This window comes from Cricetulus griseus, chromosome X (assembly GCF_003668045.3).
Source record: "Cricetulus griseus strain 17A/GY chromosome X, alternate assembly CriGri-PICRH-1.0, whole genome shotgun sequence".
Classification (NCBI taxonomy): Eukaryota; Metazoa; Chordata; class Mammalia; order Rodentia; family Cricetidae; genus Cricetulus; species Cricetulus griseus.
Window position 1 is genome coordinate 20,215,607 of NC_048604.1, and position 576,716 is coordinate 20,792,322.

General features: G+C 39.5%; 3 protein-coding genes and 1 pseudogene across 13 annotated transcripts in view; 3 read left to right on the plus strand and 1 right to left on the minus strand.

Annotated features, from left to right (window-relative positions):
- The first annotated feature begins 63,137 nt into the window (after positions 1-63,137).
- Positions 63,138-323,489, plus strand: Enox2 (ecto-NOX disulfide-thiol exchanger 2). Of its 11 annotated transcripts, none has more exons than XM_035450053.1 (17): positions 63,138-63,313; positions 64,580-64,639; positions 104,082-104,174; positions 168,197-168,340; positions 178,301-178,432; positions 253,420-253,554; positions 267,380-267,535; positions 275,084-275,290; positions 280,936-281,169; positions 283,400-283,612; positions 285,832-285,938; positions 294,979-295,093; positions 308,695-308,876; positions 311,132-311,239; positions 315,068-315,176; positions 321,018-321,103; positions 322,366-323,489. In XM_035450053.1, the coding sequence occupies exons 5-17, from the start codon at positions 178,339-178,341 to the stop codon at positions 322,495-322,497; spliced, it is 1,878 nt and encodes a 625-aa protein (XP_035305944.1). In that variant the 5' UTR covers positions 63,138-63,313; positions 64,580-64,639; positions 104,082-104,174; positions 168,197-168,340; positions 178,301-178,338; the 3' UTR covers positions 322,498-323,489. The 11 variants fall into 11 exon arrangements, with proteins under 11 accessions (XP_035305944.1, XP_027289260.1, XP_027289267.1 ...); XM_027433459.2 differs by having other exon boundaries at positions 104,082-104,155; XM_027433466.2 differs by having other exon boundaries at positions 64,580-64,628; positions 104,082-104,155.
- A 96,871-nt stretch (positions 323,490-420,360) lies between these two features.
- On the plus strand, positions 420,361-447,408 carry LOC100750913 (fibrous sheath-interacting protein 2). The gene is made up of 21 exons (XM_027433452.2): positions 420,361-420,513; positions 420,865-420,987; positions 421,632-421,793; positions 422,245-422,334; positions 422,875-423,014; positions 423,923-424,064; positions 424,701-424,811; positions 425,336-425,453; positions 432,984-433,055; positions 433,765-433,833; positions 434,574-434,645; positions 435,298-435,369; positions 436,440-436,514; positions 437,282-437,353; positions 438,086-438,157; positions 438,866-438,937; positions 439,609-439,680; positions 440,443-440,514; positions 444,121-444,221; positions 446,280-446,325; positions 447,287-447,408. The coding sequence occupies exons 1-21, from the start codon at positions 420,415-420,417 to the stop codon at positions 447,406-447,408; spliced, it is 1,974 nt and encodes a 657-aa protein (XP_027289253.1). The 5' UTR covers positions 420,361-420,414.
- A 103,619-nt stretch (positions 447,409-551,027) lies between these two features.
- On the plus strand, positions 551,028-552,123 carry LOC100773106 (annotated as a pseudogene).
- Positions 552,124-570,383: 18,260 nt separating this feature from the next.
- Positions 570,384-576,716, minus strand: part of Rbmx2 (RNA binding motif protein X-linked 2) — a 9,145-nt gene continuing 2,812 nt past the window's right edge. The window contains exons 4-6 of the mRNA XM_027433512.2: positions 574,219-574,348; positions 571,554-571,737; positions 570,384-571,042 (exon numbers count right to left, since the gene is read on the minus strand). Of these exons, the coding sequence (XP_027289313.2) occupies positions 570,447-571,042; positions 571,554-571,737; positions 574,219-574,348 (910 nt within the window). The 3' untranslated portion in view covers positions 570,384-570,446. The remainder of the gene's footprint in view (positions 571,043-571,553; positions 571,738-574,218; positions 574,349-576,716) is intronic.

Here is a 576,716-nt window from a genome sequence, read left to right on the forward strand (position 1 = left end):
TAACTACTATGTAATATTCCAATAAAATATATTTCATAACCTATATACTCTAAACTCTACTCCTATTAACAATTTTCCAAATGTGTACACAATTATCATTTCGTTTTTTAAAAAAACTGAGAAAATGTTCCATAGTGAACTGAAGCAAACTCTTATTCTGGCAAAATTCTACAAGTTTGTTTTCAGCACGACTGATCTCAGAGCCTTATTATACCATTGTGTATAACATTTACATATAATCCCGAGGAGATAAGGTATACACGGTTTCTTGTCTATGGCACAAAACATTGAACCCAGTCTCTCTAGAACAAATACAGGAACATACTGCCATCTGGTGGTCATTTACAATGCTGCTTTTTCTCTCTCTCCTTTCCTTCTTTCTTTCTCCCCTTTTATAAACACCTGCTGTTTTCCTTAGAAGAGATTCAGAATAAAGAAAGCACTGAACAAAAAAAATAGAGTGCTGGGGCTTGATACGTTGCTTTATTTACAGAGTAGACCCTAGCATTCACAAAGCCCCATGTTTCTGTTTGATAACCAAAGTCATAGACATACAGGACAGCATGGCATACACAAAACCCTGCTTCAAAACAGAAAGGAAAAATGAATAGAGTTTTGATTGTGCAATCTGAATCTAAAAACTCAATACAGTAGGTTTATTGATGCTCAGACCAGTTTTGCCTCCTTGAACTGGAAGATCTTTCTTAAACTTAAAATTGGCAAATTTTGAATTTTGTAACTGCTCTAAATAGTAGCAGAGTTCCCACAGGCACACAATGAATAATTTCCCATTATTAGCATCTCACACTAGCATAATGCATTGTTACAATTAATGAACTAATGTTGCTAATATATAATTAAATATATTTCATAATCTTCAAACATTATTAATTTTGGGTTAATACCCCTTTCTCTTCCAGGGCTTTATCCAGAATCCCTCAGGATGTTTATCCATCCATAATATCCTCTTGGGTTTCTTATGCGGTTGCAGCTGTTTCTCAGACTTCTCATGTTGTTTGGTTGTTTGACTGATTGTTTTATTTTTCACCTCAAAAGTTTTGTGAAGTTGTTCTGCTTTTCTTTTTTTTATTTTCAGGCTGGCCTTGTACTTGGAGAAATCCTGTCTCTACCTGCTTAGTGTTGACATCGCAGGCATATACCCTCATGGCAAAGTACTTTAAACAGTTTTGAAGAAGTGTTAGGTGTATTTTTATGTAATATCCCTTAACTACGATGTGTCTGGTGTTTACCTGATGGTTAAACTGTTTTTGTCAGGTAGCACTCAGAGGCCAAGTGCCATTCTCAACACATATCAAGAGTATAATGCAGGTACGAAGTTGATACTGGCAAGTAAAAGATGTTTTCTTGGAATTCAGAATCCTCTTTAGGTTGCAGAGAAATACATCAAAAAAATTCAATGACCACAAGGATATCTACTTTTAAGTAGAAGAAACATTTTCATGTCTTTTTTAACCACTGAGTTGAATTAGGGTTTATAGATGCACAGATTAAGATACGTGGAACGAGGTTAAATATAGGTTAATTTTTATTTAGGGAGAAGTCCCTTGCATAAGAAACCGATGACCAGCAAGTTCCCGCTCCGAAAATCCACACCCAGGCTGTTCTCCGTGACCCAGCCTGAACTCAGAGAGTGAGCGGAGTCCAGGACCGAGACTTAGCTTTCCCCCATGACTTCGGCATCTGCGACCATGCTAAATGGGCGTGGTCGGTGCAACAGGTGCAGGCGGGGTGGATATCTCACTACAAGGGTTGCTTTTACAAATATGGGTAGGGGGCTATTTACTAAAGCAAGGGAAAATGATGATGGCTACAACTGAAGGCAATGGCAACCATTCTCCCAGAAACTATTAAATACCAATAGCTACTACACTGTCCTCATGAAATCGCAACCCTATCCATTGACAGGATGCTATAGGGCCCAACTGCATGTAAGTGCCCAGAGTGGCTGCATGTTCATGATTGCAATGACCATGTTATATGGAGTTCAAATTGTTAAAATTCACTAGGGCTGTAAAGGTGGCTTGGTAAATAAAGATGCTTGCTTTCAGGCCTCACAATCTGAATACAGTCCACACATGGGGGAAGAACAGAACTGTTTCTCACAAGTTTTTCTGTATCTTCTCCATGCACTCTAATATACATACATGTACACATACACGTGTGCACACACGCACGTACACACACACACACACACACACACACACACACACACACACACACACACACCAAACAAATGATTGTAAGGAAAAAGACAATGAACTTATAGTTTATGTAATATAGGTAAAATGAGTAGGTGACTTTGCAAAATTTTAAAATTTAATAACTTCAGTGAAAAACTGTCAACAATCTGAAGCCTATCAAAACTGGCAAAGGCAAGATATCAAGTAAAGTAATATTTGTTACATGAACCTATTAAATCTGGGTGAGAACAAAAGAACTCTATGCACCCGAGGCATAAGCTTCCTCCACCCTTCCCCAGCAGAGTCTGAATGAATGCATGCATCTTGCATATACATAATAATAAAAAAATAATTAAAAAGGAAACTTCATTCTGAGTAGGCCTGACAGAAAACACAGGCCACCTCCCTTATCCCCCAGTCTGGGGACATCACCAAGAGGGATGAGCCATTCACTTGTACCATCATTGCCTTACTACTGATAAGCTCCTGGTGACCACAAGTATGGTCAAAAAGGATGGTAAAATGTGTCTTCCTTCCATCAGACTTCATCATAGAGAAGAGAGTCTACTCCCAGAGGTAGCTGAGTACTGCTGGTCCACCAGATGTTCTTGACCCAAAGGCAGAGTTCCAGTCCTAGGAGACACAAGACTAGAGGATCACAGGTTACTGCCTTTTCCAACTAACCTGGTCAGAAAGCATGAACACAATCCCAAGAAAAGTGGAGTAGTGTCTCAACACCCAACTGTGGAACAATGATTCTCAGATAGGTTTTGGTTAAGCAACAAGGGTAGATCTTACAACAGAGATTTTCAAAGCTCTTCCTAAGGAAGCTGACTTTATCCAAACAGACTGTAGTAATTCTCAGTAACAAGGCATATTTGGTGGTAAACAATTAAGAAGCTGCTGAGAAGTCTGTTAATTAAGAGCCACAGTTCAAACCACAGATAAATGACTTTCCTGAGGAGAGCTAAGGAAAGAGACAATGATGATGAGCACTCTTGAGATCTGAACAAACTTCAAAGATTTGCCTCAAATACTACAAGTTGGAAGAGTACCAAATTTAATTGGATCTGACTGTTGAACAATTGGTGCCCCAGGACATGTTCAAAAACAATAAAGCAGTCCCTGCCCAGCATGTGGCGAAGCCTAGCATCTGGGTGTGATTGCAGCAAATGCGCATTTCAGCTAAACTGAAAGATCAGGGCAAAAGAAAGTCACAGACAGCTCTGAGGAAGCCACTGCTATCCCACAGTGATGGTACACGCTCCAGGCTGTGATCTCTGCTTATCAATGTGAAGACTTCACACTGAGGGAGTATTCTGTCTCGCTGTAATAGTTTAATTAAACCACAAAACAGGAAAGTTACAGCAAAAGTAAACCTTGGAGAGGGGAGACGGAAATCAATATCTAGTTGATACAATATATTACATGGCATGCCCGATATTCAGCAAAAAGAATTAGGAGACAAGGAAAGAATATGCAGGAAACAAAGCGAGCACCTAGAAAACAGGAGTGCACTCCCGTGTTGGATTTGCCCAAGACTTCAAAGCTGCCATTGGAAACCCTGTGCAAAGAAGTAAAAGAGAAACAGGGAAGCCTCCCCAAGTCCTCTTCATAGTAAAAGCAATGGGAAAACTAGCAAAATTTCCCAAATCAACATTCTTCTAACCAGAAATAAACCAAGGGTTTACAATGATCTTAGGTTGATTATTCAAGCAAAATGATACAAGATCTCAAGAAAGATAGTGATATTTGTGGTGTTATGTCTAACCCACATGAGACCCTGCACACTCTAGCTCCAAAGTAGCCCTGAGAACTCATAGTCTGCACTCACAATGACAATTAAACAGGAAAGTTAATTGTTCCTGGAAGACAGCAGGGAGCAGAAAGGGGCTGGACCTCCTTGAGGAATGATTCCCACAGCACTGCCATTACTTGGCCAGTGTGCTGTTGCCTTGGAGCAGTCCCTTTGGAAGGTGGTCTGTGCTTAAATGGACTCGGGGTTCTGTCAGTGTGAAAAGACTTTTGCCTCAGAACATTTGTCAAAAACGATTCCACACAACTATTTTTGCTGCTCCATGAAACACCTCAAACAGACAGTAGATTAATGAAAAGATCTTTGAAATTCAATCTGGAAAATGAGATGTCCATAGAAGCTTTTGAAAAAAAATTTAAAGCAAGGGAACCCAAGCAAACCAATGAGAGACTTTCCATGAGGTGCTGTGGCAACTGGACCCTCACATTCAAAATGATGATGGTTACATTTGCATTTCCTTCTAAAAGTTTTGTGTTTCCTGCTACTAATATTTAGTTATTTGATTTCTTTGGAGTTAATTTGTCATGTACAGTGTGTGATAGATATTTGTTAAGTACATCTGGTACAAATAAAGCAGGATATCACTGATTGCATAATTTCCAAAGGACAGAAATTTATTTCCTCATATTTTTGAAGTCTAGAAAGTCCAAAATTGAGGAAATGCCTATGGTGTGATGAGGGAATTTTTGCTGTGCCACCCATGGCAGAAGTCTAAAGGGCAAGAGAGATCTAGAGATCAAACTTTCAGCCTCAAGTCCCTTTCTAATTGTCATTAATCCATTTTAAGGACACCATCCTCATGGCATAAGGTCCGACCTCCCAGCACCTCTATCCTGGGGATTAAGTTCTCATCACATGCTTTGGAGGGGGCACATTTAAACAGATGAATTCTCATTTGATAATTTGGGAGGAACGTACAAAATGTCAGGGAAATGGAGAAAAGTCAAGCTCTGTAAAGGAATTTCCACTGGTCAATTAATAGACCAGTCACCTTGAGACTATACTGAATCTCCTTCACAGAGAAATGGTATGCACATCGGTTCACATCCATTTCCTTCTCATAGCCTCAGATTCGTTCATACGTGCACACAGAAATGTTGTGTGCTGACACATGTATAGGTGCTTGGAGTTAATGTCACACTTTAATGCAAGGTTTTATGTATTACTTAGAGTTGTGACCTTGACCAAGTTGGACATCTCCCTTACCCTGTTCTCAACCACAAAATGCAGACAACGTAGTATCAAACTCTACAGACTGTTCCGGAAGGTTGAGTGACAGTTCATGTAAAATGCTTAGCATAGTACCTATCCAAGAGTCAGTATTAGAATGATAACTCTGGTCTAGCCCTTCATCTACTGGTAGGACCTGAAAAATTAACCACCTTTTAACAGTAACTCAGGTCCATAGGAGGAATACTGCCAACTCTCAGGCATCACTCCTGGCTTGGGGATTCTGGATGTCCCTTCAGTAGACAATACCACTGGCCTTTAACACACTACTTCCTGGTGGGCTCCTTCCTCCCATTTGTCAGGGCTTCATGACCTAAGTCAAGCCAAAGTGTTAGAGGGAATCGCAAATCACATTCTCTGTGCTGATAAACTTCCCATTTCCCTCCACATTCCTTCATCAAAAAATTATGATGTATGTCTCTGAAGTCCACGATAAATCATTGGAGCACTGTTGTTAAGATTGTCTGCAAACAAGTTCACCTCCATCAGAGGAAATAATTAAAATTTCACATACTTCCTTAGAGCAATATTCTTTTGCATTTGATTCAGTTGAATGGCCATGATGAGAATTCCTTATAGCTTGATAGCTTTCAAAGACATTTTATATTAGTCGCTTGGAAGAATAAAACCAACTGTGGGACTAGGAGGGTGGGAATTATTCAGTAACTTTGTAACAGCAATAAGCAGATGTCTCGGCCCTCCTGACTACCCTCCTGTTGTTTTTCTCTCAGTTACTCCAGTACCTTTGAGAACACTATATAATCCATGGCTCTCAACAGCTGGAAAGCAATCTCGTCATCTTCCACCAAAAGTTCTACTTGCCCCTACTTAGGTAACTTTAGCCCCTGTCTGAGTCATCTATATCTGGTCCCTAGGGAAGGCAACCCCGCAGAATTCTTGCTGATCTCTTTCCTCTTCTGAATCATCCATCCCTCCATACAAACAGCACCCCATCACTTTCTGTCTTTGATCACTGTCAGTCTGACTCATTTGTCAATTTTCAATCTTTAGTTATCACTCCCACCCAGGTGCTTATTATAAGCTACCAGAACACTTCCATCTCGTCCATCTTCTCAGTCTCTGAATCTACCACGTAAAAGGTCATATTTCTCTATTCCAATTTCTGCTAATGGCCTTAACAACACTTAATGGGAACAGAAAATAACTTCACCTTTCAAAAGGTGTCGATCAACTTTCAGCAAGTTCCCCATTAATTCTGACTGTGTTTCCAAGGATTAATCGAACAGAGCTGTTGACGTCTACTACCCTGGGGCTGCTTCATAACATGAAATGTCCTGCTGGATCCTATCTGCTGAGAGCCACTTAGAGGGTGGAAAGTTATATTTAGTCATAATCATTCTGCTTGACAAATGACCTTAGGGGGCCAGTCATGTCCCAGGAACATTAGCTGAATGGCACCCCAGAGTTAATGTACTGTTTCCTTTTCTCACAAAGTCCAGATAAGTTGACCAAAAATCTGCAGTATCGTATGCTAGTCCTTACATCTCTGAAGGAGCTGGAGCAAGAAAAAGTGTTCTAGATTTGCAGTTCTTACAGAGTTGATGGTGGCAGGCTGGAAAAATGGAGCGGGGCATGCATGGAGCCTTACCAAGAAGCCCCTTGGTTTTTGCAAGCAGGATTATGGGACCACACCAGTTACAGCTCTTTAGAAGGCATACATTCTGTATTTACTCTCCCAATATCTACCCATTATACAACTGGCTCCAACAAAACCAAAAAGTAGAGATCAATGAAGACAACATTTGTTATGTCAAACCTTTTATAAGTGTATGGAAGAAACAAGACAGAATAGATGCCCCAAAGTGCTAGAGAGAGATCAGGGGACAGACAAATACATAAGCACATTAGAAGGCATTGGAAAAATAACTATGAATGGGTAAATACAGCATGCCTTGAGAACACAAAAAAAGAAGTCCCTGCTCTGAACTTGGAAGATTAAGGTGGATCTCTTTGAGGAAGTAGTGATTGACAAAAAGTCTTTTTAATCAATGCTAGTTAGGCTCATCTGAATCCTCTTCACAGCTAGGCCTTAACCTTGACTTCCATGTCTGTCTCTATGTAATCACACTTGCCCAAGATCTTAACTGACTTACCAAGGATCACCATGCTCCATTTCTCATCACATACCTCATCCTTCATAATCCACAAGTGATAATGACTGCCCTGGTCTGTCTTCAGGAAGAATCACATTAAGCCCTTTTGGTTAAAATGCCCCTCATCCCTGACGTTTCCTTCTAATAAGTTTTAATCCACTGGCATTCTCCCTATTCCTTGGCTATACCCCTAAATATTCTCATTGTATTTAAAGTTGAACCCAATCCTTCTCATCTACTGAAAAACTTTACTGCATTCATTCTTACACCTGACACAATTATTCCCCTTAAACTCTGCCCTGTCTTTAATATGTTTTTACAGGTAATATACTTTCCTTCAATGCCCTGATATTGTACACTGAAACATACCAGATAGGTACACAAACAAAGGTAGTATGGAAGGAAAGAATGTTCTAAGCATGGAAGAGCAACATATGTATCAAGCCAGAGGGGTGGAAGACAGACAGAAACAGAAAGGAGGAAAGCCTGATAACCCCCTCTCTCTTCCCCCCTCTCTCTCTTACACACACACACACACACACACACACACACACACACACACACACACACACTCACTCACATATAGATTACATTTAAAGATGCAGTTGGCACAGGGTTCAGGGACTACACCATGGAATTCCACCTGTATGGGGTATATTGAGAAATTAGAAGACATTTGAATAGTGTCAGTTTTGTTGTTGTTGTTGTAGTCATATGCAGTGCATATAGCAACTGAATGAGATATTTCAAGGCCAGAAGAAGTGAGTAAAAATTACAGACTTGTTCCCTGTCTTCAAGGTGTTTAGGATTTGTCTGGAATGTTTTGAGTAGATACATAAAAGTTATCAGAAGTCTACATGGTATGGTGTCAGGGATCTCAGATATCTGTAAGGCTTGCATATTTTCAAGTAGCCATCACACCTGAATAATCCCTGGTGAATAAGGAAAGGCTTTGTGAAAGAATGGGCATTAATTAAAGACTCAGGCTCCCCCAGTTAGTTACCTCATGTCAGTTCTATGACCCCTTGTTTCATTGTATCAGTGGTCATTCAGTGTTAATCACAAACCATTAGCAAATTTGTTAGCATCTTTGCCGGTACTATAGCATGGATGCTAACTTTCAGTGGCCATAGCAAATACTGGAAAAATAAATGTGATTCCTTATAAAATGACCATGGATGGAAAACTGTGGGCTTCAGCCAAGCTGAGAGTCCCTTCTAGAAAAAGCAAAAGCATGCTATATTCTCAAACACCTCCTATTGCTTCTCCATGGTGGTAGCACATCCTTAACACTATCAACATTGTGTCTTTCCAAGTGCACTGTAGTTCTTCCCTTATGCAGAGGGGGGATTTATTTTCCTAACACCCCTGAATCTGCACTATCCTGTACGTGCTTCAATCAAATGAAAAGAATACAAGTTTCATCACACCAAATCCAACCTCTTCAAATGCTCCATGTGGGTACCATGTGGCCAATGAACAGAAACCCAAGCAAACAGTAGAGGGCTCATGTAGACATTTTAGTCAAGGTTCCTTCTCAACTCCTATGTGAAATCTAGCATGTACTGCCAATGATGGTAAATTCAGCTCCATCTGATTGTAGTTTCATGAGAGAAATGAAATGAGCATTTCTCATTGGAGCCCACCCAATACACAGAAGCCTTCAAGATAATAATTATTTGTTGTGTGCAGACAAAGGTTTGGTACCATTTGTTAGATGAACATAAATAAATCTGAGCACTTTACTATTAGGTAAACCCACAGATCAGCGAATTTTTCCTGCCAAGGGTCTGGCAGCAAATCTCTATCTATTCTGAATGAAAAAAGCTTCATTTAGATTTTGGATCAGAGAAGTTTTATCTAACTTAGGATTGAGAAGCCATATTCTGTATGTACCCAAGTACAGAATCTCAAAAATCTATGAAACAAAAAATGGACAGAGCTAAGTACCAAATCTCTAATGGTAGCTTAGAATTTAAAAATTCTTCGCTCTTGACGACAAATAAAATTAGTGGCAAAAGAAAAGACAGCATCTAAGTGAGGTGTAGGAGCACATGCTGTAATCCCAGCACTTAGGAGACACAAGTAGAGGAATGAGGAGTTCGAGGCCATCCTTGACTATGTGAGCATCTAATAGAAACAGAAAGAGATATAATTAAAGACATGGCAAATTCAAAACTCACAGCTCACTAACTGGATCTAATCAAAATGTTTAGAATATTCTATCCAACAATATCAGAATACATGTTCTTTTCAAAGTCCTGTATAATACTTGCCAAGATAGATCATATTTTGGCACATAAAATAAGATTTCAGTAAATTTGAAAGAAAAATCCATCTATGTTGTTAACTCAACACAAGGGGGTCTATTTATCTTTCAAGTTCTTAGAATTAGTAGGTAATTCAGGGTGGTTCCAGGCTAAAAGATGAAAGTCACCTGCATTTCTATATATTAACAATAAACTCACCAAAGCTGAAATCTGAAACACAACATTTGTGGAGCAGAAGAGATGGCTTGGCAATTAAGAACACTTGCTGCTCTTTTTCTAAATTCTGTTTTTTTTAAGACAGGGTTTCTCTGGGGCTTTTTGAGGCTGTCCTGGAACTAGCTCTTGTAGACCAGGCTAGCCTTGAACTCACAGAGATCCACCTGCCTCTGCCTCCCGAATGCTGGGATTAAAGGTGTGCACCACCAACGCCCTGCCTCTAAATTCTGTTTTTATTATTCTTTTACAAGTATAGGTGCTTTGCTTGCATGTATGTCTGTGCACCACATGCACACTTAGGGCTCTTTGAGGCCACAAGAGGGTGTCCAGTCCTCTGGAACTGGAGTTATAGACAGCTGTGAGCTGCTATGTGGATGCTGGGAATCAAACCTTGGTCCTCTAAAAGAATAGCCAGTGTTCTTAACCACTGACTTATCCCTCCAGCCCCACTTGCTGCTCTTGCCACATCAGGTGGCTCACATTACCTTGAACTACAGTTCAGGGGATCAGATTTCCTCTTCTGTCCTCTTTGGACACCGGGCATACAGGTGGCACACACATGCACATACAGGTACTCATACATACACACAAAACAGAAATAAATCTTTTAAAGTATATATTTTGCAATAGCTCCAAAGAAAATGAAGTGCTTACATATGCAAAATTGAACAGAAACTGCATTCTGAATAAACCTTTAAATGTGAATACAGCAATATTTTTAAAATGAATTGGAAAGATATACTTTAGAAGATTCAACACAATAAAAATGTCAATTCTCCTCCAAAATTACTTGTAGGGTACTTCAATCCCCATAAAAATATCTGCAAGGCAGCTTGTAGACACAAAAGAACTTTTTCTAAACTTTATTTAAGAAGGAGCAGGCCGTGTAACAGCTAATACAATCTTAAGAAAAATGAAGAGATACCCCAACTCCATACTGTCTATCCAATAATAAAGGTTATTCTATAAGCACAGTAATCAATAGTATATAATATTGACAGGATAGACACACAGATCAACAAAACTAAGTAAAGATGCCAGAAATAACCCACACGCATCTGTCCACCTGATTTTTGATATTTTGACCAAACTGTTTCAAAGGAAGAGGAAAACACTTTAAATAAATGGTAGTAGAGCCATTGAAAGTTCACTTTAATATTTCAAAATGGATCATGGAACTATAAAACTTTTTTTAATGGAAGAAAATATTCAGGGTCCAGAGATATATTGGACTTGACACCAAAAGTACAATCCATGAAACACTGGTAAGATTTCAACAAAATAAAAAATACTATTGCTTTGAAAATGGTGCTGTAACAAAGCTACAGAATGGGAGATAATATTTGCAAAGTGCACAGCTGACAAAGGATGCTATTTAATATATATGAGTACCTCAACAAACCAAATAATTTTTAAAATATCAATTAAAAAATGGGCACATATTCCATGTATTAGCCAGCTTTTCATCAGTGTGGCAAATACCTGAGAGAAATTATTTCAAACAAAAAAAAAACATTTCTTTTTGCTTAAAGTTTTCTAGATTTACAGTCCAGAGCCATTTGGATATATCATTTCTGGACTTGTCATGAGGCAGGACATCGTAACAAAGACCACGTGGCAGAACAACGTTGCTTACTTTATGGTGTCCAAGAAACAGAGACACAAAGGGACAAAGGACAGGACCTGTCCAGGGCATGCCCCCAGTATTCTTCTCCCCCTCAAGTAGTCCCTACTTCTTAGTCTCTACAACACCCAGAAATGCCATCTTTAATTGGACAAATCCACTGTAAGAGCCCAAAGACATGATACAATCACATCCCCTCAAAACTCCAACAATTTCAACACTACTACAACGAAATCCAAGCCACACATGAGAATCTGAGAGGACAACTCATATCCAGACCATCAGAAAATGAACAAACATTTCATTAATACATAGATGACAAGAAGGTACACAAGAACATGTTCAGCATTGTTAGCTACTAGTAAAACGAGAATGAGTTCAGAAGAGCTAAAATTTTTAAAAAACTAGTAGTGATACCTAACTCCAGGAAAATTTGGAAAACTGGATCACACATACATTGTTAGACCCCCAGAAAACTCAGATTTCCGGGGTCCCAGGCCACGACCTTGGTCACCCCAATCACCAGGCGGATTCGAGAGCTTGAAGCAAACTGCACGAGGCTTTATTGTAATTTAACGAGCTAACCCCATGTTAGCTCGGGTCTTTCACCCACCCACCATGGCAGATGGCTCGCAAAAGACTCTGAGAAGCCACAGGACCTAGATCTTATAGGGCAGCGTAAGGGGAGTGTCTAGGGGTACGCACAGGCTCACTATTGGTGTGCCTCCAGCCTTGGAGGGATTGCCCTGTGTTGATTGGCCAACTGGTTGTTATGGCCCATAGGCCCTCCCAGGGTGGTTGCTATGCTTTGCATCATTGCTGTGTGCTTGTCCGTAAAGTATACCCAGGGTCGTAAAGCATAGCGCCACCAGCTAACTTCTGATTGGTTCCTTGTCACGAGGCAGGCATCTGACTTTCTAGTGTCCAGGACAAGGTCATAGAGCACGTGTTCGGCTGTTATGGCTGCCGAAAGGGAAGCTGGTCCCTTCAACATTACAGATGGCAATGTAAAACTATATGGCTCCCATGGAAAAGTTTCTTGGTTTCTCCAATGTCAAATCTAGTTTCTGTGTGGTCCATTGTTATACAAATAGGCCAAATACCTTCTTTTATTAGCCCTCTGTTGTGTACTTCTTCACAGCAGGCCAGAACATGTTAGCAAAGCCCTCCAGCATCCATCTCAGGTTTTTACATATACTATTGTTTTCAATGTAGCACAGAAAAGGCACATTTTTATCTATTAAGAGCCTTGCCTGTTGTAACTATTCCACAAAACTGCCTCCAACATCTGCTAACTATGGGTAAGATAAGCCATGGAGCTGTAAAGACCCTAAGCAACTGTTGCCTTTTTAAGTATTTTGAATCAGAGACACTTCCCTAATATTGACTGACATTCCCTAGACATTTAACCTCCCTCTCTAAAACCTGTCTTTTCAGGGAATGTCTATTATTATTTCCTCTTTAAAATAAAAAAGCTCTTATCTATCTAGGTACCCATCTATCTATTGTGTGTCATGTATGTATCCATCTATCTGTCATCCATCTATCTATCTATCTACCTACCTACCTACCTACCTACCTACCTAAGGGGGAGTTGTGCTATGACACACATGTGGAGGTCAGAAGACAACTCGTGGGAATCAGTTCTCTACTTACACCATATGTGTTCCATGGATGGAATTCAGGTACCAGGCTTGATTGCTAACATCTCTACACATTGAGCTATGTAACCTGTGGGGAGAGATTTCCAGGGGTTCCAGGAACCAGGAGCTCCTGTCTGCATTGAGTAAAGGATGTTAACTGATTTGCTATTGAATGACATGGCCTCAGTGGGGAATGTCTCCTAGTTTGCATCTCTATGGGCCTAAGCACCTGAATAGGCCTGCACCTGGGCAGAGGTGTGAGGTGTGTAAGTAACAAGTAAGGAGAGAGTTAGGGACCATTGAGCAGAGAGGAGAACAAGAGGACAAACGTGATCTCCTCATGGCCATGGAAGCACGGTTAAGAAACAGCCAAAAAGATGGTAAATAAAGAAAAGACTCTAGTCTTACAACATGGAACTGAGAGCTCTCTAAAGATGACAAGATGCCTGTGTTTGGCCATTATCGCTGCTGGGTTTCTAGGAGTTTCCACGTTCACCCACTCAGGTCGGACCTCAAGGCTGTCGTGGCTTGGAGCCGACACATGCCGGGTCACGATAGTAACCTGCCTCCATCTCCTCTTAATACAAGGGTAAATTTGTTCATGGAGATGGACACATGTATAGAAAAGATGTAACAATGGGCCCTTGATGATGTAGGTGGGAACTGGAGTAAAGACAGTTGCAGGCCAAAAATGTCAAGTGACCACCAGATGCTTGAGAAAGTAAACTGATTTCTACTAAATCAGAGTGTCAGAGGGAGCTGACACTTGGACTTTGGATGTCACGTCTCTAAAACTATGAACAAGCCAGTCTGGTACTTTGTTATCCCAATCCTATCAGGTTAATGTGTCATGGAATACTGATAACAAGAGAAGTGCATGTCTTAGTTAGGGTTACTATAGCTGTGATAAAACTGCATGACCAAAGCAAGTTGGGGAGGAAACTGATTATTTGGCTTCTACCTCCATATCATTGTCCATTGTTTGAGGTTCCTTGCCTTTGCTTCCCCACAACGATGGACTGTAATCTGGGATTTTGAGTTAAGAGAAACCCTTTCTCCACTATGTTGGTTTTCCTGGATCTTGTGTCACAGCAACAGGATGAAAGTAGGATAGAGTGGTTTGTTTGGGTTCAGAATTTGAGGATATATCCATCTCGAGAGGAAAGAGCATAAGGTCACAGTGTATCTGCTGTCAGAAAGCAGGGAGTAATAAATGTTGGTGTTCAGCTCATTTTCTTCAGTCAGAGACTCTAACCTATAGAATAGAGCTTCTTACATTTAGGATGGCTCTCTCCACTTCAATCAACCTAACTTAGAAAATCTCTCAAAGACATGACCTGAGATTTGTTTCCATGGTGAGTCTAAATCCTGTCAAGGTAACAACCATCACAACTCTACCTTCTGTCAACTTGACAACTGAACATATTACTTTAAAGCCATAACATTCCACCTTGACCCTGCAGGCTCATGGCCATCTCATAATACAAAATCCACTTACCCAACTTGAAAATCCTCAAGATTTTCATAGCGCCAACACTGTTTAAATGTCCACAGTTAAAATCTCAGCTGTGAGCTCCACAAAATTAAGAAAAAATCCCAACAAGTTACATATATGTGGTTGTTTGAATGAGAAATATCCCTATATGATCAGGCATTTGAACATGTGATCCCTGGATGGCACTGTTTGACAAGGGTTAAGATGTGCAACCTTGTTAGAGAAAGTATGTTTCTAGGGGTAAGCTCTGAGAGCACACAGCCTCTCCTGCTTCCAGTTTTCTCTCTTTGTTTCATGTTATTTTGGTTGAGGGTGTGATCTCTCAGTTTCCTGCAATAGCTGCCATGCTCGCCTGCTCGGCTGCTCCTCTGCATCCCTGCTGTGATGGTTTCCTATCTTCTCTGGAATGCTGGAGTTGTTTGAAATTTCTAAAGCCCAAGCCCCCTCTCTCTGTCTCTCTCTTTCTGCCTCATAGATGGGGATCAAGATACAAGCTCTCAGCTACTGCTCCAGTGCCATGTCTGCCAGCCTGTTGTCATGCTCCCACTGTGATTGATGATCATGGACTCACCCTCTGAAAATGTAAGACAGTCCCCAGTTAAATGCCGTCTTTTATAAGCAGCTTGCTCATGATGTTTTTTTGCACAGTGATTGAAATGTAACTAAACAAACAACAAGCCCAAATATACAGACACTTCCTTCTATAAGTTGCCTTTGATTGTCAAGTTTTGTCATAGCAACAGAAAAGTAACTAATACAATATTCCTGATATACAGTGACACAGAATAAACATTCCCATTCCAAAAGGGAGGAATTTGGACATAATAAGGAATAATCATATCAAAGCAAGACTGAAAACCAACATAGGAAACACCAGCTTCTAAATGGCTAAGCCTGGTATGTAAGGAAAATTATAGAACCATCCCCTTCCCTCCAGGTCTGCTTCCTGCAACACACAAATCCTGGTGCCAGTACTTTGATGTAGCTTTCCTCAGAGGATACCCTCCAATCTTGCTATCTCCCATACCTTATGACTCCCACTGCCACTTAGACTTTATCTTCACCTCTTCATACTGTGCCCATCTAATGGCCTCCTTGCAGAAACTTCAACCCTGCTACACAGTGCTTTGTCTCAATGGTTCTTTGGAACTTCCATACAAGATTCCATGACCCAGTTCTCAATAGAGTCTCTTCCCACCCCCTCCCAAACTTCATAAGCCAGACTACTTTTCTATAGGCATTTTGGTCTTCCAAACTCCTATATGGATTTTTCTATTACAGTCTATTAGAGTTTTTCTAGTCCAAAGTTCCAAATCCTTCCACATCACTCCCATCCTGAAGACTTAAGAAGCACAGGCCAGGTTGATTGCAAAAATGAATCCACTTTTCAGTGTCTCTTGTCTTGATGCATTAAAAAAAAACTATAACAAGAAAACTGAAGGAAGCATGAGTTTGTTTTGGCTCATAGTTTGAGGTTGCCATCCATTATAACAGAAATGGCTGCATGAGCAAACAGTGGATGGTCACAGGGCAGCTGCAGTCAGGAAGGAGAGAATGAAGATGACATCTGCTTAATTCCCTTTGCCCTTTTTATCCTGTCCAGTACCCCAGCCCATGGAATGGTACTACCACATTTCAGGTGAATCTTTCCACCTCAATTCACATAATCTAGAATATCCCTCACAGACAAGCCCAAAGGTTTTGTTTCCATAGTGACTCTAAATCCTGTCAGATTGACAGTATTAGCCATCACACAAATACAGATCAAATAAAATACATAAAAATTAAAAGTCCAGGCCTCAAAGATTACATGTATAATCCTATTTATGCAGTAGTTTTGAAATGCTAAATCTTAGAAATAGAATGCAGGTTATGTTTTGGGCAGGGATCATGAATAGGGCAGGAAGATGATGAATATAGTCACAAAAGAGGAAAACAAATGGATCCTTTGAAAATGTTCTGAATCTTTATTGAGATCCTGAACATATAAATATACACACATAATGTAATTGTATAGGGCTTAAAACATGTAAGTATAAATAAAACTGAAGTTATGATCAAATCAGTGAATTACATGTTGTAGTATTATGGTTTATTTTCTCACAATTTTACCATTTAGGAAACTGAGCAAAAGCGTCAGTGAGCCTATGGCTTATTTCTAACAACTGAGCTACAACTGCCATAATAAGCAAATTTATTTTAAAAAACCATTATGAAACTCTTCAGTCAAAAAATTAAGTGGCCAAAATGTAAGCAGGGAGAAGAGTTAGAATTGTAGCAGCAGAGACAATGAGAGATGCTTGGATTTTAAAGGGAAAGGATTTTGGAAACAGAACTGACAAATTTTTATGAGGGCTGCATACAGGATATAAGAAAAGGAGTAGCATTAGAGTTTGAAGCTGGAGGTGTCTGCTGGTGGAGAAGGTTTAGAAGGAGGGCAAGAGGGAGAGAGGTTAAGATGTTAAGATGTGAGGCCTGGTTAATATCTCAAATTTACAAATGAAGACAAAAAAAGATTTAAAAGAAACTAAAGACTCCAAGAAAGACTCTCAAAGACTGGCCTCCAAAATATATCCCTCAAACTTTGCAACTCCATTATGGGAGTGTTGCAAGTTCAGATAGCTCCCAATCTACCTGATATAAAAGGCATTGTCAATCTGCAGGTAGTGTCTTGGGGAGCAAGAACCTCGGGACTTAAGATCATGTCACATCCAACAAATCTAAGAGGAAACTATTCCCCATTTCCCAGCAAACAAAGCAGATCCAAAGTGGCTGCCATTTCACAATGTAAAAGTGTACAAGGCCAGAAATTTTCCAGTAAATACTGTATAAAGAATGACTTCACTATGCCACCTGAGCACGTCTTTCCACTGAGGGCTTGCTTGCTTCCCCAGGTCCAGCCTGTCAGTCTTATATTTGATAAGAGACTCCAAGAGACATGACCCTGACTGCCACCCTCTCCATCAAGTTTCTAACCCCATCTGTTGACTCATTCTTAATTCTCCACACTTGTATTAGAATTCTCTTTGGGGAACCCAATTAGGGCAAGCTCATCAAGCAAAACTGATGTGCCCTCTGTATGAAGCACATATAGCGATGTTTAATGTGTTGGTATTGGGAGATTCAAACAAATTGGCACTGTTCCCATAACACCTGTCACTTCTGGACAGGACCACATGGGGGAGTAGAAAGGAGGGAGGAAGAGAAGAGGATCGGAACATTTGGGGACATAGCTGTCTCCCATTGCTGCCCTGCCATGCCTGGAAAAGTAATGAAAGCTAAAGGCAAAGACTCAGTTTCCTAGGCCCCTGGTGAGGCGATCTGAGCTCTAAGCCAATTAGTTTCACAGAGAATGAGAATGTTGCTCAGTGAGAAACAAAGCAAGGAGTGGGCTAAGATGGAAACAGGAGCTATTTCCAGTGGTGAGAGCATAAGCTGTCAATATTGGTAACGTGAATGAGGGAAGGAATTTCTTTCTTCAGTGTGGTTTCAATACTCAAACCTAATGATACCAGTGAGTTATGAGAGTAGAAGAGAGAGTAGGCTTAGACAGGGACAGATTTTTGGATAGCCAATCTTTCTGCCTATCAATCTGGCTCACCATCCTTGGTGTCTGTGGCCTGGGACCACTGAAACATTTCAAAATGCTCTGTTGAATGTGAACTTCTTTAGCCTTATACTGTGCAAAGCCCAACCTCCTTGACTCTACACAAAAGACTCTCTCTACACTGTACTCAGTAGATTCCTTCCTATCTCAGGGGGCTGAAGACATTAACTAGAGAGAGGTTTAAGTTTCTTCAATATATACGTGACTGTTTTTAAGGATTTACTAATTTTATGTATATGGGTGTTTCATCTGGATGTGTGTCTGTATACCATGAGTGCCTGGTACCCAAAGAGGCTAGAAAAGGATATTAGTTACTCTGGAACTGGATTTGCAAGTGGTTGTGAGCCACTATGGGGATGCTGGAAATCAAACCCAGGTCTTCTGAAAGAGCAGCCTGTACTCCTAACCAGTAAGCCATCTCCAGCCCCAAATTTTTTTAATCAAATTTGTGGAGTCACCTCATTTCTCTCTCCTCTTCAGAGGACTCCTATTATGCATATAGTTGTGTAATATTCCTGTATACTGTGTGAATATATGTCACTGTGATTAGTTTTATAAAGAAGCTGACTTCCCAATAGATGGAGAGAATAAGGTTAGGTAGGAGAACCAGACTAAGGACACTGGGAAGAAGAAGGATGGAGTCAGAGGGTCAACATCAAGACACATAGAGGAAACAGGAGATATAAAAGGAAAGAGAGGTAATGCCATGTTGCAGAATGCATATTCACAGAAACGGGTTAATTTTAAGCTGTAAGAGCTAGTTAATAATAAGCCTGAGCTATTGGCCAAGCATTAAGTCTCTGAATGGTTATTTGGGAATGGCTGCCAAGACACATAAAAAGTCTGCCAACACATAGTGATGCATGTATGGATATTTCACTAGTCTCTGGGGCTTTTTTCTTTTAGCACCTTATTTCTGTCTATCAGACTAACACAATATTTATCTATCTTTGAGTTTTCTGTTGAGCCACTCCACTAATTGTTTCATTTCAGTGATCATGCTTTTCAACTGCCAAATTTCTATTATGTCCTTTTTAATAATATTTCTTTACTGATTTATTTTATTTGATGAGAAATCATTTTGAGAGTTGTAATTAGCTTTCAAAAACAGTTTTGTTCAGTTCTTTGAACATACTTATAATAATTGCTTTGAAGTTGGTCTGCTTAGGTTAGGCAGAGCCCATGCAGAGAGAGTTTTCATTGGCTGCCTTTTTGGTATGTAGGTATTTGGTATTTTTTCTTGTTTCGGCATATTTTATTTGTTTTTTTCACTGAAAGCTTGACATTTTAAATAAATTATCATAGCAATTCGAGAGATGTATCTCTTCTCTGGATCTTGGTGTTGACACTTTATTTAGTGACTAGACTGAACTAGTTATGTGACTTTGGGTGAATTATTAACTTTATAGTCTACAGCTTCAGATGTACCTGCTGAGGTCATTTTCCATTATGTTTACCTTTAAGATTGATCATCATTTGGTCAACATAGTATAGTGGTTAGAGACTAACTGGTTATAAGCTGCATGTTTTAAGGTTTTCACCCTTAGCTTTGAATGTATATGTAGCTGGGAGATTGCCTTTCTAGGTCAATGGAAAACTGTTTATTTAAGAAATAGTATTTTAATTCTCTAATTGTTTCTAAGTTAAGTGTATTCAGTGGCATGGGATTCTTCCTTTTCATCTGAGGTGAGCATAAATTTAGCAGGGCCCTTTTAAGCAGTCTTTTCCCTCATATTTTAAGATTTATCTTTATCAGTATCTCTGAGCAATTTTCTTCCTAATACTAGTTACTGTGTGTGGTGTGGTGTGTGTGTGTTCAAAAACATTCCAGGGCATGAGTTCCTCTAGTGTCTAATCCAAAACATCTTCCCCATCATTCTTTACATCAGTACCACTTCTCTCAGGAATAACCTTACTTCCAGGACACTGCAACTACTACTCTACACTTCCTATGGAGTGAATGTTGTAGGTTTCGGGATACTACTACTCATCAGTGAAATTTCTGCAGCATGGAGATGGGAAAAGAGGATCTGCTGGTGTTAAACAAATTCTATTACTTTTCCAGTATGCTAATAGATCTTCCATACTAGGGAACTTGGAAAAATATGAGACAGCATTCAGGGTGTGGTGGATGCCATCTCTGGCTCCTCAGAAGCTATGGAATAGATGTCTCCTAATTTTGGTTCATCCCCAAAGAGTTGAAAGTATTTTGTTTGGTAATTTTAACTAGTTTAGCAGTGCTATCTCTGAAGGAATAGATTATTTGAACTATTCGTGCTAGGGAAGGAATTGTGCAAACTTCTTATGTAAGTCTGAAACCAAAATCACAGTTGAGATCTTGTGATTGAGAACCAGAACAAAGGCTGGGTAGAGAAAGTCAAAGCTGTCATCATTAATAGTCTGGATCAATAGAGAAGCAGACAGGAAGAAAATTCAGCCATGCCATGCAAAATATATGTGTTTTAACCATCCTGGGGCTGGATTTAAATCTATTTTAACTTCACAAGATGTCACAAATGGCTGTTTGTATATCTGAGAACAGACTTATAACCCGTCCAACTCACATAGCATGTGTCTACTCTGAAGCAGCATGCTTCCTTTGTATTCACTCCCTCTCCCTCACTAAAGGTACTGGGAATGAATACTTTCCTGACAACACTGGGAGGAGGAAAAGGCCTTAGCAATTACTAAGTCTGGTGTTTGGGGGATATTTCCCCACTTTGCTAAAGTATGGCATTGGAAACCACCTTGAGCAATAAACGGTATGAGTCCATGTTGCATAGAGCAGATGAGATGAAATAATAAGGCAAAACAAGAATTAGGTTAGGACTTTGATGTGTGTGTGTGTGTGTGTGTGTGTGTGTGTGTGTGTGTGTGTGTGTGTGTGTGTGTGTGTGAGTGTGTGTCCAAGGCTCATCCTTGGTCCCTTAGAACACTGTGATCTTGTACAAGACATTTAACTTTTCATTTTCATCTTTCATTCTCTCTAAAATGAGGATATTGATGAATTCACAGGGTTCCAGAGGTGATAAAAAATAATCTGGCCTCTGTTTATCTGTTAAACCCATCTCAAAACTAATATCCTTTCTCATTTAATACACTCAAAACACTGATTTTTTTTGTGTGTGTTTTCCTTGAACACACCAAGTACTTGGAACCTTGGGTACTTTGTATATTGTATTCTCTCATTTACAGTGTGTCTTTGGAAGTTCTTCATAACTTCAATTTTCCTATTATCCCTTTGGTGACAGCTTAAATATAATTTCTAAAGAGTGACTTTCCCTGACAATTCAATTTTAAATAAAACCAAATAAAAATTATATGTTGTGTCTATTCTAGTCATTCTATCTGATCATTTTATTTTTCTCATGATAATTACCAATACCTAAACATAGAGACAATAGAGTTTAGTTGGATAGTACTAAATGGACTAGGTTTAAATCCTGTTTCTGTCCATTACTAATGACTATCTCAGTTACTGTTCTATTGTGGTAAAGAGATACTATGACCACAGCAACCCATAAAATAAAGCATTTAATTTGGGGCTTGTGTGCAGTTTTAGAGGGTTAATCCATGATCATCAGGGTGAGAAGCATACAGGAGTGGTATTGGAGCAGTAGCTGAGAGCTTTACATCCCGATCTTCAGGAAACAGGCAAAGAAAGAATGAGTCTGGTGTGGCATTTGAAAACCTCAAAACCAACCCGAAATAACACACCTCCTCCAACAAGGACATACTTCAAAAGGACACGCCTCCTAAACCTTCTCAAACAATTCAACTGGGAACTAAGCATACATATGAGCCTTATATGATCTTATTCTACATATAAGAGCTATGTAGCTGTATTAAAGGATTAGAAATTATTTTGTGTACTGCTATTAATTGGATTCCAGGACTTGTTGTTGGGCTAAAAACCAAAGTTCAGAATAGTGTTTACACTACACTCCCTTTATTCTGGGGTTGGGGAACAGGAATGTGGAATTCTTTTTCTATTTGAAGACACTACTGCAGTGACTTTGGCAAGTTATTTAACCAAACTTAGCATCAGGTTCCTTGTCCATGACATAGTAATAGCAACAATGTCTGCCTCAAAGAGTTGTATGCTAGTATCTGTGAAGTTCTCAGCATAGAGTCTGCAACATAAGGCTTTCTGTCAGTGCTAGCTCTTGTGGTGCCAGGATCTAAGGTAGCCATTCCGGCTATATGATATTACATAGCATTTGGTCTGTGACAGAAGCTAGAAGTCATGCATGCCCCTTCTGAGACAGCTTATGAAAGACTTCATCTTTTATCCTGGGTACTCTCAGTTATCTTGGCTATTTCCCTTGGGTAATTAACTCTTGAGAAAAAACATTAATGGCTATATCACATATCATGTCCTGACTTCCAGAAGTTGTTTTGAGATAATAAATATTTGTTGTTTGGGCCACTAAGTTTTAAAATGTTTTCTTATAATAACAATAGACTATTAATATAGACATTAAATGATATTGTTGGTTTACCTTATTATTAATCATTACTGTTTGCTCTATCTCTAGGCCTTCTTTAGTGGACTTCTGAGTTGAAACTGAGCATATGCAGTAAGTATGGTTCAAAATCTGACTAAAAGGCTTACATAAGATTATTTAGTTGTTATTTTAATTACTATGCTATGATGTAGACCACTGGACTAGGAATGGCAACTGTGTTCACTGCACTTGATATCTGAATGATCTTAGATAAGTCATTTCATATCCTGGAACATTCTCATATCTCCAACAAGCAAACTAATATCTTTCCTACCTACTGAAATGAGGTGATAACTGGTGGCAGAATAAACAAAGTCGGGACAACATCAAATTTCCTCTAACACTTGTGTTGTCCTTCTCCTTCACAGCTTTGTGAACAGCATCTCCTGAATTTTTAAAGATATATTATTATTATTATTATTATTATTATTATTATTATTATTATTATTAATTTCTATATTGGTACATAGAATTAGACTCTGCTGTAGTTTTAATATAATTTAATACAACAGAGTTTTCCATTCAATCCTCCCCAATTTTACAGTTCTGTAACTAGCTATTATTATGTCAAAGCAAAGATTTTTCCTCCTAATGTACAAAAACATAAACTCTTCAAATAGTTGTGACGTTCCCCGTCATATTAATTCCTTTCTATTTAGGTTTGAGCAGTCAGTTCCTTGCTGCAAACAGATCAGTCCTGAAATGATGAATTCACCATTTGAGCAATTTTCATGTGGTGCTGCCCATAATTTGAAATGGGCATTTTTTCCCCTTAATTCTTTCTTGCCAAATTCCTAGGCCTGCTGTATGACACTGTTTCTTGTAAAGAACTTTCTTGGGTTACAGATTAAACCAACTTTTAGTCACAAAGTGAGTAAGTATGTAGCAATATAAAGGGATTAGAAATCATTATTAATTAGATTCCAGGACCTAATGTTGGGTTAAAAAATAGTTCAGAATAGTGCTTACAATATCCTATTTTCTGGGACGGGAGAAAGTTAAGAATAGAAGTGTTGAATTATTTTTTTCTAATTGGAAAAGATAAGCTAAAATGGCTGCCTGTAAAAGTAAAGAGAGACTAGTTTTAAAATAGAGAGAGGAGCTTTTACTAATATAAACATAACTCATTTGCGTGATTGTCTTTGGAGCATTGTAGCTCTCATATGAATTATCAAGATTTTAAATGAAACAAAATATCAATGCAATAACTGCAATTAAAAAAATAAAATCAATATAATTAATTGTATACTGAGATGGAAACCTACCTTATTCATGTAAAGAGAATCATTTCAACCAAGTGGTGGTGAAACACACCTTTAATCCCAGCACTCAGGAGGCAGAGGCAGGCAGAAGTTGTTTTGAGATAATAAATATTTGTTGTACCGGAGAAGGGCTTTTAAGGTAGCTTCTCAACTATTGTTTAGATTGTTAGTTGGAGTCAACCTTGTAGATCTTTGGACATTTCCCTAGTGCCAGATTTCTTTTTAAATGTATAAGGCTCCCTCTATTATGGGATCTCTTTTCTTGCTCTCCTTTATTCTTCCCCTGCCTTGATCTTCCTGCTGTCTCATTTCCTCCTCTCCCCTACTTCTCTTTCTTCTAACTCCTTATCCCGTCCCCCCATGCTGCCAATTAGCTTAGGAGAGCTTGTCCCTTTCCCCTTCTCCAGTGGACCATGTATATCTCTTAGAGTCCTCCTTGCTTCCTGTCTTCCCTGGTGGTGTAGATTTTAGTCTGCTACTTCTTTGTCTAAAATCCATATATGAGTGAGTACATACCCTGTTTGTCTTTGTGTGACTGTGTTACCTCACTCAGAATGGTTTCTTCTAGTTCCATCCATTTGCATGCAAATTTCAAGATTCCATTGTTTTGTTTTGTCTTTTTCCACTGAGTAGTACTCCATTGTATAAATGTACCACATTTCTCCATCCATTCTTCATTTGAGGGGCATCTAGGTTGCTTCCAGGTTCTGGCTATTACACATAATGTTGCTATGAACATAGTTGAACAGATGTCCTTGTTGTAGGAATGTGCATTTTTGGGTATATGCCCAAGAGAGGAATTGCTGGATCTTGAGGTAGACTGATTCCCATTTTCCTGAGGAATCTCCATACTAATTTCCAAAGTGGCTGTACAAGTTTGCACTCCTACCAGCAGTGGAAGAGTGTTCTCCTTTCTCCACATCCTCTCCAGCATAAACTGATGTTGCTGTTTTTGAATTTAGCCATTCTGACAGGAGTAAGATGGTATCTCAGAGTTGTTTTGATTTGCATTTCCCTGATAGCTAAGGATGTTGAGCACTTTCTTACGTGTATTTCAGCCATTTTAGATTCCTCTGCAGAGAATTTTCTATTTAGTTCTGTACCCTACTTTTTAATTGGATTATTTGGTGTTTTGGAAACTAGCTTCTTGAGTTCTTGTAAATTTTGGAAATCAGCCCTCTGTCAGATATGGGGTTGGTGAATATCTTTTCCCATTCTGTGGGCTGCCATTTTGTCTTGCTGTGTCCTTTGCCTTACAGAAGCTTCTTAGTTTCAGGAGGTCCCATTTATTAATTGTCAATTTCAGTGTCTGTGCTACAGGTGCAATGTTCAGGAAGCTGTCTCCTGTACCAATTCGTTCAAGGGTACTTCCCACTTTCTCTTCCAAGAGGTTCAGTGTGGCTGGATTTATGTTGAGGTCTTTCATCCATTTGGACTTAAGTTTTGTGCACAGCGATAGACATGGATCTATCTGCAGTCTTCTATATGCCAGCATCCAGTTATGCCAGCACCATTTGTTGAAGATACTTTATTTTTCCCATTGTATAATTTTAGGTTCTTTGCCAAAAATCAGGTGTTTGTAGGTATGTGGGTTAATATCAGGGTTTTCAGTTCAATTCCATTGGTCTACATGCTTATTTTTGTGCCAATACCAAGCTGTTTTCAAGATTATAGCTCTATAATAGAGCTTGAAATCAGGGATGGTGATGCCTCTGGAAGTTCCTCTATTGTACAGGGCTGTTTTGGCTATCCTGGGTCTTGTGTTTCTCCATATAAAGTTGAGAATTGTTCTTTCAAGGTCTGTGAAGAATTGTGCTGGGATTTTGATGGGGATTGCATTGAATCTGTAGATTGCTTTTGGCAAGATTGCCATTTTTACTATGTTGATCCTACCTATCAAAGAGCATGGGAAATCTTTCTATTTTCTGGTATCTTCTTTAATTTCTTTCTTTAAAGACTCAAAGTTCTTGCTATACAGGTCTTTCACTTGTTTGGTTAGTGTTACCCCAAGATATTTTATGTTGTTTGTGGCAATTGTAAAGGGTGATGTTCCTCTGATTTCTTTCTCAGACAGATTATCATCTGTATATAGGAGGGCTACTGATTTTTTGAGTTAATCTTGTATCCTGCCACTTTGCTGACAGTGTTTATCAGCTGTAGGAGCTCCCTGGTAGAGTTCTTTGGGTCACTTATGTAAACTATCATATCATCCAAAAACAGTGAAAGTTTGAGTTCTTCCTTAACAATTTGTATCCCCTGATATCCTTTTGTTGTCTTATTGCTCTAATTAGCACTTCAAGTACAATATTGAAGAGATATGGAGAGAGTGGACAGCCTTGTCTCGTTCCTGATTTTAGAGGACAAACATTGTTTCTCTCCATTTAGTTTGATGGTGGCTGTTGGTTTACTGTATATTGATTTTATTATGTTCAGGTATGTTCCTGTTATCCCTGATCTCTCCAGGACCTTTATCATGAAGGGGTGTTGGATTTTGTCAAAGGCTTTTTCAGCATCTAGTGAGAAGATCATGTGGTTTTTCTTTTTCAGTTTGTTTATATGGTGGATTACATTGATGGATTTTCCTATGTTGAACCAACCCTGCATCCCAGGTATGAAGCCTACTTGATCATGGTGGATGATTTTTCTGATATGTTCTTGGATTCAGTTTGCCAGTATTTTATTGAGTATTTTTGCATCAATGTTCATGAGAGATATTGGTCTGTACTTCTCTTTCTTAGTTGTGTCTTTGTTTGGCTTGTGTACCAAGGTAATGTTAGCCTTATAAAAAGAGTTTGGCAATGAACCTTCTGCTTCTATTGTGTGGAACAATTTGAGGAGTATTTGTATTAGCTCTTCTTTGAATTTCTGGTAGAATTCTGCACTGAAGCCAACTGGTCCTGGGCTTTTCTTTGGTTGGGAGACTTTTGATGACTGCTTCTATTTCCTTAGGGGTTATAGGTCTGTCTAAGTTGCTTATCTGTTCTTGATTCAACTTTGGTAAGTGATATCTGTCCAGAAAATTGTCCATTTCCTTTAAATTTTTGAATTTTGTGGAGTACAGGTTTTCAAAGTATGACCTGATGATTCTCTGGATTTCCTCAGTGTCCATTGTTATGTCCCCCTTTTCATTTCTGATTTTGTTAATTTGCATGTTCTCTCTCTGCCTTTTGGTTAGTTTGGATAAAGGTTTGTCTATCTTGTTGATTTTCTCAAAGAACCAACTCTTTGTTACATTGATTCTTTGAATTGTTTTCTTTGTTTTGACTTCATTGATTTCTGCCCTCAGTTGATTATTTCCTGGCATCTACTCCTCCAGGGTGAATTTGCTTCCATTTGTTCTAGAGCTTTCAGTTGTGATGTCAACTCTCTGGTGTGACTATTCTCTAGCTTCTTCATGTGAGCACTTAGAGCTATGAACTTTCCTCTTAGTACTGCTTTCGAAGTGTCTCTTAAGTTTAGGTTTGTTGTGTCTTCATTTTCATGGAATTCTAGGAAGTCTTTAATTTCTTTCTTTATTTCTTCCTTGACCCAGGAAGGGTGCAATTACACATAGTTCAATTTCCATGTGTTGGTAGGTTTTCTGCTATTTGTGTTGTGTTTGAATTCTAACTTTAAAGCATGATGGTCTGATAAGATTCAGGGGATTATTTCAATTTTTTTGTACCTGTTGAGGTTTGCTATGTTGCAGAGTATGTGGTACTGAAAAGAAGGTATATTTTTTGTGTTTAGATGGAATGTTCTATAGATGTCTGTTAATTCCAATTGTGTCATAACTTCTGTTAGTTCCTTTGTCTCTTTGTTAATTTTCTGTCTGGTGGCCCTGTCCAGTGTTGAGAGTGGGGTGTTGAAGTCTCCCACTATAACTGTGTGAGGACTTATTTGTGATTTGAGTTTTAATGTTTCTTTTATGAATGTGGGTGCCTTTGTGTTTGGGGCATAGATGTTTAGAATTGAGACTTCTTCCTGATGGATTTTTCCTGTGATGAATATGAAATGACCTTCTTCATCTCTTATAATTAATTTTAATTTGATGTCTAACTTGTTAGATACTAGGATAGCTACCCCAGCTTGTTTCTTCTGTTCATTTGATTGGAGTATCTTACCCCCAACCTTTTACTCTGAGGTAATGTCTGTCTTTGAAGTTGAGGTGTGTTTCTTGTATGCAGCAGAATGATGGATTCTGTTTTTCTATCCATTCTGTTAACCTGTGTCTTTTTATAGGTGAGTTAAGACCATTAATATTGAGTGAAATTAAGGACCATTGAGTGCTTATTCTTGTTTGTTTTTGATTTGTTTTTGGTTGTGGTATTGTATGTGGATTTATCCTGCTTTTTCTTTTGGCTTTTGGTAAAGTGGGATTATCTATTGCCTATGTTTTTGTGAGTGTAGTTAACTTCCTTAGTTTGGAGTTTTCCTTCCAGTACTTTCTGTAGGGCTGGATTAGTGGTTACATATTGTTTAAATCTGGTTTTGTCATGGAATATCTTGTTTTCTCCATTTATAGTGATTGAAAGCTTTGCTGGGTATAGTAGTCTGGGCTGGCATCTGTGTTCTCTTACAGTTTGTAGAATATCTATCCAGGTCTGGCTTTCAGAGTTTCCATGGAGAAGTCCAGTGTAATTCTGATAGGTTTGCCTTTCCTTAAAAGATTTATTGATTTCTTGCATCTTTCGGGTTGTCTTTTCTTTCATTTCTTTGAAGGATTTTCTCATTTCCTCTCTTAGAGTCTCTATCATCTGCATGAAGTTGTTTTTAAGGTTGCTCTCTTCTGCTTCTTCTGTGTTGAGATGTTCAGGTCTTGCTAGTGTAGAGTCCCTAGACTCTGGTGGTGTCATATTGGTTTTCCTGTTGTTGGATGTGTTCTTATATTTTCGCCTTCCTATCTCTTCTTCCTGTGGGTGCAGGTGGTGTCTCTTCCTTTCCTGGTGTGTATGGGTCAAGGTTCTCTTCCGGTGGGTGCAACATGTTCTGATACTCTGATGGGTCTCAATGTGGGTGCAGACAGGTCTGAGGCACTAGCTCTCCAGGTGGGTGGGAGTAGGACTAGCACAGAGATGTCAGCAGACTCTGGGTTACTTGGTCCTCAGTGGCTGAGTCAACCTGCCTGCAGACCCCAGGACAAGAGTTCTCAGAATGGGCAGATGGAAGTTGGGCCCAAGGCAGGGGCCGAAGCAGCTCACCTCTGCCCTGAGGGGGGATGGGAGTAACCCACCCATCTCAGCTCATCCTATTTTTAAAACTTCACTAACATGGTCTAATTATCTACAAAAGCCATCTCAATGGAGATTCATATTTCAACATATGGGTTTCACAGAATATAATTTGTCAATCATAACACTAGCATGAATGTTTTAGGATAAAGTAAATAAAAATTTACTATCAAAGTTTTGAGTTAATAAGACAATATATGCTCAGTTCCAGCCAGACTTCACTCAAAATCTATAGCCTTAGCTAGAAGAACAGGAGGTGATCTTTTTTCTCTCTTTACTCTTTTGATCTGTTGGGGGAGCAACACCAAACTCCCAAATAAATCACACGTGTAGTGTCTTATTCTTACTTATACATGCCTGACCTTAGCTTGGCTTATTTCTAGCCAGATTTTCTTAACTTAAATTATCCTGACTACCTTTTGTCTTTGGGCTTTTTCCTTTCTCTATTTTTTTATGTTACTTTCACTCTTACTCCATGACAGGCTGACTGGGTGGATGGCCCCTGATGTCCTCTCTCCTTCTACTATCTTGTTCCTCCCTGTCCTCCCATATTTCTCCTATTTATTCTCTCTGCCTGCCTGTCCTATCTATCCTTTCTCCTGCCTTGCTATTGGCTGTTCAACTCTATTAGACCATCAGGTATTTTAGACAGGCAAAGAGTAGCAGCTATACAGAGTTAAACAAATGCAGCATAAATAAATGCAATATATCTTTGCATCATTAAAACAAATGTTGCACAGCATAAGCAAATATAACACACCTTAAAATAACATTTCACAAAAAGCTGGGTATTTGCTATTACATGGTGTCTGCTAAATATAACAGGGATTCTGTATCCATGAGATCTCAACAGTATGGTTGACTAAACAAGACCTGTATAATGACAACACCACTCCATGTGCCAATATGAATTGGGGAAATTCACAAGACCACACACTTAAATGAAGAACTATAGGCAATCATTGGCTTCTATGAAAGGGAGAATTTGTTTTCTCCAGGGATGGGTCCAGAGATGATGGCTAATCTCAAGTGCTCAGCCATAAACACTTGCACATAAGAGCAACATTAAGTGAACTCAGTAAAGTGTGTGTGTGTGTGTGTGTGTGTGTGTGTGTGTGTGTGTGTGTGTGTGTGTTGTGTAAAACAATAAAAATGAATTTGAGATAGAGTTAGGAGAATATGGGTGGACTTAGAGAGGAAGATGAAGGGTGGAGATGATTTAAGTATAATACTCATGTATGAAATTCTCAAAATATTAAAAAAAAACACTTCCACCCTTGCCAGGTTATCATGAAGCTGTCCAAACTCAACCATCGTGGAAGCACCAGAGAAGGCTGAGACTTTCATCTTCTGTGTTCAGTGGTGATCACACCCCAGGATCCTGCACTGTCTACACAACTGTGTATACACTTGGACTTCCTCAAGAAAGACAGAAGGGAAAGGCATGACATTCTTTCCCCCCTGAAGCAAAAGAACTGTTGTCTTGGGATCCTATATCTATAGGAAACATGTCTCAGTTAAAGAAAAATCGAGATATTTTTACAGGGGACGGCAGAGCTAGGTCTTTCTTAATTATTAACCCATTTCTATTAAACTATATATTGCCATGAGGCTGTGGCTTACCCAAAAGGCTTCCTACATGTTACTCCTTCAAGGCTACTTGGCATCTCTCTCGAGACCCCTCTCTGCCTTTCCTATTCTCTTAATTATCCTAGTCTTATAGCCATGCCTATTCTTCCTGCCTGGCTACTGGCCAATCGACATTTATTCATCAACCAATAAGAGAAACATCTATTCACAGCATACAGAAGTACATCCCCCATCTACTCCTCTTTTCTGTCTAAATAAAAAGGAAAGTTGTAACTTTAACATAGTAAGATTATATAGAACAAAAGAGTTATCAAGCAAGAACTGAAGTTAACAGTATTTAGTCTATTAACATTTGGTAAAATTTAAATAAAATACTCTATCATCTATCCTATCTTTGTGAGTCTAAAGTTTTATATGTAATTTATCTTTTATCATAACTAAGGAAAACCATAACAATAACTATCTGTCTTCAACTCCACCAAAGACCTCAGAAAGATAATACATAAACTCTAGAATTGACAGAGACATCTAGCTGCCTAGATAGTTACCCAACATTCCTCTGTAACGTTTTGGCATCCATCTTCAGCCTATAGACCCAGAATGTATGCCAGACTTTTTGATGAAGTAGGAAACTTGAAGGACCATCCTGTCCTTTGGCAAGTTCAACAGTCACTTTTCTCTGTAACCTGCTTGTCCAGTTTGAACAGCATGATGTCAAGCTGTCCAGGCAAGAGCAGTTTCTTGTTCAAATGGCTATTCCTGCATGTAAAAAGGCAAACTCTGTAACAAGTTTCTTCGTTGCCCATCTTCCTCTCTGATATAATTGGTGTTTTCAGGAGCAGTTATGTCACATTGTCACGAAAACCCCTAATAAACCATTTTAAATGCCATATTCTGTAGGTCTTTGAGAGGTTTTGAAGAATACCTTTCCATATGAAATACATTTCTGTATATGTAGAAAACTTAACTAAAATAACTAAGTTTTGTCTATTATAGGTGACTATCCATAATCTATATTTAATTATATACTACATTTTAAAAGAGCTATATAAACACAATACCTAAACAAGAGTAGAAATATAATATAACAAAATTCACTTTAAATTTGTATCAATAAACCAAAAGTATAAGTCTTTGTGTGTTTATTTGGGACTGAAGGGCGGCAGGACATGGCTGCACAGAAAAACTTCCCTCTACATGAGGGAGTCCAGGGAAGACAGGGAGGAGGGATTATATAAGCAAGGAGGTCAAAATCATGACAGGGAAACCCACAGAAACTGCTGACCTGAGCTCATAGGAGCTCATGGACTCTGTACAGACAGCTGGAAGTCTGCATGGGACCGAACTGGGCACTCTGCATGTGTATAGTCTTACCTGTTTGTGGGCCCCTGGCAGTGGGACCAGGATCTATTCCTGATTCATAAGCTGGATTTTTGAAGACCATTTCGTATAGTGGGATGCCTTGCTCAGCCTTGATTAAGAGGGGAGCTTGGTTCTGTCACAATTGAATGAATGTGCCAGTCTTTGTTGACTCCTCATGGGAGGCCTTAAATTTTGGAAGGGATGCATGGGGGTCAGTTGTGGGGAGGGGATTGAGGGGAAGGGGAAGGTGGACTGTGGTTGGTATGTAAAATGAATAAGAAAATTAAAAAAAACATTTTTAATAATTATTTTCTTGTTAATTGCCTGTGTATATATGTGTGGGTACGCGCGCGTGTCCATGCAGGTGTTTGTGGAGCTTGAATGGTGTCTGATCCCTGGAGTGGAGTTACAGACGGTTGTGAGCTGACTAATGTTGGTTCTGGAAACCATACCTGGGTCCTCTACAAAAGCAGTGTTCACTTTTGATCACAAAGCCTTTACCTTCCAATTTAATGTATCAGAACCACCCTAAAAGAGCAATGTTTAAAAGTTCGTTAAGTGGAAGAGGAAATGACAGAGAGAAATATTTTGGAAAATCAACAAGAAAACCACAAGAGATTTTTCTTATTACTTTTAACTTTTAAATATGTGTAACATGTGGTGGAAAATTTATAACTGACTAAAAGAACTGTAAATGTACATAAAATTATAACAATTATACATAACAATTATATACCAGAGTAAAGAAATAGACCAACAATAGGAATGAAGTACCAACAGAAGGTATTGGGGGTTAAATATGATCAAAGTACACAAAATAGGGGACTGGAGAGATGCTCAGAGGTTAAGAGCACTGCCTGTTCTTCCAGAGGTCCTGAGTTCAATTCCCAGCAACCACATGGTGGCTCACAATCATCTGTGATGAAATATGGTGCCATATTCTGACATGCAGTCATATGCAGGCAGAACACTGTATACATAATAAATAAATCTTTAAAAGAAACAAAACAAAAGTACATAATATACACCTATGAAAACACTACAATAAGGCCCATTATTTGCACATCAGCAATAATACAAAGATAATTATGTCATAAATTAAGGAAGACCCAGGGACAAACTAGAAGCAAATTGTCTACAGTTCACCTGAACTGATGAAAATGTGCAGTGTGGTTATAAAAATTTATAATCAATTTTAAGGTCTATAAAGTTACATTTTACAATGAATTCATGAATACAGAAACAATGTTTCTATTAAGACAAATTAAACTATGTATTTATAGAATGATAGTCTACACATTGCTGGATTTGATTGGCTGAAAAGTTTTAGGATTTTTCTATTTATGTCTGAACATATGTTGGTTTGTAATTATCCTTTATAATTTCTCCTACACCTTTTAAGTAAAAGATTTTTTTCTTTTAATTCTACTTATCATTATTGTTATGTGAAATGGAGGTTGTACTATTCGGGGTTCCCTAAAGAAAAAATAGATAGATAGATAGATAGATAGATAGATAGATAGATAGATAGATAGATAGATAGATAGATAGATAGATTTATTAGGCTTGCTTATAGGATATGGTCCAGGTGGTCTAAAAATGATTCTCTTGAGTTCCAAAGGCCAAGAACCCGTAGTTGTTCAGTTCAGAAGGCTGATGTCTCAGGAATACTCATTTGGCACAGGAATCCTGGAGGATTCCTAAAGAGCTTGTAGGCTTCAGTTCATGTTATAATTCCATAGAAAAGTTCTAACATCAGTGGAGGAATGGCTCGGCAATAGGATAGATGAATTTGCCAATGAGAGTGAGGGCAAGCAGGTAAAAAAAAAAGAAAGCTTCCTTCTTCCATGTCTTTTTATATAGATTGCACCAGAAGCTGTGGTTCAGATGTAACATGGGTCTTCTGGCTTCACATAATCTGATTAAGAAAATCCTTCACAGAAATGCTCAGAAACTTGGATTTTCGCAGATTCCAGATGTAGTCAAGTTGACAACTAAAAACAGCCACCCCAGGGTTAATAATACTTAAGATCACCATGAAAACTGAATGAAATTTGTTATGCATAACATTTAGCATTTAGGTTCCTAGAACATTATAAAGACACTGGTAAATGGTGGTTGTCATTTCAAATGGATTATTTAAATCTTTACAAATGGCAAACAGTTATTCAGTCTAAAGGCTTATTTTTCTGGTTATAATTGTTCCAGTTATTAAAATATGGGCTTTTGTCTTTAAACACTCCTCTTCTAGATTTGGCTCCAAAATATAGGGCTGAACCTTGGCCAAACATATTTTCATCTTGTTGACAGTTCTCTGCTACTTATCCATTCCTAGACTTGTGGCAAGAGTTTTAATAATGCTTTTGTATTTACTTAATACTGAATAGGACTCTTCAGTAGTTTTCTAATTTTATTGTGTTGGTTGACATAAATTATATTTTAAATTATTTTTTCTGCTTTCTATAAAAATTTAGTTATTAGAATAGAATTCTTTGTTATGTCCCATTATATTTTTAATATAGAGTGCATATAGTGATTACCTGTTCTTTTATTCATGAAATTGACAATTTTCTCTTTATTTACTTTATAAGTCATGCTGGGGATTTATCAGTTCGTTTTGTCACTTTATAAATGGGCATGTTGTTATTTTCTTTTACATGCAAATATTTGCGTGCTTGATATATAACATATATATGAGTACACATATATGTTTTATATATAGTTTACCATAAATACTGTTTTAATAGTGTTCATAAGTTTTAATGAAAATGTCTTTTAAATAAAGTTATAGTTTGGGAAGCAACATTTCACAGTTTTGATGAATTTTAACAAGTGCCATCAAAACCAAACACCAACGAGTTTCCTTCAACTTCTACTATAGTTGTAACCTACTTTCAGCCAGATATAATCAAAATCCTGAGTCATATCCAATTATGTAAATATGCCATAGGTTCCTTGTGCATGATACATTTTTGAGACAGGGTCACAGACATGAACCATCATGCTTAGCTAAATTACACTTTTGATAGATAAATTGTTATTCATGTTCAGTTATTCTGAACAATGCTTTAGTGGCTGCTCTTAAGATATCTTGAGGTTATATGCTTTCATGTAATAATTACCTAGTAGTGGATTGGTAAATAATACATTGGTCTTTGTGATGTGCCAATTTGGCTAGATTACAAGTTGGCGATATATTTATCTAAACATCTCTTCTAACTATTTTTTCTGGGGACATCTATAAATCAGAGCAGCATTTGCATCAATCGTTTGAGTAAAGCCTCACCATCAGTAAGACTGAGCCCCAAACCATATGCTGAGGACCCAAATAGAATGAAAAGATAGAGGAACGGTTAATTTTCTCCTCTCTCTCTCTCTTTGACTTAAGACATTTGTCACCTCCTATTCTTCATGGGATCTCTTCAATCTCAGGCCTTTAGAATGCATCAGCAGACCACTTTTCTCTGCCCATTTCTACAAGTCTCGGGCCTCTAGTCTGAGATGGAATTAGATCAGCAACTCTGGTAGTTATCCAGTTTGCAGATGGCATACTGTAGGACTTCTGGACCTCCTACAGTACATGAGCTAGTTCTCATAAAAAGTCACACTCCTACTTATTTACAAATATGTCCTACTGGCTCTTTTTCCCTGGAGAATGATAACACATATGTCTAGAGTTGTAAGAACAAAAAAGAATTTCAACCGTATTTCACTTTCACCAGCAATGTATGAGATACAGTATCTCTACAATCTCTGAAATATTTGGTACTGGCAATGTTTTAGTAATATCTATCTTTATGTGTGTAGAAGCCTCTAATTATTGTTTTAACTCAAGGGCTAATATTTTTGAACATCTTTCTGGGCCTTTTACAGCTCCAGGATGTCACCCATAAGCCAGTTATTTGGTCGCTGTTTGTAGATCATGGAGACAGAATCTTACTATACAGTCCAGACCAGCCTTGAACTCATTAAGTTCTTGAGCTAAATGCCTTTGGTTCATGACATATTTTTTGTAGTATACTTCTTGGATTCAGTTTAATAATATTTCATTACAGTCACTTTTGTGTGGTGTTCATGATGGATGCTGGTTTGAAATTTATAACTCTTGTAATGCTCATGCCAAATCAAAGCTTTGATGCATAATTTGTGAAATAGAGCACTAATAAAACAGTTTCTGTTCAGAAAGCAATGAAAGATACTAAGATATCAACATTACCCTTTAAAATATTATATTACACATAAAACATTAATAATAAAGATATTAAAGATTCATAAATAATAATATAAGCTTACAAAGTAAAAGTGCTTGTAAAATGTTTATATGACATCTTTTAATTGTGATACATTGATCAATCATGACAGTTCATTTTTAGTGAGGGTATTGCTATGCAATGAAGTGTAGCTTCAAACTCAGTCTTTCTGCCTCAGTTTCTTAAATGCAGGAATTACAGGTGTGCCATGGAATTACACCAAACCTACTTCTCTCTCTTCTTTTGGTTATGTTTCTAACTTACTCTTCTGAAAAATCATTTATTGGATTGTCAAAATGTGTACTTTTGGCAACCGCATTATCTTTTGATAATTAAAATATTTTTATTCTTTCTTCCCCTTTTATTGAAAATAGACTTCTCATATAATATATTCTGATTATAGTTTGGCCTCCCTCTACTTCTCTCAATTCCTCCCCACCTCCCCTACCATCTGGATCTATTTTCTTTCTGTCTCTAATTAGAAAAGAACAAGCTTCTAAGAGATAATAACCAAACATGACAAAATAAAATGTAGTAAGTTTTAACAAAAACCTTCATATCAAAGTTGGACAAGGCAAACTAACAGAAGGAACAGAGCCCAAGCACAGGCACAAGAATCTGAGAAACATTTGCTCACACACTCAGTATTCTCATAAAAATAATAAATGGAAAGCTATTATATATAATCTATAATATATACACCTGCGACAGACCTGAGTTGGCCCTATGCTGACAACCACATTTTCAGTTGATACAATGAAAACAACATGTATTTCTAGGCCATAATAATTTTGGGATACATTTCTGATATATTATTTTGAAATATAAATGATAATTCTTGCAGAAAAATTTGTGTGTGGCTATATGTTGGTCTGTGTACTTGTACATGTGTATGTGCATGTGACCATACATATGTATGCAGATGTGTGTGAACACATGTGTGGAGGTCAGAGGTCAACATCAAGTGCCATTTCTCAGGAAACATTCACCTTGTTTGTTGAGACAGGGTCTATGAATGGCCTGGAGTTCACGATGTGAACTAGGCTGGCTAGCTGGAGAGCCAAGGATCTGCCCCCTCAGTACTTGGATTGCAAGCATATGTCACCATATCCACCTTTTCTCTATAGGTCCTGAGAATGAAGTTCTGGTCTACATGCTTGTACGAAAAGCATTTTGTAGCCAGTCCTATCTCCTCAACCCAAGACAATAGTTTGAAGTAGAGATTGCTTCAGATCCCAGGCTGGCCTCAAACTCATAGTAATGTGCCTGTCCTGGATCCCTAAGCACTGGGATTACAATTGTGAGTCACAACGCCCATCACAGATCTAGTCTGTAAAGATCTAGTTCTTCATATGAATCAGTTTTCTTTAAGTTTGAATTTAACTATGTATGTATAAATATATATGTATGAAGTGATGTCCTAGGTAAGTTTTTAAGTGGTCCCTAAAATATCAATGTTTTAATCCTAGAACCTGTGTCAATACATAAAGTAGGGTGAGACATATTTATCATGGTTATATCCAACTCTATATGACACAGATGATCTTAAAATCGCAAGATTATTCAGGTGAACCTAAAAAAGTCTTATAAGCACTTTTGGAAGCAGTGAGTTTTTTTCAGGCTGGTGGGAGAATTGGAAGGTAAGGGGATCTGAAATGTGTGTGAGGGGGACTTGACATAGGGATTCTGCCATCGGCTGTAGTGCTTTGTGGAGCCTTCTGCTCTCTAGAGTTGATTGGCCCCATTTAGGTGGTGTTCACTAAGACTTATCCACACTTGAGAGGATAGAGGCGGCGATAACAGTTCTGTCTCCTGCAAGAGTGAGTCCATCAAAATTAAATTACATAGAACTACTTTACAAACGTGAATTGTCCCCATTCTCCTACTCATTTACTTAAATTTTTGATTATTTATACAAGTAAAGGCACAAATATATATACTTTGTATTTTTAATAATTATCTAGTCCTTAGTATTTTTTTGCTCAGAATTTTCCATCTCTGGCCAATTGGAAGTTAGTTGTTATTTGTCTGTATAGTTCTTTGATATGAGCTCTTTTGTTTAACTTCCTTCATTTCTGGTACTACAATATACTTCACATTCATCTTGCACTTTCCTCGAACCATTTTTAAATGTTAAGTTATCCCACTCATGTTATTGATATGGAATTTTTATTGTCGACTCTGTCATGTAATTTTATTTTGCATTTCATGTGTGTATCAGCCAAGAAAAACCAAAGGAGGAAAAAAATGGGGCACATGGGAGCGTGCATATACCTTTGCTTCAAAACACGGCCTCTGCAGCTGTGAAGGCTAGAAGCAGTCCAAGAATTCTTACATCAATAAATCATAAGGAGAAGAGCAATGGCAGGCAGGTAGAAGCTGATGCAGATGCTCAGAGGCATAGCTTCTTGTTTCTTGGGGAGATTTCAAGCTTCACTTAGGTTCCTAAATAATTTTAGTTAGGTCCACTGCATTTATCCACAGTAATCTCCTGTATTGGAAGTCAGTGAGTTAGAAGTTTAATTGCAAAAGAAGGATTTTTTTCTTAGCAAGAACATCTAAATTAGTGTTTGGAAGAACAATGGGACTGCAGATTATCCAAATTGACACATCACAATCATACTCTGCCTATGTTGTATTTACTGTGTCTATTTACTAGGATCCCATCTTTGTATTTAAGCTGATTTTTCATTTTGTACCAGTGGATACCTTGGTGCTAGCACCTTCTGGAATGCCCTGCTCTTCTTTCCCCTGCTTAACCTTCTATTACACGAATTTTCAGACTCAGTGTTTGTTATCCTTGATGCATGTATGCAATATGCAATAAGAAAAGAAAATTAATATTTAAAAGTGCAATGAAAAGATTTTTTTCAAGAAATAGGGCATGTAAGCATCTGTCGTCCCAATACTTATGAAGCTGAAGCTAGAGAATGGAGGATCATGAATTTAATGCTAGCCTGAGACACACAGCAAACGCATGTTTCAACATACACTTTATTTTTTAAATTTACATGTTATGCCTGAAATACGTGCTATACAAATGTTACTCATGTTCAGTCGTCCACATGTGTCCCTGTTGCACTTAGAGGACACAAGAGGGCATTAGGTCTCCCTGGAACTGGAGTTACAGCTGGTCATAAGCTACCATATGGATATTGGGATCCAAACCAGGATCCCCTCAAGGCCAAGGGATGTATGCAGAAGAGGAGTCATAATAATTTGTAAAAGCCAGAGGTAATGGACAACTCCAAGACAACAGGGATGCCCTATAAAATCACAGTAACTGACAGCATGTGTAGAGCTTGCACAGGTTCAAACCAGACAGAATCCCAGCCCTAAGAAGGATAAGTGGACACAATAGCATGCCCCCAACCAAGAAGCTATTTGAAACTGATAGGTGCCCTAAGAAAATAATCATTTTTCTCTAATAGAGTGGCAACCACACTCCAAAGCAGGTCTCATGCTCAGGAGCAGTTAAACAATACAGAACGAACTTCATGGTTTTTTTTTTTTCTGTGCCTTTTGGTGCGTGTGTGTGTGTGTGTGTGTGTGTGAGAGAGAGAGAGAGAGAGAGAGAGAGAGAGAGAGAGAGAGAGAGAGAGAGAGAAAGAGAGAAAGAGAGAGAGAAATATTGGGGTGGTTTGCTTTGCTTTTTTCTTTTTCCTTTAAATTAGAAACAATCTTCTTTTACATGTCAATCTCAGTTCCCTCTCCCTCCCCTGCTACCCTGCCCCCCCAACCCATCCCATCCTCTTTCTGATCCCCAGGGGGGGTGAGGCCTTCCATGGGGGATCTTCAAAGTCTGTCACATCATTTGGAGCAGGGCCTAGACCCTCCGCCATGTGTCTAGGCTGAGGGAGTATGCCTCTATGTGGAATGGGCTCCCAAAGTCCATTCCTATGCTAGGGATAAGTACTGATCTACTACCAGAGACCCCATAGACTGCCCAGGCCTCCTAACTGAAACCCACATTCAGGGGGTCTGGATCAGTCCTATGCTGGTTTCCCAGCTATCAGTCTGGGGTCCATGAGCTCCCCCTTGTTCAGGTCAGCTGTTTCTGTGGGTTTCTTCAGCCTGGTCTTGACCTCTTTGCTCATCAATGCTCTCTCTCTCCACAACTGAATTCCAGGAGTTCAGCTCAGTGTTTAGGTGTGGGTGTCTGCTTCTGCTTCCATCAGCTGCTGGATAAAGGCTCTAGGATGACATTTAAAGTACTCATCAATCTCTTTATTGGGGAAGGGCATTTAAGGTAGCCTCTCCACTATTGCTTTGCTTTTTTTTTTTCTTAGAACAAGAAGAACATGAAGTTGAGGGAGGATGAGAAGTGTCGGGGAGAGGAAAGAATACGATTGAAACATATTTGAAACATTTAAAATGAAAGAATTGGCATTAGTTCTGTATAAAAAGTAAATAAATAACAGGATGTGGAGGCTAATTCAGTTTCTCGATTGAAAAATGATCCTCATTGTGCTGCACCAAAAGTGAGATATTTTGGCTAGAGCTGATGGCGATGAGCTTCTTGATGTTTATGTATTTTTAAGTTACTCTGCTTTTGTTCTTTCTGCAGCTTAAATCTCTCCCCAGCACATCGTTCTTCCCTTCAGCAGTCTCTAAAATGTCCTTGTCCCTTTGGCTTGTCACAGTTTCCCGGAAGTAGGAGTTTCATGAAGCTTCTTCCTGTGGTCCCAAGAACATTGTAATGAAATTTGCATTTTGAGATAAATGTACTTTCATATGCATGTGTAAGGAGTAGCAATGAAGAATCCTGTGTGCCCTTTACCCAGTACTGAAAACAGAATAATTAGTATAGTGACATAGACCCAGTCAACGGCCACAACAATTGCACCATCGTGATGATGGCTCATGTTGGACTTTTGTATTCACATTCACTTCTCTCCCACCACCCCATTGGCAGTCCTTCCCAGTCCCTAATCTGTATATATTTAGATGAATGAGTATTAAGTAAATGGAATGAAGTGCCATGTAATTTTGACTGGTTTAGTATAATTATTTGGAATTTTTCATGAAGTTTGTTGTGTATATCTACAGTTTGTTCTTTACTATTTTATTATTTTCTTGCATATATACTAACTTAAAAATTCACTCTTGACTGACATCTCAGTTGTTTCCATTTAGTCATGCCAAAGTTTTTATGAATATTTATGCAGTTGTTTCTGTGTGGCAATAAGTTTCTTTTTATGATATGCCCAGGAGTGTGATTCCTGGTTATATGACAGATGTTTATTTTCTACATGTCAAGTGTTTTATTGATTTGGAAAAATACAACCCATTGGACATCATTAAGAGCACACCATTGCTTTAAAATAACATGATTTTGCATAATAAATTAGAGACACTTTTGTCTTTGAAATTATAATTATCTCATTTTCCTCCCTCTACCCCCTGTCATTCATATGCCTTACTCTCTCTCAAATTCATGACCTCTTGTTCTTTAATTGCTGTTATAATACACAGACACATACATAAAACACATAAAACACACACACACACACACACACACACACACACACACACACACACACACACACCTGCTCAGTCCAAATAAGATTGCTTGTGTGTATATGATCTCAGGATGGATCAGGTGATATTTGATAAGCAATTGGGGGGGACCTTCCATTCTGGACATGAAAAAGAAATAGTGTTGATGGGGAATGTGCTGTGTATGTTTATCTTATTGATTGTTAAATAAAATACTGTTTGGCCAATGAGACAGCAAGTTAGACGGGACTAGGAGTCAAAGAGGATTCTGGGAAATGTAGTAGAGAAGTGGTGATCCAGGCAGGAAGTGAGATAGCAAGGAGACTCATATTTAAAGAAGGAGAAACAGGAAGTGGCCCTCTTTTCCCCTCCACTCCTGCTCCAGCAGCACAGTGTGATCCACCAGCAAGAAGGGATGCCAATAAGGTGTCTGATAAGATAAGTCTTATAAAATATATAGATTTATGATAATTAAGACTGAGCTAACAGATGAGAATCCTAGTCATTGGCCAAGCAGCTTTGTATGTAATACAAGTTTCTGTGTATTCATTTGGGCCTAACTCGGGCAGGCGGCTGGCAGTGGGGCTCGGCGGCTTTTGGCAGAAAGATTTATCGTAACAGAATGGTGTCAGTGAGCAGGATGACTCCATGCCCCAAGATTCCCAGAGAAAGAGGGAAACCTGCCACCACAGCCAGCCCTGTTGGGCCTCTGAGAGGCATAGGAGCAGCTTCCATATGCTCGTGCCGTGCCAGCGCTCTTGGGCATTGTACTCGGCACTTCTGAGATGATAAAGACAGATCCAGATAAAGAAAAACCTCTAAAAATTTAGGCTTGTGAGAGAAAAAGTAACAGGAGGAAATAGAGTAGCTGGTTGTGGTGGCCAACGCAGGTAGGATTTGCTGAAGGAAGCAGAGGCAGGTGGATTTCCACAGAGAAACCCTGTCTCAGAAAAAAAAAGAAACAAAAGGAAGTAAAAGTATAATAGTACAAAAGCCACCTTGAAATGAAAAATACACAGAGAATCTGTATACTATATGGCATACTGTTGTCTTTAAATTGTTTGATTGTGGAGGAAAGAATTACTGCTGCTAAAATACATTTGATTATAAATGCTGCTAAATTAATCTAACTTCTACATTTTAAACATGCTGTGACTTCAAAATTTAAGTTTAAGGACAGGGTACTTAGAAATAAAGGTTTTGCTTGTATTTCCACAGAAAATGAAAAGCTGTTGATTCTTTCCAGATTAATATGGTTTGATCAAGCAAGACCCCCTGAAGCTGAGATGATACAGCCTTACAGACTACAAAAACAAGGACTTGGTCAGGTTTCTATGTTTTATGAACATCGCCCCAAATCAACAGGAAGCAGTTTAGAAAGAACAACACCCATATCCCCAAATATTGTTTATAAATGTTTGTTTTCATTTAAATGGGGTTAGTTATAAATGATAATGAGCATAGTCAGTCTCTTTTTTTAAGAAAAAAAGGGGGATAGGATATAGGAATGAATACTTTGCATTGGCATAGATTTTCATTTATTGATACAACTTTAAGGTCAATTTTGTGATAGGTATATGTCTCCTCTTGTTTAGGTATTGTATTTATACAGATCTTTTAAAATGATATGCATAATTAAATAAGGTTATATAATCACCTATAATAGTCAGAACTTATAATTAGGTTACTTAGGTTTTCTAGATATACAGAGATGTATTTGAGATGGTTAGGTATTCTTCAAACCTTTCAAAGACCTACAGAAATATGGCATTTAAATGGTTTAGGGTTTTTCTTGGCAGTGAGACACAACTGCTCCTGGCACTCCAATTACATCAGCAAGGAGGATGGGCATTGAAGAAACTTGTTATGGAGGCTGATACACACATGAACTCACAGAGACTATGACAGCATGAACAAGACCCAGCCAACTCCATGTGGGAATAAGAAGAGGAGATGAGCTCAATGGCCCGCTCCTAGCCAAGAAGCTATTTGCAATCGATAGTTGTAACAGAAGGAAAATCAATTTTCTTCCGTGAAGTGACACTGGATATATCAACCACACTTCAGAACAGGCCCCATGTTTCTTTGTGCTTCTTTTCGTTGTTGTGATTTGATTTTTTTTTTAAAGATCACAAAAGAACATGAGATTAGGTAGGAAAGGAGGTGGGGAGAATGGGGGAAGAGTTGAGGGACTGAAATATAGTATATGAAATTCTCAAAACTAAAAGCATTAACATTTGGCTCAATTAAGAAAAATCACAAGAGCAAGTATCAGCTGGAACACGATACAAGTGGGAGAACTGGAACTTTAATCGATTGTTTGTGTGAGTGTGAGCTATTTCCTCCACTTCAGAAAAGCATTTGGTAAAATGCTCTAAAATAAGCCTGCACCATGATGCAGTAATTACACTTCTAATAGATTTTCCGGGAAAAATGAAGACAGGTACATTGCTCTCATTCAAATAAATAACCACCCACCTATGTTCATGCAGGCAACCCTAATTAAACATGAGGCAACACACACACACACACAATGGAAATTTGAGGGGGACTTGTAAAGAAGAGGAGGGTTCAATGGACAGGGATAAGATATAATAATGCAGTGACTACAGTCAATTAACATTATATCCGTATGAAATGGTGAAAAAATAAATACACCTTTAAATGAAATGAATTCACATATAAAATTACGTATACAAAAAGTGTTTCAGTTGCTCTACTCATAAGAGTCTCAAACTGAAGACAAGAGACATTCCGTTAACATATTAACAGTAGATGGGACAAATGTTAAAATCATATGATAGACTGTTTTGGAATATTTGTTCAGCCAGGCAAAAATGTGTTGCATTTTGTTTATGCTGCAGAATATTCCTTTAACTGTGTAAAGGTGTGCTACTTTTGTATTTGCTGCATTTCTTTTTAATTCATGTAAAGATGTGTTGCATCTGTTTCACATTTCCTGCCTAAGGCACCTGATCAGTCTAATAAAGAGCTGAACTTCCAATAGCTATGCACTGGAGGGATAGGCAGGGCAGGAGGACAGAGAGAATAAATAGGAAGAGAAAATGGAAGGAAGAGAAAAGAAGAAAGAAAGGAAGGACAGGAGAAGGAGGGGAGAAGGAGGGGAGAAGGAGGGACACACCCTGGGCAAGAAGCCAGGCAGATGCCAGCCAGACATGAGAAGCAGTGAAAGTAAGATATACAAAAGAAAAGCAATAAGCCCTGAGGCAAAAGGTATATAAAAAGAAAAAGCTTAATTTAAGTTAAAGACCTAGCCAGAAAAGAGCCTAAGCTAGACCAAGCATTCAAAACTAATATAATAATAAGTCTCTGTGTCATGATTTGGGAGCTGGTTGGTGGCCCAAAATAAGAAGCCTGGTACAATAAACTGTTACACAGGATTTTTAAAACATGATTGAATTGCTCTGAAATGAAGAAAATTATGAAAAATTTAATAAATTTAATATTTAATAAACACTATTTAATAAATTTAAGTTAGATAAATGGAAAAGTCTTTGAAAAACATTACTCACTAATAATGGTGTTAGAAGAAATGAGAAATATTTTTAGTCTTTTCTATTAAGTAATTCTGTTATAAAAGTGCTTTCTGCAGGAAATTTCCAGTCCCAGATGGTTTTGTACATAATTTTAATTTTAGGTTGACCTCTATGGGTATTCATATGCTGAAGGAAATATCATTTTAAAACACATTCTCTCCAAAGCCAGAGGAGGAAGTAACATTTCCTGATTCACATTATAAAGTCAGTATTATCCTAATACTCTAAGCAGATTTATATATTATACAAGTGGCTCTCAACTTTCCTTATGCTGCAACCTTTTAATAATGTTGTGATGACCCCAACCATAAAATGATATCATTGCTACTTCATAACTGTCCTTTTGTCTCTGTTATGAATTATGATGTAAATATCTGATATGTAAGATATCTGATATACAACCTGTGGTGAGGGTCGTGACCCCCAGGTTGAGAACCACTGTATTATCAGCATACAGGCATAGAGATATATGCCTGTAATTCCAGAAGTTGGTAGGCTAAAATAGGAGAATGGTGAGGTCAGCTTGAACTAAATAGGACTCTTCTTTTAAAAAGCAGCAACAACAAAAAGGAGAATGTAAGAAAAATATTAGAACATTATTCTTAGCAAAGTCTTCAAAATATGAGTCTAGCAAGATATAAACAAATTCTCAGGGGTGTGGCCTCCCATGCTCCAGTGGATGGTCCTACACCCAAACACAAGCACATATGCAAAGCTCTTATTGAAATCAGTGGGTTGTCAAGATAAAAAAGAGGATGTCAAATTGGGAGTGGGGCGTGGGGAGGTCTTGAAGTTGAAGGGTGTAGGTGGTGGATATCTACAACTATTTTGCATATATGTGAAAATTTCTCAAAGAACACATTAAATATAATATATATATATGACTAAGTGGGGTGTCTTAGTTTCTTTTCAATTGCTGTAACAAAGCACCATGACAAAATCAACTTCTAAAAGAAAGCATTTAATTTAGGGCTCACAGTTGCAGAGGGTTATAGTCCAATACTTCCATGGTGGGGGATGTGGCAGCAGGCAGGTATGACATTGGAGCGGCAGCTGAGACAACAACCAAGCACAGGCAGGGCAGGGCACTCTCAGTCGAACCAGCACAGGGGGTTTAGCCCATAAGTACAAGAGTATTTTACCATTGGAGAGGCAGCGGAATAAAACAGAAAATCTAAATAAAATCCATATAAACATTTACAGAAAACATACTTGATGAAACTTGGCAAACTTACCTGAGAAATTCAGAGAAGACAATTTCTTTAACTTGATGAAGGGTATACACACACACACACACACACACACACACACACAGAGAGAGAGAGAGAGAGAGAGAGAGAGAGAGAGAAACAGTTTTTAATGAAAGAATAAATACTTCCTTCCTATTATTAGGAAAAAAGCACTGATTTTACCACCATAGTTTTGTTGAATATTGTACTGGAAGTCTCTGACAGAGAGTGACAACAATATGAAATAAAAGGAATATATATTAGAAAATAAGATGTTATTTGCACATATTATGATTATGGTTACAGAAAAATTTGAAGCCATCTACAGCAAAAAGCTACTAAAAATATTTATGTGAATGTAGCAAGGTCAACATATAAAATGCCAATATGAAAATATTAACTTTTTAATTCTGGATAATAACAATGAAAATGTAGAAGTGATCTTGGAAACAATTCCATTTACAATAGTATCTGAAAATATGGAAAAACAGGAATGTATGTTATAAAAATATTTTACAGGATCTATACAGTGAAAAGTATAAAACATTGGAAGAGAAACTAAAGCAGACCTAAATGAATGTAAAAATATTCCAGTTGAGTGCATGGGAAGACACAAATTGCAAATGTATAAATTATTTCCCATTTTATTCACACCAGTCAAGATCTGAAAATTTGATGTTAATGTTATAATGAACATTAAAATAGAGCCTAAGAAACATGTCTACTCATACAGTAACATGTTTGTTACAGACACTACTGCCACTCAGTGGTGAAAAGATAATGCTAGGCCAAGTGAACCCACATATGGAAAAAATAACCATAGCAGCCACCTTTCATAATAAACAAACATCAATTAATTCTAGGAAAAGTAGAATAATATTTTCATTTTATTTAAGGAAACATATTTCTTAAGAAGAACACATAAAGTTCCAACAAAAGTTAAATATCTGCTGGAGAGATGGTTCTGTTTAAAAGCACTTGTTGCTCTTCCAGGGAACCTGGGTTCAATTTTCTGTAAAAGGGGCTCACAGGGGTTTGCAACTCCAGTTCCAGAGGATTTACTGCCCTCTTCTGGACTCTATGGGCACTGCATGCACATGGTATCCAGACATTCACAAAGAACAAATAAATACCAGTACACATAAAATAAAAATAAATAAACCTTTTAAAAAAATAAGGAAGAATTCAGCTTCATTTCAGCTAAGCACACTTTTTAATTCAAAGAAAAAATAAAAACACCAAGTTGTTATTTAAGCTTAACAACCTTATCAAAAAACTGTTTTACAACAGACTGCAGTTAAGAAATGCAAGAATAAAAAAATGCAGACATCATGATTTATAAACTTGAACATAACCTATATGGTGTTATGGGTTTCCTGGCTGAAGGGAACAAAATCGTAACAACATGGCTACAAATAGGGAATCATTATGCTAAGTGACATTAACCAGGCACAGAAAGACAAGTATCGTGGGGCCAAAAAATGGAGGTTCTGTGGATGCTAAGAGTAGAATGGGGTTCTCAGAGGTTGTGGAAAATACAGTTGGGAGAGGATAGGCAAAGATGATGAACGAATGAATAAGTTACAGTTAGGAGCAAGAAGTTCTAGTGTACAACGGCACAATCAGTGGCTACAGGTGACAATTACGAATAAACATAAAAAAAAAACAGAAGAAAGGGTGTTAGGCATTCTCACTAAAAAGAGTGACCAAACATTTGAGGAGATGAATATGTTTAGCCTGGTTTCAGCATTACACAGTGTGTGCATATACAAAATATTACCCAGTATCCCGTCAATATGAGTATTTTTATGACTTTTTGCCTTGACTAGAAAAATTAAAGCCTTTAAAACATAAAGGCCAAAAGGTCTATCCCTAAACTAGGAGAAGACATATAATGTGCTATGTATCCAGAACATAGAAAGACAAAATATAAACAAGGGAAAGGCGGACATCCCAATTTGCTCTGCAAAACGATGTTCTTCAATATCTCTATTCATCAGATAAATGTGAACCACGAAGTGCTGCATATACTCTACTGCCACCCACAGCATTAGAATAGCTAAAACTAACTTTAATAGACCTGTCGCTACAGACATGAAACCATTTAAAGTCTAATACACGTAGGCAGTAATGAAGGCTTGATATGACCACATTAGAATAGATTTTGGTTATACAGCTGAGTACCCATGTAACAAATCTGTGAAGGATTATATGTGAACTATGAAATGTGCCCATTTTCCATAAATAAGATACATATTAAGAAATGAGAAGAGAGGAGTTATATGAGATGATAGAGAAGTTTGGATAGAAACTGTATAAGTAGGAATATAAAAATATTGGAATTAATTTTATAGATCTGATGAAAAGCATTGTTGTGTTAAAATTCTGTATTTTTTAAAAATGCCTTCTTGAATTCATGGATTTGCTTAAAATAATCCAGTTTGATGGGAGGGAGTGGATGAGAGGACACATAAAATAAGATTGACTCTGTGTGAATGATAATTGCAACTTGATGATGAGTAAAAAAATTCATTATATTATCTTCACTTGTCATTTAAGTGAAGCTTTTCCATAATAAAAATTATTCACCTTTCATTACTTGAAAAAAACGCAGGCCTTTGTGGACACAGAGACCCTTCTCCTGATCAGCTTTGTGACTAAAGAGAACAAACAGTTGCCTAGCCTACTCGTCTCCATGCATCCTCTAAAAACGGCACTACTTACACAGCTTGCTTCCAAATCTAGTACAATCCTGTAAGACTCTGCCTTTCCGAACTCAACTTATCAATGTATCCAGGTGGAATACATCAGCAGCTCAATCCTGACTAACTGCCTGGTCCCCCCCCCCGTCTCTTGCCTAGTTCTCCAGTTGCTCTTTTGTTTCCTATGGAGCACTGTGTTCTACAATGTATCCCAGTGTACTCTCCTACCTAAGGGCTTGAGAGGATGCACTATGTAGTTTGAAAAGACACCATAACACGAATATGCTCGTTCTGTGCTATGGGATGTCGATGCCCGATGTCACACCAGCCCTGGGTAAAGTAGGTGATTAAAATGTACTGTCTTGGTAAAGAGTGAGGTGGCTCGACACTGGATCACCTTTTCCTTTGGTCCTATGTTTGAAGGTAGAGATGTCCAAGTCAGTGGTATGTGTCAAACTTCTCCCTCCCTTTCCCACCACTGGCACCATAGCCTCCTTGACTCACACTCCAAGTACACAAGGCACCTTCTTGGGATTTCAAATTTCATCATGTCATCACAAGTGTGATGGACAGCAGCTAAGATTTACAGCGTAGTGATTAAAAGCTTGAACAACCTGCTACTAAATAGTTCTGAAAGTTAAACATTCTGAGTCTCAGTTTACATATTTGAAAAATGGAGATGGTGTGATAAGCGGTTGTTAGACTCAAATTGGAAGAAATGTATATAAAGTTCTTAGCACAACATTGGTATGGTTTAAGAAGTAAATATGAACTATTGGATGTGGTTACAGACTAGCCTGTAGACCAGACATATTCCGCATTCTTTGGGTTGTTTGCCTTATCCTCCTGTCTTTTTGGGCCCCTAGATAGTCCTAACACTCACTAACTCCCCTCAGTGCCTGATGCCTGACTGCTCACTCATATCCCACCTTCCCCCTCCAAACTTAACTGCCCATTTGTCTGTATCCTGGCACTGCCTCTTCTGTCCACCAGGTGGCGCCAGAGAATGTTAGACGCCCATCAGCTTTGCGTGAAACTTTGCAGAAGGTTGGGAATTCGGAGGTGGGCTTCCTGGAGAGCAAATAGTACTTTCTTCCATAACGGTATTTTAGGACTTTTGTTTAAAGTGGACCATCTTAGCTCATAAGTTATGTTTCTTCCCTGCCAGGACTATTAATTCATGTTGCTTCCTTTTCACGTTCTTGGGTCCAGAGAGGCCTTTCTTTTAAAACAAGCCCCCTCGCTCCCGAATGCTTTCAAACGCTGCCTAAATTCACCCTTAAATTCCTGTTAAACTACTTTCCTCAGGACCCCGCTATTCTACCTGCACTTCTAACAACCTTTCCTCTTTCCCTAAGCCACGGCTGGCTGCGTGGGGCGGGGGAAAGACTCTTTGAGAAAGATCATCCATGGCCTTGGTTGGATAGGTTTGTAGGGTGCCAGACTCTCAAGTCCTCAAAATACTAGAATGAGTGTTTTATCTGATACACAAGAGGATTTTTTTTTAAAAAAATACTATCCAAATATGGGATCCATCTTTAGAAAGGCCCCAGGAAGACAGAGAACACTGAGAGAAAGGGTTATACAGACCATGTTTCATGCGTTTCCATTTCCACAGCGGCACAATGGAGACCCTCGTAGTTCCAGCCATGTAAGATTATTATAAAGAAAAATGATATTACTTGTAAGGCACTTGTAACAGTGCCTGGTGTGTAGCAAATGTTGTCCTCCATTCTCTAACAGCAATGCTACAATCTTCTTGCCATTAGGAGACTTTTATTACCCCGAGGCCCTATGGACAGGATGTTTTGGGAAGCTATTCCTTTTTTGGCCTTCACTGTCTTTGCTCTCCCAGGTATTACTGAATTCCCCTTGAAACATCTCAGGATGGGAGATAGTACCCTCCAAGTTGTTCCTGTTGATAAATTCTTAACTAAAATTGATTAGCAGCAAGACAGAGAGTGCTGAATGAGCAGAGGTGTGTCTGCAAGAGACAACCCATACTACTGAGAGGCTGGCACAAGACATGTCAAAATGGGAAAGTTTTACACACAGCAACAAATCCACTTACCCCCATCCCAGGGCTTCTCACCCTTCCTAATGCTGTGACCCTTTAATACAGTTCCTCATGTTGATGGTCTAGACAGTGGTTCCCAACCTTCCTAATGCTGTGACCCTTTAATACAGTTCCTCATGTTGATGGTCTAGACAGTGGCTCTCACCCTTCCTAATGCTGTGACCCTTTAATACAGTTCCTCATGTTGATGGTCTAGACAGTGGTTCTCACCCTTCCTAATGCTGTGACCCTTTAATACAGTTCCTCATGTTGATGGTCTAGACAGTGGTTCTCACCCTTCCTAATGCTGTGACCCTTTAATACAGTTCCTCATGTGGATGGTCTAGACAGTGGTTCTCACCCTTCCTAATGCTGTGACCCTTTAATACAGTTCCTCATGTGGATGGTCTAGACAGTGGTTCTCACCCTTCCTAATGCTGTGACCCTTTAATACAGTTCCTCATGTGGATGGTCTAGACAGTGGTTCTCAACCTTCCTAATGCTGTGACCCTTTAATACAGTTCCTCATGTGGATGGTCTAGACTGGTTCTCACCCTTCCTAATGCTGTGACCCTTTAATACAGTTCCTCATGTTGATGGTCTAGACAGTGGTTCTCATCCTTCCTAATGCTGTGACCCTTTAACACAGTTCCTCATGTTGATGGTCTAGATAGTGGTTCTCACCCTTCCCAATGCTGTGACCCTGTAATAAAATTCCTCCTGTTGTAGTGACCCCCTAGCAACCATAAAATTATTTTATTGCTACTTCATATTTGCAATTTTGCTACTGTCATGAATTATAATGTAAATATCTGATATGGAACTCCAAGGGGTTGTGACCCCTGGGTTGAGAATCAATGCTTTATCCTAGCTCCCCTTCCTTCTTGCTTGTAGCTCAGGCTACTGTACCTTTCTAGAGCTTTCCAAGATAGCTACAGTGTTTGTTGCCTCCCTCTATCACTCTGTCATGCACTGCTTTCTATGACATAATGGTTGTTTCTTCAGGACAATGAGAAACAAAACATTTGAAGGTCTAAGTGGCAAACCACCATTTTACAGAAAAGAAAACTACTTCAACCCAGACAGAGGAGGGGGCTTGCTCACAGACATGGAGTTAGCATGTGTGCTTCTTTCAGAGACTTTATGTTTTTCGAGGACAAGAACTGTGGTTTCTAGCCAACTAGCATGTTGTGTAGCAGACCGAAAACTCAACACCCTTCCAGTAAAATAGGGTCACTGTCCTCTAATCCCCAATACCAGCTGCCGGCCATATTGTGAGCATAGTGGTGGAAGATGTGAGGATAACATGCGGGCTTGAAGCAGGCTGAGTACTTCCAAATTTACCCCCAGTTCTGCTGTCTGTAAGTCTTTCCATCTTTAGCTTGCCAGACTCTTTCTGTCTCTGTGTCTCTTTGTCTCTTTACCTCTTTTATCTTTCCTTCCCCCTTTCCCTTTCTAATAAAATTTCTCACTAAGCTCTGTCTGCCTGGCTTGTTTGTCCCCACCTCGGTCACCCTTGTCTGCCATGGAATCTGCCAAGGTTCCCCTCGCACTTTATCCTAACAACAAAGGTGGGGAAGGCATGGAAGGGCAGGGAAAATGCATGTGTTGGTGCATGATGTGAAATTCTCAAAGAACCAATAAAATACTTTAAAAATTATCTCCCTGAACATGTTTCTCCAATTGTATAAGGGGGATAATAATAATACAGGCCATTTTTCAAAGTTGTAAAAATAAAATGAGACACGATAAACTCAAAGTAAGATATAAATCTCACATATACAATGCAGACAAAATAATATCATACAAAACATGGAGGGTTGGAGTCTAAATAGCACCGGATTTTCATTCTGGTTCTTTATCAACCCCTTCAAGCTTCTTAGCCAGATTAACAGGTTTTCTTATCTGTAGGAAGGAGATAATGCCAGTCAAGTAAATGTCATGAAGGTACAATGGGAGAACATGAGTGAAAATAGGAGCCAGCAGAGTGGGTTCTGTGCACGAAACCCTGGCACTTGGGAGGCTGAAACAGAGGATTATCATTGCAAGGCTAGCCTGGCTGCAACATGAAACCCCATCTCACAAAATGAGAACAACCAAGCAAGAAAAGAAACAAGCATGTGTGCTGTATTGTCTAGTCTATGTAGACTTGACACGAGCTAAAATTATCTGAGAATGAGAGCCTCGATTGGAAAAATGCCTCCATAAGATTGGATTGTAAGGCATTTTTAAATTAGTGATTGATGGGGGAGGGCCCAGTATTGTAGAATATTAGGTGAGGTTGCGTTACATTTGTTTTTGCTCTGGAACGTTTGTTTAATGATGCAAAGATGTGTTTTGTTCTTTCTCTTTTTGGTTTCTTGAGACCTGGTTTCTCTGTAGCTTTGGAGCCTGTCCCAGAACTCACTTTGTAGACCAGGCTGGCCTCAAACTCATAGAGATTCGCCTGTCTCTGTCTTCCTAGTGCTGGGATCAAAGGCATGCAACACCACTCCTGGCGTGTTGCATTCTTTTATGTTGCATTTGTTTAACTCTGTGAAGCTGTGTTACTTTGCCTGTGTAAAACACATGATTGGTCTAATAAATAGCTGAACAGCCAATAGCTAGACAGGAGAGGGATAGATGAGGCTGCCAAGCAGGGAGAATAAATAGAAGGAGAAAAAGAGAAGAGGGGGGAGCAAGAAAATGAGGAGAGGAGGTGGATGCCAGGGCTCAGCCACCCAGCCAGGCATGGAATAAGAAGGAAAGAAAAGATACATACAGAAATAGACAAAGGTAAAAATCCCATAGGTAAAAGGTAGATGGGATAATTTAAGTTAAAAGCTGGCTAGACTTTAATCCCAGCACTAGGGAGGTGGAGACAGGAGTGATATGGCTGGGCAGAGAAAGGAATAGAAGGCTGGAGGAGAGAAGAACTTGGAGCATTCAGTCAGGATTCCTAGAGACAGGATTGCCCATTTGGTCTAAGGACTCAATAGAGGTAAGAACTAGTGGCTGGATGCTCTGCTTCTCTGATCTTTCAGTGTTTAACTGCCCCCCCAAGAAAAGCTGTCTAGAAATAAGTCAAGCTAAGGCAATGCATTTATAAGAAAAAAATATGTATCTGTTATTATTTGGGAGCTGGGTGGCAGCTCCCCCCTACCCAGTGATTAAAAAGAGGAAAACAACAGCCCAGCCCATTGTGGGTGGGGCTATCCCTGGTCAGGTAGTCCTGGGTTCTATAAGAAAGCAGGTCTAACAAGCCAAGGGGAGCAAGCCAGTAAGCAGCATTCCCCCATGGCTTCTGCATCATTTCCTGCCTCCAGGTTCCTTCCCTATTTGAGTTCCTGTCCTGACTTCCTTGGATGACAAGCAATGATATGGAAACGTACACCAAATTAATCTGTTTTTCCCCAAGTTGCTTTTGGTCATGGTGTTTCATGATAGGTATGTTACGATAAATCTTTCTGCCAAATGCCGCCTGAGACCCACCACCATGTGTGAGCTTTACGCCAGCTGCCCACCTGAGTTAGGGCCCAAATGAATACACAGAAACTTGTATTAGGTTCAAAGCTGCTTGGCCAATGACTAGAACTTCTCATCTGCTAGCTCAGTCTTAATTATCATAAATCTATATATGTTATAAGACTTATCTTATTGGACACCTTATTGGTGTCCCTCCTTGCCGGTGGATCACATCGTGCCGCTGGAGGAAGAGCAGAAAAAAGGACCCTTCTTGTTTCTCCTTCACTTATATATGAGTCTCCTTGCTATGTCACTTCCTGCCTGGATCACCACTTCTCTACTACATTTCCCAGAATCCTCTTTGACTCCTAGTCCCGTCTAACTTGCTGTCTCATTGGCCAAACAATATTTTATTTAACAATCAATAAGATAAACATACAAAGAAGTACATTCCCCATCACAGGTAAAACACACATCTTGATGAACAGTAGCAGCAAGAGCACCAGTTGAGTTTATTTCCGCTGGTGCAGATCAGTGTAGCATGGAGAGACACCAGAAAGAAGCAAGAAAGGCATCTCAGGAAAGTCCATTACTGGCACAAAGATCATGGGAAGAGCACTTGACAAGCAGGAGTTTCCATCCATTACAATTCTGTTTCCAATTTACATTACTCCTACCTAGACGATGTGTAGAGAGTTTCTGTCCTTCAAAAGCATCCATCCACTTTCCCAGGGTGGATATTCTCTACTCACCAGTTCTTTGATTTCTCCCTCAACATTCTGTGTGCCTTATTACTACTTTAGCATACATATCTGACACACCCAAGACATTGGTGGTCCAGATTCATAAATCAGCCTCAGTAGGACATGTTGGCACATGACTGTAATACCAGCACTTGGGAAGCTAAGGTAGGTGGGTTGCTGATTCCAGGCCAGCTTGGGCTATATTGCATAGTTCAGAGCAGCCTGAAATACAGAATGAGACACTGAAAGAAAAGCAAAAAGGAAGGTAGGGGGGAAGAGAAGAAGTAGGAATCATCATACTATTTAAGTTGTAGAAATCTGTTTCTTAAAATATTTCCATGAGAACCTTACTGAAATGCAATTCATATAGCACTACAGATAAAGCAATGCGTTTCCTAAGCTGGATCATAGATCACCCAGGCAACGCCGAATAGAGGCCCTCTATTTAACACTGCTCACCAACTATATACAGAGTCTAATATCTTTGATTGGGTTCTAGATGTAGACTCCTAACTCTGGACTTAGAGATTTAATTTAATTTTGGACAAATCTCTCAACCTGGCCAAAGATACAAACCTTAACTCTAGCCACAAACTAAGTCTTTTTTGGTCACACTCCAAATTCTTAACCCTGGGAAAATTGAGTTCCTAGACCTATTCACATACAAACTACCAAAATGTCCCAAATATAAACACCTATAACTGGTCCAGGCAAAATCTCTAATCTTAACCACTACTGTAATCTAACTATTTTACCAAATAGATATTACCATAGTCCCTAAACTTGTCCCCAGACTAAATGACTAAATTAAGCTACAGATTGACTTAACTGTGGAATGTACTTAGCATCACACACACACACACACACACACACACACACACACACACACACACACACACAAAACACAAAATGAGGACTCAACATAGTACTGAGAGCTGCACCCCTGAGCACACACTGACTTTCTAACTCAGTCACAACCTGAGATCTGATCTTGGAAACTAAACCAGCTACAATTTCCACAGACTTAGCACTAACCAGAACATAACCCCAACCTTGGCAAGAGAATGACTACTAAACTTGGACTCAGGCAGAGATGAAAACATGCACAGAAACCAAACTCTAATCTTGGCTTAAGACTGCTGTGTTTATGGCCACGAAGTGTAACCCAATCTTCTATAAAATCTGAGGATATATTCTGACTCACAGGAGCTTGAATACAGCTGCATACTGAGAGTTAGCCTTATTCAAAGACAAAATTCAAAACTAGCTAGGAAGGAGCTAGGAAATCTGACCATGAAATAATATCCTTAGAGTAGATTGAGCCCTATCATTGGCCACTGATTGACTCCTAAACTTTAAAGTCTCAAACTTCTCATACATTGGATCCCAATTTATAACCACAGACTGAACATGTAACTCTTACCTAAGACTGAATTTATAATCTTAATCTCCAACCTGATCTTTCAACCTGAAAATAAGTCTAACTCCCCCTCTCACCCACCCCCACATGCAGCAAAATAACAAATGAGCAATCTTGTCTCTTTAAGATAGAATGAACCCTATTTCTGGCTAAATATTAGTTCCATGGTAGATCTGAACTCCAACAAACCACAGCTTTAACCTAGACCATAGCTGTAGAAAAAATAGCAGCAGAATATAAACCACTTGCCAAAACTTGGATGGGACTGTACCAAAACTTTAAACATGAATTAAGGACAAACCTTGTAAAGATACACAAATACATGTCATATTCTGAGCTGGAAACTTACCAACAGATTAAGTTCTGTACCTGAACAAAGACTAAATTCACCATAGTCAAGGGCTGAGCTCTGTCACTGGCCACATCCACAGCACTGACTGGATATGAAGCCTGTACACCCTGATCACCATTGGAGATCTAAAAACCAAGCTCCAATGGTGGCTAAAGAATGATTTCCTAACACTAGTAGTCTATATCAAAACATCTGCTTCAATTATTAAAATGCCCCAAACTGACTACTTATATTCTTCATAGAGTTTTAAGCCTGTACATAAAATTCACCCTATTCGTAGCCACAGACTGAGTTCTAGCACTAGCTAAAGATTGAGCAATCCATCTGGCTGCAAACCTATTCTTAAATTGGAGATAGAAGCAGTCATGACAACCATCAGCACAGACTGAACTCTAATACTGATACCCGCATTCCTGCTACACTGATGAGAGCCTAAGTTTCTGACTGACAACAGGGCATGAACACTCTGAACTCTAACCAAGTCAGTAGGCTTATTCCCAAACATTCTATAGCAAAGTTCCTCGAGTTGAATTCAAGCTGTATCCTATGAGTTTTAAATTATTTTTCCAGCCTTATCAATAGACTGATATGAAACGTCAGTCTGAAAAAACCAAAAAACTGTTGACTCCTTTAGCTCTTAAAGTCTTCATATACGCCTTACCTTGACTCTTGTCAATTTCAAAATTCTGGTGAAAGTTTAAATAGATAGGATGACTTCTAGCATTTAGTAAACAAAACTACAAACAAGGTCAAAGGGGAACCAGTACCTCCGGATTTAATTCTAGGGCACTGTGATGGTTAGAATTGTCAACTTGACAGAATGAGGTCCTATACCTGTGATGGATTATCTTATTTATGTTAGTTGAAATGGAAAGACCTGCCTACTATGGGTGGCACTATTCCCTGGCTGGGTTCTGAAACAATACATATAGGTGGAGAAAGGGGGTTGAGCACTATGCCTGCTTTCTTTCATTCATCTCTGCTTCCTGGTTGTTAATGTGATATGATCAGGAGCTTTGAGCACCTTGCTGTCTTGACTTCGCCTGTCATAATGGACTGTACTTTGAACAGTAAGCCAAAATATAAATGCCTTTCTCCCTTGCTTTGTTGGTTTTTTACTTTTATCTGTTGGGGGCCCACTACACAACTCCCAAATAAATACACACATATGGAATTTTGTTCTTACTATGAATGCCCCCCAACTTAGCCTGGCTTGTTTCTTGCCAGCATTTCTTTTTTTGCCAATTATTTTTACTGAGCTATACACTTTTCCCCCACTCGACTTCCCTCCTCCTGTCTTCCCTTCCACCCTCCCCCTGCCTCTATACACCCAATTTACTCAGGAACTCTTGTCTTTTCACCCTTCTTAAGTGAATCCATGTACGTCTCTCTTTGTTACCTAGGTTCTCCAGGGTTGTGGCCTGTAGTCTGCTTGTCCTTTGCTTTAAGTCTAATATCCACTTGTGAGTGAGTTTATATTATATTTGTCTTACTGGGTCTGGGACACCTCACTCAGGATGGCCTATTCTAGTTCCATCCATTTGCCTGCAAATTTCAAGATGTGTGTGTTTTTTTTTAATCACTTAGTAGTACTCCATTGTGTCACATTTTCCTTATCCATTCTTTGGTTGAGGGGCATTTAGGTTGTTTCCAGTTTCTGGCTATCATTAATAATGCTGCTATGAACATAGTTGAGCAAATGTCCTTGTGGTGTGAGTATGTGTCTTTTGGGCACATGCCCAATTAGTGGTGTTGCTGGGTCTTGAGGTACACTGATTCCCATTTTACTGAGGAATCGCCATACTGATTTCCAAAGTGGCTGTATGAGTTTGCACTCCCACCAGCAATGGAGGAGTGTTCCCCTTTCTCCACATCCTCTCCAGCATAAATTGTCATTGGTGTTTTTGATCTTGGCCATTCTGACAGGTGTAAGGTGCTATCTCAGAGTTGTTACAATTTGCATTTTTATGATGACTAAAAATGTTGAGCATTTCCTTAGGTGTCTTTTGGCCATTTGAGATTCCTCTGTAAAGAGTTCTCCTTTTAGATCTGTACCCCATTTTTCATTGGATTATTTGGTATTTTGGTGTCTAGTATCTTGAGTTCTTTGTATATTTTGGAGGTCAGCCCTCTGTCAGAAGGGGGGGTTGGTGAAGATCTTTTCCCATTCTGTAGGCTGCCGTTTTGTTTTACTGACCATATCCTTTGTATTACAGAAGTTCCTCAGTTTCAGGAGGTCCCATTTATTGATTGTTGCTCTCAGAGTCTGTGCTACTGTTGTTATGTTCAGGAAGTGGTGTCCTCTGCCAACGTGTTCAAGGTTACTTCCAATTTTCTCTTCTATGAAGTTCAGTGTGGTTTGTTTTATGTTGAGGTCTTTGATCCATTTTGGACTTAGGTTTTGTGCATGGCGATAGATACGGATCTATCTGCAGTCTTCTACACACCAGCATCCAGTTATGCCAGAACCATTTGTTGAAGATGCTTTCTTTTTTCCATTGTATAGTTTTCACTTCTTTGTCAAAGATCAGATGTTCATAGGTGTGTTAATATCAGGGTCTTCAATTCAATTCCATTGTTCTACCTGTCTGTTTTTTATGATAATACCAAGCTGTTTTGATTACTATAGCTCTATAGTAGAGTTTGAAATCAGGGATGGTGATGCCTCCAGAAGTTCTCTTATTGTACAGGATTGTGTTGGCTATCCTTGGTCTTTTGTTTCTCCATGTGAAGTTGAGTATTGTCCTTTCGAGGTCTGTGAAAAATTTTGCTAGGGTTTTGATGAGTATTGAATTGAATCTGTAGACTGCTTTTGATAAGATTGCCACTTTTGCTATGCTAATCCTACCTACCCAAGAGCATGGGAGATCTTTCTGTTTTCTGATGTCTTCAATTTCATTCTTCAAAGACTATCCTTCTCTTGTCTTGTATTGGTTGATCAGCCCTTTACTAGACCATCAGGTGTTTGAGACAGGCAAAGTAACACAGCTTCACAGAGTTAAACAAATGCAACATAAAATAATGCAAAACCTCTTTGCATCATTAAAACAAATGCTCTACAGCATAAACAAATGTAACATACCTTAAAATACTTGCCCACAACACTCTTGAGTTGCTTTTATCAGAGCAACAGAAAAAGAAACTGATACAAAGACAAAATAGAAATAGTAACAGAGGTCATAGTTACAGAGTCAAAATTTGTCCACTGGATGAATACCAATGCTAGCCACTGAAACACCATTCCCAATGGTTGTAACATCTTAACACTGACTAATTTCAGAAATCATAATTTGAACTTAGCCAAATATGCACCTTGGATTCTACTCATATTTACAGTTGAAATCCTGGCCACAAATTCATGTCTTCCATATGTAAAATGTTAGCTGTGGCTTAAAAACTCCATGGCACTTCTTTGGCTTTGGTATAATTTGTTATCTAAAAATCCAAGTGTAAAGGTGTGATTCTCCAAAGTGATAGTACAGGGAGTTGAGGCATTATGTAAGGTCTTTGGTGAGGTCTGACCTCAAAAGGAATCATGGAACACTGTCCATCCCCTATCTCTGTTTCCTGGCTTGGGGTGTCTCTTACCATGCCAATAAGAGCTCCAACTACTTAATGAATATGCTGGTTGATCATAGAATTAAGCATCCCAAACTGTGAGCTCATTAAACCATGTCTAACAGGATACAAGATTAACTTTAAAAAATCAGTAGCCCTCCTATAAACAGATGACAAACAGGCTGAGAAGGAAATCAGAGAAACATCACCCTTTACAATAGCCACAAACAACATAAAATATCTTGGGGTAACACCAACCAAACAAGTGAAAGACCTGTATGACAAGAACTTCAAATCTTTAAAGAAAGAAATTAAAGAAGATATTAGAAAATGGAACTATCTCCATGCTCTTACATAGGTAGGATCAACATAGTTAAAATGGGAAGCCTACCAAAAATAATCTACAGATTCAATGCAATCCCCATCAAAATCGCAGCACAATTCTTCACAGAACTCAAAAGAACAATACTCAACTTCATATGGAAAAACAAAAAACCTGTTTGGGTAACCAAAACAATCCTGTACAATAAAGGATCATCTGAGGGCATCACCATCTCTGACTTCAGATTCTACTGTAGAACTATAGTAATAGTTAGCATAAAAACAGGCAGGTGGACTAATGGAATCAAATTGAAGACCCCAGTGTCAACCCCCACACCTATGAATACCTAAGGTTTTTTTCAAAGAAGCTAAAAATATGAAATGGAAAAAAGAAACAATATTCAACAAATGGTACTGGTATAACTGGCTGTCAACATGTAGACGAATACAAATAGAACCATATCTATCACTGTAATCAAAACTCAAGTCCAAATGGATCAAAGACCTCAATATAAATCCATCAACACTGACCCTCATAGAAGTGAAAGTGGGAAATACACTTGAACACATAGGCACAGGAGACCAGCTCCTAAATAAACCAGTAGCACAGACACTGAGAGCAACAATTGATAAATGGGACCTCCTGAAACTGAGAAGCTTCTGTAAGGCAAAGAACATGGTCAACAAGACAAAATGGTTTCCTGCATACTGGGAAAAGATCTTCACCAATTCCACATCACTGCCTCTTAAGCCTCCCGTCATTTTGTGCTATAGATTTTGGTATGTTCTCTTTTCATTTTCAATCAATTGTAAGAATTTCCATTTTTTCATGAATTTTGTCTTACTCAATAGTTTCCATGAGTTTGTGTACTTTCTATAGTTTCTATTGCTATTAGTATCTAGCTTTATTCCACCGTGGTTCAATAAAATGCAGGATGTTATTTCAATTTTCCTTTATTTGTTTCAACTTGTTAACATGTTCTAACATGTTAATTTTGGAGAAATTTCCATGGGTTGCTGAGAAGAACTTGTACTTTTTAGTATCTGTAAAGTTTTGTAGGTGTCTGTTAGGTCTATTTGATTTATGATGTCATTTAAGTCCTAGAATTCTTCTGTTTAGTTTTTGTCCAGACGACCTGTCTATTGCTGCGTGTTGGGTAGTGAGGTCACCTATCATAGATGAATTGGCTTTAATCTGTGCTTTTGGATCGTTTCAGTAAAAATTTTAGCTTAGCAGAATAATAAATATATATATTATATATAAATATATAATATATATATATATATATATCACATTTGTGTAGTTTTGTGTTTCAAGACGCTTAAGCAGTAGGATCTTTTACTCAAGGCCAGTTTTATGCTAGATAGCGGCTTTTTGCCTGAAAAACAAAACAAAAAAAATCAACCATACTCAGACTTCAATGAGAATGTCAAATCATAACACAATGTAAACATGGTTTTCTCAAAACACAAGTATTTTTTTAAAGCATTCCAAAGACTCTAGAATGTCAGTTTGCCTCAGCAAACTCTTTGTACTCTAAACTAGTTTGAGGGCTTGTACACACTAAACTACAATACCCAGAATACTCTCCTGTAGCTGAACTCAAGGGATTATCGGAATCTTGGTGTTAGAAGAATCATGGGTATTTAGAAGAACTATCTTGACTTCATCTCCCACAATCCACTCGCATCCTTTGAGTCTCTCCACCAATGTCAGTATTGGATAGTTCCAAGGAAGACCAGGCTCCAGTTACTTCAAACTACATTTCCCATGAGGACATGCGCTGAGGCCTTGGGCTTCCCGGGTGACCATTAGCCAATGGGAAAGGTAGCCACCCTGTAGGTTAAAGTGCAGCCATTGGGCCCCATTGCTTGGCCTAGGCCGGCTAGCAGAAGGTTCGGAGTTGGGAAGACAGTTGTGGGGGCATGTGGTGCTGCAAGGGTACTGCGGGTCCAGGAGCTTCCAAGCGGGCCCGACTTTCCGCGGCTGTTTAAGGAGTAGAGCTTCGGTAGCCGGTAGCCGGGGAGCTGGAGGTCAGCGAGGCAGAAAGCCCGAGTGGCAGAGGCTGGGGACTGTGGGACCGAGAGGGCCTTGGGAGGAGGGTGCTTCCGGGGCTGCTGTCTTTGGCGCCTAACTCCGCCCAACTCCGCCACTTCACGGGTGGGGGTGTCCCTGGGAGTCACGGGGTGGGCATCAGTTGCCGGAACATCCAGAACACAAGCATGCACAAAACAACTCTTTTGTTTTATTTCCTACCACAACTCGCCCATCTCCCCACATCATCCAGCACGTGCTACTTCATAATGTTAGGGCTGAGAGAGTCTTCATTAAGTGGCATCGGGACTCATTCCTTTATGCAGGAGTTAGGTGCTCTGTTTTCTCTTTCACTCAATTTACAGTTCAGGTTTGAACACCAGCCACTAAAATCTAACACACACACACACACACACACACACACACACACACACACACACACACACACACACACACACACACACACACACACACACACACACACACTTTCTGTCAAATTTCCATTTCTGCTTCATGATGATGAAATTAAAAAAAAAATAAGCTCATCTTTCTTACTGGCCTTTTCAACTAGTCATTGGAGTGGAAAGGGTGTTTTTCAATTTCTAGAAGGCATAGTGAGCAGAAGAAAGAAATCTTTCCTTTAGAAATATGTAATTAAGGTTCAGTACCGTGTTTTGGTGAGAGTAGACGGGAAATTGGACCCATTAAACAGCTTCCAGAAAAGACTAGTTAGCACCAATGTTGATAAACTTTTAAAGGGCACAATGTCTACAGAACACAGTAGACCGTGAAACACATTGCATTAATTATTGCTTATTACAAATGTGTGCAGAAGTGCTCAGGGCTTAGTGGAAGGGCATATAGATAGGAGGGAGAAGCTGATTTGTGAAAGTTCTAGCCTAACTCAGAACTTGCAGAAGTCTTGAAATTTACCCTTCTTTTAGAGCAATCCTAAAAGGCTGTGTGGAGGAGGTCACCTTTAATCTGGGCTCCAATGGAATAAAGGAAATTTGAGATGAGCGAAGGAGGAAGAGCATGCTTTCTGATGCAGGGGTCAGCCATTAACAAGAAGGCATACAAAAGAGGGCTGTGTGGCAGGGGCACATCTGATTATAGAAGAGGTATCAGCTGGGAAATACTAGGAATTAATGCTTGGGATTGTAGTAACATGGCAGGTTGAAGAATACACAAAGTTTGAATTTTACTCTAGTGAATAAAATTAAGAACAAAAAATTAAGACTGGGTGATTTTCCTTTTCATCCTAGGGGAACCTGATTTGAGATCAATTCTTGGAGAACACAAAGAAGTGTGGTGGTATGTTCCAGGTGTGAGTTTAATTTAAATATAAGGAGAAACTTTTGTCTTGTAGATTTTTTTTGTGGCTATTCCTAGCCACAACCTGTACTTGTCAATTAGAAAGCAAAGTGCAATGAACATATTTTCTTAAGAAATGAGTCTGTTGTCCTTGTACAGCAGGTTACCTGCATTGTAGTCATCCAATTAGGTGATACTGATCACTCCTAGTTATTGAGCCAACATAATATCCCAGGCTTCTTCACAAGCACTTCGTGACATTATCTGAGGTGTCTTATAACATATATACTGTTATTTCCATGATTTCTCCAGAAGAAACTAAAAATGCAGATTTTAAGCAAATACCTGAAGTCACATAGATTGGAGATAATTGAGGTAGAGTTTCAGTGTACAGAATTCTGGCTTGAAGCCCTACGCTCTTTCCTCCCATGATTTCCTAGTCCTGTTGTGAAGTTTTGTTCTTGATTTCCCACTTGTGGCAAGGAAATATTACTGTAAGGTACAATTGATCATCCTGGAAGAAACCCAAATGAGTCATTTTGCATTTCTATTTTAGAGCGTGTCTGCTGTAAAGTAGTTGCCAATACCAAATTAGCTTAACTGCTATTATAACCATAGTTGATTATGTCTGCCAAAATTATAGTCAGTATATCTTTTTCTGAATTAGGTGATTCTGTACAAAAAAATATGTCCTACCTCTAAGCCATTTAGATCTAGACAGTTTTGGGGGTTTTATTTCATTTCAGCTTTTAAAAAGAGAGCCAGGATACTAGATGTCCTCTGTGACCTGAGCACACATGAAGTATAGAAGATGCAAGAAAATGCAAGGTGTGAACCCTGGCTGGGTCTAGGGGAGCTAGGTGACCACAATTCTGAGATACAATAGAGTAAAAAAAAAATGTGTGAGAATAGAAACAGGCACAAAGCATTGGGGTGGGATAGAAGAATGAATTGCTAACCAGAGGAGAGGGAGAGAGAGAGGAGAGAGAGTGTGTGTGCTGGGGCTTTTGTGAGGAGGTGACATGATGGGTCTTGGAGGGTAATGAATTTTCCAGGCAAAGAAAGGTAGAAAGGAACCATGGAGATAAAGGAATCAGTTAGTGAAAGACATGTGTCTCTGTAAGAGTGGGGTGTGTGTTTTTTCCAATATGAACAGTTCATCATAGCAGGTACGGAGATTGGGACAAGGTAGGTTCAAGCAAAATTCTGTATGCTACAGAATTTTGAGAGTGATTTTTGGAGACTCAACTGCAATACTAAGAAATATGAAAGTGTTCCCACAGGCCCACTGACTTGAAATGCCGTGCATTGATCAGTGGTAGTTACATTGTGCTTCCACACACATACTAAATTTCATTAGTTGCATATTTGAATGTATCTGATAAAAAAACTAGATTATTCATCAATCCCTAGTTACATAGGATTTAATAAAAGAATATACACTAGTCTCAAGTTGATTTCAAGACAAATACTTAGTAATAGTATGAATAATTAACTATGGCCAAGTTATAACCTCTTACTATTGGATGTAAGAAATAAAGTTGTGATGTGACAGACTTTGATGATTCCCCATGGGAGGCCTCACCCTCTCTGAGGAGTGGATGGGAGTGTGGGATGGGGAGATGGTGGGGGGCATGGGAGGACAGGAGGGAGAGGGAACTGGGATTGACATATAACAGAGGATTGTTTTTAATTTAAATAAAAAAGAAATAAAGTTGTAATAAAGTTGCAATAGACAAAATCCTCAACATTTTCAGGAAAGGAGAACCATGAGAGGGCTTTCCCATTTGTAAGGTGACAGTGGAAAGGATGTACTGGAGGTGGACATGATCAGTATACATGTAGGATGCTTTCAAGCCAGGTGTTGGTGGTGCACACCTTTAATCCTAGCACTCAGGAGGCATAGGCAAGTGGATCTCTGTGAGTTTGAGGCCAGCCTGGTTTCCAGAGTGAGTGCCAGGACAGGCTCCAAAGCTACGCAGAGAAACCCTGTCTCGAAAAACCAAAAAAAAAAAAAAAAAAAAAAAAAAGTAGGACGCTTTCCTTCAGAGAGATCATAAGGAGTGACATAGGAGAGGAGGAAACAAGCTTGAGACATAGTTCCTGGTTAGAATTAGTAGGAATTGGTACATGTAAATATTGTTCTATTAGTGTTTCCACTTGCATGTTCTTTATATTTTATGATGAGTGTAACATTGCCAGAGCATGCTATTTCGTGCCTTAAGGTAACAGTGTAGGGGGATTGTTACTGTTCAAGAGAGTGGATTTGGGTTAGGCAAAAGCACTCCTCTTGCCTCGCTGAGTGTTACCGAGAACCCTCAAAATTCAATTAAAACATGAGTGTCTCTGAGAAGCCTTTCCAATAAACACTCCACATATGCATGAATGCATACACAAGGCAAGGCTAGTATTCTCACTTCTGTAGGACTCATACTACTTCTATTTGAGATGAGATCATACTGTAGTGTGCTGTTCTGTGGATGTTTCTTTCTCAATAGATTGTGAGCTCTTCAAGGGCAGGAATAACATGTCATTCATCTCTATACTTGGAAACTTGGAACAGTAGACATCTAACAAGTGGTTATTATATAACAAAAAGTAACAAATCTTCACATAGATGCAACTATGGACCTCAGTAGTACAGGATATTTAAAAACTGTAAACAGACAGAGCAGTTTGCTGCCTGTGCTACTTTTATTGAATATAACAATTCAGATTCTCATACTTTCACTATTGCTTCATTTTTAGACATTTTTGTTATCTTGGTCTCTGTCATAGTTTAACCCTGTTTTACACCTGCTTTACTTCTATTGACAGGGTTTACATTTCTCCTTTCTTGTTACTTTCCTAAGAAACATCTTCTTTAGCTGCCAAGTCCATTTGACTTATCTTTGGCATTAGTTTTAAATGCAGCTTCTCTTGGTCAGACACATTGGTAGTGGGGTGATAATTTTATTCAGCCCTTTTTAAAAAGTAACTTGTCAGTATTGAGTTAGAAATCCTAAAACTGAACATAGTCTTTAACAAGTCATCAAGTCCTAGTGCTGTATTCGGAGGAAGCAACCATGTTTCCTTAAATTTAGCTCTAAGCTACCCTAGAGCTGTTTATCATGACAAATAGAGGAAAGAAATCACACCATAAATACCCAGTACTGGAAGTTTGAATGAAATCAATTGTGGATCATTAAGTAGCCACATCATTGGATGGTGCCAAAGTACTTTGTATGATGTGCAAACTTGTTTGTGATACATCCAGAGAAAATTTAGGCCATAAAACACCCACTGTAGTGTAGCAGATTCCAACTTAAACATACGTAATATGTTATACATGCTGCATAAATCTTTGTGTGCACACACAGGAAAATGACTGTGCCGTTAAATATACAGAAATAGGGGCTTGCTACAAATGATAAGATTACATATAACTTCTACTTTGTATATGTTTATTGTCCTATATTTTCCAGGGATACATTTGTTTTTTTTATTTTTAAAGATAATTTCATCATACTTTATTTTTTAATTTTGTAAACTTATTTTAAAATAGTTGTTTCTTGTCTACCACTGTTTCCATTGCTTTAGTGTGGGTGTGCTTACCAGCCAACACAAACACAGGATTTCTAGCCTGGATTTCTACTGCCTCCACACCAACTCTCTTCCCATCTGTTGTACAGATAAAAGATTTATTTTTTTTATACATCACAAATCTAATTCTTTTTAGCCTCCATATAAATAGTTCAAAGGCTGCTCATTTTCTTTAGGATACTATCCAAATTTCTTCAGGCTGGCTGATGAAAGCTTTGCAAATCAGCTGCACTAGCATCACTTTTTCTTCCTATAACTTACGTTTTTCTTGGGATTGTAGGCCACTGTCAGGCAGATGTGAAATGTTTATAGTTGACCAAATGCTGATGTGGATTCTATAGGCTAATTGTTGTATAACACACAAAATACTGGTATTTTAGCCTCAGAGCAAGCATATTTAATACGTTCAATGGGTATTACTATTTTAAGCTGGATGTAACAGGAGCAGGAAGAATTCTGTGAGTTAGAGTCCAGCCTGATCTACATATAAGTCCCAGGCCAGCTGGAGCTAAACTGTGAGACTCTGTCTCAAAAAAAATTAGTACTATTTTACAGATAGGGAAGACTAGTTTCAATAATTGATAGAAGAAAAGTTCTTATAAGAAGAAACTTTGTTAAGAAAACCCATTAATCCCCCTTTGCACTATCCTGAAGTACCTTCTGATTTGCCACTCTACATAGACTTCTTGCAGATCCTTATATGGGATCACAGCATAGCAACAACAGTCTCAAACTGACACTTTCGCTATGTAATGGTTCTCTATATAGTTAATATATAGAAATCTTTTCTTACTCACCTAACACTTCATGGAAGGGAGTTGGAATAGTTCCAATTCCTCTGTTTCTTTCTTGAAAGTCTGTCTTTGGGAATGGGGATACCAGCAGAAAGCTAGAGAAAAATGTGATAGAATTGAGTGTACAATAAGCAGTGCATGTCATGGGGACCAATGTTATTGGTTATAATTTTTAAGCGTCATTTTAAATGCATTTTTCAGTAATCTATCCCTAGGGAAGATCTTGGTTGAATTTTACAGTTAATCCTATTTACAGAATATAGCCCATTCATGCACTATATTCTTGTGTTAAGTGATCTTGGACATATGTAGGGGATTACCATAATGACATACAATTGCATGAATGTTGGATATCAATTTTTCTGTACAAAAGTATGTTAGTTGCCATATAGTCACTTAGTATCTTGCTGCATGATTTCTCCTTCATTGTTTTACAAATAATAACCATTATGTAAAAATGAATGATCTTTAGAGGACAAAAGTTATGAGTACAAATCATTTGGGAATGAAATAATATTGCTTTGCATAGACTACAATATCCCTTTTAAGCCCATTAGTTTTACAATTAATATGCCTATATACTAGTAAAAAAGAATCTGTAATTCTCTAGTTCAGCATTGAAATTGCATTTAGGGTTTCATATTATTCAGTGACTTATCGCAGGCTTATTATTTTGAATGACGGTGCTAGGCTCTGCACCAGATACTCATAAATACTCCTTTTGATGTCTTTGGAGGTAGGTGTGTGTGTGTGTGTGTGTGTGTGTGTGTGTGTGTGTGTGTGTGTGTGTGTGTGTGTGTGTGTGTTAGAGACAGAGACAGACAGACAGACAAAGAGACAGAGGTATTATAGAATGAATGTTCAATAACTATTGGAAGAGAATACTTAACAAGCAAGCACATCACCTAAATGAAAATTTACCCAGCTGAAAATTGGGCCGTATGCTAGAAGGGGGGTCAATTTTCTTTTCCCTTCACTTCCCTCTGAGGGATATCTAGGTAAAAGTGAGCTACCAGATAGCTGATAAGCAAATGCTGTACTTGTCTGTTTATAAACAGTATTACCTAAGGAAGGGTGAGTTTTTGTGGCTCCAGCCCAGCACAAGCTTGCTGGTATTGTGAGAATTATGATTGTGTCAGCTTTTCCAGGGTTCCTGTCTCTGCTGCACAGATTTGGCAGACACCTCAGACAAATTTTATGTGTCTTAAATCTTCCTCAAGCAAGACTTGGCCCTTAGATTTATATCTAAGTCAAGTGTTTACCAGTTTGACATTTTTGAAGATCAAAACAGACTCAGTTGTTTTTCTTTCTTTTTTTTTTTTAAGTTTAGCAAACCACCTCAGTTTAGTTTTAAAAAAGGCTAATTACTTTGTGCTAAGTTTTAAGAAACAGCTCCAATGTTTACTTTTCAGAAGTGGCTACTGATCATATACCTAAAGATTTATATTCCAGTCTTCAGCTTTGTTTCTTCTATTTCTTGCCTACAATGTATGATGCTTTGCTGGCCTCAGTTTTCCTTTTTTAAACTTGCCCGGTAACAGCATATAAAACATTGTAAGATGGAGATACAGTGAAAGGCACTGGTGATACAGGAGGAACAAAGACTGTTTTTAAAGCTCTGTTCCCCTTCTATATGTGATGTTTTTCTTTAGTGGTCCCTTCAAAATATTGCTCCTTGGCATAATAATGATAGGTGAGAATAAAAATTGGACAACATTCAATGACTATCCATTAACAGGGCTGGTCCAAAGACATCTGTTGGCAGAGCACAAATGAAAGTTTGGCTATAATTCAGAGAAGCTGAAGCATTAAAGGGAGAATGGTATATAAACGATATTGTTTCAGTGGCATACTGAGAAAAACAAAGATGGGGAACTCCCTGGTAAGGCCCCCTCTCATCTGCTCCAGCTGCTCCTTTTAGCAACAACAACTGCCAGTGAGAATTTCCTGGGATAGAAACAACCCCACAAGAAGACCTGATGATAGTCCTCCTTTTTCCTCTTTAGTTGTGCCCTCAGACACACTTCCCTGGTACTATATTGGTCGCATAGTATTCTAATTTTCACCTTTCAGGGGATGCCGACGGCAGTGGAATAAATGTGTCATGAAAGCAAAAGGGGGACTATTTGGGGACATGAGGAAGGGGACTGGCAAGAATGGGTGGGAGAGAAGCCAGCTAATGAGCAAAGAATAAAGTATAATAATATACATGTATGAAAATGCCACAGTAATAACCATTCATTTCTTTTTCTGCTAGCCAAATATTAGTTTTTGAAAAGATGCTGATTTGAAATCAAAGAACTTTGGCTATTCAGACTTATTCATTTGATGAACATTTGATCACTTATAAAGGTTTGGACCTCCTGCTAAGCACTGGAAATATAATGTGGAATTATATATAATCTCTGCCCATCTTAATGAGCTCACCATCTAGCAGAGGTGATAGAACTCAAAGCAGTGGTTATATTCTATTATACACAGTATGCTCAAAAAGAGAGATGTACACAATGCTCCCTAGAAACACAGTGAAAGGGATTACTGCTGGGTATGGGCAACCTGTCGACCAAAGCTCTGACTTTGCTGAGTCATAATGAATGGATGGCAGGATTTGCCTAGAGTCTAAGTAGAAAAGAAGTGGCTAGCAAGGAGTCTTAGCAGGAAGACCATCACATGAAAAGAAGTTTCGGTGAACATGGAAGGTTGCAGCAAAGGTATGATAATGTATGTAATCTACGAGGGATGTGACAGACAGATGCAGACTAGGAGTTTTAGAAGGTGTGCTGTGGCAAGTTAATGAGGGAAATGGGTTGCTACTAAGTGTGGTCATTGTCTCATAGGCACGAAGGGGTGAGATAGCACAGGGTTTTAAGTAGGGGAGTAACATGACTGGATTAGAGGCTGGGAAGGAGACAGAAAAAAGTCCGCTTTGTGATTTGGCAGTTTTAAAGAAGTATTCTAATCACTGACCACTGTCAAGCAGTGTCACCTCCATTAAGCTTTCTTTCAATATACAGAGAATAATATTGTTGCCTTGCACACACAGGACATATATTCCTGTATCCCTTTGTATGTCACTTGGTTGAATTTTTAGTTTTTCCACCTCAAATCAGTGATCCTTGCAGCAATTGGGGTTTGATTATCACAAAGGAAATCAGTTTCAGAGCCCAGCAGCTTCATTTCAAAAACATTATGTGAAGCTTATTTATTGCTTGCTGAGTCAGCAAGACAGGCAAGTTGAGGGCACAAGGAGGGAGAGGGACATAAGCTGAATATATGTAAGGAAGAGGCAGCTTGAAAAGCCATCAGTGTCCATGATGCTGGGAATCTCTATAGCCCATGTTCAGATGTGGGAAATACAAGGGCCAGATGTATATAGATTTAAGCCGAGTGCATGTTGAAGGTACATTTGCTTAAACAAATTGTACTATTTAGCTAATCAGTTTTAGTTAATTTTCTTTCCCTGACTCAGAAACCATAAATAGCTTCCTGTTATCCTTAGGAGGAAGGCCAGATTCTTCAGCCTGGCGTTCTCTGCAATTTGGCTCCAGTCTGTTTCCAATATTTATACTTCTCTCTTAACAGAACTCTGTTCCAGCCAGTTAGCCTTTCAGACAGCACTTTGGCATTTCTTCATCTATACTGTTAGCCTGCTCCAGGCAGTGACTAATTTTAAAAAAAGAAAACTCCGAGTCCCCTCTAGTGTCTTAAATATACTAGCGCATCCACGGCCCTTCTATTGGTTGATTGTTGTTATTCTCCTGCCTTTCCTCCATTCTTTTCACTGTCTACCACCATAGGCCTCTTCTAGAAATGGCTACTGAAACAGGCAAGTGTCATATATCTGTGCTTTTAGCATTTGGGAGATAGAAGCATAATGATCGTCATGACTTCAAGGGCCAGCCCGGGTTAAATAGTGAGTTCTATGGCCAGCTTGGGGTGCATAATGAGATACTGTCTCAAAAAAAAAAAAAAGCAAAGCAATCAACCAATAAATACATGAATAAAATTTTTCAAATGACAAGTGAGATACTGAATGAAAGGAGTCATTGCTCTACAAACTGCCTTTAAACTTTGTTTTGTGTGTGTGTGTGTGTTATACAAATATGTTTATACTGGTAAGCATGCTTATATTTGCATGGGTAGAGGCCAGAGGAAGGTACCTGTTGTTCTCTTGTATCACTCTTTGCCTTATTACTTTCAGGCAGGGTCTCCTTTTTCTTGGAATTCACATTTTCCACCTAGACCTGTAGGCAGAAAGCCCCATTGTGCCTCTAATTTTTACCCCACTCCCAAAGCTATGGCCCCTGACACAACCATCTCTCTAGTCCTTTAAGGCACTTTTAAGTATTGAAAAAAGTAGTTGTATAATAGGTCTTACATACCATTCATTCAGAATCACCAATTTTGCCCTAATTGCCTCATGCTTTTGTAATGTATGACTATTTCCTTTTGGAAATTTGAAGTTTAATAAGCCACACTCTTTATCCTTAACCTCTAATTATGAAAAATTTCAAATGTAACAGGAAAGTTGGAAAAGCTATACAGTGAGCACTCATATACTAATTAATCATGTTTTTGGCTTTTGAACTTAAATTGTGTGTGTGTGTGTGCGTGTGCGTGTGCATGTGTGTGCCACTGCAATGTACACAGGTCAGAGGACAGCTTGTGAGCGACTGTTCTCTTCTTGCACCATGCGGATTCCAGAGATCATACTCAGATCATCAGGTTTGGTGGTAAGTGCCTTTTACCTGCTCAGCCATCTTGCCAGTCCCTGTATTTCTTTTTAGTATCTTCATTACCCATCCCTTTCAAACTAAGTTTAGCCATCAGTACAGATTTTCTAAATTCTTCAGTGTTATATCATTAGCTACATTAAGAAAGGTTTCTGTGCTCTGAAATCAATCAAACCTTCAATTACACATGCATTTGCCACATTGCCAAAACTCTAATCGGCCTGGGTGTCTTAGATCTGTGTTTCAATGAAGCATGTATCTCTTTAATTAATTTTGATATGTTCCCTTGTTTCATCCAGTGCAGTGCCAGATACATAGTCCATAAATACCACTTGAAGTTGTTGAGCAGAGACAGAGCTAGACCAGGGCAAGGAATACTAGAAGTTAGAATACACATAGGAAGGGAGGGGGAAAGGAGTGTATGAGAAGGCCACAGTTGAATGGGAGGTAGTCAGTCTGGACTTGAAGTATTATGGGAAAAGGATGCTAAATTTCCCTAAGCACTCAAGCAGTGCCTTTATTTTCTTACCTCTCAATTTAGAAGCAGTCGTTCTAGGAAACTAGACACAATTATTGCTTAGTTGTAGCACATAGCAAGTCTTCTTGTTGTTGCTTAAAAATCACCAATTAAATCATTCATTTTGCTCTCATTTATCATATAGTGTAACTTAATTTTGGAGGTTGTTGGTGGGGTGCTTTCTAATTCTATCTGTGCTATGCCTAAGAGCACATGAGCTCTTTAAGTCTAGTTTTCTTTTTCTTTATACCAAACATTTCCTTCTTTTGCTGTGTCACTTAAAATACAAAGAGACCTTGAATCTGCTTGTATTGAGCAGAAATTTTGTGCCCAGTATTGTGCTAGCTGCCATCACATCAGTGACACTTTACAAAAACCTGAGGACACACTATTTTCTCCATTTGCCAGCCAAGGAAACTTGATACTTAGCTCTGTCAGGTCCCTAAGCCAGAACAAGAAACTCAAATCTGTCTGCCTGGAGAACCTAATAGCCCCCACCATTACAGTGTATCATCAGATGACATTTTAAAGCAGAAATGAAACAAGGAAACAAGGGACCAGAAAAATGGCTTAAGGGGTAAAGGTACTCTCTGCCAGTAGTGATGACTTGAGTTCAGTTCCTGGAACCTACATAGTGGAATGAGAGAACCAACTCCCTCTTATCTCCACTTGTGCCATGGTATTTATGTTCATCCTCCCTCCCTTCCTCCCTCCCTCCCTCCCTCTCCCTCCCTCCCTCCTCCCTCCTCCCTCCTCCCTCCCTCCCTCCTTGCCTTCCTCCCTCCCTTTCTCTTCTACTCCCCCTCCCCCCACACGACAATAAACAAAGGTTAAAAAGACAAATAGAAAAACAAGGAAATCTACCTTGACTGGATAGACTCAGCATGTGATTTATTTATCGAGTAATTTCAATTGTGTGATTGACTTAGGAAGTGAGCCGTAATCACTGTGATATTGGAATAATAATGAATTCTGGTAGCTTGAGCTGAAAATCTTATCAATGCAGTTGAGTGACTAAGCACTCGTTTAATATAAGTTGTCCAGTTTTCTTTGCTTAGTAAAATGTACATAATACGTAAACAACACTGTATTGTGGGGACTGACTAATGCAATGATGTAAAATACCGTGCCATGTCTAGCATACAATCGGTGATCACCTTATTTTAGATTATTTTCCTCCCTTCATATTTTTTTGTGGGGACCATACTGTTCACCTATAACTTTGACATGAGGATAGCAAAGTGTTCCTAAAACATTTTTTAGAGAAGACATCTTTTAAAAAAAGACTGCTGCTGGGATAGGTTTTTTTTTTTTTTTTTTGCTTGAGTCTGAACTAGGCCAGCTACTAACTGTCATGTATAACATGTTTAACATTTCAAAACAAGCCAGAGAGGTAAACTCATAGGAAGTTGTGATCAGTATCTCTGCTTCTTAGCTATTAGGGCCAAATTGTGATGTCATTTAATTTTTTTCTGCTAGACTAAATTTTACAATTGGCAGCAACTATTAGGCTTGAAATATTGGCAATCTCAGCACATCCATTTCCAAGCCAGCAAAGTAAGGCTAAGAGAACAGAAGTGACTTGAACAAGGTCAAACAATTAAAAAAATAAAATGGCAGAGTCCATTCTGATTATCATTTGTTTGTTTGTTTGTTTTTGCTTCTTTGCTTCCTTTTCGAGTTTTTAAGTAAGTCAGTCAGCCTTTAAAGGGTGCTCTTTACAGGAAACATGAGCTGTTTGTTCTCTCAGGGTTTTGGTGAAGTGTGATGGATTCAAAAAACACGAAACTTTGTCCTGGTTCAAATTAGTTCATTACTTTTTACTTCGATTGCACTGTTTTTTGTTTGTTTGTTTTTCCAGACAGGGTTTCTCTGTATTGCTTTGTAGCCTGTCCTGGCACTCACTCTGTAGACCAGGGTGGCCTCAAACTCACAGAGATCCGTCTGCCTCTGCCTTCCAAGTGCTGGAATTAAAGGCATGCGCCACCAGCCTCCAGCTTCAATTATACTCTTAACACACCAACCCCCAGCTGCAATTACACTCCTAATATTTTCATTTTAAGGTTTAGCAAATTAGTGATGTTTCTCCCTATTGAAGTCCATTGTTTGGTTCAATTCTTGGTTCTTTGAAATCTTCCACTGGGACTTTTGTTTTTGACAAATATTCCTGGAATCCCAAATGACTAATGACCCTAATTTATTTGAAAAGAACAATGAGGTTTAGGGGTGACAACTGAGGGGAAGCACTTTAGGATGCCATTTAAAACGTCAAATCAGGGTAAGGGAAGCTTAACAGTAGCTTTTGCTATTTCTTCTTGTCAGGATGCTTTGATTGTTTCATTTCTTTTCTTGCTGTGTGGGTTAAATGTGCTGCCCCTCACCTCATTGCTTTTGGGATAGTCTGTCAGTCATCTTATAGTTAGGGTCTTTATATTTTGACTGAAGAAACAATGCTGACAAATCATTTTCCCAATCCTTTCCCTTTTACTTGTGCGGCCTTCTGAGGAACTTGAGGGATTTGAATTTCAAACTTGAATTTGTGGAAGTTATTTATGATGCTCAAATGTGGAACACCCTGATTCTGAAATGCAGACATTCTTTCTTGTCCCTTTGTGGAAGCTGAAGTTGGGTTCTGGCAGCCAGAGGTGAGGCTGTGGTGGACAGTTGTAGTTGGGAGGCCTCTAGAGATTGGTACCCCACGTGCTTGGCTTTCTGTATGCCAGGGGAAGTAAACTCTGCACTCTTGTTTATCCACATAAGCAGATGGAAGGCTAGGTTACAGCTCTGGTTCTAAAAAGTGCCATTCACAATGACCCTGCAAGTGTGTAATTAGAAGGAAAACTCACTTATTCTCCTCCTCTCTTCCTCTGCTGTTTCCTCTCATCTCCTTCTAGCTTCTCCTTCTCTTCCCCTTTACATGGCTTATTTGGTTTTAGTTACTAGTCAAGTAACCCTTTGTGATGCATGTTGCTACTTCCCCCATTGATTTAAAATAGATTTCAGAGAAATGTTTTACTGGCATTTTCAGCAATGGCAAAGGTATTTGAAAGAGCAGTTAGAAAGTTTTCTTTCTTATTGAAAAGATCGGACTAAACACTTGTTTGAAGACACAGATGGCACTGGAGGGGGCCAAGATGAGCTGACATCTGATATTTCTGCATTTTTTGGCTGTTTCACATTTGTCCCATGTGGACAGACACACACTTGGGTAACTACCATACAGATGGAAATCAGGACATGTGGGATTTAGCTGAACTGGAGGTCCCCAAACATTGCCTGGATCATTTAGTACCCCAGGTGTGGTCACCCCAGGACTTCATGTGCTAAAATTGTGTCCCAGTATAAGCCAGCTGGTCACTGTATATATAGTATCAAGGCAGCTCAGAGCTGTAGAAAACATGACTGAATTTTTACCTTGTAGATTTAGACTTGGTTAATCAAGTCAAATCTTTTCCTACACACTGGGCATAGAGGGTAAGCCAGATAAATAGAAAGATTGAGCAAAAGGAGATATTTATTTTCCAGTAGTTAGCATTCTAGATGGGACATAAAACTCAGATCCTATGATGGAAAATGGACAGACTTTCTAGAAAGAGATTGGGGACTACAGTTTCTTTGACAAACTGCTGATGTATTATGGATTACATTTTAAAATATTTCTTTTGAAAAAAATCCCCTTCTGGAGACTTCTAAGCACAAACAATGATTCCAATTTGAAAATTTGAAGAATTAAACAATGATTTAAGAAATTATAGTTGTGTTTTCCTTTTAGTTTCCTTATGTGGGAGAGGTGATTCACTTAAGTCATTGAAGCAGGAGCCGGTTCATGGTGCAGTAATTATAACCTCATACAGTTGTCTGTCCCTTTACAATTGACAGAGGAGCCATATCTGTTATCTCATTAGCTTCATATGATAACTCCTGTCCTATGTAGCAGTCAGGATGTATACAGAAGCTCAAGCTCAGAGAAGTTCCTCATCTGCTGTCACAAAACTGTAAAAATGGAATCCAGGTTCCTTGAAACCCAGCCCTAGGTATGCCTTTAAGTACATCATATTTTCTCCATAAGAATGTACTTCCTTACTGTTTCTATTCATGGATAATTTTAAAAATCAGTCTAATGAAGTGTGCTTCACTTTAGCAGATGAAGAAAACTAAACCACTTTCAGATACAGTGACTTCTTAAGGTGACTTATCAAATGAGTCTTGCACATAGCTCTTGGATTTTCACCTTTCCTTTTAATGAAGTAGTTTTTAGATAGACATTTATTTTCAGGGTTAAATAGATGCACAGACGTTGTATGATCGATTGATTAGAGGCGTGGAAGCTGCACCTGGAGAATGGGAGGAAGGATGAAAAGTTGGCTTAAAATAATTAGCTTCTCGTGTTTTTGTTAAGAGATGTCATGGTCAATAGAATTTAATTTCTTTATACTTCCGTTGCTCTCAGCCTTTTAAATGTAATTCTTTAGGGAAAATGAGCAAATATTAATTCAGAATGTTGATTTGTCAGGAACAAGTGTAGCCAGAGGAAAGAGAAAGTATCGAGGTGACTTTCCATACCCTGGAAGTGTGGGCAAGTGTTATTTTCTTTGGAGCTGCGAGCTAAGATTTCTTTTAAGGCATGCAAATCGTAAAGTTCTGATTTGTCAACTGCATGCTGTTTCTTTAGGCACTGATGTATGAAATCCCGAACGAATTCTCCAATGCACATACTGCTAATTGCTTCCCCACCTGCTCTCCAACCTCCCCCACCCCACCCCCTCCACTCCCAATTCAGCCTCTAAGTGTCCGTCATTGGAGATGGATGGGGACACATGCAGTAATAGCAATTCATAAAAGGCAGTTCCAGCCCTTGTCTTCAAGGATCCTGGATTTTCCACTGCCTGCTTTTGTGTAAGTGAAGTGGACGGGAGTGCTACTGGCATCAGAATCCACGTCCCCGTGCTCCCTTGCTGGAGCTCAGTTGCTCGGCTGGAGCCGAGCTTAACAGAAGCATCGGATCTGAGCCGAATCCTGGCTGTGTGTTTTTTTTTCTACCAATGGGGGGTGCGGCTTAGGGATAGTGTGTAGTGGGGGCTTAGGGTGTTTTGGCTTTTCTTTTTGAGGAGGGAAGAGGGTCAGGAGAGAATAACTCACGGTAGGATACAACGTGAAACAGTTCCCCGAAGAGTGTCACAATGTTCCTGGTACAATATACAGGTATAGTATGTTTTATTTTCTCTGAAATTTCCCTTTGGTTTCAAAGTGAATTTCTTTCTCTTATTTCTCTTCCTGTCCTACTGGACTGAAAGACAAATGGGATTCTAATAAGCTAAATAGCTGCATAAAACTCCCTAGCTATGCGTGTGGTAGATTGCTGTGTGAAATGTGGGTTTTCTGTTAAATTGGTAGTCGCGATCCCTTAATCGTGTACGCTTCTCTGCTGTATTCTTGTATTGAATTTCCAAAGTCCTACGTCTGCAACTGGTAGTATGTGATAATGCCTACAGTGTTTGCACACAAGACAGTGTTTTGGAAGCAAAGAACAATTTTTAAACTCTCAGTGTGTTGTTTCTCTCTTGAGTTTCTAAGCTCCTATATTTTTTAATTGGTTGTGTGGATTTCCATGTAGTTAAGAGTGAGAAAACTTCTAATGGGAACCATTCCAGAGCACATCTTTTACGTGAATTTATTTTCCTTTCAGTATTGAACTTTGGCTGATGAATATGTATTATTGTTTATTTTCATGGTAGAAACCAAAAGATTCTGGGAACAGCAAGGCTAAAATGCCATCCCTAAGCCACAGTATTGTGACATATCATTGGATCTAATATGTTCCTTAAGTTTTCACTTAAGCTTTCAGAAAAATATTGTCACATAATAATGTAAACTCTTGGGCTCTGGTCACCCACTTATGCATGCTGTTTAAAGGCTTGTTATACACCTAGCTGTTAGACAAATAACAAACCTTCAGAAAGTTTCACTTTCCACACTGAACACAACAGGAGCTTAGTTCCACTAGCCACATGTTTTTTGATAACGTGGGATATCATTTATTGGCAAGGACTTTCATCTACATTCTTATTTCATTCTTAAAAGAATGCTCTCCTGTTTGAAAAAGCTAAAATATCGTATTCTGTTTTGATGCATGGTTTGACAGTTGATTTTGATCCTCATTAATTGGGCAGCATGCAGATGATGTGGAGAGGGGCTGAGTGACAGTATTTCAAGGTTGCATTGAAGAGCACACAGTGAACCTTGGTCCTTGGACCAACAGCTGCTGAATTGAATTGTCTGCAATTAAAGCAACAGCAGGTTTGTGTAGTCTCCCTGCAGCCCATTGCTTTGAATTTATGGCTTTGGTTTCCTTCCTGGCTATCAGTTGTTGTTGTTTTTTTTTCTGTAAGTGTTGGAAAGTTGTGCTTGCTATATGTTTGCTTCATATACCGATGCAGGCGTGACTCCTGAAGAGCTGTATCTGTACATTTTAATGTGACAAGTTGCTGAGGTTGTTGTCCTCTGGTTAAATCCAGAGATGTCTCATTTTGTCACCATAAACTAAATAGATATAGTCTCATAGAAAACATTGCTTTGTTCAATATACAGAGGTTTCTTGTGTGCTGATAATACTGGCTTAGATGTCTGGCAGTGAAAAATATTGGACTTTATTATGCTCCTGGAGTGACTGGATCTGGGAAGCACTTCTTTGTGTTAATATAATGTTTACATTAAAAGAAAGGGTGGCATCCCCTTGCTGTCTCTCAATTCAAGGTGAGCTCATGAACAATGTCAAATTCAACCAGGTGGCTACTTAATGGCTACATTTTGTTTGTGTGTTAGTGATGGATCTGTCTAATTCTTTAATGGTTTTATTCTATTAAAGTTATAATACAGTTGTTGGATTACACTGGATGTGTAAAACATTTCTACAATGATTTAACTCCTACTCTCAGTTAAAGCTCATAACAATCCTACATGGCAACTGTGGTGACGTGATCTGTATTTTATAGGTAAGAAAACTGAGACCAAGACTCAGAGGATAAGTAACTTGCCTGAGGTCTTAACCTACTGAGTGGCAGAGCCTGAACTCATAGATTAAATCATCTGATTGAAAAAAATCTGTGTTTATTTTTTCTCTCTTATACCTTACTGCCTTTCTGATAATGGATCCTGGGTAAATTGGACATATGCTACTAGTTGAGACTACATTTAGTTATTTGCAGAAATAGTATATTCTTTCATAGACACTAGTGTTTTAATGAATTTATATACCAATGTGAATGAAAGTAAAATTTGAAGTTTTGAGGACTAAATATTGTCTGAGTTAAAGGGTAATGTAAAATATTTTTCCATCTAATAAGATAATTTGTTGTAATATTATGCTCAGTGGACTTATAAATGGTTTTCATAAGTATATATTTCAAAATATCCCGGCTATGAATGCGAAGTGCTACATTTTCAAAGTTAGAATGTTTTTACACAGACAACAGAAAAAATATGTAGCTCATTCCCCCTCCTCCTTCTCTCCTCCCTCCCTCCCTTCCTCCCTGCATTCTCCATTCTTATCTCATCAATCTTCCCATATTTTTAATGTTCTCAAATGGATTTTTCAATTTGTTCCTTTTAATGAAAAGTCATAATTTTGTGTACCACCAAAGAAGGGAATGCTGTTTAAAGTTGTGTTATAAATTCAGCAAAGGGATCCAGACATTGAGTAATTCACACTAGCTGTAGCTCTCTGATCAAACTTTTCTTTAAAACCCTTTCAGGAGACATTGTTCAAGGGATCATTATTACATCAGTTTATTGGAGATTGTATGTACTGGGGAAATGACTTGCCACATACAATTTCATAATAGTTGACAATATTCAACAATATTATGAAGGAAGTGAGCAAGTCAGGCATGGTGGCACACACATGCAGTCCCTGCTCTTCAGAGGATGAGGCAGAGGCAGAGCAGAGGCAGAGGTAGAAGCAGACAGATAGAGGCAGACATGAGGCAGGAAGATCACCACAAGTTCAAGGTTAACCTGTAGTACAGAGTGAGACCCTTCCCCAATGACTAAGCGAACAACAGAAAAGAGGATAAATCAGAGATAGGACAAATATTGTTGTAGTATATTCATTCAACTTTTAGAAAAATGGCATATGAAGATGGTAATGACTGTATTGCCTTGGTCAGTGTGTGGTTAGAATTTATCTCCATCCAAGATTATGTCTTTAATATATATTAAAGTAGAGTAAAGTAAAACATTACTTCTCTGATTAAAGGAAAGGAGGAATATATGAAGCCTATTCATCTTTCTTTAAGCTTAAATGAGATTTGGTAATTAAAAAAGGAGTAATAGGTCAAGTTTACAGCAAGTAAAGTTGGGGATTTTTAGGCATGTGATTGGAAGCTCCATATTAAAACAAATCTTGATTTTTTTTCCACTTCAGTTAGAACAATACCTCCTTTCCCAGCCCAACACATACTGATTCCTTTTTGTGGTAACAAGCCCACTGAATTTAAGTGAAAAGGAGCTTATTGGAGACTTTTAAAAGAAACTGATATTTTTTTATTGGTGAAGGAAAAAGAATCTTGGAACTCTTCCCTGCACTGAGTTCAAGAAAAACTAAAAAGTCATTTTCTGAGCTTCAGCTACTCAGGCTTGTAAGGCTGGGTTGTCTGTGGATTACTTCAGTACACCTGTTAAGTGTGTTCAGTGACGTAAAGGGCAGGCCTAGCTTACTCAAGAAGATCACTGAGAATATTTACAAATGTAAATACTTATTGAAAAGACCTAATATACTCATTGACAATAATACTCAGGGGGTGGCAAGATGACTTAGCAGGTGAAGGTGCTTGTCACCAAGCCTGCTGACTTGAGTTTGATCCCTGGGATCTATGATGGAGGAGAGAACCTATTCTTGCACCTATCCCTGCAGGCAGTCCTCTGATCTCCACTTACTTCATGTGGCACCCCCCCCCCCCCCGTAGTGATATATTTGCCTGTGTACCTGTAATAGTGACCATGCCTTTTGGGCATGGTTACAGGTGCAGATGTGAGCAGATAAAGGGAGAGGATCGAAAATCGGGGTCCCCTTCGGGTCTCGGAAAGCATCAGGGAGGCAGGGTCTGCATCCTTGGGGCAGAAATGCCACGACAGTCACTAATTGTTTTTTGTGCAAGTTCTTTCCCCAATAAAACCCCACCTATCATTTATGCTGGGTCTGGTGAATCCTAATTTCCACACCTTCATCTGGCACTCAACGTAGGGTTCGAACCCACGACCCTGAGATTAAGAGTCTCACATTTTACCGACTGAGCTAGTTATTTTAAAAAGGAATACTAGCCAAGACATGCTGTTCATACAGGACAATATACTACAGATACTTCTTGGACTCCTGAACAGTACTGATGGCATCCCAGAGATATAACACTCATGTCTTTAAGGGTTACTGTACATAGTACAGTTAAGTGTGTGTTCTCCACTCATGTATACACATAAGAGCTAACATTTATTGAATGCTTATTCTGTATCAGATTATTATTTTAAATAAATAGTTTGTATATATGGGGTCATCAAACAAAGTCCCCTTAGGTAGATAGTACTGTTTCCATTTAAATGTTTAAAAACTGAGACACATACCTTTTTTTTTTTTTTTCATTTTTCTACTCTTGGGTTGTTTGGCGATTTCCATGAGACTTTTTTGGCCAAAAACTTAATTGAGTGCAACCCAGCACAGATGTTTTAGTAACCTGCCTATTAGGTCTTAAAATTACTAAGCATCAGAATTGGGCTTTGCTTTGTTGTTTTGTTTTTTTATTGCTGTTGTTTGACACTATGTAACTCAGACTTGCCTCAAATGTTCTGTGTAACACAGACTAGCCTAGAACTTACAATGCTCCTGCTTCCCCCTTTCAACTACAGGGCTTATCAGTAGGCACCACTATATATGTCATTACTAGCCTCAAGATTTGATCACTGAAAGTTTGCCCCAGAGCCCATGTTGTTAACCACATGCAATATATAGGGAGTCTGAGTATACTTCATGGAAGAAGCTATGTGTACACTAGTGTGCAGTCAAAAGCTGATACTAAATTGGACACGACATTAGAAGGTCTAGGCAGTGTAGAGCCATCTGCTCACCAGACCATTGAAAACTTTGTTTTTGCTTTCTTTCTGATCCCCATCATGGATACTTTTTATTGACAGAGTCACAAAGGGTCACTGAATTCCCAGCATTTTCTAGATGTTGCCACTCTTCATGGTTTCTCCTATGATTTTCAGCTTTATTTTAAGAAATCTTTCATATTCTGTTGCTTTTCTCTTAATATTTAGCCTTTTGCAACAAGAAACATTGCCAAGTAGAGTCTAATAGTTCTTCAGTGCAGCCAAATGACCAATCATAGCACATCATCTCAGCATCTCCTATGTGCCCAGTACCTTGTATGCCTAGCTCTTACTGTGTTTCCCTAAATACAGATCTAATACTATCATTTGCTTCTCGATTTTTTTGGCTAAATTTTTTTTTCAACCAAAGAAGTATTTAGGGTAATCTATAGTCACATCCCAGACACCCAGAATTCTTTTATACCCTGATGTTATACCATACAACTATGTATACGCTGTTTATTTATGAATTAGACTACTGGGTCACCTGATTCACTCCATATTTTCAAGCTCTTGTGCTTCTTCCATGCTGTTGTCTACATTTAAATTACCACCTTTTACATCTCCAGCAACTTAGCTCAAATCACACCTGCTACTATATTATAATATTTATCTTTGCTCTGTCTTCCCCTGGTAGACTAAGTTCTGGAAGTCATTAACTGTATTTTTACCCATGTCTCAACACATAGTCTGGTGTTTCACACAAAAGCATTGACATATTAGGCCACCTGCAGCTGTACCAAGGGTTTTCTCATCTCCTACTACCTCGAGTTTCAGAATCATTTCAGAGCTGAGAATTCCAGAAGGTTGGTAAATAGATGCTTCTGGTTTGCACAGATATTCTGGGATACTCTGCTCAACGGATTTGTTCCTACTGCTTGATTTTTTTCTCTATACTCAATATTTGCATAGATCCACTGTACCTTGAATGTTTCTATTGCCTTGGGGGAACACTTTGTAATTATACATCAAGAGAAAGTCTGCCCTATGTATACACAGTTTTATATATATATATGTATACATACATGCAGATATATTTATGTATATATACATTAAAATAAATCAATATATATATAGGAAGTGACAAATATATACACACAAACATATATAATGATAATTAGAATTTCCTCATGTTATTATGTTAGGCAAAAACTTTAAATATTTAAATTACATTTATTTTTAAAACAGTATATAAAACCCAATCAAATGTTAGCTACCAATGGGGTACTATATAAGTAGTGTTAATATATCCATACATTGTATTATATATATGTGTGTGTGTGTGTGTGTGTGTGTGTGTGTGTGTGTATATATATATATATATATATATATATATATATATATATATATATATATAAAATCTCCACAAATATTTATCATATCTTTCCATTTGGGCAGAGGCTAGAGTGGGTTGCTATATAGCCCAGGTTGATCTGTAACTTGGTATGTAGTCCAGAGTGATTGGTAATTCATTATTTTCATGTGTCCCAAATGTTGGGATTACCAGTTTAGCCACCATGCCTGGCTCATTTATCATTTCTGTATGGTGAAAACTCCTTCCTTTGTTTTCTTCCAGACATTTTAGCACATAGTTGTTACCTTTGGCCTCCTTATTGTGCAGCAGCACACTGAGTGTCTTCACCCTTGCTTATTGCTTAGCACTCATTGATCAACCTCTGCCCTCCATGTCCTTTTCTCTGTTCTTCCTAGAAGCCTTTAGTAGCCAACATTCCATTCTAAACTTCAGTTAGACTAACTGTTTCAGATTCTACGTATCAGTGAGATTATGAAGTACTTGTCTTTCTTTGTCTGGATTTTTATGGTTAACGAAAGGAACAATCTTCAGTTTTGTTCATGTTATTGGAAATGACGGCATTTTATTCTTGTTTGTGGCTGAGTAGTATTCCATTGTATTTGTGTACCACATTTTCTTTATCCATTCATCAGGTGACAGAATCAGTTGGAATATTTTGATGCGTAATCATAACATTTATCAAAATGCAGCTTAGGAACTACCTGTGACAGCATTATCTAGAACATATTTTAAAAGCATATTCCTGGATCCAGACCTACAGAATCATTCTTTTAGTAATAACCATTTAATAAAACCCTTCAAATGGTTCTTTTTGCACAATTGATTTTTGATAACCACTCCAAAGTGAAACATAAAGTGTTAAGTGCAGATCTATATTCTCTATGAATATGAATACTAATTACAGTGTTTAAACTTGTAATTGAAATGGTTTGATTTTTGGTTTATCATTGCAAGTGTTCTGATAACTAACCCAGTACTATCTGTGAAAAATGTCTATGATGACAAAAATATTCGGACCCATCCCTTTCTAACACAGTAGCCACTAAGCTACATGTGGATAGTGAACTTGGAAAGATGCTGTTTCAACTGAATGCATTATTTTATTGGATTTTAATTCAATTGAAATGTAAACAGTCACACCTGGCCTTTGGATACAGTATTATGAGTGAAACTGGAGAATTTTTGGTGATGGCCCCGTTGATGATTGTTATCAATGGGAAATCAAACAGGGATATTGGTTCCTTTGACGTATAGGGAATTGCATTCCTCTTGACTGAAAATTTAAATTTTAAACATGGCCTAAATGAGTTATTCTCAGAAGTGATTTAACAAATTGTTATTTCAATTAAATTTAAATGAGAGCTACATTCTGCATTTCTCATCAGTACTGTTTTTCTCATCATACTGGGTGCTGTTGATATCTGCCTGTAAGCCTTGATTTCTAAGCCAAAATACAGTAAATCAGAAGAAAGATCTCCTAGCTCCCATGCTTAGATCATGGATACGTGTATGCATTTTAGCTCTCATAGACCCTTCCACTTTCCTCTCAGATTATTCCACCCTTCAGACACTCCTGACTCACTACTTTCCTGGTTCCATTTCTTCCTGACAAACCTTTCTAGAACATGTGTGCCCTTTCCAGATAATTTCACTACTTAAAATAGCATTAAAAGTTTGGAAGACTTTGAAATAGAAATACACTGTGGTCTGTGCTCAAACATGCTGCCTCTCTGTTTTTATTATTATGTGAGTTCATGCATATTAGTTGTTCTTGGGGGCTTTTAAAAAGAGTCCAGCTTCAAAATCCATGGTATTACAAACATGGATAATATACTTCAGTATTGTTGTCTCCTAAACTATATGGTGATACTTATGCCTGCTTGACCTGCCTTCTGTTGCCCAGATTCTAGTTCTTTGGATTCTTTTTAATTGCAAAAAATTTTGTACATCCTGAAATTCCCATTCTGTCCCTTGACTTTCTTTGTGGGCTTTCAGTTTTCACCGGACAGAAGACCACTCTCTCCTTTTTATGTAACATTGAAATTCATTCCCAGAATTCATTGTTGTATCTATCCTCACTTGGTTGCCTAGGGGAGTTCAAACTAGTTGGTCTTAAGGCATTAAAGCATCACTCAAGACCTCCTGCAGCACTCAGTAAATAAGTTCCTTTGTTTAGGACTAAAGAGACAGGAGCTCAGCTACAGTTTTGAGAAATAAGGATGGGCAGTGGTGGCACAAACGTTTAATCCAAGCACTCGAAAGGCAGAGGCAGGTGGATCTCTGTGAATTCGAGACCAGTCTTGTGTATGAGAGAAATAAGGAAAGTCAAAATGCATTTGAATCTAAAGAAAATTTTTAACCCCTTCTCTGTCCCTTTCTCCATACTACAATGCTAATTTTCAGTGGCTTAAAAAAAAGAATCTATGTTAAGAAAACAAAACATTTGTTCTTTTATTTTAAAACAATGTGTCTGATAAAGCACCTTCATGATTCAACTGGAGTGGACAAGCAATGTGTCTTAAAGGTATACTATAGGGCTTTACTAGGATTCTTTCACAAATCACTTTTATTCACTTCTCAGCATTCCCAACAAATAAGAGTTGTTCTTCTCACTCAAGGTTGTTATAACACTAACTTGTTTACAGCTCTGGAATTAAACTCCAAATCTGTTGTGTTTTTTTGTAGATGTCTCACTCATGTTTAAATGTGAATGCTTGTGCTCCCTACTGTGTGTATGCCTTGTAGGGGAAGAGAAAGAGAAAAAGGGGAGAGAGGGGGAAGGGAGAGAAGGAGGAAGAGGGGAAGGAGGAGGCAGGTGAAAGAGGAGGAAGAGGAGGAGGAGGAGGAAGTGGAGGAGGAGGTGTCCCCTTAGAGAAAGCCCATATCACTGAAAGAGAGAAATGTGAAGAACCACTCTATATAGCTGTCACTGAAGCAGACTTGGGGTGTGTTCAGTCAGTGCCTCTGAGAGGTTGTGAAGAACATTCCCTTTAGATTCTTTATATCTTTTCCCTGTCGCTTCTCTGACCCTCTGCCATAGACTGGAAACTCTTCCCACCAAACATGGCTGGAATTTTTCTCAAACCCTGTCACCTTTGGGTTTGGAGGTGGAAGAAGAGCCACAAAGATCATCAACCTTTATATACTTGACTGAGTTCTAGAAATTTGCACAACTTATTCAGTGAAAGTTGTACAGTCTGAATTCACTTCAGTTTGTGATAAAGAATGAGAATATGAAATAATTGTGACAATGCATATTTAATAAAGTTAATACTATTCAGAGAAGTAAGTTTCTGGAAAAGTTTTTCTTTGTGCTATGTTTTATATTGTTTATTAAAATATCAAATACATTGATTTCAAACAGGTCATTAAAAGATGCTTTTAGTAAGTGTGTGGGTAGCAGGGCTTAGTATATTAGAGGTATATAATATGATATAGCATTTTAAAAAGCCAACAGGGATTTGAATAAGTGACATGGCCATAGATAGACAACTTCTTAGGGCCAAGTAATGAGAATCCTGTTTTAAATCGTAATAAAGCCATGCTGAACTTTGCTTTCTCTGCAATTGTGATTCTTGAAATGGAAAAAAGCAATCAGAATGCTTAAGATATCTAGGGAGAGTGGTTTACAGGGGTGGGACACAGAGTAAATACAATAAAGATAGCCTGAGTAATTCATGAATATTGCTGCTCATGGCTATTTTGAATGATGTGAGCAATAAAGAGCACAATCTGGCACAAAAAAAATCTGCTTGGGCAGAAATATGATCAGTGGTAAAATAAGGCTAGGATTCCAATAATATCTTTCCCTCTCTCAAGTAATGTTCCCTGAGTGCCCTACCCACTATTCCTTTGAGGGTTTTAACAAGAAGGAAACAAATGGTCTGGGACTGAAATGAGAAAGACATACTTATTTGTCAAGTATTTATATCTAGGGCTGATAGTGTAGCTCAATGGTAGAGTGCTTGACTAGCATGTGAGGAGCCCTGGATTCTATCCCTGGCACTTGAAGAGCAGCCTGACAAATCACTAAATATACCAGAATTGACCCTCATAGACAGGATATGCTTTCTGTGGTACTGTTGCACAGTAGGGAGAGAGTATGTAAGTCATGTTCTGTATGTTTCAAATTAGATACAAGAACGAATTGGGAATTTTTTTATTTTATAAAATATCTTATTTTGCATATCAATCCCCCCATTCCCTTGCCCTCCCATCTTCCCATGCCCCCACCTACCACCCCTAAACCATCCCCCACCCATTCACCAAGGATAGTGAGGCCTTCCACGGGGGAATCATCAAAGTCTGTCACATCATTTGGGGGAGGGCTTAGGCCTTCTTTTGTGTATCTGGGCTGCCATAGCATCCCTCCATTGGGAATGGGCTCCCGAAGTCCATTTGTGCAGTAGGGGTAAACACTGGCTCCACTGTTAGAGGTCCCATAGCCTGCCCAGGTCTCTTAACTGGCACCCACATTCAGAGGGCTTGGTTCAGTCCAATGCTGGTTCCCTAGCTTTATGACTGGGGTCTGTGCGCTCTCAGATCACCCGCTTCTGTAGGTTTCTCCAGCATGGTCTTGGCTCCTTTGCTCATCCCTCCTCCCTGTCTACAACTAGATTCCATGAATATGGCTCAGTGCTTAGCTGTGGGTGCCTGCTTCTGCTTTGATCAGCTACCGGATAAAGGCTCTAGGATGGCAATTAAGGTCATCAATCTCAGGGGAAGGGCATCAAAGGCAGCCTCTCCACTACTGCCTAGATTCTTAGATGGGGTCATCCTTTTGGATCTCTGAACATTTCCCTCGTGGCAGATTTCTCTTTAAATATATACTGGCTCCTTCTATTAAGGAATCTCTTTTCTTGCTCTCCGATATTCCTCCCCTGTCTCAGTCTTCCTGATCTTTCTTGTTCTCCTCCCCACTCCTCTTCTCCCCTTCTCTTTTTTTCTACCTCCCTCCCCTCTTCCCTTGTGCTCCCAATTTGCTCAGGAGATCTTGTCCCTTTCCACTTCTTTGGGGGGACCATGTGTTTCTTAGGGTCCTCCTTGTTTCTTAGTTTATCTGGTGGTGTGGATTCTAGGCTGGAAGTCCTTTGCTCTATGTCTAATATCCATATGTGAGGGAGTACATACCATGATTGTCTTTCTGTGACTGGGTTACCTCACTCAGGATGTTTTCTTCTAGTCCATCCATTTTCCTACGAATTTCAAGATTTCATTTTTTTTCCACTGAGTAGTACTCCATTGTGTAAATGTACCACATTTTCTCTATCCATTCTTCGGCTGAGAGAAATCTAGCTTCCTTCCAGGTTCTGGCTACAAACAGTGCTACTATGAACATAGTTGAACATATGTCCTTGTTGTATGAATGTGCATTCTTTGGGTATATGCCCAAGAGTGGAATTTCTAGATCTTGATTGAGGTAGACTGATTCCCATTTTTCTGAGAAACTGCCATACGGATTTCCAAAGTGTACGCACAATTTTGCACTCCCACCAGCAATGGAGGAGTGTTCCTCTTTCTCCACATCCTCTCCAGCATGGACTGTCATTGGTGTTTTTGATTTTAGCCATTCTGGCCCATGTAAGATGGTATCTCAGAGTAGTTTTGAGTTGTATTTCCCTGATGGCTAAGGATGTTGAACACTTTCTTAAGTGTCTTTCAGCCATTATAGGATATCTCTATTGAAAATTCTCTATTTAGTTCTGTGCCCTACTTTTTAATTGAATTATTTGGTGTTTTGGTGGCTAGCTTCTTGAGTTCATTGTATATTTTGGAAATCAGCCCTCGGTCAGATGTGGGGTTGGTGAAGATCTTTTTCCATTCTATAGGCTGCCATTTTGTCTTGTTGACTGTGTTCTTTGCCTTACAGAAGCTTCTCAGTTTCAGCAGGTCCCATTTATTAATTGTCAATCTCAGTATCTGTGCTACTGGTGTTATGGTTATTGGCACAAAAATAGACAGGTAGACCAATGGAATTGAATTGAAAACCCTGATATTAACCTACATGCCTATGAACACCTGAGTTTCGACAATGAAGCTAAAGTTACACAATGGAAAAAAGAAAGCATCTTCAACTAATGGTGTTGGCATAACTGGATGCTGGCATGGAGAAGACTGCAGATAGATCTATATCTATCACTATGTACAAAAGTTAAGTCCAAATGGATCAAAGACCTCAACATAAATCAAGCCACACTGAACCTCTCAGAAGAGAAAGTAGGAAGTACCCTTGAGCAAATTTGTACAGGAGACTGCTTCCTGAATTGGGAATGTTTTTTACACAGAGGAGTAATAAATATTTGAGGGCCTAAATGTATATATTCTGATCTAACCATTTTACAATGTATATATGTGTTTAACATTAAAATGTATTATCTTTAATTTTATCAATTAAAATGTGAAAAGTATATCTGTTCAAAATGAAAAGAATACTAACCCAACAACAAGCTCTGTAGAACATTATTTTGGCTGGACTCTCATAGAGATAAGCTGTAGAGAAGATCCTCACTCTAGCATGAAATATGATCTAAGGCAATACCCTTCTTGGACCTTCTCCATGGGGATTTATTACTGGAAGTAAGAGAAGGGCTATGTCAGAACATTAGAACATAGTTCCAAGGCATGAACTTCAAGGTTGACAGTGAGTCCAATTTCACTGTAGATGTTTTCCATTTCAAAATTTTGATAGAGAATTTTTCTGCATGTCTAAGTTGTCAGTGCGCCAGGATAAGTCAGCACTGCTTAGCACCTGCTATATATGTTGACTCTCCTTGACCAGTCTAGTGAAAGTAATACTTGAAGCTGGTTTGTCATTTCTAGCCCCTTAGGTGCGATTATTAAGATTCCTACTGGGATATTAAACTGTTCATTGGTATTATAAAGCATAAATATATAAGCAGATTTCTCATTGTATCTGGATTTGAATCTCCTTAATAGAGAACAATTCCAAAGATTTTTAAAGGGTAAGGTCTGCTGCCCCATGAGGTTTTAAGTCTAGATCATAGTTGCCAAATGATTTCCCTTCATGATCTGAAGTTAAAGTTCTCAACAGGTAATAAAAGCATTGCAGGAGGACCAAATGCCAGTTTCTTATGGCATTTATGGCTTTATGCCAAAAGATTTGAAATGTTCAGCCAAATGGTTCATTCTAGAACTTTAGAAGCAACTTCTAAAAATCAATAGCCTGCATATTCCATATCTGGGGAAAAGCCAGAAGATGGTATGACGGACAGAATCCAGAGTGTTTTGCATTCATTAACTGTCATTAGTATTAAGTATGTGGTAAGATATTTTTCTTGTTGAAATTCATGTTACCCTTAAAGCTGCAGACTAAAAAATACATGTAGTTGAATACATAGGTTCTTTAAGAAATGACTGACCCAAAGACAACTTGTGTAGATTGGAGATGGCCTAAACTACAAGAGCAAGTTTTATTATTTTGTAAGAAATCATTATTGAGACTTATGACTGATATCAAAATGTGCAAATATTCATTGAATCGTGGCTAATGTTGAAATTATTACATGGGGAAAAACCTTATAGATGTAAGTTTTGATGGATTTTGTAATATGTGAATTTTAATAAGATTGTAGGGTTTTTTAAGAAACCTTTACATTTTTTCAAGTATGTCTCCCCATCTACAATATAAACACACAATCTGTTGGATGTACCCCATTACTTCATCCTTAATTGTTTAATACTCTTTATGTCTGGAAACTACTAGTAATTATGTTTTCCCCACTCCAAGATGAGAAATGTGATTTTTTTGAGTAGCTCTAGTTATTGAGCATTCATTTAAATGAGCCAAAATCGTTCCTTTTGCTTAGGCATAGTGGAAAAGCCACACAAAATACAATATGAACTGGTTACTATGATGTGTAGTGTAGTGTAGTGTAGTATAGCCCTGCTTCATCTTATCCCTTGGGACTACACCAAACAACCCTGTTATGATTCCATATGGTCGTCTTTTGTGATGGTTAGTGTGCATTGTCAACATGATGGTCCCTAGAATCACTTGGAAATTTGGCCTTTAGGCATGTCTGTGGGGAATTATCTTGATTGTTGAGTTGGAAAGCGTGTCTTCATTGAATTGGGAAGACCTGTCCACTGTGGGTGTCACCCTTCCCTGACTAGGATCCTAAGCTCTAAGTGGAGCAATGGAGTTAAGCAGTAGCAGGCATTCGTTGCTTTACCTTTTGCCTGTGGAAGTTCCTACTGCCTTGACTTCCCTTCAGTGATGGGCAGTATTCTGGAACTGTGAGCTAGAAGAAGCAACTTTCCCCTCAAGTTGCCTTTGCAGTAACAGGAAAAGCAACTAAGACCTCCATCAAATGTTGAGAAAGAATTATGAATGTGTTCTCCAAGTTACTGATTCTTCTATTGTTGAAAGCTTTGAACTATTATTTACATACCACATAGTTTACCCTTTTAATTGTATAATTTAGTCAGTGATCTTTAGTGTGTTCTTAGTTGAATAACCTTCACTACAATTATTTTCATATATTTATTTTTGTATGTGTTGTGAGGCATGTATGTGCATGCACATGTGTGAACATGCCATGATGCATAGTTGGATGTCAGGACAACTTTCAGGAGTTCTCTCCTTCCAACATATAGACTGCTACAAAATAAAAAGTTGTCAGGCTTGGCAGAAATTTCCTTTACCTTACTAACCCATTTCACTGAGTCCCCAAACTGCTATTTTTTGAACATTTTCAATATTGCCCAAATCAGTAAACTTTGATCCCTTTTAGCCATTACCTCCCAACCCTCTATTTCTCCCTGCTACCTTGAATGTTTGGCCTTAGTTGTCTAGATGGAGATTTATCTATTATGTTTATCTTTTTAGAGTACTACTTCTATGCTGAGTTCTTGTTCTGATATTGGGATGTTAGACTTCTAGAATGTGTTTGAAAGAATTCCTTCCTCTTTTTTTTTTTTTTTGTTTTTGAACAAATTAAGGAGAATGGGTATCATTTCTTTAATATTTGGTAGAATTCAGTAGTGAAGTTAGCTAGTCTTGGGCTTTCTTTTGATTGTGATTTTTTCATTACTAAATCAATAATATTACTTGGGACTGGTCTATTTGTGTTTTCTGTTTCTTCACAATTCAGTCTTGCTAAGGAATGTATGTCTAGGAATTTTTTCATTTATCCTAGATTATTAAATGTGTGGACACATAGTTAACCATAATAATCTCTTAATGATTTTTTTAACATTTTCTGATATCAGTTGTAGTGTTTTCTTTAAATCTTCTCTTTATTTTTTTCTAGTTCGACTAGCTAAAAGTTTGTCTGTTTTTAAAGGACCAGCTCTATGTTTCCTTGATCTTATATATTATTCTTTTAGCCTCTATTTGATTTATATCTTCCATGATCATTACTATTTTTTCCTTCTGCTGACTTTGGGTTTAATTTATTTTTGTTTTGATATTTCTTGTGATAGTTTATCCGAGATCTTTTACTTTTTTGATGTGGGCATTGATTTATACAGATTTTCTTCTTATTACTTCTTTGCTATGCTCCACATGTGTTGGTATATTTTATCTTCATTTCTATTCATTTAAGGCAATTTTTAAACTTCATTGTTTTCTTTCTTGATCCATTGGTTGTTCAAAAGTAAGTTGAATTGATATTTATGTATGAAATTCTCAAACTATAGAAAGCTATAGATATAACTTCAAAATATTTTTTCAAGTACATTGTCTAATTTACATGTATTCATATAGTTTTTGTTTTTCTTCTGTTCTAGATTTATTGAATTGTGGTCAGAAATATATTTCATATAATCAGTGATTTCCCCTGTTGGCACCCACTCTCCCTAAGTCTTTCTCTCTAACACACACACACACACACACACACACACACACACACTGCTGGGGACTGAATGTAGAAACTGACACATGCCTTAGTGTTTAAAAAATTGTTGAGGATTGTTTTGTGTCCTATCAAATGATCTCTTCTGGATAATATTCCATATGTGAGAAAAATATGTTCTTCAGCTGTTGGATGGGGTGTAATTTAACTCTAATGTTTCTTTGTTGATTTTTCTGTCTGGATAATCTGCTCATTGCTGAACATGAAATGGTAAAGTTCCCAGCTATTATTTTGTTCTGTAGGTCATTAATATTTGAATTACTATTTTGATACTCTTATATGTGTTACATACATCTTTACACTTTTATTTCCTCTTGCTATATTGAGCCCTTACCATTATATACTGAACTTCCTAGTCTCTCTTTATTACTTTTGATATAAATTCTATTTTGTCTTAGTATGGCTGCTGTTCTTCCTTTCTTTCAGTTTCCATTTGCATGAATCATTCAACCCATTCACTTTGTACATGTTGATTTTCAGTCTTTCAAGGAAGTGTGAGTTTCTTACAAGCCACATATATTGGCTTTCAGTTTTTATCCATTTGGTCATTTCATGATTTTAATTGGAGTGTTTAATCCATTTGTATTCAGTTAATTATTGACAAATAAGGTCTTGCTACATTCATCATGAAACTTGTTTACTAGCTTCGTTGTAGTTCTTTTCTTTGTTTCTCTTACTCTGCCTAAGTATTTGTGTAAGTTACTCTAGTAGTGCAGATTGAATTCCATGCTTGTTACAAATTGGTCCATTACAAAAATGTCTATTTGAAGTGTCTCTCCAACCAATCCTCCAACCTCAGACAACATAGCTATTGTCATCCAAGTGCTCTTAGATAGGTATTAACGAAAGGACCTGACACTAAGCAGAGACTTTAATCTAATGGGACAGACTGGTATTTCAGCTTAAATCACAGCTACCAATGGTGTAGGACTCAGTGTACCACTGAGACTGGGAGTACTCATAGCTATTAGACTATGGTGTGATTGCTTTAGGTGGCCGAGGATCTGCCTTCACAAATGCTGCCCCCACATGGGCTGAACAGCGTGTACTAGGCTTCATTTGCTAGGGATAGGACTTTGCCTTGGGAATGGGTGCTGGACTGCTAAAATGTTACAGTTGGCAGATTCCCAAATAGCCCCATTTCCATTCCAAAATAGTTTTTATGATCAAACTATAAAGCAAAAGTTTCTAATGGATCTACCATTCAGAGGAAGATGAGAAATGAAGGTTCGTAGTAGCTTCCAAATACTAACTCTAGACTAATGCTGAAATCACGTAGAGGAGACCTGCCACTTTGGTAAAATAGAAGTTGAGGAGACATAGCTTGCAAAGTACTTCCTAAAGATTCTGATACGCTCATTGGGGAGTACTTTGCCATCCTGGTTGAGAAACATTTAGAGAAATAAAAATGGCTTCCTATTACCAATGAGAATTTTATATTTTTAGCAATATGCAATAGCCTAATATACACTTGTAAATCCATTTGCCTAATAAAACTATTTTGGTCATTTCTACCTTTTGCAATTAATAATATCTACCAATTATGATATATCAGACGAGTTAAAATTTCCTTAAAATAAGAGGAAAAGGCATGTGACCTTGTATTTCATTAGTTCTATGAAATAAAGGAAGAAACACACTTGCCTCAGATGGGTAAAGACCAGAACAGTGCATTGGGAGGCCTCCCCTAGCATCAGATTCTTTTCCCACACAATTATACCAGTTGGTTGATGATCTCCTTCCCTCTCTACTTTGATCTCGTTCTTGCTCTAATATGCAAATGTTCTCACCGAAAGGTTAAGTCTCAATCATATTTTAGCACATCCCTTTAATCAAATATGCAGATAAATTTCTATAAATGTTTTCTGTTCCCGATTAGGTTAGAATGGACACTGCACATCTTGTTTTCTCCTTTATGTGTTGGATGGTAATTGGGTAGGGACTTTGAGAATTCTTCCTGATGTGAAGAACTCATTTTGGGATGGGAGACTAGTTGGTAAAGCAATTGCCATGCAAACACGAAGACCCAAGTTCTGTTCCCAGAATCCATGTGAAAATGCAATGTGGAAGCATGTACTTGTAATCCCGCTGCTGAAACCCTGGGGTTTGCTGGGCAGCCTGCAAACTTGGTGACCTCCAGGCCAGTGAGAGGAATGACAGCTGAGCCATCTCTGCCCCCCCCCCCCCCCCACAGAGAGAGAGAGAGAGGGGGGGTGGCTCACACAACAACAACAACTCAAGAGTTAAGATAGGGTTAGTGTATGTGATGTTGTTTAGTTTGATTCATTGGACACTTTCTTCAGTTTTTGCAAATCTAACTGACTTGACCAAACTCAAATCCTATACATCGAAGAAAAGTTTCCCTTTCTTCTGATACTCTAATTCCCCCCTTTGCTGAACTGTAATAGTGTTTACTGTTTGTGCCCCCAATCAGGGTTTGAATAAGTATTATATTCTCCTGTCCTTTAGTGGGCTAATATGTGCTGAGCATGTTCTCCTTTATGTGCAACTGATGGTAGATTTGCAGTGTAACTTGCTGTTGGTGAAATGATTGTACATTCTTTTTAAATTGAAAATAGATTTTTTAATATCTTCTGATTATGGTTTCCTCTCTTTCAACTCCTCCCAGATCCTGCCCACTTCTCCACCCACCCAAATCCACACCCTTTGTTTCTTTCCTTAGGATACAAACAAGCATCATAAAAATAATAAAACATTATTGGATGAAGTAAAGACAAATAAACCAGAATAGGACAAAGCAAACAAACAGAAGAAAAAGAACAGGAGAAAAGGCTCAAGAAACACATATAGCCACAGAGAAATACACATTTGCACACATAGAAATACCATAAGAACACAATGCTGGGCGTTGGTGGCACACACCTTTAATCCCAGCACTCGGGAGGCAGAGGCAGGCGGATCTCTGTGAGTTCAAGGCCAGCCTGGTCTCCAGAGCCAGTGCCAGGATAGGCTCCAAAGCTACACAGAGAAGCCCTGTCTCGAAAAACCAAAAAAAAAAGAACACAAAGCTGCGAACCTCAGACTGATAGCTGGGAAACCAGCATAGGCCTGATCCAGACCCCATGAATGTGGGTGTCAGTGAGGAGGCCTTAGAAATCTATGGGGGCCTCTGGTAGTAGATCAGTACTTATCTCTAGCATAGGAATGGACTTTGGGAGCCCATTCCACATAGAGGGATACTCCCTCAGCCTAGACACAAGAGGGAGGGCCTAGGCACTGTCCCAAAGGATATGACAGACTCCTGAGATCCCCCATGGAAGGCCTCACCCTCCCTGGTGAGCAGAAATGGTATGGGATAAGTAGGGTGTTAGTGGGGGGCAGGGGAGGAGAAGAGGGAGAGGGAACTGGGATTGACATGTAAAACAATCTTGTTTCTAATTTAAATTAAAAATGGAAAAAATAAAAGAGCACAAAGCTGGAAACCATAACACACACACACACACACACACACACACACACACACACACACACACACACACGATGTGTAAAGGGGAACAAAGCCCTGGCAAAGCATAATGAGTCAAAGAACCTCTTTTGTGTTGGGCATCTTCTGCTGGGCATAGTGCCTGGCCTTAATTAAGAGTTGTTGTATCATGTACCAGGTTTGTATCAAGGTCCTATTACCAGGGCCCCCTCAGCTAGTCCAAGCTTCACAACTGCCCTCCACATACAGAGGGCCTGTTGCGGTCCCCTGGAGTCTCCACAGTTGTAGGTATAGAGTTCATGAGTTTCTACAAGCTTGATTCAGCTGTCTCTGTGGATTTCTCTATCACGATCTTGACCTTCCTCGTTCATATATTTCCTCCTCACTCTCTTTGACTGGATTCCTGGAGCTTGGTCTGACCTTTGGTTGTGGATCCCTGTGTCTGGTTCTATCAATTACTGAATGAGGGCTCTATGTTGATAGTTGGGGTATTCGTCAATCTGATTACAGGAGCAGGCCAATTCAGGAATCCTCTCAACTATTGCTAGGAGTCTTATCTGGGGTCCTCCTTGTGGATTCTTGGGAGTTACCCTAGCACCAGGTTTTTCGCTAAGCCCATAGTGGCTCTCTCTGGTAAGATATCTCTTTCATTGCTCTTCCATTGTATCCCTTGGAGCCCATTTCTTAGGGTTGGATGTCATGCTCAGTGACAGTAGGACTAAGATATAATTAATCCCTGGTACATGCGCTAGCTTGTTGGAGCCCATTACCCATGGTGGGATGCCATGTTCAGTCTTAATGCATGGGAGAGGGATTAGGCCCTGCCCCAATCTATTGTGCCAGACTATGTTGATCCCTCATGAGAGCCCTTACCCATGAGGAAGAGTGGACTGGGTGTGGGCTGGGGGGAGGAGGGATGGGAGGGAGGACTGTGGTTGGAATATAAAATGAGATAAAAATCTGGTGGTGGTGGTGGTGGTGGTGGTGGTGGGGTGGTGGTGTGGTGGTGTGTGGTGGTGGTGCGCGGCGCACGCCTTTAGTCCCAGCACTCGGGAAGCAGAGGCAGGCAGATCTCTGTGAGTTTGAGACCAGCCTGGTGCCCCGGCCCTCAGGGTTCTGGTAATTCGTGGGTCTCGAGGGGGACTAAGCCTGAAAATAAATGGGCGAGAAAGAAAGAGCGAAACCAAGCAATGGGCTGTCAGGGTCTGTTTATTGAACTTCAGCAAGGAGTTTTTAAAGAGAAAGGAGGAAGTAAAGAAAGAGGAAGTAAGGGAGGGGGAGGAATGGGTGTTAAATGCCCTCAGGCCTGGGCAGGTGTCCCGGAACTTTCCTGTGCTTTATCTCTGAACACTAACCTAAGGGGTGGGGTGCTTGACTAAATTAGTGGTTTAGCATGGAGGTCGCCAAGCCTCTTGTAAAAGAGAATTTTATATCTGACCAGGGCTGGCTCCTGACAGCCTGGTCTACAAGAGCTAGTTCCTCTTGCAGTAGATTGGAAGTGATACATGATTGTAAATTCCTGTAAGCAAGAATGGTATCTTTCTTATTTCCTGCTGTGTTATTCATTATAACATGCTAATCAATACATTTAGATCTATGGAAAAATCAACAAACTATTATTGTAATTAATGTAATTCATTCAATGCTGTTATCCACCTTAAAACATACTACATTTGCAAGTAGATGCTATGATGAGTATGCGTTAACAAATGGCTGTAGTCACTGCCTAAGTTAGCAGCATTCTTTTCTCCCTTCATTACAGCTTTTTGTAGTAAAGTGGGTAGCTTTTCCTGCTACTAGTCATTTCTTGTGGCCTTGCTATTGGCTCCTCCTCACAGTGACCACTTGGAACACTTAGAAAGACCACCTAGTAGCTTCATATAATGGCACAGGGACACTGAAATGCAACACTCTCTTTTCTTGTTTCTCAAATTTCTAAGATTTATAAGCACACTAGTTCCTTAAATTCTCTGTTAATTTCGATAGAATCATTTTAATTTTTTGTTATAAATTCAAGAGAGCAAAATAAGAATACCTTTCTAGAAAGATATAGCGGGTTTTAGTTTTCAGCAGTTGGTGGAGCAGTGAAGCACAGTAAGGGAATGCTCCATTGGCGGAGCATGTGTTAAAGGGATTTATATATTTAATTAGTTCTTCTCTGCCCTTCCCCACCCTTGTACTTCTTCCTTGTGACAGCAGGTAGAATACAGTGCTAACAACTGCTTCTCTTCCCCCCAAGTTGACGTTTAAAATTATGAGTGTTGTATAATGAAATGGTGATTTTTATTCTGTCCTGGTGGTAAAAAGGGATTTGCTGATGTGTAAAATGAGACAAAGATAAATAACAAACAGATGTTCTCACAAAATGTTCTTTGAATCCCTGCCTAGTAGAAGATGCTCGATTACATGTGTTCACACTCTAAATGTGTTAGAGAATAAGGAGCTTTTATATCTTAATGCTCAATTTAGGAAAGACTATGTAACTTTCTCAGTAAAAATCATAGTAATCAGTGACTTAGAGTCTCTTCCTCATTTCAGTGCAGCTTGTCATGACTGTTTTTAAACTTTTCTTATTGCTTTTCACAGGTCCAATTATCCAAGCAGACATGATTTTATTGAGGATTATGAAGTGGGGTTAAGTTTTTATTTGGCACCACATAGGGGTATTTATTTCATAGGTGGAAATTACAGCTTTTACTTGGACTACCTGTAAGTGACCATGTGTTATAGATATGTCAAAATGATTTTCAAATGTAAGTTTTTCTGTTGTTTTCAGTGACAGGGTGCCTTGCCATGCTAGACAGAGCAAGTAGTTCCTTTTTTTCTTTTTAAAAAGATTTATTAAATTTAATTGTGTGTATATAGGTGGAGGGGTATGTGCAAAATGAGTATAAGTGTCTGCAGAGGCCAGAGGTCTTGGCTTCCTCTGGAGTCAGATTTACAGACAGTTATAAGCTACCTGACATGAATAATGGGAACCAAACTCAGGTCTACTGTAAGAATAGTCCATATTCTTAACTGCTGAGACCTTTATCCAGCCCGGACTAGGTAGTTCTTGATACATTGTATTGCTTGTAGCAAGACCTCCTGGACACTGTTAAGTCACTGTTCTCATGTGTTAAGTATTAGGTAGTTGTTTTCTTTAGGTAAGTTGTAATACGAAATTTATGCTCCAATAGCAATAAGGAATCCCTAGTTTTAGGAAAGTAGTACTAGAGAAGAGATAATATTTACTCCAATTCTTGGAGGGTGGTAGAAGTTCATTAGGAAAGGCAAAAAAAAGCATTCCAACCAATAGAAACAGCATATACAAAAACTGTCTTGGCCCTTGTAATATTTTGGAAATACGTTCCATCCTACCAGAAGTTCTATTGTCTTTTAGATGTTGGCTGATTACCACAGGATGGTCTGGGCTCAGTGGGGAATGGCTCATATTCTGAATAACAAAAGACTTCAGCCAGGGTGAGTCTACACCCACCCTGAGGACTAGTGAGACATGCTGGTGTGGGGTATCTGAGTGCTACTAAGGAGTGTCTCTAAGATTAAAGGAAATATTTGCTATCAGCCTTTTATACATGATAATGGATGTCTTCTGCCCTAACCCCCACTTTTGTATGGTTACTTAAGATGATGCTTCAATAAACCGTGGCCTTCAGTATTTACTGGGAGCTTTCCTGTTATTACCAAATGTCTCTGTCTCATCTTTAACACCTTTGGGTTGTTAGTTTTCCTGTATCCCCACACCCCCACTGAGGGTTGGACCCAGGATTGTTTGGCTAGTTCCAATCACAGCACCAAAGACAGCAATCAGGAATAAAACACCCAGAATCTAAAACAATATGATAAACTATTGAACTCTCAATGATTCAGTTTGCCTTCGTGTCTCAGTTTCCTCATCTACAAATAGACATAACAACAGCACCAGTCATATGTATTTACAATGATCAAATATATGTAGTTTAGAATAGTTCCTCATACATGATAAATGATGTGAAAATCTTAGTTCTTATGACTTTGATGACTATTGTTTGTTATGTGGTTAGGAAAGTGGAGAAATGTTAAGTTAAAGGAAATAGTGTGCAAATTATTTACTTATACTATGCTAAGGATGAGCATTTTTCCCTTTAGGTGATGGAAAATGATTATGAAGTTTTGTTCAGGATTTGAAGTATGTGTCCAGACATGAACTTTGGAAAGACTATCCTGTTTTACCTTCTGAAATATAAATCTGGGTAGGAAGATAAAGGAGAAAGATTTGGAAAAATGGAGTCAGAGAGGTCAGTTATAAGGCTATTCGTAGCCATCCATGTAAAAGATGATGGAGGATCTAACTCAGAAAAGCATTGGTAGAAATGCAAGATAAGTACAAAGTCTAAATGGAATGTAGCAAATATGTCTTATGTGGCCTAGAGTGTTTCAGTTTGAATAACCTTCTATGGAATGTATGTTCTCCAGTTTGACCTAGGTTCCCTTTTTATTAAATTACAGATTCGCAATGCCTGGCTAGCCCTTTTGTGAGAGAGGGAGAAGAAAAAATTAAGAATGCCCCCAGGATGAAAAAGAGGATGTAATATTGAGAGGGAAATGTACTGGGGTCTGGATAGGGGTAGCTGTAGGGAAGGAATAGAGAGGATAGATATGATCAAGATGTACTCTATATGTGTATGACATTTCCAGAGTGCTTAAAAAATGAATCCTACAAATGCAAATTAAAACTCTACTTTGATGTGTTGTGGGTGGTTGATATCCATGGGAGGCCTGACCCTTTATGAAGAGATGCGGAGGAGGGGTAGTTGGTAGGTGGTGATGGGGAGACTGGGAGGAGAGGGGAAACTGGTTGGGATGAAAAACGATACATAAATATATAAATGAATGAATGGATGTAAAACATAAATAAATATATAAATGAATGAGTAGATATAAACATAAATATATGAATAAATAAATAAATAGAAGCCGCTTGCTACCATCATCATGAACTACCTACTATGATGGGCTGTACCATATTAAACAATGAGCCAAATAAATTCTTCCTTCTTTACGTTCTTTCAGGTGCTTTATCACCACAGTAAGAAAAGCAACACACACACAACTTATATTTACAATGGAGGAGCAGTTTGAGCTCAGTAAGTGAAGTACCCAGAGGTAATGCTGAATGAAGAAAGAATGTCATACATAATATAGACCATTTGTTCTCAAAAGTGTGGTTCATGGCTTCCCTGGGGCTCCCCAAGATTGTCCCACAGGCTTTGAAATGTCAGAACAATTTTAAAAATAATTTTAAGGTGCTTCTTGCCTTATTTACTCTGTTTATAATTCACTGATGGTGCAAAAGTACATGTGAATGAAATTGCTGGTGACCTAGCAAGAATCAAAACTACATTATTTAGTAATTTTATTCTTGGCTATCACATACTCAAAGTTAGGAAAACAAAGCTATGCTCACTTAGAATATTGCTTTTTTATAATCAACAGATACTGATGTTATTAATTTTAACTTTGTATAGTTTTAATATCCTGTATATAAAAAGGGGAAGTACTTCTCATGCTTTTGATGCTTACTAGAATATGATGGTGTCCCTGAGTGTAAATCACTTGCATGGTTGAATTGGAAACTCGGCTTATGGCTTTTTATATGGGACTCTAGCTTCACTTAAAACTGACAAAGCATGGTTATTCTTTGTTACTGGGTATTTGGCAGGTATCAAACCCAAAATAAACTGGGAATGTTATTTTAAGGCTAACAACTTACAGTATTTATTTCTTGCCAATGACAAATATAAACTTTTAAGTACAAATTAGATTTGTATCACTTGTATCTTCTATCATGAACTTGAGAGCTTCCCAATACTCCATGGTTTTTTGATGAGGCCAGTGGTAATATTAACTAATATGATTTTCAAATCTTGTATAATTAAATGTGTCACCATCTGGAACATTTTCATAACTCAGCAAATCAATATTTGACAAATGATCAATACATGATGATATAAAATCATGCTTGGGGAAATCTATTAAAGTGCAGAGATGACCAATGACTTCAATACAATGAAGCCTTAAAAGTTTATTAACATAGATTCAGATTCCCCATTGCTCTAAAAGAAACTACTATTGTCAAGTTTTAATGTAGCAAAGAATACTAAAATTATCTGAAAAACTACTCAAATAGTCCTTCATTTTCTAATTATATATTTGTATGAGGCTAGATTTCTTTTGTATATGTCAACCAAAGATCATGCAACATATTGGATTCCAATGCATTAAATACATATATGTAATGTCATAATAAACCAATATTAGGTATAATTAATGTATACTAATAAAACTTTTTTAAGAATCATTAAAAGAGAATCTAACCGTTTTCTATAAAATCGACAAATTTGTCTTTATTTGTTTTGGAAAAGATGGTTATATTTATAAGCAATTTATGTTAACATGTACCTGGATTATTTTATATTTTACATAAATTAATACTTAAAATTTCTTTGTTATAATTCATATAGACTAAGTAGTAATAAATATAACCACTAAAACACAAAATATTTTAAAAAATATATTGGAGCAGGATGTGACACAGCAGAAATTTGGAGGTCAAAGGGCAACTTGCAGGAGTCTCTTGCCTTTTACTGTGTGGGTCCCAGGAATTGAACTCAGGTCATCACGCTTCTCAACAGATACCCACTGGGCTATCTTACTGGCTCTCACAAACACACTTTTGGGGATCTTTCATGTTCTTGAAAGGGGGCTCAGTACAAAATCGTTTTGGAAGTACACTGTTGTTATAGAGTGCTAAAAGTAGTGAGGAAAATAAGTGATCAAGCTGTTTCATTGTTAGGCAGCCTGATTTTCTATAAAGGAATGGAGACAATGGAAAATCAGAATGTGGAAAAATATCACTATACTCAGACAGTTAGCACTAAAGTAGAAAATAGTGTGGACTAGAGTGGTTAAGAGATTTAGAAATACAGACTTGAACATATCTAGGATTTTGTAGCACAAGATAGGGGAGGGTATGTTTCAAGCATGACCAGTATGAACAAGATATTAAGTTAAATACAGCACTTGTAAGGAAGAGCAAGTAGAGTGTCTCTGATGGAATAAATAGTTTATGTTGGTGAATACTGATACTTTAGTTGGATAAAGAGTATGAAGCCAGATTATTAAAAAGTTTAAATGCCAAGATAAGAGATTAAGTTTTGAAATTATGTGATTCTGCATGAGGGTACCATGAAGATGACATTTTATGAAAATTAATCCATAAATAACATAAAAGTGAGATTGTAAAGAGAAAGATTAGAAATAAGTTAAGGCAATATTATAGTCATGTATACATGCAATGATTAGGGCCTAGTAGTTGGAATGGAAAAGAAATAATGGACATGAAAGATATTAGAATAGCACAACGGACAGAACTTGATTGATTGGAGAAGATTAATTTTAGGCTGACTGAGTGATGCAATTGATGAAAAATGAAAAGAACATAGGTAGACTTATCTTAAGCAGTTAATGACTGGGTTTTTTTTATTTTTTGAAAGTCTGGGATTATCTTAATAGAAATATGGATGCTTAGAGAGTAATCATAGAGGTAACATTGGATTTGAGAAAATGAATTAATTGTATGAGGAGAAAATTATGTAAATCAGGATCTTACAAAATAAGTCATTATCTTAACTAGGTTTTGATAGGGTCATCCAGTGAAGAAGGCTAAAGACACGATTGGAAACTTTTAGAACAAAATAATATTATATTGCATACACCAATAGGAGAGTTTCAAGAAGATTGCATGAGATTTGCCAGGTTCTACACGGAATAGAATGTTTAATATATAATGTAAGTTCTCTGAAAGTTGTCTTACTATGCCCTCTGTTTTACTCATTGATATTTCCAAAATTCTTGAGAGTAGATTTGGAGCATGGAAGGTAATGAGAAAATAAATATACTTGGCTACCAAATGTTAAAATTTTTGAGCAAACCTTATAAACATATTAAAGAAAATTAATTAATGGAGAATATCTTCAGATGTAATCCTTTCTAGACACATTGATTGTTTCTGTTTGCTTACAGGCTCTATTATTGTAATCCATAACTGTATTATTAAAATGCACAGTGAATATAAGATAGACAATTCAGCTCTGCTGATTCATATATAAGGGTCATCAGGAAAATAGGATACATGACTGCAAAACCCCACAGACTACAGCACAGCTGGTGGCCTTACATTCTAGTTCTTTTCAATTGTGCTCTTCATCTGAGTAGGAGATAAACTCATTCTTATGCTGTTCTTATGCATATATTATCCCACATCAAAGTGAAGAATGCCTTAGAGTTTAAATGGTTGTAATTATATTCATTAAGACATTTGATTTGAGCTTCAATTTATTTTGATACTAGCTCATAAATTCTAGATGCAAATATTTCAGAAAACCAGTACATTGCTTGGGTTAAAAATCTAATGTCTAACTTTTTAAAAAAATTCAGTCCTGACATCATTAATCATAATAGATATGAAAAGAAAAGTAAGTGATTTTTAGTAGAAAACAGAAGTTATCTGGCATTTTTTTTATTCTCTCATAAACCATTGATATGAGAATTAGTGTTTTTTTTTATTTTATTAGTTCAAATTAGGAACAAGTTTGCTTCAGATATCAATCCCTTCTCATTCTCCCTCCCCTCCCCTCCCCCAACATCCCACCTGCCCCTAGCCATCCGCCCTCCACTCCCCAGGCAGGGTAAGGCTCTCAAAAGGGGCTCCCCAAAGTCTACCACATCATCCTGGGCCAGGCCTAGGCCCTTCCCCATGTATCCAGGTCAAGAGAGCATCCCTTCACAAGGGATGGGCTCTCAAAATCCCTTCTTTTTTTTAAGACCTTACATATTTAATACAGTGGTTTACCCCTGTACAAATGGAAAAAAATTAAGTTCAACATTTCTAGACGAATATGGCTGTTATTTTTTGTACAATGCCACTCAACACGGTAAACTGGGATACTTTTTTCCAAAGTTGATAGCACAGCTAAAGTTTCCAAAAATTCAAATTATCTATGTATATACATTTCTTTATATTATAAGACCAATAATGGCAGTATATTATGCATCAATAGCAGCAACAGCTTTTCCAGGTTCTGCAGTCATTTGAACAAAATTGTAGAGACATCCAGCACTCTCCATTTAAAAAAAGTAAAAAACAAAATCCCAGAAAAACAGCACAGTTCTGTTACTCTTGTGGTACCTGGCACCTTTTTTTTTAAATTAGCTTCTCAATCATCATCTGGAAGGAAACCATTCTGAGCAACATCATTAAAAACAGCTCTGATAAAGCATGGTCACTATTATGTATCATAAAGCAGGTCCACATATGAGTGAGTACATATCATGTTTGTCTTTTTGTGATTGGGTTACCTCGCTCAGAATGGTTTCTTTGAGTTCCATCCATTTTCCTGCAAATTTCAAGATTCCATTGTTTTTTTCTGCTGAGTAGTACTCCATTGTGTAAATGTACCACATTTTCTGTATCCATTCTTCAGTTGAGGGGCATCTAGGCTGCTTCCAGTTTCTGGCTATTACAAATAGTGCTGCTATGAACATGGTTGAACATATATCCTTGTTATATGAATGTGCTTCTTTTGGGTATATGCCTAGGAGTGGAATTGCTGGATCTTGTGGTAGACTCATTCCCATTTTCTTGAGGAGTCGCCATACTGATTTCCAAAGTGGCTGTACAAGTTGGCACTCCCACCAGCAGTGGAGGAGTGTTCCTCTTTCTCCGCATCCTCTCCAGCATAAACTGTCATTGGTATTTTTTATTTTAGCCATTCTGACAGGAGTAAGATGGTATCTCAGATTTGCATTTCCCTGATAGCTAAGGATGTTGAACACTTTCTTATGTGTCTTTCAGCCATTTTAGATTCCTCTATTGAGAATTGTCTATTTAGTTCTTTACCCCATTTTTTAATTGGATTGTTTGGTGTTTTGGAGAATAGCTTCTTGAGTTCTTTGTATAATTTGGAGATCAGCCCTCTGTCAGATGTGGGGTTGGTGAACATTTTTTCCCAGTCTGTGGGGTGTCGTTTTCTCTTGCTGACTATGTCCTTTGTCTTACAGAAGCTTCTAAGTTTCAGGAGGTCCCATTTATTAATTGTTGATCTCAGTGTCTGTGCTACTGGTGTTATGTTCAGGAAGCGGTCTCCTGTACCAATTAATTCAAGGGTATTTCCCACTTTATCTTCTAGTAGGTTCAGTGTGGCTGGGTTTATGTTGAGGTCTTTGATCCATTTTGACTTAAGTTTTGTGCAGGGCAAAAGGCTTGGGTCTATCTGTAGTCTTCTACATATTTGCATCCAGTTATGCCAGCACCATTTGTTGAAGATGTTCTCTTTGTTCCAGCGTATATATTTTGATTGTTTGTCAAAAATTAGGTGTTCATAGGGTGTGGGTTAATTTCAGGGTTTTCAACTCTATGCCATTGGTCTACCTGTCTATTTTTGTGCCAATACCAAGCTGTTTTCAGGACTATAGCTCTGTGATAGAGCTTAAAGTTAGGGATGGTGATGCCTTCAGAAGTTCCTCTATTGTACAGGGTTGTTTTGGCTATCCTGGGTCTTTTGTTTTTCCATATAATGTTGAGAATTGTTCTTTCAAAGTCAGTGAAGAAATGAGTTGGGAGAATTAGTGTTTTGAGCTAGGGTTTTATATTAGCTACCAACCATCCTGTAACAAATTATGCCAAAATGTAGTATGTTAAAGCAGTAAATATTGTTTCAGTGTTTTTAAGGTTTAAGAATCTAGGAGGAGTTTGGCTAGATGGCCATGCCTCATGATGTCTCACAAGCATCCAACTAAACTGAATATTGTGGCTCTGATGTCCCCTTGAGGGGTAGCTGACTCCACTTTCAAAACTCATAGTTGTGTTTCCTTCAGACCACAGTCCCTTGTCCATGGACTTTTCCACAAGGTTGCTCAAAAAATTGCAAGATAGAATACCCAAGCCCAAGATAGAATACCCAAGACAACTAAATCAGAGGAATTAAAAAATCTAGTTCCAGAAATTATATACCATCACTTTGAAGTGAAGCAAAGATTAATTAATATTAGGAGATGGGGATTATTGGGGACCACTTTAGTAATTGTTCTCTACAGATTTGTTGACAACAAATTTATCATTAAAGCATATAACTAGAGTTTTAGAATGAGAAAAGACACAGACCTATTTTTGCTAAATAAATCTCCCTTTAAACCATTTTAACTTTTGCATTTTTAGTTAGCATACAAAATAATAGGTTTTATTATGGATCTTTAGTAATGAAACCAGGCCATATCCTGTGTGCTGAAGCATGAAATGTTGAATGATCTGCTATAAAGGAAAAAGAACTTAGAAAATTACTGGAAGCTCGTGTGTGTGTGTGTGTGTGTGTGTGTGTGTGTGTGTGTGTGTGTGTGATACACATGTATCACACATAGGCAGACTTTTTATTTATATATTTTATTTTGTTTTATTGCTGTGTTGGGAATTGACCAGCAGGATCCAGGCAGGCTAGACAGTAAGTGCATTACACAGAGCTCTGCCTAAGTTCTGTATACAGTCTTTAAAGGCAACTGGTATTTACTAAAATACTCAGAAGAAACTGAAAAGCTGAATTTGAAAGAGGTCAAATTATCTTTAATTTATTCCTGTACTTACAATTCCCCCAAATACAGCACAAATGATATTAGCAGCAGCCCTATGTAAATTTTAATACTATTATTGAATTAATGTAAGTTAGAATGGAGTAAGATACAGACCACAGTTAAATGTATCCGTTGCATGCTGCTTTTAGTGGATATTTGAATGCAGAGACAGAAGTAGAGTGAACCTGTAAAAAGTCTAATTTTATACAGATACACAGTTCCTATCTTTTCCTTTTACCTTCTCTTATGTTACATTTTAGCTTAATCACTGGAATTATTAAATGCACATTTCTGATGATGGGATGGTAATTTAGAAGGAAGCAGAGCAATGCTGTCTTTCAGCAGATCTTTAAATCTGATTGTTAACTAAATTAATTTTGTGGGGGGTAGGCTATTCTTTCTAAATCTAGAAATTATAGGTATTAATTTAGATTCACAAACCATATCCCATTTATTCCAATTAAAAGATATAACCCCATACTTGTCTACAGAGGAAAGGAAAGGATTAAAGGAAAAGTTTCTTATTAATCATAAAACCTGTCTGTTTGAATGTGAGGAAGAAATTTCGTAGAACATTTTTAGGGCATGTATTTGTGTACGCATATTTCAAAAGAGATGTACTCCTGAACTGTTCCTACATTTGGAAATACAGACATATTTGATATCATAAAGGAAAATAAAAAGTGAAAAAGGAAGTTTTGAATTAGGTGATCACTCAGGTGGGTCCTAGCCTTAACATTCGGGGTCCATGTTCAATTTAGATATTTGAGATTTAACTCTTCATTATTTGTGTTAAGGAAGAATGTATAAGTAAAATTTTATTTCTTAAAAAATATATTTTGGTGTATTTTAAAACTGTTTGACTATATTCTTTGGGAATTTCATATAGTACATTTTGATTTTGATCATAGTCTCTCCCCTCCCCCTACTCCCCTCAGAACCTCCCCTACCTTCCTACCCACCAAACTTCATGGTCTTTTTCTCTCTTGAAATTGTGTCTTTTGTGTTGGCCAGTTACTCTTGAATATGGGATCTGCCCTGGAGCAGTTGAGAAACTCACTGAAACTCCATTGAAGAACCCAGTTTTCCCTTTCCCAGCAGCTATCATTTAGCAATAAGTTCTTATCCAGGAGTGGGACTTTGGTAGCACTCCCCTTCCTCCATGCAGGGACTTTGTCTGGTTTTAACATGTGCAGGTCCTATGTGTGCTGTCACGGCCTCTACAAATTCATAGGTGCAACTTCCCTGTTGTGTCTGGAAGACACTGTTTTCTTGGAGCTTATCCCTCTTCCACATAAATTCTGAGCCTTGCGGGGAATGGATGTGATATAGATACCCCATTTAGGGTGACTGCTCCAGTGTCTCTCCCCAGCACTCACCTATTGTACCACCATCTACAAATACCTTTATTTCTTCCTCTCAAATTCTAATCTTTTCATCTTATTGCACTGGTACTATTCCAGTGGGTTATGGTGGCAAGAGATATAATTTCTGTTATTAAGAGGAAACTTATATAAGATGTTAGTAGGAGCTTTTTATAGATACCCTTTAACATGTTGAGAAAATGTCTTCAGTGTTTATGTGTTTTCCAAGGCTTTTAAATGATGTATTACTGTTGAATTCTTCAAGTGCTTTTCCTGCATCAATTAATATAATTATATGATTTTCCCCATTTCGCCTTTTAGTATGATGGGCTCCATTGATTGATTTTTGAATATTGAACCAACCCTACATCTCTGGAACAAACCCTCCTTGAATATGATACAATTTTCCACATTTTCCCCTGTTACTGAAAATAGATTCTTGTCTCATACAGTATATCCTGATTATGGTTTCCTCTTCCTCTCTTCCTCCCAAATCCTCCCCACCTCCCCTTCCATCCATATTCACTCTCTGTCTCTCATTAGAAAAGAAGAGGCTGCTAAGAGATAACCAAGCATGAAAAAAGAAAATATAGTAAGATAAAATAAAAACTATCACATTGGGGCTGGACAAAACAATCCAAGAGAAGAAAAGAGCCCTAAGAGTGGGCACAAGAATCAGAGTTCCACTTGTTCTCACACTCAGGGGTCCCATTAATATACTAAGCTAAAGCTATAGTGTATGCACAGAGGACCTGGTGCTCACCCATGTAAGCCCTGTGCATGCTGCTTTAGTGTCTGTGAGCTCCTAAGCTCCTTGAGAAGTCGTTTCAGAAGGCCTTGTTCTCCTGGTATCCTTAATTCCCTCTGGCTCTTACACTTTTTCCTCCACCTCTTCTTTGGGATTCCCCGAGCTCCGTGGGGAGGGATTTGATGGAGACCTCCCATTTCAATTCTGTTCACATAATGTCTGCCTGTGGGTCTCTGCATTTGCTCTATATCTGCTGCCAAAGGAAGCATCACTGATGATGATGATGATGATGATGATGATGATGATGATGATGATTTTGAGGCTAACCCCCGAAAGCTCAAAAGATTCTGTTTTAAAAAAACTAAGAAGTATAAGGAGAAGGGAAGTATGTATGTGTGGTTAGGGAGTTGGAGGAGTGGATGGAGAGGAGGCTGTGATCAGCATGTATTGTATGAGAGAAGATGTAATAGTTTATTGGTATATATTGCACATAATATGGGGTTTTATAGAAAGTCTTTCAGTTGTACCATGTAATTTGACCACAGTCATCCCTTATACTCGTTTCCCTTAGTTCCTCCTCTTCCCTTTCTGCTGTCCAGTCTTCCTTCTGCCTTCCTATTATATGTGTATATAGGTTTTGCCTATAGATTAGGAATTCTAGTACACACAAATGAATGAAAACACAGTATTTTTTCTTTCAGCACATGGCTTATTTGCTTAGTATTATCTCCAATTCTATCTAATTTCTAGCAAATTATATCAATTTATTCTTCTTTGTGGATAATGAAACTACACTGCTCCCACCACACCTACTTACTGGTTATAGTTAGTTTTTGTCAACTTGACACAGACCTAGAAACACACCTATGAAGGGGATCTCAGTTGAAGAACTGTCTCCTTCTGACTGGCCTGTGGCCATGTCTGTGGGGGAATTTTCTTGATTGTTGATTGATATGAGAGGGCCAGCCCATTGTGGACAGTATTATCCCTAGACATGTGGTCCGGCGCTGCAAAGAGTAGCATTACACTATGAACTCTGCTTCAGTTTCACCTTTAGCTTTTGCCCTGGCTTCCCTCGATTTGGACTAACCTGCAAGATGTAAAAAAACCCAACATCAGACAAATAAAAAAACAAAAAAAATCCATTTCATCCCCAAGTTGTTTTGGGTCATGGTATATATCATAAAAACAGCAAATTATTACAGTGCCACGTTTCTTTATTCATCTGTTGGCAGACAAATAAGCTGATTCCATAATGTGGCTATTGAGAATACTGCTGCAGTCAACATTGATGTACAGGTATCTCTGTGGTAGTTTTTCTTACAGTTTGTATGATAATTCTATTTTTGTTTATGTGAAGAATCTCCATATTGATTTCCACAATGGCTGAACAATTTGCATTCCCAGGAGCAATGCATGAGTTCCCTTTCCACAACATCCTTACCAGCATTTGTTGTTGCTGTTTCCTTGATGATGACCATGGAGCATTATGACATCTCAGTATGATTAGTACTTGCACTTCTGTAATGGTTAAGGATATTTAATTTTTTCATATGTTAATTCACTTTTCGTTCCTTGTCTATTAAGAACTATTTGTTTGTTTCATGAGCACATTCATTGATTGTGCTGTTTGAGTTTGTGTTGTTTAGCTTTTATGAATTCTTTAGATATTCTAGGTAGTGATATTCTATCAGGTGTACATCTGACAAAGATTTTCTCCTGTTCTGCAAGCTAACTCTTCTCTTGATTAATTCCTTTGTTGTACTTGGTTCTTTAAATGTCATGCTATCTCATTTGTCAATGCTTGGTATTATTGAATAGTCTTGGCCAGAAATTTCTACATTTTGCTCAGAAGATAGAAGCATGTAACAATTTGGCCAGCTGCTGCAGATGCACCATAACTCATGCAATCCTTTGAGTAGCTGGAACCATTCCAAATGTAAGTCTCCCAGACGAAGCCCAAGACCTTGAATTGTATTTGTATTTTACAGAGGCACTGTGAAGATTAATAAGAGGATTCATAGATGTCATCTGTGAACTTGGCTACCCTCTTTATTTTCCCCCAGTATAACTTCATAGCAGGTACCTATAGATATCTCCATAGACTGTAATCTCTGTGTTTGCCACAACAGATGCAGAAGTGCAGGCTTTCTCAGATGGCACTGGACCTTGGAGAAAAACAAGAAAGAGTTGAACATTTTTAATTTAATCTGTTAATTTGATATCTCTCCAAATTCCTCTGTTACCAGACAGGCATAATAGATTTTAAAAAACCAGAACTGTCCTATATCCTCTGTTTATAAAAAATATGTCCATCTATATGAGGTATTAAAATACTAACACTATGCTGAAACAAAAAAAATTGAATTTAAATTTGCCTTAATCTCCTTTCAAAATAGTAGCCTTAAAGGAAAACACAGTTGAGGTTTGAGAACATTACACTATGTACAGCCCTTTCTTGGATAACATATCACCTGAGCCATAAACATTTAGAGCTTCCTGGTCCTTTCCCAAAAGATTTCCTCCGGAAGTGACATTGTGCTTTGAACAGGAAAAGCTTTTACTTAAATGCTCTGTCTCTGGTAAACTCTCCATCAAATTCTCTGCCATTGCTGCTATTATTTTAATTTTATTTAATTTCTGGCTGGATGATTTTGAATCCAGAGACAAAAAAACAAGTTATTATTGGGAAGAATTTAAGCATCAGAGGAAAAGAAAGACAGTTGCCTTCTTCTTGACCTTCCTGCTTTCTTCCTAACTGCCAATAGAGATGAGAAGGAGAAGAGAGAAAATACTCCTCATTTCTAACTTGATTTACCTGCTTTGGAGACTTGCATCAGCCGAATGACTTCCAAATAACAAGCACATTGCATGAAGGAATTCCTGTCAAAGCAAAAGTTAGTCTAATGGCTTGCTTCAACAAAATATTTTAAATGGCACGGAAGCACTTTGTATTTATTTACTTTGATAACTCAAATAGAGGGGATAACATGATTGGGTATGATTTGCATTGTTTTTCTAATAAATATCACCATTTATTTGTAATTGGTATACTAGATTGAATAATGGGGAAATGTGCTTATTTTTCCTGGCACCCTGAGCAAATGTGAAAAAAAATTCAAGAAAACCTGGAAGGTACTTTAAAATCTTGACATTTTTGGATGAATTTCAGGGAATGTAGATGATCATTCATTTACTTATTCAATATTTATTTGAGTGCTTGTTTCCCAGGCAAAAACAGCAAAATATAAAAAAATAAAAAAGATATTGAACTAGACCTTTACTCCAGTGGGCCCTTGATAGTATCCTGTTCCTTAAAATTCCTTTTGAAGTCCCTCCTCATAGTCTTGATTTTGATTTTTTTTAATAAGAGAGAAAGCTCTCTTAAAGGTAGAAGTCTTATTTCATGTTTTCTTTGCTACTGTATATTTAACAAATACCAGAGTGGATAGAGCAAAGATTTTGGAAGATGTAGGTGAATAAAGTTTTAGTTCTTTGTAGAATATGAGTATTGGAAGGAATCTTAAAAACTATGTGTCAAATAAATTTTCAAACAGCATTCTCACTCTGTGTAAGTATCTTTCAGGCTGTTTCTAGGTAGAAGTGGAGTCCCAATGGAGGAGAAGGGGATATGAGATTGTTATGAAGACATTGTGACTCAAGCCTAATATTTCCTTTTTAACTCTATTAGACATAAGGAATTTCTTATTTCAAAAAACAAAAACAATTTTGACCTAACCAAGCCCTCTGAATGTGGGTGCCAGCTAGGAGGCCAAGACAGTCTATGGGACCTCTAACAGTGGAGCCAGTCTTTATCCCCAGAGCACAAATGTACTTTGGGAGCTCATTCCCTATGGAGGGATACTGTTGCAGCCAGATACAGCAAGGAGGGCCTGGGCCCTCCCCCAAACAATATGACAGACTTTGACGGTCCCCTGTGGAGGGCCTCACTATCCCTGGGGAAGGGGTGGTGGGTTGAGGGGGTTGGTGGGGTGCATGGGAGGGCAAGGGAATGGGGGTATAGATATGTAAAATAATTTAAAATAATAAAAAAGGGACAAAACAAAAGAGACATGAGACAGGCTGGTGGATCTCTGTAAGTTCAAGGCCAGTTCACTCTACCTAGCAAGGTCCAGGCCAGGCCAGCCCACACAGTGATACTCTACCTAAAAAAAAAAAAGGAAAAAAGCTGAACAGTTCAACATCATTATCTATTCATCCATTGGTGTTTATGTTTGTTGTATATTTTAGCTGTCATCAATACCGTTGCAGTGAACATGGGAGTGCAAGTCCTGTTTCAGTATGATGACTACCCAGTAGCATAGTATTTGTATGTCATCATCTCTATTTTTTAGGTATCCTTAAGAATATGAGTGATTTGTCCAAGGTCAGAGATAAAGTTTATAATATTCTTAAAACTAAAACTTGAATCTTCAAATTAATATTTTGTATTTTCCCTTGACATTGTGTTGAGTATTAATTTTTAATTACTGCTTGAGCAGCACCATGTTTACCACATAGATGGCATAACTGAAGAAGTGTGAAAGCTGTGGACCTAATGACTGTGGCACCATTAAGTGTTTAGTGGTGATGCTTGTGCTGTTGTACCTGTACTTTAGCCTTTTTGTTGTGTGATCATAATCTCTTTCAACCCATTGTGCCTTCAAATATGTTTCTTACTCTTGTTTTCTGATTGTAGTCCTTAACATAGATTATAGAACCGGAACATATGGAGGCAGTTCTAGACATAGCTACTATGTAAAGTGCTTTACAATTGTTATTTTAGTGTGTGTGTGTGTGTGTGTGTGTGTGTGTGTGTGTGTGTGTGTGTGTGTGTGTGTGTGTGTGTGTATGTACATAGGCCACAGCGCATATGTTGAGATCAGAGAGCAGCTTGTGATTAGGAATTAATTCCCTCCCACCATATAGGTTCCATGAATCAAGCTCCAGTTATCAGGCTTGACAGCAAGTGCCTTTACCCACTGAGTCATCTCAGAGCCCAGTACTGCAACAGTCCCTACAACAAGGCCACACCTAATCCTTCCCAAATATTTCCACTCCTTGGTGACTAAGCATTCAATTATATGAAACTGTGATGGCCATTCTCATTCAAAGTACCATAGTGCCTGTCCTCGGTCTTGATATCCTGATTTGATTCCTGGGCCCCACATGTTGGGAGAATAAACTTACTCATGTTAAGTTGTCCTTTGACCTCCACAGGCTTGCTATGACACTTGTGCTTTGTCTCTCAGACATAAAATAGTATTTTAAGTATTATAGAGCTATAGTTTGACTTAACATTCTCACCTTGTCTCTACAGATATTTAATTTTAGTCTTTTAGCTCTTTGATATGGTTTCTCCTTTAGTTTGGTTGTTTTCCTCTTCCTTCCCCTGTTGCTAATCTTCTCTGTGTTACAGTTGGATAAAATTCTGACGTCTAGATTACCTATTATTAACAAGGACTTTGGAGATTTCCTCAAGGGAATATACTTTAACATTGCAGTTTCTCATAGCTTGCAGATGAATCCTCAAGGAAAAGTTTGCCAGAATATTTTCTTTCTGACACAGATGTAAGGCAGCTTTAGGGAGAGGGCAGTGCCATTAGCCCCTGGTGCTAATGCTTCTGCTAGTGAAATAGGAGGAAGGAAATAGGCTCTGTAAAGAGACAAAATTAGATTTTGTTTTCTAGCATATTCTTGATTGGGGATGCTATGATGTCATTCCTATTCACATTGTAGTAGTAGAGAAAAGTATTAGAATACAAAGATGAAACTTGTTTCCAGTTAGATAACAAAAATAGGACCTACACTTGTAAAGTTCATGCCAAGTTTGCAATCTTTAAGACTGCTTTCAGAATTTTTGTTACTGCTTTTTGTTCCCACCCAGATATTTTTGTTACAGCAAATACTCAATCTGTCCTATCATTGCCTGCTGTTTTAAACTAGGTGGAATTTTTTGTAATAGTAATTATGAAGATAAAGATTTTGATTATAGGAATTGTGACTTCTTTTGAAAATACAGTTTATTAATTCTTTGAGAATTATATACAATGTATTTTGTTCATATTTGTCCTCATTCCTCCCCCAATTCTCAGATCCACTTTTCCCTTCCCATCCCCTCCCAATTTCATATCCTTAAAAAAAAAAAAAAACAATTCATGGAGTCGAATTTGTGCTGCCCATAATGTATTGAGTTTCTAATTCAGTCTTCTGTAGGTTTTAATCTTAGTTTATGATATTGAGAAATTAAATTATAGTTTTGTATGTTCATAACAGCTTACACACACACACACACACACACACATAATATACACAATGGTTATTTTTTGACATAGTTATTTTTGATTTCCAGAGGTCCAGAGAACCACAATCATTGTACTGACTAATTTTATGTCAACTTGACACAAGCTAGAGTCATTGGAGAGGATAAAGCCTCATTTAAGAAAATGCCTCCATTAGATTGGGCTGCAGACATGCCTTTAGGGCATTTTCTTAATTAGGGATTTATGAGGGAAGGTCCAGCCCATTGCTGGCAATGCCATCCCTGGACTGGTGATCCTGGGTTCTATAAGAAAGTAGGCTGAGAAAGTAATGGAGAGTAAGCCAGTAAGCAGCACCCTTCCATGACCTCTGCATCAGCTCTTGCCTTCAGGTTCCTGTCCTGTTTGACTTCCTGTCCTGACTTCCTTCAGTGATGAAGTATGGATGTGGAAGTGTAAGCCAAAGAAAACCTTTCCTCCCCAAATTGGCTTTTTGTCATGGTGTTTCATCACAGCAAAAGTAACCCAAACTAAGACAAGTTTAATCATTTTTCTAGATATGAGAATGATTAGAACTGTAGTTATTAAATACTATTTAAGCACATAGAACTTTGACTAAGTCAGTTAGAAACTTGAAAATTTATAAACAGAAAGCTAATTTACTAGCCTAGAATCATTCTAGAACTACGATTTATGTTGAATGATCTTAGAGTAAATCACATAATAAAATCTTTGAATATAACATAGAATAACAGTTTGCATATAGTATAGTGAAGAAATATTGATAGCACTTTCTTAGGAATGAAGGTTTTCTAAAGTAAATGGTCAGAGTTTATACTATTTTTGAGGTTGATGTGTTTCTGGGTAAACAGAAGACTTGCAACTTTGTGCACATTTTCATCCTGATTATTTTCATGAACCTTATATCTACTGAAGGTTTTTTTTTCATTGAGGTTAACTAATTGATACTGCTCAGCTAATGCATCAACTTAGATGTTTTAAATAGTTGGATTCAAAGCAACATTTGTCAGAAATTGAATTAATGCTTAGGTATTCTAATATATAAAATTATAATTTTACAAATTAGATCTGGAGTCACCATGTATTTTCTAGGATCTGCACCCGGGTCATCTCTCTCTAAACCCTCAAAAGCTTATTTTTAATGTACATGTAAAAAATATTTTTCCCAAGCAGATAATCTGATACAGCCTTCTTAAATGATTTTAGGGTACTTTCTTACATCTTATTCCTTATAAAAATCCTAAATTTGGCCTTGAGCCTATGAAATGGTTAAAGTATGTTTTATTTTGCTGGTTTTGAAGTATAGACTTTTCCTCTCTGCTTAATCCCCATCCAACCATCCTCTATATTACAAACATATACTTTAAGCAGAACTGCTATGCCAGAATTCAGATTTATAAAAGATAAGTGAAATACAATTCTACATGAAGCTTGTTGGTTCAGGAATACTTCACTGCAGACAAAAACTCTGTTTTTAAGAAACTGAATATATAAATTCCATGTTTTTAGAAACAAATTTTACTTAGTACAATATTAGCTTGACATTTTAAAAGGCTGCCATGTGGAATGTGTCTGTAATACAAACAATCTCACCTATATTATCTGGTTTGTAGACTGAATAAAGGAATAATGAATCTCCTTAAAGTAGGACACACTGTATACCTACACAGAGTTCCTATTTCAAAGGAATGAAGGCTCTGTTAAGCCCCATTTCTTAGTCGTATCTCCCCTAATCTCTTGAGGTTTCATTCTACTTCATTAGCCCACTGATTCAGGTGTATCTTCCTGACTCCTGATCTCTGCTCAGGTTCAGTATATTATATATAAAAATATAATTATACATTTACATGTGCAATACAGAAAGAAAATGTATAAGAGCCTCATAAACTTGTATTTTTCTTTCCATACAGTGCTTTCTAAGATCAATGGGTTTAGTATGCATTGCTAAGGTATACTTCTATATATTGTTATTTCCTCTTAACATTTTTTTATTTTGTTTCTTAATCTTTTACATACCATGCTAACTACTGTATCCACTAGGTATAATCACTTCTAGAATAAAATAGCATCTGTGTAACCATGTTGAAAATTCTGTTGGCTTTGTTTAGAATATAAAGTGACACTCATCTTTCTTTTTTACACTGAAAGAGTGTAACCTATCTCCAGTGTTAGCAAAGGATAATGGTTCTTGTGATTTGCTTTTAAAGGGGTATGCACTGCTAATCTCATTTCTTCCTCTCCTTTTCCTCCTCACTGTTTGTTCCCTTGGCCCCACTTGCTTCTTTATGGGGAAGAATGCATCTGAGGCTTTCTTTGCTCCTACTTTTACCATGATATGTGGAAGAGTTCATGGAGAAATACATCAGTTGTTTGCTGTGCATTTAAATTTCCCACGTCCCTGCTGCATTTGCGTGCCACAACTGAAAGACAAAGAGATGAATGCAAGGCCATTTTTGTCAGCATAAGTTTTTGAATGCATACATTACCAAGCATACATATCATTAAATATGGGAAGAGAAAGAAGTTGTATATCAACTTTGTCCACAGAGGAGAAAAATGGTCACTGTTTATGAAAACTAAATGGAAGTGTATCTTTCCTTATCAATCAAGGAAATTAGGAGATGAGAATTGGTTTTTTTAGGCCATCTGGTTCCTACCCCAGAGACCAGTATATGATTGGTCCTTTCATTGTTTTGTCCCTCGTGCTGGTTTTTATGTTTTCATAGGTTTGCAGTAACTATGAAAGTGGTTCTGTAACTATAATTTCTCCAGATTAAAGCTCATTTTGATGGAAGTGTCTCTCTTTGTTTGCAACTTGCAGTAAGCCTTTGCCAGTTCACTACGACTCAGACTTTAAAGGGTAAATAAATTCACTTGTTTCTTATACTTCTTTAAAATTTACCTGTTCTGAAGTGCTCTTACATAGTTTTAGTAATTTCGACATCATAAACTAATTCAACATTGTGAACTATTGTATCTGAACCTCAACTTCAGTTTTAAAAAAGATAGAAATGTTTTTTAAGACATTTCCCTCTGTCTTTACCCCCATATTCCTGCGATGATTAGTTTTAATTGTCAACTGCTACAATCTAGAATTACCTGGGAAAGGTCTCAATGAGGAATTGTCAAGATCGCGTTGGCCTGTGAGGGATTTTTCCTAATTGGTTTAACTGAGATGGGAAGACCCACCCTGAATGTGAGTGGTACCATTTCATATGCTGGGTTCTGAACTGTCTAAGAGTTAAAAAAGAAAGCTGAGCATAAGTATGAGTGCCTGCATGAATTTCTTTCTGCTCTTGAGAGTGGATGTGAACTGACTAGCTGCTTGTAATTTCTATCTTGACTTCCCTGTAATTTCAGGACTATAACCTGGAGTTGTAAACTGAGTGAAGCGTTGTTCCTGAGATGCTTTTTTGATCACAGCAACAGATATGAAACATACTTCTTCCTTCCTTACCTAACTCTGTCTTTCCTTCCAAGTCTTGCTCTCTTCTTTCATACCTGTCTTTCCTTTGCTCTCTTACGTAGACAAAGAAACATATTATGTTTTGATCTTGACTCAACTTTTCTTCAAATATCTAAACCAGATTATCACAGTGCTGTTAGGATGACAGAAAGTCAGGGTAGGAAAAGAAGTGACATGATTCAGGAGATGAAATTTTTAGATGGCAAGAAAATTGAACATTACAGAATTTCTAAGATAGGAGGGAACATAGTCAACTTATCCTTAGTCATACAAATGAAGACCATGAGGCCCCACCACTTCATTTCTAAGCCAATTGACTTCTAGAATCTATTTACTTCCTTCCAATATTAAATGAAAGTGAAATTATTGATCTCATATTTGGTGACCAACAATGATGTGCTAAGCATTATGCTGTGCGTTTCTGTAACATATAATCCCTGAACTCAAGGAGCCTATAGTTAAACTGCCAAACTTTAGTGGGGATCAGAAAGAATAAAAAGAACAGGCAATGCCAACACAGAATGGTGTTTACATAGCAAGTAAACATGTATATATTATATGAGTATATAAAATGTACCGATAGTGGAACCTTAGAATCTAGAGGTGGCTTTAACTTAGCAAAGGTTTCCAAAACCAAGGTATACAGGGTGTTTCAAGCTCATGTGATTGAGATTGTATCTCAATTCCTGGAATTTAAATGCACAGCAGGCAACTGACATATTTCCCTACATATCATGGTAAAAGTCAAAACAAAGAAAGGCTCAGGTGCATTCTTCCCAGCAAAGAAGCAAATGGGGGAAAGGATTCAGCTAGAGCATGTAGAGTAGTTAAGGACTGAGTAGACTATTAAGAGGTTGACAAGCTACAGAGATGGACAAACTATACAGATGAGAAGGAGATAGACAATGAAGGCACTTCTTTGCCATGCCAATGACTTTGAGGGTCTGTACTCCAAGAACAAGAAATAAATTAAGAGTTTTGAAGTGACAAGATCAATTTTTGGCTTTAGAAGTGACACTCTGCCTACAACTGAGAGTTGGTTGTTGACAAAAAGATGTGTGAGGAGGTTTATTAAGTTGTTCATCTTCATGGAGATGATGGTTACAGGGAGAAAGATCCACATTTGAAATAGAAGGTAAACATCAGAGTCTGGTTATTGAATGTGGAGAAAGAGGTAGAGGATAGAAGATATAGAGAGCACAAGCAAAGGATTGTTGAGGCACTACACAATAAGAGGTTCCCATTGAGAATAATTGTGACTAAATATACGAGTTTGGAATTACTAGCATTTATAGAGAGATGATTTGATTTTGGAGACCAATCCTAGTCAGTTGGAAAACCACTTTCCCTTATTCCTTATTTTGTTTCACACTCATTTATGAACCTGACAACTGTAGACCCTCTCCCCATAAAATTTGTATACACTACTCTCTACATAGTTTCAAGCAAGTCCACAGACTTCTTGAAGCATGTCCAGAAACCTTTATAATGTCCATGTCTAAAACTTCTGGTTGTAGACTAAGAATAAAAAGCCCATAGAAATGGAACACCGGGAAATACTATATAAGAAATGGGTAGACATGATGTCCATGAAAGAAACTGAGAAAGAAGCAGCAAAGGGTCAGAATGTCGTAAGAAAGGCGAGGGAAGAGAGTTTCTCAAAAGTGGGGCTAATAGATAGACTTTGGTGCCACAGTTAAGTGTAAGGTAAAGCCCAAATGTTGATAACTGGCTATGGCAAGCAAGTGGCATGACCTTTACAGGGGTGTCAGTAAAATGCTGTGGACAGAATCCTGACTGGAGTCCTTAAGACGTATTATGAGGAGGGAGGAAGTGGTAATAGGCAGTGTGGGCCATCTGCTTCCAAGGGAGTGGAGTTTGGGGGGTGGGGATGATTTTTGTTAATTTAAAACTGTATAGAGCACGCTGAATTTCTTTCAGTATTTCTTTGAACTCCCTAAATTTTCTTAATTTTTTTTTACCATTAAAAAGGTAAGCTGTGTAAGAAATGGACTTTTACAGATGTCAAATGCTTATGTTGAATATTAATAAATGGTGAGTTGTGGATCAGTTTTGTTCAAGGCATTTGTCTACTCAGAATACATAATGCCTTGGGGTGTGCTGAATTAGCACTGTAGTATGTATATTCAGGCTAGCCTGTCTGGATAAGAGAGCCAATAAGGCTGGCCTTAGACCCTAGAGTGAGAAGCCAGCTTTGTAATACCAAGTTTAGCAATCGTGGGGGCTTTATGTTTGCCTGTGTGAACCTTAGTTAAGCTTTGTCATAGGTTTCCCCCAAACACCTGGGGCTCTTGTTCTGTGAAAACGATAATTTGTGTCTCCAGAGGCTATGCATAAATAAAACTGGGAATGAGGGGAGGAGGAGCAAGGAATGTCTTTCTTTGTGCAAATCCCAGCTCCCTGTTAACTGTTTAATTGAGTCCAAGGAAAGAGTCGTATGGCAGTTGCTGCATTAGTGATGCACTATTACCTTCTGCTTGATGTATTCTTGCTTGGTGTATATATGCTAAGAAAGGCTGCCTCTCCCAAGAAGGCCCTCCTTTGTTGACCTGCAACAGAAATGTGGACTCAGATTTCACAGTTCCTGTTGATTCAAAGGGAGGCTCAGTGTGGGTTAGTGATGGTTATTAACTTAAACTCCAGTCTTCCATTTTTTAACCATCTGTTGTGCAGTGGCGTGTCAGTCACAGATCACAAACAATAGCAAAGATCCTACCTAGAGAAAGCTGAGTAATGACATAGGCCCTTGTGAATACTGCTGTGCTCTCCTCTCCAGCCCTGGAACAGATTATTTACAGGTAAATACATCAGCATGGAAGCAATTGTCATGTTAGAGTGAATTGAGGACAGGAAGTGAGCTCAAGTGAAAATGTTTCCAACCTTTGAAGTACCAACCTAAAGGACACTGTTCTAAGCCAAGTTGTCTCCCTCTCCCATTGTTTTGGGTTTATCTTTCAAATGCCAAATATTTAGAACAAAGGGGAATCTGTTCTGTATTTGTTGCCTTTTTAGTCTGATAGAGTAATAGATGCAAACAAATAGACATACCTTACGAAACAGACCAGGACTCCCTCTCTGCAATTGTGTGTGTGATTTACCATTCTTGGCATCCAAGAGTGAGTTCATGGAGAAAGAGCACTGCATTCTCTTGTAAAACAGTTGTGTGATGCCACTGTAAGTGTCTAAATACTAAAATTCATACCCCATGATTTTATATTATGTTTTCCAAGTTAGAAGCCAAAAGACATCCATGGAATTTTTTGTATTTTCAGGATTAATTTAAAATAATTGTAAATAGCAACATTAATTCTTAGGGTTTCTCTTGGGCAGTGCATCTTCAGGTTTCATATAAGAAAAAGTGGAATGGTAACCCGAATTAATGCTATTACTGATTTTATATTAAATGTATCTATTTGAAGCTGTATTTTTCTTATTGAAAATATGCACCTCCTTGAAAAAGGAAGAGTTGGGGGTAGGTTGTGTTGTGCTGGCAGGTGTCCATTCAATTTGATAGCAGCCATTGTGTTTCTTGACTGCTTCGTGACCACACTGAATCATTGATTTACACCATTTGGGTTTATGGAGGCACACACTATGATACTGATACATGGCATCTCTTAATGTGTTTCTCAGAACTCATCTGTGTTCTGAAATATGACTGATATGTGTGAATAAAATGAATATATGAAGCAAAAAAGGGAAAGAAAACTAGTGTGTGTGTGTGTGTGTGTGTGTGTGTGTGTGTGTGTGTGTGTGTGTTATAGTATATGCTTGTGTGCATGAATGTGTACTTTGCATGAATGTGTGGAGCCAAGAGTTTGATGCTGGGTGTCTTCCTCTAAGGCACTCTGTCTTATTTTTTGCGTCAAGGTCTCTTGTGGAACCTGGAACTTATTGATTGGCTGTACTGTCTGGGCAATGAACCCTCAGGATCAGCTTGCCTCTGCCTCCCTGCAGACTTTACAGGTTTGTGTCACCACAATTGTATTTTTATGTGATTGCTGGGTGTTCAAACGCAAGTCATTTTACCCATGGAGTTATCTCCCAGCCATAGAAAAGTTGATGTCCAGGGTTTTAGCTCTCCGCCTCCTCCCAAAGACTATTTAGTTTGTCCTAAGTAGGAATATTCCCAACCCGAATGTATTTATGCAGCATCTTGGTACTTTTGTCAGGCGTGCTGTGAAAAGCAAGGTTAAAAGTAAGACAGTGTCCAAGAATTCTAACTCAGGTTGTGTGAGTGTGCTGGGTATACCTGCTATGTTAGTAAACATTTGAGCTCTTTCAAGGCCAACCTGTGGATTTACTTGAACACTAATGACTCATTGTAGACCAGCTTCATTTCTAATTCATTTTTTTAAAGACAGGCTTTCATAAGTCCCAGACTGGCTTCAAATTTTCTATATAGCTGAGGAAGACTTTGAACTCCTAATGCCCCTGCTTTTGCCTCCCTAGTGCTAGTGCTGAGGTTCCAGGTGTATAGTATCATACCTCTTTTTGCCTGTGCTTAGAATGCAATTTAGGGTTTTGTGTGTGCTAGGCAAGCACTGTATCTGCTGTGCCACATTACCAGTTTTAGATTTCATTTTGTTTGTAAATGAGTTCTTGGCATAGAGAATCATAAACTAATGAAACGAAGCCATTCCAAAGACTTGTTATGTGAAGAAATAGAAAAAGCGGTGGACAAGGTCAAAAGAAATGCACTGATGAAAACTGAGTAACCTCTGGGCTTATCTCTTTTAATCACAATAATTTATAATAAAAATGAATTAAGTATCCATTTTTAAACTCTAACTCTCCCATTTTATCTTAATAATTACTTGCATTAATCTGCCATATGTGGTTCTTCCTTTTCCAGTCCTGTAATAATGTCATGTATCGATTTATTCAGATACTTGTGTCTTTTTATTATTGATCAGTTACAAAAGCCATCTATGAAGTCATATAGCATACTCCCCAAAAATATACGTGTTTCATATAATTTAAAAACATAAAGAGCATGCCATGAGAAAAATAACACAGGAATATAACTAAATAGCTAACTGTTTTCTCCTGCTGCCGTAGCCCTCTATCCATTTTTCTTTGTCTACTTTTCTAAACTAAAATAAAGTAACTCAGGAGAAAAATGAGCGCTCTGGGAATTCCATCACTGTCAGTGGCAAACACAAGGAGACACTATCATTAACCTCCTTTTGCTCAGTTGCTCTTTAGAGCTTTGACAAAGCAGCTAGGAGTGTGGCTTATCATTGCTTCTATGTCAAACATGACAATAGGTAGTCACCTGGGAAGGCAACAGGCTGAGGGAAGCAAGCCAGGAACTGCTCTAGAGAGATAGCACTGTAAAATCTCAAGACTTGAGCAGTTGCTCATTGAACTGACTGGAGCCCCTAGAGGGGACTAAGTAAGTCTTGTAAATGTGTCCATTTTTTCTGATGACTCACTGATCAATTCGACATGGCTGCATATGCTGGTTGTGATTCTATGTCTTATCAAAGTGAATGTGGAGGTTTTCCCTGGAAAACAGAATTCTCTGTAGTCTAGTTACATTTCATATAGCTTTTCTTTCAGTTCAGCTCTACTTAAATCACCAGCAGTATTGCAGAAACAATATGAGACTTTTACATTATTAGAACCATTTTTATTGACCTAACTGAGGCCTTTGATTTAGTCACCCATAAACACTTTCTTCAGAAATCCCATGATTCTAGGCTTAGCAGTGACCCTGGAAAATGGTTTTCTCTCCATTTAGTTCTTGCCAACTTAGCCTCGACCCGGAGGTCCAAAATCCTTGCAGACTGTCAATTTTAGTGAAGATTAAGTGAAGTTTCTCTTTGGCTGATGGTGAAGGAGAGTTCAAAGACTGCTGCCAGCTCCATTTGCTATCACAAAAGGGTTCCCTTTTGAAACCCGTTCTCCAGCAGATCTGCTGTGTATATTGTGTGGGAGAATTTGTTCCTGAGTTACTTATGGTATAAGTTATCTCCAACAGCTAAACATTTATGGTGATTCATGAGATGAAACTTACTTAACAGGGTAGTAAAGTGGATGTTTTGAAACCTTTAACTTGATATCTTTGTTTGATATGTGGGAAAACTGAGGAATAAGAGACATTAAATGACTCACACAGTACCATACAGTGGTTAGCTTGAGAGTCTAGATTTGAACCCAGTTCTCAGGGCTCTTACTTGGGTGTTGTGTCTACTGCATTAAGATACTTCCTACTGAGGTAGTTTATGTAGAATCCATCTATTATAAGTATGTACATATATAATGTGAGGATATATGCTAGATAAACATATTTCTTATATCTTAGAAGTTATATAACTTATAGCTTAGAAATTCAGAGCAGAGCTGGATCTGAATTCTGCTTATCATCATATGAGTTTACACCTCATTTAGTGTTGGATTCTTAGTTGTTTACTAAACTAATAAGAGTATTATATATTATACAGGAGTATTATATATCCATTTTTCTAAATGATTGTGAATATTAAGTGAGAAGCACTTTTCAAAGTGCCGTTCACATAGCCGACATTTGGTGCATGATAACTCACTGTGCAATTTAACTTTTGCATGCAAGCTTCAGTTTTGTCCACTTTCCAATCTTCCATCATGAGAATTCTCTTGGAAATATTAATTTAGATTTAAAATAAAATTTGGTTTTCATTAAACTAGCAAGCAAATGTATTGAAAAGCAGCAACATTTTCACTGAACCAAATCTAGTATGTAGTTTTATTTTCTAAGCTAATTGCAGCCTGATTTGGTTCTGTTAAGTATTGCTGTTTCTACAAACAGGAAATTGGGTTTTTTTCTGTATTTTGATTGGCAGGGATGATTTTTATGAATGTTACTGAATTACACTAGTATTTCTGTATGGTGGGGGACACAATTTCATTAAAATCCTTTGTTCCTTAGGTGCTTATCTTTTTCATAAAATTACCCTTTGGAATAAAAAAATTAGATGAGTTGGAAAACAATGAAGGATGTGTAAATGGAGAAAATTTTTGTAATATTTTGTTTGACTAATGAGAATTGACATTTTAAGGTTTTCCTATTTGCCCCTGCAGTTTCAAAATGTTAAAACCCCCAAAGAACCCAGAAACACACAAAGCAGTGTTTTTAAAGAACATCTTGCAGAAATAGAAATCCCAGGGGTACTGTGTGTGTGTGTGTGTGTGTGTGTGTGTGTGTGTGTGTGATCAGCGTTTTGTGAAGATATTGTACCTGGCCTCAGAGGCTTTCTTTTTCAAATCATCTTTGATAGTACAGATTTTATTTTGTAACAAATATATTCCTTGAAATTGGACCATGCTATTTCATATTCCCACCTATCCTTGATTTTCATTGTGTTTGAGAAGTATTTATCAGGAAGTATATACAAAGTAAACATTGCATAAATGCTCTAGGGTTAAGGGAGGCAAGAATTATAGATCTGGAAGCTTGCCTAGGAGGCTGAGGAAACAGCTAATCAGAGATCCTCAAAACCAGAAGACAGAAACTAGTGCCTTAGGGATTTTGATCAAATTTATGTCACCAGAATCTGAGAGACATGGGTATCATTGTAATGACAGCTCTCTTCATTAGATCTAATCACAACTAGAGGGAGATGAGAGGGATGATGCTAGCTCAAAGAGGTTTTTAAGGGTAGGTGTGGGGTTGGAAGGAATTTCAGAAACATCAAAAAACAAAACAAAAACATATTCCCTATATTGAGCCTTGAGAAGCTAGTGAGTGTAGTGTAAAAGAATGGTTTCACTTAGACTAGCTTTAGGTTATATGATTATTGCAGTTGTTAATAACTCAATTAAGCAATCCCTGTTTTAACATGTAAGCTTTGTGGCAGCCAGCCTTATTTTGTTTGCTTCCTAATAGATATTATCAATAACAGCCATGTGTGTGGTTTATAGATGGGCCAAGGGCACATTTGCTAAATCTATGAATAATCTATGTAGAAACTTACTTTGGGGTTTCTTTCTTCTAAAAGTAGATGAATTTATTTATCCCATTGCCTCTGTGTATGCTTTAGAGTGAAGAGAAGAAGATAAAGACCCAAACCCACTGTGTACACCAAGCATCAATAGGGATCTGGGCTCAGGGATTTTGATCAAATTTATGTCATCAGGATCTGAGAGACAAGTGTGGTTTGGGATTCTTTAGAGAATGTTTTATTTCTTTCCATTTACTTGGCACAAAATTGGTTTTACTTTTAAGATATCTGTCACTGGAGCCTGAGATATGTTATGCTGGAACTAAAAAGGAAGGAAGCTGAAATCAGGGAGCCCTGAAGAAGAGACTCCTTTCCTGATATCTCACCTGCTGCTAACAGCCTGTGGCCATTTCGGTTCCGGTACATGATTAAAAACAGTAACAAAAGGAACAGCCTCTTACACAGCAGAAACTCTTCTCTTTGTTACAGGAGCCTATGAAGCTATTCTGTGGCCCTTTAAGTCCAGCACCCAGAACAGCACCCAGTGCTAAACAAGCTTTCAAGAAAAATCTGTTGTTAAAAGAGGCAAACATTGTCCCCTGGAGAAGGGGAAAGGGTCAAGATCCCCTGAGCAAATTGAGAGCATGGGAAGAGGGGGGAGGGAGTTAGGAGAATGAGAAGGGGAGAAGAGGAGGGATGCAGAGGACATGAGGGAGCAGAAAGGTTGAGTCAGGGGAAGAATAGAAGAAAGGGTATGTGATAGGTAGGGTTTTAGTTGGGGGTGGTAGGGGAGGAGGGGAGAGAGAAGGGAACTGGGATTGTCATGTAAATCAATCTTGTGTCTAATTCAAATAAAAAATGATAAAAAAGAAGTATCTGTTGAATATATGACCAGGTCTGGTCATGTGCCTTAGAAGGACACCTAGTATATTGCACCAGTTTATCAGGAAGAACAATTATGGAGAAATTGGAGACGAGGAATGGAAGTAATTGCAATTTCATATGTGCTCAGATACCTATGGACTTTGGGAAATCGCCTCTGTGTCTCTGATGAGTTACAGCTCCATTGTGTGAAATAGTTACTTCAAATGTGCAGATGCCTAAGACTCAGACAAGTTCAGCAACTGCTGTCCTGCAGCATGGGATAGAAACAGTACTGATGTCTGGGTCATCGTACATGAACACTGATGCCTGAAGTGACATCATTAGAACATTTGTGTCTTTTTTGAGGTCCTCTGGCCCACCAACTATAGGAGCTATACCTAAGTATATAAGGAAGATTTTTCTGAGCTTTAACCCCAAAATATTTGTGCCTAACCAACTTTTTTTTTTAATAAGGAATGTGCTATAAAGGCAAATTGGCTTTCTAGAATGAGACTTGGAGTTTGACTGTCAAACTATAGGTAAGTCTGACTTTCTTGCTCTAGAAGCCAGGAAATAAGCATCCATGGATCCATTTTTAATAATAAGGTTAGATGTGGAGGATACAAAACTAATACAGGAAATGGAGAACAAGGACATCTGGCAGCTTTGTGCTTGCTGTGTAAAATGACTCTTACGGAACACTAGTGGGAGGCAGTAAGCTATACTGGACTGTAATGGTTTTCTTCTCAGATTCCATAGTCCTAAATTTTCTTATGCTTTAGATTTTTATCTGTTTTAGTTTTGCTTTTTCTTCTTACAAAGCCCCCCTCTCTCTTCCTCCCTCCCTCCCTCCCCCCCCCCCCTCTACTCTCTCTCTCTCTCTCTCCTCTCTCTCTCTCTCTCTCTCTCTCTCTCTCTCTCTCTCTGTGTGTGTGTGTGTGTGTGTGTGTGTGTGTCCACGCATGCGTACAAGGTAATATGTCTGTATTTCGTTTCTGTCTTTCGGTGCATTTGTTTTCTTGAGTTACTTCTCCACCAACTGACATGGTATTGTTTGGGCAAGTCGTTTATTTTGAACACTATAAGGTTTCTGATGAGAGTGCTGTAAACTGGAGCTCTAAATTGATGTTGAACAATCGATAAACTACTTAGCAGAGGAATAAATGGCTTGAGGTAAAAATAACCAAGTAAAATATATCTACTGCTTTCTCTGTTCAGCTGTGGATTGTAGAGGAAGAAGACCCTATCAGAAGATCCTTTAAATGGTTATAACCCTCAAGGTTCTTGCCATCATTTGGGTTAACTTTCAAGATTCATATTCTTTCTGTGTGTGTGTCTCTGTCTCTCTGTCTTTGTCTCTCTCTGTTAGAGAAGAAATGAACATGAAAGTGAATAAGAACATACTAGTTACCATTTGTCAAAAGTTAGAAATCTAAAAATAAGCCAGATTCTGTTCCTAAAAATGCCATAATTGTTTTCCTTTGTTCAGACTATATTTAGGTAGTAGTTTAGTGGTAAATGATTATAAAGTACCTTAAAAAGAAGCACCTCACGTGAAGATTTTTAATGTTATAGCTTACTGGCACTAATGGACTATCCCTTTTGGTTTATTATTCTGAGCACTGTGTCTTTGTCTACTTGACTATTGTTTCAGATACTATTCAGTGAGATTTGAGAATTAGCCCATTCCTAATTCAGAAATTATTTAATGAATACCTGTTTCATGCCAGACATTCTGTTAGATGCCATAAAAGTACAGTAGGGAGATATACAAAGATCCCTCTCCTCAGTGAACTTTGAGATAGACAGATCACGTAGAAATATATCAATACACATATAAAAGACTTACTGATTGTAGGACATGCCAGCACAGCTGTGGTTGAGGGAAATGGAGAGAACCTACTTATTTCTCATGGACTATTTCCCTGAGAAGATAAATTTAGGTTGAGACTTGGCAAATAAAAAGACATTCATTATGCAGGTTTGCTAGGGAAAGCACACCCAGATCCCTGGAACAGGAAAAGACTGGTGTTCTGCAGGAGCAGAGGAAAGGGCAGCATAGTGGAGTGAACACTGACAGCATCAGTTGAAGCTGACCTAGGTAAATGGGGACCACATCACACAGAACATACAGGCATCAACATGTTCCAATTCTGTTCTAAGAGCAATGAGACCCCATAGAAAAGTGTTAAGCAGAGAAATATTTGAATAATTTTTAAAAATGTTTTTTTTAAATAAAAGCTACGTTGCTTGCTCTTTTTAGAGCAAGTTAAAGGTCAACAAGAATGGAATCCCACAACCAATTACAAGGGTATTTATATATTGCCGGAGTCTAGGTAAGAAAGAATGCTAACCTAGATGGTATTAGCAAAGTTGAAGAGAAATGAAGGGATTTAAATTTATTTGGGGGTTTGAATAAAAGTTAGGATCTGGAAATGGTACTTGCCATTGAAAGAATAGAGAAACTCAAGCTGAACCAATAGGAAAGGGAGAATTGCACAGACTTCAAGAGCAGATCTGAGTGGGAAAAGAGAATGGTACTCAATGATTCTGATTCTTCAGGATGAAAACAAGAATGTAAAGATGGGTAAGTGTGTAGATGTAGTGATGGGAGGATGAGAGAGTGCCTTCTCCATATGCCTTTTGTTTTCTTGGTATAGTAGAAGGCAAGATTAGTAGCTAAAGGCTGCAAGTAGGAGTGTGTGGGGATGACATTTGGGGATATTGAGGACAGCAGTAAAGGTCCATTTACTTTGATGTATGAGAAATCTAGTTTGATGGGTAAAGATGAGTACTCAGATGAGGTATGGTTGTTGATACTTCCAATGGAAGTAAAGCCCAGCAGCTCACCTATAGGAACTTGCTCCAGTATATTTCAGTAACTTAGATGCAGGCCCAGGAGTGGCAATTTAACTGATTTCAGCCCCATTTTGGCATGTAAGTGTTTCTGAGAGAATATAGTGTGACAGAATGGAACAGACACTTGACTACATGGTGTGATGACAGAGGCTCTGATACAGGCTCAGCTGCTCACAAACCGTATGACCTTGGGCAAGTTGATTAGCCTTGCACTGCTTCACTTTTCTCACTAAGAAGATAAGAAAAACTGAATTTTAAAACTTTTCCTAAAACCCTGTGTTTAGTTTTTTTGGGGGGGAAGATTGTGATTTCAACCAGTTTCTCATAAATACCATGTTTTGGTTAAGTGTGTAGGCTGTGCAGCCAAACCACTTGGATTTGATTTTATCTCTGATTTCCAAGCCATGTGACCTTGAGTAAGTTACTTCATCATTTAGTACAAGAGTTTCTTCTTCTTTGCTGTGGGCATAATAACAGAACATACCTTAGGAAGATCATAATGAAGATAAAATGAGTCAGTGTATGTGAAAATTTTAACATAGTTCCCATCATGTACTATTTCATAAATAAATGATAGCCATCATCATTTGTGACCTATAAAAAGTCACAAAGGGACTGAAAGTTTTCTACTACTTATGAGCATATACCACCTGGTACCATAATTAATTGTTTACTTTTATTTTATTGTTACTGTGTGTAATATGTGTGTGCATGAGTACACATGCCATAGTGCATGTGTAGAAGCCAGAGGACAACTTTTTATTAGTTCTTGGGATCAAAATCAGGTTATCAGATTGCCATGACAAGTGCCTTTACCCGCTGACCTATGGCACCAGCCTCCTGGCATCTTTACACAAAAAGATTTTATTTTTATATAAATTTTTACATATCAATCGCAGTTCCCTCTCTCTCCCCTCCTCCCCTGTCCCCCACAACCCCCCGATCCCACACCCTATTCACTCCCCAGGGAGGGAGAGGCCTTCCATGGGGAAATCATCAAAGTCTGTCTACATCTAGACTGAGTACAGTATCCCGCCAATGGGAATAGGCTCCCAAAGTCCATTCATGCACTAGGGATAAAAAGATTTTAAATGTAATCAATGTTGATTTATATCCTCCGTCAGCCATTTATATAGTGTTGAGATATTGAGTAAATTAACCAGTTGCTACTCAAATTCCTCTTTTCTAAAACGAGGACAATAGTATCAGTTATCTGATAATGTGTTTGGCAAATTAAATGAGATAATACAAGTACAGAATGGGATACTGTAGGATTTATGGAGTGTGTGTTTAATTAAAGCAATTATTACTGTTGAATTACCCTTTTTATATCAGCTGTTGGGGAACAAATGACTTCTGTTGTTCTCATATTTATCCTGGAACACAGAGAAGCAACAAATAGCCCAGTCAGAGAAAATGACCTAAAAAAATCAAGCAAGAACAGCTAGTAGTTAGAGGCTAGCATAGAGTTAAAAGGCTGAATAAAGTCCTAGAGAAGCTAGGTAACAAGGGGGACCCTAGGAGGGACAGCCATGCATCTCCCTGGGAAAGGGAAATAGATGAGATTTCCTGGGTAAACTGGGGGGGGAGGCATGGGAAAAGAAGGGAGGAGAAGAGGGCTAAAAACATGAGAAAACGGGATGGTCAAGTTGGGGAAGGGACGAAGAGGGAGAGCAAAGAAAGAGATATCTTGATATAGAGAGCCATTATAGGGTTAGGGAGAAACCTGGTGCTAGAAAATTCCCAGGAATCCGTAAGGATGACCCAGCTAAGACTCCAAGCACTAGTGGAGAGAGTGCCTGAACTGGCCTTCCCCTGTAATCAGAATGATGACTATCCTAATTGTCATCATACAGCCTTCATCCAGTAATTGATGGAAGCAGATGCCGTGATCCAGAGCCAAGCACTGGGCTGAGCTACTGAAGTCCAATCACATAGAGGGAGGAGGGATCATATCAACAATGGGGGTCAAGAGCATGATGCGGAAACCCACAGAGACAGCTGACCCCAACTGGTAGGAGTCATGGACTCTGGACCAACAACTGGAGAACCTGCATGGGACTGACCTAGCCCTCTGCATTTAGATGACAGTTGTATAGCTTGGTCTGTTTGAGGGGCCCCTGGCAGTGGGAACAGGTTTTATCCCTGGTGCATGAGCTGCCTTTTTGAAGCCCACTCCCTATGGTGGGATACCATGCTCAACTTTGATGTAGGTGGGAGGGGCTTGGTCCTGCCTCACCTTGATATGCTAGGTTTTGTTGACTCTCCATGGGAGACCTTACCCTTTCTGAAGAGTGGGTGGCAGTGGGGGAGGGGGAGGTGAGAACTGTGCTTGGTATGTGAAATGAATAAAGTATTTTTATTTAAATTAGAAACAAGATTATTTTACATGTCAATCCCAGTTCCCTCTCCCTCCCCTCCTTTTTTCTTTGTGGTCCACTCTATTTGGTGTTCTGTAGGCTTCTTGTACTTTCATTGGCATGTCTTTCTTTAGGTTGGGAAAGTTTTCTTCTATGATTTTGTTGAATATGTTTTCTGCACCTTTGAGTTGGGTTTCTTCACCTTCTTCTATACTCCTTATTCTTAGCTTTGGTCTTTTCACAGTGTCCCATATTTCCTGGATGTTTTGTGTTAGGGATTTGTTGGATTTAAGATTTTCTTTGGTCGATGAATCTATTTCTCTTAGTGTATCTTCAACTCCTGAGATTCTCTCTTCCATCTCTTGTATTCTGTTGGTTATGCTTGCATCTGTAGTTCCTGATCTTTTACTCAGCTTTTCTATTTTCAGCAGTCCCTCATTTTGTGTTTTCTTTATTGTTTCTATTTCAGTTTTCAAATCTTGAACTGTCTGAATTGTTTCTTTCAGCTGTTTGATTGTATTTTCATGGCCTTAAGAGATTTGTTGATTTCTAGTATTTTTTGTTTTTTTTTTTCTTTCTTTAAGGGATTTTCTCATATCCTCTTTGAGGCCTTCTGTCATTTTCATAGAGATGGTTTTAAGGTCATTCTCTTCTGCTTCATCTGCATTGTGATGTTCAGGTCTTGTTGGTGTAGGGTCCCTAGACTCCGGTGGTGTCATACTGTTTTTTCTGTTGTTGAATGTGTTTTTATATTGTCTTCTTCCCATCGCTTCTTCCAGTGGGTATAGAAGTGATCTCTTCCTCTCCTGGTGGGTACGGAACAAGGTTCCCTTACGGTAGGTGCAAACAGATCCAATACTCAGATGTCTCTCCTCTTCCTAGTTCCCTGGATGGAGGTGGGACTGGTATGGGGCTTTGGCAGTCTCTGGGTGGCCTGGATCCCACTGAATTGGGGCCCGCTGCCGTGAGCAGTCTCCTGGCCTCAGGTGTCCCCGAGCAGGGCAGAGGACCTGGGCAAATAAAGTATTTTTTAATGTAATTTTTAAAAACTGTAGTGGGAGCAGTACTTATTGCTACATGAGTATGAAAACACCTTCCCAAGTTGTTAAGTTTGGGTTTCTTTGTTGCCTGTTTTTTTTTGGGGGGGACAGAGGGGGACAGGGGAGTTGTTTGTTTATTTTTAAGCAAGATAGTTATTGTGATGAAGCATAGCTCAGTGGTTAAGAGCATGTATTGCTCTTGCAAAGTGACCAAGGTCAGTTCCCAGCACCGATGCTAGATGGTTCACAAATGCCTGGAACTCCAGCTGTGTTGAATCTGATGCCTTCTTTTGGACTCCCCAGGGACCTGTATTCACACACACACACACACACACACACACACACACACACACACACACATATAAAAGAAAATGAATTAATAAAAAAGATCATTATGGGAATATGTTCCTCATTTAAATGCTTTTGGATAGTGTTAAACTTCATCATATCAGGCTAAAAATGATCCAAATTAATATAGGTGTTTTCATTGCAATGTTACTTTTCACATGGTATTAATTACAAATACAAATTAGACCAAAAGTGTGTTTTTTCTTCTTAATTGCATTTTAGAAAAATGTTATATTTAATTACTGTAGCTGAAACCTTGGTCACTTTTGTTAAATGCATTTCATTTTATTAGTCTGTTAATTTTTCCTAGTTAACTGAATGACTAATGTTAATGCAAAATTTTATCAATTCCAAATGGAAAGTAAATGCCCATACCAGCCCTAATTTACCCTTATATGTGCTTGTGAAGTCAGTAATTTGAACCCAGAAGCTAAATTACTTTTACTAAAGCAAAACATATTCGTCAGTATGAATTATGGGCTTTCTGTATCAGATATTTGCTCTTATCTGTTCCTCTCACTCTAAAAGGTTGTGATTATAATTGTGATCTTACCAGGGTACACTGCTCTAGTGGCTGGAGCATCAAGTCGGATATTGGGATACCATTTGCAGATGGGAAAGTTCATTTCAGTTCTCAATCCATTTCCCCTGCAGAAAATGACAGTGATAATATCTGCCCTTATGCATTTTAGTCTGAATTTGTAAAAGTAAATGAAACATGGCTAGAAGCAGTTTGAGCATAAATTTATAAGTTAGGAATTATTATTCCTCTGGACTTGATTATACTGACAGTTGTGTTCTTCGGACCCCCCCCATTCCCATCAACACATGCATAATTCATTCTCTTATTGTGAATTTTCAAAAGACAAGCATACATGAGTCCTCATGTTACCTAATGTACATTTTCCTCAACTTTTAAAAATGGGTACTTTCTATCATGGAAAACCTGACATTAATGTACTTATATATGACCATTAATGATTCAAGCCATAAGTTTGGTAAACAGCCAACGGTTATTTATCAAGCTCATACTAATATGCCAGGTACCATTCTGTGCTGAGGAACAATTACAGTAATCAAGATTAAACAGATTTTTGGTTCACAAGCTTATGACTGAGTGAGGAAAATAAGAAAACTAATGAAGAACTTTAAGTCCTGTAAGGGTAGTTGTCGGGGGGGGGGGGAGAGAATATCTCCAAAGAACAAAGAACCTGAGAGGAAGAAACTGTAGAAAGGCAAGTCAGGGAATTGGTGTTCATGCTGAGGCTTAAAGAGTGAGTCATTGTAACCCAGCAAAGAAGTGTGGGGAAGGACATCCAGAGGGGACCATATCACTGTGTGTTTCTGGTCATGTTTAGAAACCGGCTTATTTGTAGGTAACTGTGACTCTGGCTAAATTAGAAGGAAGCTCATAACTTTTCAAACCTTGTGGGTTACTTGCTCTTTGTCTAGTTTCCCTGAATGAATGAAAAGCATCTTGGATATGAATTGATTTTCTTCATTAATTGATTTTCTGCTTCCTAAAAATCAAGGTTTCAATCTTATTATATAAGTCTTTCTTGTGATAATTCTGAAAACTGTTTATTTTTCTTATTACAACCACAGATAATTCCACATTTGCATTTAACAAATTTCTATGCTTTTAATAAGTTTCTGCATTTTAGCTGGGTTAATTACTCTGTTAATGGAGAGTTGTGTCCATCAACACACAAAGTACTTTTATCTCTATAAGCTCAGCAAGCATGTGTAATTTACTCATATTAACCTAGTCTCATAAACCAATGATCTGTGTGATTAGGGCAGTGACCATTTATTTTTGCACTATTTTAAGACCATGCAAAAGACCATGTAGTCCACGTTCTAAAACAGATTAAAATCATTTTCTCCCCCAGATTTCTAGGATTTTCTTATTCATTAAGCTCTAGTTACCAAAAGTCTTCCAATTAAATGTTAAAACTATTTCTTGTTGACTTGAAAGAATTTTCCCGTACCATTTTCAAAGCATCAAGCCACCGTCTTCTGTTTTCCTTAACCTAAAATTGTTTAACCTTCAAATTAATGCCTGGGCCCTATTCAAACAAAGGCAAGTTCACCTGGTTTGTAAAGATTTGGGGGTGTAATTAACAAAGGGCTATGCTGAGTCCTATCACTAACTGGACTATTGAGCTAATGTCTGTAGAGGCTATCACTTCTGGGTAACAGAAAATGAATGGTTTGCTATATGAACATATGCACTTGACAGTATATGATGAAAATGTATACTGTGTAATTACATATGTTTATGTTTTGTGGGGCATTTTTTTGGAGGGCAACAAGTAGGCTGAAGATAGATCCACACCTCTCCTTCTGCCCCTCCAGATCCAACCCCGCAGCCCCCAGTCTCATCCCTACCTTTGTAGCAGAACAGCTACTGTGGTCTTTTTCTCTCAAACCCCATCCCCAATGGATCACAAAGATTGTCTCCTCCAACTTTCCCTCCCCCAACTCTTCCCATTATCCCAGCCTCCAACACCAGCAGGCATTCCCTGGGAACACACCAGCTGAGCAGTACAGGGAAATGGGTAAACTAACTGAAGACCTTCACCACTTCCTCTTCTCCTCCAAATCCAATCTCCCAGTCTCATCCCTAATGCTGCAATAGAACACCAGCTGCAGCCTTTCATCCCCCACCCTGCTGACATCTCCAATGAATCCCACAGACCACTCCCTCCTAGCCTCCCTCCTCCTCCTCACTTTATCCCAGCCCCCAACTCCAGCACACACACTCTACTAACCCAAGGCCAAGCCTGCCAGAAAACCAGGCAGCTTGCCTGCTGCATCTCCCTCTGTTCCCCCAGCTCGAATCCCCCAGCTCTGCATCAGAATATTGGTGGCTGCCTTTCGTGCTTCTCTGTTCCCATCACCTGTGCATCCCAGGGATCCTCCTCCCACTCTTCAGGTTATAACAATCCCCAACTCCATAACCCAAGGGCCAAGCCTCCCAGGACAACAAGCAAGCTGAGTGACTTCTTTGGGGATTAAACGTAGGTTTTCATGCTTGCCAGACAAACACATTACTTCTGAGCTTGTTTCCACATCCCTGTGAGACTTTCTTTTGTCTTTTTGTTGAGAACCTAGATTTTAACAACTGAGCCATCTCTCCAGCCTTTTGTGGGACTTCTAAAAGACATCAAAGCTCTACAGTTTGTATGAAATAAATAGATGGTTGACATAATGTCTGTGGTTTTGTAATGTGGGTCATTGATGGTTGTAGAGAAGATGCATTTCTCTATTCTTTAATAAAACATTGCATAATAAAAATTCAAATTAGAGAACATGATGCGGAGCTTTCCCTCAGTAGACTTGTAATTCACTGTCTCATGAAGCATCTTGCCTTTCCATTCACCACTGTATTTTTCATACTTACCTGTATTGCATGCTTATTCTTTCCTTTCCATTTTTAAAACTGCAAAAATCCTTCATTTGATAAATAACAGCTTCTCAATGTTTTTATTCATTTTCTTTCAATGAGATATTTTTAGAATGTTTCTGTTTTTTCACTGTCATAAGAAGTTCTTAACTGTCTCTTGAATGTGTGTGAGGTGTCTTTCATTTTGAAGTATTATTGCTGGGTTGTGGCATATGCAGTTTCAATTCGACTAGCTCTCCAAGCTCTTGTTCTACTCCATGCCCCCACAAGTAGTGTATATTAAGACTCCAGTTCTCCACGTACTATAGTCCTCGGTATTGTAAGATAAAAAAACCTTTTCAATGTTGTGGGTAAGAAATAATTAGTCGCTGTGTTCTGATGTACATTTCCTATTTATTAGTGAAGTTTAGTATCATTCTGTGTGTTTATTGAGCATCTCCTTTTCCTTTATTCTGTTTGGTTGTAGTCCTTTTTCTTATTGACATGAAAGAATTATCTACTCTGCATATTAATCCCTTATTCTTTGAAAATACTATTTCATATTCCTCGGCTTGCATTTTAGCTTAATGCTTCCTTTGTTGAACAGGCCTTTATTCTTTAAGTATACAACTGGGTAGAACAGAGTACATTCTCATACAGCCTACAACACTTCACATTAAAATATAATGAAGCAACTTGAAGTAAGACAGCAGATTATACTAACACGATTTCACAGAAATAAACTTGGGAGGTTGGTTATAAAGGTATAAGAGTTTTCATCAGCAAAAAATAACTTCAACAAACCATTAAAGAAAAATATAAATATTAACATGTGCAATGCCCTGTGTTCAATATCCAGTACTGCTCCTCAAATAAAAACTAAATAAAGATATGGAAAACCTACATACACTTCGCAGTATTGTATTTTAGTGTGTGTGTGTGTGTGTGTGTGTGTGTGTGTGTGTGTGTGTGTGTGTGTCAGTCAATGTATGGGTGTGCACACATTTGTCATGCTACATGTGCAGAGGTTAAAGGACTACTTGTGGCAATCTGTTCTCTACTTCCACTGTGTGGTTTCCAGGGATTGAACCCAGTTTATCAGGCTTGGTAGTGCTCAGTTTCACCCACTGAGCCATCTAGCCAGTTCAAAAATAAGTTTTAAAATTTTAAGAAACTAGCTTTCATATTATTTGTGTTTTTTCAATGTGGTTATACAAACAAAAAATCAGTATATTCCCTTTAAACTAAAAGAAAATAGTATCCTAAGAAATTTCAGTGTTAATTCCTTTATTGATAGTTGTACACCTTGGACCTGTGATTTTTATCTGTCACATTTTTCATATGTAAAGTGAGAAAATTCTGTAATGTGGTCTGCAATATATATTCCACTTCAAAGTTGTGTGATATTTGAAACAATGATGAGTGACTTGGAAATATAATTATGGTTTCAGACTTTTGTTAAGAATTTCGCCATTTTCAGATCATGTGGATTTGCTCAGGAGTTGCACCAGTATCTCATCAAAAGGCTTTTAGTCCACATCTACAGTCCCACATGAATCTTGGAAGTCCTTGATAATTACAAACATTTCCCCTGGGTGCTTTTGAAATGCCTAAGCTAAGAGAAAAATCAGGTTGTAAAAAGAAGGACATGTTGTAGAGGATCACAGAGGCAAGTGGACATGGGGATACTACTTATGTCCAGAGGGGGCTACTGTTCTGGAGTACTGGTGCCATAGGTTGTTGATTTGTATTCCAAAAACAAAGGTGGAAAAATTGTTTCCGTTTTTCAATAGGCTAGTATTTTATTTCCTTGTTTTGGAGGAAAGAGAATTCACAGGGTTCTTATTTTATTTTGAAATATTTTTTGAGATTTTGATAGAATGATACCATTTCTCCTGTCCCTTTCCTCCTCGCAATCCTTCCCTTTGTAGCCCCTCCCTTGCTCTCTTTCAAATTCATGGTGTCTTGTTCTTTAATTCTTGTTAATTGTTGTTAAACTCACCATGTTGGAGAGATGTCATGGGCATCAACACAATGTCACAGGAAAATTTCTCTTTTTATCTTTCTGCCTGCCCCACATGATCCCTGAGCTGTAGATGCAGAGGTTGTTTTAGATGTATCAATTGGGACTGGGATCCACAGCCCTGCATTTTGATAAGGAAGTAAGGTTTAATGTGTGAATATGGGCTTTTCAGATATGTAAGTGTCCTTGATTCTTCCATCAACAGCATCTGACATATAAACCAGTACCCTTAGGAATTTATAACTAGCGTGCTTGTTCTCTCTCTCTCTCTCTCTCTCTCTCTCTCTCTCTCTCTCTCTCTCTCTCTCTCTCTCCTCTCTCTCTCTCTCTCTTTCTCCCTTTCCCTCCCCTCATTTCTCCATTTCTTCCCCTCTCCCATTGTATTTAGAGATTTCTGTACTTTGCACTTTCCTAGTTCTTTCATTTTACAGCTGTGTTGCCCTTCTATCTACTTGACAAAAGTCTGCTTGTGTTAAACTTTAGTGTGGTGATATTCTTTGGTAAGACTTGTAATGCTGGAACCAATATCCAATTCTAGGTAATTCTGAAACTGGCATCCACATCTGACTATAAAATATAGGATAGGAATTCCTATCATTTCATCAGTACCATTTTACAGTATATTTCAGCTCCACAAGAACACTTGCTTCTTGAATTTCTGTTAGCATTCTAGACAGTGTCTTTGCTTCAGTAGTCCCTCTTACCTGTGGTGCTCCCTCCCTTCCCCCTTCGTTCACCTGCTTTACCAGTTCTTGAAGGAGCAGCTCATAAGACATACACATGAAGACTTTCCTTCAAGAATTAGTCACGTCATCATTTAATTTTTAAATGATATTATTTATAATGGACAAATATTTAATCTTTTGAAATAATATACAACCATTGTTTGCTGGCTAAAGTGAGCTAATTAATTTTTGTGTGATAAAAACACTTAAAATGTACTCTTACTTCCAATAATATAATGTTACTGTGATAACCATGTTGAACAATAGATTTCTTGAACTTGCTATTTTTTTTTCAAACTGAAAATGCATCCTTTGAACAAAATCTCCCAACCCCACTCCCACCCTTGGTAGCCATCATTGAAGTCTGTGCTTCTATGACTTTACCGTTTTAGAATGCATGTGTGAGATCATGCAGCATTTGTCCTCATGTGCCTCACTATAATGTCCTCCCAGATTACTCATGCTAATAATCAATTTTAGTATTTCCTTCATTTTGAAGATTAAGTATGGTAAATTGTTTTATAGTTACTATATCTCTTTTCTACATTTATCCAGTAATGGACATGTAGGTTATTTCCACATTGTGGCCATTATGACTAGTGCTTCAATGATCACGACAGTGAACTTATTGTGTGTGTTGATTTCCTTATCTTTGTATATAGATACAATAGGGGGATTGCTAGGTTATGCAGTAATTCAATTTTTTTGAGGAATCTCTACTATTTTACATAATAGTATACTAATTTGCATTACCACCAACAGTGTGCAAGAACTCCCTTCTTTTTACATTCTGACTAATACATTTCATCTTTTTTGAAATTAGGTATAATTACAGGTATGAGGTTATAATTTGTTGTCATTTTAATTTACATTTTCCAGTTGGCTGATGACAGTGATCATTTTTTTCATAAGTTAGTAAGCAAATTTCATGTTTTCTCTTGAGAAATATTTTCTGAAGCAGAATAATAATATTTAGTTTATTTCTGGGGGCTGTGAGCTCCCCACTCATGGGTTCTTGGCCATATTTATAAGTACAAGGTATGCATTTCTTTCTGTGGATCAGAACTTAAGACCAATCAGAACTTGTTGGTGGTATTTTAAATTCTAAGGAAGAGCAAACTGATTTTGAGGGAGGCGGTCAATCTCCAATGGCCTCCAAGCTTGAAAGGATATTGATTTTTTGTCAAATTTTCTTCTGTCTATTGAGATGAACATATTTTTTGTTAATGTGGCAGATGTAGTTTCTCCTCTAAGATCCATGACCTCACCACATCCTGGTAATTGGCTAGATTTCCAGTACCAGACATCATTTCCCTCTTATTGAGTGGATCCAAGTCCAACTGATTGCCACCAAGATAAGTGTGCCACTACTGTACCCTTATTCCATGCTGATCATTGTTGTGATTCATAGGTGGCATAGCTGGGTAGGACTAACTGGCTGAGCACTGCCAGCCTAGATGTGAAATTTTTATTTACATACACACAGACTTACATGTATTACCAATATTTAGGTAGATAGTTAATGATTATTTTTTCAAACATCCTTACTGTTATTGCTTCCTCTTACCTCCTTATTCTGTATTTACCTCCCTTTCTCTCCTTAATCAGAGTTACTCGTTTAACCATTTTCCCCTTCAGATCACTTGTACCCTGCTATTTGTCCCTCTATTCTCCCTTACCCCACCAGACAATATTCCTTTTTATATTCCTGTGGTTATATATTCATATCTAAAGATTTGGAGCTAGGAGCCTCAAACAAGAGAGAACATATGACTGTTTCTGAGTCTGGGTCACCTTACTCAATATTTTCTTTGCTAGTTCCATCCATTCTCCTACAAAGTGCATGATTTCAAATTTTCATTATAGCTAAATAGTATTCCTTAGTGTATATGTACTGTGTTTCCTTATCTATCCATCACTTGAAGGACTTTTAGGTTGTTTCTATTTCTTGGATGTTGTGAATAGAGCAACTATGAGCATGGCTGAACAAGAATCCATGGAGTAGAACATCGAGTCCTTTGGGCCCATGCCAAGGTGGGAGATTTATTTTTAGGGTTTTGAAAATTCTTCACACTAATTTCTAGATTTGCTGACCCAGTTTGTAGTCCTAACAAGAGTGAATGAAGTTTCTCTTTTTTCCACATCCTCTCCAAAATTTATTGTTGGTTGTTTTATTAATATTTGCCATTCTGACTTGGCAACATGAAATCACAAAATTGTTTTGATGTCAATTTCCTTAACTGCTAGAGACAACCAACACTGTTTGAGAATTTTTTGCTATTTTTGTTTCTTCTTTTGTGAACTATGTCTAGAGATCTCAGGCCAATTTTTCAATGGGTCATTTGATTTTTCATTTTCTTTTTAAACTTGTTTTTGAGTTCTTTATATATTATGGACATTAATCCTCTCTCAGAAGTATACCTGACAAAGATTTTCTCCCATTCTGGGATTCCTCTTATTCAATTGATTGCTTATTTAGGTGTACAGAAGCTTTTTAGTTTTATGAAGTCTCACTTGTAAATAGTTAGCCTTAATTATTGGGCAAATGGAGTCCTATTCAGAAAGTCTTTTTCTATATCTGTATCATATAAGGTGCTGCTTATGTTATCTTCTAGCAGTGTTTCAGGTGTCACATTTGTCTTTGACCCATTTGGAGTTAGTTTTTGTGCAAGATGATACATATGGGGCTAATTTCACTTTTCTGCCCATAAACATCCAGTTTTCCTAGCACCATTTGTTCAAGATGCTTTCTTTTCTCCAACTTATGTTTTTAGCATCTTTTTCAAATATTAAGTGGCTGAAGTTTTGTGCCCTTGCTCAGGTCTTTGATATTGTTCCATTGGTCTACATGACTTTTTTTTTTTTTGCCAGTACACATTTTTTTATTGCTATGACTGTGCAATGTATCTTGGCATCTGGAATCATAATCCCTTCAGTACTGTTCTTTTTGCTCAGGGTTGGTTTGGCTGTCTATGGTATTTTGTGGTTCCATTTAAATTTTAGGATAGTTTTTTCCTATTTCTGTGAAGAATGAGATGGGGATTTTGATTGGGATTACATTGAATTTATAAATAAGTTTAGGCAGAATGGTAATTTTCAAATATTAATTATATCAATGCTTGAGCATTGGATAGCTTTCTATTTTTTAGTGTCTTTCTCATCTCTTTCTTTTTGTCATTTCCATCCACATTATGTTTGTGTTTTATTGGGCATCATTCAGGCATTTGTTCTCCTTATGTTCTTCCTGTTTTGTTTCTTTTAGCTGTTTCTTTGTGTTTTCTTTGAACTCCTTGAAATTTTTGATGAAGTATGTGATTGTTCTTTTTAATTCTGTTTCTTAGGGTTAATCTAGGAAATTCTTTTTAAGTTTTTTTAATTATTACTGAAAATAGATTCTTCTCTCCAACAGTATATCCCAAGAGATGGCTCACAACCGAAAATATAATCTAGGTAATTCTTATTGGCAAAAGTTTCTACAGGTGTGTTTTTTTTAATTATTTTTATTTATTTTAGAAGCACTCTTATTTACATATCCATCCCCCCATTCCCTTGCCCTCCCATCCACCCATGTTCTCCACTGAACCCACAACCTGTCCCCCACCCACTCCCCAGGGATAATGAGGTTCTCTATAGGGATCATCAGAGTCCCTCACATCATTTGGGGGAGGGCCCAGGCCCTCCTTCCCATATCTGGGCTGTAATCCCTCCATAGGGAATGGGCTCCCAAAGCCCATTTGTGCTCTAGGGATAAAGACTGGCTCCACTGTTAGAGGTCCCATAGACTGCCCTGGCCTCCTAGCTGGCACCCACATTCAAAGGGCTTGGTTGAGTCCAATGCTGGTTCCCCAGCTTTACGTCTAGGGTCTTTGTGCTCTCACTAGGTCAGGTCATGATTTTAAAGGGAAGTTACTCCCTGGATCTTTCATATTGTTTGTACTTTTAAAAATGAGATCTGGGCACATGGAGTTTTGTTAACCCTGTGTCTGATATGGGCAGAGCAGCTTGGAGCAGAAGGAGAGGATGTTCAGGCCTGGTTGGGGCTACAGGTTAGATATGGTTTAGGTAGAATGAAGTCAGATGGACAGAGGGGACTGAGCTCATGTACAGGATGTGAGTCATGGTCCAAATCTGGAGTTTGAGGGTAGCTATGGGGATTGGTGAGAATATGTGGAGGGTGGAATCAGATGAATACACCTGGCTAAACTCTGGAGAAGGATGTGCAGCATCTGGCTGTATGGATAGGTTAGATATGGCATGGGAGGGGCCTGTGGGTCAAGGCAGGCAGACATGGTGGCTCCTGGTGGAAGCCTAGAGGCTAAGAGTAGTACAGAAAGGGGTGGCCAGACTAGGCTGGGACACGTGATGTGGGACCCAGGTTATCTTAGGGTTGAGAAGAGAGCACAAGAGGGAAGGATCAGCTGGACTCACCTTGCTCTGCCTCTCTTCAAGTTCTTACAAAATATGTAATTTTAGTCTCCTTGTTAAATCTTTGTGTTTCATCTATTGTTTCACTATTTGATTTTGTATCAGTGTTTTCTTTCATGCTTCAAAGCTGTTTTAAAACAATAATTTAAAAATGTTCACCGGATATACTATATTTCTTCATTTCTTTATGGTCAGGTACTGGAGTTTTATTTTCTTCCTTTCACAGAAGCCATAGTTCCATGATTTTTCTTAATCGTATGGCTAGGAGGTAGTGTTTATATATTTGCAAAATAACCTTATTATAACTTTTAAGGACTTGAGCTGTCCTGGACAACCTTCACCAAGCAAACAGTCCAAATATTCTGGTCCTGGTATGATTCATGTATGCAATTGCTTGAGTCCTCGGGCAGTTTTCCTTGGTACCTAGGTGAGCAGATTGATGATCTTGATTTCTGGATCTTTGAGATTGGGCTGACAGCCTGGACCCCTTGAGGTAGACCATTTAGTTAAGGCCATTTGAGTGATCTTTGAAGCTAAGCCCATGTGGTTAGACGTCTATCCTTTTTTATTATTGATTTTTAAAATTTATTTTACACACCAACCACTGTTTCCCCTCCCTCCTCTCCTCCTGCTCTCCCCCAGCCTTCTTAACTGCCCCCCTTCTTCAGAAAGGGTAAGGCCTCCCATGGGGAGTCAACAAAGCATGACATATCAAGTTGAGGCAGGACCAAGCTCTTCTCCCCTGAATCAGGGCTGAGCAAGGCATCCATCATGTGTAATGGGCTCCAAAACGCTGGCTCATGCACCAGGGACAAATCCTGGTCCCACTAGACCTCTATCCTTTATCTGTGGTGCCTAGGCTAAAGTTTAATATGCAAATTTCACCTTATGTTAGAGTTATTTTTAACTTGATTCTGAAAGTACCAGCTAGATATTGTGATAATATTTGTATTTTGATAAACCACGTCCAAACAAGATCCCGAGTCCAGGGGAATTAGCTTAACAGTGAGATGGTCTGTAACCTGGTCTGTGTCCCAGCTCTGATGTCTACTATCATGGGTTCTGCCCCAGGTGTACTAGAACAGATTTAGGGTTTCTGTATTTCTGGGCTGCAGATGTTATCACAGAAAGTGGGACAACAAAGACTCACTGAGTATCACAGGCCTAATGTGTGTGCCCAGGCTAATGGTTTGATTTCCTGCATATGTGAGCTGTTGAACTAATGTCGAGGCAAGTAAAAGACCTGGACATTTGGGGACCAAAGTGGTTATGACTAATCTCATCTGGATCTTAGAGAGACTGACCTGGCACAGGGCAGTTGTGGATCCTGTGTCCTATAGTGCTGTGCTGATGACTAGAACTTAAAGTGATACTGGAGTAGCTCTTTGGGGGACTTCACAATGATGAGTTTTACTGAGCCAGTCTTGATGCTGGCATCTTGGGCAAAGTGTGGTGCTCCATTCTCTCTCCTTCCCCAGAAAAATAGTATCTTTTCTCCATTCTGTGTTAGCTGGTTTAAGAGAAGGATATTGGCAGTGGTGTTAATACTGTTACTCTTATTCTCTCCAATGACACTTTTTAATTTTTTGTTTTATGGTAGCAGCTATAATGTCTAATCTGATTGCTTGAGTGCCTGTGAAGGTACTTTTGTATTCAAATTAACTTATCTGTTCTCTTATAGGTAGCTCATACTGATTGTAGATCCTTGTTTATATCTATTCTGACTGTTTTCAAACATATACTACAGATATTCTGTAACATTCTTGGGGTAGAGACTGAACTTGACCCCTTTTCCAACTGTTGCTGTAATCTTTTTGCAATTTCTCTGCTCATAGCTTTCCTATATAAAACATGAAATGAATAGCACTAACAGAGGATAAAACTTCATTGTGTCTTTCAAATCAAATTCTGCTTTAGTCCTATCCAAATAGCAGAAAACTTACTTTAAGGAGCATAAAAGTTAGTAACCTCCTACACATGCCTTGACATTGTTTAAAGACCATGAAATCATGAATTTTCATTGTCACTCTGGTAGAACTCAGGACTGTAGCAGTGATAGCTGTCATAGCAAATAAAAAGCTAGCATCGTTGCTTTGGGTAGTATAGTGTAAACTTTTTCTATGACAGTATTATAGACTCTATCTGAAGTGAGTATGCCAGCATCAACACTTGTTAAAACTGTGCTGACTGGTTCATTGTGTTTTCAACAGCCTCACATAAATCAGCTCCTCTTCTGTAATAGAGTAGCTAGTTCAGCTATCAGCAAAGAAGAAACAAACTGTAATTTTCTTGGTCTTCAGGTAATGAAAGCATTGTATCCCTGTTAGTAAATTTAATAAAACTCTCATGAACATTTTCATTTGCTCCTTTTGTCACTTTTATCACCATCTTTGTTGGTCATCTGGAATATAATAAGAACTTACTTTCAGGCCAGAATATTTTGAATAAAAGATCGAACAGCCTTAGCTAATTAAAAACAACTAAAACTCTACTGATTTTGTGTCACACATAAGAGCAATTAGGAACCTCCTGTAACTGTGTACTCTATCGTGTGCTAAAATATATAAAATTAGTAGGTGAGCCTCTAATTCTGTGAAGTGAGAAGCAATTTACAAAATAAATTTGTATACATTCCACAGTTCAATAAGGTAATAGGGACTTCAAGTGCTTAGAGAATACGGATTACGGTGAGGTCTTTATGATGTACAGTTATTCTGAGAAGCTTATTCCATTTACTATATCTCCTAAATCACATTTGCCAGATCTTGCAGCATACTCTTTCTGCTACAGTAAATAGCAGATCTTTGAGAGTTTTTCACACTTACAAATTCTTCTCAAAATTGCCTATCTTGCTTTGTACCTAATTGGTACAGTTTTATCAGTTCTGTGGCTAAATACTGGAATCTTTCCTTCTGTTAGCTTAGTTCCCTAAGCATATATGTATTTTGTTTATTTTCTACAAGACTACTGCATTCCATAAAGGCAGATTTTTTTCCTATTTTGTCCACTGTCAGATTTCCTTGACCTATCATGTAATAATTGCTCAACAAATATCACTTCTACAAAAGTAGAATCATCAAAAGTTTACTTGGTCAGTGTTAGCCTAAGTACTATTGATGGGGGGAAATGAGTACACATTTTCTCATTTTCACTACTTTGCTATATATTATATTTTTGATGATTATGTTTTTCTTAGATTATCTCTTTTCAGTGTATTAGCTCCCCGGTTATTAGAGTCCTTTACCAAAAATTCTTGCTTATGCCTATATTCTCAGGTATTTTTCCCTATATATTTCTGTATAAATTTCAAATTTCTGTATCTTACATTAATGACTTTGATCCATTTTTGAATTTTTATGCAGTGTGTGAGAGAGATGAAGTTTCATTCTTTAATGTATACCTATCCAGTTTCTCCAGCACCATTTATTGAAAGGGTGTCCTTTCTCCATTTTGTGATTTTGGGTACCTCTGTTGAAAATCAGATAGCTGTAGCTGTAAAAATTTATTTCTGGGTAATCTATTCTATTCCATTGGTCAATGCATCTATTTTGTACTAGCACCATGTTCTTTTTGTTGTTGTTGTTGTTGTTGTTACTATGGCTCTGTAATACAATTTTAGATCAAGTATTGTGGTCATCTCCATCACTGCCTCTTAAAAAAATCTTTTGGCATCCCTCATGCTTCAGTCAAATCTCAGGATTCTTTTTTTCTATTTCTTGTATTTTCATGGACAATTACATTGTAACTAAACTCACAATTTAAACAAGAGTATATAATCTTTTCACTTTTCACTGTTAAATTAATCTTATAATGCATTGTTTGTATTAATATTTTGCATCCCTTAGATCACTAATTGCTCTTTTGCACAAGACCTTATTGAAATAGTTACATATTTATGCAGTCCTTATACATTTATTCTTAATGCTTTTGTTTACATGTGGCATTTACTTGAATTTATTTTTTCAATAAGTCATAGCAAACAATTTGTTATACAGTCACACTTGCTAATGGAGGTGATATTCTTTAACAATAGAAAGACTTGAATGAAATAAACTGTGAAATTAGCTTCTTGAATTTTCCCCTTCTCCTTAATAAGGTTCCATATACCCAAATTTTGTATGCTATATTCTGAAAGTTGCTGGTTTTGTCCATGATCAATAGCATCCTTTCTTTAAAAGATGATGCATTATAGGATACTCTCTTCTGGCCTCTGTGTGCACTTGGAGAATGTTGTGCATAGACATTCTTGCACAACATTGCATTGTTGTGCAAGCAAAACACCTCTTCACTTAAAATAATAATAAATCTTAAAGTAATTTAAGTCACGTCGCCTCTTTTATGTTTAGGGTTTTGTATTTAAGCTTTTAGAGCTTGCCTTTTTTGTTCACTTTACAGAGTAGTTCTGATGCAGGTGTGAAGAAATGTTAAAAAGATAGTAGTGATCTCTGAATGTAGGTTGTTGTTTTAGAATACTGTAATGAAACACCAATTTAATTGTAGCAGCGAATGAATTTTCCTACTTTTGCAGCTGCTTCCTGTTTATCCACATTGTATATACAAGTCCCAACTTCTCACTGAATCTGACATGACAATATATTTGATGATACAGTTCACCTCCATGCTGAAGGGCAGAAGTGACAATTTAAAAAAAAATAATACCACTTGCTAGAGGGTATCTAGGAAAAAATATATATACATATATATATATATATACATACATACATACATACATACATATATATATATATATATATTTGGAGCCAAATCATTTTGTTGACCACAAGGCAGAATGGTAGCAAGCTCAGATAGGAGAGCTGTAGTCATTATCCAAAGGTCAGACTTGATAAGCAGACTCTGCTGTTTCTTCCCCTAACTCCCATATGTCTGCGAGGGCCAGTGGATAGCAGAGGGAGCCAGAAATTTCACTATCAAAAAGTATTTAAGAAATTTTCTGCAAATAGTCCTGGTTATATTGTGTATAGAATGACAGATTCGTCCATCAGTGAGTTCTTAGAGTAAGGAAGTAAGGTAGCCGTTGGAGCTTCTGGCAGAGCCAACATCTGTCATGATACTTGCCTCAATCTAAGCATTCCATAAATGTCACTTGAGTGATTGCATAAATGAATAGGTAGACAGACATAAAATAAATGACCAATAACCTTTGAATGGTGATTCCTTGGAATACTTTTGTAGAAATCACAAGTGACATCTTGAAAACCTTTAGGAGTATAACTAAGTTGTGCATCCTTTTCCATTTAATATATGAAATCTGAGCACCTGAAATTCAGATTAACTGTGAGGAATACATTATTTTTTCTAATTTGTATAGAAAACTAAAGCACACTTAAAATTAGGGATTCCATCTCTCTTATACGGTCATACCCAAACTAATTACTTTATTATTAAGTTAGAAGTTCTAATGAATAATTTATCGTGTTTTTAATCTGTTTGATTTATTTCCTATCTAGATACCCTGGAGGTAATGTTTATGCTTTCTCTTTCATAATTGGTGAGGCATGCATCAGTAAAAATCATTTTCACACATTTAGGCAGAATAGTACAGTAGGGAAGACAGAAGATGAGGACTGCAGCTCCTCTACATTTCTTATCATGGCATAGTGCAAGTTGCTGAACTTCTGATCTCCAGTTTCCTTATCAGCAAATAACTGATATCGATTCCTTCCCTGACATAGGGATGTTGCAGAAGCAGTTGATGAGCTCTAATGATCTATAATGATGGCAGGTATATTCAGAGTTAGAAATAATGTTTTATTGCTCAAAGACTTTATGGCATTTCAATATAGAAGGCAGTGTGCAGTCCCTGAATTTTCACCACTGTTCTAAGATCTTGCAATATTATAGACTTGAACTCATAGCAGTTATGATTGCCTATGTAATACCTACACAATATTGGGTTCATCAACTTTTCCTTATGGAGAAGGAAAGACTCATAGGGCCCCACCCTTACTGAGGACTTAAAAGCACTGAATGGTTGCTAAAGGAGGAAGAGGCATTTTCTTCAGTGGTGTAGCTGCTGGTAAGTTGCCCATGTTTCTGTAAGCAACCCTAATGAAAACCAACATGCACACACGGGGGTGGGGTAGTTGAGAAAGGCAATAAAGCAGTAAGGAAAAATAGGAAGAATAGCAGAGAGGGCAATGGGGAATATGATCAAAGTGTGATGTGTGTGTATGGAAATGGTATAACAAAGCCCACAATTATCTATAATTAATGTTAATAAATTTTTAAAAAATAAAACCATTTGACCAAAAACATATTGCATATCATATTGAGATGACTGTAAGGCATAGTTTATACCCTTTAGATAGTACTGCTCAGTTGAAGACCTTTCTAAATTTCACTCTATTGTCAGTCCAGTTGGCTTATACTATGTTCTGCTCTGTGTTACACTGACCTAATTGGATTTGTTTCATTGATGGGCTCTCATAGCATTTGACAAGTGCCAAAGTTATTAAAAACTTTGCTGTAATATAATTGTTTCCCTTCCTAAACTACAAAGTGACCATTTACATTTGGAGGATTAGTATCCTTGTAAACACAAATCTACTCACTGCCCTCCAAAATGTAACTGTGTTTAAAAGCAATAGATAAGCTACAGTACTGGATGAGATTGTAAATTTGTCACCAAATGTTCAAATCAGATTGTCACAGAAGTAAAATCTCATTTCCAAGAGGAAGACAACTATTAAGAATGGGCTTTAGAAAAAGATATTTTGTAGATGTGCTAAAATAGGAAACATAAGCTGATTAGGCAAAGTTCCAAAGATTCATTAGTTTATTAAATTAGATTGAAATGAATGTTTGAGAGATTTAAATAAATTAACCTTTAATGAGTACCCAGGGGCCAAGGAAAAAGAATGACAGAGGATTAGGAGTATTTTGTCTGATTGTTACATAATGCACACTGATTAGATTTTTTTTCTGAATGCTCACTGCTGTATAACAATACTAATAAATAAAATAGATTAAGTCTAAAACATCTCTAGATTGTAATTGTTGCCTCCTCTTCTGTGTACACAGATGCTGTGGTTGGCTTTAATGGCAACCCTGTAAGTTTGGCAGAGGGAAACATAATTTTTGTGTTTACGTCATTATATTTTGAAATGTCTCATATGTGAGCAATGCTGTGTTCAACTAGGGTAATTTATTCCTACTGTTCTGGATATGTTTTTAGCATTTCAGCTTTAGATTCTTATTATTAATTGTGGCAAGTTAGCTAGAAGGTATATTGACATTTAAACATCATTAAAAATTTTTTTCTGTGCACCCTACCAAGTTCCGGCTTATTATTAGCAAAATTCTTAAGGAGTTCTTTTTTTGAAGCTGTATTAGAAATGCTTTGATTTTTTTTCATAGTGTCTTAACTGTGCTATCATTACATCACTAACTGACTGCTAAGTGAGTGGTCCTAGGATGACATCTTAGTGCTTCTGCCTCTCTTTTTCAAGCCTTTTTACTGGAATTTCTTTCAGGTTTCTATTGATGTCTTCCAGCTAACTGTTTTCAGAAGTTCAGAGCTAGGAGACCCCATTTTTCAGATGACAAACTTGATCAGGAATTGCCCATGCCTTGTCGTTCAGTGAGTTGAATAGCAGACACTAAAGCCTATTTGTCCTTAGAAACCATTCTTCCACTATACTCCTCTTCCTCCAGACTCTTCATAAGTTATTAGCAGACCATTTATAAAGAACAGTGAAATCACTGAGGTAAACATTGCATAACCATATTGCATAGTTATTTTTCTCAATAGACTTGTAGTTCAGATGCAGTGCCCCCTAACATTTTTCATGGTAATGTACAAGTTCTACTTGAAGACAGGAATGATTTACCTAGAGGACAAAGAACATGAGTTTCAAGGCCAGCCCTCAAAGGCAGCTTGGATTCTTTCCCTAGAAATGAAGAAACAGACATAGTATTGCTGAAATAATTTAGCTAATTGTCCAAGAGGCAAGAAAAAGACCTCAATCCTGTAATAATACTTGGCCTAGTTTTTCTCCAACACTTCAGTTCTTTTTGGTTTTGCCAAAAACCCTTCTTTCTTTCCAAATGGTAAACTAGACAGATTTAGGTCTAATACATTTATGCCAGACAATCAGTATCATGCCACACCTGCTATAGGTAATGAAGAAGCAAACTTCTAAGTGTTTTCTGGTTTCAACTTTAAAAGAAAATGAAAGACTTGGTAGTAAATTCTTATTTTCTGGCCTCAAATTAGAAAAGCATTTAGACAAGATGTTCTCATTTTGGCTTGTGCATTAGAATCCCCTAGTGTGTATTTAAGCCCTATTCTGACTCTCTCTCTCTCTCTCTCTCTCTCTCTCTCTCTCCTCTCTCCTCTCTCTCTCTCTGTTTGTGTGTGTGTGTGTGTGTGTGTGTGTGTGTGTGTGTGTGTGTGTGTGTGTGTGAGTACATTGGTGTTCTTCAAAACATTCTGACTGATTTCGCCAGGACTAAATCGTGTCATGTTAAAGTCTTAGTCTGGGGACAGTCCTATTAAATCTGAAGTTAAAGACTGGATTGAGGCAAGTAAAGAGCTGGTAAAAATGAAAAGATCAGGGGACTTGCTTTTGTTTCCGTATGCTTTATAATAGACCACACCTGGTCAAATATGTGCCAAAGTCAACCATTGCCATTCAAGAGACCAAAGAAGGGGACCTTAATAGAGGCGTGGTTACTGTGTCTCCTACAGAATAGATTTAATAAACTTCAGCTATATGGTTAGAATTGGCATCTGCCTAGGATGCCACTGTATAGTTAGATTTTCAAAGTCTGAGTTCATTCTTATTTCATTTCCCCCTTTTCCTCCATCATCCTAGGCAAGTGCCCATTTTCCACAGATCTTAACCTGTAAATGTAACCAATCTAAATCTGTTTCCAAAGGATGTTTCCCTCAGCTTAAGGAGCAGGACTTTAAAAAAAAAGCATAAAATGAAAATCATAATGGAAGATGGCAATGGATTTTATTAAGGAGGAAATGAAAATGACTTAATATGGAGTAATGCCCTGTCTTTTGGGACCCACTCCAAGGTCCCAGTGACATTAGTTGGACTTAGATGTTTAGGTCTTTTCAGTCATTATGTCTTAAAGGCACTTTTGCAAAGTTATTGTGCTTTTACAGTCAGACTTTGTTTGGTACATTAGCTTCATCTATGTAATTGAAACAATTGGGTTGTACACCTGCTGCTCCTGGGGTACCTGGCATTCTTAGTGTGAAAAATCTAGGCAGTGTTTAAATCATATCTGCTATTATTGATTATGATTTTAAATCCTATGCAGTGATATTTTCTTGAGGAGACAATCTATTAAGTTGAAAATGGTCATGGGATTGAATTCAACTGTGGTATTCTGTTTGACTCAATCCATCACTTTGCAATCTCCTAAAAGCCACAGTGTTCTCTGTCAGTTGTCTCAGAGCATCTTCCTAAAATGAATTTACTTTAAAGTTAAAGATGATTTCAGTGCTTCTTCTCCAGTAGACAATTACATTGCTATATTCTTTGGCAGGAAGAAAAACAACATAGCATTATTTTTTATGTTTTTCTTGAGTATTGTTAAAAGAAGAATTGTCAGTTTATTCTAACACGGTATAATATCAAAAAGAACTGCTATTAAAATGCAATTTTTTCTAATAAAAGCATTTGGGGAAGTTATTTGCCAAGAGGAGAGAAGGAAAAGGTTGAAAAGAGAGAGCAAAGGAATCTATTAAGTGTTACTGACCTTCAAAGATACCTTGTCAGTGAATGCTAAACACAAAATAAACCAAGTCTAAAACCTATTATTAAAATGGTTTTTCCTCTCCTTAGCCCAATAGTTTATCCTGCCTCTTACAACATCATACTTTATATTCTGGATGAATTTGTGTCTTTTTGACAGACTCTGTTAGGAATGCATACTAAAGGTCAAGTGTAAGCCATTTGCTGGTATTTCTTGGCAGCCTTTATACTATGGTAAATAAAGACTGGAAGCAGCTTTAATTTGCACTATAGCCATATGGATATATATCTCGATGAAATGTGCTTTTTCTCCTACTGATTGCCACAAAGGTTGCAGTTTTATTATGTTTGAGGTATATGTGTCTGATGTGCATATGGCAAATGCCAGGGCACATCTGTGGTTATCATAATTGTTTTTTTTTCTTTCCATCGTGGGTACCAGAAATTGAAGTTAGTTCATCAGGCTTGAAAACCAAGTGATTTTCCCCACTGAACCACCTTGCCAATCTAGGTTGTAGTTTTTCATGATTCAAGAGTTTTATGTGAGTCATTTTGGATTCCTCTTTTGTCAAATCCAAGACCCAATCAGAGGATTGGATATTTCTTTTTTTTTTTTTTGCGGGGTGAAGGGGGGACGTTCAAGACAGGGTTTCTCTGTGGCTTTGGAGTCTGTCCTGGAACTAGCTCTTGTAGACCAGGCTGGTTGTGAACTCACAGACCTGCCTCCAGAGTGCTGGGATTAAAGGCATTCACCACCAATGCCCGGCAAGATTGGATATTTCTAAAGATTCTTGTTTATCAATATTATGGAACACATTCATTTCTTTTCATCCTACAGATTACAGTCCACTGAATTCTTGCTATCCACCGTGTGACTGCTGTTTTCCAAATTTGTTGTTCTACTTTTAGTGCTAATTTTCATTACATCCTTTATCCTGGTACCAGATGGCATACATCAGATGTCACAGTACCCACCTAGAACACACAGAGACATCCACAATGAAGTCCGATGTCCTGCTTTAAGTGCTCCGAGAAAAAAATCTCTATGAAGAGAATCTTCAAGGTTAAGGGAAACTTCACTGAAGAGTGACATGTATGCAGTTTAGAAAGGCAAGTAACACTCTCCAAGTGGAGAAAAGGAAAAACTGATTTTCAAGCAGGGAGTGTATGCACAGAAAAACACGAACATGAATGAGAATAGCATGTTTGACGAATTTTGCGAAGTTAGATATGAATGACACAGGTTCATTACTGGAAGTAGAAGTTAGGGGAAGTAGAAGGAAGTGAATCTAATGCACAATTCAGGCCAGATTGTGCATCTGCTGGCCTTCCTTTGTAGCTCTCATCTCCTTGAGAAAAGACATTATCTTAGCACATAATGAACTCCTCAGGCCTTGCATACTGATAGACACACACAATTCTTTTAATGAATTGGGTGAATAAGAAGGGAGACAATGGGTCCATATTAATTCATTAGCTAGCTCATTCATTCCAATACATATTGACTACCTCAATTAGACTTCAGGCCAGAACAAAATTAATTTCCCCCTCTTTTATACAACAGGAGTTGTACTCCTTACTGCAAACATATAGTTGCTCTTTTTTTTCTTTTTTCTTTTTTTTTTTTACTGGCTTCTCTATAAAGTTATGCTGTCTTCCCACGAATCAGAGGCTAGCTTCTGCAGAAGTGAATTTAACTTCAGCTGTGGCAGTGACTTCACTAAAGGAGTTAATCACTTGTCAGCTTCCTGTATTGCTGATATTCCTGAGATGGAGTAGTTATAGGGGAGGTATAGATCTCTGGAGATACATTAGGATATTATGGGAATCTCTGTTTTTTCCTGTGTGTTTACTTCCACAGTCAACAAGAGACTTTTAACATACATATTTGAGAAATGAATCCAAATCATTATCAAAGATAAGGGATGCAGAAAGCATACCATCAGAGCATCAGGGAAAGTGCAGCAAAAATTAATAGAGAGGGAGAGGAAAGGAGGAGAAAACTTCTGAGAATGTAAATGAAGATTTACCACATTTATGCAGTTCTATCTTTAGGGAATGCTAAATCACAAACTCATCATTGGTTAATTAGAAGGTAATTAAAATTGTAGCACAGTGATTGGATAAATAGTTAATGACAGCTGAATAAATGAAGGAAGGAAATCTGGTGAAATTCATATATTTTTTTTCAGAAAGCAAAGATTCAGCTATTTTTCCTGCAGTGCATCTCTCATAAAGGATACCAATATCCCTTTAGCATTAATTGATAAAATTAACTAGCCAAAGATCAGAGGAGCTCCAGCTCTCACTCTCCCTTTCAAAGCATCTTACACAGAAATACAGATTTATCTGACAGCAAGTTCAATTTTCATTCACTCACAGCATGTGAAATCATTTTGCTGAAAGTTGTTTACAACTTATTTACTGGCACCTTAAGAATCTATTAGGGGAAATTGGTGTTCTCTGTGTATTGTAACTGTTCCTATTAAAAGGGCTGGCTCAGCCTAGGCTCCTGACCAGATCTAGCTGATGAGCTAGTTTTCAAAACCATTGAAGTGGGTTTTGCAGTGAAAACTGTGCTTGCTTTTGATAATTTCCTCAGCTTTATGAAATCAATCAGCCTGAAGGGAAGACCTCATTACAGATCTGACAAGATAGACTCCAATTTCAATACCAGAACAACTCTCTGCCCTCAGGCTCAGAAATCTGCAATTATTTGTTTTATTGAGACAGAGAAACCCATAATACTGTAGTTCTGGGCACATTGTCAGGCAAGAACTAAACAGATCACCTAATGGTCAGTGTGTTAAGAACTTGCCCTTTTCTGTTACTAGGGTGGAAAATTGGTCAACAAGAATTGCAGCATGGCTTAAAGCCAGCTCAAAGCAGGTACTGATGAACCACCTTCTTTCTGTCCCAGCTCCCAAAGATGGGGTGAGAACAGTGGGTGTCATAAATGTTCCCCTGGGCTAAAGTACAGCAAACTTGGGACCACTTTTCTCAGTTCCTGTGAGGAATGCCAGACTTTAAAGAAAATGATAGATCGCCTGTCTACCATCTGTCACTTTGAACTGTTGTATCAAATCAAAAATATTTTGGACCTTGTTTTCATTGAGTAATGTGATTTTGCTGTGTTTCCCCAGCATTAAATTGTATAAAGGAAAAGAGCTCTGAAGCATTCTTCTTCTGAAAGTTGGAAATCTATATTTGGTTTTCCTACTCAGGAAACTTAAACACTTTAAGGGGTTTATAGTTCACACTTACTCAAATAATTCACCATTACCAGGCCTGGTGGATATCATCCTCACAGGGAAAAAATACAGAGAATACCCCAAGTTCAGGGAAATTTGGATTTAGACAAACTATCCTTGTCCATCACAACTCCAGTGGCACTCCAGTGTTGCAGTAGTATAGCATCCTTGGATGAGGAACTTCAGTTGTAGTTTATTTTTACATTTTGGAAGGTCCATGGTGATGAAAGGAATGATCTACCGGTATCACTATTTCCAGATTCTTCATTAATGATTTACTTTAATCACTATACATTACCTGGAAGAAAAAAATCAATTAGAAGAGCACAAAGCTAACATCTCCCAGTCCTTAAATAGGAATTAGCCTGGAAGCGTAGGATCGACACTATATATACTACAAATGTTCCTAATTCACTTTGTGAGACAATTCATATAAAGGCCTGTTAAGAGACTATGTTAGTTACTTTTCTTGTTGCTATGACAAAATACTGACAAAACACAACTTAAAGGAGGAATATTTACTTTGACTAATGGTTGGGTATTTTTTTGTCTTATGTACCTCTTTCTTGTATATATGGTTTCTGTTTTTATGGTATGTGTCTATCTGATCGTCTGTGTGTGTGCATTTGTTTTTTTAAATATTATTCTACTTTGCTCATTTTGTTTTGTTTTGTTTGTTTTCCTGCTTGCTTTCTAAAGAGAGAGAGAGAAAGATGTCCAGTTGTTGGGGGAGTGTGGGGCGGACCTGGGAGGAGTTGGGGGAGGAGAAACTGTGATCAGAATATATTGTATGAAATTAATTTTCAATAAAAATATTAAAACAAACATAAAAAAGAAGTAGGCAGAGGAACAGTGTGTGCTAGAGATGTGGAGGAATGAAAATCGATTAGCTAGATCTCTGAATGCTAGGTAGTCCCGAAGGGACCCCATATCATCATGCTCCGCAGCATCCAAGAACTTGTCAGAAAAGCACATCACAATTCATACTTACTGAATCTGAATCCTTGACAAACACAGTCTCCAGAGAATACATAAACATGTCCAGAAATAAATGTTGGGATAAAGTTCAAGCTGGGCATAGTACAGGCTACTGGGGGCGGGGGTGGTCCACGCCTTTAGGCCCAGCACTCTGGAGGAAGAGGCAGGCAGATCTCTGTGAGTTCCAGCCCAGCCTGATCTACAAAGTGAGTTTCAGGACAACTAGGGCTGTTACAGAGAGAAAACCTGTCTTGAAAAACCAAAACAAACAAATAAACAAAAACTGACAACAAAGGCCTGAATTGGATGAAACATTTTTATGAAGATTCTGTTTGAGGGACCTGGCCTGATAGTGGTGGCGCACGCCATTAATCCCAGCACTCTAGAGGCAGAGGCAGGCGGATCTCTATGAGGGTGAGACCAGCCTGGTCTACAGAGCTAGTTCCAGGACAGACAGAGAGAACCTGTCTTGAAAAACCAAAACATTAAAGAAGTTGAAAGACCATTTTTTGTGAAAATTGGCTATTATCTTTCTTGCACATTTAGGAAATGGTGAGTTTAGGGAAAATTTTGCTCTGAAAGTTATGTCCATTACAATTCAAGAAAGACTTTTATTTACAAAAAAGGAAGTCTCTCTCTCTCTCTCTCTCTCTCTCTCTCTCTCTCTCTGTGTGTGTGTGTGTGTGTGTGTGTGTGTGTGTGTGTGTGTGTGTGTATGTGTGTGTGTGTACACGCGTGTGCACATGCCCGCGCACGCACACACACAAATCCCTTGGGGCTGTAATTTCAGGTGGTTGTTACCCTTCCCATATAGGTGTTGGGAATCAAACTCTGGTCTTCTGCTGGAGCTCAGTGTGCTCTTAACCACCTTGCTGTCTCTTAAGCACTTCAAGGAAGACATTTGCAAGGGAAAAATTTTGCCCTTTTCCATCTCGTCCCCATTATTCACCAATTACTCATTAGCACCTGCCCTATTTTCAGCTAAAATCTACACAGCATATTGGTTCCATAACAATTGAAAAAATAGGTTTCATTTTCTTGCTATCAATTAAGCAAGAAATAGGTTCTATGAAATGTTCAGTTGTTTCAACTGCTACCCCTTGGAGCGAAGAGTGATATTGAAATACGACCATTTTCAAAACTGTGAATAATCCTTCAGAATTATTAGGTAGAATGACAGGGTGGCAAAGTATATCAAATGTGGAGTCAAAGGTTTTCCGACCTATAGGAGACAGAGAATGAATGTATGGAGGGAATCCTAGAGATGAAGAAATATTACAAGAGGACCTCATGATGTATTTATGGCGCACCTATTGTTGTTTTCCCACAAATTTAAAATTAAAAACTGACTTATACAGACTGAACATGTCATATTTAAGAATATATGTATATGCACATATGAATGCAGTAACAATTAAAAATAGGTCATGAATTTGAAGGTGAGAAAGGAGTGTATGCAAGGTTTTGAATGGAGGAAAGGGAAAGGAGAAATATTGTAATTCTAGTATAGTCTCAATAAATCCTCACTAACTTGTAGCTAGATGTCTTGACATCCAACTGTCGAATGTGATTTCAGCACTTGAGAGACGGAAGTAGGAGGATCAGGAATTTGTTCAAAACTAGGCTGTATAATGGAATCTTTGCTACTCTATGCAAAGCCCCAGATGAAAAACTAAAGAAAAGAAAGCCACCTAATTGGGAGGACCCCTCCCAGCTATCATAATGTTTCATACCTGATTTTAAACTGAAGTCATTTGGAAAATAGGACAAATTCACCAGGATGTTGCTATTGAAAAAAAACAAAGCTGCTCTTTTCAGCATTAATTTCCATGTGACAATTGCTACCTTCAGTTAATAGATTGCTCAGACCTTCAATCATTTTCATTTAAAGTGAACTTACCCAGAGGATGCATCTAATGTCATATAGTTTATGAGTCAGAGCTTTAGACAAGAAGTTGGATCCTCAGGGTCACATTTTATTTGATCTTCTAAGTTGCAAGTGTTAGAATCGTTGTGAAGGAAGGGTGTTCCTAACTTGATCTGATAGACAATTCCTATATTGTACACAATGAACTTGATAACCTCAAAAGTTTCTTCCAAATATAACATTTTCCAGTTCATCATGTCTGGTAGAATTTAGTAGCAGTTGCTTTTACAAAAGATCTAAATGTAAATTTCATAGTTTCGGTGAGAGTTGCACTATTGTCATTGCTAATATTTTTGTTTATGTCATCATTGAAACTCACCAAGAAGTCTTGGCATTAAAGTAATGGATTTCCTTTTAATTTTCAAGTAATTTTGGTGGTGTCCTTTTACTTCAAATATACTTTGACATAAATCATATATACATAGCACATAAGAGCCCCTATAGGTACGTTTTGATTTACTGATTTACTGGTTTATTTGATTCTGTCTTCTGGGAAGAATGAAACAATACAATAAAAATAGCTAGGAAACACTAGTATCATAGCGTTCACTTCGCTCTATAGCTCTTGCTTGCAAGTTACAAATCTTTGAAGACTATGTTGGGTCCTGGATAATATAAAATGTGGATTTGTGTTCAATGAATTGGCTTACCTGTGAGATGTCTCTGTATTTGACATGAGATCTTTCCCTATTAAAAATAAGACCTGAGGTGCTGCACTAAATTTTCATGTATCTGGATCTTATAAGAGGTCAATTCACACAAAACTCTTGAAATCTCTGTCTTACTTAGTGTCAAAAAATCGGTACATTAGTATGAGGCATAAAATATCCGAATCACTGAAGTTATTATCTGGTGCCAAATAGAACAAATACAGTTTTGACCAAATGCCTATGAGCAAGACCCTCATCTCATCAGATTTTTATTTGCTGGGCTACTTCAATTTTTACAAAAATGGAAAGAACAGCAACAAAAAAGTTGAATGAAAATATACTATGGTTTTGGATTAGGTCAAGTTCAGATAAACTTCTTCACTTTACAGTTTCTCAGTATAAGAAATGAAAACGTTTAAATCAGTATTATAGTAGTTGTGATCAATATTTAGTGAGCTTACCATGTCCATTCAGCCCCAGCATAAAATCCACTCCCTTGACACCTCACCGCTCACTCCAGGAGGAAACAGAAGGGGTACTGACCAGAAGCAACAAGTGGGAAAGCCGTGCCCTAGAGCAGACAATTCAAGAAGGTGTTTTTTATATAGTTGATTGGAACATACTGTAATGAGCGGGATATGTTTATTGAGCATAACTATGGGCCAGATGTGATAATGAATGTCTCACACACACCATCTGCTTTTAGATTTGTGTCAGTCCCGGGAGTTAGGTACTCTCCTTACTATCTTCCACTTACAGATTATAGCTCAGAAGTTCTGGAAGCACCCTGGTCATCTACTTCATAAATAGGGAAATGGACTAATACTTCATTCTTAAAAATATCAAGTGCAAGACAAAATAAAAAAGAAACTCTTATGATTAACAGTCATTAATCGAAACAGGCTAATCTCTGAGAATTTCTTTTAATCAGTATTTTACCCATTCTGTAGTATATTGCTCAAATGATTGAGATGCATTTAAAATCTAATTATTTTAAATAATATTGCTCCAATCAGCATTAGCACTTTTCATTTGTGGCATTAATTTTGGGTTATCATCTGCCAAGGCTTTAATCACATGGCTTAATATAATGAGCTAATGAGCTGCCTGCCCCCACTTATTGAGGGTAAATTAATTCATTCAATACTCACTATATTAATGTATAAAGGGATACAGTTGTGGGGTTCAGAGTCTCCTTCGAAGAACTTACAAGTTTATATGGAAAATATTGTTCTAATTCCCTTACAATAAAAATAATAGCCACAAACATCTATTTTTTTTAATCTCTGCAACAACCCTGTGCAGAGTTATGACTCATTCCACACATTATGTGACTAGAGATAAGAGAGAAGAGGTTTGCCAATCTAATCTTACTATTAAAGTCAACCAAAGATTCGCATTCTCGGTCTGTTGTGCTTTGCCCCTTATACCAGCATTCTGTTTTCCTTGGAACTTCATCTGATCAGAATGATAATGCAGAAGGAAATGTTGAGAAAGTTTCGCAACTGTACATAATCACTTTGGAGTGATTACAGACCCCCACTACTCTGTCTACTTTGACAGTTTTTAGTTCTGTTCATAATACATAATTACTAGGACATAGGGAGGATGTAAGTGAACAGTTGACTTAAAGAAAAGAAGCAAGTTTGAGTATTTCATGTAGTTACTTACATGCTGTAAATGAAGGATATTTGCCAAGTGCCAAAGGACACTTAATGGAGATTTTCCCAGGGGAGTCTAGTTGCTAGGGGGAAAATTACCTTTTACATGATCTGAAAATATTAGCAAACAAATATTTATTATAAACAATAATGTGCAAGCGTTTTGCTCAGTGTTCATGTTACTGTGAGTTGACTGACATTTGCCTGATTGTCTCCCAATCCTTTTATTGATATTTTATAACATTGTCTTAAAAATTGTACAGTTGTGGGTCATAGAAAAATTAGAGGTTAAAAAAAATGAATCGTATCAGACCAACCTGATTTCCCCTTTGATAGGAAATAGTGTATAAAAGGCTTGGAAGAAATATATTTACTTTGGGCTTTAACAAAGTTTTCCTTTCCGTATTTCATTACATTCTGATTGAAACACTTGAAATCCCTTGTGCTACTACCAGAGTGAGACCTTAACTTTCCCCTATCTTCAGGTATGTCTAACCTGCTGCTTGTGAACCACTAGCTATGAATGCAGCACAGTACAGAGTTTTCAATTTACTTAAAACATTAAGGATTTTTTGTGATCTTTTCTATAACTAAGTTTCACAAATGATGGCATCCCTTCTTAGTGTCAAAGATTTTGACCCATCTCTAAGACTTAGAGAGTGGAAAGTACATTTTGACATTCTGTGTGGTGTAGCAATGAATAGTTAAGTGTCAATGCTTCCAACAGCGTTTGAACATGATGAGAGAAATGCCAGCCAACCTGGCCTACAAGCCCCCATTATTCTGGCAAGTAAATAACTGCCCACATGTCCATCTTCCTTTTCTTTTTCTCATTTGCCATGAGCTTACAGGTTTTGTTCTTAGAGACCTTTGTCTGTATCACTGGAGATGACAGACACCAAAGTGTCTAATGCTTGTATCTGTATCAGTTCAACAAAACTCATCACAAATTAATAGAGAAGTGTTACGGGATAATTCAAAAATTCAAAGCTAACCCTTTTCAAAGAAAAGTAGGCCCTACTACAGAAACATCTAAAAAAAAAAAAAAGTCCCATCTTGCTTCAGATGAAGTCTTACTATGTAGTCTAGCTTGGCATCAAGATTCTGTACTTATATGACCCCCTTGCCTCAGCCTCCTGAGTAGCTGGGTCTATAGGAACAAACCACTACATCCAGTCAGTCCTGTCATTTTAATGGAAGAAGTTCAAAACAAAAGAGGGAGGATTCTTCTGAACGACAGAGTTACTGTCGTATATTTTAATTCTGAACTTGTCAATTAATCTGAAAAAACTACAGAGGGCAACTGTCTTCAATGATTTGTCTTTTTACATTAAGACACCAAGACTCTGTTAAGACTTCCGAGTTTTGTTTGCTTTTTTCCCCAATAGCAGCTCATATACTAAAGTCTGGGGATGATCCCAGTCCTTAATGGAGTCTGGACTTTGGCTTTCTTTTTCTTCTTTAGGATTGAACCAGCTGCCCTTTGACCCTGCCAACAACAACGAACCCCTGCAATTTGGTAGTGCCAGTGGCCCTCTGGTCCCAGATGGCCTCATTGAGAATGGAGGGGAATCAAGCAAGAAAAGAAAGAGAACAAATACTCCTTCAGGTAAGCTAGGTGATAATGCACTGTCTTAAGTCAGTGCTGTTGAGCCAGTTTTTCCCCATAGCCTGGTAGGTTGTGGGCTCTATGCCAGGCAAAGTAGGGACTGCAGAAACAAGTCAGAGGCCCTTGCCCTTTTCATCTGATGGAAGGGTCACATATATGAATAACTGGTATCACAAATGATGTGGTGAATGTATGCAAGGGAGTAAAGCAGAAATGAGGGCTATTTTGATTCACCTTTAGAGAGTATGGAGTGCTTCATAGCACAAGTGACATTTTTAGCAGATCTTTGAAGAATAGGTAGATTTGAAGCAGGAAGAGTAAATGAAGAATTTGGATTTTTATAGAAAAAGAATTTTATGAGGGACTGTTTCACTACCCACTTGTCTTTTTATGAACATGGAACAGGATACCCTCACTTTGTCTCTAAATCAGATAATTGCATATATTTCAATCTCTCCAACTCCCAATACCTTTACAATCTACATCATGTCCACATGTCTACTGTTACTTTGAGATAGTATTTCTCCATGTAGCCCAGATGACCTCAAAATTCTATCTTCCTGCTTTGATGACTGAGTTGTATGATTAGAACTTTCACCACCATAGCAGGACTTACATGTTTTTTATGCCCTTAGCATTAGTTAGAATACCTGAGAAACAGATTCTCCAGACTCCCCTAAAAGAGCACAATGTATTGTTAGCACTCACTGAAATCCTTTCCCTATTCCTCCTGTCTTGATGGCATATTCTCATCTTAAATTTCTCTAAACACAATGAGAAAACAACAAGAAACCCAAATATTAACTGATCATGTGTTATTAAGGTTTCATCACTTAGGTCAGACAACAACCTGAGATACTGGTGTGGGCCTCATAGACATGTTCTTGGGCTTGTTTGTTTTTTTGTTTTTACTATTACTTTTATTTTCAGCTTGCAAAACTAAGTATGTTTATGAACACAGTATCATTTTCTGTCTCTTAGATCATAGTCAAGATGTTTGCTAAATATGTGTTTGGAAAATAACAGTACAGTATAAATATTACCTGTATGGAACCCTTAATATAGGACAGAATTCTTTTTTGTAGAGTTTGGAAAGGTAAGGTGGATAGCCCAGGAGCTGGCATGAGTTCTCACCCTGGAGATATCTCTGTCTGTCTGTCTTCTCTCTCTGTCTCTGTCTCTCTCTCTCTCTCTCTGTCTCTCTCTCTGTCTCTCTCTGTCTGTCTCTGTGTGTGTGTGTGTGTGTGTGTGTGTGTGAGAGAGAGAGAGAGAGAGGGGGGGGAGGAGAGAGAGAGAGGGAGAGAGAGAGAATGTGTGTGTGTGTCCTTCATTCTCTTTCTCAGCTTAGAGTGAGTTCTTAGCCTCTCTGAGTTTCCATTTTCTTCATGTGAAGCAGAAATGAAGAAAAAAACGCCTTCTTCAAGGGCTTGTTAGTCAAAGTAGTTGAATTGATGTAGGTGATATTTAGCATCATATCTACATTTAATGAATTGCTATTCTTTTCTTATTATATGACATGATTCTCATCTTTTTAAGCATCAATATATTTCACTTTTCAAGGTTATCTATTGTAGATACAAAGTGTGTGTGTGTGTGTGTGTGTGTGTGTGTGTGTGTGTGTGTGTGCTTGTGAAGTTATTTGCCTTTTAAACTATGTTCAACATAGCTCCACTTTGATCATTTAGGGGCATCATTGGTTATTTACTGCACATTAATAATCGATTACAGTTTTCAAAGTTTACTAGGGAAGATTATACAACTTTACCTCTATACTAACTTGTCCTCAGTTATGTTGGTTTTCTAGTTATTACAGCTACAATTTATACAAGGCCTGTTTCTTTTCTGTAGTCTGCAGTCACTTATTCCTCTCAGTGTTCTTTTTTTAAATTAATGTATTTATTTTACATCCCTACCAAAATTCCTCCTCCTCCCTCCCTCCTCTCCTCTCCCATCCCCTCCCCAAACTCCCCTACATGTTCTTTAGCAATTCTTTTCTATTTCCAATTAGTTATTGAACTTTGAAACTAACAAACAAAAAATACCTTAAAAAATCCTAACCATCTTTCTAAGTTCATTTCTCACATGTGTAGGTTAAATAAGGGCAAAATCGGCTGTCAGTAGATCCTGCCATGGAGAGTGTACTCATGATTTATAACATCAACTTTAAAACATTGCTTTTGGCTGCTCTGAGGCTTTTTGATCACTTGCTCGGTTTTTGCACTGTAATTATAAGTGATGGACTAGTTTCAGGCATTACCTTTCTAACTGTGGTTAACTCATGGTGGTAGGAAAAGGGCGTGTGTAGTAATTTGAATTGTGAACCAGCTTTAAAGAATTGACATTTCATTTCTAATGAGCATATTCAATGTGAGCCAAGTTAAGTGTTGCAGATAAAGGATTTTAACAGTAGATTACACTAATCTATAATTAGCAGAATCAATTTGCATTCAAATAATGAATATTCTGAAGTTCCTTAAAAACAGTGTGTTCTTTAAAATAAGTGGAATAAACTCCTAGAAGGCTAAATTAACTTTCCTGAAATCCTCTTCACACTATTTGCTTAGTGAGACCTTTCTTTGTTAAGTAGCACAAAGGTAACAGCAACCTGGTTAAATGACCACAAATTCCAAATTAGTGTAGAATAAATTAATGAGGTTTTGCTATAGAAGGAGTCCCTTATAATTGTTCATCTGGCAATACTGTGATATTGCAAATGGGTGGATTGCTACATAATAGTATTTCTTTCTTGTGCAGTGCTAGACAAAAGGAAGAGGGAAGATTGTTTGTGAATAGGAACTTCTCTCTTCTGTTGTCACCATTTACTACAGTAACATGGCAAAAAGGGAAGCTGAGGTTTGATGTTCTTGTAGGAGCTTCACTTCTGAGACACTACATGTCTACCTGTTATAGCTCTTAAGCATAGCTATGAGTCCAAGCTGACTCTTTGTCCTTCAGTGCAAATGAAGTGAAGCTGAAAATAAACCAGCTCCAGTGCCTCACCATACCTCTTCTTTCCGTCCTTTCCCATTTCAACTAGATTGTCCCTTTTCAGCAAACTGCTTGTCTCCCCTTATACTAAAGCTAATTTCCTGAAGGTTACTGATGATTTCCGCTGCTGTTTTATTCTCTCAATGGTTCCTGTGGTTCATTCCCTTAAAGATTCTTACGCTAGAAACTTGGTACCAAATATGCCACTGTTGACATAATGAAGTCTTTAAGAGCTGGGCCCTCCCTGGTGAAAGGTATTTAGGTCAGGCGAGCTCTGTATCTAACAAATGGATCAATGCTGGTCTCTTTGAGTGGTTGGGTCTTTCAAGAATAGATTGATTTCCACAAGACTACAGTTTTATAGAAGGGCATGCCTGGCCTTTCCTGTTCTCTTGCTTTCTTGTTTGTATATGTGCCCCTTCTCCACATGGCAGATTCCTTTTCCCTTTTTTTCCAAACTTTTTTTATTTGAATTAGAAACAGGATTGTTTTACATGACAATCCCAGTTCCCTCGCCCTCCCGTCCTCTCCTAACCTCCCCCCCCAACTAAAACCTTATCTGTCAGATATCTTTTCTGCTCCCCTGGATGGTGAGGCCTTCCATAGGGTGATATCAGAGTCTATCATATCCCTTGGGGTAGGGCCTAGGCCCACCCCCGTATGTCTTGGCTCAGGGAGTATCCCTCTATGTGGAATGGGATCCCAAAGTCCACACCTATGCTAGGGATAAGTACTGAACTACTACAGGAGGTCCCTTAGATTTCTGAGGTTTCCTCACAGAAACCCATATTCCTGGGGTCTGGATCAGTCCCGTGCTGGTATTCCAGCTATCAGACTGGGGAGCAAGAGTTCCCAGATGTTCAGGTCAGCTGTTTCTGCGTGTTTCACCAGCCTGGTCTGGACCTCTGTGCTCTACACTGGTCCTTCTCTGCATCTGGGTTCCAGTTCAGATCGGTGATTAGTTATGGGTGTCTGCTTCTACTTCCAACAGCTGCTGTATGAAGGCATATAAGTCAGTCATCAATCTCATAATCAGGAGAGGCCATTTAAGGTAGCCTCTCCTCCGTTGCTGAGATAGTTAACTGGTGTCATCTTTGTAGATCTCTAGATATTTCCCTAGTGCTTGGTTTCTCTGTAAACAAAAAATGTCTCCCTCTATTGTATCTCCATTCTTGTTATCTTGTATTCTTCCCCTGGCTCATACTTTCTGCTCCCTTATGTCCTCGGCATCCCTCTTCTTCTTCCCTTCTCATTCTCCTAGCTCCCTCCCCCCTCTTCCCGTGCTTCCAATTTTCTCAGCAGATCTTGAACCTCTCCCCTTTCCCAGTGTGGATTGTAGGCTGTAATCCTTACTCTATGTCTAAAATCCACATATCGGTGAGCACATATCATCCTCGCTCAGAATGGTTTCTTCTAGATCCATCCATTTTCCTGCAAATTTCAAGATTCCATTGTGCCCCCTCCCCCCGCTGAGTAGTACTCCATTGTGTAAATGTACCACATTTTCTCTATCCATTCTTCTGTTGAGGGGCATCTAGGCTGCTTCCAGTTTCTGGCTCTTACAAATAGTACTGCTATGAACATCGTTGAACATATGTCCTTGTTGTATGAATGTGCTTCTTTTGGGTATATGCCTAAGAGAGGAATTGCTGGATCTTGTGGTAGACTGATTCCCATTTTTTTTGAGGAGTCGCCATACTGATTTCCAAAGTGGCTGTACAAGTTGGCACTCCCACCAGCAGTGGAGAAGTGTTCCCCTTTCTCCACATCCTCTCCAACATGAACTGTCATTGGTGTTTTTGATTTTGGCCATTCTGACAGGAGTAAGATGGTATCTCAGAGTTGTTTTGATTTGCATTTCCCTGATGGCTAAGGATGTTGAACACTTTCTTATGTGTCTTTCTGCCATTTTAGATTCCTCTACTGAGAATTGTCTATTTAGTTCTGTACCCCACTTTTTAACTGGTTTTTTTGGTGTTTGGGGGACTAGCTTCTTGAATTCTTTGTATATTTTGGAGATCAGCCCTCTGTCAGATGTGGGGTTGGTGGCTATCTTTTCCAAGTCTGTCGGCTGCCATTTTGTCTTGCTGACTGTCTCCTTTGCCTTACAGAAGCTTCTCAGTTTCAGGAGGTCCCATTTACCAATTGTTGACCTCAGTGTCTGTGCTACTGGTGTAATGTTCAGGCAGCAGTTTCCTGTACCAATTAATTCAAGGGTATTTCCCACTTTGTCTTCTAATAGGTTCAGTGTAGCTGGATTTATGTTGAGATCTTTGATCCATTTTGACTTAAGTTTTGTGCAAGGCGATAGACTTGGGTCTAACTGTAGTCTTCTACATGTCTGCAACCAGTTATGCCAGCACCATTTGTTGAAGATGTTCTCTTTGTTCCATCGTATAAATTTGGGTTGTTTGTCAAAATCAGGTGTTCATAGGTGTGTGGGTTAATATCAGGGTTTTCAATTCTACTCCATTTGTCTACCAGTCTATTTTTGTGCAAATACCAAGCTGTTTTCAGGACTATAGCTCTGTAATAGACCTTAAAGTCAGGGATGGTGATCCCTCCAGAAGTTCCTTTATTGAATAGGGATGTTTTGGCTATCCTGGGTCTTTTGCTTCTCCATATAAAGTTGAGAATTGTTCTTTCAAGGTCTGTGAAGAATTGTGTTGGGATTTTGATGGGGATTGCATTGAATCTGTAGATTGCTTTTGGCAAGATTGCCATTTTTACTATGTTGATCCTACCTATCCAAGAGCATGGGAGATCTTTCCATTTTCTGGTATCTTCTTTAATTTCTTTCTTTAGAGACTCAAAATTTTTATGGTACAGGTCTTTCACATTTTTGGTTAGTGTTACCCCAAGGTATTTTATGTTGTTTGTGGCAATTGTAAAGGGTGATGTTTCTCTGATTTCTTTCTCCACCAATGTGTCATCGGTATATAGTAGGGCTACGGATTTTTTTTTTTTAGTTAATCTTGTATCCTGCCACTTTGCTGAAGGTGTTTATCAGCTGTAGGAGTTCCCTGGTAGAGTTTTTCGGGTCACTAATGTAGACTATCATATCGTCTGCAAATAGTGAGAGTTTGACTTCTTCCTTTCCGATTTGTATTCCCTTGATCTCCTTTTGTTGTCTTATTGCTCTAGCTAGGACTTCAAGGACAATATTGAATAGGTATGGAGAGAGTGAACAGCTTTGTCTTGTCCCCAATTTTAGAGGAATTGGATCGAGTTTCTCTCCATTTAATTTGATGTTGGCTGTTGGACTGCTGTACATTGCTTTTATTATGTTGAGGTATGTTCCTGTTATCACTGATTTCTCCAAGACCCTTATCATGAAGGGGTGTTAGATTTTGTCAAAGGCTTTTTCGGCATCTACTGAGATGATCGTGTGGTTTTTTTTTTCCTCAGTCTGTTTATATGGTGGATTACATTGATGGATTTTCGTATGTTGAACCATCCTTGCATCCCTGGGATGAAGCCTACTTGATCATGGTGGATGATTTCTCTAATATGATCTTGTATTCTTGTTTTTGATTTGCCAGGATTTTATTGAGATTTTTTGCCTCAATATTCATGAGGGATATTGGTCTGTAATTCTCTTTCTTAGTTGTGTCTTTGTGTGGCTTGGGTATCAAGGTTATTGTAGCCTCATAAAAAGAGTTTGGCAATGTCTCTTCTGCTTCTATTTTGTGGAACACTTTGAGGAGTATTGGTATTAGAACTTCTTTGAATTTCTGGTAGAATTCTGCACTGAAGCCATCTGGCCCCGTGCTTCTTTTGGTTGGGAGACTTTTGATGACTGCTTCTATTTCCTTAGAGTTTATAGGTCTGTTTAAGTTGCTTATCTTGATTCAATTTTGGTAAGTGATAACTGCCCAGAAAATTGTCCATTTCCTTTAAATCTTCAAATTTTGTGGAGTACAGGTTTTCAAAGTATGACCTGTAGGTTCTCTGGATTTCCTCAGTGTCCATTGTTATGTCCCCCTTTCCATTTCTGATTTTGCTAATTTGTATGATCTCTCTCTGCCTTTTGGTTAGTTTGGATAGCACTTTCTCTATCTTGTTGATTTTCTCGAAGAACCAACTCTTTGAATTGTTTTCTTTGTTTCGACTTTATTGATTTCTGCCCTCAGTTTGATTATTTCCTGGTGTCTGCTCCTCTGGCGTGAATTTGCTTCCACTTTTTCTAGAGCTTTCAGCTGTGATGTCAAATCTCTGGTTTGGCTATTCTCTAGTTTCTTCATGTGAGCCCTTAGAGCTATGAACTTTCCTCTTAGTACTGCTTTCAAAGTGTCCCATAAGTTTGGGTATGTTGTGTCTACATTTTCATTGAATTCTAGGAAGTCTTTAATTTCTTTCTTTATTTCTTCCTTGACCCAGGAATGTTGCATTTGCATGTTGTTCAATTTCCATGAGTTGTTAGGTTTTTTGCACTTTGATTTGTTTTTGATTTCTAACTTTAATGCATGGTGGCCTGATAAGACACAGGGGATTATTCCAACTTTTTTGTACCTGTTGAGCTTTGCTATGTTGCCGAGAATGTGGTCGATTTTTGAGAAGGTTCCATGTGATGCTGAAAAGAAGGTATATTCTTTTGTGTTTGGATAGAAAGTTCTATAAATGTCTGTTAATCCCAATTGGGTCATAACTTCTGTTAGTTCCTTTGTCTCTTTGTTAAGTTTCTGTCTGGTGGTCCTGTCCAGTGGTGAGAGTGGGGTGTTGAAGTCTCCCACTATAACTGTGTGAGGATTATTTGTGATTTGAGTTTTAATAATGTTTCTTTTACGAATGTTGGTGCCTTTGTATTTGGGGCATAGATGTTTAGAATTGAGACTTCTTTCTGATGGATTTTTCCTGTGATGAATATGAAATGACCATCTTCATCTTTTTTGATTGATTTTAGTTTGAAGCCTAATTTGTTAGATACTAGGATAGCTACCCCAGCTCGTTTCTTGGGTCCATTTGATTGGAGTATCTTATCCCAACCCTTTATTCTGTGGTAATATCTATCTTTGAAGTTGAGGTGTGTTTCTTGTATGCATCAGAAGGATGGATTCTGTCTTCATATCCAATCTGTTAGCCTGTGTCTTTTTATAGGCGAGTTACGTCCATTAATACTGAGGGAAATTAAGGTCCATTGAGTGTTTATTCTTGTTTGTTTTTGGTTTGTTTTGGTACTGGTATTGTATGTGGATTTTCCCTGCCTTTTATTTTGTGTTTTTGTAGAGTGGGATTATCTATTGCCTATGTTTATGCGAGTGTAGTTAATTTCCTTAGGTTGGAGTTTTCTTTCCAGTACTTTCTGTAGGGCTGGATTAGTGGTTACATATTGTTTAAATCTGGTTTTGTCCTGGAATATCTTGTTTTCTCCATTTATAGTGATTGAAAGCTTTGCTGGGTATAGTAGTCTGGGCTGGCATCCATGTTCTCTCAGAGTTGGTAGAATATCTATCCTGGACCTTCTAGCTTTCAGAGTTTCCATGGAGAAGTCTGGTGTAATTCTGATTGGTTTGCCTTTATATGTTACTTGACCTTTTTCCCTTCCTGCTCTAAATATTTTTTCTTTATTCTGTACCTTTGGTGTTTTAATTATTATGTGACGAGGTGACTTTCTTTTGTGGTCCACTCTATTTGGCATTGTGTAGGCTTCTTGTACTTTCATTGGCATGTCTTTCTTTAGGTTTGTTAAGTTTTCTTCTATGATTTTGTTGCATATGTTTTCTGCACCTTTGAGTTGGGTTTCTTCACCTATTATCCTTAGGTTTGGTCTTTTCATGGTGTCCCATATTTCCTGGGTATTTTGTGTTATGGATTTGTTAGACTTCAGATTTTCTTTGCTTGACGAGTTTATTTCCTCTAGTTTGTCTTCAGCGTCTGAGATTCTGTCTTCTACCTCTTGTATTCTATTGGTTATGCTTGCATCTGTGGTTCCTGATTGTTTACTCAGCTTTTCCACTTCCAGCATTTCCTCAGTTTGTGTTTTCTTTATTGTCTCTAATTCAGTTTTCAGGTCCTGAACTGCTTCCTTCAGCTGTTTAATTTTATTTTCTTGGCTTTCCTTGATTTCTTGCATCTTTTGGTTTGTCTTTTCTTCTATTTCTCGGAAGGATTTTCTGATTTCCTCTCTTAGGTTCTCTATCATCTGCATGAAATTGTTTTGAAGGTTGCTTTCTTCTGCTTCTTCTGCGTTGGGATGTTCATGTCTTGCTGGAGTAGAGTCCCTAGACTCTGATGGTGTCATATTGGTTTTCCTGTTGTTGGATCTGTTCTTATATTGTCGTCTTCCCATCTCTTGTTCCAGTGGGTACAGTTGGTGTCACTTCCTTTTCTGGTGTGTATGGGTCCGGTGTTCTCTTCAGGTGTGTGCAATTGACTTTGATACTCTGATGGGTTTCAAGTTGGGTGCAGGCAGGTCTGAGGCACTCACTCTCCATGTGGGTGAGAGCAGTACTGGCACAGAGATGTCAGCAGACTCTGGGTTGCTTGGTCCTCAGGGGTTGAGTTGTCCTGTCGAAGATCCCTGGGCAGGGTTTGCCAGGGCGGGCAGGCAGAAGTTGGGCCCAAGTTAGGGGCCGAATCAGCTCACCTCTGGACTCACTGCACTCTGTGGGGCCAGAATAGCCCAGCGATCTCAGCAGAGTCAGGATCCCAGGCCTCTCAGGGACTGATTCAATTTGCCTGCAGATCCCGGGGTGGGAGTTGCCAGGGTGGGCAGCAGAAGTTGGGCCCAAGCAGTACAGCTCACCTCTGCACTCTCTGCACTCTGTGGGGGCCAGAATGGCCCAGTGATCCAGCAGAGTCAGGATCCCAGGGTACTTAGGGACCGAATCAGTCTGCCTTCAGATCCCGGGGCGGTATTTGGCAGATTCATTTTCTGCCTCTCTGAAATGTAATGATATAGTCTGATGGAGGCACAGTAGAGTTTGGACTTTCCAATCACCAGAATTACAAACCAAATAAACATTTTGACAGAGTACCCGGCATTGAATATTTTGTCATTACGATACAAAATGGACGGAAACAACCTCAACATTTTTGAAGCTGATATACTTCAGGAAGTTTTTGAAGGACATTTCTTAATATATTTGTGTGCAGAAAACTCAGGTATGTACGTTTAGCCCCATTTGGTGGCAAGTTCATTTGCTTTTTTGTTTTTCCATTTGGCATTGTGAGCCACAGTTTTGAGATCCAGGATGGTGGCTCCCCAGTGACAGTGAATCTCATCTTATCTGTCATAATCATTTGTACTTATAGCTTCTTCCAGCTTAGCCAGAGCGCCTTTGTCTTCTAAATTAACATACATGAAGGCAACAGTGATGCATGTCTTCCTCAGAACCAGCCATCCCAGCCTGCCTTCCCCTTGATGATGCAGCAGGGTACCTTCATTTTGTGATACAAGGAAGAACACCAGCTCATGGAACTCCACCAAGATAGTGACATTAGAGACCCCTGCTTGAAGGGCAGGAGGTCTCTCAGTGAGGGGGACCCCTTTTCCAGAAGCTTTTCCCCCCAGCCCATGTTAACAGCCTCTACTTTTCTCCTGCTTTGTCTCTGGCTTCCTCTTGTAGGCAAGCTTCAACAAGGCCTTAGTGAACTGGTTAATCACAAGAAGATGGGAATAGGGAACCTGGTATTTGACAAATCAGGTGAGGTCCCTTTGGGGCTGGATGTAATGTCCAGTGCCGAAGTTCACTGGCCTTTACTCAGACAGAGGATTTACTGCCAGTTTGGCATTTTGCTTCATGACAGCAAAAGCTGGGGCCAGCCTCTTCCCCTTTGCCCTCACTGCTTTTGCTTGACTTAGAGGAAACCCTTCAGGCAAATTGTAACCAACTTAATCTATTATTTAATTTGATGTAATGAAAAAACACCTTCCTTGAATTGTCTCTCATTGTATGTTCCTTAGTTCCCATTTGCTAAGAAATCCACCTTTTTTTCTTCCTTCATCTTGAGTATATTATTGTACATATTTATAGAAAAGAAATAAAGGTTAAGCAAACTTACCCAAGGCTGAACATGCACCAAGTGCTTGCTTATTGAGGGCTCTAACTCCAAACCCTATATCTAACTACTATACTGTAGTTACTATGTCTGTCAATAATAGGAACTCAGTCTCATTACTAAAGCATATATTAAACATTGGTGGCAGACTAGGGAAAGCTGTATTTGAAAGTAAATAGTATAGAATAAGATGAGCAGAGCTTGAATTTCATCATTTCAAGTGATCTCTTCAAATTCTGAGATGATTATAACTCTACATTTTCTTTCCTGCTGCTGTCCAAAAATCTATTTCAGCCAATCTAATGAGCTGCCCTTCACAGGCACAGCCTTACCCACAACTTTCCTTCACTTACTATAGCCTCATTTGTCCCTAAAGGTCAAATTCAGTTCCTTCAGAGAGCACACTTCTCAAGCAGCCATAAAGATCTTGTGAAAAGAATATCTGCCCCTAATGGACTCATTGTCTCGTTACCAGGTGAATGTCTTACATGCCCAAGAGAAACTTAATGGGTGGAGTTTCAGTGTTTGCCACCAGTGTCAATGAAGTAGATTAGCAATTGTAATTCAGTATTTTTGCCATATTTGATCATAAAATCTTAAGTATCTTGACTTCCTTGTAGCTTTTATCTTAAAGTGACTTCAAACTTCTTCAGACTGTGCTTGCTCTTACATTACAGGTTTATACCTGTAGAAATATTTCCTTGGTCATGCTCCAGTTACATAAATTGCTAAGATAACAGTGAAGTAATTTCTTTGAAATGCTACTCTATGTCAAATGAGTCTGTTAAACCATGGGAAATTAAAATTCCTAGTTCCTTTCTATAAGATGACACTGTTGCCAGATTTGAAAACCATATGGATTTTCAGAAGGACAGAAACCAAACACTAAAGTGGAAGAACCCATGAATCAATACGGCAGACTGAATAATGACTAAAATGGAATGGATTACAACATCATTCACTAGGATTCAAAGAAAGTGTCAACATTCTGTAGGACTAGGCAAGTAGACAATTAACTAGAAATAATTAGGATATCCTAGTGAATATCCAGTCATTGATAGGGTCCTATTTCCACTGTCTTTTATCTGTAGGCCTGTATTGAAAGGCATGCTTGCATTTATAAATCTGATGCCTAGCTGAGGGGCATTGATTTGTAGTAGTGTATCTGCCTATCATGTGTAAGGTCTCAGGTTTGGTTTTGAGTATTGCAAGAAACAAACAAAAGTAAGTGGTATTGCCAAAATTAAGGTGAGTAATGAATCACTCCGTATAAAAAGAGAGATCTCCACCCATTTTCCACTTGTAATAATGATTGAATCCCAGGAGTCAGTTCCTTCAGAAAAATACTTCAGTTTCTCAGATATCTGCAGTGAGATATCTACCCTGCCCGTACCTGTATCGCTGACCACGCCTGTTTGGACGTGGTTACAGGTGAGGACATGACTGGGAGTGAGTTTAGGTCTGGGGTCCTGGCAGTTGGCTCTCCCTTGCATCCGGTCGGGTCACAGGGAGCAGCCTGTGTGGATCCTTAGAGCAGGAACCTGTGGTGGCCATCTGCTTCTTGTGTAAGTGCCTTCTCCCTGAAATAAATTATATTTAATATTTGAACCTAGTCCCGAGAATCATTATCGTGCCTCCAGAGATATCCATATCAGTGTGGCGACTCTCTTAAAGGATTTTCATATTGATTAGTTTATCAGATGAGATAATAATAACCAGAGAGGAAAACCAACTTTGACCATCATATACTAGCATCACTAGGAATGTTTCATTAAGATAATGACCCCCACCCACATCCGAGTACTAACCAGGCCCAACCCAGCTTAGCTTCTGAGATCAGAGAGACTGGGCATTGGGGTGGTACGGCCCTATGTTATCACAGGGGACCTTGGGAACTATGCGTATTGAAATCTGAGGGCCATGCTCAGCTGTCACTGCCCTTCCCTGGCTCTGGGAGACCTGTCTCTGCCATGTTGGGAGCCTTACTCCAGATGGGTTCATGACCTGCACTGGGAAATGTGCAGGATTAGAGTTCATGATGTGAATTTCCCAAAGACTCGATTAACAATTATGCTTAAAAAGATGAGGACCCCAACAATGTATGTAATCCTCACCATAGATATCCTAACTATTCTATTTTGTTGTGATAAACCCCATAACCAAAAGCAACTTGTGGGAAGAAAAGGTTTGTTTGACTTGCACTTCCATGTCATACTTAATCATTGAGGGAAGTTAGGGCAGAAACTCAAGTAGAAACATGGAGGTTGGAACTGGAGCAGAAATCAGGGAAGAGCATTCATTACTGGCTTGCTCCCAGGCTCACATTCAGCTCCCATTCTTATGTAGCCCAATGCCACTTGCCTAGGCATGGTGCTACACACAGTGGGCTGGGCCTTTCTATGCCCTCACAGATATGCCCACAGGCCAGTCTGATGAAGGCAGTTCTTCCAGTGTGGTTCCCTCTTGCCAGTATGTCAAGTTGGCAACCACAATCAGCCATCACAATAACTTATTGTACAATTTTTGACAGTCAAAGCAAGGATCATCAATGTAAAGACAGTAAACATTTCCACCAATGCCAACTCTATAATAATTCGAGGGAGTGAGCCTGCAAAGCAGCAAGAAAGAGGTTTGGTCAGGTATAGAGAAACACTGTTTTGCAATGAGTTATCAAAGAAGTTGCTCAAGCTCACTTGAAAAGGAAAATACAAAATTAGATGAAAACACCCATCTGCCTGGGAGTGTTTTTATTTCCTTTCTTATCTAGAAAAAAAAAAGAGCAACAAACTGGGGAACTTTTCTGTGACACCTGAATCCCTTTGGTTTACCTCAGACTCATGGGGTTGAGACTTTCATTCACATGTACTTTGAAGTCCATAATTGAAAGCATTGATTGTTTTTAAAGCAGGAGAAGGCCACCGTTTTTTGGCTTAGTGTATGATATTTCTAGCATGTCAACTGAATTATTATAGTGCCAAAAGCAAGAAGAGCCTATTGTTCCTTTCTGTGGAATTATAATACGAAAAAGAGTAGACTAATTGCCCAACTCAGTTTCTTTAGTCCTTTGGACATTTTTATCTGATTATAGTTTCAAAAATAAAACCATTATCTCAATAACTGAAGAGATCAAAAAGTAACTAGACTACTTGCTTTCTCAAGTCTGATAGAAATCTCATTGTGAAAATTTTTATCTTTAATAACTGTCTTGAGTAGGGGAGAATAAGGATGGCACAGAAAAGGCAGGGTAGAAAAAATGCAAATACATCTCTTAAATTTCCTCAATCATTATAATAGATTTGGAACGATTTCATAAGTTCATTGCACTAAAAGTCTTTAGGCCTTAGTAGCTTAGCAGACAGGGGTATAAAAAAACCTCCTATGCTGGTGATAAAGAAATACTAGTGGTAAAAATTGAATCATAATATTTTAGATTCGGAAACAACTTTTGTCTGACTACATTTTTACAAGTATAGAAATCAAGACCCAGAGAAGGTCTGAGGTCATATGGTTAATTCTGAGACATGGATGTAATTAGGGCCAAACCTATGTAAATATTTCCATTTGGCTAACTATGTGATTAACTTATTGTTACTAGAAAACATGAAGTGCTGACTTCTCCCATGATAATACCATTATATGATTTGTAGCAAACTAAGCCAGTGGCATGTGAGACCCCATATCTCTAAGGCTGCTGCCCTGGGGAAAGCTCTTAGATCTTCAGATAAAGAAAGACTTTGTGATTAGGAAATCCTTGTGAAGGAATTACTTCTGTCAAGATGGTACACATACAGCTTAGCAAATCACAGAAGAAATTCTTCTTGATATCTGCTTACTTTTGTGTCCCCACTGCCAACCCACCCTTAAGTCCACTTCATCCATTAAGAAAAAACATTTATAAGTATGATTTATCTGTGATTTCAACTTTGTTGTATAATGTTGTCTAGAGCGATGGGTCTCACCCTTCCTAGAGTTGTGACCGTCTAATACAGTTCCCCATATTGTGGTGACCCCAGCCATAAGATTATTTTCATTACTACTTCATACCTTTAATTTTTCTACTGTTATGAATGGTAATCTAAATATCGGGTATTTGACCTCCTTAGGTCAGTGAATCTCAGTGTCAGAGTAAGGATTCTTACATTTTTGGAGGTTCTGTTCCTTTTTGTTAGTTTAGTAAATTTAAGATCTTTTTTTCTTGATGTTTGTGCCTGTAAGAACCTCTTTGCATTGGCCAGAGAAAGGAACTTACTTAGACATTCAGTGGAAATTAGTTTGGCTACTGAATATGTCACTAACTAGACTTGACCTTTAATAAACTGCAGAAGCCATTTCTAAGTATCAATTTTCAAATATATTTAATCTGAAAAGCATTTTTAAACTGTCAAATATTTGGTGGTTACTACCCTGAACATAAAAGTTTAAGAGCCTGGAGGTACCATATTGCTTTTTTCTATTATTTTGTTATTTAAACCAAGGAAAACAAACTTTATGATAAACAAAATATTCCCTTAGTCTCATTATACATTAAACCATTCTCAATGAAGCCTATAAACAACTCTAGCCCCAAATCTGTCCTTCAGTAGGAATCAATCTGCTCCTTACCATCTCAGTGTCATTAAGAGTGGTGGCATATATCACATTTAAAAAGAAACTAGAAATTAAGTGCAAGGTGAACCTACAGGCATTTCTCTATATCCGTAGGGCAAAATCCTGGAGATGTTTCTATAGCATTTTCTTTACTCCCTGACAAATAACTTGGAAGTTTCCTCCCCCCATGAAATGATAACAAATGAGATAAAAACCTCCACATCCCCAAACATTGACATTTACTTTAAGATTAACATGACTTGATTTTCTAAAACCTGTATTTAGGATTCTTGTATACAATGGGTAACTGGCAGTGACAGTCTATTGTGTTGGAACAAAGAAATAGTGTTGTTCTAGTATACCTGTGTTACCTTTAGATTTTTTCAGCTTATGTCAAGACAAATTCTAGGTGAAACCAGCCTCACATTAGTTCCACACAGTGAAGAGTTTTCATTTTTATGAATTTCAATGACAGAACATTCCTGATGCTGTTTCAATGTAGTCATTCATATGAGGTTGCAATTTTTAAAAGTCTCAACTATCTCTTCTAACATATAACAATGAAAATACCTTCTAGAGAGCTGGTGAGATGGCTTAACAGGTAAAATCACTTGTTGCTGAGACTGACACCCTGAGTTTGACCCCCAGGACCTGTCACCAACCTAGAGGCAATGGGACCTGGGAGAAGAGAGCTGTTAAGTGAGTTAGACTAAAGTCTCATGCAGCACCCAACTCTATTCAGAGCCTCAAACAATTATACTCTGAGGGTTACGGTCAAATGAGTAAAGTTCTCATGAGTTCAAGCTGTATATAATCACAAGAACAAGCCACATGTCGCATAGAAACTAATAACAATAGCCAGGTGTAATGAGTACTCTGAAGTAAACCCACTCATACCCCCTACACCTGGGAGGGGCCTGAAAAACATGACAAGAATAATTCCATGTTTGAAGAAACCGAGGTCAGCAGTCTCTTTCTTGTTTTCTTGGCATGTTCTCACAGGCACTTCTAACTCACAAATCTCCTCACATGACTCCTTTCCTAGACCATGTCCCAACAAGGACCCACACAGTGGGGTTGAAAATAATTATTCTGAGGGACTGGAGAGGTGGCTCAACAGTTAATGCTCTTGCAGAGGACCCAAATTCAGTTCCCACCATGGCATCTAACACCAGCTTATAATTCCAGTTTCACAGGAGATGCAATGGCCTCTTGTAGCCTCTCTGGTCACTAGACACACACACACACACACACACACACACACACACACACTCATAAACATGAAATAAAAGTAAATCTATTGTAAAGTAATTATTCTAAGTGAGGCAACCCAGATCCACAAAGACAGCCACTACATGTTCTCCCTCAAATGTGAAATGCTAGCTTTGAATCTTTAGATAAATGCATTTTAATTGGGGTCACCATAGAAATCAGAAAACTAGTAAAGGGCCAAGGGGGCATTTCAAGGGAAAGGGGTAAGAACACAAGTGGCATGATGGGAGAAAGGAGTATAATGAAACATGAGGGGCTCCAAGGGGTGAGGGACATGATAGAGAAACATGTAATGTGAGGGATAGCTAACACTAGAGACCTTTGGAAAACCCATATGGAATCCCTTTACTATAGGAGCCTCCTTACAAATACATGCATGTGTGCTCCATAGGCTATCAAATAAAAAGCCCAGTGATAGGTATTGGTTAACTCTTTCTAAAGTGTCGCTTAGTGGAATCCCCCCCAACCCCTAGGCATTATAGGTTGTTGCCATTGTTTTATCCTCTAGAACTTGGTGGTAAGACCCTATTGCTGAAGGCACCACATACATAAGGCATGGAGAAATCAAGCTGTTACTGCTCTGAAAGTTTCAGCTTTACTGGCTAGCTTTCATAGTGCTGGAAGATGCTATGCAAATTCATGGAAAGAAAAGTAATTATCCACATAACCCAACTGTGAATACAAATTGGCCCTCGAGATATATCCACTGTTCCAGTAGTGGCATAAATGTTATGGTATTCACAACCTATTTTTGATTGGATTTAAAGCCTACTCCACACGATGGACCTCATTCCTAATAGTCATTAACTGGACCAAAACCCCAATACTGGCTAGGTGATAGAACCTAGGGAGAACCTACCACTATTATTCTGCTAAATAGATGTAATAATAATAAGCAAGAGATGAGTGTATAGCTCAACCTTTGTCAGAGAATATTTTTGTATAGATGGCAATTAATACAGACATGCAATTGTTCGACATGCAGAAAATAAGAGACTGGGGGTGATCAACTCCAATCATTTTTATCTCATCCCTTCCCCAATGGATAGTCCATTTTCTTCAGGGATGTGTCTCCTGAGAGGCTAGCCAGCTTCTGTAGATTCGCACACATACAGCTAAAACTAAGCAGTCTCTACGGATTTTAAAATGCACGAGGCTATAGAGATTGCTCATTGACTACCAGTGGATGCTGTTTCTGCAGAGGATCGGAATTCAGTTGCCAGCACCCACATCAGTTGGCTGACAACAACCTGTAACTCCCACTCCAGGGCATTCTATGTGTCTGTCCTTCCAGAGCACCCACACATATGTACACATTCCCACCACACTCAGGCCCAGCATAGCACTAAATATACCAAAAGATATTTTCTATGAAACACAAAAAGTTAATTAGGAAATGTGATATAATAAAAATCAATATTAAAGAAAAAGGACATATGAAATAAGTTGGGAGAGAAATTCTTGGAGGGGGATGGAGGAGGAATAAAGAGGGAAAGGAATAGGGGTGGATTTGACCAAAACATATTCTATGTATATGTATGAAGTTACCAAGCAATAAACAAAAGAGAAACATTAATGATGTGGACTATTCTATGACTGAATATATCTAGAATGTTCTGTTAGAAACCAAGGTGACAGAAAACTAAAAGATAGAAAATAGAGTAGTATGTAAAGGTTACCCTTTCTGGGTATCTTAATAGAGAACAAAGAGACCGCCTTATTTGCAATTTTTTTTCTCTGCTCTGTTTCTGGATACCACTTATTTGCTGGAATCCATTAGGATGAAATTCCTATGGCTATGAACAAGAGGACATTCTTGATTTCTTTTTCAATTTTGAATTTCCTTAATAGTGTCAACTAGCGAGTTTAATATTTATAGCCTATAGTACTCCTCATTGAGCCATTTGTTTTATAACAGAATTTTAAAATAGTCCTCATATTCCATATTGTATTTTAAGCAAAAATCAGATCCCCTGTGCAAGTTGTATTAGAAAGTGCTGTGAGAGTTGATGAGAGCTGCACACAAATCCAGTAGAGACATGTCCAACTGCAGAAACAAGGGCACTGATTTGCAGGGTGAGGGCAGTGCTTAGCAGGTGGCCTCCCCTCTCTGTAGTCACTTTTCCTGCATACTGGTTTTAATAATAATGGCAACAACAGCAGCAGTAGCTTTTATTAAATATAGACTGTATGCCAGCCACTCTGATGAAGTGCCTGATATGTGTAAACTCAAGCAGTATTTCCAACAAACCTGTGAGATAGACATTCATTCCTTTGTTTTGGGGTATTTCTGTTATTTGAGGCTTGGACAACATGAAACATTGTCAGGTTCCAAGTGGTACGTTAGAGAATAGGTCTTTGGAGGGAGCCATGTTAACAGCACATGCTGGTTCCGACCTTAGACAAGTTGCTGAAGGCCTTTGAGCCTTGGTTTCCTTTCCATGAAATACAGCAATCCAGGTATGAAGCTATTTTAGATTTTTTAAAGAAATTAAATAAAGACTGCTTAGTACACTGCATTTCTGTTCAATTACTATTTATTTAGTCTTAATAAGTGTGAGTCGTTTTGGTAGGCATTAAGCTATTACAGTAAGCTGTGCATAAGACAGACATTGACCCTTGCCTTGTGACACAGCCTAATGAGAAAGACAGCCATTAAGCAAATAATTAATTATTTGTACTTACGCTAAGTGCTATGAAAGAAGGACTACTAAAATAAATGCACAGTAAATAAGAGTAAATATTTACTGAGTGAGTATTACATGCTGGGAACTGTGCCAGGGAAGGAATTGAGTGCAAGTACATAGTGAAAAGGAAGGGGGGGCAGTGCCGTGAGCTGGTGTATTAGGTGAAGGTGGCCTTAAAGAAACCTCGAGACGATGAAGTGAAATCTATGAAGGTGCTTGGTTCAAATCATTGGAGAGTGAAGAAAATGAGTTGTAAATGTGCTTTCTTTCTGCAGGATTCACTCCTGAAGGTCATATAAGTCTTGAAATGTAAGGGACATCTCCAGCTTGAGAGTCCATGAGAGAAATCTTAGGAGGCCCCTGTGACTAGCCATGGACACCAGGCTTTCCTTCTCCAGTGAATGCTAGGGACTGAGTTTGCATCAGAATTTGCCATAAAGGTGTGAAAGTGACAAGTCACAGCTATCCTCTGTTTCTGGATTTTTATTTAAATGTCATTTCATACAAATATAGTAGTTTTTTTGGCAAGCTGTTTTCTAATCACGCCGTTTTTATTCTTCTCCATAATTACCCTGATGTACGATGAACAGTCTGAGAAATATTGACTAATGCATCTGACATTATCTCAGCAGGGTAACCACAAGATTTCAGCTTCTCTTCATTTTGTACCAGGTCTCTGTGAAGCTGCTCTTCCCACATTAGGTGTGTGAACGGAGGACTCCAGATCATTCAGGCTGGGGCTTGCCATCAATTAAGACTGTTGTCCTTTGCGGTGGGGTGCCACTCTCTGTGGCACACTCTATAGAAAAGGAGATGCCTTTACTTTCTGCTCTCCTGTCAAATGGCCTATTGGTTGATTAGGAAGCTGTGTGTTTGCTCAGATGACTCAGGGGTGCTTTCTGCCTTGATTGGTGTCAGTCAAGTAGTAGTAGCTGGAGAACTTGATTCTGTGCTTTCTCCCTAGGTCCTTAGATAGGAAAGTTGAGTATGGTTTAGGACGCCATGTACCAGTAGGTGAAAGTTTTCCTTTTTCCCATGACTCTGTGAAGAAGCTCTTGTTGTTATGGTTGACCTTCTATGATCTAAGGTTCTCCATTCATGGATTCAATCAGCCATGGATCAGAAATATTGGCAAAACATATGTTAGGCTGGGAATATAGTTCAATGTCAGAGTGCTTGCCTAGCCTTTGTGAGACCCTAAGTTCAATTCCTTATATGTGAAACAGTTTATACTAAATAAGGACAGACTTCTTGTTATTCTCTTAACACTACAGTCTAACAACAATTTACACTGTATTAGATACTAGAAATAATCTGTGGCTTAAGTATATATGAGAATATGTATAAGTCATATGCTAACATTGCACCATTTTACGAAATGGAGCATACTTTGGCATCAGTGAGGATCCTAGAACTAAATGCCCTGCAGATACCAAGAGAGGATACTATTGCCATTTTACACATAATGTAATGAGGTCACAGAGGCTCATGGAATACCACAATAACTTCTTCAAACCCAAGATTTTAGATGGCAGTTCCTATGTGTAGGTGAATTTTTCTTTGGGTTACCAGCTCACAAAAAAAATAACACAAAGACTTATTATTAATTATGAAAGCTTGGCCTCAGCTTAGGCTCTTTTAACTTAAATTTGTAACCCATATTTCTAGTCTGCATTCTCCCACATGCTTGTTATCTCATCTCCATTTTCCCATCCTGCTTCCTCTCCATCTTGCTAGTGACTCCACCCTTCTTTTTACCAGAGCTCTCTCTGTCCAGAAGTCCCTGCTATATCTCCTGCCTAGCTATTGGCCATTTAGCTTTTTATTAAACCAATCACAGTGACATATCCTTACACAGTTAAAGGACTATTCCACAACACATCTGTGTGTTGCACTGTGTTGCACTGTGATGATGTAAATCTAAGGTGTATCTTCAGAAAATATAGTAAACTACTTTTGCAATAAATTGCAAAGAGAAAAGCTAGTTTTGGAGTAACAAGACTTGAAATGTCCAAAGCATTTATGAACCCTGATAAATGTATGAGGGCAGAAATGGAGGAAGGGGTAGGTGCAAGAAATTTGATAGATTGTTTGGGCTTGAAAAGTTAGAAAGCATAGAAATGAAAAGTATTTAAATTCTCTCAGTGATCTATCTTTAAGCAGAGTACAATTACCTCAGTTTTATAAAAGTTGGTTATGATGTAGCTTGGATGACTTTCCCAGGATTAAAAAGAATCTACTACTATAACTACTACTACTACACACATGCACACACACACACTTATTTAATTATGCTATAATCTGCAAAAGTGAAAGTAATAATTAAAAAATGCAAGTCAGAATTTCTTCTTTGTAGTGAAACCCTCTTTCCATGAAAGCATGAGGTAGCACAAATCTGATTTTTAACTTAAAATATTAAGGTATTTACAAATACATATATCATATATATGAACCAGTGAACTTTCACAACCAGCTTATTCGTGTAAACAATGCCTGATACAAGTACAGATCTTTTGCAGCCTCTAGAAGACTGCTGCACCTTTTCTAGTCTCTTCTCCACAATTTCCATCCTTAATATACCATTTTAATAAATATATTACCATGTTCAGGGTTGGGACATTCATTACTGATATACTCAATGAGCTTGATCATTTGGACTCAAGAACAAATATGAGTCTAAAGCCCAAGAAGTAAGATTGCAGAGTTCAAAGGCTAAGGGCTTAGTGCATTTGATGACTAAAATCCCCCTAATTGCTTTTGCAAAACCTTCCCCATGTTATCCTCTGAATCTTGGTATTTCAGTTACTCCCTGTCTCATCAGCCAAGAGTGTCTTGGATTCTATGTATCTGGCCAGTTTGACAGTTGAGAAGTGGTAGCTGCACTTTTCCTTTATTCTTGTTTCTCTAGTGACCAGTGCATTTAACCATATTTTAAAATGTTTGCTAGCTTTTGTGTTTCTTTCAAAACTCATTTGTGATCTCCTTTGCCATTTTCTGCCGTTATTTGTTTTTGTAATTTATAAACATGTAAGAGTTCTTTTTATGTCAGAGCAATCAGTGCTTTTGTTAAGTGTGTTTCTAAAGGTTTCTAGGGTTTTTGTCTTCTTTTATGCAGTATGTCATCACATCAGATCTCTTCTATGAAGGTGTATTACTATTTTGTAGATTTTTTTGCCATTGCTAAGTATGGAAATCCATATCCTCCAGATTTTTGAGAGCACCCTTATCCCATTGACCCCAGAAGTAGAAGTACATAGATCAAATTATGTTTTCTCTGCTATTGAGTCATCTGGCCTGTGGTAGTTGGCAGAGAAGCTCTTGTTTTGTTTACCAGGCTGGCTCCAGATGCTCTTTGAGAGAAAAATAGGGTAGCAGGACACACCTGCCATTAAAGCTTTGGAATTTGGTATGTGGTAAAGGGAATGTGAACAGTCCTTCTAACATCATATACCCAGCTGTTTTGTGCTACAATACTCAGATAGCTTACGCAATTTGGAATGTTTAATTGCTGCTTGAAAGTGTTTGGTTACACAGAATGAGGTCTGGAAAAGTTCTATCTGGTATCTATTAAAGGGAACTGAACTGCCTTTGGCACAGGGGGTAGTTCTCCTAAATTCTCATCCTTATTCTTAAGGACTAGAAGGTTATGTACAATTAGCTTATTATATGTAAAAACATTTCACCATAAAAAGAACCATAGCTAATACTTAAAACATTTATCAAGAAAAAAATTTAAACCTGCCAGGCTAATATTTAGCTAGTTATATAAACAATTTAGAAGTATTCATTGAAGCAGACAGTTAGAAACACATAATATACTTATATGTGTATTTGGTCAACATTTACCGTATGTCTCCCATATGTCAGGTCATGTGGGATAGAAGAATAAATGAATGTGGTAATCTCTAACAGAAAGTGAAGGATGAATAAGATATGGCTTCTGTTTTCAAGCTATTTACACTCAGTAAATAAAAACTGCCCTCTTCTGGTGATGAAAAATCTTTCCCTAGAAATTCTAAAGGGCCTACATTTGTTAATGTTGAGTTAGAATTGGTGAGGTTGTGCAAGAATAATAAAAATAAATTCTCCTGCCTTTAATCAGTACCAGTGTTTTTCTCTCAGGAAGTCTATTAGTATGCTATCTTCAGGAAAAGTCAATGTGAGCATTCAAGTAAGAAAAAAAGATGCCTTCTCCCCTTTCAGAATTTCCTTTGACCAAGTGCTAGTGACATCTTTAAGCTATGAAAGGGAAAATGATGTTCATTTGGGTTGATGGGTATTCAGATGGTAAAAATAAAAAAATGGAGATGTGACATTAAGCATTACAGAATGACAGATTTTTCACTGAGAAATGTTCTAGGGTGATAACTAGTTTATTGTTGTTGAAGGACCATGACTTGAGAAGAAAATATCTTCCTAAATTATGAAAAAGATAATGTTGATATTTTATTTCTAAAATTAATTCAGTAAACATTTGCTTCAATAATCAGGCTCTATAGAGTATCATGCTGAGGATATGTTTTCATTTTTAGTGTAATTTAAAACTTTCATAAGAAAAGAACAGCTGAGAAAGCAACTGAATATTGGACTGACCATCTTCTTCCACTCTGCCTCATTCTCTTGCCTCCATCCTAGCTGTATCTGGGGTCTTGATCCTTTGGGGAAATTGTGGAAGTCAGACCTTCAAGAATAGCTCTATAATTCAGAATACCATCTTCTGTGTACCCTGACTCCAGCCTCCCACCTACATTTTTCTCAAGCGTTCTTTGAAAGGATCAGGCTGCTCCTGCTTCCTAGTGAACCCCAGAATTATTTTTGCAAGTTAGCACTGGCATGGTAATTCTATCCCCTTCTTTGTGGTGCAGGTGCTCAAGTCTTTCAAACTTCATTGGCTGCTAGTGGTCTGTTTTCTTCCAGGGCAAGATTTTATAGCCCTGAGCACCTCCAGAAGGGCTAAGTATTCCCCAGAGAGGTCCAATATTACACTGAAAGCTTAGCTGGGACTGAGAAAAGAGCCAAAACATATGCAAAGGTGGTGTAAGGAACAGGGCAGTGTGATGAGAAAGAGAGATCGCTTAGAGATCATCTTGCAGTGAATTAGAGCCAACATGGCAAGGGATGTAGTCAGGTGTGTAAATATTTGTCACTGTAGCAGTGATCCAACAGCAAGGGGGAAGTGCCTGAAGCAGAGAATCTTATTGGAGAAGTTTATAAAATGTATTTCCGAAGAATTGTATATGTGTGTGGTGTTAAGAACCTGCCCCTGCCCTCATGTTAATGGAACTACAGTCCAAATATCATGTAATAGTGTAGTGACACAACTGCATTGATCCCACATCTCCGAAGTCCTTATGTCTCTTGTTTTTCATTGTTTACCATTATGAGTTAAAAATGATGACAAAGGAAGTAGGATAATGGGAAAAAAAGAGAGAGAGAAAGGAAAACAATGGCCTGAGATTGAATACCTGACTCTGATCTCACATCTTACCCTTGATTCTTAAAACTATGTTGAATTCTCATACTCAAATACAAGTTAGTCTTAATCTTCTGCTAGACAATTTGAGCATTCCTTCTTTGTGCCCTGATCCAGTGTGGGTTTAGTATGATGGTTATGTTGTCAATGGGAGGGGGTATGTAGGATTGGAGAGCAGGAAACAATATGGTTTGTTGTTGGGTATTGATTGTCCAAATCATAGCTTCCATTCTGGATTGTTGGATTATGGGTACTTATTAAAAACAATTTGCTAAAAAATGGACCAGTGATGTGGTGTCACAAACCAAGTGTTCTATTTTATGTACTTGAAACCATGAGATAAAAACAAATATAAAAAAGTGCTTAATAGCCTGTGCTTTTGATAAAAATTAGGCTTGGTAAATGACAGTTTTCACTACTGACTTTTATTTTTCTCTATTCCCTACTCTTTGCCTTTCCTTTTCTCAGTCATTAATTATCTTCCTATTGTGTCTGAGAATTAATGATTCTGAGAAATATTAATTTGCTGAGAAAGCCCCATATGACTGAGAGAACTGGGTTTAAAACTTAATACTTTCTGAATTATTAACCATTAATAAAATCCATTAAATCTCTTTACTTGCACTTTTTCCAATTAGGAAAGTACCCCACACACATACTTTTAAAATCTTACTGATGGGTGCTGTCCTTCTATATGCCTTGAATATATATCTCTCTTATTGGTTGATGAAAAAAGCTGTTCCTGCCAATGGACAGGCAGGAAAGCCAGGCAGTAATCATAGGTGGGGGTACCAGACTAGGAAAATGCTGGGAAAAGGAACACAGAGAGAGAATTGCAAGAGAGATGCCATGTAGCTGCTGAGGAAGGAAGAGGTCCAGGCATTCTCTAGTAAGCCAAGGCAGGAAGTATAGGCAGGGCTACCAGAGTAGGAGAATTCTGGGAAGAGGAATACAGAGAGTTAGTCACCAAGGGGATAACATGTAGCTAATGGGAAGGTAGAAAGCCTGAACATTCTCCAGTAATCCAAGACCATGTAGAGATACATATGTTAATAGAAATGTGTTAATAATTAAAGGAGAGCTAGCCAATAAGAAGCCTGAGCCATTGAGCAAACAGTTTATAATTAATATAAGCCTCTGTGTGTTTATTTAGGACTAAATGGCTTTGGGACTAGGCAGGATAGAAAGTCCCATCTACATCTTAGCCACCACCAAAAGCCTTAACCTCTGCACATCATGACTGTAGTTCTCAAAGTCAATAATATTGTGACAGTCTAATAATGGTACTGAATTAGTGCACTTTGCTAGATTATGGCATGTTAGATGGAAAAAGCCTGTGCTCTTAGCCTAAACCTGTAAGTGTGCTAAGTAAGTTTATTTATTAGACCTTACTTAGAGCTTTTCTTCACTCCATGCCACAACATTCCTGTATCCTCACCAGTAGAGAGCTAAAGTATACCTATTTGAAAAAATGAATTTTTAATGTCTCAAGTGGGACATGAATTCGAAGTAGTTATTTTATTTTAGTGTAGTATTTTCATGTTGAGCTTCAGTGCATAAAAGGGAAAAGAAGAGTAACTGGTTAGGAGAAGATGAAATCAAAGACCATGTATGTGCTATCAGGTTTGAGCATCTGTAAGGTTAACACACAAAAAAAACTTCTGTTCTCAGGTGAATGGAGTTGTTGATGTGCTCTTACTATTTTTAAAGTTTCTGTTTAAATTTAATCCAAATACATACAATAATGTGCATGAGTTTTAAACAAAAGATATTTTTAAATCTGTGTTATTCACATATAAAGCAGATGTTACTGAGAATCCCAAACAGGCTGATTTTTTTTCATCCATTCAAATAGGAATGAATATAGTACAGTCTGCAAGAGGTGTATTATCTCTTCTCCCAATGGCCAGAATGATGACCTAATGAATCTTGGTGTCATAGTGCCAAAAGGCATGATATTCCAAAAGATTTAGTAATGGTTCTTATGCCCTGGAGTTAAGCAACTCCTGTCTATTTTCTCTTAAGACCTGCTCAGTAGGAAGGAATTAATGCCTAACACTAACTGTAGCCTACTATCTATAAATGGTGAGGCCAAAGAACATATAGGAGAATGTGCTACTGCTTTCACGTATTATTTACACTAAGTACATCCAAAATCCTGGGGTGCAGTATATTGAAATGTAGAAGCAAAATGAGACGTTTAGAGAAACCAGGATATGTGGAGACCTCAGAATGTGAAGATACCCTGACAGAAAGTTCCTTGGGATTTCTTTCTTTTGCCTCATAAATCTAATGTTTAGAGTTGAAAAAAATGTGGGATGTAACAATAAGTCTTCCTACCAGCCTCCTGAGCCCCACCGCCATGTGGGTGCCAATCATAACACACAGAGATTAATATTAGGTACAATGCTGCTGGTCAATGACCAGGATTTCTTATCTGCTGGCTCACTCTTAATTATCAACCATAAGCATTAATCTATATATTTTATAGATACTTATCTTATAGAGGACACTGGAAGCGTCTGATGTAATTGGTGTGCCAGGAGGAGTTGTGTCTTACTGCCATGAAAAACCCTAAACCATTTAAATGCCATATATTCTGTTGGTCTTTAAAAGGTTTAAAGAATATCTAGCCATCTCAAATACATCTTTGTATATCTAGAAAACCTAACTAACCTAATTATAAGTTCTGGCTATTATAGGTGACTATATAATCTGTATTTAATTATTCATTACATTTTTAAAAGATCTGTATAAACACAATACCAAACAAGAGGAGAAATTTACATATCACAAAATTGACCTTAAAGTTGTATCAATAAATGAAAATCCATACCAATATAAAGTACTCATTTCTATATCCTATTCCCTTTTTTCCTTTAAAAAGAGATTGGCTGTGATCATTTCCATTTATAAACAACCCCATTTAAATGAAAGCAAACATTTATAAGCAATATTTGGGAATTTGGGCATCGTTCATTCCAAACTGCTTCCTGCTGGTTGGTGGCAATGTCCATACCATTGGGGATCATGATAAAACACAGAAATCCTGGCTGTAGTGGTCTATGAATGCATCATCTCAGCTGTTTTGGATGTAGGATCGGTTAGGCCATTGCTTCACGGCGTCTTGCTTGATCAAACCATATTACTCTGGAAGGAATCCACAGCTTTTCATTTTCCATGTAAACAAAAGCAGAAATTCTTTTCCCAAGTAGCCTGTCCTTAGACTTAAATTTTGAAATCAAAGCATTTTTAAAATATATAAATTGGATTAATTCAGCAGCACCTATAATCAAATGTATTTTAGCAGCTGTAGCTCTTTTCTCGGCAATCAAACAATTTAAAGACAACAATATAGCATATAGTATCCAGATTCTTCTGTATTTTCCCTCTTTATGTGGCTTATTTATTTATTTATTTTTATGACTAATTCTTTTGCTTTTATTTTTTCCTTTTATGAGACAGGGTTTCTCTGGTAACTTTGGCTGCCTTTGAACTCACTCTGTACACCAGGCTGGCCTTGAAGTCACAGAGATCTGCTTGACTCTGCCTCCCAAAAGAGTGCTGGGATTAAAGGCATGTGCCACCACACCCAGCTACTCTATTTCTTCTTTTTCTTTTAAACACTTTATCCTGTTTCTTTCTCTCTCAAAAGCCTACATATATTTTTAAACACACTGTAAACCTTTAGAGGTTTTTCTTCTTCTGAATTTGTCTTTACTGTAAATCTTTACCTTTTTCTGGCCACACGGTCTTTAATCTCCTAAACAACATTGCTAAAACTAAAGCCATGGCTGTTTTAGCCACTGTCTTTCCAAGATGGTGGGAGTACTTTACTGCCAGCATTGAGAGCTGTGCTCACTGCTTGGTCTATGTTGCCATCAAGCAACAGGTTGCTGGCTTGGAGAGCCAGCTGCTAGTACACACCATTGCATTGTTAGAAAGAGCACTGTGGTATTTTCCACTTATGCTGAGTCAGGAAACCTCCCTTAAAGGAGCCTATCGAGTCTCTGCTGTCTCTAGCAAAACAGAGACCACCCGAGGAAATGCTGCTACCAAGAAGTCATGCTTGTCTCTGTTCTTTTGCTTCTAAAATCCCTTTTTAGGCTTTTGTGAAGTTTTTTGTTTGTTTAGTTTTTTAGAACTTTATTTCAATGTAACTATATGCATAAGAAATACACTCATATTGATTAATAGAATGTAATTATGTCTAACTTATACTACACAATCTTGACTAGAAACTTGGTACATGGTTTACAATTAAAAAAACGGAAACAGAAAAACAAAAACTGCAATCTGGTTTATTTCTATTACAAATGTATAAATATCCTCCATCAAGTGCTGCTGAAGCCAGCAGAACCTTGAGAAATATACCTTTGGTTTGCCTCAGAAATGTAACACATATTGCACTGTAAAGGTTTATAAAATTGGCACAAAACATTGTTGTAATGTTACAATACCAGTTTTGAAGAGTTCAGTAACTAATGGGGAGCCTGTGGGCTACATGTAGAACTGTCAAAGCTATCTCACCTAGCCAATCGTACATGTAGACTGTAAATCTACACATTCAGATAATTTCTGAACTAAGGCTATCAACTCACTTCATCTGTTGAGGTCAACCAGGAAACCCTAGAATAGACCTTGATTTTTGCAAAAATAAAAATGGAGTTTCTTCAGCATTTCAGTCCACAAGTAACAGTATACCAACAGGCAAAGTCTTCTTTCCCATTGTCAACATTCATAGAGTGAACTGCTTGAAGTCAAACATGGGTTTTAATTTACATTAGCACTTACATGCAAAGTAGTCCAAATTGATGAGCTCATGACTTTAAAAGTATCTCTAAAGTAAAATGGCTCTCCTTGGAAGACTACTGAAAGATATCCAGCCACAGCTGTAGGAAGTCTCGTGAAAACAATGTACCTTTTATGAATTATGCCTCAATTTAAAAAAAGTAGCCCCAAATAAGAAGCAGCTCTGAAAAAGAAAATATAACTTAAGATATCTTGAAAAAACACGGTGAATACAGTCTCAAAAATAAGATACATTTTTCTAAGGCTACCCAGGATTAGGCTTTAAAGAATTCTACATTGCAAGTTTACCACTAGTTACTCGTTATCAATTTACAACTAATATGTTCATTTTCTTTTGTTCCTTTATCAAGAGAAAAATCTCCCTCCAACTCTGAGGGTGGTGATGGGGAGGGAGAGACTAGAAAACAAGATTCAAACAATCTCACGAAAATATCACAGTTTTCAAATGGAAGAACTCCAAACTGTACTAGAAGTTCCAATCACTAAAACACTTTCTGTTGAGACAATATAAGTTCAAATACATGGCACCAAGGTCCAGGCCTAATACAGGCCTGACAACCAAGTCCTTGTTTTCTGGAAGAAAGGCCTCAATAGTCCCGCTCAATTTCAAAGATCAATTTAATGAGGTTAATTTTCTTTATGGTTTTGTTTTTGACTTCCATTCTTAGAAGAGTAGATTAAATTTTAGTTTAATTCCCAGAAGGTATTGTTTTCCTCTGCTATATGAAAGCCTCCATCCCGTGCTTGTGATGAATCTTTCTCAACACCTTGAAAAGGTAATGTAGGTAAAATGTGCTCATGAACATTAAAACTAGTTGTTAGAAAGACCTAACTAGCTTTATAATTTAAGTTTTAAAACCTAAATACTTGCAGCTTGATCTACACTGACAATGATTGTCGGAGCCTAGAATCCAACATTTTTAAATTCTCATTCACACATACAAAACACACTATTATCACACAACTTGTGTCTTGAGAAAATCTAATGCAAATCATTCTTTGAAGAGTTTATTTTTTCAATAGATGTTGGTGTTGGGATGGCTACTCAGCCGAATAAAGAATTCCAAGTGATCCTTGGAAACAGCAAACCTGGAGCCAAGCATAATTACCTTCCTAGAATATCACTTGTGAGAAAGCCATCATGGTCTCGTGGCTAATCTGGACTGGAGTGCTGAGTTCTGGTACATAGCTGCATCTTCCTTCCAGTGAGTAACTGAACAGGGCTGATGTTAATTAAGTACAGTCCAGATTTGAAGAATCATACTTTCTCAGGGATCTCCACAAACTAGTGGGTGTCCTCGATGCCCCTGTGAGACAACCTCTATATAGGAGAGGCCGCAAGTAAATCGTAGCTATCCTGGTGTCCCTTTGGGGACACTGGTATGAGAAACCACATGCTCCAGAATTCGTTCTGTGTTCTTTGGCCCATGCCAGAGTGTGACATAGTCCAACATAGGATTTTTCTTACTGGTAGTAGCAAACAAAGTATGGTCCCAATTGGGAATTGTAACATTTTGATGATCATGTTCTGTTTTGAAATAACCTGTATTTCATTTATTTTCTTTTACCTGGCAGTCTCTGTGCAGGCTTCAGATTTTGACAGTTCATGAAAGATACAACAAGCATTAATATATGGGTGAAAACTACTGTGAAATTCTGAGTGAAGTTTTATGAAGTTTTTATGTGGAAGTTTGTAAAACCACATGACCTCATTTGTAATGATAAGTCTTCCTGCCAGCCACTTGAGCCCTGCTGCCACATGGGTGCCCAAAATAACACACAGAGATTAATATTAGGTACAATGCTGCTGGCCCATGACTAGGATTTCTTATCGGCTAGCTCAGTATTAAATATCAACCATAAGCATTAATTTATATATTTTATAAATACTTATCCTATGGAGGACACCGGCAGCAAGTGTCCTCTTCCCAGGATCATATAACATCTCCACAGATAAGAGAGGAGGAAGAATCGAGCAATTTCCTGCTTGTCCCTGCTTATATTCTGAGTCTACCTGCTATGTCACTTCCTGCCTGGATCATAAGACTTCTCTTTAATACATTTCCCAGAATCCTCCTCGACTCCTACTCCCACCTATCTTGCTTCCCTATTGGCCAACAGTGCTTTATTCAACAACCAATAAGATAAACATACACAGAGGGACTTCCCCCATCAGTGTGAATGCAGAAAAACCAAAGTATGCAAACAAAATTAAACCTTAATGAAAACCTAATCTCACTACCCAAAGAAACAGCCTAGTAAAATACAGAATTATAGGAAAGAGTCGAGTTGTCTGTTATAGGAGAACAGCACATAAATAGCTGTATCCCTCTTCTTAGCAATTCTCATCCAAGTTTGGAATCTAGAGTTCTATTCTTATGAAGCTCCAGTGAGGCACACCACCTTTGCCCTGGGCCTTCACTAGAGTAGCATAATCAAATGTAAATTACAAAGCTGGATTTTTATAACAGTTTTTTATTGATTATTTGAGAATTTCACATAATGTACCCTGATCACCTTACTTCTCACTCCTCCATGGTTTGACCCCCTGCCCTTTTGGCCTCCTCCCCCACAAAATTTTTTAAGTTCAGTTTGTTTTATCCATATAGTCACTGTAGCATGGCCAACTAACCCTAACCCTAACCCCAGTGTCCATCCCCTTCAAGAAAAATAAGTCATTCCTCACAACCCCAACCCCTGACAGTGTCCATCTATTGTGGAGAGTAACACTTCACCATCCTTATGACAATTTTTAAGTTTTCTTCGATGGCTTCCTGTCTAGGTTGTTACTTTGGGAATGGTTGTCACAAAGGCCTTCTATGTCACTCTCAACTGTGAGTCTGCAGTCATTGATATCACTGGAGAAAATGGTTCCTTGTACTTTACAGTCAGCAGGAACTAAGTTCATGGTGTCTATCAACAGCACAGACCACAGACATCCATCTGGCCTCTGGCATCAGCATGTGACTCGTACCTCAGCATGGTCTCCAGTGGCAGTATGGGCCATGGACACCAATATAGTCCTGATGGCATCCTAGCCCATGGACATCCTCATGACCTTCATTAGTAACATGGGCTGTGGATACCAACTTGGAACCCAGCTGCAACAGGACCACAGAACCAGACATGGCCCATGGTGGCATCACAGCCCATGAATATCAACATGACTTCAAGTAGCAGCACAGACTATGGACATCTGCATTGCCTTTGGTGGTAGCACAGGCCATGAACATCAACACAGCCCCTGACTGTAGCAGGACCCTTGTCCCAAACATGCCCAGGTATCTGCATGGTCTTCGGGTGTAGCATGAGCCACATGGGCCACACAGACTACGGAAATTGCAGCAGGACCACTGACCCAGTCATGGCCCCTGGCAGCAGCATGAGCCACAGATAGCAACATGGCCTCAGGTGGCAATGCAGGCCAGGCACATCAACAGGGCCTCTGGCAGTAGCTCAGGCCTTAGACATCCACATGGTTCAGACTCTCTCTGTAGCATACTCACCACTGCAGTCCTAAATCCTTTCCACCCCTCTATAGGAAATTCATTCATCACAGTAGCATTGGAAACTACAGCATGCCACTCAGTATATTTCTTTGCCCACACAGTTCTACATGTAAATACTCATTGCCACCAGTGTGTCATTGGTCTGGCTCAACGCCTCTGGCCTCTAAAGCACCATAAGTACCATACCATCACTGAGACTTCTATGACAGCTGTGCTTCAGGTTTTCATCTGTATTGGCGATGTGCTCCTGGATCTGGTTCTGCATCACCAGCTTCTCTTTATTGTCTAGCAGCTCATAGATGGAGTACCTGTTATGGTTGACCAACTTAAAGTGCTGGATCTGTGCCCAGATGGCAGCCAAGTAAGTCACCCCTACACACATCCCCCACCCCCTCGAGGCCCAAAGCTGAAAATTTCATCCTGACCATCAAAAAGGTCAGGATGACCTTTTTGACTGGCCATCAAAAAAAAAACCACTCATTTTTTCTCCCACTATATTAGGAAATACTATTTGAAGAGCCTGCTCTTCAATTCTTCTTTCACAACTGATAATTGTGAAACTACCATACCCACCAAGGTGAAACAGAAGAGACAATTGACACTCATAACTGTCTTCATTGTCCAGAAGTAACAAGGGCACTCCTGCACATTATCATTGTATACCACAGGGGTACTGGAACTCACGACTGCCCATCAGTGGTGAAAAGGCTAGCACACTCTGGTGTTAGTATAAGTCAAGTATGCCATCTAAATTTCAGTATTCACCTTGCAGCAGCAAGACAACACCACCTCTCCTCTACTAGAGTAATATTAAGTAATGCCAACTAAAATAAAAGGTTTCAGTAAGGGCCATGATATCATAGTACCCAAATTTCCAATGTTTTAAATAAAAACCAGTTCATTATTTCAAGTGATCAGAAGACTTAAAACTGAATGAGAAAATTATTGTCAACAACAGATGCAAACACTGAGGTGACAGAAGTGTTAAGAGTTATATGAAAGTGATTCCAAAGAAGCTATGATTCAATCCTTCAGTAAGTAACTATGAGAACATTTGAAGCTTAAAACTTGAATGGTGAAAAGCCTCAGTAAGGATGTGGAGATATGAAGAAGGCCAAAAGATAATTTAGAGTAGAAATATACAATAGTAAACAAAATAAAAATCTCTGTGAATGAGATCAACAATGAAATGGGGAAGGACAGACAACAATTAGTGAGCTAGACGATAAAGACATTATCCCACCTGAACTATAAAGAGAAAATAGCCTTGTTAATAACAAATGGAGCTCAAAGCACCTGTGGTACTGTAACAAGAAAGATTTAACATTAAATTTCACTAGAATCAAGGAGAGGAGAAAGAAGTTAGAACTGATAAAGCATTTGAAGAAATGCTGTCTATAAATTTTCCAGTTTGCCAGGATATAAATGTACATGTTCAAGATGAGAACTTTGTAGTAGGATAAACTCAAATACATACTAAGACACCTCATACAGAAACTTCCTAAAGCGAACGACTGCATTTCCAAAGATAGCCAGATCCTAAGATATAACGGTAGAAATTGACAACTGAGACTTAACCAAAATTCAGCCTTTATTCGTTAAGACACCCTATTCAAAATATAAGGGGACACACTATGTAGTGGGAGAATATTTAGAAAGGATTAATACTTAAGAAGTATAAATAACAGTTAACCAGGGTATAGAACCAGAGAGGAGGGGGGGGAGAGAGAAAAGGAAAAGAGAGAAGGGAAAATGGAAAGGTGTATCCAATTAAAAAACAGACAAAAGACATGGGGAGACATTGTTTCAAGAGCATATGCAAGTAGCAACTAAATATTTTAAAATATCTGGTCTATTATTAACCACTAAGAAACTGTAAATTAAAATTACAACACATCACCCATCAGAATGGGTAAAAAAATGTATGGCACCATATACCATGGGAGAGACAGAGAAACTGAATCACTTATACATTGCTACAGGGATGTAAGCTGATGTAGTCAATGTTGACATGTTAACTAATTCGTTTAAAGAGTAAACACTCAGCTACCATAGGACTCAGTATTTGAAATCTTACATATTGAATCCAGTGAAGTGATGTCCTATGCACACACACAAAAAAGTCTGTACACACAAGTTTAGTACACAATAGACAAAATCTGTAAATAACTTGGATATTTATTGGGTACGTGGTAAAATTGTGCTATATTCATATCTTGAAATCCTATCATTAATGAAGATCAGAGTCATTTTTAAGTAATTTTTATTTAAATTAGAAACAAGTTGTTTTCCATGTCAATCCCAGTTCCCTCTCCCTCTCCTCCTCCCCTGCCCCACACCAACTCCCTATCCCACCCCCTTTCTGCTCCCTAGGGAGGGTGAGGTGTTCCATGGGGGAATCTTCAAAGTCTGTCATATCATTTGGACCAGGGCCTAGACTCTCCCTTGTTTGTCTAGGCTGAGAGAGTAAGTATCCTTCTATGTGGAATGAGTTCTCAAAGTCCATTCATGTACTAGGCTCCATAGATTATAACCAGACCTCCAAACTGACATCCTCATTCAGGGGGTCTGGAACAGTCCTATGCTGGTTTCCCAGCAAACAGTCTGGGGTCCATGTGCTCCCCCTTGTTCAGGTCAGCTGTCCCTGTGGGTTTGCCCTTGTTTCTTTTTGTTTGTTTTCTTTCTTTCTTTTTTTATACTTTTTATTTGAATTAGAAACAAGATTGTTTTACATGTCAATCCCAGTTCCCACTCCCTCCCCCCTTCCCTATCAAGCCCCCCAACTAATACCCTACCTATCACATATCCTTTCTGCTCCCCAGGGAGGGTGAGGCCTTCCATAGGGGGTCATCAGAGTCTATCATTACATACCAACCTATAGCCTTCATACAGCAGCTGGTGGAAGTAGAGGCAGACACCCACAACTGATCACTGAACTCAACTGGAATCCAGTTGCAGAGAAGGATGAGTGATATGCACAGGGGTCCAGACCAGGCTGGTGAAACCCACAGAAACTGCTGACCTGAACAACAGGGAGCTCTTGGTCCCCAGACTGATAGCTGGGAAACCAGCATGGGACTGATCCAGACCCCAGGAACATGGGTTTCAATGAGGAGACCTCGGAAATCTACGGGACCTCCTATAGTAGTTCAGTACTTATCCCTAGCATAGCTGTGGACTTTGGGAGCCGAATCCACATAGATGGATACTCCCTGAGCCAAGACACACAGGGGTGGGCCAAGGCCCTATCCCAAAGGATATGATAGACTCTGATGACACCCTAAGGATCAGAGTCTTAATACAGCAGCAGCATGGAAAGATTGCCACAAAATTACAGAGTGAAATAAAACAGTTATATGTTGTATTATTTTATTCATATAGCATTCTCACCATGACATGAATATAGCAATAGAACACATACTGATAGTCACCAGAGATCAGGAACTGCCTGGTTGTGAAAGAGAAGTAGAATTATTGTAGAGGGCACACAAAGGATCTTTCTTGTGATGGAAATACTCTTTCACGACCTTTTTTGTGATATTATGATATTGTATGATCCTACTGTTGGAGGGAACAGGTAAAGGAGTATATAGTATCTCCATATATTATTTATGATACTTCAGGTTAGTATATGATTATCTAAAATTAAAACATCCTTCAAAATAAAACTAAATGAAAACAAATGAATCACCTCTCAAGGATTAGGATACTTAACTGCAACTGAGTTCCCATCTGAAAGGCAACATTAAGATAACTGATAGAGTGGGAGTTAGCCAGGACTGCTTCTGAATTTGCAGCCCTTAACTTCCTTTCTGGCCATTCAAGACACATCCAGACACCCAGACGACCACACAAATGCACACACACACACACACACACACACACACACACACACACACACACACACACACACACACACACACACACACACACACACACACACATGCACACACACACACACACACTAACTACACACACACACATGCACACACACACACCAACAACAACACACAAACCCTCAGCCCCAACCACACCACCAACAACAACAACAACAAAACCCTAATTCAAAAGATTCCTTTCTTTGCTGCTGCTGCTGCTGCTGCCTGTCAGGCCTTATTGTCTTTTTAGGATGTAACTAAGGATATTTCTTACTACATTTGTGGGGGGATCTACCCCTATACCTTGGTTATATAATCTTGTTCTGTTAGCTGTACTGCTTGAATAAAATGCATTCTGAATGGTCCCAATGTGAGAACATAAATATGCAAGGAAGCAAGTTACCCTGATCCTAGCAAGATTTGGAGAGCACAGACATCACAGGCATTAGGCAGAGAAGATATTTCCAAATCCACATAGATAATTTGATGTCCTTATTCCAAAGAAAATATTGAAGTGAAGAAAACCAGAGTAATTAAGATCTAAGAATTCTCATAGGATTTGTGTAAATTGGTTCTTTTGTCGCAGAATATATTCTAATATTTAGTATTTAACATTGTGCTTCCAAAGGTGAAACTTCATTAACCACAGAGAAATGTACATTATGCTAAGACATGTGAAAGTAACAGCTTTTGCCTGAATAAATACCCTTTGTATTTCCACAGATTTCGTCTTTCTTAAAGACAATCATTAGCCCAACCAACTGATGAACCTGAATTTTTCTGCTATGAACTAAGAGCAAAGTGCTCTTCCATGTTTCTTCTCTTCTGTTAATCAGCCCCACATCCAAATGATCCATTTAGAAAAATGAGAAGAACGTGCTAAAAGACTACATTAACTAATTAATCTCTGAGTGTGCAGGTGCACATGTGGGTGTGTGTTCCTGCAAATGGAGACCAGAGGACAATTTTAAGTGTCATTACCTATGTGCCATCTACCTTTTGTTTCCTCTTTTGAGACAGCATCACGCACTGACCTTAAACTCATCAAATATGCTAGACTAGCTTGTCAGAGAGCCCCAGGAATCATCTTGTCTACACACCTAGCACTGGAACTATAATCACATCCCATCATGCCAATCATTTTTATGTGGGTTCTGGTGGTAAAACCCAAGTCCTCATGTTTGAATAGCAAGCACTTTACCAATAACTGTTTCCCCAGCCAGAGTGGATATACTTTTGAACAGTGTGGATGGCCCCTTTAGGTTTTACATCATCCAGAAAAACAATATACCAGTAGACAAGACTGAAACTTGGTTCAGCCCAATTTAGGTACCAGTGCTGAGCCAAGACTTAGAGAATCTGACATCAATTTGTTTACTACAATTTGGGAAAAAAGTTTTCTGATAAAAGTTAACTCAGCCCTGTGGGTACAACAAAGCTTAAGACATACTTACATTGAAGCTCTTTGCAAAGTAAGCATGGCTTTGTCCATATGATGAGTTCTTGTTGGCCTAGAAACAATGCTGAAGATAAGGGTCTAAGGAGAATGACTGAGGTAAACATAATGCCTGTGTGTGTCAGGGTTTGGCCTGGCCCTAAGATAACATAGAAGTCACTTAGGCTATTATAAAATACAAATGACTTCTGTCACAAGGATGAATTTTGCTACCTAGAAGTAATGTACAAGATTTTTGGGGGGGAAATCTGGGATAAACAAACATCATATTCTGGGGGATATGGTAGGAGCTTGGCTCAACAGGTTGCAAAGGATTATGAGGTTGTAAAACACATCCATTCCCAGTGTTTCAGGAGGAAAACAGGTTAAAGCTCTCTTTCTGTTCAAGTATGCCTGTGCATCTAACTGTCTTGAATTCTCCAGTGCTTATCTGTGTGCACAAGAACATTTTGCCCTCTACAGAACAGAGTTTTTGGCATTATATCCATTCAATTTATAAAAAATATTAATCAGTTTACCAATGGTCACTGCACACACACAAAATTACCAGAACCGTATTCTCTGATTCCTCTGTAAGCTGCACTGGAGAAACGACTTTGAGAACAAAAAAAGTTTTGAAGGCTCAACAAATAGTTTTGAAGACTTCCTCACATAGGGAGATAATTTCATCCCAAGGAGCATCCAATGTAAAGTGCATGATTCACAGACAGTATTTAGAAGCAAGATACAATATCAACAAACAGCATTCCTAGGTACAACTCCTAAAGGTAGTATTTTGAAGCAAAGTACAACACATATTTTTCATTAATGAAATAATTATGTGTGGTGTGTGTGGTTTGTGTGTGTGTGTGTGTGTGTGTGTGTGTGTGTGTGTGTGTGTGTATGCGTGCTTATAGAGGTCAGATGACTATTGAGAGAGTTAGTTCTCTCCTATGTGAATCCTGTGAATTGATCTCAGTTCCCTTACCCATGGGTTCAGTTTTATGAGAGAAAACTGAAAGCAGACAACTTGTGGGTTTCCTTTTAGGATCCCAGGACTTGGTAGCAAGTGTCATTACCCACTTTACTCTTTGACTTTTTTCTTTCTCTTGTAACTTTCAAGTCAGACATACTATTGAGAATAGAGAAATGTACATGAAATTCATCTAAAATATGATCTCAGGTGTCTCGACAACCATATTCACATGGCATTCTAAAACCATAGTGCCATAAACATGTTAGTGGTATATCTTCATTTTTTAGACAGGAAACCTGTATGGACAGACTTGCCTAGAGTCACATAGACCTCTTGATTCCTACTCCAGTACAGCTTAGCTAACTGTAAGGATATCAATTATAATAGGAGTATAGTCACATGTCCTGTAACAATGGATATATATTTTGTTGTTGTTGTTATTTGTCTTGTTTTATTTTGATATATTTTGTTGCTGTGTAATCCATACTGGCTTTGAACAAAAAATCTCCCTGGCCCAGACTCCTGAGTGCTAGGATTTGAGGCATGTGCCACCATAAAAAGACTGTACGGAAATATTCTTTGAGATGTGTCATTTGGCTTTTTGTCATTGTGTGAACATGATAGAGTGTACTTACACTGTCTACCATGGGTACAGTGTCATTAGGTAATATACTCTTATGCCACCACTATTATGTGCCAATTGTCATTGATGTAAACAATATCATATGGTGCATGATTATAATGAGCTAATGTTTGGGTCAGGGGGCTGCTACTGTGCCAGGTATTGTAGTATTTTGAAAGCTATGCTCAGATGTCTCCTTTAATCCTTGTAACAATGAGTTCATTTGTTGTCATAAGTTCCATTTCTTGGACAAAGCAACTGAGACTCACAGATATTTAATGGTTCTATTCCATAATGCAACTAATTATTTCTTTGTTATTGAGGACTTGAGGCATAAGATTAATGATCTGGGCTGTCAAGGAAAAAGCCAGTGATTATTTGATATAATTCAGTTGGAAAAAATCATGAGTTTCTCATGTTCCACTGATGTTGCAAATTTTAAGGACAATCCATTCAGTGTCTATATTATCTATAGTGCATCCTTTAATTCCTGTTTTCCTCAGAAGAGTTTCTCAATATTGGTTGACTGTGTGAAGCTCAGTCATAAACCCAGTTATAAACTCAGTTATAAACCCAGTGAAAGGTTTACAATATGTTCTTTGGATACATATATTTTCCACTATTAGACAGCTGAATAACCATATTTGAAACATTAAAGTTTGTGTAAATCCATGTCTTAAATTATCCAGTTGACATATTAGATTTATATTTCAGAAATCAGTACACTCCATTCGTTTTTGGCAAGCCAAAGACTATCATTCCATTCTCTGAGATGCATAGGTCTAGTTGTCACAGGTTAGGAAGAAATTTATACGTCAGCTGTTTCAAAGGCTAGGGTCATTCAGATCAATCTCTATAGCACTTTCAAAGTAGAGTTAGAGAGACAGACATATGGCCACAGAGAGATAGACAAGCAGATATAGAAGAAGGGACGGACCATATGGACAGGGTCAGAAATAGGCAGACAAGTATAGATAGACCAAGATTACGAGACAAACAGGCAGATGGAGGGGAAGTAAAAGGCAAACACAGATGTATAAAAAGAGATCAGGCAAACTGGGATCAAGAGAGATAGAGACATATCAAGAGAGATACAGAGACAAAGACAGAGACCCTGACAGGAAGATACACTAGTGAAATGCCACAAAGACAGAAAAAGAAAGACAGGTAAGACACAGAACAATGAGATTGCTAATCTTGGGTGTGAACTTATTAAATCTTGAATCAACTAAAACACAAGATCCTGGGCACGCCTGTGAGGAGTTTTTCTGACCAGATTATTTGAAGCAAGAATACCCACCCTAAATCTAGGCAGCACCTCCTGTTGGCAGCCTAGATAAAAGGACAAAGGAGGACACTGCTTTTTGCCTGCTTGTCCTCACAACCAGATTCTTCAGAATTCCAGTGTAGCCTGAAGATGAGCAGCAGTCCAACAAACCTCTAGGACTTCAGTGTTATATTGGGACTTCAGAGCCATCCCAGCTTCATGGACAGAATTGCTACCAGACTTTTAGCCTTCCCGGTATGGGACAGCCATTTTTGGACTGCCTAGACTGCATCCTGTATTTTATATGTACTCATTTTGTCATTTTGTTTTTTAAGAGAACCTTGACTCATATGGAGAACTTTGACTAATATGGACACAGACAACCAGGAATAGCCCAAAATGGCAGGGCCTGAAATATCGATAAATGAGTATAAAGGGAGAGACACAGAGACTGCAGTAGCTTAAACTCTAGAGAGAGACATCTAAAAGATAGAAACCAAGGGAGGAAAATCGAGAACAAATGAGGAGAAGAGGAGGAGGTAGAAAAGAAAGGGGGAAAGGATCAAGTGTTTTACACTCACTTGGATAGATAGAGCTTCAAATGAGAGGCAAAGATCACAGGAACACAGACCAATGAAAAGGAGCATTGGTGTGTCAGGAGGGACACACAGAGCCAGGACACAGACCAACGTAGACATGGAAACTGCAAGAGAGAAAAGTAGATAGTGACAGGAAGATCACAGACACGGTGTGTTAGAGATAGCTATACATGACAAGAAAAGAGAAGGAAGGGAGGGGAAATAAGGAATTGTCTAGACAGTATGGCAGATACAGGCTCAAACTGAGGGATACACACCTGAAACATAGAAAAAAATCTCAGCTATCTTGAGGGATATGGGGAAATTTAAACACTACTAAATTTCTAATATAAACTGTCTTAGTCATTTGCAAAACAATTTGATGTTTCCTTAAAAAACTGAACTTAGAATTGCCACATGACTTAGTAATTTTACTCCTGTATATCTATCCAAAAACTGAAAACAGGTTCTCAGACAAGTAAATATAAATGGGTGTTTACAGTGACTCTATTGCCAGTAGTCAGAAAATTGGAAAAAGCACTAATGTCTGTAAGTGGATGAACAGATGATAAAGTTATATATCCATACAATGGCATATTCTTTAGCCATAAAAAGAAATGAAATGTTGATGCATGCTATATGGCAAACAAACCTTATAAAACATCATTCTAAGTTATACAGCAGTCAGATACACAATTGCACATTCTGTATGATTCCAGTTATGTGAAATAGCCAGAATCAGTAAATCCCTAAGCTAAAAGAAGATTGGTGGTTGCCAGTATTTGGGAACAGGAAGGGAGGAACAACAGCTTAATGAATGCAGGCTCTCCTTTGGGAGTGATGACAATGTTTTAGGACTAGAGACTGCACAACCTTGGCAATGTACAAAATACCCACTTTAAAATGCCTCATTTATGCACATGAATGAGGTGAATAAGAGGGGGTGATGGTCAAAACAGAGAACAACCAGCAAAGAGAACTTGATGCACAAACTAGGAAGCTGATAGGGAAACAAGGGAAAACAGAAAACCAAACATGCTGACATTGAAATAGACTGACAAAAATGAAGACAGAAAGATAAATTGCACAATAAATGAAGAGTCCCCTCCCCCATCCTTAGTTTGGCTCTCCCTGCTACCAGCACTACAAAATGGCCTTGCTTGTTGAGCCCTGGGTGAGGAACAGCAGGGAAGTGTTTTGGAATTATAGGTGGATCATGGCAGATATTTAGGGGAAGTGAGTCTGAGAAAAAAATTTCAGACCCCACTTTTCTTCATGCTGGGTAGACACTGAGTCTAAATGTCTTTGCTTTTTGGAAATATTTCAGAACCCATGTGCCATTATGTAGGAGAACGCTTGTCCTATGTCAATACTATGAGTCTTTGTCAATACCGTGGGGCTTGGGTTGTTGTTATTTTGGTTTCTGAGTAAACACATAAAATATTTCAGAAGTCCATTGTTTGCAGGTTTCCCATCATGCTTCCTTCTTCCCTAGAGGAAAACCTTTTGTCTCTTTGATAAAGCAAACTTACTGCTTTTCTTTTTACAGTCTCCTACTTAGTGTCTTTTTTCATAGTTTATAATTCATACAGCTCTTAGGCAAGTTTCGCTAAGATGTTTCTATTTAATATTCAGCTGTTGCACAAAGAAGTTAGCGTTGTTTTCATCTTTTAAAATAAAAATCCAGGGGAAATGTCTCTTTTTCCCATAGGCATTTTGTCTTAATGTTGTCAAGGGACTGTTAGTTTTTAAAACCTTATGGCTGGCACCTGATATTTGCCACCCTTTTCTGTACAAAGATGTGTCAATAAATGAAGTGACTCCAGAAACTCCTCTTTGCTGCCCAGACCCTCAAGTGGTGGCAGGCAGGCCAGCTCCTGACCAGGAATAGAGTCTTAAGGAGTGGGGCATTTGGAACTAGAAAATGAAAGTGAGTCTTTGGTCTTTGTAAGGATGGGCCTCCTGTCCTCCCAAGTCTCCAGTGTGCTTTCGAGAGGTTGTTTCATCCTCAAAAGGGTTTGACAGGAAAGTCAGTATCCTCGAGCGTCAAGAGCCTCACATTCTCAAGAGGAAACCCTCACACAGCCTATCAAGATTCTAGTGAGAATTACGTCTACTGAAACTTTATCCACACTCTTTATGGAATTATTGTTATGGGAGCACTAGAGAGTTGGGAGATTATCCAGCCTAAAGGTGTCTCCAGTAAGTGAAGAAATTGTCTGAAAAATTGTGAACTAGAAACTCGGTAATGCATTCCACTTCTGTATAGGCCATGTTACACTAGGCACATATCTAACCTCTCTATGCAGTCATAAGAGCACTTACAAATGGCTGTGAGGAAAGAAATGAGACAGTGTCATGGCATAGTTTCTGATGCATGAGAAAGTGTTTAATATGTCATTCTTTATTATCTAAGAAATAAGGGACTTGGAGTTGTGGCCTCTTGCTTGCTGGTCCAATTCGCTTTGGAAACCCAGATTCACTGACTATGTAGCAGCTCTGCCTTTGAAGCACAGACCTCCTATGCCCTTCGTTGTTGTTATTCTCAATCTGCATAACTTTGGGAGAAACAAGAGCCTAATGAGCATTTTCCTCAAACCACATCACTCCACATTTGCTACTAATCTTTGTTATTGTCTGCAGGCCTTCTTCAATGGTGACGGCAGCCTCAGCTACAGTCTAAATTGCCCACAGGCCTCCGCATGTTGAATAAACACATCTGTCCAAAGACACCAAAGACCCCAAATTCTATCCTCTATAATGCTGCAAGCCTGGTTTGCAGTGCTGAAAGTCTTTATTTCTGTAGCACATATAAGCTGAGGGACTGTTTGTCTACTGGTTGAGCCTAATTACTGTGTGCAAAGAGCTTGCTCAGCAAAGAAGCTTTGAAAAGTCCTATTTGGGGGGCACAAGGCCCATACCTCACGCTGGCTTTGTGCCTTAAAACAGGATTTCTACACACCATATCTGGAGTCACCTGAGAAATAACACTCCAAAGTCAACCCTGGGGGATAAGTGATCAGTTCTCTGCAAAACTCATAAGGAGCTGAGACTCCTTTTATCTGCATGGATAATTACCAAGTCTCAGTGAGGAATTAAAGTCTGAAAATAAGTTGAAACTATTGGTATTGAATGGGTCTTAAGCTGAATAATTGATCCCAACTTCTTTTTATCATTCAGTTATTTTCATTTGAAAGGCTGTTGCTTCCATAAAGAGGATTATGGGAAATCAGAGTTCTTATTTAGTGCTACTTTCCATCTTTAGTATATAGGGAAAAATAATCAACAACAGAAACTTGTCTCTGGTCTTCCAGGTGAGTGCTAAAACCTCATGTAACATCTGAGGGCATCATTTGCAGGTCTTGGTTAAGTGATGAATCATATATTCTTCATGACTTGATCCCCTGTCTCCTCGTGCAAACTAGATGTCTCAAATCACACTTCCACCTAAACTTAAAAACTTAGGTGTGGTAGTTTTAGCTGCCATCATAAAACAACTTGGATTGATTCCATGCATGTTCCAGGACGCTTCTTCACATTCCAATTAATATCTAAGAGTGAGAAATAAACATTGATAACCCTCCCATTTTCATTGACTACAGATCCATACACTCTTAATAGCCCCCCCCCTCTCTCTCTCTCTCTCTCTCTCTCATATCTCTGTCTGTCTGTGTATTTACAGATAAAATTCTTGGCTTTGTTCATGCCTAGCTTCTATCACTGAGCCATTGAACTATATATTTGTTGGTTTCTTTTCTTTAACTTATTTGTTATAGTCTTGATCTTGTTTTTCATTGCATTTACTTCAACTTAAAATATCTATTTCAACTTTGTAATATTTGAATTTTTCCCTTTCTCTGAAATCATCTTTCATTGTTCTGTGATTTACTTTTAAAGCATCAATCTTTTTAGTATTTCTTTGCCATTTTTAAATGTGTTTTTTCATGAGCATATAGTCACTGTTTATAAGACTGGGTTTCACAGACAATTTCTTTTACGTATACCATGCAATTTAACCATATTTACACCCATGACCTCTTCTTTCTCCTCTCCCTTCTTTCCCACTGTTTTTGTTCATTCCCATAGCTTTTTCTGCCTTCATGCTGTGTGTGTGCACATGCCATGCGTGTGTGTGTGTGTGTGTGTGTGTGTGTGTGTGTGTGTGTGTGTGTGTGTAAACAGACTTATATGTATCTCCATAAAATCTAGAATCCACAAATTAGAGAAAGCATGTGATATTTGTTTATTAATCTAGCCTATTTAACTTCATTTTGATGATCACCAGTTGGATCCTTTTTTCTGCAAATGATATGACTTTCTTCTAAATGGCTGAACAAAACTTCATTGTGTATATATACATTTTCTTTTCCCATTCCTCTGTTGATGGGCACCTACATTGATCATAAGTTGACTATTCGAGATAGTACTTTCAGTATCTCTTTGGAATGTTGATTTAATTCCTCGGAGGACACTTGATTTCTGGACTCTGACTTGCACATGATTGTTCTATTATAATTAAGACAGGAAAAGACCCTTTTTGCAGCCCTGGTTCTGGCTGTCAGTAGCTGCTATGCATAGATATGCCCACCCTGCTTGGTTTGAGGCTAGAGATAGGAGAACAAAATTTAGCCATCTTTCCCATGCTTCCTTGATGAGATACTAGATTCACTTCCACAATCCCCACCATGGAATATGGGATTGCTCAGTGCTTAGAGACCAGCTTAATTGTTTGATCTTTCTGTTCTGGTAGGTAATTTTGAAAGTGGAAAGTCATGTTGAAAGGAAATAGGTATCTCTACTCCATATCAAGTTGGAGATGAATGCAAGGATAATTAGAAAATTGTGCCAATGAAGGTTTCTGGTAAACACTTAGAACTGATTTGCAGCTGCTGTATTACTAGACTCCATAACTAAAACAAGGAGAGTATCAACTCAAGCATAAAAGAAAGCACAAGTAAAGTCCAAATATAAGGGAGAGTGAGGCTGTTAAATTTATGAGGACTCTTGTATTGCCAGTGAGGCAGTAACACAGGAATTCACCCCCCAAAGAAGTGAAGTTATACTGGGCAACAAATATGACAAAAGTTCATGGTCTTGTAATTGTTCTTCAGGTGTCCTATCTGGATTAGAAAAATAGTGAATACAAGCGATGTATATAATACTGGGTTTCATAGACAATATCTTTTAAGCATACCATGCTATTTAACCATATTGACGTCCTTTTCTCTACCCCCACCCCTAGCTTCTTGTACATATGGTTAGATAACATGAGTTTTATATGCAGCTGCCCTGTTGTGTCCAAGAAACACTGTAGTCATCCACTGCCTTTTGCTGTTACAATCTTTCTACCTATCACCCCTTCCTCAGTAGACCCTGAGCCTTGTGGGGAGGGGTGTGATATATTCTCTGCATATTGAGCCTTTGTGCATCTGTGTTGATTGCCATCTACTGCAAGAAGTTTCCCTAAAGAGGGTTGAGAGATGAACTAATCTATGGATATAGCTATAAGTCATAGGAAGTCATTTCATTACGGTGTCCATTTAGTAGCATATTTAGTAGGTTCTCCTCTAGAGTCTTTAACCTATTTAGCCACAAGTACTTGGCTCAGATAATGGCATCAGGTATGATTCAATCTCGTGGGAAAGGTCTTAAATACAATCATAAAAGTATTTGATTACTCCTATAACATCCATGCCACTGTTTCACATGTAGGCATGTCTTGTCAGGATAGTCATTTTTTTTTTTTTTGTAATTCACAGGGTTCCCAGCTAGGTAAGCTGAATGATTGCTTTTCTTTTTCAGTTAACCTATGGTGGGGGACAATACCCCCTACTCAGCACCAAATGCTACAAATAAGCCTCCAGGATCAGGAATAAGTTACTGTTTATTTAGTTGTTATCCATAGACAAACCCCCTCAAAACATTACAGGCTATTTCTATTGGTCTTGGACACCCTCTTCAACTTGGCAGTAAGACTCTGTTACTGAAGAAACTGTGTACTTGAGTAATAAAACATGGAGAAATCAAGCTTGTACTATCCTGACTACTCTCCTTCCTAACTAGCTTTTATAGCTTCTTTAAACTCTTAACCAAAAATCCGGTAGTACCCAAGAATTTTTCTAAACTTTAATAATTTATTTTAAAGGAAGGAGGTAGGGTGAGCCTGAAATTCCATCAAGAACATAACTGTTCTTCCAGCAGATCTTAGACTGGTCGGAAACTCATGCTATTGCTTTATAGCCTTCATTAAAGGTACAGTTCATCTGAGAGCTCACTCATGGAGAAAACTGAGTCTTCTTCCTTTTTCATCACAATTGTCAGAAATAACTATTGCAATGTTCTGTGCATGGTGAGCAAATGATGGGTGTTATCACATCAACAGTTTGCTCTCCTATATTTCTCATTTCTTAACAATTTTCCATCTTGATTGTGAAAACAATGGAACACCTATTTATTTCTGTGCCATTGTCATGTAATATTTTTTCAAGAATTTTCCTCTGGTCTTATAGTCATGCCTATAGAAGACACCAGGAAGCTCCAGCTGTGTCACTGTATGTACTAAAATGGTTAGTCTTTCCATTAGAATTATTCATTTTTAGGGGCTTGGAAACATAGCTTAGCAGCTAGGAAAATGCTGATATGTCTCAACTGTGTGAATTTGATTAGTTACTTCTCTTTTTGACTATGTTTCCTGAACTGTACATGGAAATAGTATCTTTCTATTGATCTTCTAAAGTCCTTGCATGGTTTAGATATGGTAATATACTCAAATATTGTAACATAGTGGTGGAAAACAAGTTGAGAATAAGGCTTTGTAATAGGGTCAAGACCAGGCTGGAGAGACCCACAGAAACAGCTGATCTGAACAAAGGGTTGCTCATGGACCCCAGACTGATAGCTGGGAAACCAGCAAAGGACTGTTCTAGACCCCATGAATGTGGGTGTCAGTGAGGAGGCCTCGGCAATCTATGGGGCCTCTGGCAGTGGATCAGTATTTATCCCTAGTATAGGAATGGACTTTGGGAGCCTTCTCCACATATAGGGATACTCTCTCAGCCTAGACACACGGGGGAGGGGGTCGTCTAGGCCCTGCTCCAAATGATATGACAGACTTTGAAGATCCCCATGGAAGGCCTCACCCTCCCTGGGGAGCAGAAAGGGGATGGGATGGGGGTTGGTGGGGGCAGGGTAGGAGGGGAGGGAGAGGGAACTGGGATTGACATGTAAAAGAAGCTTGTTTCTAATTTAAATAAAATGGGAAATAAGGCCTTGTAAATTATTTTGTTTATGTGCTTCAAAAAGCAGAACCTTCATCCTGTGAATCAACCGTTAAGATGAAGTGATTTTGAAATTTACAATTACATTGTAATCTCTACCCAATATAAACAAAGCAAATACTATTTTGTATTTCCTCATTAATACATTATTGTTAGAATTCATTTTTTAGCTTTCATACTTATAGATGGTATCCTTATTTATCTTTTTAATCCTTGACATATGTATGATTTTCAAAACTGCTTGTTCATGTTTGTGTGTGCATGTATATGCATAGAGATAAAGAGTTAAAAAATTCTGTGTTTGGAGCATCTGCATTGAACAATGTTTAATCTTCTAAAATTAAAAACAGCAAAGAAGATTTATTAAGTCTTATATTAATAGGAGTCATGACTCACCTAATTCAACTCCACCATTGCACCTTTCGCTACCTACCACAATAGAATCCAGTGGCCAGTAGCAGAAAACAATGGTTCTACTTCTCAGGTTCTGTAATTTATTGATGTTTTTTATTTGTTTATTTGTCTTATTTTTTGAAGCTTAAGAACAGTGTTGTTAGAGTTTAAGAAGAGGAAACCAGATCAACAAACTGTAAATCTCAGCAACTGTCCAAAGTAGGCAAATGGAAAAGAAAAGAGAAAAGGCCAAGCCATTTGAGTTAATCTAGCATGGAGGTTAGCCACATGGAAGGGAGGGAAGCATTAGAGAAACAGTGAAAAAGCACCAAGTACCATAGCAAGCATGGTTGGGCTCTGGCCAGGATCTGAAAGTGTTTATTGGCTTTATTAATATACCTGAAGTTGTACCTGATTTTAGAAGCTGTTTTATAATATTGGCTCATATTAACTTTTCAAACTGAACTACATATATGTCTTTGTAACACAAGCTACAGTGCCATCATATTTTCTTCATTTCATTCTTGGGTGGTCTGTATTGTTTTTCATTTTTATAGTTTCAGGCCCATTAGTTCAGCCATTCTGCCTCATAAAAATAGAGATACAATCATAAACCAAAAAGTCAAACTATTCACTGTCTTCTTGCTCAGAATGTTTTTAGTATGCCTTTAGTCCATGTGCTGGTTGTCTCCTCACTCTGATCTTCAAGGAAACCATAGGCAATAAACTTGATTACCTGTGGACCGATACTCTCTCATAGCCTCCAATGTCTGATTTTTTTCTGCTGTATCTTCAGGAGAAACTATATTCTAGTGTAGTTTGCCAAGACAGTGTAGAGTAATAACTAGAAGTATAATATGTTTTTAAAAATCTCAGATTTATTAGGAAGCAAACTTGGCTTGAAGTATAGATGTTGCCACTTACTAACTATGTAGCTTTGGATACGTTATTTAGAACCTCTTTGATCTCTACTTCTGACTTTACAATTTTAAAACTAAATATGTATATACAGTAGAGTTTAAATGATAGTAATTATTACTGAAACTCAGTAATATTGTCAAAGAAGTTTCCTCCCCATCTTTGACTTATCTACTGTTATGATAGGCCTGCTTTTAATGCCGTCACCCTAATAAAGCCATACGTTAAAGTACTAAGCATGACATGAGCAAGTAGAGAGCACCATAGCAACAGTTGAGGACAACTCATGAAGTTGGAGACAACCCAGGAACATTCACTACTTGAACACAAGTTTGAACGAAGAACCTGAGTAATAAGGTTATGGTCTGCATTGGCCCAACTTTTCAAGTAAGGTAACTGTTAAAGCCTTGCTGCAAAGCTGTCATTCTAGTAACCTTTCAAAGAAAAAAGAATGAAAGGAAATCATCTTTACTTAAGAGCCCATTTCCCATGGAGGGATACTCTTTCAGCCTAGATACATGAGGGAGGACGTAGGCCCATTTTTGATGATCCCCCATGGGATGGGGGTGGCATGGGAGGACAGGAGGGAGGGGACACTGCGATTTGTATGTAAAATAAGATTGTTTTAATTTAAGTAAAAATTTAAAAAGAACTATTCTGAATTTTAAAAAAAAAGTGTCATGCTCTTACACTGGCTTCACTGGTCAGCATTTACTTTCCTAAGAGTTTGTATATCATCTGTTTAGTAAGTCATTTTTCAAGTAGTGACAGCCAACAAGTGCAGCCATTTTAGAACCTGAATTCCCCCTCCCTTTGGAAAAGAAAGAGGGAGGGACAAAGAAAGCTGTTCCTTATTGTCATAACTAATGGCTTTCAAAATCAAGACTATAACCCTGAACAAAGGACAAGTATATATAAAGACTATTTTAATGAAAATACTTTATTAATCTGAATTTTTCCTTTTACTGAATATATATATATCCTGATAACGGTTTCCTCTCTCTTCCTCCTAGCTCCTCCCACCAGACCCACCCCCTTTCTGTATCTCATTGGAAAACAAGCAAGCTTCTCTTTTCTTCCTCATGGGTTACCTTGTCCAACTTCAATATTACTGAGGGCTTTTTTCCTTGTCTTGTATCTTGTTTTGTCCTGTTTGGCTGCTGTCTCTTGGAGGCCTGCTTTTTTTGGAGGTGGAAATGAATGGTGGATGGATCTGTCGGGAGATGAGAGGTAGGAGGAATCTCGGGCAATCTGGGAGGCATATGAGAGAAGAATCTATTTTCGATTAAAAAAAAGAAAACAAACAGGCTTCTAAGAGTTAAAATAATTAAATAATTTTTAATGGTTATAAGAAAAAAGATAAAATAATAAACTAAAACAAAACTAACACTTTGGAATTGGACAAAACACACAGAAGCTAAGCTGCTGGGGAGAAGGCACAAGAAATAAAGAACCACTCATTCCCACACCCAGGAATCCCATAAAAACACTGAACTGGAAGCCTGTATGTATGTATGTATGTATGTATGTATGTATGTATGTATGTATGTATGTATGTATAATGATGATTTTTTAAAAAAGAGCTCCAGCACAATATTACAAGACAAGAAACTGCCAAAGATGCCATTGAGTTCATTTTCTGTTGCTGATCTACTGGGCATACAGCCTACCCTTAAAAGTAACTTGTTTACTCAGTGAAACATCCTTAGAGGAAACTACTTTTTTATTTGCAAGTGATTATCCATTGAAGGTTGCTTCAGGGTTAGGGGTGGAGCATGTGTCCACTTCCCCTTTCAGCTCTAGGACCCCAACTGGTGCAGACCTGCAGGCACTCTGAGAGCTTCCTCAGTCCTCTGAGTTCATTTGTGTGTCAATCATGTTAATTTAAAGGACATTGTTTTCTTGGTGACCTTCATCCACTTTGGCTCATACTCTTTTCCCAACATCCCTTTTAGGGCTGAGTGTTTGAAGATCTCTCATTCCCTGCATAATGTTTAGCTGTTGGTTTCTGTATTTGTTCCTGTCTGCTGCAGAAGCATCTCTGATCTGAGTAAATCAGAATATCATTAGAAGTCATTTTATTACTTTGTTTTGGGGGTCTTGGGGGGAACTTTATATTTGTTTTTTTCTTAGAACAGTGGTATTTGTTTTTGCCCTAGGTACCAGGGTCTTGGTCACCCAAGCAGTGTTGTATATGGATTCCATCTTGTGGAGTAGACTTCAAGTCAAATCAAATGTCTTAGTCAATGTTCTGTTGCTGTGAAGAGACAACATCACCATAGAATTCTTGCAAAGGAAAACAATTAATTGGGCCTGGCTTATAGATTCAAAGGTTTAGTACTTTTGTTATCATGGTGGGAAGCATAGTGGCATGAAAATAGGCATGGTGTTAGAGAAGGAGAGAGATACTAGGCCTTGTTTGGGCCCTTGAGACCTCAAAGCCCAACCCCAGTAACACACTTCCTCAAGTAAAATCACACTTAACTCTAACAAGGCCACTCCCTAATGACCAAACATTCATAATAATGGTCATAATAATAATTGCTCATAATGATGACCAATGCCTGTGGAGAGCATTCTTCATTCAAACTACCACATCAAATATTGGTTAGTTATTCTACCAAGCTTTGTGCCACCAGTGCACTCGCACATATTGCAGACAGAACACCTTTGTAGATCCAATGTTTTGTGGCTGAGTTGGTGTTTATGTTTCTCCTTTGGTAGCATTCAGAATATCTTCCTGTACCAAAGATGCTAACACATAAGAGTGAAGGCTCTGTGTAGGTACCAGGTAGACTTTTCCATGTTCAATGGGTTGTGTAGGTGTCTTCTGCAGTGGGGTTTTTGGAGCGCAACCTATAGTCTTGGCAACAGCCTGGGGTGTTTGGGGGTTCTCATGGGACTCCTTTGGCCGACAACTCAATTTGATGATTTACTCTATATTTTTTAGATGGTTAGAACTATGGAACTTAACAGGGTGATTTTCTTATTCGGAAAGTTTGTCTCTCTTGAGCTCCTCACATTTAAATATTACATTGTTCACTCTCTTCCCCCTTTTAATTAGTGTATCCATCTGTTTTTCTAGTACCAAAGGGAGACTCATTGGTTGGTAATTACAGCAGTGTCCCTGGGCTCCTATTTTGAAAATGTGTTCCACATTCTTGACCTTCCAGGCTCAGGTAACAGTTTCTCTTTCCTGGCATTCTGTTGCCTGTCATTCTTGGTACCTCTTATTTCCTTCAGTTTCACTCACGTCAGAGATTTACTTCCTTGGAATTTCTCAGGCATCCCTTAAGATATGTATCTCTTTGCTTGGATGTCTCTGACCTCTTAGGAGAAAGTGATTTATAACCAGGGCCTTGAAGATAAAAGGTCAATTGGAATTTCTCATCCATTAGAAAGTATATGGGGGAAAGCTAGTGTGCCAAGCATGTCATACCTTTAAGAAATGCTCCCTTGAAAAGCTGAGTGCCCAGTGGATGCAAATAAAGATGAGTAGTTTGCAGGCTTGGGCCACTTCTGCTATCAGTTTGTTAAGTTCCCTTCAACTGGTTCCTGTGCTTCTTTCTCTGTAGTTGGAAGGCATATGTATTCCCTATAGGACACTCTCCTCAGAGCAACCATGAAGGTTCTGCAGAATCTGACCTTAACTTCCCTTCCAACAACTCTATTCCAGCAGCTATGATCACTGTGGGATTGTGTTTAATCAGAATTAGAGAAAAAGGAATGGTTGAACCATTTTTAATTTTTTTTTTAGTTTTTCCATTTGAAAAGGCTTAAAAGTATAGGAACACAAATTACCTTCTATTTCTCATTTAATGACTGCATACCATGTATCAGTACTTTGGTCGTTATTCAGTGGGATTATATCATAGGTTCCACATTACAGTCCCATTTTACAGGGAAGGAAACTAATCCCCTAAGAGGTTAATTAAGGACCCAGTTTTCCAGAGAGCTAGTAGTATTCCTAGATCCAAACCCCACATCTGTCCGATTTCAGAGCCTAAGCTCTTAGCTATTGTTAAGCGTACCTTCAGTGTCATTTTATAAATAAAATGTGAAAAGAAAGCCTTCCTGAACACTTAAACCAAATGTGGCTCAAATTCTCACACTTTTCTCCATTTTCAGCAGCATCCTCAGAGATGTGCATCCTCATGGTTTACCTCATGATTTTCTCTGAGCACTCCTTGATCACCATTTAGTCTGAAATTTTCCTCTTCCTCTGCCAGTTAATTTCACCCGTGCCTTCAGTGCCAAAGCTAATTCCATTTATTCGTGAATACTTCTCTTACTGACTTTTCTCTTTCCCACAATGCTGTAATATTTATTGTTATGACTGCAGTGTTTATCATTTCGTTGTACACTGTTTGACTCTTATACATTTCCTTGTGGTCAAGAACCAAGTTTTTTTTTTTTCAAATCCCCATAATGCTTGTACAGAATCAGTTAAATTGATGTCTTATAAATATTTGCTTTGACTATTTTTGTAATATGTAATGATTGATTTAAATTTAAGTCATCAAGCAACTTATATTTTTTCAGAGTCCTCTTAGCCAATGATCCTAGTATGAGAAATTAAGCAAATGTAATAACCCTTGAAGTGAATGTAAAGTACTGTCCACTATCTAAATCTAGACTTAAAATCTCTCACCTCCAACTTTCACTCTTGACAATCCATAACAGGACAGTTGGGAAATGTATTGGTAAATTAGTCAAACCAATTAAAATGTGGATTCTATTATCATTAAACTTGAAACATGTTATTGACTTTTCTAAGCCTTTGTTTCTTTATCTGGTAAATGGAGATAATTTCTATTCTCCTAACTTTAGTGAATTCTTAATAAAAATATAATTGAGAAAATAGATTTATTGGCACATTGTGAAATGTACAGCACCATGAAAATCTGGTGATTATAATTAGTATATTTTCTAAACATTTTAACATTGTAGAAAAAAGAACCACAATTATCAATTATTTAAGAGTAATTCCATGACTGTCCTGTGAACGGGGCTCCAGATTAGTCCTCAAAGCCAGCGTTAGATTGGGCACACAGAGCATTTCACTGAGTTGGCCGGAATTCCTTCTGTGATAGGATCATATGTTCCTGATGTAAAAATTGACCAGTGCCAGCACAAAGAGGAAAGCACTTTGTTTTCACTAGGCAATAGGGCAGCTCTCTGGATGCACAGTTTGGCCCCTTTGTAATCATGCTCACTTGCTGTGCTTCCCATGGGGTGAGTTAATGAACCACTAGAGAGTTGTTCTGAATTAAAAAGGTCATACCTGACATGAGCCATTTCAGCTCCAGCATCCTGTTCTTTTCCCCTCTTCAAGGGAAAGATTTTATTTAAGACCTTCTGCAGTTTGCCAAAAAAAAAAAAATGTAAATTGTGTGACTGGCAAGATGGCCCTTGCAAATACATGTCAGGGGAGAAAACTCACCAGGAATTACAGAATCATAAAAGATCACTTGGAGTTTGGAGAATAAACACCTCTCATCTAATAGGTGAAAAAGCTGACATCCAAGGAAAGGCAGTGAGGTAGTCAAGAACATGCGGAGATGACACTTTCAAACGAGTGTCCCTGGGTCCTCATACTTCTTGTTCACTCTGCTTTCCTCTCTGTTGTTTCATTTAGGTTACACATCTGAAGTGCTCCAAGTAGGCATATCAATTTTAGTAGCATTCTCTAAAATGGAAAGACTTCCTCTAATCCACTAATGGGAAACAGAATGTCACAACTCCATTCATTTAGGATCTGTCATTTATCGATTTTTAAAGCCATTGGTTTGCATATCTTAAAATCTCTGCCATCTCCACAAAGAAGTCAGCCATCCCTTCATTCACATCTATGTACTGGATAATGTTTCTAGACTGTGTTCAGCAGTTCTCAACCTGTGGGTCACAACCCTTTTGGAGGCTGCATATCAGATATTTACATTAAGATTCCTAACAGTAGCAAAATTACGGTTATGAAGTAGCAGTGAAAATAATTTTATGGTTGGGGGGTCACTAAAACATGAGGAACTATATTAAAGGGGCACATTAGGGAGTTTGAGAAATACTGGTTTAAATTGTCAGGAAACTGTGTAGGTGCCAGCTTCATGAACAGTTGGATGGCATGGGGGATATAACAGTACAATAGAAACTGAAAGAGAAAATTTACATTTCAAGATAAATGCTGAGAAGCAATCCTGACGAAGCTCATTAGGTTACTATATTAGTCTCTAAAGGAACAGAACACAATGAATATATATTAAAACAGGATTTATTAGGTTGGCATAAATGATATGATGTGAATGTTCTTTACAATGGGAAGGCTAAGAACCAGTAGCTTCCCAGTCTACAAGGCTGGATGCTCAAATATCCTAATCTGGTGCTAAAGGCTAGAACATTCTTCAAGAGCTGCTAGTCTTCAGTCTATGTTGGAAGGCCAAAGATATTATTAAGTATTAAGGCACACTAATATCTGCTGTTTTCATAGTGTCCATAGCTACTTTGACAAGAGAAAAGAAAAGTAAGATCATGATGGCAAGAAACTATGGGCTGCAAAACCTGAAACCCTGAGGATTTGGCTTTTTGTATAGAATTTTGTCAACATCTCTATATTAAAAACTAGAACTCGGATGAAATGTAAAGTTTTTGGGTTACAATTTTTAATAAAATATGCAAGCATATGGCTACAGTCCCATACCATCTTTTAAGATTTTTATTGCATCTGTCTATCTATGGTAAGAGTGTAGCACAGCATACATGAGGAAATCAGGGCATGATGCAGGAATCAATTCTCTTCTTCTATCATGTGGGTTCTGATCATTGAACTCAGGTTGTCATGCTTGGCAGCAAGCACCCTTACCCACCGAGGCATCTCACCAGTCCTACAGTATCTTTAACAAAATAAATTTACTGTGAATGCATTTTTAAATGTATAAAGTGAAGAAAGATGTTAAAAATCATTCACAGTCACAATACCTAGAAAAGCCTCATATTAATATTTGGATGTATATTTATGGTTGTTTTTACTTCTTCATATATTTTTTCCTAAAATAAATGAGTAATATTGTATATTTTATTATGTAGCTTGCTCTCGTACAATTTTTCCATGCCTGTAAACATAGGATCCACACCTTCACTTGCACTGTCTACAAAATACTCTGTTATATAAAAATATAATTTAATTTACTGAATTTATCCTCTTATTGGATTTTTGGTTATTCCTCTCTTATGGCACTCCCATAGTAGATAGACATCATATGTACAGCTTTTCATGCTTCCACTTGTATATTCTTTTCCATTGTTTTTTCAAAAACATCAGTTAGTATATATAGACACAGAGCTAGAGAGAGCAGAAGCTCACATGCCTGCATGGGGAGGTTGGATTGGTGTAACCACCAGGATACATTAATTAACAGCATGAGATTTGCAATATATTTTCTGAAAAGTTTCCGGTCCACATCAAATACCAATGACTGGCAGTGATTCCCCATTTCAGGGGAATGTAATCACCCAAGCAAAACTGGAAAGGGGGTCTATTTAAAAAATAGAATACCCACAGTACTTCTAGCAAGATCAAATTTCTGATGGAGATGGCAACTAGCAGAGAAGGAGGACACCAAGATGATACTGTGCCCTCTGGAAAAAAAAAAAAAAAGGTTGAACACAAAAATGTGTATGAAAGTCCACAGTGCTTCGGTCAGCCTCTGAAAGACTACAGAAATGGGAAATGGCACAGAAGCAAAACAAAAATCCCTGTGCAGCACCCATGAGACAGCCAGATCCCAATTGCTGTAGCAGACCTCCTGAGTGAGATTTTTGTTTAACTTAGAATGTCTCAGGTCAGCCATAATAAATCACTTAATCTCAAGAAACACTGATGATTGTAGTCACCTGCCTTTGTATTCTTCAATAGATTTTGTGAAAAGGGAGGTAGTATGTGGGAAGACCTGAATTTTGCTGTTAATCAGGGAACAGAGGCAACAAGAAAAGTGTTGTGTCTGTCTGAAAAAACTCTGCCAAAGGTATGAAGCATTCTCCCCATAGATCCATCAGCTAGATAAGAGGTATCAGGTGTTTGCTATTTTGCATAATCATCCACGTGTGAAGTTAGTCTTTAAAATGAGATGTCAACACTGAGTTAGTTTTTATTCAATACTTCTTTTACAGTACCCTATCCATGATAGGTAAATTGATGCCCAATTACCCAGACATGTGGAGACAGACATTCTGGGGTTTTTGTTGTTGTTGTTGTTGTTGTTGTTGTTTGTCAAACATGATCCTCAATCTTCTCTGCTAGCACTCTCTGCCCTCCCTTTTTATTCTGCTCCTTTTATTCAGGTACAGAGCTGTCATATGTGTTGCTCCCTCTCACCTGTCCTCTCCAAAGGCCTAAATGAAGAATACTTTCCTACCCTGAGATCCTCTCTGCTGAATTATCTCAGAAGGGACTTCAGTAGTAGCAGCCAGAGGTACAGCAGCAGTGCTGCTTGGGGAATTTTAGAAACCCTACACGTTGTGACTCTATAAGCCAGAGCTTCTTAGCCATCGTTAATTATGTGATACACCCCACACTTTCCAAATATGTAAGAACAGTGGCTAATACCCCAGTGAGAGAAGCAAGTGCTATCTCTGCATGAAAACCCTGCTTGTATCCCTGGCTGGCCTGAAACTTCCTATGTAGACCAGATGTCCTTGAATTCACAAAAAAATCTGTCTACTTCTAACTCTGTAGCACTGGAATTAAAGGTATGCATGAACACACCCATATAAAACTATGGAATTAATCTCAAGGCATACCTTAAATTCTAGGCTACTTCTTATGTCAATCCCATTTTCTGTGTTTTAATCCACCTAGGCATTCATGAAACATCAAAGGATTTGATTTGAAAGTGAAGGCACTATGTTAAGGTACTTTCAGCAATCCCTAGTCTATCAGTTAGTTGCTGAGTCATTACAAAGAAGTACAACCTGGTACACTAAACTCCTACATGTCACGTATTGTCCCTGTCCCCACCAGCTGTTGCAGTATAAACCATCAAGGTTCCCTGAAGCAATATTCTTTATCCCAATCCATATTTGGGTCTGTGATCTCTCTGTCTGCACCTATATGGGATGTGGGAGGAAAAAAACAATGAAGGTTTCCTGAAACTGGGGTTAGAGTCAAGGTTAGAATGAACAGAAACTAGAGGAGAAGCAGAGACTATTACACTGAGTTTCTGGAATCCAGTGGGTTAGTGTTCTAGAAGGAGAGAAATACTATGCAAAATAGTTCCAAGTTCTCTCCTTCACCTGTGCTGATCAGGGCTTTCACCTGCACACAAACCATGGTGTTCTACATGATCCAGAGTCCCATAAAAGTCTCTAAAACTCTTGGTATTTATAGGCTAGCTGTCTGAACACCCTTTAGAGGAAGCTGTGTTGGCTTTGAAACGGCAGTTGTTATTACTGTGAAACCCGTAACACATGGTAGGGGGGTGTATCGGAAACATCCTGCTGATTGAGCAGGCTGATTAACTAGGAAGCTTTCTCTGTGTTGAAATTTGATCTGGGCCAATACTTCCTAAATACTCCAGAGATTGATTTGTATCACATATGGAGAACGTCATAGCTGACTAGCAAACCTTGAGATTTATATTTCCTTATTCATTATCTATTTAACTGCTTCCTTCCATTTTGTGTTTTGGAGGCACAATTGCTGTATAAGCTAGTCAGAACAAGCAACACATAAAAAAATATAAAAGTAGAAAGGTAGTGGTTAATTACTAAATGTGTTGAAAACATTTTGTGCAAAAAAGAACTCAGCTGTACAAATCCATGAGTAATATAAAAATTATGACGGTATTCTGTCACTGGTGAAAAAACAGTTTTCCTTATAATATTTGCAAAACAGGCTGCCATGCAAACTCTGAGCAGCTAACCTCTCTGCTAAAGGTTCAGAAGGTTTTTTCCAACATTTGTGACACTTTCTGTTGTTTAAACGTTGTTATGTGTTTATAAGTGAAGGCATGATGTAAGGAAAACATGAAAGTAACTGATCTCTTGAATTGGAGGGAATAAGCCTTGAGCTTTGAAAAGGAGTCCTGCCTGTCAGTCATCAAGGATTCAGACATCAAGGATTCTGAATTCATTATTGGTCGTTTTACTATGCATAGCAATAATTTTAGACTGTTATGACAAATACTTACTTGCTGTAGAAAACCTGACCTGTGTAACTTCAAGCATTGCTGCAGTTGGTGGGGATGATAAACCACTTGAGTGCTATGGCCCTTGCATTCCTCAGCTGGCAAGTTCTTTCATCCTAATTGAACAATTTCCAGCACCAAAGAAGCCATACATTTTGTAACTAGTTTTATTTTCTTAGAAAGCAGGACAGTCTCCACCCCTCCTGGGGCATCGGGGGAGTGGAGGGCACGAGTTTCTTATTTTGTCTTTGTACATCATCTCTGGGAACAGACCACCCTCCCTATCCACACTGTCTCCTAAAAGCATCTCTGCCCTAGAAATAATGGACATTGAGAGGCAGCGAAAGGAAATCACTAAATTAGCCTGGGAAAATCAGTAGAGAAACCACATGGTGATTTGAATAACACAGGTTTAGCATAAATATTAGCTGTAACAGAGGAGTAGTTATTGAGAAGCTAAGATATCTACAAACAGTATGCAATCAACAGATATAAGGCACAACCTCTATTGCCACAGTTGAATTAGAATATCTGGGATGAAACTTTCCCGCATGTTAAGATCTAGATGGTATGAGAAAGGGCACAATCAAGGCTCACTGACTGGCAGCAGAATTGCTATAGCACCACTTCAGCAAGACTTCTTGGAAATCCCTCCTCTATATGCCGACTGAAGTTGCTCCCAGGAAGGTATCCCACTATAGATACTCTGATATGAAACCCTCTGATGGAAGAGTCATAGGAGAAGCATTTGGTTGCTGGGTGCCCTGGTCACCATGATCAAAGGGGCTGAAAGTTTCATGTACTACAGAAATTGGTACTTTTTGAGCTGTTGGAACTGGTCACTGAAGATACTGAGTGCCTTCATTACAGAAACCAAAAAGAGAAGTCCTTTCCTCCTCCAAAGAATCTGTCTAGCACCCTCTACTGAAAAAAAACGTCAAGCTCTGCCAGATGGGAGAGGGGATGTATTTCAAGGGCCCATAATGGTTCTTCACAGAACAGTCGAGGGTGAATTTGGAGATGAGAGCAGTAGTACTGAGATAAAAGTCATTCTCATATAGTATTATTCTATTAGTTCTGGCTTACGATCTGAATGATCTCTCATCATCTTCTAGCTTTGGGACAAAGGGATAGACATTAGTTACTCCTTATCTTCCTGTGTCTTCTATCACCCTGTCTAACATTATCCCTAAGAGAAAATAGAATATGATTCCAATTCAACTGCAACCTTTCATGTTCTTATTGCCAAATATTCAGATTGCTCCCAACTCTTCCATCCACCTACCTGTACCAGTTGATTAATATTGGAACATTATCAAATTGCAGTAGACATGGTAGAATTCATAGGTTAAGAATATTCGTGTGCTCCCTCCCTTCCTCCCTTCCCCACCCCCTCTGTGTGTGTGTGTGTGTGTGTGTGTGTGTGTGTGTGTGTGTGTGTGTGTGTGTGTGTGTGTGTGTGTTTATGTCTGTTTCTCTACGTTGAGTTTGGTGTAGGTGTGGGCACATGCGTGACAAGGCATGCATGTGTAAGACAACCTTGGGTGTCAGTCATTTTCTTACACCTTGCTTGACTCTTGTTTGCTGCTGTATGTGTGAGGGTAGCTGGCCTCCAAGCTTTTGGGGATTTCTGTCTCCACCTTCCATCTTGCTGTAGGAGTGCTGGGGTCATGACAATGTCCAGCTTTCTGTTCATTCTTAGAGATCCAATCTGAAGTCCTCATGCTTCTGCAGCAAGTGCTTTACCGACTAAGCCATCTCCCCAGCCAAACTGCATGGACTTTTGAAACACAAGCTTGGGTTATAATCCTTCATCTTCTATTTACTTCTATGTAGCCTTGAACAATTTACTTAACCTCTTTGAATCTCCCCCCTCCCTCTCCCTCTCTTCCTCTCTCTCTCTCTCTCTCTCTCTCTCTCTCTCTCTCTCTCTCTCTCTCTCTCACACACACACACACACACAGGTATGCACGCATGTGCATGCACACACACACACACACACACACACACACACACACACACACACACACACACACACCTACCTATAACTATAAATAGAAATGAGGTACACCTACAGATCAAGAGTGCCATGAGAATTCGGCATAACTAACCTACCAAACACAATTCTTGGCACATGGGGCAAAATAAAAGAACTAACTTCACAGTGATCCCATCTTTTATTAGTTTTGGAGCCTTTGATCAAATTACTTAAACTTGAGAGACTTAGCTTGCTTCCCCCATAAAATTAGAATCATAGTAATATCGACCTTACAAAGTTGCCATAATGGTTAGATGCATTCAGAATGCTTAGTACCATAATGGGTGCACACGAAGTACTTAATAATTGGTATCTAAAGATGTACGTAGAGATATGCACATCATATTGTGCCATATACTTTGCATCTGTTCATTTATTTCTAATCTTATTTTCCTTATCTTCCCTTCACACACTCTAGCTTCCATATTGTGGTGCTTCTATCTAATGAGTAGAACGTAAGCATTGTTCTTGGCCAATGACTGGTTCACTGAGCAATCCTACCGACTACCAGACACTCTTCTCAACCTCTGTTATCTTGAAATGGAGTTAGAGGTTAAGTTTAGTTCTTCATTCTGGCTTATGACAAAAGGTCTCTATCCCATTGAAAAGAATTAATGTCCTCAGTAATTATACAATTGCTTCTTTGAAGTATGTTACAGGCCAAGGAAAGAAAGAGACAACTCACAGACCTCTAAATCATCATAAAATCGAACTCTTCTACAGGTCATTAGAGAGAGACTGGGAGGAAAGGAGAAATGAGACTAAACCGTGTTGAAAAGAATACATTTTTTCTATTGTCAGCAGCATGAAATACCCCTGACACACTTCAGGCCAACTGAAAGATCCAAATTTCTCCTGTATTGGAAAGGTCATTTATATTCATGTATAAGCATTCTATTGGTCTCTTGCATAAGCATGACATTTTTGTACTTGAAGCTGATGAAACTTAGCAAGAGGTAGACATAGGCATGAAAATTGGAGATGCCTGTAACTTCCCTATCACTCTCTTCACTAGGCATGCATGTCAAAGCTCTTTGGTGTCATGAATGCCCAGCCTCACTTCCAGGGTATATTGTGTAGGCATTGATCCTTTACATGAAACCTCAAATTTACAAGGAAATCTCATAGGGAAAGAGCTTTGCTTTGTTGGATTTCTTTTATTGCAGTTGATGAAGGGTAAAGGGGTTATTTCTGTAGTATTTTCTTAAAATTCACAAATAAAAACTTCTGGTGGGTCTTCCCCTCTGCACCATTCTGTGGCATGCCATTTGAAAGTATTAATTCATGTGCACTTGAACTGTTTGTGAGCTTGCAACATACGAGGTACCCTAGACAGGAAGACAATGTAATACAGTAGCATAATACTTCTGAGTTTTTTGTTAATATGCACATGAGAATTACTACTTTGTTTTTTTTAATTTACCTTTTTTTATTTCTTTGAGAATTTTTGAGTACTGTATATCATTTCCACCTGCCTCTCTCCCCACTACAATTCTTCCTGTGCTTCCCACTCCCTCTGAAATTCATGACCTCTTCATTAATCGTCACTGTTACACACACACACACACACACACACACACACACACACACACGCGCGCACGCAGCTTCTCTATCACGTCTAGAAGACACTATCTCTCAGTAGGCATTCTGGCCCTGTGGCTTTCACAGTTGTTGCTCCTTTACTTCTGTTGTGTTTTCTGAACATTTTGTGTTGGAGCTGTGCTATTGATGTATCATCTGAGAGTTGATAACCATGGCCAGTTTTTCTCTACATTTTGACTGGTTGCAAATCTCTGTAATGATCTCTGATTGCTGCAAAAATGAAGCTTCTTTGATGAGTGAGAAGAGCTAAAATTATCTGGAAGTATAAGAATAAATACTTATAATGCAGTTAGAAGGTATATTGATTTAGGAAAATAGTAGAAGTAGACTCTCTAGCGCCTCTGGTCTCTTTAGCCATGGGTAATTGCATATGCTTATAGTACTAAGCATAAGCCCTTTCTACTGAATAGGCCTTAAAGTCAGCTAAATAGCCATTGGTTCCCACCAAGATGAAGGTGCCACTACTATACTATTGAATATCTTCCTAGGCCTGTCATTATTGTGTTTGTAGGCTTTACAACTGGGTAGGACTATCAGTGCTTTATCTCCCTTGGCTAGTCCTCAAGGAGGAGGCTATAGGGTCTGTTCCAGCTCAATTCCTTCAGGTCCTGTGTCCAAAATGTGTGGTATTTTCAACAGTAGGGTCTTTCCTCAGGTTCTGAGGCAAACAAGTACAATGGCAATAGCCTATATTGCTTGTTGAGTTTCTTAGCTGTGCCACCCAGACACAGCTAAATGGTTAAGAACACATGCTGCTCTTCCACAAGCCCCGAGTTTGGTTCCCAGCACACACATCTGCCAGCTCATAAGCACCTGTAACTCGAGCTGTAGTGGATCCAACTGCCCTTGGGCACCTGGGCTTACATATACTACTCCCACGCAGACACATCAAAATCATTTAAAAACAAATAATGAAAATTTAAATATATTGAAAGACTTTCTTACTTTTTGGTAAGTAGGCACTTCCTGGAGCCCTCTAAATGATCCCTTGTCACCAGGAGCACCATGCTATTTCTCCAAGTTGCCTCATGTTGCAATAACGTCATAGCAAGTGTGTCTTCCAGTCCCAAATGTCATTCTGATGTTTGAGTGTTTTAAACTTTATTCCTGACTATTCCTGATTTTACACATAAGTATTTGTGAACATGCCTTCAGCAAACTTCACCTGCTTGCCAGTAGATTCCTCATAGTTTAGTAATTCTTATATAAACTCAGTATAATTAGTGGTAGAAGAAATCAATGTGGGAAATAGTAGCAAGATTAAATTGAAGAAAATATATATATAACTTTACCATAACACTTCTAATTTTAAAGAATCAACAAATAGTGAGAGCCACAATTATGATCAGGCATTACCATATAGTCAAGAGTGCCATCATATTGGAAGAGAAAAATATAATCAAATTGTATAGCTATTTGTTCATTATATGGTGGGAGGGGTGGCATACTTGAAAAGTATGTTGCATGCCTTCCCTGCCATTAGGAGCTTTTACAACCTAGCAGGAGAAATCTTTCAGGTACCTAGTTGACTATTCATATAAGGCAAAATTCGAGTTGCCATTTAGAGAATCACACTAATGGTGAACATCTCTTAGAAAGGTGTAAGTTCATCACTCTTTCTGTGCTACAAAAATACTCTCAGTCTGAGAAATGTTCATTTCCTGGGAAAGAAATAGGGAGGGTCCCTTACTCAAAACTGGGTTATCTCTGTAATGTTAAATGCATACTGACTCTGTGATGATAAATGAGATTTAATGCTGTAAAATGTAACTATTAAAAATAAACTAACCACATGCATAGAGTAGTGTAAAAACAGACCATTGCATTGAAGGATTCCTTCTGCTCCTGTGATGGAAACAAATTGGATAATTTTTATCTTGTTATCATCCTCTATGAATTATATTTGCTAATAGAATGTAAATATCATTGGTAAAGAAAGAAAAGTAGAGTGAATCATTATAATGAATGTTCAAATAAAGAGCATCAGATTCAGAAAGCTACTTTGTTGTATTGCCTAAATCAAGTCAATCAGGATTTCTCACTCTGCATGTAGGCATAGGCCTTTGTGTATATAATACAGTTGTTAGAGCACAATGACTAGAATGCTAGTTCCCCCTGGGTAGTACTTAGATGGAAGTACTGTTACCGAGGCTTTCTGGAAACCCAACAGGGTTCTCTTGTGGAGGGTCTCTTAGCTCAGTTGAGGAAGATACATCCTTCCCTGTATGTTACTATCTCTTGTGCTTCTTCGCTTTTGAATATTAGAGTCCTGATACAGACTCACTACTATCAGTTGGCATAAGAAAGATCATGCAGAAGGGTGTCATGCTTGTACCATCCCCAGCCTACTCACCTTCCATCTTCACCCTGAGCTCTCTGATGCTTGCCAAATAACCTCCATATGTAGGAAACTTATCAAGCTTGAAGTTGCATCTATATGTTTTAGAGAAGAGGTTGGCTATGTATCAGACATTGGATTCACCATACTCATTAGCCTCATTTCCTGAATCAGTTCTTGCTAGGTGTTTATTGTATGCCAAGTGTATATAATAAGTATAGCCTCTTATACTTCATTCCTAGAAGTCTATAGCTCCTTTCCCACATAGTTCTGCCAATGCTCTGCACTGGTATCCTGAAATACATCAACCTCAATTGTCCCCTCTGATGAGCTAAACTGGACTTTAATAATCCCTACTAAATTGCCTTGTGACTCTGTCATGTGAATAAAGACTCCAGACTCTAGATTAGATTGTAAGCATCAAATTAATTTTATCAAAAAGGTCAGGCTGCTCTCCTAGTATTCTGTTGTGCTTGAAGGTTAGTCCCTGCATGCTTGGCTAGAACCTCCCCGTCTAAGTTGTATTCAGAACAGATTTCAAGATATGGCCAGATTGAAAACCAGACATTTGGAGATAAAAGCCTGTGGACTCTAACCCCTTAGAAATAGCAAGCAGCCGCAGTGATTTCATATGTGTATATACTATATCATAATCTCAAGGAGATGATGGGCATTAAACTCAGCACCTTTTGCTCCCAAAGCAAATGTCTGTTCATCCTTTACACCTAGCTGCTCATGTCAGAGTTAAGAAATATTTCTTACCAAATGACTTCTAAGCTTGCTTGTCTCTGACAAGTGATGCCTCTGGGAAAGCAAGACCTATCAGTGGAGTTCGAATCAAAAAAGATATAATCACATTCAGATAATGCCAGACACCTTTAGCCTGGTTCCCTTTAACCGTCATCTGTCTTCCCAATTTAACACAGGGTTAGACTTTCCAGCTCGCCTCCTTTGGCCAACCCTACTATGAGTCCATGCACTCTGATATATGTGTCCAATATATTCATCAGTTCAAGTTCTACAAGAAGCATTCATGTAGTTTCTTGTCATTTCTTCAACCAGAAAAATTTAGGCTTTTTGTTTGGCCTTGTGCAAGAATTTGCCTACCCCTCCCTTATAAGTTCACTTAGGGGAGGACTCATTCTTCTGAGAGTTTCCTATTTTTCCTGTCTCTCAACACTATAAAAGCTCGATAAGTCTATGTTAGTTTATTTGTAACTAGGGAACACAATCCCAATGGATCATACTGGGTTCAGAACTCAGATGTATCATTTGCTTCTTACAAGTAAAATTTTACCTCTGAGGTTACACTGTCCTCTTCAGAAGTAACAACATACTCCACGGTTCTGTGCTATAAGCTCAGAATTTTTGTCAAGTGCAGTGGTTAAGGATTATGTGCTTTTCACTGGAGTTGAGAGGGGACTGAAAACCAGGACTCATTGCATTCCCTAAATTATGCCCTCTTGAAATTACAGCCCCCAAAGCCCCTGTGTCAGCTCTCTTTAGAGCCCAAATCCTGTTTTGCGATGGTGGTGCCATCTCTTTTCATTTTCACTTAAATTCTCCATACCTTTCTGTTTTCCTCAGCAGAGCTCATCAGTATCGATCTGCTTTCCAGGGATGTTTTGAGGACACAATGCTGATAAGAAAACATTCTATGAGAGAATATTGATGACAGTTGTTTTGTAGACACAAAAGGACAGGGCACTCAGTGGTAATTGGGGGCCATGTTTAGCTACTCGACCACCCATTATTGTTAGTACTCAAATTGAATCTAATGCATCATAATAATGCAGCATGGGCTACACATGGAGAGGAGGGATTTATTCTCGTGTGGTGATTGTTAGCAATGCCAAGCTTGTGAACATATTCTGAACAGAGTTGTATGTGTGTCTTTTGTTTCTCTTTCTTTCATTGTTTGGAAATCCAATATTTACCCTTTGCTTATCCTATTTTCTCCTTTTATGTTGCATGCTAAAATATTGTTTTTATTTCCCCCTTTTAGAGCTTTATTTCTCAATGAACAGCTAGAACCCAGAGGAAGGATTTAGAAAAGCAGTTAAGTAGCAAAGTCCAATTTAAGCATGGTGGTAGATCTTATCACTGGGCTTTATTAATGGACCTCATTCTGGCTACATTGCACTTCTTTCCCTATGCATTTGTGTAAAAGCCCCTGCCTGTCTCATTAACCCCTTTGACTGGTGTTAACTCATTCCTGAGCATTTGTTGCCATAACTGCAGCTGTCCCTCAGCTGGAACCCCAATGCTGGCTCCTTTGTGGGCCATGTGAGGCTGGCCTATTTGTTCCAGGCGTCAGCTGTTAGGCGGGAGGGCAAGAGACTAACAACTTCTGAGGTCAAATAGCCTGTCCTATTTGCTTAAACCCTGTCTTTTTTTTTACTGCTGCAGCAGCAGCAGATGGGCATGTAGCTGTCTGGCCCTAGGGCTGGGAAACAAGTGTGGGTACATGACCAGTGGTCATCCTCTCTAACCCACTCTGGGCACCAAAGCAGATAGCCTAGCTCCATGTTAAAAAAATATGATCAATAATTCCTCTCAGTTGTCTGAATCTCTCTCTTCCTTCAACACCTAAGGCAGCTGTGGGGAATTGTTTGGAACATATGTCTGTTCAAAGAAATAATTGCCAGCAGTTTTATGGAGTGTCTCTTGTATTTCTGCCCATTTTCAGATTTTGATTATATCCTTTGCAGAAGCTTACCACTGCTGGCTCTCTTTCTCACAGATCTTCCAGGAGACACCTCTCTTTTAAAACAAATTGGAAATGCTACACAAATGGCTATGTTCCTATCACACTGGCAAAAGTTAGGAGTTGCAGAAGGTTCCTTAGGCACAAAAGGATGAGTGATTAACACATCTTACATTCATTTCTATTTGAGATAGCAGCACTGTCCTATGAGAAATGATTACATACTTGTAATGTGCAATTACCATTTGTTCTAGTACTTATGAAAACCAGAGCCAATACAACTTTCATACACACAGACTGAGCAGGTATAGCAGGAAGTGTAGGAAGAATGAAGATGGAAAATTTCCACACAGACCAGGAACATAGAACTAGAGCAGAAATTTCAATTTTGCACTTGTTGTGCCAGTTTTGCTAGAAATTCCATGAAAATTAACAGACTAAAACTGTGCTCATAAAGTTCCTGTATAGCCTTGTACCTTTACTTTAATAGAATTGAAAATAGGCCATCAGCAACACAACTGACCACCAACATTCCCACAGTATTTTACAGCTTTCCAAATCTGTTTACAGTTGACAACTCTTGCTCAACTATCTCAACAACCCTGTAAGATTGTTATCAATTGTTGTCCGTGCTTTTATGGTGAAAACATCCCAGGCCCAGAGACACAGACACTAAGTGACTTGCTCGAGGTTACATAACTAGTAAACAGCATCGCCTTCTGACTCCAGACCTCTGAGGTACTCATGGTAAGCAAGATACACTGCCTTGTCATCATGCAATCCAGCCCACTGCTACCTCTACATCCCAAAATCTGGGTAATCCCATAATTCTAACCTGAAATTCCAGGTAAACGAATTCTGGCCCTGCAGGGATTCACTTTAACAGCAAACAGAAAGTAGCCACATTACTAGGGAATTAGTGCCTTCACATGTGGATTTACTGCTAAATGATATCATTGGCACTCACATTTATTCCTAGATCACAAACCACTGATCTAGCTGAGAAAGGAAGGTTGGAGAGTGCAGAAGCAGGCAGAGAGTGAGAGCAGAGTAACTGTGCTTACTAGTTTTATGTCAGTTTAACAAAGGCCAGTCATTTGGGGAGAGGGAACCCCAATTGAGAAATTCTCCCATTAAATTGGCCTGTGGACAAGCGTGTGTGTGTTTTCTTGGTTGATGATTGATGTGGGAGGGCCCAGCTCACTATAGGCAGTGCCACACGAGCCTGCAGTCCTGGGTGCTATAAGTAAGCAGGCTGAGCAAGCCTTAAAGACCATGCTCCTCCATGGCTTTTGCTAGAGCATGCCCTAACTTCCTCCGATAATGGACCTGTGATGTACACCTGTAAGCTGAAATAAACCCCTTCCTCCCCAACTTGCTTTTGGTCATGGTCTTTATTCAAAGCAATAGAAACCCTAAGAGAAGAAGTAAGCTTTTACAACTAAAGAATCCTTTAGAAATTAAGATCAAATATGTCTGAAGTGATACATTCGAGATACCTAGTACAACTGTGAAGATAAGCAAGGAATGATTAACACAAAATCCTAGTCTTTTGTTTGTTTTGTTTTTGTTTTTCGAGACAGGGTTTCTCTGTGGTTTTGGAGGCTGTCCTGGAACTAGCTCTTGTAGACCAGGCTGGTCTCAAACTCACAAAGATCTGCCTGCCTCTGCCTCCCAAGTGCTGGGATTAAAGGTGTGCACCACCACCACCCAGCCCTAGTCTTTTTTTTTTTAAACTGCATGTTGGATACAGTTTTCACTACATTTTTTATAGTTTTTATATGTCTCTTCTAAATTTTCTTTGTATCTCAGTCTTTAATTAAAAGATAGAAGTCAGCACCAATTGTATTCAGCGGGTTTTATCTTGTTTTGTTTTTTTAAGAAAGAAAAAGAAAATCTGAAGTTAGGAGGAGGCTATCCAGGAGATCCTGGAAGGATGTGGAGGAGACAGTGGAAGTGGGTGTGATCTTAGTAATTATATTCACATACCAAAGAATAGATAATAAAACACAGAAAAGCGCAATGTGAGTCAGTAGAAAAATAGGATTTGATATACAGGAATAGCTTTACTGCTCTTAAAAATGCGATGCATGTTGATAAAAAAAAAAAAAAACCTTGGCTAGTTTACTCTGGCAGAGTCTCTGGTAACATAGCAGTCAGTCAGATTCTCAGAAGCACTGATATGTATGGAAGGTATGCTTGCCCAGAATAGTGCTGTAAGCTCTGAGTATTTACATGGCCTCTCACTTAAACTTCTTTCCCACAATGAGTTTCCTGCTTCTTTGAGATAAGAACAGTTGCATGGTTCTTTGGGGATTTGAAGTTGAATGCCTTACCTGTAACCCAGGATTAATATGTTGTTACCTAAAGACTTATGGCCTAGCGGGGCATTGGTGGTGCATGCCTTTAATCCCAGCACTTGGGAGGCAGAGGCGGGTGGATGGATCTCTGTGAGTTCAAAGCCAGCTTGGCCTACAAAGCTAGTTCCAGGAAAGCCTCCAAAACAATACAGAGAAACCCTGTTGAAAAAAAAAAAAGACTTATGGCTTTCTTTGGTCTTGAACCTGTAGCAGTAAATAGGTGGGCTTATGTATTTATTTTCATTCTAGGTTGGTTTCTCTCTGGCCAATCTAGACAACATGTAAGCGTAGGCTGTGAGGAAATACAGCTTTTCTCCATGTGGAAATAAGTGGATAAGCAAATACTCCCAGGCTGATTTTCTTTCCAATTCATTTTTTACAGGAAATTCACTGTTTGTTATCATCTTAGAATCAAATTTACTCTACCAGTCCCTATAAGGATTGCTGGGGAGATCATTGCCAAATTAGATGCCTTGTATTTTTTAATACCTTATGTGTCCTCCACATTAATGCCATTAAACACACAAACACACACACACACACACACACACACACAGAGAGAGAGAGAGAGAGAGAGAGAGAGAGAGAGAGAGAGAGAGAGAGAGAGAGAGAGAGAGATTAAAAATGATGTCACTAGTGGCCTAGAGATTCACTCACAAAGAAATTTTAGTTTAACACAGAAATGCATAAAAAGGAAAGAATGTTAATAACACATCTTTTCCCATTTGGACTACTTTTCTGCATTAAAATACTCAGAAGAGCTGTGGAACTAATGGGTAAAATATGACATATATAAGAAAGCTTCCAGGAAAGAAAGAATTAGTAATGCTGTCTCGGAATCATAAACTGACAACAAAATTTACTTGCATACAAATGGTTCCTAGAGTAGACTGATACAATGGACATCCTCTGCCCAGCTGTCACAGAGGTCACCGATGTGCCCTTAACCTCCCTTGGTTTTGTTAGAAAGTTGGAAATAAAGAGCAGTCCTTGCCAGTAACCTTCCATGAATTGTCATGGATAATTTAGATGTGACAGTGAGTACTTCCACCTTTCTCTCAACACAGATGGAGGGATCAGAAAAGAAAGTGTGGATACAAATGCCACCCATATTTCTTGAAGCATAAAAAGCAAGTGATCTTTGTAAATTGTTCTGGTGAGGTTGAGGGTATAAACTGGAGTAGAAGGGTAACACTGGACAAGCAGTACTTTTCTAAAATGCATCAATTGGGACTACTGGGGAGGCTCAGCATATAAAGCACTTGCTGAGTTTCATCCCTAGAACCCAAATGAAAGAAACCCAAAAAGTGGAGTGTAACTCCACAAAGTTATACTCTGATATCCATACTTGTGCACCTCTAGGCCTGTCACACGCAATAATAATATACTCAGGTAAGTAGTTATTATTGATTATAGTTATAATAATAATTTAAATATGTAAAATGAAATGCATCAATTGGATGAGAAAATGTAAGTCAGTCTTGTTCTTCTGGGCAGTGTTCTTGGTATAAAGACAACGTTAAAGAGAAGCTATCCTGTTCTTTTGTTGATGTTGTTGTTGTAACTATATTCCCTGGTATTATTGATATCTGGTACCTTTATGTCTCTTCTCTATGAAGGAATCAAAATATTCTCCTCTCCTCACCTCTGAAACACATTATTCATAAGACAGCAGAGGCAAAGCTCACAATTGTTACTTCATTAGTAATTACTCATATTCTACAACCATCTTGTTGAGCTAAATACTACAGTAGACCTTTTCATATATCTTCTCCTTTAATTGTCACTACCATTCTATGAGACAAGCACCACTATCATCCTCATTTTAGACATAAAGTGCAGAGACTTTAATTCTCTTCCCAAGTATTACACAGCTAATTGGTAGTGGGCCAGGATTAGAATTCAGTTGTAATCCAAAGACTGATCTTAACTGCTGTTATAGCCTCCATTTTCTTCTATCAGAGTCATACTGTATTAAGGGTTAAGAGTTCTCTTATACTTTAAAAATTAATTCTTCTATAATTTCATGCATACATATACAAAGTATTTCAAACATATTCACCCCCTTAATACTCCTCCTAATTTCCCAGATCCACCCCTCAATCCCATATCATTTGCTGATTTCATATCCTCTTTTTTATATACAGACCACTGTGTACAATTTGTACTTCCCGTATCTAGAGGCTTGAGTTTGGGGCCATCCACTGGATCATAAATCAACCTAAAGAAAACTGACTCTGTCTCCCCTAGAATCTATAAACTATGAGTAACTCCACAGGTAGAGATGATGGCTCTTGGGACCTTCCCCTGTCCCTATTGTGATGTTGACTGGCTTGACTTTGTACCTGTTTTAGGCAGGCAACCACAGCTGCTATGAGTACAGTTTTCCTATCTTATCCTGAAGACATTATTTCACTCCAGTTCTCCCTGAACTCTGTCTCTTATAATCTTTCCCCTTTTCTATAATGGTGTCTAAGCCTTGGAAAAGAGGTATGATATAGATGTCTCATTTGTGGCTGATCCTTCCACAGAGACTTACTTTCTGCAATTTGATCATTCTGATGTACAAAGAAAGTCCAGGAGCTAAACTAACCTATAAATATAGAGATACTTATGTAGAAGTCAGTTTGATACTAAGTCCATTTAACAAAATAATAGCAATAGGTTTATTCCTGGGACCTACGAGTTCCCTAACTGTGGATTGTTGTCCGGATTTATAGTACCAGACGTGTCTCCTTATGTAAAGAGGTCCTTAAATCCAATTAGAAAGCAGTTAGTTTCTCTGTAACATCCATGCCACTATTGAACCCTTGAGCATACCTCACTAAGCAGGTCATTTTATGTCTCCTACAGCAGCTTACATAGCACCTTATGGTACTGTGAAAACTGGCCAGTAGGGAAGATGCTTCCCAATCAGTTTCAGCTTGATTTTCACATGTCCTGTGACCAAATTATGTGATGTCCCCAGCAATAGTGTCTTACTATCAAAATCTGGAATAGTACCAAAGGAAAATAGATTTGAGCCAGGTATGGATATTTCTCCTTGAGTAATTGGTCAGGGGTGTCAGGAGATCCTCCAAACAATATAGGGTTACGAGTTATCTAGTTGCTCTGGCCGATTGCATGCTGGGAGCTGATGAAAAGGTAGTAGTTTTCAGAAGAACAAAATGGGCTATTTTGAAATATGAAAGGTGATGGGAGTGATTAATCTGTATAGTAAAGGCTAATGTTTTCAGATTATTTGTCAAAGTTTAGAAATTCTGTTCTGCTGTTCATGGAGGTAATAGGGAAAAAGAAGTTCAGAAGGAGCCAGAGCTGCTGGCCCAACACAAATCCTACCATTAGTCACTGCCTCCCATGGCTGTTTGTGTATATATAGCATTGCCCTTAATAGTTGAGAATGACCCTGCTGAGGCAGCTAGTTCTCAAGCCAAAGTTCCCATTATCACTAGGATTTAACACTTGACTTGTTTATAGTTATCATGGCCAGGGTCCCACCTCCCTGACCCAGACCATGCCCCTGTGGTTAGTGGCCTTGCCCAGCAAGTCAATAGTGTAGTTTCAGAGACCAACCAGCTGAAGAATAGAAAATGACTCCATTTGTTCACAACTCTACTTTTATTATTGACGCATAGATTCAGGTATGGCCAACACATATTAACCAACCATGTTATTTTTAACACAGCACCATGAAAGGGATGATATCAGTCTCATTATTCGAGTAAGAAACTGAAGCTCTGTGTTTCTCAAATTTGTAGCAAGCTACTTTGTCCACACAGATTCTCTTTCACCACCCAGATGAAAATCTCAGCAGTGGACCCTAGAAATCTGCCCATTTATCCCCCACTCTAAGTGAACAGAATTACATGGTTGGAAGGCACTTTGACAAACACAGATGTCATTAATGCACAGTGAGTACATGGCAGAGCAGAGTGCAGACTAGCATTCTTAATTACAGATGGCGTTCAGGCTATGTTTATCTTTGCTATACTCTGTCTCCTATGGCAAGAAGTTGACTGGAACATGTCAGACAGATTTCAGAAAGAGGAGTAAAATGAAGCATTTTGTAAATTAACTACCAGACTAGTCTTTCTTTCAAGAGAGCTTGCCAAACTTTCAGTGGCATAGCAGTGGGTTGCCAACTAACCTTTTATGCAACCTGCCTTTTAGAAAGGTGGACCATAGAGCTTTAAGAGGTTGGTTACTCACTTTATGCTACTATTTTTCCTTGTTTCTTTTACCCCAACTCTAGCCAACACCACTGACAGCTAGCTCTACCATTAACACAATGAATATGCTCAGTATCGGAAGTGCATTTAGTCAATTTGTTAAATATGGAGACTTCTGATTAAAAACCAGTAACTACAAGAAGTGAGAGCCCTATAATAATTTTAGCATGTCTGTTTCAAAACTGGGCTTTGAAATGGGTAGCTTAAAAGAAACTAGAGAAGCTGTTGAAGGAACTAGCATAAGTAGCCTTTTTTGAAGCACATTTATTCATTTTGGATTTCTTTATTTAAATAGTAAGTGTAGTTATATTGAATAAATATGATGATGCTATTCTAAAACTAGAGGGCTGCAGTAAACCATTTAGCTCTACCTAGCCCAAGATGATAATAGTTCAGTTGACCTAAGAAAGTTAAAAAGCCAAGTGGTTATCGGGTATTGACTACTATAGTCCATAAAATCCCAGAAGGCTGTAGTTCTCCACTTGTTGGCTGAAAAAAGCCTTCTAAAGATCCTACAATGGAGCTTGATGAGTTTTCAGGTCCCCTGGACCCATCCTCAACTTAGTTTCCTGGCTCACACTCACTAAATAACCTTCAAGTAACAAGCAATATACTTGGAAGTCTTCAAATGCATCCTAAACAAGGGAAACCTCTGCTTCTAACTCAAAAGTGTGTAAGAAGACACTCCCACAGGGCATCTGATGATTTGTTTGTCAACAATAAAAGGGAAAGGGAATTAAATGCAAAACAAGATGGCGTGCTTGATCTGTTTCAAACATTGGACTCAGCATTCTTAGTGATAGTATAAAGCGCAGTGTTTAAAAGTGTGTGCTCTGGAACCATACTTTCCCAATTGGAATTCTAACTCCAGACTTACATGTATCTGTGGTGAGCTAGGCAATTCCTAATTTATTTGTGTTTCTTTTTCTTATCTGTAAAGTTGACATAATTGATAAATATTACCTGCATCATTTGCTCATTGAGGATAACATATAATGAGTATGCTCAGGGCCTGAAATGCATCTCTTTAAAAAATATCAACGTTTCTACTTGAAAACACCACTAAATATAAAACTGTTTTTGCATAGTTACCATTTAGTCAATATTTGAAATCAAAATAATTATCATTGGGGCTGGGGGATTGCTCAGTGGTTAATACACTTTCTGCATAAACGTGAGTACCAGAATCCAGACCCTCAGAACCCATATAATTTCTGTGTGGGTATGGTGGGCACTGTGGCCCACCTATAATTCCAACATCAGATATGGAATCAGGGCAAGCTGCCTAGCAAGAACAGTCATATCAGTGAGTTCTAGGTTTAACTGAGAGACCCTGTCTCAATAAATATGGTCAGAAAGCCATAGAGGGCATCCACATGCATGCACACAAATATACATATGCATACACATTTACCCATAATCAGGCCAACCATGCACATACAGACATACAAACCATATACACATTTGACAACTGCGGGAGGCGGGAAGGGGGGGACGACAAGTGACTGAATGATTGCCATCACCTTAGTACGTGAAAGATTATCAGTATCTTCAGCTATAGGTGAATAAATTGATGAAAAGTTTGTAGAACTGTCAAGTCACACAAGTAATTCACACTAGAACTATGGTTAGATGTTTGTATCTGTCTGGCTTCAAGGTCTATTACTTCCCCTGTATCATCTTGCCTTCATAAATACAGGATATAAGCTATGAATTCCTGATTGGGCCTGGGCCAAAACCTGTGACCTTCTTTCTTGCTATCACTACCCCGCTCTCACTATAACTGTTACCAGAGCACTTGCATACAAATATTCAATATGTTTTGCTCAAGCCCACCCCCATTCCCTTCTTTCTACCTCCTTCAACATCCCCCACCACTTCTAGCTCCCAACCACATGCACTCTTTTTTCATAACCCACTAAGTCCAGTTAGTGTTGCCAGAATGTGCATGGATGTAGGACTATTCACTAGCATGTGAACAATCTATCGGGGGCTGCATCCCTGAAGAAAACTGACCCTCCCCAAGAAACCATCAGTATCCCCTTAACTGTGGGTAGGACTTCTGAGCTCTTGCCCCATTTATGCTGGAATTTTGGCTGGCTTTATTCTGTGCAGGTCTAATAGAACTAGTTTAAAATCTGTAATGTCCTCATAAATGTTCCAGTACTGTCTCTAGGACTATCCTGCTTGTAAAGAAGAATGGTGAATCACTGGGATGCTGTTTAGTTTGTGAAAGTACCTTATGCCCCAAGGTTCTCTCTCATCTGTATGTCTAAAGGGTTAAGCTATCTCCCACTCCATCCTGCTATACTTACAGTCCATGTGATAATGGTTACTTAATATATACACTAACATTAAGACCTTTTTTCTCAGCCGGGTGTTGGTGGCACACACCTTTAATCCCAGCATTCGGGAGGCAAAGGCAGGAGGATCTCTGTGAATTGGAGGCCAGCCTGGTCTCCAGAGCGAGTGCCAGGATAAACTCCAAAGATACACAGAGAAACCCTGTCTCGAAAAACCAGAAAAAAAGGACCCTTTTCTCCCCTCCTGTTTCCTTCCCCATCCCCCTGCCTTCCTCTCATTCCCTTCCCCTTCCCTTCCTTTCCCTTTCCAGTAAGAATAAATTGTGACATCCTCGTTCTCTTGGGTGGCTCTTCGATCCATCCTAGATAACACTCACAAGGAGGCAAAGCCCCTGCTTGTCTAATAACGTCATCTGTCTTTGCTGTCTCAGTTTTGTCTTACAGAATTTATTGTCAGCTCTTTCAGCCTGCATAACCATGATGCAAGCTGTGGCGTCACTGCCAGCGACATCTGCAACAGGAGAGTGGATACCTGGGGCTTCAGTGTATTGTTCACAAACAATGATGGATAGTTAATTTTCAAGGAAAATGAACAAGGACTCAAAATAACACTTGCAGAGCACAATAAATTGCTTCATGAGCAATAAATACCAAGCAGAAGATAAAACCTTGAGCCTTAGGCTTAATGCAATCTGAAAACATGATTTATTCTGCTGTTTCCTTTCCATTAGCCAAAGAACTGAACGCATAATGTTATTCAGTTCTGGGACACACAATCCTATCCTTACAATATAATCTATCAAAGGAAATATTTTTGTGTGCCTATTGTGTACAAGGTTCTATGTGATGTGCCCAGAATGGAAGTTTCTTCTGTGTTCTATGCACACATTTTCTAAATTTTCTCTTGCTTCCTTTCATTGTAGTGGGGTTCCTAATACTATTTCCAGTACCACTCCCTAAACAACACCCTGTCAACCATCCATAATGCCGGCCCCCCACCACCACAGGAATGATTTCTTTGATGTGAAGCATAGAAATGGACAAAAGTGTTAATAGATTCCTGGGAGTCCAACCAGGTTAGTCTTAGTATTTACTGCATAGTATCATGAGAGAGTAGGGCAAGAACTATGGATGTGGGATTGACTGTGCAAGTGATAGATGATTCAGGATCACCAAGAAACCAGGAGTATCAACCACTCTTCATTAAGAATCCACAAAATTGTGAACTATGAGGATGGCTCACTGGGTAAAAGTAGTAACCACAAGGAAGCATAGTGACCCAAGTTTGATAATGACCCAAGTTCAATCCCTGGAACTCACGCCAAGGTGCTAGATGCAGTGGCATTCATCTGTGAGTCTGGCACATCTACCTCAAGGAAGTGGATGGATGGAGAGAGAGAGAGAGAGAGAGAGAGAGAGAGAGAGAGAGAGAGAGAGAGAGAGAGAGATTTTTAAGGAACACACAAAATTGATGCCATAAAGAAAACTCATTTAAACTTGGTATTATAGACATTTGAAGCCAGATAATTCTTAAACTCTAGAAGACTGTCCTATAGGACAAAAGATGGTTATCAGCTTCCCTGGCCTCTACACACTCACTAGGCAGATCTCAGTAGCAACTTCCTGACCCCAAAGGGTACAAACAAAAATTACTCCAAACATTGTCAAGCTTCCATTGCCAAGAAATCATGGAGCCAGACTGTGTAAATTTGTATTCTGACTCCACAGAAAGCTTACTGTCTGGCCTCTGTTCCTGTTAATTCATCAATACAATGGGATAATGAGAGGTTGTTTCATAGAGTTGCTTTAAGTTTTAAATTAATATACATAAAATGCCAGAACAATGCCTGGCACATAGCAAGCATGATCAAAGTGTCATTGACCATTTTTGTAAGTACTGGTATGGTTCAGAGGTCTGGGGTCTTCTCTATTTTGTACTATCTTCCTTGTGCAGAAATGACTACACAGTTAAGTCCACAGTCCAGAATCACACAGTGTAAAGAGATTTTGGATAGCTTCAGATCTGTTAAATAGACAAAGCACATAATCCCCACATTGTATGTTTATAGAGTTCTCTTGTTTAAAAGTAGATTTATTAGTAGAAGTAACAAAAGTAAATGAGATTTATGTTCCCTGACCAGCTCCCACAAGTCATCCTCTGACTTCCATGAATGCATAGCACATGCTTGTCCACACACAAGCACAAAATAAACAAATACTATTATTTTCAAAAAAGAATTCAAAACTATTAAAGGAGAGTTTTTATCTGAATGAAGAATATAGTTGGACTGGGTGATGATGGCACACACCTTTAATTCCAGCACTCAGGTGGAAGAGGCAAAGTTTGAGGCCAGCCTCGTTCACACAGTGAATTCCAGGACAGCCAGAGCTGTTAGGTGGAGAAACACTGCTCAAAAATGCAAAAAATGAAAAAAAAATTAGATTGTACTTGGAGAGATGGTACCAACATGTACTTATCTCAAAAGAAAAAAAGAGAAACATTTATAGTCATGAACTCCAGTATGTTAGAAAGTGTAATCTTCATTTTCAAATTACTTTTACAGATTTGGGTAATCAGTGGTTTATAAACAGGCACAGACTTGGTAGTTATGGAGTGACATCAAGTTCAAGAGGATAATCACTTTGACAGCTTTCATTCCTTTGGTGCTTATGCACTCTTACTCCAAAGTGTCATATATTCAATCCAGTTACCTCCAAGGCACTTATGGATAACTACTCGATAACTTCTGGTCTCTTGAGGAGTTGTCACACAGCAAATTGGGAGAACTAGGGAAGGTATTTTGAAGAGCGTCATGTATCACCAGCATTTTGCCTTTTCTCCAGCCCCTTCTGAGTATTCTTGGCTGCTCCTAATTGATTATAGGAGTCAGGGGAAACAGAGCAATGTCCTCCTCTGTGATGTGAAGTATACCTTTCTTTTCTTTTTGAAGAATATGTATTTGTGTGTGTGTATGTGTGTGTGTGTGTACATATGAAAATATTGCACATATGTATGTAAGTGTATATGCCTAGGCACGTGCATAGAGGCCAGAAGAAGAGGCCCTGTATGTCCTCTTCTGTCACTCATTCTATGTTGTTTTGAGGCAGGGTCTTTCCATGGAATTGGGGCTCATGTTATCTTAGTTAGGCTGAAATTCAGCAAACACCAGTGACCCTTCCTTTCCATCCATTTCAGAACTCTAGTTATAGATATATTTGGAATACTCACTATGTGTGTGCTGGAATCTGAACTTTGGTCATCATAATTGCACACTGAGCATTCTTATCCACTGATCCATCTCTCCAGCCCTTTCTGAGTATTCCTGGCTGCTGCTAGTGAATTATAGGAGTCAGAGGAAACAGAGCAACATCCTAGTTTGATGAGATACTTCAAGAAATTGCTAAAAATTAGGCTTGAAAGAGAATTAGACTAAGGCTCAACTTTTCCACCACTTAATGATAATTCTGCAGATATATTTAGCATTGCACACTTTGTTAATGTGAATCATTAATCTGGACCACTGGGAAGCAAAAGATCACCTAAAATTTGTCTTAGAATGAAAACTTTTGCAATCTTGCTTACATAAATGATTTGCTGATACAGGCGCATCATTATAGGCAATAAGATCAGACTGAATTAATAGTTGGATAGACCTGTCTCTGCTTGTAACTCTAAGCAAACTCCTACATATATTTAGTTGCTATTGAGAGTTGGCTTAGCAATAGTGGCATCTCTATGTTAATTTTATCATTCTGAACATGGATATAGCAATCAATGAATACCATTGCATGCATTGCCTATGTACCAATGTCAATAAGATTTAATTTCTGTTAGGCATTTATTCAAGTATATCATGAATTGCTAGTTTATACCACACATGGAATGATGAATTAGAAGCTTAAAAGGACGCCTACACTGGATGCAGTACCGCATCTCTTTAACCCTAGCACTTAGAAGGCAGAAGCAGATAGATCTCTGTCAGCTCCAAACAAGCCAGGGCTTGTGTATCTGTGTCCCCCACTATATTGCAGGCTCTTCCAACAAACAGGCTTTGCTCATTTCTATATTCCTCGTCACTAGCATAGAACCTATATAGCAAGACACATCAAAAACTGGGTTTGAGAAGGAGGATTCTAAAAATAAGCAAACACATAAAAATCACAGGCAAGATAAAATGTAATGAGAACATATAGGAAGAAATAATTAATTCCAGTTTCCTGGGGTGTAGTATTTAAGATAACCCTTGGAAAATAAGTAAGATTTGACAGGAGGAGATAGGTATTACAAGAAGCAAGAGAGATGAGAACATTTAAAACACATTTGGGAATACAGGACTGGCAGTCATTGTGGTAAAATAATGCTACTAGTTACACAGGGTCCTTATCTATACTAATAAACAAGCCTAACCAGCATCTGGACTTTTGAACATCTTAACAGGCACTTTGATTAACAGACATTTTGAAAATAAAAATACTGCATTGTCCTTTAAAAGTGGCAATTTAGTCTCACCTTCCCTGGGGAGCAGAGGGGGGATTGGTGGCGGGCAGTGGAGGAGGGGAGGGAGAAGGAACTGGTATTGACATGTAAAAGAAGCTGGTTTCTAATTTAAATTTTAAAAAGGCAAAAAACTGGCAATTTAAAGCATTATCTGTCTCACCCTGGCCCCCAAATTTGTCCAGACTTTGGGGAGGCTGATATGTTGTAAATTCCATTATTTGATTTCAAAATCCCATGTTGAGAAGAGTTCCTGGGTTGTTTGTTTTTCTTTTTCACAGAAATACATAACCCATGCTGAGGATAAAGGAAAGAGGCAAAAAAAAAAAAAAAGCATTTTGACTCTGGTACCTAGTTCTGGTGAAACTACCTGTATTCCCTGGGAGATATTTTACAGTCAGAGATTCCCTAAACACTTGCTACCTGGAAACTGGAAATCCAGCAGGACCTATTTATTGCTTCTGTAAACTCTGGACCCAATGGACAGTGGATGACACATGTTTGTTTTCTTACTAATATTTATAGAGGAGCTATGTTTAGCCTTAAGCTATGCCTTCATGAGACAGCCCTGAAAATGGGTTTGAGGACTGGAGTTCCTTCAGGTGGGGCAGTCAGCAGCTCAGATTGTAATGTGGAATATTTCTGGTTCTTTCCTTCTCTCTGGCCCTTCCTTCCTATCTGCATGTGTATGGGCGTTGTTGGAGTGAAGGCAAATTCAACACAGAACAATGACAAAAACTGGAATTTCAAAACTAATGTCTTTGGACATTTGCTTGTTCTCACCGGGACTAAAATAGCACAAGTATAAATAACACAGCCAAGGACCATCCCTGATGTTGCCAGCTTGGAAGGACATGATGGACATTAATAAGCTCCTCTTAGAACAGGGTTGCCTTCGGGGGGTCTAATTGGCAGATGTTCGTATTGGGATGTAGTAGAAAGGCTGTGTGATTGTCTTTTACCTGGAGGATATCAGCACTCAGGGAGAAAATTCCCCAATGAAAACACTTTTGTGCTCAGATAACTTATTGACTCTATCTCACCCGACTGTTCACTCAGCACATGTATAACCCACTTCAGTGTCTTTGCTTATGTCATCCTTTTTTTCTGGGGTGTCCCTTCCTTTTCTTTATTAGCTAATAACCACCTATCACTCAAAATATACTCTATCCAATTCTGCCCTATACTTTCAGCATCCATTCTCTATGAAGGAATTTCTACCTACTCGGGCCACAGATTCTCTTTATTCCTTAAACTTCAGTAATCTAGTCTATACCACTCAAGTATTTTGTTGGTTCTTAAAATTTTAATTAGAGATAGTAAACCATAGGGACTAAAATGTGTGTATTCTGTACAACCTTGGGTAATAGAGATAACCTTTAGAAACCTCTCATTTGTTAAATGCAGATATAAATCCTCCCCCCTCATAGATTTGTCCTGAAAGTTAAATGACAATGACGCATGCCAGCTGCTTTAGTTGCCATATGGCAAGCACACAATAATTAGTGGTAGCGGCAGGCTAAGGTGGTAGTAGTACTAACAGTAATTGTCATTATCATCATCATCTGTCTCTTCAACTGGACTGTGCAGTCTTTGGGGATGGGGGCCATATGTACTATCTGCTCTTTTACTGGGTTTCCCCTAAGCTCCAGAATATTCCATTAGCTGCTGATATGCTCGGCCCTTTCAGTTGAACTACTGCAAGAACCTAAAATTTCATGAGAAGTATAATTTTCATATTTTATTGCCAGCTACAGTAGCCTTTGGATGGTGTTATTTTCTTGGTTGGTACTCCTGAGCAGTTTGCATGGAATCTGCTGAAGTAATAGCATGCTACTAGCCAAAGGATAAGAGAACTTCTGAAGTATTTTAATCTCCTTTGATGTGTACATTTGTGATGGGTAGAAGTGGGGGAAAGGGTAGAAAAGAAATACATTAGAATGCCATCTGCTAAATTGCTTTCAAATTTCATGACTTCCTGCCACTTGGAGCTGTATTGTTTCAATCCTTGTAAGAAAACTAGCGTTGCATTGAGACCTTATCCACCCCCTGTCCATTGACCATTTTTGTAAAGTGCTTGCCAGCGCTTACTCTAATAACTTAACTAGGTACTGGAATCTCAACACAGCAAATGATTTCCTGTCATTTCTTTTCAGCTGATAATACTAGAACTCTGAACGTGGATTCCACTGCAATGACGCTGCCTGTGTCTGATCCAACTGCATGGGCCACAGCAATGAATAATCTTGGAATGGCTCCACTGGGAATTGCCGGACAACCGATTTTACCTGGTATGTTATTTTTAATTACATCACTTCCATCACAAGTACTTCTTTTTATTGACCATGTGGTCATGAATATAATGGTATGACACAACTTACTTTGAATTTGAGATTTTCTAGATTCTGCCTAGAGTGAGCAATTTCTTAATATGAGCTTTATAGGCTAGATGGCCAGTATTATGGCACTTTGTGTATATCTAGGATTATATCTGATGCAGGATCGAGTCACTAAACATGTAATGAAATAAAAGGCAACAGAATTTTGATACCTTATAACAAAGCTTGTCTAATTTTATAGACTTCTTACAGAACACAAATAAACATCTGCATAGAAAGAGAAATAAACATATCGTGAACCCTATATTCTTAGAGGGGAAGTAGGAAGGTGTAGGAACATTGGCTGCAAAATAATTTTGACATTGACTAACACTTTTTACATATGTATACACACACATAAATGTGAGCATGCGTGTGTACAAGAATTGCCATGATGGACTAGCTCCATCTCCACTAAATATGAAGTCAAGGGCAGGAAAATAGCTCAGAAGGTGAAAGGCACTTTGTCCCAGAGTGTGGGACAAAGTTTGACCTTGATTCCCAGAATCCACATGGTGGAAGGAGAGACCCTTCTCTTGCAAGTTGTTCTCTTCACTTTCATGTGTGTACCATAGCATATGTGCACACACATGTGCATACACGCACACACACATCAGTAAATGAATGTTTTTAAATGTTTACTAAAAGATAAAATCAGAAGAAAAACATCACAATATATAAAGGGGTTCATGTAGACACAAAAGTGACTTCCTGGCTAGTAAGAGCTAATTCATGCCATTTCAGGGAGCCTGGGGTGGCCTTTTAAACAGCATAGACATTAATCTCCTTAGATTTATTTAATTGTGGCCCTACAAACATGCACAAGACCTAATCAAGCTAGATGTTTGCTGCTGACAGTGTGTTTTGTATAGTCCTAGAATTGTTTTGATTCCAAAAATATGAGGCCCCATCCCAGACCTACTCTAACAGAAACTGCATTCTCACAAGTTGCCCAAGTAATTCACAGGCATGATCACATTGATCACAAAGACATCACTTTGCTGTGCCATTTGTTCATGTAATTAGATCCTTCTTCAGTTTCACCATTCCAGTCTGAATTTTAAATCTTTATGGATTAAAATGGAATTGATGACAATATTAGCAATAAATTAAGAGGTGCTGTCATGTTAAACACTGGGAAACAAGTACAGAAGAGGTCGATCCAGAAAAAAAGAAAGATATGTAAATGAGAAATGGACACCAACCCAGAAGCTTCATCAATACTTGATAACTTTCATAGCACCAGGAGGTTCTATTTATGCTACAAGGGAAGAAAAATACTCAATAATCTTACCCCATTATGAACTCTACAAACTACAATAATGAATGGCCTGGCAAAATATGCCCACTGGTAAATAGTTATGTTATAAGGGTAACCAGCCTCTTTCTGTTTGGATTTAAAGCCTACTCTACAAGACTGAACTCATGCCTTGCACTGTTGACTGGCTAAGTCATGGGCCCTAAATGAGAGCATAAAACTATTAGTGTGCTTAATGGGCATAGTATTAAACTACCCTGTGTTCTTACCTTCTATTCATAGGTTAGTGCATCCCTTATTCCTCAGCAGAGAAGCTTCTTTTTATAATAATAGCCAATAACACAGAGATCCACAACTGATTAGTGTGCAGAGAATAGAAGACCATGAGGTGCTCAGCTCTAAATGGGATTTCAATCTCATACTCTGCCCAAGGCAGGGATCATTGTGGCAGGAAGGGCAGGAAGACTGTAAGAGCCAAAGGTAGTGGATGTCCACATGTTTACTATAAATGACAGAGCAATGGCACACATGAACTCACTGAAGCTCTGACTGAATGCCCAAGACCTTCACAAGATCAGTTAAGCCAGACTCCCAACACGGGTTGGATTGAAAGATATCTAAGAGATTAGCAACGCACACCACTGGATATGTGGGGGTTTTCACAAAAATGATTGACATGTAGGAGAGCTACTGAGGAGGAAAGACCCATAATGAACATGGGCAGTACCATCCAATGGGCTGGAGGCCAAATGAAGCAAAAGTAGACAAATAAAAATCCAGCTAGCAGGGGCAAATGCACTCTTCCTGAGTGAGTATATCCCATGCTGTTTCCAGGCACGTCAGAGTGCCACCACTTCAGCCTTTTAAGATGGGCTCTTAGCACTTACTCTCTAGGAGTCTTCTGGCCTCTTCAGTCTTGGGCTGCAACTACATTGTTGATCCTCCCTCTTGGTCTGCACTGTTTCTTTCACTGAATAGTTACTAGTTAACATCTATAATTTTCACCCAACCCTCTAGAAAGGGGACCAGTGAGAGGGGAAAAGGATAGGCAATGTGGTAAAAGTGTTCAAATACAATCACTGTACTTACACACATGTATGGAAATGTTATAATGAAAACCACTATATTTTTGCAACTATTGTATAGTAACTAAAAATGAGCCTCATGGAGCTATTCTCCAAAGTGCCCTTATTGATGGTTTAGTAATTCAGCTATTTTTCTGCCTCTCGGGCATTTTCCTGCTGAGACAGTAGACTGTTCTTTGGCCTGTCTCATCTGGGCTGTCTATGGCAATAGAATACACTTTGTCATAGACAAAAATCTGATGATATATAAGCTTTCTTGACATCCCCCTGAGAGTTCAGATCCCTCCTGTCAGGGATGGTATTGATGGACACATACTTGTCATTGAAGACAATGACTGGCATAATTATATTCTTCAAGTAGGCAGCAGAAGTAGGCCATCTCAGGTTTGGAGTGGAGCTGCCTTTCATCTGCCATTCTGTTTTGTGCAGCTGCTATTCACTAAAATTAATTTACAGTGATGACCAGCCAGGATCATCTCTTACACCTGTTATCTGAAACAGTGTTTGTTATAACACAGTACTCCAAAAAGACTGTTTATTGTCCCATGAAAGGGGCAACCAGAAATGCCATAGCTTCTGGTGAAAGAACAATGTTCTAATCCAGTCATCCCAGATAAAACCAAGGATGAGCCAACTGAAAATTTCCTCACAGAATATTATTTGCCCCTGTCTAGTATTTCCATCTTAATTCAAATACCCTTAGCAGCTTCATAATGATCTCTGAAGTATGGAAGTAGGAAAAAAAGCTCTCATTATGGTGTCTTCACGTCAAGGACTCAGTACAAGAAAGAATGGACAATGTGGATATAGAATGAATAATAAAAACCCAGAGACAGATGTTGAGGTTCAAGCTGAAAATCAGAGAAGCAAAACAGGCAAGCCACCAGAGACCTCTCACCTCTACCAAGCCTGGGGCAATCCTATCCTCAACATGACTGGAGACTAATTGCCCAAGACTGCCAGCTCTGAGACCCTGCTCCTGTCTCATATACCTCTCTAGTGCTGGGATTAAAAGCGTGAGCTGTGTTACTCTTTTAGACGGTTTCACTCTCATGTAGCCCTGGCTCGCCTTGAACTCACAGAGATCCATCTGCCTCTGTCTCTTGAGTCTTGGGATTAAAGGTGTGTACCACCAGTGCTTGGCCTCTACAGCTGTGGCTAGCTTTGCATTCTGATCTCCAGGCAAGCTTTAATAGATCATAAACAATATATCACCACATGTGAGCTCATGGATCTTATTTCCAGAGCAAGATCAAGCCCTACCATGGGTATTGTCATTCTAAAGAAGACAGCTGTCCTTGAACTTTCCAGGTTAACTATAACATAAACAGAAAGAAGAATGGGTTGCATGTCTCATGACTGGTCCCATTTCTTCCAGATCCTGAAGAAAGTCTGGACTTAGATTTGTATTATTGTTTACATCTTCACCAGAATGCTTTCAATGACAAACAGGGTGCGATCCTGGCAAAGATTACTTTACCAAGAGTTAATGATACATATAACAGTATACCAAATAGAATTAATAACACTCCAAAACAAACCCATAATCCTTCCAGTAAAAGTAACCTTAAGATACCTCATGAAGTATATTTACACCTGGAGATGTGTAGTTAATCTCCAAAAGGCCATATGTGTTCCCAAACTTACCCAGTAACTGGCAGGGAGATCAGGGAAAAGCAAGAGGTCATCATTTGTGTTAGATATGACTGAGATTCTATACAATATAATGGAAAATATTTAAAATGTATAGTTTATTTGCCTATATAAGTAAAGAGGTCCTGAACTTTCACAAGAAATGTAAGCTATATGATCCATGTACTGTCATGATTTTTCTCAGAAAAAAATCACATTTTGATTGTCTTGGGAGCCAATTACAATATCAAGATTAACTAGGGCATAGGGAACAAAACAGTGGATGGCACGGTAGAGATTGAGTATTGAGGCAACCACCAAAACTGAAGCCTGGACATATGTCCCAAGTACTGCTCCATGAAAACAGATAGTCATTTAACATCACAATATGTGTAGATAAATGCTGTGGAGCCATTTTGATATAGAAATGTTTTAAACTATTTAGAACCTTCAGAAAAATACGGAAAGATCACTAGACAGTGATGGCACACGCCTTTAATGCCAGTACATGGAAGTCAGAGGCAGGTGAATCTCTGAGAGTTTGAGGCCAGCCTGGTCTACAGAGTGAGTTCCACGACATCCAAGGCTACACAGAGGAACCCTATCTCAAAAAAAAAAAAAAAAAAAAAAAAACAAAGAAAAAGAAAAAGAAAAGGAGGGATGGAGAAAAGAAGGCAGGGAGGGAGGGAGGAAGGGAGTACCCAAAGACCAAGAGCTTCAGAAACTTTAAAATAAAGATCATGGTCTTACCGGGTTGTGGTGGAGCACTTGAGAGGCTGAGGCAGGTGGATCTCTGTGAGTTTGAGGCCAACCTGCTCTATAGAGTGAGTTCCAGGATAGTAAGGGCTACACAGAGAAACGCTGTCTTGAAAACCCAGAAAGAAAAAGGAAAAAGATCACTGAAATACATAAATGCACAATCAATCATGAGAAGAAAATCTTTCCAAAGACTCCCCATTGGAAACTATTAGGAAAGATCTGAGTGATACTGTTTATTTATTTATTCACTCATACAAGCAATATTTACTATTTATTAGGAGTCCTAGAGAGAAAGCAGATAAACACAAAGATCCCTGCTCTGAAATTGGCTCCAATATATTTACAGAATCACATTTTCTCCCCCAAAAAAATGTGTTTGCAGATATAAGTTGCCTGGATTGAAAACGGCTCAAAATGTCCCTTCTGTTTTATTAGTTTGTTCTTTCACTTCAACATTCATTTATTAATTCAGATACTGAGCTCAGTCTAAGTGGAGATCCAAAAGATTCAATCCTTGCCTTCAGCTCAGACTCCATTGGTCGGGGCAAGAAAATAAACAGTATTGTAGTACAATGTAGAAAGAGTCAGAGTTATTTTAGCCAGAGTGCTAGATAAACAGTGGTGATCAGGGAAGGTTCACAGAAGAGGTGGCATTTGCATCAGAGTTAACTAAGAGCATGTTGGGGATTGAAAACTAACGAAGGGTCTGGACAGAGTTAACCGTGTCCATAATTGGAAAGTAAGCAAGAAAAGATGGCATAGAGACAGTAGTGAACTACTTAGTAGATCACCTCATTCCCCAAAGATGTTGACCTAGCTCATAAAAAACAGATTACTGTGTCAGAAAAATAACTCTGCTATGCATAAAGTGAATCATCACCCAGGAAAATACACACACACACACACACACACACACACACACACACACACACACACACACACACACACACAGAGATATGTATATATATGTAATTCCTAGGACTGCACTGACTCTAAAGTTGAGGAAAAAAACTGCCCTAGCAACCATAATTTTAAAAAAGGAATGGGGGACCTAATCGGCTATAAAGATAAAATACACAAATATTCCAGTCCTTGAGGAAAGGGAAACATTTCTGTGTATATGTGTGCATGTGTGTGTCTTTGTGGTGTATGAAAACTAGGGTGCACATTTATAGGGATACACAGGCCTTTGTGCTATACAGAAGCCAGAGGAAAACATCAGTGTCCTGCTCTATTGTTTTATGCCGTATTCCCTGAGACAGGGTCTCCAGTTGAGCCTGGAATTGGCCATTTTGTCTAGGCTGGCTTGCCCACAAGCCCCTGGGATCTACTGTGTCTGCCTCATTTTACCCCACACTGGGGTTAATAATATATCACCGTATCATGCTCAGCTTTTACATGGGTGCTGGAGGCCCAAACTCAGGCCCTCAAAGAAGTACTTTACTCACGGAACCATTTCCCCAGCCCAAAGAGAAAGATTTCATGGTCCTCAATTTTGTGGGTTTGTGATATTCTATTTCCAAAAGAATTCTTTCACAGAGAGTTTCATATGTAGGGGTTCATAATAAGTGAAATGCTTGAGTGGTCTCAGAGAACTGGTGCATAACCCCAGACTAGTGAATATTACTTTCACTAGTCTGCTGCAAAATATAAAAATGAAAAATATAATGGGTTCTGTGAAGCTGAATTTGATTGACTGAAAAGAATGTTCTTTATTCTGAGAGTATTGATTTCTTAAATTTGGGGTTTTAAAATCTTCTATCCCTTATGAACTACGTTAATCACATATCACTTAGATTCTCTGTTATTTTTCCCACATGTCTTTTCTTGGTAAATTCATAAGTTAGCAATCTTAAGCATATGTATTATATATATATAATTTTTATTCATCCCTAAAGTCCAGAAATTTAAGAACTGTGGATAGAGTAGGAAATGTTCTCATTAATTCTCAAAAGGTGTGCACAACATCCCTGATTGAGAGTTGAAAGCACAATTTATAAACCATCAAAATTTCTAGAAAGGAAGCCCACAGTGTAAATTAATTGGAAGGCCTAGAGGGAAGATGGCTGGAAGGGTAGATGTTTATAAAACCTTGAACTGCAAGAATGAAGTTCCATAACAGGGTATGTGGGACCAAAGCTAAGATGCAGGAATGGACAGATTGCTCAGTGAGTGTGGTGATTTGGATAAGTATGGCCACCGTAGACTCATGTATTTGAATGATTGGCCCTTAGTGAGTGGCACTTTTGGGAGGTGTGCCCTTGTTGAAGTAGGTGTGGCCTTGTTGGAGGAAGTGCATCACTGTAGGGGCAGGCTTTGAGGAGAGTCTCATATATGCGAATGCTATGCCCTTCTATGCTATTTCCTTCTGCTACCTGTGGACCAAGATGTAGAAATCTCAACTCCTTCTCCAGCACCATGTCTGCCTGCATGCTGCCATGCTTCCTGCCATGACAATAATGGACTAAACTCTGAAACTGTAAGCCAACCCCAATTAAATACTTTCCTTTATAAGAGTTGTCATGCTCATAGTGTCTCTTCATAGCATTAGAAACCCTAACTAAGACAGTGAGTAAAGGCACATAATCCTAGTAATCTGAGTTCAATACTTAGAGCCCATGTACAAGTGGAAGGAGAGACTTGACTCCACAAAGTTGTTCTCTGACTTTATTACATGCACCCTGGTATGCCTGCACACATGTGTACAATTGCACACACACACACACACACACACACACACACAGGGAGAGAGAGAGAGAGAGAGAGAGAGAGAGAGAGAGAGAGAGAGAGAGAGAGAGAGAGAGAGTTTTGTTTTTTTTGTCCCTCACTGTTAGCATCGCATTATCCTACTTCATTGGCTGAAATAGATGTCCAGTGATCTACAAATGTATGGTAGGTGCTGCTGGAATTTTGTATACATTAAGCAAAACTTTGGGGAAAGTGTACTTCTAAGAGGTCTAATAATTAGTCAGAATCATCTTTCAATTTAGCTAGGCTGCCCTTAGAAATTTAATTCTTTCTTCCTATTGGCTACCTGTGAAATCTTCCAAAGAATTTGTATAGAGACGAGGGAGTCAGGACTGGGGTCAGAAAATATCAACTACTAAGCCTAGTCCTAAGAGTGTCAGCCGCCCTCCTTTATACCAATAGGCTCTTGAACAGAGCAATAGAGCAGTAACAAAAGTTGCCTTGTAGGCTCCCAAACATGATTACAATAATCTGAAACAATTCAGTGTCAATTTAATTCAAGTGTTTGATGCCTTGCTAGTTTTGTCCTTTAAAAATAAATAACTCTATTAACCTATCATGCCCCCACAACAACCAGACTGGATACTTTCCTTGTCTCTTTGGAGTGGGAGTGTAGAAAATGCTTAACATGGTGCCGAAAACATAAAGAACCGTGGTAATGATAATAATTAATGATAGTTTTCTGTTTGCATGGTTGTTTCCAAACTAGAGTATGATTTTGCCTTATTCATTTCAGCAATGCTTGGCCCAAGAGCTGACACAAAAATGTAGACTGAATGTAAGACAAATTAGAGAGACCGCTTCCCTTTAGGGAATGGAGATAGGACTTAAGCACTGTCAGAGTATTGTTGAATGATGTTAAAGTGTTGCTGACATTATGATAAATCTGTATTGGGAGCACTCCTTTCATGTTTATTTCCTTTACAAAGTTAAGGTATTGGGGTGGAATAATTTGTTCCTCAAATTGACAGCTGTCTGGTGCCATGGCTCCTTTGAGCAAAGAACTGCCAACAGAGCAGCCAGACAAACTACCCTCATATCAACACTAGCTGCTTCATACAATTCATGGACACCTTGAAGAAACTACATGACAACCATAGATGCTTGCTACTTAAGAACAACTCTGGTCCAGAGAGGAATATCCCTACCATGCCTGTTTTAAACAGCCTACAGTAGACTGTTTTCCACCCAAGAAGGAAGAGGCACACTTTCCATAGATGCCCAGCAGAAGGCCTGTGAGTGGTATAAACACATTCATTAATTTGAATGAGGGACTTCTGTGATTAGGATAACCATGGTTCCACATTCGCCTAATTGCTAGTGCCACTATTGGCTCAAGCACAGCCCTTCATTTCCATGAAAATGTATCTTAGTTGGTGCAAACTTCCATGACACATCCCCTTTCCAGTTATATAAATGGATTGTTTGAGTTACTTTTATAGTAAGCCTAGAGACACCCTCCTATGCTGTTCCACAGTGTTGTAGCATTAATCCCTATAAAGGTTTCCCTTGAGTGGTGTTTTCTTGATGCAATAATTTTCGTCAGTAGTAAAAGCAAACTGCTGGTAACACAAAGAGAAGATGATAGGACAGCAGCAGTAACAGCAATGCGAGAGCAACTGAAGAGTTCTGGAGAGTGATGAAAGCAGAAACTATAGAGAACAGAGACATCAAAGAAAAGCCAACGATGAGAACCTAAGGGCTCTGATCATTAGAAGAGTGCCAGAGAGCTACCAATCTTTAAGGGCTAAGGGCTTTGGATACCCCAGATTCAAAAGCTTTGTACATGCCACTATCAAAGCCTGAAGATCCCAACTCTCTTGACCACAGAGTTATAACAGTTGTCACTAGAGACCTGTGGGTCCGAGTACCTGAGATCTGTGTGAGAGCTTTAAAACCAGAAGGTTCTGTCTGATTCTGCTATCTGATGTCACCCCCACCCGGTGCTGCTGTTTAGAGGCACTGGTGGCTAAAGCTCAGAGCAGTAAGTCTTCAACTTATGGCTAGAACCATAAGTGTATAGTTTCTAAAGCCTGTATCAATGGGTCCTAACACTCAGTGATTATATCTCTAAAACTTGGTTTTCCACTCCAGCCCCTAGACTTTGGGTCTCAACGGCTCAGAACTGCCAGCCAAAAAATTTTCTCCTCACTTACCCACAGTTTCTATACTGGTAGAGCAAAGGACCCCAGCCAGCTGATAGGTAATAGATTAACAGCTGGACAATTAGATAACAGCATAGACCTGACTCTTGTGTCCATTCCCACTCACTGGCCCAGACATCTACAAAGCATCACATAATATTACCATTTTGGGGCAATAAAAGTTGCTAAGTAGCTGGAAAGCATAAGTCTACACTGAAAAATTACTTGAAAATATGGTAGATCTACAACTCTTACTCTAAGCAGAAAGCTTGCCCAACTAAGAATTGGCAGAATTTCTAAGGGGGGGGGGGACTTTGAAAGTTACATGACTCAAAAGGAGGTATACAAACCAATACTCTTCTACCCAGCAGTGACTGTGCCAAGAGTCAAGAAGGCTTTTGGAAATGGGTGGCAAAAGAAGAAATAATAAAAGCAAAACCAAACAGAGAAATTTTTGTCCAATGAACTTTGGAAGAATACCTTGACCTTTTGACAGTCATTGTGTATGATTTCAAATCTCTTTCAGGTATTGAAATTGTGAATAATAGATGGCAATAATACATATGTTGGCAGTATTCCTCAATCCAGGCTAGGAGCCAGGAAAGGGGAAGGAATTTCTTTTCTATTCTACTCCCAGTATGTTTTAAATTTCACTTTGATTTTTCAAATTCTGTAATACTTATATAAAGGCCCAGATCTCTTTGCTTTTCCTCGGTGGCATTAAAAATCTAGGTCTATTTTGTGTTTAATGGTTAAATATAAACAAAAGAATAATTAATGGGATGAGAGCCTTTGAAATGCCATGAACAACTGCCCTCTAGTGAGCCCTCTTGGGCAGTTTAGCCTGTGGAACTCTTGACATGTTGAACTAAAGGGAGGTTATCTATTCTGTCTTTAGCCATATGTCATGAATACATTTGCTTTTAAATGAATTTATAAAATATTAATGTAATCCTACCAAACTACAGAGTGGTGACTACATCAGTCAGGAGTTGTATTATCGTATATATTTGTTTGTCTCCTATTAGTAGACAGTACATGAAGACAGGCATTTCCTTCTCAGTGGAAGCAGCAGAACTTGTTTAATGAAATGTTTCTGTAATTTGTGGTAAGGTAGAGTTGTGAGTGACAGAGCTATATGAATAACAATGAGGAGGCAGGCAAAACAATAAAAGGAAGACAAACACTTCGATAGCAGGGGAAAATAGGTGGAATTGTTTAGGTGGCATACAGTCTAATCTGATCTTTCCCTGAAGAAAATTAACAGTTTGTAAATAGGTGAGAATGTTAACAATTTCTTCAAAATCTTCTGCATGAGGAATCAAATTTTCCAAACACACAAATGGTACTCTGAATCAGGGTGTTCTTATCCTACTGCACAGCAAGACAGAGAGTCAGGGACCTTAAGTTCTCCAAGATGAAAAGGAAAACTAGACACCCTCTCCGGCCCCTGCATAGAGGCTACCATAGAGAAGGCTTGTCCTAAGTTTGTGGATTGCAACAGTTAATGTCTGAGGTAGTGAGTTTATCACTATGTGTTTCACAACTGCACAGAAGAAAGAAGACTAATGAGGACTGTCATTCAAGAGGTCTTCATACCTGATTTCATTGTCTGAGCTGAATTTTATTTTGTGCCCCTGTGTTTACCCAAAAAAAGGAAATGTAAACATAACGATATTAAGAAACTTTCCTCAAGGTCACATACTATTGAGTGCAAAAGAATGAAGCTATGATATCCTCAGGAGAGAGAGGGTATGGATAGTGTGCTTGCATGTTGGATGGGATAACCTGTGAGGGTTGAATGTAAGTGTTTTCATAAAGTAAAAGAGCTCATGGGAGAACCCTTTTCTTCCTAAACCTGTCTAGGATGTTAGCACCTCAGGAAGACAGACATTAGAAGATGGAGACGGCCTAGCTTGCTTGCGTTATCTTTGCAGAAGGGATGTCCATGTAATATTCACTTGCCCATGTGCCCAGATACAGGCTTCCTTCAATACTTGGCATAGTAGGACTAAGGTTCTGCTCCTGTTGGAACCACAGAGTCCCTCTGCTATTTATATCTGCCTCCTCTGGTATCTTAGAGAACCACCCAGCAACCTCAGGACCACCTTAAAGACATCCTTGCAAGCATTATTCCACTGAGCTTTGTGGCTAGTATGATGAAGACTTTGGAAGTAGGGGTCACTACTACTAATGCAACTACCCCTTCTTCACCAGAACAGCCCTTTACAATGTTTCTTTGATTGCATTACACTGTATGTATATCTCTAATGATATAAGTATGGCAAATGGGAAGTCAAAGAAACTTGGTGAAGCCCCTTCTCTCAATTACAATGTCATCGGGACTACTTTTAGATTCAAATGAAGCCCTTTCTCTGAGCCTGTACTTCACTGGGGAGCACTCCTGGCTTTCTTGCTATCTTCTAAGTCTCTCTCTAGTTCTGAACACTGGCTAGAAAGTCAGTGCCATATGATCTGGTACCAAGTCCAGAGCAGTACCTGTTTATTCTACCCACCAGAAGCACCTTTCCTGAAACTTGTAAACCCCCTTCCATGTCAGGGACTGATCAGACAGTGTACCTGAGTGCGGAGTCCCAATTTCACTCTAGACCCCTATGGGTCCCAGTTTCTATTTATCCCATTTAGGGTACTCTCCCACCCTGTACCCCATATATGGAATCAACTAGATGCCTCCTCTGGAAGCTTCAGGACATATGCCTATGGAATCCTTCTAGAGTCTTCGTTCCAGGAGAATGGTCTGACAAATCATGCCAGTCAGTGCCTGAAGTTGTATGTTTTTGCAAGGTATCACATGAGATTGTGCCATCAGAATGATGTTGGTTTGGGATGAGTCAATTTGTAGACATATATATACCTCACAAAAATTGTTTGGGTGCTGTCTTAGTTAGGGTTTCTATTGCTGTGACGAAACACTGTGATCAAAAAGCAAGTTGGGGAGGAAAGGTTTATTTGGCTTATACTTCAGCATTGCTGTTCATTATTGGAGGCAAGTCAGGACAAGAACTCGAACAGGGCGGGATCCTGGAGGCAGGAGCTGATGCAGAGGCCATAGAGGAGTGCTGCTTACTGGCTTGCTTCCCATGGTTTGCTCACCCTGCTTCCTTACAGAAGCCCAGGGATGACACCAACCACCATGGGCTCTAACATCCCCCATTGATCACTAAATGAGGAAATGCCTTGCAGCTGGATCTCATGGAGGCATTTCCTCAGCTGAGGCTCCTTCCTCCAATGACTCCAGATTGTGTCGAGTTGATACACAAAACCAGCCAGTACAGGTACCATCATACTTCCTAGAGTCACGTCTCTTGGTGAAACAAAAAGCAATGTAACATAAAATAAAATTCAGTGGCAAAAAGTTTAAACAGATTTTAGACACAGAATTAAGAATGCGCCAGAATAATCTACAAAGGACTCTTCGAGTATATAAGTCTTATGCCTTGCACCACAGGGAGAAAGAACTCAGAGAGTGTCAGACAATTCCAGCCAGGGCAGAGAACATGAACAAAGACAGACACAGTAGTTGTTTGTTGAGCCACTTTGTGTTGTGTGTTCTGCTAAGCACATTTCATTCTTCATTCTATTTGCTCAAAGCTCCCTGGAAGGGAGGAGATATAAACCACATTGCTGCTGAGGAAATGGAAGTTCATATTGCTAAGCAAATGACAGAAAGGAGAACCTAAGTCTCCCTGATCCCCAAAAGTATATACTGTTACCACAATCCTGTGAAAAGATACAAGGGACAACAAGAAGCCTTGTCAGAATGGAGCCAGAGATGTGTACTGGAATCTAATGGAGATGTGGTCCTTAGAAAAGGCAGAGCAATATTATAGAAAATAATGAATACCCAACAGACATGTTAAAAACAGTTACATAGGTTGGGGTCAAACAAAGCAATACCTACATCGGGAAAGAAAAGTGCATAACATATGATAATTAGGACTGAGGACGTTAATCACGAAGAGGCATTTGTTTGTTTTGCCTTTGTCTTACAAAGACCTTTTGATTTACTATTTCTAACATAACATTCTGTCTCCAATTTGACCTTGCCTGCTATCATTTATTGTCTTTTTCTTCTTTATCTCCTTTTTCAGAGTTTGATCCTGCCCTTGGAATGATGACTGGAATACCACCAATAACTCCAATGATGCCTGGTTTGGGAATAGTACCTCCACCAATTCCTCCAGATATGCCTGTAGTAAAAGAGATCATACACTGCAAAAGCTGCACTCTCTTCCCTCCCAACCCAAGTACTAGCCTGGTTTTTCTTTTTGGTGCTGTTGTTTTGTCTCTTTAAGCCACGGTGTTTTTTTTTTTTTAAGAGTTTCTTCCTTTTCAAAAGAATACCTAAGGGTTTCATGGGTGTAGACACTGAAGGTTCACTTAGAAAAGAGAAATGGAAAGTTGTTCTCTTACTAGGAAAAGGATGGATTTTATGGACAAATAGTAGATGTGTGCTGGTTGCAGTATAAGTGGTGCAATGTGCCTAATGCCTTTTGACAGGGAATTCAAGTGCATTAGTACAAAGGAGGCACCCAACACAGATTGTTCCAAACGATCATTTGTAGTTTTTTTTTTTTCTTTTTATTACTGATCCACATACTAGTGATGGCAGAGACTGAGCATGGTGTGAGCCTGCCTGAAGCCCTTGCTTGTGAGAATATATATTTGGTGCTAAGAAGCCTCCATTGCTACCAGCTAGTCATACATCATTCCACCGACTGTTGCTCTTTATGTGCTACAATATACAGGGAGGCAAAATTCAGTTCCTTGGAAGGGCAAAGAGGAATGTTGAAACTAAGTCAGACTACTTGTAGCCATGCAGTCATGCAACCCATATAGAAATGATCTAGAGAATCCAGCTTGCTAGTAAATAATAGGCTTCTCTTAAGACTTACTTTAACATGGTGTGTCAAGGGTGCTACTGCTGTGGCACTCATATTAGAGTTGTTGGTTTCAAACTCCGTCTGGCTGTTTAGACCATACATCAAATGAACTTGCCTCATCAAGATGAATAGGAACCCTTAACATGTGTCGTCAGACAAATATTTCATCCTCTACCGTAAATAGGAATCAGCTCATCATGAATCACAAGCTGCCGGGGACCCAGATTCTATTTAGTGTGACTTGCACAAAACTGAGAGGGTTTTAGAATCAGTCAGAGTTGACTTGACAGGTCCTCTTGGCCACTTTTGCAAGTGAAAAATTATCTTAGTGCCTTCTGGACTTTAACTGAGTTGTTAACAGGGTACATCTTTTCAGACCACTAAGAAACCTAGGAGGACAGCATCTAAGATGACTGTATTTAGGAAAGAGTATTTGTTCCAAAGAGAACTGGAGAATAAGGAAGAAAATAGCCTTTTGTAGCCCTTTCTTGACAACTCACATGGCCATCCTGGATTTTCGTTTTATGCATAGCTGGACAAGCATGCCATTAAACCTATCACTTACTCTTAGTTCCACTGTCCCGACACGTGTGATGGTCCCTTTCCCCCTTTCTTCTAGCATTTTGTGTTCAGATTAGAGAAAGGTATACATACCCCATAGTTCTTTTATCATGTAAAAACAACCCCTGAATTGCCAGTGTCGAAACTGAAAAGGTAGTCCTGCTGATTTAATCATTCATGTATTGTGTGAGCAGCCTGTGCTAGATTTTCATTATTTTAGTCAAGTCTAAGCTAACAGGACCACTTATAACCTGTAGTGTCCAGGGTGGATACAATAGATGTTCAGCTTAAGGGCCCAGTTTCTAAGTCTCCAAAGAATAGCACAAGTGTCCTGTTTTTTTTTTTTTCTTTATTTTATCATATACACCACATTATTAATCAGTCTTTGGTTTTGGTTTTGGTTTTGGTTTTGGTTTTGGTTTTTAGACACAGGATTCCTCTGTGGCTTTGGAGACTGTCCTGGAACTAGCTCTTGTAGACCAGGCTGGTCTCGAACTCACAGAGATCTGCCTGCCTCTGCCTCCCGAGTGCTGGGATTAAAGGCTTGAGCCACCAATGCCTGGCTGTTAAGCAGTCTTTTGAATGCATGTCAAAACATGTCTTAAAGAGATTGTAACTTCTTATTCTTTAGTAAAGGAAATAAGTAAATTTCTCCAACACATTTTTATCTTTCTGTTCCTGCAAACTTGATTTCCCTTCTCTGAGTTGGAAGGGCTAGAGAGTAAGAAGGCAGCGTTTGCCCAATGGCCCAATCATTTAGCTCTTGTCTTTGTACTAAGGAAGGCTGACAGGGCAATTAATGCCAGTAACTGAGTGGCTTCTGGGAATGAATCTGCTTTAGAATTAAATTCCAAATAACACTCCTGTGAAGCTTAAATCAGGCTGGTGTTTTATTTGCTTTGTAGAAATGGATTTTGTTTAAAAGGAGGTACTTAGATTAATTGTATACAGAAACACCTAGCTAAGGCAGCTGTCTCTTAATGCTTTGCTGAAACTGTGGCAATTGTGCAGTTTGTATTAATAGTGAGGACTTGTTTTTATAAAAGTAAGACAGGAAAGCAGGCAGTTGATATGGTGTGAACCCCTTATCATCTCTAGGGCCAACCAAACCTAATGTATTATAAGGCCTTGATTAAAAGTCCCACTGTGTACTCCTGCCAGTATTTAGTATATTCTCGTATACTCAGGGGCCTCTGACTCCAAAGGCTCTCTCAGCACTAAGATCCTATTATTCAGAGATAATCTCAGTGTCTTTAGTCACCATCCAGACTGCTTCTAACTCTTGCTGCTTTATTAGCAAATAAAAATATTATTTCCTTCCCCTGTCCCACCAGACTATCCTTCTAAATGCTTGCTACATAAATAGAACTATGATATTATCCTAGGGCTCTCAATTCCTAGTCTAACTCAGTGGTTCTCAACCTTCCTAACGCTGCAACCCTTTAATACAGTTCCTCATGTTGTGGTGACCCCCAACTGTAAAATTATTTTTTGTTACTACTTCATAACTGTGATTTTGCTAGTTTATGATTCAAAACATAGATATGTGTTCTCTGATGGTCTTAGATGACCCCTGTGAAAGGATGGTTTGACCCCTAAAGGGGGCATGAACTACAGGTTGAGAACCACTGGTCTAACTCCTGACCTCAGAAACCCTTCCCTACTTTGCTTCATTACTGTATTCAATCCATCTTTTCTACTTGCAGCATGCTGACTCTTTAATCAGGTTCAAGTGCCTCCTGACCTCACACCCTATTCACTCCCGCCCAGCTCCAAATGTTCTCTTCCAGAGTACTTTAGCGTGGGAGGTACTGAAATCAAATCTAGACACTAAATCCAGTGGAAGCACTGGGTTTTTATTCCTTCATCGCTCTGCTGTATTTAATACTATTAACCCACTTATCCTTCTTGAAAGCTTAACTGATTAGAAGGAATAAGAATGACTCACATCAACCAGAGATAGAAATCAAAAATAAATGTTAAAATGCAACATGATGAGGAACCCTAGCATTTCGAAAGTAAAAAAGAAAAAGGGGGTTCTAGGTTCTGTGGGTAACATGCTTGTCATGCAAGCCTGGGGACCTTAGTTCAGATCACCAGAACCACATAAAAGCTAGGTGTTATATGACCTGCACATATCTCCAGCACTGGGAAACAGGCAGGAGATCCCAGAGGTTTGCTGGCCAACCAGTGTAGCCAATCAAGGAGCTTCAGTTTCGGTGAAACTTCTGTCTCCAAAAAAAGACAGACATTGATAGAGGAGCCTGAACCTCTAAACCACGCTACCTAGAGTCTCAGTTTCTGTACTGTAAACTAAGGATGCTGTGTTAGATTAGCCTAAATACCTCTAGCTTCACTCGGCTATAAAACTATGGGTGCTGCATTTAGAAAAGCTACCACTGTAAATATTTCTCTAGATAAAAGTCCTCAAAATGTACTAGAAAATCAAAAGAGGCTTGGCTTGTAATAATTTGCTGGAGCATGTAGAATACCTTAACAGGTAAGTATTTGGTCTCAGAAATAACCCAGGCCTTGTTTCATAGCTCAGTTTTCCACCTCTTTTTAGCCATGAGGTTGGTAAGTAACTGAACCTCTCTCATCTAGAGTGGGCAGCAGAAGACCTAATGTCAAACTTCAATAGAACTTACTAAAACGGAGAAGACCAAGCACTGCGCTCCTATTCCTAGGACTTGAAGTATAGCAAAAAGATAGCTGACTACAGCACACATACTTTTTCCACCATATAGGTATCAAAGAGTTACTGTTTCTCAATTAGTGGTTTTCTCCGATGAGAGAATAGAGAAATACCATCTCTCTAGGGAAGTCAGTTTTTTTTTTCAAGATTTTTCACTTCCACTGTAACACCTTCGGTATGGACAGGTTACATTTTGAATCTATTGGAAGTAACAGTGAATAAAGGATGGATGATAAAATGTCATCTGCTGCCTGTGTGCAGACACATGTGAAAACACCCAGGAACCAGAAAGGGCAAAATTTGTTCGTTTTACCGTATCAAAAGAGACAGAACCCATTTTGCCTCTGAAGGCTGGACTCTATAAAGAGAATTAAAATAAATGAGTAAATTGGGCATTAATAGCAATTTTCCAGCCTTCTGATTGTTTCCAATTAGCTGGGATTACATTAAAAATGCATCTGACCTCTACTGATTGTCTGTAAGGCCTTCGTTCTTGAGCTGTCTAATAAAATCTACTCTCAGACTTTGCATTGTATGCATTCTGACAAACCAACTGAGTGTTCTTTGATGCTCATCGGAAAAGCAGGATGTTATGCAAATTGTGTTTGGGTCCTTTGTGCTGCTCTCTGCCTCCCTTCTCAAAGACCAGCAATGGATTCTGATCCTAATACTGATAGTCTTAGCACACTCCCCAGAGTGGATGCTTGGATGTAATTAGAATTGCTAGGAGCTCCTCCTTTTCCATTACCAAAGACTAGTTATTTTTTCTTCCAGTTATCTTGCATCTTGACGTGAACTTTTCTTTGTCACCATCCTGAGTGGTGATTTAGGCATTACAGTGCCTAGCACATTACCTGATGAATAGGTAGAGTTTAAATTTGTTCTCCTGCAGGGTTCTCATTGCTATGCAGTGATCACTATATCTCATTGGGATTAGAAAATCGGGACTAGACAACAAAGCCATTGAACTGTTAATTAAAGAAGAGATGCCATCCATTAATGAAGACAGTACAGCCTTTTCCTTGCTCACAGGCATACACTGAAATCTCAGCAAATGCTATCAAAGAGGTCTTCTAGATTTACTTTAGGAAAATAGATACATCCCTGGCATTCTTAACATTATTCTTAGTGAATTTTATGCTCTATTACTTAGCAGAAGCCACCACAAAAGAATTATAGCGTCTTCATAATGGCTTCATCACAAAATGTTAAGCCCCACAAATTTAGTCAAGGGATGGATGTTTGCATTCTGGGTATTATATGTAACTTCCAGAATAAGCACATATTCCTTAGTCTGTCAGTAGACATAAACTAAATTCAAGTCATGTCATGAAGGTGATTTTTGCTTCATAAAAGTATTATTTACCATGCAGCTCCTTTAAAAATAAGTTCCAGAAGCTTTTTTATTCTAAAATAGGACATTATTCTAAAGCTTTTTGTTTGAAAACAGCTCTATCTAAACAGATAGTCTTGAAAATTCATTACTTGTGTATACAGTGGCTGGGTTGTATTCTGTGGTCAAAGCTGCATGCATTGTCACAACCATAAATCCTCAAGCTCAGATTTATCTGGATAAATCAAGAGAGTTTGTATTTCACAGGTCCAGGCCTTCACTAATACTGTACTCCAGACTTGTGGTAAAGTAGTAAAAAGCCCCAGAATGGGAATTTGGAGACCTGGGTACTATAGTAAATGTTAACATTGTTATGACTACTCTTTATTAGGAGGCTAAGAAGTGCTAAGGTTTGTACAGCATCTAATATGGCCAACATAGTATCAATAGTCTTACAAAAAAAAAAAAGTGTAAGGTAAGGGATGGTATCCCTAGTTAGAAGATTGAAAACGAGAGTTTTCACAGGTTGTGCAACTTCTCCATGGTCACACAGACATTGAGTAAGATTTAAATGTGGGATTTTCCTATTCCAAGTTTATGATGTCTTTATGTAATGTGATGTCCTTGAATGAGACACTTCATTCAGCCAAGAATTTTCCTCTGTAATATCAGAAGTTCAGAATACTCAGTGACTTTCAACCGTAACTACATACTAAGTCTGTCTGATAAGCTAACAACAACAAAAAACAAACAAGGCGAAAAAAAAGCACAGGCTACCCCCTGAACCAATTAAATCAGCCTTATTGGTGTGGGGGCAGGCATTATTTGCTTACCTCCCAAGTTGAATCTTTCATGCTACCAGAGTTAAGAATAACTGGAATCATGATGGTAAAACTATTTTCCAGTTGTTAAAAAGACTAAGTCTAAAGCAATTCTCAGCCCCTTTCTTCCATAATTGCTAAATGACAACCTCACTTAGTAGCCATAAGGAAGATAGTTCAGACTCCTTCTCACTCTAATAACATGTTCTCTTTCCCTCATATGAAACACACAAGCAAAAAAATAAAACAGTGCGTTCTTAAAAGTAGACTTCAAAAAGCAGCTTGTAAGTTCTCCCATTGTCCGTTTTAGCCACTAAGTAAGGGAGGAGAGTCATCATGAAAAATTTGGTCTTCTCAGCCACCCCAATAAGACAGGCAGCAGTAGCAAAGCAAGGTAAGTAGGGATACTGCTAACCAAGGAAGCTCCCAAATCAACCTTTGCGTAAGACTCAAGTAGAGGTTTCATCCTCATCTGTGAATGAGACTCGTTTATTTTCACAGGGGAGCTGTAATCCCTGATTGTTGAGCTTCCAAATCTTGAGCTGGGAGAATTGTTGAGAGCTGAATCAGAAGAATGGATTATACAAAATAAATCCTTGCAGACACAAACCAACTCTAGGAAGGAAAAAAAATCATGGCCAGGGTTTTGTTTTGTTGGGCTTTGAACTGTAGGATTTCACTTTTAAAAAAATGCTTTGACACATATAAAGAGTAACAAGGAGCTGACAGATCCAACAAACTTTAGATATACAATGAGTGGAAAGCACTTTTTAAGCAGAGGGAGAATCACCTCATTAGGGATGTTTTTAATGACTCTCTATGGCAAGATTTATCTCACTTTAGTTAATGGTTTTCCAGGCAAGCTTATAGTCTCTGCTGCCTTGTGCCCCTTTAAATGCTACAAGACTGGTTTGGGTCCTCACTACTCCAGCAAGAAATTAGACGGAATACTTATTTGTATTTATATTTAAAACTCCCTAAAATATAAAAAGAGATGCTTTGTACTCTAATTTGTTTAACCAAGCCATCCTACCAGCTATAAATGTTTTTGTATTCGCCTTGTAATTGTCAAATTAGTCATGAACCACTTCTTTCAATAAGCATAGATAGAATGTAGTAATTGCCATCTGAACTGCCATCTCTCTTTCAGGGACTGTGGGTGTACAGACTCCTGAATATGGTTAGTTAAACTGAGTGAAATTTCCCCTACTTACTATTCATAATACAAATGACCAAAACATTGGCATCACAGGCTTATCGCAGTAAAAGTAAGGAATGAAACAAAGCTCTCTACATGGGACAGACAGAATGCTTAATTCCATAGCAGCCACAATCACAAAATCATTGGACAAAATGCTTTTCAGGTTCATGCAATAAATTTTCTATGGAGCAGAGACAAGCACCATGGAGGCTGAAGGTTTTGAGGGGGAAAAGGTCAGGTTTCAAAGAGATTTGTCCCAAGCAAATATTTTTATTTCAGATTCTTTTGCCTTTCAATTTAGATCTCCCACCACCTGCAACACGAGAGAGACCACCAGGATGTAAGACAGTATTTGTGGGTGGCCTGCCTGAAAATGGAACAGAACAGATTATTGTGGAAGTATTTGAGCAGTGTGGAGAGATCATTGCTATCCGGAAGAGCAAAAAGAACTTCTGTCACATTCGCTTTGCTGAAGAGTATATGGTGGACAAAGCCCTTTACCTGTCAGGTAAGTGTTCATGTGGAGGGAGGGCTGTACTCACCAGGTACAAGGCAGAGATCTGAGAACAGAGTATTTGGGTCATTAGAAGAAGTGTATAAATTAAAAGGGACTCGCTCTGCCTTAAAAGATGGAAAGGGCATGTTACCTCCTCTCCAGCCTTCTTCGTTAAAGCCATCAGAAGTTCTGAACTGTCTGGACAATAACCAGACTTTACATGTGAGATTAAAGATGTGGATGATAGGTTCTGCCTCTGTTTCACATCCCAATTCTTCCTGCACACATGTCCCAAATACATGGTAAATACTGAGTCCCAGGATGTCTATCCCTCTGCTGTAATTACTTTGCCCATGCCAGTCCAACACACACACACACACACCACACACACACACACACACACACACACACACACACACACACACACACACACACACACACACACACACACACACACTAATGCTACAGCTCAAATATAAACTCTTTGGATTCTTCTCCAATTTATCTGCCAATCTGTTCCAAGATGATTTAGGCACCCTTTCCTGAGTGCTCCTATAGCACTTGGTGCTATATTCTATCACACCTATTACACCATTCTAGAACTCATGCTTCTATATCCATCTGATGAGGCACACTCACTACTACTAATAATGATAGGAACATTATTATTATGATAGGAACAATTACCATAGGGAAGAGAAAGATAATAGAAAAGGGAGTGAAAGAGGGATGGGAAGAATATGAATATTTCTGAATCCTAATGGGGATATACAGAAAGGTCACTTTTTAAATTACATTTTATATTTATCTATGATGGGATGTGTGTGTGTGTGTGTGTGTGTGTGTGTGTGTGTGTGTGTGTGTGTGTGTGTGTGTGTGTGTGACCTGCATTTCTGGGCCAGATAGCAATTTACAGGAGTCAGTTCTCGCTGTCTATCATGTGAGTTTCCAGAGATCAAACTAAGTTCCTTGGCAGCAAGAGTGTTTACCAACTGAAACATCTTTTGGGCACAAAAAGATTGCTGTTGTACCATGTCTTCAACAAAGGGAAACCATTGGCTGGTGAACCATTGTGGTTGCTTAGATGAAATTGGCCCCAGTAGGCTCATATGCTGAATACTTGGTCTCCAGTTGGTGGAAATATTTGAGAAGGATTAGGAGGTGTGGACTTTGTTGGATGAGGTGTGTAATAGGAGGCTGGTTTTGAGGATTGAAAATCCCATGTCCTCCCAGTTAGTTCTCCCTGCCTCCTACTTATAAATAAGAATGTAAGCTCTCAGCTACTGCTCCAATGCCATGCCTGCCTTCTGCTGCCATTGTCCACAACATGGTGGTCGTGGCTCCAAACCTCTGAGATTGTAAGCCCCAATGAACTCTTCTGTTAGTTTCATTGGTTGTCATGTCTTATCACCACAATAGAAAAGTAACTAAGACAACAGTGGAACAAAGAAACATATTAGCAAAATAACAAAAGTAGAAAATGTTGGCAATTATTCAAGAGACAGTGAGTGGTAGTTTGTGTGTTAAGCAGACATGAGAGAGAGTTGGAAAACATCAGTTGTTAGCTTACATTGAAAGGTTTAGCAACTGAATTTTTACTCCCCAGGTAATGTGGAGTAAGAAGGACAATTTTGAACCAGAAAAGTAGTTGTCTCTGAAAGATAAATCTGACATTTCTGTGTAAAAGTGGATTAGAGAAAAGAAGAGAGGAGGTCAGTTTAACACCTGCTGCCATAATCCAGGGAAAAGGTATAGAAATTTGCAAAAGAAGGCTAGTAGCATGGAGGAGAGGGCATTCTATGCAGAGTACACTTATTACAGTTGCTAAGTGCTACAGAGTCTAACTACTGAAGATTAGACAGCACTTAACAACAGAGCAGTCCACAATAGACTATTTTAATAAGAATGTAAAGGTTTCAAAAAGCCCTAAATAGTTAGACATAAAAGACAACATACTGTTTGGGAGGTACCCATCAGAATATGACTGAAATCTATTCTCTGTTTACATTCACCTCCTACAAACATCCAGAGGGCTGCCAAATGAAAAGTAATGACTGGAAATCAGTTTTGTAGAAATAACTCAATTTTGCCCTTTAAATTTGAGCATTCTCCTGGGGATGCCACAATTTTTTGAATTAAATTCTTCTTTTATTATAAATTATAAAAGAACGTGGTGAAAAGAAACAAAACAATAAAATCCTATTCTAAAAGATTTTGCAGGAATGTAGGAAGAATCATTCATTTTTAGGTGGAGGCACCTTTGGGTCTACCTAACCCATGGGATTGTAGCATCATTACAGTGGTAAATAGGGCATGCATATCCTCATCTCTTATGTAATTCATTTGTAGCTCTACTTTTCTAATGGCTTAGATGATTAGTAAAGTGAATGGGTATGAAAATACTGCAGCAAACTGTTGATAAAAAATATATGGCACCCTTTGTGTTACTAGGCATCATCTAGTATAACACTAATAGAAACATAGAGGTATGATCATTGGTACACATAATTCAAAATATAATTATATAATGTGTTATATATGATAAAGATATGAGATCATCACCATTAAAGGAATTAACATACTCTCCCCTCCCTAAAGCTTCCTTTGTCCCTCTTTTGTAATTCTTTCTTCCCTCTTATTTCATTGTCAAGCAGTCACTTATCTATTCTTTATCAGATTACTATGCATTTCTTGGAACTTCCTGTAAGTGGAATTATACATTATGTATGCTCTTCTTTCCCTTGCAGAGCCTCAGATTTCCATTTGGTGTCATTTCCCCACTGCTTGAATTTCCTTTAGCATTTTTCATAGCACAAGTCAGTTCCGATGTCCTCTTTCAGAACTGTATGTTTCAGAAAGAATGAATCTTAGCATTCAGGAGACTAAGGGAGGAGAATCGTGAATTTCAGCCCAGCCTGGGCTACATTGCAAGAACCTGTCTCAAAAGGAAAAAATGACTATTTTTGTTTGAGAAATGTATTTCTTATTATTACTTTTGTTTTTGAGATTATAATATAATTACATCATTTCCCCCTTTCTTTTCTCCAAACAGCTCTCAAATTCATGGCCTCTTTTTCATTAATTGTAGTTACATACATATATGCATATACAAATATTTTCAAAATACAACCTGCTTAGTGTGTATAATGTTACTTGTATGTATATTTTCAGGGATGACCACTTTGTATTAGGTAACCAACTGGTGGAGATACACACTTTTTCATTCTTATAAATAATGCCCTTGAGCTTTCTTCTGAGATGAAAGTATGAAATGTGGGAAATCTTTGTCCTTTTAAGGGTTGCTTTCTAAGCACTGTTTGTTTGCAGGACCAAAGCAAGCCTAAGGCTAATTTTTCTTCACTATTAAGGCAAAACCTTTCTGATTACCTAGCACTCTGTTATGAATGAGTTTTTGTCCTCCGTCTGGTGGAGAAAGAAGCTATTTCCAGACCTGTGTGAGCTGCAGAGATTGCAACTTCTAACATTCAGATGGTTTCCACTTATATGCACACACGTCAGTATCCCAATAAATTATTGTGTCAGTCTCTGAAGATCTCTTCTACAGATCTCTTAGGTTCTTTCCCTGTGCAGATTCCTTCCTTCTGATACTCTGTATTATGAATTATGTTTACATAGTCTTCACAGAATCCCAGGGAAGAACAGCCAGCTATAGCTAAGCTTCCCATTCTTCACTAAGGCCTAGAAACTGCTGGACTGTAGCTGGGGGCAATCACAGGGACCAGCTCATTTGATTGTCTCCCACTGCTCCCTGTTGTCATTGTCCAGTATCTTAAACAATGTTGTTTCATGTGTATACTTTTTTCCCATGATAGGGTTTCTCTGTGTATCCTTGGATGTCTTGGAACTCACTCACTCTGTAGATCATGCTGGCCTTGGACTCAGAGATCTGCCTGCCTCGGCCTCTCAAGTGAAGCGATTAAAGGTGTGTGCCACCACCACCACCTGGCATGTGTTTACTTTTGAAGGAAGAAGATAAATGTGACCCCTATTGCTTAACAAGGAACAAAATCTCTAATGAGCATTACTCAGCAGAATAGAAGAAAACTCAATAGCTTTGCAAATCTGACATCCTAGATTCAAGTTCCAACTCTGCCATTTGTACTCTACCCCCTACCCCACCCTCGGGCCAAGCTGCTTAGCCTCTCTACCTTTTCTGATGCTTATCTTTATCTTTGTAAAATTTTTGCCATATAGTTTGCTGAGAATGACATGAGATAAATGTACATATAAGTATCTATCTAAGATCCTGAAACACAAATGTACTAAACAATAATCTTAGCCGTTTATCAATAAACTTTCCTTAGGTGATATAACTGGCACGAAAAGTAGAAGGGGGAAATTGGTCCTAAACTTCTAAATCCAAGTTCTATATGACTGTTGTAATCATATCAACATCTTTTAGTATCCCGAACTATATACCACTGCATTATATGCCCCCCATCTATTTAATTTCCCTCCCAGAAAAGAAAGTAGTCTAGAGTTCCCAATTACATCCAGGAAACAATTTTTAAAATGTAAATTACAAGCTAATGCATTTACATTTCACTAATATTGTATGTGATGATGTAACTTACATTCTTGGAGTTATCCAAGAACACCATAATTGGGAAATACCATTTCCATTCTTCCTAGCCCTTGGTATAATATAAGGCTCATTCTTTCCTTGATGTCTTTTTATCTTACTCTTGCATTTATATGTGTTATTTCCTCTTGCAAATGTATGATGTGTGTGCGTGTATGCATGAGCACATTTGTATGTGTGAATATGAGCATTGTGTCAGTCCTTGTCCTGCCCTTTGTTTGAGACAGGATCTCTTTTTCGCTGTTGTGATGTCATAGTAGCTTGCCATTGAGCTTCCGAGGATCTCCACCATCTCCATCTCCCATGTCAACATAAGAGAATTTGGGTTACAGACATTTGCTACCATGCCTGGCTTTTTACAGGGATTTGGGAGATTTGAACTCAGTTCTTCGTAGTTACACAGCAAGTGCTTTGACTCACTGAGCCATATCCCTAAGCCCCAATGCTCATTCTTGATGTCATGTCAGGTGTCAAAGTGGAGAAGACTCATCCTAAAAACAAGATCATCCAAACCTATAGACTAGAAAACTATTATTAAAGATGATCTGTGATGGCTATACTTTCTGTTTTTAATGAATAAGTTTATTAAGTATAAGATAAGCCAAAGTAAAAGAAGAAAAAGAACAAAATATCATCAAATTAAGTACTCAAAATATCCAACAGAAATCCACTGGGGACTATTGGCAGTTCTTTTCCGCTCCCTATCACAGAGTGGAAGTGGGTAGCCAAGCCCCAGACAAGAGGCTTTGAAGGACACTTTGAGACACATAGAGTTGGGTCTGAAATGGGGGGAGGAGAGGCAACTCCATTTTCAGTTCTGTCTTCTTAGTAAGTTCAAACGATACATGGCAACGTACCAATACAGTGTACATTACAAAATGAGATGGTAATCTAAGTCTTTTGATGATTCACCTTGATACCAGTGAGAGAGAATTTAGTATTGTGTGATCATGTAGAACTACTCAAACCATCTCTAAGACATTGAACTTGGGAAAGTTCATAGAGTTGTTAGCTTACTGTCTCTTCTCCCGTCCCCTATCCCCCTTTTATTTAGGTTACCGAATACGCCTGGGCTCTAGTACTGACAAGAAGGACACAGGCCGGCTTCATGTTGACTTTGCCCAGGCTCGGGATGACTTGTATGAGTGGGAGTGTAAACAGCGTATGCTGGCCAGAGAGGAGCGGCACCGTAGACGGATGGAAGAAGAAAGACTGCGTCCACCATCCCCACCCCCAGTGGTCCACTATTCAGATCATGAATGCAGCATTGTTGCTGAAAAACTGAAAGGTATAGAAGGCATTCAAGCTCCATGATTGAATGGACTGCTTTGGGAGGGGGGAATTGTAATAAATATCACTATGCTGAGTTACCCTTTCAATTTCTAGCTAATAGACCCTAGCATTTCTTGTGCTGGAGGCTTACTGATAACATCAAGTAACTCCGGAACCAGAAAATTTGTTCATCCCACCTGGGTCTCTCTTCCTTTATTGTCTCAATGGTTGGTACTTTTCTATCCAGACATCAGATGACTAAAAAGAAATATTTTCCCACTTACTACACTAGAAAATTTGAGGAATGATTCATGGTTTAGGACCCACATGTGCCCACTTTTTTTATTGGGTACTAGTAAGATTGTAATTTTTAATCAGTGAGTACATCAGCATGATAGAACTGGATCTGGCCCTGTGAAATTCCAGTGAAGTCCTCATTTTAAAGATGTCCAAGTGAGCTGGTTATAGTGGGGCATGTTTGTAACCCCAACACTCTGGAGCCTGAGGCAGGGTGATCACCAAGAATTGCAGGCCAACCTGGGTTATATAAAGCACTCCTACCTCAAAATAAATAGACAAAAAAAGCAAGATGGAAAAATGGAGGCCCAGAAATTAGTCACCATGTGTATGCATTGATTACCCCGAAGACTTAGCTACTACCCAAGAAAAGAAGTCTTTATTGTTGTTAAAGGCAAGTAATTCCGTAGAGGAACTATGGAAATTACTAGATATTGGTGAGCCAAACTCCTTTTTCTTTAGTTTTGATTCCTGTTCTTGCTTGATTCTTAGGAGCCAGTTTGCTAATTTGACATTAATTACCTTGCCTGTTCTCTTGTCTTAGTAACTCAGATCCAGTCTCTCATTTTGTGAGTACAGTTGATTTTATTGAATGAATGCTGATGCCCCATTGATCTTACTGATGACACTGACCCAGCCCTAATGCTATGAATTTGCCCTGCTTCTGTGCTTTCATTTCAGCAAGATCCTGCTAATTCTACTTTCTAAATAAATAGGTTGCACTTGCCAAACTTGTTTACATCACATTTAAGAAATCTCTTTGGATTAATTTTGACTTTCTGCAAGGGAAAAACAGAAAGCATAGCATCCCAAACTGAACAGAAATAATGGTACATTTTGAAACGCTAGAGAAGCTTTTGCGTTGGTAAGATGCCAGTTGCAAGACTTGTCTATTCACATGATACCAAACAAGACACTTTACATTAAAAAAAAAATTTTGCTGCTTGCACGGCCCTCAAGAGAAGCACATGCAGCATCGACATAAAAGACTGTATCCAAGTAATGAAATGAAAAGCTGCTACACGGGGAAGACTCATCTACCATTGTGTCTGCACTGAAAAACTGAAGGGCAAGGGGCAAGAAAATAAATTGCAGAGCGAGATATTTCTACTTGGCTAAGAGCTTCTAGCCAGAGAGGGATGTGAAGCTACAGAATGTGGCTTCAATGGAATGCTCTAAGAGTCTGTCTCGAAAGTCTGTCAGAATAGAATATGGAAGTAGCTAGCTGGGAAAGGAGGTCTGGAAGGTATGAAAGAGCTGTGCTACTGCTCTGTTAACATCTACAGGGTGGCTCCTGGTGAACTGCGGAGATCCACTTGAAGGTAAGAGCAAAGGATGTGAGAACACATAGAAATAAAAGGATCAAAATAGATCCTGGCTGGGACTGAGTGGAAGAATGGGGAGCTCTGGATTCCAGAGTACTATTATAAAAGGTTGAAGATGTAAATGCTTGTACATAAAGAACTACATACTGAACCCTTTCCTTAGGCCTTTCTGTAACTGTAATTCCACGTATCCAGGATAAAGGTACTGACATATCAACTTACATGCAACATTCTCACTGGCTTTTCCTTATTAAACTGCAAGATTATATAATTGTGAAATTCCCTCATTGTTAATTCCCCACCTCTGTCTGTGTGTGGGGGGGGCGGGGTTTACTAGGACTTCACACATTGAGTTATAGCCCCAGAAATTGTAGGTAGAAAAGAAGCCATCCTCTTTCTGAAGCTCTTCATAAGCCATTTCCAGTCTGCCTGGCCTTTCATTCTTTCTTTCTTCCCACCTGCTGCCTGTGTGTGCATGTGTGTACATGTGAGGTTCCTTGCCTTCATTAATTCATATACCTGTAACTGCCAGAAATCCTTGATAGCCTCTTGCCAGCATATTGTGAAAATAGATTGAGATTTGGTTACTGTCAGGAGTTTTCAAAATAAATTCTTTTGTTTCAGATGATTCCAAATTCTCAGAAGCGGTGCAGACTTTGCTCACCTGGATAGAGAGAGGAGAAGTGAACCGCCGCAGTGCCAACCACTTCTATTCCATGATCCAGTCAGCCAACAGCCATGTCCGCCGCCTGGTGAATGAGAAAGCTGCCCATGAGAAAGAGATGGAAGAAGCAAAAGAGAAGTTCAAGCACGCCCTTTCTGGAATTCTTATTCAATGTAAGTGGGAGTTAAAGTTCTGCTGGAAGGCTGAGAGTCCTTCACTTACTCACCACTTGCCCTACACAGGATCCAAGGCCTGCAAAGCTATATATTTCAGGTGGCTAGGTAACCTTCCTAGCTGCCTTGTTACTCTCCTTATATCAGTGTTTCTCAACCTTCCCAATACTGCAACCCCTTAATGTAGGTAAGCAATAGCTTATCCTTTTACAACCCTGGTCCTCAGTAAAGGATTAGATATTTTATTGCTGAAGTTAGAATATGATGTTAGGATTTTATGGCAGTGTTTCTTCAGATTTACATGATTATCATCATGTAATATGCTGTTTTAGGAACTTGTGGTAAGAAATAAGATTATATTTCCCAAGATGATTGCATAAAAAATAAGTTTGCTACTTCTATATTTTCAATTTAGTTTTCTCCCATTATCTTCACTAGATATGATAGTCACCATAAAGGCAAGAAGCCATTGAAATGGCCATTTCTAAAAGTTATATCACTTCAGACCTATCCAGGTTCTCTTCAATGAGATAGATCAGATAAACAAACACTCCAGTAATTTCTTTTTTTTTGCCACGTAACAAAATTATATGATCACATCTTTTCAATAAGGAGCTATATTCACCTCAAGAACCAGGGCAGTTTTATGATTTTGCTTTTAAGCAATTATGGTCCACTCTTCCTATACTTTTCTCTCCATACTTGACTCATATATAATTGAGATTAAGGAGTTTCTCCACTTTTATTCATATTTTGGAAGTATATATAGACATAAAATCCAAGAGGGGAAAGCACATATCTTCAGGACTTCCCAATAAGTGGAAAAAGAAAGCAGCAAGAATTGTGAAAATCTTTAAATCATTAGAACACAGTGAAAACATATCTGCAAAGAAAAAAATAATCCTGTCTCTGAATTTTTTTGCTGTGAGAATCAGGGGTTCTGCTGCTTTTGTTTCTCCCAAAATGCTAATATCCAGTCTTCTCTTCACTTGAACCAGAGAGATGGCCCAGCAGGTTAACAACTTAAGTCTGATCCACAGAACCAACATGGTGGAATTAGAAGACTAGCTAGCTCTCACAGATTGCCCTCTGACCTACACACACACACACACACACACACACACACACACACACACGAAATAGAGAAAAATCCCCAAAGATTTGTGTGTGTTTCCCCTTTTAACATTTTAAGGGGCCTTGAAAGAAATTCTCTAGGATTGCATTCACAAAGATTTCTTTCATAATTTTTTCTCTAGTAGGTATATTTAATATAGACTCAACCATTTTATATTTTGATTTGATGCTTCTGGTTAAACATATGTAAGAATAGTGAAAAACAAATTTTCCTAATTTTAAGTGGTCCACTTTATTTCAGAGGGCTACTTAATTAAAGGACCCAGTGAATATGAGTAACACACAATCATATAAATGTATGAAAATGTTATAGTGAAGCCCATTGTTTTATGTTATCTACAAGTTAATTTATAATAATATTAAATAAATTAAATAAAAGTACCCAGTATTATAGTTCATAGCACCCAACTAAATACAAAATTTGAACCTAATACACTTTTATTCTGACTCTTGCTCTTTTTTTGCCTAAATGAATACACAATTTTTATATTAAAAGCTCTGCTAATTATCTCACCCAAACTGGGTGTTTCTTCTTCCTGTATATTGATGTCTCTTTCCTTGAGTCTCTTAAAATCATAGTTCCTGTACTGATTTGAATGTGAACTGCCCCCATAGGCTCATGTGTCTGAACTCTTGGTTCCCAGTTGGTGGTGCTATTTTGAAGGTTATGGAAATTTTAGGAGATACAGCCTCACTGAAGGCAGAAGATCACTGAGAGCATCTGTGAGGTTTTATAGTCATGCACAACTTCCTGTCTGCTCTGTGCTTCCTGATGGACTCACACTGACAACCTGACATTTCTTCCTCCATGCCTTCCCTTCCATAATTAAATGTACCCCTTCTTAAACTGTGAACGAAACTAGACCCTTCCTTCCTTAAGTTGCTTCTTGTCAGAATTGATCACAGCCATGAGAAAAGTAACAAAGTACCTTGGCCCATGTAATCTTATCCAAGTATAGTCACAGCCTGGTTTGTGTCATAACAACTTGATGAAACAAGCCTCATGTTTCTCTTTATTTTTCTCTCTCTCTGTCCATCCCTGGATGACAATTTGCCCTGATCTGACTGCTGATTTGATACTGCAGTTGAGCAGATAGTAGCTGTGTACCATTCTGCTTCCAAACAGAAGGCATGGGACCACTTCACAAAAGCCCAGCGTAAAAACATCAGTGTTTGGTGCAAACAAGCTGAGGTTGGTAACTTTCTACTCTGCTAGCTCCTTGTGGGGACTGTTTCCTTTCTTAACAAGTTATTGATTTGGAGTTTAACCAGAATTAAATAGTGCCAAGCTCCCATGGTCACAAGGCCCTAATGAAACACTGAAATGTGTTCTATACACTGTCAACATCCAGACCACCTGCTGTCAAAAGGGTAATAAATGTGCATATGTTGTCTTAAATGCATCCTGCTAGATAGAAATCTTTGTAGTGAAAATGCAGCTGGGATAATTGTAGGTTTACTTCTCCTCACTAGCTAGTCTTGAGTACAATAATAATTACTGACCTATGCTTCTTGAATTAGTAATATTAGGGCTGTCTTCCATGTATTAGTGTGCATTGACAGTCAAGGCTAGAAGCTGTCTGCTGGTACTTGGAGCAAAGAAATTTCCCAGCTTCCTTTATCAGATCTGCCCAGAAAAGAGGACTGTGATTTCAGATCAAGGTCAACATACACCCTTCTGCTTGGGCTCAAGTAAATCTTTAGCATAACACTACAGTATGTGTAATATGCTTAGGTTTACTAGCCTGAATCTGAAGTTAAAGCACATGGGAGGTTTGTTTCCAATGAGCTACCTGTGGAAATGGTTTCATAGGTATCTCAGGTTCTTCTGTGCCTGTAGGTTCTCCTTCTCTGGGCCTGATTCTTTTTGTCTGTAAATACAGCAACTTTTTCAACTTCATCTATGGTTTATTTGGCCATTCTGGTAACAAATTCGTTGTATCCATAATTCAAATCCCGTGTTCCTGTTTCTTTTTCTATGCTGGTAATTGAACTCAGGGTATTGTACATTCTAGACAGACACTGTTCCATGGAGCTACACCCTCAGCCCCCCACACTTACACTCATAAAGGGCTTTACACTGGTTATCTCACCTCAGTGTAAGCCTTACAGTCAGTGTAGTGTAGTGCAAGCTGTTTATGGACTGAGAGTCTAACAAGAATCCAAAGTCTCAGCTTCTGTTATGTTTGTAGCTTAGTGGATAGAGCAAGTTATTCATCATCTCTTAATCCCTGTTTCTTTACCTGTTAATTGGTGTTGATAATAATGAAACCAATTTTATAAGATTAAATGTCTAAGAAATATATAAACAGTTTGAAAATGTAAATGGTGTTATTTCAATTTATTATTAAACAACTCAATACAGGATAATGAGTAGGTGTAGAATCCATGCTTTGCATGTAATAAAACTGAAATGCGGAAATGTTAAATGATTTCACAAAATTATACAAGTAGGAAGTAGAGTAGAAATTATTTTCCTCTGAGCTCTGCTACAGACTTCAATGTAGTTTTAAACAGGTCATCTAATCTCTGTGAGGCTTAGTTTCCTAGCCTTTCAAATGAAGGCACTATTCTGTCCACAGTGCCCTTCTGTGAATAGGTAAGCAATTTATTTGGGAAAAGCTTAAAACCTCAACAAACATTTAAGGGAAAATAAGCGAAACCCTGGTCCTAAACTTGTAGTCTATAAGGCACCAGTTCTAGCTCAACAGAGAGAACTGGGAATCACTGAGATATCTCTTGAAGACATTTGTCCAGTGAGTGTATAGAATCATAAAAAGCTAATAGCATCTTCATTAATTTTTTATCACTAGCATCATGTTGGCAGCCAGATATTTTCAATTTGGGAAACATTTTAGATTCTGGATTTGGTGGATTATAACCTGCATTAAATGTTCCCTTCTCTTTAATACACATAAGCCTGCATACATTTTAGATGTTCTAAGATCTAAGCTGTCCAGAATTTGTAAGGAAAGCCCTGCCAGTGCAGAGAAGTAAGGGACTGACTTCCCGAGGTAACAACTATCAGGCAATAAAATACCCCCAAAGTAGATGTGGTAGCACACACTTGTAATCAATCCCAGCAGGCTGAGGCAGGAGGATCATGCATTTGGTGCCACCCTAAACTATATAGTGAACCCTTATCTCAAAAAATTTCCCCATCAAGGCTCTGCATATACCAAGCCTGACTACCTAGGGAGTATATATTTTATGCTTAAGTTAAATTAGGGCCATAATAAAGATGGTTGTGGTGGTGAACTGGACATGTCCTAGACCCCGTTATACAGTATTGTTGTAAAGCTTCCTTGGCAGGGGGGATGGTGATAAGGTACATGGGCATCATGATTTGCCAAGAGCTACATGTTTCATCTGTCCCTTATTGACCAAACCCGCCTCCTGTGTATTTGACTGGGTTAAATCAAGGCCCACCTTCCTCAGTCTCAGTGACTACTACTACTGATGATAGTGAGACATAGCTAGCTTGTGACTTCCCTCTGGTTTTATATTCAGCATTGAGACATATCTCATGGCCTTCCTTTGAGTTTACTTCCCTAAACGCTATAGAGTTCTTCCATTTCATATTGCTGTCTCTTGAACTGTGGTTTGGTTTTCCTATGTGTTTCTTTTTGCTTTCAACTCTGCCAAGTCTCCACTGACAGCAGGCTACTCAGAAGACTTAAAAGATATATCCTATGGGAAATGAAAACAGCTATCCTCTTAAGATGTTGCTACCTTTTAGCACCCCACTGAAAATCAGAACAACTCAAAAGTCAGGTGTTTCATCAAGTTACAAGTTTTGACCACGTCTTCCCAGTTGCCTCGGGGAACAAATTAGCTGGTGGAAAATTCATGTCAGATGGTACCTATTCCTTATCTCACTGTCATGCATCCACCAGTATTCTTATTCTGCTGAGTGAGGAATAGAGAGATCATGAATTTAGAAAAAAAAAAAAAAAGCCCTGCCGGGCGTTGGTGGCACACACCTTTAATCCCAGCACTTGGGAGGCAGAGGCAGGCAGATCTCTGTGATTTCCAGGCCTGCCTGGTCTACAAGAGCGAGTTCCAGGATAGGCTCCAAAGCTGCACAGAGAAACCCTGTCTCAAAAAAAAAAAAAGAAAAAAAGAAAAAAAAGCCCCATCTTTGAGAAACTTAGATGCTATGAAAGTACATGCCAGGCTGACTAGTTTGGTAGTCTTTTTATTTGCTTTTGCTATCCTGGTTTGGCTCCTGGAAATGAAACAGAAAAAGATGCTAAGAGAAGACTGAAGCCCTCCTCTTACCCGTAAGTCAATGCCTACAGTCACACTTGTATTTACTGTGGGGACTCTTTTCTACAGAATCCTTTGAAAATCTGGGTTTCGAGCAAACTGACCTATAGCAGGTGCCACACCTTGTATAATATATAAAAACTAGAATCATAGCCATAAACATTAAGAAGATAGCTCTTGCAGCCTTCCTCATAGAAGATTTTATACCACTGAGCTGAAAGAAAAGGGCTTTGATGATTGTAATTGACAAAATAATCTTTTCCATTTACTTCCATTTCATACTCTGCAGAATGTTTGTGGATGGATAATGTAGTCATCTGTGCACCCTTGTTTTAGTACTCACTTGCATTAAGACTGGCTGTTGGCCTTCAGCCATTCAAAAGCATCCTAACCCAATTTGACATCAACCTAATTTGTATTTCCATTATTTACCACACAAGAGACAAACCTTTGTTTGTGAGTTGCTTCGTTTTATTAAATGATATCTCAGAATCAAATTGTTACATTGAGTATACAAGCTACTTATTTCCCTAGCCTCTGTTCTTTTCCATTCCCTCCTGACTCCTTTCCTACCATAGTTCTTGTTAATACTGAAAAAATATAGGTTAGTAGAATCTTGTTACACATTTAATAAGGAGTATTGATATTCTGGTAATAATGTTCCTATCATAAAACATGAGTAAGATCAATTAAAGTCCACATAAATTTTTGTGAAGCTATGGTTAAATAATTAATGTGTAAAGATTTATGATTTGCTTACTTTGTAATAAATCAAAGATGTCAACTGGTACAAAGTGGCTCTTTGCATGTATTTCTCTGGTTTGTTTGCTTCTATATGAAAGTGCATGTTGTTCTCCTTTGTGGAGCAGTGTAAATTTCTAAATTTCAGAAAAGGTTGCTACCATTAGAGGAGACTCAAAGTCATTACATTGCCATTTCAGAAATCACTACCCATTCATTGTTGAAATCAGATTGCCACATATTTACAGTAGGTAAAAGGGTGGCATAGGAACTTTCAGGCCACTTATTTTTAAAAAGTATTCTGTCAGGGACATGTCTCAGAAGATTTCCTGTAGTGATTAGCATGCAAATTACTGACAGTGGTGTCACATGCCATTCCCACATTTTGGTTACAGTACTGTATCAAGATGTCAGAAGGAGAAATGGATACAGCTATTACTTTTGATGTCTGTACTTCAGTAGCTAGGAATCCACTCCCTACCCAATCCTATGGCTAAGCTTTTTAGGTGCATGCCACCTTGTAGTCCTTTACTCTAAAAGTATTTGTAAGGATTTCTTTCTTGAAGCTTTTCTGGTCCACCAGAAAATACAGAAAGTAGGTGCAGAGTACTTTAACGGTAAGGGTTTCCAAGAATTAACAGTCTCACTTTTCTTAGAAGTACTCTATCATTTACCAAATGGGCCTCCTCAATTTTCTTTAATATGGTACCCCATAGCCTCTGCTGTTCTTTTTGCTTCTAGTCCAGTTGTGTGACTTAGTATTGAATATTTGTAGAAAAATAATGAGATGAGCCTTAGGGGTTTTGTTTTGTTTTGTATTGTTTTGTTTTGTAGCTAAGGATTGTATAGTGTACAGAGCAGTGCACTGAGTAACTTAGAAAAAACTTTTCCTGAGTTTTTCTTATTCTCATTTTATATTTAGCTAAAACAACTGGTGGTTCTTGTCCCTGAGGTAGTTTGAAGCATTTAGGTAAAAATTGCCCCTAAGTATATTTCTAGGGGCATTTACGTACAACTGAAAAGATCTCTAGGTAAGATATATCATGTAGTTACTGAAGCCTTTGTAGTTCTAAGATCTTAAACTGTCTTGCCAAACTGGAATCAAAAGGATGCTTTCTTTGTTGATGCTGGGAAGCTCCAGGATCTGTTTTAGTTTTAAGATCTTGCTGCTGTGGGTTATTTCCCTAGAATGGACACAATTTACTTTCCTGAGAAATGTAATAACTTTATCAGTGTTAGTGACATGTGTGTGAGTTGAGAGTTGGTCTCTGATTATACTGAGACAGCCTACGTTTTTATTAGAAATCTAGAAAGCCACAGCTTTTTCTGATGCAGTAATCTGTACAATATTTGAATTTGCCAGTGTCAAACTTTGTTATAATCACCTTCCAGCAACAGCTCTGATGATAACCGAAACTAAATCTTATGAGGTAGAGTGCATTCAGAGGAATGAGAAATCCCCTTATTGTTCTTCATGCATTGAGTCTGAATAAGCCTTGGCACATCTTTTCCATGACACTGCCCTGGTAAAGTTCATTTATCACAAGCAAATTATTCTTTCCTTCTATTTTAAGTCCCTGCAGTACAGAGGAGGTACTATATTAGCATCTGATTTTTCTGCTACTTCTTAATAATTAGTGATGATACTAAATACTCACTTTTTTAAAGAGTCCATCATTTACTGTTAATGAAAACTTAACTGGAACTAGAAATCATTTTTCCTAATAAAGGAATTAAAAAGGAAGACATTGGGATAGTGACTAACTATAGCATTATTAATAAAGCCATTTGAAGGCCAGAAATGATGACAAATGCCTTTAATCTCAGCACTCAGGAGGCAGAGGCAGGTGGCTCTCTGTGAGTTCGAGGCCAGCCTGGTCTACAGAGAAAGTTCCAGGACAGCCAGAACTACTTAGTGAGACATTGACTTATAAAGAAAAGATAAAAAGAAATCTATTTGAAATATACATAATGCTTATAAATTGGATAATTTGCACCAGACAGCAGCTTTAGTTGTTTGCTGTGTTACAACCCAGTAGGAGTTCTCAGCTTAAAACCTAAGAAATTAATAACAATTAGTGATGTCTTAATGATTTCAAGTTGCACTGAAATGTGTAGTTCTCCTTCTTACTTGTTTTGGATATATATATATATATATATATATATATATATATATATATATATCAATATATATATATATATATATAACTATATATATATAACTATATATATATATATGCTTTCTTGCTGCTGGGAATATATGTTCATATGTATGTGCATGTGTAGGTGAGGGTGTGTGCGCTCACAAGTATATATTTGAATACTAAAGAATCACATTGAATGTCTTTCTAAATCCTTACTCCCATCATTTTTTGCGATAGTGTCTCAGTGGACCTGGAGCTTGCTTATTCAGCTACACTGGGCTGGCTAGCAAGCCACAGGATCCTTCTGTCTCTACCTCTCCCACACTGGGATTAGCCACTGCACCAATTCCTCATATTTGCACAACAATAACTTTACCAGTTGAGCCATTCCCTTAGCCTCTCCTTCCTGAATTTTTTTTGTTGTTGTTGTTGTTTTTGTTTTTTTTTGTTTTTCGAGACAGGGTTTCTCTGTGTAGCTTTGGAGCCTATCCGGATACTCGTTCTGGAGACCAGGCTGGCCTCGAACTCACAGAGATCCCCCTGCCTCTGTCTCCCGAGTGCTTTCCTAAACTTTTAAAGAGACTGTTTCTATTGTGAACTTGATCATTTCCAGTGATCATCATGAATTTCTCAGCTTCTTTTCACCCTGGAAGTACTTTCTTCAGCATGTCCTATACTGTAACTCTTTTGATGAGGACTTATTGCATTTATTTTTATGTGAAAATATCTTTATCTTCATTCTTGAAACTTTCTCCAAATGTAAAATTCGGAATAGTTAGACATTTTAATTTTTCCACAAACATTAATGAAACTGTTTCACTGCTGACTTTCCTCTCTATACAATGTAGCATTGTCCTCCATCTACTTTGTGTGAGTTTTTCCCTTACTTTAATTTCCTGTAGTCAGAGTATGATGTTCCTAGACACCCTTCTTTCACAATAAGCCCTGCCTTGGCTTTACTGAGCTCTTTGGATAAGTGGATTAATGCCCTTAGTCAAACTTATGAAATTATTGGGCGTTATTTCTTCAAGTATGTTTTTTCCCTTGCTCTATTTCTGGCATTAAGTTGCATGTAGCTTAATCTTTGATATCCAATCCTACAGTTAACTGAGATTCTATTCATATCCATCCCACTCTTTAAGTTGGGTTGTGTGTGTGTACTGTTCTGTCAGTAGCCTTTACATAGCCTTATACACAGCACCTCTTGTAAGATACCTTTCTCTGAATAACTTTCCTCACACCCAGATGTTGTGTTTCTGGAAACAGCTACACAGTAGATTTCAATCCATTTCTGATGAATCAGCTTTGTGAGTCATAAAAGTGTAGTGTTCAACAAGAGTTACTTAGCCTTGTGTGTGTGTGTGTGTGTGTGTGTGTGTGTGTTTGTAGGTTTCTTGTTCATATCACATCTTAGGTATACTAGCTGTTCTTGTGTGTGCTGTTTTCTTATTTTGTGGAGTAATTTTTATCACCTTCTAATCAATCCATCATTATTATACTTTCTATGGTAAAAAATTCTTCACATTAAGTATTTCTTGATTAAATTTTTGTTATGCAGATTGAATTCTGTCACCAAATGTTAAATCATTTCATTAAAATTTTTACTGTACAAAGATATGTGGAAGGAAATGACAATAACATCATAAAGTTCTACAATAAGAACTTTTGTTTAATGTTGAAAATAAAGGAACTTTTCATTTCATAGTTCATTATTTCCAAACAAAAAGAGAACTCTTGTCGTCTTTTGTTTTAAGCTAAATGAATCTGTGGGTTATTTTTTTTTAAGTATCCGACCTTCTGATGAGATTCCCTAACTTTTTTCTATATGAGCACAATCCCTTTATACCAGGAGGGTAGCTAAGTAGCTATTTTATTTATTTACTGAGTACCACATCTGGATCATTTCAGGGTTGGTCTCCATGTATTGTTCATTTTCTGGAGAGTGTAATCTCAACCTAGTTCCTAAGATGTCCAGTGATTTTGGTGATTATCCTAGATATGAATATTATAGTATAATAATTATGGACTCTGATATGTTCTTCTAAAATGTTCACTTTATATTCTTTTCCTCAAATGATTAATTTAATTGCTTGAGGTTTCTATGTGTTGGATAGCAGTTTCAATAAGAACTTAACTCCTTTACCCTTAGCTAGGCTGCTTGGGCTCTTCCTTATTTGAGAGATCAGGCAAAAGTTTGAAAGGAGTTTATATACAGACTGTAAAGAGTGCTTCTCTCTCTCTCTCTCTCTCTCTCTCTCTCTCTCTCTCTCTCTCTCTCTCTCTCTCTCTCTCTCTGTGTGTGTGTGTGTGTGTGTGTGTGGTGTGTGTGTGTGTGTGTGTGTGTGTGTGTGTGTGTGTGTGTGTGTGTGTGTGTGTGTTGTGTTTTCCTCTCTCCCTTCTCCTTCCCGTCCTCCATGTTGTCCTCTCTCCCCACACACATTTCTTCAAAGATCCCCTCCTTACTCTCCAGTGGCTGTTTTTCCACTAACTACTCTCTTGCCATTGTTTAGGCCACAGAGACTTGGTTTTCTACTAGACATCTAGCTACCCTGTGACTAACTGTGATCTGCTCTTAAACTAAGAGGCTTTTTTAAACCAGGGAAACCTGTCCACAAGTTTTTTTGCTTCTTCCAAATGCCAATTCTTCTCCATAATATGCCTGCATTTGTTCACTGTCCAATGACATCAAGTAGTTATGTATCTTGTTTTGTCCAAACGTTATAGTTAGTGCCCATGAGAGAGTTAGTCTGGTGGAAGGTTACTCTTAATAGCTCATTTTTGTTGTATCTTCTAAAACTACAAAATCTTGGTTTAAAGTTCTGTTCAGGAAAGCTGTTGAGGAGAGGAAATAGCAAAGTTAAAGGAACCAACATTGGAAGGTATAATGACAAAACTCTAAAGGAAAATTCCAGAACTCCACACAAGAGCCAAGTGTACCTTTTAGTGACACTGTTTAGTCTCAATGTGCCATTGCCTGTTTAAGAGCACCGTGAAAGTTTTCATATGTCCCCATATATCTGTCCATTTCCCAAATGTTTTCCAAGTTTCCCCTGTAAAAAGCATACCTTTCAACCTTAGGAAATTCGCAACATTCATAATGATGAATTAATGGGAATCAGGAGAGAAGAAGAAATGGAAATGTCTGACGATGAAATAGAAGAAACAACAGAAACAAAAGAAACGGAGGAATCAGGTAATGATAATTCTGGTTTGTTTTATGTAATAAACATTTACTTGCAGTGGCAATATTTTCAAACCTTTAAAACAAGGTAAGATGATGTATACATCAGCCCATCAGAGTGGACACCAGATAGAGAAAATTGATGGGACTATAGAGTAAACACTGGCTAAATGTCAAACCTGTGTCTATAGGGTTTTCTGTGTTCTTCATATACCCCTTTTTCCATTGAAGTACCTAATTTAAAATGTGTGTGTGTGTTTTTTTCAAAAAATAAAACTCCCACTGGACATTTAGGCATCATTGTTCTATATTAGCAATTATTAATATTCTCTTTAACTGTGAGAGAACAGGTGCATGAATGCTAGATTACTTATACATTCTGCACAAATAGGTAACGGATAGATCCATGTTTTAAATGTTAGCAAAATATATATAGCAAGCCGGGTGTTGGTGCCACATGCCTTTAATCCCAGTACTCGGGAGGCAGAGGCAGGCGGATCTCTGTGAGTTCGAGGCCAGCCTGGTCTCCAGAGCAAGTGCCAGGATAGGCTCCATAGCTACACAGAGAAACCCTGTCTCAAAACCAATAAATATATATATATATATATATATATATATAGAGAGAGAGAGAGAGAGAGAGAGAGAGAGAGAGAGAGAGCAAAGGACATAAAGAAAAATACAAAGTTGATTATATAATTCAGGAGAAACCTTCAAGATTTTTTAGTGACTGGAAGATGGCTCAGTCACTTATGCAAGCATGAAGACCTGACTTCAGATCTCTAGCATCTGTCTTAAAAATTAAAAGCTGTAATCCCAGTGCCGAGGAGGTAGAGACTGGAAGATCCCTGGAACCTGCTGACCAGCCAATCAAGAAACCCAGTTTGAAAGCACAAGGTGTGATGCAGATAGAAAGCCAGCATTAATGTCTGCTTCCTGTTGTCCATGCACATCACATACACATGTACACATGATAACATATATACAGTTTTAAATAAGATTATGGATGAATGCATAAAAATTGAATATCTCCATAAAGTAACAAAATTAAAATCTACAAAGTAATAACTATCTGAAATAAATAACTTTTTTGTATTTTTAATAAAACTATTCACAAAAGCCAGAGCTGGACTAGATTTGGTCTATAACTGTACTTTACTAAAAAGGTGTATATTTGTGGCAGAGTAGGAATTGCAGGTAGTAGTATTTGACACGTTGATATGGTTATAATCAGGTATGATTTAAGACAGCATTAAGAAATCCAGGCTCAACAGTTATTTTAAGTACAAACCCAGAAGACATTGACTAGATGTTATAACAGGAAAGGTCTTCCCCAGGCAATCGATGTTAAGAGGAAAGGCAGGCTTGAATGTTGTGTTGAAGATGCTAAAGAATCAAATCTAGAAAGCTTACACACCATACTTTTTCATGATGAAATAAATAACTTAATTACAGTTACTTAGCAAATATATTGGACACCAAATAGGAATCAACAAATAGGTGTCTGGGTGAAGGCTTTTATTCTAGTCCAGTATAATGAGGAACTTGCAGTAAGTAAGGTAGAAGCTATGGTGTTGGTACCCAGTAGGCCTATAGGGTCAGCCTCATGAACAATAAGACAACAACTTACCCATTAGTTTCATCATAAATTACCATGGATGGAAGATCGTCAAAAGACTGAGTACCTGCCACCAGACCAGTGTTTGCTGTAAACCATTGCAAACAACCTTAGGACTTTAATTATAGGAAAGTGCAATATAAAAAGGCATTATACTGAGGGGATGGCTCAGTATGTAAAAGCATTGGCTTTAGCAAATGTGAGGACCTGAGTTCAAATCCCCAACAACTACATACAAAGCCAAGCATGGCCATGGATGCCAGTAACCCCAGCACTATGGGTGGGGGGGGGGTTGGTGGCACACAGGATCACTGAAAAATGATAGAGCAAAACACCAAAAATCCTTCTGTGGTGTGTGTGTACACATGTTTTTGTGCACACTTGCACATACTTGTCATATATCACTAGGCCTAAATTTCAGATATCTGAATACTAGTCTCAGATCTAAGAGAGACTTTTCCCTCACTGACAATCATCTTCCATGCCATAACAACTCAACCTGGATTTTCTGGTGGCCAGATTAACTAATCCAGTCATTTCATAGCTGTTACATGCCAAGCAAATTATAAACATTGGAAATCTAGTAATTAATTTAATGTCTTTGTCATCTGGTAGGGGACATACTGATTGACCAAAACTCAAATCTGCATTTCCCAGTTCCCACATGAAAGTCAGAGGCTCTGGTCTCATGTAAGGGGTCTCAGAATATTCACTCCATAAACAGAAATTCTTTCAGAAAAAAAAACACCATTAAGTCAGACTTATTAAAGCTATCCATTAACTATAGCAATGGAATTTTCTCTATTTTGTGATACACTTGATCCATAAATATAAAACTATTGTCTGTACTAGATACTCTATAAGCGTTTTCAGAATAGTGAAGTGATGGAAATAACTACTAAAAACCTATAGCCAAACTAAAGAAAAGACTGTAATAATAATGGTGCTTCACTAAGATATATTATAGCAGATTAACTATGACTTAATAGTATTGTCTCTACCTCACTATCTCCGGCATCATATACACTGCTTGTTCATTGTTATAGTGGAGTAAATGCAACCTAATTTTGAGCATCCACTTGATAGATTGTAGAGTTTGAAGAATTATTGGGGAAGGTGAGGGGTATGTGGGAAATTCATACTGAATGCACTTACTAGGGATATATAATTGCATTTTGCTTCTGTATCTCTTCTGAGTTAAAAGCTGTATTGGCTACTGCACAGAATCTTATTCGTTCAGAGACTGGCAACTCCCTGACAGATCATCTTATAGCTATTTTCTTTCCTGTTCCACATGCCAGGATGCTGCTTTGTCAAATAAAGCTATCTACAATAGACTTAATGGAGCTTACCAAATAGCTTTTCTCCCAGAAGGTTTCAATTCATTTTAATTCAAGGACTTTTGTGCATTTTTCTTCCCCTCGAACGTATCTAATTCTGTTATCTCACTTCTGTAGTACTTAACTGCAAAAATCCTGCTCGACGTGAGCCAGCAAGAGTCTCCTTGGTTTTGATCTAAATCAGCTACATGTTTTCGCTATCACTTGTTTCCAATTAAAAGCTTAAGCAAGGAGATCTCCAAGTTGTTTTTGCTCACTGTGCTTCCCAAACTCGGATTCCAGTGGCCTATAGTGCATCCCTGGTCATCTTTTCCTTCTCAAGGAAAGGAAAACTAGCTACATTGCCTTGGAGTGCCACAGAGTTTCTGTTCTTCCTGGGACTGTAGTAACCCATATTTGTGCTACAGTACTTGCAATGGAAGAAAGCAATCTATTAAACAGGGGGAAATCACATCAGAGGAAACTGGATATTGTGAAATACTTTCATTCTGTTGTTAATCATATACCCAGTAAACAGAAGAGCAAGAAAGGCTGTTCTTCTCTACATATCTCTTTTGCCTTGTATAGTTAGATTAATGGATACCAAGTTTTAGGTCCGCCTAAAAACCATCTAGGTGTCCTATAGGGTACAAGCTGTCAGTCATGTGATAGACATTCTAGAGATCCAGTGTGTACTACTGTCACTACAATAAATAATATATTTTGTATGTGAAATTAGCTGTGAGAGTAGACATTAAATGTTAGCAACCCCATGAAACTTTGTTCACTGGTGGATATGTTAATCATATTAGATAAATCATTATACAAAGCATACTTCTCCGGAGAAAGGCCATTGTAAACCTTGAGTATATATAATTCTTTATCAATCATACGTCAATAAAGCTGAAGAAAATTAAAATTAAAAAAACTTCATGAGATGCAGCAAGTCTGACCCAGGAGATCTTTAATGGTGTTTCAGATATTTCAATTGCTTAGAGGGTGTTGGATTCCATGGAATTGGAGCTACAGATGATTTTAAGTTGCCACGTGAGTGCTAGGAATTGAACCCAGGTTCTCTGCAGGAGCAGCCAGTGCTCTTAACTGCCGAGCCATCTCTCCTGCCCTATAGCAACAGTTCTTAGCCTGTGGGTTGCAACCCCTTTGGGGGTCAAATGACCCTTTCACAGGCGTTGTCTATCAGATATCCTGCTTGTCGACTATTTACATTGTGATTAGTAACAGTAGCAAAATTACAGTTATGAAGTAGCAATGAAATAATTTTATGGTTGGGGGGTCACCACAACATGAGGAACTGCATTAATACATCACAGTACTAGAAAGGTTGAAACACTGCCCTATAAAGTTGTGTTTTGAAACTGATTTGTTGTCTTAATTTTCTTAAGACTAGGAATATAAGGTGTAAGTGTCAGCAGAGGTGGTTCCTTCTGAAGACTGTGGGACATAATCTGTTTTAGCTCCCTCCCAGTTTCTGGCTTTTTGGCAGTGATCATTGGAATTCTTTGAAATAGAGATATATTACTCCAATTTCTGCCTTTATGCTCACATGAAGTATGTCTGTTATGACAAAGCATGAGGGGAATGTTGGCGAATTCCATGGCAGGAAGGAGTGACCAAGGTAGGGAACAATCATGCCAGACAGACAGAGCATAGTGAGGAGTTTTATTAGAAACGGAAACGGGGGTGGGGGGGAGAGAAAAGAGGTAAAGAGACACAAAGGCAGAGACAGAGAGATCAGAAAAGAAGAGGGAGACAGGAAAAGTCCTGTATGCCCCAGGGGAACAGCAGGAGGGAGGGAGGGAGGGGGGGAGAGAGAGAGAGAGAGAGAGAGAGAAGAGAGAGAGAGAGAGAGAGAGAGAGGAGCATAAGTGTACAGGGGTGGTCTTTCTTTTAAAGGGGTCCTTTGCACCTGCATGCAGACTACTAGTCATGGAACCCCGCGCTGACCAGGGTACCGCCTGAATGAATTCTGCCAGGTGACAGGGGCAGGCCAGCATAATGCCTGAATCCTTATAATGTCTATATCCCTGTACAAATTTCTTCTTTCTGTAAGGGCACCAATCATCAGCTTAGAACCCACCATAATCACTACACTGTAACTTGATTATATCATGTCCATCATGTCCCTGTCTGATGTTTTTAGCTTTTCACCCTTTGAGAATTGCTAGGGCTCATATTTGTAGTGAGCCTTGAGAGGATTGCTGCACATTTTCCTTCTATCATCTTGTACCATGCAGCTCCTATAATAAAGCTTTCCAAGAGTATCTGAGTCACTGGATGCACTTGTTATTATTTGGGTTTGTTTGTTTGTTTGTTTCCTTTACACTATTGAATACTTTAAATGGCACAAAGTCTGTTTTGGTTCTTCATTATACAGACACATGTCTGAGATTGTGCTCTCAGTGGCTCCTCTAGGAAGAGATGTTCACAGCTGCCTTCATATTTTCATATTGTCTGGAGAAACTGGCAGCCCTGGGATCTAAGAAGCAATTGGCATAAACAAAAACATTTCCCACATAAGGAATAGTCAGAAAAGAGAAGCTGAAAGCTAATAGTGGTAGAATAGGAACACATTCACCATACAGTATCAAGACTGATGGGTTCACCTACTCACACATAGTAATTTGTCTCCATTTTTTAATTTGAATTAGAAACAAGATTGTTTTACATGTCAAGCCCAGTTACCTCTCCTCCCCTGCCCCCCCCACAACTAACACCGTACCTATCCCATACCCTTTCTGCTCCCCAGGAGGATGAGGTCTTCTATAGGGGGTCTTCAGAGTCTGTCATATCCTCTGGGACAGGGCCTGGACCCACCCCTGTAGGGGACACTGTATCCAAGCCTGCTAGGGGCTGGCTACAGCATCCCCTACAGTTCCCTTTTTAGTCTAAATCTTAATTTGCCCTTTCACACCCCCGTGTGTCTAGGCTGAGGGAGTATCCTCTATGTGGGATGGGCTCCCAAGTCCATTCCTATGCTAGGGATAAGTACTGATCTACTACAAGGGGCCCCATAAATTTCCAAGGTCTCCTCACTGACACAGTATTAAAAGGTAATATTGCACATGTCAGTGTTCTGGCCATGTACAAAAGACTCCAACTTCAGAAATGGGCCCAAATAAGTCTGTGAAAGGAAAGACTTTATGTCCTTATTAAAATGACAAAAAAAAACTTCATTTCAGAGAGTAGGAAATACATTTTGTAGAGAAACCTCCCTCCCGACATTATAGGTGATCACTACCTTGTTTGTGTTGGTTAGTTCATTCGGGGTTTTTCTAAGTGACAGGTATAAACTGAGATTATTATCTGCTCTTGCTCTGTCAGTGCTCATCACCCTCTTCCCCTCACTTTCTCCGAGGGCAAAATTCTCACATTTAAACTAGAGATTAGACCTCTAAGCACTCCCCTTTCCTCAGCTCTGCATCTCTCTGTGACATGTAGAACATGAGCATAACATGCCTATAGTACATGAAGAAACAAAAGTAGGAAGTTGAATGTTACTGTTTCATTTTGAGCCATGCAGACCACCAAATGGCATTCAAACCAAAGTAGGAACAAACAACTGTCCATCTGTAGGAATCAGGATTTACATAGGAACCTGTATGCCTATGCAGCCCAATGCCAGTTTGAGATGCTGTCCTTGGTACTGATCCAGCAAACAAACCAAATACTGCACCCTCTGTTTTACAGATGGTTAATATCCCCTTTCCTCTACCATTTCGTTCATACACGAATCACTTGTATCATCTACCTTTGGTGCTGTGAATGCCTGGTAAAGTGTATCTCGGCCACTGTGAGATGGCATGGATGCATAATATTTAGAGATCTGGGACTGCAAGTCTCTATGTAATAGCTTTCTCTTCAAAGACAAAGTCTGTGTGGATACAGAAGTAATTAAAATCAGTTATAAACACTACACACTAAATGAATGTGCCCTGAAAGGGGGCTTTTTTATAATTGATAAATTGAAATGTGAGATTTAAAACTACCATATCAAGATAATTGCATGACCATTCATTGAAAACACATGTGGACAGTGAGAAATCCTACCTATTACAGTGCCACTCTCTGCTTTAGATACACAATCTAAGCTAGTAGCCTAATAACTTTAGGGAGACTCTTAGGTTCGAGGCATTTAATTAAACTCAGTTCTCCCTAAAGGCAAATTCTTTCTGGGGATGGCATGTCTGAGTCTTGGGATGGAGTTCTCCTTATATCCAGACATGGTAGCATATGACTGTAATTTCAGCACTTGGCAGGAGGGGCAGGAGAAACAGGAGTTCAGGAACATAGGTGGCTACATAGTAAGTTCAATGCCAGTCCGGACTTTTTGAGATTCTGCCTAAAAACAAGAAGATTCTTTCTATGTATAAGTCATCTTTTAAAGGGGTAGAGATTGTTTCTTGCTCAAGATTTTGCAGGTTTTGACTCATCATGACAAAGAAGGCATAGCTGAGCTGTTCATGTCGTGGTAAACAGGAAGCAGAGAGAGGAATGCTTAAATTGTGGATTTCTTTTCCCCTTGTGACTTCATGAGAGCATCCAGTCTACAGGATGATGCTATTTCCACTAAGAGCATAAAGGAGGGATATGACCAAAAGGAGCAAAATCCAACAGGACAGACATTAAATCCCGTCATTTGCAGCCCACACAGTCATTCTCCTGGGCTGGCTCTGTTCCTTAACTGTAGTTTTCCTAAATGAGCACTCCATGTTCCTGACATCTCAAACAGCCTAAGATCTCCATTGCATCTTTAGCTTCACTCCCATAGCTTCAAGCATTGCCTTTCCAGGGGCTGCCTGCAGTAATAATGACTGCCACATATTTCCTGGCCTCAAAAGCTTTCCTTTGAAATCTAGATTCCTCCATCATTTATTATAATAGATAACTTTAATTGTTTGAGTTCATTATTTTTCTTTTACTTTCTGCCAAACAAAAACTCTTCCCCATAGATAAATGAGAAAATCCACATCTTTGTCCGGTTCCTTTTAACCTACGTACACACTTAATGTACGGTTTTGTTTTTTGGGTCCAACTTGCTATCTCTTTTTCCAGATTTCATATTTTATTGGCATTTTTAAGAGGTGAAATGGGAGTATAGCTCAGTGGAGAAGCTCTAGTCTAACATATGCATGACCCTTGGTTTGTTCCCTAACACCATAAAAAAGGAAAGTGTTTCCTTTAATGTAGTAGGTAAACAGTAGAGATTAATGGAATCACCTATTTTTACCATAGTCATAAACATGGAATACAGAGAATACTCAATAAATGCTTATTTGACTAAATATTTGCAAATAGGCTTTCTGATTTTAACCTTGAAAATTTGTGCAAACTCATAAATAATGAAGTTTAACCTAAGTTTTCCCATGTACATTAATTTTTGTTAACAAATTTTCTTAAAGGTATTTTTGTTTTATTTTGGTTCACAGTAATAGAGAAAAGAATATAGACTTCCTGTATGATCCTTGTCTCTACAGAGGAAGTCTCCAGTGCCAACCCTAATCAACCTCCCCCACCATAATGATGCATTTGTATCATTCAGTGAGTCTATAGCTTACCCAAGGGTTCCTCTGGTATTCATATTTTATACTACATTCTGTAGGTATTGAAACATGTGTAATGACATGTCTCCTCCATTGTGTTAATATACAAAATAGTTTCGCTGTCCTAAAGTTTGTTTTCTGCCTGATCGTCACTTGTCCCTGGTAGCCTTTGGAAGCTACTGATCTTTTTGTTGTGTACATGGTATTTCCTTTTCCAGAATGTCATGTAATGAGAATCAAATAGTGTGGAACATTTTCAAATTGGCTTCTTTCACTTAGTACCATGCCTTTGTTTCCTTTGTGACTTTTCTTGGTCTGAGGACTCATTTCTGTTTACCACTAAATAATGCTGTATTGCCTGAATATATCACAATTTATTTCTCCATTAACACACTAAAGGAAATCTGTGGTGCTTCCAAGTTTGAGCAATTATGGGTAAAGGGGCTATAAATATGCAAACACAGGATTAGGGGAAGGGCATTAAATTTCATTTCATTTAGATAAACACCAAGAAGCACAACTGCTCAGTTTTGTGAAAAGTATATATGTAATTTTGTAAGAAACTGCCAACTGTTAGCAAACTAACATTTAATTTGTTTAATTTATTCTTCTTTCTCTAGTTTCCTAAGATAGCAAGTTTTGTACTTGATTGTAGATCTTTCTTCATTTCTAATGTAAGCATTTCTTCCTACAAATTTACCTCTAAGCACCACTTTGCCACACCCCACAGATTTAAATAAATTGCGTTTTCATTTTAATTTAGTTTGAAGCTTTGAAATTTCTTCTTTGACCCATGTATTATTTTAAAGTAAATGGTTCAGTCTCCAGTGTGGGGGAATGTTCAGCTATCTTCATTGTAGATTTTTTTTTTGTTAAATTCCATTGCTGTCCAAGAACACTCACTGTATAATTTCCATTTCGACATTAAGGTCTATCTCATGGGCTAGAATGAGGTATCTTTTAGTGACACTTCCATGTGAGTTTGTAATTTGTAATTTGTTCTTATTGAATGAAATACTTTGCAGATGGCAATTGTATCTACTTGATTGACAGAGGTGTTGAGTTCAACTATGCCCTTCCAGATTTTCTGTTTTCCGGCCTCATCCACATCTTATAGAGGGGAGTTAGTAGATTGTTCTGCTTCTCTTTACAGTTCCCTCAGCTGGTGCATCACATAATTTGAAACTCTGCTGTTAGCAGATTACACATTTAAGAGAGTGAGGCCTTCTTAACTGCAGGCCCTTTTAACAAAGCCTCTGTCCTTATTCTTGATAACTTTCCTTGCTCTGGAGTTGGCTTTGTTAAATTCATGCAGCTACTTCCATTTTAATTACTATTAAAATGGTATTATCTTCCTTCTCTTTACTTTTTATCTATGTAGACTTTACATTTAAAGTATATTTCTTATGACTCATATACATGAGTCTTCGTATGGCGGGGGTTAGTTTTGTTTGCTTATTGTTGTTTTTATTTTTCAAAAACAATGTCTCATGTTGGCTGACTCAAAACTTACTATGTATCACAGTTAATAAGTGGTTTGCTTTATATATGAGTACATTGTGGGGCTAATACTTCTGGTGATTGCACTTCAACCACAAATGGCCTGCAGGCACGATAAGCACACCATTCAGTTTAGTTAAATGTATGGCTATTCTATGCTTTTCATTTATTTCACAGTGTGGAGTTGAATAAGGCCAAGTACTGGATACAGTGTGAATTCATAGAAGATATTCTATAAAGTGCTTGCTTTGTTAATTAAATTTGGGAAATGGACTGCTCATTAAAGTAAATTACTATGTAGACCAGACTGGCCTCAAACTTGAAGCCATTCTCCTGCAGTAGCCTCATGAGTCCTGACAATACAGACGTGTGCACTCATACATGGCTAGGGACTTTTTTGATCCACTCTAGTGACAATCTGTCTTTTGACTGACATGTTTAGAGCAATGACATTTGGAGTGATTATTGCTGAGATTGGATCAAAACCTGCCACATGTGCTGCACTTTTCTTTGAACTGTCCTTGTTCTCTCCTCCAAATTTGCCCTCCATACTTTTTCTTCTTTGTGTGCTTTTAAGAATTTTTTCTATTATTTTTCTCTTTCCTCAGCATTTCAGTTATACTTTTTTTCTATATGGTTCTATAAGTATCCTACAATAACAAAATATTTCCAGTTCCTCTCTCATCCCATGCATCATTGCTGCCACTCATTGCACATGGACAGAAGCGCTCATGTATGTGTGCATTCTTACTGCTGCAGATTTGAACATTATACTCTAGATCACTTAACAAGAAAAAATAAAAGGTTTTGTTTTACCATCACGTGCTCATCTTTTATGCTCTACTTTTCTTTGTGTAGATCTGAATTTCTGAACTATATATCATTTTTGTTGCTCTGAACAGCTTCTTTAATATTTCTTGCAGGGCAGGCTTACTGTCAAAACTCCCCCTCAGTTTTTATTTAGAGGAAGAAATATTTATTTCTTCTTAGTTCCATTTGAACAGAATTTCCCAGGGCACGAAATTCTACATTAGTGACTACTTTTTTTGCTTAAATACTTTTCTTTCATTCTCTTCCTTTGTGTAGTTCTGAGAAATCCTATGTAATGTTTCTATTTCCTCCTCTATAGGTGAGGTATTGGTTTTGTTCTGGCCTATTATTTTTCTTATTTTGATTTGGTGAACTTTGATTAGATTTGAGGGCATTTATCTTTAATGCTCTATGAACTTAGTGAATCTGTATGTACTTTTGTGTATGGCACAAGTTTGGGGAAAGGTTTAGTCATGATTGTTTCAAATTTTGCTTTTTTCCTTCTCTTTTAGCATTGCCATAATGCATGCTTACACTGTTTTGCTGAATATCCTATCATTTTTCTTCTAGTCATTTTTTTTCTCCCTGGTTTTGTTGTCGCCCAAATGTTTATATGACCCAAAATTCATATGCTGAAACCTACCCACCACTTAGGTAGTGGAGCTTTGGGGAGGTGCTTGTTATTAATACCCTTATGGAAGAGGCCCCAGAGAAGTGTCCTGTCCCTTTTTGGTGTGAGAATACTAAAGATACCGTTCATGAAACCAGAAGTAGGCACTCAGCAAACACTGAAGGTCTGGTACTTTGATCTTGTATTGCCCAGCTTCCAAAACTGTTAAAAAAATAGATTTCCATTGTACACAAGCTTTCCAGTCTTTGTTGTTTTTGTAATACGATCCTGGATGGACTAAGGCATGTTTTCAGTTACAGCCTTATGTTTTTATATCTTCAATCTCACAAATTCTTTCCTCAACCATGTGAATCTACTAATGGCCTATCAGTGGTCTTCTGCCTGTTATAGTGCTTTTGATTACTAGTTTTTCTACTCTTCCTTAGAGTTTCCAATTCTACTTTTATTATTCATATGTTCTTCTCATTTGCCTATTGTCACCGACATCCTTGCCATGCATAAGTCAGTTTTAATGTGTCTTTGTGTTCTGAAACTGGTCTTTCCAATTTATTAGTCCTTATAAATTTTTGTTAAATATCAGATGCTACTATTTGGATATAATGAACTCTAGCAAATGGACCTTAATTTGTGTAGAGGAGACAAGGAGACACATTTGCCCGTTCTATGATTAAGTCTTACTTGTTTAAGAATCGTATGTAGCCCTGGCTATGGATCACCTTGAAGTTCAACTCCTCCTGCCTCTACCTCTTGTGTGGTGGTATTAAAGGTGTGTGCTACATGACACTGGGATTGAACCCAGGGCTTCTTGAATGCCAGGTAAGCACTCTACCATCTGAAATGACATCTCACCCTAAGTCTCAGTCTTTTGATAACCCTGTACCCATGGACAATGGACTTCACCAGTGCTTCTCAAATTTGTTTCTAGGCCCTTAGCTGGAACAAGATGTCTGATGAGGTCTAGATCAGTGGTTCTGAACCTTCCTAACGCTGTGATCCTTTAACACAGTTCCTCATGCTGTGGTCACCCCCCCCCACAATAAAAATATTTCCATTGCTACATTGTAACTTAATTTTGCTACTGTTATAGTGTAAATATCTGATATATAGGATATCTGATATTCGACCCACAGATTGGGAACCCGCTGATCTAGAGTTAAGTATCTCCATTTATTCAGTTCATTAATGCTCCTTTAAAACTCCAAAAAGGTTCTAATAAAATACTTTTTCCTGGGGTTAGGTGTTGTTAAGAATAGAATGTTCTGGCATTTCAAACTTCAAAGCTGTTCCTTTCCCTCTGTGAAGCAGAAAGAGGTTTTTCTCTGATATTCACTGGGAGGACCTAGTAGAGCTACTAGACATCACACACTTTGAGAGTTTTTAACTCACAGGCTTGTCCACACTGAGCCTCCAGTAGTTCAGTTTGTTTCTCTACTCTAGCACTGGTTCCCATGAGGATTTTTGCTCATAATTTTCGGGCTCTCTAAGCTGTGATTTATATTCACTTTCTCTGTCTCTAAGTTATGGAGTTGTTTGCTGAATAATCTCAGCTCTCTGATGAGAATAAGAAGAGTTGTTAAGACAGGCTTGGTGGCACACACCTTTAATCCCAGTACTTGGGAGGCAGAGTCAGGCCACTTTCTGTGAGTTCAAGACTAGCGTGGTCTACACAGCAGGCTCCAAGCCTGCCAAGGCTACAGGCCAGCCTGGTCTACATAGCAAGTTCTAGGCTAGCCAAGGCTATAAAGAATGATCCTGTGTCAAAGAAACAGTTTTTTGTTTTCCGTTTGTTCAGCTTCCTACTTACTGTCAAGATGGAAGGGAAATGTTTTCATATACAGAAAGCGGAAATGTTATATTATAACAGTGTTCCTATCACTTGCTCCATTTCAATGAAAGTATTGGGTGGTGCTTGCAAATGGTTACACTTCATTTGGAGTGTGAGCCACAGTAGCCACAGTGAAGATATTTGTGTATTGAAATCCCGTTTCATTGATGAAAGCAAGACTTTCTGGTTTTGTGTCCATCTTTCACTATCATGAACAACTAAAACTGACCTCAAATTCCTTATCAAGCTGCTTTTTCTACACATTGATTTAAAGTGCCATGATTTCATAGCACTCATGTGTACCACAAAAACGTCTAAACATAAGGTTTAACATTTTCCACTGACTGTTTAGCCTTAGTGTCACAGGCAGAAGCTCTGAAGGAGGAAAATGACAGCCTCCGCTGGCAGCTAGATGCCTACCGGAATGAGGTAGAACTGCTCAAGCAAGAACAAGGCAAAGCCCACCGGGAAGATGACCCAAACAAGGAAGAGCAGCTGAAACTTCTGCAGCAAGCCCTACAAGGGATGCAACAGGTATGTGCAATTTGTTTTCCTGTGCCATTTGGAAGGATGGCATCAGCTCTTCATTTGCAAAGAGATGTGCTGAAACAGATCAGAAGTTACCTTAGGCTATAGATACTGCTAAGGGTCTTTAATAGAGAAACCTCAATTACTTACATAGGATAAAATGTCAATCAGTAAGTATTAAAACAACAAAAGGTAGTTAGTCTTTTAGAAGAAAAACAAGCACCTCACCCTTGATTTATATGGAAATGGGGACCTTGTAGTAAGTATCAGTGCTTTGGGATTGTAATACCAGTTTGGATTTTATTTTATTTCACAGTAATTTATATGAGTTTACAAGTGCATAATTCCAAGTATAAAACGTAATGATTGGGCTGGAGACTTGACTCCATGATTAAGAGCACGTGCTGCTCTTGCAGAGGATTAGTATTTGTTTCCCAGTGCCCACGTTGGATAACTAACAAGCACCGTTTCCTTCAGCTTCATGGTATCCGATGAGCTCCTTTGGCCTCCATGGGTGTGTGTGTGTGTGTAATAAAAAATAAAATGGCGGTCGGGATGTAAAGAAACAAATAAAAAGAATGCTAAAGATTCATTTGAATAAAAAGAAATAATTAAATCCAATGAAAACTGCATTCAAATGAAACTTCATGAATAATAACAGGTGCTCAATATTTAGAAGTTTGTTGTGGCCATCACCACAGAAAGACTCCAATTTAAAAGCTATCAACACCTCGTTTCACTACAGAGAAGGACTAGTGCTTCTGAAAAAGGATATGATCATATTCTGTCATGACAGTCTACCAACCACCTTCCTTACATTTTAAATTGCGCAGTACATCTCAACTCTGTGCCTTGAAATTATCTAGGGCAAACTAATTGCTGGTTGGAAATTATAAATGATGAACAGAGAGTCTATTCTGGCACTAGCATCCCTGTGTTATTACTTCTGTCACCAGTGTCTTGCTAAGTGACAAGTATTATCACATTAATATTTCACCTTTCCCATTAGCAAAATATGTGAAGTAATGCTTACCTTCCTTTTATTGTCATCACAGAGTTTAATTAGAATACATAAATTATATCAGAGATCTTTCTACCAAAAAAAAAAAAACTTTCCCTGTAGCTACCCTTCAAAAGGCTTTGACAACATACATTGTACCTTGTTTTTAACTGATGGTCTTTTGCAAGTCGGAAAATATGACCTTGGAAACATTTTTATCATTGTTTCTCTCTGCTTACCTTACTTTTCAAACCATTACACGTAAGAACAGTTCTGTCACTTATATGCAAAGGTCTCAGCAACAGGTCTCTACATCGTAAAAACTAATTTCATTCATTTTGATTTTCTCCATTGGGAAAATAGTACTATAACCAAGGAACAACATTTGCCCATTTTATTTCAAAAGGTTTATTGTAAATATGGATTTAGGCAAAGGAATGTCAGGGTTACCTGGCCTGGTTTTAGATCTAACTCTGCTATCTGAATGGCCTTAGGAAAGGTCACATGAATGAATGCACGTGAGTCCCCTAGCACAGTGCTTAGTACATACTGGAGATTCAGTACATAGTGTGCATTGCCATTACTGATAACAATAAATCCAGTTCCTTGGCTACTAATATGGAAACTAACATAAAATTTGGATTCATAACTATATTACCTACACGGTGTGCCAGATGACTTCACAAAAATGGTTTTTCCACATTAAGTTCATGCCTCCACAATAATAAAGATACAATTTGTACAGTATTTACTGCATGCTACCCTAGGGCAGGGAAGAAGACAAGTGATTATGTTCATTAGCTTCTCTGGTCCTTTATAAAATATCAACAAGTTCAGAAGAAATATATAAGAACCAGATTTTTAGTGTAATTTTTTCCATTTTACATACCCACCCAGTCCCCCCCCCCCCCGTCTTCCTACCTCCCTCCATACCACCCCTATCCACTCCTCAGAGGTAGTAAGGCCTCCCTTGGGAAGTCAACAATGTCTGGCATACCAAGTTGAGGCAGGACCTAGCCCTCCTCCCCCATCAAGGCTGAGCAAGGTATCCCACCATAGGGAGTGGGCTCCAAAAAGCCAAAGAACCAGAATTTTAAAGAGACAAAAGTATCTTAATTTTCCCAAGATTCTTTTTGTGGGAAAAATGCTACTTGCAGAGGGAGACATGAGGCTAGTCTACCTAATACCTCACCTCAGCCAGGAATTGTGCAGGAAGTGTAGCCTAAATGAGTGGTGTCATTATCTGTACTCTTTCATGAAGCATCTGCTCAAAGTCCAAGACGAGTACAAAAAGAAAGAAGCTGAACTTGAAAAAATCAAAGATGACAAGTTACAGGTGGAAAAAATGTTGGAAAATCTTCAAGATAAGGTATGTGAGCCCTACATCAGTCTTTCCCTCCCCTACACCCCACCCCCATCTCCCTTTCAGTGATAATGAAAATGCCCTAGAAGTTCCTGCAAATACCACTTGTTGGGAATCAAAAGTCCCCCTCTGTGGTGATTCTTGTATCAAGCGATCTGCTTTTAAGTACTTAGCATTTCTAAACAGTTAGGGTTAGGAGACCATAGGGAAATGTTGCTACTGGCTTGCTCCCCATGACTCACTCAGTTTGCCTTCTATGCAGTACCAGGAACAGGTGTCCAAAGGTGACACCACCATGCAGGGGGCTGCTTCCTCTCACATCAATTATTAATCAGGAAAAAGTGCTCTACAAATTTTCCTACAGGGAAATCTGATAGAGGCAGTCCCTAATTTGAAGTTCCATCTTCCCAGATGAGCACACGTTTAACTGAACATTTCACCAAAGCAGAAATGCAGGTAGAGCATTGACACTTTTCCCCACTCTACATAATCAGGAGCAGCCATGGTCAGAGTAACAGCCAACACCAACTCAGGCATGGTGATACACACCTGAACCCAAAGCTTAAGAAATGGAGGCAGGGGATCAGGAGTTCAATGTCATCCTGACCTACACACCAAGATAGGAGCCAGCCTGGGGTACATGAGACACTGTCTCAAACAAACAAACAAAACAGCCAACACCAAAATGGGGGGAGCCTTGTAAAGAAACAAGGAGACACAGTTTTCTAAACCCAGATAATAGCAACAAAGAAGGAAAGGTGAACTTAATCAAATGAGAGCCTGCTGCATAAAGAACACAGTGACGACACCTAAGAGAGTCAGTTGAACCTTTGATTCATCTGGGCATCACAACCATGAGTCAGGTGTTTTCTTTTTGATGTGTGAAGTCTCCCGAGGTCTGTGTGTCCTACCTCTCCAGTCTCACATGCCTCAGTACTCAGCTGAAGTTATACTCTAGCAAAACAATGACTTATTCACCAGAACTGCCTGCTGTGGGTATTTGAGAAGGAAGAGAACACATAGGGGCTTGGACCAAAAGTCCAAAATCAGCAATGGCACAGTTCTGCAAGAGCTATCCTGATGATCTTCCTTGCTCAGCTCAGGAAGATGGAACACATCCTGGCCCTGGGTGTGTTTACCAGCATGGGGATGTGCCCCAGAGAGCCATTAGGAACTGGCAACCTTGGTGTAGTTGAAACAAATGATTGAAGATGTTTTCTTTTGGAGGCCATTTGCAATATGCTTTTAATTCTTCCACATCATAAAATCAACTCACTTTCCACTTTTGTGGGTGCTATTAAAGAAATGAGCACAATCCCAGAGAAATTCATTTATCAAGCATTTAATTGAAAAGTACCAATGCTGCTGCACTATCAGGACTCTCCTCATGGTATCCGACTTTCTAAATTGTCCCAGAGCTGCAGCATAGCTCCATTTCTCTTCCTGTATAAAATGCATTGTGCAAACAGAAGACCCTAGATAGACAAGGGCCTATACAGCTGCTATCACACTAACCATCACTCTTCAGATTGTCATTACAAATTGACTTAAGCACATTTTTAGTTTAGGCTGCTTTCTGCTTTGTGGAGAATTTTGTTTAAAGAAACAAGAGGTCAGTTGGCACAGAAGCAACTTGTCATATTGTACCTAATGACAAGTGTTTCTCATCTCGAATTGAATATACCACAAATGACAGCTAAAGACAAGAGAGCCAATTGATAATCAGGAAACAGTGGGTCAGATTTTTTTCCTGTTGTTTCAAGCAAAGCTTTTAGAAGAATTCGTGACAGATCATTACAAGCTGCTGTTGTCTGTGGAGCTGATTTGTGACCAAACATTTCAACCTGAAACAATTAGGTTAGAAAGCAAAAGACCATCACATTAGACTACAAAATAATTTCAGCTTGAAAGGCAAGCAGTAAGTTTTGGTTATGAGGGCTCTGTTTGTTGCTTTTCTTTGAATTTCTTGACAGTAAGCCACAGTAGGAGCTATTAACAGTGTTTTCCAATATAGCAGTGTGACTTCTGGCTATTACACTGGTGGAAAGAACTACCTCCTTGAATCTTCTAGTGAAGTTCAAAGAAATAGGCATCCTCTAATATCCCTTATAATTTGTTAAATGCCAGCCATGATAAATTTGGAATCAGGTTCAGTTGAGGAACTGAATTTAGCCATTCAAGATGGCTATGACTGCTTAGAAAGTCTTAATATCTTAAATCAAACTCAATCCGTTAAGTGCCCTCACTTAATATGTGGCTTACTGGCCCACTTAAGGTTGGAAGTGCCTTGGAAGCAGAGGCAAAGCCCCTGCCTTAGAAATAAGCCAGTGCTTTCAATCAGTTGTGGCACAAAACTCATGTCTTGCAGCATATGCAGATCACTCACTTGGTTCCAAGGATGTAGCTAGCAAGCTTTGAAGATGCCTTTAAAGAGCACGGAAGTGCAGCCCTGCTGAGAGCTAGTGGAAGGGGAGGAGTGACAGATTATCTGAATCAACCCTGATCTGCCCCCACCCCCTGCCCAGCACTCCTGAGCACGCATTTCCACAACAGTAAAAGACTAGAACAGTGAGGTTGATGCAGGAATTTCTTTTCTTCCTTCATCTGAAAGCCCTTACTTCATCTATACAATATAGAAAGGCTTTTTTTACCCACACCCAAAGACAGAAAGATCCACAAACAGTATAGGAACACTTTTCAGATTCAGTGCCTGCCAGGCATGGATTTCACCTGGGTGTCTCATAAAACCAAACTGCTACACTCAGAAAAAGTCCTCACAACAAAGAAGGCAACTGACAATTGATACTTTTGTTCATGGTCATTTCTGACTATAAACCCAGAAATATTTTAACTGATGACAGAGAAGAGAAACAGAGTCTCTACTCTATAAGTAAAGGTTCTAATTTCTAGTCCAAAAACCAGCATTGATGATATCTGAGTAGACTGAGTACTTCCCGGGTTTTCTTTGCAGATGTGGGACTTAGCATAATTTGAGTATGGATCTAATGTTGGGGGGAAGGGGTATAAATGAATATAACCTGATGTGAAATGCTAACTCTCCTATTTCCATTTCCTAACAATGCAATCATAGCAAACTTACCCAATTCATCGTTTCCTCATCTGTATGATGGAGATAATACATGTTTAATAACATCTAGTATGTAATACACAGAAGTGTTAAGTCTCCTTCCCAAGATTATTTGTATAGAGGTAAGAATGATGAGGCCAGGAAAACAAAACTAGTGAAATTAAATGTTTACATTTTCTGCATTTTGAAGTCATATAAAGATGCTTTGGAACCAGTGAGATGGCTCAGCTGTTAATGGTACTTGCTGCCAAAACTGAAGAAGTGAGTTCAATTCCCAGGACCCATATGGCAAAAGGAAAGAACCAATTACAGCAAGCTGTCCTTTGACCTCCACAACTGTACCGTGGCAGGCGTGCACGAGCACACACACACACACACACACACACACACACACACACACACACACACACACACACACCAAATAAATGTTTTTCAAGGATAGTTTGGATTATGTGTGGTGTTTCTCTAATTTGGATTTTCAGTAATCCAAATTGGACTCTGTTGTTTTGATGGTACTATGTTGTTTTGGGGGATCTATTACTGGGCACAGTGGAATACACCTGTCGTCCCAGATCCTCAGAAAGCTGAGCTGGAAATATTACTTGTGTTTGGGAGTTACAGACTGGGCAACATAGTGAGAACGTATCTCTCATCTTTACTGAAAGTTATCTGTTGTGCAATTAACTGAAACCAACTCTTTGTCTAAAATGAGGTGAACTGACACAGGAAGCATGTTATTCCCGCAGGAAAACTGTGCTTCTAGACTGTGTGCATCGAGCCAGGAAGGTGAATACCCTCTTGAGAAGACCTTGACCATCAGTCCTATCAAATCTGAGCGTGAAGCGCTGCTAGTGGGTAAGGAAGCCAACACATACACAAAACCCATAAGGTACACAGAAAGACAGGAGGGGGCATTTGACATTAAAGTGTCTGATAAGTGTTATGAATATCATGGTCAAGAACTCGGAGTTCTAAAGGTGTTAGAGAAAGAGGGAAGAAAATAATTTTCATAAAAATTCTAAGAACAGCTCCAAGGCACTTCTGGCTCCTTGTTGCCATTGTCCATGTCAAGTGTGTTGAGGTCAGCATTGCACTAAGAGTGGTCAACTGGAGAAGCACGTTGTTTTTTTTAATCTCTCTTCAAGGAGAGAAGGCCCTTTCCCATTCATTCCAAAGGCTACTACAGACACTGTTGGGGAAGGAAGCTTTCCCAGATGAGCCTCTGTAGCAAGTGTGTGCCTTTCAAGTTCTGTGCTATTGACTGAGCCATTTTTATTCATGACATTTCTGACACTAAATGAGGGGATATCTGTTTTTACTTCTTGACACAACATAGGTTCTTTCCAATACTGCTTTTCCAACTCTCCAACACCAAGTATGTATCTGACTGCTTTATTCAATTCAATTCTAATACCAACTAGCTGAAGTTACATTCCACAGGCTTAAAGACTCAGTCTCCCAAATCAGCCCTCACTTTAGATACCAGGCTCAAATATCAGATCCCAAAATATGTTTATATTTTATTATATATATATATATATATATATATATATAGTATATATATTTAGTATATATATATTATTATATATTATAAACTTTCCTTTTTAAAAAGAAAAGGCTTATTCGGGTGGACAGTTTTAGAGTTCCACTCCATGATTGGTTGGCACTATTGTGCTTGGGGTCCTGCAATAAGGCAGCACATCATAATCAAAACATGTGGGAAGATCATTTACCTCATGGCTGCCATGTGACAGATGAGAGAGAGGCTAAGAACACACAGCCCTTTCAAATGGCATGCTTTCAAAACTGTCCACTGGGCCCTTACCGATTAAAAGTGATGCCACAGGATGGGGACTTATCCTTTATCACATGAGCCTTTGGATAGCGCTCTCGATCCAAACTATAACACCGAGTTCCACACTCAGTCCTCTCTGGCTATAAAGTCAGGAACTTCCCAGTACCCCACCAACCAAGTTCTGTAACTTGTTAATACAAGTCAAAGGACTCTGAGAAGTACTTGACTTAACTATTGCCAGCATGTTGGAGAGTAGCAGTTCTCAACGTGTGGGCTGCAACCCCTTTGGGGGTTGAATCACACAGCACAGATATTTACATTAAGATTTGTAACAGTAGCAAAATTAGAGTTAAGAAGTAGCAAAAGAAATAATTTATACTTGGGGGTCACCACAACATGAGGATCTGTATTAAAGGGTCACAGCATTAGGAAGGGTAAGAACCACTGTCTAGACCATCCACATGAGGAACTGTATTAAAGGGTCACAGCATTAGGAAGGGTGAGAACCACTGTCTAGACCATCCACATGAGGAACTGTATTAAAGGGTCACAGCATTAGGAAGGGTGAGAACCACTGTCTAGACCATCCACATGAGGAACTGTATTAAAGGGTCACAGCATTAGGAAGGGTGAGAACCACTGTCTAGACCATCCACATGAGGAACTGTATTAAAGGGTCACAGCATTAGGAAGGGTGAGAACCACTATCTAGACCATCCACATGAGGAACTGTATTAAAGGGTCACAGCATTAGGAAGGGTGAGAACCACTGTCTAGACCATCAACATGAGGAACTGTGTTAAAGTTTCACAGCATTAGGAAGGGTGAGAACCACTGTGTAGACCATCAACATGAGGAAATCTGTATTAAAGGGTCACAGCATTAGGAAGGATGAGAACCACTGTCTAGACCATCCACATGAGGAACTGTGTTAAAGGTCACAGCATTAGGAAGGGTGAGAACCACTGTGTACACCATCAACATGAGGAACTGTATTAAAGGTCACAGCATTAGGAAGGGTGAGAACCACCGTGTAGACCATCAACATGAGGAACTGCATTAAAGGGTCACAGCATTGGGAAGGGTGAGAACCACTGTCTAGACCATCAACATGAGGAACTGTATTAAAGGGTCACAACATTAGGAAGGGTGAGAACCACTGTCTAGACCATCAACATGAGGAACTGTATTAAAGGGACACAGCATTAGGAAGGGTGAGAACCACTGTCTAGACCATCAACATGAGGAACGTTTTAAAGGGTCACAGCATTAGGAAGGGTGAGAACCACTGTCTAGACCATCAACATGAGGAACTGTATTAAAGGGACACAGCATTAGGAAGGGTGAGAACCACTGTCTAGACCATCAACATGAGGAACGGTTTTAAAGGGTCACAGCATTAGGAAGGGTGAGAACCACTGTCTAGACCATCAACATGAGGAACTGTATTAAAGGGTCACAGCATTAGGAAGGGTGAGAACCACTGTCTAGACCATCTACATGAGGAACTGTGTTAAAGGGACACAGCATTAGGAAGGGTGAGAACCACTGTCTAGACCATCAACATGAGGAACTGTGTTAAAGGGTCACAGCATTAGGAAGGGTGAGAACCACTGTCTAGACCATCAACATGAGGAACTGTGTTAAAGGTCACAGCATTAGGAAGGGTGAGAACCACCGTGTAGACCATCAACATGAGGAACTGTATTAAAGGTCACAGCATTAGGAAGGGTGAGAACCACTGTCTAGACCATCAACATGAGGAACTGTATTAAAGGGTCACAGCATTAGGAAGGGTGAGAACCAGTCTAGACCATCAACAGGAGGAACTGTATTAAAGGGTCACAGCATTAGGAAGGGTGAGAACCACTGTCTAGACCATCAACAGGAGGAACTGTATTAAAGGGTCACAGCATTAGGAAGGGTGAAAACCACTGTCTAGACCATCAACATGAGGAACTGTATTAAAGGGTCACAGCATTAGAAGGGTGAGAACCACTGTCTAGACCATCAACATGAAGAACTGTATTAAAGGGTCACAGCATTAGGAAGGTTGAGAACAACTGGTGTAGAGGGTGAAACCCAGGAATGGAGAGTTGGAAGAGATACATATGGCAAGAAACTAAGAGGAAAGGAGTCAGGCTTCTATACGATTTGTGGGCTTGCTATGCTACTGTACCAGCATTTTTCTGTGTTCCCCATCTGGATAGCTCTCTGATCTCCATCATGTCTTTATGGAGGTTTTGTTATGTAAGTTTGGTTTTGGGGGTAGGGAACCTAACAGCTCCATACACTTATTATGTCTTACCCTTACTGTTGTGTTGGCCAGTCCCCACCTTGAAACTAGTAAAGCGCTCCCAGCCACCTCTACTATCACAAGTAGAATCTAACTAAGCTAGCAACAAATGCCTGTAATCTCAGCACTCAGAAGACAGAATCAGAGGAATTTCAAATTCAAGGCCATTCTCAGAAAACAAATTACACTGAGGCCAGCAGGGAACCTTCTGCCAAGCTTTACCACCTGAATTTAATCCCAGAGACTTACATGATAGAAAGAGAGAACTGACTCTTGCAAGTTGCCTATGGCCTCCACTTACTTAGTGTGGCTCAGCCCACACATGCATGTAATACCTCTCTCTCTCTCTCTCTCTCTCTCTCTCTCTCTCTCTCTCTCTCTCTCTCTCACACACACACACACACACACACACACACACACACACACACAGACACAATAAGTAAATGTGCGATTAAATGGGTTTTTTAAAGGGCCCGTGTACCAAGAACTGGTACACATTATATTATATCACATTGACAAATTAACTCAGGAAGCTGTCAATAGTGTGTTAGACTCCGTTGTGCTCTGATACAGTAAAAGCCAGAATTGCTCTTACTACCTAAAGAATTCCAAGTTGTACACTTAAAGAACTGGGCAGCCATAGCTGCCCATCTTGATGACTGTATCTGTTTGCTGAGATTCAGCTCTTCCGTCTCCTAATTGGACAAGCTATTACTTACCTCAAAGGTTGATTCCAAGTATTAACATAACTATCCCAGGTCACTTCACGCAGGACAATAGTCTACCCTCGGTACAAGGAAAGCAGCTTGTACTTCCAGTACTAGTCACAAATGCTTGTTGGCTTCATGTTCCATTTGAGAGCTAATGGAAAATTAGGGTTCAAATTATTTGGTCCTCTAGCAGGGGTTGGTTAATCCAAACTTCCTTTCAGGATGTTGAGCCACAGGGTAACTGTATCCCACCCTCCAAAGCCATCTATGCTGCTCAGCTTCTGTATATTTTGAAGGAATATCTGTCTTTTTTGGCAATGGGTGTTATACTCTGATATAAAGCTCTGATATGTTAATAAAGATGCACAGGGGAATCTGCCATTGAAACTTAAAAAAAAAAGAACTTGGCAGCTTTTTAACATTTTCCAACTCAAAAGTTTTTAACCAATTGTCATGGTGACAGAGGAGTATTGGGGGGAGAGAGAGGAACTTCTCTGTAAATGGATAGTCTGAGAGGAAAAAAAGACTCCTTTAAATGACTGTCTCTTGTTTTGCTTTTTAAAGAACGTAGTCTTTAGCTGATGGAGAAGTCTGCTTTTTAAAATAAGTTCTTTGAGTGAATTCACAAAAACTTATTAGTGTTTTTAGACCTCTGAGCTTATTTCTTAGCATTTGATACTTTTCCTTAGCTATGACATTTAGACTTTCTTTGAATATGGACTTTTTCCCTTCAGAACTGAAGTTTTTCAACTCAAATCAGAGCTTAGAAATTCAATTTACCTGGTCATTTAAGAATAAAGTAATGATAAAAGTAGTAGTAGCCCTTTTGAACAGATTTTGTGACTAACCCTGATTCCTCCCAGATTCTCCCGGCCCACCCTTCACCATCTAATATTTGGAAGGGTTTCATAAAAAATAATTGAATTTCAAGGTATAATTTAAACTTGTGCAATTCTTTGTCAGCCTCTGAAAGGACAGAAAAATTCTACTTTCTAAACCAAATCAATTCTCACTACTATTTCCTGGTAGTTTTCAGGAAGCTCAATCCTAGAAGATCTGATAAAAGGAAATGAATTCACCAGCATTTAAAAGTGAATCTATACAATTTTTGAACAATTTTTCTAGTTGTTGCCAGTTAAGTATTAGAACAATGAACGTGTCATCCATAAGAATGAAGACAGTGGTTGTGGCTGCTTCTCACCCCAGAATTAGGTAGGCTGAGGAGGAATGTCCTGGGCATCGCTGAAAGCTGGAAAGTGCTCTGAGAACTCTGCTGTAGGAACACATTTGGGACCCACAATGCACAATGTCAGTGACCACTCATGTCAGGGGGAAGGAAATGTCTGGCTTTTCTTTCGAGAGCAACTCACAAAAGAAAGCCCCATATAATCAGCAGATTCTTCTGTGTGAGGAGGTAGGTTAATATGGCAAAGTAGGTGATGTGTATTTCCCACAGACATTCTTAATTCCTAAGAGCATGAAGTCTTATTTAAAGACTGCCAAACACCCATCATGATCTGAATTCTAATATTCACATCATTCTCAGTGATGACAAGTGATGGGAGTGACCTCACACGCCAGCTTCACTATGTGTGGTATATCACAGTGAAAGGCAATGAGTGGTAAGAACTGCTCAGTTCACTTACCTGCTCTACCACTTGTCATCTATGTGCTGAAGCTTTGCCTTGGTGTTCTCATCTGTAAAATGGGGCTTGTCAGTACCTATGCCACAGGGTTCTTAAATCGACTAAATGAGTAAACTATATGCAAACTTAAAATACTGCCCAGTATATGTATAGTGTGCGTATGTACATTTTGTCTATATGAGTTCATTCACTGTAGAATCTCAAGGAATTCCATGCTGAAGTGTAACGTCTGGGGCATTGTCTCCATAGGGATTATCTCCACATTCCTTCATGTTCACCCATTTGGAGCAAGCATTGAATACATCTGTTCCTACTTGCACCGTCTTGATAACAAGGTATGTGGGGAACTCAAATGGAGACAGAAGGATGAAGGCTTCTTTCTGTGTAGGTGACCTTACTTTCTTCAAGCATAAGCAGACTGTATTATTTATGGCTCTAAGCAGTTTCCCTGACTTCCAGTCTCATTGTGATTTGCTCTTAGAAATGGTGTCTTTCTGTGCTAGTTTGCCTAAAACTGGGCAATTTCCTGAGACTTGAGACTTTTGGTGCTAAAACGAAGGAAATTTCATGCAAACTAGAATTAATTGGCTAGCCTACTCCTGAGCTACATCTTAGAAGAGTCTAGCTTCCTTTTCTTGATTTCCATGAAAGCTACCAAATAGCTAGCAAATTAACCACTATTTTCTCTATTACCCATTGGACATTTGTCCTGGGCTTCTAGCCATCAACACATTTTGATTTGTAAAAGTGGAAATCTTATTCCAACTACCCCTCCCACCATCACTGCTGCCATTGTCTACCATGAAACAGTCAAGGAAGGTTCATAACTGATGGAACAATATGCTGTGGGCTTCTGGAATGCTGATTGGGTAGCTGCTCACAGCTGATCTGTAAGCCATTTATCTGCATGTTATCCTCAAGGCAGGAGCTCACAGATCTCATGAAGTGAGGGCAAGTGTTAATTCCTAGAAAGTCAAGGATACTTCATAGCAGCAGGGGCAGATTCTCATCTCCTCCTTGGAAAAAAACAAGCTCACAATACGTTTTTTTCGGAAGCAGAATTTAGTTAAGTTTTCCTGTAGGTATGTGTCACTGTTTCACAAAACTGGGCCTCCTGGGAAGTGCCCTTGAGTGTGGGTTCCTGACATTATGTTGTCCAAAATATTAAATTAGAGAAACCTTTGTCATCTTAGCAAAGGCACTGGCCATTTGGGAACTTTGTAGCTTCAGTGGACCTGGACATTTATCCCCAGCACTGAGCTGCCCTCATTCAGGTAGGTACATGCCCAAAGTTCTCCATGCAACCGACACCAGCTCTTGGCAAGAGCAGTTCAGTGGACTGTGTCTGGTGGTCCCAGAAGACGAACACTGTTGTCTGAAAACTGCTCTAGCAACACACACAAATGCACAAGGCCTGATAGATTACCCTGACACCACCCTAAGTATGTGCGCGCGCGCGCGCGCGCGCGCGCGCGCACACACACACGCACGCACGCACGCACGCACGCACGCACGCACACACACACACACACCCCAGCAGATAGCCAAGGGTTTGGAAAAATGATTCTGATTGGAGGATGTCCTCTCTGTCCCGCAGATCTGCACCGGTGATGTGGAATGCCTCATGAGTAGACTCCAGCATACCTTCAGACAGGAAATGACCGGAGTTGGAGCCAGCCTAGAGAAGAGGTGGAAATTCTGTGGTTTTGAGGGATTGAAGCTGACCTGAATCTCTTTATCTAGCAATTTGGGATCCTGAAAATAAATGTGTGCTGGACAAGCTTAGATGTGATTTTGTATTCTCAGTGGTTTTCAAGTGGACATTGCTTTCAATTTGTCAGTTCATTCCTGAATATCTTTTAAGTTAAAATAAGGATCCTAGAACAGCACCTCAAGCTACAGGTCCTAAAAAGAAATTGCCTCAAACCTCAAGTGCTGTAAATTCCTCCTATTTCTGGCAATTGGTCGTCTTTTCTTATAAGTAGTATTGAAAAATTCCTGAGGCTAAAGAGTATTTGGAATGTTTTCAGTATCTGTACTACTGTTGTAGACCTTGTACTTTTTCAGCACTGTTAACTGAAATGTTTTGGTGATTTGTGCGTGGTTTGTGTTTCCAGATTTCTTGTCCCATGTTGCTACTTGTACAAAGGAATGAGAGGAGTATTAGGACCTCTCTGTAACTGCCATTGTCTCTCTTATCCACAGTAAACAGTAAATGAATTATCCATCAGTGTCTTCTACAAGGTGCTTCACCAGTTCACCTTTAAAACAAAACAGCATGAACTGTGGCTTTTTGTAAAAATACTATGAACCAAAAGTCAACAAACGTTCCAGTGTTATTTTCTTCAATAGATAAAAGTGTTTCCGAATTTTAAAACAAAAAATCTAGATGGATTCACAGAAAGTCTCCAGTGTGACTATTGTGTTTGTGCTTTTGGGGACTACTTGTAAATAGTCTGCTTTTAAGAGAGGGCCTGGTTAGTTTTCTATGAATTGAAATGCAGTCAGGCGTGGGCACACGTGCACATATTGGCAGAAGGGATTTATTTTAATAGTCCATTCCCTCTGGTCTTACAGTCTTGGTCCCTCTCTTCCTGCTGTTAGTGTTGAATTGCAAACTGTGTCCTGCTGTAAATACTGTTTACTCCATGCTGACTCTTTGTAAAGAACTGATGTGAGTATTGAATGTCATGATCTCATGAATAAATAATTAACAAGGTGTGTGAGGCTTCCTGCACATAGGGCAGCTCTGCTCAGAATGCTGACTCAAAGGGATACCTCTGCTTCCGTTGTGCCCATGTGTACATTGCAATGGCCTCGACAACTTTAACTGGACCATTCACGAAGTCCTGCTTGGAAGGAAAAGAAAAGAGCATAATTTGAGGCTGTTATCCTGAGGTAGAGATTGTCTTTAATATTTTTGTGGTGGTGATGGCAGTACTTCTAATTACACAAGCATGTCCTCCCTTGAGTTCAGTTGAAAGTGATAGATTACACTGAGTAAGCCTAGCCAGTGAGAGTATTTCCTGAAAATACTTCGCAAATAAGATGTGAGTAGTGGTCAAAGATGTATTTTTAAAATACAAATATTCCTTTTTATACCTCAGCTTTGTGTTACTTTTGAATGGCTCACTTCCTATGGGATTCTTTAGATCATTTCAGGTTCCCTTTGAGTTACCAGGGTGTTGGAAGAAGATGCCAAACTTGCTTGACAACTAGAAATAGCATTCCACAGCAGCCCATTCATCTTGACAGTTGGCTTGCCCCTTAAGCACCCCACTGTGGCCCCAGCAGGAAGCTAGAGTTATTTTTACACTGGCTTCCTCCCTGGAGTATCTCTGTCATCAAGGCTGCTGCTCCACGGGGAAGCTTGGATTCATCTGCCTCAGGGGCTCCTGAAATATCTTCTTTTTGACAATAGCTGTAAAATCAAGAGAAAATTTCCACTCATCACTTATTTCTTAAATAAGTTAAATTAAATTAAATTTCAAGGCAATAGTTGCCATACCTAAACACCCCACTTAACTTCTCTTATTCTTATTTCATTTTTTTTCCTTCTTTTCTTTTTCCTTGAGTCAGGGGTCTCACTATGTAACTCAGTCGGACCTAGAATTTGCAGTCCTCCACTTCTGCCTTCTAAGATCTGAAATTACAGGCTTGCAGCATTATGCCTACCCAAACTGTTTCAATTATATATTCCAGTTTAGACCAGGTATAATTCCCCTCGCATGCTTCCATATACTAGTTGTGATGGTAAACTTTCTGTCTCAGATTGACAATTTGTTTGGTCCCATGCCAGGCAACATGTTAGTATGAGGATATTTCTTTAGATGTGATTAAAATTTAAAGTAATAGTCCCACCAAAATTTCCTCATTGAATTCCTTCAAAACCTCAGGAATTGGCTAAGAGGTACCCAAGGCAGGACGTCTGCTTCCAGGCTACCTTCATTTGGAGTTAAAAAATGTAGCATCAACTTTTGCCAGGAGTTCAGGAGTTCTTGCCTGATGATCACCTCTACAAATTTCAGCCCTCACATTTACTTAAGTCATTTTCTTGACATCTCAGGTGAGTGTGTGTGTGTGTGTGTGTGTGTGTGTGTGTGTGTGTGTGTGTGCGCGCGCGCGCGCGCGCGTGCTCGTGTGGTGTCTGTATTTTAGTCTGTCCCATTGGTTGTCTCTTCTGGAAAACCCTGACAAATATAGTATTATAGAGTTCTTATAATGTAGACTACAATTGAGCATTGTATTGAAAGCTTGTAACCGCAGCACTTGGGAGCTAGATACAAGAGGATCCAGAATTCAAGGCCATCCTCAGCCATATGCCAAGTTTGGGCCCAGCCTGAGCTACATGAGACCCTATCTTTAAAAAAAAACCAAGAAACAAGAATAGAGTACACTTTCATAATCAGATTGCAGCACACATCACCACCACAATCCTTTCCATTCACCACAGACATTTACTAATGAAGCGATTTTTCTTGAAAATGTCTATATGCTGTTTATGTTTGGGTTGTTCCCCAAATATTTTTGTCTTATTATTTCATGAGATACAGTATTTCTAAATAATAATGAATATGAGACTTCTTTTAGTTTTACAAGTGGATGTTTTGTCTCCCTCCCTTATCCTGTGACATCCCTAGTTCTGATGTTTTAATTTTACCAAGTTGTTTATGTTGTCAATACAAATGAAAAAAGTTATTTTTCAGAAAAAAATTAGATACATGTGTGATCAAGTTATATAGACTTTAAAAAAGTACTTGGCCCCCAAATGTATGATTTGGATATAGTTCAGAGTGAACTGTATTATTTGAAAAGACTGTAGATGTACAAAAGAATTTTTAACTCAGTGAGTAAAAGAACCATGTGAGCCTTATGGGATTCTCAACTGCCTAGGATGGTCGACCAAATACATCTGGCTTAATTTTGTTTGCTACAATTCCTACCATTAGCTAATCATCTGTTATGTACTTGTGCCCACATTTTTTATTATTTTACATCCCTACTGAACTTTCCCTCCCTCATCTCCTCTCAGTCCCTCCCCCACCTACCCTCTGCCCCCCCCATTCACTCCTCCTTTTCTGTTCAGAAAATGGCAGGTCTCCCATGGATATCAACAAAACATGGCATATCAAGCTATAGTAAGACTAACCACCTTGCCTTGTATTAAGGCTGGGCAAGGCAATCTAGTATGAGGAATAAGTTCCCAAAAAGCCAATAAAAGAGTCAGAGACAGCCTCTACTCCTGCTGTTAGGAATCCCACAAGAAGACCAAGCTACACAACTGTCAGATATATGTAGAGGGCCTAGGTCAGTCCCATGCAGGTTCCCTGGTTTTCTGTTCAGTCACTGTGAGCCCCGATGAAGCCAAGTCAATTGATTCTGTGGGTTTTCGATGCCCTTGACAAACACCCCACCCCACACCACACCCCTGGCTCCTACAAATCCTTCCTCCCTCTCTTCAGCAGCATTCCTTGAGTTCAGCTTGATGTTTGACTGTGAGTCTCTGCATCTGTTTCCATCAATTGCTGGATGAAGCCTCTCTAACCTAGGTCTCTGGGCCATTGAGCTTCTGGGTCCTGATGCTCCAGGCTGTGTCAGGGGTGGACTTACTCTCCTGGACTGGGTTTTAGGCTAGACTGATCATTGGTTGACCACTCCTTCAATCTCTAGTCCACCCTTACCCCAGCATATCCCATAAGCATGTCAGACTGTAGGTCAATATTATGCAACTGGCTTGGTGTCCTTATCCCTCCACTATAAGTCTTTAAGTCTTACCTGGTCATAGGAGATGACCAGTTCAGGATATAAGGAGATATATATATATATTTGCTAGAAGTTTCCCCCTTTGTGTTCCCATCCCTACCTGCCCCCAATTCACACATGAAATTTCTTCTATTTCCCCTTCCCTGGGAGATTTGAGTGTCCCCTTGGGCCCTCCTTGTTACCTAGCCTCTCTGGGTCTGTGGATTATAGCATGGTTATCCTTTACAGCCAGTATCCATTTATAAGTGAGTGCATACCATGAATGTCTTTCTGGGTCTGGGTTACCTCATTAAGAATGATTTTTTTCTAGTTCCCTCATTTGCCTTCAAATTTCATGATGCCATTGTTTTTTGTTTGTTTGTTTGTTTTTTGGGTTTTTTTTGTTTTTTTTTTTTTTGGTTTTTCGAGACAGGGTTTCTCTGTGGCTTTGGAGGCTGTCCTGGAACTAGCTCTTGTAGACCAGGCTGGTCTCAAACTCACAGAGATCCACCTGCCTCTGCCTCCCGAGTGCTGGGATTAAAGGCGTGCGCCACCAACGCCCGGCCGATGCCATTGTTTTTTAACAGCTAAAGTAATACTCCATTGTAAATGTACCACAGTTTCTTCATCCATCCTTCAGTTGAGGGACATCTAGGTTGTTTCCAAGTTCTGGGCATTACGAATAAAGCTGATATGAACATAGTTAAGCAAGTGTCCTTGTGGTATGATTGAGCATCCTTTAGGTACATACCCAAGAGTAATATAGCTGGGTCTTGAGTTAGACTGATTCCCAATTTTCTGAGAAACTGCCATACTGATTTCGAAAGTGGGTGTACAAGTTTACACTCCCACCAGCAGTGGAAGAGTGTTCTCTTTGCTCCACGTCCTCTCCAGCATGAGCTGTCACTTGTTTTTTTTATCTTAGCCATCCTAACAGGTATAAGATGGAATCTCAGAGTCGCATAACTGGATTTATGCTAAGGTCTTTGATCCACTTGGACTTGAGCAGGGAGACAGACATGGATCTATTTGCATTCTTCTACATGCCAACATCCAGTTAGACTAGCACCATTTGTTGAAGATGCTTACTTTTTTCCATTATACAGCTTTGTCTTCTTTGTCAAAATTCAGCTATTCATAGGTGTGTGGATTAATGTCAGGGTCTTCAATTTGATTCCACTGATCCATGTGTCTGTTTTTATGCTAATACCAAACTGTTAGTACTATACCACAGAGATTGTGGTAGAGCTGAAATCAAGTATGGTAATACCTCTGGAAGTTCTTTTATTATACAGGATAGTTTTGGCTATTCTGGGCTTTTCATTTTTCCATATGAAGTTGAGTATTGTTCTTTCAGGGTATGTAAAGATTTGTGTTGAAATTTTAATGGAAATTTCGTTAAATCTGTAGATTGCTTTTGGAAAGATTGCCATTTTTTCTGTTAATACTACCAATCCATGAGCATGGGAGATCCAAGGTCTAATATATTCTCTAATTTCTTTCTTCAAAAATTTGAAGTTCTAGTCATACAGGTATTTCACTTATTTAGAGTTACTCTAAGGTATTTTTTTTTTGCTATTGTGAAGGGCATTGCTTCCCTAATTTCTTTCTTGGCCTGTTTATTATTTGTATATAGGAGGTCTGATGTTTTTTGAGTTAATTTTATATCCTGACACTTTACTGAAGGTGTTTATCAGCTGTAGGAGTTCCCTGGTAGAATTTTTGGGTTCACTTATGTATACTATCATATCATCTGTGAATAATGATACTTTGACTTCTTCCTTTTCAATTTGTATCCCTGTGATCTCCTTTTGTTATTTTATTGCTCTAGTTAAAACTTTAATTACTATATTGAATAGATATGGAGAGTGGAAAGCCTTGTCTTGCTCCTGATTTTAGTGAAATTGCTTTGAGTTTCTGTCCATTTAATGTGATGTTGGCTGTTGACTTGCTGTATATTGCTTTTATTGTATTTAGGTATGTTCCTTGTATACCTGATCTCTCCAAGACTTTCTTTTATCATGAAGGGGTGTTGGATTTTGTCAAAGGCTTTTTCAACATCTAATAAGATGATCATGTAGGGTTTTTTTCTTTCACTTTGTTTATATGCTGGGTTACAATGAAATATTTTTATATGTTGAACCATCTCTGCATCTCTGGGATGAAGCCCACTTGATCTTCTTTTTATGTGTTCTTGGGTTCAGTTTGCCAGTATTTTATTGAGTATTTTTGCAACTTTTTTGTTGAGTCTTTGTGTGACTGCCCACCTGTCTTTAGGAAAAATGTGAACACAATGGGAACTTCATATCTATCTATCTATCTATCTATCTATCTATCTATCTATCTATCTATCTATCTCCCCCCCCCCGTGTGTGTGTGTGTGTGTGTGTGTGTGTGTGTGTGTGTGTGTGTGTGTGTGTGTGTGTGTGTGTGTTTGAGGCAGGGTTTCTCTGTGTAACAGCTCTGGCTATCCTGTGACACACTTTGTAGACCAGGCTGGCCTCAAACTCACAGACATCTGCCTACCTCTATCTCCCAAATGCTGGATTAAAGGCATGTACCACCACCACCTGGTCAGCACTTCAGCTCTGACAAAATAATAAAAATTAGTACATACCTCACATGATAATAATAAAGATTTAGCATCTGCAAGCGCATAACCCACAGTGAGTTTTCAATGGAGTAATAAATACAATTGTGTTTATAACAAAATTTGTCCTTTCCCCTGTATTTTAAAAATAATTTTTATGTTCTTACTTCAAATTATTGGGCAGGCTGTGTCATGTCATCTGACCATAACAAAGGAAATTCATGTGCTTGAGCATATTACAGATATTTCCTATGACCCCACACATTTTGCCATGTGTTGTAGGATACCAAAGGAGTATGAATGAGCCTTGCACCAAGATGATACAATGGAGCCATGCCTGGTGAATCAGGAGAAGCTGAGCAGGAGAGTCATGAATTCAAGTTCTTTCCTGAGCTACATAGCAAGTTTGAAGCCAGCCTGGGAAGCTTAATGAGACCCTGACTCAAAACAAAAAAATAAAAAAGAAGGTTGTGGATATAGCTCTACGATAGAACACTTGTCTAGCATGTGCAAAGGTGCTCAGTTCAAACCCACCAGTACCACAAGGAAAAGAGGAGGAGCAAATGATGGCGATGGAAGGATAGCTTTTTAACTATGAAGCCTTAAGTAATTCGCCAAAAGCCACATAAACTTAATGGAAAAAGTAGTGTTGACCATGAATGGTGCAAAGTAGTAATGATGCATTATGACTGAAACCTGAATTTTCTGCATCTCAATTCAACCAACAGAATGCAAGTTCCATGAGAAAATAAACGATCCTTATGTGTCCTATTAACTGCCATATCTGGTGTTCCTGAAGCATTATAGGTTTGCAGAGAATATCTCTTAAATAAGCACTTGCACATCATTTTTAATCCCCAAAATAATAGTGGTGCTATTAAAAGCTAGAATTGTTTAGTGATTTCTGAACAGGTTATAAAGAGATGATCCATAGATGGAGTAGGTGTGGCAGCAGGAGCATGAGACAGCTGGGCACATTGCATTTGCAGTCAGGAAGCAAACAGAAACAGATGCTAGAACTCTTCTGGCTTCCTCCTTTCCCCCTTTTTATTTATTTTGGGGCCCAGCCCATTGGAAGGTACCACTCACATTCACATTTAGCTCAATGTTGCCAGGGATTTCAGTGCTGGCCAGTGCTCCATCAAAGGTAGGTAATGCTGAGTGGCCTTACCATCTCTTAAATCTCAAGATCTATAATGGCATTGCAGTCTTTTAGTTTAACAGTAAGTTCTGAAGAGCTCAGCTTGCTTAAATATTATTTTTATCTGTAAGGAACATCGCAAAGGCACACTGGAGCGATTAATTATTGGAGCAACAGAAGGAAAGAAAAGAAATTGATTATACACAGGTATGAGCCCTCTAGGCTGTGCAGCCTTATGGAGATGCTATTAGATCTTAGGTGGAAAGTGGCATTCATAACACATTAAAGAGCATTCTACCCAACTGTGTACATTCTGACTATATTTGAGCATGACAATACCCTAAGATTAATAGTCCTCTTTAGCACCAGACTTCTGAAACCTTACTTCATTAGAATTCCTCAATCAAAACCATATATGGTGCTTTGAAAGGTTTCAAAGCAGAAGATGCAGGGGCATTATGCCACTTGATCGTCACAGAACTCTGTGGGACATCGGGGACAGGTAACTCCCTCACTGCTAAAACAGCTGAGGAAAACCATTTTCTAAGGATGGAGACTTTAACATCAGTTGCACGGCTAAGTGCATGACGGACCTAGGATGAAAATTTAGGATTCCTAATTCCTCCAATTCTCTAGCCCACCTCAGCTCCAGCCTCTGCCTTTTGTGGCTAAAGAAAAGAATGCAAAATACAGGATCGTAAGGGTATTTTTGGTACCATGTATCCTCCATTATAGTAACCATAAAGGACTTAAAATACAACAGAATGCAAAAGAAACCACTTACATTCGAGAAATACAGTTCTCACAATTTAAAGTTCATTTCACCACACATGTTAATATGTATCAATTACTTAGAAAAAATGTCCTATTGCTTAGCAAATTCTAGATAAATGTTCATTTGATAAAATAGCCTTCTAAACAATAACATTTATAACTGAATGAAAAGCTGTTTCTGTGCACAGCGTGAAATTCTTTGTCAGTGCATAAATGGCAGGAGGCTCCCTCAAGCTTGTATTTTTGTGTGAAAAGTGACAGATGAGCTTCAGTGTGAGCAAGTATAAAGTACTGCATTTAGGGCAAAATGAGCCAAATGCTATTCACAAGATGTTAGTCTGCAAACCATCAGTTCTGGTACAGATAAGGGATGTGGGAGTTTTCGGAGAGAAGTCCCTGAAGACACCTGCTCAATGTGCGGTTGGAATCATAATAAGGCAACACATTCTAAATACAGTACACACACACACACACACACACACACACACACACACACACACACACACACACACACACACACACACACACACACCACATTTTTTATCCTCTCTTTAAAAACCTAAATTTGTATCCACACTGATAAATCAGTGCGGTTCATAGGGTTGGGACTAAGACATGGAATTCAACATTCAACATTTCAACTTGTAAATAGTTCAAGGGCTTATTCTGTTCAAGGCATTCTGACAACCGATGAGGAATGCAGACTCGAATCTGACATGGACTTTGCCTTGAAGAGTTTAAAGGAGAGATGAAAAGATGAAAGATGTGTGTCAGTTTTAATATATCAATGAAACATGTTCTGCCTCCTCTGAAACAAAACCATATAATCTGGGAAAGAAAGGGCTGTATTGCTCAATCCAGTGGCTGAGGAGGTAATTCAATGGGTAAAGGACATGTCACACAAGCATAAGAACCCGAGTTCGAATCTCTGGGACCCATTTAAAGCCAGACATGATAGTGTGTGTCTGTGACCCAATATTACTACAAGATGGGGGTTGGACACAGGAGAATCCCAGGAAGCTAATTCACCTGTTAGCCTAGCATACACAGAGGCAGAAACCAAAGAAATATTGTCTCAAACAAGGTAGAAGATAAGGACTGATAAATAAGGGTGACATCTGACCTCCATGTGTGTGACTATGATGCATACACCTCCCTCTCCCTACGCAAACTGCACATACATATCAGACACACAAAATAAACTAAAAAAACCAAATGCCTCTCAGTTTTGAATGAGAGCTAATATCCTGCTAAGCTCATCATAAACTGAACATGCCAGTAAGTAAAATGCATATAATCCAGTTTACTGGCTGAACCCCCAGCTAAGCCACACAGCTTACCACAGAAGGTTGCTTGCCTTTGACCGTCATGATAACATTGCTGACTGGGAGCTGTAGCAGCCACTGCCTGGCATCACAGTTCTCGAGAAGATCCTACTGTCTATTGCCAGCCAGAAAAAAGCCAAAAGTCAAAATATGAAGGGTACTTTCTCCTGAATATATATTGCTTAGACACTATCATAAAATGAAATATGGTTACATTGGCCTTTTATAAAGTGAAAACTACACAGTTTAGTCTTCTGTATAAGTGAGTTGTATATGCAACATGTACACACAAATCAACCTGGGCAAATCTTCATAAGGCCAGTATTAAAACAATGACATCTTAGCATTTAACACACATGGATTTACCAGTTAACTACACCATGACCCTCACAGTACTGCTGTATCTACTCTAAATGAAGCAATGTCTGAGATGCTTGATGTGCTCTTCTACATTGTTAAACAGAGTGGTCCAGACTTGTCCTGATTGTTCTGTGAGAACTCAATGCTGTGGCTAAGAGTATTACTTAGTAGGTTATACATACAGTGACAAAAGCTCTAAACTAATCCTGCAGTTCCCATGTTCCCCCTCTAGGGCAAGAAGTCACCTAGTTCTTCTTTCCCAAAAAGTGCATCTGCTTTCATACTCAAAATCTCCTTCCTCTTTCCCTTGCTGTTTCATATTTGTGGCAAGTTAGGAAGCCCAACTTGTCCCTAGAGAACTTGGAGTTCTTACTTGAGACATTAACTGAGAAAAAAATAAATAAGACACTATCATTAATGGCTCACATTTTTACAGTCAGTTCTGTAACCTTCATACCCACTGTACTTTAGACCACATGGAAAGACAAAGTTGTTGAATGTGGCGTTCAAGGACAAGCATTGTTGTTTCCCAGGCTTCACTATAGTCTTAGTTTCTACTTGTATTACTCACATGCCCTACTTCAAACTGACTGAACTCCTTATCTTTCCCTGCAGTCCCAAGCCCAAATCCTATACTTCTTGCATGACAACTAGTCAAGGAAATTTTCCTAGCTCCCCTCTCTCACACCCATCTCTTCAACAGGCACCTGCAGCTGCACCACAAGATGTAACTACTCTGTATTGTAGCATGCTCACTCGTGTACTAGCTTCTCTGCAAGCACCATATCTGACTCATTCATGCATGTATTCAATTGAGAAATAATTACAGGGACCCACAATGTGGGAGAGAACTATTCTGGGCATTGGGGATATAGCAGAAACCAATAAACATCTTTTTGTCTTGAGTTTTACCTATAATGATGGACCTTGTTTTAATCTATCTGACCTGCTGTAATGTCATAGATTGTGTGACTTCTGGAAGCTAGAAAGTCCAAGGTCAAGTTTTTGGCTAATTTGATTCTCTAGTGAAAGGTTTCCTCCTGGCTTGAAAATGTCTACATGTTTCACTGCAACAGTTTCAGGATGGAGTGGGGATGAGAATTAATGAATCTAAAATTGGGCTTTCAGACAACAGATCCACCAGGACTATGTTGATCTTTAAGTCCTTCACAACCTCAGAACTGTAAGACACAAATTCCTCTTGTTGGTAAGCCAGTGGTATTTTGCCATATCAGCCCAAATGAACTAAGATCCTTGCCAAAATGGAGGCTAATTTGAATTCCAAGTTGTAGCACAGAGAAAAAGAACCTGGGAGGCAAGGAGTCAAACAGAAAGATAACTTTTACCAGACATAAGATACTAATGCTTGAACCACAGTAATGGAAATACGACTTAAGAGCAAGGGGCAGATTTGAGAGAAAGTCTGCAAAAAAGTAAACGGAGTAATGGTTCAGACGTACTATTTAGTTTATCAAAAAGAAAGGAGTGTCGATAGAGCACAAATGGACTTTGTGAGCCCATTCCCTATGGAGGGATACTATTGCAGCCCACATACAGCAAGGAGGGCCTGGGTCCTCCACCAAATGATATGACAGACTTTGAAGGTCCCCCGTGGAGGGCCTCACTATCCCTGGGGAGGGGGTGGGTTGGGGGTTGGGGAGTTGATGGGGAGTATGGGAGGATGGGAGGGGAAGGGAATGGGGGGATGACTATGTAAATAAGAGTGCTTCTAAAATAAAAAGAAGAAAGGAGTGACAAATGTTTAAAAACCAGAGAAAAGTGATTACCAATGTAAAGTACAGCAGAACTGAGAGAAGAGAGAATTGTCAAGCACAACAAATTACACCTCTTACCGTCGTGCTATACTCTGTAATAGCCATGCTATTACTCTGGTAAACAAATGTGAAAATACCTATTAAAAATTGCCAGCCAGGTGGTGGTGGTGGTGACACACACCTTTAATCCCAGTACTAGGGAGGAAGAGGCAGACGGATCTCTGAGTTTGAGGCCAGACTGATCTACAACGTGAGTTTCAAGACAACCAGAAATGTTGCACAAAGTAACCCTGTCTTGAAACACCAAAAAAAAAAATTCACCAAAAATTTTAGATCTAGATTTACACCTGATAATTTTTCCTATAACATCTCCCATTGGTTGTGAAGTAATATTGAGAAGGATAAGGAAAATAAGGGATTCCACAGCAAGCACAAGAATACAAAGAAAGTCCATTAACCCACATCCTCCAGAGAAGCCAACAACATTCCATAGATGGATAGATCAATCAATATATAGATGTTAGGAAAAAATAGAATTGATTCACATGTTAGACTAAAAAAGCCCACCATATCTGAAGTTGGAAAGCTAGAAACTCAGGAAAGCTGTTAGTATAGTTGTAGCCCAAATTTTTAAGGCCTGAAAGCCAAGAGAATTAATATTTTAAGTTGTAGTCTAAAGACAGGAGCAGGTCAGTGTCCCTGATCAAGGAGATGGGGAGAGACAGCTAAATCTCCCTTCCTCTATCTCTTTTCTGTTCCATTCTCATCCCCAATGGGTTATATGAAGCCCTTCCACATTGGGGAGGTCCTTCTGCTTAGCCTGTCTACTAATTTAAATATTAACCTTCTTCAGACAAGCCCATTCAGAAATGATGTTTAAACAAATATATAGCTACCACTTGGCCTAATCAAGTTAACACATAAAAGTAACTATTACAGTTCACTGTAACTTCACACTTTCTAAGTAAAGAGGCACTGAGCCAGATTCACACTATTTCAATGTGTGTGTGTGTGTGTGTGTGTGTGTGTGTGTGTGTGTGTGTGTGTAATATAATAGTAACAAAATTATTTTTGTTCTATTGTGTGAACTAAACAGATCCTAGGAAACATAACCTCTAGATTGAGTGTTGTGTGAGTGTTGTGTGACTTTTCCTGGGGAGGCATCAGCAAATGTCTGTTCACCTTAGATAGGGTCATAACGACAGAGCAAAGAAACAAGGCCACCCAAATCTAGAGTGGTAAAATAATGCCTAGTGGAGTTACTTAAGGAGCATGGGTGACCCAGAGGCAGATGCATCACTAAAAATCCCAGTGTAAGATGGGTGATGGCTCATGAAAGCTGAGTCCATGAAGGCCTCTGCACACCTTGAAGTCATCTCCAACAGAGAATTCCATATCCCCCTGTGACTGCTTACTGCATAAGCTAGAAGAAGGGATCTTTGAATCGTGCAACTTTCTTTGCTGCCTTCACATGGTAAGTATCTTGAGCTTCCCAGGCTGTGTAAGTTTGGTGGGCTTCCTCCCTCCCTCCAGGAGGGACTGTTTCAATTCTGAGGAAATGGCTACGTAACAGTGAGTCACTAATCCCACATTCTTATAAATTCAATTAACTTTCTTCGCTGTACAGTCTCATGGGTTGCCTCTATAATGCCTGGCTAGCAGACACTGGTCATTCAAGCCTGCTAATGTTATTTATAAGGTACCTATTCTGTGGTATGTTGTTATAGCCAAAGAAAATGGACTATGAGAATTATATTTAAAGACAATACCCTGGGCAAAATCATAAAAGAGTTCAAGAGATAAATTCCCAATACTAAGGATTTGGGGAAGTGGGTAAGAAATCACTGGAAAGGGGAAGACTGAAATGTATGCAGGGAAGCATTTCATGGGCTGTCTTGCCAAAGTCTATGTCATCTGCATGAAAAGCAGCTGATCCATAGTACTTAGTTACCGGCAAAATAAATGAGCGAGCTGAGACAGAAACCAAAAGAAGCATGCAGGCCATCCTTTAGGTCCACCCCATTCTTATTCAATTACCTTTCTCATCCCAAAATTCTGGGATTAAAGGCCTTAGTTTGTATTTGTCCTATTTAGTCCATCTCTGTGTTCTCTTTTGCCAGAATCTATGCCCAATGCGGGCTTGGGAAATTAGTCCACTCAGAAACATGGAAATTCTTACAGAGCTTGTTTTTCAGCTGGTAAACCTGATAAAACTCACAGATATGAAAACAAGAAAAATCACCTGTGATAGCCCTAGAGATAAGAATGCTATTAGCAGCACCTATTAGTTTTGTGCGTGTGTGTGTGTGTGTGTGTGTGTGTGTGTGTGTGTGTGTGTGTGTGTGTGTGTGTGTGTGTGTGTGTGTGTGCACGTGTGTGTACATACGTGTGTGTACATGCACAAGTGTGTATGTCTAAGCAGTAAAACACAGTTGGTTTACCTAAAAAAAACAATTACAAAGACAATCCAGGACAAAGATAAAATGAAAGGGCTTTATTTTCCTTTGCTCATTACATTTCCACTTTTCTAACAACTAACACACATTAGCGATACAAACACCTCTGGATAAAGAAAAGAGCCCAGAGAGAGATGGCAAAGAGCTCTTCAAACAGTATCTGCTTCTCTAGATACTGACAGGTGAGAAGATTAACTCTGATAATGTCCTGTGTAGAAAATTCTAATTTTCAAATCCCACCCTCACAAAAATAAAGATGGAGAAAAGTAACTGATGTCAGTATTACAGACTCTTTTGTTGGTAGAAGAAAAAGTCTACCAAACAACGTGTTTAATTAAAATGACAAAACATCAGTGATGGAGAGGTTCATTACAACCACCCAGTTCAAGCCTTTCTTTTAGCAGATAAGGAAACTGAGGCAAAGAGAAGGCAGCTGCCCTGCTTATGATCCGTTATAAAATGACTATTCTCAATCTCCCATCCCCAGCTCATGGCTTTTTTTCTGGTACACTTGAGCATGTACTAATGGAAAACAAATTAAAGCAGAAGATTACAAAAGGGTTAGAAAACCTGAAATTGCTCATAAAGGGTTGTTATTTTCTCAACTGGCTTTTGGCAGCAACAGAAATCTAAGTGAAGTAATCCACAAAGAAAAACTGAGTGGTGACGGTAAAATCCTAATCACTACTCTCATTTGAAAGCATTGTGTTTACAGCTTTTTCTCTTCACACAGCAAGGCCCCAAATATGTAGAAACCAGCTTTAATGCCCACTGAAAGTTTCTTATAACAATTGCAGTGAAACATGAGTGATTCGTGGTCCCCATAGGCACACCCACTATGCCATCCAACAGTTAAAATTCCTTGCTGACAAAGCCAAAGGGTCAGTTTTTGAGCAGACACACACACACACACACACACACACACACACACACACACACACACACAATCCCATTAAATCACTGATGATGTCAGGTTAGAATTTTATGAACAAAAAGAAAGACAAGACCTAAGAGATTAATTGTGTGCGGGGGGGGGGGGCGGCGGGGAAGGCCGTGGAATCAAATGCCAACTCTGCTGAGTTCTCTAGGGAAGATATAGGAGCCACCTAGAGTGTCCTACTTTGAGAGCTCCTCCGAGAGCCTTTCATGGAAGTGTGGTTAGCACTGGGAGGCAGCAGTACATTTCCTTGCATGCTTTTCTCCTCCTGTGTGCATTTAAAGAATGATAATTGTAAGAATGTTTTTGACATTAAGTTCCCCTTTTTATTTATTAAAGCTAGAGTATAGCAATCACTACTGCTCCTTGAAAAAGAGTCATTTTCATGTCTTGGGCAATCAAGACTAAACGAGAAGTTAGGCACTTGCCTTTTCCTGGTGCCTGACAGAGAATTCTTCAGCCAGTCGCCTCCCTCTTCCTAGTTTACCTCTGGCTTGGAATTAGAGAATACTGGCTTCCAGTCCACTGCCAAACTGAAGAAAGCATCCAGGAAGTGAGTATGTAATTGCCACAGTGGCCTTTCATAGGAGCCCTCTGTCAGTCCACAAGAAGCATGTCAACACCAGCAGCTGAAATGAAAGATAGCCCCGGAGTAAAGTTACCTTTTCAATATTAACTCTAATCACACACACACACACACACACACACACACACACACACACACACACACGGGTGGGGGGGGAATGCTAAACAAGTCAGAAGAGCATTTCTGTTGTGTAGGGGATAGGGAAATAAATATGTGGACTAGTCTTCATATTCACACAGCCAATATTCCAAGTTGTACACATTCAATCATAGTGAACAATACAAGAAAATACAGAGGCAGAATGGAGACCGTGATTTCCAATAAAAAGAGAACAATGAGTCTGACTGTAGAGGACATGACACATGTATGGAGACAGAAAATGATATAGATGAAATGCAAAGGAACACAGAATAATGCAGGCTGTCTAGGGGAAAGTGAGGACACCAAATCTTTGACAAGAAAGTTAAACACAAGAGGCCGGGCCTTGAGAGACAAACTGTAGATCCTAGACCTGAAGGGGCTGCAGAACAGGGCACAGTTAAGGTCTGCACTTAAGACTAAATTAGGAAAAGCAACATTGCAATGAAAACAATCTAGCAGGATGAATTTAGGACAGAAACTGACTGCATTGGGCATGTTACATCAAACTAAAGTTAGCAGGGTAAAACGTGGAAACTAAAAGGGAGAAGGTGTACGCAATTTAGATTTAAATTAATTGTGCCACTAGTTGCTGTGTAGCTATTGTGATGTTTTGTCACCACCAACAGTGACTCTGACTCTCCCGACATCTATGTGTCTTTGTCTTGTTCCGTCTCCGTGTATGTATAACTCTGTTTCTCTCTCTTCATGTCTCACTATCTCTGTCTCTCTGTGTGTCTCTCTGCCTCTGTGTGTGTGTGTGTGTGTGTGTGTGTGCGCGCGCGCACACACGCGCGCGTGTGTGCGTGCGTGTGATGTAATTGCAGAGTCTGACACACTTGGGTTGATTCCCCTCCACCTTCTTCTGTTATTTTGAATCAAAATATTACAAGAAAAATAGGAAGGCAGTCATAAATAAATGATGCATGTAAACACTAGTCGTATGTAAGTTAAGTTAGTGGCATTTTAAAGTTACATTTACCTACTCACTGCTTGGAGAGTAGCATGGCGAAGCACACATGGAAATCAGTGAACAGCGTTTGAGTTGGTTCTCTCCTTCCACCATGTGGTTCCAAAGAATCAAGGGCAGATCACGGGACTTGGCAGCAAGCACTTTTACCAGCTGAGCCATTTTGCTGACCCAGGTCAATGACCATTATATTATTCATTATTTCACATAGTACCTAGTCCAAAAGTACGTAAGACTCCAAGAACACTCCAATAAAGTTCTGAAATAATTCTCCATCTTGTGATAGGGTGTAAGTTCAGCCTTTTTCATAGTATATGAAAAAACTAGTTCAACTGATAATCCCAATTCAAACATCTACCACAGGAATTCTATCCAAACTATATCAAGAACTCAAAAATAAAATGGCAAACTGAATTTGTAAGTGTAATGCAATTTGAAACAGTTTACACACATACATACACAAGCACATTTATGTCTTCTGGTTGATTCATTCTATTTCTAAGACTTTGCATTGCATTTGCTAGTTGGGTTATTTCTTTTTTCAGTCCCAACCTCATTTCATCTTGAGTTGTCTTCAATGTTTCTATCTCATTATTGAATTCCGTTTTCAAATTCTGGTTGAATTTTTTAAAAAAAAGGCAAAGTGGGGTGTATGGGAGGGTTTGGAGAGAAGAAAGGCAATGGGTAAATGTTGTAATTAATTTATAATCACAAAAAATAAAAATCACTGTAAAATACAAACAATAACTGGGTATTCATGAGGTCAGAACAAAATAATCCTATGTAGGAGTTGTGAAGATGGATGAGTAAAGGCATTAGGAAATACAGAAGGGAAGTAACTACTACTACCTAAGAAACACATATAGGAATGGTCAATAGTCACATGAAAGGACACCCCGAATCATGGCCTTAGTCATCAGCACCAGAAAAATGCCAAATAAACCACTACTATGAGTTATCAGTATGCTGCCATACTAAAATTTAAGTAAATGTTAGTGACCATGTGCATCAGCTAAAACTCCCATATATTGCTGATAAAAATGGTAGAAATTCTGTGTGGGGAGCAGGGTGGCATTCACTAAAATTAAGCATGCATTTAATCTTTGTCTCAGATATTCTACTCCTTGCTATTTACCCAGATGAAATGGAAACTTGTATCTACAAAGACTTGTCTATAACTATACCTTTATTCATAAAAGCTCAAACCAAGAAATACTAAATATCTAATAAGAGATTAATAAACAAATGCGTAATATCCATACAATGAACTACTATTCAGCAATACAAAAGGACATGCAACAGATACACTTATTAACATGTGTGAATCTCAAAAGAATATACCAATCCAAAAATGGACTTTATCAATACACCTTTCTGTAAAGCGTGAAACTACTGTATAGTAATATACAGTATATCCATGATTGCTAAGGGCCAGAAATGGTGGGATTGATGTAAAGATGCATGAGAATATTGGGGGTGGTGGGAATATTGTACATCTCGATTGTGGTTCTGGAATCATGAGTATACCTATGGGTCAAAACATTTCAAGTTGTACAGTTTAGTGCTCTAGGAGCTAGGGCTTTAGTTAATAGGTAGACTGTTTGCTTAATATGCATGAAGCCCTGGGTTCCACCAACAACTATACTAAAAAATTAAGTGTGCACTTTATGATAAGTAGATAATACTTCAGTGCAGTCAGTCATGTCAAAAGTGTAGATAATATACTATAATTGAAAACGAATGAAAATCCAAAACATTCTTTTATTAAAAATAGTAAAATGTGAATAATACAAGCATACAAGTTACAGAAAGTAATAATACAGCAGGTACGCCAATGCCTGTCATTAAGACAAAACAAGTGCAAATACTTTTTGTCTTCCAGAATTCTTTTTAAAAAGGAGGAAAACAAATAAGTACACATAATGTCCCACTTCCCTCTCCACACTCCCTCACCTCTTCCCAGAAAGAGTCATTTTCCAGGGATTGATGGTTATTAATCAGGTACTTAGTTTTGTGCATCTATTACAAAAATTTATGTCTATAAGTAATGCACAATATTGTTCTACCTATTTTGAATGTGTATAAACAGAATCCATTGCATGCAGACACTTCAAAACTGCTGCTATCATATAATTTGGTGCATTTTTAAACTTTCCATCAGTATACACAGTATTGCAATAAACATTGTCTTATATGTATCTTAGTCATAGATGAAAGAATTTGTGTGGTGTAGACATCTAGATGAGGAAGTTCCGTGTTGAAAATGTCTTGTTTATTTATGCTGAACAACACACTATCTCTGAGTAGGAATGATCACTTATCTTTGTTCATAAAATTGCAATTTGTATGGAGATAGTTCGTTTCTGCCACATACAATGTCATCCAGATGGCTCACCTAGAACTAGAGTGTGTACTTCTGAAGGGACCATTTTCATTAACTGCTGTTGTGTGTCAACAGGTAGCACAGGTAAGGCTGCCAGCTGAAGACCTTAACCCTTGTCTGTCTGTCCCTCTCCATGTAGGTCCTCCTTGGATTGTCTCACAGCATACTGAGGGAATTTTGAGAAGTCCTAAGTGAAATATCAATGTTTTCCTGACATTATAACTAAAGTCTTAGGCCATCACATCTACTGCACTCTAGTAGTCAAGCCAGTCCAGTTTGCATACAAGTGACAAGGAATTTGCAACCATTTTAAAATCTACCACATTCCTCCCTCTAACCAAACATTGCTAAGAACACAAAGAGCAAACAAAAACATGACCACAATCAACATGTATCTGTCAATAATAACTTTAAATATTAATGGTCTCAATTTCCCCCAATCAAAAGACACAGGGACAAAGAACTCAGGACGCAGAGGCAGGTAGATCTGAGTTCAAGGCCAGCCTGATCTGCAGAGAGAATTCCAGGACAGCCACGGCTACACAGAGAAACCGTGTCACAAAAAAAGATACAGGTTAGCTGAATGGATTAAGAAACGAAATCCACCTTGAAGTTTTGCAGGCCTTGTGCAAGCTGTCACAGTCACTGTGGGTCCATATGTGTATCGTCCCAGTTGTGTCTAGAAGGCACTGTTTTCTTGAAGTCATCCATCACCTCTGACTCTCACAATATTTCTGCCTCCACTCCCACATATGCCCCTAAGTCTTGAGGGGACAGGATTGTTGAAGATATGCCATTTAGGACTGAGTGCTACAAAGTCTCTCACTCTCTGCACACTGCCCATGTTGTGGGCCTCTGAATTACTATCTACTGAAAGAAGAAGTTTCTCTGATATAGGTTGAAAGAAGCACTTATCTACAGTCATAGCAACATGTCAGTAGGAGTCATTTTGTTGCTATGTTTATTTAGCAGAATAATAGTCATAGAGCTTCCCCTAGAGTCTCAGATCCTGACCTCACTAGGAGGATCAGATATGAGTGCAAGTTCAAGCCAAACAAAATACCAGAATGAGAATGGAAATTGGACACAAAGTTCCACCCCTAACCTAGAAGCTATTTGCAATCAATAACTGCTGGGAGAAAGAAAATCAATTTTCTCCAATGGAGTGATACTGGATGTACCAACCACTTTTCAGAGCAGGCCTCATGCTCAGAAATAGTTGGCCATTTCACCTGCTTAAGGATGATTCAGGATGTAAAAATCATATTACAGAGGGTGGATGGAGTCAAGAGCTATGGAGAGGTAGTCCAAGAGAGAAGTACTGAATCCTACTTAAAAGAACTAGTGACACATTTCCAACAGGATTTTAGAATTGCTGTGTGTCTTCTGTTCCCCTGTGAATGAAAGTATCTGGTGTTCTAATTGAATTTCTTTTACAAATGATTTGTTTATTTTTGTTTTATGTGTATGAGTGTATTTCCTGCATTATGCATGTGCACCATGTGTGAGCCTGGTGTCTAAGGAGGAAAGGAGGGAGTGTTGGGCCCCCAGGAACTGTTAATGAGTGTTAATGATCTAGCTAACCATTTAACTACTAAATTTACTTTCTAAACCAATCAATCACTGGACATTGTCATAAGGACAGAAAGCAAATGAATTAACATTTATCCAACAAGTTCTACTAAATCTTAAGATCAGTAAATATTTCTGATATCTGTGCCATAATCTGCTCCTACATCATTCCCATTCAGCTCCATGCAATGTAATTTCTACACTGGACAAGTGTAGACACAAGTATGGGTACTCCTTTGCCTACAACTTCTACTCTTGGGCTTCAGTATGACCTCAAAGGGCCAGGCTGCAAGTGTCTGATGTTTTCAAGTTCCCAGTTGCAAGAATTCTACTTCTAACAGAAAAGTCTGAGAGTACTGAAACTTCATTCCCCGCCCAGTTCCCACTAATAGAGCAAGGATGCTGCTTGATTCACAACAGGTCCATAAACCTGGCATCCAATAGCTCCACCAACTTATTCAGGGCCACAAAAGCTCTATTTGGAATCAAGTCACTTAAGAAGATCAGGGCCTACCATCATCCATGCTGCCCACTGAAAAAGTAGAAGTGTCCCTACAGAAGAAGCAAATCACCTTGCCCGTCCTTAGCTCCAATGCAGTGGTGTGGAAATTCTGCCCAAGACAAGAACAGGACATAATATCTGAGAGCCCCTCAGGTCTGCCTGAAATGCTGCAGTTTCCTAAGGACACTATCATAAATGGGGAAGATTTTTGGTGGCAAGCAATGAAGAGAGGCTGGTAGTCTCATGAGACAGGTAGTAATAAGCAAAATGTCAGACCAAAAGGCCAGCAGAGAGAATCAGGCAAAGACACATAAGAAAAGCCCTCTTGGGATGCACCCCCCACACAGCCACAGGTATTTCTGATAAGACAAGGACATTGTACTTTGCTTCCTGAAGCATGGTTTATGTCAGTCCTTTGAATCTGTAATAGCTGGTCTGAAGCCTGTGTCTTTCTGCTATTATGTTACTTCTAAAGGGACATAGCAGCTTGTTCCATCATTTCAGTTATCAGTGTTGATAATTTGATACCTTCATTAAGATAGTGTCCCTGGGATCTCATCACATAACAGTACCTTTTGTCCTTTGTAAATAACATGGAAATTGTCCTATATTGACCAGTGGGAGACTGTTTAAGTCAATCTTTATGTAACTCTTGGTTTCTCCCCCTAGTGTTTGAGCAATTCAGCTCTTCTGGGTCCCATGAAGTATTCTATGTTTACCTGTTTTTTGCCCCTACCCGCAACCTAGACACATCCGTTTCTTGAAGGAAATACATTGAAGGATCTAGTTCTATACAAGGGCTCCTGTCCTGTTTTATCATCTCAAGTAAGCTAATGCATTTATAAATCATGATTGTGCAAACTCCTATAAAACACACTCTCTTGGATTACTGAGATGGCCATTCCCTCATGCCAGGCAAGCCTTAGACATAGTTCTCAGTCTCCTTTGAAGCCCCAACATTTAGTGATTTGTTTTTCTAGGTTAACTATTTAATGAAGACATTTAAAAATAATTGCCTAATCCAGAAATATTTTTTGTAATCCCATAATTTTAAAATAATGCTTTTATGAATTATTTGAGGATTTCATGCATGCATGGAATTGTTCACATGCACCCTGCCATCACTCCCGCAACTCCTCCTGGATCTACTCATACCCCTCACCTCACTCCCAACTTTATATATTTCATAGGATCTATTGGGTTCTGTTTGTGCTACCTGTATACTCTTGGGTGTGAGGCCATCCATAGGAACACACCTCCTAAAGGAAACACTCTGCCTCCTCTAGCAATCAATTACCAATAACAACACAGCTAAAGGTGGAGGCTCATGAGCACCTCCCCAGTCTGTGCTGGAAAGTTGACTGGCTTGTTCTTGTGTAGGCAGCCACCACTGCTGTGAGTTAGTGAGTACATGAATCTTATTGTGTACAGGAGACATGGTTTCTTATGATCCTCCCAGACTACTTGCCCATATGATCTATCTGTCCCCTTCTCTGATGTTCCATAAATCTGTCCCATTTATGGGATGCTTTGTTTTCCAGAGAAATTTTAAGCTATCTCATGTATCAAGTCAACTCCATTTCTGACTACAGTTGGAATTATTCAGCATCTGAGAAGAAAATTCAGACAGATTCCTATTTACTTCCTTCTTTTCTGGATGGTTTCATGTATGATTCTTAGGTCCATGGTGTACAAAAGAGTCTAAGAGCCCCTTCTGAGTCCTAGGCCATTCTCTATGCTTGTTTCATTACTGCAAGGTACAAACTCTCAGCTGTGTTTTATCTCCTTACCACAATTGCTATATCCCCTGTGCTCTCCTATAGTTGTGATGTGATAGCTAATATTGATTGTCAACCTAACAGGATTGGAAATCACCTAGTAGGTAAGCTTCTGAGAATATCTGTGAGGAGTTGTCTAGACTAGATTGGCCCCTGGGCTTATCTATGATGGTCTGATAAGTTAATTAAGGTGGGAAGATCCACCTTAGTGATGGGCAGTATTATTCCACGGGCTGGGGTCCTGGACTGGATAAAAAGATGAAAGTGGACTTTCATGGATAACATCATTCCTCTCCCTCTGCTTTCTAATGGTGGATGCAACATGACCAGCTGCTACAAATTCTTATCAACATAATTTCCTCTCATGATGTATTTTTCCTATAACCACAAACCAAAATAAATCACACCTTCCATAAGTCGCTTCTGTCAGGATTTTTTTTGTCACAGCAACAAGACAAGTAACTAATATTTTTTTTTATTATAGAAAGGGCTACAGTCTTCATAGCTTCCCTCTCCCTGAAGGTTCCAGGCAATCACCTGCACTTGAACCCTTCTCCCTTTCAGAGCTTTACTGCTGATCACACAAAGAAACATGCAAAAGTCAGCAAAATAAAAGACTAGGAATTCTTTCAGTTATGGTCTATTGTCTTTTAAACTTTAACATGAGGTGGGGATACTCAATGTAAGTTTTATCAAATTCTGAAAGACCAGAGAATAAACTTAGTTTTCTTTTTCTTTTGAGTCTTCATTTATTTTTTACATTCCGATCCCTGTTCCCCCTCCTTCCCTACCTCCTGCTCCCCTCACTCCCCCCACACCCCCCACGCTACCTCCCATCTTCTCCTTGTAGAGAGTAAGGCCTTCCCTAGGAAGTCTACTAAATCTGTCCCATCATCTCATTGAAGCAGGACCAAGGCACCTCTCTACCCCCCCACACCCCTGTTGTCTAGACTGAACTAGGTATCTCTCCATATAGAATGGGCTCCACTAGGTCAGTTTGTGCAAAACAGTTGACCTGGTAGATAAAAATGGTTAAACTTCTTTCTGATCCTGTGTACAAATGCTTTGAGTTGGCACCATGTGAGCCAAAAAGTTTTCCAAGTAGCTAGAATTCTTGAAGAAGCAGTGGCTGTAAATAGAGCCCTGGCTGACAAATGGTATCCCAAATGACATGCTGCAGGTCTAGGACTTAACCAAAAGTATTATGATCTTCTTACACAACATGCTGAACCTGAGCACTCATGAACAAGGATGGATGAACCCTGGCAGAAGAGTGTGTGAACCAGGTCTGCAAATTAGTAGCCCAGAGGCCATTTATCTGTTGTGTTGCTGACATGGGTTACCAAACTTCCAAAAGAAAAAAATTATATCAGCATCTAGTGTCTATTAAACATTTAGTCTGTGCTAAGCACTGTTCTCAATGTTATATTTACATATGTATGTGTCTGTGTATGTGTGTGTATTTACCATGTACTATGAAATTAATGTCATTAGCACCATTTTACTGATAAAGAAATTGAGCCTTGAAAGAAAACTTGTGAGAAGCCCAATATCATATAGTTGATAACAGTTGTGTCAGTGTTCATGAAGTTTAATCTTTTCTCCACAAATTTCTTCCATAACTCACAATGCCTTGTCCTACACTCTCCCAGTGCCACCAGTATACTTTCCAGGTTTGGTATTGGTAATCACAGAAAAATATAGCAAAATATTATTGCATATATTGCATATAGGGGCTTAACATATGACTTAATTAATGGTTAAGAGCATCTGCTGCTCTTGCACAGAACTTGGGTTCAACTCTCAGAAACCACATGGCAGCTCACAACTATCTGTAACTCCAACTCCAAGGGATCATCTCCCTCTCCTGACATCCACAGGGACCAGACACACATATAGGGCACACACATGCCTGCATTCAGGCAAACACTCATACAAATAAAATAAAATAAATAAATCTTATAAAATACTTATTATAAACTAAGTGCCATAGCAAGTGTTTTTCACATATTGTTTACCCTCACCCACAAAATCCAATACCCTATCTCGTGCTAAACAAGGAAGCAACGTGATTAGTAGTTAAGAAATAGTGTTTAGAGTCCAACTGTTGTTATATGTGTGAGGAAACCAATTCCTTGCCCAAGGCCAAACATCTAGTAGTAAAACTGATGAATCAACTCAAGATTATCCGAATCAAGTGACAATGATCTTAAACATAAAAATATTTTGATACAATAAAAATCAGTCATCAAAATGTGTAGTATTTTAATGAGGTAGACACCTGCTTTATTTTCCCTGTCTGTGACATTTTCTCTTTCCTATGTCCCTTTCCTTTGTTAGCACAAATTAGTGCATGGGAGAGCCTGTCACCTCATGTGTGGTAATTTGTGCTAGCATAAGCATGAGACAGGGCCTAGGTACTGTGTGTATGTAAGCCGAACAATGTACAAATGTCCCAATCAACTAAATCGGTAGTGTTAGATTTATGAAGAGAAAGGGAAAGGGCAGAAATGTGTCCAAAATACCCACTCACTGAAAAGCACTTTGTGTCCACCCCACCCCCTGCTTTATTGCCTTGTTAAACAAGAGTTATGGCATAAAGCACACAGTTTATATCGAAAGCAGGACATAAGTGCTGCTGGTGACCCACAGCTCTTATCTACCCCTAGCAGATTCCCTTTGAGCCCTCTTCTGTCTCTGAACACTTTTCTGAATATAAACATCCTTGGTAAGTAGTCTGTACCTTGCTCTCATTCTTTCCCTGCACTTGCCTTGAGTAGTGAACACACAGAATTCTGGGACCAGCCATAAGGTTCCTTTAGTGACACAATGGTCTGAGTTTGAACAAAAAGGGAGGAGGGCTCTTCTGTCTCTGCTACAGATGGCATTAAGGGAGGAGAAGTAGTCGGAATATTCAATTGCCTCTCTTTGTATGCATGGTCGGATTTCCTACTCAGAATTCAGAAAGCTCTGAAAGCATGAGCTGCGAGCTGCCTCCAGGCTTGGCAGCTCTTCCTTTTCTGTTGGGATGAGTGCCTGTCCTCGGGGAATGTTTCTTTTAGATGTCAGCCACACATTTTTCCCAGACAAATCTTCCAACAACTTGACTTATTCTAAAGACCCCCCCCCCATAGCAACTGAGAGGCTATTAGCAGGTTAGATGGCAGGTGGGCTGAGCTGTATCTGCAGAAAGAAAAAGAAACGGATATGGCATACTGTTGATAGATGCTTTACAAGTTAGAAAAATGCCATTGAGACTCATTTTACAATAATCTTATGCTCTTTTCACTAGGGTGGCATAGTGTCTGCATTGGAGTTAGCTTCTGGATAATTCCTCAACTCCAGATTTTAGTGTCCCAGGAAAAATATGCTGCTTAGGAAAGACTGGAACCTTTCCAGTCTATATCCCAAGAGATTCCATACAATGACAGCATTACCACTGTGAAGGTTCACTCATTTGCACAATCCTTCAACAAATATTGCAAAGATCTCTCATGTTTATAGAACACTGAGAGTTTTCTAAGCACTTGAACAGAACTTACTTTATCAGGTAAAGGTATAATTTTTCTGTATTTTGCAGGGTAATGAATGAAAATATGTTTATTGTGAGCCTACTACACATATCATTTCACACTAGTGAGTAAACGAGGAAGGAAGTACCAGCTAATTCAAAAGAATGGGTGTAGGAGTCACACTTGCTTGACTTTGAGGCCCCTCTCCAACTCTTACTATGTGACTTTCAGTAGATTGCTCAAACTGCATGGGTGCAGTCTTTGGGTCTCTATAGCAAAAATCATAAGAACTTCATAGAGTTGTAAGTATAAAATAAGATGAGATGTAGAAAGTGCTTGACATTGCATCTAGCATCTATCATGAGTGTATGAATGGTGGTTCTGGGAAGTGACAATGTCTTCCCCACTCATAGTAGAGAAAGCCACATGTATGAGACAAAGTCCTTGCCTTCGAAGGGTTCTCTGGATAACTGAGGAAATAAATTGTGGGGAAAATATCACAAACACCAGTAGTATATATTAAGTGCTAAAAGAGTGCTGAAGAGGAACATACTGTCCATTCATTTTTGAAAATATACAGCCTGATAATTTAGTTGTAGAAAAAGCATCACTAGACATTTCTCTAAAGGAGATATGCAAGTGGCCAATAAGCTCATGAAAAGATACTCGACACTATTAGTAATTAAGGAAATTCAAACAAAAACTATACAATGAACACTTACAATAAAAATGCATGGATTAAAAGGTATACTGTGTGACACACTGGGCCACACTACAGCTTGCTAAGCTGAGATTTTGTTTGTTGGTTTGGTTGGTTGGTTAGTTTTGTTTTTTGATTTTTTTGGTGGTTTTGGGTTTGCCTTTAAATTTTGGGGGTTTTGGTGTGGGGTACAAAGGCAGAGGGCTGAAGTAAGGCAGATGAGTGGGATGGGGATGCATGGTGTGAAATCCATAAAGAATCAATAAAAAGTTAAAACAAGAATTATAACATGCCACTTCACATTCAATAAGATGATGGTTGAAATTTAAAAAACAAAAATGGAGAATCCAAGTCCCCATCTATCTATCGACCCTGCTACTAGAAGAGTGGAAGTAGAAGGACTGATTGAAGCTAGGAATTGAACCTAGCCTGGACAACAAAGGAAGGCACTATCTTAAAAACTGTAATAAAATAAAAGAACAAGATAAAAGTCTTTTAAAAACATATGATAGTAGCTGCTAGACTGTGAAGCAATTAAAACTTTCCCACTATTGGTAAGAATGTAACATGGTGGATCCACTGTGCAACATAATCTTTCAGTTCCTAAAAAGAGTGACATGTGGAGTTACACATAAATTAGTAATCGCATGCATACATATAGCAGTTAACACATATACTTAAAGGAGCTGAGGAGAAGGCTTAGGCAGTGAATTGATTACTGTGTAAGCATGAAGATTTAAGTTTGGAACCCTAGCAGCCACTTAAAAAAAGGCTGAGCACAGACAGCAGCACACCTTATAAGTCTAGCCTAATCAGTGCATTCCCGGTTCTCCAGGTTCAGTGAGAGACTTAGTTTCTAACGATAATTCTTCCTGCCAGCTGTCTGGGTTCTGCCACTTTAGGGCCCCCAAGTAACACAGAGAGACTTAATATTAATTAAAATGCTGCTGGCCAATGACTAGGACTTCTTATTTGCTAGTTCAGTCTTAATTATCTACTATAACTACTAATCTATATATTTTTATAAGGACTTATCTTACCGAGGATGCTGGCGGTACACTTCTTGTCTTCCTGGGATCACATGGCGACTCTCCTCTTTACTACATTTCCCAGAATCCTCCTTGACTCCTAGACCCACCTATCTTGCTTCCCTAGTGGCCAACAGTGTTTTATTTATCAACTAATAAGACAAACATATACACAGAAGGACTTCCTCCATCAAGACACTGTCTCAAAAATGGAAGGCCTTTGAGACAACATACTACAAAGACTGTTCTCTCTCTCTCTCTCTCTCTCTCTCTCTCTCTCTCTCTCTCTCTCTCTCTCTCTCTCCTCTCTTCCCTTCTGTTTCTCTCTAATACTCTCATGCATGCATACATTTATAATCAGCATCATTCATAATAAGAAAAAGTAGAAACTCTCCTATATTTATTTCCAATGGGTTTTATAGCCCACAACAGAGATACTTGCTCATTAATACTTCTTGCTGTACTTAATCATGATAGCTAAGAAATGGAGCCAGCCTAAATGTTTATTAGCAAAGTAGATAAAGAAAATATAGTATATATATACAACAGTATTTAAATGCCATGATGGACCCTATTACTATCTATGCTAATTTTTGTTAAAAAGAGACATAATTATATAGAAGAATACTATTTGACAATTTAAAAACTGAATCATTGGCACACAATATAATGTGATTGGATCTCATTAAGGAAGCCAGATGCAAAATGTTAGATAATGTATGATACCATTCTTATGGAATGTTGAGAATACGAAAATGTTCAACTACAAATTTAGGGGTTTGTTTTGCTGGTGAGACGATGTTGTTTGGGCAAATGATATTGTAAGTTATGTGTTTTTCTGTAGTAAGAGGACAAGTACTCTGGAATCTTATGCCCATCTCTATGAATATACTAAAAGCCATTGAATTGTACACTTCAAATAGAATAATTGATATGTAAATTATATCTTAACATTCAAAGAATATACCAACCACATCAACCAGTCTTTGATTGTATATCCTAACATGCCATTTGTCCAAATAAGTCCAATAGTCAAGCTCAAAGGCTGCAGAGTCTCATAGAAAGGGGAAAAATACAAGGATGAATAAAACATTAGGATCAATAATCCAATACAATGTAGTATTCCAGATTGAACAATCATTCCTCCAACATTTACTCTCCATACTAAATGATTCTGAGATCAGGATACAAAATGAGGCAAATCATGTGCCTACCTTTGTGCAGGTAACAGCACTCAATGATGCCCAGATATCAGATTCAATATAAACCTGCATACCAGGATAAACAGATTCACATACCCAGACTTGGGAGGCAAGTGACTTTTAACACAGAAAGCTAAGATGAGTAGAATATAAATGAAAACTAAAAGAGGCAACTACTACTCAGCTCCAGCTGACTGCTGCCAAGAGGAAGCATGAGTTTAGTCCATATGTTTTTCACATAATAAACTCTATTATACAAGCTAAACAAAACTCATGAGAGCAGCATGTGGCCCAGAATCCACAAGTTTATTGGCCCCTGCGAAAAAGCAATTGGAATAAGATATACTGCTTGCTATAATGGAAGTCCATGTAATGTGCAGTAGAAATTAAAGGAAAAGTCCAAGTTCCTCCCACTTCTTGGGGATCTCTATGAAGGTAAAAAAGAAAAGGGGATATATATGAAAATTCTCTTGGCGGCAGTAAGTTAAGTCAGTTAAAGAATAGTATAAAGGATGAGTATGGTGGAACACACCTGTAATCCCAGCACTCAAAAGATTAAGAAAGGAAGATCACAATTTAAAATCTATCCTGGGCATGATTTTGTCTCAGAAGAAGAAAGAGGTGGAGAAATAAGGAAAGGAAGGAAGGAAGAAAGAAAGATGAAAAGATGGAAGAAAGGGATAGAGGGAAGAAGGAAGGAAGGAGGGAGAGAAGGAAGGAAGAGAAGAAAAGGCAAAAGAAGAGAAGGGAGGTAGGTGAAGAGGAAATCTCAAGGGGATGTGTGGAACTTGAGTAATATAGATGACAAATTATTCACCAAATAACAGAATATTCAGTGGGTATAATGTCACTTGAAATCAGGCATCACTCTGGTATGACTCTCAGTCCTGAAATTCCAGGATATGATGACCATAAGGTTTTCAAAATGTCACAGAGTGACTTTATCCTAAATGAGATCCAGAATTCAGAATGTGGGCTTCAGAAGGCATTGGAAAATGCTGGTAGGGAGAGAAGCAGGAAGTGAGTCCAGAATGAGACTGGCTTAAGGATGACCAGAGCCAAGACTTAAGATAGAGGTTGACTTGATGCAAACTAGATGCCCTTCAACTGAAGAATGTATGTAGAAAATGTGGTACATTTACACAATGGAGTACTACTCAGAGGAAAAAATCAATGGAATCTTGAAATGCACAGGAAAATGGATGGACCTAGAAGAAACCAACCTGAGTGAGGTAACCCACTCCAAAAAGACAAAAATCGTATGGACTCACTCATATATGAATTTTAGACATAGACCAAAGGATTACCAGCCTACAATACACACCGCCAGGGAAGCTAGGAAAGAAGGAGGGCCCTAAGAGAGATATACATGGTCCCCCAGAGAAGGGGAAAGGGACAAGATCTCCTGAGCAGATTGGGAGCATGGGGGAGGGGAGAGGGAGCTAGAAGAAAAAGAAGGGGAGGAGAGAAGGGGTGAGGAGGACAGGAGGGAGCAGGAACGTTGAGTTGGGGAAAGAATAGAAGAGAGCAAGATAAGAGATACCATAATAGAGGGAGAAATTATAGGTTTGAAGAGAATTCAGGCACTAGGGAAATGTTTGGAGATCTACAAAGAAGGCATCAACTAACAATCTAACCAATAGCTGAGATGCTACCTTAAATGCCCTCCCCTGATAATGAGATTGATGACTGCCTTATCTGCCATCCTAGAACCTTCATCCAGCAGCTGAATGGAAGCAGAAGCAGAGACACCCACAGCTAAACACTGAGCCGAACTCAGGAATCCAGTTGCAGAGAGGGAGGAGTGATGAGCAATGGGGTCAAGACCAGGCTAGAGAAACCCACAGAAACAGCTGACCTGAACAAGGGGGAGCTTATGGGCCCCAGACTGATAGCTGGGAAACCAGACCCCCTGAATGAGGATGTCAGTTTGGAGGTCTGGGCAATCTATGGGGCTTTTGGTAATGGATTAGTATTTATCCCTAGTATACGAATGGACTTTGGCAGCCCATTCCACATAGAGGGATGCTCTTTCAGCCTAGACACATTGGGGAGGGTCTAGGCCCTGCTCCAAATGATAGGACAGACTTTGTAGATCTCCGTGGAGGGCCTCACCCTCCTTGGGGAGCAAAAAGGGATTGGGATAGTGGGTGGAAGTGCAGGGAAGGAGGGGAGGGAGAAGAAAATGGGATTGTCATGTAAAAGAAGCTTGTTTCTAATTTAAAACTGGTCTAATTACAATTATAAAATAAAAATAAATAAAAAGTTAGAGGTTGACATTTGGTATATATGTAAAAAAAAAACAAAACAAGACAAAAGATCTCATGGTATTGGCTAGTATCAAAGTTCTAAAAGGAAATATGAGGAATAGACACATCCATGACAGTGAAGAACCAGTCACTGGTGATCTATAAAGCCGTGTGGCATTAGCACCATGCTCTCTAAACCACATTCTGTGACTGAATTTCTGGGACCTAGCATTTAAAAAAACATAGATTCTGCAGTCAGATAATTGGTGTTCAAATCCAAGCTCTAGTTTTTTCCTAGATGTGTGATTTCAGAAAAATTACTTAATACAAGGCAACTAATCTGATTTCATAGAACTGTCTGAAAAAGTAAAAGGTACAATGTGTGAAATACCTGGTATATGGTAGGCAGTCAATAAGTGTTAGCTATATTTTTCCAAATGATGGTAAAAAGTAACTTTGTCTTCTCCATTGAACTTAAGTAGTAAACAGGCTACTTTTGTATCACCTTTTACAGCTAACTTCAGTTATCCAACACTTTGCTTATGATCTTTCTCACCCAATCCCATGACTTTATACCACTCCCCATTTCACCAAATGGTAAATTCACCTAGCCTATCCACAAATCAGAATCTTAGTATGATTTTTTATAATTCCTATGGATTAGCTCGACATATCAAATTGACCACTTCCATTTTTATTCACTAAGTGTCACTCACGTCTTACTATGTTGCTTCATCTTTATGGCCACAAATTAGTCTGTGAGTCTGAGACTGATCCCAAATTCTTTTCTCAGTACCTGTCACTGTCAAGTTCTACCACCTAATTATATTTTTCATTACTTACTAAGACTTTAATAATTATGTATATATCACACATAGAAAGACCATATGGAGCATGAATAATAAAAACCCAGAACCAGATGTTGGGGCTCAAGCTGAAGATCAGAAAAGCAAAGCAGCTGGCCAGTAGCTCTTTCCTCTACTAAGGCTGAAATGGAGATCCTGTCTTCCCTGTCACTGGAAACTGAATCTCACGTGAGACCTTTTGCTTCTCCCTTATATACTTCTCTAGTGCTGGGATTAAAGAAGTGAGCTCTGTTACTCTTTTAGACTGAGTCACTCTCATGTAGCCCAGAGTGGTCTTTAACTCACAGAGATCCATTTGCCTATGTCTCCTGAGTCCTGGGATTAAAGGTATGTGCCACAAACTGCCTGGTCTCTATGGCTTGTGGCCAGCTTTGTATTCTGATCCCCAGGCAAACTTTATTAAATCATAAATAATATATCACCACAATCATATGAATCATACATGCAATGTAGGGAATAATTACCAAATGAACACCCATTTACCACCACCCAGGTCAGCATTTCTAGTACTTTAGAAATGCCTTACTCACGGCTTGGGATATACCTCAGTAGTAGAGCACTCTCCTAGCATGTGCAAGACCCTGGTTTACATTGCTAACTCCACAAAATATATGATAGTGGTACAATATAATAACATGCATGAAAGACATATTTTCTTTCTGCTGATGTCTGCTTTAGAAATACCATGTGCATTTTCATAAAAATACCATCAAAGTATACATGTACATGCATGAAAATATTATAATAAGTTATTTTACACAACTAATATATGCTGACTCAAAAAGAAATGTCTTCATGGTATATTGCCTCGTCATCCTATTATTTCTCTCTCCCAAATGTTGACTATTGCTCTAAACTTTGTGTAGCAAATCCGTTGCTTTTGTTCACAACTCTTCTATGTGTATAGGCAGCCTTAATGAACATTGTCTAGTTTAACTTACATTTCATGTGACATTAGCCAAAAAGCTGAGAAGCTATTTTTATGCCTTAATTTCATAGACATGGACATCCTTGTACATTCCTTAACTGCTTCTTTGTTAAACTCAGTGTATTGTGAGACATATTTACATTGATGTGTATAAATTCAGTATGCTTGTTTCCATTTACACAATTGCATTTCATTGTGTAAATATACCATTATTGATTTATTTTTATGTGTTCTCAATGGGCATTCATTTTTTCCAGCTTTGAAGTATCACAGTGTAGCTATGAACATATATAACGATTGTTCTAGGTTACATATAGTAACTGAACCAGTGGATCATGAGATATGAGTATTTTCTAGTTGTTAAAAAACTATTTCCAATCTTGTATTCTGCCACTCTGCTGAAGGTGTTTATCAGCTGTAGGAGTTCCCTGGTAGAGCTTTTCGGGTCACTAATGTAGACTATCATATCATCTGCAAATAGTGAGAGTTTGACATCTTCCTTTCCGATTTGTATTCCCTTGATCTCCTTTTGTTGTATTATTGCTCTAGCTAGGACTTCAAGGACAATATTGAAGAGGTATGGAGAGAGTGGACAACCTTGTCTTGTTCCCAATTTTAGAGGAATTGGATCGAGTTTCTCTCCGTTTAATTAGATGTTGGTTGTTGGCTTGCTGTATAATGATTTTATTATGTTGAAGTATGTTCCTGTTATCCCTGATTTCTCCAAAACCTTTATCATGAAGGGGTGTTGGATTAACTCAAAAAATCTGTAGCCCTACTATACATCGATGATTGGTGGAGAAAGAAATCAGAGAAACATCACCCTTTACAATTGCCACAAACAACATAAAATACCTTGGGGTAACACTAACCAAAAATGTGAAAGACCTGTACCATAAGAATTTTGAGTCTCTAAAGAAAGAAATTAAAGAAGATACCAGAAAATGGAAAGATCTCCCATGCTCTTGGATAGGTAGGATCAACATAGTAAAAATGGCAATCTTACCAAAAGCAATCTTCAGATTCAATGCAATTCCCATCAAAAGCCCAACACAATTCTTCACAGACCTTGAAAGAACAATTCTCAACTTTATGTGGAGAAACAAAAGACCCAGGATAGCCAAAACATCCCTATACAATAAAGGAACTTCTGGAGGCATCAACATCCCTGATTTTAAGCTCTATTACAGAGCTATAGTCCTGAAAACAGCTTGGTACTGGCACAAAAATAGACTGGTAGACCAATGGAATAGAATTGAAAACGCTGATATTACCCCACACAACTATGAACATCTGATTTTTGACAAACAATCCAAATTTATACGATGGAACAAAGAGAACATCTTCAACAAATGGTGCTGGCATAACTGTTTGCAGACATGTAGAAGACTGCAGTTAGACCCAAGCCTATCGCCTTGCACAAAACTTAAGTGCAAATGGATCAAAGATCTCAACATAAATTCAGCTACACTGAACCTATTAGAAGACAAGGTGGGAAATACCCTTGAATTAATCGGTACAGGAGACTGATTCCTGAACATTACACCAGTAGCACAGACACTGAGGTCAACAATTGATAAATGGGACCTCCTGAAACTGAGAAGCTTCTGTAAGGCAAAGGAGACAGTCAGCAAGACAAAATGGCAGTCCACAGACTGGGAAAAGATATTCACCAACCCCACATCTGAAAGACGACTGATCTCCAAAATATAAAAGGAACTCAAGAAGCTAGTCTCCAAAACACCAAACAACCCAATTAAAAAGTGGGGTACAGAACTAAATAGACAATTCTCAATAGAGGAATCTAAAATGGCTGAAAGACACATGAGAATGTGTTCAACATTCTTAGCCATCAGGGAAATGCAAATCAAAACAACTCTTACTCCTGTTAGAATGGCCAAAATAAAAAAACACCAATGACAGTTCATGTTGGAGAGGATGTGGAGAAAGGGGAACACTTCTCCACTGCTGGTGGGAGTGCCAACTTGTACAGCCCCTTTGGAAATCAGTATGGCGACTCCTCAAAAAAATGGGAATCAGTCTGCCACAAGATCCAGCCATTCCACTCTTAGGCATATACCCAACAGAAGCACACTCATACAACAAGGACATCTGTTCAACGATGTTCATAGCAGCACTATTTGTAATATCCAGAAACTGTAAGCAGCCTAGATGCCCCTCAACTGAAAAATGGATAGAGAAAATGTGGTACATTTACACAATGGAGTACTACTCAGTGGAAAAAAAAAACAATGGAATCTTGAAATTTGCAGGAAAATGGATGGATCTAGAAGAAACCATTCTGAGAGAGGTAACCCAATCGCAAAATGGCAAACATGGTATATACTCACTCATATGCAGATTTTAGATATAGAGTAAGGATTACCAGCCTACAATCCACACTGCCAAAGAAGCTAATAAACATGGAGGTCCCTAAGAGAGACATACATGGTCCCCTGGAGAAGGGGAGAGGTTCAAGATCTCCTGAGCAAATTGGGAGCACAGGAAGAGGGGGGAGGGAGCTAGGAGAATGAGAAGGGGAGTGGAAGAGGGATGCCGAGGACATGAGGGAGCAGAAAATATGAGTCAGGGGAAGAATAGATGATAACAAGAATGGGGATATCATAATAGAGGGAGACATTTTTGGTCTACAGAGAAATCAGGCACTAGGGAAATGTCTGGAGATCTACAAAGATGACACCAGTTAACTATCTCAGCAATAGAGGAGAGGCTACCTTAAATGCCCTCCCCTGATTATGAGATTGATGACTGACTTATATGCCTTCATCCAGCAGCTGGTGGAAGCAGAAGCAGACACCCATAACTAATCACCAATCTGAACTGGAATCCAGATGCAGAGAAGGACCAGTGAAGAGCACAGAGGTCCAGACCACACTGGTGAAACACACAGAAACAGCTGACCTGAACATCCGGGAACTCTTGCTCCCCAGGCTGATAGCTGGAATACCAGCATGGGACTGATCCAGACCCAAGGAACATGGGTTTCTGTGAGGAAACCTCAGAAATCTATGGGACCTCCTGTAGAAGCCCAGTATTTATCCCTAGCATAGGTGTGGACTTTGGGAGCCCAGTCCATAAAGAGGAATACTCCCTGAGCCAAGACACACAGGGGTGGGCATGGGCCCTACCCCCAAAGGAAACGAAAGACTCTGATGACAACCTATGGAAGGCCTCACCATCCAGTGGGAGCAGAAAAGATATGTGACAGATAAGGTTTTAGTCGGGGGGGTGGGTAGGGGAGGACGGGTGGATGAAGGGAACTGGGATTTTCATGTAAAGCAATCATGTTTCTAGTTCAAATAAAAAAGTTGGAAAAAAAAAACTATTTCCAAGCCATAAGGTGGTGGCACATACCTTTAATCCCAACACTCGGGAGGCAGAGGCAGACAGATCTCTGTGAGTTCGAGACCAGCCTGGTCTACAAGAGCTAGTTCCAGGACAGCTTCCAAAGCCACAGAGAAACCCTGTCTCGAAAAAAAACCAACCAAACAAACAAAAACTATTTCTAAAGTATCTGTAACAAATTATACTGTTATTGACAGTGGTTAAGATGGGACATTACACTATAAGACAAGCATTCGTTTTCATCATGATGTTTGTAATCCCTGGAAATTTTTTGTAGATACCTTTTACTAAGTTAAGAAGTTCCATTCTCTTCCTGGTTTGTTCCATCATACATTTAATTGATGCCTATTTGTTCCATCATAGATTTAATTGATGCCTATCATTTTTTCAGTGTCATGATGGTGTGTGTTTTGTCCTTTATTTCATTAATACAGTGTATAATATTAATTGATCTTCAGATATAAAACCAATCTAGCATTACTAGAATAAACCTCATTTGTGTCATAGCGAATAATCCTCCTTGCATGTTGCTGAATTTGGTTTGCTAATTGTGTTAGCTTGCTGGTGCTGCAAGACAAAATACCATAGACTCAGCAGCTTCACTAACTCTTCGGCTGTGCAAGTCTGAAGTCAAGCACACCATGACTGAGTTCTCAGCTCAGTCTATCACGAGACTGAAATCTAGGTGCAATCCATCTGAGTCTCAGCTGGAGACTCTGGGGACAATTTGCTTCCAAGCCCTTGTTGAGAAAATTGAGCATCACTGCTCTAGGGTACTCATTCCCTTGCTGGTTCGTATCTGGGGACTGATTGTAGCTCCAACAGCATTTGATATTCTCTGCTCCCTCCATGTTCAAGCAGCAATAACAAGTCAAATTGTCTCTGACTTCTTTTCAGACCAGCTACAGATCTCTCTCTGCTTGTAAAGGACTCATGCCATTATAAGTAAAACACACCCACATATTTCCTTACCAGACCTGACTTAGGAAACAATTATATCAGTAAAACCCCTTCACAATAATACATGGATTAGTGGTTTATGAAATAATTGATAAAAGGTATTGCAGACCAATGCCAGGACCTTTGCAGATCATATTACACTTTTACCTTCCATGTTGATACTGTGTTCGTGCTCACAAGAGATATTGGTTTGTACTTCCCTTAAACAGGGCTATCAGTATCTGACTTTGGAATCATGTAATTTTTTGCCACAAAGAACATGTTGGAAAGTATGACTGCTTTTCCTTGATCCCTTTAAATGTTTGATGGAATTTACCAGCATTTAGATATGGACTAATTTAAACTACTATTTATTTTCTTTGCTGGTTAAAGACTTATTCAGATACTCCCACCTGACAGAGTATCATGAAGCTCAGGCTGGCCTCAAATTCAAGATTTTCCTACCTCCACATCCCAAATATTGGAATTACAGGCATGTTCCATCAAGCCTGAGATTCTATTCAGATATTCTATTTCTTTCTGATTTTATTTCATTCATCTGACTCTCTAGAAATTTGTTCATCTAAGCTATCTAATTTATTGACACAAAGCATTTCCTGTATTTGATTTAATAGTATCCCCCAAGTATTTGGGTCTGCCCAAAATCTCCGAATGTGGTCACATTTGGAAATACAATCTTTGCATACATAACTAGTGATGATGATGTCTAACAACTATTGTCCTTATAAAGCTCATAGAAGAAACTAAAGTGACATACATAATGGAGAAGGCAATGTAAAGAAAAGAGGTTGTGTTTATACCACCATAAACCAAAGAATATTATGAATGTCAGAAGCCAAAATTAAGGACATGGTCTCCCCATAGAGCAGTTTTTCCCAGCCTGTAAGTCTTGACCCCTTTGGGGGTCGAATGACCCTTTCACAGGGGCCACCTAAGGCCATGGGAAAACCCACGCATTTATATAACAATTCATAAAGTAGCAAAATTACAGTTATGAAGTAGCATCAAAAATAATTTTATGGTTGGAAGGGGAGTCACCACAACATGAACAACTGTATTAAAGGGTCACAGCATTAGGAAGGGTGAGAACCACTGTCTAGACCATCCACATGAGGAACTGTATTAAAGGGTCACAGCATTAGGAAGGGTGAGAACCACTGTCTAGACCATCCACATGAGGAACTGTATTAAAGGGTCACAGCATTAGGAAGGGTGAGAACCACTGTCTAGACCATCAACATGAGGAACTGTATTAAAGGGTCACAGCATTAGGAAGGGTGGGGAACACTGTCTAGACCATCAACATGAGGAACTGTATTAAAGGGACACAGCATTAGGAAGGGTGAGAACCACTGTCTAGACCATCAACATGAGGAACTGTATTAAAGGGTCACAGCATTAGGAAGGGTGAGAACCACCGTGTAGACCATCAACATGAGGAACTGTATTAAAGGGTCACAGCATTGGGAAGGGTGAGAACCACTGTCTAGACCATCAACATGAGGAACTGTATTAAAGGGTCACAACATTAGGAAGGGTGAGAACCACTGTCTAGACCATCAACATGAGGAACTGTATTAAAGGGACACAGCATTAGGAAGGGTGAGAACCACTGTCTAGACCATCAACATGAGGAACGGTTTTAAAGGGTCACAGCATTAGGAAGGGTGAGAACCACTGTCTAGACCATCAACATGAGGAACTGTATTAAAGGGTCACAACATTAGGAAGGGTGAGAACCACTGTCTAGACCATCCACATGAGGAACTGTATTAAAGGGACACAGCATTAGGAAGGGTGAGAACCACTGTCTAGACCATCAACATGAGGAACTGTATTAAAGGGTCACAGCATTAGGAAGGGTGAGAACCACTGTCTAGACCATCAACATGAGGAACTGTATTAAAGGGTCACAGCTTTAGGAAGGGTGAGAAACACTGCCATATAGCCTTTAGAGAGACTGTGGCTCTCCAACAACTTATTTCTAGGCCCCAGATCTATGAGAGAGTAACTTTCTATTGTTCTGTGCCACATAGCTCTTCTTTTTCTACACCATTTAGAAGTTCAAGGAAGCTAACACATGCATCTGTAGTCTGTTTCATTTCTATAGGGTTAGTTGCAGTATTCATTTTCATCCCTGACTGTGGTAACACATGGCTTTCCTCTATTTTCCTCTTTTTTGCTATTGTTGTTGTTACTGGACATATTTTTTAAACTGATTAATTTTATTAGTCTTCCAGAAGATCAAATTTTAGTTTTATTAATATTTCTCTGTTTGATATTTCACTGTATTTCCACTCTGATCCTTCCACTTTCCTTGAATGTCATTTGTTACTATTTTCTAGATTCTTATGATAGGAATTTAGATTACTTTGATTCTTTTGCACACATTTAGAAACTTTTGTTTGGCCAGGCAATGATGGTGCATGCCTTTAATCCCAGCACTTGGGAAGCAGAGGCAGGTGAACCTATATGAGTTTGAGGTCCACCTGGTCTACAGAGCGAGTGCCAGGACAGTCTCCAAAGCTACACAGAGAAACCCTGTCTCAAAAAAATAAGAAAGAAATTTTGTATGCTTGTTTTTCAAGACAGAGTTTCTCTGTGTGTAGCCCTGCTGTCCTGGAACTTACTCTGTAGACCAGGCTGGCCTCGAAATCAGTCTTCCTAAAACACAGGGGTTTTGGCTGTATTCCAGAAATGTTGCCTTCTTTTCAATTCAAAATATTTTCCAATTTACATTGAGAATTGTCCTCTTACCCATTGAGAGTTCGGCAATGTTTTAAACTTCCAAACACTTGCAATTTCCAAGCTTTAAGTATTGATTTTGTGTTTTTAGTTATGCTGTAATCAAAGAACATACGTTGTGTGACTTCACCCCATTCCAATGTGCTGAGACTTGTTTTATGAACTGACATCTGTTCTATGTTGGAGAATGTTCCATGTGCTCCTGAAAATAATACTTTGCAATTGTTGGAGGCTATATTTTTTTATTTGAATCAGAACAAGATTGTTTTACATGTCAATCCCAGTTCCCTCTCCCTCCCCTCTCCCCTGCCACCCCGCAACTAAAACCCTACCTATCACATACACTTTCTGCTCCCCAGGGAGGGTGAGGCCTTCCATAGGGGGTCTTCAGAATCTGTCATATCCTTTGAGATATAGCCTAGGTCCACCCCGTTGTGTCTTGGCTCAGGGAGTATCCCCTCTATGTGGAATGGGTTCCCAAAGTCCACACCTATGCTAGGGATAAGTACTGACCTACTATAGGAGGCCCCATGGATTTCCGAGGTCTCCTCACTGACACCCACGTTCATGGGGTCTGGATCAGTTCCATGCTGGTTTCCCAGCTATCAGTCTGGGGACCAAGAGCTCCCCCTTGTTCAGGTCAGCTGTTTCTGTGGGTTTCACCAGCCTGGTCTGGACCCTTTTGCTCATCACTCCTCCTTCCCTGCAACTGGATTCCAGTTCACTTCAGTGTTTAGCTGTAGGTGTCTGCTTCTACTTCCACCAGCTGCTGGATGAAGGCTATAGGATGGCCTATAAGTCAGTCATCCATCTCATTATCAGGGGAGCGTATTTAAAGTAGCCTCTCCTGCTTAGATTGTTAGTTGGTGTCATCTTTGTAGCTCTCCAGACATTTCCCTAGTGCCTGATTTCTCTTTAAACCTAAAATGCCTCCCTCTATTATGGTATCTTGCTCTCCTCTATTCTTCCCCCAACTCAACCTTCTGGCTCCTTCATGTCCTCCTCACCCCTCCTCTCCTCCCCTTCTCATTCTCCTAGCTCCCTCTCCCCTCCCCCATGCTCCCAATCTGCTCAGGAGATCTTGTCCCTTTCCCCTTCTCCGAGGGACCATGTATGTCTCTCTTAGAGTCCTCCTTGTTTCCTAGCTCCTCTGGTGGTGTGGATTGTAGGCTGGTAATCCTTTGCTCTATGTCTAAAATTCATATATGAGTGAGTACATACCGTGTTTGTCTTTTTGTGACTGGGTTATGTCGCTCAGAATGCTTCTAGTTTCATCCATTTGCCTGCGAATTTCAAGATTCTGGGTTTTTTTTGCCCCCCCCCAAAAGTACACAATGGAGTAAGTAGTACTTCATTGTGTAAATGTACCACATTTTCTCCAATGTTATTATACACCAGTTAGGTTAAGTTGGTGGATAGTGTTATTCAAATCTTCTGTGTCATCAGTTTTCTGCTTGTCTATGCTATCTGTTACTGTGAGTATTGCACTCTCCAACTACAGTGAAATGTCTATTTCCTCTGAATAGCTCATTTTAGGTGTGTGTGTGTGTGTGTGTGTGTGTGTGTGTGTGTGTGTGTGTGTGTGTGTGTGTAAATGATATATATTTCTCTTGCAATGAGTCTTAGCCTTATGAAATGTTTACTTTTTAAAAATGCTATTTATCTTAAACTATGTTTCATTTGATATTGACACTCCACTTTGTCTTTTAGTTGCTTTTTGCATGGTTTAAGTTTTACAGTCTTTTGCTTTCAGCCTATTTGTCTTTGCATCTAAAGTCTGTCTTTTGAAAGCACCACATAGTTGGTCCTTTCATTTTTAGCCTACTCTGACAATCTCTGTCTTTTGATTGGCTATTTATACAATACATGATTAATTTAATTCTTGTTATAACTTAATCACATGTGGGATTATCATTTCTTTGATATAACTCTAGCCTTTGTTTTTCCTTGTTGCCTGCCGTCTTTGGTGTTAAGTAGTTTTAGTGTACCATATTAATTCCTCTGTTTATTATTATACTTTTCATTGTTTTGTTAGTGATTGTCCTAGAGATTACAATATGAATCATAACACTACAATCTGCTTCAAACTCATATGAACTTAATTCTGGGTAATTACAGGGCTTTTGCTCCTATAAAGTTCCATTATGCCTCCCCTCTTTTGTGCTATTATTTTAATGGCACACATATTACATCTGTATATTTTAAAGCCAGCACTACAACATTATAACTGTTGTTTCATTCAATTTTGTTTTGCTTTAAAAAGAGATGAAAACTTGTTAACCCTATATATCTTCCATTTGTGGCATTCTTTCTGTATCCCTATCAATTCTTGTTACCACCTGTTGTCACTTCCTTTTAATGTGAAGGGTTTTCTTAAATCCTTAAGGATGCTTTCTAAGTCAGATATGCTACTTTTTCACAGATTCACTACCTACTGCCTCCTTCCACCTTCATGTAAAGTCCAGTTTGTGCTGCTGGAGATTATGGAACTGGGTACTGGGACATGATAAATCTACCAGCATCCACACATTTAAAGAAAACCAATCTCCTCCCACAGAAGTCATAAATTTGTCATCATAACTCCTCTTCTAAGGGCTCAGTAATTAAAAACAGAGGGTCCAATTAGGTTTGGTTCCAAGTGCCCACATGGGGCAACTCACAAGACCCTGCATTTCCAGGTCTAGTGGGTTCTGATCCCTCAAGCCTCTGCAGGAACGTGCACTCATGAGCACTTGTCCATTATGCCAGGCATTCTTTTCAACCCAACATGAGCTAGAGTCGTTTGGTGAGAAGGAACCTCAGTTGGGCAAATACCTCCATTAGATGGCCTGTAGGAAAGTCTATGGGGAATTGTCTTGATTAATGATTGATATGGGAGGGCTCAGCCCACTATTGGTGGTGAGATGCCTGGGCTGTGATGGTCTTGTGTTGTATAAAAAAGCAAGCTGAACAAGCCATGAGGAGCAACTAAGTAAGTAGTGTTCCTCCATGGCCTCTGCTTCAGTTGCTGCCTCCAGGTTCCTTCCTTGAGCTCCTGCCTTGATTTCCTTTCATGATAGACTGTAGTTGGGATATGTAAGTCAATTAAACCTTTACCCCCAAACATTACTTTTGTCATGGTGTTTTATTTTTTATTTTTATTTTTATAGATTTTATTTAAATTAGAAAGAATCTTATTTTACACATCAATCCTAGATCTTTCTCCCTGCCATGCCCCCCACTGACGCCCCATCACATCCCCCATTCACTCCCAGGGAGTATGAGGCCGTCCTTGAGGGATCATCAAAGTTTGTTAAGTCATTTGGGGCAGGGCCTAGGTCCTCCCCTGTGTATCTAGGCTAAGAGAGTATCCCTCCATGGGAAGTAGGCTCCCAAGTCCGTTCATGCACTAGGGATACATCCTGTTCCCACTGCCAGAGGCCCCATAGACTGCCCAGTGCTCCTAACTGACACCCACATTCAGGGGGCCTAGTTTGGTCCTATGTTGGTTCCCCAGCTGTCAGACTGGTGTCCACTTTCTTAGGTCAGGTGTTTCTATGGGATTTCCCAGCATGATCTTGACACCTTTGTTCATCACTCCTCCCTCTCTGAAACTGGAGAGTTTCAGAGCCAAACTCCCTCCTCCACCATACCTTAAAAATACAGAATTCAAAAACAACACAAATTGCAGAAACCCTACAAACTCATGGAAATTGAACAATGATCAACTGCATAACTCCTGGGTAAAGGAATAAAGAAAGAAATCGAAGGCTTCCTAGAAATCAATGAAATGAAGACACAAAATACCCAAACCTATGGGATACTCTGAGAACATGCTAAGAGGAAAGTTCATAGCATTGCAAGCCCACATGAAGATACTGGAGAATAGCCTCACTAGAGAATTAACAGAACACCTGAAAGCTCTAGAACAAAAAAGAAGCAAACTCACCACGGAGGAGTAGATGCAAGAAAATAATCAAACTGAGGGCTGGAATCAATAAAGTAGAACCAAAAAAATACAAAGAATCAATGAAAGAAAGAGTTGGCTCTTTGAAAAAAAATCAACAAGATAGACAAACCTTTATCCAACCCAACCAAAAGGCAGAGAAAGAACATGCAAATTAACAAAATCAGAAATGAAAAGGGGAACATAACAACAGACACTGGGGAAATCCAGAGAATCATCAGGTCATACTTTGAAAACCTGTACTTACAAAATTCGAAAATTTAAAGGAAATGAACAATTTTCTGCATAGATATCACTTAATAAAATTAAATCAAGAACAGATAAGCAATTTAAATACACCTACAACCCCTAATGAAATAGAAGCAGTAATCAAAAGACTCCCAACCAAAAAAAAAAGCCCAGGGCCAGATGGTTTCAGTGCAAAATTCTACCAGAAATTCAAAGAGCTAATACCAGTACTCCTCAAACTGTTCCACACAATAGAACAGAAGGGTCATTGCCACACTCTTTTATGAGGCTACAATTTCCTTTGTACCCAAACCACACAAAGGCACAACTAAGATAGAGAACTACAGACCAATATCCCTCATGAACATTGATGCTAAAATACTCAATAAAATACTGGCAAATCGAATCCAGGAACACAGAAGAAACATCATCCACCATGATCAAATAAGCTGCATCCCAGGGATGTAGGGATGTTTCAACATACGAAAATCCATCAATGTAATTCACCATGTAAACAATCTGAAAAAGAAAAACCACATGATCATCTCACTAGATGCTGAAAAAGCTTTCAACAAAATTCATCACCTCTTCATAATAAAGGTCTTGGATAGATCAGGGATAACAGGAACACACCTAAACACAATGAAGACAATATACAGCAAACCAACAGCCAACATCAAACTAAATGGAGAGAAACTCAACACAATTCCTCTAAAATCAGGAACAAGACAAGGTTGTCCACTCTCTCCCTATCTCTTCAGTATTGTACTTGAAGTTTTTGCTAGAGCAATAAGACAACAAAAGGAAAGCAAGGAGATACAAATTGGAAAGGAATAAGTAAAACTTTCACTATTTGCAGATGATATGATAGTTTACATAAGTGACCCAAAGAATTCTACCAGGGAACTCCTATAGATGATAAACAACTTCAGCAAAGTGGCAGGATACAAGTTTAATACAAAAAATCAGTAGCCCTACTATATATAGACAATAAAGGGACTGAGAAAGAAATCAGAGAAACATCACCCTTCACAATATCCACAAACAAAATAAAGTATCTTGGGGTAACTCTAACCAAACAGGTGAAAGATCTGTATGACAAGAACTTTGAGTCGTAAAGAAAATACCAGAAAATGGAAAGATCTCCCATGCTCTTTGATAGGTAGGATCAACATAGTAAAAATAGCAATCTCACCAAAAGCAATCTACAGATTCAATGCAGTCCCCACCAAAATCCCAGCATAATTCTTCACAGACCTTGAAAGGACAATACTCAACTTTATATGGGAAAACAAAAGACCCAGGATAGCCAAAACAACCCTGTACAATAAAGGAACCTCAGGAGGCATCACCATCCCTGACTTCAAGCTCTACTATAGAGGTATAGTAATGAAAAAAAGCTTGGTATTGGCACAAAAACAGACAGGTAGACCAATGGAATAGAAGTGAACACCCTGATATTAATCCACACACCTATGAACACCTGATCTTTGACAAAGAAGCTAAATCTATACAACGGAAAAAAAAAGAAAGCATCTTTCAACAAATGGTGCTGGCATAACTAGATGCAGACATGTAGAAGATTGCAGATAGACCCATACCTATTTTCATGGTGTTTTACAAAAGTAATAGAAACACTAAGACACCCACACATATACATAACATAACATTTTAAAAAGTGATTTTAAGAAATAATTTCCTTCTGCAAAAAACTAATTTCCTTGCTCATGTGGAGACTATAGTTGTTGATTAATTGTTCTCTTACTTGAATTTAATTCTTTCAACATAATTTCCTTTAGATTTTGCACATACTTATTAATACATTATTTGAATTCTTTACTAATCCATCTGTTGGGTACACTCAGGTAGTTTCCATATATATTTTTATGTATGAACTCTACTTTTTTGCTTATTTGTGTTTTTTTCTTGAAAATGACATTTTAGATCAATTTTGTAGGCAACTTGTGTTATAGTTTTCTTTAAAAAACGCTGTAGTTGTTGTCTCATTTATTTATTTAATAATTTTTGTTTGAGTTTAATCTGTTAAATCTGTCAGTCCTGCACTGTGCAAACATGTGATATCTGCTTTTCTTAAACACAGCAAAATAAAATATAATAGTATAAAACAAAACTAATCACATCAAATCTGGACAAGGTAACCCAAAAGAAGGAAAAGAGTTCCCAGAGCAGGCACAAAAATCATAAATCCACTTGCTCAAACATGCAGGAATTCTGTAAAAATGCTAAGATGAAAGCTATACTATATACTTAGAGGACCTGGTGCAGACCTTTGTGAGTCTTTAGCTTCCTACTACAGTCTCTGAGTTCTTATGAGCCTTGCATAGTTGATTTGGAGGGCTTTCTTCTCTTGGTGTCCTCCATCCCTTTGGCTTTTATAGTCTTTCCACATCTTTTTCCATGTGGTTTCCTGAGTGCTGAAAGGAGGGATATGATGGAGACATTCCATTTAGAGCTGTGTAATCCAAGGACTCTCTCCAGTATAAGTCTGACTGTGAGTCTCTGCATTTGTTCTGTTTGCTGCCAGAGGAAGCTTCTCTGGTGATGACTGAATAAGGTATTGATCTATGAGTATAACAATATCATTAAAAATCATTTTAATGATACTTTTTTTTATGAGTAGTATTTGCTTTTATCCTCGGACTCTAGGCTTTCCAGTTTCTGGTTCTTGATTACTTAAGTGGTTTTGGGTATGGGTTCTATCTTGTGGAGTAGGCCTTAAGTCAAATAAGACATTGGTTGGCTTATCCCACAAGTTCTGTGTCACCACTGTCCTTGCAAATGGGAGAAATTGTAGGTCAAATATTTTTTTTGACTGGTTTGGTTTTCACATTTCTCTTGTCTTAGAAACCCATTGTCTTATCAATAGCCTGGGTTGTTTGGAGTTTTCCATGAGACTCCCTCCCCTTGGCTAACAACTCAACTGAGTACAACTAGTCTCTCTATTTGAAGCCTGGTTTGGTGACAAGAGATGGCCAGTTGAGACTCTTTATCCCCCATTGTGGTGGCCTCCAAAGGGAATGGCACAATTAGTAAATGTGCCGTTGCTGGAGTAGGTATGGCCTTGTTGGAGGAAGTGTGTCATTGTGGAGGCAGACTTTGAGGCCTCATATATGCTTGAGCCACACCCAGTGAGACAGTCTACTTTCTGTTGCCTTTGGCTCAATATGTAACGATTTTCAGCTCCATTACCATGTCTGCCTGCATGCTGCCTTACTACCATGAAGAAAAAGGACTAAACCTCTGAACTGTAAGCAAGCCACCTCAATGAAATATTTTCCTTTATGAGATGCTGCAGTTGTGGTGTCTCTTCACAGCAATAGAAAACCCTAAGACACCCATTATTACAAAGCCTCATTAGGATCACTTTCATATAGTTTAGCAAGTTTCCACTACACTAGGTTTCCATACCATCCCTCAATGCTGCTAAAGCCCCACTGTCTCTACTCTAACTCTCTTTATCCCTGTCTCCCTTCCCCCTCCCAAGCTGATACTCCTATTCCTTCCCCCACCCAACCCCAGTGTACTATAATCCCCTCCCAGGACATCCATGTGTCTACCCTAGACCCTTCCTCTATACCTAACCTCCCTGGGTCTACAGATTGTAGCTTGGATATCATTACTTAATAGTTAATATGCACTTATAGGTGAATATATACAATAGTTATTTTTCCAGGTCTGGGTTACCTCACTGAGGATGAATTTTTCTAGTTGCATTTGCCTGCAAATTTCATGATGCCATTTTAAGCAGCTGAATACTAATCCAGTGTGCAAATGTACCACAATTTCTTTATCCATTCTTCAATTGAGGGACATCTAGGTTGTTTCCATTTCTGGTTATTATGAATAAAACCACTATGAACATAGTTGAGCAAATGTCCTTAAGGTAGGATGGATTGTCTTTTGTATATATGCCCAAGAGTGGAATAGCTGGGTCTTGGGTAGATTAATCCCCAGTTCTCTGAGGGACCACAATATTGATTTCCCTGGTGGAATTTTTAGGGCCAGTTATGTATACTATCGTATCATCTATGAGTAACAATACTTTGACTTCTTCCTTTCCAATTTGTATCTCCTTTGTCTTAGGGTTTCTATTGCTGTGAAGAGACAGCATGACCATGCAACTAATTATAAAGAAAACATTTAATTTGGGTAGCTCATTTATAGTTTTGGAGATTCAGTCCATCATCACAGTGACACACTTCCTCCAACAAGACCACACCTTCAAACACCCACAGCTTATCACTGAACTGAACTGGAATCCAGATGCAGAGAAGGATGAGTGAAGAGCAAAGGGGTCCAGACCAGACTGGTGAAACCCACAGAAACAGCTGACCTGAACATCGGGGAACTCTTGCTCCCGGACTGATAGCTGGAATACCAGCATGGGACTGATCCAGACCCAAGGAACATGGGTTTCAGTGAGGAAATCTCGGAAATCTACGGGACCTCCTGTAGAAGTTCAGTACTTATCCCTAGCATGGGTGTGGACTTTGGGAGCCCATTCCACATAGAGGAATACTCCCTAAGCCAAGACACACAGGGGTGGGCCTAGGCCCTATCCCAAAGGATATGATAGGCTCTGATGACACCCTATGGAAGGCCTCAACATCCAGGGGGAGCAGAAAGGATATGTGATAGGTAGGGTTTTAGTTGGAGGGTGTTGGTAGGGGAGGACGGGAGGGAGAAGGGAACTGGGATTGTCATATAAAACAATCTTGATTCTAATTCAAATTTAAAAATAAAATAAAATAAAAAAGACCACACCTTCTCCAACAAAGCCACATTCCCTAATAGTGCCACTCTCTTTTGGAGACCATTTTCTTTCAAACTAGCACAGTTGTGATTACTTTTTGTTCTAGAGCTTTAAAATATGCTATTAAGTTGCTAGGATGAGATCTGTCCATATTTTAATATAGGTCCTTAGCACTATGACCTTACCTGCTTGCACCGCTTTCATTATAACCCATGAGTTTGGATGTGTTGTGTATTCATCTTAATTGAATTCTAAAAATTCTTTAATTTCTTTATTTCTGTCTTGACCCATTTTCTGCTCAGTAGAGATTTTTTCACTTTCCATGAGTTTGTAGGCTTTCTGTTGTTGATATCCAACTTTAATTTATGGTGGTCTGACAGAATGCAGGGAGTTATTTCAATTTTCTTGTATCGGTTGAGACTTACTTTGTGATCAAATGTGTGGTCAATTTTGAGGTAAGTTCCATGAGGTGCCAAGAAGAATGCGTATTCTTTGTGCTTGATTGGAATGTTCTGTTAATATCTGTTGTGTTTAGTTTTTGTCTAGATCTGTCTGTTGGTGAGAGTGGGGTATTGAGGTCTCCCACTGTCAGGGGAATCAATAGGTGATTTAAGATGAAGTAGTATTTCTTTTACAAATATGGTGCCCTTGTGTTTGGGACAAAGATGTTAAAAATTGAAATGTCATCTTAGTGAACTTTTCCTTTGATGAGTATATTGTGTCCTTCCCTGTCTCTTTTCATTAGTTTTAGTTTGAAGTCTCTTTTGTTAAATATTAAAATGGCTTGCAGCAGCTTGCTTCTTAAGTCTATTTGCTTGGAATATCTTTTCCAAACCCTTTACCTGAGGTAATGTCTATCCTTGATGTTGAAGTGTGTTTCAAGAATGCAGCAAAAGGATGGAAACTATATTCACATAGATTCTGTTAGCCTATGTCTTTTTATTGGGGAATTGAGACCATTGATGTAAAGAGATATCAATGACCATTGGTCTTTGATTCCTGTTGTTTTGTTGTTGTTTGTGGTGTTGCTGCTGCTGGTGGTGGTTGTGGTAGTGTGTGTGCTTCATTTTGCTGATGTGAGATTACTTACTTGCTGTGTTTTCATGGGTGTTGTCAACCTCCTTATGCTTGAGTTTTTCTTCTAGCACCTTCTGTAGGGCTGGATATGTAGTAGATAGACATTGAATAAATTTAGCTTTAATGTGAAAAATCTTACTTTCTCCATCTATGGTGATTGAAAGATTTGCTGGATATAGTAGCCTGGGCAGGTATCTGTGGTCTCTTCCAGTCTCAAGTATATCCATCCATGACTTTCTGGCTTTTAGAGTCTCCATTGAAAAGTCGGGTGTAATTCTGGTGTGTCTGCCTATATATTTTATGTGGTCTTTTTCCTTTGAAGCTTTTAATTTTCTTTCTTTGTTCTATATGCTGGTTTTTATTTAAATTAGAAACAAGTTTGTTTTATATGACAATCCCAGTTCCCTCTCCCTCACCTCCTCCTCTGCCTCCCACCAACCCCCTATTCCATCCCCTTTCTGTTCCCCAGGGAGAGTGAGGCCTTCAATGGGGGAATCTTCAAAGTCTGTCATATCATTTGGAGCAGGGACTAGGCCCTCCCCCGTGTGTCTAGGCTGAGTGAGTATACCTCTATGTGGAATGGGCTTCCAAAGTCCATTTGTATACTAGGAATAAATACTGATCGAGTACCAGAGGCCCCATAGATTGCCCAGGACTCCTAACTGATACCCACAGTCAGGGTGTCTGGGTCAGTCCTATGCTGGTTTCCCAGCTATCAATCTGGGATCCATGAGCTCCCCCTTGTTTCAAGTCATCTCTTTCTGTGGGATTCACCAGCTGGGTCTTGACCCCTTTGGTCATCACACCTCCCTCTCTGCAACTGGATTCCAGTAGTTCAGCTCAGTGTTTCGCTGTGGGTCTCTGCTTCTACTTCCATCAGCTACTGGATGAAGGCTCTAGGATGGCATATAAGGTAGTTATCAATCTCATTATCAGAGAAGGGCTTTTAAGGTAACCTCTCCACTATTGCTTGGATTGTTTGTTGGAGTCATCCTTGTGGATCTCTGGACATTTCCCTAGTACCAGATTTCTCTTTAAAACTATAATGGATCCATCTATTATGGTATCTCTTTTCTTGCTTACCTCTGTTCTTCCCCCAATTCAATCTTCCTGCTCCCTCATTCCTCTCCCCTCCTCTTGGTCTCCGGTGGTGTGGACTGTTGGCTGGTGATCCTTTGCTGTATGTCTAAAACCCATATATGAATGAAGACATACCATGTTTGTCTTTTTGTGACTGGGTTACCTCACTTAGGATGATTTCTTAAAGTTCCATCCATTTGCCTACAAATTTCAAGATTCCATTGTTGTTTTTCCGCTGAGTAGTACTCCATTGTGTAAATGTACCACATTTTCTCCATCCATTCTTCAGTTGAGGGGCATCTAGGTTGCTTCCAGGTTCTGGCTATTACAAATAATGCTGCTATGAACATACTTGAACAGATGTCCTTGTCATATGAATGTGAGTTCTTTGGGTCTATGTACAAGAGTGGAATTGCTAGATCTTGAGGTAGACTGATTCCCATTTTCCTGAGAAACTGCCATACAGATTTCCAAAATGACCACACAAGTTGGCACTCCTACCAGCATTGGAGGAATGTTCCTCTTTCTCCATATCCTCTCCAGCATACGCTGTCATTGGTGTTTTTGATTTTAGAAATTCTGACAGGAGCAAGATGGTATCTCATAGTTGTTTTGATTTGCATTCCCTGATGGCTAAGGATGTTGAGCACTTTCTTAAGTCTCTTTCAGCCATTTTAGATTCTTCTATTGTGAATTCTCTATTTAGTTCTGTACTTCATTTTTAATTAGATCATTTCGTGTTTTGATGACTAGCTTCTTGAGTTCTTTGTGTATTTTGGAAATCACCCTGTGTCAGAAGTGGGTTGGTGAATATCTTTACCCATTCTACAGTGTTATGCCACTTTGACTTGTTAATTGTGTCCTTTGCCTTACAGAAGCTTCTCAGTTTCAGGAGGTCCCATTTATTGTCAATCTCAGTGTCTATACTACTGGTGTTATGTTCTGGAAGCGCTCTCATGAACCAATTCATTCAAGGGTACTTCCCACTTTCTCTTCTAAGAGGTTCAGTGTAGCTGGATTTATGTTGAGTTCTTTGATCCATTTGGACTTAACTTTTGTGCATGGTGATAGGCATGGATCTATCTGCAGTCTTCTACATGCCAGCATCCACTTGTACCAATACCATTTGTTGATGATGCTTTCTTTTTTCCATCATATAATTTTAGCATCTTTGTCAAAAATCAGGTGTTCTTAGGTGTGTTGGTTAATAATCAGGGTTTCGAATTCGATTCCATTTGTCTACCTGAGTATTTTTGCTCCAATGCCAAGCTGTTTACAGGACTATAGCTCTATCGTAGAGATTGAAGTCAGGGATAACGATGCCTCCAGAAGTTCCTTTATTGTACAGAGTTGTTTTGGCTATTGTGGGTCTTATGTTTTTCCATATAAAATTGAGTAATATTCTTTCAAAATCTGTGAAGAATTGTGCCAGTATTTTGATAGGGATTACATTGAATCTGTAGATTGCTTTTGGCAAGATTACCATTTTTTTCTATGTTGATCCTACCTATCCAAGAGCATGGGAAATCTTTCCATTTCCTGGTATCTTCTTTAATTTCTTTCTTTAAAAACTCAAAGTTCTTGCTATACAGGTCTTTCACTTGTTTGGTTAGCATTATCACAAGATATTTTATGTTGTTTGTGGCTATTGTAAAAGGTGATGTTTCTCTGATTTCTTTCTCAGCCCATTTATCATTTGTATATAGTAGGGCTACTGATATTTTGAGTTAATCTTGTATCCTGCCACATTGCTGAAGGTGTTTATCAGCTGTAGTAGTTCCCAGGTAGATTTTTTTGAGTCACTTATGTAATGTATCATATCATCTTCATGTAGTGAAAATTTGACTTCACCTTTACAATTTGGATTCCCTTGATCTCCTTTTGTTGCCTGATTGCTCTAGCTAGAACTTCAAGGACAATAATGAAGAGATATGGAGAGAGTGGACAGCCTTGTCTTGTTCCTGATTTTAGAGGAATCAGGTTGAGTTTCTATCCATTTAAGTTGATGTTGGCTGTTGGTTTACTGTATATTGCTTTTATTATGTTTATGTATGCTCCTGTTATCCCTGGTCTCTCCAAGACCTTTATCATGAAGGGGTGTTGGATTTTATCAAAGACTTTTTCAGCATCTAGTGAGATGATCATGTTTTTTTTTCTTTTTCAAATTGTTTATATGGTGGATTACATTGATGGATTTTGTTATGTTGAACCATCCCTGCATCCATGAGGTGAAGCCTATTTGATCAAGGTGATTGATTTTTCTGATGTTTTTTGGATTCAATTTGCCAGTATTTTAATTGAGTATTTTTGCATCCACGTTCATGAGGGATATTGGTCTGTGGTTCTCTTTCTTAGTTGTGTCTTTGTGTGACTTAGGTACCAAGGTAATTGTACCATTGTAAAAGAGTTTGGCAATGAGCCTTCCTCTTCTATTGTGTGGAAAATTTTGAGGAGTATTAGTGTTAGTTCTTCTTTGAATTTCTGGTAGAATTCTCTACTGAAACCATCTGGCTCTGGGCTTTTTTTGGTTGGGTGACTTTTGATGACCTCTTCTATTTCATTAGGGTTTATATGTCTATTTAAATTGCTTATCTGTTCTTGATTTAATTTTGGTAAGTGATATCTATCCAGAAAATTGACCATTGCCTTTAAATTTTTGAATTTTGTTGAATACAGGTTTTCAAAGTATTACCCCAAGATTCTTTGGATTTCCTCAATGTCCATTGTTATGTCCCCTTTCCATTTCTGATTTTGTTAATTTGCATGTTCTCTCTGCCTTTTTGGTTAGTTTGAATAACAGTTTGTCTATCTTGTTGATTTTCTCGAAGTACCAACTCTTTGTTACATTGATTCTTTGTATTGTTCTCTTTATTTCTACTTTATTGATTTCAGACCTAAATTTGATTATTTCCTGGTGTCTACTCCTCTGGGGTGAGTTTGCTTCTTTTTGTTCTAAAGCTTTCAGTTGTGCTGTTAATTCTCTATTGTGACTATTTTCCAGTTTCTTCATGTGAGCACTTAGTGCTATGAACTTTGTAGCACTGCTTTCAGAGTGTCCCATAAGTTTGTATTTGTTCTAGTTAGCCTTTAATTTCTTTGTTTCTTTATTCTTTGACCCAGGAATGTTGCAATTGCACATTGTTCAATTTCCATGAGTTTGTAGTGTTTCTGAAATTTGTGTTGTTGAATTCTACCTTTAAAGCATGGTGGTCTGATAAGATACAGGAGGTTATTCCAACATTTTTTGTATCTGTTGGGGTTTGTTATGTTGCCGAGTGTGTGGTCGATTTTAGAGAAGGTTCCATGTGGCACTGAGAAGGTATATTCTTGTGTGTTTGGATGGAATGTTCTATAGATGTCTGTTAAACCCAATTGGGTCATAACTTCTGTTAGCTCTTTTTTTCTTTGTTAAGTTTCTGTCTGGTGATCCTGTCTAGTGGTGAGAGTGGGGTATTGAAGTCTCCCACTATAACTGTGCAGTTTTATTTGTGATTTGAATTTTAGTAATGCTTCTTTTACAAATGTAGGTGCCTTTGTATTTGGGGCATAGATGTTCAGAATTGAGACTTCTTCCTGATGGATTTTTCCTGTGATGAATATGAAATGACCTTATTCACCTCTTTTGATTGACTTTTTGTGGTCCCCTATATTTGGTGTTCTGTAGGCTTCTAGAACTTTCATTGGCATGTCTTTCTTTAGTTTGGGCAAGTTTTAATCTATGATTTTGTTGAATATGTTTTCTGCGCTTTTGAGTTGTGTTTCTTCACCTTCTTCTATATGTATTATTCTTAGGTTTTGCCTTTTCACAGTGTCCCATATTTCCTGGATATTTCATGTTAGGGATTTTTTGGACTTAAGATTTTTCTTTGGTCGATGAATCTATTTCTCCTAGTGTATCTTCAATGCCTGAGATTCTCTCTTCTATCTCTTGCATCTGTAACTCCTGATCATTTACCCAGGTTTTCTAATTCCAGCATTCCCTCAGACTGTTTTTTTTAAAATTCTGTTTAGTTTTATTAACCATTATCAAGTTACATCTACAAAACTATACCTTTTTTAATTCTATAATTACTACTCATATTTACATATCCATCCCCCCATTCCCCCAACCTCCCATCCTCCCATGTTCCCCACCAACCCCCCCAACCCACACCCCAACTCCTCTCCAGGGATAGTGAGGCCCTCTAACAAGAACCTTAAAAGTTTGTCATATTGTTTGGGGGAGAGTCTAGACCCTCCTTGCTGTATCTGGACTGCAATAATATCCCTCTGTAGGGAATGGGCTCCCAAAGTCCATTTGTGCTCTAGGGATAAAGACTGGCTCCACTGTTAAAGGTCCCAAAGACTGTCTTGGTCTCCTAGCTGGCACCCACATTCAGAGGCCTTGGTTTGGTCCAATGCTGTTTCCCTAGCTTTATGACTAGCGTCTCCATGCTATCAGTAGGTCAGGTCCACTGTTTCTGCAGGTCTCTCCAGCCCCATCTTGACTCCTTTGCTCATCCCTCCTCCATCTCCACAACTGGATTCCAGTAGTATGGTTCAGTGCTTAGCTGTGGGTGTCTGTTTCTGCTTCGAACAGCTACTGGATGAAGGCTCTAGGAATGGTAGCCAAGGTAGGCATCAATCTCATTATAGAGGAAGGGCATCAATGGCATCCTCTCCACCACTGCCTGGATTCTTAGTTGGGGTCATCCCTGTGGATCCACTAACATTCCCCCTGTGCCAGACCTCTCTCCATACCTGTATTGTCTCCCTCTATCAAGACATCTCCTTTCTTGCCCTCCTCTATTCCTTCTCTGTCTCAGTCCTCTTGTTTCAAACCTTGCACTGTTTGAATTGTTTCTTGCAATTTTTGTTTTGTCTTCTCCATTTCTTGAATTTTTGTTTGTTTTTTCCTTCCATTTCTTTAAATGATTTTCTCATTTCCTCTTTTAGGGTCTCAATCGTCTTCATGAAGTTTCTTTTTTTAAATGCCGTTCTCTTCTTCATCTGTGTTGGGATGTTTAGGTCTTGCTTGTGTAGAGTCCCTAGGCTCTAGGTGGCATCGTATTGGTTTTTTCTGTTATTGAATGTGTTCTTATATTGTCATCTTCCTATCCCTTCTTCCAGTGGGTACAGATGGGGTCTCTTCCTCTCCTGGTGGGTACAGGTCCAAGGTTCTCTTTTGGTGGGTACAATCAGGTCCAATACTCCAATGGGTCTCAGTGGATGCAGGCTGGTCTGAGACACTCCCTCTCCCAGTGGGTGTGGCGTCAGCAGACTCTGGTTGGCTTGATCCACCTGGGGCAAGTCGATCCCTCCCCTGAGTGGGAACAGGACTAGCACAGGGATGTCAGCAGACTTTGCATGGCTTGATCCACTGGGGGTGAGTCAACCTGCCTACAGTCCCCAGGCCAAAAGATCCCAAAGAGCTGTTTTTTATTATTATGTGTGGAGGGGACTTTGTTTTCTTATCCAATCTATTTTGTGTTCTGTATGCTTTCTTCTGCCTTTATAGGCATATCCTTCTTTAGGCTAAGAAAATTTTCTTCTTTGATTTTGTTGAAAATATTTTCTGGACTTTTGAGCTGTAATTCTTCTCCTTCCTCTAATACCTATTATTATTGCTTGGTCTTTTCATACTGTCCCAGATTTCCTTGATGTTTTATATCAGGAGTTTTTTCATATTTAACATTTTTTGACTGATGAATGTATTTCCTCTCTAGTATCTTCAATGCCTGAGATTCTCTCTTCCATATCTTGTATTCTGTTGGCGGAGCTTGCCTCCATAGAATTCCTAAATTTTTTCATTTCCAGAATTCCCTCTGTTTGCATTTTCTTTATTGATTGTATTTCCAATTTCAGGTCTCCAACAGTTTTATTCATTTCCTTCCACTGTTTTTGTTGTTGTTGTTTTGTGCGTGCGTGCCTGCGTGCGTGCGTGCGTGCGTGCGTGCGTGCGTGCGTGCGTGCGTGCGTGCGTGCGTGCGTGCGTGCGTGCGTGTGTGCGTGTGTGTGTGTGTGTGTGTGTGTGCATGAATTGCATGGGCACGTGTATGTTTTCCTGGATTTCTTTAAGGGATTCATTAGTTTCCTCTTTAAGTCTTCATTGGGTCCCTCCCCCTCAGTGGTCAGGGAATCCCATGAAAGAGGGAGAGGAAAGATTGTAGGAGTCAGAGAGGATGGAGGAAACCAGGAATACATGGCCCACATAATCAATTAAGCAGGGCTCACATGGGTTCAAATGGGCTCACAGAGACTGAAACAGCAAGCATTGGGACTGCATGTGTCTGCCTCAAAGCTTCTTTGAGACTCCTAACAGTGGGAGCAGATATATCTCTGATTCTTTTGCCTGCTCATGAGACTTTTTCCTCATACTGTTTTACCTTGTCTAACCTCAGTATGAGAGCTTTCACCTTGTCTTATTGTATCTTGTTTTGTCCTGTCTGGCTGTAGTCTCTTGGAGACCTGTTCTTTTCCGAACAGAAAACAAAGCAGGAAGGTATCTGAGGAAGAGGGAAGATGAGGGAGCTAGGAAGAGTAGAGGGAAGGAAACTGTGGTATGGGTGTATTATATGAAAGAAGAATCAATAAAAAAAATTCCTGTTTAAGGACCTCTATCATTAATAAAGGCTCTTTTAAGGTCCTTTTCTTGTGCTTCAGCTATGTTGTAATATTCATGGCCTGCTTTGATAGGATAGCTGGGCTCTAGTGGGGACATACTGCCCTGGCTGTTATTGTTTTGTTACACTGGTGTCTAGGCATCTGGGTTTGAGATGATTATGGTTCTAGGTGCTGATTTCTGGATTTGGCTTTGTTAGGTGGATGTTTGTTCCTTGGTTTCTGTTTCCTTTTCAGATTTTCAGAGAATGTATGGCTATGTTTTATGGCCTTCTAAACTGATGTGTTCACAGGGATTGCTGGTGTTAGAGTCTAGGATAATGGGATTGGTTGGGGAGTAAGGATGGAGGAGGTCTTTGTGATCCCTTAGGGATGGAGTCAGAGAGGAAATGGAGAACACAGCAGAATTTCTGCTGTGGATCTGGGGATGAGACTGGGGATATTGGATTTAGGTGTTGTAGCAGAGATATGGGTCCACCTTCAACCTACTTGTTTCCCTGGGAAGAACAGCCTTTGGGTTAGCAGAGGGTACCTGCTTGTCCGAATCCAATTGTACCAGCACCATTTGTTGAAGATGCTGTCTTTTTTCCATTGTATAGATTTAGCACCTTTGTCAAAAATAAGGTATCCATAGGTGCATGGGTCGATATCAGGGTTTTCAATTTGATTCCATTGGTCTATCAGTCTATTTTTGTGCCAATACCAAGCTGTTTTCAGAACTATGGCTCTATAGTAGAGCTTGAAGTCGGGGATGGTGATGCCTCCAGAAGATCCTTTATTGTAAAGAGTTGTTTTGGCTATCCTGGGCTTTTTATTTTTCCATATAAAGTTGAGTATTGTTCTTTCAATGTCTGTGAAAAACTGTGTTGGGATTTTGATGGGGATTGCATTGAATCTGTAGATTGCTTTTGGCAGGATTGCCATTTTTACTATGTTAATTCTACCTATCCAAGAGCATGGGAGATCTTTCCATTTTCTGGTATCTTCTTTAATTTCTTTCTTTAAAGTCTCAAAGTTCTTATTGTACAGGTCTTTCACTTTTTTGGTTAGTGTTACCCCAAGATATTTTATGTTGCTTGTGGATATTGTGAAAGGTGATGTTTCCCTGATTTCTTTCTCATTGGATTTATCATCTGTATATAGTAGGGCTACTGATTTTTTTGAGTTAATTTTGTATCCTGCTACCTTGCTGAAGGTGTTTATCAGCCGTAGGAGTTCCCTGGTAGAGTTTTTCGGGTCACTAATGTAGACTATCATGTCGTCTGCAAATAGTGAAAGTTTGACTTCATCCTTTCCAATTTGTATCCCTTTGATCCCCTTTTCTTGTCTTATTGCTATAGCCAGAACTTCAAGTACAATATTGAAGAGATATGGAGAGAGTGGACAGCCTTGTCTTGTTCCTGATTTTAGAGGAAACGCTTTGAGTTTCTCTCCATTTACTTTGATGTTGGCTATTGGTTTGGTGTATATTGCGTTGATCATGTTTAGATATGTTCCTGTTATTCCTGTTCTCTCCAAGATCTTTATCATGAAGGGATGTTGGATTTTGTCAAAGGCTTTTTCAGCATCTAGTGAGATGATCATGTGGTTTTTCTTTTTCAGTTTGTTTATATAGTGGATTACATTGATGGATTTTCGTATGTTGAACCATCCTTGCATCCCTGGGATGAAGCCTACTTGATCATGGTGGATGATTTTTCTGATATGTTCTTGGATTCGGTTGGCCAATATTTTATTGAGTATTTTAGCATCGATGTTCATGAGGGATATCGGTCTGTAGTTCTCTTTCTTAGTCATATCTTTGTGTGGCTTGGGTATCAAAGTGATTGTAGCCTCGTAGAAAGAGTTTGGTAATATCCCATCTGCTTCTATTGTGTGGAACAGTTTGAGGAGTACTGGAATTAGCTCTTGTTTGAATTTCTGGTAGAATTCTGCAGTGAAGCCATCTGGCCCTGGGCTTTTTTTGGTTGGGAGGCTTTTGATTACTGCTTCTATCTCATTAGGGGTTATAGTTCGATTTAAACTGTTTATCTGATCTTGATTTAATTTTGGTAAGTGATATTTATCCAGAAAGTTGTCCATTTCCTTTAGATTTTCCAATTTTGTGGAATACAGGTTTTCAAAGTATGACCTAAAGATTCTCTGGATTTCCTCAGTGTCCGTTGTTATATCTCCCTTTTCATTTCTGATTTTGTTAATTAGCATGCTCTCTCTCTGCCTTTTGGTTAGTTTGGCTAGAGGTTTGTCTATCTTATTGATCTTCTCAAAGAACCAACTCTTTGTTTCATTGATTCTTTGTACTGTTTTCCTAGTTTCTACTTTGTTGATTTCGGCTCTCAGGTTGATTATTTCCTGGCGTCTACTCCTCCTTGGTGTGTTTGCTTCTTCTTGCTCTAAAGCTTTCAGTTGTTCTGTCAATTCTCTAATGTGACTTTCCTCCAGTTTCTTCATGTGAGCACTTAGTGCTATGAACTTCCCTCTTAGCACTGCTTTCAGGGTGTCCCATAAGTTCGGGTATGTTGTGTCTACATTCTCATTAAATTCTAGGAAGTCTTTAATTTCTTTTTTTATTTCTTCCTCAACCCAGGGTGCAATTGGTTATTCATTTTCCATGCAAATGTAGGTTTTCTGCAATTCGTATTGCTGTTGAATTCTAGCTTTAATGCATGGTGGTCTGATAAGATACAGGGGGTTATTTCAATACTTTTGTACCTGTGGAGGTTTGCTTTGCTGCCAACTATGTGGTCAATTTTTGAGAAGGTTCCATGTGGCGCTGAGAAGAAGGTATATTCTTTTGTGTTTGGATGGAATGTTCTATAGATATCTGTTAAACCCAGTTGTGTCATAACTTCTTTCAGATCCTTTGTTTCTTTGTTAAGTTTCTGTCTAGTAGTTCTGTCCAGTGGTGTAAGGGGGGTGTTGAAGTCTCCTACTATAAGTGTGTGTGGTTTTATGTGTGGTTTGAGCTTTAGTAATGTTTCTTTTACAAAAGTGGATGCTTTCGTATTAGGGGCATAGATGTTCAGGATTGAGACTTCATCTTGATGGACTTTTCCTGTGATGAGTATGAAATGCCCTTCTTTATCTCTTTTGATTGTTTTCAGTTTAAAGTCTAATTTGTTAGATATTAGGATTGCTACCCCAGCTTGTTTCTTGAGCCCATTTGATTGGAAAATTTTTTCCATCCTTTTACTCTGAGGTATCGCCTGTCTTTGAAGTTGAGGTGTGTTTCTTGTAAACAGCAGAAGTATGGATTCTGTCTTCGTATCCATTCTGTTAGCCTGTATCTTTTTATGGGTAAGTTAAGACCATTGACATTTAGGGATATTAATGTCCATTGTTCATTGGTTCTTCTTTGTTTTGGATTTATTGTTGGTGGTATCATTGCGTGTGGATTTTGCCCTCCTGTTTCTTTTTGTGTTTGGTAAAATTAGATTAACTACTGCCAGTGTTTTTGTGAGTGTAGTTATGTTCGTTGGGTTGGAATTTTCCTTCCAGAGCCTTCTGTAGTGCTGGATTTGTGGATATGTATTGTTTAAATCTGTTTTTGTCGTGGAATATCTTGTTTTCTCCATCTATAGTGATTGAAAGTTTTGCTGGGTACAGTAGTCTGGGTTGACATCCATGCTCCCTTAGTGCTTGTAGGGTATCTATCCAAGACCTTCTGGCTTTCAGAGTTTCCATTGAGAAGTCGGGTGTGATTCTGATTGGTTTGCCTTTATATGTTACTTGGCCTTTTTCCTTTGCTGCTCTTAATATTTTCTCTTTATTCTGTAGATTTGGTGTTTTGATTATTATGTGTCGGGGCGACTTCTTTTTGTGGTCCAGTCTGTTTGGTGTCCTGTAAGCTTCTTGTACTTTCATAGGCATATTCTTCTGTAGGTTGGGGAAGTTTTCTTCTATGATTTTGTTCAATATGTTTTCTGTACCTTTGAGCAGTGTTTCTTCACCTTCTTCTACACCTATTATTCTTAGGTTTGGCCTTTTTACGGTGTCCCATATTTCCTGGATATTTTGTGTTAGGGTTTTGTTGGACTTGAGGTTCTCTTTGGTTGATGAATGTATATCCTCTAGCGAGTCTTCAGTAGCTGAGATTCTCTCTTCCATCTCTTGAATCCTGTTGGATATACTTACATCTTTAGTTCCTGATCGTTTATCCAACCTTTCCATTTCCAACATGGTCTCATTCTGTGTTTTCTTTATTGTGTGTATTTCAGCTTTCATGCTTTGAACTATTTCAAGAGCTTCCTTCACTTGCTTGGATGTTTTTTCTTGGCTTTCTTTAGATTCTTTAAGAGATTTATTTATTTCTTGAATTTTTTGGTTTGTCTTTTCCTCCAATTCATTTAATTTTTTGTTTGCTTTCTCTTCTATTTCTTTAAGGGATTTTCTTGTTTCCTCTTTAAAGGTCTCTATCAACTTGCTGAGATAATTTTTGAGGTCCATCTCATCTTCATGCTCTGTGTTGGGCTTTTCAGCTCTTGCTGGAGTGGAGTCCCTAGATTCTGGTGGTGTCATATTGGTCTTTCTGTTGTTGAGTGAAGTCTTATTCTGTCTTCTCCCCATATCTTCTTTTAGTGGGTGCAGGTGGGTTCTCTCTATCTCCTCTTGTGGCCCAGTGGTGTGTGGGGGCTAGGAACTCAATGTCCACAACTCTAGATGATCTCGACGCTCCTGGTAGTCTCCTCGCTAGTTCCTAGTTCCTCGGTTGTTCGGCGGAATGGAAGAGTGGGGTGCTACCAGATTTGGGGCGCAGGGAGCTCCTCTCTGCCTGGGCGTGTCTGGCCCAAGCCCGCAGGCACAGGCGGGGGTGGGGGATGGGGGTGGTGGGGTGTTCTGGCCTGGGGTCGGGAGCGGGCAGGAACTCACTCACCTAGTTCCAGGTCAGTCTGTGGCGGCAGAATCTCCTAATTGCTTTCTTAAGTATTCATTTGGCCTTTATTTCTCTAAAATGTAAAACCTTTGAGGCATCAGATGTGGGCTGTCTGGTTTATTGTCATACTCTTTGTAGTTAGCCAAGTTTTTGGAGCATGGTTAGGCACTAAGTACTCTTTAACAAATAAGGCTAATTAGAGCTAAGACATAGAAGAGGCATAGCTTTGTTAGGGTTGAATCAAGTTATAAGCAAACTGCTCCTAAGGAATTAGTAGACTGAAAGCAAGGGCATTTCAAGTGGACTTAATATCAAGAACAGTAAGCAATTTGCAATTGAAATAACCCTTGAACACGAGCCTAGCCTAAGGAACTTTGATTATGTTAAACTCAGTTGAGAACCATTGGAAGTATGGCAGAAAGAAATTAAACAAGGTGTCAGACTCTGAAGTCCAGGTGGTAACCCATGCCAAGACCAGGAGTTATAAATCAGCCTGGATAACATAAAATGAGTACACCATTTGAAAAAGAAAGTGTGGATTGAAAAGGGAACAAGAGCAGGTGGTGGGCGAGAAAAAAGAGAGCAAATGTGTACTCTTTCAGCCCCAGAGGACGATGTCATCTCAGTCATCACCTGAGAAGGTATTCAGATGTATTCCCATCAACACACTCACCTCGTGTCTCCTGAATACCTCCTGATACAAGACTAGAAGTAGTAATGCTCAGAGTGTGTCTAGGGGTCCAATTTTTAAAGATGGTAGTCATTGAGATTCACGATGCTGGGAAGGAGGAGAAGATTTAAGGAGATAACCTTCATGCCAGTAACAAAATTTCTCAATGTCTCCTCATTCCTTTGTCCAAAGGGGTAAGAGGTATGAAATATTGAAAGGTCACCAGCTAACGAATTAACTTCCAGCCTGCCTGGAGCTTCACTTTCATACTCTGTTCCTCTTACCTTCAAGGTCCAAGAAAGAAAATGCAACAAAAAAACCACTATTATATATTGGTGCCACTTCAATTTGCTTTGTGTTTCTCAAGTGCAAATGGAGCAGGAAGCTGGAAACACCCCCCTCAAACTAAGACAGTGTACATGAGCATTCTTGCTTACTGAGCTTCAGTGACCCTGATGGCCTAGCAGAGGTATAAACCACATCAGCCCATTGCTTTCAGTTCCCTTCCTATAAGGTTGCTTGGTCTCCAGGGTTGAGTGGCCTAGATACATTCTAAATGACAACTTCTTGACATGTGGGCTCTAGGAGGTTCAGGTACTCACTGAAATTCTATGCCCATTTTGGTGTATATGCTTTCATCAGATTTCCAAAGGACCCTGTGTCCCCAAAGCAGGCCCTGTTCTGAGAGAAGTGGCTTTACATCTATTGCTGTTACAATTTGTAAGTGCAAAGAACTGAAACCTGGCTGTACTGCATTTTTAAAACCATTATAATGAGGAGAGCCTGCATCATGGTTTAGAGAGCCATGTAAATGGTTTAAATGGAGAGACTTTGAAAGGGTCTCTTACCATAAATAGCTTCCATTGGTTTACTGGGGTGCACAATTTTTTCCATTAGCATAGCCATGTAAGGGCCTCTTTGATTAGGTTCAAAAGCTTCTGGGGACTTCTATTTCCTTTAATGACAGACTAGCCTATTTGGATGAACCTTCCTGCCCAAAGCAACCAAATGTTCTAGATAAAATAAAAAGCATCCCTTAAAATATTTACATGATTAAAAGGTAGAATGGGAAGTGCCAGGAGGAAATCTGATTCTGGAGAAGTAAATTTAATATCAGAACAACACAGACACTTGTTACAGACTGGCTATTTATGTCTCTTCCAAATTTATATACTGAAATCTTCTGTCTAAATGTAATGGTATTTCAAGGTGGGGTCTTTGGGAGGTAATTGTATCACAAGGGTGAAGCCTTCCGAAATGGAAAGCACTGTTATGAGGGAACTACCTAGCTCTCTGTATACTAGGTGGAGACAGAAGAAGTTAGCAGTCTAACCCACCAAAACCATTACTCACATCCTGATTGCAGGCTACTATTCTGAAGAACTGTAGTCAATACATGTTTGTTGTGTAAGGCAAGCCAGTGACACTTCCTTATTGCAGGTCAACCTAACAGAAACACCACTTCACTCTGCCAGTGTTTATTGGCAGTACATCCTTTAAGCATCAACACCACAGTTTCAAGGGACAAGGTGCACAGAAGTCAGGGTCCAAGGCTTTCTCAAGACGAGGAGTCTTACAGGAAAGTCAACCTATATAAAGCTCAGACACAAAAGGATCTACATGGTGGTTTAAGCGAAGCACAGTTAAAATAAACTCCTCTGCTAGATTGTATTCAGGAGAACAAGCATCACCTTCTACACCAGAGCCAGTAACCCTGAAGTGCTCCCAAGAAAACACTGTGGGCTCTCAAAAGGCACTGCATCGTTTGCATTGATACCACATTCATTCCTCACTCTCTCACAGTGGAAGTTTCAGTTCCTAACAGCGACAATATACTTACTCATCTCATCCTACAATTTATATTAGGGTGATTCAAAATTCAAACATCATTTAAAAGTCCTAATGAGGAAAGGTAAGATGCCTTTGTCCTCAGAATGTGTCTACTGTGTCTTATGTGTTTATGGTCAGCGTTCTAGGCTGAAAATACTTACCTTGTATATAAAATTTAACTCTTTGAATACATGGCAAAACTCTGTTGGAGCCATCTAGGCTGTGGACTTTTCTTCATGAAAAATAGTTTTATAATTTTCAAAAAAGCTAAGGTTATCATGCAATTCATGCCCATATTCCCTCCATGTAGACACTTCCACCATTTTATAGCCTCACACACACACACACACACACACACACACACACACACACACACACACACACACACACACAACACAGAAAGCAAAGCACAAGCACATAGTCTGGGAGATGTGAGAACAAAGACCCGTCTTAGGAGAGTGGACTCCACTGATGTCCTTGCTTCCCTCACCTACAGAGGTTTCTCCTAGCTCTACAATTCAATTATCCACTGACACTCTGAGGTTCACTGCTATGTCTCAAATAACTTGACAGTGGATTTTAATTTAAACATAATATGAAATATGTTTTAAAAATTACACTCAGAACAGAAACCATCAAGGAAGTAAAGAGACTCATTGTGGCAGTACCTTTCTTGAAGAGACAAAGGAACAGAGAGGGGGTACCAACAGACCAAAGAAAAGATGCTAGTCTATGTGTTTAGCTGCAGAATTATGGGTGACTCAAATTCAACTACACCTTTGAGCAGTCATCTGGGCAGCTTCAGGGCAGTTTCATCACTAAGGACTCACAGAAAGCGCTACCACTGAAAGATCCCACGGGATGGTGTATGGTCACCTATACTACCAAGGAAAACAACCCAATCAATTGTTTCTCTGCCATATAATCATACCGCATAAAGGCTGCTGGACCCCATGAAGGCTCTTGATCCTCATGATGCCCAAAAGCCTCTCCCTCTTTTTCCTCAAGATGCTCTGATTCAAAACAGCAATGATCATGACCAACACAAAAGAAACAGCTGGGTAACACATTCATGTTTTCCACAACCATTGGAGGAAAACATCAGGAGATTTTTGAAATGAGTGAGAAACTTTGAGGCATTAAAAAAAAAAAAAAACGCCACTCATGTCTCTCTGCGTAAACAAAAGCAGCAGTATTTTTACGAAATTTTATTATTTAAAAGAATTTATAAATTTAATCGTATTTTGATCATATATGCCCACTTCCCCAAGTCCTTGAAGATCCACCCCCTCCCTACCCACCCAACTCTTAAAGACCCAAGCAAAGACCCAATACAACAATCCCCCAAAACAAGAAAACATAATAAAACAACACGCCAAAAGAAATTTTAAAACACCGAGCTGTAACCAAATGAAAACACACAAAAACAACTGTGGGGTCCATTATACATTGGTCAGCTGCTCCTGAACAAGAGGCCTGTCCTGGAGTTGTTGATATATCCAATGTCACTCTAATGCTGAAAACTGATTTTCTCTCCTAGCAGGTACAAATGACAGTTCACTTGGTAACCCTTGTAGCTAGGTTTTCATTCATTCATTCATTCATTCATTCATTCATTCATTTTTAAAAATATAATAAGATAAAATGTAAACTTTCACATCGAAGTTGGGCAAGACAAACCAACAGAAGGAAAAGAGTCCAAAAGAAGGCACAAAAATCAGAGAGCCACTCATCCACACGCTCCAGAATCCCATAAAATCACTAACCTGGAAGCCATTATATAAGTGCAGAGAACCTGAGTGCAGACCCATGCAGGTCCTGTGTATGCTGCTTAAGTCTCTGTGAGTTCATACGAGCTTTGCTTATGTTGATGTAGAGGACCTTTGTTTCCTTGGTGACCTCCATCCCCTCTGGCTCTTACACTCTTTATTCCTCCTCTTCTGTTGGGTTCCCTGGGCTCTGCAGAAAGGGATTTGATGGGGATATTTTAGGGTTGAGTGTTCCAAGGTCTCTCACACTTTGCATAATGTCTGGCTGTGGGTCTCTTTATTTGTTCTCATCAACTGCAGGAGGAAGTTTCCCTGATGATGGCTGAACAAGACACTGATCTGAGTACAGCAGAATATTAGGAGTCATTCAATACGACATTTTTTCTTTTTTATACCAGTATTTGATTTTGTCCTAGATCTCTGGGCTATCTAGTCTCAGGTTCTTCAGTCACTCAAGCAGTGTCAGCTATGATTTCCATCTCGTAGAGTGGGCCTTAAGTCAGACCAGTTACTTGTGGGTCACTCCCACAGCTTTGCGCCATTATTTCTTTAGCATATATTACAGATAATACAGCATTATAGATAAAGGTTTTGTGGCTGACTTGGTGTTTACATTTCTCTTTTGATGGTATTCAGAGTACCTTCCTGTAAGAAAGACACTGGAATGTAGAGGTGAAGGCTCCATGTAGGCACCAGCTAGGCATCTCCATGTTCAGTGAGTTGTAGGGATATTGTCTTCAGCAATGGGGCCTTGCTATCATTGTGGAGAGCAGCCCATAGTCTTGACAACAGCCTGGGTTGTTTGGGGGTCTCCATGGCACCCCTTTGGCCAAAATCTCAACTAGATATACCCCAATCCCGGTACTACTGGAAGCTTCATCTGGTGACAGGAAATGGCTGGCTAGGACTCTGTATCCCCTATTATTTGGCAATTTCATTTAGAACACACACACACACACACCACACACACACACACACACACACAACACACACACACATATATATATATATAATATATATATATATATATATATATATATATATGAGGTTTTTACTGTATTAGGTTTCCATATTCCCCCTCAAACGTCCTTTAATTTTTGCTGACTCTTCCCATATTCCCTCCCACTATGTCCCCTCTCTCCTCCACCTCACCACTTGATCCTCTATTTCCCCATCCTCCTCATCCACCCATAACTATCTATTCCATTTCCCTTTCCTAACGAGATCTATCTGTCCCCACTAATCCCTTACTCTATGCCTACCCTCTGTGGTTCTATGGCTTGTATCTTGGTTATCCGTGACTTAACAGCTAATATCCATGTATAAGCAAATACATACCATATTTATCTCTCTGGGTCTGAGACAGCTGATTTAGAATTATTGTTTTTCTAATTCTATCCATTTGCCTGCAAATACCATGATGTTATTTTTTAACAAGTGAGCACAACTCTATTGTGTGAATATACCACATTTTCTGTTGAGGTATATCTATGTTGTTTCAAATTTCTGGCTGTTATGAATAGTGCAGCAATGAACATGCCTGAGCAAGTGTCTCTGTGGTAGTATGAAGTGCCATTTAGATATATGCTCAAGAATGGTTTAGCTAGATCAATTCCCATCTTCCTGAAGAGCCATCGCACTGATTTCCATAGTAGCTGTAAGAGTTTGCACTCCCATCACCAGTGGATGAGTGCTCTTACTCCACATCCTCTCCAGCATGAGTTGTCACTTGTTTTTGTTGATCTTAGCCATTCTGACAGGTGTAAGATGAAATTTCAAAGTATTTTTAATTTGCATCTTCCTGATGGCTAAGAATGTTGAACATTTCTTTAAGTGTTTCTCAGTTATTTGGGTTTCCTCTGAGAATTTCCTTTTTAGACCTGTACCTAATTTTTAATTGGGTGATGGTATAAAGGTTTCCCTTTCCCCACATTCATGGCAGCATTCGTTGTTATTGATATCATTGATAGGAGCCATTCTGACTGGGGTGAGCTGTTTCTGATATTTGGATCTTATATAAGGTCATCAATTCATTTAGAGTTTTGTCTTGTGCAAGGTGAGGAATAAGGGTCCAATGTCATTACATCCAAGTTTCCTGGCTATGTTTGTTGATGATGATGCTCTTTACCTAATGTATATTTTTGTACCTTTGTCAACAATCAGGTAACTGAGCCTACCATCCACACTACCAGAGAAGCTAGGAAACAAGGAGGACCCTAAGAGAGACATACATGGTCCCCTGGAGAAGGGGAAAGGGACAAGATCTCCTGAGAAATTGGGAGCAAGGGGAGAGGGAGTTAGGAGAAAGAGACAGGGAGAAGAGGAGGGGGAGGAAGACATGAAAGAGCAGGAAGATCAAGTCAGGGGAATAATAGAGGAGAGCAAGAAAAGAGATGCCATAATAGAGGGAGACATTATAGGTTTAAAGAGAAATCTGGCACTATGGAAATGTTCAGGGATCTACAAGGTTGACCCCAATTAACAATCTAAGCAATAGTCAAGAAGCTACCTTAAATGCCCTTCTCTGATAATGAGATTGATGATTACCTTATATGCCATCCTAGAGCCTTCATCCAGTAGCTGATGGAAGCAGAAGCAGACACCCACAGCTGAACACCGAGCTGAACTCCTGGAATCCAGTTACAAAGAGGGAGGAGTGATGAGCAAAGGGTGGAAAACCCCACAAAAACAGCTGACCTGAACAAGGGGGAGCTCATGGACCCCATGACGATAGCTGAGAAATCATCATAGGACTGACCCAGACCCCCTGATCGTGGATGTCAGTTAGGAGGCCTGGCAAATCTATGGGGCCTCTGGCAGTGGATCAATATTTATCCCTAGTATACGAGTGGACTTTGGGAGCCCTCTCCACATAGACGGATACTCCCCCAGCCTAGACACACGGGGGAGGCCCTAGGCCCTGCTCCAAATGATATGACAGACTTTAAAGATACCCATGGAAGGCCTCACCCTCCCTGGGGAACAGAAAGGGGATGGGATAGGTAGGGTGTTAATGGGGGGCAGGGGTGGAGGAGAGGGTGAGGGAACTGGGATTGACATGTAAAACAAGCTTGTTTCTAATTTAAATTTTAAAAAAGGAAAAGAATCAGGTAACTGTAGTTACATGGCATTATATCTGGGTGTTTTATTTTATCCCACTGATCTGTGTATCTCCTTTGTGCCAATACCATGCTATTTTACTACTATGTATAGATACTTGAGATTAAGCATGTTGATGCTCTTCTGCATGCTTTGGCAGTCCTTGGTCATTTGTGTTCCCATATTAGTTTTAAGATTGAATATACTACTGCACCTGGGACCACAGTGTAGATCAGCTATGGTGCACAGCTGGAGGGGTTGAAGGGCTGAGATGGGAGTGACATTGGAGCCATAGCCACCGTGACCTCATAGAGTGTCTGGGGTGAATGGTTTGGTGAGCCAAGCTGGGGCTGGAATCACTTACCAGGTCTGGAGACTACAGCCCAGCCATTCTTTATCCTGAGTGTGTAAGCCAGCCTTGTGCTTCTACTCTTGGTTTGGCCTAGCTGGGGAGTTCTAGGCTCAGCTCAGGTTCACTTCATAGATCTAGAAGTTGACTGGTTGTCATTTGAGGTAACTGGGTAGCAGGGTCACAAAATTCTCATTTAGTAAATGTGTAGCCTATGCATTTCAAAAGAGCATGAAATAACTCATTCCATTAATAAGAGTTTGGAATCCACAATTCCTAGAATGCAATGAGAACATGGTGTGAATGTGTGTGTGTGTGTGTGTGTGTGTGTGTGTGTGTGTGTGTGTGTGTGTGTGTGCGCGCGCGCGCGCGTGCATGTCATATTCCTGTTATGATAAACTATATTTCTTATTAATATCCCCCAAAATAAAATTGGGTGGCTCCTCTGCTTAGAACCCTTCATTTGCTCCTTTCCTTCAGAAATAAAAGGGCAAGTCCCTCAGTGGGCTGTAGAGATAGATATACCTTCAAAGATATACCCTTCCCACTTCTCTACCTTCATTTCCAGAAGCATTTATAGTTATCCAAATTGGCCTTATCACTTCAAATTTCCATGCTTTGGCTGCTGCCTGAAATAGTCTCTACTATACCCCATCTGCCATCTGACAGCACCTTCTCCCATCACTGTGAAGATTTTCCTACATCTCTGTGGTAGAGCTGACCATTTATTCACCTATAACCCAGCTACGAGTTAAGATAAATTACTTCATTTGCATATTTCCTACTACCTCACTATGAGATCCTGAAGGGGAAAGAACGGGTCTTTTCATCTCTGTATCCCCAGTGCCTGGCACATAGCAAATGACTAAATTAATCAGTTTCGAGTTTGGGTTGTAAAAGGAATTCCATAACTGTTTTTTAACATCATTTAAATGATTACATAATCCCACAGTGACTACTTTGAAGACAAGAACATTAATTTAGGGACTGTAAATTCTAGCAAGTTGTTAAAAATCAGTCACATTAACTTTATCCTTACTTTTGTACTGTGTCCTCAAAGACACCACTAAGTTTTAAATTAAGAGACACTTTGCCTCCACATTTTAGTAATATAAATCAAGGTAGGACAGGTTAGACTGCAGCACCACGTGATTTCAAGATTGAAGTACATTATCACTACCTGAACTTCTTTCCCACACCAACAAGTGCAGATCTGGGTGCCTGCTAGGGAAGCTGTAGTCCATTTATGGTGGACAATATACCCCTACTTGGCAAAGTAGAGGAAATATGCACTAGGGAGCTGAGAATTAACAAATGTTCCACCTAAAAGCATTTTTTACATTTCATCTGCCAGTGACAGTCCCGTGGTGATATTTAACTTCAAGAGAGAATAAAAATGGAATCCTACTTTGTGCCTAGCAGGAAAAGGGCCAGCAATGATGATATGCAGGACTAATACTATCCAAAGTAGGTTGCTATTAGTTAGGCCCAATCTAGGTAAGGAACAATAATTCTTTTTTTAAAAAAAAAAAACTTTTATTCTCCTCTCATACAAAACACCCTGACTGCAGTTTCCCCTCACCCACTCCTCCCAGTTCCTCTCTGCATCCTCTCTCCCCCAGATCAACCTCTCCTCTTTTTCCTATCAAAAAAATAAAAGAGCAGGCCTCCCAGGGATATCTACTGAATATAGCCTAACAAGATGCAATAAGACTAGGCACAAACCCTCATATCAAGGCTGGGCAAGGCAACCCAGTAGGAGGAATGAGGTCCCAAGCACAAGCAAAAGAGTCAGTGACACTCCCTATTCCCATTGTTGGAAGTCTCACAAAACACAAGATACACAACTGTAAGGTATATGCAGAGGACCTAGCTCAGACCCATACAGGTTCCGTGTTTGGAACAAAGTTCTTAACCTGTCTTTTGAATTAATTTAGTACATACATGAAAACTAGTTTCACATCTCTCAGTATCTCTGTGTTTTCCTTCATTGTACCTTCATTGACTACCTACTAGGGCATCCTAGAAAGATTTGATAAGGGATTTCCTAAGATTAAAGATAACTGAAAGGCAGAATTCTGCCTTCCTCTGAGAAAATGAGTTTCTTTTCTCTGAAAACCTGTAAAGGAATGGTGAGGAATATCCACACTGTGGAGAACATTGTGCTTCACACAAATTTACCAATGAAAATGTTAATCTCATTGAAAAATACCTTCATAGACATATTCAGAATGTTGTTTAGTAAATATCTGGGCACCATGGCCTAACCAAGTTGATACCTAAAATCAACCATTACACTCACAGCTAATGTGCAATGTGCACTCATTTCAGGGACTAACTAGGTCTTGTTTTAAAAACCATGAAGCCTATGAGAAGCCTAGCAAATTTCTGGCAGATCCTAATTTATATTTAATGAATAGAAATATCATCCATGACTTCCCTAAAAAGGCCACTTTGGTATCCTTTTGTCAGATATATTAATTAACCCCTGTAATCCGAATCTTGATCAACCCTCACCATTCCGGAAACAATGTTTTTACTTTCCCTTCATCTAGTCTTTTTGAGATCTCATTAGTAACTGGGTTGGATGAATGTATAGTGGACCCAGTTAGAGCATCAGGGCAGGGGCAGGGAGGACAATATGCTTGAAGAAGGCTAGCCAAGAAGGCTATAATTGCATTTGTGATATGTGACAATATATTTGACAACTTGTTAGTGAATTCATTTGTTTGCAATGTTCTTCTTTATATCTTAGGGAATTTGTAATATTGTATCTTAAAAAAACTCTAAGAGTAGGGGAATTAATGTCATATTTGTAAAATCACACAGAATTCAGATTTAATTCTGAGCAGTACCAAAGCCTAACATGTTTTCCTTCTGCCCTGTGGTACCCATTAGTAATGTCATTCGGTGAAGTTATACTGATTTCCAGTTGCTTTAATCATAGCTCAATACCTCACTTCTTCTCTTTGACTTAAACACAGTCTTTGCAGTACACTGTCAGGCATCTAACTTTCAGTAGCACTACAAACACAGGTCTGGGAAAACATCATTAAGAGGATTAAAGACAAAGATCCTTATTTATGAAAATTTCCAAACATCTGTCATGAAGTCTGCGCTGGATATTTCCCCGTATAAGTTAGCACTGCATGTTTATTGACAATTACTGTCATCAATGTCAGAAGGGTGAAGAGAGTTATTAATAGGAGTTGCTTGGCTTTAGTGATTAGCAAAAGTCTATCCTGGACCTTGTCACTGTCCTGTGAGATTGCTGAGAAAGCTATATAACAATGACAATAATGTAAAGGACCTCAGGCTAGCATGGCTCAGATTCATTGGTCTGAAAGGAGACAAGGGAGGAAAGGAATATCTGGAGACTTCAGTACCAGGAAAGACTTAACACAACCCTCAAAAACTGTGACTATGCCTGGAGGAAGACTGTTAGCCAGCATGTTCACCCAATGTAGCCCCAAACAAAAGCATCTAAAACCATCTCAAGTCCCAGAAGAAGTGTCAGCCACAAAATCATCTTACAGACTCAGTGAAAAAGATAACAGCTAATATTTATGTGTCAATTTGAATAGGCTAATGGATGCCGAGCTATCTGGTTTTTGCCATCTTTTTCTGGGAATGTCTGTAATGGTAGTTGCATAAGAATGAGTAAAAATAAGATCATATTCAACAAAGTGTGAATAGTCATCCAGTTTACTGATGCCCTAAACAGAACAAAAAGTCAGGCAGGGAGAAATTGCTCTCTCTTTGAGATGGGGCACTCATTTTCTCCCTACCTTGGCCACCAGTTACCCTGGTCCTCAGGGAGACCCTGAGAAACCCTGACTAAATCACACTATTGGCTTCCTGGGTCACAAACTCAGAGAGCCGCAGATGACTTCTCAGCTTCCATGATCATGCCCATCAATTCTTCCAATCAATTTGCCTGTCAAGCAGGCAAGCCTTGTTTTCTAGACATCTGGCTCTTTTGACAAACTTATAGATCTATCTGGATCTTTCTCTGGAGCTATAAAATTACTGATTATGAGAAGTATATTCGTTTCCTAGGTACCATAGCAAAATGCCACAAACTGGGTCCCTCCAAACAACAGAAATTTATTATCTCACAGTTCTGCAAACTGGAAGTCCAGAATCAATAGAGGCATCAGCAAGAATGTATTTTCTGATAGCTTTAAAGAATACTTCTTCTTCCTTACTTCTGAGCTTCTGGTATTTGCTGCCATCATATGTGGGATGTGTCCTTGTGTCAACTGAGGTGTCTGTCATTGAGTTCAAATTTCCCTTTTGGGTACAGATATCAGTCATATTAAAGGCTCATCAAATAACCCCCATTTATACTTAATTACCCTGCAAAGACCTTATTTCACAAAGAATATCATATTATAAGATAATAGGGAGTGGGAGTTTATAATGATGTCTTTTAAATTTATCTTTTTAAATGTTTTTAATTGAAATAGAATTATATCACCTCTCCTTTTCCTCCCACAAGCCTCATCCAGTTAATTCTCTTTTGAACCCTTCCTATATCCCCCACACTCAAAGAGAAGAGGTTATCAAAATAATCAAAATTATAAATATATATATATATTATATATATATATATATATATATGTACAAATATATAAAACTAGAGCCTGACAAGTCTGGTTGTTGTTTTTGTGTATATGATTTCAAGGCTGACACTTTGCATTGAACAACCAATAAAGGGGCTCATCCCTGGGAGAGGCAAATTCTCCTTCCAGCAGTCAATGAGTCGCGTATGGTTCTTTGTCTATGGATGGGACCCTATGGATTTTTCCCTTCCTTCCACATTAACACGTCTACTGATACTGCTATTGTTCTGGTTTCATTTATGCAGACATTTCCAGGTGAGACTGTTGCATAGCAGACTCCCTGGTATTCTGGCTCTTACAATCTTTCTATCCCCTCTTTTCTGATGTTTACATATAGATTATTGATGCAGCCCTTGGTTACACCTCAGGGGTTGAGGGTGGGCCCCTGTAGGGAGAGACCCTGGTTGGGCATGGTCAGCAGTACAGGTATCCAGGGTCTCTCCCTACAGGCCCCCATTTCTGAAGGTACCACACCCTTAAGATTTACAACTTGGATGACTTGAGCTGGATCTGATTGAAAGCCTCTTTTTGAAAGAGGTAACCCAGTCACAAAAAGACAAACATGGTATGTACTCACTCATATATGAATTTTAGACATAGAGCAAATAATAACCAGCCTACAATCCTCTTCACCAAAGAAACTAGGAAACAAGAAGGACTCTATGGGAAAAATGCTGAACCCCAGGAATGGGAAGAGGCAGGAACTCCTGAGCTAATTGGGAGCATGAGGGTAGGGGAGAAGGAGATGCCAGAATGAGAGGAGGAGAATAGGAGAGGAGAGGAGAGGAGGAAATGTAGGAGCAGAAATATTGAGTTGGGGGAAGGATAGAGGAGAGCAAGATGAGAGATACCATATTAGAGGGAGTCATTTTAGGATCTGGCACTAGGGAGATTTCCAGAGACCTACAAGGATGACACAAACTGACAATCTAGGCAATAGTGGAGAGGATAACCTAAATGCCCTTCCCCTATAATGAGACTAATGACTACTTTTTATGCCATACTAGAGCCCTCATCCAGTGGCTGATGGAAGCAGAGGCAGACACCCACAGATATACACTGAACTAAACTCTGGAACCTAGTTGCAGGGAGGGAGGAATGAAGATCAAAGGAGTTGGTACCAGGCTGGTGAAACCCACAGAAACAGCTGGCCTGAACAAGGGGGAGCACATCGACCCCAGACTGCTGTCTGGGAGGCCAGTACAGGACTGATCCAGACCCCTGATCATGGATGTCAATGAGGAGGCCTCTGCACTCTAGGGGGTCCCTGGTAGTGAATTTTTCCCTGGTGTAAGAAGGGACTTTGAGAGTCCATCCCACGTGAAGGGATGCATTCTCGGCCTGGACACATGGGGGAGGGCCTAGGCCCTTCTCAGAATGATGTAGTGGACCTTGGGAAGCCTCCATGGAGGGCCTTACCATCCCTGGGGAGCAGAGGGAGATGGGGTGGGGGCTGGTGGGGGGGTTGGGTCGAAGGGAGGGAGAGGGAGAAGGAATTGACATGTGAAGCAAGCTTGTTCCTAATTTGAACTAATAAAAAAATTTAAAAAAACGAAAGTCTCTTTTCTGTGATCTAGCTTCCATGGTTCCAGAAAGCACTGTGCAAGATGCCACGGGACAGAAGCAATTAAACAGTCCTACCCAGATGTAACATCTGTGAACATGGCACGATATGGATAAAGGTGCAAGAAGTGGCACTCATGTGTCTACTGCAACCATGAAATTGGGCTTAAGGCCCACTCAGCAGGAGGGAATTCATGTCTGGTACTGGAGAACCTAGCCAGTTTGCCAGAGCTGGTGGAGCCATGGACATTAGGATAGAATCTATGACCACCATATTCCTGGACCAGCACAATGTCTTACTACATTCTAAATTTTATCCTTATACCCAGAGATAAATGCAGCTACCACCCCTCCTTTCTTTACAGCAAAAGGAGACCATCACAGAACACCACAACTGGACACAATGCAAAGATCAATGGATTATTCAGAGCCCAGCCCCAAAAAACACATCTGCATCACAGTTCCAGAATGCCATTTTTGAGGAGCATAATTCAACCCCCAACAAATAAATCTGCATCACAGCTACAGAATGTCATTTTTGAGGGGCATAATTCAACCCATTAATAGTGAGACAGCAAACAAATAAAAATAAGTAAACAGAATACTTTACAATAGATAAAAGGAACAAATTAGCGTGTAACTTACATTTTGAAAATAAGAGGTCCTAAATGAATCCACAATGTGCTACAGATGGGCAAGCACTTAAGTAGGTATCAAGGATTTGATCCCTAACCCCAGCTCTTTCTGGATTGTATTCCTGGCCTTCAACAAATAAGCTAACATCTTGAAGTTTTAATTTCCTTAGCTTGAAAATGTGTGGCTTTGACATATAATCTCTAAATGTCTTCTCAAATGCTGGTGTGATTTTTCTACCACAGAAAAGTCACATAAAATAAAAAAAACAGTTAATGTATATGGTGATCACCATAGCAATATGGCATGTGTTTTGTATCTTTTCTAACCTTGAATGTTATGTAGGGCTAGAAGATAAAGAATAAGAAAAGAATTAAAGCTGAATGATTACCAAGATCTGGAGCCATCCATGCAGTGATACGATGGGGTATAACAGGAGCTGGGGTTGTATCTCAGTGACAGGGCACACACCCAACATGCTCTGAGCCCCATGTGCAGCACTAAATAATAACACATTGATAGGAGTATAGCATAATAAGAATTTATAGAAATGATCCCAGGCAATAAAGTGGCAGTGACACAGGGCCTTGTAAGGAACATGTTTTCAGTGGCACTTACTAGGTCATAAAGTGCAAAAATGATCACACTGGAAACTAGTGCAAAAATGGCCACAGTGGAAGCAACTAACAATTTGACTGGATTAATACAAGAAAGACTGATTTGAGAAATACTTAAATCCTTGCCTTTGAATCCAAAGCTTTTTCTTTCTCTTCCATTCTCTAGATCCTATTTTCCTTAGAAACAAACAAACAAAAAAGCAAATGGGAAGGGCAAATTGCACAACTTCCTAACTTCCATCATTCTAGGTTACTTGTGCATATTATCTCATTAAAACAAAACCCAAACAAACCCTCATGTGTATATTGAGATAGTCACCTTTCTTTCCTTTGCCATAACAAAATGCCTGTGGGGAAATATTTTTCCTTTTTCTAATTTAAATTAGAAACAAGCTTATTTTATATGTCAATCCCAGTTTCCTTTCCCTCCCCTCCTCCCTTGCTCTCCACCATCTCCCTATCCCATCCCCTTTCTGTTCCCCAGGGAGGGTGAGGCCTTCCATGGGTATCTTTAAAGTCTGTCATATCATTTGGAGCAGGGCCTAGACCCTCCCCCGTGTGTCTAGGCTGAGAGAGTATCCCTCTATGTGGAGTGGGCTCCCAATGTCCATTCGTATACTAGGGATAAATACTAATCCACTGCCAGAGGCCCCATAGATTGCCCAGATCTCCTAACTGACACCCATGATCAGGGGGTCTGGGTCAGTCCTATGATGATTTCCCAACAATCAGTCTGGGATCCATGAGCTCCCCCTTGTTCAGGTCAGCTGTTTCTGTGGGGAAATATTTTAAAGACTATTTTGTCTCAGAGTTTTAGAGGTTTAATTTGATGGTCAGCTGGTTCCATTGTTTTGGGTTCAAAATGAGACAAGGTATTATGGCAGTTAGAATGGGGCAATGAGGGGTGGGATTAGAACAGTGGAGGGTAGAGATGCTATTCACCTCATGCTGGTCAAGAAGTACAGCAAGCAGCACCAGTTGTGAACAAGGTACATCTTCCAAAGGCATGCCTTAAGACCCTATTTCCTTTAACAAGCCCATCTTCCTATCATCCCATTCACTGATCATATAGTCAATGGACATATCCATTAAAGAGGTCAGTCATGATCCGGTCATCTCACTATAACTCCACCTCTGGGAACAAAGTCTTCAATGCATGAGCTTTTCTTGGGGTCTCTTCCTGGCCAAACCACAACAAATATTACAAAACAAATAAGTAGCATTTGTCAAGTGTTTCCTCTGAGTCTGTCATTTTCATATGTATAATTTAGTCCTCTAACTGATACCACACAATAAATATTATTTTACAGATAAAGACCTTTAAGCTCAGAGGAGTGATTTGCCCAGGTATACACCACTAGGAAATAGTAAAATTGGATGGTCTAGAACCTGAACTCTATCCCCAATCAAGCTAACTCACCAATTACAAATGAGAGGTGAAGCATACAAGAAAAGGGAGGGGAGAAAAGGGAGGAAGCAGAAATTCATAACCCTATTACTATTTAGAGACAGTGAAAAGCTGTGTGTGGTGGCACACTCTTTAATCCTAGAACTCAAGAGGCAGAGGCAGGTGGATCTTTGTGTGTTCGAGGCCAGCCTGGTATAAAGAGAAGTGATATAAACTGTTGCGGAGTAACAGTCTGCTGCATAAATTATTTACAGGTCATTTTTCCAATTCTATTTTAAATGACCTGAGGCTCAGATGTATTGTTAGAAAATGAGAGACCCCTAGAAAGACAAACCATGGGAGTCAGATAGCTGCAGATATATGGAATGACATTGCATGAGTGTACATATCCTTTGGATGAAAAAAGTCAGCACAAAATCAGCAGCAGATATTGAAGCCATGCTCTCCTTTTGGGGGAAGGAATGTTGAACCAGAACATGTCAGTAAAAGGCAAAAGCAAAAACACCCCAAGCAGATTGATATAGAGAGCTCTTATTATCCTGTGGAAATGCCCTTTGATCAGGATGCCTAATCACCATATTGCATCCAATTACAAGCTAAAGATGAAACATGATTGCTCCTGTCGTATTTATATCTAATCAGAAGTTGGGAGACAATTATGGTAATAAAGCAGGGTGCTGGGGAGGAGAGGCCATGTCAGAAGAAGAGGGAAACCCTGTCTTAAAGACTAAGCCCTGCCCTGCAGGAGAGAAATAAAGGTATGCAGCTGCTCCAAAGCCATGTCATCCAAGCGTGGCGGTGCAGATGGAGGTGAGAGGATTGAGATTTCAAAGCCAGCCGCAGGTACAGAGTGAGCTGCCTGGCCTACATGAGAGCCTATGAAAATGTAAATAAATAAATAAATAAATAAATAAATGGAAGAAAGAAATCAAGCAAGTGATCTTAGCTATATCAACTAGAGAGCACAAAGGAGCCGAATGGATCTCAGTATACAGACTGGTTTGAGTTAGTTGGACGTCTGGGATGTTCAGGAGTGTACTGGAGACAGGGTCTCAAAAGAAAAGAGGCTTGAAGAGACATGTAAATTGGCATGACTCCAGGCCGCCTTCTAAATGTTTATGTTTACACCTGTGGGGGCAAATGCTACTCTCAGTCTTAATCAGAGAAGCTTCTTTGCAATACACAACAGTGAATTCAAAGATGCATAGCTGCTGTAAGCGCTGAGAATAAGTGATAGTTGTATGCTTTCCCCATACACGTTGACAAGTCCATTGGTGTTGTCCTTGTTCAGCTCATGTTTGGGCAGTTATGTTGGAGAAACTTTTTGGTGCAGCTTTTTGACATCACTGAGAGACACAGTCTCACAGCACATTTCTAAATCCTCTGACTCAAACAGTCTTTCTGGTCCCTCTTCTGCAATGTTCCCTGACCCTTAGGTGCAGGAATGTTATATAAATGTATCAATTGGAACTGTGGTCTCCAGTTTTTACAAAGAGAAATTTACTTGATGAGTGATAAAGACTATAATTATCAGGCTACACTCTGGAAAGGAACACACGGAGTCTGTGTATGGAGTGGACTGGTGGTGGCAGCACAATGGGACCTGTGGATGGATGCAGGTATGGGGGTCCTAAGCCAACCTACAGCTGGTCTGCAGTGCAGGTAAGGGTGCTTAGCATAGGCCCTGGGCCAGCGCACAAGTTGTGGGATACTGATAGATTCTGAAGGAGATTCGGCAATTGTGTACTCACTGTTGAGTCCATTAGGCTCCAATAGATACTTCCAAACCCATGGCCACACAGACAGTCTTAGCTAAACTCAGTCATGAGACAAAACAAAAAAGCATACATATAAGAAAAAGGGCTTGTAGGGAGGAGGTGGATTGACAGTTATCAGACTATATATATGTATATGTATATATGAAATTGTCAAATAATAGATTCAATAAAAGATGCTTTTTAAGTCAGGACATGTTATTGATTTAAGATCTTAATTATGAAAGTGTCAAATGCAAAGAAAATAAAAGTCGGTGTTATATATACTAAGATATTTGTTCTTCAAAACCCCTTTATTGGGGGCAAATAAAATGAATCAACTCTCAAGTGCACATGCAATTCACTTTGTATTTGCTTTAAATGGCTGCTATTGTATCATTAAACAAAGATACTTCTTTTAGTACCTATTCTGTGTTAGTGCCTATTGTGTTAAGCACTCCAAATGTATTGCTTCACTGAACACCCATGACAATCCTCAGGTAAGTGCCATTATTATCTCCCACTTGCCTAGAAAGAACTGATGTTTGGAGAAGTTAGGTAACATAGCCAAGGTCAAAGAGCTGTGAGAGCCAGGATAATGAGCTCCTGCGTGCCTCCTGTTGCATGAAAGAAGGAAGGAAGGAATACAGATGGTAGCAAACAATACGAATTCCATCAACTCACTAGGAATGGCTGTGCCACAACTATAATCCTGGCACTCAGGATGCTGAGGCAAGAGAATCTCAAGTTCAAGGAGATTCTGGGCTGCTTGGTGAAACCTGTCTCAAAAAATGATGAAATGAAAATAAAAGTCCCTAAATCCTTTACATTGGCTTTGGAATGCACTAGGTGATTTTTGGCAGCAGAACAGCTTCCCTAATTAAGTTTGTTTAGGAAATTAGTCTGCTGGCATCAAACCCTTGTCAGCTGGGACCACAAAAGTGGAAGGCCTGAACATGTTTTAATAGAACCAATGAATAATGCCAACTTGACAGTATCTCAAAGGATCAAAAGTGTCATGAGGTTAGAGTCTGAGCAGTCCGCAGAGTGGTTTGATGTTCCCATCTTGAGTGGAAACCCTCATTGAAATCCCCTACTTCTAGCCAATTTATAGCTTTCATCTCTGTGCTCCCCATAGGTTTCCTCTTTAGCGTAATATCCATGCCATGCAATGACAAGAAGAAATAACTAATGGGAGGTTGCTCCTGACCCTTAATATTCCCACAATGAAACTCGATTAGATTCTACATCAGCAGCTCCTTCTTACTCCAATCTACCAGCTTCTCCCTGCACCAAAGTGTGAGGTCTCTCAAGAGCAAAGCAATTTATTTAAATAACATAGTTAAATAGACGGGAAAGTCATTGCATTCAAAAAGTCCACATTCTTCTGCAGAAAGAAAATGGCCTAGCATGGCCACTCCTGATGTTATGGCATGACTGGCCTGGCCCTCAGCCCTCTCAAGCCCTCTTCATCCCTTTTACTGTGTCACTCTCAGTTCATTTAAGTGGAACAACCAAAATTAGTTTCCCAACCATATAGTTACGCAGGGGATATAGCCTTTGTATGGGGCAAAACTCAGACTCTGGCTAACTGTGCTCAGAACCCAGGGACCTTCCTTAGGAGTCTAGAGGAAGAACAGACACCGAGAAACTGACATGCTTTTGTTTAGAATCTAGATGGATACAAAAGAGAAATAAAGCCTGAGATTCCTGCTGTTTAAAAAACTGCCTGAACTCCTTTCTGTTCTGAAAAAGATGAAAACAAATCTCTTGCCCACTAAACACTGAGGAAGATCTTCAGAGATACACACACACACACACACACACACACACACACACACACACACACACACACACACACACACACACACTTGCCTTGAGAAAATGAAGGAGTCTACTGCACTGAAGGTAATGTCTGTATTGTCTCCTCACAGTAGTGGAAACCCCTTGACTGTAAGACTGTAATACATGAGAATATGGAAGTGCAAAATAGATTCAACCTGTCCTGGAACTGCCATTGATTCTTTTCAAAAAATGACTGTTCAGTTGATTGGCAAATGAGGCTGCCTAGGTACACACTGTAGCCTGTTCTCAGGTGAAAACCACTTACACTGTGTTTGAAGCCTACCAAAAATGGTGCCAATTCACAAGAAGGTCTGAACTAGGGACTACAGAGGTGACTCAATAGTTAGGAACACTATCTGCTCTTCCAAAGGACACAGGTCTGAGTCCCAGCACCAACATGGTGGCTGGTGGCTCACAACCATCTGTAACTCCAATTCTGTACGATCTGATGCCCTCTTCTGGCCTCCAAGGCACACAGGGGTACCCAGAAGTACATGCAGGCAAACTACCCATACACATTAAAAAACAAAAACAAAACAAAACAAAAAAACACTTTTTTTTAAAGGTCTGAGCTAACCGAATCTGTCAGGTTGTTTCTTACTGAAGCTGAAAAGAATCAGGCTACAAATCTTGAGGAATTAATGTGGATGACAAGAAAGCAATGAGAAGGATGCTTGGAGCACTTTGCTGAGACAGCAAGGCTCTCTATGTAGGGCTAATTAAGCTTTACCCTACATGTTCCTTCTTTACTTCATTCATCTCCACTCCTCTCTTTTCCTTTAGCCCCAACTCTGGCAAAGAAAAGAGTCTACTTTCCAAAGAAAATTCTCTACCAGCTCACATCTTGGCCGCCATTCTCTCTATGAATCAGCAAGTCATGTTCAATGTCTCCCTCTCCTCAGGCCCTTTCTTCTCTTGCTTCAAAGATGCTCAAGACCCCATCCCATAGGCCATTTTTGAGACAGGGTCTCCTGTAGCCCAGCTGGCCTTAATTAAACTCTTGACACTTCTGCTTTAGCCTCTCTCCAAGTGCTGGTATTGCAGGATGAGCCAACAGGCATCGCCATCCATGAGCTTTTCTTACAGACCCCTTCCTTGGCCCTAGAATTGCTGTAATTTGCTTATCTCCCCTCCACTTCTATTATTGTTCCTTTAAATCTTTGAAATCCAGCTTCCAACCAACAAATCTACCAAAAAATATCTTGTATCAAGGATTTGAGTGCATCTAATCACTAAGTAGAATAGCCTTTGTATCCAAATTCATTTCCTTGACTTTTTCCCAACTATTTTTAAAAACAACTACTGGCCAACAGTTCTGTCATTAGAGGCATTTTAGAAAATAAATCCATGTCATCTTCCACTGTTTCAACACACTTTATATTAGATAGCATTTGCATTATGCATGGATTTTGGTCAGATCCATTCTCAGTCTTCTCCTTCCAGACCCCCTCACCATGTCCACCTCCCAACTTCATGACCTTTTTTTTAACTCACTGAGTCCAATTATTGCTGGCTGGACATGCATGTGAGCAGAGCCATCTACTGAAGTATGGGGAACCTAGCAGGGTGACAGCCCTGAAGAAAACTGCTCCTCAGCTAGGGGTGCTGTGTCATCCTTTCCATGTGCAATAAGCTTCAGTAATTCCTTATCAGCTGCCTAGCAAAGCGAAGAATCTTCAGCCTGGCGTCCTAGGCCAGGATTTGCTTCTCTGCACTCACCTCCATACCTCCTGGACATACATAATCTATTCTGGCCTACACCACTTCCTATTCTCAGAACTCCTGCTGCCATTCTCACCTCTGCAATATTGCTCTCACCATTCCCTCAACTTCTATGTCCTTGTCATATTTATCTGTCTGGTATCAATTTAATAAACATTTTTGGGTACCTGGTTTGTATCAGAGCAAGACTATATACCACTTCCCCTGTGAGTCTTTCCTTGGTCCTATAGACATTTGCCAACATTTTTTATTATGGGTAGGTTTGTTTGTTTGGTTGTTTTTTGTTTTTTGTCTGTTTGGTTGGTTAATTGTTTGGTTGTTTAATTGGATGGTTGGCTGGTGGGTTGGTTACTTGTTTTGTTGTTTGGTTAGTTGGTTGTTTGGTTGGTTAATTGTTTGGTTGTTTAATTGGATGGTTGGCTGGTGGGTTGGTTACTTGTTTTGTTGTTTGGTTAGTTGGTTGTTTGGTTGGTTAATTGTTTGGTTGTTTGGTTGGTTGGCTGGTTGGTATTTTAGTTGTTTGGTTGGCTGGTTGGTTTTTTAGCTCTGTACTAACCCATTTGCTCCATGAGGACAGAAACCAGATTTCTGTATTCCTGTGGTATTCAGCACAACACTTTCTTCATAATTCACACATAATAATTTTCTGTCAAATAAATTCAAACTGTGCTGTTTATGATGATTCTCACCCACGATTTCAATGACTTTCCAGGGTTATTAATCTTACTGAATCTTTGCTCTCTCTAAAAGGAATGAGATAAAATGTGCCTCTTTCACCCTTCTGCTGGATAAGAAAAGTGAAACTCTCCCACTAAGCATGATGTGTGTGAGCAGCAGGTATGCTATTAAAAACAAAACTAAAACAAACAAAAAAAACCAAACAAACAAAACACTCAGCAACACCAAAGCTGTGAAGAGTGTCTGGGGTCAGGGCCAGCAACGCCAGATACCAAAAAGTTCAAGCCAAGGGTGTGAGTGCAGCGCATTGAGGAAGAGAGAGTGTGAATCTGAAAGCGAGCTGTCCAGAAACCTGTAAACGATCTAAACTGGCATGCATGCAAACCTCTCAAAGACTGGACTTCCAGAAAGTACTTACACCCAAGGCCCTCATACTTGGGACAGCTATAATTTACCTGAAAAGAAAAAGCTGCCGAGCAGTAGATGCTTAGTGGAAGATGAAAAGGCTGAAACACCATTGTTTCGTCAAAATAATACTAATTTAGTGTAAAGAGGAAGCTGGCCTTGGAGAAGAAACAAAAATGAAGGGCCTTGAAACCAGAAACAACAAACAGCCCCTTTTCCCTGCAGTTGAAAGCCGGTGGGATGAGGGGGGAGATACTGCATGGGCTAAGGAATATTTGTTTGTTCCTGCTATTATTTTTTCACCGACCTTGTGCTTCTCATTTCTGAGCAACATCACAGAGGGCTAGAAAGATCACAGGCTTGGGGACATATCTCAGTTCAAATTCTCTCCTTGTAACTGTCTCTGCTCCTCGGGCAAACTCTCTAGCCCCTCTAAGCATCAGCTTGCTCTACTGAAAACTGAGAGCAGATAGACTTGCTTTGGAGGGCAACTGAAAGGCTGTTGATAACAAGATCAACATTTATTGGATGGCAGGCATGGTGAAGATAGTTTTCACACACAATCTCCACATGTTATTACATGACCATCTGACCTATGACTAGCTAGTCCATAGATGAGAAAATGGGATGTCAGAAGGAAGAATTTATCAAAGTTATTTGGCCTGTGAGTAGCACAGGTATGCCTTTGCTACCATAGTCAGCCTTCCTAGAGGTCATCTTCCTGTCTTCAAAACTGCCACATCATTTTTATTTATTCTTTTAAATTTCTTTTGTCATTCCAACCACAGTTCTCCCTCTTAACCCTCCTCCTGCCCCCCTCGCATCCCCCCCAGCCCATCCCCAGTCCACTCCTTCTCACAGTAAGGGCTTCTATGAGGAGTCAACAAAGTCTGTCACAATAGGTTAGGGTAGGGTCAAGGCCCTCTCCCATGCATTAAGGCTGAGCATGACATCCCACCATAGGGAATGGGCTCCAAAAAGCTAGTTCATGCACCAGATTTGTGTCTTGGTCTTACAGTCAGGGGCTCCTCAGATAGCCCAAGCTTCTGAATGGTCTCCCTCATTCAGGGGGCCTAGTTTGGTCCCCTGGGGTCTCCACAGCTGTCAGCCTAGAGTTCATGAGCTTCCACGAGTTTAGATCAGCTGTCTCTGTAGATGTCTCCATCATGATCTTGACCTCCCTTGCTCATATGTTCCCTCCTCCCTCTCTTTGACTGGATTCCCAGTGTTCGGCCTAGTGGTTGACTGTGGGTCTCTTCATCAGGTTCCATTAATTACTGGATGAAGGCTCTATGATGATAGTTTGGGGTATTCACCAATCTGATTACAGGGGAAGGCCAGTTTGGGCACCTCTCCACTACTGCTAGGAGTCTTATCTAGGGTCTTCCTTGTGGATTACTGGGAGTTACCCTAGCATTAGGTTTCTCTTAAGCCCATAGTGGCTTTCTCTATTAAGATCTCTTTCATTGCTCTTCCACTGCATCCCTCCCCCACAACCATCTTGTTCCCTCATGTTCTCATCCTCCTCCCTCCCCCATACCACCTCCCCTTCCCCCAGTTTACCCAGTGGATCTCAAAAAATTTTCCTTCACAAGGTGATTCATGTGTCCCTCTTAGGGTCCTCCTTGTTACCTAGCTTCTCTGGAGCTGTGAATTGTAGTCTGGTTATCCTTTGCTTTACTTGTGAGTGAATACATGGCATGTTTGTCTTTCTTAGTCTGGGTTACCTCACTCAGGATGCTTTTTTCTAGTTCCATCCATTTGCCTGCAAATTTCATGAGGTCAATATTTTTAACAGCAGAGTAGTACTCCACTGTGTAAATGTTCCACATTTTTCCTTATCCATTCTTTGGTTGAGGGGCATCTAGGTGGGTATTGGCTATTATGAATAATGCTGCTATGAACATTGTTGAGCAAGTGTTCTTGTGGTATGATTGAGTGTCCTTTGGGTATATGCCTAAGAGTGGTATTGCTGGGTCTTGAGGTTGATTGATTCCCAATTTTCTTAAAAACCACCATACTGAAAATCAGCCCCATCTTATATAAGGCACACCTCTATAATCCTTGCCCTGCACTTGGGAGGTTAAGGCATGAAGATTATGTGTTTGAGGCCAGCCTGAGCTAAGTAGAAACTTCTACCCAGCCTAGGCTATATAATCAGACTTTGTCTAAAAAAAATACCATTATTTTATCTTATCCTTGGGACTGGAGTGGAGACAGCTTAATGCTTATTCCTTCCTTCATCTGTTGCTTCTAGAAAATTCTTATTCTGCACTATCACAAGAATTACAATTCCTTATTCCCAGCTGTTATGCACATAGCAGAATTCTTCACTAGTGTACTGGTGTACACTCTGCTTTTTCAAAGGTATTGGTTGTACCCATCCCATTGACTCAAAAGAGTGAGCTCACTTACCCACAGCAGCATTCTGGGATGGGTATTGTTACTAAATAAGCCAATGTATAGTGACACAGTGAGCATAATGATTGGCAGTGTTCATAATGGTATTATTTTTCAATCGAGCTGCAAAAGGCAAAATCCCAACAAAAGGGAAAGAGATGTTAAGAACTGGCCAACAGCAGGTAAAAACAATCAAAAGACTAGCAAAACTAACTTGTATGGGCAAGAATTAAAAGAAATCCCACTTAGCTGCTTTCATAATAAAAAGTAAAACTTCATGTAATAAATAAAAGTGCACAAAGAAAACTTGTATTTTATGTTTAAATAATGAAGAAAGGAACTAAGGGAAAGGAATGGCCTTAGGGGAGACAACCTTCAAAAGAGAGGGCTCTGCATGTGTCCATTGAGGCTGAGCAGAGAGGAACAGCAATTCTCAGGCTTTAGGGGTTCTGACCTTGACAATGGAAAGAAACTTATAAAAACAATAAACGGGTCTTTCCATGGACTGGGTTTTCAAGGAGTTCATAGCCTCTCTAAACCCCATCTCTGGCACTTATATCCCAGGTGGAAGATGGGGCAAAGTAAAACCAAACAGGATGAAAGGAGAGAAAGGGAAAAGAAATGGAGGAGGGAGTGTGATAAAAATATCCAGCATTCCCAGCCACAGTTCTCAGAAGCTTTTATCTCTACCTTCTTCCAGCTTTGCTGCCTGCATGTCTGCCCCTGCCTGATAGTCAGCCAGCTTAGTGTGCTCCAAATTGTCCATCCCATTACTTCATTAACTTCCTCCCAAACTCAACAAGATGGTGCAGTTGTCTACCCCCTCCTCCTCAGGAAAACTAGACCCATCTTTCTCTTTCTCTCTTCCTCCCTCCTTCCCTCCTCCATCCCTTCTTTTCTCTCTCTCTCTCTCTCTCTCTCTCTCTCTCTCTCTCTCTTCCTTCCCTTCCTCTCTCCTCTCCATCTCCCTACCTCTCCCTCTCTATCTACCAACCTTTTTATGATCAAATTATCTCTGCTGAACTCACATAGCCTTCTCATTGGACTCAGTTCCACAAATGGTCTGTTTATGTGTACAGCTGTGTATAGTGAGAAAGGGGTAAGTACCTCAGAAAATTGCTTCAAGTTTTACCATGTTAAGCCTAGGGGCACATCCAAATAATAGATCAAAGATTTCTTATCTTTGCACTACAGTATAAAAATAGCCTTTCCCTCTTGATCTCAATTCTTCGCTTTGGCAGCAGCAATAGAATCATTTTTCTCACTCTACTTTCAATTCTAGGCCTTGGCACACATAACCTGCTTCACTTTTTCAATACCATGATGCATTCCCGGGCTTCTGGGACCCCAAGCATCAGAATTCAAGTGTTCTTGCAGTTCACTGATGGAGAACAGAAGCAGAGGGTTATTTATAATCCATATATGGACAATGAATATTACCAATGAGAAGATCAAAGTCATGAATTGTTGCCAAATCAATGCCTTAGTGCCTGCGGAATATTCACAATAAAGGGTGAACTTTTTTTCATTAAAATGTCTCATTTAGTCAGAAGGAGCATCTGCTAGCTTGGTAATTTTCTAGAAGAAATGGAATTTTACACCTGTCACCGAGACCATTCTCTGTTAGGCTTTTTAAATGAGAAAAGGTTAATTATTTCAAGTCTGGTTCTAACAGCTTCATTGAGGTTCCATGTGCTAGCTGATTAGGAGAGTATTACAACAAATATCTGATTGTTGGCGTGACAGAGAGCATGGCTGTGTCTTCCTCAGCTGTGCTGGTGTGACCCCGATGACAGAAGCCCACATGTGGTGCTTTGTAATGAAGACTAGCTGGTTGGCATTAAGTCGCTCGAGAACTTGGCATTAATGAAACATACATTGCTGTGGCTTCTGCTTTGTATCTAAGGATTCCAAAAAGGGAGAAAATCTTGGCGTATTTTAATTTCGGGCATGATTTTAAAAAAGTCTTTGTTGACTTGTCCAGCCCTAAATTGGACGCCTGTATTCATACCCTGTAAGGATCAGGGTACATTGCTGAAGAAAGGAGAGAAAGAAACAAGAGCCAGAGGAAGTGAAGAAGCAGTGTGGAAAACTGTCTCCTGGGCATGACACGGCTGTTGCACTCTAGAATCCATGGCAGGTGTGATTAGCTGCAAAATATCAGACCTGTTAACAATGGGTCATGGGAAGGGGAGAGGCTCAAGGGCCCTACCCCTCCCTTGGGATTTATAGCCTATTAGAGGCCGATGGGGAGGGTAAGACATCTTCTCTAGTGGTGTGGGCCCTAGCAAGGTGCCCATATTTCTATAAATAACCCTAACAATACTCATTGGGACATACACACACACACACACACACACACACACACAAATACACACACACGCACACACACACACACACACAAAGAATATGAAAGTAGAAAAGAGGATGCTTGGAAATATAAAAGGGATTAGTGAGGCTAATAAGGGATAAATGATATATAATATGACCATGCATTACTGTGTGCTAATAAAACATTAAAGTAAAATATAAGGACTAGTGAGTTGGCTCAGCAGACAGAGGGACTTCTGCACAAACCTGATGACCTGAGTTTGATCCCCAGATCCCACCAAGTGTAGAGAAAACCAACACCCCAGAGTTGACCTCTGGCCTCCACATGCATGCCATGTCATGGGTGTGCCTGTATTCACACATGCTTATGTACACACACAAACACTCTCTCTCTCTCTCTTTCTCTCTCTCTCTCTCTCACACACACACACACACACACACACTCTCACACACACACACACACACACTCTCTCTCTCTCTTCTCTCTCTCTCTCTCTCTCTCTCTCTCTCTCTCACACACACACACACACACACACACACACACGATTTTTAATAAAATAGAAAACACAGACTTACTTAGACCCTATCAGTGTATTTATATTTATCCATTCCATTTGCAATTGAGTTTAAATGATTATAAAATTCTACGTGTTGCTTCCATTTCCTAATAATAGTACATTGCCAAATGCTATACATTGCCCTAGAGGATTTGCTTCCCACGGCCCATCAACCTGCAAACATGTTCTTCATACCAGCTGTGCAGTTGGCCACTATATTCAACTTTGGCCTTGCATCTACAACATACGCAAATGGGCCTCCCTTCAAGAACTTCATTAATAGCCCTGAGCATCTGCTCACATTTCAAGCATTGGATACGAAATCCAGAGAGGAACTGGCATATGGCTGCTTTGTTTCACTTTAAACTTTAAACTTCCAACCGCTCTGGGCTTAAAACAATAAACAAGCAGAGCTCCTTTAGCGAGTGTGCGTGTGAGTGTGTGAGAGAGACAGAGGGGGGTGTGAGTTGGTAAATAGAAAAGAACTTGAAAATACCTCAATATGCAAGTAGTTCCCCTATTGTCTGGAATTGGGAAGCAGGATATAAGGAACTTTTTTGCTCTTTACACTGCATAGAAGAATATGTATTGTCTGAATTCTTGCATTCATTACACAGTAATTGCTCTATTACTAAAAACCAAAATTTCATGGATAGAAAGATGGTTCAGTCATTAACATCACTTGCTCCAGTTATTAGGACCAGAGTTTGGATCCAAGCATGCACACAAGGAGCTAATGTTCCCCGCAAATGCCTCTAATCCCAGCTCCAAGGGAGGCAGAGACAAGAGGATTCCCATTCCCAACACCTACAGGGTGGTTCACAGCCATCTGTAACTTCAGTTCCAGGAGATCTGATGCCTTCTTCTGGCCTCCGTGGGCGTTGCATGCATGTAGCACACAAATACATATGGGCAAAAGAATTGGGTGTCAGTTGGGCAGTCTATGGGACCTCTGGAGGTGGAACCAGTATTTATCCCTAGTGCATGAATGGACTTTAGGAGCCCCTTCCCTATGGAGGGATACTCTCTCAGCCTAGATACACGGGGAAGGGCCTAAGCCCTCCCCAAAATGATGTCAGACTTTGATGATCCCCTATGGGAGGCCTCACCCTCCCTGGGGAGTGGATGGGGGGATGGGATAGGAGGATGGTGGGAGAGAACGGGAGGACAGGAGGGAGAGGGAACTGGGATTGGGATGTAAAATAAGATTGTTTTAATTTAAATAAAAATTAATTTAAAAAGAAAAATTGAAAGGTAATATACCTCATGAATTTTGTTAATACTTATTTTTTCAAGTACTCATTTGCTATTTCAATGGACTGGTGATATGATTTTTAAATTGAACATTACTGCTTTGCTCCCTGCAGCATCTTCATATTCTTACTTCCATGTTTATTTGAGTTGAACCCTATGGCCATAATTATAATCGCTCTTGGAATCCATCCTCAGCTCTCTACATTCCCCTCTTACCTGGAAGAATCTGAACTGAGATTAGTTCAACTCCCCATCCTCACTACATGTACCCCCAGGTATTAATCGTGACCAGAGCTTTATCACAAAATAAGCTCTCACAAAATATCCCAAATCATAAAAAAGCTCCCAGTTCTCCTAGAATCACTCTAAACCCATTCTTTTCTGGAGTCCAGCCTCTTATAAGTAACTGCTTAGTGGACATTTCAAATGCTATTTGTTCAAAATTGAACCGTGATTTTACAGAAACCTCCATTTACCACTTGTTGATAACTTTTCCATTCTAGTGATTGTTTCTAACTTTTCCCTCTTAGTTCCTCCAATCGAATAACTTAAAGTCATTTTTTATTATTCTCTTTCTTGTAGGCAAGGTCCTGATTCATCATCCAAGACATTGGGTTCTAACTTTATACATATTCAAACTAGATCGAGTATCTCTACTACACTTGCAGTCACTATAACTTAAACTTCCCTTATCTCTTACTCAAATTACTGCAACAACCTTCTATTGTGATTTAAATTGTTCTCCCCATTGCATGTTGACGTTTATGTTGGTTACTTTCAGCATCACTGATCCAAATACCTGACAACAGCAATCTCTGAGAGCAAGGATTTATTCTGTCTCACGGTTTTAGTTCCTAATAATGAGGAAGACACAGGAGAGTAGCTCTGTCTGTCGTGGTAGAAGCTGATGGCAACAAGAATTCAAACAGTGACAGACAAATAATCAGAGAGTGAGGAACCAAAACTCGGGCTAGATATGTCCTTCAAAGATCTGCTTGTCATGAGCCATTTTGGCTGGTCAGGCCCCACTTCCTAGGGGCTCTACAGCTCCAAAATAGTGCCATGTGCTCGGGACCGACCCCCCATAAGCCTGTGGGCAATATTTCGGGTTCTTATAATAACAGTCACAACTCCCACTATGTCAGAGTGTGAGCTTCTTTAGAATAAATTGTAAATAGGTAAGCTAGAATGAGTTATATTGGAGTTATTTCAGAGCAGGGTCATCCCTTAATCCAATATGAGTGTTGTCATTAGCAGAGGCACAGAGAGGATATGGCCCTGTGAATGAATACACACAGGAAAGAAGCTATGGGAAAACAGAGGCAGAGGTTGTAATGCTTCCATGGAATGCCATAGATCAACAGCCACCTCCCCAGGCCAAAACAGGCAGTTCTAGGTGGGAGCATACCCTGGATCACCCTGAGTTCAGACATGCAGCCTCCAGATCTGTAAAATGAATACATCTCTGTCATTTTAAGCTATCCAGTACTTTAGGATGATGGCCTTGTAGAACCAACATAGCTCTGACGTAACTTCCCTGATATCCTCCCTTAACTGCCTTCCTGGCCTCAACATAGGCAGCTGAAATAATCCTGTCGATGCTTTAAGTCAGCTCTGGTGTCCCATTAAGAACTCTGTGCTGTCCACTTCCCCTTTGGAATAAGAGAATTGTATTAGTGAGGGTTCTATAGAGTCACAGAACTTATGGAATGGTATAATATATATAATTGGAATGACTTCCAGGCTGCAGTCCAACAATAGCTACTTGTGAATGGAAAGTCTAAGAATCCAGTACTTGGTCCACAAGGCTGAATGTCTGAGCTGGTCTTCTGTATATGTTAGACTCCTGAAGAAACAGGCTCCAATGCCAGTGAAGGAATGGATATGCAAGGGCCAACAGGAGAAGAACAAGCTCTTCCTTCTTCCTGGTCCTTACACAGGCTTCCAGTAGAAGGTGTGGCCCAGATTAAAGGTGTGCTTTCCCGCCTCCAGATCCTGATCACAGGATCCATTGCTGGATTTTTTATGTAGGTTTCAAAAAACCGTGACAGGGTTGTATTTTCAGAACTTTCATGGCCTTTGATAAGAATGCGCCCTCTAGTGATTCGATTTCCTCTAAAACATTTTTTTTTTTTTTTTTTTTTTTTTTTAAGGAAAATGACTTCCCTTAGTATAGCTTAAGAAAAATCACCCCTTCTTCGGCAACCTTAACTGAGGAAACAACTCTGTCAGATTGGCCCATCGGAAGTCTATGGGACACTTTTGTTATTGTTTAATTGTTGATGTGGAAAGGCCAAGGCCACTGAGCAATGCCACCACAGACAGGTGGTCCTGGGTAGTAAGCAGCATTTCTCTGTGGTTTTTGCTTCAACTTCTGTCTCCAGGTTCCTGCCTTTAGCTCCTGCCCCAGCTTCACTTGCTGACAGACTGAATGCTGTAAGCTGAAATAAGCCCCTTCCTCCCCAAGTTGTTTTTGGTTAGTGTTTTATCACAGCAATAGAAAGCAACCTAGGACAAGAGATTCTTTTAACTCACAGCTTCAAGTTCAACAACAAGCCAAAGCATGGAAAACTATTCCATGTTCATCTACCATGTGCTGAAAATCTTACTTCTCATCATATATTACTATTTCATTTTGGGTTTTTTTTGGGGGGGTTGAGGGTTTTTTTGAGGCAAGGTCTTGCTGTGGATATAGAAATGAATACTTTGCATTGGTATGGATTTTGGTTTATTGATACAAACTTAAGGTCAATTTTGTTATATGTATATTTCCACTCTTCTTTTGGTATTGTGTTTATACAGATCATTTAAAATGTAATATGTAATTAAATACTGATTATAGATAGTCAGTCACCTATATTAGTCAAAACTTATAGTTATGTTAGTTAGCTTTTCCAGATATACAGACATATATTCCAAATGGATAGCTATTCTTCAAAACTTTTCAAAGAACTACAGAATATGACAATTAAAATGGGTTATTAGGGTTTTTTATGACAATGAGACAAAACTGCTCCTGGCAACACCAATTACATCAGAGAAGGAGATGGGCATCAAAGAAACTCATTATGGAGTTTGCCTTCAACACGGCAGGAATAGCCATTTAGACAAGAAACTGCTCTTGCCTGGACTGCTTGACAGCATGTTGTCCAAACTGAACAAGCATGTTACAAGGAAAACTGATTGTTGAACTTGCCAAAGGACAGGATGGTCCTTCAAGGTTCCTGCTTCATCAAAAAGTCTGCAAGACATCCTGGGCCTGTAAGCTGAAGATGGATGCCCCAACATTACAGAGAAACTTTGGGTGACTCTCCAGGCAGTGAGATGTCGCTGTCAATTCTAGAGTTTATGTGTTATCTTTCTGGGGTCTTTGATGGAATTAAAGACAGATAGTTATGGTTATGGTTTTTCTTAGTTATGATAAAAATAAGTTACACATAAAACTTTAGACTCACAAAGATAGGAAAGATGATAGAATATTTTCTCTAAATTTTGCTATTGTTATTGTTAGTGGACTAAATATTGTTAACTATAGTTCTTGCTCGATAATTGTTTTGTTATATATGTTATATATGTTATATATGACTTTGTTAAAGTTAAAACCTTCCTTTTTATTTAGACAGTGAAGAGGAGATGATAGGGGATGTCTTTCTGTATAGTGTGATATATGTTTCTCTTATTGGTTGATGAATAAAGCTGTTTCAGCCATTGGACAGGCAGGATTTAGCCAGGTGGAAATCCAAACAGGGAAAGAGATAGGTAAGTAGGCAGAGTCAGGGAGATGCTATGTAGCTGCTGAGGAAGCAAGAGACCCGGGCATCACCAGAAAGCCAAGACCACGTGGAGATACACAAATTAATAGAAATGGGTTAATAATTAAGAGAGAGCTATCCAATAAGAAGCTTGAGCCATCAGTCAAACAGTTTATAATTAATATAAGCCTCTGTGTGTTTACTTGGGACTGAACAGCTACGGGATTGGATGGGACAGACACTTTCGTCCACATATAGGAGGCCCAGACAGGACTCAAATTTCCAATAATCTCCTGCCTCAGTCTCTCAAGGACTGAGATTATATATGTGTGCCATCGGTTAGCTTTGCTTTCTGCATTTGAAACCAATATGGAATTAGGAAGAAGTCTCTTTCTGAGAACATAGCTCAGTGTTCCAGAATTTGCCCGATGTGGCCAAAGTCTCTAACAAACACAACAAACAACCTTTTAGGGCTGGACATTGTGGTGTATGTCTGCAATCCAGTCCTTCAGGAGGCTGAGAACGAGAATCTGTGATTTTCAGGCCAGTCTAGGCTACATAGTAAAACCCTGTTGAAAAGAAATAATAGCTTTGGTGCACTGGGTGAGGGGCATTCATTTCAGAGAGCTATGGAACCCTATCTGTAGTACTCTGCAAGGGCCTTTCAAGCTACTTTCCCAACTCAAATCATTGAAGTGGCTAAGCTTGAGTAATGCGCATGCACTCCTAGAGAGGCAATTAGATCTCCCGCCCAAGGATGACGTATATTAGTGCGACATCCATTGAGATGACGTCCACTCGAGCGACATCAGCCGGAACAATGTCTATAAGAGCAGTCCATGGAGAGGTTGTCTTTTGGGTGGTATCTGTTGAGGCAACATCTTTCTTGGCAACATCTTCAGAAACCGACAACTGTTGAAGTGGCATCTGTTAAAGCTACTTCTGTTGGAGACACATCTATTGTGGAAACTTCTATTGGGCGACCTCTGCTTGTGTGACGTGGCTTAAGGGCGACGCCCATTGGGTGTGGCCTTGAGGGCACCCACTGAGGACGTCAGCAAAGCTGCATTGTGATGTGTGCGTCCTTGAGGTTCTGTTACTCAGGTGTCTAGGCCTTTGGCTCAGTCTAGTTCAGGACACCGAAGGAGACGGTCGCAGAACGGGAGGTCGGAAGGCGGTCCATTCCCCTCAGCCCCCAGCCCTTGGGGGCTGACGGGTAGCCATGGACTTGTACCTAAGCAACTGTATAAAGGCTGCCGAGGCTGCTGCGTCCAAAGCGGCTTCCAGCAGTCTAAAATCTGACAAAGACGCTTGTAGTACCGTGAGTGGTGACCCCTCCATAGCGCTCATTTGTTCATTGCCCTTCTGTTTCAGACCAACAGCTAGAATCATGGGGAAAGAGTCTGGGCTGACGGGTGGGAACAGAATAGAAATTTTCACTACTTCTGACCAGGGCAACAGGTGACTCGAGGTGCCACAGGTTTGGCAGGACCCAGAAGTAGGGTGGTGGCTTAGGAAGTGGAGAGGTCGGGTCTTGGTTTGTAGCCAGCCAGTTCCTGCCACCCAAGTTCCTAGCAACCTGGGTTGTGCCCTCTAGTCTGACATAACTGATGGAAACTAAACGAACATTTCTTAGTAGAAAAGGCAAACATTTCCATTTTCTTTCCCACAGAAAAAACATTCTGTCATTCCAAAGATTGGACCATCTAGTCTGCTGGATTTGCCTCTTGGGGCCAAACTGCCTATTATTCCAGGAAGTACTAATATATTCTACACAACAAATATAAGTGAAAAGGTAAACTGCGTTTTCATGGTGTTTAAGTGGTTTTCTTTACCCTTTTTAGCAGTTAAATTTGTAACATTTTGTTATGATTGCAGTTTGCATATCACCTTCAGTTTCACACCAATGGAATTAAATGAGCTGCAATGTTTTCAAGTCCTTAAACTCACTTTAATGATAGAAAGCCCCAGAAATAGCTGCAATCATTCCATTCAGACTTCTCTCCAACCATGACCTCAACTTGACAGGTTATGACCTTTCTGGCCTACAAGTGTACGACATGCTGATTTCTGCTTCTGTGCCTTGGTTCGTCTGGTTCCTGAAACTTAGTGTACTCTACTCTCTTTGCTGACGGTCTATCCTACCTATGTATCTACAGGAATTGGAGTAAGGTTGAGGCTATAGGTATATCAAGCACAGAGTTCATTAATATTCCACCTGCCACCTCTAATGCCAAAATTAGCCTGAGAAAAGAGGGGAGTTCAGAGGCATTATATTTACCCAAATCAGCCTGTTACATTCTTTCACTTCAGTTTCAGCGTGGACATTTTCTTTCCAATGCACATTCTAATTATTTCAATAAACTGATGTTTAAAAGTATTATTTCATGAATGTTTGCATTTGCAATCATTTCAAGTATGTTTCTTTTCCTTTTACAGCTTTACCAACCTTCTTTTGGATTTAACCTTAATGACCCATACTGTAAACTCATGGAAACGACCTACAAAAGTCTTCACGATCCGCACCTAAAATCATACTTCAAACGAAAAGACATTCTCAAGAAGCTAAAACAAGGAGGATACATCACCAGCAATAACAAAGTGCGTTGAGGCCTGCTTCTGACCAACAAGAGTCTAGGCATTTTCTAGATGCTTCAGTACCTGGGCCAACTTCTAGTTAACTACCAGCAGATATCAACGAACAAAGTCAATAAAATGCTTAGTATCGGGTGGCTGTTTTTTCCTTATCAAAACTACTTTATAGTTGACAAATTTTTAATGATAGGAAGAGATAATTACCAATTTTTGATATATAAACACACTGACATTTATTTTCATGTCTCTAGAAGTAATTTTGAGTTGAAACTATGTTAGTGAAATATTAAGAAGTTTTCTGGTAGGCCATCAACTGTCTAGAGATACTGACTACAAAAAATGTTACAAAAATGCATTATTAACACCTGATCCTAAAATTGAATGTTATTTTCGTCTATAAACATGTTATGCTTTTTAAAATTTTATAATAATGGTTTTTTAATTTTTGGATTTATAGGTCATATGTTCTTTAAAAGAGTTGAACAAATACAGACAATATCTTACAACTTTAAAAATTGACTTTGAACGAAATTATGTAAGAGAACAAGTAAGTTAAATATTTGGGTTTGTTTTATTTGGGATTCATAAAAATTTTTGAAAAGCTGTGTCCTTTGCACAATATTTCCTTAAAACATTCCAGAAACAAATTCTCTATAAAGTATCTGCAAGCCAAGACACATAGGGGTGGGCCTAGGCCCTATCCCAAAGGATATGATAGACTCTGATGACCCCCTATGGAAATCCTCCCCCTCCCTGGGGAACAGAAAGGATATTTGATAGGTAGGGTTTTAGTTGGGGAGGGGTGGTAGGGGAGGAGGGGAGGGAGTGGGAACTGGGATTGACTTGTAAAACAATCTTGTTTCTAATTCAAATTAAAAAATGGAAAAAAACTGCAAAAGATAGAAAGCCCATTGATTTTTACATATGAATAAACTTATTTGTGGGATGGGGCCATGCAAGGCCTAAAAACAGGTTAGAAGAATTAACAGCTTGTAAAACTCGAAACATTTACTTTAAATTTAAAAAATATCAAAGGATAGGTTTATTTCTATCAAGTATATAACATTCAATAATTATTTCTTTGCAGAAAATTATAGAAAGTCAGGTGAACAAACTGAACGAAGAGAGACGAGCCTGTGACGACGCTGCTGCTGCTGAGTTTCAGCAGTGGTTGTTACAAGAAGGGAAAAAACCTTTCCCTAATGAAGACCAATTAATTAAACTCAGGTAGAGTCTGAGTTTGTGTATATTTCATGGGCACATTATAGACACCCAACACTGCAAAAACACTAGAAATAATTGGAGTCATAAAGGTATTAGATACATTTCAGCCCCTCAGCATTTTCAACATGGAGAACAAAAAAGTTACATGAAGGAGGGCTTTAGAGATGGCTCAGAAGCTAAGAGCACTGGCTCCTCTGCCAGTGGACTACGGTCTGATTTCCGGATCCCACATGCTGGCTTATAAGCATCTGTAACTCTAGTTCTAAGGGATCTGATGCCCTTCAAGGGTGCTGCATGAATGTGGTTCACAGACTTACATGCAGAAAAAACACCAAGACCCAATTTTTAAAATATTTTTAAATTATAAAAATTACATCAAGAGGTACAGGGATTGGGAACCTTGGTACTAAGGTTGGAACATAAGTTTCCACCTGAGAAACTGGAGCCACCAGGAGCCCAAGAGGTAAGTCAGCCTGTTATTGAAGAAATCCAAAATATGTCATTGATCTTGTGAAATCCAGGTCTGTGGTACCAGAGGGAGAGAGAGTATCTTTAATATGTATCAAACATAAATTTAAATAAATTATTTTAAAGCCACAAAGATCAAATTGCTACCACTTTATCTGATGCTAATGTAAGCATGGCATTCGTCTACCAACTGGGGCTTTTCCTTCAGCTACTATCACACATTACCATTTAGAGACCAAGCTGCAGCTTTAGAAGGTAAAGGGAGGAATTGTAGGGTTTTTTTAAATCTTAATTGAAAACCAGTCATTCATTATATGGCTCCTATAATCCATACATTCATCTCAGAGTATACCAGAATGCATGCTGATATACCATCGTTCCAGAGTGACAGGTATCCTGAAGGTAACTTCCAGTTTACATCCCTTTGTTTTACTTTTACTTAGACATCTGCGTATGATTAACAAAGAACTAGACAAACTTGAAAACACCTCAGAAAGGCGAAATACACTACAGTTGAAGGAGGAAGACAGACAACATTGGGATAATGTTAGAACGAAACTGAATCTACGAAAACAAGTTGAAGAGGTGAGGATCAAATTTTGAATGGAAAGCTTCTATGGTTTTATATGTTAACAGTTTTAACAGCTTCGCCCTATCATTTGAAGTTATTTCAGTTTAGAAAAGAAAGCCAGGCCAGCCAGAAAGATTCATTGAGAAAGGCACTTCCAAAAAAAGGCACTTCCTGCACAAGTCTGGTGACGTAAGTTCAAGTCCCAGCACATACGTGAAATTGGAAGTAGAGAGCTCACTCTATAGAGTTGTCCTTTGACCTCCACTTGAATTCTGAGGTGACTATTTGTTTAGTTTCTCTGTTAGAATATCTTAAGAACAGAAGATTACATGTGATATCCTCCCTGAGTTAGAAATCAACACTCTTTTGCCAATATCTTTTGATATTCATCTTTAGAGTTATGTTTGGGCTGGATTCATGCTTGTAATAACAAAATAATTTCTTTCCTTTTCCATTCCTTTGTATCCAGAAGGACAGCTCCAAGGAATAGCAGATAGATAAGCACATTCAAAACCCAATGCAAGATTTGCTTTATTATTATCCCAAAAATTGTTAGGCCATTGATTTGATCTAATTTACATATTGGTTGAAGAAAATACTTTTAAAATGAAATAGACATATGGTGACAACTGTAATGGCATGTCCCTTAGGAATGGCAAGCCAAGGAGATGACACTTCTAATAAAGATTGGAGAGGAAGTTAAGAGGGAAGGAAAAATTGAAGAACATCGCCGGAAAATCAGAGAAGAAATTAACCGAAAGGTAGTCAATTTTGCTGCACTTGAGCTGTTCAAGAAAGGCTTTTGCCATGATTCTATATTTTAAAGTGTGAATTTTCAGAAGGTAGTTATTGATGGAGAGATTCATTCTAGCCCCAATCTGTAATTCAAGAAAGAGTCCCCAGAAAGTTAAATTAGAAGGAAAATATGCTTTTCCTTCGTAGTAAAGAGATTGCCTAGCATGTCCAAGACCCCAGCTTGAATTTCCAGATAGCGAGAGAGCATGAACACATGTACACATGCACACATGTACACACAATTTCATGCTGAGTTATAAAAGGAAACTTACCTCATAGATCTTTTCTTCATATTTATTGTAAATGTCTACATCTCCAGATAGGAACACAGGTCTACTTCTTCATATTCATTGTAAATGTCTACATCTCCAGATAGGAACACAGGTCTACTTCAGTTATGTCATTATATTTGAAATAATCTGCTGTATTTTAACTGACAGATTTCTATTTGAATTTGAAACATACCTAATGTATTTTTAATATTTTATAGAAACAAGCTATGCTTCACAAGAGAATTGCCTACCATTTGCAAAAACTGCAAAAGAGAGATAGTAATGAAGGAAATCTGGAAACAAATATCTCTGAAAGAAGAAAACAATCTGAAAGAGGTGAGAGATATAAGGGAGAGAAAATAAAAGACATAGTAGATAAGTGGAAGCTGAACACCAATATATTAAATATTAGTGTCTTTATAAAACCACCTTATGGTGACATGATTTTTTTAAAAAGGGCCCTACAAAAGTAAGTACTAGGAGCCCTCAATACCTATGTCAGGCACTATGTGATACACTTTCCAGTTACAGATCCAGTTAACAAAAGTATATGCACAATACATAGAGTGGACAAGGAAATGCATAGTTTTTTTTTCAAGACAGGGTTTCTCTGTGTAGCTTTGGAGCCTGTCCTGGAACTCACTCTATAGACCAGGCTGGCCTTGAACTCACAGAGATCCACCTGCCTCTGCCTCCCAAGTGTTGGGATTAAAGTACATGCCACTGTTGCCGAGCTGTAAATACATAGTTTAACAAACAGCCAGGAAGAGGGAATAGCATGTATACTTGGGTAAGAAATGCAGAAAGTAAATGAGAGAAGTAAGTTGAGGAATGCAATAAGAAAACATTAAAAAGTGAAGAAAAGTTTAACAATAAGAGCAAAAAAACAAATCAAGAGAATATTAAAATGTACAAAGAAAGTAATTGGGAAAAAAAGAACGAAAAATCTTGAAAAAGAGAAAACACTTAGGCAAAGGTGATACAAAAAACTAATGACATCAAGGAGAGAGAGAACAAAGAAAATTGAACAGGAGAAACCTGTAGACTCCAGCATTAATCAATTTGTGGGAGTAGGGAGAGATAAAGACAAAAAAGAAGGGATCTAGGAGGGGGTAGAGGAGGAAAGGTAGACAAGGAATGAAGAGGTAGCAGGAAAGGAGTAAAACGGAAGATTGATGGCAAGAAAGGGGTTTGAAAAGGATTAGTAAGGAAGGAATTCCAGTACATTTGCAAAGGTCTGCAGGGTTTACCCAAGAGACTTCAGCCCTACAAAGATAAAGAAGTGGAGCATTTTTTTAAGTAAGTTAAAAATGGTAAGGAGGGAAAGAGGGGACTGTAAGGTACAAAGAGGGAAAGAGGAAGGGAGACAGTTATCTTTAAAAGGGAATAATAAGAAGAGACACCATGCTTTTTAATCCTACCTGTGGAAGGCTTGAATAAAGAAATGACAAAGATGCTGTCTGAAAGAGGGAGAAAGAGAAAATGAAGGAGTGAAGGAGGAGGAAGAAAGATGGGAGGAGGGAAGGTAGAAACAGAAGGAATGAGGGGAAAGGGAGGAAAAGAGGAGGGGAAGGGGAAAAGAAGGAAAGAAGATAGAACAAGAAAGGAAGGAGAAAAAGAGGGTGGATAACAGGGACGAGTGGGAAGAAAGGCAAGGAGAGAGAAAGGCAGAAAAGGAGGGAGAATTAAAAGGAAGGAAAAGGAGGGAGTAGAGATGGGAAGATGAGAACAAGAGGAAGAGAAGAAAGAGGAAGGAGGGAGGGATAAACATGGGAGAAGGGTGGGCAAAGGTGGGAAGAGGGAAGTCAAAGATGGGAGGAGGGAGAAGAAGTTGGAGGAGGGATGGGAGGAGGGAGAAGAAGTTGGAGGAGGGATGGGAGTAGGGAGAAGAAGTTGGAGGAGGGATGGGAGGAGGGAGAAGTTGGAGGAGGGATGGGAGGAGGGAGAAGAAGTTGGAGGAGGGATGGGAGGAGGAAGAAGAAGTTGGAGGAGGGATGGGAGGAGGGAGAAGTTGGAGGAGGGATGGGAGGAGGGAGAAGAAGTTGGAGGAGGGATGGGAGGAGGGAGAAGAAGTTGGAGGAGGGATGGGAGGAGGGAGAAGTTGGAGGAGGGATGGGAGGAGGGAGAAGAAGTTGGAGGAGGGATGGTAGGAGGGAGAAGAAGTTGGAGGAGGGATGGGAGGAGGGAGAAGAAGTTGGAGGACGGATGGGAGGAGGGAGAAGAAGTTGGAGGAGGGATGGGAGGAGGGAGAAGTTGGAGGAGGGATGGGAGGAGGGAGAAGAAGTTGGAGGAGGGATGGGAGGAGGGAGAAGAAGTTGGAGGACGGATGGGAGGAGGGAGAAGAAGTTGGAGGACGGATGGGAGGAGGGAGAAGAAGTTGGAGGAGGGATGGGAGGAGGGAGAAGTTGGAGGAGGGATGGGAGGAGGGAGAAGAAGTTGGAGGAGGGATGGGAGGAGGGAGAAGAAGTTGGAGGAGGGATGGGAGGAGGGAAGGAAGTGGTAGGAGAGGAGAGGGGGGAGAGAGGTACGGGGGAGGGTAAAGATGGGAGGGGAGAGGGAAGAGGTTGGAAAAGGAAGAGGAAGATGTGGGAGGTGGGAGGAGAAGTGAGAGGAGAAGGGTTAGAGGTAGGAGTGAAAAGAAAGGGAAGAAAGAAAGGGGAAATGGAGAAGAGGAAGGAAAGGAGGAAGAAAGTGCAGAAGCAAGGGAAGCCAGCAAGAATAAGAGAGACAAAAAGAAAGGAGAGGGTGGAAAGAAAGCAGAGAAAATTGAAAGAAATGAAGTAAAGCACAAAGAAAAGAATAAATAGCAAGGGGAAGAAAGAAGGAGGTAAGTTTAAAAAAAGTCAGTGGGAACAAGAAAGAAGAGGGAATTGTGGGAGAGATTCTTGAAAAGGAGCCAATGAGTAGCTCAGGCCCTGTGGGGGAAGGGTATCAGTTTTTAAAAACATGATATGTAGACATATTAATTGGTCTGAATTTTAGAAAAATAAGCCAGAAACAAAACAAAAGACAACATGGCAGGAAAAGAATTAGAAACAAAGCAAGAAAAGAAAAAACTTTAAGAGGAGGAACCAATAAAATGTGAGCTCCTAAAAAGATGAAAGGAGAAAGGGAGAATGGAGAAGATGAAGAATAGGCTAGAGAGGGGGAGGGCAGAGGACAGAAAAGCAAAAGAAACAAACAGGAACAAAGCAACAAGTAGAGAAACGAACTAAAAGAACACTTACAGGGAATGGAGCAATAGGGGATAAAAGGTAAACTAATGGAAATGAAGTGAAGAAGAGGTGTGGGATGAGTAAAATCAAGTACAGTATAGGGAGGAGACATTTTGAAAAGCCACTAAAAGAGTTGAAAGGAAATAGAAATTACGATAGGTAGATAGGTAGGCAAGAAGAAGGGGTAAGTATAGAAGTAAAACCCTCAAGAGTACAAGAAAATAAAAAAAATAAGGGGATTCAAAATGTAAATGGATAAAAATACACAGGTGATTTGACAGAAAAACAAATCAGCATAGACTGGATTCTAAATAGAAGCTAGTAAATTAAGACAATATAAAAATGGAGGGGGAAAGCAAAGGCTTAACAGCAGTCTCTGGAGCCAGAGAGGTGGTTCCGTGATTAAGAACATTTGCTGTTCTTGCAGAAGATAAAGCTTGGTGCCAACACCCACATCAGGTGACTCACAAACACCTCTAACTCCAGAACCAGGAATCTGGCACCCTCTTCTGCTGTATGCGGGCACCTGAATACATGACGTACACATACATACACTCAGTCACACACACACACACACACACACACACACACACACACACACACACACACACACACACTAAATAACAGGAGCTTGTAAACTGAGGAAGACAAAGGGGAGAAATGGAGGAAGAGTGACAGGAAAAGTGAAGGCATAGGAAGAAGGGAGGAAAAAGGAGAGCAATGAGCAGGAGACAGGAAGTAAAGAAGGCAAGAAAAGCAAAAGCAAAGTGGGGAAACAAAAAGTATAAAAATGAGTAGGAAAAGGTATAGTTTCTAAAATTTGGAATCTGATCATGACTTCTTTCATGAAAGAAGGGGCAAGTAAGTGAAATAGGTTTGTAACAGTAAAAGAGGTTTAAAAATTCAATCAAAATATAAACGCAGTAAAAGATAACAGCTAATACCTTAAAATGATGAAACCAGGGAATGGGGAGGCAGCTCAGCAGTTATGAGAACTGACAGTTCTTGCGGAGGATCCAGCTTTAGTTCTCAGCATTCGCAAGGTAGCTCACCTCTGCAATTCCAGAGTCAGGGGATACGAAGCATTTTTCTGGCCTTGGGGCACTAAGCACATGTGGTTCTCAGACACACATTTGGCAAAACACCGGTACACATAAAAAAATAATAAAATGGTTTTAAAATCAGTACTTAGAAAAGTAGTTTTAAAAAACGAGATGGGAAGAATAATTTAATATGTGGACCCAGTAAAAAGACAGTGAGAACGATGAAAGGCAGGAAAAAGACGGGTAAAAGTGGGTAGAATAATGAGTAATAAAGGAAATGAATTGAAGATCAAGAGAAAGGAAGGAGAGGAAAGACAGAAGGTGAAGAAAAGTGAAAAGAAGGAAACAAAGACAGAAAAAAGGAGGGAAGGGGAAGGGAAAAATAAGAAATAACCTTCAAAAAGGAAGTCAGACCAGCAAGACATGGCACAGACCTGTAATCCCAGCACTTGGTAGGAGGACACAAGATGATTATGAATTTGCAGCCAGACTGGGCTACATAGTGAGTGCCAGACCAAGTAGGACTTTGTCTTTAAAATCAAAAGAGGAAACCAAAAGTGATGTGGAAATGAGAGAAGAGTGTTGCAAACACGAGTCAATATGGAAAAGGGAGCTCAAGTGTTGGTGAAAGTCAAAGGTTTAAGAGTAGACAGGAAAATATAGAACAATACATGACTGATTCAAATAGGTAAGACTGTTAAAGAAGAAAATAATAAATTTAAAGGGGACTTTGAACAGAAGTAGGAAAAGAAAAGAAAAAAAAAAACAGAAGCCAGGAAAGATAGTAAAGAAGGAAAGGGGGTTTCATAAAAACAAGAGCCAGTCAGCAATTAAAACAGTGTTCTCAAGGCAACTGCAATAAAAGAGTCAGTCTCCCAACAGACCACGGGCTAGGGGAGACTTAGTCAAGGAGTAGAGTGGAGCTTAGCCTATGCAAAATTCAGGAGGAATTTAAGAGGAGAGGGGCAGAGGGTGGGGAGGATCTGGTTAAAGGGACCTAATGACTTTTGCTGAAGACAGACTGGAGTGATAGGATGTCCCCTGAGGAATGGGAGAGTGCAAGACACCAGGATAGGGACTGGGAAAGTGGTGTCTGAACTGATGCAGCAAGGGTTTTGTTCAAGCTGGGTTTTCTATGGAAGTGCGCTAATGGGCCTAGCAGAAGACTTATGAGCCTGACTCAAGTTTGGTCAGCAAGAATATTGGCCAGCAGGGAGAGAAGTGAGGAAGGCAGAAACATCAGTAGAGCAAGGTAAAATAGACAATGGTTGCAACAGCTGGCGGCGGGGGGGGGGGAGGGGGGAGATGTAGATTCAAAGACAGACTTTAAAGGGGAAATTCAGGGCCCAAGAATATAGGCTCAGGCCCTCCTTTCCATTCCCAGAACTATAAAAGGGAAGGGAGGGACTATAGTGATGTAGGAAAGCAAAAAAAGGAATACAAGCCAAGTCGGAAAAATAGGAAAAGAAAATGGAAGATAGGAACAGAAAGGTGAGAGGAAACAGGTATGAGAATCATGCGAAGTCAGGGAAGGAGGAAGAAAAGGACAGCCTGCAAGCAGGTCAAAACTAACGGAGAGTTAAAGAGACAGAAAAGAGAGGAAGGGAGGAACTTAGGAAGATTAGGGTAGAAGAGTTTTTAAAGAGGCACACAGCATTGATAATAAAAAAAGCTACTTATTAAAAGCCTCCAAAACACCATAAAGAAACACTCATACAATAGGAGCTGAGAAATTCAACAACAGCCATCCAAGTATTGGAGAGATTGAGAACCCAGTAGCTGCTCAACCTCCAAAATTGGATGCCTTAGTAATCCCAATCTGAGGTAGATAGTGAGGGTAGGACCAGTTTAACATGAGGAATCAGATGAAAAATGTAATGAAGAGAGAGGAAGTAAAAAATGCATGACAAGAAGGAGAAATTAAGGGAAATAAAGAGAGGATATGGGGAGTGTGGCTAGAAGAATAAAAAAGACAAGAGGGTGAAAAGAAAGACAGAAGGTATGAAATGAGGCAGAGGAAGAAGGGATAGAGCAAAAAGGGTAATAAGGGGAGATAGATAAAATAATATGTATCTCAAGGAAAGGAAGAATGAAGAATTGCAACTGCAAATTATAATAAAAGCCAGAAAGATCAAAGTAAGTTCTATAAAAAGGAAACAATGAAATAAATACAGGACTGAAAAGACGGAAAATACAAGAAAGGACTGAGCAAGGGAAGCAGAAAAGAAGAGCTTTTTAAGTGGTAATGGTACACACACACACACACACACACACACACACACACACACACACACATTCACACACACACACACACACACGCACACGCGCACACACACACACACACACACACACACACACACTCACATACGCACACACACACTCACACACACACACACTCACACACACACACTCACACACACACTCACACACACACACACACACACAGTTTGAAGAGGCACAGTGAGCAAGAAGAGATGAGACAGAAAATGCCACTTTTACAAATATCATTAAAAAGCTCCTAATACAGTCCAGCGATAAAGTGTGGCCTTCTGCCTCAGATGCTAAGCTACAGTGGTGACATTGCTTCCTCTGTTCAGAACGACAGATGGCTACCTCTAGCAGAGAGATTTCAAGTACATATGATATGTGATAGCCACCTCATATCCTCTTGAAAAAGACAAAATAGTGGGCCTGTAACCACTTCTCTAGGGGATGAGGTAGGAGAATCACTAGTTCCAGGCTTGCCTGAGCAGCACAGAACAAGACCAGAATTGACAGCTCCTCTACTTTTTAAGCTTCTGTTAGTAACCCAAAGACAGCTCATGACAATGCCACTGAGCTGAAGGTATGCCAAGAAAGCCTGAAGCCAAAATTTGGTTTTAAGTATGATAGCTAGAAAGTAGAAATTTGTAGGCATACTAGACTTTGTCATGATATCTGTTGCTTATAATGCAAACAAATCTGTGTTTAGCCATCACATGGTGGATTACATATATTCCTTATACAAATCATGCCACATAATCTGTTGGTGATTGGATTCAACTCCCTTACTCAGTTGTATTATTCTCTCTGCATTGATGAGTGAGCCCAGCCCACTTTGTGTAGCTGACAACTCTCCAGTGTGGTTCACAACACTGACTTCCCCACAGGCTCTGCTAATGAACTCATCTCTGTACTTTGCCTTACCAGTGAGGTCCTGAGCAGACCTTAGATTATTCCTATGCTTCTACTAGCCCTTGCTCAGCATCTCTGCCTCCTCCTTTTTCTGCGTAGTGAACTAGCCAATCAGGTTGCTGATGAGAAATTCCATGGATTTCTCTGAAGCCTTTGGCCCTATGAACCTCCTGAGGAGCAAAGCCAGTGCCAGTGTGCTTTCTTAATCTCCCCCTCCCTTTGGTCTTGGGCCTTTTAGACCTACAGTAATATATCATGCCACTGGGAACAGATCTATTTTATTAGCCACATAAAATTCTACAGCACCAGAGTTTTCTACATTGTTGTCTTGGACTTTTTGGAAAAGCACCACTGAGTAGTAGTTGTCATTTTAATATTTGTCATTTTATCATTTTGTCATCTCCACTACTAAAAATAAATGTCTTTTTTTAAAGCCTCTTCAATAACCCCCAGAAAATCAAGTGTCACTGAGAAGAAAACGTCTCAAGAACATCTGGAAAGAAAATGTAACTGAAATATTACGATTGGAAATTAGTAATTTGTGGGAATACTGGATTTGGTAGTGAACCTTGTTGTGCTTATAATGAAGGGAAATCCTCTATCCTTTTCCATCAAATGGTGTCTTGTGGGTAACACTCATGAAGAATCGTCACTCTCTTCACTTCTCTAGACCAGACTCCCTAATTACTCAGTTATTCTCTCTCCACAACCCCAGAGTACGATACGCCACTTTCTGCAAGTGTGAAGTCTCCAAACCCAGTCAGAACCGTGACTTTCTCATGACTCCCACTATTGAGCCTGTCTCTGGACTGTTCTGTTACTAATGAGAACCTGAAGCCGCTCTTCAGTGTGTGTCTCTCTTGATGGTGTCCCTTTGTTTCACCTGGAGAACTAGCCTTCCAGATTACTCAGCAGAGGCTCTCCTTGTGCATCTGAAGCCTGTGTCCCTGTGAACTGTGTCCCTGTGACCAAGAACACTGCCAATGTGCATTCTCAGTCCTGACCTTCCCTTGTCTTTGAGACACACTGGAACACATGTCATTGGCAGCAGGAATATTTAATTCACCACATACTTTAATGCAATAGCATAGGGTTCCTCATTATTGTTCCCCTGATTCTTTTGGGAAGGTCCAATTGAATAGTAGTTATTTTAACATTTGGTATTTTATCCTTTTGTCTTCCCCACTGTTAAAAGTAAGTGTTCTTTCTTTATAGCATCTACATCAAGTATAAAGACAAGTATCTCTTTCCAAAGACTGTTCCAAGAATCAAGAGAGTCAAAACGTAACTATTGTGCTGTGATTGGACTTTAATAATTTATGAGGCCTGGCTTAGCATGTAGACAAACCCACTGTCCCCATCTACAAATGATGACTGCTGACAGTGTTTGCCAGTAGTGCTAACTTCTATGTTGCCATCTACATTAGACTCTGCAACAGCTCAATTCCTGTTGGCCTTCCCCTCATTCCCATGAGCAGGGAGGCCCATCCTGTACAGCTGACAACTCTTCAAGTCAGTTCCGACCCCTCACAGACCCTGTTACTGAACTTGCTTCTGTAATTTTCCTTATTAAGAAGACCCTGGGGCAGATTTTCAGTCATGCCTCCACTGCTGCCACCCTTTGCTCTAGCAGCTTTGCCTCCCAAGGAGGTTTTTACCTCCAAGTCTATTGCTGCACTCAACAAGTGCAGATTGTTGGATGGAGGCTCTGCTACAACTTAACTCAGTACAACTAAAGTCTGTGTCTTCGTGAGACTAGCAAATACCAAGAGTCTTACCAATGTGCTTTGTCGCTCCCTCCCTCTCTTCAGCTTTGGACTCTTGAGATCTCTAGTAACATAGCTTGTCACTTGGAGTAGAAATACTTTATTCACTACACGCATTCCTGCGTGAATAGAATGATGCCCACTCTCATTTCCCTGGTCCTTTTAGAAAAACTGAGTAATAGTCAGTGATCCTTTTAATATTTGTGACTTCTCTAATTTTGTCCTCCCCATTGCTAAAAACAACTATTTTTTTTAAAGCTACCTCAAAAACTACAAAAGCCAGTTTTGATGAAGACAGAGCTTCATTTTACGAACTTCTAGAAACAAAATGTAATTAAAAATTTATGATTAGAAATTAGTAATTTGTGGGAATACCATGCATAACCCAGAAATCATCCCTTTCCATCAAATGGTGCCTTGGGGGTAATACTTAGGAACTGTGTCACCTTCTCCACTGCCTTCGAATAAATACCTTAATTGCTAGTTAGTGATGCTCTCTCCACACCCCCAGAGCACAGTACACCACTTTTTACAAACCCCAGTCAGAACCATAACTTTCTCATGACTCCCACTACTGAGCCTGTCTCTGGACTGTTCTGTTACTAATGAGAACCTGAAGCCGCTCTTCAGTGTGTGTCTCTGTTGATGGTGTCCCTTGGTTTCACCTGGAGAGCTAGCCTTCCAGATTACTCAGCAGAGGCTCTCCTTGTGCATCTGAAGCCTGTGTCCCTATGAACTGTGTCCCTGTGACCAAGAACACTGCCAATGTGCGTTCTCAGTCCTGACCTTCCTTTGTCTTTGAGATACACAGGAAAATGTGACATTGGCAGCAGAAATATTTCTCCATTTATATTCGAACAGCATAGAATGTTCCCCTGGTTCTTTCAGGAAGACCCAATTTAGTTGCTGCTGTCATTTTAATATTTGCCATGCTATCATTTATTCTTTTCCACTGTTAATAATAAATGCCTCCCCTTTTAAGTTTCTCCAACAGACACCGGGAGATCAAGTTTTCCTGAGGAGCAGACATTTCAAGAATTTTTGGAACATAAAGGTAATTGAAATCTTACAATTAGAAGTTAGTCATTCATGGGAATTCTGGATTTGGTAATGTAAAGACCTCTTCTGACTACAGTATAGAAAAATCCTCTATCCCCATGCAAGATGGGGTATTTGGGGTACTGCTTACTAACAGTGGCACTACTCTGTGCCCTCTAACTTAGACTCCCTAATTGTGCACTTGGTACTGATCTCAACATGCTCCAGAGTAAAATACGTCTCTAAAGTCAAACGTAATGTGGAGTCAGAACTAGATTGATAACAGATAGTTTATTAAGAAAGTACTCAGGCAACAGAGCCAGTGACCAGGTTTACACTAGATGCCTGCTCGTCTGCTCAGCCAGGCGGGAGAGGGAAAAAAGAGCCGTGTCTATGCATCTCTGATAATTAAACCCTTGCTACATTACCTGTGTCCAGGCCCAAGCAGGCGTGGTCAGCACTTCTCCCTACAGGTCTCGTCTTCTGGGTGACAACTCTCCAATCCCCATTTAATAAGCCTGACATTCCCACTAGTCTCTGTACTTCTCTTACCAATGTGATTTTGAAGCAGCTCTTCAGCCTGTGCCTCTGCTGCAACCACACCTTGCTAAGCACCTCCAAGAAGGTTTTACCTCAAAATTCATTCCTCTACTCGGGTATATTCTATCTGTGGCCAGGGACAGCTATGAATGTTGCTCAATACAAAATTATAAACTTAAGGCACTAAAAGGTTCTTTTGCAGTATTGTTTATAACACAATTCTACGTTTCTCAAGTAGGAATGCTGCAGACAACAAGCAATATGTCATGATATAATGGGCACACCTGCCTAGAAAAGTATCCTTTCATATTACTGAACAGATATTCTTCTGATACTTGTGAAACTTGCAGCCTTACCAACTTGTCACGTGACACCACATGCAACAGAAATGGTTTAATTGCAACATGTGTTTGTGCAAAAGTAGGATGTCCCCCAGTCTTCCTTCCCTTTTCAGAAAATCCTGATTAGTTTAGGTATGGTTTTAATAATGGTCATTTTATTACATCGCCTACAACTGTTAAACAATGCCTGTTCTTTCTCTTAAAGATTATCATCATTCCAGTGCGAAGAAAGCAAGCTTTGCTGAGCAGACATTGTTTCACGAACCTGCTGAACAAAAATGTAATTGAAATGTTATGATTGAAAGTTGGTAATTGGTGGGAACATATGAGCTTGGGACTCTCTTCTGTTAAATGAAGAGGACAAATATCCTCCACCTTCCTCTGTCAGATGATGTAGTTTGGTAGTGCTTATGAACAATGTTACCATCTCCACTGCCTTCTGGATTAGATTCCCTAATTCCTCAATCAGTGTTATTTTTTCCATGCTCCCAAAGTAGGGAAGCCCTCTCTTTGTAATTCTAAGTCCAGTCCCAACTTTCCCAAGTTCCCTGCTTCTTAGCCCAACTCCGTACTTTTCTATCACCCATGAGATTCCCAAGATATACCTTCGTTCTATCTCTGCTTCTAACATTCCTTGATCACCACCTCTGCCTCCTATGGGTTTTGCCTCGAATATTTTATTGTACCTTGACAACTTCCCTTCTAGATTGTTGAATTGAGGCTCTTGTTGAATAGAGGATCTACTGATGTTTCCAAAACCCGTGGCCCTAGGAACCTGAGCAGATCAAGGCCTCCTGCTAATGTTCTTATTTAATTCTGTCTGCCCTTGGCTTTGAGGGTTTGAGATCTACTGTCAGTCATTCCCAAGGCTTCAGAAATGTTAATTGTTGCATATGTTTTCTGTAGCAGAAACATGTTCCTCCATTCCTGTTCTCCTGGTCTTTTTGGAAAACCCCAGCTGACAAGTAGTCAATTGCCATGTTAATATAATGCCATTGTATGGATTCGTCAATCCCATTGATAAAGATAGGTGTCTTTTTTTTGAAGATGGTCCAGCAACTACAAAGAGAGCAAGTTTTATCAACCAGAAATTCATTGACGACCTTCAAGAAGCAAAATGTAATTTTTCTGCTTAGAAATAAGTAATTTATGGGAGTACTGGATTTGGTAGTGATCTCTACTGCATATAATGCAATAATCCTCTATTATGTATCAAATGGTGTATTGGGGACACACTTACTAACTTTGCTACCCTCTCTGTTGCCCTCTGGGTTACACTCCCTAATTACTCAATTGGTGTTGTTCTTTCCACCTTCTCTGAGAAGGGCAAGCTGTATTTCCTGAACACAACTCTCCAGTTCAGAAAGATGATCTGCCACCTTCTCTGTGGTCCCTGCTACTGAACATGGTCTCTCTACATTTTGACTCCCAAAGAGAACTGAGGCAGTCCTTGAGCTTCTGCTGCTGTTACCCCATGTTCAGAAGTTGTGCCTGGCAGGAAGAGTTTACCTCTAACTTATTTTTTCTACCTGGTGAACCTGGCTGTTATGTTGCTGACAGAAGGTCCAATAATACTTTTGAAGCTCAGGGCTCCAGAAACCTAATATGGCCTTAGACCCCCAACCAGTGTCCTTTCTCAGTCCCGCCCTTCCTTTGGCTTTGTGCTTTTGAGACCTATATTAACATGTCACAGCATCCCTCACAGTAGAAATATTTTGTTCCATGCTTTTCCCCATTCATGTTCCCATAGTACTTTGGGCAAAACCCAATGGAGATCAGTCAGTTTGTCATTTTAATAACGGTTCTTTTGTCATTGCTGTTTTTTAAATTGATATCTTTTTTCCCTTTAAGATCTTTATCCAAATACTTCAAGAGCAAGTTACACTGACCGGAGGCTGACAGAAGACAATCTAGAACCAAAATGTAATTGAAATATTATAAATTAATGAATTCATGATTGGTAATGGTCTCTTCTGCTTAAATATCCTCTATTCTCATCCATGAGATGATATTTCCCACACAGTGCTTATGAACTGGCACCACTTTTGTAGTCCTTCAAACTAGCTTCCCCAGTCAGTCAATCGGTGCTACTCTCTCCACACTACTTGAGATGATAGCTCCTTTTGTTGCAGGTGACAACTCTCCAAGCCCAGTTCAAAGCACAGCTCCCACGACTGTGGACTTGTCTTTGTTCTATTCAGTCTCCTACAAGACCTAGGGTCAGATATTCAGGGTCTGCCTCTCCTGCTGACACCTCTTTCTTAGCACCTGGATCTTTCAGGGAGGGATTACCCTGAATCCTTGATCTTCTGGAAACCTGAACTACCATATTAATCAACAGAGGTTCTACTGATGTCTTTGAAGCCTGCCCTTTAGGTCAAGAAGGATCAAGGCACCTCCCAATGTGATTTCTTAGCCCTGCCCCTCCTGTAGCTTCAGTGACATTTTTAATCACTAGGAACAGAAGTGTTTTATTTACCACATATACTTCTTCAACAACAGTGTTCCTAGGTCTTGCTGCACTATCATTTTATAATATCCCAGCTCAGTGGCAGTCAGTGGTCCTTTAAATATCTATTTTCTCATGATGGCAGTTCCACTGTTAACCCATCTGTTTCTTTTTTCTTTTAGTGACTCCATCATATACAAAGAAAACAAGTGTTTCAGACCAGAAAATGATTTATGAACCTCTCAAACGAAAATGTAATTGAAAATTTATTATTACAAGATAGTAATTAGTGGAATACTGGATTTTGGTAATGAGCTCTTTAAATAAGGCAGAAAAGGCCTCTAGCCTCTTTCATCAAATGATGTATTTGGGGCAACACTTACCAGTGATCGCACCCTCTCTGTCATCCCCTGATTACTTGGTTGGTGCCTTTCTTCCCATATTCTCTAAAGCAGGCTATGCCACTTTTCCTAGCAGACAATTCTCCAAACCCAGTTCAGAACAGTGACTTGCTGTAAAGCCTGTGTGTCTGCTGCCACCAGCCCTTGCCTTTCCATTTTGTTTCCCAGGGAGGTTTTGCCCCCATCTCTTGTTGGTCCACCTGGAAAACTCTCCTTACACGTAGTTGACATAGGGTCTCGCTTCTGAAGCGGTGGCTATATGAACGTAGCAACAACCAAGACCTCTGCTTCTGTGCTTTCTCAATCCTGTCCTCCCTTTAGCTTTGTGATTTTGAGACCTTTAGTGACAAAGCTGTATCACTGAAAATAAAAATATTTTGTTAGCCATGTATATTTCAACAGCAACAGAGTTTTCCCCACTCCTCTTCCTTGGTCTTTTTTTTTAAAGTCTTTTAATATTTGGTATTTTATCATCTTGTCATTTTCATTGTAAAAATTAAATGTCTTTTTTTATTTCGTTTAAGCAACTGCACCAAATGTAAAGAAAACAAGCTTTGCTGAGGACATGTCATTTCTGCAACTTATGGAAGCAATAAGTAATTGAATTTTTATTATTATAAATTAACAATGTGTGAGAATACTAGATTTGGTAAAATCTCTTCTGCTTATAATATAAAAATCCTCTCTCTAATTTAGTTGCATGATTTAATTTGTGTAATATGGATATCATCACTGTCTATATCGCCCCCTTGATTAGATGCCCTAATCCTCAGATGGTGCTGCTCTCTTCACACTCCCCCACTGGACTAGACCACTTTTTGTAGCTCACAACTCTCCAAGTCCAACTGGGAATGGTGGCTTTCCCAAGCCCCTATATGCCTGTACATATGCCTGTACCTTCCTATTCCTAATAAGATCTAGAGGCAATTCTTCAGTCTCCCCTTCTGGGGCTGCCATCTATGATGCTGCCACCCACCAAGTTGTTCCATCATTGTGTCATTAAGGAAGAGGGGTAGCCTCCATGTCCTCTGTTCCACTTGCATAACTATCCTTCCTTAGAACTGAATGAAGGATATACTGAAGTCTTTGAAACCTCTGGCCCTGTGAACCTAAGAAGGACCAAGAGCCCTGCCAATGTGCTTTCTGGGTCTTGTGCTTCCTTTGGCTTTGAGTTTTGAGACATAAAGTAGCAAGTCACATCACTAGAAGCATATATATTTCTGAAGCTGTGAACTATTCCCTACCCTTATTCTCCTGGTCTTATTCTAAAACCCGAGTAGCAATCAGTTGCCATTTTTAATATTTATTTTATATTTGCTATGACCATTGTTAAAAATAAATCTCTCTCTTTTTTAAAGCACCTCCACAATACATAAGGAAAACAAGTTTTGCCGACCAGAAACCATCTCAAGAATCTCTGGAATCCAGACGTAATTGAAAATTTTATGGATTGAAATTAATTTGTGGGAATACTGGATTTAGTGATGTCCTCTGTGTATTACACAGGATGGTGTTGTCATTTTGACATTTCTGCCTATGTCTTATGTTGACTGTGGAACACACACATGATCAGTACTATGTATTACATGCAGTGTTTCTTTTTGTTGCTGCATTAGTCGCCAAGTTTCCTATCAATACTCCACTAGATTCTATCATTGTGGGGCCTCTCTAAATGCCCCAGACACTCGGGGAGTCTCCCTGTTGTCCTGCTTCTTCCCCAAAGTTGTTGTCTGGATACAAGTTGCATGGCTTTTGTTCTTAATCATCTATATATCAGCTGCACTGACACAGGAAGTAACTATAACCACAGATTACCAGCCCCATTCACACCCTACTAAATTTCAACGAGATACCCACATGCTTCACATGCACATTAAAATTTAGGCAATGCTGGATTCTATGTTCCCGTGAAAGCAGAATAGGGTATTTTAATGAAACATCCTCTGCTTTTGCTGGTGCCAGAGGATATCCTTATTGCCACTCTGAATGTCTTTGGCCTATTGAAATTGACAGCCAAAGGCTGTTAACAGTTCATGATTTATATTCTTGTCTCCCTAGTTTGAGTGGAGCCTTCCCTTTTCCACACCCTGACAATTCTGGTTAGATGCTGTATAATACTTGAGGTAGACCACCTCCATAGTGGCTCATAAGACGCTCCCTAGTTAGTCTTAGATCTTTCTAGACATGTCTTTACCATGGGGGAACCAAGAATGGTATAGGAAGTAAAACTCTAGAAAAATTACCTTGTGCTCAGCCCCACTGTACAGCCAGGTTGTTGGGCCATTCCTTGGTAACTAGGGGTCAAACTAAGATATGCCATTCCAGAATATTAAACAGATAGTGGAACAGTAGTCCTTCTTGTCTGCTCTTCAAATTAACCACGGTTCAGAATAAGCCATGTGGGAAGCCAAACTGATACCTTTTTTTTTTTCTTTTTGGTTTTTTGAGACAGGGTTTCTCTGTGTAGCTTTGGAGCCTATCCTGGCACTCGCTCTGGAGACCAGGCTGGCCTCGAACTCACAGAGATCCGCCTGCCTCTGCCTCCCCAGTGCTGGGCCAAACTGATATGTTTACTCTCCCTTTTCTCACTACACTTTCATCTTCCCACCACTTCTGTGCTGTTAATGGAGTGACATTTCACTAGTAATTTTCTCTAAGTTATATCTCACTTCTTTTCTATCCACGATAACTCTTAATGGCAAGCAAGCATATCTCCAGTACACTGCATGTTAGTCAGCTTTGTGATTCTGTGACAGAATACCTGAGATAAGTCATGTAAAAAGGGAACAGAATTATTTTATATGAGAAAATCAACTGTAAAAAGAAAGATTTAGTCTTGCTCATAGCTATAGAGGTTGGCATTCATGAACATTTGAACCTGTTTCTTTGAGCTTATGGCAAGGTAGTATGAACCTGTTTATCTTATATCAGACAGGAAGCAAAGATAAGGAATGGGGGTTAGCATTTCAATATACCATTCAAGAACATGCTTCCCATGACCTAATTTCCTCCAGCTCATTCCTACCTCTATAGTAGTCTTCACCATTCCCAATAAGTACCATCAACTAAGGACCAAGTCTTTTTGTTTTGTTTTGTTTTGTTTGTTTTTTGAGACAGGTTTTCTCTGTGTAGCTTTGGAGCCTATCCTGGCACTCGCTCTGGAGACCAGGCTGGCCTCGAACTCACAGAGATCCACCTGCCTCTGCCTCCCGGGTGCTGGGATTAAAGGCATGTGCCACCAATGCCCGGCTAGGACCAAGTTTTATGCACATGAGTTTTGAGGTCAATTTAAGATCCGAACAGCTGGGTTGGAAGGATGAGTTGGCCATTAAAAATACTCACTGCTCATTCATGGGACCTGTGTTATTTTCCAACACCTACATGGCAGATCCCAACTAACTCTAATTCTGGAGACCCCAAGATCCTCTCTGGCCTTTGCAGGCACTGAATATGGTGAACTTACATACATGCAGGCAAAGCACTCATATACATAAGTAAAATATTTTTTAAATCATCAAAACAATAGTACTATATGAGAATTTTCTGAGCCAAGTAGTCCTTACTGCTACATAAGGAAAATAAAATTTAGGCTAACTCTAAAGACACTTGTATAACTTGCAAGGCATCACTACTGTCTTCTTAATTTGGGATGTTACAATGGCATTTCTCATGTCACAAATTCTAATCTCCCTAACTCATACTCTACCTTCAAACAGTGTGCACGTGTGTGTGTGTGTGTGTGTGTGTGTGTGTGTGTGTGTGTGTGTGTGTGTGTGTGTGTGTGACTAGTAAAGGGTCTTTAGAGCATCAAAAATAAGAAAACAATATTTCGAAACAGTTCTGTTGTACAGTGGCTACTTCATGTCGGTGAAACATCAGAAGAAAACACAGGAAAACAGGAAAAGTCAGAACTCCATATTAAAAGCTTACTCACTGTAAGAAGATATAGTATATAACAAATATACAGCAAATCATTCAATAGCCCTATAAAATACCAAAAGGCATAAACAGATTTTATGAAGAAAACATACAGATGGAAATAAGCACATGATAGTTGTTTAACATATTTAGTCATTAAAGAAATTAAAAATTACATAATAAGATCATTACATTCTCAGTAAAATGGTAGCATTTAAATTACATCAGATGGGACTGGCAAGATGGCTCAGTGAGCAAAAGTCCTTGCCACTTCAATATAAAAGTTTGATGACCTAACTTCTAGCCCTAGAACCCACATTAAGGTGGAAAGAGAAGAAGAAATACATAAAGCTGTCCTCTGACTCCTGCACACATTCCATAGCACATGAACACATAGAAACATCATACACATAATAACAATAAATGAGTTAAAAATAAAATTAGTATTATTTGAAGTGATTTGCAATTACTGGAACAACTCAAGTTCCCTTATACTGCTAGTGAGAATATAAAATGGTACAGCTACCATGGAAAACAGTTTGGTAAGTTAAATTAACTTACATCTATCACATGATCCAGCTATCCTACTCTAGGTACATACCCCCAAAGAATCAAAACTGTGTGTTCATATGAAGACTTATATGCCAGTGTTCGTAACAGCATCATTTATAACAGTCCTTAACTGGGAACAATCAAAATGTCCTGTAACAAGTAGGTGGATAAACTTGGGGACATATATAAAATAGTCTACTACTCAGTAATAAAAATAGAATAAACTGTTAACACAGGAATAAATCTTGATGAATTTCAAATGATAGTGCTAAATTAAACTGAAAAGCATATTCTCTCTTATTCTCTTATATAAATTTTAGATATGGAAAGTAATTTATAATGATGGTAGGATCAGATTGCCCAAGGGTATGGGTAGAAAGAGATATGAGTTACAGCAGCATAAGAAAACTTTTTGTTGTGATGGAAACATTTGTTCTGTTGATTGTTTCATGAGTTTAATATATCAAAATGAAAGAAATTGCACATGTTAATTATATACAGTTTATTCTACAATTGTAATTCAATGAACATTCAAAAGTATATATTTTTCCTTTGATCTGCTTTAGGATCAAGCCAATATTCTCAAAGTAATAATATCAAGGTTTTTATTAAGACATCAACAACTTCAGATCAACAGAGCGACTTACAAAATCCAAGAGACCAAAAGGTAAAAAGTTGTGTCACATATGTTTTGCATTCATGGTTAATGTATCTAGTTTTTGTTTGTATGGGGTAGCCTCATTCCTTAACTTGGTACTGTCTACTCAGAGAATATGAATCCTAGGCAGGTCTTACCCTCTCTGTGACAAGGTATGCTGAGTCAGCTTCATGCTTAGTGGACCATGGACTTGAGCAGAAATGAGCTTAAACATTGGATGATGGTGATGATCATGACCATGATGATAATGACAAAGACAATAGCTAACATTTACTGAGAGTCTACTGCTACGATAAATATTTTTGTCAAATGTCGCCTGAGCCCCACCGCCATGTGTGAGCTTTACGCTAGCCGCCTGCCTGAGTTAGGCCCAAATAAATACGTAGAAACTTGTATTAGGTTTAATGTTGCTTGGCCAATGACTAGGATTTCTCATCTGTTAGCTCAGTCTTAATTATCATAAATCTATATATTTTATAAGACTTATCTTATCGGACGCCTTGCTAGCGTCCCTCCTGGCTGGTGGATAACATCCTGCCGCTGGAGGAGGAAGGGGAAACGAGAGCGACATTTCCTTTTTCCTCTTCTTAAATATGAGTCTCCTTGCTATGTCATTTCCTGCCTGGAACACCACTTCTCTACTACATTTCCCAGAATCCTCTTTGACTCCTAGTCCAGCCTAATTTGCTGTCTCATTGGCCAAGCAAGTACTTTATTTAACAATCAATAAGATAAACATACACAGAAGTATTTCCCCCATCAATCTACTTTGTGCCCTGTTATGGGCTACACAAGAAGGAAGGAAAGGGTTAAGTTAGGATGGCAAGATTAAAGCACACATAAACAAAAACATTACAATATAGCAAAAGATTTTATTTGTACCAAACTCAATGGGAGTACAGAAGACATAGAGACGAGGTTTTGCCTTGAGAGGTCTAAAGGGGCTTTACTAAAGGGAGGTTTAGTTGATTTAAACCTTGGAATATAAGTAGGGATTTTCCATGTTGATCGATGTAATGACACACTGAGGCAATATTGCATACTGAGTGAAAGTGTGGGAGCATGAGCCAAGGCGACTGAGATGAGCCTGTAAAAGGAGATTGACACCAGAACCTTGCTGAAGTAAAAATTTATCCTCTCAGTAATTGAGACATTGAGACTTTTTTAGTTGGAATGTAGGAGGGAAAAAAAGAATTATTTGGATTCTAAAAATTATTATAATCTAGCTGCAGTTTGTGGAAAGGATGACAGAGAAAGGAGATTAATGGAAAGTTAGTTTCAAGTCTTCTGGGACAGTAGAGATAGAAAGGTAGAATACAGGGACTGGGAAGATAATTCAGTGGCAGAGTGTTTGCTTAGCATGTAAAAGGACCTGTGTTTAATCACTAAGACTGAAAAATGAAAACAGTGCAAGGGCCCAAACTAAGGCAGTGGCTATGAGGTTGAACTAGAGGTCACAGATTCAAGAGATATCAGAGTTAGTTTCAGAACTTGACCACTGAATAAAGGAGTGAGTGATTCCTGAGGTAGATGGAGAAGGTGATGATGGTAACAGTTTGGCGTGTAGGTTTTCGTAACTGCTCCCTCTCACAATGCTTGGGTTTATCTCCATATCAGAACTCATGGTGTTGGGTTGCATTTGCCTATTCTAGTAACTGTAGTTCTTGAAGTCCAGAAAGAGTCAATTTGTTTCAAGACATGTGCTCAAGAAACACTAGATTGCATTGGATTGGCATCCTCTGAAACAAAGTAAACACAACTCTTGAGTTTTTGGCATTGAGTACTGGCTGTGTGTTTAACCAAAATATAAAATATACAAGAGAAGTAACTTTGGAAAGATGGGATACTTACATATATACATAGGACTTTGTTTTGAACTAGTTAGATGTAGGTACCTCTGTGAGACACCAGAACTCAGGTATTATGTATTAGCATTGAGAACAGTGCTAAGGAAAGAGGTGGATATTAAGGGGATAGCATTGTGTTAGATTACTGTAGAGTAGGTTAACACTTCTTTTAGAAGCTCAATCAGTAATGTGTTTTCCCTTTTAATATTATACTATACAGCATGATAAGGAAACATTAAAGACATCACATCACTCAAATGAGAGAGGTAAGAAAATGAGCAGTGTTCATGTTTTTCAGTTAAATAACTAGTTTTGTAGTTTTTCATGATTATAAAGTTTGTGCTTTCTTTGCTACAAGAAGCTTAAAACTCAGTGGTATTGATGTCACTCTTGCATTTCCGAACAATGGCTAGGTGAACAGGCCCTTTGGGGATTTGTAAAGCATAATGAAGCTAGGGTCTTTGCTATACCTGTCTGGACAGATAGGCCAAGTTCCTCACATATTATCCTGTGGTTTGGGAGCTTTGGTGAAGAAAATTCTCCCAAGAAGGTACCTTCCCTCTACTGTTCTACTTATCTCACAAACAACATAAATGCAGCCTACCTTCTGTCTTCCAAGGGCTGGACTAGAGGTTAAACAAGCCTCTGCTAGTTCTTACAAAAGTTTTCCAAGCATATTACACACACACACACACACACACACACACACACACACACACACACACACACACACACCTCTATCAATAATCTGGGTGATTATCAAGTTCCCAAAATCTACTGTGCACAAAACCAAATGAACCAAAGTCCTGTTTCTCCATTCATTCTATTCTTGCCCAGGCATAAAACCTAATTTATTTTTTTACTCTATTGCTTATATTTCACATCCTAAATTGTCTATATTCTGATCTCCTTCTTAAACTCTCACAACCCCATTTGCTTTCTGTTTGTGTCACTCTGCTCTTCACTCTTGCAATAACTAGCCCCTGAAGATTAGGGAGTCTTGGGGAAATGGTGGGCCAGTGGAATTTAATAGGAAGAGGGATTTAAAAAGCCACGGAGTCATCCTATCTTTGAAGGTTCTGCCTTACATTGTATAAAAAATACATCCTTGTATCTGGTGGTGTATCATTAGTATTAGTACTAAATAATGCAGAATCCCAGCAAGGAGGACTGTTTGCTATTTTCTTATTCAATAGTACCTTTTCTTTACCCCAGGAGTCAAAAGAGTCTCAATTCCTGTTCCATCTTACTCTATACAAGAAACAGATGTTTCCAGACAATCTTTTCATAATGTACCAAGACAAGAAGCAAATATTCCTTCTCGAAACACACATAAATACAGCAAGTGATTTATAAAATTATAATCAAGATTAATGTAAAAATTTCATTCATTAAATGATCATTTTTAAAAGCTCTATGTGGTGATATTTTGTTTGTGTTTTAACAAATAAAACTTACCTGCAGATCCAAGTGTGAAGCTAGCCACACTAATTAGCCACAGAGGCCAGGCAGTGGTAGCACATGCCTTTAATCCCAGCACTCAGGAGATAGAGGCAGACAGATCTCTGTGAGTTCAAGGCCATCCTGAGCTACACAAAACTGATCCACTCTAAAAGAGAAATAGAGCCAAGTGGTGGTGGCTCACACCTTTAATCCCAGCACTAGAGATGTGGAGATAGGAAATGATATGGCTGGGCAGAGAGGGGTATATAAGGCAGGAGGAAACAGGAGCTCATGCATTCAGTCTGAGGATTCGTAGAGGTAAGAACTAGTGGCTGGCTGCTCTGCTTCATTGATCTTTCAGCATTTACCCCCATATCTGACTCTGGGTTTTTATTATTAAAACCAATTAGAATTCATGCTATAGCACTATTCCTTAACATTAATGATTCTATAAAAAATTAAAATGCGAATTCCAGTAACAATGATGGGCTACTTCTGCATGCTGACACTCATTTCTACTAGTTGTGTTTGTGTAGCCAAACTGAACATGTGTGAAATACCACCAACAGTCAGCAAGCTAACAAAAGCAGTGAGCCTTAGCTTTCAAAATTATTGGGCAGATTTGAATTTGGACACTATATTTTCCTTTTTTTCTTTTGGTTGCACTAGATATTGACTCTAGGGTCTTGTCTACACTGGGAAAGCACTGATCTACACACCCAGATTTTACTTTATTATTTTGAGTTATGGTCTTACTAAGTTGTTCAGGCTGGCCTCAAATGTCACTATATGGCTCAGGCGGGTGAATCTTCCTCAAGTAGCTAGGATTACAGGCCTGGACTCCCTAGACTCAACTTGCCAGGATTCTTAATAGTGGTCACCCGAAGGAACCTGAGTGTTCAGTCTTAATAACCCATCAGGTTGTAGGGCTCCTCACTGGTGTACTATAAAAAATATTAAGGCATAGTCTGTGCCCTGCAAAGGAAACATCCAATTAGCTGTGAATTGCTTCTCTTCTACTGCAGCAGAGCGCAGGGACAACTATATTGTCTCATCTGTCCCCTTCAGCACTGATATTCAGCCATCTTGGGAAGTTAGCAGCAGATATTCACAGTGAAACCTCTGGGGTCAATATAGATTGCCTCTAGTGCAGCAGTTCTCAACCTTCCTAATACTGTGACCCTTTAACACAGTTCCTCATGTTGTGGTAGCCCCCAACCATAAAATTATTTTGTTGCTACACTGTAACTGTAATTTTGCTACTGTTAGGAATTGTAATATAAGTGTCTGATGTATAGGATATCTGATATGCAACCCCCATAGGAATAGTGAACCACAGGTTGAAAGCCACTGCTGTAGGGGATGCCAGCTTGCTCTGTCACCATTCAAATCTACGTCAGATCTAAGCTTATTCAGCCCTGTGTTAACTGCTTCTGCTGCCCTGAAAAGTTAGCAAGGTTTGAGGGCAATATTATCAGGAAGGAAACTTTCTGATGTCTTCCCAAATAAATTCTGCATAACTGGGGTAGAAGTAGCCTTGAGTGTGCTGGACAAGCAGAGCAGCAGCATCCCCAGTCACAATTAGTTCACTCTATAACAGAAATGAAGTTCATTTACCTTTCAATTCTCCAGATAATAAACATTATAGCATAAGTCAAATATGCTATAAATGGTTTGACATACACATTTACATGCATACATATTTCAAATTAGTTCTCAAATTTCTGGGGTTTTAGTATGAACAATAGCTAATGCTCAAGTCCTTTGAAAGCTGTTTTGAGGGAATTTTGTTTCATTGTTTACATTTTTATTCTGATATATATATATATATATGAACAGCAAATGGTTGTTTGATTGATAAAAAAGACCAAGAAATCAAGCACTAAACATGAGTAACGTAAACATTAGCAATACTTATTATTAAGTAAATCCTTGGATCCATTCACATAATATTTATTGGGCTTCTGCCACATACCAGACTAGCTAATGAACATTAAAAGAAGCAAAACTGTGATCCCAACCATTGTATTTTATAGAGTAGTGGAGGAGTCATGTCAGTAATTATAACCCCATATGATCGGTGCATAACAGAAATAGATATACATAAAATACCATGGAAACACAGGGAAGCTGCAGAAGCTTTTCTAGAAGAAGCCACAGTTGAGAAGACACACAAAGGGTTTGCTTTTCCAAGTGAAAAGGGAATGATGGGAGACAGCCTTCTAGCAAATAGGAATATGTTTGCCCAGGGACATTAGAATACAGGGTATGTTGCATAAACTATATATTTCAATATTGCCCTAGCTAAAAGCTCATGGAAATCACAAAACATGAAGCTTGCCTGGTAGGTAAGGACCCAATTACTAACATTCTGGTAAGACATGCCAAGCACCTACATACACATCATCCTGCTATCAAAGAGAAACTATTGATTTTCAGCAAAAGCACAATTTGGCCACAACTTGCCTTTGTGAAAGAGAGAAATGAAATTAGAAGAAAAACACTGGGGTCAAATAAGCAATAAATATTAAAACAGCATTTGTGGAACATGTACTGTACACCAGGTACTATGCTAATCCCTACACATTCTTATTTAACCCTCCCAATAATTTAATGGAGTTGTTAGTGTTTTTCATCCACTAGTCTTCATATAAAGTACGTCTCACTATGGTAAGTCTACTTAACGACTTCTCATGAAAAGGAGGCGCGCGCGCGCACGCGCGCGGGCGCACACACACACACACACACACACACACACACACACCACACACACACACACACACACACACACACACTACTGACAGGGAAACACAGAGTACATGTAACTTAAATAAGACATTCAAAATAGATCATTGAAATTGCTTCTGTGATGCTGGGGTTTGTGGGTTTTTTGAGCCCGGGTTTTTTCTTCTTTTTTTTTTTTATTTTAGAAACAATCTTATTTTGCAGATCAATCCCAGTTCCCTCTCCATGAGCTCCCGCTTGTTCATGTCAGCATTTTCTGTGGGTTTCTCCAGCACAATCATGGCTCCTTTACTCATCCTTCCTCCCTTTCTGCAACTGGATTCCAGGAGTATGTCTCAGTGTTTAGCTGTGGGTGTCTGTTTCTGCTTCTTTGATCAGCTACTGGATGAAGGCTCTAGGATGGCAACCAAGGCAGTCATCAATCTCATTATAGGGGAAGGGCATCAAAGGCAGCCTCTCCACTACGGCCTAGATTCTTTTTTTTACATTAACCAGATTATTATAGGGCAGGAAAGCTAGCAAAAGAGAAATAGAAGAACAGAGCAGGACAGAGAGTGAGAAGGAGGAAGAGAGAGAGGCAGAGAGAAAGAGCGAAGAAGAGAGCGAAGCAGGAGGAAGTTGGAACTTTTAAAGGGAAGATCGCGCATACACACTGAGACTTCACAAATGCATAGAGTCCTCATGCAGGCCGTAATGGGTGATGTGATGGCATAGCAAGTCCCTGTGCATGCCAGGACTGTTGTCAGTGGGCGTGGTATGTCTCTTAAAGAGATAGAGCCTATCAGCATTAAAGCCTGAACTTTTCATTCCCATCTCTACTTATTAATAAAAAAGGTGGGGTGTTAGATATGGCAGGTTAAGGAATAAGGGTGTCGAATTCTCAAGACTGCTTCCTGCTGGCCTGGGGGGCGTTGACCATCTTTGGGGGACCTGAGAAAGCTGGGGTGCTGCCTCATCCTGGGTAGCTGGTTGCTCCATCGAAGTCAAGGCTGTATGGAACTCCCTGGCACCTCTTAGACCTGGCATGATGTTGGCAGAACAGAGGACAAGGTTAAGTAGAAAATTTTTTTTCTTAGGTCCTGGCACTTGAGGAGAATATTGTAAGATGAGGGAGGGGTTCCCCAGGGTTCCCAACATAGGGAAGGGAGTCCTGGGGCCAGGGAAAGATTGAATAACTGGAGTGAATCTGACCTGTTTGGATCCAATTCAGCTCCCTGGAACTTACAAGAATCCTTAGAGTTTGTGAAAACATAAGTATTAGACACATTAGCAGCATATTCATGTTAGAAGTGACTTGGCTGAAAACATTAACATTTTAAAATTGACAGACTTTTTAGGACAATAAAAAGCATCTTAATTGCCGGGCGTTGGTGGCACACGCCTTTAATCCCAGCACTGGGGAGGCAGAGGCAGGCAGATCTCTGTGAGTTCAAGGCTAGCCTGGTCTCCAGAGCGAGTGCCAGGATAGGCTCCAAAGCTACACAGAGAAACCCTGTCTCAAAAAACCAAAAAAAAAAAAGAAAGAAAGAAAGAAAAAGCATCTTAATCTTTTTGTAGAACTTTAAGCTGGCCAGACTACCAGTTGTCAAAAACATCAGAGATCTTGAGAAGTATAAGATTTTACCTGAGTTAATGATTAAAGAATAACAGAGACTTGCCAGCAGGCTGCATGGACAGCCACCCCCAAGGTCCTCAGTATATGGTTGTGGGCTGCAGGACATCTGCCTTCTTGCAGGACATCTGCCTTCTTGCTGATAGCATGGGACCTGTGGATTAGGGACTACAGGAAAGCTCACCTACCGTTGACCCAAGCAAAGTGGGGAAAGTCAGATTCCACCATCCTCTTGTCCACGGTCTGGAGTACTTTGTAGCAGTTGAGGTGAAGGGCAGGGTTTCTCAGTGGCCAGCGCTGCCACTTTTTGTGGCTGGAGTTTCTTCAGTGCCCACCAGTCTTCTTGGAGGAAATGGGGTGGGGCCAGCAGCTGGTCTATCTCTCTGTTATAAAAAGCTTTTTAATAAAACATTTTAAATGCCATGTTCTCTAGATCTCTGAGCATTTGAGGGCCGTCTGTCTGTTTAGTATCTCAGCAGTCAAAAATTTGCCTTTAGTTAGAGAAAAATCCCCTTTTGTAATGAAAAGCTGTACCTTTGTAAACGGCTTACAGGATCGACTGAGTGGTATATTTTGTTAATTTGAAATAGACCTTTATGATTTCAAATGTTTACCATCATTTAAAGATACATAGCAATTTAGAAATATGAGACTTGGCACAGTTAAATTTGAGTTGCACATAGAGTTAGATAAGCATAAAGTTAAATTTAAATCACATGTACAGAGACAAGAAGACACATCAGGAGATTTAAAGAGACAGAGTAGAAACTGCCAGTGACAAGGCAGGTCCACAGCAGGAAAAAACAGGGTACCCTAGAAAGGCACAGTATTCAATAAACAAGCCATGCACAACAGGGCCAGTGAAAGAAGAAATCAGAGACAAAAATAAATAAAAAAGAAGTCTGGCAGCCAGGTTTGCCAGCACAAGCCACTGGACTGAGTGGGTGTGTCTACAGCTAGGTCATGTAGTTAAAATGGTGGCCCCCAGGTTAGCCCATATGGCCAAGATGGCATCCACCAAAAGCACATTTCTGACTGCCAGCAGAAGTGACTTTTTTTCTCCACAAGTGAGGCAGAAAGATGTGTGAAACCAACAAGACACCGGAGTCCAAGAAGCACAACATCCAAAAACGAATGCACCAGTCTATGGACAGTGCTAGGGTACAAAACCCGAAAGATCCCTCATGGATCTGAACCAAAAACCTCAAACCCCATTCATGTGGAAAAATGAAAACTGAAAAAACTCTCAGAGTGTCTCAAGCAGACACTGCCAATCAAGAAGAAACGCAGTCAGAGATAGAACACACAGAAGAGTGAGGGACATTCCCAGTGAAGGAAAGTTCCCACAGAGAAGTACAAGAAAGCTTGAATAGAACATAAGAGTTTTAGTGAAACAGGGTATTGTCAGGTGAAAAGAGGTTCCCACAGACAGGTAGAACTCCTCTCATTTACATCTTCTCTGGAAGTAACCGGAAAAGGTCCCATAAATGTATTTCCCATGGGTGAGGCAAGTAAAAAACTGGCAAAAGTCCCTCTCTGGAAGCCCGTCAGCCCGGAGGAGTCCCAGGGGCCTGACCCCGAAAGACCCAGTGGTCTGAATAACAGAACCCAGTGGTCCAAAACTGAAACAAAGGCTAGAAGCCAAAACCACCGCTCCTGGAGTGGGCTGACCCGTAGGAAATTCACCCAACCAAAAGATTGTCTTACCATATTGCAGCGAACAGGCAGATGAGTGGGTTCCAGAGATCCTCAGTTTGAAAAGGGGTGAGTTGAATTGTACAGAGTTCCGGCATCTGAGGCCACCACAGGCAGAAGGAAACGCCAGGAAAAACTGAGAGATGGAAAGTGTGTTGTGTGTTCAGATTCTAGGATCTCTGAAAGTGCCCCCCACCCGGCCCTGTGGGAGAAGTTACAGAGAAAGCCTGTCCTACCAGCTAGCAGCAAGAGAGCTGACAGAGAGAGCCTAAAATCATGTTGGGTGTCAAATATTAGGTTTCTGCTTAAATTAGAAATAAAAGAAGGGCACAAGATGAGACATGAGACTAAGAGAATACATTAACCAGTTTATGATAGGGCGGGAAAGCTAGTGAGAGAGATATAGAATAGAGCAGGGCAGAGAGTAAGAAGGAGGAAGAAAGAGAGGCAGGGAGAGAGCAAAAAAGAGCCTGCCTAGATTTTTAGTTGGGGTCATCCCTGTGGATCCCTGAACATTTCCCTAGTGCCTAAAGCTATACTGGCTCCCTCTATCAAGATATCTCCTTTCTTGCTCTCCTCTATTCCTCCCCTGTCTCAGGCTTCCTGATCCCTCTTGTTCTTCTCCCCACCCTCCTATTCTCCCCTTCTCTTTTCCTACCTCCCTCTCCCCCAACCCTGATCCCAATTTGCTCAGGGGTTCTTGCCCCTTTCCTTTTCTTTGGGGGAACATGTGATTTTTCTCTTGGTGTCTTCCTTGTTTCCTAATTTCTCTGGTCGTGTGTATTGTTGGCTGGTAGTCCTTTGCTCTATGTCTAGTATCAATATATGAGTGAGTACATACCATGCTTGTCTTTCTGGGACTGGGTTACCTCGCTCAGGATGTTTTCTTCCAATGCTGTCCATTTGCCTACAAATATCAAGATTTCATTGGTTTTTTTCTGCTGAGGAATACTCCATTGTGTAAATGTACCACATTTTCTCCATTCATTCTTTGGTTGAGGAGCATCTAGGTTGTTTCGAGGTTGTGGCTACCACAAACAACACTTCAATGAACATAGTTGAACATAGGTCCTTGTTGTATGAATGTATATTCTTTGGGTCTAGAATGCCCAAGAGTGCTATTGCTAGATCTTGAGGTAGACTGATTCCCATTTTCCTGAGAAACACCATACAGATTTCCAAAGTGGCCACACAAGTAGGCACTCTCACCAGCAATGGAGGAGTGTTCCTCTTTCTCCACATCCTCTCCAACTGTCATTGGTGTTTTTGATTTTAGCCATTCTGACCAGTGAATAATGGTATCTGAGTTGTTTTGAATTGAATTTCCCTGATGGCTAATGATGTTGAACACTTTCTTATGTGTCTTTCAGCCATTTTAGATTCCTCTATTGAGAATTGTCTATTTACTTCTGTACCACACTTTTTCATTGGATTAGTGTTTTGAGACTAGCTTTTGAGTTCTTTATAAATTTTGGAAATCAGCCCTCTGTCAGATGTGGGGTTGGTGAATATCTTTTCCCATTCTGTGGGCTGCTGTTTTGTCTTGTTGACTATGTCCTTTGAATAACAGAATCTTCTCAGTTTCAGGAGGTCCCATTTATTAATTGTCGATCTCAGGGTCTGTGCTACTGGTGTTATGTTCAGGAAGAAGTCTCCTGTACCAATTCATTCAAGGGTACCTCTCACTCTCTCTTCTAAGACATTCACTGTGGCTAGATTTATGTTGAGGTCTTTGATCCATTTGCACATAAGTTTTGAGCATGGTGATAGAAATGAATCTATCTGCAATCTTCTACATGCCAGCATCCAGTTGTGCCAGCACCATTTGTTGAAGATGCTATCTTTTTTCCATCGTATAGATTTAGCATCTTTGTCAAAAATAAGGTATTCATAGGTGTGTGGGTCAATATCAGGGTTTTCAATTTGATTCCATTGGTCTACCTGTCTGTTTTTGTGCCAGTACCAAGCTGTTTTCAGGACTATAGCTCTATAATACAGCTTGAAGTCAGGGATAGTGATGCCTCCGGAAGTTCCTTTATTTTACAGGTTGCTTGGCTGTCCTGGGTTTTTTGTTTTTCCATATAATGTTGAGTATTGTTCACTCAAGGTCTGTGAAGAATTGTGTTGGGATTTTGATGGGAATTGCATTGAATCTGTAGATTGCTTTTGGCAAGATTGCCATTTTGTTATGTAGATCATATCTATCCAAGAGCATGGGAGATCTTTCCATTTTCTGGTATCTTCGTTAATTTCTTTCTTTAGAGACTCAAAGTTCTTGCTATACATGTTTTTCACTTGTTTGATTATCTTTGCCCCAAGATATTTTATGTTGTTTGTGGCTATTGTAAATGGTGATGTTTCTCTGTTTTCTTTCTCAGGCCATTTATCGTCTATATATAGTAGGGCTACTGATTTTTTTTTTTTGAGTTAATCTAGTATCCTGCCAATTTGCTGAAGGTGTTTGTCAGCTGCAGGAGTTCCCTAGTAAAGTTTCTCGGGTCACTTATATAAACTATCATATCTTCTGCAAATAGTGAAATTTTTACTTCTTCTTTTTCAATTTGTATCCCCTTAATCTCTTTTTGTTGTCTTATTCCTCTAGCTAGGACTTCAAGTACAATATTGAAGAGATATGGAGAGAGTTGGAAGCCTTGTCTTGTTCCTAAATTTAGAGGAATCAGATTGTGTTTTTCTCCATTTAGTTTGATGTTGGCTGTTGGTTTTCTAGATATTTCTTTCATTATGTTCCGGTATGTTCCTGTTATTCCTGATCTCTCCAAGACCGTTATTACGAAGGGGTGTTAGATTTTGTCAAGGGCTTTTTCAGAATCTAGTAAGATGATCATGCGGTTTTTCTTTTTCAGTTGGTTTATATGGTGGATTACATTGAAGGATTTTCCTATGTTGAACCACCCCTACATCCCTGGGATGAAGCCAACTTGATCATGGTGGATGATTTTTCTGTGTTCTTGGATTCAATTTGCCAGTATTTTGTTGAGTATTTTTGCATCGATGTTCATGAGGGATATTGGTCTGTAGTTCTCTATCTTAGTTGTGTCTTTGTGTGGTTTGGGTACCAAGGTAATTGCAGCCTCCTAAAAAAAAGCTTTTTTTATTATGCTACCATTATGTGGAACAGTTTGAGGAGTATTGGTATTATCTCTTCTTTGAATTTCTGGTAGAATTCTGCACTCAAACTATCTGGCCCTGGGCTTTTTTTGGTTGGGAGACTTTTGATGACTACTTCTATTTCATTAGGGGTTATAGGTCTATTTAAAGTGCTTATCTGTTCTTGATTTAATTTTGGTAAATGATATCTATCCAGAAAATTGTCCATTACCTTTAAATTTTCAAATTTTGTGGAGTACAGGTTTCCAAAGTATGACCTGATGGTTCTGTGGATTTCCTCTGTGTCTGTTGTTATGTCTCCCTTGTCATTTCTGATTTCATTAATTCGCATGCTCTTTTTTGCCTTTTGCTTAGCTTGGGTAAAGGTTTGTCTATCTTCTTGATTTTCTCAAAGAACCAACTGTGTTTCATTGATTCTTTGTATTGTTTTCATTGTTTCTACTTTATTGATTTCATTTCTATTATTTTCTGTCATCTACTCCTCTGGGGTGAGTTTGTTCCTTTTTATTCTAGAGCTTTCAGTTGTGCTGTTAACTCTCTTGTGTGGCTGTTCTCCAGTTTCTTCATGTGGGCACTTAGTGCTGTGAACTTTCCTCTTAGCACTGCTTTCAGAGTGACCCATAAGTCTGGGTATGTTGTGCATTTTTCTCGTTGAATTCTAGGAAATCTTTAATTTCTTTTTCCATGAGTCTGTAGGGTTTCTGTAATTTGTGTTGTTGTTGAATTCTAACTTTAAATCATCATGATCCAATACGATACAGGGGATTGTTCCAATTTTTTGTATCTATTGAGGTTTGCTATACTGCCTAGTATGTGGTCGATTTTAGAGAAGGTTCCATGTGGCACTGAGAAGAACGTATATTCTTTTGAGTTTGGATGGAATGTTCTATAGATGTCTATAAATACCAATTGGGTCATAACTTCTTTTAGATCCTTTGTTTCATTGTTAAGTTTCTTTCTGGTGCTCCTGTATAATGTTGAAAGAGGGGTGTTGAGTGTGTGAGGGGTGTTAAGTGTGTGAGGTTTCATGTGTGGTTTGAGCTTTAGTAATGTTTCCTTTACTAATGTGGGTGCCTTTGTACTTGGGGCATAGATGTTCAGAATTGAGACTTCATCTTGATGAACTCTTCCTGTGATGAATATGAAATGACCTTCTTCCTCTCTTTTGATTGATTTTAGTTTGAAATCTAATTTGTTAAATATTAGGATTGCCACACCAGCTTGTGTCTTGGGTCCATTTGACTGGAAAATCTTTTCCAACGCTTTACTCTGAGGTAACATCTGTCTTTGACATTGAGATGTGTTTCTTGTATGCAGAAGGAGGGATGGATTCTGTCTTTGTATCCTTTCTGCTAGCCTGTGTTGTTTTATAGGCAAGTTAAGACCATTGACATTGAGGGATATTAATGACCATTGATTGTTAATTCTTGTTTGCTTTGGATTTGGTGGTGGTGGTGGTGGTATTGTGTGTGGACTTCCCCTCCCCACCCCCCACTTTTCTTTTGGTGTTTGGTAAAGTGGGATTATCTTTTGTCTATGTTTTTGTGAGTGTAGGTATCTTCCTTGGGCTGGAGTTTTCCTCCTGTAGTTTCTGTAGGGCTGAATTTGTAAGTATGTATTGTTTAAATCTGGTTTTGTCATGGAATATCTTGTTTTCTCCATCTATAGTGATTGAAAGTTTTGCTGGATACAGTAGTCTGAGCTGGCATCCATGTTCCCTTAGTGCTTGTAGAACATCTATCCAGGACCTTCTGGCTTTCAGAGTTTCCATTGAGAAGTTGGGGGTGATTCTGATAGGTTTGCCTTTATATCTTACATGGCCTTTTCCCTTTGCTGCTCTTAATAATTTCTCTTTATTCTATAAGTTTGCTGTTTTGATTATTATGTGGCAAGGGGACATTTTTGTGATGCAGTCTTTTTGGTTTTCTGTAAGCTTCTTGTATTTTCATAGGCACATCCAGCATCCCCTCATTCTGTGTTTTCTTTATTGTTTCTATTTCAGTTTTCAAGTCTTGAACTGTTTGAATTATTTCCTTCACTTATTTGGTTTTTTTTTCTTGGCTTTCTTTGTATTCTTTAAGGGATTTCTTTATTTCTTGACTTTTTTTGGTTTGTCTTTTCCTCCATTTCCTGTATTTTTGTTTGCTTTTTCTTCCATTTCTTTAAGGGATTTTCTCTTTTCCTCTTTGAGGGTCTCTAATATCTTCATAAAGTTGTTTTTAAGGTCCTTCTCTTCTGCTTCATCTGTGTTGGGATGTTCTGGTCTTGCTGGTGTAGAGTCCCTGGATTCTGGTGGCATCATATTTGTCTTTCTGTTGTTGAGTGTGGTCTTATACTGTGGTCTTCCCATCCCTTCTTTGAGTGGGTACAGGTGGGGTCTCTCCCTCTCCACTTGTCTCCTTGTGGCATAGGTGGGCCAAGACTTCAGTGTCTGCAACTCTGGATGGCCTGGCCTCTCGTGGTGTTCTGCTCACTCAAGCTCAAGCAGAGGGCATAGGGAGCACGGGTGCCAAGACTGAGGTGTGGCCAGACTCCGGTGGTCCGTCCTACCAGGGCGGTTCCACTACACGCAAAGCAGGCCCAGGAATTGAGCCCAACTTTTTTTAGCACAATCTAGATAAATGCTCTTCCACTAAGCTACATTTCCAACCCTGATCACAATTTACTGCTTCTCCACAATATACTTTGCACTTATTGGGAGAAAAATATCTTGAGCTTAAATTGGGCTGTAATCAATTCACTTTTTGTTATTTAGAGAATACTGTTTAAGGTTTGAATTTACTCAGGTATGTGTATAATTGACAAATATCACCCCAGGATTCCTATGAACATTATCTCAATGAGTACTCGCTTTAATATCAATACCCAGAAATATTTTATAAAATTTACTAGTGGAACTTAGAGGATGGAAAAACATATTAAATTGTGTTTGAATGGAAAGGAATTAATGATATGCAAACAGATGAACACATAAAGCATTCACTTGACAAGTATTATGTTATTACATTTTCTCTATGTATCAGACACTGTAAAGTAGTAACTACAATACACAACAGTAAGTCCTATACCAGGAAAGTATGTAGGGTTCTTCAGAAGCACTGACAGAAGACACCTTGGTATATTTCAAGGTGAGTTCTCTGGAGAAAATGGTATGAGCTGAACAAATCCTGAAATGGTAAGAGGTTCAAAAGGGACACTTGAGTTCCAAATAAGGGAAATGTTGGGGGGACAAACCTTGAGGTAAGAGATAAAAGGCTTCCTGAGAGTCTTTGGAGGATGAACATGAAGCAATGACAGTAGGGAAGTATCTATGAATAGCATAGGTTATTTGTTAATTACATAGGAATGCTGTCGAGAGAAGATTTTACTCATTCTTCATTTACAGTGTTTACTTCCACGTAGTGACACTGCCATCTCTTGTAAGCTCTCAGATCTAAGCTAAAAGAGTGACTAAAGTAGGCAAAGTTAGTCATTCCAATTCTTCCATCTATTTCTATGCTCCCTTTATACCCAGGGCTTTCTCTCCCATATCAGGTAGAACTCCTACCATCACCTCTTCTCTCTGTATAGCTTCTGTGAATCTGGACCAACTGCTCCTCTACCTAACTAGTCAAAATTGCACCTCTGCTTACGTTGTGTGGGGTTATTAGTTTCCTAATAAGAATAAATTATTCTATTCTGTAATATTAACCACGGTTACTCCACCTTAACAGATTTTTTTTCTAGTGATGGAAATTAAAGACTGTAGAACGGGTTTTTATTTTTAGTCTGTGGGCCTCTCATCCCTCAAATACTAGTAGCCATCTACCTTGGCAGTGTTCCATTCTCTACAACCTTGAGTAATATATCACATGTGTGAAGTAACTCCCAATGCAACACACACACACACACAGACACAGACACAGACACACACACACACACACACACACACACACACACACACACACACACACAGAGCACCCTACTCAACAAACCAAATAAGGTACAAACTATGATGCAGATGTGTGAGCAAAGTGACGTAGTGTGTGTGGCAATAACCAGTGTTGACATTCAGACCAAGATTCCTTGACGAGCTGGAGCTAAGGACTCATGAGCATCAGTTTTCATTAATTGTGTGGGTGTTCATAGCATTCAGCAATGTCATAGGAAGAAAATGACTAGGCCAAACATTGTGTCAATCTAGAGAGGGAAAGGTAAGAAGGTGTGAAGGGAGAAACCCTGATTAAGAGGTACCACTTGGGTGTGGTCAGAGTTACATAACAAAGGTTTAAGAAGGAGGGAGGTGCTCTCTTTCACCTGGCTGAGCTGACTAGGAAGCATTTCAGGGTCCCTCCTGCTCAGGTGCAAAATTGGTCACTGGCTCTCTTGAGTGAGTACTTTTCTCCAATAAACTACCATTTATCAACCTATCTCCTATCTCTGACTCCACTTTGTAAACATCTATAAAGGTGTTTGGGAGGAAAAAGAAAAATAAAACAGCCATGGATGGAACTTTGTAATCATTGGCTCTCAGGTTAGAACACTGATGCAGGGATCCAGGGGTGCTGTGTTCAAATCCCATCCAGCTGCTGTAATAATTATATTCAGCAGTAAGCTGGATTATGAAGAAAATCAGGAGATATCACACCATAAAGCTATGGGTTTGAGAAATATAGACAAGGCCACCAGTTGGAATTAAAGATAAGATATTAAGAGGTATTAGGCAAACTGACTAAAGTTTATTCTTGCCACATTAATCTTCAATGGGTAGTGGCTGACCAAGTGAAGATACTATTTGGATGATTTTTTAACTAAAGTGAGGTTATATGAAGCTCAAGAGTAAATTCTATTTATAATTTCACAACATGGCAAACTAAATTGTGAATAAATGTGCCTTCTCTTGAGGTTTTCTAAAGTGACTGTCATTAATATCACTGTTTCTGAGCAACGGAGATGGGTCAATGGGGTAAGCATTTGCCATTCAAGTATAAGGACCTGAGCTGAAGTCCCTAGAACCCACATGAAGCTGAGAGCAGTAATGCATACCTATAATTCCAGTGCTCTAAAAAGGAGATAGCAAGCAAAGACAGGAAAATCCCCACAAGCTCACTGACCAGGTAGTCTGACTTACACAGCAGCAAAGAACAAAGGGACATGTAACAGAATGTCTAATAAGTCTTAATAATAAAAGCCCAGAGTCAGATATGGAGAAAAATGCTGAGAGATCACAGAGATGAAGAAGAAAATCCACTGCCACCTTACTTAATCAACTTCCCAGCTGAAAAGAGACTGAGCTCCTGTCTCCTCCCACCTTATCACTTCCTCTCTCCACCCACCCATATCACTTCCTGTTTGTCTGTACAGACCTCCAGACCTTTATGGTTAACTAGTAGCTAGCTCCACCCTCTTATCTTCAGGCAAGTTTTATTTGTACTAACAGGATATCACCACAGGGATCCTGTCTCAAACAAGGTGTAAGGTGAGGGCTAAAGACCAAGGTTATCCTCTGACCTCACACAAGTACTGTGGTAAACAAATGTCCACATTCACACAGACACACACACACACACACACACACACACTACATTATAAACATCCATCATACGCAGAACAATGTTTTATTTTTTTAAAGATTTATTTAGTATGTAGACAGTGTTCTGCCTGCATCTATGCCTGTCATGTTGACCAGAAGATGGCATCAGAATGCATCATAGATGGTTGTGTTACCTTCTGGTCCTGAGAATTGAACTCAGGACATTGGGAAAAGCAAGCAGTGTTCTGAAACTCTGAGCCATCTCTCCAGTCCCAGAAAAATATATGAAAAGAAATATTTTTAAAACATATTGCTTTCTTCAAGAAGTAGATTAGGTATCATAAATTATCTAAATTTTTTGACACTTTAAGTAGCATTCTTAATATATGGGTAGACCTGTCAGAAAAAGTCACCTTAGGTAGGTAGGTAGGGAGAGAGAGAGAGACAGAGAGAGAGAGAGAGAGAGAGAGAGAGAGAGAGAGAGAGAGAGAGACAGAGAGAGAGAGAAACAGACAGACAGACAGACAGACAGACAGACAGACAGACAGACAGACAGACAGAGGAGAGGGCCTGGAAGCATTAAACTGCAGGGGATCTATATAGAAAGAGCCTTATACCATCATCGGCCTGAGAAACTGGACATTAGAAAAGTAAACTAAAGGAAGCCAGGATGAAAACTACATCAGCTTTTCCACTTTTGGTTGTACACTACAAAAGAACAGTCATCTGAGGGTGGGTTACTGCTACCTAAATATGTTACATAGCCAAAAGTTGGGAGTCTTTCTTTCCTGGCCAAGAGTCAAGTTGTAATTTCTCACTATGGCTGCATTTCTCAAAATTGAATTGAAGGCCTTGAGAGAAAAGGTAAATTCAGTACTATAAAGTGCATGTCACGTAAAAATGAAGATGGACTGCCAGTTTTGCTCTAGGAAAGTCACAGAAGAAAGGTAGAAGATCCATGTTAGTAGAAAAATATGACAATAATTCAGAATTGCAGTCTTAGGCCTATTTTTTAAACTTTTTAGCCTACAATATACATGATTACAATCATTCTCTTGCTTATTACAACTTGGTAAACAGAGCTTTTGTTTCTGTGTGGTAATAATTCTGCCTAGGATACAGACCAGAATATGGTGTGACACTTAGAAAGAGCTATCTCTAATTCAGTATTGAATACAAACAGAAACACATCATATTAATCCATAGTTATCAAGTTGTCATCTTTAGATCATTTCCTATTGTGAGAGGTGATTATGAGTTTTGAGATGGGTAGAGAGTAATCATGAGGAACAGGCAGAAAGAGCAAGCTATTCTCTCTCTCTCTCTCTCTCTCTCTCTCTCTCTCTCTCTGTCTGTCTGTCTGTCTCTCTCTCTGTCTCTCTCTGTCTCTTTCTCTCTCTCTGTCCCTCTCTCTCTCTCCCTCCCGCCCTCTGTATACTTTCTGCCCCCTCTCACCTTCTCATCTCTTGTCGTCTGCAATCTCCTCTTTTCTCAGATCACTAACTACAGAATAAACATGATTAAGATGCCTCAGTAGTGTAATATCCTAAGATGGCGCACACCTATAACCACAGCATTCTGAAGGCTGGACAAGAGGATTGCCATGAGTAGCCAAGCTGAACTACACAGTGAAAGTTAGCTTAGGCTACAGAGTGAGACCCTGTCTCAAAATCACTCACAGGGGCGGGCAGGAGAGATGGATTGGTGTTTAAGAGTACTTCCTACTCTTCCAAAGCACCCAAATTAATTTCCCAACACCCATATAAGGCAGCTCATAACCACCTCTAACTCAAACTTCAAGGGATCTGACACTCTCTTCTGGCCTCTGAGGGCACACACAAATGCATCATACACAAGAGAAATATATCAATATTAATCATAATAATATTTAAAACACAAAATAATATTCCCCAGTTAACAATTTTATTTAATGCCAAACCATTTGTTTTTTCACGAACCTAAAGTATTCTACCCATATATTGCTTTTAACCATAAAGCTGTGTGCCCTCAGTAATCAGTGCTGAAAGAAAGTTTCCAAGGGCTTTTGAACCAAATATATCCACAAGTAAGTCATGGCCCTACAGAACGAACTTTTATCTGATGTTCTAAAGAAATATTTTACAATTGTGCTGGATGGTTTTATGTCAACTTGACACAAACTAAAGTCTTCTGAGACAACGGAGCCTCAATTAAGGAAATTCCTCTATAAGATCCAGCTGCAGATAAGCATTTGGGGCATTTTTAAATTAGTGATTGATGAGGGAGGGCCTGGTGGTCCTGAGTTCTACAAGAAATCAGACTGAGGAAGCTATGATGAGCAAGTCAGTAAGCAGCACTCCTCCACGGCCTCTGCATCAGCTCCTGCCTCCAGGTTCCTGCCCTGTTTGAGTTCCTGTCCTGACTCCCTTCAATGATGGACAGTGATGTGGAGTGTGAGCCAAATAAATCTTTCCTCCTCAACTTGCTTTGGTCATGGGGTTCTGTCACAGCAATAGAAACCCTAAGATACCTATGCTCTTTCTATTCCTTGATGAATAGCAGTTTGTAAGTTCAGAATATTAAGCTTTCTCCATGTAGGTCGGCATGACAGCCTACCATTGGCTTCATTAGCTTAAGAAATAAACAGATACAGTGACATTGTCTCCAGCATGACATGTATTATGACCTGGCAATCAAGGAAAAAACTACCAAAAATGCACTTTCTTTATCACAATCTCATTTAGGCAACGTCTACCATGCTAATGGTGAGCCACTTCCTCAAATATGTGCCAGAGCTTTGAACAAAGCAACAAATCCTCTAGTGTCTACAACAGATATAACTATTGTTACACCTGGGACTATTAGAACCATATTTCAAAAATTTACTGACCTGTTATAGCTGAAGAAAAGATCTTATCATTTAACACTGAGAGTGGCACCTCTCTAGAAGGTATGCCTCTTCCTGAACACGCTACCAGAGGCAAATCCCCTTACTCTATCATTTGAAAATCTATGTACACTTCAGCCTAGATTAACTATCAAAGAAATGCCAAATAAAATATAGGTGAACTATGATACAGTCCATATTAACAAATTTAGAAATGTTTGCTACTTCCAAATAAAAGTGCTTTCATTATGTTGGACAAGATCTGGACTCACCCTGGAAACAAGATTCTGGGGGTGTCTCTGAGAGATTATCTACCCTGTCTTAACTGACGTGGGAAGATATGCGCCAACTCTGGAAACCATCCCATAGGTTGGATCTCTAACTTCATGAAATAAGAAAGACATTTGGCTGAGCATGAGCTTTCAACCCTCTGTGCTGCCTATGAATACAATGGCATCAGCCACCTCCTATTGTTCTGTTATGCCATCCCTGCCATGATAGACAATATCCACTAGAACTATAAACCAAAATCCTTCCTTCCAGAAGTCCTGTTAGGTATTTTTGCTATAGTCGTAAGTCACTAATACACTTACCAATTTCAAAGTTTCAGTGACTACAACAGGGTACTATTGCCTTGATCCAACCATATAGTTATGAACCAAGATTTGTGTTTTAATGGTGAGTTTTTTGCCTGGTGGACCATAAGTCGGGAAAGACCTCAGTATCTCAGGTTACTGGCTCTAAATGAAATGCGTATTGACTGGGGCATGGCAGCCCACGCCTTTGATCCCAGCCCTTGGGACACAGAGGCAGGCAGATCTCTGAGTTCATAGCCAGCCTGGTCTACAGCACAAGTTCCAGGGCAGCCTCAACTGCACAGAGAAACCTTGTCTCAAAAAAACAAAAAGAAAGAAAAAGAAAAAAAATGTGTATCCAACACAAATAAAACTAAGCATATTTTACATGGAATAAACATTTATGTTCAAGAAATGAAAAGTCCATTATTAGGGCTTTGAGAGTTGGCTCAGAGAGAAGTTAATAGCATTTGTTCTTAAAGACGCACCCATATACAGTAGTCAGTCTCACAACCATCTCTTAACTCCAGCTCTGAGGGATCTGATGCCCTCTTCTGGCCACTGTGGACACTGCAGACAAAAGCAACTGCCCATCTAATTTATGAAAAATGTTCAATGAATATAAATCTCTTTTATCTATATGTCCACACAAATTGATGTCAGCAGTTTTGGATTATATGTTTTCTTTTCTTTTAGGAGAAGTTTATGGTTATCAGACAGAGTCACTAAACTCAGGGGAATCAACAGGATCTTTATACCTCTCTACAAGATGAAAACTTCATCAAAAATGGGCTTGACAACATCAGTGATAATAGCTAGGTCTTGCCATCAGGCATGGCGGTATTGCCTCCATCCCTTTTAGAAGGCATGAGTTTAAAGCTTCTCACTTACATATTCTATTCATCTGACACTTGTAGGGAGAAATCCTGTTTAGAGGTACTGCTGACCATCCTTTCTTGGGGCTGGCTACACGTGCTGCTGACCTGTGACGTAGCAAGGGTTTAAGTAAGAGGGAGGAACGCTCGAGGGACTTTTTCCTCTCTTCTGCCTGGCTGAGCCACTAGAGGAAGAGGTGTGGCTGCAGAGAGAAGTGTTGGCTTCAGAAGTCACTGTGTGATCTCAAGTCATGTTGAACACCAAATGTTGTTTTTTTCTAAGTTGTTCTATTTACCAATAAAGACTCAGGAGTCAGATGTTGTGCACTAGGGATAAATACTGGTTCCACTGCTAGAGGCCACATAGACTTCTTAGGCCTCCCAAATGACATCCACGTTCAGGGGACCTGGTTTGGTCCTATGCTGGTTCCACAGCTGCCAACTAAGAATCTAAGCAATAGTGGAGAGGCTACCTTAAATGTCCTTCCCCTATAATGAGATTGATGGCTACCTTAATGTCATCCTAAAGCCTTCATCTAGTAGCTGATGGAAACAGAAGAAGAGATTCACAGCTGAGCACTAAGCTGAACTCCTGGAATCCAGTTTCAGAGATGGAGGAGTGATGAGCAAAGGGGTCAAGATCATGCTGGGGAAACCCACAAAAATGGGTGATTAGGCCTTTAAAAGCAAGATCAGCACCAAGAGGTGAATGGATTAGAAATATAACTGATATTGATTGGTTCACATGCTTATGCTGCTACTTTGATAGAAGTGGTTTCTAAAAATATTAAGAAAAATAAAAATGTCAAATGTTTTAATTGTGGTAAGAAAGGTTACCTGAAAAGGTGATTATAGGCAAGGTATTCCTAGAAACAATGATTTTTCTAGAGCTAATCCAAATAAAAGGCTCCAGCTTTCTGGAGTATACAGAAGGTATGGTAAAGGCTATCACTGGACTAATGAATGCAGATTAACAAGGGACAGAGGCAAGGTAACCCTTTGCCAACAGGAAACAACTTGGGGGGCATTCTGAAGACCACAATATCAAATTTGGTTCAATTATTCATTGTCCAAATAGGGCAAAGTCATCCACAGAGCAATTAAAAGACTTAATGCCTACTGTTGAAAACAATACTGCTCTGGGTGTGATCAAGGACAGAACATCTTCGGTAGATAAAACAAAAATTGCAAGAGAGACAATGAAACAAATATTTTGGCAAACTTCTATAAATGATCAAAGACAAAAGCTAAAAATACAAATAAATGGTATTGCAATTGAAGGATTAATGGACATAGATGAAGATGTAACAATAATTTCACCAAAATCAGCATCCAGATTGGATTCTTTTTTTTCCTTTTTTTCTTTTTTTATTTGAAATAGAAACAAGATTGTTTTACATGTCAATCCCAGTTCCCACTCCCTCCCCTCCTCCCCAGCCCCCCAACTAAAACCCTACCTGTCACATATCCTTTCTGCTCCCCACAGAGGGTGAGGCCTCCCATAGGGGGTCATCAGAGTCTATCATATCTTTGGGATAGGGCCTAGGCCCACCCCCATGTGTCTTTGCTCAGGGAGTATGCCTGTATGTGGATTGGACTCCCAAAGTCCACACCTATGCTAGGGATAAGTACTGAAATACTACATGAGGTCCCATAGATTTCCAAGGTCTCCTCACGGAAACCCACGTTCCTGGGGTCTAGATCAGTCCCATGCTGGTATCCCAGCTATCAGTCTGGGGACCAAGAACTCCCTGTAGTTCAGGTCAGTTGTTTCTGCGGATTTCACCAACCTGGTCTGGACCCCCTTGCCCATCACTCTTTCTTCTCTGCAACTGGATTCCAGTTCAGTTCAGTGATAGTTGTGGGTGTCTGGTTCTACTTCCACCAACTGCTGGATGAAGACTATAGGATGGCATATAAGACAGTCATCAATCTCATTATCAGGGGAGGGCATTTAAGGTAGCCTCTCTTCTGTTGTTTAGATTGTTAGTTGGTGTAATCCTTGTAGGTCTCTGGACATTTCCTTAGTGCCAGATTTCTCTTTAAACCTATAATGTCTCCCTCTATTATGGTATCTCTTATCTTGCTCTCCTCTATTCTTCCCCCTACACAACCAAACTGTTCCCTCTTATCCTCCTCACCCCTTCCCTTCTCCCCTTCTCATTCTCCTAGCTCCCTCTCCCCTCCCCCATGCTCCTAATTTGTTCAGGGGATCTTGACCCTTTCCCCTTCTCCAGGGGACAATGTTTATCTCTTTTAGGGTCCTCCTTGTTTACTAGTTTCTCTGGCAGTGTGGATTGTAGTCTGGTAATCCTTTATTCTATGTCTAAAATCCACATATGAGTGAGTATATACCACATTTGTCTTTTTGTGATTGGGTTACCTTGCTCAGAATGGTTTCTTCTAGTTCCATCCATTTTCCTGCAAATTTCAAGATTCCATTCTTTTTTCCTCTGAGTAATACTCCATTGTGTAAATGTACCACATTTTCTCTACCCATTCTTCAGTTGAGGGGCATCTAGGTTGCTTCCAGGTTCTGGATATTACAAACAATGCTACTATGAACATGGTTGAACATATGTCCTTGTTGTGTAGACATGCATTATTTGGGTATATGCGCAAGAGAGGAATTGCTGGATCTTGTGGTAGACTGATTCCCATTTTCCTGAGGAGTCGCCATACTGATTTCTAAAGTGGCTGTACAAGTTGGCACTCCCACCAGCAGTGGAGGAGTGTTCCCCTTTCTCCACATCCTCTCCAGCATAAACTGTCATTGGTGTTTTTTATTTTACCCATTCTAACAGGAGTGAGATGGTATCTCAGAGTTGTTTTGATTTGCATTTCCCTGATGGCTAAGGATGTTGAACACTTTCTTGTGTGCCTTTCAGCCATTTTAGATTCCTCTATTGAGAAGTGTCTATTTAGTTCTGTACCCCACCTTTCAATTGGATTGTTTGGTGTTTTGGAGACAGGCTTCTTGAGTTCTTCATATATTTTGGAGATCAGCCCTCTGTCAGATGTGGGGTTGGTGAATATCTTTTCCCAGTCTGTGGGCTGCTGTTTTGTCTTAGTGACTGTGTCCTTAGCCCTACAGAAGCTTCTCAGTTTCAGGAGGTCCCACTTATCAATTGTTGATCTCAGTGTCTGTGCTACTGGTGTAATGTTCAGGAAGCGGTCTCCTGTACCAATTAATTCAAGGGTATTTCCCATTTTGTCTTCTAATAGGTTCAGTGTGGCTGGATTTATGTTGAGATCCTTGATCTATTTGGACTTAAGTTTTGTGCATGGCGATAGACATGGATCTATCTGCAGTTTTCTACATTCTGGCATCCAGTTATGCCAGCACAATTTGTTGAAGATGCGTTCTTTATTTAGCTTCTTTGTCAAAAATCAAATGTTCGTAGGTGTGTGGGTTAATATCGGGGTTTTCAACTCTATTCCATTGGTCCATCTGTCTGTTTTTGTGCCAATACCAAGCTGTTTTCAGGACTATAGCTCTGTAATAGAGCTTGAAGTCAGGGATGGTGATTCCTCCAGAAGTTCCTTTATTGTACAGGGTTGTTTTGGCTATCCTGGGCATATTGAATTCTTAGGAGGTAAACATTCAGCTTTTAGAGACTTGATCTTTATCTCAGGTAAAACACAGTACAAGGTGGGACAGGAGTTTAGGGCCAGAAGGACAGTTTGAAAAATTAAAGCCATATGTGGCTAACATAGTAATGAATATATGTGGACATGATTTGTTAAAACAATTGAAAATACACATGAACATTCCTCAGAAACAAACCATAAAGTAAATAATGATTCTGAGAGAAATATTAAGATGTATTATTGAGAACAGTCACAGACCATCCAGGTTGTACATAAGCAGGGCACAACAGCAGTTGATCTTTCAAAGATACCAACATCCCTACCTTTAAAATGGTTAACTGACAAACCTGTGTGGGTGGAACAATCGCTGTTGACATCAGAAAAATTATAGGTATTAGAACAGCTGGTACATGAACAGCTAAATGCTCAACATATTGAAGAATTGACCAGTCCTTGGAATTTTGCTATATTTGTCATTAAAAAGAATCTGGAAAATGGAGAATGGCAACAGATCCAAAAGCTATTAATAAGATGATCCACCCAATGGGCTCTTTACAAACAGGAATTCCCTTGCCAACTTTATTTCCAAAGAGATGGTCTAATATAGAAATTGATTTAAAAGACTGCTTTTTTTCTTTACCTTTACAAGAACAGGATAGAGAAAAGTTTGCCTTGATGGTGCCCACTTATATTAATTCTCAACCTGTCAGAAGATACCAGTGGTATGTTAAACAGTCCCACTTTGTGTCAATATTTTGTACAACAGCTGTTAGAAATGGTTTCCTCAATCTATAATTTACCATTATTTGGATGATATCTTTCTGTCTGACTCAGATGCAGATACCTTAGGAAAAAATTTGATGAAGTAAAGAGAAGTTTGCTTTGTTGGGGATTACAAATTACACCTGAAAAAAATACCAAGAGATTCTGTTAATTACCTAGGATATAAGATAGGTTTACAGAAAATTCAACCATAGAAAGTACAAATCCAGAGAGATTTCAATTATGAACTCTTACTGATTTTCAAAAATTACTGGGAAATAGTAACTACCTAAATCCCACAATTGGATTGACTACTGAAGAGCTAAGTAATTTGTTTCAAACCTTATAAGGTGATAAATACTTAAATATCCCAAGAAAATTATCAGCCGAGACAGAGAAATTAGAGTACATTTGTTCTGGTAACAAAGAAATTAGAGTACCTTCTAGTATCATGAACAGTAGTCGGGAATGGTGAAGTCTCTAGTGTAGCACCAGATCACTACTCTATGTTCAATGAAATATGTAAATATTGTCTTCAGCAACATGGTCTTACCAAGATCAGTTTGTAGAGAGTGACCAATTGCCTTGGCAATAGCCTGGGGTGTTTGAGGGTTTCCATGGAGCCCCTTTGACCAACAACTCAACAAGTTGTAACCCATTCCTGGCACTGGAGGCTTTACTAAGTGGTAAAAGATGTCTATTTGGAGCATTCTCTCCCCTGTTATTTGGTGACTAAATTTATACTTCTTTCATATATGAATATATTTTAGGATGTTTCTACGATTGCAGGATTCCATATGACCCTTCAAGTGGCCTTTATTGTTAGCTGTCCCTCTGTATATTGCTTCCTTATCCCTCTCATCCATAACTTTCCACCTCCATTTAATCTACCTATTCTGGTCTTCGCCCCATCTCTCCATGACTATATGTACTATTCCCCCTTTTTGGAGAATCCTCCCTTTCCCCAGATCCCTTACATGATACTTAACCTCTGGTTATATGGATTGTAACAACACCTATTGAAGGTATAGAATCTCATATCCACATATACTTTAAAAACATACGTTTTGGGGGGTCAAAATGGGTTTACTAACTCCATCCATTCACCTGAATATTTCATAATTTCAGGTTTTTTAAAATAGCTATATAATAGTCCATTGTATAAATGTACCATGTTTTCATTATCCATTCATCAGTTGGTAGACATCTAAGCTGTCTTAAATTTCTGGCTATAATGAAAGAACAGCAAGGAACATGGATGAGCAAGTGTCTCTGTAGTGAGATAGAGTCCTTGGGCATATGGCCAAGAGAAATATATCTGAAATCTGAGGTAGATCTATTCCCAGCTTCCTGAAGAACTGCCACACCAATTTCCATAATGGCTGTACAAGTTTGCATTCCCACCAGTAGTGAAAAACTATTCCCCTTTCCTCATATCCTAGCTAGAATGAGTGGTAATTTCTTTTATCTTTTAATTTTATTAGTTTAAAAAAGGAACAATCTTGCTTCACATGTCAATTCCATTTCCTTCTCCCTCACCACCCCCGACCCCTCCCCCTTATACCCCACCCCATCCAGCCTCCACACCCCAGGAAGGGTAGGGCCCTCGATGGGGGCTCCCCAAAGGCCACCACATCATCCTGAGTCTAGCCTAGCCCCCCCATGTGTCCAGGCCGAGAGTGCATCCCTTCACGTGGGATGGGCTCTCAAAGTCCCTTAGTACACAAGGAAAAATACTAATCCACTACCAGGGCCCCCCTAGAGTGCAGAGGCCTCCTCATTGACATCCATGTTCAGAGATCTGAATGCGTCCTGTACTGGCCTCCCAGACAGCAGTCTGGGGTCCATATGCTACCCCTTGTTCAGGCCAGCTGCTTCTGTGGGTTTCACCAGCCTGGTACCTACCCCTTTGATCTTCATTCCTCCCTCTCTGCAACTAAGTTCCAGAGTTTAGTTCAGTGTATATCTGTGGGTGTCTGCCTCTGCTTCCATCAGCCACTGGATGAGGGCTCTAGGATGGCATAAAAAGTAGTCATCAGTCTCATTATAAGGGAAGGGCATTTAGGTTATCCTCTCCACCATTGCCTGGATTGTTGGTTCATGTCACCTTGTAGGTCTCTGGAAATCTCCCTAGTGCCAGATCTCTCCTCAGACCTATAATGGCTCCGTCTAATATGGTATCTCTCATCCTGCTCTCCTCTGTTCTTCCCCCAACTCAATATTTCTGCTCCTCGATTTCCTCCTCTCCTATTCTCCTCCTCTCATTCTGGCAGCTTCCTCAACCCACCCTCATGCTCCCAATTAGCTCAGGAGTTCCTGACCCTTCTCATTCCTGGAATTCATGCATTTTTCCCATAGAGTCCTTCTTGTTTACTAGTTTCTTTGGTGAAGAGGATTGTAGGCTGGTAATCAGTTGCTCTATGTCTAAAATTCATATATGAGTGAGTACATACCATGTTTGTGCTTTTGTGAATGGGTTACCTCACTCAGGATGGTTTCTTCTAGTTCCATCCATTTGCCTTCGAATTTCAAGATTCCATTGCTCTTTTCTGCTGAGTAGTACTCCATTGTATAAATATACCACATTTTCTCTATCTATTCTTCAGTTGAGGGGCATCTAGGTTGCTTCCAGGTTCTGGCTATTACAAACAATGCTGCCATGAACATGGTTGAACATATGTCCTTGTTGTATGAACATGCATTATTTGGGTACATGCCCAAGAGAGGAATTGCTGGATCTTGAGGTAGTGAGATTCCCATTTTTCTGAGCAACCACCATACTGATTTGCAAAGTGGTCTTACAAGTTTGCATTCCCACCAGCAATAGAGGAGTGTTCCTTTTTCTGCACATCCTCTCCAGCATAGATTGACATTGGTGTTTTTGATTTTAGCCATTCTGACAGGTGTGAGGTGGTATCTAAGAGTTATTTTGAGTTGCATTTCTCTGATGGTCAAGGATTTTGAGCACTTTCTTAAGTTTCTTTCAGCCATTTAAGATTCTTCTGTTGAGAATTCTCTATTTAGTTCTGCACCCTACTTTTTAATTTCATTGTTTGGTGTTTTGGTGGCTAGCTTCTTGAATTCATTGTATATTTTGGAGATCAGCCCTCTGTCAGATGTGGGGTTGATAAAGAACTTTTCGCATTCTCTGGGCTGTTGTTTTGTCTTACTGACTGTGTCCTTTGCCTTACAGAAGCTTCTCAGTTTCAGGAGGTCCCATTTATTAATTGCAGATCTCAATGTCTGTGCTACTGGTGTAATGTTCAGGAAACAGTCTCCTGTGCCAATTTGTTCAAGGGTATCTCCCACTTTCTCTTCTAGAAGATTCAGTGTGGCTGGATTTATGGTGAGATCTTTGATCCATTTGCACTTAAGTTTTGTGCATGGTGACAGATATGGATCTATCTGCAGTCTTAGCATGTCCGAATCCAGTTGTGCCAGCACCATTTGTTGAAGATGCTATCTTTCTTCCATTGTATAGATTTAGCATCTTTGTCAAAAATAAGGTGTTCATAGGTGTGTGGGTTAATATCAGGGTTTTCAATTTGATTCCATTGGTCTATCTATTTTTGTGCTAATACCAAGCTGTTTTCAGAACTATGGCTCTATAATAGAGCTTGAAGTCAGGGAGGGTGATGCCTCCAGAAGATCCTTTATTGGACAGAGTTGTTTTGGCTATCCTGGGTTTTTTATTTTTCCATATAAAGTTGAGTATTGTTCTTTCAAGGTGAAGAACTGTGTTGGGATTTTGCTGGGGATTGCATTAAATCTGTAGATTACTTTTGGCAAGATTGCCACTTTTACTATGTTGATTCTACCTATCCAAGAGCATGGGAGATCTTTCCATTTTCTGGTATCTTCTTTAATTTCTTTCTTTAAAGACTCAAAGTTCTTATTGTACAGGTCTTTCACTTTTTTGGTTACTGTTACCCCAAGATATTTTATGTTGCTTGTGGATATTGTGAAGGGTGATGTTTCTCTGATTTCTTTCTCATTGGATTTATCATCTGTATATAGTAGGGCTACTGATTTTTTTAGTTAATTTTCTATTATGCTACTTTGCTGAAGGTGTTTATCAGCTGTAGGAGTTCACTGGTAGAGTTTTTCGGGTCACTTATGTAGACTATCATATCATCTGCAAAGAGTGAAAGTTTCCAATTTGTATCCCTTTGATCTCTTTGTCTTGTCTTATTGCTCTAGCTAGAACTTCAAGTAAAATATTGAAGAGTGGACCTGCCCAGACCGAAAGGCCCACTCTGATTCTGGACACACCTCACCCCTGTCTACACTCTGCCCTCCGTACTGTGACAGGCACCCGAGCCTCCAGTGAGTCTGGGAGCTGCTCTGCCACCCCAACCTCCCCCATCAACCCCCACTCGCTCCTCCCTGATTGCCCCCAGACAAGAGTGGACCTGCCCAGACCAGAAAGGCACGTCCTGAGTCCAGACACACCTCACCCTTGTCCATCCACCGCCCTCTGCCATCCAGCTACCACCAGAGGCTAAGCCCTCCACCTGCCACCTGGTAGAGGGAGAGACCCCACCTGCACTCACTGGAAGAAGGTGTGGGAAGAAGACAGAGTAAAAACACACTCAACAACAGAAAAACCAATGACACCACCAGAATCTATGGTCTCCACACCAGCAAGATCTGAAAAGCCCAGCACAGAGGATGAAGAAATGATGGATGTGAAAAATTATATTAGAAAGATGATAAAGACCTTTAAAGAGGAAACAAGAAAATCCCTTAAAGAAATAGAAGAAAAAAACAAACAAAATATTACATGAAATGGAGGAAAAGACAAACCAAAAATTCAAAAAGTAAATAAATCTCTTAAAGAATCTAAAGAAAGCCAAGAAAAAACAACCAAACAAGTGAAGGAAGCACTCGAAACAGTTCAAGGCATGAAAGCTGAAATAGACACAATAAAGAAAACACAGAACAAGGGGATGCTGGAAACAGTATGGCTGGATAAATGATCAGGAACTAAAGATGTGAGTATAACTAATAGAATTCAAGAGATGGAAGAGAGAATCTCAGTTGTTGAAGACTCACTAGAGGTTATACTGTCATCTACCAAAAAAAATCTCAAGTCCAACAAATCGCTAACACAAAACATCCAGGAAATATGGGACACCGTGAAAAGGCTGAACCTAAGAATAATAGGTATAGGAGAAGGTGAAGAAATAGAGCTCAAAGGTACAGAAAACATATTCAACAAAATCATAGAAGAAAACTTCCCCAACCTACAGAAGGATATGCCAAGAAGCTTACAGAACACCAAACAGACTGGACCACAAAAAGAAGTAACCCTCCCCCGACATATAATAATCAAAACACTAAACCTACAGAATAAAGAGAAAATATTAAGAGCAGCAAAGGAAAAAGGCCAAGTAACATATAAAGGCAGACCTATCAGAATCACACCCGACTTCTCAATGGAAACTTTGAAAGCCAGAAGGTCCTGGATATATATCCTACAAACACTAAGGGAGCATGGATGCCAACCCAGACTACTGTACCCAGCAAAACTTTCAATCACTATAGATGGAGAAAACAAGATATCCCATGACAAAACCAGACTTAAATACATATCCACAAATCCAGCACCACAGGAAGTTCTGGAAGGAAAACTGCAACCCAACGAAAATAACTACATTCACAAAAACACAGGCAATAGATAATCCAATTTTACCAAACCTGAAAAGAAACAGGAGGGTGAAATACATACACAATGACACCACCAACAATAAATCCAAAACAAACAAGAACCAACAATCAACGGACATTAATATCCCTCAACATCATTGGTCTTAACCTGCCCATAAAAAGATACAGGCTAACAGAATGTATACAAAGACAGAATCCATCCTTCTGCTGTATACAAGAAACACACCTCAACTTCAAAGATAGGCGTTACCTTAGAGTAAAGGGATGGGAATAGATTCTCCAATCATTTGTGCCATTAATCTTGGCCAATTTTAACAAAACTTTTGTTTGTGTTTCCTAAAATGAATAAGAATCCAGAAGAAATAGTCAAATGATGAAATATAAAACATAACCCCAAAATATACTATATTCAAGAGCTAGAGTCATAACACACCTATAGAGTACTTGCCTAGCATGCACAGGGGCCTGAGTTTAATACTCAGTTGTGCCTACCAGATTTAAAGGTAGGCAACTTTAACTTTAAGATTATGATTCATACCTGTAATTCCAACATATGAAAACCTGAGCTAAGGAGTGACTTCTAGACCAGCCTGGCCTTCAGAGTGAAAACATAACTCAAAAGAGGCAAAACAAAATCTTAAATTTCTTCTGAGAAATGTATTTTTTAAAATAATTATTTTATTTATTTGTGTCTGTCTGCCTCATGTGAGTGAGTGCCTACAGAGACCAAGAGAGAGGTCAGATTCCATCAAGCTAGAGTGGCAGTTGGAATTTGGCTAATGAACATGGGTCTTGGGAACCAAACTCAGGTCCTTTGGAAGAGCAGCAAGCACTTTTAACCACTGAGTCATCTGTCTAGCCTCACAAGAATAGATTTCCAAAAGTCAGGTTAAAGTTTGAAGTCAAGCCAAATAATCAAGCACTGTGTCATTTTCAGACAAGTCAACTCATGAAAAAGGAGTTACCTCTGCTTATGACACTGTTTTAGAGCATTGTGGTTCATAGTTTTCAATGTTGGAGGTGGAATGGGTAATAATAATGTTTTCTTTAACATTGTAGAACTTTTAATAGTGGGAAAGAAGACCTGCCATGTTTTGTATTACTTTTAGAAGTTGTCAAAATTATGGAAAATATGCAAAAATTTGTTAAGATTTAAAGGGAAAAGATTTTTATGTAGAAAAAATATTCTGTTGGATACCACATTTTTAGAGGAAATATTGGCGATGCTTTGGTGAAACAGTTAAATTGCCAAGTGCCTGAAGCAAAGATGTGAAAAATTTCCAGTCAGTGGTAGCACGCTCCTTTAATCCCAGCACTTGAGAGGTGGAAGCAGGTGGATCTCTGTGAATTTGAGGTCAACCTGGTCTACAGAGTGAGTTCCAGGACAGCCAGGACTGTTACACAGAGAAACCCTGTCTCAAAAAATAAAACAAGAAGGTGAAAAACCATCAGACTGAATTCAACAGAATCACATTTCACCTGATAACATCTATGATGGACAAAATAATGGTATTATAGATCCTAATACTGACAAGCATCATAGGAAAGAAATTATGTTTCAGATTATCTATTCTGTATATAATCACATACTGCAAGAAGATGGGACACATGAAGAACTTCATTCATGACATGAAAATGCAAAGCTGTTTCCTAGTAAGGTAGCTTTGCTTACTGGTCAAGTTGGAAATTGTCCACTAGGAACAGTGAACTCAGAAAATCCACACACTAGTCTCTTCAGGAGCTGAACTGTGCTGGACTTGCTGACAAGACACATGAGCATGCCATTAAAATGGACCCTGGATTAGAGAAAAATGAGTCATATCAAGATTCAACTGAAGATGAAGTTCTAAATTAAAATAATTCCTCACCCCTTGGAAATCTATGGGGCCCCTTGTAGTGGATCAGTACTTATCGCTACCATAGGAATGGACTTTGGGAGCCCATTCCACATGGAGGGATACTCCCTGAGCCTAGACACGATGGGGTGGGCCTAGGCCCTATCCCAAAGGATATGACAGACTCCGATGACACCCTATGGAAGGCCTCACCCTCCCTGGGGAGCAGAAAGGATATGGGAAGGGTAGGGCGTTAGTTGGGGGAATGGGGGGGTGGAGGGGATGGAGAGAGACTGGGACTGACATGTAAAATAATTTTCTTTCTAAGAAATAATAATAATTCCTCACCATGGGAAATGACTAATCAATACCCACCCAGATATTGCTGCAGAACACTTAGAAATAATTTCTATAAAAATACAGCCTGTTAAGGATGCAGAGGTCATGAGGGAGCAGAAAGTTTGAGTCATGTGTAGATTAGAAGAAAGGGTATGTGATAGATAGGGTTTTAGTTGGGGGGGGAGTGGTAGGGGAGGAGGGGAGGGAGAAGGGAACTGGGATTGTCATGTAATTCAATTTTGTTTCTAATTCAAATAAAAAATGATAAAAAATAAATAAAATGAATTTCAGTCTCAATAATAATAATAATAATAATAATAATAATAATAATAAATACAGCCTCTTGAAGAACTCCAAATGTACCATATATCTACAGCAGGACAAAGCATGGAATCTCTGAAAATAACATCAGTAAGTAGAAATTATTATTTCACTAACGGATTCCTACAAATAAAGAACAAAACACAACAAATCACATTGGAAAAGGCAGGACAACTCAATGGAAACCACTGCAGGTGAGGGTGAGAGGCACTGGGGGAAAGAAATGAAGACCTGGTTGCCCTTGTGTGACTTGATTCTTCAGAGAGAGCAATGAAATGCATTTGTGAATTAAGGTCAATTTGTACCAGCGCAGTGGAATTGAATAGTTTGATTCATGCAGTATAACCATCTGTCTTCCTGGAGAGTATTTCATTAGCTCTATGGCACAGTATAAATGTATGAAGATAGTTTACATTAGCCAGTCATACTGACCTACCAATTCTTAAGGAATAAGAATACAGGGTAATAGTCTGGGCAGAAAGCCACACTTTAGTCGATTTGGCAGTCTTTACAATTCTAAAATCTTTTTTGATGAATTCGTAACATTATGACTCTATAGAGATGTAAATGGATCAGTTATATCAACTAACCTAGCCTGCACAATGAATTTAAATTCATAAATCTAAGGCTCCACAATAGTTCCCATTTTTTTTTCTCAAAAGCATTCATCAATAGACTTCAGGCTCCTGAGATGTCACTCATCTTATTTCAATTTCACCACATAAAAATTTTCCCAAAGATGGACTTACAACTTTTTAACACCATATTCTCATTTAATACCAAACCCTTTGGTACAAATGAGCCTTTAACATTAATGGTGTGCTTCTGTATTAGAACTGAAGACTCTGGCTTAAAAATTAAGCACATTTGAGACACCAGCTTGCCTGAAGCATAAGGCAAGGAGCATGTTTTCCTACATCATTTTCCAACCCACTGGACTAAGTCTCCAAGCTGGTGAGTGCATTGATGGGATACTTTTCAGTCCCAAACACAGAGAATTTTATGGGCTTGGACATTTCATTCATAAGAAATCTCCTTTGTCCTTAGAAAATGGAACCAGATGAAAATCCTTCCAACTCTAAAATGTTCTTTTCTCTGGGTTCTCAAATTTACATTAACTTACGGTATATAGTCTTCATTTTTAGGTTTATAATTTCTTGGGCACAGATATGGATGACCCAACTGTAGAGCGTTATGCCAAGTCAATATTTAATCAACTTCAGAGACCTCCACTCCAGTTCTTCCTCTTGGTTCCCTGCTCTTTTCTCTTGAATCCTTTACCCGTATTTTAACAATGTCTTCATTGCACAAACTTAGAAAAGAATGTTTAATCCAAAACAACTTTTTAAAAACTTTATCTTAAATTCTTAATAGTGTATAGTAATTGTATAAAGACATTGAATTATGATGCTTCCATACATGCATATGAGATACTGTGATGACCTTCACCTCTATTTCTTTTTCTTATCCTCTTGCCCTTACCTCTTTTCTTTCCTCTTCCACTTTCATGGTGGTTCCTCCTTCTAATTTCATACACTTCCTTTTTCCCCCATAGAATCCACAGATGATAGTAAACATACAATATTCATTTTTGTCAAGCTTGACTTACTTCACTTATCGCTACTGTCTCCTGTTACATCCATTTTTCTACTAACAAGTACAATTTTTGTAGTTTTATTCCTTTTTAAAATTATTTATTTATTTTACATCCTGACCTCAGTTTCCCCTCTTTCCTCTCCTCTCATTCCCTCCCTCCACCACCCCTCTGTTCCCACCTCCAATTCTTTCCTTCTCCATTTCGGTTCAGGAAAGGGCAGGCCTCCCATGGGTATCAACAAAACATGACATATCACGTTGCAGTAAGCTAAGGACCTCCGAATGTGTTGAGGCTGGGCAAGGCAACCCAGTATGGGTTTCTATTATGTTTAGGGCATGTCCCTTGTATTCCTGATCTCTCCAAAGTATTTATCATAAAGGGGTGCTAGATTTTGTCAAAGACTTTTTCAGCATCTAATGAACTGTTCATGTGTTTTTTTCTTTCAGTTTGTTTATATGGTGGATCACATTGACAGATTTTAGCATGTTAAACCATCCCAGCATGCCTGGATAAACCCTACTTGATCATGGTGGATGATCTTTTTAATGTGTTCTTGGAATTCCGTTTGTGAGTATTTTATTGAGTATTTTTGCATCAATGTTCATGAAGGAAATTGGTCTGTAATTCTCTTTATTTCTTGAGTCTATATGATTTGGGTATCAGGGTGACTGTGGCCTCATATAAATAATTAGGTAATGTTCCTTTTGTTTCTATTTTGTGGAATAATGTGAGGAGTATTGGTATTAGCTCTTCTTTGAAAGCCTGGTAGAATTCTCCATTAAAACTGTCTGACTCTGGGCTTTTTTTTGGTTGGGAGGCTTTTGATGATTACTTCTATTTCTTTGGGGGGTCCATTTAAATTATTTATCTGAGTTCAGTATTCTTTATGGCAGAATAAAACTCCATTGTGTATTTTCTTGACAGTCTTTTCTCTTTTTCTTCCTTGCTGGTTTTGTTTGCATATAATCATTGTATATTCGACTGGGTTTCAGCATAGCACATTCATTCACGGATATCATATATTTTAATATGTTTCATGCCATAACCTCTTACCTGCCTTACTGCATGCTCCTGTTAATTCCCTTATTCATCTAGACAGTTTCATTTCCACATACACTGTTGTAACTACAAAATGTCCCAAATCCACAAATGAAAGTAAACATGAAAAATGCGTCTTTTTTAGTCTGACTCAATTCACTTAATACAATAATCCCTAGTTGGATCCATTATATGCATATTAAATAATTTTGATCCTATTTGTGGCTAACAATGAAGGGAACAACAGAGTGGAGAGAAAGAGTTTAGAATAGGAGAAAAATCTTTTCTAGCTGTAGATATGGCAAGGATTAATATCTAGACTAAACAAAGAACAAAAAAGCAGACCTATAAAAAATCAATAAATGAATAATAAAATAAACATGGTTCTCAAAAATGAGTTAAAAATGGCCAATAAAGACCGTCTGTCCTGCGGCAGGTGCCTGAGCCTCAGGTGAGTCTGGGCGCTGTTCTGCACCCCCCCAAACACCCCCATAAACCCCTCCTTGCTTCTTCCTGAGCCCACACCGACAAGAGTGGACATGCCAAAATTGGAAAGCCCCACCCTGAGTCCAGACATACCCCACCCTTGTCCACACACCGCCCTCTTCCATCCGCCCTCTGCCTGCCACATGACAGAGGGAGAGACCCCACCTGCACCCACAGGAATAAGAGATGGGAAGAAGACAGAGTAAGAACATACTCAACAACAGAAAACCCAATATGACACCACCAGAATCTAGGGACTCCACACCAGCAAGATCTGAAAAGCCCAACACAGAGGATGAAGAAGGGATGGACCTCAAAAATTATCTTAGGAAGATAATAAAGACCTTTAAAAAGGAAACAAGAAAATCCCTTAAAGGAATAGAGAAAAACAAGAAAATATTACATGAAATGGAGGAAAAGACTAACCAAAAATTCAAGAAGTAAACAAATCTCTTAAAGATTGTAAAGAAAGCCAAGAAAAAAACAACAAAAGAACTGAAGGAAGCACTCAAAACAGTTCAAGGCAAGAAAGTTGAAATAGACACAATAAAGAAAACAAAGAACGAGGGGATGCTGGAAATAGAAAGGCTGGATAAAAAATCAGGAACTAAAGATATGAATACAAGCAATAGAATTCAAGAAATGGAAGAGAGAATCTCAGTTGTTGTAGACTCACTAGACGATATACATTCATCGACCAAAGAAAATCTCAAGTCCAACAAACCCCTAACACAAAACATCCAGGAAATATGGGACACCGTGAAAAGACCAAACCTAAGAATAATAGGTATAGGAAAAGGTGAAGAAATAGAGCTCAAAGGTACAGAAAACATATTCAACAAAATCATAGAAGAAAACTTCCCCAACCTACAGAAGGATATGCCTATGAAAGTACAAGAAGATTACAGAACACCAAACAGACTGGACCACAAAAAGAATTCCCCATGACACATAATAATCAAAACACCAAACCTACAGAATAAAGAGAAAATATTAAGGGCAGCAAAGGAAAATGGCCAAGTAACATATAAAGGCAGACCTATCAGAATCACATGCAAATTCTCAATGGAAAATTTGAAAGCAAGAAGGCCTTGGGTAGATATAATACAAACACTAAGGGAGCATGGATGCCAACCCAGACTACTGAATCCAGCAAAACTCTCAAACACTATAGATGGAGAAAACAAGATATTCCATGACTAAACCAGACTTAAACAATACATATACACAAATCCAGCACTACAGAAAGTTCTGGAAGGAAAGCTGCAACCCAACGAAGATAATTACACTCACAAAAATATAGGCAATAGATAACCAATTTTACCAAACACGAAAAGAAACAGGAGGGTGAAATCCACACACAATGACACCACAAACAATAAATCCAAAACGAACAAGAGCACACAATCAATGGTCATTAATATCCCTCAATGTCAATGGTCTTAACCAGCCCATGAAAAGATAAAGGCTAACAGAATGGATACGAAGACAGAATCCATACTTCCGCTGTATACAAGAAACACACCTCAACTTCAAAGACAGGCATTGCCTCAGAGTAAAGGGTTGGGAAAAGATTTTCCAATCAAATGGGCCCCAAGAAACAAGCTGGTGTAGCAATCCTAATATCTAACAAATTAGAATACAAACTAAAATCAATCAAAAGAGATGAAGAAGGGCATTTCATACACATTACAGGAAAAGTCGATCAAGATGAAGTCTCAATCCTAAACATCTATGCCCCAAATACGAAGGCACCCACATTTGTAAAAGAAACATTACTAAAGCTCAAACCACATATAAAACCACACACACTTATAGTAGGAGACTTCAACACCTCACTTTCGCCACTACACAGGACCACCAGACAGAAACTTAAGAAAGAAACAAAGGATATAACAGAAGTTATCACCCAATTGGGTTTAACAGATATCTATAGAACGTTCCATCCAAAGACAACAGAATATATCGTCTTCGAAGTGCCACATGGCACTTTCCCTAAAATTGACCACATAATTGGCAACAAAGCAAATCAAAATAACCCACTGTATCTTATCAGATCACCATGCTTTAAAGCTAGAATTAACAGCAATACAAATTGCAGAAAACCTACAAACTCGTGGAAATTGAATAACACCCAATTGCACCATTCCTGGGTTAGGGAAGAAATAAAAAAAAGAAATTAAAGACTTCTTAGAATTTAATGAGAATGTAGACACAACATACCCAAAGTTATGGGACACTCTGAAAGCAGTGCTAAGAGGAAAGTTCATAGCACTAAGTGCCCACATGAAGAAATTGGAGAAAAGTCACACTAGAGAATTGAGAGAACAACTGAAAGCTTTAGAGCAAAAAGAAGCAAACTCAAAATGGAGTAGTAGATGCCCGGAAATAATCAAACTGAGGGGTGAAATTAATAAAGTAGAAACTAGGAAAATAACACAAAGAATCAATGAAACAAAGAGTTGGTTCTTTAGGAAGATCAACAAGATAAACAAACCTTTATCCAAACTAACCAAAAGGCCGAGAGAGCATGTTAATTAACAAAATTAGAAATGAAAGGGAGATATAACAACAGACACTGAGGAAATCCAGAGAATCATCAGGTCATATTTTGAAAACCTGTACTCCACAAAATTCAAAAATCTAAAGGAAATGGACAATTTTCTGGATAGATATCATTTACAAAATTAAATCAAGAAAAGATAAGCAATTTAAATCGACCTATAACCCCTAATGAAATAGAAGCAGTCATCAAAAGCCTCCCAACCAAAAAAAGCCCAGGGCCAGATGGCTTCACTGCAGAATTCTACCAGAAATTCAAACAAGAGCTAATTCCAGCACTCCTCAAACTGTTCCACACAATAGAAGCACAAGGGATATTGCCAAACTCTTTTAAGAGGCTACAATCACTTTAATACCCAAGCCAAACAAAGATACAACTAAAAAAGAGAACTACAAATCACTTTCCCACATGATCATTGAAGAAAAAATACTCAACAAAATATTAGCAAATCGAATCCAAGAACACATCAGAAAAATCATCCACCATGATGAAGTAGGCTACATCCCAGGGATACAAGGATGGTTCAACATACAAAAATACATCAAAGTAATCCACCATATAATCAAACGGAAAAAGGAAAACCACATGATTATCTCATTAGATGCTAAAAAAAGCCTTTGACAAAATGCAACACCCCTTCATGATAAAGATCTTGGAGAGAACAGGAATAACAGGAACATATCTAAACATGATAAAAGCAATATACACCAAACCAACAGCCAACATCATACTAAATGGAGAGAAACTCAACATGTGATTCCTCTAAAATTAGGAACAAGACATAGCTGTCCACTCTCTCCATATCTCTTCAATATTGTACTTGAAGTTCTAGCTAGAGCAATCAGACAAAAAAAAAAGATCAAAGGGATACCAATAGGAAAGGAAGAAGTCAAACTTTCACTATATAAGTGACCCAAAAAACTCTACCAGGGAACTCCTACAGCTGATAATCCCTTCAGCAAAGTAGCAGGATACAAAATTAACTTAAAAAAAATCAGTAGCCCTACTATATACAGATGATAAATCCAATGAGAAAGAAATCAGAGAAACATCAACCTTCACAATATCCACAAGCAACATAAAATAATTTGTGGTAACACTAACCAAAAAAAGTGAAAGACCTATACAGTAAGAACTTTGAGTCTTTAAAGAAAGAAAATTAAAGAAGATACCAGAAAATGGAAAGATCTCCCATGCTCTTGGATAGGTAGAATCAACATAGTAAAAATGGCAATCTTGCCAAAAGTAATCTACAGATTCAATGCAATCCCCAGCAAAATCCCAACACAGTTCTTCACAGACCTTGAAAGAACAATACTCATCTTTATAAGGAAAAACAACTCTGTCCAATAAAGGATCTTCTGGAGGCATCACCCTCCCTGACTTCAAGCTCTATTATAGAGCCATAGTTCTGAAAACAGCTTGGTATTAGTACAAAAATAAACAGATAATCTAATGGAATCGAATTGAAAGCCCTGATATTAACCCACACACCTATGAACACCTTATTTTTGACAAAGATGCTAAATCTATACAATGGAAGAAAGATAGCATCTTCAACAAATGGTGCTGGCACAGTTGGATTCAGACATGCCTAAGATTACAGATAGATCCATATCTGTCACCAAACTTAAGTGCAAATGGATCAAAGATCTCACCATAAATCCAGCCACACTGAATCTTCTAGAAGAGAAAGTGGGAGATACCCTTGAACGAATGGCACAGGATACCACTTCCTGAACATTACACCATTAGCACAGACATTGAGATCTGCAATTAATAAATGGGACCTCCTGAAACTGAGAAGCTTCTGTAAGGCAAAGGACACAATCAGTAAGACAAAACAGCAGCCCACAGAATGTGAAAAGATCTTCACCAACCCCACATCTGACAGAGGGCTGATCTCCAAAATATACAATGAATTCAAGAAGCTAGCCACCAAAACACCAAACAATGAAATTAAAAAGTAGGGTGCAGAACTAAATAGAGAATTCTCAACAGAAGAATCTTAAATGGCTGAAAGAAACTTAAGAAAGTGCTCAAAATCCTTGACCATCAGAGAAATGCAACTCAAAATAACTCTTAGATACCACCTCACACCTGTCAGAATGGCTAAAATAAAAAACACCAATGTCAATCTATGCTGGAGAGGATGTGGAGAAAAAGGAACACTCCTCCATTGCTGGTGGGAGTGCGAACTTTTAAGACCACTTTGAAAATCATTATGGCGGTTGCTTAGAAAAATGGGAATCTCACTACCTCAAGATCCAGCAATTCCTCTCTTGCGCATATACCCAAATAATGCATGTCTACACAACAAGGACATATGTTCAACCATGTTCATAGTAGCATTGTTTGTAATATCCAGAACCTGGAAGCAACCTAGATGCCCCTCAACTGAAGAATGGGTAGAGAAAATGTGGTACATTTATAGAATGAAATACTACTCAGCAGAAAAAAGGCAATGGAATCTTGAAATTCGAAGGCAAATGGATGGAACTAGAAGAAACCATACTGAGTGAGGTAACCCAGTCACAAAATGACAAGCATGGTCTGTACTCATTCATATATGAATTTTAGACATAGGGCAAAGCATTACCAGCCTACAATCCTCTTCACCAAAGAAACTAGGAAACAAGAAGGACTCTATGGGTAAAATGAAAGGACCCCAGGAATGGGAAGAGGCAGGAACTCCTGAGCTAATTGGGAGCATGAGGGTAGGGGAGAGGGAGATGCCAGAATGAGAGGAGGAGAATAGGAGAGGAAGAAATGGAGGAGCAGAAATATTGAGTTGGGGGAAGAACAGAGGAGAGCAGGATGAGAGGTACCATATTAGAGGGAGCCATTATAGGTCTGAGGAGAGATCTGGCACTAGGGAGATTACCAGAGACCTACACGGATGACACAAACTGACAATCTAGGCAATAGTGGAGAGGATAACCTAAATGCTCTTCCCCTATAATGAGACTGATGACTACTTTTTATGCCATCCTAGAGCCCTCATCCAGTGGCTGATGGAAGCAGAGGCAGACACCCACAGACATACACTGAACTGAACTCTGGAACCTAGTTGCAGAGAGGGAGGAATGAAGATCAAAGGGGTCAGTACCAGGCTGGTGAAACCCACAGAAGCAGCTGGCCTGAACAAGGGGGAGCTCATGGACCCCAGACTGCTGTCTTGGAGGCCAGCACAGGACGGATTCAAACCCCTGAACATGGATGTCAATGAGGAGGCCTCTGCACTCTAGGGGGCCCCTGGTAGTGGATTAGTATTTTTCCTTGGTGTACTAAGGGACTTTGAGAGCCCATCCCACGTGAAAGGATGCACTCTCGGCCTGGACACATGGTGGCGGGTGTAGGCCCGGCCCAGGATGATGTGGTGGACTTTGGGTGGCCCTGTCGAGGGCCCTACCCTGCCTGGGGAGTGGAAGGTGGATGGGGTGGGGGTATTCTGGGGCAGGGGGTGGGGGAGGAGAGGGAGAGTGAGAAGGGATAAACAGGTGAAACAAGCTTGTTAAATTATATTAAATACATTTTTTAAAATGGTCAATAAATTAGAGAAAATTTTCAACACCACTAGCCACCAGGAAAGTACAAATTCACACTACACTGAGATTCCCTCTCACTCCATTTAGAATATCTATCATTAATAAAACAATAACAACAAATCAAGAAACAATAGCAACATATCCCTGTCATTCCTAATGGCAGGGCTATTTCCTAAAGCTGTCTTAAGGAAAAGAAATAGATACAGGCAGTTCAGTTATGACAGTCGCTTTGCAGCAACCTGGAGAGCAATGCCCCATCCATCCTCAGCATGAGAGAGGAGTTTGCAGAAAGAACAGTTGGTGTGTTGGAACCTAGACAATTCCTGAATTTGGAATACACCAGCAGGGCTTCTTCATTGACAGTTTGAAGGCACCAAAATTTCCCAGCACACAAAATACATGCAGAACAAAAACTTGTATAGTGACAAAATTCAAAGCCTTATAGAATATGTTTTTATTTTATAAACTGCTGCTCCCCCTCTATCCACACAGATAATCAAAACTGTTTGTTTCCATTTTCACAAAGTCTCTATTTTGTTATACAAAAGATGTTCCTTTAGGGTAGCGTTTGCTTGAAAAACTTGTCTGTGGTGTTACAAAGATATGTTGAAATATAAGATTGATAATTCACATTAATTTAAAGTTTCTATGGTATCATCAAAGGCAAAAATGGGGAAAGTCAATTATTTAATTATAGCTCTTTTCCTTGAGCTGTCCTCAACATTATATAATAGAAAGTAACTAGGGAGGCTAGGAGATTAGAATGTTATATACTTTGAAGCTTCTATTGGTAAACGTGTTCAAAGAATTAGAACTAGAGTGACAAGGAGTTAATTTTCAGAGACCTTTACAATTTTGTCCTTATCCATCATTTTTAAAAATCCAAGTCAGGTAAAATTTTGTGCTTTTAATGAAAATTCCGATATTTAGATTATTGTCTGATTAGTTCTTTACTAACAGGCTCAGAAAATGTTATTATTGAATCTCTTGTGAAATTTTTCTAATGAATCGGGAGACAGAATATAGTTAAAATTCATTTGTACACTTGGCATTTCTTGGCAAATAAAGAGCATTTGGTTTTATTTAGCTAGATTCTCATCTTTGAACTGCAATGATACCTGATAATTGATAGATACAGATGAGCAAATGTTGCTTAAGGTGTTCACTTATTTCTTCATTTATATATATCATTACTATTTGAGTAAGCCATATTTGAAGATAGTTTATTAAGTTGAAACTAGAAACTATATAAAATTATTTTATTACAATTGATCACACTGGAAATGACTACAACATTGTTCTTTAATATCCATTGTCTTTTTTATTCAAGATAGTGAGCAGGAATTTGTTTCAAGATTTGACAAAATCTAACATCACTATGGTAGAATTGCTCAAAGATGTCAGAAGCAAGAATAATCTTAGCACTTGCTTAATATCTCATGACATTGATTGATTGGGAACAAAAATGAGAGAGTGTAATATCTGATGAAGAGGTTGTTTTACCAGAGTTAATAAAAGAAGGATTATTAGGATGTCCATTTGGAGACCTGATGAAAAAAGACACATCAATCATTGCAAACACAGTGACTTCCCCAAAAACAACAGTAACTAAAACAAAGTCTGGAAAAAAATCATTTTTTAAGCAAATGTCGTCCCCAAACTACTATAAAACAATCCCAACTTAATTGATGGACTTCAGAGTAAAGAATTGGGAAAAGATTTTCCAATCACATGGACCCAAGAAACAAGCTGGTGTAGCAATCCTAATATCTAACAAATTAGACTTCAAACTAAAATCAATCAAAAGAGATGAAGAAGGGCATTCCATACTCATCACAGGAAAAGTCCATCAAGATGAAGCCTCAATCCTGAACATCTATGCCCCAAATAGAAGGCACCCGTATTTATAAAAGAAACATTACTAAAACTCAAATCATACATAAAACCTCACACACTTAAGAGTAGGAGACTTCAACACCCCTCTTTCACCACTAGACAGGACCACCAGACAGAAACATAACAAAGAAACAAAGGAACTAACAGATGTTATGACCCAATTGGGTTTAACAGATATCTATAGAACATTCCACCGGAACACAAAAGAATATACCTTCTTCTCAGTGCCATGTGGAACCTTCTCTAAAATTGACGACATACTCAGCAATATAGCAAACCTCCACAGATACAAAAGAATTGAAATAACCCCCTGTATCTTATCAGACCATCATGCTTTAAAGTTAGAATTCAACAACATGAATTATAGAAAACCTACAAACTCATGAAAATTAAGTAACACCCAATTGCACAATTCCTGGGTCGAGGAAGAAAAAAAAAAGAAATTAAAGATTTCCTAGAATTCACTGAGAATGTGAACACAACATACCCAAACTTATGGGACACTTTGAAAGCAGTGCTAAGAGGAAAGTTCATAGCACTAAATGCACACATGAAGAAAAACTGGAGAATAGTCACACTACAGAATTAACAGCACAACTAAAAGCTCTAGAACAAAAGGAAGCAAGGGAGTCCTCCCTCCCTGGAGGAGTAGACTCCAGGAAATAATCAAACTGAGGACTGAAATCAATAAAGTAGAAACTAGGAAAACAATACAAAGAATCAATGAAACAAAGAGTTGGTTCTTTGAGAAAGTCAAGAAGATAGACAAACCTTTATCCAAAGTAACCAAAAGGCAAAGAGAGAGCATGCTAATTAACAAAATCAGAAATGAAAATGGGGACATAACAACGGATACTGAGGAAATCCAAAGAATCGTCAGGCCATACTTTGAAAACCTATACTCCACAAAATTCAAAAATCTAAAGGAAATGGGCAATTTTCTGGATAGATATCACTTACCAAAATTAAATCAAGAACAGATAAGCAAGTTAAATAGACCTATAACCCCTAATGAAATAGAAGCAGTCATCAAAAAATCTACCAACCAAAACAAGCCCAGACCCAGATGGATTCACTGCAGAATTCTACCAGAAATCCAAAGGAGAGCTAATACCAGTACTCCTCAAATTGTTCCACACAATAGCGGCAGGAGGGATATTGCCAAGCTCTTTTTATGAGGCTACAATTACCTTGGTACCCAAGCCACACAACGAGAAAACGAAAAAAGAGAACTACAGACCAATATCCCTCATGAACATCGACGCAGAAATATTCAACAAAATACTGGCAAATCGAATCCAAGAACACATCAGAGAAATCATCCACCTTGATCAAGTTGGCTTTATCTCAGGAATGCAGGGATGGTTCAACATATGAAAATCCATCAATGTAATCCACCATGTAAACAAACTGAAAAAGAAAAACCACATGATCATTTTGCTAGATGCTGAAAAAGCCTTTGACAAAATTCAACATCCCTTCATGATAAAGGTCTTGGAGAGAACAGGAATAACAGGAACATACCTAAACATGAAAAATGCAATACACAGCAAACCAACAGCCAACATCATACTAAACGGAGAGAAACTCAAGGCTATTCCTCTAAAATCAGGAACAAGACAAGGCTGTCCACTCTCTCCATATCTCTTCAATATTGTACTTAAAGTCCTAGCTAGAGCAATAAGACAACAAAAGGAGATCAAGGGGATACAAATTGGAAAAGCAGAAGTCAAACTTTCACTATTTGCAGATGATATGATAGTCTACATAAGTGACCTGAAAAACTCTACCAGGGAACTCCTACAGCTGATAAACACCTTCAGCAAAGTGGCAGGATACAGTATTAACTCAAAAAAAGTCAGTAGCCCTACTGTATATAGAAGATGAATGTGCTGAGAAAGAAATCAGAGAAACATCACCCTTTATAATAGCAACTAACAACATAAAATATCTTGGGGTAACACTAACCAAAAAACGAGAAAGACCTGTATAGGAAGAACTTTAAGTCTTTAAAGAAAGAAATTAAAGAATATAGCAGAAAATGGAAAGATCTCCCATGTTCTTGGATAGGTAGGATCAACATAGTAAAAATGGCAATCTTGCCAAAAGCAATCTACAGATTCAATACAATTCCCATCAAAATCCCAACACAATTCTTCACAGATCTTAAAAGAACAGTACTCAACTTCATATGGAAAAACAAAAAACCCAGGATACCCAAAACAACCCTGTACAGTAGAGAAACTTCCGGAGGCATCACCCTCCCTGACTTCAAGCTCTATTATAGAGCCATAGTCCAGAAAACAGCTTGGTATTGGTCCAAAAATAGACAGGTTGACCAATGAAATCAAATTGAAACCCTGATATTAACCCACACACCTATGAATACCTGATTTTTTACAAAGAAGCTAAACTTATACAATGGAAGAAAGAAAGCATCTTCAACAAATGTTGGTGGCGTAACTGGATTCGGACATGTAGAATATTGATTGATAGATATCTATCGCTATGTACTAAACTTAAATCCAAATGGATCAAAGACCTCAACCTAAATTCAGCCACACTAACCTCCTAGAAGAGAAGGTAGGTGGCACCCTTGACCAAATTGGTACAGGAGACCGCTTTCTGAACATAACACCAGTAGCTCAAACATTGAGATGGACAATTAATAAATGGGACCTCCTGAAACTGAGAAGCTTCGGTAAAGCAAAGGACACAGTCAGCAAGACAAATGCCAGCCCACAGAATGGGGAAAGATATTCACCAACACCACATTTGACAGAGGGCTGATCACCAAAATATGCAATGAACTCAAAAAGCTGGCCACCAAAACACCAAACAATGAAATTAAAAAGTGGGGTGCAGAACTAAATAGAGAATTCTCAACAGAGGAATCTGAAATGGCTGAAAGACACTTGAGAATGTGTTCAACATCCTTAGCCATCAGGGAAATGCAACTCAAAACCACTCCAGGGTAACATCTTACTCCTATCAGAATGGCTAAAATCAAAAACACCAATGACAATCTATGCTGGAAAGGATGTGGAGAAAGAGGAACTCTCCTCCATTGCTAGTGAGAGTGTAAACTTGTACAGCCACTTTGGAAAGCAGTGTGGTGGTTTCTCAGGAAAATGGGAATCAGTCTACCTCAAGATGCAGCAATCCCTCTCTTGGGCATATACCCAAAGAATGCACACTCATACAATAAGGACATATATATGTTCAACTATGTTCATAGCAGCATTATTTGTAATAGCCAGAACCTGGAAACAACCTAGATGCCCCTCAACTGAAGAATGGGTAGAGAAGATGTGGTATATTTACACAATGGAATACTACTCAACAGAAAAAAAAATGGAATCTTGAAATTCGCAGGCAAATGGATGGAACTAGAAGAAACCATCCTCAGTGAGGTAACCCAATCACAAAAAGATAAACATGGTATGTACTCACTCATTTTTGATTTTTAGACATAGAGCAAAGGATCACTTGTCTACAATACATACTACCAGAGGAGCTAGGAAACAAGGAGGACCCCAAGAGAAGATTGCATAGTCCCTCGAAGAAGGGGATGGGGACAAGGATTTCTGACCAAATTGGAGCCCGAGGACAGGGAAAGGAAGGAGAGTCTTCATCCAGTTGCTGTTCAAAGCAGAAACAGACACCCATAGCTAAGCACTGAACCATACTGCTGGAATCCAGTTGTGGAGAGGGAGGAGGGTTGAGCAAACAAGCCAAGATGGGGATGGAGAGACGTGTAGAAACAGTGGACCTGACCTACTGATAGAATGGAGACCCTGGTCATAAAGCTGGGGAAACAGCATTGGACCAAACCAATCTCTCTGAGTGTGGCTACCAGCTAGGAACCCAAGACAGTCTATGGGACCTCTGAAAGTGGAGCCAGTCTTTATCCCTAAAGCACAAATGGACTTGGGGAACCCATTCCCTATGGAGGGATACTATTGCAGTCCAGATACAGCAAAGAGGGTCTAAACCCTCCCCCAAACAATATGACAGACTTTGAAGGTCCTTGGTAGTGGGCCTCATTATCCCTGGAGAAGAGTCAAGGGGTGGGTTGGAGTGGGTTGGGTGGGGAACATGGGAGGAGGGGAGGGTGAGGGAATGGGGGGATGGATATGTAAATATGAGTAATTAAAATAATTAAAAATAAAAAATACTGCCCCTACACACTCCTCCTTTGCTGATGGGAGTACAAACTTGTACAGTCATTTTGGAAATCAGTATGGCGGTTTCTCAGAAAAGCAGGAATCAATCTACCTCAAGAGCCAGCAATACCACTGCTAAACTCATACCCAAAAGCATCCTCTCCACTCAAGGGTGGAAGTGGCATTCATTAAAAGAGGATCCAAAGAATGGCAGTAAGTATTTCAGAATCCATGAACACACCATAGGCAAAAGGCAAGGAATCCCTAGTATGTTGATTGCATTGTGAAATCACAGGCTATGACAGCCCAAAATAAAACATCTAATGCAGCTTTCTTTTGGTGATGAAGAAAGTGAGGCTCAGGGTAATGAGTAGTTTGAGCAAAATACATAAGAGGTCAAGTATAAACCTCAAATATTATAAACCCTAATCAAGTGTCAGTCTTTCTTCAACTTCTTTTCCAGTGTATATTGGTAGTAATGCACATTCACAATTCATTCATTCAGCAAATATTCACTGAACAGCTCCTTCATGTTGGACACCAGTATGAGTGTCATGGGTACAGCTGTAAATAAGGCAAAAAGTTCTTGTCCTCAAATGAACTACATCTTACATAGGGAACATTAGTAGCTAAATTCCACATAGGAATAAGTACTTTTTTTGTCTCACCTAGGGCAGAAGTCAGAGCCTTTACTATCATTTTCAAGGCCCTTCAAATTCTGGTTGCCACTTTCCCCCTCGGTAACTCTATGCACCTCTCTGATGATGGCACTCAGTTGCTCCACTTCTTCCACAGGGACTTCATACATGCCAGACACCCTCCTTTGTCAGGAGCTAGCACTTGAATCATTCTCCCAGTTCTCTGTATAGTTCACTCCTCAATTCCACCAGATCCTCACTCAAACATCTTCTAAATGAAAGCATTCCCTGAGTACCCCCTTTAAAATGAAAATCTCAAATACTCCCTATCACCCATCATTTGGCTTAATTTTATCCCTGGTACTGAAAACAACTGATGTACTGTGAATTTTTATAATTTATCTGTCTCCACTTCCCAGAATATTAGCTCTATGAAAGCAAAGATTATTCTTTTCCCTGAACCCCAAAATGTTAGAAGGTAGTACAAAAATAAATATTCAGTAAATATCTATAGAACCCATGAATGAAAGTGAATAAAGAGGAAACTTGCCAGAGATTGGCAGGCTAAATTAATTTGCTTGGTCTAAGAAGTCCAGAAACCTCTGACCTTAAAAATATGAAGTAGCCAGCCATAAGGAAGATTTGAAAGATTGGAATCCCAGAAACAGGGCATGGTAACTACAAAGATTGCATTAAAAATATATTTAGGCCTAGAGAATTGGATTGCACCCTCAAGATCACCCACAGCTTAATCTCACATTTTACAGATGAGCAAAGAGTCTCAAAATTTGAGTGGCTGTGCAAGGATGGATACAGCTAGCTACAGAGCATGCCTCTCTTAGCATTCTGACCCATGTGTCTTCTACCAAATCACAGTCCAACTTTGCCAATGATTAAGGAAAGTGTTAAGACATATGACCAGCATTCAGGGATCTCACCTCTTTAAGACTTCACTATTTGCTTAATTTCTATGATTATTTGATTGAAGGTTTAAGATAATTGTTATTCCAACAATATGTATACATGTCTCAAAAATAGCTGTTTTCCAATACTGTTTTCATCACAGAACGTCTTGCAGATCTATATTCAGATAAGTCCCACCGTGTTAAGATAAGGATGTTTTCCTGGCCTGTTATTGTGATGTGGAGAAAGCATGACACAAATATAAAATAGAGACTCCCTGTGGTCTATTGTATTGTGATGGGGCTCAGGCAATTTTCTCTTTTTCACCATTCTACATCTATTTCATTCCCAACTGAAGCAATACAGAAATTCCTGCTGGAATTTAGTTCCAAGAAAATGGAAGTCTCTGTATTTATTGAAGCATTTGTCATACAGAAAAGAGGCCTCTGGCTTTCCCTTAATTACAAAGTCATTACCATGGTCTATAAGGCCCTACCTGAGCTACCCATTCCTTCCCTCACCCATTGCCTCTCTATCATTGTCTCTGCTCCCACTGCACTGGCATTCCTTGCTGTTCCTCTAAAATGCCATGCATGCTCCCACCTCATGGTCTTTGCACTTGCTATTCCTCTACCAGATCTCCTTACTCCCAGATACGTCATCCTGTCATCCTCATGAGCCTCAACCCCCTTAATTTCTTCCTGCCTTTGCTCAAAAGTCACATCCTCAATAAGACCTTCCCTATCCAACCCATGCAAAATAGATATACGCACTACCTCCTTTATCCCACTTTGGTTTTCTACATAGCAATTAACTGACCATTCAGTCAATCATTATACAATAACTACTTATCAAGGGTCCACTACATAACTGGGACAAGAGATTCAGCCATAAGTTAATAGGGTGCTTGCCTTGTAAGACTGGAAATCTGAATTCAATATCCAGAACCCTCATTAGAAAAAGGAGGAGGAGGAATAAGCCAACCATGGTAGCATTCACTTGTAATACTAGTGTTGGGAGGTATAAAAGAATGGATTCCTGCAGCTTGCTGGCCAGCCAAAAAGCCCACTCAGTGAGCTCCAGTGAGAAACCCTGTCTTAGAAAACAAAGTGGAGGCTGGAGAGATGGCTCAGCAGTTAAGAGCACAAAGTCTTCTTGCAGAGGAGACCTGTGTTTAGTTTCCAGCACTCACATCAGGCAACTCATAACCACCTGTAGCTCCAGAGTATCCAAGGTCCTGTTCTGGTACACATGGGAACCTGTGTTCACATGCACATTAAAGGGCTAATAACCCAGAAATCTCATGTGAGTTGAGAAGCTCTAGACAGTAAAGTTAATAGGCTGATATCATCTTCTGTCATCAGATAGGATCAGGAAGTTTCTAATAAGATCAACATAGTAACCTCCCCTTGGTTTTTACAACTTTGAAACTACAGAGGAACAGGAAGTAGACTGTCTCACTGGTGACAGCTTGAGCTGTTGCTTAGTTTGTTAGTTGGCGTCATCCTTGTAGATCTCTGGGCATCTCCATAGCACCTGATTTCTCTTTAAACCTATAATGGCTCCCTCTTTTATGGTATCTCTTATCTTGCTCTCCTCTATTCTTCCCCAGACTCAACCTTCTTGCTCCCTCATGTCCTCCTCTCCCATCCTGTTCTCCCTTCTCATTCTCCTAGCTCCCTCTCCCCTCCCCTCACGCTCCCAATTTGCTCAGGAGATCTTGTCCCTTTCCCTTCTCATAATAGTGTGTCTAACACAGTTAGAAACATTTGTGAAATGGCTCCTATCTTGCAATACCACTATCCACCACCAATGTGATTCTGAAATATTACTTTGAATATAAATATGTCATTTTCAGGTTGTTATGCAATTCTCTGACTTGAACCACACAGCAGAAGAGTGACAGACACTAGAAGTACATTTACTAGGTACCAGCTGTGTAATAGGCATTCTGCTAAGGGATTTTCTCCATCTCCCCTATGGAGCATTAGCTCTATCTGGCTGATAAAGAAGCAGTCTCAGAAGTGAAACAGCTTAAAACTATGTGCTCCTTCTGTAAGTTATGTTCTAATGCACAAAAGAGAAAATAGAGGTTGTACAGCCAGCCAATGGTAGAGCCAGGCCTCAAACTCCTGTCACAGAGCTTGTGACTTTCATCCTACACACTTTCTTCCTGCCAATCTGGCAATGCAATCCAGTCCCCACTGCATGCCAGAGTTCAGTGGAGAGGAAAAGGAACCCAGCTAGCTTTCAAGTGACATGGCCAACCAAGTAGTAAAATCCTATTCTTTCCTTTGACATACACTTTCTCTGCACCCTGATGGTTTTGTCTCTGTAAGAACTCACTGAACAGAATGTATAAAATCAAATAACAAGTCTTTGCTCTGATATAGCTGTTGGAAAAAGAAACACATAAATAAACAACACTGTGTTGCGATGTTAAAAAAACAAAAAGGCTCACAGGATCACAATTTATTAAAAGTTACAGTTATGGGGATAGAGATGAAGCTCACTTGGTAGAGTACTTAACTAGTATGCAGGAAGCCCTGGGTTTGATCCCCAGTTCCACATAAACTGGGCATGGTAGTTCACACCAGAAAACCTAGAACTTGAGAGGCAGAAGCAAGAGGATCAGAAGAAGTTCAAGGTTACCCTTATCTACATAATGAGATTGAAGCCATCCTGGGCTTCTTGAAACCCTAGGTCTAAAAAACATAGTGGTGCTTGAAAGATGGATCAGAGGTTAATAGCACTTGCTGCATAATCATGAGGACTGGTGTTCAGATCTCAGAAGCCACATAAAAATCTGGCTGACCTGTGCACACCTGTAAATCTAGCTTTAAGGGGGATGGAGACAGGAAGATAGATTCGGATTGTTGGTTTGCTGGCCTCTAACCTAGGTGAGAAAATGTGAGCCTCAGGTTGAGGAAGAGACCTTGTCCTAAAGGACTACACAAGTAGTGATAGAGGATACCCAAAGTTTGCTTGTAGCCAATATTTGCACAAAGGCATGTGCACCAACACATACAGACACACACACACACACACACACACACACACACACACACACACACACACCACACCATACACACTACACATACAAACAAATCTTTAAAAAAAATTGTGGATCGAGTGTTTATCCCTAGTGCACAAATGGACTTTGGGAACCCATTACCGATGGAGGGATACTATGGCATCTAGATACACAGAAGAGGGCCTAGGGCCTCCTCCAAATGATGTGACAGACTTTGATGATCCCCTGTAGAAGGCCTCACTACTCTTGGGGCTTGGGTGGGGGGTGATTTGGGGGGGCTAAGTGGGGGGATGGGGGGATGGGAGAGAGAGGAATGGGGTATTGATATGTAAATAAGAATGTTTCTAAAATAAAAGAAAGGAAGGAACGATAGAAAAGAAGGAAGGAAGGAAGGAAGGAAGGAAGGAAGGAAGGAAGGAAGGAAGGAAGGAAGGAAGGGAGTGAAGAATCCCAGTTCCTTCCCAGACCTGCCCACTCAACATCTTTGGGAAAAGATATTCAGGCATTTGCATTTTTAGCAAGAGCTCACAATTTCAAGAAAAGCTTAATTTGTCCCTCCAGTGAGATTTTTCTTTTACTTTTTCTTTTTTTTCTTTCTTGAGACAGGGTTCCTCTGTGGCTTTGGAGGCTGTCCTGGAACTAGCTCTCGTTGACCAGGTTGATCTCGAACTCATAGAGATCTGCCTGCTTCTGTCTCTCAAATGCTGGGATTAAAGGAGTAAGACACCACCACCACCCATCCAGTGAGATTTTTCAGATGACTGCCTTGCAGCACATATCTTAGTCCTGTAACTAAGTCTTTGTCTAACATTTTAAAACACTAGAGCTCCTCATTCAAGCTTTTGTAGTTGAACCCTATAGGTTTTGGCTCTGACCCCATTAATTTTTATAGCATTCTTGGAATTTAAAACTACCAGCACATTCTAGTACCAATACATATTGGGGAAACTACACTTTACCCATTTATCCAGAGAGTAAATTACCACCTCTTATTTTTTAGCTTGGAACTTTTTTTCTGAAAAAAAAATCCTTTTATTGAAAACAGATTTCTCTCACATAATATATCCTGATTACAGTTTCCCCTCCCTCTACTCCTCCCAGCCCCTCCTCACCTTCCCTCCAGACCCACTCCCTTTCTGGCTTTCATTAGAAAACAAGCTTAAAAGTGATAATAATAAAATAAAATTTAGAAAGATACAAACAAAAACTAACACATCTGAATTGAACAATGTAGCACAATCCTAATTAGTCTTACTAAATAAAAACCTGGACTCAGACATTAGCGGGTAAAGGCTAAAAAATCAGAGAAGCAGAGCAGCCAGGCAGTAGAGTTCTTACCTCTACGAAACATCAGACCAAAAAAGTCTGAGCTCGTGTCTCCTCCCACCTTATATTCTTCTCTCCACCTCCCTAGTGCTGGGATTAAAGGTGTGAGATCCCAAGTGTGGGGATGAAAGGTGTGAGCTATCACTTGGCAACAAGCCAAGGAAATTATAAGGAAATGTCCTACTTGTTCTTCATACAACCAAACTCCACTACTTGCAAGAAGTAAGCCGAAAGGTACCCAAAGGAATGAAATCTGGCAGATGGATGTGTTTCATTTTGCAGATTTTGGAAAATTAAAGTATGTACCACACTATTGATACCTATTCAGGATTTCAATGGGAAACTGCTTTGAGTTCTGAAAGGACTAATTCTGTAATCACACGTTTGCTAGAAGTTATGATCATTATGGGAATACCTGTACAAGTTAAGACTGACAATGCTCCAGCATATGTCTCTAGAAAAATGAAAGTTTTTGCATATTATAATTTAAAGCATATTACAGGTATAACACACAATCCTACAGGACAAGCAGTTATAGAAACATCAAATCAAACTCTAATTAAGCAGAAAAGGGCAAGAAAGATTCCCAGAGATAGATTGCATAATGCTTTTTTAACTTTGAATTTTCTAAATGCTAATGAGAAAGGACCAGCCGCTGTGGAGAGACATTGGATAGCTTCCTGTACATAATTTCAGGTTTGAGTCTCTAGCGGGTAACTAGGAATTCAGTTTTTGTACTCTAAATATACATAACAAATATTGGTTCTTTAACCTCTTTGAGCTCTGCTGCATTCGACACTTAAAATGCTTAAGTTTTCTGCAGTGAACCATGACCACGCCTAACAGCAACCTTTGAAGTCTCCAAAAGGATCATGGGGCCCCACAATGACTATTCCACCAGGACTATTATAACACCACTAAACTGAAAAATACCACCTAAACATTGGCTTTGGACTAGAAACTGCTCAGGACAATTTCGAAGTGGCTAGCTGAGATGATCCAGCCTCACAGACTACTCTAGCCAGGACTTGAGACAAGCCCTGCAAGTACCATTATGCAGAGACTGGACAATGAATGATACAGATTCCTCTCCCAGAACCTGACAATTAACTCAAATTTTTCTTTACAGGATCCTCTAAAGATGCTGTCACCCCCCAGACAGCAGGAAGTAAACTTAAGAATACAATGTCCACATTCCCAAGAGGGGAGGTGGGTGGTTTTTTTTTTTTTTTTTTTTTTGATCATTGAGTGGGTTATGGATATTTGTCATCGTTTAGGGTGTTTGGTAACAAGTTGTTATTGGTAATGGTTAAAAAGTTAAACAAAGGAGATTAGATTAAGAGTTCTTGTTTTGAGGAACCCTGTCTAGAAAAAACAAAAAAACAAACAAACAAAAAGAGTTCTTGTTTTGAAAAGAAAAAAAAACAGGGATATAGATATGATAGGATATAAGGGAAGATTATTGAATCTACTCTGAAACGAAAAAAGGACATATAGAAATAGGAAAAAAGGGTAGATTACTGAATCTACTTTTTAAAAGCAACTACTTGCTTTACATATTTTACATTGATATGGATCTCTGTTTATTGATACGAAGTTGAGATTATTTTTGTTAGGACGTAGTGTACATACATTTCTACTCTAGTTCAAGGTATTGTACATACACAACTCATTTAACAATGTAATACAAAGTTCTAGTCCTTGAAATTTATTATTATCCACTATTTAGGATAATAAGAAAATGCAGGTTAGTAATTAGTCACCTATTAAACTGAACTTGTAGTCTTATTAGATATGTTTTCAAGGTCAAACAGAGATATTTTAGATAGACAGGTCATCTTCAAACACTTCAGAGATCTGCAGGTTCTGGCATTTAAGATGTTTTAATAACAATGTTTTTTGACAATGAGACATATTGTTCATACCGTTGATCCCAACACTTGGGATCTCACTCCTTTAATCCCAGCAGTAGTGAGGTGGAGACAGGAAGTGATATGGCTGGACAGAGAGAGAAATATAAGGTGGGAAGAGACAGGACCTCAGCTCTTTTCAGTTTGAGATTTCATAGAGGTAAGAACTCTAGTGGCTGGCTACTCTTCTTCTCTTTTGAACCAGTTAAATATCATGCAGCCCAGTGTGGCTTTGAACTCCTGATCTTCCTGTTTGCACCTCCCGAATGAATTAAAAGTGTATGCCAGCCCTTTCCGTGGACTCATCGCAGACCAGGTGAGCCACCCCCTGCTTTTACCCAATTCTTGTCCTAAGCGCCATTCACCCAGATCCCTCCAGGCTCGTCCCTGCTTGAAACAGACACCCCCAGGCAGGGAGGAGCTTCCTGAATCTGGCTTGGTTCAGGACACTCTTCCTTCCCTTTCCGTGGACTCATCGCAGACCAGGTGAGCCACCCCCTGCTTTTACCCAATTCTTGTCCTAAGCGCCATTCACCCAGATCCCTCCAGGCTCGTCCCTGCTTGAAACAGACACGTCCAGGCAGGGAGGAGCTCCCCGAATCTGGGTACAGGCCACTCTTCATTCCATTCCCGGCGACCGATCCTCCAAGAGGCCTAACGCCATCAGAGTGAGGAGGCTACGAGGAGAGGCAAAAACATCCAGAGCTTCGGACATTGAATTCCTGGCCCACACACACGACAGAGTAACAAGAGGAGATAGAGAGATCCTACCTGCACTCACTGGAAAAAGATATGGGAAGAAGACAGAATAAGAACCTGCTCAACAACAGAAAGACCAATATGACACCACCAGAATCTAGGGACTCCACTCCAGCAAGATCTGAAAAGCCCAACACAGTGCATGAAGAAGAGATGGACCTCAAAAATTATCTGAGCAAGATGATAGAGACCTTCAAAGAGGAAACAAGAAAATCCCTTAAAGAAATAGAAGAAAAAGTAAGCAAAAAATTACACGATATGGAGGAAAAGACAAACCAAAATATTCAAGAAATAAACAAATCTCTTAAAGAAGCTAAAGAAACCCAAGATAAAACAACCAAACAAGTGAAGGAAGCTCTTGAAACAGTTCAAAACATGAAAGCTGAATTAGACACATTAAAGAAAACACAGAATGAAGCAATGCTGGAAATGGAAAGGTTGGATAAACGATCAGGATCTAAAGATGTGAGTATAACTAATAGAATTCAAGAGACAGAAGAGAGAATCTCAGCTATTGAAGACTCGCTAGAGGATATACATTCATCAACCAAAGAAAACCTCAAGACCAACAAATCCCTAACACAAAATATACAGGAAATATGGGACACCGTGAAAAGACCAAACCTAAGAATAATAGGTGTAGAAGAAGGTGAAGAAACACTGCTCAAAGGTACAGAAAACATATTCAACAAAATCATAGAAGAAAACTTCCCCAACCTACAGAAAGATATGCCTATGAAAGTACAAGAAGCTTATAGGACACCAAACAGACTGGACCACAAAAAGAAGTCCCCCCGACACATAATAATCAAAACTCCAAATCTACAGAATAAAGAAAAAATATTAAGAGCTGCAAAGGAAAAAGGCCAAGTAACATATAAAGGCAAACCAATCAGAATCACACCCGACTTCTCAATGGAAACTATGAAAGCCAGAAGGTCTTGGATAGATACACTACAAGCACTAAGGGAGCATGGATGTCAACCCAGACTACTGTACCCAGCAAAACTTTCAATCACTATAGATGGAGAAAACAAGATTTTCCATGACAAAAACAGATTTAAACAATACATATCCACAAATCCAGCACTACAGAAGGTTCTGGAAGGAAAACTCCAACCCAAGGAACATAACTACATGCACAAAAACACAGGCAATAGATAATCTAATATTGCCAAACACAAAAAGAAGCAGGAGAGCAAAATCCACACACAATGACACCACCAACAATAAATCCAAACCAAACAAGAACCAACGAACAATGGACATTAATATCCCTAAATGTCAATGGCCTTAACTTACCCGTAAAAAGATATAGGCTAACAGAATGGATACGAAGACAGAATCCATCTTTCTGCTGTTTACAAGAAACACACCTCAACTTCAAAGACAGGCGATACCTCAGAGTAAAAGGATGGGAAAAGATTTTCCAATCAAATGGCCTCAAGAAACAAGCAGGTGTAGCAATCCTAATATCTAACAAAATGGACTTTAAACTAAAATCAATCAAAAGAGATGAAGAAGGGCATTTCATACTCATCACAGGAAAAGTCCATCAAGATGAAATCTCAATCCTGAACATCTATGCTCCAAATACGAAGGCACCCACATTTGTGAAAGAAACATTACTAAAGCTCAAACCACACATAAAACCACACACACTTATAGTAGGAGACTTCAACACCCCCTTACACCACTAGACAGGACCACCAGACAAAAACTTAACAAAGAAACAGAGGATCTGAAAGAAGTCATGGCCCAACTGGGGTTAACGGATATCTATAGAGCATTCCATCCAAACTCAAAAGAATATACCTTCTTCTCAGCACCACATGGCACCTTCTCCAAAATTGACCACATAGTAGGCAACAAAGCAAACCTCCACAATTACAAAAGAATTGAAATAACCCCCTGTATCTTATCAGACCACCATGCATTAAAGCTAGAATTCAGCAACAATACAAATGGCAGGAAACCTGCAAACTTTTGGAAAATGAATAACACCCAATTGCACCATTCCTGGGTTGAGGAAGAAATAAAAAAACAAATTAAAGACTTCCTAGATTCTAATGAAAATGCAGACACAACATACCCAAACTTATGGGACACTCTGAAAGCAGTCCTAAGAGGGAAGTTCATAGCACTAAGTGCCCACATGAAGAAACTAGAGAAAAGTCACATTAGAGAACTGACAGAACAACTGAAAACACTAGAGCAAAAAGAAGCAAACTCACCAAGGAGGAGTAGACGCCAGGAAATAATCAACCTGAGAGCTGAAATCAATAAAGTAGAAACTAGGAAAACATTACAAAGAATCAATGAAACAAAGAGTTGGTTCTTTGAGAAGATCAACAAGATAGACAAACCTCTAGCCAAACTAACCAAAAGGCAGAGAGAGAGCACACTAATTAACAAAATCAGAAATGAAAAGGGGATATAACAACGGACACTGTGGAAATCCAGAGAATCTTTAGGTCATACTTTGAAAATCTGTACTCCACAAAATTCGAAAATCTAATGGAAATGGACAGTTTCCTGGATAAATATCACTTACCAAAATTAAATCAAGATCAGATAAACAATTTAAATCGACCCATAACCCCTAATGAAATAGAAGCAGTCATCAAAAGCCTCCCAACCAAAAAAAGCCCAGGACCAGATGGCTTCACTGCAGAATTCTACCAGAAATTCAAACAAGAGCTGATACCAATACTCCTCAAACTGTTCCGCACAATAGAAGCAGATGGGATATTGCCAAACTCTTTCTATGAGGCTACAATCACTTTGATACCCAAGCCACACAAAGATAAGACTAAGAAAGAGAACTACAGACCAATATCTCTCATGAACATTGATGCTAAAATACTCAATAAAATATTGGCTAATCGAATCCAAGAACATATCAGAAAAATCATCCACCACGATCAAGTGGGCTTCATCCCAGGGATGCAAGGATGGTTCAATATACGAAAAACCATCAATGTAATCCACCATATAAACAAACTGAAAAAGAAAAACCACATGATCATCTCACTAGATGCTGAAAAGGCTTTTGACAAAATCCAACATCCCTTCATGATAAAGATCTTGGAGAGAACAGGAATAACAGGAACATATCTAAACATGATAAACGCGATATACACCAAACCAATAGCCAACATCAAACTAAATGGAGAGAAACTCAAAGCATTTCCTCTAAAATCAGGAACAAGACAAGGATGTCCACTCTCTCCATACCTCTTCAATATTGTACTTGAAGTTCTAGCTAGAGCAATAAGACAAGATCAGGATATCAAAGGGATACAAATTGGAAAGGACGAAGTCAAACTTTCACTATTTGCAGATGACATGATAGTCTACATAAGTGACCCGAAAAACTCTACCAGGAAACTCCTACAGCTGATAAACACCTTCAGCAAGGTAGCAGGATACAAAATTAACTCAAAAAAATCTGTAGCCCTACTGTATACAGATGATAAACTCAATGAGAAAGAAATCATGGAAACATCACCTTTCACAATATCCACAAGCAACATTAAATATCTGGGGGTAACACTAACCAAAAAAGTGAAAGACCTGTACAATAAGAACTTTGAGACTTTAAAGAAAGAAATTAAAGAAGATACCAGAAAGTGGAAAGATCTCCCATGCTCTTGGATAGGCAGAATTAACATAGTAAAAATGGCAATTCTACCAAAAGCAATCTACAGATTTAATGCAATCCCCATCAAAATCCCAACACAGTTTTTCACAGACATTGAAAGAACAATACTCAACTTTATATGGAAAAATAAAAAACCTAGGATAGCCAAAACAACTCTTTACAATAAAAGATCCTCTGGAGGCATCACCATCCCTGACTTCAAGGTCTACTATAGAGCCATAGTTCTGAAAACAGCTTGGTATTGGCACAAGAATAGACAGATAGACCAATGGAATCGAATTGAAGACCCAGATATTAACCCACGCACCTACGAACACCTTATTTTTGACAAAGGTGCTAAATCCATACAATGGAAAAAAGATAGCATCTTCAACAAATGGTGCTGGCACAATTGGATTCGAACATGCAGAAAATTGCAGATAGATCCATACTTGTCACCATGCACGAAACTTAAGTGCAAATGGATCAAAGATCTCTCCATAAACCCAGCCACACTGAATCTTTTAGAAGAGAAAGTGGGAACAACCCTTGAACAAATTGGCACAGGAGAACGATTCCTGAACATCACGCCAGAAGCACAGACACTGAGGTCTGCAATTAATAAATGGGACCTCCTGAAACTGAGAAGCTTCTGTAAGGCAAAGGACACAGTCAGTAAGACAAAACGACCACCCACAGAATGGGAAAAAATCTTCACCAGCCCCACATCTGACAGAGGACTGATTTCCAAAATATACAAGGAGCTCAAGAAGCTAGCCACCAAAACACCATACAATGAAATTAAAAAGTGGGGTGCAGAACTAAACAGAGATTTTTCAACAGAGGAATCTGAAATGGCTGAAAGACACTTAAGAAAGTGCTCAAAATCCTTGGCCATCAGAGAAATGCAACTCAAAACAACTCTGAGATACCACCTCACACCTGTCAGAATGGCTAAAATCAAAAATACCAATGACAACCTATGCTGGAGAGGTTGTGGAGAAGAAGGAACACTCCTCCATTGCTGGTGGGAGTGTGAACTTGTAAGACCACTTTGGAAATCAGTATGGCGGTTGCTCAGAAAAATGGGAATCAATCTACCTCAAGATCCAGCCATTCCTCTCTTGGGTATATACCCAAATACTGCTTGTCCATACAACAAGGACATATGTTCAACCATGTTCATAGCAGCATTGTTTGTAATAGCCAGAACCTGGAAACAACCTAGATGCCCCTCAACTGAAGAATGGAAAGAGAAAATATGGTACATTTACACAATGGAGTACTACTCAGCAGAAAAAAGCAATGGAATCTTGAAATTCGCAGGCAAATGGATGGAACTCGAAGAAACCATCCTGAGTGAGGTAACCCAATCACAAAAAGACAAACATGGTATGTACTCACTCATATATGATTTTTAGACATAGAGCAAAGGTTTACTGTCCCGCGCGCGCTCTGTATTTCTCGCCAGCAAGAAATCATACACGGGACACTCGGATCCTTCTGCAGGAAAGCTTTAATACATCTTGTGAGGGGAGAGCATAAGCTTACCAGAGCGGAGACACTGAGCCAAGAATCCCGTCCCCTAATAAAGGAGGGCAACCGCCGCCTTGGACATGTCACCCCATGATTGGCTGCAGCTCATCCGGCCATATGACGCCACGGAATAGGCAGAGATCAAGGAATGGAAATTTACCCAGCGCCTGCGCAATAATCTTGTTTACATTCGGTGCCTGCCGGATGCAGGCGCCATCTTGTAATGGAGAATGCAGGGACGGCTCCCTACATATCCCCCTTTTTTTATTAATTAATGAAAAGGCTTTATATTTTTACAAGCAAATAGGTCACCCATATGTTGAGGGATAGAGGCAGAGGTTGTACCTTCCCAATCAAATATTAAGACTGTGTACAAGAGTCGCCATCAGGCTGTTAGCTTGACCCGAAGTGCTCTCGACCTGTCCTCTGCCGTTTTTCTGGGAAAGGGAGACTAGGGCAGGCAACCCTTATGCAGGACAACATGCCTCCCAGAGAAGCCTGCATATTGGGCAACTCTCTGTGCGATGCCTTGCTCGACATCCCTCATGGGCTGCTCAAGCCAGGCACTCTACCCTGTGCAATGAGCCTAGGCTCCGGGTGTGCAAGAGCTGTCTGGCCAGCGGCCTATTGCTTCCTTGTTCCAAAGCTACAAGCGCTTGGGCGATAACCACCTTGTCTCTCTTAGTTTGAGCCCTGAGCTTACAGACCAGCCAGAGAAGCAACATCAATCCGCAGCAAACGGCTGCACCAAACAATCCCACCTCCACCCATTTCCTTAAAATAGGAGACAGCTGAAGCAATCCATGATGACAGTCCCTCCGTCAAGGACAGGAGTTAATCTGGATAATAGCGGCTCTCAACTCCCGGGGAGAGGGTGGAGTTCCGACTTTTGAGGGTCCAAAGGGGCTCTTCGGGTGAGTCTTTTCGGGATCCACAGGGGATTCTCTTTATCCTGTGGAAAAACACATATCGCTCCCCTGGATCTTATGAGAATAGGATCCGGGCCTCTCCAAAGACCAGTTAAGACATCTTTCCATTTTACCATCTCCTTAGATCTTTCAGGTTCTGAGGTATGACGCTTGGCCGCTGTATGGCCCTGAGTGTCGGTGTTTAGAAAATTAAGGGTAAAGAGTGCCATGGATATTGTAACTCTTGGCACCGAGGGTAGGGATGCTCCCATTCCCTCCTTTTGTTTGATTAAATAAGACTTAAGTGTGTGATGGGCACGTTCCACAATGCCTTGTATAAGGTAGGCCAGTTAGATGGGTAATTTCCATCTGTAGAAGTGCTGGAACTTTTGAGAGGTATAAGCCGGCCCATTATCTGTTTTTAAGAAGCACACAGGTGGCTAGGTAAAGTCTTATTTCTGTAATACAGCTGAACTTCCTTAAACAGTAGCTTAACTTCTTTCTGAGGCAGGGTTTTTTTTTGTGACTTTGGAGCCTGTCCTTGAATTTGATCTGCCAGACCAGGCAGGCCTTGAATTCATAAAGATCCATCTGCCTCTTACTCCCTAGTGCTGGGATTAAAGGCGTATGCCGCCAACGCCCAAAACTTAAAGGCGTGTGTCACCAACACCCTGAGCTTAAAGGTGTGTGCTACCAACATAATAGATTAGCATCTTTTACAAAACAAGAACTTTACATTGTCAGGCTTTGCTTAAAAATTTTAAATTGAAGCTCTTTAAGTACAAACATTAATAAAATCAAACATTTGAAAAACTGGTTTTAAAAAGAAATTTAAATTCCCTTAAGGTCTTTCTTTAATATATAGAAGCTTTAACATTTTAAATCTTAACTGAAAAACTTGTTTCTAAGATGGTACCTCTAATTTCCATGCGGTAACCTTTAGTTAAGATGGCGGTCTAAGTATCCTTTTTTTAACTTTAGCAAAATGGCTACCGTCAGTCATGTGACCAGCTACAAAATGGCCGTACCAGGAAATAGAACATTTTAAAACAAGCATACATAAATTACTTGAGCAACTTTAGGATATGAGGCTTTTTCCAGGCATCCCAGGCCTCCAAGCAGTGTTGAATAACATGCACGGCCTTTTCCCCTATCAAAGACTGGGAAAGCCATCTGTAATTTTTTCCGCTCCTCTGATGGTAAAAAGGAGTCGGTACCAAATAATGGGGGTGCTGATGGAAGCACACCCGCTGGCATTTTTGGCAGCCGATATCTATCGGGGTGGTATCGTGCTGCTTCTTTCTCTAGCTCTGCTTCCTTGCTAGAGTCTAAAATCTCAGAGTCTGAGCTGTTCAGCTCCAAGGCTTCCAGTTTCGTTGCAGGGCAGAAGCTAGGTTTTAAGTCTTTATTTCTCTTAAATTTACCGGGGTGTGACCGGTTATCTCCTATTTTCTCTCCCTCCATTTTTGTTTCTTTTTCACCTAGCTGAGCTGTTTCCTCTAAAACTTTATCTCTTGAGCTTTTAGAGTCATCAGAGCTATCAAGATTTAAAGCTTTAAACTTATTTACAGAATCATCTAACAAATTATTCACTCCCTTGTCAGTAGACATTCCAGGAGGTCCTTTTTTCTTATTTATTGCTGTTTCTCTTAACAAATTATTCACTCCCTTGTCACTAGACATCCCGGGAGGTCCTTTTTTCTTATATTTTATTGTTAGGCGCGCCCCATCTCTCACCACATTCGGTTTCTGATATGTAATTCTGGACTTCTTTAAGATTGCTACAACAGTGAGAAAAGTCAAAATAGCTCCTAGTAAAAGCATAGAAGCCTCTATATTAACCTCCCACAATAGCAACATTCCCAAGCCAAAGTCCAGAAAAATCATACCTCTCCGAATTTACCACCCTGCAGTTCTGAATCCGCCTCGTTAGAGGGGTCTCCGAGGTGCTGGAAATGTTCACATGTTCCCGGGTTTCGGCACCATATGTCCCGCGCGCTCTGTATTTCTCGCCAGCAAGAAATCATACACGGGACACTCGGATCCTTCTGCAGGAAAGCTTTAATACATCTTGTGAGGGGAGAGCATAAGCTTACCAGAGCGGAGACACTGAGCCAAGAATCCCGTCCCCTAATAAAGGAGGGCAACCGCCGCCTTGGACATGTCACCCCATGATTGGCTGCAGCTCATCCGGCCATATGACGCCACGGAATAGGCAGAGATCAAGGAATGGAAATTTACCCAGCGCCTGCGCAATAATCTTGTTTACATTCGGTGCCTGCCGGATGCAGGCGCCATCTTGTAATGGAGAATGCAGGGACGGCTCCCTACAGTTTACCAGCCTATAATGCTCTACCCCAAGGAAACTAGAAATCATGAATGACTCTAAGGGATAAATGGACCCCAGGAATGGGAAGTGGCATGAACTCCCGAGCTAATTGAGAGCATGAGGGTAGGGGAGTGGGTGCTGCCACAATAAGAGCACAAGATGAAGAGTAGAGGAGAAGAAATGGAGGAGCAGATATATTGAGTTGGGGGAAGAATAGAGGAGAGAGAGCAGGATGAGAGATACCATATCAGAGGGAGCCACTATAGGTCCGAGAAGAGATCTGGAACTAGGAAGATCTCCAGAGACCTATAAGGATGACACGATCTGACAGTCTGGGCAGTGGAGGAGAGGATGGCCTAGAAACCCTTCCCCTAGAATGAGATTGATGAATACTCTCTATGCTATTCTAGAGTCCTCATCCAGTGGCTGATGAGAGCAGAGACAGACATCCACAGAAATACACTGAGCTGAAATCTGGAACTCAGTTGAAGAGAGGGAGGAATGAAGAACGAAGGGGTCTGTACCTGGTTGGAGAAACCCACAGAAACAGTTGGCCTGAAAAAGGGAAAGCATATCGACCCCAGATGCTCTTTGGGAGGACAGTACAGGACTAATCCAGCCCCCTGATCATGGATGCCAATGGGGAGGCCCCTGCACTCCTGGGAGCCTCTGGAGGTGGACTGGCATTTTGCCCTGGTGGGTGGGAGGGACTTCGAGAGCCCATCCCACTTGAAGGGATTCGCTCTGTCTCTGAACACATGGGGAGGGGCCTAGGCCCAGCACAGGAAGATTTGGTGGACTTGGTGGAGCCCTGGTTGGGGGCCCTACCCTGCCTGGGGAGTGGTGGGTGGATGGGGTGGGGGGTAGGTTGGAGGTGGGGGAGAAGGAATGGGGGTGAGGGGAGAGAGAGGGAAAGTACATGTGAAAATATTAATAATTTAATAAAAAAATGCAAAAAAAAGTGTATGCCACCACTGCCTGGCCTCTACCCTCTGATCTTCAGGCAAGCCCTGGAGAAAACAAAAATCAGAGACCCACTCGTTCACACACTCGGAAATCCATAAAACCCTAAACTACAAGCTGTAATATATACACAGAAGATTTGGTGCAGACCGGTGGTAGCCCTATGTATGATGCCTCAGTCATGAGCTTTGTCCATGTTGATTCAGAGGGTCTTGTTCTCCTGGTGTCCTCCATCCCCACTGGCTTGTACACTCTTTCTTCCTTCTCTTCCACAGTGTTCCCTGAGCCCTGGGGGAAGAGATTTGATGGATACATCCCATTTAGGGCTCAGTGTTCCAAGGTGTTTCACTGTCTTTGTAATATCTGGCTGTGGTTCACTGTATTTGTTCCCATCTGCTGTAGGAGGAAGCTTCTCTGATAATGGCTGAGCATGGCACCACTCTATAAGTACAACAGAGTCATTTTATTGCTATTTCTTAGTACAGTAGTATCTGGTTTTACACTAGCTCCCTTGGCTATCTAGTCTCAGGTTCTTGATAATCCAAGTAGTGTCAGATATGGGTTCTATCTCATGGTGTTGCCCTTAAGTCAAATTAAATATTGGTTGATTATTCCCACAAGCTTTGTGCCACCATTGCACTACCATACCTGTTAGGTTTCCATAATACCCTGAAAATGGCCCTTAATTCTAGCTGTTCCTGTATTCTCTCCTAAACCTCCTCTTCACGCCACCTCACCACTTGATCCTCCCATTCCATTGTCCCATCCATCCATCCATCCATCCATCCATCCATCAATCCATCCATCCATCCATCAATCCATTCATCCATGGCTATCTATTCTATTTCCCTTTCTTAGGGAAATCTATCAGTCGTTTCTCATACCAACCCCTTACTTTATAGCTACCCTCTGTAATGTATGTATTTTATTACTCTATACCTATGGTTGTAACTTGGTCATCATTGACTTAACAGCTAATATCCACATATAAGAAAATGCATACCATATTTGTCTTTATGGGTCTGGGATGCCTTGTTCAGGATGATTTTTTCCACTTTCATACGTTTACCTGAGAATTTCATGATTTAATTTTTTAAAGCGAATGACAAAAGTCTTTATTTCACTATCAGTTTTTCTAACAGTTTTCCTTGTGACGATTTCATTTTTAATGTCTGAATAATACTCCATTTACAATGTAAACGGTACATTTAATGTCATTTACTCCTATATAAACATATATATGCATATATGTACATATATATATATATATATATATATATATATTGAGTTACATGTAGGTTGTTTCTAATTTCTTGCTATTATGAATAGTAGCTTGGAACTTTTGATTCTTGATATTCCCAAGGTTATGTTGCTGAAGAAAATTAACACTGGGAAACTGTAAGAGCTTTGGGGGAACTTTAAGTCTTTCTGGACATAAGAAAGTATTGTTTTAGTAGTCTGTCTTTTCATGTAGTGCCATATCCCATCATGCTGCATCAGCAGTGCAGATAAATGCTTGTTTCTGTCCTTAGAGACAAAATGATCATTCTGCTAACACAACCAGGATATGCTTTAAAAGCTCAAAGTACAAAACAACTGATGCAGAAAAAATGAGCCCAAATGGAGACTCTCATTGGCCACATATGTTATTTATAGCTCTCAACAAATCACTTGGGAGCCGATCAACTGAAAATTTATCCAAAGTGATTGAGAAACCATCACCACTTTTTAATGCACTACTGCAGCCACCTGGATATTCTGAAAGGGACACTTACACTGAAGGATGGAAAGTTACCTGTTCAGATAGGTTTGTGTCACAGCCATTTTTACAGTTGTCTGTTAGGATAAAGAAGTAACACTGTGTAAAGTTAGCTCAATAAACATAAGAGATGGCTCAATGGTTAAGAGTGCTTGCTACTCTTCCAGAGGACCTAAGTTTGATACCCAGCACCCACATGGCAGTTCACAACCACCTGTCACTCCATTTCCATGGGATCTGACATCCTCTTCTGGCTTCTGTGGGCAACTGTCACATACATCGTGCAGGACATACGTTCTGCAGAAACACTCATACACATTAGAATATAAAAGAAGAAAACAAAACATCAGGCATTGACAGAAATGTTCGTCCACACTTGTTATCACAGTACTCTGGGGACAGAAGAAAGATGACAAGTTTAAGGACGCATGGGCTACAGAATGAGACCATCTTCCTTTCTCAATAAAGGGATGAGAGGGAGGAGGAGGAGGAGGAGGAGGAGGAGGAGGAGGAGGAGGAGGAAGGGAGGCAGGTCTAGAAGAGTGAAGAAAGGAAATAAAGAGAAAAGGGAAGGAAAGGATCATCAGGATTGCTCCAGTACCAACTTGGTTACTGGAGTTCTACCAATGTGGCCTTATCTAACCTCACTGACCTTTCCTGCTTTCTTCATGGGAGTATGAAGTGGAGAAATACCATTTGTGGAAGCACTTTAAAAATTACACATCATTCTTTAACTGCTGCTTTCAGAGTCTTAAGTTATCAATTTCCTAGTATGGCAGACTCAACTGGAAGGGAGAATAAATGCCTGCATATCTTTTACTGTTTGTTCACAGACCCTGTTCCCAATACTTACAAATGGGTGCCTGATGTCACAAAAAAGTCATCAGTTCCATCAAGGTATTCTCTGGATCCAATGCCAACATTTCCAAATATTCCTTACCCTTACCTCCACTCCCACCTGCTGAATAGGACAAAAGGTAAAGCTTCTATGTCGCATAAGAATTCTGACATCCCTTTAAAAATAAATGGTGGAGAGGGGAAGTAGAAGGAGAGGGAGAAGAGGCGAGGGGGGAACTGGGATTGGAATGTAAAAAAATAAATTTTAAAAAGTCATAATGGTACTTAACACATTATATGCTGATTTTTGAAAACTAATAAAATCTATATAATATTTTAAAATAAGCCATTGTAATGAAAGAAAAAAATGAAATTTAAAAAAATAAAAAATGGTGGAGGCAGCTGAAGAAATGACTCAGAGATTGAGAGTATTGGCTGCTCTTCCAAAAAGACCCAGATTTGATTCTTACAACCCACATGGATGATCTCTCTGGGCCTGCGCCTGCTCAGAGTAGATCTGCCTGGACAGGGAGGAGCTCCCTGAGTCCGGAAACACCTGACTCTTCCTTCCCACTCCACCGACCTGTCCCATACCAAGGTCACAGGAGGAGATAGAGAAACCCCGCCTGCACCCACTGGAAGAAGATATGGGAAGAAGACTGAATAAGAACTCACTCAACAACAGAAAGACCAATATGACACTACCAGAATCTAGGGACTCCACACCAGCAAGATCTGAAAAGCTTGACACAAAAGATGAAGAAGAGATGGACCTCAAAAATTATTTCAGCAAGATGATAGAAACCTTTAAAGAGGAAACAAGAAAATCCCTTAAAGAAATAGAAGAAAAAGCAAGCAAAAAATTACATGAAATGGAGGAAAAGACAAACCAAAAAATTCAAGAAATAAACACATCTCTTAAAGAATCTAAAGAAAGCCAAGAAAAAAGAACCAAACAAGTGAAGGAAGCATTCAAAACAGTTCAAGACATGAAAGCTGAAATAGACACAATAAAGAAAACACAGAATGAGGCGATGCTGGAAATGGAAAGCCTGGATAAACAATCAGGAACTAAAGATGTGAGTATAACTAATAGAATTCAAGAGATGGAAGAGAGAATCTCAGTTATTAAAGATCGCTAGAGGATATACATTCATCGACCAAAGAAAATCTCAAGTCCAATAAATCCCTAACACAAAACATCCAGGAAATATGGGACACCGTGAAAGGCCGAACCTAAGAATAATAGGTATAGGAGAAGGGGAAGAAATACAGCTCAAAGGTGCAGAAAACATATTCAACAAAATCATAGAAGAAAACTTCCCCAACCTACAGAAGGATATGCCTATGAAAGTACAAGAAGCTTACAGGACACCAAACAGACTGGACCACAAAAAGAAGTCCTCCCAACACATAATAATCAAAACATCAAACCTACAGAATAAAGAAAAATATTAAGAGCAGCAAAGGAAAAGGGCCAAGTAACATATAAAGGCAGACCTATCAGAATCACACCCGACATGTCAATGGAAACTCTGAAAGCCAGAAGGTCTTGGATAGATACCCCTACAAGCACTAAGGGAGCATGGATGTCAACACAGACTACTGTACCCAGCAAAAGTTTCAATTCCTATAGATGGAGAAAACAAGATATTCCATGACAAAAATAGATTTAAACAATACATAGCCACAAAACCAGCACTACAGAAGGTTCTGGAAGGAAAACTGCAACCCAACGAACATAAATAAATTCACAAAAAGTTAGGCAAAATATAATCCAATTTTACCGAACACGAAAAGAAACAGGAGGGTGAAATCCACAGACCATGACACCACAAACAATAAATCCAAAACAAACAAGAACCAACATTCAATGGTCATGAATATCCCTCAATGCCAATGGTCTTAACTTACCCATAAAAAGATATAGGCTAACAGAATGGATACAAAGACAGAGCCCATCTTTCTGCTGTTTATAAGAAACACACCTCAACTTCAAAGACAGGCGTTACCTCAGAGTAAAAGGTTGAGAAAGATTTTGCAATCAAATGGGCCCAAGAAACAAGTTGGTATGGCAATCCTAATATCTAACAAATTGGACTTCAAACTAAAATCAATCAAAAGAGATGAAGAAGGGCATTTCATACTCATCACAGGAAAAGTCCATCAAGATGAAGTCTCAATCCTGAACATCTATGCCCCAAATACGAAGGCAGCCACATTTGCAAAAGAAACATTGCTAAAGCACAAACCACACACACACTTATAGTAGGAAACTACAACACCCCACTCTCACCACTAGACAGGACCACCAGACAGAAACATAACAAAGAAACAAAGGATCTGACGGAATTTATGACCCAACAGGGTTTAACAGATATCTATAGAACATTCCATCCAAACTCAGAAGAATATATCTTCTTCTCAGTGCCACATGGAACCTTCTCTAAAACTGACCACATAGTTGGCAACAAAGCAAACCTCCACAGTTACAAAAGAATTGAAATAGCCCGCTGTATCTTATCAGATCACCATGCTTTAAAGATACAATTCAAAAGCAACACAGATTGCAGAAAACCTACCAACTCGTGGAAATTGAATAACACCCAATCCACCATTCCTGGATTGAGAAAGAAATAAAAAAAGAAATTAAAGACTTCCGAGAATTTAATGAGAATGTAGACACAACATACCCAAACTTATGGGACACTCTGAAAGCAATGCTAAGAGGAAAGTTCATAGCACTAAGTGCCCACATGAAGAAACTGGAGAAAAGTCACACTAGAAAATTGACAGAACAACTGAAAGCTTTAGAGCAAAAAGAAGCAAACTCACCAAGGAGGAGTAGATGCCAGGAAATAATCAAACTGAGGACTGAAATCAATAAAGTAGAAACTAGGAAAACATGACAAAGAATCAATGAAACAAAGAGTTGGTTCTTTGAGAAGATCAACAAGATAGACAAACCTCTATCCAAACTAACCAAAAGGCAGACAGAGAGCATGCTAATTAACAAAATCAGAAACGGAAAGGGGGATATAACAACGGACACTGAAGAAATCAAGAGAATCTTCAGCTCATACTTTGAAAACCTGTACTCCACAAAATTCGAAAATCTAAGGAAATGGACAGATTTCTGGATATATAACACTTACCAAAATTAAACCAAGAACAGATAAGCAGTTTAAATTGACCTATAACCCCTAATGAAATGGAAGCAGTCATCAAAAGCCTCCCAACCAAAAAAATAGCCCAGGGCCAGATGGCTTCACTGCAGAATTCTCCCAGAAATTCAAACAAGATCTAATACCAGTACTCCTCAAACTGTTCCGCACGATAGAAGCAGAAGGGACATTGTCAAACTCTTTTTACTTTGATACCAAAGCCTCACAAAGATACAACTAAGAAACAGAACTACAGACCAATATCCCTCATGAACATCGATGCAAAAATACCCAATAAAATATTGGCGAATCGAATCCAAGAACACATCACAAAAATCATTCACCATGATCAAGTAGGCTTCATCCCAGGGATGCAAGGATGGTTCAACATACAAAAATCCATTAATGTAATCCACCATATAAACAAACTAAAAAAGAAAAACCATATGATCATCTCACTAGATGCTGAAAAGGCCTTTGACAAAATCCAACATCCCTTCATGATAAAGATCTTGGAGAGAACAGGAATAAAATGAACATAGGTAAACATGATAAATGCAATATACACGAAAGCAATAGCCAACATCAAACTAAATGGAGAGAAACTCAAAGGATTTCCTCTAAAATCAGGAAGAACAAGGCTGTCCAGTCTCTCCATATCTCTTCAACATTGTACTTGAAGTTCTAGCTAGAGCAAAAAGAGATGAAAAGGGGATCAAAGGGATACAAATTGGAAAGGAAGAAAAGTCAAACTTTCACTATTTGCAGATGATATGATAGTCTACATTGGTGACCCGAAAAACTCTGCCAGGGAACTCCTACAGCTGATAAACACCTTCAGCAAGGTAGCAGGATACAAAATTAACTCAAAAAAATCTGTAGCCCTACTATATACAGATGATAAATCCAATGAGAAAGAAATCAGGGAAGCATCACCCTTTACAATATCCACAAGCAACATAAAATATCTTGGGGTGACACTAACCAAAAAAGTGAAAGACTTGTACAGTAAGAACTTTGAGACTTTAAAGAAAGAAATGAAAGAAGATACCAGAAAATGGAAAGATCTCCCATGCTCTTGGATAGGTAGAATCAACATAGTAAAAATGACAATCTTGCCAAAAAGTAACCTACAGAGTCAATGCAATCCCCAGGAAAATCCAAACACAGTTCTTCACAGACCTTGAAAGAACAATCCTCAACTTTATATGGAAAAATAAAAAAACCCAGGGTAGCCAAAACAACTCTGTCCAATAAAGGATCTTCTGGAGGCATCACCATCCCTGACTTCAAGCTCTATTATAGAGCCATAGTTCTGAAAACAGTTTGGTATTGGCACAAAAATAGACAGAATCTAATTGAAAACCCTGATATTAACCCACACACCTACAAACACCTTATTTTTGACAAAGATGCTAAATCTATACAAAGGAAAAAAGATAGCATCTTCAACAAATGGTGCTGGCACAACTGGATTCGGACATACAGAAGATTCCAGATAGACCCATACCTGTCACCATGCACAAAACATAAGTACAAATGGATCAAAGATCTCAACATAAATCCAGCCACACTGAATCTCCTAGGAGAGAAAGTGGGAATTACCCTTGAACAAATTGGTACAGGAGACCCCTTCCTGAACATCACGCCAGTAGCACAGACACTGAAGTCTGCAATTAATAAATGGGACCTCCTGAAACTGAGAAGCTTCTGCAAGGCAAAGGACACAGTCAGTAAGACAAAACGACAGACCACAGAATGGGAAAAGATCTTCTCCGACCCCACATCTGACAGAGGGCTGATATCCAAAATATACAAGGATCTCAAGAAGCTGGCCACCAAAACACCAAACAATGAAATTAAAAAGTGGGGTGCAGAACTAAATAGAGAATTCTCAACAGAGGAATCTGAAATGGCTGAAAGACACTTGAGAATGTGTTCAACATCCTTAGCCATCAGGGAAATGCAACTCAAAACCACTCCGGGGTAACATCTTACTCCTATCAGAATGGCTAAAATCAAAAACACCAATGACAATCTATGCTAGAGAGGATGTGGAGAAAGAGGAACTCTCCTCCATTGCTAGTGGGAGTGCAAACTTGTACAGCCACTTTGGAAAGCAATGTGGTGGTTTCTCAGGAAAATGGGAATCAGTCTACCTCAAGATTCAGCAATCCCTCTCTTGGGCATATACTCAAATAATGCACATTCGTACAACAAGGACATATGTTCAACCATGCTCATAGCAGCATTGTTTGTAATAGCCAGAACGTGGAAGCAAACTAGATGTCCCTCAACTGAAGAATGGGTAGAGAAAATGTGGTACATTTATACAATGGAGTACTATTCAGCAGAAAAAAGCAATGGAATCTTGAAATACGCTGGCAAATGGATGGAACTAGAAGAAACCATTCTGAGTGAGGTAACCCAGTCACAAAAAGACAAACATGGTATGTACTCACTCATATATGAATTTTCGACATAGAGCAAAGGATTACCAGCCTATAATCCTCTTCACCAAAGAAACTAGGAAACATGAAGGACTCTAAGGGATAAAGGAATGGACCCAGGACTGGGAAGAGGCAGGAACTTCTGTACTAATTGGGAGCATGAGGGTAGGGGAGAGGGAGATGCCAGAATGAGAGGAGAAGAGGAGAGGAAGAAATGGAGGAGCAGAAATATTGAGTTGGGGGATGAATAGAGAAGAGAGAGCAGTATGAGAGCCACCATATTAGAGGGAGCTATTATAGGTCTGAGGAGAGATCAGGAACTAGGGAGATCTCCAGAGACCTACAAGGATAACACGATCTGACAATCCAGGCAATGGTGGAGAGGATAAGCTAAAAGCTCTTCCCCTAAAATGAGATTGATGACTACTCTTTATGCCATCCTAGAGCCCTCATCCAGTGGCTGATGGAAGCAGAGACAGACTTCCACAGATATACACTGAGCTGAAATCTGGAACTTAATTGAAGAGAGGGAGGAATGAAGAGCGAAGGGGTCTGTACTAGGATGGAGAAACCCACAGAAACAGCTGGCCTGAACAAGGGAGAGCACATCAACCCCAGATGCTGTCAGGGAGGCCAGTACAAGACTGATCCAGACCCCTGAACATGGATGTCAATAAGGAGGCCTCTGCACTCCAGGGAGCCTCTGGTGGTGGATTAGTATTTTTCCCTGGTGCAAGAAGGGACTTTGAGAGCCCATCCCACGTGAAGGGTTACACTCTGGCCCTGGACACATGGGGAAGGGCCCAGGCCCAGCACAGGAAGATTTGGTGGACTTTGCAGAGCCCCGTTGAGGGCCCTACCCTGCCTGGGGAGTGGTGGGTGGATGGGGTGGGGGTAGGTTGGGGGTGGGGAGGAGGGATGGGGGTGAGGAGAGGGAGAGGGAGAAGGGACTTATATGTGAAACAAGCTTGTTCCCTAACTTGAACTAAAAAAAAAAAGAAAAGAAACTAGGAAACAAGGACTCTAAGGGAAAAATGCATGGACCCCAGGAATGGGAAGGAGCAGGAACTCCTGAGCTAATTGGGAGCATGAGGGTAGGGAAGAGGAAGCTGCCAGATTGAGAGGAGGAGATGAGGAGAGGAGAGGAGAGGAGAGGAGAGGAGAGGAGAGGAGAGGAGAGGAGAGAGAGAGAGGAGAGGAGAGGAGAGGAGAGGAGAGGAGAGGAGAGGAGAGGAGGAAATGGAGGAGCAGAAAATTTGAGTTGGGGGAGAGCGAGCCATTTTAGGTCCAAGGAGAGATCTGGCACTAGGGATATTTCCAGAGACCTACAAGGATGACACGAACTGACAATCCAGGCAATGGTGAAGAGGATAACCTAAATGCCCTTCCCCTAAAATGAGATTGATGACTACTTTTTATGCCATCCTCGAGCCCTCATCCAGAGGCTGATGGAAGCAGAGACAGACATCCACAGATATACTCTGAACTGAACTCTGGAACTTAATTGAAGAGAGGGAGGAATAAAGATCGAAAGGGTCTGTACCAGGTTAGAGAAACCCACAGGAACAGCTGGCCTGAACAAGGGGGAGCACATCGACCCCAGATGCTGTCTGGGAGGCCAGTACAGGACTGATGCTGACCCCTGAACATGGATGTCAATGAAGAGGCCTCTGCACTCTAGGGAGCCTCTGATGGTGGATTAGTATTTTTCCCTGGTGTAAGAAGGAACTTTGAGAGTCCATCCCACGTGAAGGGATGCACTCTTGTCCTGGACACATGGGGAAGGGCTCAGGCCCAGCCGGGGATGATGTGGTGGACTTTGTGGAGCCCTTTTGAGGGCCCTACCCTGCCTGGGGAGTAGAGGGTGGATGGGGTGGTGGGTAGGTGGGGGTTCCGGGAGGAGGGATGGGGTGAGGGGAGGGTATTGGGAGAAGGAATCAACATGTGAAACAAGCTTGTTCCTAATTTGAACTAGTAAAAAGAAAGAACCCACATGGAGGTTTACAACATGTGACTATAGTCCCAAGGGATCTAATGCCCTCTTCTGACTTCCATGGGCACCAGGAATGCAAGTGGTGTGCAGACATACATGCAGGCAAAACACTCAAACAATAAAATAAAGAAAAAATTGAAAACTAAATGAATGAGTTTGGAAGATAACATGGTATCTGTCCTCATGCTCAGTCTTATTACTGAGATAAGGAGAGTTTGAATGATGCTTTTGCTAAGTATTCTAGCATGAGAAGAGGACTAGGCCCACATAGCAGTATACCTTTTATACATTATGGGTTTAAGCTCTGCTCTTAAAGGCCCTGTGGCCATAGGGCCCAAGTTCAGTTCCTAGCACCCATGTCAGGTAGACCACAGCTGTCTTATAATGCCAGCTCTGGCCTTTGAGGGCATCTGTGCTGTCATGCTCACCTGCTTACGCTCTCTCTCTCTCTCTCTCTCTCTCTCTCTCTCTCCCTCCCTCCCTCCTCCCTCCCTCCCTTCATCTCTCCCTCCCTCCCTCTCTCCCTCCCTCCCTCTCTCTCTCACACACATCTACCCACACACAATTAAAAATAATAATCATAAATAAAATGTTCTACCAGTAAGACAGTGTATCATGAAGGATGGGGGCACTCTAAGGAGGATTCCCAGAATACAGTCATTTTTGTAAACTAAAGTGGTCAACATTGAAGTGTTCTGGAAGAATTGAGCCAAACTTCAAAGAATGGATAGATTTAGAGGGGAGTGGAAAGCACCCAGGAGCTCTGTACCATGAATCACAACCACACCCAATTCCACTATGCTGAAGTACCCACTTTAGTGCTTTCCTGAAGAATGTTCTGTAATGGTGTCTTAGAGTTTCTGTTGCTGCAAAAAGACATCATGACCATGGCAAGTCTGATAAAGGAAAACATTTGACTGGGGTTGGCTTATAGTTCAGAGGTTTCGTTCATTATCAGCATGGCAGGAAGCATGACAGCATACAGGCAGACATGATGCTGGAGAAGGAGCTGTCCCACAGCCAGCAAAAGGAGACTGCTACACAAGGCCTAGCTTGAGCATATGAGACCTCAAAACCCACCCCTACAGTGACATACTTCCTTCAACAAGGCCACACGTCCAATAATGCCACTCCCTATGAGTCTATGGGGGCCATTTTCATTCAGACCACCACAGTGAGCTTATTCTACCCGTATAGTCTAGGATGGTACTCCTAAGTTTCATGTAGCCATTGGCTCATTACTGAGATGAAGGGAATGGAAATTTTAGTTTATTTCACCTTAAGCACGCTGGAGAGATGTCTCTGTAGTTAAGAGCACAGTTTGTAATGGCAGAGGTCCTGGGTGTGAGTCTCAGCACCAATGTGGTGGTCACATCCATCTGTAATTGCAGGTCCAGAGAATTCAAGACCTTCTTCTGATTGCCATGAGTACCCTCATGCATATGATACACAGACAGACATACACATGCAGACAAAACACTATGTTCACAAAATAAAACAATAAGTAGCCACATGTAGTGAGTGACACTCATTTGGAAGTGCAGGTCTTGTAAATATACGGCCACATAGGAAAGAGCCAATCTATGCAAGTTTGTGAGTTCCCTCCAAGTTCCTGTCCTAAGTCTATACCAAACAACTAAGGCAGTGCAGAAATGTGATTCCTCAGAGGAATCTTGCAGCGCCAAAGGGACCAGGAGCAACCTCATACTTTTCAGTCACACAAGTTCCCCCCTATTTTCCAAAATCAAATCAGTAAAACATAGGCTCCATCTAGAACACTAACAGCAAGCAAACACAAAAAGCCATCCAGAACCTGTCCCACCAGAGATTAAAGCACAATGCTTGCCTAGCAACTAACTTCCATACCCAGAAACACTGTGTTGATACTGAAAATGCCATTCCTATGCCCCCCGCCCCTACCCCCCAGCTACTCACAACACAAGAGAAAGATCATTATTCTTATATCCACACTTTATCCAAGAAGCTGCGTCAGAGAAAAGGGCAAGTCTTATATAACTCCCTGAGGAGTTAATGCCAGGAAATTTCCTTTATGTGTTTCTGTGCTGCATAAATTTTAGTAAATAGAATGGTAGGCAGGTCTGCCCAGATAGTACCTATGTGGAAATTTAGCTGCTTTTGTCTCTTCACTCATTCCTGCCTGCGCTCAAATACCAAAGTTGATCATATGCAGCACCGTAAGTTTTAAAGTCATTTCTTAAATGCCCACAATAATAACAAACATTTATCTCATATATGGTTTTAAATCATCTTTATTGGTAACATACAACTGGTAAAGAATGCCAGCCTGTGCTACCTGACAATGTATAAGGAAAAAAGAATACAATAAAATTCTAAAGTGCAAAATATAGCATGGAAATTGAGCCTTTCCCCTTCCTGTCCCCTCAGCCAACTAATTGGTTTTCCAGAAGCAATCTATACAGCTAATGAATTGAACATCCTTCCCAAACAGCCTGTGGAATAACAAGTGTATTAACAGCTGTCTTTCTACACTCAGCATCCTCTCTTCAAAGAAACAGAAATCAGGGAGGGAGGGGAGCGGGGAGAAAGAGATAGAGGATGTCAGTGTGCTCTTCCAGAGCCAATGTTCCCTGATGGTGCTATTTGGATCTTATTTACATGTTCATAATTGTGGCTTCAAGTAAAGTAAGCAGCTCCTCCTATACAAAATGTCCTTTTAACCAATAAATATCCAGACCCAAAATATGAAAAAGGTGCTCATCATATGTGTCCAAAGCCTGCTGACAAAAATACATGAAAATACAGTTAAGCCAATATCTACAGTCATTTAAATATAAAGAATTATACTAAAGCACTATAGGTAACAATGCATATTGGGCCTCATCTGCAATAAAAAAAAAACATTCAAATTAGAGTAAGTTAAAGGTACCAAAATACACCTTCCAGAAAGGATAAAAAGAATCACATGAGCTGGGGTTGATGGCACACGCTATTAATCCCAGCACTCAGGGAGGTAGAGGCAGGCAGATCTCTCTGAGTTCGAAGCCAGTCTGGTCTACAAAGTGAGTTCCAGGACAACTAGGGTTACATAGAGAAACCCTGTCTCAGAAGCACCAAAAAAAAGAGAATCAAATGATAAACCCAATATTATGCAGAATGTAAGGAAATCTACAGGGCTGGTGGGTGGTTCCACAAACCTTGACCTTTCTGACTAAGTAATCTGAAAATAAGATGAGCTATGGTTTCAGCTAGCAGATCTCCTTTGTAGAGTATGATCCAAGCAAACCTTAAAAGAAATAAAGTAAAGGCTTGTATAATGTCAGCCCTGAAAACATACATATAAGTAACATTACACAGACTGAACAAGTTATACTTAGGAATATATTTGTATATGCATATACATATATGCATGAAGTAAGTCATAAAAGAGGTCATGAATTTGAAGGAGGGCAGGGTGGTATGTATGAGAGGGTTTTGAGGTAGGAAAAGTGTCCTGGCTAGTTATATGTCAACTTGACCCAAGCTAAAGTCATCTGAGAAAAGGGAGGCTCAATTAAGAAAATGCCTCCATCCTTGCTGACCCTTTGAAAAGGAAAGCAAATAGAGAAACAGTTAACAAACATCTCCAGGTAACTATGGGTCATAATGGACAGAAAGCTTATCGGCAGTCTTACTGGTTTTCCTGAACTTCCCAACTGGCCAGGCTTCCCCGGAGCACCTGTGTTACCCTAAAGATAAAAAATGCAACTTTTAGAGTAATCCAAACTCAAATATAGTCATCAACTTGCCTTACCCACACTAGGCACTATGTATTTAAATAGCATTAATCTCCTGGTTTCACACTGAGATTTTGGGAAGATACAGAATCCCTTCCTTATGTGTGTGTTTGTATGCACATATGAGCATACTTTCACATGTGTGTGCATGCATATGTATGTTTGTGGGTGTGAGTGCACCTGTGTGCATGTGAAGGCCTGAGTTCTTCCTTGTGTGTAATTCTTCAGGCACAATCCACCTGCTTTTATTGAGACAGAGTCTCAACACTGGCCTGAAATTCATCATATAGGCTAAGCTGGCCATTCACCAAGCTGAAATCATATTTTCAGGACTGTGGGCACATGGGGCCCTGGGGATCAAACTCAGGCAAGCTCTTCACAAACCATACCACCTCGCCAGCCTCGAGTTCTACTTTATCACGTTTTACCTACATTATCCTAAAGAAGAACTGTTATCACTGTTTTCTTTCCTTCACCTATTGCTTTTATTGACTTGTTCTTTAATTCTCTGTGGACTATAATCTGACATTAATTCTATAGCTTAATAGTAGAGTCCTTCAGGAGGAGGGGTGGGAGGGAGAACTTTGGTTTACATTTGAAATGTAAAATTAAATTTAAATTACAAACAAATAAATATTTTAAAAAGAACAAGAAAAAATGGCCTGAGTTCTATGGAGGAAACATCCACTATGAGGTGGAAGAGCTCCAGAATACTGGAACCCATGGAGTCAGCGATGTTGGGTACCACCCAGAGAAATAGAAAAAAACAATATAGTTCATATTTTAAGTAGTCAGAAACCATGATGCTGCCTCTGTCTTATACTAGCAAACGATGATGTTCTCATGAAGGAAGCCTCGTCAGCAGATTTTTGCAGCTGGGAAAGAGGTTTAGAACGTGACCCATTAAATCTTTTGCTTTTCTGATTTCTCCCTGGAGTTAAATATAAAATCAAATCCAGGCTGGGCTATTAAAATTATAACAAAATAAACTCATAAAGCAAAGTATCAACTGAAAAAAAAAGAAAATGCCTCCATAATATAGGGCTGTATGCAAGCCTGATGGAGGAGGACCCAGCCCATTATGGGTGATACCATCCCTGGGCTTATATTACAGTCCTTGGTTCTGTAAGAAGGCAGGCTGACTGAAGTGGCCTTCCCCTGTAATCAGAGTGAGGACCACTGTAATTGTCATCATAGAAAATTGGGAATCAATCTACTTCAAAACCCAAGATATACACAAAGGATGCACATTCATACTACAAGGACCCTTGCTCAACTATGTTCATAGCAGCAATATTTATAATAGCCAGAACCTGGAAACAACCTAGTAAAAAAGCTTTTCTACGGCCTAAAATTGGGACCCATAGCCCATGCTATAAAGACAGAACCAAATCATGAAGATTGTTCTCTGAACTATGCATGTACACTGTGTCACATGCACATCTGGATTCAGAAGTGCACACACATGGAATACAGAAAACATGTTTGGCCTGGCATTGGTGGCGCACGCCTTTAATCCCAGCACTCAGGAGACAGAAGCAGGTGGATCTCTGTGAGTTCCAGGCCAGCCTTGTCTACCTAGCCAGTTCCAGGACAGGCTCCAACATAATGCAGAGAAACCCTGTCTCGAAAAACAAAAATAAATAAATAAATAAATAAATAAATAGATAAATAAATAAATAAAACATGTTTGGATAAATAAATAACTAAAAACAGGGGTTGGGGCGATATGTTAACCAGAAAAGTGCTTGAGGACCAGAGTCATGTAAAATCTAGGCATTGTTGCTGTGGATGATTCCTGAGGCTTGCTAATTGATGAGCCTCAGGTCCCAGTAAGAGACTCTGTCTCAAAAATCAAGGTGAACAGCTCCTAAGGAATAACATCTGAGGTTGACCTCTGTCCTACACACACACACACACACACACACACACACACACACACACACACACACACACACACACACACTGTGATGCACCTGTATGTCAGGACCCATATATCGAAGGCCATTCCATCTTGCCAAGAGTTCAGAGACCTCGAATCACTCCTATTTAAAATATTCACTTAATGGCTACAGGATACCCTGGCCTTGGTGGTAAATGGCTCCTATCTAAATAACAATAGACTTGGGCCCAGGTGAGTTTACACTCATCATGAAGGCTAGATGACACAAGTAGCTATGAAATACCTGAAGGCCAAATAGTACAAGCAGCTACAAAGTGTCCTTAGGATTAAGGGAAGTAATTGCTATTTGCCCTTTATACATGATAATAGAAGTCTTCTGCCAGTGTCCCCACCTTTGGTTGGTTACTTAAGAGAATGTGTGAATAAACAGAGGCATTCAGTATGGACTGAAACTGCCCACCTGACACTATCCTATGTCCACGTCTTTCCTTTAATGTCTATAGCTAGCCTTCCACCCAGGGCTGCTCGGCTGGTCCTGACTGCAGTCCCACTAACACCAGTCCGAGACATATGCCCCCCCCACCAACATGGGGCTAATACAGATGGTCTGTGACACCTGTACACATATGAATAAGCAATAAATAAATAAATTTAGCCAGGCAGTGGTAGTGCACAGCTTTAATCTCAGCACTGTGGAGGCAGAGGTAGGCGGATCTCTGAGTTCAAGGCTAGCCAGGTCTACAGAGCAATTTCCAGGACAGCCAAGGATACACAGAGAAACACTGTCTCAAAAACCAAAACCAAACAAACAAATAAATGTGAAGACTTCTTGAAGAAGAAGAATCATAATTATCCTCACTATCACACCTTAAGCAAGTTCTAATATTAATCTGAAGTGGATGAGATTTCAGAAAACATTTCATCTCCTCCTGAGGCAAGAGGCAGAAGTTTTGATTGTACAAATGGCTTCTTCAAAGAACTAGGTTACCTTGCATGATGTTCAAACTATCCTCCTAAATTCTAAGGTATAAAAAGTAACCAGCTCTTACTGATATTCATGCCAGAGGGCACTAAATATGCAGCCTCTCTGCTTAGGTGACACAGCATATTCATTAGAGTGACATCCATAATATACATCGTTTGTCCCTTTACAGGCCTTTCCACATTGAATGTGAAGTATTTATCTCAAATGTAACTGTGACTGTTTCCTATTGAAAAGAAGACCTGCTCTTATCATCCCTTTATGATGCAGTTTCCAGTAACACTTTCTTCATAAAGGAAGAACTCTAGGTTAAATCACTCATACTGCAAATAGGCACATCCCACATTACGGTCTTCTGAGTTGACATTATCAGATAAAATGAAGACAACGGGAAATGTCTGGCCTTATTCCTTGGTCCTAACAGCACAGTGTGGAACACTTTACACTTTACTAGAATGCCATTTAGATGATAGCCAGGTTATTCCTTTCCAAGAGCTTCAAATCATGTTTACAGAAGGAATAGCCTGCAGCCAATACAGATTATTCCCAATTTAAGATTCGATGAGCATATAAACTGCCAAGACAGGTACGTACTAGATACATGCTCCAAAAGGTTAGAGGAAGTGCAGCAGAGACAGACAGACTCGGGTGAAAATGAGGCCACACCAATAAAACAGATGTGTCAAGAACTAAAAACCATTTTTGTGAGCATTTTATGCAATGTGAATACCCTTGTCATCCCTGGGAAACTATGCACCAACAGACTCCTGCTGTCCTCTGTGAGTTGATCCATGAAAGGACCAAGGAAGTATTCAGGATTCCCTAAGGTTAGCTAACCAATAGCTAGTGGACTGCTTTAGGCAGTACCTAATACAGGATGAATCAGTACCTCTGATTGAAGGGAACTTACTTGATTGCTAGCCACAACTGTTGGGCTTGGTTAAAGGGGTGTTGCTAAGCTGAAGCTGAAAATCTGCATTGCTAAAGTCCAGCAGCCATGTCTTCTCTAAGCCCTAACTTTCCACAGTTACTTCTCAGTGTGACTTGCCATTTCTGTAAGACAGGACACTCCCCTGACAGGCCACTTATATCCAGGGATGCTATCAGAGAAGAGCCCCACTCTCGTGCATAATGGCAAGAAATAAACTTGACATTTACATGCCACATATTGGAAGAAGTAAATGAGCATTCATTGGGTTAGAACAAAAGCTTGTTTCAAAACAACAAATGGAATTAACAGTGATGCAGATCAGCAGTTCTCAACCTGTGCTCCCAACCCCTTGAAGGGGTCAAATGATCCTTTTACAGGGGTGACATGAGACCATCAGAAAACACAGATTTTTACATCACAATTCATAACAAAACTACATTTATGAAGTACCAATGAAAATAATTGTTTGGTTGGGGGTCACCACAACATGAGGAACTGTATAAAAGGGTCAGAGCATTAGGAAGGTTGAGAACCACTGTTTAAACCATCAACATGAGGAACTGTGTTAAAGGGTCACAGCATTAGGAAGGGTGAGAACCACTGTCTAGACCATCAACATGAGGAACTGTGTTAAAGGGCAACAGCATTAGGAAGGGTGAGAACCACTGTCTAGACCATCAACATGAGGAAGCGTATTAAAGGGTCACAGCATTGGGAAGGGTGAGAACCACTGTGTAGACCATCAACATGAGGAACTGTATTAAAGGGTCACAGCATTAGGAAGGGTGAGAACCACTGTCTAGACCATCAACATGAGGAACTGTATTAAAGGGTCACAGCATTAGGAAGGGTGAGAACCACTGTGTAGACCATCAACATGAGGAACTGTATTAAAGGGTCACAGCATTAGGAAGGGTGAGAACCACTGTCTAGACCATCAACATGAGGAACTGTATTAAAGGGTCACAGCATTAGGAAGGGTGAGAACCACTGTCTAGACCATCAACATGAGGAACTGTATTAAAGGGTCACAGCATTAGGAAGGGTGAGAACCACTGTCTAGACCATCAACATGAGGAACTGTATTAAAGGGTCACAGCATTAGGAAGGGTGAGAACCACTGTCTAGACCATCAACATGAGGAACTGTATTAAAGGGTCACAGCATTAGGAAGGGTGAGAACCACTGTCTAGACCATCAACATGAGGAACTGTATTAAAGGGTCACAGCATTAGGAAGGGTGAGAACCACTGTCTAGACCATCCACATGAGGAACTGTAGTTAAGGGGTCACAGCATTAGGAAGGGTGAGAACCACTGTCTAGACCATCAACATGAGGAAGTGTATTAAAGGGTCACAGCATTAGGAAGGGTGAGAACCACTGTCTAGACCATCAACATGAGGAAGTGTATTAAAGGGTCACAGCATTGGGAAGGGTGAGAACCACTGTGTAGACCATCCACATGAGGAACTGTATTAAAGGGTCACAGCATTAGGAAGGGTGAGAACCACTTTCTAGACCATCAACATGAGGAAGTGTATTAAAGGGTCACAGCATTAGGAAGGGTGAGAACCACTGTCTAGACCATCCACATGAGGAACTGTATCAAGAGGGTCACAGCATTAGGAAGGGTGAGAACCACTGTCTAGACCATCAACATGAGGAAGTGTATTAAAGGGTCACAGCATTAGGAAGGGTGAGAACCACTGTCTAGACCATCAACATGAGGAAGTGTATTAAAGGGTCACAGCATTGGGAAGGGTGAGAACCACTGTGTAGACCATCAACATGAGGAACTGTATTAAAGGGTCACAGCATTAGGAAGGGTGAGAACCACTGTCTAGACCATCAACATGAGGAACTGTATTAAAGGGTCACAGCATTAGGAAGGGTGAGAACCACTGTGTAGACCATCAACATGAGGAACTGTATTAAAGGGTCACAGCATTAGGAAGGGTGAGAACACTGTCTAGACCATCCACATGAGGAACTGTATTAAAGGGTCACAGCATTAGGAAGGGTGAGAACCACTGTCTAGACCATCCACATGAGGAACTGTAGTAAGGGGTCACAGCATTAGGAAGGGTGAGAACCACTGTCTAGACCATCAACATGAGGAAGTGTATTAAAGGGTCACAGCATTAGGAAGGGTGAGAACCACTGTCTAGACCATCAACATGAGGAAGTGTATTAAAGGGTCACAGCATTGGGAAGGGTGAGAACCACTGTGTAGACCATTGAGGAACTGTATTAAAGGGTCACAGCATTAGGAAGGGTGAGAACCACTGTCTAGACCATCAACATGAGGAAGTATTAAAGGGTCACAGCATTAGAACCACTGTCTAGACCATGAGGAACTCACAGCATTAGGAAGGGTGAGAACCACTGTCTAGACATCAACATGAGGAAGTGTATTAAAGGGTCACAGCATTGAAGGGTGAGAACCACTGTCTAGACCATCCACATGAGACACCACTGTCTAGTTCTGGTTAAAGGGTCACAGCATTAGGAAGGGTGAGAACCACTGTCTAGACCATCCACATGAGGAACTGTATTAAAGGGTCACAGCATTAGGAAGGGTGAGAACCACTGTCTAGACCATCCACATGAGGAACCACAGCATTAGGAAGGGTGAGAACCACTGTCTAGACCATCAACATCACAGCCCACTGTCTAGACCATCAACATGAGGAACACAGCATTAAGGGTGAGAACCACTGTGTAGACCATCCACATGAGGAACTGTATTAAAGGGTCACAGCATTAGGAAGGGTGAGAACCACTTTCTAGACCATCAACATGAGGAAGTGTATTAAAGGGTCACAGCATTAGGAAGGGTGAGAACCACTGTCTAGACCATCAACATGAGGAACTGTATTAAAGGACAGCATTAGGAAGGGTGAGAACCACTGTCTAGACCATCAACATGAGGAAGTGTATTAAAGGGTCACAGCATTATGAGAACCACTGTCTAGACCATCAACACATGAGGAACTGTCAGGGTCACAGCATTAGGAAGGGTGAGAACCACTGTCTAGACCATCCACATGAGGAACTGTATGAGAAAGGTCTAGACCATCACAGCATTAGGAAGGGTGAGAAGCACTGTCTAGACCATCCACATGAAACTGTATTAAAGGGTCACAGGAAGGGTGAGAAGCACTGTAGACCATCCACATGAAGAACTGTATTAAAGGGTCACAGCATTAGGAAGGGTGAGAAGCACTGTCTAGACCATCCACATGAGGAACTGTGTTAAAGGGTCATAGCATTAGGAAGGGTGAGAACCACTGTCTAGATCATCAACATGAGGAAGTGTATTAAAGGGTCACAGCATTAGGAAGGGTGAGAACCACTGTCTAGACCATCAACATGAGGAAGTGTATTAAAGGGTCACAGCATTGGGAAGGGTGAGAACCACTGTGTAGACCATCCACATGAGGAACTGTATTAAAGGGTCACAGCATTAGGAAGGGTGAGAACCACTGTCTAGACCATCAACATGAGGAAGTGTATTAAAGGGTCACAGCATTAGGAAGGGTGAGAACCACTGTCTAGACCATCAACATGAGGAACTGTATTAAAGGACACAGCATTAGGAAGGGTGAGAACCACTGTCTAGACCATCAACATGAGGAAGTGTATTAAAGGGTCACAGCATTGGGAAGGGTGAGAACCACTGTCTAGACCATCCACATGAGGAACTGTATTAAAGGGTCACAGCATTAGGAAGTCTAGGTGTATTAAAGGGTCACAGCATTACACTGTCTAGACCATCCACATGAGGAACTGTATTAAAGGGTCACAGCATTAGGAAGTCTAGACCATCCACATGAGGAACTGTATTAAAGGGTCACAGCATTAGGAAGGGTGAGAACCACTGTCTAGACCATCCACATGAGGAACTGTATTAAAGGGTCACAGCATTAGGAAGGGTGAGAACCACTGTCTAGACCATCCACATGAGGAACTGTATTAAAGGGTCACAGCATTAGGAAGGGTGAGAACCACTGTCTAGACCATCCACATGAGGAACTGTATTAAAGGGTCACAGCATTAGGAAGGGTGAGAACTACTGATGTAGATTATCCTGCTAGCATGTTTTTAAATCCCACCACTACAGCGCAACAAGATGTTCCAAGTGTGGGGATGCTGCACTCTGTCTGATGAATCTGGTGTAGAAGGAAAGACCCTTGAGGCAACGACCAAACAAGCCAGTGAACCTCTACCTGGGAAGAGAGCAGTTAAACAAGTTACTCTGTGATAACTGGGCCTACTTAGTGCCTATGGGATGCTCTGCAATAGCATGACAAGCCTTGAAGTTCAAGTCAGACACTAAGAATGTGACAGGTTGCTCCAGTCCCAGTTGTACAGTCTCTCCCAATAGACACATATGCTTGGCTGAAACAATTCAAGACTTTTCCTACCAATTCTTCTGGCTTTCCCTCTCTTGCTGATGGATTAGGTTTGCATATAGGTCCCGCCTGGCTCCCTACTGATTTCCATAATAGGATAGATAATGAAGTATTTTTCTCTGAAGTTGTCAAATGCAAATGGACTAGACATTGTTGATGTACTTATTGCCACAAATATTGTATATACTTACTGTACTTATTATATATAGTTTTTCATGTATTAGTTGTAGTCTTCTCTTTCTGTATTAGACAAAAAAGAGGGAATTGTGGTGATATTTATGATTTATTAAAGCTTGCCTGAAGATCAGAAAAGCAAAGCAGTCAGCCACTAGCTCTTACCTCTGCCTCAGCTCAGACCAAAGGGCGATCCTCAAAACTGCCCCTGACTTCACTGCTCTCAGATTCACTCAGACTGCTATGCTCTCTTCAACATGGCTCGAGACTACTCTCCGACTGAATGCCGCCCTATCCTCGAATGTGATTGGAGAATGAATGCCAGCTCTGAGATCCTTTTCCTGTCTTAAATATCTCCCTAGTGTTGGGACTAAAGGCGTGTTGAGATCACCTTTGTGTGAACTGTTTAGGACTGGATCGATGTAGTCAGTGTGGCCTTTAACTAACAGATATCCGTCTACCTCTTAATCCTGAGTCCTAGGATTAAAGGTCTGTACCACCACCACCTAGCTCTATGGCTGTTGTGATTAAAGGTGTGTATCACCACTACCTGATCTCTATAGCTTGAGGCTGGCTTTGCTTTCTGAATCCTGAGGCAAGCTTTAATAAATCATAAATAATATATCCACAGTTTTCCCTAACCCCCTCTCTCCCTGCCTCTCTCTCTCTCTCTCTCTCTCTCTCTCCTCTCTCTCTCTCTCTCTCTCTCTCTCTCTCTCTCTGATCTCTGTCTCTCTCTGTGTCTCTCTCTGTGTCTCTCTCTGTGTCTCTCTCTCTGTCTCTCTCTCTCTCTCTCTCTCTCTCTCTCTCTCCCTCTCTGTCTGTCTGTCTCTGTCTTCCTCTCTTCCTCCCCCTCTCCTCTCCCCTCAACACTCCTCTGGTCCATGAACACTCTCTTTCTTACTCTAAATTCCATCTTCATATCTGCTTCTAAGATAAACCAAACAAACACAAATGGTTCCAGTGGGGGACACTCTAAGAAAACAGACCATAGTGAGATGTGGCTCTAGAGATCATTGTGAAGGCATGGAGAACACCAAGAACAAGATGATAATCCAATTGCTAATCCAATTCACATCATGCACTTCAATTCTGCTCACCCCACAGTCCCTCCTTATCCTCCCCTCTACTCTACAGCACCAGCGTTCCAAAAGAAAATTCAAAAGAACAATGAAAACAAAGCAATCAAACAAACAAAAGCAAAAGAAAAACCAAAGGCTTTTGGCAGTCGCCCAAGCCTAGGTAAGTCTGGGCGCTGATCTGCCTCCCCTAAAACCCCCCATCAACTCCTCCCTGCTCGTTTCGGCCTGAAACCCCCACACACAAGAGTGGGCCTGCCCAGACTGGAAGGCTCAACCTGAATCCGGACACATCACACTCTTGTCCACACACCACCCTCTGCTATCCGGATGCCACCAGAGGCTGAGCCCTCCACCTGTCACCAGAGAGAGGGAGAGACCCCACCTGCACTCACTGGAAGAAGGGATGGGAAAAAGACAGAGTAAGAACATACTCAACAACAGAAAGACCAATATGACACCACCAGAATCTAGGGACTCCACACCAGCAAGATCTGAAAAGCCCAACACAGAGGATGAAGAAGAGATGGACATCAAAAATTATCTTAGGAAGATGACAGAGACCTTTAAAGAGGAAACAAGAAAATCCCTTAAAGAAATAGAAGAAAAAACAAGAAAAAATTACATGAAATGGAGGAAAAGACAAATCAAAAAATTCAAGAAGTAAACAAATCTCTTAAAGAATATAAAGAAAACCAAGAAAAAACAACCAAACAAGTCAAGGAAGCACTTGAAACAGTTCAAAGCATGAAAGCTGAAATAGACACAATAAAGAAAACACAGAATGAGGGGATGCTGGAAATAGAAAGGCTGGATAAATGATCAGGAACTAAAGATGTGAGTATAACCAATAGAATTCAAGAGATGGAGGAGAGAATCTCAATTGTAGAAGACTCGCTAGAGGATATACTGTCATCTACCAAAGAAAATCTCACATCCAACAAGTCCCTAATACAAAACATCCAGGAAATATGGGACACCATGAAAAGACCGAATATAAGAATAATAGGTATAGGAGAAGGTGAAGAAATACAGCTCAAAGGTGCAGAAAACATATTCAACACAATCATAGAAGAAAACTTCCACAACCTACAGAAGGATATGCCTATGAAAGTACAAGAAGATTACAGAACACCAAACAGACTGGACCACAAAAAGAAGTCCCCTCCCCCCCCCGACACATAATAATCAAAACACCAAACCTACAGAGTAAAGAAAAAATATTAAGAGCAGCAAAGGAAAAAGGCCAAGTAACATAAAGGCAGACCTATCAGAATCACACCTGACTTCTCAATGGAAATTTTGAAAGCTAGAAGGTTCTAGATATCTAGATAGATAACCAACAAACACTAAGAGAGCATGGATGTCAACACAGAATACTGTCCCGAGTAAAACTTACAATCACTATAGACGGAGAAAAAAAGATATTCCATGACAAAACCACTTAACAATACATATCCACAAATCCAGCACTAAAGAAAGTTCTGGAAGGAAAACTGCAACCCAACGAAGATAACTACATTCACAAAAACATAGGCAATAGATAATCCAATTTTTACAAACACGAAAAGAAACAGGAGGGCAAAATACACACACAATGACACCACCAAAAATAAATCCAAAACAAACAAGAACCAGCAATCAATGGACATTATTATCTCTCAATGTCAATGGTCTTAACCTGCCCATAAAAAGATACAGGCTAACAGAATGGATACGAAGACAGAATCCATCATGCTGCTGTATATAAGAAACACATCTCAACTTCAAAGACAGATTACCTCAGAGTAAAGGGTTAGGAAAAGATTTTCCAATCAAATGGACCCAAGAAACAAACTGGTGTAGCAATCTTAGTATCTAACAAATTAGAATACAAACTAAAATCAATCAAAAGAGATGAAGACGGGCATTTCATACTCATCACAGGAAAAGTCCATCAAGATGAAGTCTCAATCCTGAACATCTATGCGCCAAATACAAAGGCACCCACATTTGTAAAAGAAACATAACTAAAGCTCAAACCACACATAAAACCACACACACTTATAGTAGGACACTTCAACACCCTGCTTTCACCACTAGACAGGACCACAGACAGAAACATAACAAAGAAACAAAGGATCTGACAGAAGTTAAGACTCAAATGGGTTTAACAGACATCTATAGAACATTCCATCCAAACACAAAAGAATATACCTTCTTCTCAGCGCCATATGACACCTTCTCTAAAATTGACCACATAGTTGGCAACAAAGCAAATCTCCACAAATACAAAAGAATTGAAATAACCCCCTGTATCTTATCAGATCACCATGCTTTAAAGCTAGAATTCCACAGCAATACAAATTGGATAAAACCTACAAAGTAGTGGAAATTGAATAACACCCAATTGCACCATTGCTGAGTTGAGGAAGTAATTAAAAAAAGAAATTAAAGACTTCCTAGAATTTAATGAGAATGTAGACATAACATACCCAAAGTTATGGGACACTCTGAAAGCAGTGCTAAGAGGAAAGTTCATAGCACTAAGTACCCACATGAAGAAACTGGAGAAAAGTCACACTAGAGAATTGACAGAACAACTGAAAGCTTTAGAGCAAAAGGAAGCAAACTCACCACAGATGAGTAGTCGCCAGGAAATAATCTAACTGAGGACTGAAATCAATAAAGTAGAAACTAGGAAAACATGACAAAGAATCAATGAAACAAAGAGTTGGTTCTTTGAGAAGATCAACAAGATAGACAAACCTCTATCCAAACTAACGAAAAGGCAAAGAAAGAGCATGCTAATTAACAAAATCAGAAACAGAAATGGGAACATAACAATGGACACTGCAGAAATTCAGAGAATCATCAGGTCATACTTTGAAAACCTGTCAACTCCACAAAATTTGAAAATCAAAGGAAATGGACAATTTTTGTATAGATATCACTTAGCAAGATTAAATCAAGAATGGATAAGCAGTTTAAATTGACCTATAATGCCTAATGAAATAGAAGCAGTTATCAAAAGCCTCCCAACCAAAAAAAGCCCAGGGCCAGATGGCTTCACTGCAGAATTCTCCCAGAAATTCAAACAAGATCTAATACCAGTACTCCTCAAATTGTTCCACACAATAGAAGCAGAAGGGACATTGCCAAACTCTTTTTTTTTTTTTGAGGCTGCAATCACTTTGATATCCAAGCCACACAAAGATACAACTAAAAAAGAGAACTACAATATCCCTCATGAACATCGATGCAAAAATACTCAACAAAATATTGGCGAATCGAATCCAAGAACACATCAGTGAAATCATTCACCATGATCAAGTAGGCTTCATCCCAGGGATGCAAGGATGGTTCAACATATGAAAATCCATCAATGTAATCCACCATATAAACAAAGTGCAAAAGAAAAACCACATGATCATCTCACTAGATGCTGAAAAGCCTTTGACAAAATCCAACATCACTTCATGATAAAGATCTTGGAGAGAACAGGAATAACAGGAACATACCTAAACATGATAAACACAATATACACCTAAACAACAGCCAACATTAAACTAATGGAGAGAAACTCAAAGGGTTTCCTCTAAAATCAGGAACAAGACAAGGCTGTCCACTCTCTCCATATCTCTTCAACATTGTACTTGAAGTCCTAGCTAGAGCAATAAGACAACAAAAGGAGATCAAGGGGATGCAAATTGGAAAGGAAGAAGTCAAACTTTCACTATTTGCAGATGATATGATAGTCTACATTGGTGACCCGAAAAACTCTACCAGGGAACTCCTACAGCTGACAAACACCTTCAGCAAAGTAGCAGGATACAAAATTAATTCAAAAAAATCAGTAGCCCTACTATATAAAATATTGATATAATATAACAAGATGATAATTCCAATGAGAAAGAAATCAGAGAAACATCACCCTTCCCAATATCCACAATCAACATAAAATAATTTGGGGTAACACTAACCAAAAAGTTGAAAGACCTGTATAGTAAGAACTTTTTAAAAGAAAGAAATTAAAGAAGATACCAGAAAATGGAAAGATCTCCCATGCTCTTGAATAGGTAGAATCAACATAGTATAAACCGCAATCTTGCCAAAAGTAATCTACAGATTCAACGCAATCCCCAGCAAAATCCCAACACAGTTCTTCACAGACACTAAAAGAATAATACTCAACTTTATATGGGAAACAAAAGACCCAGGGTAGCCAAAACAACTCTGTCCAATAAAGGATCTTCTGGAGGCATCACCATCCCTGACTTCAAGCTCTATTATAGAGCCATAGTTCTGAAAACAGCTTGGTATTGGACAAAAATAGACAGATAGACCAATGGAATCGAATTGAAAACCCTGATATTGACCCACACACCTATGAACACCTTATTTTTGACAAAGATGCTAAATCTATACAATGGAAGAAAGTTAGCATCTTCAACAAATGGTGCTGGCACAACTGGATTCAGACATGCAGAAGACTGCAGATAGATCCATATCTGTCACCATGCACAAAACTTAAGTGCAAATGGATCAAAGATCTCACCATAAATCCAGCCACACTGAATCTTCTAGAAGAGAAAGTGGGAGATACCCTTGAACGAATTGGCACAGGAGACTGTTTCCTGAACATTACACCAGTAGCACAGACATTGAGATCTGCAATTAATAAATGGGACCTCCTGAAACTGAGAAGCTTCTGTAAGGTAAAGGACATAGTCGGTAACACAAAACAACAGCCCACAGAATGGGAAAAGATCTTCACCAACCCCATATCGAACAGAGGGCTGATTTCCAAAATATACAATGAACTCAAGAAACTAGCCAGCAAAATACCAAACAATGAAATTTAAAAGTGGGGTGCAGAACTAAATAGAGAATTCTCAACAGAGGAATCTGAAATGGCTGAAACACACTTAAGAAAGTGCTCAAAATCCTTGGCCATCAGAGAAATACAACTCAAAACAACTCTGAGATACCACCTCACACCTGTCAGAATGGCTAAAATCAAAAACACCAATGACAATCTATGATGGAGAGTATGTGGAGAAAAAGGAACACTCCCCCATTGCTGGTAGGAGCGCAAACCTGTAAGACCACTTTGGAAATCAGTATGGCGGTTGCTCAGAAAAATGGGAATCAGTCTATCTCAAGATCCAGCAATTCCTCTCTTGGGTATATACCCAAATAATGCACGTTCATACAGCAAGGACATCGGTTCAACCATGTTCATGGCAGCATTGTTTGTAATAGCCAGAACATGGATACAACCTAGATGCCCCTCAACTGAAGAACGGATAGAGAAAATGTGGTACATTTATACAATGGAGTGCTATTCAGCAGGAAAAAAGCAATGGAATCTTGAAATTCGCAGGCAAATGGATGGAACTAGAAGAAACCATCCTGAGTGAGGTAATCCAGTCACAAAAAGATAAACATGATATTACTCACTCATATATGAATTTTAGACATAGAGCAAATAATTACCAGCCTATAATCCTCTTCACCAAAGAAACTAGGAAACAAGAAGGACTCTACAGGAAAAATTCTGGACCCCAGGAATGGGAAGGGGCAGGAACTCCTGATCTGATTGGGAGCATGAGGGTAGGGGAGAGGGAGATGCCAGAACAAGAGGAGGAGAATATGAGAGGAGTGGAGGAAATGTAGGAGCAGAAATAGTGAGTTGGGGGGAAGAATAAAGGAGAGCGGGATGAGAGATACCATATCAGAGGGAGCCATTATGGGTCTGAGGAGAGATCTGGCACTAGGGAGATTTCCAGAGATCTACAAGGATGACACAAACTGACAATCTAGGCAATAGTGGAGAGGATACCCTAAATGCCCTTCCCCTATAATGAGACTGATGACTACTTTTTATGCCATTCTATTGCCCTCATCCAGTGGCTGATGGAAGCAGAGGCAGACACCCACAGACATACACTGAACTGAACTCTAGAATTTAGTTGCAGAGAGGGAGGAATGAAGATCAAAGGGGTCGGTACCAGGCTGGAGTAACCCACAGAAACAGCTGGCCTGTACAAGGGGGAGCACATGGACCCCAGACTGCTGTCTGGGAGGCCAGTACAGGACTGATCCAGACCCCTGAACATGGATGTCAATTAGGAGTCCTCGGCAATCTAGGGGGCCCCTGGTAGTGAATTAGTATTTTTCCTTGTTGTACTAAGCGACTTTGAGAGCACATCCCATGTGAAGGGATGCACTCTCGGCCTGGACACATGGTGGCGGGTGTAGGCCCGGCCCAGGATGATGTGGTGGACTTTGGGGAGCTCCCGTCAAGGGTCCTACCCTACCTGGGGTGTGGAGGGTGGATGGGGTGTGTGGTAGCTGGTGGGTAGAGGTGGAAGGATGGTAGTGGGGAGGGAGAGGGAGAGGGAGAAGGGATTGACATGTGAAACAAGCTTGTTCCTAATTTGAACTAATAAAAAAATTACAAAAAGAAAAAAGAAAAACCAAAGAACCGAAACAACCTCAAAACAAAATAAACATCTCCACTCCTCCACCTTTCTTGCCTCTCAAACACCTCTTCATTCACCCTGGTGATACTGGAAGCTGAGGTATAATTCACAGTATATACCCTTTTGTCCAATCAGCATTCCTTGCAGATCTTCATTGTAATAAGTCACTGGCCTAGTTCAAAGCCTCTGGTTTCTGGTTCACCATCATCACTGGAGCCTCAACAAAACTCCTCTTAGATATCTTGCAGTTATCACTCCACAGGACCAGTCCCTTCATGAGTTCCAGCAGGTCCTATATGGGGTAGATGTTAGGGTGGACCAACCCAAGGCCTGACTGTGGGCCTGGTGGTAGTTAAACTGGTCAGTGCAGACCACTGGGGACACCCCCTTCAAGCAAGGGACAGGGTTAGCTCCCCTATGTGCCATCAGGGTCATCTCTCCCCTTTCCCCCACCATGTTGAGGGGTACAGCCATCTCTCCAGAGTGTGGGGGGTGGGGGGAGCAGCTCTCCCATGAGAGTCAGGGCCAGATTTCTTGCTGTAGCATCCAGTGAGGGGCAGGACCAGCTATCCCAGGGTTAGTGAACGGCAGAGCCAGCTCAGCATGGCCCACTGATCCCATCACATATGGTTCCTGTAGCAGGACCACAGACAAAAATGTAGCCCTCAGCACTAGCTTGGGCCCAGATGGCATCCTAGCTCTAGGTGGAAGGACAGGCCACTAAGATCAGTATGACTTTGGTGGCAGTACAGATCCCAAACACCAACAAGGCCATAGGTTTGGGTCCTGACCCTGAGCCTCCACATAACCTTTGGTAGCAGCTCAGACCCCAGCTGTTGGGGTACCACAGACCCAGACATGGTCCTTGGCAGCAACTGGGTCTGGATGTCACCACTGGCCCAAGTGGCAATGCAGTCCACTCAAATCAGCGTGTCCCCAGCACCTGTGTGGCCCTCAGACACTAATATAGACCCAGATCTCAAGCATCCACCTGGCCTTTGATGGTAGCAGGAACCTCACAATGCAGACCCTGGCTGCAGTAGGGCCACAGACCCAGACATGGCCCTCAGCTGAAGCTCTGGCCCAGACATCACCATAGCAGTGCAGGCCACTCTGATCTGCATAGCCCCAGGTGCTGCATGCCCCTCAGCTACCAACATGGTCTCAGGTGGCTGACTTGATGCCTGGTATCAACACAGTTGTCAGTGGCAACAAGGGCCATGGACATCAACATAAAGACTGGCTGCTATAGGGTCATGGAGCCAGACATGGCCCTCAACAGCAGCAGATGACACCATGTGCCTGGGTAGTAGCAGCACAGGCTATTCAGATCTATATGGCTCCAGCTGTAGTATGGTCCCCAGACTCCAACAAGGCCCTGCTAAGGATTTCTGTGCAGATGACCTAGGAGATGACTGGCATTTACAGTATATTGACTTATACTTGTGAAAAATCTGGATGAAATGGGCTTATTATAAAAAGAATGGAAATGGGCCAGGTGTTGGTGGCACACGCCTTTAATCCCAGCACTCGGGAGGCAGAGGCAGGTGGATCTCTGTGAGTTCGAGGCCAGCCTGGTCTCTAGGGCGAGTGCCAGGATAGGCTCCAAAGCTACACAGAGAAACCCTGTCTAGAAAAACAAACAAACAAAGAAAGAAAGAAAGAAAGAAAGAAAGGAAGGAAGGAAGGAAGGAAGGAAGGAAGGAAGGAAGGAAGAAAGAAAGAAAGAAAGAAAGAAAGAAAGAAAGAAAGAAAGAAAGAAAGAAAATGGCTGGAAAATCCAGCAACCAAAAGAAGTCCCGGTGTCCCAGAGAAAGGTGCTAAGAAATGGGGGGGGGTAGTAAATATGTACATACAGACAATCTGTGTGAGCTTCTGTGGATCTCATAGAGACCTTTCCATCCTTCAGCGGAGAAGGCAATACAAGGGAAGGGAAGGGAAGGGAAGGGAAGGGAAGGGAAGGAAGGGAAGGGAAAAGGGAAGGGAAGGGAAGGGAAGGAGGGAAAGGAAGGAAGGGAAAGGGAAGGGAAGGGAAGGGAAGGGAAGGGAAGGGAAGGGAAAGGGAAGGGAAGGGAAGGGAAGGGAAGGGAAGGGAAGGAAAGGAAAGGAAAGGAAAGGAAAGGAAAGGAAAGGAAAGGAAAGGAAAGGAAAGGAAAGGAAAAGGAAAGCCAGAATTGCAGAACTCCAGGAAGACTGAAGGCTCAATACTTAATGCCTAGTAGATATGTTCTGCCAAATTATGGTCACAGACTTCCTGAGATTGGAAACATGGAATGGGAACATGTGACTAAACATCCCTGAGGGTGATGACCCTGAAAACAGAAGAGCTAACAAATTCCTCTGTACCAAAAGATGCTGCAGAAGTTGTTCCCTGTATTAGACAATTAGCAATTCCCTCCAAAGAGTGGTCAATAGCCCCTCCCGGTGGTTACTAAGCTGACAAGGAACACCATATAACCCAGCATGGGAAGGTAGTAGGCTTAACAAAGGAGAGCACAAACCAAGAGAGCTTATGTGATCATCTGGGATCTACAGGAGTCAAAAAAGCACTGGGCCTGGATTTTGTGTGTACCATCATTAAGATGGCTGGAATAGCAAGTAAGGGACTGGGAAAATAGCTTAGTTGGTAAAGTGCATGCCACACAAGTTAGATCCTCAGAACTTATGCAAAAATGCAAAATGATGTGTGTCTGTAATCCCAATATTAAGAAGTCAGAGATGAGAAGATCTCTAAAGTCAGAGGCCAGTGAACTGTCCTAGTAATTTTTTTTATTGCTGTGAAGAGTCACTATGACCAAGGAAACTTAAAAGGAAGCATTTAATTGTGGGCTACTTTCAGAGGGTTAATCTATGGCTATCATGGTGGGAGTGTAGAGGCAGGCAGGCAAGAGGCAGGCAGGCAGGCATAGCACTGGAACAGTAGCTAAGAGTTTCATCCTGATCTTCAGGCAGTTGTCAGAAAAAGAGAGACTGGGCCTGTCATAGGCTTTTAAAATCTCAAAGCCTACCTCCAGTGACATGCCTCCTCCAACAAGGCCACACCTCCTGATCCTTCCTAAATAGATCACCAACTGGGGACTAAGCATTGAAATATGTGAGCCTATGGGGGGCATTCTAATTAAAACCACAATACCACCATAGCCCTATCATCAAACTCTATATTCAACGAAGGACTCTGTCTGTCTCAAAAAAAATCAAGCGGAGGGGCAACTGAAGAAGACACTTGACATCTATCTATCACTGGCTTCTACATATGAGCACACACACACATGGATATACAAACATGTACACACATACAAATAGATAAAAAGGAAGTAGTTTAGACTTGAGAGTCTTTTCTCAGGACACAGAATCCAGCCCCATGGAAAGGACCAGGAGTCAAATTTCCCTACTAATATAGCTCACAGAAGCTTGGTTCAGTAACAACCAACACTGAAAAAAATGAGAGGCCTGAGCAGCTCTATAAAGCCACAGAAGAAGGAATGAAAATGTTCTGGGAAGGCTACATAAAGCCAAAAACTCAACAAAAGTTCGTATCTGCAGAGAGCCAGAGCCAGAGGACATTAACAGAAGCCAACAGGAGGGCACTGGTGAGAGGTACACAAACTTCCCTAATGTCAGAAGTGGTGTCCTCTATAGGAAGGGGGGCTATTAGAAGTGGGCTTATTAACAACACAAAGACAAAGGGGCCCATGAGCAAAGATATCAAGTAGAGGTGTTTAACCACTCCAGGAAGCCACATGATCTGAAGGGAAACCATGGGGACTTTATTTTCAGAGTCTGGAGATGGCAAATGGAACATGGTGAACACAAGAACAGCCAATAGATAATTCATGTATTGCTCAATATTTATAGGCAAATAGAAGGCTGAGGAAGGATTTCCCCCAATGAACTCCTCATTCATTGTTCAGCTCACCAACTTGAGTCCATTTTCAGATTTGGGAAATGACAGATGGGTTCCTTTGATGAAGGGCAGTGATGAGTATATAATGACTGTCATAGTACCTCCACAAATGGACCCATAGCCACTTACTTGGGTATATGTACACTGTAAAAAGAATATCCTGTAGCCGGGCAGTGGTGGCGCACACCTTTAATCCCAGCACTCAGGACGCAGAGGTAGGCGGATCTCTGAGAGTTCGAGGCCAGCCTGGTCTACAAGAGCTAATTCCAGGACAGCCTCCAAAACCACAGAGAAACCCTGCCTTGAAACACCAAAAAAAGAATATCCTGTCATTTCAAAGAATATATGAAAGTCAAATAATGCCTTAACGGCTGACTCCAAATAGAGCTCACAGGAGGCCTGCCAGCCCGTCCAGGAGTGATTTTTCAGCCCCGAGTGTGTAACTTGAGTTGCCTTGGCAACAACCTCTTGTAGATAAGAGCTTTCACCAGTGAGGGCCTATTGCTGAAGACAGTACCTACATATCTCATTGAACATGGAGAAGTCAAACTGGTGCCTAACTAGAGCCTTCATCGATACTGACTAATGTTCATGGTATACGAAGGTACTTTGCATGCTACCAGAGGAGAAAGGTAAGCACCAGCCCAGCTACAAACCCTGTGAACTACAATGATGACCTGCCTGCAAGATACACTGCTACAATAATGGCACAAAAGTTTATAAAGTAACCAAGCACTCTCTGATTGCATTTAAGGCCCACTCCAAGAGACGAAACCCATGCCCAACACTGCTCAAGTGGCCAAGAGCCTGAGACTAATTGAGCCAAAGGCCTAGGAGAAAAGCAAATACTAAAGGGACATAAAAATTAAATGGCTTCTTTTTTTGGTTTTTCGAGACAGGGTTACTCTGTGTAGCTTTGAAGCCTGTCCTGGCACTCGCTCTGGAGGCCAGGCTGGCCTCGAACTCACAGAGATGTGCCTGCCTCTGCCTCCCGAGTGCTGGGATTAAAGGCATGCGCCACCAATGCCCAGCAACTTCTAACAACATTTTGCTATACCAATAAATCACTGTCACCCTCAGCCAAGGTCTCCATCACAGAAGCTTTCTCTTACAGTAGAAAGTAATACGGATACCCACAACTGGACAATGTGCAGAGAAAGAGATATCTTGGAGTATTCAGTACTAAACGGGATATCTTCATCAAGTCCTTCCACTCAGAGTTCAGGGAACTCTGAAGAAGAGGAGGTGGAAAGACTTAAGAGCCAGAGGGGAAGAATGACACTAAAAAACAGTGTCTTCCAGACAGAACAGGACTGGCACACATATTAACTCACAGTGACTCTGGTAGCATTCATAATCCCTGCACAGGTCCAAACCAGATGGGGGTCCAGCACTAAAAAGGGGAGTAGATACAAGTTCCCATCCCTAATCAAGAACTTATCTCCAATTGACATCTGCTTGCAAAGGAAACATTAGTCTTTTCCAATGGAATCTCAAATAAACCCCAAGGTCCCATGCCCATCAATAGATGGCCAACACAAAAATGGACTTGTCTTAGTATTTTATTGCTATAAAGAAACACCATGACCATGGCAACTCTTTTATTTCAATAAAACATTTTTTAAATTTAAATTAGAAAAAAGCCTGCTTCACAGGACAATCCCAGCTCCCTCTCCCTCCCCTCCTCCCCCGCCCCCACCAACCCCACCCCATGCCCCCCCTTCGCTCCCCAGGGAGGGTGAGGCCCTCTATGGGAGAATCCCCAAAGTCTGTCATATCACCCAGAGCAGGGCCTAGACCCTCCCCAATGTGTCCAGGCTGAGATAGCATCCCTCCATGTGGAATGGGCTCCCAAAGCCCATTCTTATGCCAGGGATAAATACTCATCCACTGCCAGAGGCCCCATAGATTATTGAGGCCTCCTCACTGACACTCATGTTCAGGAGGGTCTGGATCTGTCCCATGCTGGCCTCCCAGCTATCAGTCTGAGGTCTATGAGCTCCCCCTTGTTCAGGTCAGCTGTTCCTGTGGGTTTCACCAGCTCAGTCTTGACCTCTTTGCTCATCACTCCTCCCTCTCTGCAACTGGATTCCAGGAGTTCAGTTCAGTGTTTAGCTGTGGGTGTCTGAGCCATGACAACTCTTATAAAAGAAAGCATTTAATTGAGGCTTGCTTAGTTTCAGAGGCACATTGCCATCATGGCGGGAAGCATGGTGGCATGCAGGCAGATATGGTGCTGGAGAAGTAGCTAAGAGTTCTACACCTGGATCTGCAAGCAGCAGGAGCAAAGAGAGCCACTGGCCCTGGCTTGGCCTTCTGAAACATCAAAGCCCACCCCTCAGTGACACACTTCCTCCAACTAGGCCACACCTACCCTAACAAGGACATACCTGGTAGTCTTTCTCAAGTAGTACCGATTCCTGGTGATCGATCATTCAAATACATGAGCCTGGGGGGGGGGGTAATTCTTATTCAAACCACCCTAGAACTCAATGATATTTTTGTAGACTTTTTGTCTCACATGTTTTTGTTTGGGATTTCTTTTTGTCTTTATTAGCCTTTTGCTTGTATATTATGGTTTTCAATTTTGTGCTTTTATGTTTTGTGTGTGTGTGTGTGTGTGTGTGTGTGTGTGTGTGTGTGTGTGTGTGCGCGCGCGCGCGCGCGCGCATACATATGTAAGTATGTATGTATGTGCACACACACGTGTGGGTGAGAGTGTATGTACCTGTGCACACTTTTAAAAATCTGTTTTCTTGGCTTTTGCTGGTTTGTTTTCTAAAGAGAGATTTAAAGGGCATGGAGTTGGGAGGGTGTGTGGGTAGATGGGTAGGATCTTGGAGGAGTTGGGGGAGGGGAAACTGTAATCAGAATGTATTGTATGAAAAACTTATGTATGTGTGTGTGGTATTTTGAATGCAATTGGCCCCTATAATCTCATAAGGAGTGGCACTATTACGAGATATGGCTGTATTGGAGTGAGTATGTCCTTGTTGGAGGAAGTGCATCACTGTGGGGGAGTGCTTTGAGGTTTCCTATGCTCAGGGTACCACCCAGTGTATCAGTCAACTTCCTTCCACATCTGCCTGCATGTTGCCATGCTCCCCAACATGATGATAATGGACTAAACCTCTGAAATTATAAGCCAGCCACCCCAATTAAATGTTTTCTTTGTAGGAGGTGCCATGGTCATGGTGTCTCTTCACAGCAATAGAAACCTCAACTAAGTCTCTCTCTCTCTCTCTCTCTCTCTCTCTCTCTCTCTCTCTCTCTCTTTCAAAAAAAAAGTGTGTGTGTGTTGTGTGCGCGCGCATGGTTACATTTTTAAAAAAATCTGTTTTGTTTGTTTTGTTTGCTTGTCTGTTTTCTAAAGAGAGAGAGAAATAAAGGGCATAGAGTTATTTTTCTAAAATCAGAAAAATAAATATCTTTGGGGGAAAATGTTTCACTGTGAATTGAAGAAAGCCAAGAGGAAAGCTCTGGAAATGACTCTAATACCTTGGACAAGAAGATAAATTTTGATGGCTAGTTTTCTGACAACTCAGTTAAGGCTGGGTTTCCAATTTGTTTAATAAACACTAACCTGTTTCTGTGAAGACATTTTATAAATGTGGTAAACAACAATCATCAATTGATTTTAAGGGGAAAAAAACACCTGATAATCTGGGTGGGCCTTAGCCAATCAACAGAGGTCCTTAAAACCAAACAAGTTTCCCATGATAAAAATTCTACCTGTGCACTAATACTGGATCCTGCCCTATAAATTTCAGGTATGTCTAAACATTCTGTTATGTAAGTATATAACATCCTGTTATATAATTTAAAATGAGACAAAAATGACTTATCCAACTGCACGGGTCTTTGTCACTAATTCCCATAGCCTGGACACAATGGGCACATGAACAGAGTAGCAACAATGGCTGAGATGGGGGCCAAGAGTAAACATTTACTTATCAAATGTGATGATTAATGTTAATCACGAACTTGACAGAATCTAGAACCACCTACTTCTGGTCATATCTGGAGGGAGTTTCTATACTGGGATAATTAGATGGGAAGACCCACCCTCAAAATGGGTAGCATCATTTGATTGTCTAGGGTGTTTGAAGTTGTTCAAGTGAAGCCCAAGTTGCAATGGAGACCCAAGGATGTTGGTTGGAATGTTAAGATCAGGAGGCATCTACCCATGAAAACTGCAGGTACGGTGTAAGGCCAGCCCAAGGGAGAGGCTATATGTGTTACAGGAGATAGAACTGGAGGAGTAGCTTCCCAATTCCATTGGAGCCCAGATGATTCCATCAGGAGCTCCAGATGCTGGACATGGAACTGCAGGATGTGGTGTTTTGACCCCTGGTGGGTTTTTGTCTGTCTTGGATCCAAACTTTCCTTGGTATGATCCCATTCCTCCACTTAGGAACAGTAATGTTTATTCTGTACCATTGTATACTACAGGTATGTAACTTATTTTTTGATGTTTTAGGAGCTCATATTTAATAGGCTGTCTGAATCTCAAGAAAGCCTCTGCACTTATACATTTAAATAGCTATGGCACTGTTGAGGATTACAGGGAATTTTGAAGTTAGACTGGATACAAATGCCAGTATCAGATGGCCACGAGTCTATGGGGACAAGATGTGAAAGGCTATAGCTTAAGAGTTGTACGTTTGAGTGTCAACTTGACACGGAGTGGACTTGTGGTGGTTAATATTGGGAACTTAAGAAGTTCTAGACCCGAGCGCATTTTCGGCTGGTTTGATTCATCCATTTTGAAAAGACAGAGGAACGGGGGGGGGGGGCGGGAGGGGGCTCGTCAGATCCAAGGGCCCGAAACAAGCAGCCTCGGACTCTGAAAAGCCAGCAGCCCGGGGCTCAGCAGCAGTGGCCCCGCTGGGCGGCCTGAGTGGGGGGGGCCGCCGAGTGCGCGGGGAGGGGGTTCTGGTCCTCGGGCTCCTCGACTCGGTCGTGCCTCTACAGCGACCATGTCTCGGCCTGTCAGAAATAGGAAGGTCGTTGATTACTCACAGTTTCAGGAATCAGATGATGCAGTTATTTTTTTTTAAGAAGCTGAAGATGGTACTCCAGTTAATAGCATATGCTGCTGTTGCAGAGGATCTGAGTTCAGTTCTCAACATCATGATGAGCTCATGTGCACATAACCATGTACACCCTACCCACACACATAATTAAAATAAACATTGCTGATAATGCTTAGGATAGTCTATTAAGGAATTCATAATGAATTCAGCAACTTAAGAATTGCTGAAGTCCCAGGCTACTTCTAGGTTCTCACTGTTCCACATGGTAGTGGAGTGACTATAACAGCTTTGGGAGTAATCATCATTTAAGATGAAGATTATGGAAGAGATTCAGGCCCTCCTGCTAAGAAAATTTGGTCATCTCCTCGAGAAGCTAAAAATAAGAGGTGATCTGGAAAGAATTCACAAGAAGACAGTGAAGACTCAGAAGAAAAAGATGTAAAGACTAAGAAGGATGATTCTCACTCAGCAGATGACAGTGAAGACCAAAAAAAATGATCATAAAAATGTACGCCAGCAACGACAGGCAGCATCTAAAGCAGCTTCTAAACAGAGAGAGATGCTCTTGGAAGATGTCGGCAGTGAGAAAGAGCCAGAAGAAGATGATGAGGCACCATTCCAAGAGAAAGATTCTGGCAGCGATGAAGATTTCCTAATGGAAGACGATGATGATAGTGATTATGGCAGTTCAAAAAAGAAAAACAAAAAGATTGTTAAGAAGTCCAAACCTGAGAGCAAAGAAAAGAAAATGCCCAAACCCAGACTAAAAGCTACAGTGACGCCAAGTCCAGTGAAAGGCAAAGGAAAAGTGGGTCGTCCTACAACTTCAAAGGCATCAAAGGAAAAAACTCCTTTTCTCAAAGAAGAGGATGAGGAAGCAGAAAGTCCTCCAGAAAAGAAGACCTCTGCAAGCTCCCCACTCGAGAAGTCTGGAGATGAAAGGTCTGAAGATGAAGCCCTATCTGGGGAAGATTAAAAGTGATGTTGGGGGAGAGATTTTATTTAAAAGAAAAATCAAAAAGGAAACCTATGTAGGACACGGTTTGGGCTGTTGCTTGACTCATGGGCTTTCAATGCTATTTCATTTGTCTAAAATAATGTTTCTATCTCTATCTCTCACTCTCAAAACCATTGTATGTTGAAAGGTTTAAGTTGCCAATTTGTCTAATGGTCTTATTTCTTTGCCAACCCCTCCTTCTCCCTCTCCTGTTGAAAGCCGTGTCAATTAATCACTGGGTTGACTGCTTGTCTTTGTATTTTTAATGGAAGTTAGGAATCCCACGGCTGTAAAGCAATAAGATTTGAGATGGACTCTATGGAAACTGCTTTTTGCTAAAGAATAGCAACTTGAACAGTAATCAAAAAAAAAAAAACTAGAAAGGTTTTAGTTAAAAATTATTCTTTTTTTTCCTGTACATTTGACAGACCAGTTGCCATTTAATATGAACTTATATATCTAAAGCATAAATGCCAAAAAGAATCATGACTCTAAACTTAACACTGATGAGGAAGTTGGGAGGTGAACATGACTTCTGGGTTGTTAACCCAGCACTCACATTATCCCCCGGTGTGGAGGAAATGGGCTTCCTGGAACTTGTCTGGAAATGTGGGCTTTCTTATTTTATACTTGTTATTCTCAAAGAGACTCAGAGCCAGTGGTCCTTTTGTCTCAGTAAGTTTTTCTAAAAAATGGGCCACCAGGACCCAGAATCATTTTTAATTTCTTATTTCATTCATGCTTTCATTGATTCCTGTTTTTAAATATATATATATATATATCCTGATTTTTTTTGGATAGTTTTACCAATGATCAAAAAACTAGAAAGAGATTCCGTAGAATTTTGATGAAAAGATAAGTGTACACCTCACAGTGCATTTCTTTACAGACTGATGATGTTAAAAGTTTTAAGCAAATAAAGTTTGAGTTAATGTGAAGCTCATATACAAAGGATTGGAATTTATCCTTTATAAATACATATAATTGAAGATCCTTTATGCTACAATTGTGTTTCAATGGCCCATGAACCATATCAGTTTTATTTGGGGGTAGAAACCATTTCCTTTTGATACTTAAACCTTCGTACTAGCATGCCACGGTACACATCTCACAAGTTCGTCCTGCTACTACAGAATCTCATAATTCTACCATGGAATACCATTTTCACTTACTGACAGCATGGGAGTATGTTAAATGCTGTTTCCATACTGTGGGGTTGTTTTGCTTCTTAGTTGTTCTGACGCCCTTCTTTCTGTTTATGTTTCTTAAAGCAAGAGCCTGAGCCTCAACAGGATGAGTGAACTGTATTTTAGGGTGCCTATGTGCCATTGATAACAGTCTAGACACCTTAGCAGAGCATCAGGACATAGAGCTATAGGTTTGATTCTTCATATTCAGATCCCATGCTCCAATAGAAGCAAAGTTTAGGGGTCCTATTATGCTACTAAATTAAGATTTAGTGGAATTAAATTTCTGTATATTTTCTGCACTTAAGCTAAATTTGTTCCCTCAGTATTCTGCTTTTGTGTTTTTTAAGTGACATGTTGGTCTCAGACAATGTCATTTTCTTATAGGTATTCATAGGACAAAGGGTTATTTAAGAAATATTTTTACTTGCGGTTTTTAAGACACTTTAAAGAACATTCTTAGATCTGCTTTAAAATAAAATAAAGTAAATAAAACACCTAGTGGCAGAGAGTCATTTCAACCCTGCACTGTTAATAAATGAGTATTAAATATGGCCAAAAATAGAAACTTGAACATAAAAAAAAGAAGTTCTAGACCCACCTATGAAATTAATCTTTTGGCATACATGTGAGGAAGTTTCTAGATTGGGTTAACTGATATGGAAAACCTATTACAAAAGTTCAGGAATCAGAACTCTTGTATTTCCATTTTTTTTAAATTAGAAACAAGATTGTTTTACATGTCAATCCCAGTTCCCTCTACCTCCCCTCCGCCCCTGCCCCCCACTAACGCCATACCTATCTCATACCCTTTCTGCTCCCCAGGGATGGTGAGACCTTCCATGGGGGTGTCTTTGGAGTCTGTCATATCCTTTAGGATAGGGCCTAGGCCCTCCCCCATGTGTCTAGACTGAGGGAGTATCCCTCTATATGGAATGGGCTCCCAAAGTCCATTTCTATGCTAGGGATAAGTACTGATCTACTACAAGAGGCCCCATATATTTCCGAGGCCTCCTCACTGACACCCATGTTCATGGGATCTGGATCAGTTCCATGCTGGTTTCCCACCTATCAGTCTGGGGACCAAGAGCTCCCCATTGTTCAGGTCAGCTGTTTCTGTGGGTTTCACCGGCCTGGTCTTGACCCCTTTGCTCATCACTCCTCCCTCTCTGCAACTGGATTCCAGTTCAGTTCAGTGTTTAGCTGTGGGTGTCTGCTTCTGCTTCCATCAGCTACTGGATGAAGGCTCTAGGATGGGATATAAGGTAGTCATCAATCTCCTTCTCAGGGGAGGGCATTTAAGGTAGCCTCTCCTCTGTTGCTTAGATTGTTAGTTGGTGTCATCCTTGTAGATCACTGGACATTTCCCTAGTGCCCGATTTCTCTTTAAACCTATAATGTCTCCCTCTATTATGGTATCTCTTCTCTTACTCTCCTCTGTTCTCCTTACACAACCTTCCTGCTCCCTTGTGTCCTCCTCACTCCTCCTCTTCACCCCTTCTCATTCTCCTAGCTCCCTCTCCCCACCCCCCATGCTCCCAATTTGCTCAGGAGATATTGTCCCTTTCCCTTTCTCCAGGGAATCATGTATGTCTCTCTTAGAGTCCTCCTTGTTTCCTAGATTCTCTAGCAAAGTGGATTGTAGGCTGGTAATCCTTTGCTCTATGTGTAAAATCCATATATGAGTGAATTCATACCATGTTTGTGTTTTTGTGACTGGGTTACCTGGCTCAGAATGGTTTCTTCTAGTTCCATCCATTTGCCTGAAAATTTCAAGATTCCATTGTTTTTTTCCGCTGAGTAGTACTCCATTGTGTAAATGTACCACATTTTCTCTATCCATTCTTCAGTTGAGGGGCATCTAGGTTGCTTCCAGGTTCTGGCTATTACAAATAGTGCTGCTATGAACATAGTTGAACAGACGTTCTTGTTGTACGAATGTGCTTCTTTTGGGTATATGCCTAAGAGTGGAATTGCTGGATCTTGTGGTAGACTGATTCCCATTTTCCTGAGGAACCACCATACTGATTTCAAAAGTGGCTGTAGGAGTTGACACTCCCACACGCAGTGGAGGAGTGTTCCCCTTTCTCCACATCCTATCCAGCATAAGCTACCATTGGAATTTTTTATTTTAATCATTCTGACCAGAGTCAGATGATATCTCAGAGTTGTTTTGATTTGCATTTCCATGATGGCTAAGGATGTTGAACACTTACTTATGTGTCTATCACCCATTTTAGACTCCTCTATTGAGAATTGTCTATTTAATTCTGTACCCCACTTTTTAATTGGATTATTTGGTGTTTTGGAAACTAGCTTCTTAAGTTCTTTGTAAATACTCAACTTTATATGGGGAAACAAAAAACAGAGTAGCCAAAACAACCTGTACAATAAAGCAACTTCTGGAGGCATCACCATATCTGACTTCAAGCTCTATTATAGAGCTATAGTCCTGAAAACAGCTTGGTACTGGCACAAAAAATAGACAGGTAGACCAATGGAATGGAATTGAAAACCCTGATATTAACCCACATACCTACAAACACTTGATTTTTGACAAAGAAGCTAAAGTTGTACGATGGAATAAAAAAAGCATCTTTAACAAATGGTGCTGGCATAACTGGATGCTGGCATGTAGAAGACTGCAGATAGATCCATGTCTAACACCATGCACAAAACTTAAGTCCAAATGGATCAAAGACCTCAACATAAATCCAGCCACACTGAACCTATTAGATGAGAAAGTGGTAAGTACCCTTCAACGAATTGGTATAAGAGACTGCTTCCTGAACATAACAACAGTAGCACAGACACTGAGATCAACAATTAATAAATGGGACCTCCTGAAACTGAGAAGCTTCTGTAGGGCAAAGGACACAGAAAAGAAGACAAAACAGCAGCCCACAGAATGCGAAAATATATTCACCAAACCCACATCTGACAGAAGGCTGATCTCCAAAATATACAAAGAACTCAAGAAGCTAGTTTCCAGGAATCAGAACTCTTGACTCTGAGAGTCTTAAAAAGCTAGGCTCGGATACCTGTCATAAAGAGGTTCAGTGACCAATGCCCTCAAATAATCTTTGGAACGCTCACGTGAAGTTTAGGTATAAAAAGAGGTTAAGAGGTATATACAACCTCATTGACTTAGCTCTAGTCTTTCCTGCAAGGTGGTCTTATAAGTTGTCAGAACTATATCAAGTCTCTTTCTGGAAGGCAAGTTTCCCCTTTGGCAGTGAACCTTTTTCTGGAGAAATTCCAATTTATTGAGTTGCATTGTTTTATACACTGATATCCAAAGGGAGAAGCAGAAGTTTCTCTTTAGATTATCTTGATTCATGTCAGGAGAATTACACTTCCCCACTATTGGTTTTTATATTTCTTTCTTGTTGCTGTTGTTTTTTAAAGATTGTTTACACTTTATGTGCATGTACATGTGTATGTGTGTAAATGCAAACCTATGTATGTGAAAGTCAGAATATAACTTGTCTAGAGTCCTTCTACTTTGTTTTAAGGCAGGGTCTCTCTTGTTGTTTTTGTTGTTGTTGTTGTTGTTGTTGTTGTTGTTGTTTTTGCTGCTGTATTGCATATTCCAGAATACCTGGCCCATTTGTGTTCAGCTGATTTGCATGTCCTCACTTCCCATCTCACTGTAGGAGTACTGGAACTACAGATGCATGCCACCATATATGGCATTTTACTTGGGTTCTTAGGATCTAACTCAGTTTGTCAGTCTTGTGAAGAAATCATTTACCCACTGAGCACCCACTGGCACCATATATCCCCATTCCATGTCTAAAAATCTCACAAACAGAGCACAAGTAGGACCTAAGGTTAGCAGACATTCATGCATAAGAGCCATTTCTCAATAGCTTTAGTTACTTTTGGAAGGGCTGACACAGTGATTCCATTTTGTTGTTGGCTTTGCCACAAAGCCTTACTATGAAGCCTAGGCTGTCCCCGAATTTATGATCCTCTTGTTTTAGTCTCCTAAGTTTTATTACAGGCAAGAGGCACAATGCCCAAAATGGCTTCATTTTGATTCTGACAAGTTCTCCCTTGACAACTTCAGAGAACAATATTCTCTGAAGACTTTGCTGGTAGTTTGATCTTGACTGACCTTCAACATGGATTCGATCTGTACTGGCTGATCTGGTTTGGCCTTATAATGTGGGGTGACAGCCATCAAAGAGTTAGTTCCAATAAAAACCTGTTATTGCCCAATTTTAAGCAACTAAGAAGTATAAAAGGAATGGTTCTTAGGCCAGGACTACACAGAGTCCATTCTTGACCTTTAATTTGGTCTGTCATACTGGTGACATTTAAACAACTCAAAAATGCTGCTCAACTTCTTTTGTCACTTATGCTTTTGCAGAATGTTAACAGATAACACTTAGAAAGCTTTACAAAAACACAACCATCAAAAGCAAATATTTAAAGAAAACAATGCCAAAAAGTAAATTCCTTTAAAAGTAGGGAAAACTGGGGCTGTCACTCTGTTGGTAGAATGTTTGCCTAGAATTCACAATGGTCTGACTTTAAGTCCATTTTGTTGTTGGCTCTGAGACAAGGTCTTGCTATGAAGGCTAGGCTAGACTTGTGTCACGCTGCATAAACCAAGTGTGATGGCAAACAACTGTTATCTCAGCACTCAGGAGATAAAGGCAAAAGGAGACCCCTCCTCAAAAGGGGAGGCAAGGACACCAATTGGTTGTCCAGTGTCAAATAGCCCTGAAAACATAGCATAAAAGTACTATTACTTGGGGATATATATGTATATAAAATACATATATCTGCGCAATAAAATTAGTGAGCATGAATTTGAAACAGCATGGAGAGGGGTATATGGGAGGGTTTGGAGGGAGGAAAGGGAAGAGAGAAAGGTTATAATTAAAATACAATCTCAAGAATAAACAACAAATGGAGAAGTGGCTAGAGAGATGCTCAGTAGTTAAGAACACTTGCTACTCTTCCAGAGGATCTAATTTTGGTTTCCAGGACCCACATGGAAGCTCACAACTGTCTGTAACTCCAGCTCCAGAGGATCCGATGCCTCTGTCTTCTGCAAACACCTACACTTAAGTGCACATACCCACATGTACACACACACAACTACACAACATTTAAAATGATAAATAGAATCTTCTTTTTCAAATGTGTGCCTTGAATATTGATCAATTCCCAATACCAGTTAATTATTAAGAGACACAATGTGAAGTATATATTGTCATGGTGTGGAGGCATGGATAATGATTCTCGGGACTAGGTTCAAATATTAAATATAACTTATTTCAGGGAGAAGTCACTTATACAAGAAGCAGATGGCCACCGCAGGTTCCCGCTTAAGGATCCGCTCAGGCTGCTCCCTGTGACCGGACCAGAGGCAAGAGAGAGCCACCTGCCAGGACCCCAGACCTAAACTCACTCCCAGTCACATCCTCACCTGTGACCACGTCCAAAGGGGTCAGCGCCACAGGTGTGGGCGGGGTGGATATCTCACTACATTCTGGCATGTCTAATTATCTTTGCCTAAAGTTGATAGTCACAATACAATTAGGAAGAAGGCCAGTACTACAAATAATTCTATTCTGGGGGACATCAATTTGGTAAAGTGTTCTCCTAAGCTTTGCTTCCTAGAAAGCATGTATAACCATAACATATAAAGGAGCCAGCAGCAGTTTTCATCATTATGAAGAGGATCTGCATAGGTCTTGCTCAATCTGCCCCTCTGGTTTTGTCCTACATTTGTGCCCGTGCAGGTGTGGCTGTGCAGAGGCACAAGAAGGCCCAATAGCTCACATGTAAAAAGGAAGGCTCAGGAATGTTGGGGTGTGGTGGTCTTGAGCTAAAAGTTGGAAGACTCCTGCATCCAGTTTCCTGAGGGAAAGGAATCCCCAGGAGCGAAGCCCTTGCTCTCCCTGCTGGAGCCAGTAGAAGCCACAGAGTCTCCCACCATGAGAACGCCACAGTCACCGTTTTCCTAACTTATGTGCATGTGTGTGCCTGTTTGTCTATATGTGCACCGCACACCTGCATTGTCTGTGGAGGCTTCAGATCCCTGCAACTGGAGCTACGGGCAGCTGTGCACCACTTGATGTGAGCACCGGGAACCAAACCCAGGTCCTCAGCGAGTGCTCCTAACTGATGCGCCATCTCCCCGGCTCCTCCACATTCATCTTTAGAGACTCTGATAGAGCCCGCCCAAGGTTCCCCTTAGACACGCCCTCCAGACCTTCACACTCCCCACAGAGACCCCTGATGCCACCCCTAGACACTCCTCCATGGACATTTAGGGACATCCACACAGAGAACCCCAAAGTTCCCTCTCAGACCCTCTCTTCCAGATCTTAAAGAGCCCTCCATAGAGACTTCTGGCCAACACAGAAACACATGTGATAACACCAGCAATAGCACATGAGCACCAGAGCCCACAGAGATCTCACAGAAACCCTTACAGTCATTCTCATGTCACCATGCCAGCCACACTACACAAAGACTGGAATATGCTAACATGTCGTCCAGGAAAGGTGGCCTATGGGACCTCTTGATTCTGACTTCACCTGGCTCCAGCCGTTTGCTCTCATCTGCGGTGATGACACCAAAGCACCTGCTCCGTTAGCTCAGGACCTGGACTCCCCACCACCTGTTCATTGAAGCCTTAACAATCTTTACAATTCCTCAGCAATGGTCACATGACCCCAAGATGACTCTCAACTTGGGGATCCTTCTGAAGCTTTGGAATAAGCACCCCGCACACTACCCTTCTATTCCTGGGGTAACCAGCTGAACATTTTACACACCATTTTCACTATCATGGAAGCTCAGAGAGAAGCATGCTCAGGTTTTGTATACCGTGGTCCCTGGAGTGAGGCAAACTTTAGTGGTTTTGAAACTTCCCTTGCTTCAGCTACAAAACAGGGCAGCGGGTGAGTGTTAATATTGCATGAAGGGAAATGAGTTGCAATACTGAAACACTATGGTAGCCATCTGGATCATTTTCCTATCATTCTTTTATTTTTTGTGCATTGTCACTAATGTGATTTTCACATGCTAAACCATACACAATAAAGTTTTTTCCAATAAAAAAAAAAGAAGTCCCACCAGGTAGTGGTGGCACCACGCCCTTAATCCCAGCACTTGGGAGGCAGAGGCAAGAGGGCCTCTGTGATTTCGAGGCCAAGCACTGGGCCGAGCTCTGAGAGTCCAGTTGAAGAGAGGGAGGAGGGATTATATGTGCAGGGAGGTCAAGATCATGAGGAGAAAACCCGCAGAGACAGCTGACGTGAGCTTGTGGGAGCTCACAGACTCTGGACAGACAGCTAGGGAGCCAGCATGGAACCAACCTAAGCTCTCTTCATCTGGATGACAGTTGTGTAGCTTGATCTTTTGTGGGGCCCCTAGAAGTGGGACCAGGACCTGTCCCTCGTGCATGAGCTGGCTCTTTGGAACCTACTCCCTATGCTGGGATGCCTTGTTCAGCCTTGATGCAGGGCAGAGGAGCTTGGTCCTGCCTCAGCTTGATATGCCGTGCTTTGCTGACTCCATGGGAGGCCTGACTCGATCTGAATGGAGAAGAGGAGTGAATGGGAGGAGTAAAAGGGAGGGGGGATGTGGGAAGAGGAGGGAGGGGAAACTGTGGTTGGTATGTAAAATAAATTTTGAAAATGATAAAAAAAAGAAATCCCATATAACCAGTTTTTTTCCATTCAGTCCCAAATTCTACAATTAACTGTTAAATTCTTGCATATTAGCCAACAGATTATTTTTTAAAATGTCACCCCCATAACATTTACATTCATATACACAGACCACAACACAGACAGACAAACTCCCTGTAGTTATTTAAAAGAAAATGGCCCCCACAGTCCCATAGGGAGTGGCATTATTAGGAGTGTGGCCTTGTTGGAGGAAGTGTTTCACTGTGGGTCTGTGGTTTCACTGTGACCACTTTGTGGTCACAGATGCTCAAGCTATGCCTGGTGGAGCAGTCTCTTCCTGCTGCAGATAAAGTTGTAGAACTCTCAGCTCCTCCGTGTCTGCCTGCTTGCTGCCATGCTTTCCACCAGGATGATAATGGACTAAACCTCTGAGCTGTAAGCCATCCCCAATTAAACATTTTCCTTTATAAGAGTTGCCATGGTCATGATGTCTCTTTGCAGCAATAGCAATCCTAACACACACTCACACACACACACACACACACACACACACACTCACACACACACACCTTTAAATTAGGCATGCCAATAATAATAATTTAGTTCACAATAAGTAAGTTCCAAAAAAGGGGGTCAAGTAGTGGTGGCACATGCTTTTAATCCTAGCACTTGGGAGGCAGAGCCAGACAGATCTCAGTGAGTTCAAGGCCAGCCTGGTCTACAAAGCAAGTTCCAGGACAGCCAGGACTGTTACACAGAGAAAACCTGTCTTGAATGAAAAAAAAAAAATAAGAACAATGAGGTGGCCAGAGGTTTGTTACTCAGTTATGTTTAGGACCTGTAGTGGAGGCTAAGTTTTTTTTTTCTTCATGTTGTTTTAAAAACCACACAAATTTACAAAAGACTAGGCCTGGGGCTTGAGAGATGGCTCAGCAGCTAAGAGCACTGGCTGCTCTTCCAGAGGACCTGAATTCAATTCCGAGCACCTCCATGATGGTTCATAACCATCTGAAACTACAATCCCAGAGGATATGATGTCCTCTTCTGGTCTTTCTGTGCACCAGGCAAAAGATCCATACATAAAAACAAGGTAAAATAAAATCTCAAGAAGGACTTTTTAAAAGGTCAGTCTAGCAAAAATTGATGAGCTTCCTGATTCTCGAATGTTTCAAGACAGGTGGAGTTTGATAGGAGCCACCCAATGTCCTGTTCTGGCTTCCAAATGCATACACCATCATAAACAACACACACACACACACACACATTCACACACACACACACACACACACACACTCACACACACACACACACACACACACACACACACACACACACACACACACACACACACACACACGAATCTAGAATAAAGTGATTCCAACTGCTCTGTGGTACTGTTCAATTTTTCCTCTCCACCCAAGGTCAACTTACTGGAAATGGTACTAAAATGTGCCTTTTCTCCTGACCATGGCTCACCAAATTGTTACCAGAGTTGTCCAGCTCACAGCCTGGACCCTAGCTCAGCTACCTATGTGCAATAGGCCAGTCAAAGAAACAATAGTAAACGCAGAAAAGGCACTAGGGTTTGTGCCTAGTTCTACGGTAACTTGTTACGCCGTGTTCTGCTGATATCCCTGGGAAGGCTGCTCTTTTCTGAAAGGAAACAGAGGAGCAGTGGATCCGGGGAGAGATGGGTAGGGGGAATTGGAGCAGGGGAGGGAGGGGAAACTGTGGTTGGGATGTAATGTATGAGAGAAGAATAAGTGAACAAATGGCCCCTGCCAGCTGCAAAACTCAGGAGTGCAGGCCCTGCACCTCACCTGGGCAGCACAATAGAGCCAACCTCATTGGCAGAGGTGTGGGTGAGCCAGCCCCGAAATTGTGAGCATGGGAGAGCTGTCCCCATTTCTCATGTGTCATGTGGAGTCATGGACAAGGGAGAGATGCCCCCTCCCACCATCAATGCCTAAGGCGGATAGGAGAGCTGGCCCAGAGGTCATAAGAGTGGGAGAGCTGCTCCCCCCACCCCCACAAGCTGCAACACTCCGGAGTGCAGGCCCTGCACCTCACCTGGGCAACACAGTAGGCTGACCCTGAGGACATGAAAGCAGGAGAACTGGCCCCTCCCCTTGCTCATCACTGCAAGGAGTGAACTAGCCAGGGCAATGCAGAAGAGCTCACCCTAGTGGTGAGGACAAGGGAGAGCTAGCAGGCTGACCAACCCTGCAACTACCCAGGACCAGGACCAGGGTTATGGTGAAAGACTCCCAGACCCCTAAGAGCCTCAGGATCCCGAGGAGCCCCCGAGACTCAGAAACCAGACCAAGAGCTGAGGGTTTATTGAACGAACTCGCATTCGGGTGTCAGCAATATGGGGAAAGCTGCACACCCCTGCATGGGGTGCAAGCTCCTTTTACAGGAAAAAAAAAAACGCAGATCAGCATACAGGCAAGGGGCACAAAGTGATTGATTACAAAGTATGACCTCATGTTAGAGTGGTCACCCAGGTGTGACCTGCTTTTCTACAAAGGAAAAACCACAGAATGTACCCTGAAAAGTCCCTGATTGTCTGTTGGCCAGCCAGGTGTGACCCAAAGAGGATTGCTTTGGTGATCGCCCCCGTCTAAACCACAGAATGTGCCTGTGGGGTGGGGCCAACTTCTTTCTAATGGGCCAAGGCCGGTGGGAAACTTTTCTCTCTGTGAAGTAAAATCTTTCAATGGGTTGGCTCCCCTCAACATCCATCCCATCTGTGAACGGCTGGAGCACGTGAAGGGGCCAGTCCTGCAAAGACAAAGCTATAGGATCTCCGAAACACAGGGCAACAATAGGATAACCAACAAGAGTTCCAATGAGGGCCTAGCATTGATAGTGTAGCAGAAACCAGAGGCCTCGAGCAAGACAAATGACTCTTTGCCATGAACACTTTCAAGGAAAAATATAGGGATAAAAGGTTTTACTTCTTGACTCAATGTGTCACACTACAGTTTCCATGAGGATATAGAATTTTCTGTTAAGTTTTATTTTATTTTATTGGGGGGTTGCAAGGGCACAGGGCAGATATGAAGGAACAGGGAAATGAATGGGATGGAGATGCATAATATGAACAAAGAATAAATAAAAAAAGAATGTTAAAAAATAGCCACTTTGAGAAAAAGAACAATCTAGTCAGAGACACCCCACAACCCTGCAAATCCATCGTTAGGGTCCTGATACGAAGTTTAGACTTAAATAGAGGTCAAAAGGTGTAACACTAAGCAATGTGGTCAAGGTGAGGTTCTGCCCATCATCTCTTCTTGAAGGTGGTCTGACAATTTTGCATATCTTTTCCAGGAGATTATCCCTTCTCTGCCTGACACCAGGAACCCAGGCTTTTCCTTCTCCCAGCATGAACCTCTTGGGGAATTCAAATGCATTGGAGTCTACTGTTTTGTAGTCTGATATATAAAGGAAGGAGTGGATCTACCTCTTTAGAATGTCCTCATTGCCATGAGGATGGTTACTGATCCATACAAATGTGGCCAGCACCACCCCATGGGCTGGTGATCCAGATTAAAAGTTCCAGATTAACCAAACAGAGGAAAAGGAGCTGTGGTAGTTGGAAGGAGAGATGTTCCCCCGCCCCCCATAATCTTGGGCATAAACCCCACCTCCTTGTTTATCTGTGTGGAATAGCTCTGCCTCCATGCTCAGCTTCATCCAATAACCCCACCACTCTGTTCAACTCTATATAACAAACACACTGAGCCTCCCCTGTGCTGCAGTTTCTCCCAGCCCAGGACGAGATCATCAGATCCCAGCTTTCTGTCTGTGTATCTATCTGTGTCTGTCTTTGTGGTGAGATATTGTTTATGATTTATTGTAGCTTGCCTGAGAATCCAGAAAGCAACGTCAGACACAGTCCATAGAAGCCAGGCACACACCTTTAATCCCAGCAGCCAGAACCTAGGAGGTGGTGGTATACACCTTTAATCCTAGGTTAAGAGATAGATGGATCTCTGTGAGTCCAAGGCCGCCCAGATCTACATTAGAGTCTCTAAAAGAGAATTATAGCTCACACCTTTAATCCCAACATTAGGGAAGTATATAAGACACAAGCAAAGACTCGGGGAGGCATTTGTTCTCCAGCCACACCGAGGAGAGGCAGCAGCTTTAGATTTGGTGAAGAGCTCATGCGTGGATCAACCCTTTCAGGCTGAGCTAGAGGTGAGAGCTAGTGGCCAGCTGTTTTGTTTTTCTGATCTTCAGCTTGAAGCTTGAACCCCAATAATCAGTCTCTAGGTCTTTTATTTTTCATGTTACATTACATGTCTTTTTCGTCTTTCACTCACTGCCCCAGTCAGTCTGTGCCTGGAGCCACGCTCAATACTTCAACTTGTCCCAGTAGAAAATTCTTAACTCTCCTTCACATCCTCCAATTTCCATTTCCCAGTCTCATCCCCAGGCCTGTAAGAAACAACAGGCAAAACCTGTCCTTCCTCTCTGATGTCACTTCCTGGGGACTCAGCCAAACTTCCTGGCAGTTCCAGCTTTCCTTCCTGTGGGTACTTTCAGCACCTCCCCTCTTCTAACCCATCCCCATTTCTTTGTGTCAGCCGCCAATACCTAAAAATATAGTCTACACTGAACCCCCGGAGTCCAAAAGTGGCAGAGACTCAGAATTCTCTACTAGGCAACCCAGTCACCACACACTCCTAGGATCTAGAGAGAGCAACAGAAACTAATGAACAGAACACCCAACCAACAAAGATAATACCAGCTATCTGTACCTAAAGCCACAATCATCCCAAACCCAAATGCCTAGACACCAATGCAAAAACACTGTTGTATTTTTTTGCGGGGGGGGGGGGGGGCGTTTAAAGACAGGGTTTCTCTGTGTAGCTTTGGAGCCTATCCTGGCACTCGCTCTGGAGACCAGGTTGGCCTCAAACTCACAGAGATCCTGCTGCCTCTGCCTCCCGAGTGCTGGGATTAAAGGTGTGCGCCACCAATGCCTGGCCCCCTATAATATTATTTTTAAGGTGTGTTACTTTTGTTTATGCTCTGGAACATTGGTTTAATGGTGCAAAGATGTGTTTGATTAAATAAAATTCACCTGTGGTCAGGAGGCTGGGTCAGCAACTAGCTGACAGGGAGTTACAGGGACGAGCCAGGTGGAGAAGAGTTTATAAGGAGGGGCGAGGGAAAAGAAGCAGGACTTCTTGGGAGACTGGAGGAGGTGAGCTGGGTGAGCTGCTTGCTATTCAGCCTCTGGGAAGCAGGATTCTACCTCAAGCTTTGAATCTTGAGTTCTTTAGTAGGACAGTGATTTAAATAAGTTTCCTTAGTAGCTTTGAAAGAGTCAGTGCCTGAGGGAGCAGAATTCCTCAGGCTTCAGCTCTTTGCCACCTAGCCGCTGCTGGTAGCAGCAGATTGACAGCTGCTGAATAGGATAGCGGTAGCTTAAAAGGCAGCGACAATTAAAAAAGAAAAGCAACAAACACAATACCAACCAAGACAATATGTGTCTAGCAGAAGCAAGCACCACTACTATGGCAGGCCCTAAGAAATGGAATAAAGCTAAAGCATAAGACAAGAATTGCAAAATTGCTATTATAAATGTGTTCAGAAACCAACCCCAGGGCGGGGTGGGGTTACTGATGGACAACACAGCCTGGACAGAAGGATTTTCCCTTCTGTCCAACACTGACTAAGAAGACTAGAAAAAAAAATTGTTAGGACCTTTTTAGAAGGATTAAAGACAGCTGCTAAAAAGGATTAATTTTGCAACCAATTGGCCCAAGATATTAGAAAAAAGGGTTATAAAAATTAGAAAAATGTGGCTGGAGAAATGGCTTAGAGGTTAAGAGCACTGGCTGCTCTTCCAGAGGTCCTAAGTTCAATTCCCAGGTGGGTGGCTCACAACCTTCTATAATGAGATCTGGTGCCCTCTTCTGGCCTGCAGGCATTAATGCAGGCAGAACACTACATAATAAATAAACCTTTTTAAAAATTAGAAAAATGTAAAGGTATAAGTAGTCCCAGTTGCTGGAGGTAGCTCAAAAGGTGTTTAACAACTGAGAAATGATTGGGACAAGAACTTTTGCATAAGCTGAAAGCCACTGTCACCTTCCTCTAATGATAAGAAGCAGTTAGACTTACAGACACCCAGCAAAATTTTGGTGTCTTACCCTCTGTCAAAAGAATATCTCCTAGCTGAAAGCCAAGGTTCCAATTAAAAGATGCAGTTGGACTTTTTCTCATATTGACAACCAAGATTCCAGAGGTACAGGCAGAAACTAATACCCCAGGACTGGCACAACACCAAGTTCCTATAATTTTTCAACTAACCAGTTCAGCTACCCTCATCCAGATTAAACAATATTCAACAACCTTGGAAACAAAAAGGAAAAATTGCAGTCCATATTGCCTGGACTTAGAGAGATGGGCATCCTGGTGCCCTGCCAGTCACCCGGGGAATATGCCTCTCTGCCTATGAAGAAACCTGGGACCTCTGATTCTCATGAGTCTGATTCTTCCAAAGAAACAGGTGTACGCTGTCTTGGACCTCAAAGATGCATTCTTCAGCCTCCCATTGGCAAGGGGTGAGTCAACCCATCTTTGCTTTTGAATGCAAAGACCGAGAGAGGGGGGTCAAGGCAGGCAACGTACCTAGACCAGATTTCCCCAAGGATTTAAAGACATAAATTCTGACATCCAAACCTTCCATCAGAGGTTTCCTGCGACCATATTCCAACAATATGCAAATAACCTCCTCCTAGCTTCAAAAACTAAAATAAACTATAAAAGAGCCACTGAGGGACTGTTATAAGAATTACAGACCTTGGGCTACAGAATGTTGGCTAAGAAAGCTCAGTTTTGTACATCAGAGGCTACCTATCTTGGAGACCAGCTGAGAAGAGATAAAAGAAGCCTGTCTCAGAGTGGGATTGCTGCTGTCCTTCAGATCCCAACTCCAAAGACCAAGAGAGAGGTTTGAGGGTTCCTAGTTGCAGCTAGGTATTGCTGCCTCTGGATTCTAGAGTTTGTGGAAACAGTAAGGCCTCTCACACCAGCACAAAGTGATATAATCCAGACTGAGACTAAACAAATGGCGTTTGAGACTGTAAAAACAGCTCTAACTTCGGCTCCAACCTCAGCACATCCAGATGTCTCAAAACCTTTTCATCTGTTTGTCCATGAAACAAAAGACATTATAAAAGGGGTTTTAACCCAAACCTTGGGGCCACAGAAATGCCCTGTAACATACTTGTCCAAATGATTAGACCCCGTAGCCACAGGATGGCCCACCTGTCTAAGAGCTGCAGTGGTTACTAATTTGTCTAATTTGTCTTTTTTGTTTGTTTTTTTTTTCAAGGCAGGGTCCAGCTCTGGCTGTACTGGAATTCACTATGTAGACCAGACTGACCTCAAACTCACAGAGATCATCCTGCCTCTGCTTTCTGAGTGCTGGGATCAAAGGTGTGCACCACTATGTCTGGCTTACTGCTAGTCTAATAAAAAACAACAACAAAAATTAACTCTGGGTCAGGGATCAGGATCGTGTACCTCAAACATCACTTTACACTGCTGCGGCCCTCCTCCAAGGAACACAGAACAGTGGCAGTCTAATGCCCATGTGACCCAGTATCAGGCCCCAATCCTAGACTGTACCTTCTCTAGCAAAGCTACACCTCCAAAAATGCCACTCCCTATGAGTCTGGGAGGGAGGGCATTTTCATTCAGACCTCACAGAGATCTGCCTGCCTTTGCTTCCTGAATGCTAGGATTAAAAGTGTGTGCCACCACTGCCCAGCTTCTTAAAACTTTTTTAAAGAACAAAGCTAGACAGGAACTGCTAATCAGACTAGATAGGCAATGGACATAACTTTCCATCTTAGCAGAGCAGTGACTTTAAGAAGTAAACTAACTGCAGAAGGAAGTCTGGTATGTCTGTAAGCCCAAAAAAGCATAATGATTAGCCAAAGAGTAAGAAAGAACCAAATGCCCATCCATGAACAAAAACCATGTATCTCTTCACCATGATGCAGCCATGTGAAGTACTGCCAACAGCTACAACGTCAGCTTTGAAAACACACTAGGATAAAGAAGACAATAAAGGGCCACTCCCATATAATTTCACTTAAACAAAACACCCAAAACAGATGTTATATTTAATCTTCATCGTCAACCTAGGAGACATACCTCTGATGTGTCTGTGATAATTCCAGAGATGTTTAAAAGGGAAGACCCACCCTGTATGTGAGTGGCACCATACCACAGGCTAGTGGATACAAAGGAAAAGTGAGAAAGTGAGCTGAACATCAATACCACCTCTCTCTGCTTCCTTAGTACACGATATGACCATGTATATGTAACTCAGGCTCCCACTATGTCTTCCTCACCACGATGGACAGTGTCTTCTCAAACTGTAACATAAAATAAGGGTTGGAAAAATGGTTCAGTGGGTAACATACCTGCTGAACAAACATGAAAGACCAGAGTTTGGATTCCCAGCACCTAAATACCTGTTACTCTAGTGCTGGGTGAGGAAAAGAGGCAAGCAGATCCCAAGGATATGCCAGTCAGACAGGCTGGTCTAACCCGAACATCTGTGTCAGTGCAGTAAGAGATCCTGTGTGAAAAGAAAGGCGGAGAGTGACACTCAACAGCTGCTTAGCAGCCTCTGCAAGCATACAGACACAAGAAAACAAACCCTTCCTTGAGCTGCTTTCATCAGGCGTTTTCAAATTTTATCACGGAAATGAGAAAACTAACAAATAGGTGAATCCATAGAAACAAAAGCCTATTTATGGTTGACATGGAAAATAGAGAAAGGTATGAACGATTAAGAACTACATGAAAATGGTTTTATTCCAACAATGAATGGACAAAATGCCACTGAATTGCTTAAAACAGTTAATTTTATTTTATATGAATTTTATCTCAATACAAATAAATAACTTATAAAGAAAAAATACATAGATATATGTAACCATCAAGAACCAAGAACAAAATAAAAGGAACCGGGATATAGCTGAGAAATCGAGCACTTCCCTATCATATCCATATTACACTCTCCAAATCTCATATGCTGCAGCTTTCTATAGTTGTACCTGCCATCTGGTAAGGACCTACAGAGCTGGACTCTAAATGTCTAACATGAAGACTAGAACTCCACCACTGCCTTGTGTTTGCCTTTCCCAGCAATCTCAAATCAAAGGTCTATAGGTTTAAGGGCCAAATCTATGAACCAAACTTTAGGCATATACTCTGGTCAGTACCAACTATTTTCCCAGGGACAGTGCATCATGTTTGTTTTGTTTTTTTAAATCTAACACACTGGCTATAGAAACGATAGCCTTCTGAACAACTCTGTCATGTAAGGGATTGAAAGAATTCAGCCCCAAAACTTTATATATAGAAATAACAACAACAAAGAGAATTTGATTATTTAATGCAAAAAGAATCAATTTTGAAGAACTGGTCAGCTGGCACAGACTTCAATAATGTCGACGGTAACTGGCATGGTAGGACTCCCGCTCCCGGGACTGCCTGTGCTTTTTATGCCTATAGGACTTATCCAGACTCCGACTCCTACGACTCCGACTCCTACGACTCCGACTTCTACGACTCCTACGACTCCTACTCCGACTTCTATGGCTCCTACTCCGACTTCTATGGCTCCTACTTCGACTTCTATGGCTCCGCCCTTCAGAATGCCCGCCATGCCTGCTGGTATGAGTACCTGAGCTCCTCCCTCTATCCTTACCTCTGCTCTTTTCTTCTCCCTCCCTCCTGCTCGAGGACTTATGCTCATGCTTGGGTTTCTCTTTCTTTGGCTCCCACTTGGGGGCCTCTGCTCTACCATGGAAGGAACTCCTGATATCAGGAAAGCCTGTGTGGTTCTTCCTCCCCTCTCTGGATTCCGACTTCTGGGCTTTCTCTGAGGTCTTGCTGCTGTGCTTCTTTGGGCCCTCTTCATCCTTCTCCTTTACTGCCCTGCTTCCAGAGGGCAAAGAACAGGATGGCGGCTCTGCTTGTACCTTGTGCTCCATCTTCTCTTTTTCTTTCTTTTTTTTCTTTTTCTCTTTTTTGTCTGGGAGGTAATCAATAGGGAAAAGAAAACACAAAGAAATCTCTTTAAAATGTGCCTTTCTTCTCTCAGTAAATCACATAAAACTGAGACGTTTCAAAATGTTCCCATGCAAGCAGATGGAGAATGTGTTTGTGAAAAACATCCCAGGTAGCAACAAGAAGCAGTCACAGTTTATGCCACCCAGAAAATGACTTCAAGAATCGAATTGCACACCTGTCACTCCTTATAGGTCAAGCTGTACAAAACATCCCCACACAGAAGTACTGTATCTCCAAATACAATCTCATTTTGAGATACAGAAGGGTTGGGATGACAACATATAAATTTAGGGAGATACAATTCTGCCTACACCACTAGCCTTCCTTCCTCAGTCACTTCTGCTTTCCCAAATAACGATTCTCACACCTTCCATTTTCTACTTGAGAGTGAATTCTTGACTATCTATCTACGCATGCTTGGAAAAGAAGACACTAAGAAACCCAGAATTTTCTACTGAGTTTTAAGACTCCACCTTTTTTGTGCTTTATGGTGGGCTTGACATCTTCATCTTCAGACACCTCAGTAGAACTTGATGGAGGTGTTTTAGCACCACAGCCCTTCTCCTGGAGCTCTCTGGTCACTTCATCCATGTCTTCTGATTCCTGAGGAGCCCGGTAGTTTGACACATGGTCCACACGGATAGTTCTTCCTTTGATCTAAGCAAGACCATAAATGTGTCAGCAAAGACAGCCCCCACATCCAACTATCTGAACCAAACTACAGAGAACCAAGGTTTGAATCACATCCATTACCTTGTATAAGGAAACCATTAAAGAAAACATGCTCAAATAAGAGATACCATAAGAGAGGGAGCCATTATAGGTTTAAAGAGAAGTCAGGAACTGGGAAATGTCCAGAGATTTACAAGGATGACACCAACTAACAATCTAAGCAACAGTGGAAAGGCTACCTTAAATGCCCTCCCCTGATAATGAGACTGACGACTAACTTATATGCCATCCTAGAGCCTTCACCTAGCAACTGATGGAAGTAGAAGCAGATACCCACAGCTAAACACTGAACTGAACTGGAAACCAGTTGCAGAGGAGGAGGGATGAGCAAAGGGATCAAGTCCAGGCTGGTGAAACCCACAGAAACAGCTGACCTGAACAACGGGGAGCTCTTGGTTCCCAGACTGATAGGTGGGAAACCAGCATGGAACTGATCCAGACCCCATGAACGTGGGTTTCAGTGAGGAGGCCTCAGAAATATATGGGGCCTCTTGTAGTAGATCAGTACTTATCCCTAGCATAGAAATGAACTTTGGGAGCCCATTCCACATAGAGGGATACTCCTTGAGCCTAGACACATGGGAGAGGGCCTAGGCCCTATCCTAAAGGATATGCAGACTCCAAAGACCGCCCTATGGAAGGCCTCACCCTCCCTGGGGAGGAGAAAGGGTATGGGATAAGTAGGGTGTTAGTGGGGGGCAGGGGAGGAGGGGAGGCAGAGGGAACTGGTATTGACAAGCAAAACAATCTTGCTCCTAATTTAATTTTAAAAATGGAAAAAAAAAGAAAAGAAAACATGCTCAACTGGTATGTTATAGAATATATAGCTAATACTAATAATACACAGCACTCAGGGCAGCTAAATGGGGTCTAGGGCAGGTAAAACCTCTGGGGCAATTATGCCCAGAGCCCCCTTGACATACTACAGGTACTATGCAAATTTCTTCATGTTCTGCATGTGTCATGAAGTTAAAAAAAAAAAACACTCAGAAGTATTGCCCTAAAGCACATCAAGAAAGTATATAAGATTTTAGGATTTAAAGGACAATTGATTATCTATAGGGATAGAGAACTGGTACAATTGGTAAAGCACCAGCCTTGTAAGAATAAGGACCTTAGGTTAATCCCAAGAACCCACATAATCTGGGTGACAGCACACACTTGTAATTCCAGCACTGGGAAGCAGAGATAGAAGACAGCTGGAGCTCACAGACCAAGCAACCTAGCCTACTCACAAGTTCCAGACAAGTGAGAGATTTTGTCTGAAAAAAAAAAGAAATAAAGGAAAAAATAGACAGATCTTGAGGAATGATGCCAAAGCTGTCCTCTGGCCTCCAACTATACATGAACACATATGAATATGTGTACATACATGCAAAGTTATACACAATGTTTAACAAGAAAACATGTCCTAGAAAAGCATGAGGGCCAGAAACATGAAATCTAAAGCTGCTGTTTCAACAAAGGCAAAATAAGACCAAGGAAACAAAATGCTTTTGCTATGGTGGTATTGAATCAAGGGTCTCATAGAGAAGCATCTCTCACTGAGGATATTCCAAGTTTTACTTCCTTTTTTCTTGAGCTCTCATACCTTTCTCTACTCCTGTCAAACAGGACCTTTCTGTTCCAACTGAGTATTGGACTATAAGCTAGAGTTTCAAAGGTGAACAACAAAATGAAGCCTGTGTTTTATAAACAGTCTATTTTCAAATAGATACACTTCTCTCCAGGTAATAACATCTGAACCCTGAATTTCAATTTTACTGTTCCATTTCTAGAGTACATTTTTATGTGTACCTTTAAGCCTGAGAAGCTTTTGTCTATTTATCATTTTGATAAAAAAAATTTAAAAAGCAATTTTCCTTTGATGGTGACTTCTTCTGAAGACTACTCCTTTAAAATTTCAGAATGGCTTATTTTTATAGAATTAGTCACCAGATTTTAACTAAAGAATGTCCAGGAGCCAATATGTGAAGTCACTGGAATCATATGCTAGATATACATGGCTCTGTCTTAGCTCACAAAGCCATGATGAAGCCCCTGGTTCCCTAGCACAGCACAATATCCAAGAGCAGTGTTTCTAGTTTCTAATCCACTAGAACAGATGGAAAATGTGTATAAGAAAAACATCCCCCAGATAAGGGGGCACAGTACCCATGTTTCTGGAATGACAATTTGCTAACACATACGGAAAAGGAATAAGTCCTGGCAGATGCATAAGCCAGAAAATCGTTTCCTGGAATCATTGCCTATCCAGTGTGTCTAGGCACCTCTACAACCCCCACAATACATCCAGCTGACCAGTACTATTCCTACACCTGTAAACAGGAGACAAAAAAAAAAAAGAATGCCGCCTAACCCATACACAGGAAAAATCCAGTCAAATCCTGCATAGTAAGCAGTTACCTTAATTCCATTGAAATTGTCAACAGCCAGAACTGTGCTCCTCTGATCTTCGTAGCACAGGAAACAGAATCCCTTGGACTTGCCCGTCTTCTTGTCTCTCACAAGATTAATGTTGACAATCTCCCCATATCTGTTTAGTTTATAAAATGTATTATTCATTTAAAATGCAAACATTTTCATACTGAATGATCAATTCAAATAATCAGTATAGGAGAAATAGAACAAGATGATACAGCAGGTTGAAAACAGCCTAGTTTATATTTCGATTTTCAGGTCAGCCAGGGCTACAAAAAAGAAACAGAAACTTATTGGAGATTTTTAAGTTTAAAACAAAGCTTAAAGGAATAAGACCAGATGAATTAATATCAAATAACATAAAAGAAACAGAAATAAAAATAATTGCCAATAATCCACTAATGTCAGACTAGGAAACATATAGGTATTTTTGAAGTATATAACAAGATAAATTATTTTCAAGAATTCATAAAACAAATTAGATTCACTATTGGTAAGATCTCAAAATAAATATCAATAAGCACTAAAGTTTCTGGGGAAAAAAGACAGCTCAGAAGTTAAGAGCACCTCTGCTCTTGCAGAAAAAACAAATTTAGTTTCCAGCATTCAAGCCAGGTGTCTCACAACCTTTGTGTCTCTGGGGAAATCTGATGCCTCTGGATTGATTCTACAAGCATGAGTATGTACATGCACATACACACACACACACACACTCACACACAGACACAGAACTAAAAACAAATCTTTTTGAGGATCAATTAAAAATAAACTCTAAAAATCTACAGTATATACTCACCAATCAGTGTGATAAAACTAGAAATAATATTTTAAACAAATATTTAAATAATATTTTAAACAAAGCTTGCTACTGAAGCTAGAGAGATGACTCAATGTTTAAGGGCACTGTTTTGCTCTTCTAAAGGACCCAGGTTCACTTCCTAGCACCTACTTGGAGGCTCACAACCATCAGTAACTCCAATTCCAAAGCATCTGGCGTCCTCTTCTGTGCCTGGGCACTCATGTGGTACTGACAAACATACAAGCAAAATACCCATACAATAACATTTTTTTAAATATTTTTATAAAAACCTGCAGCTAACCAGAACTTGAAACCTATTCTCTTAGCTAATAGATGGATGAAAGAAAAATGAAACAAAATTTAAAAGGTCAATGGTATATCACTTAGCAACTAACAACAAATTTTAAAATGCCATGAAAATTTATAGGATGCAGCTAAGCCTCACTACTCAGGAAAATCTGTAACCTTGAAGAATTTGATTCTTTTAAAAGCATAAATATGAAATAAAACAAACCTAATAAACACAGACTTTAATAAAGATCAAATTGAATTTGAATTGAATACAAAAATTGAATACAAAAATAGTCTGCCTTACTTCTTTTAAAACCAATTCCAAATAAAGCTTTATAAGAGTCAGAAAATAAAACTATAATTGATACATAAGTTATATGAGTACATATAAATTATATGGTTACACATATACACACCAACCCCAAATCTAGTATCAAAATGCAAAAAGGTTAATGTGCTTCAAATAAGGTTGAGAACAATTTGACAATATATTGGAGGCATAGATAATGCAGTTAGATAAAACTAATATAAGAAATGAAAAAGTAAAAGTATCTGCAGATTATATACAAGAGTGTATATAGAAAATTGAACAGCATCAATGATAGACAATGACAAAAATAAACAGCATAACAATTCAGTAAAGTAACAAGACAGAAAGGTACAGGACAGCCAGGGCTGGACAGAAAAACCCTATATCAAAAAGGGAAAAAAAGGATTTGGGTAAATAGGCATTTCAGTGAGAGTGGATATTAGTAAAACCATTTCAGGGAACAATCCAGCAATGCTGATAAAAACCAGGCTAAATCTGTGTCTGTTTGGCCCAAGTTTTCAGTGCTCTGACCTAATCCTACAATGCCACACAGATAGGGCCCAGAGGGCCCTGTCATCATGGATGACCTCTAATTTATAGGAACCCAAATAGAGAGGTCAACACTGCACTTTCCTGGGAATTCCAGTTTGTTCTAATGCAAGTCCATGCTGAACAAGGTTCAGGAAAAACTTGACAGAAATGAACTAGGCTCCTTCAGAAAGCCTCTCAAATGATCTAAGCTCTGGGATCTCCCACATGCTAATGTTCTGAAACCTTATCTAGCCTGGGACTGATCAAAGCTCTAGCCTTCACCACACAGGGATGTCATTCAGACTGGAATTAAACTGGCTTTGGTGGCTTTTTGAGACAGGGTCTCACTCTGTAGTGCAGACTGACCTGGAATTCGTTATGTAGCCTAGGCTGGCCTCAAACTCATGGTGATTCTCCTACCTCACAGTCTCTTCTACTGGCATTAGAGGTATACAACTCCATAGCCAGCTTAAAATACTGTTTTTGCCTTACAAAAATAAACTACAGAAGCAAACATCTCTATGCACCCAGAAGGTAGGAAATGAAAGAGGA

What these genes read in the sequence shown, in the direction of transcription:
- Enox2 (XM_027433459.2), top strand. Translation starts at nt 104,134, where the DNA reads ATGGAGGAGCAGTTTGAGCTCA. An exon ending in GGAGGAGCAGTTTGAGCTCA is followed by an intron (nt 104,156 to 168,196) that starts GTAAGTGAAGTA and finishes TTTCTTCTTTAG; the next exon opens with GATTGAACCAGCTGCCCTTT. An exon ending in TTTGTGTGCAGAAAACTCAG is followed by an intron (nt 178,433 to 253,419) that starts GTATGTACGTTT and finishes ATTTCTTTTCAG; the next exon opens with CTGATAATACTAGAACTCTG.
- LOC100750913 (XM_027433452.2), top strand. Translation starts at nt 420,415, where the DNA reads ATGGACTTGTACCTAAGCAACTGTATAAAGGCTGCCGAGGCTGCTGCG. An exon ending in GCAACTTATGGAAGCAATAA is followed by an intron (nt 439,681 to 440,442) that starts GTAATTGAATTT and finishes TCTTTTTTAAAG; the next exon opens with CACCTCCACAATACATAAGG. An exon ending in ACATCACTCAAATGAGAGAG is followed by an intron (nt 446,326 to 447,286) that starts GTAAGAAAATGA and finishes GAGTCAAAAGAG; the next exon opens with TCTCAATTCCTGTTCCATCT.